The sequence below is a fragment of the Podarcis tiliguerta genome (genome assembly GCF_965153285.1).
Source record: "Podarcis tiliguerta genome assembly, chromosome: 2".
NCBI lineage: Eukaryota > Metazoa > Chordata > Lepidosauria > Squamata > Lacertidae > Podarcis > Podarcis tiliguerta.
The window spans coordinates 80,113,915-80,683,966 of NC_139535.1; the positions used below are offsets into that span (position 1 = coordinate 80,113,915).

At 45.3% G+C, this 570,052-nt stretch overlaps 9 protein-coding genes and 3 long non-coding RNA genes across 54 annotated transcripts; 5 read left to right on the forward strand and 7 right to left on the reverse strand.

Moving 5' to 3' along the window:
* Positions 1 to 2,910: 2,910 nt before the first annotated feature.
* PRKACA (protein kinase cAMP-activated catalytic subunit alpha) lies at positions 2,911 to 63,125 on the reverse strand. 5 transcript variants are annotated; one of them, XM_083430925.1, is made up of 10 exons: positions 62,918 to 63,125; positions 16,750 to 16,811; positions 14,765 to 14,893; positions 14,568 to 14,666; positions 12,367 to 12,449; positions 11,119 to 11,245; positions 10,504 to 10,599; positions 10,231 to 10,353; positions 7,123 to 7,287; positions 2,911 to 5,038 (listed from the first exon to the last, which is right to left on the reverse strand). In XM_083430925.1, exons 1-10 carry the CDS (start codon positions 62,961 to 62,963, stop codon positions 4,913 to 4,915), a joined length of 1,056 nt encoding a protein of 351 aa, XP_083287051.1. In that variant the 5' UTR covers positions 62,964 to 63,125; the 3' UTR covers positions 2,911 to 4,912. The 5 variants fall into 5 exon arrangements, with proteins under 5 accessions (XP_083287051.1, XP_083287054.1, XP_083287052.1 ...); XM_083430928.1 differs by lacking the exon at positions 62,918 to 63,125 and adding an exon at positions 50,521 to 50,615; XM_083430926.1 differs by lacking the exon at positions 62,918 to 63,125 and adding an exon at positions 50,286 to 50,336.
* LOC310673097 lies at positions 30,772 to 35,544 on the forward strand. Its single transcript, XR_014508846.1, has 3 exons — positions 30,772 to 30,896; positions 32,346 to 32,780; positions 35,187 to 35,544. It is a non-coding gene; the product is annotated as an uncharacterized lncRNA (long non-coding RNA).
* Positions 63,126 to 72,553: 9,428 nt separating the features above from the next.
* On the reverse strand, positions 72,554 to 80,658 carry ASF1B (anti-silencing function 1B histone chaperone). The gene is made up of 4 exons (XM_083431014.1): positions 80,397 to 80,658; positions 76,355 to 76,470; positions 74,737 to 74,913; positions 72,554 to 73,655 (listed from the first exon to the last, which is right to left on the reverse strand). Exons 1-4 carry the CDS (start codon positions 80,503 to 80,505, stop codon positions 73,458 to 73,460), a joined length of 600 nt encoding a protein of 199 aa, XP_083287140.1. The 5' UTR covers positions 80,506 to 80,658; the 3' UTR covers positions 72,554 to 73,457.
* A 101-nt stretch (positions 80,659 to 80,759) lies between these two features.
* Positions 80,760 to 198,809, forward strand: LOC310673092. Of its 3 annotated transcripts, XR_014508839.1 has the most exons (5): positions 80,760 to 81,089; positions 83,307 to 83,410; positions 106,399 to 106,860; positions 110,183 to 110,339; positions 177,780 to 178,333. It is a non-coding gene; the product is annotated as an uncharacterized lncRNA (long non-coding RNA). The 3 variants fall into 3 exon arrangements; XR_014508838.1 differs by lacking the exons at positions 110,183 to 110,339; positions 177,780 to 178,333 and adding an exon at positions 198,645 to 198,809; XR_014508840.1 differs by lacking the exons at positions 110,183 to 110,339; positions 177,780 to 178,333 and having other exon boundaries at positions 80,760 to 81,252; positions 106,399 to 107,986.
* On the reverse strand, positions 187,939 to 209,972 carry LOC310673108. Of its 2 annotated transcripts, none has more exons than XR_014508859.1 (4): positions 209,874 to 209,972; positions 194,215 to 194,412; positions 190,958 to 191,033; positions 187,939 to 188,182 (listed from the first exon to the last, which is right to left on the reverse strand). It is a non-coding gene; the product is annotated as an uncharacterized lncRNA (long non-coding RNA). The 2 variants fall into 2 exon arrangements; XR_014508860.1 differs by lacking the exon at positions 209,874 to 209,972 and adding an exon at positions 194,677 to 194,807.
* Positions 206,581 to 340,258, forward strand: ADGRL1 (adhesion G protein-coupled receptor L1). Of its 16 annotated transcripts, none has more exons than XM_083430696.1 (24): positions 206,583 to 207,119; positions 273,785 to 273,930; positions 283,048 to 283,264; positions 293,182 to 293,291; positions 305,271 to 305,285; positions 313,059 to 313,859; positions 315,571 to 315,885; positions 316,387 to 316,490; positions 316,615 to 316,800; positions 318,046 to 318,084; positions 319,474 to 319,657; positions 321,912 to 322,034; positions 322,172 to 322,377; positions 322,686 to 322,856; positions 323,268 to 323,477; positions 324,107 to 324,327; positions 325,082 to 325,148; positions 325,918 to 326,009; positions 328,315 to 328,483; positions 329,423 to 329,551; positions 329,689 to 329,785; positions 330,168 to 330,296; positions 330,815 to 330,832; positions 332,568 to 340,258. In XM_083430696.1, the coding sequence occupies exons 2-24, from the start codon at positions 273,861 to 273,863 to the stop codon at positions 333,344 to 333,346; spliced, it is 4,452 nt and encodes a 1,483-aa protein (XP_083286822.1). In that variant the 5' UTR covers positions 206,583 to 207,119; positions 273,785 to 273,860; the 3' UTR covers positions 333,347 to 340,258. The 16 variants fall into 16 exon arrangements, with proteins under 16 accessions (XP_083286821.1, XP_083286822.1, XP_083286823.1 ...); XM_083430691.1 differs by having other exon boundaries at positions 206,710 to 207,119; positions 305,268 to 305,285; positions 330,815 to 330,863; XM_083430693.1 differs by having other exon boundaries at positions 206,710 to 207,119; positions 330,815 to 330,863.
* A 21,761-nt stretch (positions 340,259 to 362,019) lies between these two features.
* Positions 362,020 to 406,251, forward strand: ADGRE5 (adhesion G protein-coupled receptor E5). 3 transcript variants are annotated; one of them, XM_083430762.1, is made up of 19 exons: positions 362,020 to 362,182; positions 381,523 to 381,579; positions 382,710 to 382,766; positions 383,667 to 383,780; positions 384,634 to 384,768; positions 386,410 to 386,553; positions 389,560 to 389,606; positions 391,143 to 391,235; positions 393,039 to 393,207; positions 394,032 to 394,145; positions 396,951 to 397,180; positions 397,510 to 397,683; positions 399,294 to 399,485; positions 400,310 to 400,530; positions 401,538 to 401,604; positions 402,215 to 402,306; positions 402,616 to 402,784; positions 403,090 to 403,197; positions 403,946 to 406,251. In XM_083430762.1, the coding sequence occupies exons 1-19, from the start codon at positions 362,146 to 362,148 to the stop codon at positions 403,976 to 403,978; spliced, it is 2,253 nt and encodes a 750-aa protein (XP_083286888.1). In that variant the 5' UTR covers positions 362,020 to 362,145; the 3' UTR covers positions 403,979 to 406,251. The 3 variants fall into 3 exon arrangements, with proteins under 3 accessions (XP_083286888.1, XP_083286889.1, XP_083286890.1); XM_083430764.1 differs by lacking the exon at positions 362,020 to 362,182 and adding an exon at positions 362,733 to 362,850; XM_083430763.1 differs by lacking the exon at positions 384,634 to 384,768.
* A 556-nt stretch (positions 406,252 to 406,807) lies between these two features.
* Positions 406,808 to 418,592, reverse strand: DDX39A (DExD-box helicase 39A). Of its 2 annotated transcripts, none has more exons than XM_083430943.1 (11): positions 418,346 to 418,592; positions 414,416 to 414,626; positions 413,646 to 413,773; positions 413,136 to 413,228; positions 411,434 to 411,617; positions 410,907 to 411,025; positions 409,295 to 409,426; positions 409,095 to 409,204; positions 408,728 to 408,872; positions 408,231 to 408,378; positions 406,808 to 407,099 (listed from the first exon to the last, which is right to left on the reverse strand). In XM_083430943.1, exons 2-11 carry the CDS (start codon positions 414,621 to 414,623, stop codon positions 407,083 to 407,085), a joined length of 1,284 nt encoding a protein of 427 aa, XP_083287069.1. In that variant the 5' UTR covers positions 414,624 to 414,626; positions 418,346 to 418,592; the 3' UTR covers positions 406,808 to 407,082. The 2 variants fall into 2 exon arrangements, with proteins under 2 accessions (XP_083287069.1, XP_083287070.1); XM_083430944.1 differs by having other exon boundaries at positions 414,325 to 414,626; positions 418,346 to 418,422.
* Positions 418,593 to 425,702: 7,110 nt separating this feature from the next.
* On the reverse strand, positions 425,703 to 437,990 carry LOC310673024 (UPF0575 protein C19orf67 homolog). 6 transcript variants are annotated; one of them, XR_014508778.1, is made up of 8 exons: positions 436,186 to 436,415; positions 433,177 to 433,478; positions 432,055 to 432,199; positions 429,799 to 429,899; positions 428,607 to 428,792; positions 428,247 to 428,369; positions 425,883 to 426,396; positions 425,703 to 425,828 (listed from the first exon to the last, which is right to left on the reverse strand). XR_014508778.1 is itself a non-coding variant. In XM_083430952.1 (7 exons), the coding sequence occupies exons 2-7, from the start codon at positions 433,452 to 433,454 to the stop codon at positions 426,222 to 426,224; spliced, it is 1,005 nt and encodes a 334-aa protein (XP_083287078.1). In that variant the 5' UTR covers positions 433,455 to 433,478; positions 436,436 to 437,990; the 3' UTR covers positions 425,703 to 426,221. The 6 variants fall into 6 exon arrangements, 5 of the variants coding, with proteins under 5 accessions (XP_083287078.1, XP_083287076.1, XP_083287077.1 ...); XM_083430952.1 differs by lacking the exon at positions 436,186 to 436,415 and adding an exon at positions 436,436 to 437,990 and having other exon boundaries at positions 425,703 to 426,396; positions 432,055 to 432,196; XM_083430950.1 differs by lacking the exon at positions 436,186 to 436,415 and adding an exon at positions 436,436 to 437,986 and having other exon boundaries at positions 425,703 to 426,396.
* A 3,577-nt stretch (positions 437,991 to 441,567) lies between these two features.
* PKN1 (protein kinase N1) lies at positions 441,568 to 507,767 on the reverse strand. Of its 4 annotated transcripts, none has more exons than XM_083430737.1 (22): positions 506,909 to 507,767; positions 473,219 to 473,519; positions 469,856 to 470,001; positions 468,167 to 468,296; positions 467,297 to 467,442; positions 466,437 to 466,650; positions 465,934 to 466,134; positions 465,297 to 465,406; positions 464,639 to 464,782; positions 462,010 to 462,085; positions 455,117 to 455,279; positions 454,338 to 454,434; positions 454,108 to 454,193; positions 453,485 to 453,563; positions 452,684 to 452,775; positions 451,809 to 451,985; positions 451,457 to 451,519; positions 451,066 to 451,142; positions 449,821 to 449,963; positions 449,143 to 449,250; positions 448,698 to 448,778; positions 441,568 to 447,041 (listed from the first exon to the last, which is right to left on the reverse strand). In XM_083430737.1, the coding sequence occupies exons 1-22, from the start codon at positions 506,927 to 506,929 to the stop codon at positions 446,838 to 446,840; spliced, it is 2,859 nt and encodes a 952-aa protein (XP_083286863.1). In that variant the 5' UTR covers positions 506,930 to 507,767; the 3' UTR covers positions 441,568 to 446,837. The 4 variants fall into 4 exon arrangements, with proteins under 4 accessions (XP_083286863.1, XP_083286864.1, XP_083286861.1 ...); XM_083430738.1 differs by having other exon boundaries at positions 453,485 to 453,560; positions 506,909 to 507,485; XM_083430735.1 differs by lacking the exon at positions 506,909 to 507,767 and adding an exon at positions 477,664 to 478,980.
* An 8,698-nt stretch (positions 507,768 to 516,465) lies between these two features.
* LOC310672965 (transitional endoplasmic reticulum ATPase-like) lies at positions 516,466 to 536,203 on the forward strand. 3 transcript variants are annotated; one of them, XM_083430727.1, is made up of 19 exons: positions 516,466 to 516,490; positions 518,640 to 519,159; positions 520,912 to 521,023; positions 522,335 to 522,507; positions 523,193 to 523,335; positions 524,606 to 524,736; positions 525,240 to 525,371; positions 526,331 to 526,433; positions 526,752 to 526,885; positions 528,294 to 528,429; positions 528,793 to 528,905; positions 529,725 to 529,889; positions 530,536 to 530,658; positions 530,822 to 531,034; positions 531,852 to 532,030; positions 533,632 to 533,761; positions 533,998 to 534,156; positions 534,381 to 534,532; positions 535,419 to 536,203. In XM_083430727.1, exons 1-19 carry the CDS (start codon positions 516,481 to 516,483, stop codon positions 535,522 to 535,524), a joined length of 2,934 nt encoding a protein of 977 aa, XP_083286853.1. In that variant the 5' UTR covers positions 516,466 to 516,480; the 3' UTR covers positions 535,525 to 536,203. The 3 variants fall into 3 exon arrangements, with proteins under 3 accessions (XP_083286853.1, XP_083286855.1, XP_083286854.1); XM_083430729.1 differs by lacking the exons at positions 516,466 to 516,490; positions 518,640 to 519,159 and adding an exon at positions 518,182 to 518,321; XM_083430728.1 differs by lacking the exon at positions 516,466 to 516,490 and having other exon boundaries at positions 518,907 to 519,198; positions 520,869 to 521,023.
* Positions 536,204 to 536,640: 437 nt separating this feature from the next.
* PTGER1 (prostaglandin E receptor 1) lies at positions 536,641 to 556,224 on the reverse strand. 8 transcript variants are annotated; one of them, XM_083430933.1, is made up of 7 exons: positions 555,731 to 556,224; positions 551,676 to 551,786; positions 548,261 to 548,330; positions 547,302 to 547,462; positions 544,880 to 545,164; positions 539,301 to 540,156; positions 536,641 to 538,478 (listed from the first exon to the last, which is right to left on the reverse strand). In XM_083430933.1, the coding sequence occupies exons 6-7, from the start codon at positions 540,126 to 540,128 to the stop codon at positions 538,194 to 538,196; spliced, it is 1,113 nt and encodes a 370-aa protein (XP_083287059.1). In that variant the 5' UTR covers positions 540,129 to 540,156; positions 544,880 to 545,164; positions 547,302 to 547,462; positions 548,261 to 548,330; positions 551,676 to 551,786; positions 555,731 to 556,224; the 3' UTR covers positions 536,641 to 538,193. The 8 variants fall into 8 exon arrangements, with proteins under 8 accessions (XP_083287059.1, XP_083287060.1, XP_083287061.1 ...); XM_083430934.1 differs by lacking the exon at positions 547,302 to 547,462; XM_083430935.1 differs by lacking the exons at positions 551,676 to 551,786; positions 555,731 to 556,224 and adding an exon at positions 548,688 to 549,522.
* Between the last annotated feature and the right edge of the window lie 13,828 nt (positions 556,225 to 570,052).

Below are 570,052 nucleotides of genomic sequence, written 5' to 3' on the forward strand. Positions count from 1 at the left end.
GTACCTGTTTAACTCAATACTTTCCCCAATGCTAATCCTGTGAGAATTTCCAGTCCACCTCAAATCATAGTTTTTCCAGTTATGGCACAGGTAGCACGATTAAGCAGTGATGTGGACTGTGGGAAGCAGTGGCTTTGATCCACCCCCATTACTGATGGGAAAGAGGCACTGGAAAGGGAAGCAATATGCCCATGTTCACAAGCTGAGTCAGTGAGAGGAAGTGGTCAGGAATGAACTGCCTTCATGCCATCTCTTTTTCAAGCCCTCCTCCCTTCCAGAGGTGGGAATAAAGCACTGTAGCTTTCAGTATGCTTTGAAACTACCAGTCCACTTGTTTTACTTTAAAACTCCCAGTGTGTCAAACGAATGATCTTTTCCAAACCGAAGCATTTGTGCCCTCCAGAGAGATTTCAAGAGCAACCGCCTTGAAAAATTGCAGTAGCATTTTTGTTACTCTTAACATCTCTCATTTGTGGTTTTCCTTAAAACACCAAGGTTCAAGAATTCCAGTATTTGCTGGCAAGCAAATGCAAGGTTTCCAGGCATCCTGAACAGAGACAAGAGTATGCCAAATGTAGCATTCCTCTTGAGTATACAACTTTAACATATATACACATCAGTTATCTAAATCTTATGTAAAAAGGATATTATGCAAGTCAAATGGCCTGAAGACTGCACACATACAGATTAATCCAACTTGAAGATACCTAAACAGCTGATACATTGAAATTGGGGTATGATTACTTACATAGGGCAACGGAGCCTGTCTTACGTGACAGGAAAAGGGGCAAGTTGCGTTAACAAGCCTGTGTTTGAGAGATTTAACTTTGTGCTTCTGGGTTTTCAACATTCTCTAGTGTTATAGTGTCTTTTGTACCAACTTTCTTGCATAGCAGCCATGAGTTGTATGTGGACCTATTGAGAGGCCGCATGGTGTCAGACTGCTCCGAGAAGCTGCGAGAATTGTAGGCAGGCTCACTGGCCTACAACTTCTGCACCCTGTTAGCTTCAGAACGCTGGGGATCACTGTTAACCAAGTGCTACCCTCCTGAGCAAGACTTTGCTCATCACCAGATGTGGCCTCCTTGCCTGACCACATCATGAAGAGAAAAAAGTGCTCAAACAATGGGGACCAGATAGGGTATCAGAAGGCAATTTAAGAGGGAGACAGGTACGTTTGAGAGATGAAAAGTGGTTTGAGAAGGGCTTCAGTTCCCATGTGTACACACACACATTTTCGTCCCACTGCCATCTCTGGTCAAAAAGATTTTGCAGTTTTTCAAAGTAATACCACAGAAAGTGGAATTCCTCTTCCAAACTGTCGTCAACATTGGGGGAATGTGAAGTGAACAAACTACAGTGTATCTGGGTTTAGCTAAGAAAATTAAAAAAGGAACCAAAAAGAATCTCATAGCTGTTTTCATCTCCAAGAAGTCTTACCTCTATATGAACTGGGAAAGCAGCTAGCATGCTTCAAATCAAGTTGCATCCCTTTGCTGTTCAGTCCCTAATGCTTGTTATTCTCAGAGTGACCCATTCACTTTTAGAACAGTTCACCCTAGTTTTCCAGTGCACCTCATTCCATCACTTCACTTGAGCAGACATCTCTTTAGTCGAACTAGAACAAGAAAGGAGTCTTGTAGCAGCATGAAAAACTGCTCTAGCATCCTAGCTAGCTAATGCAACACAAATAAGTTAGTTTGTAATGTGCCACAAGCTACTGGTAGGCTGTCACTTTTTCAAGCCAAGCCTGAAAATATGTACATAGAAAAAGCAAAATTTAGATTAAAGAAAAGAGTGACATCATAGCCAACTACAGTTGACATACATCTTGCTGAAAAAGTTCTTTTAACTATGGTCATAAGCAGAGATCCCAAAAGCAAAACACAAATGTCCAGAGGCCTTGCAGTATCTCTGGAGATTAATACAATTAGTTTTCTCATAGACTGTTGATAATGGTTGATCTCTTACAAGAACGGGAATGTCTGTGTACCATTAAAGTGGTTTATATTTTGTCTGCCCAACTTTCAATGGCCTTGAATGGATGGACTTTGTACAACACTATAGTTCATTACGTAACTCAACATGTGACATTTATTTCATATACAAATAGTGTATTCTTTTGTAATCAGCAGGGTAGGAGCTTTCTATGAATATCCACATTCTATGGCTACATATCTATCTATATCTATCTATCTATCTATCTATCTATCTATCTATCTATCTATCATCATCTATCTATACATATATTAACACACAGGTCCAGTGAATCTGGCAATTGTGGAATGCTGGTGTAAACTTTAGGTAACAGACACGTGATCCCATTTTCACAGCTATTTGATAATCTTAACTTTCCATCTTTAAGATGCTAGCAGAATTCCCACAAACTAAAAATTAAATAGACTCAAAATATCACTTATATTGCTATTGCATTATTGATTGGCTAGTAAGTTAAAACTAGCTAATCCATTTTGTTAGCTGACCTCCTTAAAGTTGATCAGGACAGACAATACCCTCAATCTATGTACCTTCAGGCATGGCAATTAAACCGTAGGTAAAGAATCTCACTGTATCAGTGGCAAATGTAAGCACACATACTGCTCTCTAAGAAGATATATTCCATAACTTCCCGTCCAGTGCCATCATTTAGCACCTGTCATTTGGAAGGCCCAAGTACTGTCTCCTGTATTAGCGTTCAAACGTCTCAATGTCATCACAGCCCCTTGCTTTTTCCTCTTCTCCACACCATTCTGTCTTAAGTCATGCTTCAGAAATAAAAGTTCAGGTTTTTTTTAAACAAAACTTTATTGGTAATAGTTTCAAATATGTTTACAACAAAGCACACTGTTAAAGAGGAAGTAGGGTTTGTTTTTTTCTCAGTGAAACAAGTTTTGTTGGATTACATAGAAGTGTTTTTTTCTGAGGCAGGGAGCTGGTGGGTATTTTAACTCCCGCTGTCTCCCCAACCCAACATAGAAGAGGCCAATGAGCTATTGGTGGGAAGAGGACGACGAGGAGTTGGAGGGGCAAGCAAAGCTTGCCTGCTCCTGACAGCGCTTCTGTACGTGTTATATGTCATCTATCAATCTAAAGAAGACTGCTTTGCTCCCCAGCCACAGAAAGAAAACAAAAGAAAACTAAACTGGTGAATATAGAGTGTGTTTGGAGTGGGGTAGGTGAAGACAGAACACAAAGAGGCATTGCATTGGAAAGGGAGGGGGAGGAAAGAGTCGGAACAAATTAAATGGAGAGAAATGGGCTCCCCCTCCTCATCTTTGAGTCACAGCTCCCTCCGCATCCATGAGAAAAGACTCTAATAAAACAGATGCCACCTCTCATTCCCTGTCAAGAACTGCAGGTCAAAATGGAATGGGCCTTCCCAACACTTTCGTTTCTAAGCCCCTACCCCACCTCCGTTTACACCGGGATTTACATTTTCCACTCCCTCCTTACTGTCTTAACATTAAAAAAACCCAAAACATAGCAGGCCGATGGAGCCCTTAAGGACCGGTGCAATGGAGTCTCCACCAACAGACTGGAAACATCCTTGTATTACAAAAACAGATGCCGGAGGTTTGAGTTGGGAAGGGTAGGATCCCAGCAGCCAATGCGTTTTGCCTGCGACGGTCAAGCTCTATCTACATGGACTTTCTCCCACCCTGATGGCTCACCAAACGGGAGAAGCCCCTTTGAACCATGGCAACTAGCTAGAGTCTATCTGATGTTTCACAGGGTGGACTAGATCCTGCTTGTTTCTCTTCCGTTCAGGCAGATGCTCCAAGAGTTGCCTGAAGTGGGGAAACTCATGTTGGGACATTTGGATTGGAGGGTGGTGGTGATGGGGAGACTAGGGGAGGGAGAGGGAGGGGGAGAGGGAGGGGGAGGGGGAGAGGGAGGGAGGGAGGGAGGGAGGGAGAGAGAGAGAGAGAGAGAGAGAGAGAGAGAGAGAGAGAGAGAAGGGGTGTGTGCACATTTAAGAAAGACAAATTGAGACAAGCTTCTTTCTCTCAGTATGCCTTTGCCAGCTGGCAACCAGTCACTGCTCCCTCCTACAGGTGTGAAAACTATTGCCCCCTTCTTTCCCCCAAAATAGGGAGACAAAGATTGGAAATAAAGTGTTTTTCTATCCAAAAAACACACACAAATTCTTCATGCTAAAACTCAGTTGTTTTTACAGAGTTAAAATTCCGGCTGAATTTAATTTAACGGTGCGGGAGACAGAGCGTATAAAAAAGCACTGTGCCCTGCCTAGACTTTTAAAACCCTTTTTTATAAAGCCAGTCAACTATTTCTTTAAACTTTTTATTTAAAGATAATAAAAGGGGCCTGGAAAGGGGGGGGGGTACTGATAAAAGGACAGGAATTGTCCCATAGGGAAAGTTGAAAGGGTGGGGCCATTAACCTGTTCAGTGCTGGTCTAAACACCAAAGTGCTGTGTGGATGTGGTTATTTCTTGCCCTAACCCACCCCCTTCCAGAAATTCTTGCAATGCCCCATGAACCAGACCTTTCATTGGGGGTGATGAATGGCAAATAAATCCCCTTTCCCCTAAAAATAATAATAAAATAAAGCCACCAATAAACCAGGGACTGTCCAATTAGGGTTTGTGTGTGGTGGGGAGGGGAATTGGAGTCAATATGAGGAAGGGAATTTGTTTAAAACCTGCCTGAGAGTGGCTGGGAGCCACCTTACAGCTTTCAGTGGGAGGTGGATGGATGGCACTCCGACTGCTGCCTTTTCCACAGCTTCAAAATGAACTCCCCTTTTCTCTCTTCTGCCCAAACAGATTCAGGTGAACCCCAACACTCTCCCACCTCCCCAAATTAACATATAGGCAAGGAACTCTGGCCCTTGGGGCTGATCAAATCCAGCCCTTCCTTTTCCTGGGCACACAAAGCAAGGGGGACTGGCCCTAAAATTCTGCAAACTCCTTGGCGCACTTCTCACTGATGGACACCCGGATCTCCTCTTCCTCGTAGTCGTCAAAGTTACTTGTGTCGCCGGGGCCTTTGCACTTTGGTATAAAGGGAGCTTCCACCTGCGGAGGGGAGGGGACAAAGCGAGGAGTTATTAGGGGTCGTGTCTGCATGGGTTTAGGAGAGAGAAATGATACCATTTGCTGTGAAATTGGGCTCCCTGCGGGGTTACTGGTTTAAGCCTTCTCAATTTAACCAAAAACAAAAATAGGTGGGCAGGGGAGAGAGAGAGAACACATATCATACAAGGGAAACTCAGGGTTGGGGGGCAAATGTACTCCTCTCTGACCTGTGGGACCCTCCCCAGACCACACACACCTCCCTGCCCCCCCTTGCCTGACTGGAATAGGTCCTTGGGCTCTGGTATTACCTCTTGCTTGCCTGGATGGAAGGCAGGGTGTGTGTGTGTGTGCGCGCGCGAGCATCTGTGTAAAGGAACCTATTGCACGATAAAATTCACATCCACTGCTTTGCTCACTTTGGCCTCTGGCTTCACCCACCATCAGCATGTGGTCCCTGGAAGGCTGCCCAAAAGGGAATGTGGCCCTTGGGTACAGCTGAGCCTATTCCACAGGCAAGGAGAGCAACAGGAGCTCTTCCTCACTCATAGCTTGAGCCCGCTAAAGGGCAAGCCAGATATGCCTGTGCTTTTTAATCAGGTCCTTGACTGCTTATCTCTCAAGTGGGGCTGAAATCTACTTTCTGTGTATCAAAAATGAGTTGGCAGGAGAGGGGAACAAAACTTTCCCCTTCTTTACCTTGCCCCACTTGGGTTACTTTAATCTCCTTTCCCTTTATGCCACTCTACTTCCAATACTGGAACTGGTTTGGGGGGAAATAATCTCAAAGCAGCATTATAGGCGCAAGGCAAAAATGTTCCTTTTTAACCAGGCCTTTGATTGATTAAAATGTGGTATTTTTTTGTTTCGTTGGGGTGTGTTTATTGGGTTGTTGTTTTTATTTTGCTAATGTGTTTTGTGGTTTTTTATTTTTATTTTGCTTTGTGAACCACCCTGAGACCTCTGGATATAGGGCGGTATATAAATTCAATAAATAAAAAAAAATTATAATTATAATAAAACAAAAAGGAAAAGGGTGGATGGAGTAGCCCTTGATTCCCTTCCTTGTATGCCCACCCTGACATAAAACATGGCTCTCCCCACACCTGCACGTTACAGGCAAATGGGCAGGTACAGACTGAACAAAAACACACGTCTTGTTTGGCCCTGAATCAGGCCCAGCCAAAATGGAAGCTGTGCCTACTGACCCTTGCCTTGCTGCTCAGCTTCCTCCTCTCAGCAGAGATGCATTTAATTGGGCCTGCTATTTCCCCCCAGTTTAGGAGGAACTGAAACTTATAACCTTCATCTCCAGAATATTTGCAAATTAGGTAGGCAGCAGAACTAAGAGTGAACACGGTCAACGACATCATCCTATCCTGCCTCCCTTCAGCTTTTTCATACAAAGGGGTTTCTCGGCCTTGCCCGCTCCTCATGTTCTATGGGCAATTACTTTCATTTGGCCCTTAGCAGATCCTATACCAGGAATGGCACTCCAAACTGTGCTGGATTCAAACTCCTGACCAGCAAGGTGGGAACTGGAGTCTGACAACATCTGGAAGGCTGCAGGCTTATACCATGGAAAGCAGCAAGTGACCAGAGAAGGTTTTTAGCATCCAGATGCCATTAGCAGCTGTGGGGCTGAAGCTTTCAATCAAATTCACAAAGGGAAGGTTTAAGAGAAGACATGATGATTTCCAACACAGCTGCAACAGTGGATTTAACTAGATCCTGGGATCTTTTCACAGATAACTAATAATCACAATATGTCCCGAGATCCCATATCATTAATATTGGGCCTGCAAGTTCCACTGAAGTGTAAGAGCTGCTTCACATGCAGGTTTTCTCAACACAGAGATAAGCTTTGTGGGTGGGGGGGGGGCCCTCTCTTGTTTGTGAGCTATGCACTTCAAAAAGGTGATACATGTGTTTGGATGGCTTTGTGTACCAGCACTATACACCCACAGTGAGTTGGCATTACTTCTTTGGCAGTGTGATAGTGGAAACCTTTGCTTTGGAAATAAGGCTGTGGGCTGCCGCCACAAGCCGCCCCCCTCTTCTGACTGCACCCTGTTACTTCTCCTTACCTTCCGTTGGTAGATGGCAATCCAATCAGTAGTAGCAAACCACTTGTGGTTCTTGATGTCATTGACTCCATTTTTGAGGTTGCCAAAGCGTTTGGTGAGGTCTACCTGGAGTAAGTTACGCAACAGGTCCTTCAGGTCTGAGCTGAAGTGAGACGGGAAGCGAACCTGGGTGCAAGGAGGCAGAAGCCAAGAACAGGTTAATCTCTCTGCCTTCCAGGAGAAATCTGACAGCCGCAGGGAAAGGGCAGGAAGTGAGATTCATTATGCTCTGTAGCCAAAGCACTAATTCACCATATGTCTGCAATTGCAACATCTACCACAAAACTGGGGCCTTGGGAAGTTGCACCCATGCCCTGCTTGAGGACTTCCCATATGAATCTGGTTGGCCACTGTGAGAACAGAATCTAGCAGGCTCTTCTTATGTCCTTAAATGTTAACATTGCACATTCCCACAAATCCTAGAATTTATTCTAACAAGAACTTCTAGCTGCCACAGAGACAGAGATGTGCACATCCCTCTGGAAACACTCTAAACACAAGAGGGACAGAAGGAGGGCTTCGACTAACACACTTGGAAGGCTTGCCTCTCTCTCTTTAAACGGATTTATAACTTCTGAATTTAAAAAAAAAGGTCTGACTGGCTTGGCACAGGAACTGCTGAAAGAGAGAAATTCACATGCACACACAAATGTCCCCTGGACTACTTTTTAAAAACTGAAAACAATTTAAGAAGCAGTTTGGCAAAAGAAGTTGACAGCAAGAAAACCCTTAAAAATAATACAGGTGCTCTTTGCGCTTGCTTCTCAACAATGTATCTCACCTAAATGAAATTCAGGGTGGCTAGTGGGTTTGAAGATCTTCAATCAGAACCCCTAGGAGCAAATGCCCTAAGAAAAAAGCACTGGCAAAGTGGCTATATTTATTTTATTTGTGTATTAAATTTGTATACCACCCTTCATCCAAAGATCTCAGGGCAGTTCACGTATATGTGCTTACTGTAACCTATGTTTTGTTCTACCACAGAAAGATATTAGATAGATAAAAAGGTAGAATGTTATCAGGCAGAGATTAGTAGGGATGTGGCGCTAGTTTATGCATGTATTTACACCACAGTTTTTAAAGGGGCTTAAGGCATTAGGCAATGTGATTCTATGAAGCAATGAGGATCCCCAAGCAATGCTCTTAGTTTTCCTTGGCAGGGTGGTGGAAACAGATGAACCAGTTTGAAAAAAATCTGGCTCAAATCTGTAGTGTAGACATGCCCTATATTTAAGTACATTTAGTGTACCAGTTTAAATGTAAGACTGGAATTTTATACAAGCTTCACCAAAATCAAATGTAAGTATCACAGAGTCTGGCTTAGCCTCTTCTCTTAGTATTGTGAAAGGAGCTCCTTCTACTCAGATTCCCTTTCTCTTTTAAGCAGAGCACCTAATCTTGATTAATGGTTACTTGCTATTCATTCTGCTGAGATCTGTGCTAGACTGTCATCATGACCAACCTGTTTAACCCTCAGTCATTATTACTTGGATGACTTATCTAAGTAAAAGCCCACCTCACAGAGGTGCACAAGCTTCATCAGTTTCTTTTGCAGAGAACCAAACCTGATCAAGCGCATAACATTTTGACTATGTTTTTTCTATGCAACCTTAGCTGAGCTATCCTGATGCAAGAACCTATCACAAACAAGGTTCTGGGAGCTTTTATATTAATTCAACTAGTTAATAGTAATGCCTCATGCCCAACTGTGATACTAAGTGCTAATAATAGTGATAATGATGATGATGATGATGATGATGATAATAATAATAGTAGTAGTAGTAGTAGTATCACAGCAATCTTAACAAGGACAAATCCTTTGCTGAAGGACATTGTGGGGATCCATAACACACCTGCACAAATTTCAAATCCAAAGTAAACTGCGGTCAGTGCCATAGAATAACTGTTATCCACAATGCATGTTTATTCGTCAACAATCAGTTGACTCAATAGAAGATCTTAGGTGTTACTGAGAAAGGCCGGGTCAGTACAGCTCCTGGCCTAATAGCCTGACTCAAACGGCAACTTAATACTGATTATTTTAGCATTAACCACCTGAGAAATCAAAGTTGGCAAGTAGGGCCCAGTGAAAATTCATAGGATAAATGGCAGGGAAGGGATAAAAGGACAGCTGGACTCAAAGAGAGCATGCATGTTCTGGAGCAGCAGAACAAGAGCAAGCCCCAGCCATCTGAAAGCTAGCATGCACATATATCCACTGATCTCCATTACTTTCGTTTAGTTTTCTTGGGTGGGGGAGATGTTCCTTTGACATCACACATTTTCCTGCAAAGCTCTTCCAACACTGCCCTGCCACACCTCACTCCTTTAGGCCATGTTACAAATTCTAAGAGCAATATTCTGAAAACTCACAGCGTTGCAGTTACAGAGAGCTTGAGTTGCATGTCTCCCCCTTTCCGCAGTTTTACTCTGTTTAACTTATAAAACTCCACTTTGTGCTTTTCTGATCTTTTTTGTGCTGCTTGGCCTCACATTACTCTAGGAGTCTCACCTGGGAGAACTGCCAAGTATTACAGACACTAGAATTCTAGACTCAGAAAATCCATATTCTACTTAGCCTGTAGAATTCTTCAACTAATTTCTTCTTCACACTGAAGACTAGAGCCTTAAGTTTGTTTAAAGTATACGAAATTTGAGACTCAGCATTCAAATGAAGCCAACAGATCTGCCCCTTTCCTCAAAATAAGGTCAGACTATGAATATAACTGCAGCCATCTAGATTTCCAGACATTTGTTCCTGTGGTGAAAGCTGCAAGCAGCACCAAAAAATAGCTGGAAGATTTGCCAAGAAAATACAGAGGGGGTTTCCGTTCACAGTCTGCTGAATTCCACCTACTCCAACATTTATTTGGCAGGTAAACACAGCAGGTCCATGCTTCACCGAACATTATAAATGTATGCACTGTATACTGTGAGCTATTTGGAAATTTCTAACACGCCTTCTAGGGAAGTACTGCATTCCCTCCATGGGCAAGATGGTCTACATATTGTAATATATATTTGTAATATCCTGTACCCAGCATGCAAGCCTCTATGCTGAAATATTACCTTCCCAGAGACAATCTTCTCATATATCTGAATGGGCTGGTCTGCAAAAAATGGGGGGTAGCCGGCTGCCATTTCATAGATGAGGACACCCAGGGCCCACCAGTCCACAGCTTTGTTATAACCCTGAAACAGGAAAGCAGGCTCAGATCACAAACACCAAGGATGATCGGCACTTAATTGCAGTGTACTGCAAGATATCGAGATGAACACAGTCTTCTTTCTGGGCTGAACGAGGCCCAAAACACTGTTCCTGAGTACAGGTGTCTCTCTCACCTTGCTCAGAATGATTTCAGGAGCCAGGTATTCTGGAGTCCCACAAAGGGTCCATGTTCGGCCTTTCACTCGTTTGGCAAAGCCAAAATCTGTCACCTGGAGGTAAGAGAAAATTAACAAAGCTGAGTTCTCCACACCAATAGGGTCAGCAGCACAAAGGAAGTGATGGAGGCTTGCACAAACCCCAGCACATGGAGAGGTGATGTTTCGGGTGGAATAAGAGAGAAGATTTTGTTTCCAAAGGTAAGTATACTTTCTAAACAGCAACTGCTCGTAATGAATGTTTTCTAACATGCTCCCCACTTGCCACCAAAATAGGAAAAGTGCATCTGGTGGTTTGGAGCACATTTGGTTGAGCAGGTACCACTGGGGGGGGGGGTGGACTTCCTGATATTCAAAGAACAAATGATAGAAAGAGGTGCACCTTTAGATTTTATGCCAACTCCAAAATTTCCTAAGTTACTTATGCTTGTCAAAATTCAGTCCTTTCTTAAAAAAACTAATTGTTACAGATATTTGGGGAAAGAAACCGTATTCCTAGACATACTGACAAGGAGAGGAATTCTCAAAATGCTGTGCGGCAGAATCTCACAGAATGGATGGAAGCAGCATTACCTCAATGTAGCCCTGCTGGTCGATGAGGAGGTTCTCAGGCTTCAAGTCTCGATAGATGAGATCTAGTGAGTGCAGGTACTCAAAAGTCAGCACTATCTGAGCGGCATAAAACCGGGCATGAGGTTCACTGCAACAAAAGGGGCAAGAGCTTTTTCATAGGCCACCTCCAATGCATGCCAGCTGAGTCTTCACTGATCCCCATAAACCAGGGATGGAGAACCTGTGGTCCTCCAGAGCACTGCTGGGTTGGGCTCCAACTCCCATCAGCCCCAACCAGCTCAGTCAGGGATGATGGGAGCTGTACTCTCAGCAAAAGGGCTCAGGTTTCCACCCCTGTCACAAACCAATACTATAAGACCAGATCTCTCCCCTGTTCCCCGTTCAACAGGACCTTGAGTCTTCAGCTGGAAGTTATCTCACACATTTCACTCATGCTCTCCCTGCCCCACCTATGGCTGAACACATGCAGAATCTCTTCCCTTATTCTGACCATGTTCTTATGTAGGTGTAATCATTGCAACAATCCTGGAAGGTAAGTCATTACTATTTACTCTCCATGTTGCAGATGGTGGGGCTGAGGCTGTGAGACAGAACTTTGCGTAATGCCATGTAGTTGAGTTCATGGCAGAGGCACCATTCGGACTGGGGGCTTCCTGGTCCGTCGCTCAGTCTCAGTGCTATGCCAGTTCTAGACTGTTCTACAAGATGGCAGCTGATCTGAAGCACACATATCTACACAGTTAAATGAGAGCATGTTAACAAGCATCCCGCTTTCCATACAGTAAATGGATACAAAGCAAGATAGAAGCATGTTCTACGGTGGTAGCTTCTATACTGAAGTCTCCGCTAACAATCCTCTGATGAAAAGCACTCCGCTCATATGGGCCTATTCAAGCCAGGTCACTCCTTGCCCCTTAGTGTTAAAGAGAATAATCAGGAACTCAGTGTCATTGCCACCACACTCTGATAGGAATGATCTGCTCTTTGCAAGTCACCAGCTTCACATCCAGGAAGATGGGAATTAATGTCAAAGCAAATGCAGCTTCTGTCCTATCATTAGACTTTTTTCTAAACTGCATATTCTTTACCCCAGAAGTTAGGGCTTGCTGGAAGGGGAAGATATCCTCCACCTAGTTCTTTCCTGGTTCCTTTCCCCTGTTCTAACCCAGGAAGCCCAACTCTCAGCTCTTCTGTTCCCACAACTGAGAGCATCATCCCAACCTTACAATGACAGGGGAGCACACTCACCTGAACCTGCCAATCCGTCGTAGGTGGGAGAACATCTCGCCACCTGGGATGTATTCCATCACCATGTACAGATTTGAGTTATCCTGTAATCAAGGGCAGAAACAACTCAGGGTCCTGGCCAGCACTGCTTTGCACCCACCCCAACCTTGTAGGTTCAGGGCCACAGCTCTCCAATTTATTTACTTCTATTGCCTTTCTGCAGTGACGCTTGCACCAGTGTACTCACACATCCATAGGAGCACTCTAGAACAGAAACTGGGTTTGCTGTTGGGCTGGGAGAAAGGACTATATACACCACAGAATTCAAGTTCCTGCCAATTTCCTTTAAAAAAATGAAGTATCTTGCCCTTGCAGTTGCAGATAAAAAACCAAAATGTTGATACAGTGCCTACAGACTAGGTGGTGGTGAAGGAACAGGTCACAGCATTTCTGATCAGTACTTCATTCCTTCACATGGCTACACTTTCCTAACTGCCCCCAATTCCCATCTTCACGTTTGTTCCCTAGTCCATCGCTCTCTACCAACATTGCCTTGCTTCCCGCTCAATAAATACAAGTTCTTTAAAATCTGAATGTATACAAGTTCCTTGTCCTCTAGTCCCCATTCATTTGCACAACTTATTTGCACAACGATCGTATAGTTCTGCTTGGTGCAAAACTGTTTCTATAGCAGAGTGTTTTGGTTTTAGTGCTATGTTCTGTTCAGAGTCTTTTCCTGCCATGATCTTAAAAAAAAAAAGGCAACAACTTCAAAAGCAGCTGTTACTAAGTTGAACTCAAATCTCTTAGTACCTGGTCATGTAGGATAAGACTAATAATGACCACTAGTCATGATAACTATAGTAACTCCACTATGGGGTAGCAGGCCTCTCCATACCAGTTCATAAACAGAAGAGTGTTGTGCTCAGATCCTGTTTGTGGCTCCCCGTAGGCACCTGGTTGGCTAGTATGGACTGCTGGGCAGAATGCTGGACTAGATGGGCTTTTGGGCTGATCCAGCAAGGATCTTCTGGTAGACTTACAGAATTACTCTCACTACCAAGGGAATGAATTATACACAGTCTAACACCAACCAACTTGGAAACAAGTCCCACTAACATCAATGGGACTTACTGCCAAGGAAATAGTATTTAGAATTAAGATACTTTTTTTTTTTAACCCCCAAAGTCTGCAACTGAAACAATCTCTGCAAGGTAGCATGAATGTATTTGTTCAGGCTTTATTCTGATTGAGAGGTAAGCTTTTGACAGGGCATTGTCAGGACTGCTATAGCAGAGGGGAAATGGGAAGGAACCTATGAGGCAGCAGTAGAGGCCTCCTCTTCTGGTTGAGCTTTCAAACAGCCACTGTGTCCATGGTTTTAGGTTACAGCCACAAAGGGTATATAAACATGCATATTTCCTTCAAAGCAGATTTTTAAAAAATGGTTCTGCCCTTTGTGGCAATAGGTAGGACTCAATGGCTTTTTATATCCTTTCTATGTAGCTGAGGTGAACGGAAGCCTGCAAAACCTTGATTTAGAGCTGCATTAATAGACAAGGCACAGTTGCCTTGTCACATAGTCCAGACTTACACGCTCCCTATAGCACTTTCACATTGACTTAAAAGTAAATCCTACTGAATTCAACGAGGCTTACTTCTAGGTAAGCGGTGTTAGGATTGCAGCCTTACTTACTGTATTTATATAAGGCAGTAAGATTGTTCTCTGGGTAACTCAAACACAAAATGATAAAATACTGTTGGCTTTATTAAACATTTTGTATGCTTATAGTGCCCACTTGTTTACTTGCCCAAAACTCCACCAACACCAGAAAGAGCTAGGACAAAACAAAATATTGAAGGCCTATCATAAGGAAGAGTTTTGATGGCCTATCATGACAACGTGTGCTCTAGCCCAGGAGATCCACCTACCCAGGCTGCTCCCAAAGGGGAAGCACACTGTACCTACTGTACCAGCACAGAAAGTATCCAGCCAGCTGGGCTTGCCTGCAATGGTGGATGCCCAGCTAGCCACAAGCCCAGACAGGGGCAAAAAGATTAGCTGGGTGCTATGGTAAAGTGGTTAGCTTCCCTTAAGTATCTGGTTGGCCACTGTGTGCCTTTGATCTGATGCAGCAGAGCAGGTGTCCAAAGGACCAGAAAGCCAGAGAATGAATATTTAGGCAGGGGGTGGGGAGAGAGAGTGCAAAGACATCCTTTACCTTAAAAGAATACTCTAGCCTGACAAGGAATGGGAAGTTCACAGCCTGGAGAATGCGCTTTTCATTGAGGGTGTGCTCGATCTGCTTCAGCTTAACAACCTGCAAGACAGAAAGGAAGTCCACCAGAGTCAGTTGGGCCTCCCTCTTGCCAACCTCAGGCACCAACTCCCAGAACTCAACGACAGGCTCAAACTCACTTTCTGCTTGTCAAGGATCTTCATGGCAAAGTAATTCCCGGTCTCCTTGTGCTTCACGAGCATCACCCGCCCAAAAGAGCCTGTACCCAGGGTCTTGAGCCGGTCGAAGTGATCCAGGCTGGACGTATTCTGAAAAAGGATTTTGAAAATAATAATATAAAAAGCAGAGGAAGACAATCTGTCAAGGACACCAGGCTCTAGTCATCAGATTTTGAGGACCCTTAAGTGGCCGTCAGAGTTCAAAATGCCGGCTTACTAGTTTCATTTTAAAGATAACCCTTCAGGCAGTACCATGTCTTCCCATGCCATATTAAAGCAGCAACTGTTATTGAAGAGGATCATCCCTGTGGCGTGCCAACTCTTCTCCCTGAAACTTGCAGCGTTCTTGGGGTTGGAGACACAGATAGCTTTTTACCACGAGAGGGCGCAAAAGGCAAGAGTTTTCAGAGAGAAAGACATACAATCCTCCTGCATACTGAACAGCAAGAAAATCAAACTCAATCCACAAAAAGGACTGTACATACACCCAACACTCACTACACTATCTGTAATAACCTAGAAACTAGCAGCAACAGGTTAAGCCTTAGAGCCTGACAAAAAAACAGTAATATCCCCAAATATCACACTTATTGCAAAATACAACCAGATGTAATGACACCTTTATGTAGGGGGCAGCAAATGGAACAAGCCAAAACAGCGAGAGCATCCAAATTTCCGGGCCAATTTACACAGTCATTTTATTGCCATGAAGCAGTTATTTTGGCAGTCACCTTCTGGGAGTTATTTGCTGAAAAGCTAAAGCATCGGACCTGTTAGTTGAGCAGTGAGGTATTCATCAGATATTGCAGGGAAGAAAATACCTTATTCAGCTAGAGGGAGATTGCATTCCCCTTTCTGTAATATGGTCTGCTAACACCAAAGAGTATATGTGATAGGTGAAGGGCTTCTGAGCCTTGCTTAGTAATTTGGAAAGATCTTGACTATTTGTTCCTTGTCATGCAAGCAACCCGGGCACTGGCAAACCTTATTGTCAGACACATCTTCCAAAGTGTCTTAGAACTGCAAAAGGTAAACTAATCCAAAGCTGACTCTCTTCCTGTGTTTCCATCTTGGACACCTCACTCTCCTCCTGTATTGTACCCCTGCAAAATTATTCCTAGAAAAGGGGCAATTCCAGAATAACCTGGGGACTGAAACACCTGTCTCAGTGCCTATTTCTTCAGCAGGATAATTTAGGATGTCCACCAGCATCAAGACTTTTGCCTTTGGTGTAACTAGCAATAACAAAGGTTTGGAAAGATCCTTCCAAAGCCTTGTTTTAAAAAGTTACACTGGTCACATTTTATACACATAAAAAATAAGTGAATGCAGACCCAAATGGGCTTCCACACAGCCAGTACAGGAGAGCCAGAGTGATCAGAGTGTCAGACCTGGACCCAGGACACCAGGGTTCATATCCCCACTCAGCCATGAAGCTCAATGGGCCAGTTGCAGTTTCTCAGCCTAACCTACCTCACAGGACTGCTGTGAGGATAAAATGGGGAGAACTATGTACTAATGAATTTAATATCAAGGCAGTCGTTTCAATGCATGAGGCACACTATAGCATTCAAGTTAGGCAGTGTATCCCTTACTTAAATGCAACACCAGTTGTGTGGAACGGTACACACATATTCTGAGCTTAAACTGTACACATGTATTGTGTGAAACTGTACACATGTATTCTCGGCACCCTGGTCTGTTTTCTTTCCAGCACATCAAAAGGAGGCAGGGTACATGGGAGCAATTTAAACCGTGTGCACCAACACACATGCACATTCCTGCGAAGCCATAAGTTGTCTAACTCTGGCTGATGGTTGCATGCAAACCAGGTCAGTGTCACTTTCAAATCAGGCCTAAGAGCTTAGAAGCAACAAGACCCAGGCTGCTATGGCTAGATAAAGGAAGGAAGGCAAAATATCAAGACGAGAAGAGAGGTGTCATACCTGCAACGGGTTCTCCCATTTCTTGAGGAACTCTTCTTTGGCTTTGGCAAGAAACTCCTTCACTGTAAGTAAGCAGAGGCAGAGAAAGAGCATTGACAAGAGAGCATGTTGCCTGAAGGCCTGAGCTGCTGAACACTCCTTAGGAGTCAAAGAGGCTATGTTGGGAAACAGGAGTCCCCTTCACGTCTGCCAGCTCTCATTTCTTTGACGGGCCTATTTGCTGAATCACCAGGAACGGAGGATGCATTCCCAGCAGGAAGGCCAGAAAGGGGAAGACAACACCTTTCAACAAGTCGGATTCCCAAGGAGCAAACATTCCCTGGAGGGCAGAGAGCAGACACACAGCCCCCTCTTTTAGGCTCAGCCATGAGACTCTAGATGAGAAATGGCCAACTGCTGGCCTGTGGAAATATGCACAATCAATATCTGAGAAGTCTGTGTTACCACTGGAGCCCTAAATCCAGCCTGGAGAATACAGTAGCAACCGGTCACCTCTGCTAAAGATCACGGCTGCTCAGCTTTAGGTCTGTCACCATGTTGCTTATTTTGGGGGCCAACCTGTGCCCAATCCTTGCAAGTCACAGACAACTTTGGGCCACATTGGGACCTCCAGCCTTTTAAAGCAAGAGCAGGGAATAAGGAAACCCATGAAAAAGGAAGGCAGGCCCCACTCTCTCCACATCCATGCCACTCATTTGCAAGGCTTTTGAGGAGTCATACAGATGTGAAATTCAATGCTGCACCATGACAAACGCTCTGCCTATGCAAGGATTTCCACTTGCCAGATGGAACCATCTCCCTCCCTCCCCTCCATGCTGTTCTGGGGGTACCCCAACCCCTTCGAGACAATTTCAGGGTGCATGTGGGAGAGCGGGAAGCCCTGTTGCACATACAGAAGCCCTTGTGCAGAAATAATGCCTCGGGTTAAGAACTTTGCTTCAGGATGAAAACAGAAATCGTGCTCCGGCGGTGCAGCAGCAGCAGGAGGCCCCATTAGCTAAAGTGGTGCTTCAGGTTAAAGACAGTTTAAGGTTAAGAACAGACCTCTGGAACGAATTAAGTACTTAACCCGAGGTACCACTGTATGTCCCATCTGTTTGCATGCACACATTTTCTCCTCAGTTTCCAACTCAGAGGGTGCTCTGCAAGTTTCAAAAATACACACACACAACTAGAGACTTTTAAGACTGGCAGTTCCATGTACTGGCAGCTTCTCCCCTTCTTAGCAGCTGCTCCCCTTCAAAAAGGTTCTCATGCCACAACCCCCAAACTTATTTTTGAAAGAGACATTTAGGAGCTGTGGAATGAAATTCTGAGAAGAATCAGGGGAAGCATGGGCCCTTCTGGATTTCAGCCAATAATGTCAATCATGAGAGGTAAAGTGGAATCATTCAAGACTTAGAGACTCTAAGTTTCCCAGTCACAGGTGAGCTACTCATGGTTAAAGCACCTGCCATGTGCTGAGACAGTGACTGAAACATGGGGGAGAGGGGACCTGTGGCCCTCCAGATGCTGCTGGACTGCAATTCCCACCTTCCCCGACCACTAGCTGAAGCTGGAATAGACATTTAGAGAGCCACACATCCACCAGCACTGAACTAAGGGCTCCCAATATCATCCTGACTGCAAACCAACTGATGACCTGTATGCAGACACCAGCAGCCATGGCATGGCCACTGCATACCTTGTGTTCTATAATGCACAAAAGATCAGATCCAACCTGGAAGGTAGTCTTGTGTCTAAGAGAAACTACCTGGTGCTCCAACACACTCCATGTATCCAAAGCAGGAAGGCTACCACGTAGATAGTTGTACACTCTCTAAATTGCATAATCAGGTTTTTTGAAGCTACAGGTATGTAATGGCACCAAGCAGAATGACAAAGAGGGTTCTTGAGAGCAGAAAATTCACAGAACCAAGGAAATGCTCCATGTCCAAACAGGTTTGGGGCTGAAAAACCCATCTACTGCCGACAGAAACATGTCAAATATAGCTGCAGATGAGAACACCCAACTGGGCGTGACTGCCTCAAATTAGACAGTTTCTAGCAGTCATGGCCACAAAGGAAAGATAAAGCTTAGGAAGGTGGATTCAATGTCTTCTAAAGGATCTAGAGGTAAACAGGTAAATGAGAGAGAGAATTACCCTTAACTCATCCTAATCATTCACCTGTATCCCATGAAGCCCATCCTTTTCTCTCTACTCCAGCTGCACAATAGAAATAATACCCCATGCTGTTACCACTTGTGCGGGTTCTGAAGACAATTGGAGTCATAATCTAATCAGTTAATTAAATAAATTTGGCTGATTAAAAGTGATCAAATAATTATATGCTAATTCTGTGTATTATGCAAGCTGAACATCATCCAAGTTTAGTTTTGTTTTTTTTGTCATGATATAAACTAGAGTTTTGGGGACTCTGGCAGAGGATATTTCCAGAAGTAGCTCAGGGCTGGGCTTTAGAAAGCAGAATTGGCATACTAAACTCCCTCTTCCAGTGTTCACTGGCAAAGCAGTACTGCTTGATTAACTAGGAAGGGGCTGGGTGCATTCTTAGACTGGTACCCCTTGCTGAGCTGGGAAGGAACCCCAAACAATGTTCACCCCCCCCCCACTTTCTAAAGGGTTGCCTCGCTCCTGGAATGTTTTCTGAGAGGGGCAACCATGATGATGAAGAGCCTGGAAACCAAACCCTTTGGGGGAAGGTTGAAGGAGTCAGTGAATTTTACATCCTGGAGAACAGACTACCAAGAGGCAATGCAATAGCCCTCTGTTACATAGATGGAGCAACTTTGTTTTCTGTTGTTCCAGAAGATAGCACCCGAATTAATGGGTTTAGATTACAAGAAAAAGGATTTGATTTAGACCAAACATCAGGAAGAACTTCCTGACGGCATAACATGTTCAACAGTAAAGCAGACTGCTTTGGAAGGGGTAGATGACTCTCTTTCATTAAGGCCTTTTCAGTGGTGGCTCCCTGTTGTGAAATGCTCTCCCCAGGGAGGCATGCATGGTGCCATCTTTATCTATATTTAGACTTTTCTCTTCACCCAGGCTTTGGGTCCTTAAAATGGGGGGGGGGGGGGGAATTGTGGCCTCTTTTCGTGTTGGCTGGGAATCTATCAGACCTGCCTTTTAATTGTATTGCTGTGTTTTTTGTTATTGTTTTCAATGGAAGTTTCTTCGGGTCACTCTGTGAGAAAAACAACTAAATATCAGCATCAAGAACAGTAGGCTGGCTGGCCACCTATCAACAATACTGCAGTTGGCAGTTGCCACCTCTATGAGTCTATGAAACAACAACCTTACAAACTAAGCCCTCAAGATCCCATCATTCACTGGGGCCAAGCACAGCATATACAGTCATACATTGGAAGCCGAACGGAATCCATTCCGGAAGTCCGTTCAACTTCCAAAACACTCAACAACCAAGGCGCGGCTTCCGATTAGCTGCAGGAGCTTCCTGCACGCAATCAGAACCCGCGGAACCTATGTCAGATGTTCGGCTTCCTAAGAACATTCGCAAACCAGAAGACTCACTTCCGGGTTTGCAGGGTTCGGGAGCCAAAAGATTCGAGTTTCAAGGCATTTGGGATCCAAGGTACGACTGTATCTGCATAAAGCAAAGAGAAGCAGAAAAGGCCGAGCAAGCACTCCTCAGCCAGGGTAAATTTGCTGAACAGTTCGCTACCATCTAAAGAAATGGAGCCTGACTACAGATTCCAGGGATCCTGGCTCCCAGTTCAGAATGTGAAGTCTGCCCCTGCATCCACCAGAAAAAGCTCATTTTCAGTCGTCCCCCCCCCCCATCATGGAGATGCAGCTTCTCCTGGCATGAGATCAGAAGACCGTAAAATGGAGGAGCCCCTGAAATAAGGTTGCTTTGCACCAGCCTCTTATTTCCTACAGGAGAGGTACCTGACACAAAGGGAACATGGCCAGGCGCTGTCTGGGGATGCTTTCACAGCATCCTCCCACTCCAAACCTTCACAGCAATCCTCCCACCCAATTCCTTCATGCTGCAGCACAGAGCGGCTGGATTTCCCCGAGACACGCACACAAACAGACGTGGAGCTGCAGCTCAGCCTGTCTGACCTACTTTCCCTTTGTCTCCTGCTTTATCCACATTACTTACAGAGCGCCACCAGCTTACACCTTCCTGCACAGATCCCAGCCCCCTCCCCACTCCTCAAGGAGATTTCTTTTGCCACGTAAGAAAATTCTGGCAGCTCTTCCCCCCTTCCTAGGGCCATCTCAGCATTATATTTTAGCTCCATGGGGCCCCCTCCAAAAAGGGGCAGCAATCACCCCTCCCCATCTCCAGAACACTGACCTCTTCCATAAGCCATGAGGGACCCCCGACAGCGACAGAGCACCACAGGCCTTAAGGCCAGGCTGAGCACTATGATCTCATCTAACCTCAGGCCGTCAGTCGCTCCTGCGTCATGCCCAAGAGCCTCCAACTGCACTCTAAACCATCAACCCTGTCTTGAGGTCTAGGCAAAGGGAGGGAACAATTCTGCATTCTTGATGGCTGCTCTGTTCTCCAGACAGAGGCCTGGTTCACACAGAACACTAAACCACGGTTTGTTAAAACAAGCCATGAGTTGTCTCACAGATGAGCAAGCAAACCATGGCTTGTTTTTCTCCAAAGTTTGGTTCAGCTGCTCTCAACTCATGCCTTTGTAGTTCAGTGAGCATCTGGGGCGGGGAGGCCAAACAAACCATGGTTAAGGAAGGGTGTTTGGCTTGGTGAGAGTTGCAAAACTTAATTACAACAAACTAAGGGTCATAAACCAGCAACGAACCACAGCTTCAGATCATGGTTTGTTAGCAGTAAACAAACCATAGTCAAGCCACTAGGCAGGCTTTGCATAAAACACTAAGCCGTGGTTTCATAAACCATAGTTTAATAAACCTTGGTTTAGTGTTAGGTTCAGAGTGTGGTTTAGGGGCTGGGAGTTTATTTTGCCTGAAAGTGAGCCCTGAACATTCGCCTGGCTCCATAATGAAGCCGATATCCCCTAGCAATATGGGCTTCCAAGTTATGGCACACAAAACTCAAGACATTGCATTGCAATCCAAACATGTGCATTTACATGCCAAATCAGAGAAAGATGTAATAAATACTGTCTCATCAATATGTATATTTCAAATAAGAGAAACTGTGGTTTAAAAAACCACTTTGGCTAAAATTTAGATAGGCCACCAGGAACAGGAAAAAAATTCCTTAAGACAACCTCTCTCATTCTTGGGTTACCAGATGGTGTTGGACCACATGTTTCATCATTACTGACTGCTGTACAATTTCTCGCCCAGTGAACTTGCATCATTCCTCAAGGGACATGAGTAGGCAAACTAAGGCCCGGGGGCTGGATCCGGCCCAATCGCCTTCTCAATCCGGCCCGCAGACGGTCCAGGAATCAGCGTGTTTTTACGTGAGTAGAATGTGTCCTTTTATTTAAAATGCATCTCTGGGTTATTTGTGGGGCCTGCCTGGTGTTTTTACAGGAGTACAATGTGTGCTTTTATTTAAAATGCATCTTTGGGTTATTTGTGGGCCATAGGAATTCATTCATTCCCCCCCCCAAAAAAAATATAGTCCAGCCCCCCACAAGGTCTGAGGGACAGTGGACCAGCCCCCTGCTGACCCCTGCTCAAGGCTATAATTGTGATGTGCTAATCTCCTCTTCTCCCAGCTTTCAAATGGCACTGTAAGAGTCATTGTGGTGTAGTGGCTACATAACTGAATTTGAACCATGAAGCTCAATGGTTTTGAAGGGGTTTTTTTGCGGGGTGGGGCGGGGGGAAATCACACAAGCAACATAACTTAATTCACAAGGCTGCTGGGAGGAAAAAACTGATAATCCCACATACGTTACCTTGAGTTCCTTGGAAAAACGTAATACAAGTGTGAAAGTGCAAGTAATTGTTTGTTCCTCTTGTTGGATGTTGGCAACAATAATCTTGCAGGATCAGAATTCTAGGTTCATCAAGTGTAGTATTTGGTCTCTAACCAGGACCAACCACATACCCTTGGAAAATTGATAACTAGGACATGATTTCAATAATCATCCTCTGTCTGTTCACTGCCTCTGGTAAGGAAAGATATAGTGCATCTGCAAACCATGACCTACAGCCACTGAGAGACCCATCTATGGGAGCTAACCTATTTCAGTTGACAGTGACAATGACAGTGTTAGTGGCCTTCCAAACTGTGAGATGAATTCCGTAAGTTGAAAACAGTGCTTGCTTTAATTTGTCCTGAACTTGCTGTCAAAGTATTAGAGAACTTCAAGCTCCAATGTTTTGGTTTCTTTCACACCATTCCTAAATAAGTGTGCGGCCTAAACTTCTCTTTGAAGGAAGTCCCATCCACCTGAATATCTTTAGCCACCCATTTCTTTACTTTCCTCCCCTTCTGTGATCTCTTTTTCAAAATCAGGCCACTAGAACTACATTGGCATTCCAAGCACAGCCATACCAGAGACTCATCCTGGCGTACTTGCCGTTTCATTTTCAGTCCCTTTTCATAGTAATTCCCAGTATCAGATTTGCTTTTCCTCCACTGCGCCAGCACACTGAGATGACGTCACTGCGCTTTCTACCATGACCCCAAGTCCTCGCTGGCAGTAGTGACAGCTCATTTAGATCCCATCAGTGTCTGTGCGGGAGTTTGTGTGTCCCAATGTGGAACACGAGGCGCTCGCTCACTCTGAAGCTCACCTGCCATTCTGCAGTGCTTCTGAATCATCCAGCTTGAAGAGTGCCTTTGAAGAAATGCTCACACCATTTTGTAGATTTCTTTTTTTAAGAAACAAAAAATTATTGGGAGTCTGAGCACTCCCCTACAGCACAAGACAGGCATGGGCATGTTCAGCTAGCCCTATTTTTAACCCAACAAGCTCTACCCACATTTTCTTCATCTCCCACACTAATGGCCCCTATCATTTCATGAAATTTCGTCTAGCGGCTTATTTGATAGATTTGCTTTAAACCATTATTTGAACTCCGTGCAATGGAGGCCTTCTGTGCTGGAATGCACATCTAATAAAGGTTTTCTAAGTGGTAGAAGCTGCCTTGTGCCAAAATCAGCCCACTGGCCCATCTTGCTCAGCACTGCCTGCAACACTTGACTGCCAGCGACTCCACAGGCTGGCAGGTGAGACACTTTTTCAACCTTGCTAGCGGTACAAGCAATTGAATTTGGGACCTTCAATGCACACAGAAGTATATGCTCTGCCACTGAGCTATGGCCCTTTCCAAAGACAGCTGTTCCCTCCCCCTGTATTACAGACCCAACATGAAGAGCTGTATTCTGTGGCCATGGTACCCACAGCCTGAGTTGAGAAGGCTGGGGAAGAGCGGATTCAGCTTTCCTTTCTGAAGCACTCTCACTGACCAGAATGCTTTGAAGCAAGTTTGCAAAAGGCAGCAGCATTCTGTTAAGTTTTGTGGCCCTCCAGGTGTCACTAGGCTCCAATTCCCATTTTACAGCATTTTACTGTACAATTTACAATTCAGCATTTTACAATCTTTTTGCTAGATCTGAAAAACAAAGGAATGGGCTTCATCTTTTCTCAATTTTAATGTATCTGGCACACCTTTGGATTTAATTCAGCTACTTGGGCATACAGAAAAAATAATTCTAAATGTTCAGGGTTCCACATAGCCTGAAACAGGAGGCCAGCAATACTATTCAAGATTCACATATTTTTGCTTTCCCACGTGTTATAAACATTCCCCGAGTCTGCTATAAAATGCTAACTTGCCCAGGGTTCAGGGCTGGTTGCCAGTCCTGAATCCAAGCGTTTTATTGAGATCTATGTATGCATGTGTGTATATATTGCTTCTGGAAGGGCAGCACTCACCAATATGGAGTGCAGGCACCTTTTGCTACCAAGGCAGCCATTTGGTGCTGGTACCCACAGCACTTTTATCAAGACATGAGTACGAGCACCTTATTTATTTTTTTAATTACCAAAATAGAGGAAAATATAGGGTGAAAATATTTTAGCCTCATGGCATGCATCCCCCAACCTCCCCCTCTGCTTGCCACTTTTAACGGACACCATCATTCTATGGCTCAACAGCCTGCAGCCCTTGACATAATTGCTAGACTAACACAGCATGCCCAACTTCCAATCTGACCCACTTTTTCCATCCTCCAGGGCAGAACTAAGAGCTGCTCACATAAAACAATGAAGGAAACCCAGGATTTTAACATTGCTGTAAATGGACAGCAGCAGCAGCATGGACCCCTCCCTGGCACCCAACCCCCTCCCAGAAGAGGCCAGCAGCAAAAAGACAGCACCTCTTACTTTTGGGGTGCAACATGAACCTAGAATTTCCCTCTTCAGACAGACATGAACTGCACCAGTAAATAGTCTATTTTTCTGTATGTCACTGACATTCCAAAGGTCTTAAAATGCCCACAGTGCTTTTTTTCTCTTTTCAAAAAGTTGTTCTCTCTTTCAGCTCACAAACTTACATACTTCTGCATGTCTCGCAGAGAGTCCTCTGAGTATGCAGAAATCATGACTTTATTTTTGGGTGGCCCTTGTTTCCTTTAAGAGGGTTCCCTTCATGAGATCTGGAGTGCATAGGGAGGGGCTGTGGAATCAGTTAAAGTGGGCCATCCATAAGCCTCAGCCAATATGGTTAATGGTCTGGGATTATGGGAGTTATAGTCCAGCAACTTCTGGGGGACACAGGCTCCCCACCCCAACTTTAGGGCTTCAGCAAATTTCTGTTGCAAATTTAGATACCCAATATATGTGTGAAAACATCCTTTCTATGACCACTAGAGGGCTCTTCTACCTTTCTTGTAATAGGTTTCTTATGCTAGCTGCTGTGAGAAATAGTACTGTATACTGTATACAAGACTGGGTTGGCCCAAGGGGGTTGGATTCTCCAGCCATTTCCCTTCCTAATTATGCTCCCCTCCCCACACATCCTCAACCACTGCTGCAGCCAGAATTGCAGATGACAACCGAACAAGAAATTGGTTGGCTGAATAGAAGCAACAAGGGGGAAAGAGCAGAAACACACCATTTGCCTCATTACGACAAAGCCCCAGGTGTTAAAAGCATCTCTTGCCACAGAAATAACTCTCCATTACACCATTTGAGCTGAGAGCACCCTTTAAACAGTGAACCCGATGAAGGCATTTTCTATTCACGTTGGCTTGGTCAGACTCCATGAATCCAGCTTATGGAACTAATCGACCATGTCCAATTGCACAAGAGCCTCACAGACTGACCTGTGCCAAGATAAACACCAGAGCATAGGGGACTAATAGAGATGCAGCCCTAGTAATCTTTCAAAGCCTCCGGTATCTCCTTCTTCTCCCACTGTATCCAAAACACAACTACTAGGCTGCATTGCTGGCAGATAAACTGAGCACAGGGCACTCAAGCAACATAGGCAGGCACTCTCTTTAACTGCGCCGATCTCCACCATGCACGCTTTCGTCCTCAAAGAGTTTCCCCATCAGGCTTATTCACCACGCAGAAGCTGCTCTCACCAGACACACAAATCCACCTCTTTTCTCTCTGCACTTTGGAGATCAGCAAAGCAACAGCCAGGGTGGAGCACCTTCTTCGACAGAGGGGCACCTCAAGAAAAGCTGCAGGAGCTGAAAGCTCAGTGCTAATCCACATGAAATACAATTTGCATATGATTTTCATGAGCATGGCAAATTAGAGCATCGTATGATGGACGTGCTGCGTTTATTTTTTAAAAAACCTTATTTTGTGTTTCCTATGGAGAAAGCCACCTCCAAATGTTATTTTGGCTGCTCTGCAGCTTAGGTCGCAGTCCTCTCACAAAATACTTGGTGGAAATGCTTATGATTAAGCTGCATATAAACGCCTTAAGAATAAACAAATGGAAGGGAATACAAAAGAAAATCTGCACTAGGGAATAAAAGCCCCAGTGTTATTTACGGAACGCATTTTGTGGAACCACGCATGCTTCAAATAATGGTTGGTATGGCACCATTTGCATTCCCAGGCAGATGGTATCTTCTGCATGGAGTAAAAACAAGGTCCAGGCTGCTCAAGGAGATGAACAGCACTACCTATCAGAAGGGAAGCTGAAGTAACTGTAGGTTACTAGGCATTCTGGCCATACAAGGGGGAAAGACTACAGGCAATAAACTTGTGCACAAACGCATATACATGCAGTGCCAGGAAATAAATAAAAAAATTCAAAGCAGGAAATAGTGGGAGAGAGCTGAACAGTCCTTGTTGCTTGTGAGGAGACCCTCCCCAGAGCCTGAAAAAGACATCAGGGACGGCGGAGGAAGCCCCAAAGAGACCCGAGCACACAGCCTCCCTCCCTAACAGCTGATGGGCGGGGTACTGCAGCAGCCACAGCCGCCACCACCACTACTTGCCTGCGTGTCCTCCAGCCTCCAACCAGCCCCAGAGCTGATATTGTAGTCTGCATTGTAGAGAAAGCTGGAGAGCAGGGAAAAGCAGGTGTTCAAAGGCTTTTTAGAGGGTGCTCCCCACTTACACAATTTTTGCTTATGTGCGTGGGCCCTGAAACATAATCCCTGCCTAAGTGGGGGGGACACCTGTATAGCAAGAGGGCACATGCGACTGAGAAACCTCTGGGCCTCCAGATACTGCTCACCTCCAGCTCCCATTGTCCCTTACCATTGGCCATGGTGGCTGGGGCCGATGCGAGTCAAAAGTCCAAGAACAGCTGGAGGGCCCCAGGTTCCCCACCCCTGCTTTACATGCAGAAGGCTCCAGGCTCAATCTCTAGTATCTCCAAGTAGGTTGGGAAAGACCTGTCTGAAATCCTGGAAAGGTGCTCGCAGTCAGTATAGACTAGAGATGGGAACCTGTGGCCATCCATGTTGCTGGGCTACAACTCTTATCATCCCTGGTCATTGGTCATGCCAGCTGGGACTGATGGAAGATGGAGTCCAACATCTGGAGGGCCAGAGGGACTCCATCCCTAAATTAGATTGACCAATTGTCTGCTTTGGTGGAAGGTAGCTTCCTGTGTTCCTGACACACATACACTAGCCTCCCATTAGGAACTTCTGGTTGGGCCCAGATAAAAATCCCCATCTTCCAGAAGTTAAACTTCAATTGGAAGGGGTAGGACCTTTCCAGCAGGTTTGGAATGAGTTCCCAGAAGAAGTGTGGCAATGATTTTCACGATTACATTTTAGAAATGCAAGGGAAAGATCTTTTTGCAGGACTGTTGGGAAGCAGTCTGCGTGGGATTCTTATTTGTACTGATCTGCTGCATCTGAACATTGCCACCTCAATGTTCCTCATTTAATGTTTTACTGGTTTTGTTTCACCACTTTATCACTCTGGGTCTTTTCAGCATTAATTTAGATATGAAATTAGAATTTAATCTTGCTCCTGCACTGCTAGCAACTGGAGACGGAAACCAATATATTCTCCAACACAAGGGGCCTCCCTCCTCACAAGGTTTCCAAAACAACAACGAAAAAGCATCATCATTTGGCTAACAAGTCTCTTGAGGGGCAAGTGTTGGCTTTGGTGCGTAACTTGTATGTTATCTCAGAGGGATCTTAGACATCCTAAGAGTCTTGGTGATAGGCAAGCACAGGCCAGCCAGATGTTATCAATACACTGCCTTGCATTCTCCTGTCTTTTTCAGTGGCTATACAGGAACAGATGCCATTGTAATCTCTCTAGTATAGAAAGCCAGTCAGCAAAAGGATGGGATACAGACTAGCAGATTTAGGGCAGATCCATGCCGTACCCTTGAAGCACAACCAACACACAGTTAAAGCACATAACTTCCTCCGAGGAATCCTGGAATATGTAGTTGAAGGTACTGGGGGGGGGGGAGAAACAGAGTTCCCAGGATTCTTTCGGGAAAGTCATGCGCTTTAAATATGTGTTGGGATGTATGGTGTGCATGTGCCCTTAATTTCTAGGCCAAGTGCAGGTAATCTGGTTCTATAACCTCACCCCCTCAACCCTTCTAAGAAATATCCTATGACCAGTAAACCAATGCCCACAATTGGAATCAACCATGGGACAGATTTATGCAAATTTCATTTTGGTTGTGATACTCTTGAGGATGTGAAATATTTATTTTTTTATTTCTTATTACATTTATATCTCGCTCTTCTCCCAAGGAGCTCAGGGCACCATACGCAATTCTATTATCCCCCCTTCCTCCAATTATACTAACATAAGTTGTGAGCAGATTAGGCCAAGAGTCACTGATCCAAGGGCACCCAGTGGGTTTCATAGCTGAGTGGGGATTAGAACCCAGGGTCTGCCCAGTCAAAGTTCAATACTGTAACACTACATCACAATGACTCTATTTTTTATTGGGGGCTGAAACAGGAAGTCTCATGACATCTCAGCTCAGCCATGACATCTGTGAACATGGTCCTAATAAGTGACAGGACAGTGTTTCTGAGAAAAAGCATGGTGCAGTTTATTCACCAATAGGCTGCCCCTCACCCTATAACTGAGACTGTAGTGACCAGGTCAGAAGGTGTAACAACAGATATTAATAGGGGGAGAAAGAAAGGCCTCTAGAGAAGACCAGTGGTCAAAGTGAACAGGCATAGGTTTCCAGGGGGAAATGTTTTCACCTGCCATTTGTCACTGAAAGCCAAATTAGATGTAACACTTAAATGCACCATTAGGAAGCCAGTCAGTTAAAAAAATATATAGAGGGAAGTTTAACCTTTTCCTCCTACCCCACAAATGATGAGCCTTCTTCACCCTTGCCATTCCCATGAGTTTGGAATACTGATAAAATGTTAGAATTCCAGGAAAGAAGAAAATCTGCTTCATGACAGCAGAAGATTCATCCATATCCTTAATGTTTAGCAGAATCTAAACAGCTATTTCTGATACTTCATCACAACCTTGAGGGCTAGACATTTTATTTAAATACAATCATGCCCAATGGACTGGGTGAAAGTTATCAGAATGTGCTTTAGATGGCTTGTCAGCAAGGAGACATTCTTGAGCATGTTGATCCTTAGATTTCTCCTAATTGACCCTCCTTACTCTTTATGATGCCAACACCTTTGATTTCTGAGGCTTTGAATCTACTACTTAGAATAAACTGGCAGATTCTTCCTTCATATAAGCATTTAAAACAGCAATTAGGATGGTAATAGCAGCAAGAAAGCTCAGCTCAAACTACGACGTGCTGCAAATTCATAAAGCAAAAATGGTACCCTTAGAGAGAAAACAGCAGCTCTGAGCATCTTTTGTTCAACGCTCAAGGTTCTTTAACTGGAAATAAAAGGGGATAAATTCTGGAGTTAGTGGAAACATAATTCATCAGGAATAACTCCCCCAAGGCTAACCATTTAAATAGTTTCTACATATGTCTATGACAGTCAGAGCTGATTTGTTGTAGGGGCTGCATGTGAGTACAAACCCATCTGCTCAAAAATTTACTGTGCCACATTCAGCGTCACAGATAGATCCATGTGTGTCTTTGTCTTTAGAGCCCTTTTCTCACCATACATTCCTTGAAAGAAGCAGCTGTCTAATAAACACAGGGAGCGAGGGAGAAAGCAGACAGCAGTCCGTTCACCCACCCAGGACCCCGTGGTTCCTTACCATCCATTCGGTGGCCCTCAACCCCAAGGGTCCACCTGGTGACCCGGCTGTTTCCGTAGCTGCAACCATACAGTTAAAAGGTCAAAACGGGTGGTGGGGAAGGGCTGACCCGACGGCTCATGGGGGACTTTGCCCCCGGTGGCAAAAGCAAACAAGGCCCCCGCCTGGAGCTCAACTTCTCCTGGAAGCGAAAGAGAGTCCCCAGCCAGCAAAGGGCTGAGCGCAGCTCCAGGGCACGCCTGTTTCGCCTTCTCTCCCTTTCCTTCGACTGCATCAGTGTAGGCCACCGTTATAGCCAGCAGGAGTGATCTACCATAGCACCTGGAAAGGCTCCTCTGGAACACCTGCTGCTTATTCAGACACAGCAGGCTCCGCCTTGAAGATCCACCATACACGGAGCTCCTGAGATTCCAAGTGGAGCAGCGAGGCTTGAACTAGGCCATGCCAACGTGGCCTCTGCCTAGAGATGAGGTCGAGAAAGTCATCGCAGATGCTGTGCAAACCATTTCCCCCCCAGTGTAACACTTCCCCGAAGTCCAGAAACAACTGTTCTGTAAGTGGGACAGCTGGTTACGAAACAATGCTGGGGGGGAGAAGGGGGGCAGGGGATCACATGATGGCAATGCAAAGAGAAAGAGAGGAGGAGGTGGCGAGAAAGATACTGCCAGTCACCAAAGGCAGCTCATTCACAAGCCTATCACAAAAGGCTGCCGTAGATCCTCCCCCCACGCCCTGCAAACTGACCCAAGCCAAGACCAGCCTGCATTATTAGGCAACTTGTGTTTTTGCTTGTTTTCAAGTGGTGCCTATACATCTCTTTTCTATTCCTCAAGAGGGGCAAGGAAGCAGAGAAAGTAAAAGCCCAGGTCTCCAGCTGGTGCCGAGAGAAACCCTTTCTTTTGTTCCCTCGGAATGAAAACATTTTATCAGCCCAGCCGTAAGATTTTCATTCTGCCATTAGTGATCTCAGTTCCACCTTGAGCTCCTGCTTCACTCACCCTCATTACTTGTTAGGTTTTTACTTTGATGTGTGTGAGTGAAGTGCCATGCGGCTGCTGAAAAAGAGAGGAAGCCCCAAAGATTGAAAAGGCATCGCCTCTTAACCCAGCCACCCCAGAGCAGATCCTAAAAACAAACAAACACCAGAGCAGAAAGCAAGTTCAAGCACATGCTTGCCAAGAACAGATAGCCCTGTGTCTCTTTTCATTAATAGAAACAGGTTAACACAGGCTTAAAGTAACCTATACAAGAGTAGCTCCTAATCCAAAAGAAAATACCAAGGGATGAGAGGAGAGTGGCTTGTTTACATGGCCTGCAGGTGATGACCAGTGAGATAATAAGGCATGACAGCTACACCGCAATTGCCAATTTACTAGAAGATTAAGCATATACAGCTATCCAGCACAGGACTCTCTCGAGGTGGTGGCCCAACAGAAGTAGCTAGAGATAAGTAGCAGGATTCACGTGGAAATACGAAGTAGAATGAAATCTACAACATAGACACACACATATATATATTTGAGGGGATAAAAGGAGTCCTATCCAGCACAAGTACAATGAAATGCCAGAAGGCCCAAGGCTTCACATTGCTCCCTCAAGTCAGAGCTGGACTAATTTCTCAAGAGAAAAGCAGTACAGTGATTTCAGAAGGAATGACTGCTCGGTAGCTGAGCTAAAGATAACCTCCATACAGAGGATGCTCAAAGATCAGCCCAACCTTCTCAGAGCGTCTCATAAGCAAGAATGGATCAAAAGCAACCCCCCCCCCCAGCTTTTGCTTTTCGGGCATCAGCTGGCTGAGTCTGCCTCAGAATTTTGTAATAGCCCCTGTGAAGAGCATCCAATGGTTTCTGGCAGCATATGGGAGGGAGGCTCTTTCTGAAAGTGCCAGGTTCTGAATGTGTCTGAAGGAATGATGGTCAGCAGGCTCCGAGAATACTGGAAGGGAGGGAGATACCGTCAAACAACTGATGGCGTCAGTCCTTGGTTTTCTTCATTTCAGGAGCACTTCTTACTGAAGTCTGTTCAATGGGAAGGTGACTACCCAACTGGACAATTTTTAATTTATATATTTCTACTGCATCAGACCAACACTTACCTGAATCTAGAACCATGGAAGGCACCACATTAAGCCGCATGAAATGCAAATCCATTAACCTCACAAGGTATCTGAAGAAGTCTGCATGCACATGAAAGCTCATACCAAGAACAAACTTAGTTGGTCTCTAAGGTGCTACTGGACATTTTTTAAAAAAAATTTAAAATATATTTCTATGCCACTTTCAGACATGGCAAACATCCTTCCAACCTTCAGACGCACATGGAAATGTTTCACCTGTAAAGTAGTGCAAAGCACTACAGTTGGAGGCAAAACAGCATGGTATACTTCTTGATGGATCAGACTACCCTAGAAGGCCTATTACCAACAGGTTCCAAGGTGAGTAATGGTTTTCTTTAGTGATGCAGGCACAGTTACATATTTTTTAAACCTATTTGGTCTGAAATTGTTTGAGCCCTATATGCCATCTTTTTTAGATTTTATGATCTCCCCCCAAAAAGGGGGGGGGGAATCATGACCATGCCTACCATGTAACAAGGTAGAGTTCTGCTGTATGTGGCACCAAAGGGGCAGTGATGAAGAGATGGATGAAGGCAAGAATCTGTGCCTGAATAGGTGGCAAAGCCATTTTAAAATGCTGACCCTAGTAGACATAATTCGGGCTCTACTTGAGGCAGCAAAATGCCTAGGGGTGGCACAAAAGAGATTCCCAGAAGACCCCAAGAATGCCACACCAAATGATGACTTGCAATCATGGAGAACACAGGTGTTCCAGGCAGCTGCATATCTCATAACAGAACTCCCTTTCTCTAAGGGTCAGACAGTAGAAGCAATGCAAGATGCCCCCATTTGCACCATCAGTCAGAGGCAGATATTAAGGTAGGTTGACTTCCTTTCAACTTTGTTTTGGAGGTCCCATTTCCTGCCCTGATCATATTAGGAAAGAACATCAGGCTTTGATTGCTATCATAGATTCTCCTTTCAAAACATTTTTCCAGCCAACACTTTTCAAAAAGCTAATGCTCTTTTTGAAGCTTTCAGCTGTTAAACATTCATTGCTATTCTGCTGCCCTTCCTCTTCCTATTTCAGGATCATGGACTTCAGCAGTTCATAGTTACTTTCTTTTACATAGCCAACTGTTTTCACAGACTCAAACATTTCCTTCCTATTAGTCAGATTCTGATCTAAAAATAGCATGTCCCTCATTGTTTCCTCAACTTTCTGAAGGAGAAGTTTGTTGAGAACAAGTAGGAACCCTGTTTATGTATTCCATTTAAAATATGGCAAAAGTGCTTTTGTACTTCTACTTGATATGGAATTTTTTTGCTAGTGCAGTCCAGTCCTGCGAGCAGCCAACGTGGAAGCTTACATGCTCAGTGGAGGAATCTGGAGTTTTGCTGTGGCTCTCTCTGTCTTGATTCTCTCCTCTCAGCAGCCACCAAACCCTTTCTATCATAATACGGCTCCCTTTCTCACTTAAGATTGGACATTGTTTTTTCCTCGCGAATTTCATTCTCTTGCATTTCCAGAATCTATGGCTCTTGGGCAGGTGTATCAATAAGAAACAATGACACCATTCAACACTGGCATTCAAGCTGCCAGTCCCTGGCTCACTTCCAGAATAGTCACCAGTTGGCGTTCTATGCACACAGATCCCATTCTGTGCTTGTGGGCAGTGGCAGGGGGCAGAGTCTCCACAAAGCACATTCACTGCTTTAGCACTGGCTATGTTCATCTGCTTGTATGCAGCTCATTTTTTTAAAAAAATAATAGAGCCCATAGAGCACAAGTCTCTTGTTAGGGCCCTTCAATATTTTTTTATGCAACGAGTATGCAGTTGCAACTCATGTCATGTGCAGTTGAGATGCCTTTCTCAGAAGCTGTGCTTCTGTTCCAAGAGTTACTGCACTTTGCCAGTGATGGCACTTACTATTTATGCCTGGGAAAAGCAATTCTTCCCATGCATAGGAGTCTTTGGTGCTATTACTACTGTGTGCAATGGGGCTGAGCAAATGCTACCAGCACCTGCCACTGGATAGGTGCAGTGTTATAAGTGACCATTCCATTCCTACCTCCCACCCAGTCCTGCTATAATATTCCTACCTTTATAGCTGAAAGATTCCTGCCATACAGTTGCTTTTAAATTATACTCCGTTTTTCAAGGAAGTCCAGGGAGTAGCATATATGGTTCTCCCTGCTCCCTCAGCTTTTATCCTCCTAGGTACCCTGCAAGGTAAGTTAAGCAGGAAGAGCTACTGTCTCAGGACAACCCAGTGAGCTTCATGGTTGAGCAGTGACTTGAACCTGTTCCCTCTTGAGCAGCTTTCCAAGAGCTGTATTCCAGAGAGGAAGCAGGACCAGAAGCAATAAGTAGGTGGGGCGACAGATGCAGCCCTTACTACCTTTGTATAGTAGGTTGCATTCTGACCATGCAGAAGCCACATCATGCAGAAGCTGACCATGCAAAAGTACATATCTCTCCATCCCAACGAGGAAGTGGGATCATTACAGTTCAAGGATGCATTCCAGCCAGCAAAAGCACTTGAGGAAGGCGTGAAGCAGGGCTGGTGAGATGTGTGGACTGAGGAGGAGAGGCAAGGGGTTTGAGAGGGTGGTGGCTTCTCAAATCTAGCTAATCTTTCTTCTGGCCCAGTTTTGCTACCAATGCTGCTTTGGTCACCATAAAGTATTTGTGTGTGAGAGAGGGGGGAGGTGTGGGGTAGCTTTGATGATATATTTTTATAATAATATACTTAATTATACCCCACCCTTTTTCCTGACAGGACTCAAGGCGGCTTACAGGTTAAAAACAAGAACCACTGATACTCCTGGACATCTCACTGGCTCTTCATACCATCTCTCTTGGTATACTTCTAGATCTGTTATCGCACATGTGATAAGAGATACCACTCTCTTCTAGTTCTTTTTCCACTTGACTGGTTGATTCCAGAAGATGTTGGAGGATCCTTCTTGTTTCTCATGCTGTTTAACATCTAAATGGCATAGCTGAGGAAAATCATCCAGGAATTTGGAGTCAGGTGCCATCAAAATGCTGAAAACACCTAGTTATTTTTCTCCTTTTAAATCTATTCCAGTGAAGTAGTAGATGTTGTGAGCCGCCGCCTGACGGACCAATAAAATGTAGCCCAATTCAAAAAAGACAAAAGTTTTGTTGGTAGGTGGTACGATGATCAAAGAGTTTGTAATTTGCCCTTTTGCAATACTACCTCAAAGATGAGGTTCAAAGACAGGCAATGTTAAGTGCTCAAGTCCTCAACTAGGCAGGCAAAAATTACTGACAGTAGCAAACACAGTCCAGGGAAGCTTCTTTAGGAAGTAGCTGACAAAAGTGGATGACAACAGACTGCGCCTCTACTGCTCTGCTTATAAGACCCTAAAGCAAAGCATCAAAATTACAAAATTAAGGCAAGAAGCTCATTGAGAACATCTTCCACTAAGTTATATGTGCAGAATGAAGACATTTTAGATACTGGAGGAGGTACCTTGAGACATATTGCAAGAACAAAAAGTATCAAAGCAGAAAGGAGCGAGCACAATTTCTGCTGAATTCTTCAGTGCCTTCAAAACAGAATTATGTAATAATTATGAGTGTACAGGTGCAGTCAGAATAATTTAACACAGCACCCAGAGAAAAAAGGTTGAGCACTCATCTCTCTTTAATCCTGAAGCCTTTATCTCAGCTACAGGTTGCTTTAATACCAGTCTGTCATGTTCTGTAAGAGGCCCACCTACAGGAGAGAGACACTGGTTTTCCACCCTTCAACCACAATGCCCCAGTGGTCTAGAAGATGAAGGACAAAGTAGCTTTGCCAGAGGCCCAGAACACAGTGACCCTAATCAATTTCCCTGGGAATAGATTGAACAGCCAGCCATGTCCCTAACACGGCTGCGCTCAATAGGAAACTGCAGCCGATTCAGGCCAAGAACCAAAATTAGCAGGCAAGCAGTGAGTCAAACAGCACCTCCCACCAGCTATTGTTTAGCACTTGCCCATCAGCTATTGCAGAGCTGAGGGTGCCAGCCCAACTTAGGCTTCAAAGTGGCATTCTATTCCACAATGTTGTGAACTTGCCATAGCATAAGATAGGGAAGGTACAAGGGAAATGGGGCGGGGAGAGGGAGAGGGAGAGAAAAAGCAGCAAGCCTTCCTACAAAAAGTAAGGATTCTTAACTTCAATGCCTTCTTGCACTATGATTTAACGAGATAACCATTCAATGCATGTACCAATCACACTTCTCCTGCAACGCTAGATGCACAATTGTCATAAGAATAATATGCAGTCCTTGCATCAACCAGGCCACATGGAGAAGTGGGGTTGCTGCTGCTTTATGCCTTGTCTTCAAGAGAGGCGAACTAATCTTTCAAGTTGTCGTAGAGCCTAAAGCACAGTGGGAGAAATCAATATTCTTAAATCAACAGTACCAAGACCTAGGAAGCAAAGGACCAGACCACTTGAACATATTTACACTTGGGAACATAATTCATCTCACTGAATGCGTACACCACAAATCTTGCAGGGATTTCTCATAAACAGCTCTACCTAGCTGCCAACCGTTCCAAGTCTGCACAGGTTTTAACTATGCATCTGACTGTTACTAAGGGAAGGGAATCCCTGGGAATAGAGACAACATGTGTTGCCTAAATTACAAGTCCCTTTGACATCTGCTCTATATAACTGGCATGGGAAGGCTTTGGTGGGCTTTAGGAGACCTGGAGAAGCAACTGGTCCTGCTAACACTAAGCTTCCAGGAGTGATCAACATAGGAAGTCTGCCACGTTTCAGCCAGGAGTACCAATAACACATAGTCAATCCTTGTTTAAATGAAATTGGCCAGCCAACCTAGCTCTAAGGGCGCAGATGCTTAAGGCCTAAAATTTCACTGACAGATGCACTCTATGCATCTTCCCCAGTGGGTGGATGCCAGGTGGTTGACAAGTAACATACTTGTTTATTGTTGCTTAGGCATTTAGGGTTGCCAAGCTAATATAAGCTCAAAGACAGTCACATTTAAACCTGGATTTGGACAGGGCAAGGTAGGCAAGCAAATCCAGCCAGCAGTTCTGGAGAAGATGACACAAATGTAGAGAACACCTTGTTTGAAAGGACATCTCTGAAAAACAGAAACAAATTTTTCAGTGCTTAGCAGGGTAGACAAAACCCACCCTGATTTAACTAGCATGCTTTCTTTATGAGGATTCTATAAACATGAAATACAGGGATCACTGATAGATCCAGAGAAATCTCATCCTACTGCAGAGTTGCTTAATTAGTTAATTCAAATGAAACTATGCAGGAAGCTAAATAGCCACCAATCATTCATGACGTTACCCTGTATTTTTATGCTCTAGGCCAGGGGTGGGCTGAAGATACTCTACTAACAGATCCCCAAGGGGTTTATAGTAGATTATTAAAAAACTAAGGATTAGAAATCCTTGCCAATGGCAGCAACAAAATGACCCCCTACTGTCTTACATTATACTGTTGAAATGAACTGCTCCAATTGGCTTGTCAATTTTGGAAACATCGGAGGAGATCGGAAGCACTTCACATTTCCCAAGTGCTCTGATCTTGAAATAAATAAAAAACCAAAAGAAGACAGAGCTGATGGCAGATGCGCATTACAGGTAATGGCCTTGCTGTGTGTTAGATTGGGTGGATTGGCTGATGCAAAGGGACCAGCCCTGCAGTGACCTTCTGGTCTTCAGCAAGCCAGAGAGTTGTGCAGTGTTAGCTGGAGTTCTGATTTATTATCTGCCTGGCAAAGAAGAGGCAGGGTGTTGTGTGGTGAGCACCCTCTCTGGAGCAGGCTGAAGTCTGGCAAAAGCCTGGGGTTCCTCACAAGAGGGTTCAAGGCAACTGAACATGATAACTAATCAGCAGCTAGTGCAAATCATGTAGAATCAGCATTCATATACCGTATTTTTCGCTCTATAAGACGCACCAGACCACAAGACGCACCTAGTTTTTGGAGGAGGAAAACAAGAAAAAAAATATTCTGAATCTCAGAAGCCGGAACAGCCAGAGGGATCACTGCGCAGTGAAAGCAGCAATCCCTCTTGCTGTTCTGGCTTCTGCGATAGCCGTGAGCCTGCATTCGCTCCATAAGACGCACACACATTTCCCCTTACTTTTTAGGAGGGGAAAAGTGAGTCTTATAGAGCAAAAAATACGGTACATTAATTACCGATTCAAAGTGCCTTGCATTCTGGCAGCAACTAACTGAGGTTTCCAAACACTTTTGAAAGGCAGCCCCACATAAACAGTTACAGCACTGTCATCTGAAGGTCACTAGAGGAATGACTGTGGCAAGATTCCCCTGTGTCAGGGAGGATGATAGCTGTTGCACCTGGTGATACTGGGAAAAGGCACCCCTCACCACCTGCAGAAACAGGACCCAGATCAAGAAGCACCCCCAAACTAAGCACCTGCACTTTCACACTTTCCACCCAGAACAGGCTGCAAAACCAATCTCATATCACATGGTCCAACTACCAACAGTACCTCTTCTGTCTGAATTATGTTTCCCCTCATTGCATCCTATCCAATCCATCACAGATATCAGACAGCGATTCAGCCTTTCAACTATCTTACAGGAACAAATGAAAATGAGAGAGAGGTGGCTGTCATCTGCATACTGATGACTCCCCAGCCAAAATCTACAATTGACCTCTGTCAGCAGTTTCATGTAGATGCTGAACAGAATCTACATGTGTATTGTATATGCTAAATAGTTCCAAAATGTTCTGCTGGTGGTTTTGAACACTTTCCTTCATGTGCAACACACTCAGATGCAGCATGGAGGAGGTGTCAATGCCAAAAGATTAAAGGGGCCAAAGAAGAATCTGGCATCAGATGTTCTACAAGCTTCTATTTTAGACCAAGCAGCATTGCCAAAACATTGTGACAGTTTTGTTTAAACATACTTGAGGATCCAAGAAAAGACTGCATTCACTCCCTTTTGCCTAAGATGAAGGAGTAATGTGTGGTCCAGACAGAACAATAGAAAACCTACCATCTATTTACAACCCATCACCCTAGAGGTAGACAACACCACGACTTAAGATACAGCCAGTGACAGAAATAGAATATGACATCACACCAACTCAACAACAAAAGCTACAATCCTGACTGGTAGTGGCAGCAAAGAGGAAAAAGCAACAATCATCAGCCCATGACTTTCACTCACATCACTCTGTCAACCTCAGACTGAAATTCCCTATGTCAACAACTCTGACCACACATTTTAACCAAAACAGCTAAAGTGACAACATCAGTTGGAGAGGCTGGAGGAAAAACTGTCAAAATGGGAAGAAAGTTTTGAAACACACACGGGCAAAGAGAATTTGCTTCTTAATAATGACCTTTGCCAACATCTTCCCCAAAATTTGCAATTCTCCCCCCAAAATGTGGGAGAACATCCAGGAACGCTCCAGCTATCCTTTCTCTAGGTCAGGGAACTTCTGCCCCGCCAATGTGAGACTACAACTCACACCATCCCTTCCTATTGGCTATTTGGGCCAGGGTTGATAGAAGCAGAAGCCCAACAACTTTGGGAGAGTTACAGGCTCCCCACCTCTACTCCATGCAGAGTTAGAGCTTGTAAAGAAGATTCAGCAGCATCCGGCACCAACAGCTTGATAACAAATAGTAAGAAGTTGCAGTGGGCTTTTGAGAACCGATGGGGCTTCTCTAAGGCCAAAATCAAAGCCACACACCAAGCAGCTGTGGCCTCATTAAAGTTGGGCACCCTACACTTTAGCTTAGCATGAGGAAAGAGGTAGTCAACAGTCATAGCCAGAATGGCTGTCAGAGCTAAGGCTATAGCCATTTGCGGGCTTCTCTGAAAAATATCAGAGCCCTATTTCAGATTCCAGTTACACACTCAACCACAAGCATACGCATGCACCAAGAGGCACAGAACAGCGGCAGCTCTGGAGCAGAGCCTCAGAGGAACCCACCGATTCAGGCACCCCTGGAAACCGTGCTCCCTTGTCAACTCACTCTGCTCATTCCAGGCTGCCGTGTGCTCAGATTCATAGGCTGCCTCCCCAACGTTCGGTGCCCCAGCATCACTCCGTGGCCCCCAGTAAAAGATCCGCCCTGCCAGACTCTCCAGTTTCTGTAGCGCCGACATCTTACACCCTTTGTCCTTGCTGGAGTTTTGAGAGTTCACCTCAGCTCCATGGCTCATGTTTCTCTTTTATTTTATCACCGGTTCTTTTCCTCTGCCCCAGCTCTGCTCTCGGAGCAAACACAGCCAAGCAGCTCAGTCAGGATCCAGGAGGGCACTCTCTTCAGTCATTGCTATTTGCCAACAGGTAGAGGCACTGCTTTTCCTGTCCCGCCACAGGAAGAGAGGGGTAAAGGCAGCAACTGGAGAACAGACACAGTCCCAGATTCAGCAGAGCTCTTAACATTCCCCTCCAACTGATTCACACAGGCATTTGGCTTGAGCCGACTGCTCTCAACTTCCATCAAACCCACCTCCCTGGACTATAGCATTCATGTCAGTTCAGCAACAAGTCTGGGGCAGCCATCCATATCAGGTTTTCCCAAGCCCCCACGCTAAGGCTCAGAAAAGCTCCAAGACAGTTCATTCCATATTCTCTCTGTTTAGAAAGAAATACAGGGAGCCTGGTCACTTACACAGCTGATCAGAGGGTGAACAGCAGGCAGATTTGATTAATACAGAGGGAGGAAGGCCTGCCAGATCAGCAGTAGCAAGAACTATGCAATGAGGCTTAAAATAGCTCACAAATTCTCCGAATCTCTTTTGCCCTCAGGGCTGAAGGTAGGGCAAATAAGGAAATTGTCAGGTAGGGAAGCCCTATTATCTTCCAAAACGAAGTGATTCTTTAACAGAAAGAAGAAACAATTCAAGGAGAGAGGGAGACTGAGATAGAATCATAGAATTGTAGAGTTGGAAGGAACCAAGATGTTCAGATAACTTGATGAAACTAGAGCACGCCAAAGCAAACCTCTGATGCTGTAGATGGAATAAGACAAGGTGTGGCCGTCCAAAACTCAAAGTAGGAGCTCATTCAAGCCCATATCCCCTTGGATGCTCCATGCTCTGGAGATAGAAATCACTCTTTCTAAACACTAATACAACATTCCAAGGGTGAACATTCATTTGCAGAATGGCAGTCTTCATAACTTCTGGATTCTATTGCTAAGCAGCCCCCAAAAGCTCATATTCTCTGAATGAAGCAAAAGATTACTGCACAGTCCAGAGTGTGTGGATAAACATGGGAAGAGAAACCAGAAATCTTGCTTCTAAAGCTTTGTCCTTCTCTCAAGGTTAAGAAGCCTTTCTTAGGCAAGGCCATCCAGAACAGAGAAGAATGGAGGTAAGGAAAAGGAAAGAAGAAAAAATACAGGGCGACGTCTCTTTCTCATAGGACTGCTTGCCAAAGAGCTCTAAAAATATTAGATGTCACAGTGGACCTCCAAAGAACAACCAAGTCATAAGGGACAGGAAGGAGTTATTGTTTTAGCCCCCCAAAGCTACGCAGGACGTAAGTGACCAACCGGCCAACCAAGTGCATCCACAGAAAAAGCTGGGTCCAAAACTGGAAGCTGAATTCGGAGTCGCCTTCCCACGTACTCTGAGGACTACGGGGTTCAGTTTCCATATTGCTATTTCCAGACGACAGCCTTGTTCTCTACGCCTTCAGCACAGATCCAGACTCAGGCTGCATAGTTCATTCTGCCTGTGCTGCAACTCTCCATCGTCCCTCAAAGCAGAGCTGGCTCTTGATTCAGAGACTGTCTGCAGGGCAAGCAGAGTGGCAGGGTAGCTTGCGGTATTGTTTCAGGAAAAGCCCCAAAGGAACAGCCTTGAAGTGGGAAGAAGAAGAGAAGAGGCTGGGCATGGTGCCAGCTTTGTACAAAGTCCTTAAAGGAACAGGCTACGAACTTTGCATCTTCTGCACTAATGTTCAGCAAAACATGCACGCAAAGGTTGTCCGCGAGGAAACTGCCCTCCACCATTGTCCATTCTCTTCGCTGAAACTGCTGAGATCACCAGCTTAAGGACTGAAACTCTGAACTATTAACTAAGAATGCAAAGAGGATCCCTTTGCTGCTCTGCATTTCATAAAGTTCAGAAAGCCTCTCTACAGTCCAACACTTTATCATCATTCAGATCACAAAGCAAGAACATAGTCACTTCCTCTGAGAGCAGTCAGATTTGACTACTGCCAAAGACAGCTTACTGAACTAGGTAGACTAATGATGCACCCAGGAAGAACAACTTCTCACATGGCTGGAAAATGCTTCAAACTGAGTATTAAGCATGCCATTTCTGGAAATCCAAACAATTATTCTAGACCCGACTTACAGAAAAGACAAAAGTTCACAACAACTACTGTTCATACTGCAAATCCATTGGGTGCATGTTAACGCATCTCTAGCAGAAAAACAAAGGAAATAATGAGACTCTTCTTCACAGTACAACAATTCAGATGAATCAATCCAGATCAAATACATCAATGTGATATGTAGCAGAAGTAGAGCAAACAATTTCCTTCTTAGACTGACTTGTAGGCAGTATTAGAAACCAAGTACTTAGAGCAGGGTAGACCTACTAACTGCAGATAAGTTGCAAGGTTTCCAAGCTCTCAAGAAGTTAGAAATCTTAATTTGTGGCATTAAAAAACAAACAGGTTCTCACCTTTGAAGACACAGAAAGGGTTAAACATTGTGCAGGTGAGGCTTCATTAGATCAGGTGATTTTTTATTTATTTTTTTGTCATCCCAGGAGGCAAATCTCTGACGGGTTCAGCACAGAAGCTTAAAATATTTTTTAATGAGCATGCTGGAATAAATGCAACCAGCCACAGCAGCAGAAAGCAATGGTTGTGTAAGACATGGACTGGCACACTAAGAGGACAGGTGGAAGAGTCCTTGAGGTGCTCTGCCCTCCTCAGCAATTTCCATGCCTCTGACTTAGCAGGGTTACCCTTCAACACTACAAGCAGATATGCAACCAGATGAAGAAGACCTACTGTATTTTTCCATGTATAAGACTAGGTTTCCCCCCCTAAAAATAATGTCAAAAATTAGGGGCATCTTACTGTACACGGCTACATCTCCCCCCATTTTCTTAAATCTGAGTCCCCCAAAATAGGGGGTGTCTTATACATGGGGGCGTCTTATAGACGGAAAATACAGTAACTGGAAAGGCTAAGCGAATGGACAGTTTGGGATGACAGCAAGTGGTCTGTACAAGTAAATTCTGTACCCATAATACCTTTACCATAATACTGCTACATCAAAGTTCTCATCAGTTTTTGCCACATACAATTGTGCGAAGGGGAGAAAGGTGCTGTATCCTATCCTCCAGGATCAGAGGTGGCACACCTCTGTATACCAGTTGCTGGAGTGCACATATCCTACCTCCTCCCAATATCTGGTATCTGGTTGGCCACGGTGGGAAACAAGATGCTAAATCATATCAGCTTTTGATTGGATCAAGCAGGGCTCTTCTTATATCATTAACTACTTGGGGGTCAACCCCTGCCCCCCCCAATTTGGCAGAACTATTGTAGCATAATATAAACTACCAACTAAAGGACAATTAATGCCTTCTTAATTACACACATTTTGAAGCCCAAACATTTAGATGCTGGTACAGATAGATGTGCCATTAAAATTAGGGCTGTACAAGATGCCTTTCACACAGTTAGCAATTGCATTAATGGCCCTTTTAAAATAGGAACTTAGTAGGCACAGGGATTCAGTATGAATTGGCAGGAGAACAGGGAGCTTTAACCTCTTACTGCTGCTGCAATCCCAGTCTGGATTGGGAGTTCCACACCTGCCATTTGCAGTGGAAGAAAAGCTTCCAGATTACACATGGACAAGTCTTCAGTTGCTCAGAGGTGGCCACTGGCAAGCAAAATTCAGGATACTACTTCATAGACTCTGAACAGGGGGTCAACTTGTCTTGCAGCAATGCACCTTGGGAACAAGCAAAATCAAACTGTGCTACCATCAGCTTTGTTTCTTAGAAATGGAACACATCTTTCTTTTGAAGTCTGACTATATCACCTCATCACTGTATATCTTTCAAATGTACCAAATTGATAGGTAATGGAACCAATTTTCTCATTATGTAAACTCAATACCAGAATGTACTTAGTGGCATCCTCTTTCAACTGCACCTATTGGACTGTCACAACACTCTTTAGAACTGGATCTCAGAACTTGCGAGTAAGATACAGAAGCCCTCCCCCCCCCCCTTTTCAGAAAGGAAAGTGAATATTTGGGACTTGAGGATATTTCAGACTTTTCTTTCTTGGCACACTCTGTCAGCAGATTCTTTTGACAGAGCTCTTTCTGTTCTTTGCTACCTTACAATGAACCCAATTTCATATGTCAGATATTGGGAGTGTATAATCGGTTAAGCTGACTCCCTGGGAACTTGGGTCACCCTAATTGGCTGAAAGAGTCATCTGGTACGATACGACTCCCTGCCATTCCAAGCAGCCTGGAATACTTCACTAAGAATGAAAGTGGTTAGAAACATGAAGCTCCGACACAGAAGCTACAAACGAAACACTGAGGAATGCTTCTCAGTTAAAACATGCCAGGCAATATTATTTAATTTGACATATTTAACACTGCCTCTTAACTTGAATGATTCATAAGAGGGCTCACAATGTGCAAAAGCCATGCATTAAAGCCACAGTAAAGAGCAATAGGTAGCAAATAAAAATCAGATAATGACCTGCATCAGAATTAGTTAAAACAAAGGTGGTTGGGGAAGCTGAATCTTTTAATTTCTGCTAACAGACTGTGGTTAACTACTGGCCATTCCTTTCCCTACATTTCAGTAATTGCTGGTGGTGTAAACTGATGTAAATCAATTAGGTAGCACTGACCACCTGAATTTTGATGTGGGAGTTGTACCACTCACCAGATAGAGTGAGATATGCAACAATTAGTGCTTTTAGAGGGCGGGCTTCTGCACATTTGTTATTATTTATAAAATACTAGTAGATGGAGTCCTCCATTAATTGGCAAGCACAAAATATAAGTGGTTACCAATGGAGGTTGCAGAAATGGCAAGAGCGGAAACATGCTTATACATGCTGTGCACATTATTCTACTTAACTAAAATGTGAAAGTCAGCTATGTCCCTTTAGTTCATTATCCATTCCCAGCACTTTAACAAGTTTGCTGCCGAGAGCCACAGTTTTCACCGTAAAATCCTCCAGTTATGTTTGTCTGCATATTTTCTGTCTTATGTATTTTCACAAACAAGTCTTAAATCACACCTGAAAACTTTAATGAGAGAAAGGAAGGAGAATTGGTGAATAGTCTTTGTTTTTAAAACAAATGCAATAAAGCATTGCAATAATGTTTTAAAAATGGCTTCTGAATTCAAAATTCCAAACCACTACCAAATAATGGGGGACGCGGGTGGCGCTGTGGGTTAAAGCCTCAGCGCCTAGGGCTTGCCGATCGAAAGGTCGGCGGTTCGAATCCCCACGGCGGGGTGCGCTCCCACTGTTCAGTCCCAGCGCCTGCCAACCTAGCAGTTCGAAAGCACTCTCGGGTGCAAGTAGATAAATAGGGACCGCTTACTAGCGGGAAGGTAAACGGCGTTTCCGTGTGCGGCTCTGGCTCGCCAGAGCAGCGATGTCACACTGGCCACGTGACCCGGAAGTGTCTTCGGACAGCGCTGGCCCCCGGCCTCTTTGAGTGAGATGGGCGCACAACCCTAGAGTCTGTCAAGACTGGCCCGTACGGGCAGGGGTACCTTTACCTTTACCCCTTACCAAATAATGAGTTATGCTCACTGGAAAATATTGTTTAGCAACTATTGGCAGAGTTTTATCCTGATGTTTGCAGCATCAGCGTATCAATGTTTAGAATGAGACATCAAGAGATATACCATCAAGCCAAAGAGCAACACTTTAGAATTGGAGCACCACACTTACAGAGTTCCATACCCGCTAATGTAACATGATATCAGGGTTTGCATAGTTAATCCAAGCTTGCCAGTAAGCCCAAGCTACTCAGGAAAGCTATGGCTTTGTCTGCGTGAAGTCTCCAAACAGCTTTTTTTAAAAAATAAATGTCAGAATTTTAATTCCCCCCCTCCTCCGTTTGCTGACAGCAATGTAATCAAGAGGTATTCTGTGAAAAATAAGGGCCTCTCAGACTCATCCAACACAAGGTGCAGAACAATATTGAACTACAACTATCCTGATAGGAGATCACAAAGGGTGGTGATCCCATTACACAGCTTCCCCACAAAAAAAGGCAAAACTTCACAGCAACATCATTTTTTTCTTCCACAAATCTGAACCCCACAATGAGGATATCACACATTCTCACGCACATTTTCCACAGCCAGGCTGGACAAGTTGGTTTCATTCTCAATACAGCTGGCAGGTATAAAGCATAAAATAGTAGTATTGTCAACCAGCAGCTAAATTCACCAATGCTGTCCATCCTTCTGACTGTCCCCTGTTCCAAAATGCTGAACCCAGCATACCAGTCTAAAGCAGGACTACAACTCCCATCTTAGCCGACCACGGGTCATGCTGACTGCAGCAGATGGGAGTCCAACAAAAGCTGGTAGACCAGAAATCAACTTGACCTAAAGGCTTTGTGTAACAAAACAGCACAGCTCAGTGCAATATGGTGACCTCTACACAATAAGTACAAGTCAGAATAAGCTGCACCTTAGTTACTCACACCGGGTGACGCTGTGGGTAAAACCTCAGTGCCTAGGACTTGCCGATCGCATGGTTGGCGGTTCGAATCCCCGCGGCGGGGTGAGCTCCCGTCTTTTGGTCCCAGCTCCTGCCCACCTAGCAGTTTGAAAGCACCCTTAAGTGCAAGTAGATAAATAGGTACCGCTTTATAGCGGGAAGGTAGGCGGCGTTTCTGTGTGCTGCGCTGGTGCTGGCTCGCCAGAGCAGCTTTGTCACGCTGGCCACGTGGCCCGGAAGTGTCTCCGGACAGCGCTGGCCCCCGGCCTCTTAAGTGAGATGGGCGCACAACCCTAGAGTCAGACACGACTGGCCCGTACAGGCAGGGGTACCTTTACCTTTACCTTTGGTACTCACACATCTACATGTAATGGGCCCTGGATGTATATTGTTTTCACAATGTGTATACACACACATATGTCCCCCCCCCCCACTTCCTATAGATAGTGCTTTAGGTATGAAGAAGAGCAAGAAAAGACATGGCCATTATGTTTGCTGGCTGATCAGCTGAAATCCATTCCTCTCTCAAAGTGGCTCCTTGCTCTGTGAACAGGATTGCAAAGGAGAGAATGAAGATACCAATATAGCTCTTGCAACAATCAGCTGGGATTTGAAAGTGATCCTTTTTTGCAGCCTCAACCTTACATGGCTTTGTAAAGTTTATCTAGATGTAAACTGGAAGATTTATCTACATGTTAAGGATTTCTCATTGCATCAAGCAGGCTTACTTCCAAAGTACACATTGTTAGGATCTGACTGTTTGCGATATTTTAGCACCTCGCTACACATAATGCATTGCTAATGAGTGTTCCACTTTCTGAAACCTTATTCCCTTATATGTACTTCACACCCTCTCTCACCATATACCGTAGCTCTAAAGCCACAGGTTTGCTCTCAAGAGGCACATGTATGTGCTAAGAGCTTTGCAAAAGGAGATCTCCGACAACATGACTATTTTCTGGCATAGTAACACATATTACAACTCCAACATTAGCACTTCCACACATTCTAGCACACTGAGTCAACTTCTGAGATTACCCGCATCTCTTATGCTTGTGTCCTTTGTGATTAATGCAGAAACAGATAATCTTATCTGCAAAAGGTATCATCAACCATTTTCTCTTTCCTAAACCAAGTAATAACTGAACAAAGAGCACAGAGCACAAACGGTACACTTTGCCAACAATTACAAGTGACATACACACCCCATGGTTCTTCTCATTAATTGGTAACAAGAGATGCTCGAATCATACATTCTGAAACTGGCAAACCAATCAGCATTATACTGTCTTTAGAAACCATGTGCAACACCCCCCTCTGGTGGCTGGACCACAGGGAATGGTGCTGGGCCACATCTCTCTCTCAAAACTCTTTTCTGTGGCCAAGTGTCCCTTGAACTTTTCCATTCATCTGAAGTACTTTGCAGATGGTGGATCAGATCACGAACTGGAAGCAGCACAGTTGGAATCAAGTAATGCTTCTCAACCTGTTACCTCTCAACCTATGTTAAAAAGAATAAAGAGTAAGCACTGAAGGGTGCATAAAGCCTTCCACTCAGCACTCTATTCATACGTTGGCTGTTGGAAGCTGAATGCACACCAAGCCAAGCAATACAGCTGCATCACAAGGTACCCATTCATTTGAAGTGAACCCCGATGAGTCTGCTTCTGAAAGCAAACAAGTACATCACATGGAAAGTTACATGAGTGGGTCACATATACTCTACTGCAGTTAAGCCTGTAAAAGCAAAATTCAGTTAGCTGGTGACTCTTCCATGTAATGATCATCTGCTACAAACAATACAAGTATGACTGACTGGTGACCCCAGTTAAAGATTTTCAGTATGGCCCTGATGCTGAACAAAATCAAGAATTTTGCTTGTGTGATCTTTTGGGTTCTCTCCTGGCCATTAACTGCACAACCATAGCAAAGGAGCTGAGATTAAGATGTATAACAAAAAGAAAAAAACTTATGAAAGTCTGACTTTCCAGAAGTATTCCACCTTTATATAATTTGGTTTTTCTTTGCACACATCCTAAACAAAACTCACTAGAAGATAAAATGGATTCCTTTTTCAAGAGTAACAGCACTTTCCCTATTTTCACTGCTTGCATCTTAAACGATCTATTCCTTCATTTATATAACCTTCATGCCTTCCCAAGATTCCCATTCCAGTCTGCCAAAGACACCACTAACATTATTTTCCATTCTAGAAAAGCCTAATTCTACATTACACACATCATCGGAACAGAGCTCAAACTTCACAGCCTACTTCTGCATAGCACCAGAGTACTACTTTCCCTATATGGAGAATTAGCAAAGTATTCTATGCTTAACGTAAGAAACACTGAACTTCTCCAGTTCCCCCCCAATTCTTAGAAAAGGCATCCCTCTCAACAGCATTTTAACTATAACACACCTACCTCTTTGTAGCATCTCAATATGAAGTTTGGGTTTCAATCAGAACATTTATTTACAATCATAATTTAATCAATAAGCTCTGGGACCATCAACCAGCCCTAACAAATAATGCTCTCTCTTAATAATTCAACATAGGAATCCAAAGTGTGGACATTCCCTCTGTTAGCCACTTGCCACGCTCCACTCTAAAGAACTCAGTCCCACAGTAACCACAGATTTTTAGGGCCTTGTACAACTGTCCCAACAGAAATAAAAATCCTCTCCCTCAAGGAACGTAAACCTGAATTACTACCAGTTCTGACCTGCTGCAGTGCAAACCTGCAAGAGGCCAAGACAGGGAAAGGTAACCAGATGGGATTATGTTAAGACCGAACAGCATGTTATAATCAAAGGGCCTACCTTTTCTTAAATTATCAGCCTGCAGAAGTCAGACGGTACAGCTAAGTACATCAAAGCCATTCTTCACCTTCCCAAGTCCCTCAATCGGGCCCAAACGGAAGCCACCTCACATTAAGAGTGGGAAATCTCTCTACTTCTCAGCTCCACCGATCCTGTCACATTCCCCTCCCTCCACCCGGGGTGAAGACCGGGGCTGCCCGTCCCTAGACAAAACCACAACACCTCTTCCTTGGACCCCCGAGAGGGCTGGTATCATAGACTCAGAGCCTCTTCTTCTCCCCGGGCTACCCAGCCTATTACTCCCCCTCACCTCCGACCTCCATCTTGCCAGTCTGGAGTGTGGCTTCTCTTCCCCTATGGCTCCCCAGAAGGCCCAATCCATACTACAGCTTTGCCAGCTCTCTGGGAGACCGGCTCCAAGGGGCAGAGAGAGAGGGGGGGTGGAGTGAAACAGCCCGCTTAAAAGACCTAAAGCCAGACCCTGTAAAGAACAAGAGTAAGGATCAAACCCTTCCGAGGCCCAGGAGCCTGCCTTTGGCACATACTTTTAAGAAACGCAAGCGGAGCACATCAGGCCCCGGGCCTGCCTGGTCTGATCTCCAGTGATCTCCTGTAGAACTGGGAGGGCGTGGCCAGAGCAGAACCCTCAGCACACAGGCCTGCTGCCCCGCGCCCAATTGGCTGTTTCGCTTCGTTCAAGTTTGTATAACAAATCAAAACTAGGTGACTGAACACAGTTATAATAATAATACTTTATTATTCATACCCTGTCTGTCTGTCTGGGTTTCCCCAGCCACTCTGGGATGCTCCCAACAGAATATTAAAAACACGATAAAAGATCAAACACCGAAAACTTCCCTAAACAGGGCTGCCTTCAGATGTCTTCTAAGCGTCAGAGAATTGTTTATTCCCTTGACATTTTGATGAGAGAGTGTTCCACAGGGCGGGCGCCACTACCGAGAAGGCGCTCTGCCTGGTTCCCTGTAACCTTACTTGCAGTGAGGAAACTTCCAGAAGGTCCTTGGAGCTGGACCTCAGTGTCCGGGCTGAACAATGGGGGTGGAGACGCTCCTTCAGGTATACTTCAGTTATAATGGTCCTCTGTCCTCCCCAACCTCCCCAACTTCCGGGCAGTGGACTAGTGGGACTAGACTAGTCCCCTAAATGTTCCTGGTAAATTAGAGTATTAAAGCATTAAAGCCTGGCACCTCCTCCTCAAAGCCCAGGAGGCTTCTGCCCCGCTGCCGGCAACCATCCTCACAAGCTGGTGCTTCTGACCCAAAGTGTTTCCCTACAAAAAAAATCACTGCATGTCACTGCTTCCACGTTTAGAATTCATGTCTTTATAAAACTAATTCTTCTTTTAGTTTTTCTCTTACGTTGTTCCATCAGGGTAGTGTGGGAGCATCCATCCACAGCAAGGTCATCTTCTCCAGCTGAAGTACAAAGAAGTATGCATGGCCACAACACCCAGTTTTGTAGAGATGCAGTGGATAACATTATTTTCTAGACCCTTTTCACTAGTGTAGGAAATAAATGGCCACCAGATGGCACAAAAAGCATCCATTTTTTTCCTTTTCGTTCAGCACTGTTAAACTACAGTATACGTTATTGTGTCAGCTATAGCTAAACTCCACACTATGTTTGGGCAATGGGCAGTGTAGTGTAATGGTTAGAATGTCCAGGCTACAGAAACCTAAGTTCAAACCCCCATTCAGCCATGAAGCTTGATGAGTGACCTTGGGCTAGTGACCAAGTTGTTGTGAAGATAACAGGGAGGGCTGGGTAAAGAAAGGAGGACCATGTACATTGTTTTGAGCTCCTTAGAGAAGTAGAATATAAATGTGATAAATAAATACAACAGCAAAGCTCTTAATGGGGGTAGATTGCTGACAATATATTACATCCGTTTTCAAACATTTGCATGCATTGCCAGTGTGCTTCTAAGCACACATCAAAGTATATTTTTGATATTTAAAGCCCTGAACCAAAGTTATCAGAGGCATACCACCACTATTATGTCCTTGGGGACACGGGAAAAGCAATGCTTAACAGTCCCCTTGTTTGTTGCAGTAGGATGAGGGGTACTCTTTGGAACACTATTCCTAGGGAATGCATTTAACGAACTCTTGCATCAGCTTTCAAAAGTATAATGTTTAATATCCTTTTAGGAGGGTGTTTGGGTTAGAGGCATCCAATGGTTGCATTTTCCTCTTTGCTCTTAATGATTTGTGTTTTCTTTTTCTTTTTTTTTTAAATTCTGTCAACTGAAATGACTTTTGAAGTCTAATCAAGCAAGGCTAAAAGCTGCTAAATAAATAGTGAACACACAAGACCGTGTACTGTATTTGTAGTTTCCAATCTTCCATGTACAAGAAATTCATCAGGAAAGAGCCAAAACCCAATCACTGTATCGTGCTACAATAAGGGTCTGGCCTGTAAGTCTTATCTAACCTGATCAATACAATTATTAGCCATTACTCCTTTGCAAAAACGTTACAAGTGGAATGGCTCACAACACAATCCCACACTTGAACCATAGGGCAACAGAAGGTTAAACTTCAAGTTTGTTCTCCTAACTAGAATTGCCAGAAAACATTCCACAGGCCAGGCGCTGATAGTCTTAAATGCATCATGGCTGAAGAACGTGCCTGATCGGGTCTGTGGATGCCCAAACCACTCTCCTATTCCTGCCAAAACTACAAATGCACTAATTTGTAATACTCCCTCACTTATCCACCAAGGTTTACAGCATGCTACAAGTTAGCAAGAGGCAGTAGTCACTCAAGCCAGCTTCTGTCTCCATTTAAACATAATAGGGTTCTCTTGAGCAATATGTCCAATGTTTTTTCCCCTTTTTTGTAATTTAGTAGACAGACCCCTTTACAGTCTTCGGTCTGAAATCACCTCTTGATTAACCTACTAACAAACAGAACAGGTTGATCAGGAAACGAATCATTCTGGTCAAGGATTTCAGTACTCAGGGTCAATGCTCAGTTTTACACATTAAAACTGGAAGGGAAGGGAAGTTGCTACTGCAGCCACCAGGTTTAAAACCATCATGAGAATATAATTAAATAACATCATATACCGGTACATTTGTCTTCCTCTGCATCCTAAAGAAGCTAGGAACAAGCGTTTCTCACCTCCTTTACACCCCTTTCAAAGGAACCTAACAAAAATCAAACTGGTAGATGTTTGCTACCAGAAAATATAACAGTTAACAGTTATTGGGTGCTCTTGCCTGCAGTGCAATTTAAGCTGGTCCAAAAATTTGACCAGAATGTTTTAGGGGTGTCCTGGACCACTTTGGGGGTATCCATAGAGCCTGGTATGGGCCTCAAACCTTATGCTTGACCCCTCTGCTTTAGTTGGCACTGTGAATCAAACAGTTATAGAGAAAGGCTCACAGAGTCACCAAGTCAAGGCATTACTAATTGTACATGAACCTCTACAGTGACCCACAGCAGCATATGAGAAAATAAGCAAGCTGGATCTTCTTGAAATTTCAGTTTATTTTGCTGCCTTCCCAATTCAAAAGCCAGCAACAAGGGCAGGGGTAAGAGATATAGAAAGCAACTCCAGGAAACGTTCCGTGTTTCTGTTCCATAATAATAAAATGCATTTTAAAAGATAATCTAAAATACTTGGAGCAAGTAACAAATCAGGATAAGATCTAGGTGATATAAGAATAAGAAGAGTTCTGCTGGATCAGACCAAAGACCTATCTAGTCCAGCATCCTATTCTCAAAGGGGCCATTCAGACCTACGGGAAGTCAACAACCAGGTCACGATCACAACCGCACTTTCTCCCGTTGTGCTTCCCGACAAACAGTATTCAGAAGCACATCACCTCTGACACGTGAGATTATACACAGCCACCATGACCAGGAGCCTTAAAGATGGTGACCATCACAACATTTCTGACAGCATGTAGTTTAACTATGCCCTGCATGAAGATATACTTCCTTTTGTGTGCCTTGGCACTTCCAACATTCAACATCTAGTTCTATTTTTATGAAGGGGAGGAAAACCTCTCTATCAACTTTCTCCACATCGTACTGCTAGATCAGTCTACAGATAGATACAGATTGTGGAAATTTGATGGACGCTCCCTCTGCACCAAGACCACAAGGCAACAGGATGAGGTCCATGCCTGAGAAAAAAAGAGAAAAGGAGCTTGGCATGGAGGCAGCGGAAGAGTCAAGCGTGCCTTTTTTGGCGGTCAACCCAGGAGAAAGGGAGCAGGAAGCTAGTAGCACAAAGACCAAAAACATTTCCCAAATCAGAAGCAGGACTTATATGCCAACTCTCCCATTTTACACCTCTCCCACACCCAACCGCTCACAACTGGCTCAACCCCCACCCACAAGATTGCCAAAAAACGCCAAAGAAACTTCCCCCATCTCCCTACTTCTGCTTCATTTGCAGATTTCCTTCCGGCAGCAGGAGAGGGCCTCTTCATTCTTCTGCCCCGCCGCCTTTGCAGATGATAACAGAGGGAGCTCAGCAAGGCCTGCCTGAGTGGCCAACTCTGCCAAGTTTACCTGCCTGGGCCGCTGACCTGTTTCCTCTACACACACCCATATTGTGGTAGCAATGACAGAGAGCATGTAGGAAGGCTTGCCTGGGCTGCCCACCTGCCCATTTCACTGGTCTGCTTGCTCGCGCTGCAGGCCTGAGCTGCTGGCTTTCTTCCTTCCCTCCACTCCAGGATGGCAGTGGCAACAACAGTGGGAGCACAGGAAGGCCTGCCTGTGGTTTGTGAATGCCTGTACACTTGTCTGTGTGATAAGGGATGAGTGCAAATATAGTACAGAGAGATGTGGCAGGTTGTTGCATTTACTGATCCTCGGAAATTACCCACCTGGTGACTAACCTGTCTGCAACACTTGAGAAAGCAACACAGAATCTTGGAGGAAGTGACAAGGAGAACAGCACTTAAGGGTTTGGGCTATCAAATCTTTTCCCCAGAAGGAGCTCCTACGCCCCTTAACGGCAGCAATCCAAACAGAAATTAAGCAGATGACTCCAGCAAGATTCTGTTGTTGGATACCCGCTTGTCACAGTCATTAAAGACATAGGAATCCTGCCAGAAACACGTGCCGACTACCCTACACAGGAGAATGAAATGGGCAGCACTTTGCTTTTAAGACGCTTCAAGCAACTTAAGAGCTGGCTAATATCTAAATGCTATGTATTATGAAGTATTCACACACTAAAAAAAAAACCCAGTTAAGTGTGAAATCATCCCTGGATTCTACAAAGGAATGTACAAAAGGTTGCTCAGCGTTCATACTCCAGTTTGTTAAGGCAGTAAATTACTCTTTAAACACATTTTAAACCAGCCATCTTGATTGCAAAAAGAGTGGATTTTTACACTGACCAATGAGTGCTTACAGGTGCAGCAGGGACCCAATTCATTTCAGCAATTTGAATTCTGACTTACGGGGTTGTAGTAATTTATTGAAGATCATTCATGATCTACACATGGTGGACACATTGAAACAGCTACATGCACCTATGCACATGGCAAGGAGCGGCCTTGGTTGACTCCCCAGATGTGTACATGCTATGAAACAGATGCTTAAGACACTTCAAAATTATGTAGCAAAAGTACTACCACTTGAACCTTTACTCTGTGAAGTATGAAGCGTTCCCGGCACTGTGCTACTCATACAAATGAACAGTTGTTGCTTCCTTGTTAGCCTTTACCTACCATACCACCTCTTCACAGAAAATAACCACCCTTGGCATATTTGCCACCCCACCCTTCAGCTCCAAAGCGCACAAAACTTTCAAAGTCCATTATTGGCTTTGTAAGCTCAGGTTTGACCTCATTTTACCCAAAGTTCCTGCTAGTTTACTCTGATCTTTAATAGAGTTCCAATTTCTCATCTTAATCATCAGTGCGAGCTCACACTTTTAACCTACCAAGAACCCTAAAACATCTGGGATACCATGCACATCAAACTCTTCCTTGAAGACAGCTTCAGTCACATAACTGGGAGAACCTAATGAGGAGAGCGAGAACTGCTGGGGCCTGTTCGGAACCTTGGAAGAGCGGAGTGCCAATTACATGGGCAAGGAAACAGTTTCATATTTTTATAGTGTACACAGATAAAGGTTTCTTACATTTTCCTCTCCTGTCTGCATCTTCTGAAGAAACTTCTTACGGTAATCACAGCTTACTCCTAACACCTTTCCCCAACTCCAGGGAGTTCTTTTGCTACTTGCTGCGGTTACAGCCAGCAGTGGATTTGATCTGTTGGCCGATGTGAAATTATCTCTGGTTTTATAATTTGTTTTATTGTCACTTGAAGGTTGCAGCAGGCCCCGGAGGCCCTTTTGAGGGTGAGAAGACATATAAGTAAACAAAATTTAACCACAAAACCAATGAATATTCTCTAAGTTTTAGTATGTTTTCTTCACCCAAACTGCAGGCTTCCTAGACGCAAAAGAAGTTTTTGGTGGTGTTGTTTTTTTAAATCAGATTAACACATGCTGATAGGGTTTTTTTTTTCACTGGGTCGGAAGCCCCAACTCCCTCCACTTTATATATGGTAGAGAGATCATAGGCAAATCATATCACTTTCACAAAAGCCAAGTCACAAATCTGCAGAGTGAGATGAACCAACTCAATTTCTAATACCAGTTAGATTTTAAGCCTTTGCCAACCTTGTGCCCTCCGGATGTTTGGGGCTACAATTCACAACAGCTTCTGCCAGTATAGCCAATGCTGGAAGCTATAGTTTGAAATATCTGGAGGGCAGCAGGTTGGAAAAAAGCTGCTTTAAACAACTAAGCTGTCAATCAGCAGTTCTGCCTTTGGTGTAGTTATGCAGAACGAACAGGAAAGCGCAGCCTTTAAAAGGGGGCTTAGACTTCCCCAGACTAGAAGTTAAGGAACCTACTTTTAATATAGTCCCATCAGTGTTGATGGCAATGAACAGAATAATGAGCAGAAAACAGATCCCAGCCCCAAGGAACTTACAGCCTAACAGAAAGATGAGAGAGAGACGGAAGAGGAAACCTACCTTTAACTGTGGACATACCTCATGGCTGCTTGTACTGCCCTCTGCAGTCCCCAGTGCCTGCCCTGGAGGCCCCTTGGAACAGCATAGCAGATGCAGGAGGAAGTTGGAATTTACAAAAAAATAAAATAATCACCTCACCCGCTTTCTGATCAAATAAAGCAGACTCCTCCATTGCCCCAGAGGCTGATCTGGATACAACCCTGTTTATTGGAAACCCAGATGATCTACGTCTGCCACTGTCCGCCAGCAGAAATGTTTCTGAATCACAATTACTATTATCTGTACTGTATTAACAGACTGCACCAAAAACATATGGCTTTGTGTTTGGAGAAACTAAGATGCAACTAGATTCAGGTAGGTAGCCATGTTGGTCTGACGCAGTCGAAATAAATAAAAAATAAAAAAATAATCCAGTAGCACCTTAGAGACCAACTAAGTTTGTTCTGGGTATAAGCTTTCATGTGCATCCACACTTCTTCAGATACCAAGAAGTGTGCATGCACACAAAAGCTTATACCCAGAACAAACTTAGTTGGTCTCTAAGGTGCTACTGAACTATTTTTTAAGATGCAACTGAAAAAGTTCAGTTTACCAATCCATGGGTTCTCCGTACATTTCATTTATATTTACTTACCATACCAACAGTGTGTCAGCCACAGCTTTGATACCTCTATAGCCACATTTTCTTTGACCAAAAAACTGACAAGCGTTTTGGACCAGAATACCTCAAGGACTGTCTGTAAGTAACCCCTATTGCACTCCAATCAACATCTGAGAGCCGTCTCAGGAAGCCAAGTCAACTCACGTTTGGCAGGTGGCTACAAACAGAAGGCCTATTTGCATTTTTCCAGATCTGTTGGCTAGCCTATTAAAATCCATTTATCATTTGCACTGAATGATTACTTCAGATAGGTGAAGCTGACAGGAATTGGGGTCCAACAATATATGGATGGCCACACCTAAGGCACCTCTGTTTTAAACAGACAGTTGCAGAGCTGGAAAGGACCTCCATGTAATGTTGCACAATCCCTACTCAGTCACAAACTGGGCTTGGCACTGCCTCTCAACTTAAACCTGCCTCACAAGGTTGTTGTGAGGACAAACTGAGAAGGGAAAGAACCAGGTACTCCACCTTGAACTTATTGGAGGAAAGGTAGGATGTAGTAGTTGTTATCTAGTTTCAACTTTAAAGCCGCCAATGAAAGAGAATCACAATAATTAAGTTGTCAGGTTTTTTTTAAAAAAGGCCACATAAATACAAGAATTGTTCCCCTTCTGAGTTCATCAGAGTAGGCAGGAAGTTTACTTGACCCATCTATCTTCCAGAAATTCCATAATAGACATTTTACAGAGAGCCTAGCAGCCAAGCCACAGGCACCTGGATGTCCCATTTAATAAAAAGAAACAGTGCTTCTATTAAGTGCACTTCACATAAAAGCTTCACATACATTATATTGGATTAATTGTTTAATTAAAGCTGTGCTCCGTTTAATTGAAGTCGTGCTTTGTTTTCCTTTTTAATCCTGCCAAAAATGAGAGCTGGGAGTAACATTTATCAGCACAGTTTCTTTGTGGATCAAACAACAAATCTGCAAAGAAGTTCCATGCATCAGCAATAGAGGCACAGGTCTAATGTTGCGTCTGCTCCTCAGATCTGTTGAAAGCAACAAAAGGGGACAGATTGGACTAGAAAGCTGCAAGGGAGCCCACCTCCAACTGCTGCACATATACCAGGAGAGCTGCAGGCAGAGGCAGATGCAAGCATTCCTTAAAAATCCCACTACTTAAACCTTACTGCTTGGATATCATGTGGATAGTGTGCTAAAGTTCCTATTTAACAATTAATAATTACTATTTGTTCCCTTTAAATTTCTTTCAGTTGCTAACTTGATTACTCTCTGCAGAGAATAATGGTCCACAGAGCATATTTCTACAACAAGCAAGTGTTCAGAAGCCTTCAAGTTTTTTTTACTTAATGGAGCTCATATAATGCATGCTGTTACTTTAGAAAATAGCCTTTGTAATATTTTATAACTGCCAATAAATCATTTGTTGCAAAGGCTAGGAAATAGCTTTTTGACTAGATGACAACCAAGGGATTGGATCTTCTGGACAGAACCCAGAAGGGACCTACAACTAATTAGAAACACAAAATTTCCCCCTTGGTACCCACTCTTGAAAAAAGACCATTTTAGAGCTAGTATCTGAACTTTCACCAGTTTCCTCAAGAAATGTCGTTATTGAGCTGCGTTTCCAAGTGATGCCCAAAACAGTCTTGGATGGCGACTACAAGGTCTTGTATAGAGACTTTGTATTTATGGTCAGGTGGGAGACATCACTCCTTATCTGTTAGCCTGCCCCTTATAGAGAGGGCCAAGAGATGGCTTTCTGAAACCTTTGTTCACACAAGCAAGCAGGCACATACTGTTGTTTCTTTTGAGTGCCCATAATAGCTCCATAACATGCAGAATGGCCCTCTATACACTGGCTGCGAAAAATAAAATAATAATAATAATCAGGAAAAAAGAGTTAAGATAAAATTGCTATAAATTGTGGTGGTGCTTCAGATGTGTAATCTGAAATCAAGCTGGATTTGAGTTTGTTGTTGTATCTGGGAACTTGTCTTCCTTACATTATGGATGCTGGTAAATTGGATTTTTAAAAAGCAAAATATTAGAATTGGAGGTCTGAGAGAGATATAAGGGAAACTGTGTGTTTCAGGAACTTGGCAGTCTTTTTGTATTATGAATATTCTGTATTATTGCATTAATACTATCATGGGCTTTGGCTACAACCATCAATTTATGAACTTGAACTTTATTAGATGACATGTATGCATGTTAAATCTGATGATCAGGCTAAAGTTTTGAAGGATGTTTAGAATTCAATCACAACTACTCAAGACAATTTTAAGGAAAGTGTCCTTAAATTTTCCCTATCTTGACTTAACAAACTCCACTTCCAAGTACCATGATCACAATAGAAGGACAAGGTATACATTTACCTAAATAAAAATAACTTAAGAGTCAGAACTAGGCATGTCCTGAGATTCCACATACTCAAATATGGTGTAGTATTTGAACTGCTGATAAATCCAAATTTTAAATATATAACAGTAGGTTTCAGTCCTTCAGTTAATATTTACAAATGTGCTTTTGAAAGAACCAGTGATCATCGAAGCCATGCACAAGTACCTATGAATCTTGCACTTCATGTTACCCTATGTCACTCATTTACCTGTGCTTCCCTTCCAGGATATATTCTAAATTCCACAAAATAATATAAATATATTTAGAATCAAACATAGACATATTTCTCCAAGATAGGTGTATTTATTATACACAATGTTGAGTTCTCTTTCTTTGGCAATAGCTATCTTTGTGGTTAATAAAAACAGTATAAATCAGGCTTTTGCTGTTCAGTAAGTCCAAAATATTGGTCCATCTCATTCTTACTACAGAGTCCCTAAATTCCTGGATATTGTTTTTTTTAATGTATTTTTTATTAAAGGTTTCTTGGTTTACAAAAGTATGTGCAATGTCTCTTTTTTCAAGTTACATTTTCTACAGATCAGTTTCATTTGTTGCAAATTAGTGTTACATTGGGAAGAGGTGGAGGGGGCAATGGAGGGTGGGGGTGGGGTTGGGTGGCAATGTTTCTATTTAACTTAATGTATGTGTGGGGTTTTGTGCCAGCATCGCTAGTGTGGTTTCTCTTTACTATTCGCTTGTGTTCCTCTGGTGGTGAGAGAGCTTGGGGTTGCCCTAGGGTGTGGTTGGTTGATTGTGACTGGCTGTGGTGAACTTTGTTTTCATGTATGAGTGGGGTGGGTGTTTTGGGATCAGGTTGGCTGTTGGTGGATTCTTGTCGTTGTCTTGTTGGGCAATCCCTGGATACTGTTAACAGCTGACAAATGAATGAAGTGCTGAGAACAATGAATACATTAAAACACTGTAAGGCAGTGATGCAGGGGTAGGAATTTGTACACTTGCTATGTGCCCTGCCCTTTCCTCTTTCTACAGTGATCATTACAAGCCACAGATATAATCCTGCCATACTGCTACTAAGTGTAATAATCTCTTTGGGAAAGGGTCTAAACAGTAATGGGATTTTGATCACAGAATAAAACAAGCTGGGAAGGGAAGAGAGTAATAATGGACAAGAAGTCAAGGTTCCTGAATCCTATCCACAACTCTGGGAAGGGATTTAATAGTACATGCTGGGTCATGGACTGAGTCCACACGGAGCAGAAGTCTGAGAGCTCTCTTATAACCTTCTGTGCCAAGCCCTGGCACTTCCTTTGCAATTTTCATACATTTCCCCGCTATACCTTCTCTGTCTTTTGAGGGAGCCTTTAAGGATGGACAATTCCATGTTCAAAGAACAGTACTAGCACCTAGAAAACCTGAGTTCTGCAGTGTAACTTTGATTCACATTTTTTATCTGTAACTGAGCCCGAGCACAGCTGTTAAAGATGCTGGTATACAAAACAAGGTTGTGAGATGCATTGGTCCTAAAGAAAAATGACCTGAATTCTCCAGTGCAGAAGAAAAGGCCGAGTTTTGCACACCCACTGCTTGGATGCAATGTGGCAGGTAAAACTCATACTTAATTGAACAGGCTTGCATGCCACAAGCTCCCAAAGAAGACAGGTAAAATGAAAGAACCCCAAAGGGGTGTGTGTGTGTGTGTAGTTTTAAATAGTTTTCATGAGGTCCTATTCCAGCATTAATTCTTTGACTGTTCTGCAAGTCTGCCGCCAGCTACAAAATCCTGCCTTCCACTTCCTCGAAAGCAATCCAAGCAGACTTCTCTGTTTTCCATCTAGGTAAGCTACAAGCATACTTCCTGCTTTGTTGCTAGTCTTTCCATCTGAGGCCCTGCCTGACCAGTTTGCAGTTCCATTCTGCAGCTTCCTTTGGGGGGTGGGGCGTAGCGGACACATCCGTCTGTCTCTGCTGAATTAAGTAGCCTTCCATTTGTGTTTTAACAGGGCGAGCTGTCTATTGAACAGGAACCTGTCATACCTGCCTAAAAGCAATAGCAAAGTGTTAGCTTCATTGCACATATTCGGTACCAGCCACTGTTAACTAAGCAGCTTCAGATAAAAGAGAAAATGCTACGCTTCGTATTTAAATCTGTTTGATATATTTGGGGAGGATAACTCACCTACAAGTTACAGACAAAGTCAACACAAACTGGTTTTTAGCGCACAGGCACGACCAGAGGCAGTGTTGCCAGAGGTAGAAAACAACCCCAGCTCGCCATTATTTTTTTTTAAACCCGTTTTTCCATGCTAGAAACCCCCTTCACCGAATAAACACACACGTGGACCCAAATCGGACAAAGCATTAAAAGTAATGCTCATGGGAGGGGAAGGCGAACGCGAAGAATGGGTTGTGCTGGGAAGCCAGAACAAGGGGACTCTCTCCATGTGGAGGCAGCGAACTCGCAGGCTCCCAGGGGAGGAGGCAGGGCGGGGGCGCCGGAGAGCGCGGCAGGCAGACCGGCCGGATCGGCCCCAAAGTCCCCCGGCAGTACCGGCCAGCCAGGTGTCCCACAAACGAGGCACGGAGGGGCCGGCCGCCACCCCCCACTCCGGATAAGCCTGGCACGGCAGGCTGAGGCAAAGGCCTGGCTGGGGAAACACCCCCCCTCCCGGTCCGGGGTACCTGGTGTGAAGGCAGGGTGGGCAAGGCGGTGTCCTGCCCCGCGAGCGGGCTTCACGGGCGGCGACGCCCCCGCTGCTCCTCCACTCTCCGGAACCGGCTGCCCGCAAACCCCAGAACACTCACCGCTCCGGGAGGGAAGAGGGAGGTCCGGCGCCAGTTCCTGCCTCGGCTTCTCCCAGACTGCGGCCCCCGCTCCCCACACCCGGCTTCCTCCCGCCGCCGCGCGCACTCACCGCTCTCAATCTCGCCGCCCTTCTTGGCCGTGGCCGCGTTGCCCATGGCCAGGCGGGGGCCGGGCTGGGGCTTGGGCTGGGCCCGCGGGGAGGGGGCGCTCTCCCCGCTCGCTCGGTGCAGGCGGCAGGAGGCTCCGGCTGGGCCCAGCCAGGCCCAATCCCCCCCTCCCCTGCCAGACCGGGGTCGCCTCCGCCCCCTTCTCCCCTGGCGGCAGTAGCAGCGGCGGCGACGGCGCCACCTCCCCGCGCGTGCGCCATTGGCTAGCTTGCGCGGCTGCCGCCAGCCGATTGGTCCCGTCGCCGAAGCCCCGGTCGCAATTGGCCCGCGGACCGTGACGGCTTCCTCTCGCGCGCCCGCCCTCCTTCTTGCGCAAAAAGTGTCGGGTTGAAGCCGAAGGCTTCTACCGGCTTCTGTGATTGGCTAACGGAAGATTTAGAGTCCCACCCTTCTGGTGTGGATCCGCTAATTGGCTAGGCCGGGAGATGGGGGCTCAGGGTGCTATTATTAGAATATTTAGATTTTCCTAATTCCGAAGAATGTCCATTGTAAAGGAAGGAGGAGGAGTAGCAGTAAAACGCGTCTCCGGAGGAAGCGGGGAGAGGGCGAAAACCGGGCGTGGGGTTTGATGCTTCCAGTGGGAATTTAAAATAGAAATAAATAATACAGGGATTCCATTGTGCAGCGAGCATAGGGGTTCGCTGTTGCGCAAAGCTATTGTCCTCGGTTGACCAGTATGGAATAAATTCATTTTTGAGGGGCGGGAGCCTGACAAAGCGATGCTCGGATAAGAATGGGCGTTCAGCTGAGCTTGTGCTCAGCAGCTTGCTTTGTGTACCTAGACTAACGTTTGACAGTCCTTGACTACCCCTTTGTTCATGCACTTCGGTTAATGTATGAATATAGACTGACTGTGCCATCTTTTGAATGAATGGAGACGTTTATGCTTGTTATTGATTAACCCGGAGCGCTCTCTGATGTAGGCTGCTTACCACGCCCATAAACTTGGACTGGAGGGTGGGAGGAAACAGTGCATTTGCGCCTTCTATGTCTCTAGCTACGTGAGCGTGTGAAACAATGGCTGGGTAAAGTGAATTCAGAGGTTTCTCCGTCTAGTTTGGCCCTAATTTATCTAAATTTCCGTAGGATGACAGGATTTTCCAAATCTTGGCTGAAGTTGCGCGGGGGGGGGGGGTCAGCTTATATAACGAGCTGAACTTATGTAATAAATCTGATGCCCGAAGTATTGTTGATAGTTGTTCATTTTGTGACATACACAGTCTGCGGGTTTTTCCTGGGTTTTTCCGGAGCACGTTGTGTAACCAACGTAAACGTTATGAAGAGTCTAGACTACATTTTCACTTCACTGTTTGTTTGGCAATTGTTAACAGCCCTGGAGGCAATGTGGGACATGGCTGTCACCATGACAAATGCTTCTTAAATACTAATACAGTTATTATTTATTATGATAGCCTTAAAATGCCACAAGATTCTTCTTTGTTTTTGCTGCAATAAACTATCCCATCTCTCTGGAAGTTACAGCTAGACAGTTAACACAATACTGTACCTAACCTGCTAGGCATTATTCAGAATGCAGAAGGGCACATAACCTAAGAACCTCAGAGGTTTTACAGGGCTTTATTATGCACTAAGGGTATGTGTATGTTAAAGACTGGTGCTGGAAGATGAAAAAGCAAAAAGGCACAATAATTTTCTGTTCTTTTTAAGTGCCTCAAAGAGTGAACTATTACTGTTTCAAGTGTCTCAGTAGCAATAACTAATACACTAGTCATGACCAATACTTTTTCATGCTTTACTCAATTTCTTCTTAATGCTTTAGCCATTTTTGCTCTTGCTTAACTTTCTCTCCATCCTCTCCTCACCTTCACCTTTCATGTTATTTCTTGTGTAGCCAACAGAATGATGCCCTATTTCTATCCCCCGAGTGGCAGAAAGCACCATGAGAAAGTTGTTCATCGTTTAATGGGAAACTCATAATGCAACATTACACATGTTTGCTCAGAAGAGATTTCTGGGAGAAGTAAAGGTAAAGGTAAAGGGACCCCTGACCATTAGGTCCAGTTGTGGCCGACTCTGGGATTGCGGTGCTCATCTCGCTTTATTGGCTGAGGGAGCCGGCATACAGCTTCCGGGTCATGTGGCCAGCATGACTAAGCCGCTTCTGGCAAACCAGAACAGCGCACAGAATTACAACTTGTAACCGGTAAATGTGCTAAGCTTTGCAACCTAAACCTTATCACAGTATAAGCGAGCAGGTACTTCTCGAAGTACCAGTGTGCTTTTTTAATTGTACACTGACTGCTTTAATGGCCTCTGGCTGTGAAGCAGTTTATAGATGTGTCAAATAAAATAATAAACTAGGTTGTTGGGGTCTTGAAACAGATAACAGGGATCATATTTAGAGGGCAAGAACTTATACAGAATCCTATGTTTCAGCAGCTTTTTTTCTGCCAATATTCTCTGATTTCTGGATCCTTAGCTGAAATTGCGCATACTACACTTGCAGTCCAAAAAGAACATTAAGTATCATTCCAGATGATTCTTTAAAAACTATACTTGAACTAGTGCAATCCAGCATCAATAGTCTACATACACCTATGGAGGTATACTTCATATATTCCAAGAGTGTCATGATCCTGGCACTGAAACTAGGTTTTAAGAGTGGGTCCTGGCTTCACCTGAACCCTGATACACACAAATTAAAATCATACTTGGTTGGAAGGGATGTCAAAGTTCACTTTGTCCAAGACAACCAGGCCAAACCAGGAAGGAAATCCACCTTTACAGTATCCCTGATAGTTGACCAACCTCAGCTTAAAAACTTCTTACTAGATTTCCTTATACAGCAAAGTTATTCTCTCCAGGACATGACTGACAACTGGCTGCTCAAAAGTAGCAGTTTTATCCACTCCTATGAAAGGGATAAAATATGGCATTTAATTTTAGCTATTTTGGCTGCATGAGCATAGGCCTTATTAGTCTGATTTTGAGCACAAAGACAGAGATCAAATTAGGTCAATAATGAACACATCTGAAATCTGAACACTGAAAACCAATCACGTTTTAACAAATTAGTGCATTTCAAGTACTTATGAATATACAGCATTTTCAAATAGGATGGTAATTTCAAATTTGAAGCTACCAGTTCAAATTAATAAAATTAATCAAACACTACTATTAAAAACGTGAATAGCTTTAGGTATTTGTCTCAGCTTTGCATTTTTGTACTTCCTCCAACCTCTCCTCTGCTGGTTAAACATGAGGACTGTGGCAAATATTACATTTCCATGGTGGGGGTGGGCGTGAGTGGGGGAAGACCAACAGTAGGTAGATCCAGAATCCATGACAGGCGGAGCAAACTACCGTAGTTTGATTCTGCCGTCTTCCTCCTCCCTACTGAATTGTCCAAGGGTAATGCTGAAACTAAGGCAGAGGAAGCTCGCCAGCTTTGCCACCCCCTGGCAGCAGTGCCCCTGGCAGCAGTGCCCCATTTGCCCTAATAGATAAGCTTCTACTACTCAAATTTTAAAAATGTGTGCAGGGAAACAGTAAGAAAATAGCTTCAGATAGTGTGTTTGAAATACTGGAAGAGTTTGGTACCTGTTTGAGGTGGGTGAATTTCAGAGCGCAGTTGTACACACCACAGATTAAAATCAGTTTCCATACCTATTTAGCACTGAATTTTTTCTCATTGGGAAACTCTCAGTGGGTTTGGAGAGCTCTAACAAAGGGTCCCCAACACACTCACTGGGGTGCAATCCTCCAGGTTATTTGCAGGGGCTCACGATAGTTACACTGGATGCAAACTGATTTGTAGTGTTTAGAGAGCCATACCAAGTATTACCCAAACCTTACTGCTTTGATTTTACAAATACATGTATTGTTGGTTCCCGGGGGGGGGGGGGGGGGAGGTATAAATGGATAATTCCTGGATGCCAATATCCAAGTTTGGGGAAAATACTATTTGGTGAGAGAACTTCAGCAGAGATTTAAAATCACAGAATATGCAGCAAACTAAAGCATGGAAATAGAGGCTGTAAAACTTTAAAAGTGCATTCCAAAAAATTCACCTTGAAAAGTTTATTTCCAAAGTTTCCCTCTTCCCCTGGCGTAGGAAAAATACCATGCATTTGGTAAATTAAAAAATGGTTTACTTACAAATTATTCAAAGGTCAGATTCATGTGCTTCAGAAAGGGTTGCACAGGCAGAAAAACTTGTCTTAGTCACAAAGTGGTGAAAGTTCCTAAATTATTGGTATAGAAACTCCATAATGGCTTGTGAGAGCTATGCAGTCTGAGCTGGAGCACCCAGCTCAAATTTCTTTACATGCTGAGCTTCTCAGGTCAACTGGAGAATAATAGGCTTGATTACCCAAAGTAAGGGAAGTGGGCATGGCTAAGCCTGGCAGGACAGCTTACTCTATGGTATTAACCCATTCATGCATTAATTAGACTTAAACATATTGGTTATAATAGGCTGGTTATCCTACTTGTATAACATAAATAGCACCCCAGAGAACTTCACAAGCAGCACGCAATGTTATAATTTCTGCTTTCCTTTTCCTACCTACATCAATAACTATGCATATATTATGGAATCTTAAGGGTGGAGAGTGTCTGATGAGCAAATGGAGCCCAGATGGTAATAAACAGGCCAGTCTGGCTAGATCTCCTCTTTGAGCTCACATGATGATTTCTCCTTGTAATATGATGTCAAAGAGAGAAAAACGAGGCAGAGTTTGCTTAGAAGAAGATGTGGCTCCTGCCGTGGACTCTGCCAAAGAGCAGATGAAGCAAATTGCAGTGGTGGGGCCATGCACTGATGTAGTAAATAAGCATCTGATTAAAAGGGAGAAGGATGTACCTCCAGCCCACAGCAGACTATGAAACTTGGATTGGTGCCACCAGCTTTATTTCCCTGTGGAGAGGAGATTAAACAAAGCACAACAAAGGCAGCTATTGTGCAGCTGTAAGGTTCCCTTCTGTTGTTGTGAAATATCTGGATCGTGGAGCAGCATACGTGTTATGTGAACAGTTGGTGCCAGGAAGTGAGGACAGTATTTGAGTTTGGGGTATTTCTGAGACCACAGGGAACCTTCCAGCCTCAAATTCAGTGCAGCACAGCACAGCAGGAAGAAACAGCTCTGGTTAATGCTCCCCTTCAAGGGCCAGGGTTTACCTCCAGAAGGGCACATTGGTGTTCTTTAGGGCACATGGAAATGTAAGTAAAAGCTGTTCAAACCTGCTTTACTGCCCTTTTCAAGGGGAGGGCAGCCTATACAGCTGAAATGACTCCAAGTTCTATCTACAGCATTATTACAATTTCTAGAGGAGTAGATGCATGCATCTGTTGCAGCAAGAGTAGCAGGGAGTCCTGTGGCACCTTAGAGATGCAATTATTATGGAATAAACTTTCATGGTCTACAGTCCACTTCAGATACATGAAGGGTTATCCTGAGTTGCAAGCACATATATATGGCTGAGGTTGGTGGGTATGGTGCAGTGAAATCAGAAGAGAACACAGAAAAATGCAGTGTATGTAACAGCGGCAATCAACCACACGCAAAAAGTCATGTTGGTAACACAGACATCCTGGCATTGGCAAACCAATCACATGCTGTGTGATGAAAACCAGTCCACAACTGATAGTGCCAAACCTCTTGACTTATTGTAATGCAGTGGTTATATGTTGCAATCTCCCTTGAGCTCAGATACAGTGCACCCTTGGGAGTTTGAACTGTTCCCCCAAAGGGGGAAAACATCTGCAATCTACTCAAGTTCAAGGAGATTGGGTCTTAGTAAGCCTGCTAGGGTTACTAAACATCCAAAAAGGAAGAGAAGAGTCCAGATTCCCACAGGTCACCTGGCTGCATATTTGCCCATCAGAGAAAACCACATCATCCCTGTCCTTAAGCACTATTAGGGCTGAACATTACTTGGCTTTTTCTTGGTATTGTGGTTGCAGCTGATAGACTGCAGTAAGTATGCAAAATAAGTTTATTTGCAATAAGCTCTCAATGCTCGCCTCCACATCTTCCTCACCCTCATCCCAACATGCAACTGGAATAGTACTTTTTCATATATATTTTCAAATCCTCTTGTGCCAAGAGGGGAGTTTCATTTAGACACAGCTTAAAGCAAAGGTGACCTTGAAAAGGATTTTAAAGATCCCTTTCTCCTTTTCTTTGACAAGGAAAGAAGGTATGATAAGAGTGTTTCTTGCTGAGGTTCTTATCCCTCAGGAGAACACAAATATAGGGAAAGCCCACGCCTTTTCTGTTGTCAAGACTATTGGCAAGGCTGAGCTCGTTCTGCCTCCCCCCTCCAGTACTGAGAACAGTATTTGAGTTACATTGGCACAGAATATTAAAGCTATAAGTAGTTCAAATCAAGAGATCCCTGTTATGTATCAGAAGGCAACCTAAAGGAGTATTTTTGCACTGTTTCCTAAAGAAAAATCAGGAAACTAAGGGGTCCCAAAGTTGTCTGTCTCCATCAGGCCCAACTCATATACAGTGGAACCTCGGGTGTCGAATGTCTCCATTGACAAACGTTTCAGCTTTCGAACGCCGAAAACCCAGAAGTAACTGCTTTGGTTATCGAATGACTTTTGGAAGCCGAACATGCCACGCAGCTTCCGTTTTGGATTTCCCTATTGTACTGAGGTTTCCGCTTTCAGTTTTTGGTTTTCGAATGTTTTGGAAGTTGAACAGTCTTCCGGAACAGATTACGTTCGAAAACCGAGGTTCCACTGTGTATGCTTTAATGAGGTTCTTGTATGGGACTGTTGACATCCGTCTTTCTAAAGAGACAATGGCAGAGTGGGCCATGGGGGTAAATTCAAACCACTGGAGAGTTATAGTGCCTGCTATGGCTATAGAGATCAATACAGCAGAGACATGTTTATTGAAGGTGTCTGGTTTTGCTGGTGCAGATGCACCATGGCATTCCTTCTCTCTGCACTCCTCCCAGTGGTTATCTCTTCTCTGGTCATTGCTGTGGACACATGCCCTGTCTTTCTGTCTCCAGGCACTGCGGTCATCTGCAAGGGATGGGGACCACACGGCCTCATTTTCACATAGGAACAGCACCAATATGCAATTGTGTGAAGTTCCGTATTACAAGGATGGTCCAGTTTATTAAAAACTTAATTTGATGTCTCTGGGCAGAAAATATAGCCTTAACAGGTAGGCGGATAATGTAATTATATACGGTTTCCCCCCCACCTACAATGGGCAGCTGGAATGCTTACAGCTGTACACTACCCATTTGTACTGAATAAAGGGGGAGAGCTCCATGCAAGCCCTCTTATTCCTCTTTAGCTTGCTGTCTTGGATTTCATGCCTTCCAAGGAACCTTCCAAGGACTGTGCCAGCTTACCTGAGCAAGATCCGCCAGTCAATACTTTTTTATTGCTTGACAAAACCTAAACCACTTCCATCCTTCACATAGGAAACCTTGCTGTTGTGATGCCTAGGAACACTCAGGTCCCAGGTTTACTGAGCTTTGTTATACTCAGCTTCTTGAATCGCATCCAACAGCAAATTGAAGTCACCCCACACTGCAGTGCACAAGTAAAATTGGTTTTCTATACCCAGCTTTAGCAACTGAGCAGATTGCCTTTTAGATTAGCTGAAGTTTATAAATGAGCTAAAATTAACTCGAGTTTTGAAGCTATGACAGTAGTGGCAGGCAAGAGGGATCCTTGAATCTGTGCAAGAGGTAACTTTCCTGCCATGTTTGGCCACAGATACAAGGACCACAGATACAAACTCCTTAAAATGGAGGTTGTACTGGTGGCCAGAAGCAGGAAATAGAATATGAAATGGAACACACACTATTAGGGAAATAACAGACTGGGGGGTAAAGTGTCACGAAAGAGCGACAGCACATTTTAAGCAGCAGCATAAATGTTAAGCAACACTTTTGTTTGCAGGATTTGTACTGGCAGTCTACCTGCCGCAGGACCATGTTTAAGGTTCTGGTTATCAACATTTCAACCCTTTTTTTTTTGCAGTTTTAAAGATATGTTGTAAATCACCTGGACACACATGTAAAAGGTGTTTAATAAACAAAAGTGCAGCCAGCTTTACAAGAATGGCTTGGGGCAAGTGAAGGGTCCTCCGGGAAAATCCTGGAACGTCTATGGCCCAGAGTGTTTAGAAAGAGAGATTCTTCAAGGATCAGTCTCATTCTTCTAACCTAAGCACCCCAGCTCACATACTTGTTTTCATCTAAGTTTTGATCCGTGAATAATTATTGCTTATGCAACTGCCTGCAGAAAGCAGCGTGACTAAGATAAGTTTCCACCAATTGCCACAACTGTAGTGGTGCCAAAAAAAGAAAAGAAAAAAAGAACTGTAACTGAACTTCATAGTATTGGTGCAGCACCACTGGTTCACAAGTTACTTTTAACCACACTGCCACAGACATATACATGCTGAATAATGATCAGGTTGAAAACCTTTCAGCAGTGAAAAATGAATGTATTTAAATCAGTTAAAATGAGTCAACCAACCCTAAAAATTCTAACTTCAGTCTACTTGATAATCCATTGATTTGAGGTAAGCCAATTACCCTGATCTGGAATTTGGGAACACCGGGCATGTTTTACTTGACACACAAGAGAATCTCTGCAGCTCAATGGCTACTCATATTTCAAGCCATTTTGAAAGGGGTGCTTTGTAGCAGATACTTTCTTTATGAGGCAAGATCTAGTGGTGGTCCAGGGCAGGACACTGGAGTGTTTTGCTTATATTTAAGTATGCCATTATAACATTTGAGTGAGCATTTTATACAGGCACTTATCCCCTGGAGTGAGACTTTTGTCATCTTTGCATTACTATCTTTTACATGCTATAATACCGTTTTACTGTTTTTCTATTTTCCTGGGGCATTGGTTTGAGTCTCCTTGGGCAGGGGGGACGAATTCACACACTAGAATATGGTTTGGCATTATATCTGATCTAAACATACCACAAGTTATTTTATAAAATAAAAAAATTGACAGTAATCTATAACACTACAGGACCTGAAAATAGTAATCTGGTCGTGACCATCATCAGGGGTGGTATCCAACTTGCTCTTTCCATCAGCATAAAGATTTACACTTGCACAACAAGTGTTGTGCCCTGCACCCTCCCTAAATCTGGTCCAGAGGGTCAGGGAAACCCCCAGGACAGATTTAGGGGGCATGACTTGGTGTATTGCAGTAGGTTGGACTAGATGACCCTCAGGATCTTTTCCAACTCTACAATTCTAAGTCTTACAGATCTTTAACACTGCATACAACTATATTTTGCCACTCCTGCTTTAAGGAAGCAAATTCTACCTACATATTTTTTAACCTCGCCAAAGTAAGAGCTGTTCGACAGTGGAATTTGCTGCTAAGGAGTGTGGTGGAGTCTCCTTCCTTGGAGGTCTTTATGCAGAGGCTTGATAACCATATGTCAAGAGTGCTCTGATGGTGTTTCCTGCTTGGCAGGGGCTTGGACTCGATGGCCCTTGTGGTCTCTTCCAACTCTATGATTCTATGAGTAGTCTCTTGCAGTAAAATCTTTAATAAGGTTGTCTTGGTATTCAACCAACTAGATACCACTTAAGAATTCACAAAATAGTTTATTCCAAAAAGTTTTATTGGTCAGACATACAACGCAAAATATGTTTTAAACACCTATATGCTGTGTTCATCTCTAAAATACCAGGGAGAGAAATAGAGAGATCAAGTATCAGGGCAGGTAATAACAGAAAAGAAGGGTGTGTGACTGGAGGCAGGCCAGAAAAAAAACAAGTGCAGGCCTTTTGAAGAAAGGCAGGTTTCCTCTGTGGAGGGATTTGTAAACTTAGCCACTGTCTAAAGGAGTTGATGCAATTCCTGCTCACTGTGGCCTTGGGCAGATTTTGGGTCAGTGGTAGAAAGAAGGCCAACCGGTGCAAGCTAAAAGAGGGAGCTCTCAAAAGCAGTGCTGGGGCCCTTGTGCAAATAGGTAAATTGTACAGCTTAAATCTCATCATCCATCACCTTTTACTAAGCACAGATTGTAAAACTGGGACAGGCTTATCAACTCCTGAGAGGCATCAAGACCTGACTGTAATTGCTAGGTATTTTGCCTGCAACAACTCATCAAGACTTAGCTGTGTTGCAACAGAAAACTGTCCTGAAAAGAAGGTACCCACTATGCTAGATTCCCAGGAAATGGGTGCTCAAAATAACAAGGAAGCTCCCACTGCTCAGCCTTCTGGAGACCTGGAACAAAGGAGGGAAACACAGGGTTCTTGTTTATGCAGCTAGACTAGGTGCCTGTCAAGGGTTAGTGGCAGGAGATCCAAGTATCAATGAAGAAATACTATGACAGAACAGACCTGTAGATCTGTTACAAACCCCAACACGAAAGGACTCTGAATTGTCAATCTCCATAGACATATCAGTTGGTTCATTACCCCAAATCCCTCCTACATCTCCCACAAAAACTTGTCAGCTGCTCTTCACTGCGCAGGGTCCTCAACATTATTGTGTTTGGATCACATACAGTCCATGGAATTCTCTGGTTGCAGACCCATGGAATGGACCAAGCCTTTGATGTAGACACAGCTAGGAGGCAGGAAGCTATCAGGTTCTGGGTCTACATTTTCAATATTGTCCATCTGGTCTCTAGGACCATCCCAATTGATGTGGAAACGGGTGACTCTGGGGTTGGATGCCAAGATATTCCTCTGTAGCTGGAAGTAAGAAAAACAGGGGGCAAAGTTACATAGGTTTATGTTGGGATCAACTTTCTAGGCTGACAGCTACTCAATTCCTGCAGCAATATCAAGAAAAGAGAGGGGTAACAGAAGTAAAAAATGGTTTTAAAAGTTAACACTATTTTATTTTATGACAACATAGAGAAAATTTATATCTGGGTGTAATCCTTCCAATTTTATTTCACATTGGTAATCATTCTTACTTTTTGACATGTACAGGGGACCTACTTACCTTGCACATTGGGTTTCAAAATGGCAAACAAGACTTGAACCAAACTCTATAGTTCATAGGCTCTTAAAATCTGCTGCTGTGACTCAGTAACCCCAATTTTCTTTCAATGCTTTGAAGCCCTTTGTCAGAGCACAAACCTTCCCAGGAGGGAATCATCAATGTCCCCTCAACTCACAGAGCTGAGTAGGTACCTTACTAAACATATTAATCTTCTCTTTAAGATTTAAAGCTCCCTCAAACTACTCTCCTGCAGCCACATCAATCAGCACATAATATGATGAAGATGCAATTACAAGCAAGGTTTTATCTGTAGCAGGCCATTATCACTACTCTATTCTACAATAGTGTATTTAAGTTGTGCTATAACTCCTAGAAAAAAATCAAAGCTCCATGCTATATCACAAGGGCTGCCCACTCCACAGCTTTCTGGTCAAAATGCACTGTTTTATTCAGAATGCAGGCAATAAATTAATACTGAGCTGAACTCATTGTATAACTTTCTACTTCATATTGTCATCCCAAATAACATCTACCCTCCCCCAGCGCAGCATTTTCCAACACTGCAAAGTGACTGGGTCTCAAATGCTACTTCTCTGGCCTCGCAAGGATTTTGTACTCCCCAAAATAAATGGGAACCGCCAGGCTGGGGGCCAAATACAACCCCCCCCCCGGTCTCTCTATCTGGACTCTCCCCAAGCCACACCCCTCACTTGCCTTGCTTTGCATCCTGTTAAGGGTCCCCAATCCAAATTCCCAAGGCAAGGACATGGCCTTCATGAAGGCCAAGATGATGGACAAGCTGCTTTTATCAGATCAGTGTCTCACCTGGGAGAAGTCTGGCTTGAGGGGTGGGTTTTCTCTTAGCTCAGGATCCATATATTCATTGTTGACATAGTATCCAATGCGGATGAATTCTTGGCCCAGATAGGTACAAGTGATAAGTATTACTGTAACTCCCACAGCATCACTTTCAGGGATTAGATCAGGGTTGGGGGCATTGGCCTGCAGAGAAAACGGCAACACAAGGTAAGTGACATTTTCATCCTGCCTGCTTTTAAAAGAAAACTCAGGACAACATGCTTGAGGCTTTTCCATTTCATCCCCATTGCAATTCTTGAAGAATATAAAAACTTTAAATTACCCATTCAGTTTCTGGGCTGAGTGGAGATTTGAACCTAGGTCTGCCTGGTCCAATCTTGAATGACAATACTACAGAGTCCTCATTCAAGATCCATTGAAGTGTATATAACCAGGAATGGGCTTATGTTGGTGGAACAAAGTGATACAGTTATAGAAGAAATGCCAACAGACTGGAGTTCATAATCAAGGCTTTTTTTATTTCTCTCGCTGTTGTGCAACAACAAAGACAAGCAACAAAAATATGTAGTCTCAGAAAACCAAGCAAAAGATTCAGGTAATTATCCTCATGTCAGTTCACCATGATTGTAAAATTATTTTGGAGAAAGAAAGGTAGACTACAGGTAGTAGAAAGGCCAAGGATGGAGTTATACTTCAGCACAAATTGAAAGCAAGTAAGCAATGCAGTTGCAGTTCCAAAGCCAGTGAACTGGGCCACTAATTTAATCAACCTCCATCTTAGTTTCGTGTTCTAACAAGAATTGCTATCCTGAAAGCACTGGCTAACTATGTCGTTAAGAGTTGTACCATCCCAGAATGCAGCAATGCCCTGTAATTACTACAGTAATGTTATCAGCACAGGTCAAAGAGCCACATTTTTTTTTCTTGAGCAAAAAGGATTTGAGACTTTGATATTAACACATTTATGTGTTTATATCAGGAGCAGCAATTCATTTTCAAGAATCACTGTTTTCCCCTAAAGGGTGGGAAAGCATTTAATCATCACCTCCACCAAAATGAAACAGCCTTCTCAAGCTGCAATTCCCCCCAAACACCAAGTAACACTGGAATACACTGCAGGGCTGTCATATGCCACTCTCTCTCCATCTCCTCATATTAGTATAGCAACACCAGGTGACTTTTCATGACTAATGTAGCCCATGTTTTCTCAACCTAAATAGCACTCTAGCCACACACAATATGGATATGCTAATGATGGACTTCATTTGCATGGTACTTTAAAAAAATGTTGACATACTCAGAAAAGCATAATTTTTTAAAAAATGAACTTAATTCAGAGTTAGAACACAAACTCCTCTACTTTACAGCTACCTTTTAATTTTGGTGGACATGCTATTGCCCAGTTATAGATAACTGAGAAATCCAGATTTTAGTGCATTTTCTCCAGGTAACAATCACTTCTCTATTAGGGAAAATTAAAAAAGCTTTAAAATGAAACAGGAGGTCCCTTTCCAATGAATCTGTCAATCTTTCTCCATTGTCTGACTTTAAAGAGAAAAATCTAAAGATTGGAGCCTTAGGCTGATCTTTCCTATCCTTCTCCAAGAGATAGCTCTAAACTTACTTCAAACACAAACATATGCCTCCCAGCTGGAACAGGTCCCACCAGCACTGAGTCAAGAACTTGGTCATATTCCTCACTCTCTGCAGAGCCCACATAGATGATCTTCCACTCCAAATCTGAAAGGTAAAAGCAACAAGGATCAGTTGGCAAGAGTGTGGGCACCAGAATCCTAGACGTATTGAGGCAAATTTCCCTTCATCTTCAGAAAGCCAATTGAAATACACCATTAGCACCAGTGTTTAGAGAATGTGTACACCAGTTCAAGCGCAGGGCTGAATAACCTCTATTGTTTTCCAGTGTCTCAAAGAAACCTTTTTATATCCACAATTCATATTGTTAAACAATGGTGGGGAAATTTTGAGTGAATATTGATGTAATGTTTGCAAAGCAATGGGCTCAATCTGGAAGCACTCTCACAGCGTTCAGTACAGATGCCTCTCTCTCTCTCTCTCTCTCTCTCTCCAGGTCAAGGCCTGCAAATCTGCCATTTAAGTCAGCAGTGGGCATCACTCATAATCTCATCAAGATTCCTCACCACAATCCTTGGAGCAGCTTAGTAAAAAGTTTATTTTACATTGTTTCTTTTCTTTTTTTAAAATGAGGTGCAGATACAATGAAATGCAAATATACAAATAGAGTTTTAAATTCTTTTTCTTTAGAAAAGCCAGATAGCTTTCCTGCATAGGGGAGGAGCAAACTGCAAAGGTTCCCACCATGGGTGAAGAATCTGCTATGCAAAATCAGCTGTGACTTCCAGTTAGCTATTATGTCTGTCTTGAACCTTTATGGATCATCTCATTAGACAAAAGTCAGAAAATATTGTACACAATCTGCTATGATAGACCACTGGTGCAGCTATGAAGGCTAGTAGTTCTCTCACATGGAACAGTAATGCTAATTAACAAGAACTTGGATCCAATGATGTGAGGTCATGAATAAATAAAGTCCACTGTTCCACATTTTTGTGCCAAAAACAATGCAAGTCAAAAGGGATGTTAGCAAATGGAGCAATCATCAGGAGCAACAAGAAACTATAAGGAGCTGTGAGGAATGTGCAAAAGTATCCCCATTTGCTCACCAGAGATCCCTCTTTGCTGTCCTGGCTTCTTGCTAAGAAAGAACTCTTAACAGGAGATTAGAATCTGAAATAGGAAGTTGATCCTATGCTGCAGCTCACTCTCATGTGTCTTCTTCTACAAACTTTACTACTTTGCAGGTAGCGCTTTTTTGGCATCTGTCCACAAAGGTTATTAAATTTAGAAAACTTGCAGCTGCTCCTAAGTTGGAAAGGCCATACACATCCTGCCCCAAAGTAAAGGATCTCACTGTGATTTTCTGTACCTCCATTTCTCCCCAATCTCAACACTCTTAAGAGAAGTCTGGTCTTAATAATGTATGTGAAGGCCCTATGCTTTATTTTAAAAAAAGCAATGGCAAAACTTTGCATGATGTATAAGTTATGTGCAACTTATCCCTGAGGGAACCAGGACAGTCAACATCCCCCACTACAGCCCTGACATTAAAACATGCCCCTCTGCCAATCCTGCTCTGCTCAGCTGACTCCCTGCTTGCAACTTCTGAAGCTTCACCAAGCACTGCCCAAACACTTTCAAATATATCTTTTCCAGCTGTAAGGCTAGACATTCAGTTCTTCTAATAAAAACTGCAATTCCCAGAATACTGAACTATGCACCCAATACCAAATTTCATGGTTGTATAGAAAAACAGAGGAATCAAAATAACAGCATGTGAAATGATAAGAAAGGTGAGAATAAGATGCTCACCTATATTTTATGGCAGTGTCCCCCCTTTTTACATGCTATTCTCCAAGTTTATGCATAATATAAACCTGTCTGCATGATAAGCTACTTTATTTTAAAAGCCTGACTTACAATTTTTCGCTGTGGAGAGGGCCATAATTTAGTAAGCTCTTGATTTGCACTTGTGCCTGCTGCTCATAAGAAAACCAGTAGCCTAAATCTAAGGTTAAGGAAATGACACACCTTGTAAACCTTCAAGAGAACAACCATTTAGAAAGCCAGATTTCTCACAATGTTCCACAATGACATTTTTAGCCCACTCCTACCCTGGGACAGAAGCAGCAACTTTCCATCAAAGCAGTCCTGAACCAAGTCAAACTTGCTTCACACAATCCAATGTAGTGGAAGATCACCAAGGAGTAGAAGTCAGGAAGGCAGTGATTTTCAATTTAACAATCCAGAACCCACAATTAAAAAGGGAATAGTAGGGGAAGAGACTGGTATGGTCCCAAGGAGTGGGCAGAATGGTACCACAGAATAAAGGGACTTTGGCATTCTCTCAAAAGAGCAGTTGATAGGGCTAGAGCCAATGACAGGTAGTCAACTTATTCTAGTTTTCCCCCATGTTCATCCTTGTTGAGTACTGAAATGGTAACAGATTAAGGAGGAGCAAGATGATAACCAGTGCCAGTGCCTGGATAGGATGAAAGTGGCAGATGAGGGTTAGCTGAGGGCAGGTTGACTTTAGTGGGCCACTGCCTCATTTGACCTAACACACCAGCCTTCATGATTTTACACTAGACCACTGCAGTATCTAATGAAGAATTATTAAACACCATAAGAAATTGACAACAACAAACATTCAACTGAAATTGAAAGATTTCAGATAAGAAGTTACCAACTCTATAGAGTATAACTCCTAGTTTTGCTATGTTACTGACTACCAATGAATGCCTAGGAAGGCATAGCTTTTAAACATGTGCATCTCCCAAGCTTACTATTGGCTAATGACCAGCTGCATTCCCACTATGGCATTCAAGAAACTCTTCCTATAGGAACAAATAAAGAGCCTATGATTTATTGGGGGGAAAGAATACGGACATTCATTGCAGAGCTCTCTGCTGATCTCATCAAGCAGCTACACCTTGCCCCCAACAGGGCTGCTGGCACTGAGGCTTCCAACAGGGGCTCCCAACAGTGTGTAACAACCTCCACCCCTAACAGCCAATGCTATTTTATTTCATTTAAATCAGCAGTAGGCAACCTAAGGCCCGTGGGCCGGACGCAGCCCAATTGCCTTCTAAATCCGGCCTGCGGATGGTCCAGGAATCAGCGTGTTTTTACATGAGTAGAATGTGTGCTTTTATTTAAAATGCATCTCTGGGTTATTTGTGGGGCATAGGAATTCTTTCATTCCCCCCCCCCCCCGCCAAAAAATATATTCTGGCACACATGTTCTGAGGGACGGCGGACTGGCCCATGGCTGGAAAAGGTTGATGACCCCTGATTTAAATCCTACCCCAAGGAGCTAAATGAGACACACATAGCTTTCCCCCTCAACCCACTTCTAAAAACCCTGTGATGTAGGTTAGATGCCAAGCTCAAGGTCACCCAGGGAGCTGCCTGGCTAAGTAAGGATTTGAACCGTGGTCTCCTCAGCACAAATCTCCACCCCCACCCTGGCTCTTTGCCCAGACCAACAGTATTGCCGGCTGGGGCTTCCTGGCAGAGGCCAAGGCCTCATTTAGCAGAATGGTCAGAAGGACACCCCACATCCGGTGGCATTTTGAAGTGTGTGTGTTTGTGTATATGTGTGTGTGTATGTATATGTGTATTTATATGTATATGTATATGTGTGTGTGTGTGTGTGTGTGTATATATATATACACACACACACACACACCCCATCTCAAGAGTAGCCTCGCCCCAATTAAGCTGCTAAGTCTCTGCAGGCCAAAAACTTAAGGCACCAAGTTCATAAAAGCTATATTTTTATTTTTAAAGGCACTTAGAAGGTATAGCGCCCAGATAGCAGCCCCCGTGTGGAGAGCCGGGTCCAGGCTGGCAAAATAAAGCCACAGCGGAAGCCCCGGGAGTGGAGGCGCGCGCGTGGGGGGGGGGCACGCAGCCCTGCCATCCTGGGCGGAGGGGTGGAGGCTCCCGGGCGTCGGTTGCGGGCGGCCGCCTCGTGCGACGGAACCTGGCTCGGGCTGAGGGTCGGTTGGGGAACGAGGCTCCTGGCGCGGGAGCTTCTCTCTCCCCCCCCCCCCCCGCGTACTCACCGTGAGGCAACGCCTCCCCGCACTCGAACTGCACCTGGAAGCGGAGCGGGTGGCCGAAGGGGCTCGGGTTCTCCAGCAACGAAACTCCCAGGACAGACACCCGCGCCATGACAGATCTCTTCTTTTCCCCCCGCCCGCCTTGCCTGCTTCCTTCTCCCTCTCAAGCCCAAACGCCGAAAGCCCACTCCCCGCGCGCCGCCGGCTTAACGACGGAACGGCGGAGCCACCAATCCCCGCGCGGCGATCGGAGACGCCGGAGCCAACCCCAGAGCTTCGCGCCTCGGCTCCCCCGCCTACTCCTCGCGCGCGGCCACGCCCACCGCTCCCTCCGCCAATCCGCCTGCCCGACTCTGTCCCTGGCGGGAGCTAAATCTAAACAATAAGCGTTCGACTCCGAGTCTTCCTCCCTCCGCTCCCCTCCCCTCGCGCGCGCTGACCTTCGCCGCCCACAGCCAATCAGCGCGCCTTCTGCCTGTTCCGTTCTGCGCGCTCAAAACGCGCAGGCGGCCAATTGGTGCCTTTTGGCGAGTTATTAAGGGACCGGAGCCAACGAGGAATTCGAAAGACGGGCGAGGAAATGTTCCTTGGCAAGCCTAAAAGTCCCACGTCACGTGCAGATCAGTTTTAACGTTGTACAGTGGCTTAATAAATGAAATCCCTGCAGGGTTTCGAAGAGCGTTCATCAAATCTGAGGTGAAGCTACTGCAACTGGCTTCTGTCTCCGTCTTTCCGTCTAGACAGAACAGGAAGGCCCCTAGGTGGAAGAACTAGTCGACAGAAGGAATGTTACATTTCAAGTACATGGCTTCCCGCAAAGAATCCTGAGAGCTGTAGTTTCCCCCATTAAAAAAAAAAAGTAAAGGTAAAGCATCCCTGACAGTTATGTCCAGTTGCGAACGACTCTGGGGTTGCAGCGCTCATCTCACTTTACTGGCCGGTGTTTGTCTGCAGACAGTTTTCCCGGGTCATGTGGCCAGCATGACTAAGCCACATTTGGCACAACAGAACACCAAAACCAGAGCAGCACACAGAAATGCCGTTTACCTTCCCGCCGGAGCGGTACCTATTTATCTACTTGCATTTTTTGGCGTGCTTTCGAACTGCTAGGTTGGCAGGAGCTGGGACCGAACAATGGGAGCTCACCCCGTCACAGGGATTCGAACCACCGACCTTCCAATTGGCAAGCCCTAGGCTCAGTGTTTTAGACTACAGCGCCACCCATGTCCCTTAGTTTCCCCCCTTACAGATACACAGTTCCCAGCACCCTTAAACTACAGTTCCCAGAATTCTTTGAAGAAAGCCATAGATCTTAAATGTATGATGTGGAGTGGCCCCGGGGGGGGGGGAGGCAGGATATGCTACCCTAAAACAAGGCAAGGTAACATCTTTATGACCTGCTCTGCTGCTTTATCAGTATATGAGCAGCACCATTTCTCTGGCTGTATCTTCACTGCCACCAGTGCCCCCCACGTCCTATTGTTAGCCCTCAACTTTTCCTTAACCCTTGTCTTTTCAGTAATTGCAATACCTTTTTTTGCAGTATTGCATCATATCTGTGTTAGGCACAGCAGCTCCTAGTATATACACAAAATTGCTGTGAAGCATATTTATAAATGGCATATACAATATTTTGATGAGAAATAGCTCAGTAGCCACAAGTTGATTATCACGGTCATGGATTGTTTGGATGCAGAGGAGGGGTGGGAGGTGCCACCAGCTGGGGAGCTCCCAAAGGAACCCCCATGCGAAGAAAGCTCAGAGCCAGGGGATTGGTGGTGGGATGATGATGAGTGGTCAGAGGGAGAAGAGGGGGCAGTCTGGGAGATGTCAGAAACTGAAGAGGCAACAGGGTTTAGTGAGCAGCAAGAAGCTATGGCAGAGGGCAGTCCAGAATCAGAGGCAGAAGTGGAGGCTGGAGAGGAGTGGGGACGGGCTTCTGAAGAAGTCTCTCCCTCCTGCTGTGACCGGCTCACCTCCCCGCTGGTTTCCCAGAACACACAGAGAAATGAAGATGTCAGAGCAAAGAGAGACAAGACAAGCCTGAGATTGCTTGGGAGGGATCTGGGGGAGGAAGAGTCTTAGGGACTGGTGGGGAGGTGGGGACCCTCAGTCCTTGCAACTACCTCATTGGGGTAAGACCTCAGAGCCATAGCTAGGTGATCTTGTGCCCCTGGCAGAACTGTCCAGATTGCGCCCCCAGCCACTGACAAATTAGCTCTTCTTTCTGCCTCTTGAGAGCCAGTGTGGTGTAGTGGTTGAGAGCGGTAGTCTCGTAATCTGGGAAACTGGGTTCGCGTCTCCGCTCCTCCACATGCAGCTGCTGGGTGACCTTGGGCCAGTCACACTTCTCTGAAGTCTCTCAGCCCCACTCACCTCACAGAGTGTTTGTTGTGGGGGAGGAAGGGAAAGGAGAATGTTAGCCGCTTTGAGACTCCTTAAAGGGAGTGAAAGGCGGGATATCAAATCCAAACTCTTCTTCTTCTTCTCCTCCAACCCACCCACCCCATTCAATTCACCCTCTATTTAAAAGCTTTTCTTATGAGGCAATAATCAATATTTTTATTTATAGACATATTTATGGACATATTTTTAGCCAATTTTGTGCGCCCCCCTGCTTGCGCCCCTGGCGGGGCGGGGCCCCACCTTGCCACCCCTAGCTACAGCCTTGCAAGATCTACTGGAGTTACTGTGATTGCTAGGCCTACACTGTTTTGGTTTCTTTGAATAAAGAGTTAACTTCACTGACACCGGGTGTTTTATTACTGATCTGTTCCTGACAAGTATAGCAAGTTTGTATTTAAGTTTGTTGGTAGTACAAACTTAACATTGCCTTTCTATACTTGATAGTTAACTTATGGCTGTTGAATTAGTTTAAGGCTGTGTACACATTAATGTTTACTCTGATTCTAGTGAGCTCCCACGGCTGACATTTGAAGCTACGATGTGTGTCGCAGGTGTGAAGCAACCAAGCTGATAATGTGCATCAGGTGACGACAATCCCCACCCTCTCTCTGGTATGTACAGCAACATAAAATGTGACTTAAACTGTGAGGTGTATGTGTGGTCTCACTGTGTTTTAAGACACTAATGTGTATATAGCCTAAGTCAGGGGTAGAGAACCTGTGGCCCTCCAAATCAGCCCCCACTAGCATGGACAATGGTCAGGGATAATGGGAGTTGTAGTCCAACAGCACATGGAGGGACACAGATTTCTTTGGTTCAAACGATGGTTTAGGATTTTGGGATTGCACTTGCAAGTTCTTGTTAGCCAGGAATGAAGTGATTATGCAAGGCCACTGAGTATGTTGCTTTCTTTGACTGCAATATTAGTCTGAGGTACAAAAGTGTCCCTCAGAAATACCGAAAACCCTCCAAGCAGTGTGTACATGCCTAGATGGCATAGATAATAGAAAAGAAGCTAGGGTTGTCAGCTGTCATATGGGGTTGCTATATTCCACAAAGGGTGGAATTGCAGCATAGCTCTAAAACAATTGTTCCGTCATTGCCAGGATTTCTGTTTGTGCAATGGAACATTCTCTCATGGGCCCTCTAAATCTGTTCTAGGGGTTCTCCCAACTCTGTAGAGCAAAAACCCTTGTGCTGGTATAACTCAGTGTATTCTTCAGCCTTATGGGTTGTATTCTACTATCTGCATCATTTTATGAGAAAGCTGGCTGCTTTTCAGCTTTAGATGGGCTTTATGTGGGACATGTAGACGAAACATGGTCTTGTGAAATTACACAGCCCAACATCAGATTCAATTGAGTTGCTGTCCCCTGCATGCACAGCATCAGAGCACCAAAACATTCTGGTCTGGGTGCTTACCATACTGGCACACTAGCACTGCAAAAGTCAGTACAGTCATACCTTGGGTTGAATATGCGTCATGTTGAGTGCGTTCGAGTTGCTCTCCGCGGCAACCCGGAAGTAATGGAGCGGATCCCGTTCGCATTCCAAAGTACCACTGTACAGGGGAACCTGACTTAAAGGTGACAACACCCATCTGCTGTAACTGTAAGGACAGATTTAAATCAGGCCTAAGAAAGGGTAGTTTAATCTCAAAACGCAACTACACCGCAACAAGATATGAGGTCTGCTTGTGCAGTGTGGGCAACGGTCTGCTGCCTAAATTCCCTGATCAGCAATTGGACAAATCACTATGAATCCCTCATCCCCTTCTTTGCACTAACAGTTGCATTTTCTGGCTAGAAGCATGCAGTACAATATAGCAATATTACAGTTTTGCTAGCAAAACAGATTTGTAGATGAAGGTCTATGGAGCCTATGGACTTAAATGTATATATACAAATGGGGTTAGGGCCTCCTTACCACTTAATCTGATGTTCAGTTGAGTACATCCATGAGCACTGATTTCAGTGGGCATAAATACAGTATGTCTGTGTGCATAGGATTCAACCCTGGAGGTTTTAATAGACCAACAGCTGCACATGGCCTTGTGCTCAGGCTCTCTATACCTTCTTAATCCCAGCTGCAGCTTCACTCTCAAGCTCCATCTGCCAACATTCAAACATGGAGGGAGATCAACACTTATCCATACTAGGTTTGCCAACTGCTGTGCTATGCAGGTGGGGAGGAATAGTTCAGGACAATCTGTGCATTTGTGTTCTACCCCCTGCCCCCAGATCTGCCTTTTACCATAATGTAGGGCTGTTGAGAGGCATTCTTGCAAGTTTTAGCCCACGCCTATCCCTGTTTTCTCCAAAATAAGTTAAAGTGATCTCAATTAGATTTCCTTCCAGGTAAGTAAGCTAAGGAAATCTATTCACCATCATCCATCATCCCTTATGTCCCTGATGGGTTAACACACTTATTACATCTCAGCTGTCAAACCTGTCAGAGCCAATGCTTTGGCTCCCAGCTGCTGGCTGGTTGGAATGGCAATGAAGTCAGTATCCTGGTCCCACCAGCAGAGAGCAGGAGTCATCCTTATCTGAGCTGCAGTACTTGTGCTGATGAATCTGGGCTGGGAGTGACTTGGTTAGGGGGCAGAACAGTGGAAGGGCTCCCAGAAGTTCCCAGTTGGCTCAGATTAAGACCGACCTAGCATGAGACATGTGCCAACCGATATCCATCCACATATACAGAAACCTTTGTGTATGCATACATGTGTATTGGCATGTGCATTAAAAATGCAACTATGCAGCAGAGAAAAGTAAGCCTTTCCTCTGGGTACCCCAGCAGATTATTTTTGCTGCACACCCACACAGTTCCACACATGCACGCCCAAAGGAAACAGCATGAAAATAAGCCTCCCATATGCACAAACCCTTTCTCTCACCGAGACATTTGCATCCTCCCATGGTGTGCTCCTATTATATTAATGGTAGAAATAATCGCGCTTATCTCTAGAGTAACCTTGAGATTCCTGTGTAGTGTTTGTCATAGTAATGATCATAATTGTTATGTTATTTATATAGCCCCCCACCTATGCCAATTGGTGCCTGGGGAGCTTAATATCAAAATTCAACAATAAAATACAACAAGGCCACACTAGAAATCTATATTTTTATATATAAAAACGTTTCTGGTTTTTTTTAATAAAGAGAGAGCATGTGACGAGACATATGGTTCAAATCCCTCACATCCCTGCAAAGCTGCTTGTGGCTAAAAGCCCGTCAAGAGAGAGAAACCACAGGCTTGTAATGTCTGCAGGTAAGTGGTTAGATAGCAGATGGTCTACACCAATTAATATCTGACCACAAACGAGAGGGTAGCATGTTAGGAAGCTCCTAGGCATTCGTGCATCCCCCCCACATGCCCAGTACAGCTACATAAAGCACTCCCACCCCAGCACACTTGAACAGCAGAATATTAAAGCACACATCTTGAAGGCTGAAGCTGCAATCCAGCACAGAGCTGAGTGTTCTCAAGGTGTGCCTAAATTGTGACCCGCGTGACTCTGCCTTCCTCCAGCAAGTCGCATCTCGGCTACCAGTAAGAGAAGTAACAGGGGTTCCTGCTTGTGTGTGCTAGATGCTGTGTGGTGCAAGTTACACTTCCTTAGCAACATCCACTATAGTGCTGGAGACTAGAGAAAGGGGAAGAAAGAGTGGGAGAGGGTAAGGAAGGAACTAATGGAAGGGAGGCTGAGGAAGTAACAGCATAAAGAATGTGACAAAGAGCTGGAGAGGAATGTGCATGGGGGAGGCACTCTCTCTGCAAAAACATGGCATCAGACTAAAAGTAGAACAGAAGCTATGTTCCTTGGAATTCACAGCTCTCTGGCAGCAAGCAACAGAAAACCCCTAATTCTCAGAGTATTAAGTAAACAAGGAAAATAACAAAGAAAGTCCTTGGAAGGAATCCATCCCAATATGATGGATTAATAGAGGTCTTGGAGGAGAGATGTTTTCCCTTCCCAGTTACTGATCCCTACCCCATCATTTAATATGCACATTTAAGATAGGCACTCACCATGGGCATGGCTAGCTGACCAATCACTGACCAATCACATCGGTTCTGCCCCCCTAACAAAATTTCTGGCTACGCCCATGGCACTCACCAAAGGCACATTAACTGCCACACAAACCTCCCGTACAAACCCTCAAATCTACAAGTGGCAGGACATGCAGACAAGGCGTCAAGGAAACACCGAGAAATAGTCACACACAGTGCTTCAGGGTTTCAAGTACTTTGGAACTGCAAGAAAGAGATGTCTGAAGCAATTTGGAAAGAACTGATTGAATTTTCATTCTGCGATGGAATTGAAATATAGCAAAAGGGATTGTGAAGTGAAAGATGAAACCCAAAGCCCAGCTCTTCCCCGACTACAGTCCAACTTGTCCTTGCTCAGAAGCACAGCGTTCCCACACCTTGGCAGAGGCCCCTTTATGTGGTATAATTAGCCACAGCCTTGCAACACAATCAGATTGTTGGTTTCACTAATAGCCTGGAATTATGTCAATTTGGAGCCATTTCGGAAAGATCCGTGAGAGCAGGGGAAATGTTAATAAGGAGCCTGCACTGTTGCTAATGGACTACACAGGGGAGGGCTGTGTGATGGCCCATCTACATATGGGACTTGATAAGATGCAATGTTTTTGGTGGTGAAAACTAGAGGCACAGGCCCATCAGGTGACCTAGGAATCTCCCAATATGTTAATGAAGATTTCTGAATAAACAGAATCCTTGTACAGTGGTACCTTGGCTCTCAAACTTAATCCGTTCCGGAAGTCTGTTCCAAAACCAAAGTATTCCAACCTTCAAGAAACAGAAGAGAGCAGCTCTGGATTGTATCCTGCAGACTTGCTTCCAAACCCTTTCACCAAGCAGCTAGAACCAGTTCACCACCAGAACACGAACATTCCCCGTCCTCTTTCCAGACGAGTAGCAATTGCTGCATGAAGCTAAACATTTCCTCTCGGGGTGCTCAGTGCTCTGAACAAACAGAAATGACCACTGATCTAGTTGGTTGTAAAAAGGCACCAGAACCCATCACCAGCCTCTCAGTTGCTGTTCCGATGCCATCTAATCTCCTGCGATTCCATCTTCGGGCTGCCAGTTCCAGCTCATTGATGCCCTTGCCTTCTGCAGATGAGCCCAGCAGTGTGTCTCCAGGCTACAAGTCCCCACCCACAATCTTCCTGACATCTCAGCCATGGCCTCGATAGAGTCCTGTGAGATCTGGCAGTGTCGAAGGGAGAAAAATATCCTCAAATAGCCTGTTATTAGGAGAGGACCATTACACTGCAGCAAGAAGCAGAAATGAATTTAATGAGATGGGGCTGTTGCTACAGCCTCAAAGACAGCTGTGTGGGATCCCACTTTTTAGGCTGCGTCTCCAGTCTATGGGCACCAGATGACAGCGCTCTGCCACAGCCTCAGCTCCTTGGCTGACACGGACTCTTCTCTCCTTGATGTGCTAAAATCTCAGAAGGGGCACTTGATTCAGGAGGTCTTCGAGTTTCACATTTCAGACTTGGGTGTGCCCCTTTAGATGCTTTGGTGGCAGCTGTATTTGGCCGGGTTTCTCCTTGACCGTTCTTGCTGATGTAAAAAGTCGAAGCATAAGAAGCTCCTGGGGCAACCGACGAAGAGGCAAAACCCAGTTTCCGTGGTCGAACACAAGAGGGTGCTGCTGAGACACTCTGGGAAACAAGGAGACGGGTGGGAGGAAAGCATCTCTCCATATCAATTTTTTTATTTTATTTTTTAGTGAAAGCCTCCGCTTTGTGGTCTTCTTATTGAGAAATTACCACGTTTCCTGTGGGAAATTGGAAGATGGGCGAAGATTTTCTTTATTTCACACACCAGGGCTGTTTTCCAATAATAAACTTGCAGACTTGGAAGACAATCAACGCTCCCCCTCCCCCATTCCTTCCACTTTAATAATTCTTGCTATATTCCTTTAATTTTGATGTTTTAAATGTGTAACTGAATCCCCGCTGAGCGTTCTCTGCACAATATTTAAAATATATATCACTAAGCGCCAACATGGAGGCTCACATTGCATAATGACGAACAGTCACCCATATTATCAGCACACACCATATACATCCAGGAGGGCAGGTCCTTGCCAGGGACACATCCAGCACATGGGAAAGCTCATGGCTTCCTCCAAAGAATACTGGGAAGTGTAGTTTGTTTAGGGTGCTAAAAATTGCACCTCAGTGGGGGTAAACTACAGTTCCCAATATTCTTTGCGGCAGGGGTATGTGCTTTAAATCTATGGTGTGGATGTGGCCATATGGAACTGCTGCGTGTATGTGATCTATGGGTATGAGGTGCCTTCCCCACCATTGCCCCAGCTTCACTTTATGTCAATTGGTTCTCCTTCCTCTGTTCCTGCGCTCTTCTTTGTGCCGTCTGAAACAGGAATAGACAACAGACAAAAGGCATATATGGGGTGTTATCTCTGTGAGTAAATCTGCAGGAACTTCATGGGGTCCAGTCTTCTGTGTGCCTGTCTGTTTACTTATCCTCACAAGGAAATACCTCAGCCTGCCCTTTGAAGGGGGCAAACCTGCATGTACAATGGTTCTCCTCATGTCACAAGAAACAGTCCCTTTCATGGGGGACTGAGGACCAAAGAATCCCGTGATACTTTCTCAACAAGGTTTTCAATCAGTCAGTCAAACAAAAAAACAAATAACAGAGGCTGCATCCATATATTTAAAGCCCATTGCTTCACTCAAAGAATCCTGGGAACTGTATTTCACTCCTCACAGAGCTTCAATTCCCGGCACCCTTCACAAGCTACAGTTGCCAGGATTCTTTGGGGGAAGCCGCATGCTTTAAATATGCTTCAAGTGTGCTTTAAATGTTGGGTGAGGTTGGTTACAGAGTCCCCAGTTCAAATCTGACCCTAACTCAGCAGGTGGTCTTCTGCAAAATGCTATCTGTCATCCTCATCACTTTCTATAATGCAGGGATAATAATCCCAGCTTACTTTTCAAGGTTGCCCTAAGCCTTACTGAGATAATATATGTGAAGCATTGCCAGCCTTCCAAAATGCTATATAAATGCTAGGTATTATTGTTAGTAGTAGTCATATGTCTTGGGAAGTACCAGATATAGGCAGTACCTTAGGCCTCCTGAAGCCTAGAATGACCCTCCAGACATTAAACAGTACGTGTGCTTGGCTCGTGGTCATTGCTCCATACTTTGTTGACAGAAGTAACAGGCTGGGTTTTTGAAAATGGGCCAAGCACCATATGGTGGTGCTGCTGCTTCAATCTGGGCCAGGACCAATATTTTCCTTCCAGATTGCTGGCTCAGTGGATTTTTTCTAAGCAGGGTGCACCAGCTACTCAGTATACCTTGCATGTCCCTGAATTTGTTGTCAGCTTTGGAGGGCAACCAGGCTGCGATCCTATACCTGCTTACCTAGGACTTACTTCTGAGAAGACACGCTTCGGATCGTGCTGTCATTGTGAAGTGTGGTGCACCTCCTCTCCTCTCTCTTATATGCAGTTGTGAAGGCGATTTGGGGCAATGGTCTAGCATAAGGCAAATGAACATTAAAATGAAATTGCTATTTTATCGCTCACGGAGACATGAGACTGAGTGGCGCGGAGCTTTGAAGCAATGCATCCGGCAGCTCTTAGATGCTCACCAAAAGGGTTCCATTAAGAAACGTAGCCCACTTTATGATGTGTGGCACCTGTGCACATCACCCTACAAGAAGGCTGGGCTTGAGGGACATCTCCTTGGGGCAAAGAGAACCCGGAAAGGCAAGATGGTGCTCCTAAGGAGTCGGGTGGAGGGAGGGAGAACAAGGACTTGCACCGTCTGTGCCTTAATGCTGTGCTCTAGCCCCTAGGCCATCCCACCTTTTTCATCAGATAATAGCAGCAGTGACTTATTCCCCGTCTGACAGAAGATTGACCCTTTCGGCTCAGCCTCCCCGTGGGTTTAACTCCTTCCAAATAGCCCACGGCCAGGCTCGCTCCGTAGGCAGCGGGGGATGCCCCCCTCCCCTCTGCTATGCAGACGGGTGTGCGGGAATTGGCTGCACAGCTGCCTGGCAGGGAAGGAGCCAGCTCGTCTGGCATCGATTAGGTTTCATGTGAAGCTTTCAGACCCTGGGTAACTTCCCGGGGAGCTGGGAGGAAAGAAGGGGAGACCATGGTTCTTGGGGGGGGGTAGCTGGGGTTTAGGCTGGAGAGAATCCCAGAATTCGGGTGGGGGGGGAGGAGGAATGGGGCAGGATAGGGCAGGGTGGGAAATACCCCATGGAAGTGCCAGCTGACAAAGGAGGGAATTAGACCAGTCAAAACAGTTCAAGTGCCAGATCACAGAAGACCAACTCCAGAGTGGGGACTTACTAGGAACAGGGGCAACGTACCACAATGATACCTGGCTCATTTTTGGTTTATTCCAGCATCTATTGTAAGGGGTCGGGGCTTAGGCCTGGGTGGACACACACACACCCCACACACTCGGGCCCCCACACATTGGAAGCCCCTCTTACCACATGAAAACAGCCCTTCCTTTCAGAATTGAGAGGAAGGCAATCCATACATTCAGTGGCACTTCTTGCTATCTTTTAAGTCTAGCACTGAAAACAAATCCTGAGGCAGATTCCCGGCAAAAATGAAGTGCTCTTTAGTACCCTGGCCTGTCTTTGAGCCTGCTTAATTCATGATTTGGTGCCAGGCAGCTCTGTAGAACTCATGTATCTCCTAAAGCCTCCATTTTCAGCATCCGCCTGGTTTGTTACAACCTTTTTAATGAGACAATTTATACAGTCCCTGCACAGCTGAGGGAAACCTCTCCTAATTTTCAGACCACAGAGCACCTCTTTATGTCAAACCCAGACAAGATGGCTTTGCCGTAGCTCCCTTTTCTCATTTACCCTTTCTCTTTGTTTCCTTTTGGGGGTTGGTTAAAGTGTGGCAAGACGCTGCCACTGGTTTGTACTTTTCACTGCATAAGGTTGGTTGAAATATTTTGAGTCAGGATTGGGAATTGCCCAGATTATTCCTGACTTCTGTTTTCTCCTCTTCCTCTCTCATAGGAACTTTCCAATCAGTTGAAAATGCATGAGTCTTTTTATATATATGTATATACATACATACATACACACACACACACACATATATATATATATATATATATATTGCTATATCCATGCTACCTCTAGACGAGCTCCAGATCTTATCTTTATAAGCATCATTGTGATAGGGTTTCCATATTTCAAACAGTGAAAGTCCAGACAGAAAAGTTTTTGAGGGTTTTTTGGGGCAACGTTGTTGACATGGCATGGGGGGAGGGGCAAAGGTGTTTTTTGTTTTTTTTGAGTTTTGCCCAAAGCTGTTGTCATGAGCTGCCATACATCCAGATTTTCCTGGACATTTTGCCGAGTTCCACACAGACACTGCTAGAGACAGTAGTATTCCGGATATGTCTGGGAAATTCCAAATGTATGGCAACCCTACATTGTGAGAGGGTGGCCATATTCCTCTTCTGTGCTTTACTTTGTTTTGAAAACATGAATATGCCCCTCTGCTGGAAAGACACATTGCCTTCTAAGACCCAAAATAATTAATTAAATAATTTTTATTTATTTCCAATATTGAACGAATGAACAAGTTTACAACATGGTAAGGGCATCATGGAAAAGGCAAGAGGCACTAGAGATGACGCAAACTAGATTCCATAGACGCCCACCATGACATTTGAATAACCACCTTCCATACAGCAGTTACAATCGAGTGGATGTGTTGGTTGGAAGTGGGGGGGGGGAAGCCATAGTTTCATACTAATCAGACATTGACATTTGCATGCTGTGAATATGCATTTTGTCTGCAACAGAAGCACTACTTTGAGGGAAGACATTTAGATCTCAGGCACCAAATGAGACTAACAACTGTCTATTTACTGAGCAAAATAAAGACTGGCTGGGATGACTCCCAGCGACTATCATTCAGTTTGGATTGTTGTCTCTGCTTTGTTAGGAGATTGCTTGACCTCAGCAACTCTTGGGTTCCAAAGGATGACAGGCCAATTTGCATTCCACCTCTCCTCTGTCTGGAGTCTTTGGGTCACACAGGAGAGTTGACTGGCAATATCGGACCCTGTGCCCATGCCAGCTGCCAGCTGGCAGGGAATGGCCAGTAGAGACTGGGCAGATGCTTCAGTCACCCCCTTGTGGTCCCCATTCAATTTGTAGCTCCTTGGCAAGTATGCAGATGTTTTTCTAAGCAATAATGTCACGGAAACCTTCAAACACCTGGATCCACAAGTGCACAAGGAGCCTCATGATCTGTTAGTCATTAGCAGTTCATCTCTTGGGGTGCCCTTCACATGGTTTAATATTGTGAAGTTGTTGGCATTTTCAGAAGGCTCCAATTTCTCAACTTAGAGGTGCTGATATCTTAAAGAAGGCTGCATTACAGCATCGAAAATCTATTGACAACTCAAGCAACAGTTCTTGATCATTGACACTATGTGGGTCCTTGTGATAATTCTTTCTCATGCTAACTGTGCTGTAACAACATTTCTTTACTACCAATCGACAACAAACTGCCTCTAGTAGTTCCCTTCAATGAATGGTCCAATCTGTGGAAATGCAATAGTCTCGCCTAGATTATTTGACCTGTGGGTTCCCTCCCCCCCCCCCCCCGACACCTGAACAGGGCCAAGAGCTCAGAACCAACTTTACAACTCAGTGGGACTTACTTCTGATTAAACCTGTTAATTATTAAGCCAGGTAGCAAAACCCAGTCTGTGCACCCACATTTTATTTTATGCTTCCTTTCCACAGTTCAAACCATACTCAAGACAGTTTATAATATGAAAAAATACATAGCTGCAACATAACAAAAATAGTCCTAGAAAATAAACCAAATAGCAAAAAAATACACAACCGTATTAAATGATTTCCATGTAAGCCACAAGGTCTAAAATAACAATACATAAAACCAACAGCAATAACAGCAACCCCCCCACGCCCCCAACAACACCCCAGCCCATGTTGTTCCTTGGGATTCTCATACAAAGCATCTCTAATTTAGCAGTTCATCTGAACTCAGCACCTCCAGTGCAGCACGTAAACCAATCACAATGCAATTAAAAATGTACATTTATTTCTAAATGTCCTGGAGATTCTAAGTGGAAACAAAGGAGACAACAGGAAGCAAAGACGTCATAAAGAGTGTATCTTTTCCAAGTATAATTGTATCTAAGTTTACTCCCATATTGATTTCAGTGGTAACTATTTCACCTTTGATTCATTTACATTTCCAATCCAATGTAATTACGCCTGATTTGCATTGCTTTCATCTTCCCTGCATTTCATGCCGGTAAAAGATGTTGCAGTTTACTAACACTCCATTGACCCTCACTATCTATTTTTACTGCAGTTGTGCAAATCTGTGTGGCTTCTTGTGGCAAGAAGGTATCTTCATTAGATGATATTCCCATGGAAAAAGAAACCTCCTGGGGAATCACAAAATCTCCATAAGGCCCCAGAGCAGGTTACAGCAATTTAAGAATATTAAAAACAGTTTAGATGGCTCAGATGGCTTTAAAGGGGGGTTATTTTGACAAATTCATGGAGGTCATGGCTGCCAATGGCTACTAGTCATCACGACTGCTCTGTATTACCTCAAGTATTGGAGGCAGTAGTCCTCTGAGCATCAGTGCTGCAGGTCATGTGTGAGAGAACAATATTGCCCTCTTGTCCTATTTGTGAGCTTCCCATAGGGATCTCCACTTGGCCAGTGCTGGAAGCAGGACGATGGAATAGATGGGCATTTGGCTTGATCCCGCAGCTAGACTCTTCTTAAATTCTTACATTAAAAACTTATTGTTGGCAGCACACAGTTTATGACCAACAGAGCTGCTGGATTTCCTATGAACCCACCCAGTTTCTGAAATCTGGTAGAGAAACCCTCTGAACAGCCCCATATCCACCTAGCGTGTGATATGTGTTAACATGAGAGAAGGTATTATCAATCACAGCACCCCATGGATTGCCTACTTGTCATCTTCAGAGATTTGGCTGGTGCCAACCCTGCTGGGCTTTTAGATGCCTATTGAAGGCCTATTTATTCATCCAAGCCATTGGTTAAGATTGAACATTGAGAAGCACCCAGTATTCTGCAGTTTTCCTGTGGTTAGTTTTAGATTGTCTGGGATTTTTAATGAAGAGTAGGCTAAAAGTGCTTGAAATAACCACCATTTAGGCTACAGCTGATAGAAGCGAACTACTTGATAAATGGTCACTCAGGAGTCATTTCCTATACTGTATCTAGGATTGCAGCCTTAGTCCCTACTTGTAGGGTTTGTCCCCTACTGTGTCTAGTCCTACTGTGCAGAGCGGAGTCAGGTGAACTGCCCTATCTATTGCTGCCAGCGCAAGGATTAGCACGACAAGTTAAAACTCTAGTTTATGGACGATACCGAACTCCCCAAGCTTTCGTTTTCTACAGACATCCTTATCAGTGTCTAAAGCAACCCAGCTTATTTCTTCTCGTGGTTACTTCAGCGTTCAGGTTCTCCTAGGCTTCTATCAGCTAAATTGCAGTTGAAAACCAGAATAATTGAAATGAAAGCCTAGAAGGAACTTGCATTTATCGGGACTTCTAGACTTGCTCCTTGGTATGCATCAATTAAACAGCGAGATTGCTGGGAGGAAAATCTAACAGAAGTAGGCCAAAGTAACGCCAGAAGGACATTTACTGCCCTACGCTACTAAATAAGACCATCTATGCCTTTGGAGGGACAGTATTCAGAAAAGCCATACACCCAGAAACTCTTTGTATTTGTGGTGCTAATTGTACCGAAGATTTACCACTTAGCGCTGCAGCATCATTTTGATCAGAAAAGGCTTCCTTGAGCCAATTCTATGTTAAACCCTGTACTCGGAGAAAAATAAAGTTACAGCTGCGTGGAACAGAGTGTACATTCTAATTGTTACAAACTGGTACCGACTCAGTGTTGGGATTTAACAAACATTTTCACACACACCTGAAAAGCATCCCCTTCGCCCTTTCTGGCAATTTTTCACACTCCTTTGCAAACGAATGTAAAACCTCTCCTTCGGTCCACGCAGGATGTGCCCTTGGAGGAAATTCTAACATAAACCTCACAGAAGAGCAGTGTTGCATGGTTCAAGGAGGTGGTGTGGTATGCCGTATCACTAGGACAGATGAACACAAGCATATTCTTACTGCAGGTAGTGGGTGCCTCTTGGTGTGTTCAGGTACTGCAAGACTTACTCAAGGGCAAAGAGGGTCCACTGGCAGAGAGGTCAACTGTAGATGGAGCCAGAGCCAATGGCAGGCACATTCAACTATTTCTGGTTGGGCCCCCATCCTCCTGTTTGCTGAATTCTATAATGGCAAGACTGAGAGTAAGGAGAAGCAAGGTGACAGCCAGTGCTACCTTTTGGGCAGGATCTAAGTAAGAAGGCAGGCAGGTGGGGATTGGGTAAGGGCAGAATGAGTTGGGTGGGGCAGTGCCCCGTTTGTCCCAACAGACCAACCTTCATTGGTCATGAGGAACTGCCCAATAACTACATACTGGGCCCATTTGTTCATGGTAGATGTACTAAAGGAAGGGCAGAAATAAGCTGGTGAGGTATGAGGCTGGACTGATAAGATATCTAGTGCTGGACCAGCTGCTGTGTGCTTTTGCTTCTGTGGCTTGTACCTGTACAACATTCTAGGAAAAGGTAAGAAGCAACATGGCAGGTTCAAGGGACATGGAGGCAAGGAAGAGGAAGTGCAGAATTCCAGGGCGATGTAGAAGGCAAATAAATGAATCCAACAACAGGTTCTCTAGTGGTGAGAGGTGGGCAAAGCCAAACCCAATTGATGACACTTTATAAACCAGCCCTAAGACAGGGGACTCGGCTATACAGCCGCAAATAAAATGTTTTAAGTGTGTTTTAAGTACAATATACAATGTGACACTAGATGGTGATGGCGAGCCTTACTGAAAATTCAATGTGTTTTTAAAAACGCTTTAAAAGAAGCATTTTCAGAACGGTTTTTATATGTGTGTAGATTCCACCAGGGTGATATGACAGATAACCCCACACATCACAGAGAAAATGTTTCCCTCTGCATTACAGAATTGTAGTCAGAAGAGACCCTAAGAGTGAGCTAGTCCAACCCCTGCAATGCAGGAATAAAGGAGGAGTGTTTTGTATAACATAATCGGATGTCCATCAACAATGTTGTAACCGATGTATTCCTTACGTATTGTATTATTTGTGTAATAAAATGCAAAATGTGTGATAAAGCTGTAGTGCAGATGCAGTTAAAATATAATTTAATTAGAGTGCAGCTCTGATCCATTCAAATCAGTGGCGGTTTCATCATTCACTCCAGCGAGATGTGGGTTGCTCTCCTTTTTTGACAAACAGTGCCCCCAGTCTTTTCCCGCATTTCCCCCCATGGATGGCCCAAGTTCTATGATCCAGCGATTAAGTGGTTGATGGGTCTGGCTTCCCTCTCCTACTGTCATTCCATCTCATTTCTCTCTCCCCACCCCCCTCCTCATTTATATATTCTTTTCTTCAAGAAACCTTGACTCTCAGCAGGAAAAAAATAGCAAAGCAAAAGCAGCATCCCCTCAGCAGAAGCGTTTAATGACAGCCTGCATTGTGCGTAATGAACCACCCTGCCTGTCTTCCTACTTTGCCCATTTGTGCACACTCTTATTTGGGAGGGGGGAGCGGGGGAGGGGGGAGAACTACCAGGAATGGCAAGCCACAAATCATGTTTTTTAAAATCCTGAATTTCTGGGTGGGGTGGGGAAAGCAGAAATAGGTTTTTGGATGGCCCATAAACATATATTTTCTAGTTTTCTACTGCAACTTTACATAGAAAACATCAAAAACCAAGCAGGGGGAAAAACCCTGAGAAAAAAACTCCTAGATTTTATCTATGTAATGCTGGTGATTTCAGGCATCGTAAAATCTCAATAGTTCCATGCACGCATTGTATACATTGTTTATTATTATTATTATAACTATTAATGTATATACCACATTATTATTATTAGTTTATATACCACTTCCAATCAGTTTGCAAGTTCATAAACCAGTTGCACAAATGTTAAAATAGAAACACCCATAATTTAAACAAACAATAGAACAATACCTTTACAAACACTAAAACCAAGTGTAATTTATCAGCTCCATTCTGGGCAAATTGATCAGAGGCTATAGGCGCAGCAACTACTTATGGCGCTTGTTAAGACACTGTTGTGCCCTGCTAAAAGTACAAGTGCCCAGGCAACTTTCTCCCTGTGCTAACTGCTTGGCTTAGTCTAGTCTCATGATTATCCCTGCTGCCTGAATAGTAATTAACCTTTACACCCTTGGCAACGGTGTATTACATCGACAAGTGGACGAAATGGACAGTATCCCATACAACCTAATTCCCTAATGCAGCAGTGTAAGGGGAAAATAATACAGGAATGTGCATCATGTAGTATTGTGCAGTTCATATTAAAGACTTATATACCTTCACTCTTGGGAACGGTGTATGTACATTCTCAATGCACAGACATGCACTCTTGCAATGCCACATGCAAATGTGCATCTTGTATTATGCTTTGTGCAAATACTTCATTTGGTGCTTTGTAGATAGATTGTGTCAAGAGACAGCAAACAAAGAAACACTACATGGAAAATTACATATTCAAGAACATTTATTCCGTACATAAAACACTTTCTGACACATAATTACTCTTACTTTGTACGCACAAAGTATTTTGTTGTTGTTTAGTCGTTTAGTCGTGTCCGACTCTTCGTGACCCCATGGACCAGAGCACACCAGGCACTCCTGTCTTCTACTGCCTCCCGCAGTTTGGTCAGGCTCATGTTTGTAGCTTCGAGAACACTGTCCATCCTCTGTCGTCCCCTTCTCCTTGTGCCCTCCATCTTTCCCAACATCAGGGTCTTTTCCAGGGAGTCTTCTCTTCTCATGAGGTGGCCAAAGTATTGGAGCCTCAACTTCACGATCTGTCCTTCCAGTGAGCACTCAGGGCTGATTTCCTTAAGAATGGATATGTTTGATCTTCTTGCAGTCCATGGGACTCTCAAGAGTCTCCTCCAGCACCATAATTCAAAAGCATCAATTCTTCGGTGATCAGCCTTCTTGATGGTCCAGCTCTCACTTCCATACATCACTACTGGGAAAACCATGGCTTTAACTATACGGACCTTTGTTGGCAAGGTGATGTCTCTGCTTTTTAAGATGCTGTCTAGGTTTGCCATCGCCTTTCTGCCAAGGAGCAGGCGTCTTTTAATTTTGTGACTGCTGTCTCCATCTGCAGTTATCATGGAGCCCCAAAAAGTAAAATCTCTCACTGCCTCCATTTCCTCCCCTTCTATTTGCCAGGAGGTGATGGGACCAGTGGCCATGATCTTCGTTTTTTTGATGTTGAGCTTCAGACCATATTTTGCGCTCTCCTCTTTCACCCTTATTAAAAGGTTCTTTAATTCCTCCTCACTTTCTGCCATCAAGGTTGTGTCATCTGCATATCTGAGGTTGTTGATGTTTCTTCTGGCGATCTTAATTCCGGTTTGGGATTAAAAAGTATAGCTCATCGCATATGTGCGTGCACACACACACACAACAAAATATGCCATTGCTGATCAATACAAGCACACATACATAAAGAATAACTAGGATACATGTAGTTACAGATAAATATTCAACTGTACAGGCATGGTATGCCCAGAGTACACAGGAATAAATGCACATGGTAAAATATAAAACACAGCTCTGCCAAGAGATGCATATACTCTGGCTGTGTACTACATAGCTACTTCATCTCCCCTTCATCTCTCTCCACTCCAACACAGTTGTCCCAGAAATGGTGAGGTGTAGATAAATATTTTATCTTTCTTTTTGTTTGACAGCTGAGTAGGAATTTGTCAAAGTTTGAATTTTAATGTGAAAAGAATATTCTGAAATGCATCTAATTTAAAGAGGCAGCTTCAGGTGTAGGTGGCAACAGAACCCAGGAGCTTAGATTCACAGGGGCTAAGCTAAAATGTGTGTGTGTGTGTGCATTACACACATTCACACACGCAAACACACACAGGTCAGTAGAATGCTTATCACGGATGTAACAGAACAGCCTACCATTTTCACTTTAAGAGAAACTGTCCCAAGCATTCAGTCTAGGAGTTTATCCATTTATGCCCCAAAATAACCGCACAGCAACAGGTGAGTCACTAGGGAAAATTCACATCCACTCAGTAAAGGCATGCAGTAGTTGCTACTTCATTGCAATAACATGAGTAAAGAGCAAAGCAGCTTCTCATCAAGTGTACATTCAGTGACCACGTGCACGAAGATGAAATTAAATAGAGCAGCCCAAACCTTTTGAAGGGAAGAACAGCTTTGAAGAACACACAATGAAGAAATAACAACAACAAGCAATTATAATTAATTGATTGATTAATAAAAACTGCAAGTGATCAACGAACAGTTGGCGGGAGTGGGTAAAGCCAAGAATTCGCTCTGTTCTCAGGGAGAAGCAGGCGGCTGGAATGCCTGCTTTACAATCTGTGTGAATTGTGAGGGAATGGTTGGAGGAACAAGGGGTGCTGAGCCAGGATCCCCAACCCTAGTAATTAAAGGGACATCCTCACTTTTTGCTTTTCCTGGGGCTGCAAGTGACCCATAAAGTGAGTGGTGGCAGAATCTACCAGATAGGAAAACACTGCAGGGCTGTTGCAGAGTAGTGGGGCAAGAAAGCAGGCGAGAGTCTCTTTCCTGAGCATTCCCACTTCTATATAATCCCCACCTGATTCTGCACAAAATAAAGAGGGCACTGCACTGCAACCTTCTGCTAAAACCCAGGGGACTGAACCTGAGATTCACAGCATGTGATTCCATTCCATGCAACGTACACCTGGTCATATTTTGCGGGAACACCTTTTATAATTTCCACTCTCGTGATGTTGGGATGGTGGCCTTGGTACAGAATTTTGCATTGCCTTGTTATGACCTTGTAAATCCACAGCTAAGCTTCTCAGGTCGGAATGATCATCTAGCTAAGAATCAGAGATCACAATTTAGTAGCAGGCTTGTTTTTTTAAAAAAAGGTTGAAGTGTGGAAGATACTTGTCTAAGGAAAATATTTGTACTAAGCTAATAACAGTTCCTTTGTTCTTTGAGACAAGAAGTTTGCCAGCTACAGCAGAAGCTAGAAAGCATAAAAACCCAGACTCTTTGCTTGTGTTCATGTTAAGTTCCCATAACGGGTCAAACAGGAGCTATAGGTGAAATTTTCACTGGGTGTGTGTGTGTGTGAGTGACGGGGCAGTGCTGGGAGTAAGGGGGTCACCTCCCTGCTTCCCCATGCTTCAGTCTCTTGAGTCTGAATTTAAGGGATGGTGAGGCTATTATATGCTAAATTCTTAATGCAGGTAGTCAGACCAGGGAGCTCCAGTGTCACACCTAATTGAGTACTTAGTGTGAAATACATTTCACAATTCTCATCTGAGTACTGTGGTTTACTATTGCATTTGTATTGGTCTGTGGCTTTTGTGACTTCCATTCTTTAATTGCTGAAATCCAAATTTGCCACCTTAGTTATATCACTGTGTTGGCCTATTGTGACATGGGACCCAACATTGCCATGATATAGTTGCTGCATGATTCTCTGTCACAAATAGAATGAAGTAGCCATTATAAAGCAATGGAAGTTCTTTCCCTGTCCTGCTAATCTTTTACCTGAAATCTGGAGTGCTACAGAGGGCAGTCACTCTGCTTTTTATGCTGAGCAGCTACCAATATTTTAAAATGTCTCTACAACTGGGAACAATGCCACAATTCTCTTGTCATGTGGTCAAGGAACAGTCACTGAGAAGAATTTTAAAGGGCCCCACACAGACCCATTCTCTACACAGAAATAATTGCATTCCAGTAGAGACCCACTATGGTGGGGACATTACTCAGTAACGTAAGCAGCATAATGATTAATTCAGTTCTGGCTTAGTGTGCAACAAATTTCCTTGCCAATTCTCAAGAAATCAATTGATTTTGTTGTATGCTAAAATATATACAAATATAGTTCCCTAAAGAAGAATTGCACTATCTGAGAATAGCAGATTGCTTGTTGGCCAACATCAACTTATTAATAGAGTAGCAGCAACCATCAAAACTAACCACCTAACGACTAGGGATGGTGGTGATAGTCAATTCAGTTTGCATTAAAGGTAAACCTTCCTAATCTGCACTTGGGCCAGGTTTTAACTCAGTTGTTGCATGTATGGAACGAGGTCCATTCACACAACCATATTCCCCAAATCTGTTAAACCCCTGAACAGGTTTAGGGGGCAGGCAGGGGACAGGTGAGCGGCGGGGGAAGGTCTTGCTGCCTGAGCAGACCTCGTTCTGTGCATGTATAGCCCACTTAGTTCTACACTGAGTTCCACCCCAAACACAGCCATTCTTCAAAACTTGAAATGCTCCTTATTTTGCAATGCAGTTTCCCACCCAAGTAATGTGTACAGAAATGTATAGACTAAGTATGCATAAAAATGCACAGTGAAAATAACATATGTACAAAAATTCAGGGGAACTGGTTTGCAATTTCCCCCAAAATTATATTCGACAAATTGTATTACATTAGACAAATTATATTATATTAGACAAAATTCCATTAAAAAATGTGTAGGTTAGGAGAAATTTTCAGTAAAACGCTGATGAATTCTCATGAGGACCTTTTTAGAAAAATGCAAACTGATATGGAAAAGTGGGGACCTGAACTTAAGAATGAAAAAATGATAAACTGAAAGAAGCTGAAGTTGATAGGCGTTGGCTCCTATGGAGCAGGGAAATAGGGGTTCAGATGGTCCCTAAGATATGCTGGACCTAAGTTGTTCAGGGCTTCGTAAATTAATTCAAGGACCTTGAACCTGGCTCAGTAGTAAATGGGTGACCTTGAACCTGGCTCAGTAGTGTGCAGATATTCTACACTAGCTGAAGCTTCTGCACTGGGCTCAAGGGCAGCCGTACATAGAGCACATTGCAGTAATCTAATCTCTCAGCCTGGTCTAAGGTAAAGTATAGGATAGTTCAGTTAAACTCTTGAAATGCATCAGATTTCTATACATATCTGAGTTTCACAAATTACCTTAACACTTTCCCCTCTGGCAAAGAGATCTATTCTTCACTTAATCCAGGAATGACAAACTTGTGGCCCTATAAGGCTTTAAATGTACCAATTTTGAAAATGGTGTTATTAATTGAAAGATTCAGGTTGTCTGATTATTATAAGATTAATAGAATTAATAAAAGCTAATGCTGAAATAGGTAACAGGGCATAAGCTGACAATGGAAGATTCCTGGAATTATTAAGAGCTGATATCTATAGCATCATAGTTGTTCAGAAAGAAGTGAGAAATTGCCCAGTACAAAAATTGGAAGGAATTGAGTGTCTGAGGGTTCTGATTTTTGGACAAGACATAGGATATTTTATTTTAAGTGACCCAGTTGAAAAGGGTGGTGGTTCTGAAAAGGCATGCTAAAACATGAAAATAGGTGATGTTAGCTAGTTTTGGACCATCAGTAGACTCCTGGTGGATCATGAAAGAAAGGTTTACCCCAGGGGTTGTCAACCTGGTCCCTACCGTCCACTAGTGGGCGTTTCAGGATTCTAGGTGGGCAGTAGGGGGTTCTACGGCACAAGCTGAATCCTCCTTCCATTGAGCACTGGTGGGCGGTAAGGAAATTTTACCATCAGGAAAGATGCATTAGTGGGCAGTAGGCATAAAAACGTTGAATACCCCTGGTTTACATGGTATCATAGATATTAATTGTCCAAGCATGAAACCTAACATAAAAACTTGGCATCATTGAAACTGGACCTAAATTAGTTTTTTGAAACTACCTTTTTAAAACTACCGTATAAAGGCTATGTATTAAGCTCAAGAAGCACTATTCTCTTCTAATTGAGGAGCCCCACCCCCAGGGGTGTAAAATAGGGCTGCCATATGTCCAGAGTTTCCCGGATATTGCTGGGATTTCAAAGGATTTCAACAACTTTTGGGGTGTCCTGCTTTTTACCTTTTGAAATATGGCAACCCTGGAAATATTCTTCTGACTGAGGGAAGTCCCATCTTCAGAGCTGTCTTCCTCTACTTTCAAGCTTTGAGACAGGTTTGGGGTGTTGCTTTCAGGGAGCACCAAGGGGGCACTAAGGGGGAAGAAGGGGGTAAGCCCTTTTGTGCAAGCGGAAGGTCTCACACAGGGCTTGTGCTGATGGGGTTCCTTAAATGAATCCCACCCAATAGCTTTAATCCCTGACAACCCTCCAGATGTTGTTTGGTTCTGGCTCCTATTGTCCCCAGCCAGCATGGCCAGTCCTCAGGGATGAATGGAGCTGTAGTCCAGGAACATCTGCAAGGCCACAGGTCTCTCAATCCCACTTTAATCCTTTCTGGTATATAAACATTTCTTACTCCATTAATAATTTGATTATTTCAAAGTGCTAGAAAGAGCAGTGCTAAGCTGTTCAGTGCCATTTTCAGGGCTCAAAGGTGCCATTTTTTTCACTTCTACTGTCAAGTAATTTACTACGTGGAGGGGAAACAACAACATAACATGAGTCAATGTGAAAACACAACATAAATGTCAAGCTATGCAGTAAGCTCTGGCATTACAGTTTGCAGTCATTAAGCTACAAATCACATATCAACACTGTGTTTTATGCATCTTTGTTTCACTACAATTATATGTCCTGGGAAGCAACTGACAAGATTGAGCATACTGCAAAATAACAGATGTGCAGTCCTCACACATGACAATTTACATACCAATAGCTTGTTTCCCTGTATGGAAGTGCCAGGGTCAGTATCACAATGCTGTTGGAATCAGGATTGGATTGGCAGGTGGTGACACAAGAGGTAAGAAGAAGAAATTGGGGTGGGGGCTAAATGGTGGGAACCTGAGTCAGAGGAATGGGGAATATTCCCTTTTCACCCTAACATCAGCCACTTCAGAAGGGGGAGTGGGGGTGCTGTCTCTGCTCCCCTCCACACTTTCTTCCCCAGCAGAGAGCCTCAGAGGTAGCTAGGGAGGGCTTGGAACAGCCAAGGGAAGAGGAGGAACTGGAAGCAGCAGCAACTAAACAGGAGCCTGAAAAGGGAGGTTCAGTTTTGTCACCTTGGACCAGTGACTGCCTTCTCAGATGGGAACAGACTCCCCTCCCCTCAAAGGGGTGTGCATTTGCAATCCTGACATTTGCACAAAGTCAGCGAGTTTCACATGTAGGCACACCACCTCTTTAAAAGCTGTTGGAACATCTTCATTGTTTCCATCCAGTTCTGAACTTCTGGCCCCTGTTCTTCACCTCCTAAACCATGACGCCTGAGCCTTGTGTCTGTTACTGAGCCTGTACCATGATTTGCCTGAATAATTATCTATTTCTTACTTACAAGTAGAAGTCTCTGTTTGTGTGTTTGGGTTGGGAAAGATACCTGTCTTTCGGTTTGCAGATTGTTTCAAGGAGTGTGAATTAGATAGTTTCTCATTAAAATGCAAACAAAATTGAATTTCTCCTCCATCCCCACATCTATGGGGGTGTGTGGCAACTTCAGGTGGGTTCCTGGACCTATCCTTTGAACTACGGTATTTATTCTGAAGAGGGACATGATCAAGGGAGCTGACACAGCTTCTTACAATGGGAGAAGGTACCTGCCATGAATAAGCCCCCAGCTCCTCTGTGCCAGAGGTCCACCGGGACTGCTTTGAATATTTTACAACTTCCTTGAATTATTAACTATACGTTACTGACTTAATTGAAGGGGGAGTGGCTGCAGTTCCCTCGGGACATGTTGGTGGGGGGTCTTGAAGACAGCTAATGTGTCTGAGGCCCATGAATAAAGGATGGCAGTGCTGTGTGATGAGGTGTTGGTGATGGCCCCACTTCCCCCATGCTAGGAGGGAATTGGGACAGGGAACCAAAAGGGCAAGGAGACACCAGCTGCTGTGACAGAGGAGAATGGAGCTATATCAAGCCATCTGCTTCCTCCCTCTTTCTGTGATGCAATTAGATATTTGGTCCAATGGTGGGGAAGGGAGAGAACTCCTGAATATGTTAGCTGATGGATTTGAAATGGTGGTGAGGTGCATATGTGTGTGTGTTTGTGAAGAGAGGAACCAAAGCGCACCACAGGAGGCCATTGTCCTTTGTTTCAACTTTGGTATCGTGCTTCACCTCTCAGATGTGAGTTCAATGCTCAGTTTGGGGAAATGAAGGAGGCACAGTTTGAGTCTTGCAGTCTATGGAGAGTCGTGGAGTTTGTCCCTCAGAGACACTTTCCCTTCATGGTTTCATCACAGAGAGGGAATATATGTCCATACCTATCCACCCCAACAAATCACTTTTGGGGTTCTAAGTGCTGAGGGGGTGGGTGGGTCTTGAATGGCAGCCTCCTTAATCTCTTGCATCACAAGCATTCTGGGCCTTTATCCAGTCAGTCAGTCAGGCTAGGCTTTGTGGCGCAAGGGTGACCTCTAAGCTGCAGCGCTATCTTGAGTGCTCTCTGCTTTCTCCACAGCCTGAAGATTGTCTGCTGACCTCCCAAAGCAACGGAGAGGCACCGCGCCCCATAAATTCCTTCCCTCTGGGCTAGTCCTGAGCAGCTTGTCGCACTGAGTAAGCAACGCAGGCTTTCCTCAAAGACGCCTCATCGCACCTCTCCAGACTGGTATTTGACCTCCAGCCTGCCCATAACTATGTCTTCTGCTCCCTCCAGCCCTTGGTTTCCTGATAACCTTGTCCAGTTCGTGACCTTCAGCCTATTCAGGATTAGGCCTTCCTCCTCTGGCTCACGTGGCCTCTGTCAGAACCTGACCCTGTGGCAGCCTGTCACAAGCTAGGCCTCAAGCCTGACATTTGCCAGTTCCTGGATGCGACAGCTGATGAAGAAGCTCACTTTTAACCCAATAACGTCTACTGACTTATCTCCCAGAGAAGATTTAATAAGAGATTTGATCCGGTTTTACAAGGACCAAAGCGGGTGAGTACTAGAGGAGGCTTCTGCTGGAAGATGGCTCTGCGACACAGGTGGGGGATCCATTGGCTGGGGAGAATTGGCTGCTCGACAGAGGGGAATTAACCAGACCAGCTCTGAAATGTCAGAACAAACTCTCTGTTCAACGTCTGGAAGATTAGTATTGTGCAAATGAATAGGTGGATTTTGCAAACTTTGCCATGAAAGGTAGAAGGTCCTCCACCTTTACCAAAAAGAGATGGGATTGAAATTTCTGCCTTGGATCTCTCTTTCTTTCTTTCTTTCTTTCTTTCTTTCTTTCTTTTTCTTTCTCTCTTTCTTATAGGAAGGCAGGCTAGAATTGTCAAAAATAACTGCAATGTGTTACATATTGGTGGGTGGGGGGTAAGGAAAACAAATGTATGAATACAAAATAAGGAGGGCTGTTTAAGCTGTAGTTCTGTTCTACCAAAAACAACAACACAAAAACCTCTAAGGGGTTACAGCGGATCATAAGAGCATCTCTCCACTACCCTGCGGCCACCCTGGAGCTCCTGAAACTTCACTGCCACCACGCTGCACCATCCCAGTCCCTGCAAGCCCAGCACCACTTCTGCTGGGAAGTCATCAATGATTGCCCCCCTCCCAGCTACTGCTGTGTTTCAGACATAGGGAAATAAATTGCAATAGACCTGAAGAGCATGCAAAGGTAATACAGAAATGTTTCGGAATGCATGATATCCAAGGAAATGCTGGGAGAAGATGGCATTTTTGGCTTAGGAACAATACTTCAAATACTTCAGGGTGCTCAATGGATTCCATGTACATTATGCTAGCAATCATTCTCTGCATTCAAACAGAGTTCTCAATTGTCTCCAACAGGGATGCATGAGAACTTCAGTTTGGTCTACGTGCTATTCTTTGAAATTCATACTTCTCCAAATTTTGTGGTGCAACTTTCCAACCAAAATATGCACGAATATGCATATGTGAAAGTGTGTATGTTAGTGGAAATAACATACAAAAATGAATTCTATTTGGGGAGAGAAATTGCTTGCAAAAATGTTTATATTAGGAAAAATGCATACGAAATGTATATATTGGGAGAAATGCTCGATAAAATGCTGATGAACTTTTGTAAGAACTTTAAAAGAAATCAATTGATGTGGAAGTGTGGTGGACTGAAGATAGGAAAAATAAGAAACCAAATCTAATGCATCCACCCCTAGCAGTCTGCTTAAGAAAATAAAATTATTATATTTATTATTCAAGGTCAACAGCAGCCAGAGCATGTGTGCTGTGAAGTAATTACGGCAACGTGCGGTACTGACTTTGGGCACCCCTGCCTGGGACACAGTGCCCTGTAAAGCTAGAGGCAAGACCAAGGCCACATCCACACCATACCTTTAAAGCACAGTTATGCCTCTTTAACAAGTGTGGCATCCCCAAAAGAATCCTAGGAACTAGTTAGTTAAGGGTGCTAAGAGATGTTAAGAGACCTCGTTCCCCTCACAAAGTTACAATTCCCAGAGTGGTTTAATAATCAGTCCTTTTCCCCAGGGAACTGGGAATTGTAGCTTTGTGAAAGTAATAGGGGTTTCCTAACACATCTGATCACCCTTAACAAACTTCCGTTCCCAGGGTTCCTTGGGGAAAACTATGACTGTGGTATAATAGTGTTTTATATTTATATATGGTGTTTTATGCAGATGTAGCCTGACTAATAGGTAGGGTCTAAGTCAAATATCAGATGACTGGATGGCTCCAATATCAGCCTGAAGTCTACTGAGAGCTGAAATATTGCCATCAGGATGTATGTACTGTAGCCTTGACCTCCCTGGATTTGATCAGCCTCTGCTTCTGAGCAAGGCTGGCATCGCTGCTGCTGCCTCAGATTCTGGCATGGTGGTGAACACAGGATGCCCAGAACTAAAGGAATTCCCATAGAGGATTCATCTACATCTGTGGTTGTTGGCAATATAACATTATCAGAACAGGAGGTAGAGAAGACATGGCTCCTTGGAATTTATCCTCTCCTCCTCTATGTCTGAGAAAGTTTTTGTAACAGGGGTTGCCTCTGTGGCTGCTTCCTGAGATGGCCCAGTGAGAGGATCCCCCTTTTATGAGGGTCCCTGATGTCCTAGGATTCCTCTTCTGATGCAGAAGCAACATGATGACAAGATTCTGGAAGACAAGATGAAAGCAAGTGCTCCCCAGTTGCATTTTGTGCACAGCCACCAGCCAGGAGAATGCATCATGACATTTGGCTGTTAATATGCAATAAAACAATCTTTGTAAATTTCATTAAAATTGGGTTAAGATAAAAATATGCCAGACAGAACACAGCCAATAGAACCTTAATTGGCTCCTTCCCAGAGGAGAGCTGTGCTCCGTTTTCAGTGTTTTTGCCACCAGGACCTACAGAAACAACCACAGTTCTTACGGCTCCAGAGAAGAACTGTGGCCACGGAGACCCTCCCAAAGGCCACACCCACAAACACCTCCTTTCCTGAAGCCAATGAAACTCATGAACTTGGCTGCTTATGTATCCATTTTGAAAGCCTGTCAATATCTTCCACTGGCCTAGAATGGTTGGTTGTTTATCAGGAAAACTGAAAAATCCATCCTGACAACTGTAATGTTTACATATCTGCTCCAGTTCATCTGGTTGTGTGTTTTATTATATTTTTCATTAGAGGAGAGTAAGAAGGGAGGGACTTTTCATGGAAACTTCAGATAGTAGAAAAACATTCCACTTTCATCAACTAAAGGGGGGTGTTTGCCCATTCAGAGTGAGGACAGTATTGATCCAGGAAGCATTGTTGTTTGGCTTTCTGGGATACCATTTAGCCAAATCTGATTGGTTTTAGAGCATTTTAATATCATGTTCGCTATGTGGTCCCTGATTGGTTGGGATTGCCCATATGACCTAGCAAGAAGACTCCCCACAAAATGGTGCTGAAATAGCAATAGGCTGTGAAAGCAGCACAGTGCACAAGGTGCATATTTGCTTCATTTGGGTGTTTCCCCCTAAGAAAATGTTTTATGTCCCTGTAATCACCACTCTGCTCTGGAGAATGAAACAGCTTAACATCTGGCAGAGCCCTGTTTTTAATACGCCATAATCTAGAGCCATTCTAGATCATATGTTAGCAATCGCTCAATCTCTCTCTAGCTATAGGCAGGGTCTTGCCATGAAACAATGCAAGATGCTGGTTGACCCCGGTCTACATTTATAATTAGTGCTGGACCTTTTTTCATTAAAACCTATGCATTTCCATTGACTACCTCTCTGAATCTTCCTGGGTCCATGAGGTACGCATAACCAACCCAAATCTCTTTTGCCCAGGGGGAAGAAAAGTGTCGCTAGCTATGCCCTTGTTTGCCAAGTCCCTCCACACGGCCAGTTCATTTCTTAAACTGTGTTAAAGGCGGATGGAGAAAAACACAACTGAGGACAGTAGAGAAGAACTATATCCTATGCATTGGATATGATGTGATACCAGGTAAGCCAAAAGAGCCTTTTGTCTTTTTGAACTTGCACATCACACTGTTATTTCATATTTAGTCTGTGATCCGCTGTCCTCAGTAGCACTGATATTCCCCAAATGAGGTCAACACACTGTTCTGGCAGGCGCTGCAGACAAAAGGTGAGAGACAATCTCTGCCTCAAAGAGCTTTCTGAGCCTGTGTAGAGACAGACGGGAAAAGAGCTAGGGATTGAGCCCAGGTGACCTGCCTGTCAGCTCAATAACTGGTGGGTGAGGAGGAGAGACTGAAGGAAAGCCAGGTGCAAGGGGGAAGGTCCCCTGCAAGGAGAGTCGATGGCCAAGAAGAGGAAGAGAAAACACTCGGCAAACACATAACAGCATTTTAAGGCATGCTCCTGTTTTGGCTTCAGGTATAATATTGTCAGTCCAGAGTGTGGCTTCCTGCTGGCTAAAAAGAGATAAAGAGAGGCTCTCCAGCTGCTTGATCCTGCCATGCCAGCCCTGAGAATTTTTATTTTTAAAAAATCACATCATAAGCCACTATTAAAATCATTCAAATGGAATAATACTAAAAATGGGCTACTTTCCTTGGCTTCAGAGAGCTGCATAAATACGGAGCAAAATCCAGACTAAGTTCAGCGTGTTTCAGTCCTGTTGATTTTAATGAGAGAAGAGTGTTTTAAGCATATTCTTGACTTTGTCCTATTGAAATCAGTAGACTTTTAAGTGCCTAACTATTGTGCTAGTTTTAGCTGTGTTCATCCTCATGCATTTGCTCAGACAACTGGACACTTTAAACTCTCACCTAGGCAAGGGACTACATATTGAAGCTATGCGGGTTGCACTGAGGAATTAAAACAGAGAGGTGGTGTGATTTACATTTGGAGCTTGGCAACTTCAGGGCTGCTTCCAGAGATAGAGGGTGTGTTGGCTAGGGTGGGAGGAAAAATTCAGCATAGTGCATGTTTGAATGGGAATCTACCTAATCCACATTTTCTGGAAACAACTCACAAACTAAAATGCAACTGTTCTTTGAAATCTGCACTACTCTGAATTTTGCAATGCAGTTTTCCAACTGAAACGTGTACATAAATAAATATATTAGAAAAAAGTGTGCATGGGGGTTGTTTTTAAACGATGATTTAATACAGAAATGTTGCAAACTGAGTAAGACAGAGAAATCAGAAACTGAGAAAAACCAGAATTGATAGATTCATCTATCCTGAGTGTTGGTCATTATTGATGGCACAGTTCCAAAGAGGGCCATTTTTGCAACAATTTAAGTCACTTTTGCTTCACATAGTTTAAGATTATTCACTTCTATAATCTCCGCATCTCCTGAATCATTCCCTGAATCATTCCCTGATATATGAATTCCAAGGTAGAGTGCCATATTGAAGCACAGTATGAATGGGGCAGAGCAGAGATGGGGAATGTGTGCCTTGTCTCCAGATGCCATTGGATTCCAAGTCCCAATAAGCCCCAAGCAACATGGTCCAGAGGAATGGTGGGAGTTGCATTCCAACAACTTATAGAAGGCTATAGTTTCCCCAACCCTTGATTATACAGCAGAATTTATAATATTTTGCAAGGCCAAACAACACTATTTGCCACAGAGAAAGAAAGCAGGGAAGGCATGACCAGGAACATAAGAAGACCCTGCTGGATTAGGCCAGTGACCCACCTAGTCTAGCATCTTGTCTTCACTGTGGCCACCCAGATGCCAATGGGAAATAGACAAGAGGGCTCTCCCCTCCTGTGGTTTCCAGCAACTGGTATTCAGAAGCATTACTGCCTCTGACTGTGGAGGCAGAGCGTAGCCATCGTGTCTAGTAGCAGTGGAGGCATGGAAGGTGGGGACAGGAGGCATTGAGACATTTCTTCATTTGCTCTGGCAACAATTATTTGCCAGCAGCCTTGTTTTCACCATTAGCCATTGAGATTCCTTCAGATGCCAATGATTAGAAGGTGGTCTTCGGTGACTTGTATAGTGCAACAAAAGTGGGACAAAAAATTAAACGGGAACATATGTCCACCCTGAAACTTTTGCAGCTGCAAACAGGGTTGAAAGGGAATTATGCATAACCACTCCAGTACAACCATGAATGCACAATAAACAGGATGTATCGAGGGACCATTAGTATTTATTATATGATTCTTGTTTTTTAGATGAGCTTCCCATGTGTTATTTAACCAATATTATAGCAGCTCTTTAAAGTAGGCAACTATTACTATCACTTGGACTGCTAAGACTGGGAGCAAGTGGTTCGCCTGAGGCCACCCTCTGAGCAAATGGCAGAGATGAAGCTCAAAGTAGAGACTGCCCAGCACACAGCTCGATTTCGTAACCACAACACCTTCCCACTGCTGTGGACAGTGCTAAATTAGAATAACAAAATGATTTTTGTATGTGTCCACCACAGGCAGGCCCCTTGCGCAGCAGTATGTGGTTGAGTCTCCGCCACTCGGAACAGATCGTGAGGGTGTGGAGGAAAGCTAAATCCCTTCTGTGACTCACTTCTTTAGTCTCAAGAAGGATCGGAATGGGTTGAAAGCTTTTAATTGAATTGGCTTTCTGACACAGGAGTGTTTGCATGATGGACATCATGAGTACCTAATGTCCAAGTGCTAAAAGTTCTGCTGTTGTTCTGAGGGTGGAACTGGGCATTACACACAGACACACACCCATGTAATGAAAGCCAAAACTTCTTAGGGAAAAGCAGGGGCAGGGGATCAGGTAGGAGGGGAGGAGGAAGAGGAGATGCTTAATCCATTCCTCACCTGTTACTTCTCACAGCTCTCAGTCACTTGCCTCTTGCCTCACAGGGTTGCAAAAGTATGTTTGTGGAGGCAATTTTGGAGTCCTGCATCTAGTGAAGAGCAACTAGGGGAGAAGGATATGGGCAAGGAAATGATTAAGCATTACATATAGGTTCCTTCTTTACAACTTTTTGTTTTTTGTTCCATGCGTTAGTGGTTGCATGCGCCCTAAGGCTGCAGTCTGAAGCACATTACCTAGGAGGAGTAAACTCCAGTAAACACACCAGGACAAAGTATGGTGACTTTGCTGCCAAGTAAACATGCATTTGTTTGCATTGCAATGTTCACATTAAGTCCCAGTTGCTCAGCTTACATAGAAATCAGTGGGCCTGCTGGCTTCATTACCAAAAGGTGCAAACACTGATTTTCACAGCAGCAACAGAATGTACTCTAAGTGTGCCTCTGATGTAGGTGGGTTTCATCCCCGCCCTTTCAAAACTGCTCCTTTCTGACTGATGTAAGCTGCTATGTAACATTCCCTAAAGTGGGAGTCACCGGCCTTCATTGGTGCCCCCATGCAGGTTCAGTCCCTGTCATTTCCATGTAGGGCTGGGGAATAGCATTGTCTGGAAACCCTGGATAGCCACTGTCAGTCAGTGTAGACAATAAGAACGTAAGAAGAACCTGCTGGATCAGACCAGTGGCCCATCTAGACCAGCATCCTGTAGCCACCCAGATGCCTGTGGGGAACCCTCAGGCACAACCCAAGCTCAGGAGCACTGTCCCCTCCTGCAGTTTACAGCAACTGGTATGCAGAAGGATACTACACTAGATGGACCAATAATCTGGCTTGGAATGAAGCAGCTTCCAATATTCCTATGAAGCAATTTCTGGCACATCAGAAGGCCAGGAGCAGGGTTTTGGTGTCTCCGATCTTTGATCATCTGAGAACTGCCAGCCCCTCCTTCTGCATTATTTCAGACTAGCAAAGCAGCTAGAATATTCCTTGCACTGACAGCTGCCTATGTATTTTTTCATATCATTTTTGGATCTGTTTGTCCCACTCGTTTTCACTAGCCAGTTGTGCTTTCGGGGAGAGTCTGGTAAAGTTTTGGCATCGCACTGCAGCGACACAATTGACGGCCTATTCTTTCTCATGGGCATTTACCCATCATATTGCATTGTTGACATAGTGTAAATCTGTTACCCGTGGGAGATTGTAGCATTGTGTGAAGGCGAGTGTGTGTGTAAAATACAAATCAGTGTATTCCGGGGGATGTGGAATATGAGAGAGAGAGAGAGAGAAAGAGAGAGAGAGAGAAAGAGAGAGAGACCAGTTTAATATAGACACTGCAGTTTCAGGGACAATTTTCACCTTCCTCTGCCCAATCTGTCTGAGCTGTGGTTGCTAAGCATCACAAAGTATGGAATCCCCAGGATCCGTTTTTGTCGAAATCTTCTCCCCAGGATGCTAAGACCTGCCTGACAGCTGAGAAGGCAGGCTGGATTTCTGCTCTCTGCTTGCAATGCCTTTTTTGGGGGGGGGGGTCTGGCAGGATGAAGCAGGTTGGTGGGAAGGCTAAAGAGAGCAGCAACGTCTTTCAGCAGAGCCACAGATGGCTGCTGTGCTTCCCTTTAGCTGCTCCAGGCCCTCCTAGGAAGCTGAGTCCAGGACATGATTATTTATCATTTATTGAATGCTGTCAGTGCTGCAGAGCCCTAGAGAGAGACAGTCTCTGCCCCAAGGAGGTTGCTGTCTGGATCAGACAGGCAGGGCAAGGAGGAAGGTGGCAAGGGAGGGTGTGGAGGCCAGGCTTGCTGACAGATGCTTGGCTGGACTTGAGGAATCACTTTGGCTGAGAGCATACAGGGCCAGCTGAAGACAGAGAGCACAAGGGAAAGGGATGGGAAGTATTTGAGCTACTGTATCTCTTAAGTGTGAGGGAAAATAAGGGGAAGGACCATAGCTCAGTGGTATAGCATTTGCCTTGCATGCAGAAGGTATCAGGTTCAGTCCCCAGCATCTCTAGGTATGACTGGCAAAGGCTGCTGCCTGAAATCCTGAAAGCCACTACCAGTCCATATAAGCAATGCTGAGCTAGATAGACCAACGGTCTGACTCAGTATAAGGAAGCTTCCTAATAAAGGTATGTAAGTAGGAGAGGCAAGGATTGTGTCTGCAAATGGATGGAAACCAGGGGTGCTATCTCACCCTCAGGATTGTGGGTGCCTGCCCCTGCAACGCGGGCATGCGACATCACATGCAGACGCCTGCATGTGTGCATGTGATGTTGCATGTCCATGTTGCAATGGCGGCCGCTGGTGTCTCCTCCTCCTCCTCCTGTCCCCTGCTAGCAAGGCACCCTTTCCCATGGGGAGCGGCTCAGACTCAGACTTCTCTGCATCTGAGCTCCACCCCCTGGAAAAGGGTGCCTCGCTGGCTGGCTGTGGAGGGCAGAACTGAATACCTTTCTCTTGAAGGAAGCACTGCTGCTTGCCAGCTTTTTTATTGACATTGTGGGTGCCCAGCCCCACAATCTAGAGTTGGTTTCTATGATGGAAACCAAGAGTAGGGATGGAGAAGGAATTCAATTCAATTCACATTTAAAGGTGAACCTGTCTCATTCACACTTCCTGGAACAATATGCAAAACAAAGCCTTTTGTTGAAATTTGACTTTGGATTTTGCAGTGCAGTTCACCGGCCAAGTGATGTGTAGAGATATGCATATGCTAGGGTAAATTGTGCATACAAATGCTTATATTAACAAAAATAACATGCCAATATGTGCAATAGTAGAGGAAAATGCATGCATGTATGTATGGGAAATTTGTACCAAAATGCTGATGAATTTTCATGAACAAATCTGATGCAGAAATGCAAAGGACTGAACACTGGAAAAATAAGAAACAAAGAAACCATCCATCCTTGTCCACGGGTGGTCAGAAGGTAGACAAGAGCCCTACAGCTGGGGGGGGGGGAGGCAGTGGGTAGACCGTGTGGGCAGGCCCCGCAGTGAGTGCTGTCCAGCATTTTGTCGCTCCCCTCAGTGGTGACACCCGGGGCGGTCCACACCCACTGCACCCCCCTTCCTTCACCCTTACCCCATAGTTCCCTTTGAAGGGGGATTGATTGTTAAACCACTCTGGAAATTGTAGCTCTGGAAGGGGGTCAGCACCAAAAACTACAGCTCCCAGAATTCTTTGGGGGAAGACATGACAATTTAAAGTGGTATGATACTGCTTTAAATGTGTGGTGTGAATGTGGCTTAAGGTCTACAGTAGATTGGCAAGATCTCCCAATTGTTCAGCAACAACAAAATTATTCTACTTCACCTTAAAAAACACACACCCCACCATATTGCCCAAAATGAAGAAGGCTTTCCTCAGAAAATATTTTCGCACTGAAGGACCATGAGCTCAACTCAAGACAAATTCCTGTGCTCACTTAGCAGTTGCTCAGAGGCAGCATATTCTATACATTCCTAAGTAATGTAGGCTCTAGTCAGTGGGCCCTGGCTCCAGTCAGTGGGTCTGAGGGCTCTGATGCACACAAAGTGGATCTACAAGCCTGAAATCTGCTTTTTGTTACAATCAGCACAGCTGGGAACTGTGATGCCAGTGATGGGCTGGACTTACTAGGTCATCCCCACATTGTTGATGGGGGTGCTGTCATCTTCTCTGCTGCCTACGTAATGCCCCATGCACAGATGTTCACTTGGAACTAAATAAATGCCTTAATTAGAGGAGGGCATTTTATGATAGTCCCTTAGCTGCTGTTTTAGGCAGTTGTGGGGATACATGTGATTTATCTCTCCTGCCCCAGATGTTTCCCAGTCTCTCTGCAGCTCTGTGCCTGGCTAAGGAGGGCAGTAAGAGCTGTGGGCACACACTAGGGTGTTAATGTGCACATGAATCTCTGTTTCCATGTGATCTCCAGCTCTGCATTTTCTTACTCAGGCTATTTCATTTTTTATTTAAAATATTTATATACTGCCTTTCTCATTATGTATTTCTACACTGCCTTTTTCAGGGTGGTTCACAATGACATAAACATAACAATACCCAGATCCACTCATGCTGTGTCCCATGGGAACTCTATTTAGCTACCTGCTTGGCTCCTTCTCTCCCTGATGCACTTGGTTTGGTCAGATACTCCCTGCTGTCAATCAGAGTGTTCTGCCACTTTCCAAGGGGCCCAGCAATCATGAATTCTATGTATTCTGGTTGACAGGACTTTCAAGCCAAGTGGAATAGCCCCACTAAGGGCCTCTCCAGACTGGTGGGTTTTGTGTGTGGATGTTTTCTGCAATGGATCATTGTCGCAATAATAGTGCATTAGTGCTGAATTTATGCTGGATTTTCCACACACCATTCTGCTTTACTAGTTGTTCTGTGATGTTTCCCCAGTGTTACCACATTGTTGCTGCCTGGGCACTCCTGCACTGTCCTGCCTCAAAAGCAGGGCAAAAAATAAATTACAACATTTGTGGTATGAAAAGTGACAGTATTTCAGGAGGGAGTTACGGAACATGCACTGATCAGAAAAAAAGTAGTACATCTGCCTTAAAACATTCGCAGGGGCAAGCAGTATTGAAAGCAGGATCATGTACAACTGCTTGGATGCCGCCATGAGTGCAAATAATCTGAATGCACAATAGAAAGGATGTCTGGAGAGGCATCAACACTGGTTCTCAAACTTTTTTCTCTGGGCCACACTTTCCGAATAAAATTTTTGCTTGCGCCACACCGAATTTTTTATTGATTAAGAAATACATTGGAAAAGGAAAAGAAACAACTAGCACTGCTTGATTTATAACATAGAACAAAACTGTTTTATAATATGATCATGGGACATCTATAAAGTATAAAACAAAGCAGCTAAAATTTCTGCAAAAAAATAATATTTTGATGCTATACTGTACTCTGCACTGAAATGTTTAGATGTTTCTTTGACTGCCCTTGAATCTTTCCGCCACACTTGCCATCGTTTCCTGCCATACCAGTGTGGTACCCCAAACCCTTTGAGAACCACTGTGTTTATACCTTTAAAACTAATTTGGTACCTGGGCCCTAGATGCAAGATGAGTTTTAAAGCAATGTCAGGATCTGAAAGAACAGATGAATGGAGAGGGCTGGGCAGAATCCAGCTTGCTCAGCCACCATGACCCACACAGAGGAAGGTTGGATTCTGCAGGCCTCCTCCTGCAGAACACACTTAGGCCTAGCTAGCCTCTTTGCTTTGAGATGATAAATAACTGGAGCAAAGCAATGAACAAATCCGCGAAAATTTCCTTGTGGAATTAAAAGGGATGGCAGAAGGATAGGTTCCTGCCAAAAGTAGGCTGAGGCTCCTATGACTGTTATGCCCCTGCCCACCTGCTCCTCCTGCAACGATCACCATATACCTTACCTCACTTGGAGGCTTCAGTAAGGAAGGACAGTGCAGAGCACCAGCCTCAGGTTCTTTTTACAGTGGCCTTGCCATTCCTCACTTCCTCCTTGCTCTCAGCATGTCATGGCTCCTTCATTTATCATTCCCAAGTCCATAGCATGCTTGACATGCCTTTCTCCTGAGGCTGCTCCTGAGTTGGAACAGCTTCCATGCCTTGGATCTGCCCAATTCTTTCAAGAGCCTAGTGTTGTTCAGATTTCTCACAAAGCCTTCTTCTTGCTCCTCCATCCCATAGCCATAGGTTCATGCTGCTTTCCAGAGCTCCAGCTTGCTCCCGTGAGACCCATTGTTATGAGCAGCAGCAAGCCACCTAAGCCAAATGTTTTGCTCTAGACTGGGAGTAGCCAGGCTGGGGCACTCCAGGTGTTCTTGGACTCCAACTCCCATCAGCACCAGCCAGCATGACCAGCGGGCAGGGATGATGGGAGTTGTAATCCAGCAACATCTGGAAGGTACTGCATTGACTACCTCTGCTCTAGACACTGGGCCTCAGTTGCCCTGCCTACTGAAGAATTACCTGATATGGCTCATTCACTCCGCGTGCAGCTGCTAGAGAGGTAATATGTAGGATTGCCATTTTGGGGGAGGATGAATTTGCATGCAAATGCAGGTGAATGCTCACAGCATGAGAATGTACATGTAGATCTGACTGCTGCTGGCTGTGTCGGCTGTGGCATATCCAGCACTTCAGTCTCAGTACTTGAGCCACTGGGTAAGCCAGCTCATTCACATATTGCCTTTTTGCTAATTTGATGCTGAATAACACACAGGAAGTAGCCCAGGCAGTGAGCGAGAAGATAATGGGATCAACCTGGCATCCCAGTTGGCGATCAGAATCCCCAGCCAGTGTAAACCAGACCTAAAGCCAGTAGATAATTCTAAGCAAAGTTGGGGCATAGCTCCAGCAGCCCCTCAAGGGCCAGAGAGTAGCAGGTGTCAAGTGAAGGCGGTAGGGGGACAGGGGCTGCCACATGCTGAGATGGCGCATTGCATGGGGCCTGGAACTGATCCCAGCAGCCTGACTTCTTGTCTAGCAGGCGGCTGTTCCACCTGTTCCATTTGGAGTCTCCCCACACTGTGTGTGTGTGTGTACAGGAAGGAGGGTGGTTGGGGCCGAAGAAGCTGGTGAGGCCAGATCTTCCCAGCAAGAGCCATGTCCCTGTCCTGCTATTACCATATTTATGAGGCTCAGCAGAGCGTAAGCATCCTAACCTGCTGCCGACCTCCCCCTTCGCAGCGTCCTTCCCCTTCACCAGCAAGGGTGCCATGAGATATTCATGAGCAGCCTCGTTCCTGTCGAGCTGGGGCCTAAGGCTGGCTGGCAGCGAGTGCATTTTTTATTAATGGGCTTCTGGAGTAAGGGGTATGCAGATGTGTGTGCATGCGTGCGCGTGCATAGAGCCCAGAACTGCCAGCACGCTAGAGCGAGTCACAGGGAGAGACAGATGCACGCTGCAATCGTGGATCGCCCTAATATCCATGCTGTACATGTGGGTGCACCCATGCTGTACATATACATGCATCTATATGTACATGTCTAGCCCTGGTAGGCAGTTGCCACATATATACAAATACACATGCCGCAGAAACACAAAATACAGTTGGGACATCCCAAGTGCCTGTCCATTCCTTGTAGCAGTTCCCAACATTTACAGCACATTTGCATTATTCTCGCTCTGGATTTAATGTGAGAGGCTCCTTGTTTGGTGGTGTGGCAATCTGGCAGCAAGCAGAACTCAAACACAGCACATAGCAAACACAGAAACATATGTGCCTATACCCTGAGTAGCATTGTGGGGTGGGGGTAACACATGCTTGATGCAACATTGTCTAACTTCACTGCAAACAAATCAGAATGAATGCTCAATAAATAGCTGATGTTGTCTAACCTCCCTGCAAACTTTGTGCTCAATAAACATGTCATCAGGAAGATGAGAGAGAAGCTAGTTCCCCATCATCACTGTCAGCTGGGATTGTGAGAGCAGTGTTGTTTTTTGTTTGTTTGCTTGTTTTCCTTTTCTACCCTAAGAATAGCCATAGTGGCTGTCTTACTGCTACCAACTTTAGGTCCCATGGATACCAATAATTGCAGCATGTGCTTTGTAGAGCATAGGGTGGCTCTGCAGAAACATGTAGGTTGAGTCTCCAGTCCTGCCCCACTAATCTTGTACTGAAAGCTGGAAGCTGTATGTCTTATTGTCCTACAGAAATAAATGAGTAGGTAACAAGAATAGTGCTTCGCTTATCTCCTTGCACAAAGACTGCTCAGGCCTTCATTGTGTGACATTTGGGGCTGTTTTCCCGCCACTTTTCTTTTGACACAAGTGTGTTACATACAATTCCCTGGAGCAGTAGGGACATTTAGGGCACTCTTTGCTTTCAGGCAGTGGGGAGGGCGGAAACATAGACTTGTATTCAACTAAGTTCCATTCAGAGTAGACCCACAGAAATTCATGAACTAAAGCTAATCATGACCATTAATTTCAATGGGTTTACTCTGAGTAGGACGAACACTGGATACAAGCCATTCACACCAAGGCTGCAATCCTATGCACGTTACTTGGGAAGAACTGCAACTGAACTCGGTGGAGCTTAAACTGAACGTGTAAGGCAGTAAGGTTCTTGCAGAGGGATGCATTACCAATTTTAGTGATGCACATTTGTTACGTGTACATTTTATTGAATTCTTTTATTGCTGAACCTTTCCTGTGTCTATGCTTCTTCTCCAACAGTAGCAGCAACAAATATTTAAGGTTTTGATCTCTTAGCCTCATCCGGAGAAAAATGGCTTTTAAAATGCAGCTGTTTAGCACTACCCTCCTGCCCACCTCTAATGCACCTTAAATCACTCTCACCTTTCACTTTATAGCCATTTGGCAGCAGTCCTGACCCGGACGCTTGCTCTGCTGCCATGTGCTTTGGCCCTTGTTTTTGACCTATACTCCTCTGCATGGCTGCTCTGCTCCGCTTCTCCTGTTCTCCTTCTCCGGCATAACTAGATGTTCCTTTCTCCTATCCTGCTGCACCTGCATGCCCATTTTCCTCCTTCTTAGAAATACCAAGGAGCCCAGCTGCTGCCTCCATGAGCCGATCTCCCTCACTATGATGTGTGTCCTGCACTATATGACCTTGAGGGATATTCAGTTCCCTCCTGGATCCCTGCTTGGATGCAGCACCCCTATAATGCAGCGTTAACTTCACCTTGGACTCTGTCCAGCAAAGACCACACATGCCTGGTCTGCAGCATTTGCTGCCTGATCTATATATATTTACTCTGAAAAAAGTCCTGATACTTAGGGCACTTCAACACAGCAGTTTATTGTGGACTTGATCCTGCTCATGTGAGCAAGTTTAGTGCAGCATCCTCATGAAAACGCTGCCCTGTATTATTTCCCCATTTAATCTGGATTTAGCACTTTTGGTAGAACGGTTTGATGAGAATCAAGGTTGCTTTTTAATAATATTTTTCCTGTATATCGGTATACATAGGAATATTACACACTAATATTTCCATCTTTAGAGAGGTGTTGCCTAAGTTTCACTAATGTTTCACTCTTTAAAAGTGATGTCTCCAAAAGTGCTTTTAGACAATCCTAAAGTGCAATGCTTCAAAGACTGAGGTGTGTACACAGACCATTGGCCCATCTATTTCTATATTCCCCACAGTGACTGGCACCAGGTCTGTGGGGTTTCATACTGGGGGCATTCCCGGCTCTACCTGGAGATTCCAAGGATTGACCAGGATTGACTAAGGGAGTTGGACTAGATAATTTCTGTGGTCCAAGGAAATTATGGCTAAACATATTGTTTGCATGTAGAGCAAGAGGGAGGAATGTCTAGAATTAACTCTTCTTTATTAAAGTGAACTTGTGTATAGTTTTAAACAAGCTCCTGCCTCTGGTGTTTCCTAGGGCTAGTCCTTGGGCAGTCCATCCCTCAGTCTGGATTTTCTCATACCCGAGATACTCCGGAAAAGAAAATATATGAGAAAATCTAGATTGAGGGAGAGGAAAGGGTGGCCGTGATTTGGAAGGGAACATCATATGGACATCAGAGAATTAATGGAGGCACAGAAAGCTTACTGTCCACATTAAAAAACAGCATAGATGAATCCAGAGTGTCCACCTAGTTCAGTATTGTCTATACTCACTGGCAGTAGCTTTCCAGGGCTTCAGGCACAAGGTTTCCCCAGCCCCACCTAGAGATACCATGAACTGGGACCTCCTGTGCTCTACTGCTCATCTACAGTCCTTCAGCAAAGGTATAGCTCCCCTTCACTTTTCAGCAAGGAAACCACCGGTGGTGAGACTCTTACAACCAGTAGCTAGTTGCACAAGGGACAGGATGCTATTGCCTGGTTTCATCTAGGAAGACTGGCTCAGAGTTCTATAGACCTCTGATCATTACAGTAGATCACCTTTGGTTGTCTGTCCACATGCAGAGGTGGACAAACCCAGAGGAAGTCCCCAAACACAAGCAACTGCTTCCTACTTCTTATGCTGTTTGGACTAATAGGCATTCTGAAAAGTGGGAGCATGGACCACCCTTTCCTTTTGAGTTGCATGCAGAGAATCCCATTAGTAGTAGCAACAGAACTAAAGGTGGAACTGGAGAAACGCCCAGCTAATAAGAATGACTTTAAGAAATGGCAAGTTCTGTACTTGAGGGTTGCAAAGTCATAACCTTGGAAACAGCAAGCTGGAATTTCTACTTTTATGCAAATGTAGTAAGATTTGGATTATTCCAGTGGTGGAAGTTGGTTATGGATGGCGGTTATGGAAACTGGTTTTGTATTATGCAGGGCAGGATTCAGAATTATGTTAAGTCAGCTTTAGTGTAAGATATGGTGTCATCTGGAGAACACACCTTTGTCTGTAAATGTAGTGGGGGAAATTGCTGCAGAAGTACTTCCCACATCTTTCCTTTCCAGACACCATTGCTCATTTTCCTTACTCCTCTGTTGAAGCAGGTGGGGCTTCAGTTTTGCCCTGTAGCAGATGGGTGAGGAAGGTAAGCAGTAGGACCCAATAAGCAATGAGATGAGAGATCAGCAGCAGCAACCTCTCCCAGTATAGGCACTGCATTCAGTGTAAAGTTGCGCTCTCCAGGCTGAATCCTCGCAACTTTACCTCCTCTGCAGCATCTTTAGCACAACTGTAAATCCTACCCTGCCTAATCCCAAACCACCTGACATCACACATGAGTAGAAACTTGTTTGCCCATTAACAATCATGAACCCTTAGCTAGAAGAAGGTCACAACAGCACCACCTGGTGATCCCTGTCACAACAACCTCAGTCACTACAGGTGTTAATAATGATTGCCAACACATACAATTATAGATTATCATAATTAATTGGCATAGAAGAAAGTGGTAATTATTCTCATTGTGCATATAGTTATCGGCAATCTTACATATTTCCGTAATAGCCAATTACAATTATTAATCAATTCCTGGGGTTTAGTAAAAAATGATGAGTGTTAGCAGCCCTGCCATAAATGGTCACTGATGTTGAAAATATAGGCTATCTGCCATCATTGGTCTGCTCAGTAATTATTGCTATTTGTTATTAATTATTACGATTGTGTTTTAACAGTCTCATTCCCGTTGAAAGCACAATGGTGTGTGAATTTGTCCTTGAGGGACTTTGCCAAGAGTAAAAATCTCATTAAGGGGCTTGAGGTTCTTTTTATTTTATTTAAAAAAATAGATTAGGATTTCTGCGTTGTGTTTTTTCCTGCCTATTTGATTTGAATTAGTGAGATAATGAGCTCCCAGAGGTGTGAGATGCCGACAATTCCCAATCAAAGCACAGGAGAGGAATTAAAGGGAGAGAGTGAGAGAGAAAAAGTAAAGGCCTTCCTATGCTCCAAAAGATCTAAAACATCATTTTCAGAAATGGAACCAATTGCTCCTTCTGTGCCTTGTGAGCCATATAGTTCACTATGAGAACCCAGGATGGGCTCATCAGTAGTTGCTAAATCGCGCCTTTGCAGCCCTTTGCTCAGGTCTGTTTATGGCAGCATCCAATAAAAACCTCCCTTTCTGCTGCTACTGGAAAGTGGCATATCTGAGTGTGGGAACTGATTGCATGCATAGGATATTTGATTTTTTTGTTTATTATTAATTTCACCTCATCAGCAAGAGCTGCACCAGGAGGGCAGCATCGGAGGTGGAGTGAGGTGGAGCTGCTCACACAATGGCTTGCGGGCATGATTTTACTTGGCAAGAATAATAAGGCTGGGTGGATAGTTTAGCAGGGACCGGCTGCCATCAGTGCATCAGAGACTGCCCAGCAGTAACGTATCTGTTGTCTTTTTGGTGGCTACTGAAAACCTTCCTCTTGCAACAAGTCTTGTACGTAAAGATCTTTCCCTGTCTGGTATTGGAATTGTGTTAGGTTGTAGGTGAACATATCAGACGACACAGCGATTCTTCAAACAGCTCTTGTTTATTCACAGGCCAGGACAGAACTAAACTGAAGGGTTCAGTCAGCCTGCTTATATACAGCTCCAGTACAATGTAACTGTAACAATTTTCTAAAACTATCCAATCACTGAACGTCACTTTCGATCCCTTATTTGCATAACTATCTACAGTATCCGCCTGCTGGCCCAGGGTGAGAACTTCAGTACATAACAAATTGTTTTTCATATGCTTTTTTTATTTATTGCCTGTTGTTTGCTACTCCAAGCCCCTACTCCAGGCTTAGGAACAGAGGCGGGGGGAATATACATTTAAATAAAAGTAATCCTTATCCTCATCTCACACCCTGTTACCTTTGCTGTAAAACTGAAATTAACTGTCTGAGTGGGAGGGGGTCCCCATAATTATAAACCTTTATGGAACCAACAGGGATACATGCACTTCAAGCTAATTTCATAAGAGAATTGATTGAGCAATGCAATGAGACCCTAGTGTGTGGGAGCACTCTGACTCGTTCGAAAGAGAGGAAGAGGAAGAGAGTGGTTTTGTATATGCTCTTACCATCTATTCTGATCTCTAGGAGAGCCAGTATTTATTGGTATTATTGTTCCAGATCACATGACCAAAGCAGCAAAGCTGTACCTGGGATTTTAGCCACTGTCTGCCTAGGCTCCCCAGGGTCAAGGGTCAAGCTTTTCCCCAGTCTCGCTGCCTGGAGATGCTTGGACTGAACCTGGTCCATCTGTGTGCAAGAATATGCTGAGTTCTGACCCTGCCTTCTTTTAAGGGGCTTCAGGAGCCAAATGTGCCATCCTCTCAAAGCATGGATACATGTACCCAGACTGCCACTGTTTAGGTTTGCAAAATTAAAGTGGATTATAGTGCTTTGTCCCAAAGTACAACAAATGCACTTTTAAAAATACAACAGACTTTTTGCAGTTAGAAAAGTGACAGGGAAGTGCATTGAAAGTAGATCAAGATGAATGCTAATAAAGACCAGACATAAACTAACCTCTGTCTAAGCTTTGTGCAAGCAAATCAGGATGATTGCTCAAGAAATAGGTTGTCTGGAAGTAGCCCCAAGACTAGGAGGGCAAAGGTGTCAGGAAATGTGCTTTTATGAAAGAGATATTCCAGGATAAGATGAGATCACATATCAGTAAGGTTTTTAGAAGCAGCTTCCAGGTTTTTGTTTTGTTTTTAAATCAGGACATTTTCACCAAAGTTTAGTGTGAACCAGCAGAGAGGTCAAGGGATTAGCACTTATTAGGTCAGGTCTGGTGGTCATTTGCTACTTCCCAGCAAAGGGGGACATAATCTTTGCAAAATGTTATGAATTTGTGCCACCTGGAAAGCAGGAAGCTTAACCTGAGCTAAGGATGTAGCAGGCAGGGCAGAAATGTTGCATTCACCTTGGTGCTCAGGCCAAATAAATCAAAGCATACTTCTACTCTGAATGCAGCTTATACCAGACTATGTCTTATATATTAACCAGACCTGTGAGCCCAGGGCTCTTAATCTTTCCACCCAAACCTTCCCTGCTCCTACACTTGTCTGGCACAGCTGGAGATACTGTTATCCACCCACTTGCAACCTTGGGGTCATCTTTGACTCTACTTTGTCATTTTCTCACATCCAAGTGGTCGCAAATCCTGCTACTTCTCCCTTTTCAGCCACTCCATGAACAGCCTTTCTCTTTCTTTCTAGAGCTAGTGGTTAAACCTTGTCTATGCTCCAGTCACGTCTTATCTATATTACAGTAACCTCCTCCTTGCTGGTCTGGCTGCCAAGTCTCCCCACCTCTCCTGTTCCACTAAATTCATTGTTCTCTCCTGCTCCTATGCTGTAGGTCTCTGCACTGTCTGCATCAGTTCCAAGCATCTAGCCCTTACATTTATAGCTTTTATTCACCCTGATTATATGTTATGGCTTATCTTCCTCTACCATACCAGCTGCTCCCTGCTTCTTCAGACCTGAGCCCCACACTTCTTTGCTGCTCTGATCACTCCTTCCTTTTTGCAAAGTTCATCTGCTCCCGCTGTCCCTCCCGCTAGAAAGTAGGTGCACACATAGCCCCATATGGAGTTCACAGGCTTCCTTAAACTCTTTGGGGTGAACAACGGACAATTCCACAGAACCACACAAACAGACACACTTGCTTGACAGATGCCGTAGAACTAACACTGACCTCATGCTTCCATATTGCCCTGTGGAGCTGACAACCCCACTTTAGCAAATTCCTATAGAACAGATCGTCATTGGCCCCACAGAGCTTAATTCAGTGTTCATGCATCATTCACACACACACACATGCAGTTGTCATTTGCTAAGGCTTAGCCTGGTTCCTTCCTCCCCGCCTTCGGCACCTGTGCACCGTGTGCTGGGGGATTAGGGGCTTTGCTGGCTCTGAGCTATGCTGGGCCCTCCCTGCTCTGGTTATTTCCCCAGGGATGGGGGATGTTTGCTCAAGGTAAACACTGTCTGGGGGATGAAGCTGGTACAGCGTTCTGCTTTCTCTTCCACTCTTCCATGCTAGCCCTGTGCTACAATTTGTCCTTGTTTACTTCCAACCTCTGCCCCTCCCAAGCCCAAGCAGATCCAATGCTGCAAATGCTCCCCAAGCCAGCTGCTCCCCACGATTCCAGACCTGAATCCCTCCCCCTTCTTCGACATTATCCTTTATCCAGCTGTAGCCTCCCTGCCTTGCAATCTACGCCCTGGACTTCCTGTAGATCTGCTAATGCCTTTCAGTCTTGACATGCACACAAGCTCTGCATTAGTTCAGCTCTGGACTGCCCTGGCTGATTCTACTCAGTGTTAGTCTTGATTTACAGCCTTCCACATTTTTTGGTTTGAAATGTGACCAATATACTTTTCAGCAAATCATGGGACCTTGTTGCCCTTGGTTCCAGGTACTGTTTTACTCACACCAGAGCAATGTAGCACGGTGAAGCGACTTTCTTCCAGAGGCAGCATGAAAGGGGGATGGTGAGGAGGGAATTACTGTAATGAAACCAAGAATCGGTGTCTGTATGGTGCACTGAGACTTCTTAAAGCCATTCCCCTTAAATCCCACTCCCCATTCCTTGTAGGGGTGGGGAGTGGAATTTAAGAACTTCAGAAGAGCCCTGCTAGATTAGACCAAAGACCTATCGAGTCCAGTACTCTATTCTCACAGTGGTCAACCAGATGGCTATGGGAAGCTCACACACAATTGGGCTCCAACACTGGCCCACCCAGTCAGAGTATGAAGAATGGATAGTTTCTGCCCCTGCCAATCCATGTGAGACTGTAAGACCAAGGTCTGAGAAGCCTTGTGAGTTCCATAGAACGAAAACAACAGATGAAGGTTGCTTCCAGGCAATCTGTTTATTGAGCATTTGTTCTTACTTGTTTTCACAAAGTGTGCAGGAAGGTCAGATGGCAGTGGTTATATATTGAACAGCCATTCTGATTTGTTTACAGCGTGGAGCTCAAGGTTCGCCTACATGGGTTTTCATCCACCCCATTTTATCCTCACGAGAACCCTCTGAGGTAGGTTAGACTAAGAGACGGTGGCTAGCCCGTGGTCACCCAGTGAACTTCATGACCTAGTGGGGATTTGAATCCTGGCCTCCCAGGTCGTAGTCCAGCTCTGTAAACATCCTTCACCATACTGGCCGGTGTTATATGATGCTGCGTCAAAGCAACTGTTATCCCACATGAGGGATGTGGGAGAAAATTGATTCAGTTTAAGGTGATTGTATCAGATTTGCACTTTCTGAAACAGTATGAGAACCGAAACACAGCCCTCCTTTCAAATTTACGCGGATCCAAATGTTGTGATGCAGTTCCGCAACCAAAATTTTTACAAAAATGCATATATTAGGGGAAGTGGACATTAAAAAGTATATTTTGAGTGAAAATAACATGCAAAAATGCATTATATTGGGAAACTTGCTCGTAATAATAGGTAAATTAGTCAAAAGCACATACAAAAATGTGTTATTAGGAGAAATTCACACTCAAATGGTGATTAATTTTCATGAGGGTTTCTTTTTTTAATTATAAATTGCTGCAGAAATGTGGAGAACAGAATTGAATATTGGCAAAAAAAAAAACCCTTCCACCCCTATCCCATTCGCCTGTGTGTTTCCCTATCAATTTTCTTATTGTAAAAAGTCTGATTTTGGGGAGAGGGGAAACAGATTTGTTGCACAAAAGTGCCAGATAAATTGTGCAACCCGAATTACCCAGTACGTGACTGAAAATAGTGACAATCTGGAAATGCCCCATGTTAGATTGTGCCACTTGCTGGAATAACTGATGTTCAAGAGCAAAATTTCACACAGAAATCTTCTACCAGGGTTGCCATATGTCCAAAATTTCCTGGACATAGCCGGAATACTGTATTCAGAAGCAGTGTCTGGGTGGAAATTGTTGAAATGTCTGGGAACATCCGGACATATGGCAACTGATGTCGGAAGTCTAGCTTTTGGCAAATTTCCTTTAAAATAGCTCAAAAGGGTCTCTTTTTTCGAGTTAAACAACTTTTGCCAAAACTAAAAAAGCTTAGCAACTTTGCCCCCCCCCCCAGCTTTTTGAAATATGGCAGCCCTACTTCAAGGGGTTGGGGGTGAGACCAGCAACCCTAAAGTGATGTTGTTACATATCAGGCAGTGTTAACCTGGTGAGATTTGGTGCTGTATAAATAAATCGGTGGCCCAGAAGGTTTTGAGGAGGATCTATACATTACATTCAAGAATGGAAAACCCTATTCTTTCACTTATGGATAGCCAAGGTGGTGGCCATCCAGATGTTTTTGGACTCCACCTCTCTAGCCAGCATGGTCAATGGTAGCACAAGGTTAGGAGTTGCATCATTTTATTTATTTATAAAAAATATTCATATGGCTCCGTATCATAAAAATGTATCACAGCAGTTTACAACATAAAACCAGACAATGGAATCATATTAAGTTAAGAACAAGTTAAAAACAAAAAGAAATAAAAAAACAAACATCAGTAGACCATTGTAGAGGATGTCCTTTTAATTGCCTGCATAGGTCACGATCTGGCAGAACAGAGAAGTTTTCAGAAGGCATTTAAAAGTTGGCACAGAAGGCACCTGCTGAATCTCTGTTGTTGTTGTTGTTGATATTATTGTTTACTCATTGCTTACTACAAAAATGTCTCAAAATGATTTACAGCCATAAATGCATGCATTTTTAAAAAATGCAAAACACATCAACAAAATAAAAAGAACATTAATTGACTCATTGTGCTCACTCTGCAGTAACATAAAAAGGACAAATCCTATGCTACCTTTGCAGATTATAAAACATCTGCACTGACTGCTCATCTATTACTGAGCAAGGGTGTATTAATTTACAAAGCCCTGAGGAACTTAGGTACAGGGTACTTTACGGACGGCTTACAGTCTCATATCCCAATTTGATAAGTGAGAACATCAGCAGGAGCACTGTTGGTCGCCCCCCGACTTGGCGAGGCTCATCTGACAGCAGCAAGAAACTGAGCCTTTAGTGTCATCACCCCAGTCCTGTGGAATGCTCTGCCAATTGAGATTCAGCAGGCGCCTTCTGTTTTAGTCTTTAAATGCCTGCTGATAAATTTTCTATGCCAGCAAGCTTATGCAGGCAATTAAGAAAATATCTATCTGTAATTGATAGTTGATCTCTGATTTTAAATTTGTACATGGCTTTTTTATTGTATATAAGTAGGCTTGCTGCGGATTGCTTTGGTATTTCTTATGACTAGCAATATACAAATATTTAAATAAAAAAATAAAATAAAAAGTAAAATATTGGTTCTAAGAACACATTTGCAACAGAGAGAATGAGCTGTAAGAGTACTATTTTCGAACTCTGCCTTAAGAAATATTTCACTCCTCATTCTGAAAGAGAAAATGTTTATACAACAGTTTTCTCACCCCAAGTTTTGAGTTTTTCCATCTCACACCTTGGACAAATATTTTCATCCCATCCCCCCTCCATTTCGTCCTCAGGCCTTCATATCTCTCGCACCATATCACATGATGGGCCTCTCTGAATATCACTTCATAGAGAGGCCATTTTTGGCAACATCTGCAGAGCAAAACTAAAATAAAAGTTGGTCCTTGGTTAAATGGAACACACACAAAATAGCAGGAAATCACTATATTACATGAGAGTGCAACATGTCTCAGATCTCCATCCTCCATGTATCTGTCCTCAAAGCTCAACTGATGGAGAGCCAGACCTCTACTTTGTGAAATGACCCCCTTAGCTATGGTTTTGAAGTCTGGTGGGGGTGAGGAGATTATTTGGCTAAATTGAGCGAAGTCATGGGCTTGTCTTGTGAATTTCATGAACAGCTCTTCTTTTCCCTCTCCAGTCCTAGCACTTTCTGGCTTATTCAAAAAACATTGCGCAAATACTGCTTAAAATGCAGCTGGAGGGGAAGTGGGGAATGACCTTGCTGCGTTTTAAGCTGCTAATGTGGACATACTCTTAGCTCGGCCATTCTCTCCATTTTGAAAAGAGTTTTCCCATTAGTGGTCAGTAAAATCGGTAACTTGGCAATGACTCTGAATGTCTTTTCTGCACATGTTTCTAATTTTAAAGGGAGACTTTTCCTTTAAACATTTACCTGAGCAGAGCAGCACTAGGCAACCAATAACATGCTCCTGGCAGGCCAACGACTTCCTGCGTATTCACAGAACAGACATTTTCTCTCAAGCAAAGAGTTTGTTTACAATAGGCAGGAAAGCTTTTGGGGCAGTAAAACAAAGGACTCTTTAATTTAAAACACATCTCTAGCTAACTTAATCTTGCTTGCCCTTAATATTACTAGAATAGGCTACTTTCACACTAGCTTCGTTGCGTTGTCATAGGAGAAGCTCTTTGTTCCCAGAACTGGCACAACTGCCTGTGGCCAGGCCAGCCTCAGCTACAGTCCTCCCTTAGACGAAGGAGGCATCCATTTGAGCCAGCAGGACAGGAGGGACCCAGAAGCAGATCATAGTTCAACCCCACATCTAAGGGACCTGAAAGTGTGTGTGTGTTTTTAGCAAGATTATTCCTCTACCCTCATTTCTCTAGAATTCCAACATGACATCCTTTCTAAGAACCAATAGTTCTTGGGCAATCTCTTATGCAAATGTGGTCTCAGTGTGGAACTGAAAATATGTGGGAAACCACAGTTTGCAAAGCTCCCAATGGGAGAGTAACTGCTTGCACAAGCAATGCACATAACATAACTGTGAATGAGAACCACAAATTGCTCCCATGAAGGAACTTAACCAGCTTAGCCAACCAACTAAATCTGTGTTTGCACTGGCCTTGCAACATTGACTGTAGGAAGATAGGTGAAGGGAACAGAAGGGAAGATTTCTCCCCCTTATATAGTCAACATGGCTTTTTTGTATAGTTAACAGAAGCAAGTTATTAATAACATCGTGAACAGAAGTACATCATAATGAGCTACAAGCAAGTTTTGTGGATGGCCAATTTGCATGACATATTTTCACACATATGAAATCATGATTGCAGTCATGCCAGAAGTCAGTCAACCAGTAGCTGCTGGAACTGGTCTAAAAGCAACAGTAGGTGCTTTTGTGTATAATGGCAATACTATTATACACTCCCCTGCTCCAGCCACTTCCAAGGTAGTGGTGGGGTGGAAAATGTGCTTTAAATGTGTGGTGTGTTTTCAGCCAATGTACTGATAGAATGGGTGTCTAAGTGAGTGTTTTGGTACTAGTAACTATCTCTGTGTGATTAGCGTACCAGAAGCAAGCAGAGATTGGTCGTCATTTTCTTAGTGCCAACCCACTGCATCTTGCAGCGACAGCTTCTGTGAACAGGAGGAGCAGGGTGGAAATCGTTCTTGGATGTGGATGCAGACAATGATCCAAAGAACGATCCATTATAGGCCTAAATGATGAACAATCTAAATTAAAATCCAGAGTTGATTTTTTAATCCAAATTTCAAGGCAAATCTTTCATCTCTTTATAGCATCCTCTCTGCACAGCTACCAAACTAATTGCTTTTTAAAAAATAGTTGTGTGTCAAAATAGACACTCGCTATTCCCTGTTAGTGGACCCCCAGTAAGTATGATCTGGAGACATGAAATGATTAGTAATATGTTTAAGCATACCATTTTAGTAACATTCTCACACACAAAAACACATTTAAAGTGAAGTGGACTGGCTTTATTTCAAACACTGTTAGCAGTTGTATACCAACTATTATTATTATTTATTAAATTTATATACTGCCCTTCATCCAAAGATCACAGGGTGATTTACAGTATAATAACATAACATAACATAACATAACATAACATAACATAACATAACATAACATAACAACAACATAACATAACATAACATAACAACACAAAACAACAACAACAACAACAACAACTTACTAAGTATATCAGCAGTAACAACTAAACTATACAAAAATGTGTTCATTAATACAATGGGTGGGTAGTGGATTTGGATGAATCCCAAATCTTAAACCAAAGTGAATGGTTTGAAGAGATTGTGCATTTGTCAGAGGCAAAGAGGGACCCCCAAACCAAAGCAGGAACTCATGAAGTGCTTTGTGGTTGCATTGTGGGTGGACAGTGGACTTCCTGTTTCAATTTTTTTTAAAATAGTATGAGAGATACAGAAGTGTTATTATCATAGAATCCAGAACTACTAGGGGAACATCCAGTGCTGCCCTCTCCAGAAGCCAAGCCCATCCCCACATTCACCAACTCCCCACTAACAAGCAGTGGCTGGATATAGACTGTGATCTAGAAACAGGGTTATATTTCCTTCCAGGTCCAGATTCAAATTTGCATGCAGATCTTTTCTCCTTCTGCTGCTTTTCCATCTTTAACACTGTAATTCACAAGCAGCCTTGAAAGAGGCGAAACCTGCCAAGGCTGCTAAGCAACAAAGCACAAAGGAAAATGGAAGCTGTTGCCACAAGCTTTTGGCGCACACACCCTTGAGCCTTTGCCCTTCTTTGGCTTTGCAGAGCATGCACCTATCCCCAGCATCAGCAGAGAGAGGCGATGCTTGCATCATCTGCCCAGGTAGATTGAGTGGTGAATTTTAACATCTATTGATTGCCTGCAGTCTCTACCTGTGGTACTGTTATGTACTGAGTTGAAAAGGATCCAAACTGCAGCAGTCTGATTGGTCCTAGAACAATAGGGTTCAGGATGCAGCAGTCTGATTGGTCCTAGAACAATGCAGCAGTATGATTGGTCTGCAGGAGCCACCCAATCCAGCTCCAGATAGAAGTGAATCCACAACCTGATTGGCCTATAGGAGAATTCCAGAATTAGCCACTCTGAGTATATTTCAGGTACATTTGCAGGGCAGTTTGACTTTGCCAAAGAGCTTGGATTCCTGGAGGGGCCAACCAGGCCTGTCTCAGCAGTTCCTGACTGCAGCGAGAGGGTGTATGTGGCTAACCCAACCTCTTGGTGAGAGGTGGAACAGTGAGCTGGTGAGAGAATGAAATCTATTCATGAAGCTTGGTGGGTGGTAAATAATGTGAGGGTGGGTTGGACTTGTCACTGGAGTCTCAAGCAGCTCCTGTGGCTTGGAGTGCTTATGCCCAGCTCAGGCTGGTTCCCCATCTACAGCCATCCCTGGACTGGGATAGCCTGACTTCAGTTGCCCATGCTCTAGTGACTTCCTGCCCCGTCTACTGTAATGTGCGCTATGTGGAACTGCCCTTGAAGGTGGCCTGCTAAGTGGGGCAGCCCGATGGGACCATGTGACACCAGTCCTGAAAGCCCTGCAAAGCCTGCCAGTGAGCTACCAGACCCAATCAAGGTGTTAGTACTAGCATATATATTTTTTAATAGCTTGGGACCCAAGTACATAAAAGAGGGTCTTTCCTTATATTGGCCATTTTGGTCTCTACAGTCAGCAGGTGAGCTGATGTTGGTGCTGCTGCTACCAAGAACTGTCCAGTTGGTGGCAGGGTCTTCTCAGTGGTGGTCCCCAGTTGTGGGATGCCCTCCTTAGCGAGGTGGATCCATCTCCATCATGATCAGCTTTCAGGAGGAATGTGAAAACTTTCCTGTGTACCATTTGGTGGCTGAAGAATACTGGCCCTGGCAGGCACTGTCAGATTTATGCATATGCTAAGTAGGCTGAAGTCTGGGGCCTTGCCAGCCCGCCAGCCCGCTCCCTAGTGGGCAGTCTCCCCTCTTCCAAAATTGCAAACCCAAGATTTCATGCGAGGGCAGGGCAACTCAGGCCCAGCAACTATGAGACTCAGGGCTAGTCAGTGGGGCCCAATTTGAAGCAGTGGGGTGCAACTTAATTTTTTGGGCGTTCCGCAGGGCCAAATTGCTCCAATTGCCTTAAGGTCAGCCCTGATGAGACTGTGCAGGGGTTGGACTGACAAGCCCTGCACCTTCTAGGTCCCTGGTGTCACTATTCAGAGTACAGACTCAAGGACTTGTTATGGAAATAAAGGGAGGGCACTTATTAGAAATCAGTTTTGTAACCTCTTCCCCCCCAAACTCTGAGACAATGAGCCCAGCCACCTTTTATTCATAGTCGCATAAGCACTACACTACAGCATGGCCATAAACCTGTACGTTCAACTGCTGAGATATATGCCCAATATATAGCAATGGAGATATACTGTATGTTCCTGCTTTATGAATGAACACTGTGTTTTATGAATGGACTCTGTATTTTGTGAATTACCTAAGAGCCACCAATAGGGAGCTCTAGAATCTAACAGCTAACCAATTGTGTACTACCAAATAGCGACCCCTATTGCTGAAAGCAGGTAACCAGCAGGGAATGCTTCAGCTCAGCCTTTGCACTATTGACTGAGCATCCCCTGCTGTGCAGATAATGGCGAAAGCTTGTAAATTGTATCCCTTCTGGCATCCTGGCTAGCTCTATTATGCTAGTGTAAACCCTGGTGCACCAGAACCCCAGAATAACAGCAAATAAAATCCGCTCATACGTCAGCAACTGATAAGACTTGCCAACCAGTTTTTCCAAAGTCTTCCTAACTTATAAAGCTCCAAAATACTGGCCAAAAGAGAACGGGTCTGGGAAGAGCAAGGCATACAATGAGCACCACCAGTGAAAAGGCCCTGCTCTGTTTAGCTCCTGCCCTGTCATTTGATAGGGTGCCCACTTGCCCTTCTTCTTGGCATGGAATGCTCTCTGTTGAAGTCTCCAGGTCCAATACAAAGACCATAAGAAGGGAGAGCAGGGACCTTGAAGTTCCCAACAGCTGTTAAGCAAGCAAGCAAGCACACAGATCACCTTTGTCACAGTCAGGATGCCTATGTCCTGGCCAGGCCTGTGCCCAGTCTTGTTTTTGTACAATCTTGTTTGTTCTCAGTAACCAAAATTATATTATCAACATATACAAGCAGAAAAGTTGTTTTCCTTCATTTGCAAGGAATCGTACAAAACAAAGTGGCACTAATAAAGAAAAGTTCCAGGGTGGCAACAGAAAGCAAACTAAAACTCCTTTTGCAGTTCATCAAAACTATCCAGCAATATCAAGTTACAGTGATACCTCGGCTTAAAAACACTTTGGGTTACAAATGCTTCAGGTTACAGACTCCGCTAACTCTGAAGTAGTACTTTGGTTAAGAACTTTACTTCAAGATGAGAACAGAAATCATGCGCCAGCGACGTGGCGGCAGTGGGAGGCCCCATTAGCTAAAGTGGTACCTCAGGCTAAGAACAGTTTCAGGTTAAGAAAGGACCTCTGGAACGAATTAAGTTCTTAACCAGAGGTACCACTGTATAGGAAAACTGGTGCTATTAACAGTAATCCTTCTAGTTAGTTAATTGGTTCAGCAACTTCCATGCACATGACGTGTGATGCTAATTATTTCCTCAAAGAGTTAAATGATAACTAATCAGAGGTAGCTACAGTTGCAAATAGCAACAAAATATCTGTGAAAGGAAGAGGAGCAGGTTTGCTCAAGTGTGTTGCAGGTAGAAATACTGTTCGTAATGAAGTGAGAGCAGTAGTTTACTTGCTCAAATTAACAAATAAGAAAGTTTTGAGAATTTAAATTCTAGATTAAAATTGATTACTTAATTGAGAAGGGGATTGTAACAAAAACACAGAGGCCTAATTTGAATAGCAGAGTGCCTGGTATCTGGTGGGCAATCTCATCCTTTATTTCCACACTGTGGCTGCAGACCAAATGATCTGTCAGGAAAGTTATGAGATTCAGGTGAGGGTCATATACCTTGTCAATCCCAGCAGGTATATAAGAGGCCTTTGCCCTGGCCAGGCCTTCATTTTTTTAAAGAATAACATTACAATTTCATTTTCCTAAAAAATAATGCTTATTTCACAAAAGGTTTGCAAAGTTCACTTATTGCAAAAGTTTTTCAGTGTTAATTTTATGCATTTTTAAAAATCACCATGGTATTTAACAATAATATCTTATGTCCTTTAGAGGAGAAATTGTGAATTGCAGAATTTTAAATACCTGTCATTACCCTTGGCTTCACTCAATTTTGTTTATAACTCTACCATTTTCTTCTAGTTGTGAGGGTGGGGGATGGGGAGGGACCTCACAAGTGGAGTAGCCTAGGACCTCTCTTCATCTAAGTCCTGCCCTGGTGGCAAGCCTGAGATCACTGGGTGAAATCATGTTTTTAACTACAACTGAGAATGCCTTTAAACAAAAACCCATTGTGTATGTGTTTGGCCTCCTGAGCAACTTTGGAAGGAAAGGTGGGATATAAATTTAATAAATACATCAATGTCCACCCAGCCTTGTCCATCCCTACCTCCCTCACCTCTGCAAAGGGCAATATATCAGCAAATATGCTTCTACCTAAATACAAATCCAGGCACCCCTGACTTTGGCACCATTTTAGCCTATACACTCCATCCTCACCTCCTCACCCTGACCCACTATTCTGTCTTGCATGTCATAATGGCACCTGGAGACAACAGATTGGCAGGGAACCTGCAAAAGTCACATTTGGAGCACAAATCCATACTGCTGTCAGTCCCAGTGTTTTTGAAATGGTTGGCCCGAGGAACTTTGAGGGTGGGTTGTCAGGCTGTTGGCAGTCAGCAATGAGGACAGTAAGCTACAAAGGACTGAGGCTGCGCGTAGCAGCTAGCTTTTCAAAGAGCTGGAGGCGGTGTTGTAGAGGTGTCATTGCCCACGGCACACATGCTCATTTTTTGTGTGTCCTCCCATGATCTTTGGTCAAATCAGTTTTGTAGGTTTTCTCGCTGCTTCAAGCTGTCCTTTGGAAAAGCTGGCCTTCAGCTGATGTTGTAGCAGGCCTGTATACATTTCACTGTGAGGGTCATCCACTTGGATAGTGCCCATCACAAGTTCTAAAAATATATATGCCCTGTCCTGAGAGGGTTGGTTTTAACAGTTGCTGCTTTAAAAAAGAATGAGAAGCAAAAAGACGGGTGCTTATCTGCATGTCCTTCTATAAAGGGGTGGTGGGGTGATGAACCAGTTCAAGGTTATTTGCAACTTCTCTGCAATCTTCTGCCATGCAAAAACATTCTTGTCTCTTCCTCCTCCCCGTTAGGCAGGGCTGTTGGCCTAATATTGGGGAGAGGTATCTCATGAGATTGGGGCTCAGATTTTTCAGTAGGCATGCAAGTTTCTTATGCATCTCTTCTGTTCTCTTCAACCCTGGCATGTCCCCAGAGCCTCCAAGTCCATTTAAGGTCATGCTTTCATTTTGCATTGGGAGGAAAAGATATTTTTGTATGCTGCTTTCAGTCTGGCAGACAACCCTGCCGAAGTTTGGGGCACCTGGGTACTCCCAGGGGCCTTTGGGCACATTTAAAATTCATAGTGTGGGATAACCACCCTCGTATAACCAACATGCTTGTCAAATTAATGTATGAAGGGGTTAAGACCATAGAGTAAGCTGTCCTGCTGGACTTACCTCACCTTCCAAGGAACTAGGTAATCAGACCTATTGTTATTCCTCTTTGGTCTACCTGAGAAGCTCAGCATGTAAAGAAGTCTGAGCTGGTTGCTCCAGGCTCAGACCGCATGGCTCTAACAAGGCTTTTTTGTGTTCCTATGCCAATAATTTAGGAACCTTTACCACTGTAACTAAGCCAGGTTTCACTGCCTATGTTACCTGACTGGTGTGTGGAAAAGCACATGAATCTGCCCTTTGAAGAGTTTGTAAGTAAACCAATGTTGAACTTACCAAATGTGTGGCCTTTTTCTGTGCTAGGGGAAGAGGGGAGCTTTGGAAGGAACTTAGAAGGACATATTTTAAATGCCTAACACTCTGTATTTCCATGTTTTACTTTGCTGCATATTTTGTGATTTTAGATCTCTGCTAGGGTTCTTACCAAATAGTGCTTGCCACAAACAAACCTGAAGGGAATTCTCCTTTTATACAACCTACTTTTTCCTTACCACCAACATGGCAGGCACCCCTTCCCCTCTGAAGAGTTTGGGACACCTGGGTACCCCCAGAAGCCTGTGGGCAACTTTTTACTTCACAACCCCCTTGCTCTGCACAGCTCCTTTGCTTAGGATTGCCAACATCTGATACCTTGTAACATCCTCAGACCAGGGGGACAGAGCAAGGAGTAGAGACTTGCAGCCCAAGGACCACATTTCCTTCTGGGCAACTTTCTGGGGTCCACATGCCAATGGCAGGTGGGGCCAGAGGCAAAAGTGGGCAGAGCCAGAAATGCAAATTTTACCTCTGTGCAGTTGGCTAGACACCCCTCTCTCTCCTCCATCCAGACAAGCAAGAGGCATATTCCAGGATATATTCCAGCCAGGCAAAAACACTTGAGGTGCAAAGCAGAGCCAGTGAGTGGCATGGCCTGGGGAATCTTCCAAGGGCCAACAGAGGCCTGGAGAGTCATAATTGGTCCCCAGGCCTGCAGTTCCCCAGGCCTGCCCTAGCAGATACAGTGAGTTGAGCATGGTAGAGTTGTGTAGGGAAGTACGTGCATCAGCAATCCCTATAACTGCCATTGCCAAGTTGTTGTTTGGTATGCCACCATCCCCTGGTCCTGCTTTGTTCCAGAGAGTCTGTGGGGTCAGTTATGGAGAAGGCACACTCATACGGTTCTGCCGTCTGTCATGTGAAGTGGTGTGCTTGGGCTTGAGCTCAGCTGTCTAGCTCCTTAGTGCTCATACTCGGGTCACTCCGTTCAAGCATGCACGTTAAATGCAATCCTGCTGATTTTTATTCAAAATATTCTGGCAGTGAACCCAAACTTCTGGCTTTTGCACAAAAAATTCTGGCAGCTGGCCCAGAGACAAAAGGGGGGGGAAAGAAGCAGCTGATAGTTTGATATTCCTGGTCGGCAGCCCTACCCTCACTGGTGGGTGCTTCTGGTTTAAGCTTTGGATCAGAAATGGCTGTTGTTTCTGGTTGACCTCTCTTGGGAAACTGCACCCTTTAGGGAGAAATTGACTACACCAGTGATCCTATGGGTTAGTCAATTTCACCAGTCCATTGGCTTGCAGCCGTAGGAAATAATTAGAGCAAGGCAATCAGATTGGGAAAATGGACCTTACATGCTGCACTGTCCTCTTATTATTTTCCAAAGACTAAAGTTAATTGATTGGTCAACTCAAGCACAAAAAAGTTTGATGAACAGGCATATTCCATCTGTTTGTTCAGCTACACATACTTCCTCTCTTTTCTCAGCTATCACATCAGGCTCTCTGGAAACGCAAGTGTTTATTTTCTTCCCAAACCACTGCTTATGTTTATATTTATTAATTTGTTTGCTTGCTTGCTCAAAAGCATTTTTAAACTGCATAATATTTTTAAAAATCTCTAAGCAGTGTACAATATGTTGTTAAAATTTGTTAGTGACCTTATCTTGCCCAGGGCGACACAAAGCGACTTAGAACCACACAACCAACCAGACAATAAACCCCACATAGATACATTAAAACCAAGAGGAAATAAATACATTAAAACATCCCGCCCACTTCTAAAAGGCTGCAGATAGTTAAAGGACAAACAATATCATTCAAACAAAAAAGACAGCCTCAAGCAAATAAAGCAGCAGTGTAAAAGGCATATAAAAACAAATAAAAGAGGAATTCAGGGCATTAAAATACATCGAACAGGGTCGGGTCTTATGGGTCAGGAAAAGTCCAGGTAAAAATATATTTACAAGGCAGTTGAAGAAACTGATGGTTGCTGATTTATATATATGGCAGAGGGAAGAGTATTCCATAATACAGGGGCAATACCAGAAAATGCCCATATTCGGGTCACCACCCAATGATATTCTGTAGGTTATGGTATGTTCTCTAGACAATCTAAGTAATCTTACAGGTCTATACAGGGGCAGATGATCTTTCAGCTCTGAGTTATTCAGGGCTTTATATGTTAACAAGACCTTTAACATGGCCCAGTAACCATGCTATGCTATTTAGATTGCTATGCTGTGCTGGCTCTGTTATTTGGCTGGTGACTACAGACATTTTGAAAGAGAAAATGGAACAAAGTTCTGAGTGAGAAAAGAACTTGGTCTTTCATCACAGATACTTCTTGGAAATCTCAGAAACCTTAGTACTTTCCAAATAATCAGCCAAGTCCATCCAGCAAATTTGTGCCAGCAAATGTCAGATTGTGCAACAAAATGGGCAAAAGTGTTTCCCATTAGTAGTGTTTACATGGACAATAGTGAACTTCTGGTCTTGTTGACAACATTGTATCACCTCTGTAAGAATTATTTAGGAACGAGCACCTGCCTAATTTCTGTAGCTGTCATAGTCACTATGTACATTGCATGCCCTGCTTTCTCTCAAGAAAGAATCAAGTTCGCTATAGCCATGTAGGCCACCAATTGGCAACCACTGCTCTATTGCATTTTTCTATAATTCCTTGTCAGCCCTCAGTGTGGAAGAGAGTTTCAACATAGGACTTACTGCCATTTCTGGTACTGAATGAAACTGGGAGTCACTCTCATTGCCAATGCCAGATGTGTAGAACTTTAATACTGTTATTATTACTAATTCAATTTATACCCTACCCAAAGGAGCCCATGAGAGATGCAGGGGCAGAGTAATGACTGTGGCCATACAGTTTAATGGCCAGTGGCTGTTGCAGTCCTTTCCCCCACCAGTCTGTATTTCCCTTACCTAAAGAAACACCAACAATTATCTCTCCGCTTCATGTGTCCTTTGTGTTTTTGGGTTGTTAACTAGGGCTTTCAAACCTCTCTGTCTCTTTCTCTCTCACTCTCATGCACACAACTGGCAACATTGTGCCTGTTCCCACCAAACATAAAAATCGCTCCTCACAAAACACACCTCAGGTTTTAGCAAATTGCCCCTTCAAAGGGCTTTTGAAGCTCCCCCACAGAATCCAAATCCAGCAGACACCGCACGCACCATTCGCTGGCAGGCAGGTGTCTTGCACTTTTGCCTTTTACAAAGTGTAAAATGAACATTCCAAATCAAGCCGGAAGCTGGGAACTGTGTGCGACTGTTGTCTTCCTAGTTCTGTGACCACACTAGAGTAAGAGGTCCCTCTCTGAGCCCAGTCTGGGTAAAAATATTGTCTGTGTGAAACAAGTGCAAGAAGCCCACTTCCACAGCAGGCGGATAAATTTTGTATATCTGCAAACACCCTAGCACACATACATACATACAAACACACACACACACACACACACACACACACACCAGAAAAGGAAGGAAAGCAGACTCTAAGATTTCCTTAAAGTAAAGTGATTTATTTGTTCATGCGAAGCTGGCTGCAGATTCTTGCTGATTCCAGAATTAGTGGAATTCTGGAAGGTGGAGGGTCTTTGTCAGTTCAGAAAAGAGTTCTGATGAGGTAGGTGGAAGGGATACAGGGAGAGATACTTTCCCCTGCTCACTTGTGACTGTGGCTTGCCTGGGACCCAAATTAAAATATATTAAAGAGATGTCCCCCGTTTAAGGGTGAGCCGTCAGGCAGTCCTGCCCTGTCTTGTCCTGGGACTCTTGGTAGAGACAACAGGATTTTAGACTCACCTTATGCTTGGCAGCAGTTCATATTAGCAATAATCACCTGCTTACCCTGTTATTGTATAAAAAAAACCTGTTTACATATTGTATCCGATCCCTTTGCTTTATACTTTTTGTTCATTTTTGTTACATACATAAATGCTTAGATGAAGAACAGTGTAAGATTAAAACAACAATCAATGATTTACATAATTTGATAGTATCTCGTCTATCTGACTTTAAAAAAGAACCTTTCCCAAACTCTAATTGCCTAACTGCCTAGGTAACTTCATTACAGCATCCACAGCCTGTATTTTTACAAGCTGCAAATGTATAAGGGACAACTGAGTTTCTTTCCAATATTTTGGCATCTCGTGTTTTTGCAGCTGCCAGTAAACAAAAGACAGTTTCTCTTGAGTTTGTCTCTCTTGAAGTAACAGACATAAAAGGGTTACTTGCAGATCCAAAACAGAAGCAAAGTGTTTGACAGCTTATTAATATGAGTATTCTTTGCCAAACCCTTCTGAAACAGGTGAGGGTGAGCTCATCTCTACCTACCCCTGGCAGTGGGCTGGAGCAATGACAGGGCCGCATCACGGGTTAGGGATGAGCAGCCCTGGCTGAGTCAGCTCTGCCTCTCCTGCAGGCATGATGGAAGGAGGAAAGGTCTTTGGCAAGTCTCTCCCACAGCAGCCATCTGTCCCCTTGAGGCATGACCCTCTCTCCCTCTGGGGATGGAAGAACTGCATTGCTCACAAGGCAAAGGAGGCAGGGTCTGTAAACTCCCTGTCTTCACACACACACACACACACACACACAAAAGCACACACCCTCTTGCGTGTCAAGCTGCTTGTGGCAGATGCCCCTCCTTCTCTGTTCTCGGCACACATTGCCCAGGAACAGAGTGAGATCATTGCATCACTGTCAGAGTCATTTGTTTGCAGTGTCGCCACGCGGCGTCTTCCGAGTGTTGTGCTTGCTCCCAGATGCAAGGAGCATGGCTCATGGCTGGCCTCTGTCTGACCTCACACACAGCTGACACTCTCAGCAGCTGGCTAGTGGGCTACCCTGAGCATAGAAGAGAGGGAGTTGCAAAGGAGGCGTTGGGAGGAGACAGACTGCGGCATCAACTTTCTCCCTCTCTCTCTGTGTGTGTATTATATTAGGTAGGAAGGGTGGGGGATATGAAGCCAAAGCCCCAAGCTCTGAGAGGGCTATCTCTTGATTAGGAGAGGGTCTAAGACCCAGGAGTCTGCACTTGGCGACAGTGGTGGAGGAAGCCACTCGGGCACCTGGGGTGGCATGCCCAGGGGCGGGGCGAGCCACCCATAGGAGTGGGGCGCACCACGGGGCCTCCAGAGCCTGCCCGCCTCCTCCCATCCAGCCACCCTCATCTTGGGGGAGAGGCAGTGGGCAGTGCAGAGGCTGTGTGTGCCTAAGCCACCACATCTCTCCCAGAAGAGATGTGTGGCTCGGGTGCGCTGCAGACCCTGCGGTGAGTGCCTCCTGGCATTTTGTCATCCCCCCTCAGTGTAGCGGTCCCAGGGCAGTCCGCACTCACCACACACCCCTTCCTCCGTCCCTGCTTGGTGATGCTCCCAGCAGATATACGTAACTCTTGGGTTTGGGGTGCTCTCCTTGGAACCATTTGACACCCCCAGCTCTCCACCCACCTCTTCCGTTTCTCCTTTTCACCTGTCCTGGAGTCCACTCCTAGGTTGCTTCCAGATGACTTGTTTATTGAGCACCCAGCCTGGTTTGTTTGCAAGGAGGTTAGATGACACCAGTTACGTATTGAGCATTTGTTCTGATTTGATTGCAAAGGGGTTAGATGAAGTTCTGTCAAGCCACACTTCCCAGTGCATTTTCCTGTCACTGTTCATATTGCTAAAAGTCCAATCTTCTGGGGAAGTAGCTTTCATTGTTTAAGCTGAATTTACTAGGATATGATTGAATCCCACCCTGAAATAGCAACGGAATCTGCACCAGAGTCACCAATTTTCCTCCATTCTCTCCCCTTCCTCCGCTGCCTCCGACCCCACAGAATCTCCTGGCGGTTAGCTATTCACAGTCAAGGCTGGTTCCTAGGACAAACGTTTCATAAGAATCTGGGCAGCATTAGCTGGCAGGAGTCTCTCTCCAATCTCCCCCCTCACCGCTTCTTTACAGAGCAGCACCCTACCAGCCACATGCCAAGTGCTGATTGTTACAGGTCTGGGGCCCTGGCTGATCTGGAACAGTCATGATTAGTGGGCTGGAAAATTGAGAGGGGTGACTCTCTGAGAAGAGGTCAATTGGCTGTGGCCTGCTATAGGATTGGCTAAGTCCTGTATATAGCGGGGTGGGGAAGGGAGTCAGTGAAGAGAGAAGGAGACAAACAGGAAAAGCAAAATTTATCCAGGATTGGTTTATTTTCCCTTAGAGGAATTTAGAGAGAACAGGACTCAGCTCCCCTCGTTCCCTTCAGAGCTCTCTCCCACAGCCCAGCAGATGTAAGTCTGAAATCCTCAAGTCCATTTGGGACTCTCTGCTCTATGCACTGTAGTCCTTCGAAAGCAGAACTGACCCTTCTATTTCTCTAGAACTCCTGCACTATTCCCTGATGGTTTCCTACTTCTCTGTGTCCATGGATAAGATTCTATGCAAGATGCTAGATGATTTTCAGGCTCTCAGTTTGTTGACAATGTGAGGTTTTCCCTCCACTACTGGTCTCTGAGTAGAGATTCATGCGGGTCTCCTTTTTGTTACTAGTACAACACACATGTAGACTGTGGGCTATCAGGCTAACACAAATAAACCCACAATCCAAGAGCACTGATTAACCTACTGACCCATTGGTTTTTTTTTGGGGGGGGGTGGATTCACACAACTACTTGTTTGCATCACAAGTGATTTCTTGTAATCACCTTGTGGTTCTGGTTGAGATCTTTCCATTAGACTGCAAAAAGTCACACGTGGTACAAACAAATGGTTGTGTAAATCTACCCAGAAAAACCAAGCATGAAGTCATCTGTGAAATAGTTTTTGACCCTGCTGAGGGGCAGAAGGAGAGAAGGAGATGGGATTACCTTTCCCACTGCTTGTGCATGCGCAAACACACACAGAGAGTAAATGCAACCCTTGGCAGAAAGAAAGGTTCACCACTCCTAGAAATCTCTTATCTTGCCCATCTCCCGGATCTAAGATTACCTGGAAATAAACATTATGTAGAAGGGGAATCCTTCAGACCTCCCCCCCCCCCCCCCAGAACAGAAGCAAGCTAAATGACATATTGGAAACAAATTACCAATAGTCAAGTAGGGAGTGGAAGAGAGAGTGGGCTTCAAGTCATAACCCTTGGATTGGTGGTTTAGTGTACAGTGTGTGTGTGTGTGTGTGTGTGTGTGTGTGAGAGAGAGAGAGAGAGAGAGAGAGAGAGAGAGCATGCACCGCAAGCCAGGGATGGTAATTCCTGGCAGTCACCAGAGGGAGACAGGGCATGCCCTAACAGCAGGAGAGTCCCCTCTAGGCCAGTTCTCTAAGGGATTAATAACATGGCACAGCAGGAGGGCAGCGTTTTTTAGCCCCAGCCCCTGTGCTAATATGTCTAATTGATGCATTAATGAGGGTTCTAATTCCTTGCTAACAGGATGAGATCACCCGCAGTGAAGGGTTACAACAGCTCAGTGTCCCACCCACTCCCACCTCCTCTCGCTCCACGGTTGCCTCTGTCTCCACTCTTTTCACCCCTTGCCCATCCATCTGCATTTGCCTCTCTCCACTCCGCCCTCCTGAACAGGCTGGCGCCTGGGGCTTCCTTGGCAGCCCATTAACTCAGCAGGCCCCTGCACACTGACAGCTACCCTGTCTGTGATTCAATGGGATTAACACAGCCTTTATATCCTAATCATCCATGCTGGCATTGTGCAGCCTCACCACTCAGAGCCATGTGCCATAGGCTTGTTACTAACAGAATGGCTATGTGTTTGCCATATTGGCCCCCTCTTTCCCAGCCTTTGAGAAATGAGTGAACCCAGGAATCCTGGCTGGTACCCTCTTCCAGTTTAATCTATCCCTCCTAATTATCTGTGATGGCCTGGGATTCCGATTCGGAGGATGAAACAGAGGAATCCCGGCCTGCACAGGAGTCCCCGCCTCCAGGGCCGGCTGAACTGGGGCCAGGCCTAGATGCTGAAGAGCCTGCACCTGTGGCAGTGCATCAGGAGCTGGCCCCAGGTGAAGCCCTTCTGGCCCCAGAGAGGCTTGACGACTCAGTGGCCACAGGTGAGCCTCCTCCAGGGCCCAGTAACCCTTCGGCCTCTCCTGATCTGCAGAGGTTTAGAGCAGAGAGGCGAAGGGAACTGGTTGCCCCCAGGAGGAGTGCTCGCCTTAAGGCCAGAGGAGGCGGGGCTCCTGGGGGCCGGGACCGCCCCTGGCCTTAGAAGAGGATAAAAGCCCAGTCAGCCCGGCCCCAGGTTGCGGGAGCAACGTCGTTGTTGGCTTCGGACCTTCCTGCGTTCTTGATCCCTGCTCGGCCTCCTGTTTCTGACTATCCGGTACTCCTGCTCCCTGCTCGGCCTCCTGTTCCCGACCATCCGGCGTTCCTGTTCCCTGCACAGCCTCCTGTTCCAGCGTTCCTGTTCACCGCCCGGCACTCTGCCTCGGACCTTGCCCCTCTTCGTGTGGACTTTGCTACACCCAAGGTACCTTACCCCCGGGACCAGCACAGTTTGCTCCCGCCACCTCCCGCACTCCCCCTTCGTCGGGGTGCGTTCGGGAAGAGCCAGAGGCCATGGCTGAACAGGCGGCTGCACTGGTGGCTTTGGCCCAGGAGAACCAGGCCTTGTCTCACACCGTGCAGCAGCTCAGTGACGCGGTTGAGGCACTTCAGCAACGCTTGGAAGCCCTACCGGCTTCTGGGGCCGACGCCCCGGCTCCGGGCAAGTACCCAGTGGCTTTGCCTGAGAAATTTGATGGAGCCCCGGCCAGCTTTCCCATGTTCCTGGCCCAGGCCAAACTGTATATTCAGGGGCGAGCCCGGAACTTTCCTGACGACCGTACCAAGGTGCACTTTTTGATTAGCTTGTTAAAGGACCAGGCGGCCAAGTGGGCGTTGCCGCTACTCAGGCAAGACTCCCCCTTGCTGGCAGACTATACGGGGTTTTGCAATCGTTTGGAGGCCGCGTTCGGCAACCCCCAGAAAGAGAGTCAAGCCAACCGGGCGATTCGGCATTTGAAACAGGGCAAGTCCACGGTGGCCACATATACCACGGAGTTCCGGCTGTTGGCACAGGACTTGACCTGGAATGACTCGGCACTGCGGGACCAGTATCTCGAAGGGCTTTCGGACGAGGTACTGGACCAGTTGGCCACAATGGAACGCCCCACCACGCTGGACACTCTCATTCAACGGAGTCTACAAATAGGCGACCGGTTGGAGGATCGTCGTCAGGCCCGGGGTCGCCGACACTTCCAGTTCACGGCACCAGCTTTTTCCGGCAGCCCCACGGTCACAACTGATTTAACGGAGGAGCCTATGCAGCTCGGGGCAGTGCGGCCACGCCTTTCCCCCGCAGAGAAGGCGCGGCGTCGGGATGGAAATCTCTGTCTTTACTGTGGCGGAAGTGGACACTTCGCTCGGTCCTGCCCTGAGAAACGCCAGCCGCAGGGAAACCGCCAACCCCAGTAGCTGATGGCCCTAGCTACCGGGGGTCCCAAACCGTACAGAATGGGCCCGCACCAATGGACTTGCAACATCTTATGGTTTCGGTACGTTTATACCCTCCAGGTGGGCCCTGGATCCTCACCCATGCTTTGGTAGATTCAGGGGCAACCCGCTCCTATATGGACGCTGCTTTTGCCGCCCATCATCAGGTGCCACTTCGGAACAAGCCAGTACCGGTCCAGGTGGAAGCGATTGACGGACGACTTCTGCGTTCAGGTGCCGTTACTCAGGAGACCCAGCCTCTGGTCCTGTGTCTCCAGCAGCACCGGGAGTTGCGAACTTTGGACATTGCCTCTATGCCCCGCTTCCCCCTGGTGCTCGGGATGGACTGGCTGGAGGCCCACAACGTTCAGATTGACTGGGTCAAACGGACCGTGCACTTCCCAGACCCATGTTCCCATGCTCAATCCGGAACGCTGGCGGCCGCGCCCTCAGAGGAGGCAGCACCCACGCTCCCAGCCGTGTACCAGGACTACCAGGACGTGTTCGAGGAACGGGGGGCAGACCAGCTGCCGCCGCATCGGCCTTTTGACTGCGGCATAGACCTCCAACCCGGAGCGCCTTTACCAGTGAGTCGCTTATATTCCCTAACAGAGCCAGAGCGCGAGGCTTTGCAGGACTTCTTGCGCAAGAACCTGGAGCGTGGGTTCATTAGGCCTTCCACCTCGCCCACCGCGGCGCCGGTGCTTTTTGTTAAGAAGAAATGTGGGGAACTCCGCCCTTGCCATGATTACCGAGCCCTGAATAAAATTACCGTCCCAGACCGGTACCCCTTGCCCCTTATCTCGGAGCTGCTGGAGCGGGTGCAAGGGGCACAGGTGTTCACCAAGCTGGACCTCCGGGGGGCCTACAACTTGATTCGGATCCGAGCCGGGGATGAGTGGAAGACAGCGTTTGGGACCCGGTACGGGCAGTTCGAATATTTGGTTATGCCTTTCGGTTTGTGCAACGCGCCTGCTGTGTTTCAACGCTACATCAACCACGTGTTTCAGGACCTGTTAGACAAGTACGTGGTGGTGTATTTGGATGACATACTGATTTACTCCCGTGACCCGGCTCGCCATGAGGGACATGTCCGGACCGTGCTGCAGCGCTTGCGTGAGCACCGTTTGTACGCAAAGCTCAGCAAGTGCGAGTTCCATCAGCGGACTGTGGACTTCCTTGGTCACCGGCTCTCTCCAGATGGGGTGCAAATGGACCCGGGGAAGGTGACAGCGGTTCAAGAATGGGCGGCACCCCGGAATCGCAAGGACCTACAGCGTTTCCTGGGGTTCGCCAATTACTACCGGACCTTCATCGCTGATTATGCTCATCGCACCACCCCGTTGACCCGGCTACTGCGCCCAAAGACGCCGTTTTCCTGGGACAAGGAGGCAGAGGAGGCGTTTCAGGGGTTGAAGGCCTGTTTCCAGAGGGCACCAATCTTACAACATCCTGACCCCTCTCGACCCTTTGTGGTGGAGACCGACGCTTCCAGTACGGCTCTCGGTGCCGTCTTGTCTCAACAGATTGGTCCTGAAGCGCCACTCTTACCCTGTGCCTTCTATTCCCGCCAGCTCCTACCAGCGGAGCGTAACTATACTGTGTGGGAGCGGGAACTACTGGCCATCAAGGTAGCCTTTGAGGTCTGGCGCCACCATCTTGAGGGGGCACGACATCCGGTGGAGGTGAGAACCGACCACCGGAACCTGGAGTACCTCCAGACCACCCGCAAGCTGAACCAAAGACAGATCCGGTGGGCGTTGTTCTTTTCCCGGTTCCAGTTCCGGATCCGCTACATCCCTAGCTCTCAGAATCAGAAGGCGGATGCCCTGTCCCGGAAACCTGACGACAACGCAGACACGGTACAGAAAGCAGAACCCACCACGATCCTACCTCCGGCTGCATTCCTGGCCACCCAGGAGGCGCAGCCACTGCAGGTTCGGGTGCGGGAACAGCAGCGGGTCGACGCTTGGGCCCAGGAACGACTCCGGGAGCTGGCTGAAGGGTCCAGCCCACAGTATCCGGGGCTGGTCCTGCATCAGGGCCTTCTGATGCACCACGGTCGTTTGTACATCCCGCCAGGGCCACTACGGCTGGAGGTTCTCCGGATGGCCCATGATGCCCCAGCAGCGGGGCACTTTGGACGGTATCGGACCACCCATCTGGTCAGTCGAGAGTTTTGGTGGCCCCGCCTGAAGGCTGACGTGGCTCGCTACGTCGCTGGTTGTGATGTCTGCCGGCGCGCCAAGGGACCTACCGGGCGACCCCCCGGCCTACTTCAGCCATTGCCAGTTCCACCGCACCCTTGGCACACGGTTTCGTTGGACTTTGTAGTGGACTTACCCTCGTCTCGTGGCTGTACCTGCCTTCTGGTTTTCTCCGACCATTTCACCAAGATGGTGCACTGCGCTCCCTGTCCATCTGTACCCACAGCCAAGGAAACTGCTCAGCTGTACCTTCAGCATGTCTTCCGCCTGCATGGCCTACCTGAGCGCGTGGTGTCCGACCGGGGCGTTCAGTTCACATCCCGGTTCTGGCAAGCACTACACCAGACCCTCGGGACGGAGGTCTGCCTCTCGTCAGCCTACCACCCACAGACCGATGGCCAGACGGAACGGGCGAACGCGGTGCTGGAGCAGTACCTCCGGTGTTACTGCAGCTACCAGCAGGATGACTGGGTCGACCACCTGGCATTGGCGGAGTTCGCCTACAATAACGCGGTGAATGCGTCCACCCAGCAGACCCCGTTCCAGGCCAGTTATGGTTATCATCCACGGCTGTTTCCAGAGGTGCTGCCGACATCCGCAGTCCCGGCGGTGACGGAGTGGCTTCAAGAGCTCCAGTCCCAGCAACAGCTTTTGGTGGAGCAACTGCACCAGGCCAAGGAAGCGTACAAGGCCCAGGCCGACCGCCACCGCCAGGTGGGGCCGGAACTTCGCGTCGGTGACCTGGTTTGGCTCTCCACTCGCCACCTCCACCCCTCTCGACCTTCGCGGAAGTTGGACGCCCGCTTCACCGGCCCGTTCCCTATCGTAGACCAAGTCTCTCCTGTGGCATTTCGTCTCCGGTTACCCGCAACCCTGAAGGTGCACCCGGTCTTCCACAGGTCCCTTTTGAGTCCGGTGGCCCCACCCGACGAGTTCCACCCGAACCGTCCCCGACCGCAGCCAGTGTTGGTTCGGGGAGAGCCTGAGTACGAGGTGGAACGCATCCTGGACTCCCGATACCGCAGGGGGAAGCTGCAGTATCTCATTGACTGGAAGGGGTACGGACCGGAGGACCGTTCCTGGGAACCAGCGGCCAACGTCCACGCACCTGCCTGCCTCCGAGAGTTCCATGCGACGTACCCCGGCAAGCCGGGTCCGGACCCTCGGTTGAGGGGGGGGCCTGGGAGGGGGGATGGTGTGATGGCCTGGGATTCCGATTCGGAGGATGAAACAGAGGAATCCCGGCCTGCACAGGAGTCCCCGCCTCCAGGGCCGGCTGAACTGGGGCCAGGCCTAGATGCTGAAGAGCCTGCACCTGTGGCAGTGCATCAGGAGCTGGCCCCAGGTGAAGCCCTTCTGGCCCCAGAGAGGCTTGACGACTCAGTGGCCACAGGTGAGCCTCCTCCAGGGCCCAGTAACCCTTCGGCCTCTCCTGATCTGCAGAGGTTTAGAGCAGAGAGGCGAAGGGAACTGGTTGCCCCCAGGAGGAGTGCTCGCCTTAAGGCCAGAGGAGGCGGGGCTCCTGGGGGCCGGGACCGCCCCTGGCCTTAGAAGAGGATAAAAGCCCAGTCAGCCCGGCCCCAGGTTGCGGGAGCAACGTCGTTGTTGGCTTCGGACCTTCCTGCGTTCTTGATCCCTGCTCGGCCTCCTGTTTCTGACTATCCGGTACTCCTGCTCCCTGCTCGGCCTCCTGTTCCCGACCATCCGGCGTTCCTGTTCCCTGCACAGCCTCCTGTTCCAGCGTTCCTGTTCACCGCCCGGCACTCTGCCTCGGACCTTGCCCCTCTTCGTGTGGACTTTGCTACACCCAAGGTACCTTACCCCCGGGACCAGCACATTATCCTTTGTTGGTGACCTATCACCAACATGACACATGCAGGCACTAATGTACCCACCAGTGCCTCCCAAGGTGTCCATGAAAAAGCTCAGCAAATATCCCCTAAAATTCCAGACTGCATGAGTGAGTGTTTGCTTTTTCTGCCCATTTCCTGGTTGAACTGGCTCAGCCTCTCGTACACTGATTTTACCCCCTTAAACTTGCCCAGATTTCATTGGATGACAGGACCAGATACCCTTCCTCCCTTCTGATAAGAAGTGAAAATACATTTTCTTTGAGAGGGCACAGAGGCAGCTGATATAGGTGTCTTGTTTATATTGATGGGAGGGCATGGCCACACCAATTTGTGACCCTGTCTCTTTTTCTGCTATTTTAAATGTGGCAGCCATTTTATGTTATGTAGCACCCCCACAGCAGCCATTTTCTGACAGGTGCTACTGCACCTTATCAAAATCCCAAATGTATCCACTGATCCAAAAATAGTTAGTGACTCCTGAACTTGGGGGAGGGAAGTGAATCCCTGGAATTCCTTCTTAGAATTTATAGATATTGACCTTCAGTTGTGGATTTGGATCCACAAGTGTGGTTTGTGTCAACATCTAAGGTGGGTTAGTGGTACACAGCATTGTTATCAGCCCCACCACTAAGGCAACAGTAAGTTAAATGGGGGTTTTCCAAATTGCAAGCTGGGTTGAAGGTGTGTCCCATGTCAGACAGACTGGAAACCATTGCAATAGATTATGGGTGCAGGGAGCTGAACTTCAGTCAGAGAAGACTTTGCCCATTTTTGAATCTGTCTGTTTATACTTTGACACTGATGGCATAATATTATCTGACATGTTTATTTAAACCTGGCTTCCAGCATCTCCCACCCACCAAGCCTTTTGTGACCCTCTCAGAATGGCATGCCCTTTACAACATTTCACCCATCTCATCTCTTGAAACAGTGACATCCAGAAAGCCCAATCTTGTATATTTGGATGCAGGCAAGAGACCTGTGTGATCTGTTCCCAGTTTATCGAGGAAACCCTGCTGTATTCCCTTCATTAGCTGGGCAGTTGTACATTCTGATCGCAGCAACACAAGTAGATTTCCCTGCCTACCCCATTGAAAGGGCTGCTGGTGCCCACTCTAGCATCAGCCAGCATCCTGAGGGATGATCTGAACCCATAACCTCAGAACCCAGAGGCTCCTGGGCTGCCAGCTGAGCCACATCACCAGGGCATGAGGCATTCTCAAAAATTTGAGATATTGGACAGTTAAAGCACATAAATCCCACCCTTGGGCATGATGCATTGTTCAGGCACAACCCCTCCGCCTTCTGCATTTCAGCCAACCTAACCTAAAGTCTCATTTGCTGCTAGGAAAGGGCTATGTAAAAATGTCCTTCGTCCAGGGCACTAAAGGAAAATGCCATGCCCTTTCCCTTCCCAGGAGGCACCGTTGCCTTGAGCAGCTCTGGCTGGATGAACATTTGTCCCCTTTTCCTTTTCCTCCTCCTCTAATATTTGGTTTCATGCTGATTTTGTTTCCCTAACTAGATATTACTGAGCAATGCTTTACCTAGCATGCAGCAAATTCAAGATGATGGAAGGGTGTGTGCACTGTTGGGGGTCAGAGGGACTGGGAATTAAAAGTTGTTGATGTGAGGTGGAGTCATGCAAATAACTCTGCAGTCAAAAACGTAGGAAGGGTGCAAGCAAGCAATACTAATTTACAAATAAGTGCACATAATTAGTGTTTGTCGCAGGACTGCAAGGATGGCCAATCTTTAAGTATTAGGGCAGTGCTTTTAATAGTTGTGCGGAAGAGGGAATGTAGGAGGAAGCTGCCTCAGTGTTTAGCTCAGTGTTGTCTACACTGACTGGCAGGGCTGCAGGCAGGGAGTCTCTCCCAACCCAACTGGAGATGCCAGGGATTATTATGAAGGTTTATTTATTGCCTACCATCCATGTCTCAAGGTGATGTACAAAATACAATAAGAACAGCTAAAAATAAAACAGATAATAGCAGCTTCCCCCCTAAATCAAGTAAATAAATAAAAATACTTTACTAACTGACCAATCATGTCACAGAGAGCTCTGTTCTGCCCCCCCCCCCCCAATCCAGGGAAAAAGCAAGCTCACACCTCTCATTAAGTTTGTATACATACTTAAGGTACATACGTAAGAGGTTCATTTTTAATTATATTTTGAGAGTGATTCATGTTCTTTTGTAGCTACATTGTTTTCTACTTTCTGTATGTCCCATGATCATATTAGAAAATAGCTGTGTTCTGTGTTATAAATCAAGCACTGCTAGGAGTTGTTTCTTTTTCTTTCCCAACATATTTCATATCAATAAAAAATTCATTGCGTTGCAAGCAAATTTTTATTCTGAAAGTGTGGCTCAGAGAAAAAAGTTTGAGAACCACTGGTCTAGATGGACATTTGGCCTGATCCAGCAGGACTTGTCATATATATTCCTCTAGATCCAATCTGCACACTATCCAATTGGAAGAGTAAGACGAGTGGAGGCTGCTGCCCCTTCTCCTTGGTGGTCCTGTCATTGCTCACTCACTGAGAGAGGGCAGGTGATCAGGCAGCAACAGTAAGGAGTAGCAGCAGCAAGGCTGGGAGACTCTGGGGGTGGATCCCCTCGTGGTGCGTGGGTCTCAGCAGGTGGCTGATGGTGCTGACCTCTGAGAATCCCCTATATGTGCAAACCACAAAAAGCAAGCTGCATCAACCATTCAGTTTTGTTGTTCTTGGGGTGCAGACTGTATGCTAAAGCAGCCTGCCATGCTCAGTGGTTAAATTCCTGTATCAGTACGATTGCAGGCTATCCTACATGGAAGTTTTAACATGAGTGATATGGTGATAATGCAATCCTCTGCATGGTGGCACTTGTACAGAATGGGCTGATCATAATCAGGTTGCCAGTGTTCGTGGCAATTTCAGGTAGGTTTCCGTCTTCCCAGTGGGGGTCTGAACTGGCCTTAAGATTTTGGTTGTGCAGCCAAATTCTAGTCATTTCTAATCTCCAAAAGGGCTGCTGAAAAGCATGGGTCAGAACTGTGGCATGGGGGGGGGGAATGGGTTGCTAAATAAAGCACCACCTACGTGCTGCAGCTTCAGGGATGGGGCATAAGAGTCCCTTCAAAGCTCCACAATATTGCTGCCTGTGCATTTGGGAAGGGAATAAAGAAGGCCCCAGTGCTGCAAGTCAGCCTTCCAGTCCTCTTTACAAAGCCTCTAGCCTCAGGCTGCAAGGACCGCTTCTAACTGAAAGTAGAAAAATCTTTAGCACATCATTTCCCCCGCTAGAAGTCTGAAGAGGGAGGCACGATCAGACCTTGGCGTGCGCAAGCAGCACTGCCTAATGAGACCATATGCAATTACTGCAATATGCCGCCATCACTTTCTGTCACACACAGCCGGGTATCACAGCCTCCTGAAACCCAGTCCGGCAGACAGACCAAACAATAAACAAGTGGTGTAACCACAAACTGCACACCAATTGAGTGGGCAAGGGTGGGGATGAGAGGCTGGGAGTGCAGGAAGGGGGAGAGCAAGTGCATGCATGGGGAAAGCAGCTCTTTAGCAGGAATGAAAAACAATATGCACACAAATGCGTATTATCCATCGGCAAACACAAGGCCAATTTTAGTACAATGTTTTCAAATTGTAACAGCTCACACAGAGGAAAAACATTACATCAGAGACACCTAGATTAGAATGAAAAATCTATATTACGATGTAATCAAGATAAGACTATTGCCTGTTTGTATTTCTGCCCACTCCTGCTCACAGATTTTTTTTTCCTGGGGGGAGCTAGGGAAATCCATGGTGGATTTTGTCTTCAAACACAATGTTGTTCGTACACATTTCTCCACAGATACATGTTCATCATCCTTAGCATCATTTATTGTTTCGAGAGCACTTAACATGTACTAAGCATTTTACAATAAATCAAAAATATTGGCCTGTAATGGATGGGGGAGGGAAGCTACACTTCTCTGGGTTATGGCATGATCAAAATTAAAACCATTAAGGCAAAACCTTTGCCTCCTGTGCCTCTGCATAACCCATATGAGTTTTTAGCATGTCGGTGTAAAGTTCTTCATGTGTATTTGTCAACTGGAAGAAAAGTGCTATGTCAGAATCGCCACACAGAGCCGTTCACAGCCTGCTTGTTCACACTTGGTGAAAACACATTTTTGGTTGAATTGTGCTTGTTGTGACTGCTAATGAAGGAGCCCTATTTCTTGATTTTTAAATTATATTTAAGAGGTATTCATTGTAGCTCTCTCTCTCACCTCCTCGCCCACGAATACCTCTTCGCAAACGCCCGGTTTTGAGACTGCTGCATGAGAGGATTAGACCACAAAAGGGGTCGAGAAGGCTCCTTCCCCGTTTTTGCAGCGTCTGCCCGGATCCTGGCCGCGAGGTTTGGGGTGCAAACAGTTGCATCGATTTACGTTCCCTAATCCTAATCTATATATTCCGGGCAAGAAAGGTATATAATAATTCCATCCTTTGCATCCAGCCCTTTGCATCCGTTTCGGTGAAATGTTTGTCATCCTCCCCGGCCCCTCCCCGCGACAGAAATACAGCTGTGGGGAGCTGGGGGGTGGGGGACACACACACACGAGGCGGCAGCTCCAAAGCCCCTGGGCTTGGCGTGTGCCCACACACCACCCGCCAGCCGTCATGCTCCTGCTGATGATGGATGAGACACAGTGAACGACACCTCCTGGAGGGGGTGGGGGGAGGCGGGAAGAGGAGCTGAAATTCATTTCCAAAGAGAAATAAATAAACTTGCCCACCCTGGGGCTGCCGTCACCGCTGTATTAGCCAGGCTTTAATTTCGTTTTTGATTTGATATGATTTCATTGCAACTCAGGTTTTTTTGTGTGTGGAGGGGGGGGTTGTGTGTGTGTGTTTTTGACGAGGGGGGAATGGAGAGAGAAGGAAATATCATTGGGAGAAACGCAAGTGGATCTGGTTGTGTTGAATGTGAGAAGAGCGGCAAGTCCCGGACACACACTCTCTCTCTCTCTCTCTCTCTCTCTCTCTCTCTCTCTCTGTCGGAGGGAAGCGGCTGGAGCGGGAGAGGCGAGGGAGGAGCCAGGAGGAGTCCGGCAGTTCTGGGAGGGAAGCCGAGAGGCAAGAAGCCCGGAAATCTAGAAGCTTCTTTTGGCAGCTGTGCAACGTTAGGCCTTCCTTCACTCTTGACCTCGTGCATCCATCCTCAGTGGGTTAGGAGAGCTGACCTACAAGTAGTGAATCCACTTATTTGCTTTCTCTGGCTAAAACAGAGCACAGCACCTTGGATGTCCTATATGTGAGTGATGAAGTGCCTCAGGCCATCATGGATGATATTAGGGCCAGACTGCTTTCCTGGTGGAATTTTCCAGCTCTGCTTCCCATCTGTTCCTCTAAGGGCACTTGAGGTCCCAAGACTTACTCTATATTTTACACAAAGAGCTTTTTAAAAATCTTCTCTCCTGGTTTTAATAAATCGAGGGATTGAATGTCGGAAGATTCAGGACTGATAAAAGAAAGCACATATTCACACAGCTCATAGTTAAAAACTTTGGAACAATGGAGGAGGCAATGTTGGCTGCCAGCCTAGATGGCTTTAAAAGAGGATTAGACCAATTCATGGAGGAAAGGGCCTTTAAAGGTTACTAGCCGTGATGGCTATGCTCTCTCCCCACAGTTAGAGGCAGCCATGCTTCCAAATACCAGTGGCTGGAAATCACAAGAGTTCTGTCGTGCTCAAATTCCGCTTGTGGGTTTCCCACAGGCGTCTGGTTGGCAACTTGTGAGAATAAGATCAGAGGTTGATTTAGGAGAGCATGACCGGTTTGCCCACACTGGGCACTGAGCCAAGGGGGCGCTGCTTGCAACCCAAGTTAGGGTGTCCCATCTTTTCCCCCGGCAAACATCCTGTGCCATCAACAGCTGGGCAGATAGGGACCAAGCACAGCTTTCCTGGCATGGAGCTACAGCTGTTAAAAGCACTGATCCTTGGAAATGTGTGTGTGTGTGTGTGGCCAGAGTGGCAACTGAAGCCCACAGAGAGTGGAAGGGTTTGGTGTGGTCCACAGTCATCCATGGAGCTCTCTTCAGTTAAGCAAAAAATAGAACTTGGTGAAAGTGTGCAATGAAAGAAGGAACTCCAAGTTGTGTCAATCCCATTGTTCTCCCAGCTTTGGTTGCAGAAAGTCAAACCTGACTATGACTGCTTCAGTTCCAACTTCTGACCAGTAGTGGGCATAGTAGCAATCCAGTGGCAGCATCTGATATGAGGTGATTTCAAACACTAATCTCTGGCTCATGTCCTTTCCATGGGAGGATTTTCTGAGCTAACAACCCAGAAAGTCCACTTCCCCCTGCTGTCATCAACAAGCCACTATATAAAGAGTTTTCAAAGAGAATAGACGGCATCATATTATAATCTGTAGGGATGGAATTACCTGAGAACTACAGAATGTCCTTATTTGTGTGTAGCAGAGGGGGGTGGGGAGAGAGACATCACAGTCCTTCACAGCAGTGATTGATTTCATTTATTTGTAAAAGTATTTGTATACTGCAGTTTCATAAAATATCAAAGTAATGTACAACAATGATAGTACAATAAAAACCACACAAAAATTAAAACAGATCACTAGCTGAATATTTCAGAAAATGTTTTTCTTAATTGTCTGCATAAGCTTGGTGGCAAGGGAAATTTTTCAGCAAATGTTCAAAGGCTCAAGCAGAATGTGCCTGCTGAAGAGCATTCCATAGGAGTGGGCCAATAACACAGAGGGCTCAGTTTTGTGTCAATGTCAGATAAGCTTCACCAACTTGGGCAGCAACCAGGGATATTCCCACAGATAATCTCAGTGATCAAGCTGAGATATGAGGGTTCAGGTGGTCCCTAAGGCACCCTGGATATAAGTTGTTAGGGCTTTGTAATTTCATACAAGGACCTTTATTTGCCAGAGGCTATGCTGTGGTCTCAGTGGTGCCATCAATGCAGGACTTTGTGGCAGAAATCCAAGGTACCACTCAGCAAGTACTTGTTATTAGAGAGGGCCTGGAGTGTTTTGCAGCAGGTCCCAGATATGCCCCTTCCTCTCCTTTAAAAACTTTTTATTTTTACTTTGCTTAAAAGCAACTGGGTGCCGTTCTCATGAGACCCCAGCTTCCCACCTTTTTAATTTCCTAGAGGCATTCACAAAGATTAAAAAGCATATCCAAATTCATTCAAGTTTGTTTCATGGGCCTGTGCCTTGAGTCCCTTAAATACCTAGTAATGTTACTGAGCAAGGGGATCCCTCTAATGCAGCAGGGTTGGCTTTCCATATTTTAAATACACATTAACATGTAAAGAGCACTCCCACGAGCACCCCCTGCCATACACAGTAAAAGCAGAGCCTAATTATCTAACAGTACTACTGTACTCTGCAGGGAGAAGATTCCCACTGTAAGCTCACCTCAGCATGGTTGTGCGCACATTTCCTAGCACTCTAAAGGCCTGTCTGCAAAGGACTCGCCACTCCTCAGTCCTTGGCTCATTTGTGCACAGAAATCTTTGCAGCCACCCAGCAACCGTGCATTGATTGCTCCAATCTCCTGCCCATCCACAAGACAGATGCAGAGAACTGTGATCTCTGCACAGGTGGCACAGCCCATGTGAGGGAATGAATGATATTGATGTGCCAAATCCTCAAAGACAACATGCCTTCTTTTCTGACACCCTGGGCGCTTCCAGACTGTTGCTATTTTCAGGTGGGGTTTAATCACATCCCAGCAAATTCAGGTCGAGCAATTACAGTTGTTTGGGATGTCTTGCACAGTGAACACACCACTCCACTTCCAAATTGGACTTTTTGCCTTAAGGAAAGTGATGGGGAAATGCACAGGAAAGTGTGAGATATCACTTGCTTTGATGCAACACATGTAACTTCTTCACAAATCAGAAAGAATGCTCATTAAATAGCTAACATCATCTAATATTCCTGCAACCAAATCAGGATCAATGCTCAATAAGGAGGTCAACTGAAAGGGCCGAATTTCCTACAGCTGGATATGCACTTAAGTGCCAAACTGCGAGCACAGGAAGATGTATGTGCAGGTGTACCTACAATTATTCTAGTACACACTGAGAGTCCCTCCAGACAGGCTGGATGAGGATGATGGGGCAGTGCCCCATTCACCCTAAAGGACCTATCTCTGCTGATTTACTCATTGAATGTGTTGAAGGGGGTCCTGAATGATTTTGGGGAAGGATACCAGCATACCAAGCCATAACTCAGTAAGGCCCTAATGTTTCACAGTATGATCCATTGAGAAAGGCAGCCATGCCCTTCACATCATTTCACAGAGTGCTACACAGTATGCTGCTCTGCCAAGGAGTCTGGATCTCCCTGGTTCAGAGGGAAACAATGAGGAACTAGTAAGGGACTAGACACAGGCGGCGGCAGCAACAACAGGATGCCTCATCCCGCCTTGCCCCGGTGTCTGTCTGTGTTTCCCTCTTGGTGATGTCTTCATGAAGCTGCCAGCTGCACAGCTGTCAGGGCCAAGGGGCTGCATTCAACTCCCACTATTCAGTGCTTTTAAAAAAAGAGGAGGCCTGCCAGGCTCAGTTGAAGCCCCTTGAGCCCCCGCCCTTGGCACCTGATCGATGGGTTGAGTGACGGGTTTGTGGGGCTGGTGTGAGAAAACCTCCCATAGCTGTTCAAGCATGCAGCTGCTGTACCTGGCCCTCACCCCATCTATCAGCAAGGGTGGCAGGCAGCCAATCCTTTCCCCTCTCTCACACACACCCCACACCCGACACACACACACATATATGCAGAATCATAAGACAAGACAGACTCGCTCAGTCACTCTGGGGCTCCCCATATAGTATGAAGATGCAGTATGTAGCAGGGGGGAAGAGTGACATAGTTAGATAATTGTAGACCCTGGATTTAATGGACTTATTTCAAAATGTGGTCATCCAGCCTTTCTACATTTGGGTCACACACACACACACACACACACACACACAGCATCCCCCCTCCTCATTCTGCTGAACTTGGCCCTAGACTCCTGCCCCCAAGTCCTTCCTGCCCTGATGGCACCATTGGGTAAAAAGGTGGGGATCTGGGTCATGCTCATCAATGCACAGCACTCTTCAGATTAATTAAACCAGAATAACTGGCACCTTCTTGCCCTGCTGTCACAGTCACTAATGTGGGTTAGAATCACCATTGCACATGTTTGTTCAATGCAACAGCAGGCAGAGGGCTCACCCTTTTGTGACTTTTCCTGTTTACGTTGACCAGAAAAGGGCTAACAACTCAACCCGAATGGTTCCTGACAATGTGCTCCAATGTGCTCTCAAGCATCAAGAAGATCCCATCAAACTGTCACAGGTCTCAGCACAGAGCAAAAGAAAGCAGCTCTGGAAAATCCCCAGCAATGCAGATATATGTGGCATTATCATGTTACAGAGCCTTCTGCTTCTGGGTATGGAGGATGCTGGTAAGGAACAAGAATAGAAAGCAAAGGAACCCAAACTTACAGGGAGTGGTGATCTGTGAATTGTACCTACTCTCAGAGCAGGGATGAATCTGTCGCCCTCCAAGGGTTGTTGTTTTACCACAATGCCTTAGTCTTTAATGTGAGCTACCGTATTTGCCATATTTGGGGTGGGTGGGAAGACACATTTTACCCCCCATATGTTCCATATATATGCAGCCAGGACAGTTAGATGCCATCATTATTTGCCCTAATCAGCATTTCTTGAAGTCCAAATGGATGCTAGTATGGTTAAACAACAAAGTCACTGAGGCTGGAAAAGGCAACCAGATATCCATTAAAGAGAAGTCTTGTCTGAAGAGGGGGGAAATGAAAGAGCCAAGCTCTGGCACATCATTTATGATAAGACAAGGCAAGCCAAGAATAAATCAGGGAAGAAAATCACTAAACAAATTAAACTAATAATAAACATGTATTTAAATGCACGATGATCAGGAAACCAGCTCGAGGCAATAGAATCCTTGGAAGATAAAGGTGTAAGAGGAATATTAAAGGAAGATGGGGAAATTGCAGGGAAGGCAACTGAATTATCTGCATCAGTCTTCACTGCAGAATGTGTTAAAGAGATCCCCACACCTGGAACTTTGTTTTGAAGTATTATGTCAAACAGGTGTGTGAGAAGAGGATGGTTTATGTAGGCGTGGGGAACCTGCCACATGCTATTGGACTCCAAATCCCACAGCCCTAGCCAGTGCTTCTCATTCCATCAGTCACTTTGTTGGAGAGCAGGAAGGATTTAAGTACTGTACAATACTTAAACAGAAGGAACAACCTACTCTGCCGGTATGTTCGTTTACTTATTTCATTCCTTCCTTTGCAAAATGATTTGTTAAGTTCTGCAGTGGGGCAATGCTGGCAATTTTTTCATTTTCTGGACTGAACCAAGTCACTGCTCTGCCTAAACATTTGCCTCACGACTAGGTGAAATGGCAAGACATGGTCCTGCACCACAAAGCTCACAGTATGAAATCAAGGGTGGCAGAAGGGAAATTGGAAGACTAGAGGGGACAAGATGATGCAGAAGTTGTCTGGCTCGAGACAAATGCCACTCCAGTGTGGTTTAGCTAGCAAGGCGTTAGCGAGCAGAGCAGTGTGTCTGCACAGAGGGAATTTGAGGACACATTGCCACTGCCTATAGAGGCAAGGATTGGATTGTTCAAGGACCGGGACAGATTCACAGGACACCAACAACGTTGTTGACAAATTCCTTTCCTTTCTTCCCCGCTCCCTTCCTGGACTGAATGTTCATCAGGAGCCATTTTTGTTATGATTTTTTTTTTTTTTTTGCAATGCATATGTCACCCATCTGAAACCTGACCACTCATATAGAAACAATTCACAAATAATTATATAGACAAAACTGCTAAGCTCAAGGAGAGCTAAGGAATTTTACTTTGGAGATCTCTCCATCCAGCTCACAATGTCAGTTTCAAACCTTCCTATTTGCCCTCTCTTTACCCCACCCAGGTGAGTAAGCAATAAAGGTCTATGCAGAAGGCTAAAAATTAAGGGGGGTTGTGCTTTGCAACTTCAGGTGTGATATTGTCAGCCCAGCATGTATCCGTTAGTCTGGTGGCTTTAACTTTTTAAAATGTGTTTTGGGGACCTGTGAGTTTCTGGGCAGCTTTTTGGGGGTTCCTCAATAAGAAAGTCCAGTAATGACAAAATTCCTTGAAAGGCAGCATTTGGTTCACACGCAGACCAAGAAAGAAGCTCAGTAAGAATGGCCAGTGACAGGTATATTAGGGGGGATGTGTCTACAGATTCAAGTATTAATGAAAATGACACATGCAAATGCATTATATTAGGGAAAATTACATGCTAAAAGGTGTACATTAGGAGCAATGCACTTTAAAAAATGCTGAGGAATTTAGGGATGCCATTTTTAAAAAAGTTGTAGACATGTGGTGAACTATGACTGAAATAATTAGAAAAAGAGAGACCTAAATGGGTAGATTTGCTCACTCCCAGCTAAGGGTACATCTTAGATTAGAACACACCCTAGAATCCTCTGTGATATCCAAAGGTTCTTTTTTAAAAAAAATATTTTTTATTAACCGACCAATCAAATCAAATCACATAAATTCCGAATTACAAAGCCGAATTTTAAATTTTTGTTGGGGGGGGGGGACCCATATTTCAAGTTCCGAAGGAGATTCCAATCATCTTCTTGCTGCTGCGTTAATATCCACAAATCTGTCCAAATAATGTTCATAATTCTATCCAGTCCTATCTTGCTGTTCTCACATCTCATCTTGTTCGTATATTTTTCTTTTTTTTCTTTATGATCTCTTCTGATAATCTGTGATATCCAAAGGTTCTGGGATAGGCAGCAGTGTGGAAAGTTCCCCCAAAAGATAGAAGGCTTGAAATATTGAAAAGGCTGAAGACCAGAAAACAGAGGGAGCCTTCTGGGACAGATGGGTTGGGGGAGTCCACTATCTGCACACTCTGCCCCAGAGAGTAGTCAATTTCCCATTCAGAGTAGTGAGTTAGGAGTAAGATACTGTAAATCTGGTTTTGATTCCAAACACTGCCTACTCTAACCCAGGGGGAATCTACCGGTAGATTTCAGGGTGGCTTGCAGTAGATCAGCAAGAGTTTCTGACTCTCACTACAATAGTAACGCCACACTGAGAGTGCACCCCACCAACCAAAACAAACAAATCAAAAACAAAAGCAAGCTGCTGAAGCCAAAAGGCTTGCAGGGGTAAGGGAAGCACAAAGGCTTTCTGAGGGTGTGTTTATTGCTTTAGAGCACCATGAAGTTGTCCCCCCCCCATGTGTTTCACAGCTCCCCCCCCCATAGCTGTGCACATCGCCATGGCTTCAATTCTTTTCTGTTTGTGTACACACCAGGGGACATGAAGGGGTAGAAATGTCTTTACCCTATGCAAAGGTGTTCACACCTTGGCTAGGGATGAATTAGGAATGCCTTAAGGACTCCAATCAGTGTAAAGCTGGTTTGAGAAACAAGACACCAAAAAGTAGTATCCTATAACAAAGTACAAGATATATATGCATTTTGGAAAATGCATACGATTAACATTAAGAACTCAGCACTGGAAACACCATGAGTGCACAGGAAACGGGAATGCAAACACAAGCGTATGTGAAAGAATTGTGTGAGGCTCAGTTCCAGCACAGGAAACAAATTCCTGGACTTACGTGCTCAGACATACTCTGTTCCTTTGTTCGATCCCACCAGCTTGGATTGTGCACACCTTGTAGGTCACTTTTTGCATCCCTTCCAGCAAGAAAATAGATGGGAGAGATGGTTAGAGCAGTCCTTTCTCTTGGAACTAGGGAAACTTCTTTGACACAAAAAAGTAGCTATCACACTATCCAGGCAGATTTCAGTTCTGCTGCCACCTCTCATTTCATAGTTTGACAGGTTCTAAAGTGCCCACTTTTATATTCTGGTGCAAAACAGGAAGGAGCAGAAGAGCCAGTGTCTGAAAAGAAGAAGATACCTTGTTATGCAGAGAGAGTGTGTCTCCTTTCCCCATTACAGGTCTGCATGATTCTGAAACTGTGCAATGCAGATTACTGGGGAATCAGGGTGTGTGTGTGTGTGTGTGTGTGTGTGCGCGCGCGCGCTGCCTATGCAAGGATTGGATGCTATGAATCAGTCACAGAAGCACACCCCCACCCTAACCCTGCACTCCTGACATCAAAGAAACGTGGGACAGACACTTTCAGAAAAACCTGCTTGTTCTAGAACTGCCTAAGCAACATGAGCCTGTCAAGAATACATTCTTCTGATTTCCCTCCATGCGTCATTACCAGGAACTGCATTTGCTGCACCATGTGCCATCGATGGCTACATCATCCAAGTCCAATTAATTGTGTGCAGTTATAGCAAGTGGGCTTCTTGCTAGCTCAAGCATTTTCTCCAGTTCAGTTTGCCAGTTATCGCTCTATCAGTGTGAATCCTTAGAAGCCTTTCTGTCATCAGGGATCTAATCTCTCATACATATCTGCCAATGGCCACTGGTCACTGCCATTCACCTCTACACTCCTAGCCTTGGGCCGCTAATCTCCCTCGGTTGATTTTACCTCCAAATCCTAATGCCCAGTCCTCTGATGTTCCATCCTCAGATAGTCAATGAATTACGTAGGTGCTTTCACACATTACAAAAGAAGCACCTTTGAGACCCTCTCACACTATTCTGCACATGTGTGTATGTTGTTAATGAGAGGCAGAAAACAGAGCAGAACCTCTCTTTCAAGCAAATGGACACCTACCCAAATGAGGTTTTACATTCTCATTACTGGAAATGCAAAGCTCCATTCAATCATAATATAGGGTTGTGAACGTAGATCCCACCCCACCCCACCCACCCACCCTTTTTTTTTGCTGAAGTCCTGGATGTTGCTGGGAGCTGGCAAGTCAGAACATGTGACACAATTTTGCACCAGTGTGTTTCCAGACCCAATCCAATACTGACCCTGAATAATCCTACTTTAAGATCAGCTTCTGAGGTCCTGCTGGTATGCCTGTCTGTAAGATCAATTTGGCTGGCAGAGACGAGGGACAGGGCCATCTTGATGGGGGGTCCAATGGTTATTGAACTCCCTTATGAATGAATTATTCTTGGCCTCTATGGTATAGTCTTACAAATGGGCCACTTCTTGTTTTCCATGCTCCCTTTCCCAGATAGTTTTCCTGTGCATCTGGCTTTATGATTCTGAGTTGTTTATATTTGTTTATTGGCATCCTTATGTTATTATCTAGATCTAAAATAAGGTATTCCACTCTGATGTCTAATGCATCTGTTCTTCTGTGGCAGCTGCTCTGTGAGGCAGCCTGCAAATACATCCAGAAAATAAAGAATACCACCAAGACCTCTTTGACTCCTTGAACTTCCCTAAAAAGCTCACAGGGACACACAGACAGGATTACACTCTTTACTCCAGATTAATTAATCCTCCCAGAGGCTTCCCCTGCTTGTTCTTGACAGCCCACATACTATAGCAAGTGCCATAAGAAGTACTAGCTAAGGAACAAGTTGGCTTTAGGCAGAAACAGATCCCCACCCCCAGCCCCTTGATGGCAGGCACCAGATAGCAGGAGATTATTCGCTGTGAAATTAGTTGTAGGACAAAGAGGAAACAGATCCTCTTCAGTGCCCCTTAATTTCAACACTTTCCCCATCCTCCACACCTAGTTTTACCAGCACATCTTTGGTTCTGTACTGTTACAGTCCCTCACAGCTCTTGCAAATTCTCCTTCTTGCAATCATAGCTCTTGGGCTTTATCCTACACACACACACACACACACACACACACACACACACACACTTAGTTCATAGCTTTTATAAATGCCATCTGCTAGGGAAACTAATGCTGGGCTGCTGTAATCCTTCCCTATCCACTGAGCAAATGCCAGTGTCAGGCAGCTGCCATGTGTGGCATTCATTGAAGCAGGTTTTGTGCTGGCAGCCCAGTCTGGTCAGCTGTGCCTGCTACACCCACATTAGGGGCAAGAGGCGCTGAGGAGAGAAAGGAAGCAGGCACTGTCCCTTTACAGTAGCTCACACCTCAGGAAGTGTTGGATGGGAGCTGGAGAAATAATAAACAGGGAGCATGACTCCTTCCTATCCACGAATCACCTTCCTGTGCTTCTTCCTTCCTGGAAGATCAGGTAATCTCTATTTGCCCATTCAGACTTTCCCTAGGCCACACCTCTTCTCTCCTAGCCACACCTCTCCCAGGCTCTACTGCAGGCCCTCAAGTGCTTTTGTCTGGCTGGAACGAATCTATGAACTGTGAGAATGCCTTTTGCTTGGCTGGTGGAAAAGGTGGGCGTGCATGCAGTTGCTGGTTTTTGTCTGACTGGAATGTATAACCTATAAGGTAAGAGTCACATCCAGTGTTCAGCCCATGTTTCCCTCCTACCACTCCCATGTGACCATTGGAAGGTTTCTCACAAGGAACTGCAACCTTCAAGCTGAAAAGGGTTCCCTAGTCCTGTGGAGGAGGAATTGAGGAACAGTTTGCCTGCCTTCTATACAGGTGGATGGACCATGCTGTTGGGGAGGCAGCAGGATTCAGGGAACACCAACGGGAGTAAGTGGCTTGAGGGTTTGACGAGGATGTTGAGTAGGCAGTAGAGTTGCCAAGTGACCAGAGGTTAACAAAAAGCATCCTGGCCTGCTATGTAGATTAAGAGCAACTTGATGCAGATAAATAAGCAAGCAAAAGTTTGTTTCATGGCACAAGGGTAAACATTATCGCTTGTTACTGTCTGCGAGTTAAGCTGCTGTTAAAGTCATAGTTGCAGAAGTCAGCGGAAAAGCTGGCAACCATAGTAGCAATGGAATATTAGGTGTTGGCAAACAAGCTCTGTTATTCCTTGCCTCCCTTTTGTTCCAGCCTCACACTCTTACTCTCTGATACTCTTCTAGAGAGCAAAAGGTGGAAGTGTGTGTGTGTGTGTGTGTGTGTGTAGGTCCCAACCAGTCCAGAAGTAAGCCTCTTTAGCTTCACACTTGCATAATCTTGGTTACCACAGTAGCAAGGCCTTAGCTGCCTCTGGCCCTTTAAGTCTAGGCAGAGGGTTATATATATATTTCCCACCTTTTTGTCTTTTTTCCCCTTTTATAAAGGAATCAAGGTATCGAGCGGCGCCTTGGGGGGGCTCACAGCTGCTGTTGCTGTGGCAACCAGCCTTACTAACCTGTAATTGGTACAGAAAAGCAACCTGGTTTAAAGTTATTACAATGAAGGCAGACCAGATTTCTAGCCGATTAGAAACCTCCCCAGGTGCTGGTATAAATAGAAATGGAGAGAGGGGCATGGGGATGACTCCATGCAGGGCACAGAAGCTCAATAGGGGGCACTCTCCTCTTTCAGTCATTGTTGGTCTTGTCTGGCACAGGAGGAGAGCAGGGGAAGGCTTGGCTACCCCCTAGGAAACTGTTGTGCCACACCTCTAGGGCAGGGGGCGCTGTATTGCAGAGAACGCCGTAGGTGGCCTCTTCTTAGTCAAATTAAGATGCGTCAGGATTCAAATCTAGATTTAGATTGAGGGAGGCTGCAGCAAAATGTTCTTGTTTTGTTTTTGTTTTAGTGCCAGCTCCTGTCCTTGGGTAGTCTTAGGGTTTTGTTCATATCATTAATTTTATAATTGATGCCCCACTGGGAGAATCTTTTTGATTGAAAACTGGGCTATAGTTTCTTATTAATAATAATAAAAATAAACAAAATGTTTAAGTGTGGAATGGTTTTGTTCAGGTTCTAGTCATTCGGCTTCCCCTCCCCTTATTTCTCTCTCCCCACAACTCAGTACTCCATGCCCAGTGAACATGCACATTGGGACGTTTGGGTCTTCTCTCTCCATTTGGTGCTTCTTATCCTTTTCGTTTCTTTTTTTCTTTGGAGGGGGAGAGATGGAGTAGAAGGTCTGGTCCCTGTTCCATTAAATTATTTGATTTCTCCATTGATGCCTTTGGGTAGCTTTCTCTTCCATCCCAGGGGACGCTGAAAAATAGCTTGTCAGTGTGAATCAGGAACTGACCTATCCAGACAACAATATAGTTCTTTCTGTCACACATCCACACACTCACACACACCTGTGTTTCTATTGCAGACATTCTCTTCTATTCCTCCTCTTACCCAGTTCTAAGGGCTTTTTCTCTCTCTCCCAGTCTCCCAAAATTGCATGTCAGTGAGTCATTATGAGGATGTTTAGGGGTTCACCTTCCTAGGATTTTCCCTTAAGTTTTTTTTTAAAACTTCTGCATACCCCAAATCTGCTGTTCTCTCTTGGGCATCATTATTATGTTTTGGCTACATAAGCATAAAATACTTGCATTGGTATTATTAGTATATAGATATCTGGCATAGCGAGGTATACATGTGCCACTACAGTGTGTGCTAGGGAAAATCCTACATGTTTTTACCATGTGTTGTTGTTTAAAACAGAAGTAGCTGAGGGAGGCACCTCTGAAATGTCAGAAGGGCCTGTTAGAAGTGTGAAATCCATTTTGTAGGTCTCTCTGGAAACTTCTCTGGACTTCATGGTCTCTCATTCACTAGTCCCCTGAGTTATTTTCTAGCCACTTTCCTGTATACATATGAAAAATGCAAGGAGGGGCAGGCATCAGATAGAAACCTCGTAGGCCACTGTCACAAGGATCAAATGCACATCTGGTTTGAATTTGAACACACACACCCAAATTATGCCGGTGTTCAGCTTGTGCTGGTCTCCTGGTTGGTCAGCATTACAGAGAAAGGGAAATTGTTGAAACCTGTAAGGGTGGAGGAAGAGAAAAACAAGAAGTTGGAGGAGGAGGCACTACTGATACCGTCTGTTATGTGCTTCAAAATGTCAGCTTGCATTCTTGCATTTTCCTCCATTGCGCTTGGAGCACAATATATCTCTCACCCTCTTTCCTGCCATGCGGCCTCTACCCTCATTCCTTTTTGGTGCTTTCTTATTTCAAAGCCCAATTTGTGGCGTGCCTTTGATGATGTTGCAGAACAGAAGGGGGGCACTAGGGGGCACTGTGCTGCAGGGAGTAAGATAGGTGTCTCCGTTTGAGTATTGTGCCAGGGATATAGGTGCTTCAGGTAGCAGAGAACCTGTATCTGTTAGTGGTTGGTGAGAAACTCCCAGCCTCCAAAAGAAAAAGAAAAAAGCAGTAGGAAGCAAGCTCTGAGACTCTGAAGGACCACTGCCAGTCAGAGCAGACAATCCTGGGATAGTTAGATATACAGTCTCACTTGCTATAAGGCAGCTTCCTATGTTCCTAACCACATACATACATACCCAGCTGCTCTGTTTCTGAAGAAAAGCATATTCCATCTTTTTACAGAAAAAGCTCATTTGAATGAGTGAAACACTGGAGGTGGCTGGTATTTTGCTTACAGTTTTTCTGGTTCCTGTTTTCATTCCATCATTTTCTTTTACGAAAGACAAGTCAGGTTTGACTTTTACATTTCAGGCCACATTTTAGTTGGACTTGCACCTCTGATCTACTAGCAGGTGTGAGCCTGGTTCCTCTGAGTCTGTTTAGAGAGGTCATGCCCATCAGTCCTAGCTTGAATGAAGGTCTTGCTCTATCGGGGGGGGGGGGGCGTGTTATGGGCTGTTTCTTTCCTACTTTGCAGAAGGGAGATGTGGCAAAAAAAGCAGAGTGCAGGAAAGAACCATGGCTTTCAGGGAAATGATTGAGCACGACCAGCTCATTGGATCAAGCAGTCTAGAATCCTTTCCCTAAGGTTCCCCAGCACTAAATGCATTGCTTCATGTGGGTAAAAACCACCCCTGCCCTGGCTCTCACTGGTAGACACAGTACTTGGACTCTCAATGCAGTTTTTGCCAAAGGTTTTCATGCATACAGAGGTTACATAGCACATCGGTCAGGTTAAGATACATGGCAAACCACAAGCTAAGACATAGTCCCAATACTTGACATGCCCCCAAGGCTCTCCTTTTGAAGAGCAGGGTGGGCACAGTCATTCGCCTGGTTGGCAAGCAAGTGGGCACTGCTTTGAATAGGCTGGGTTTGCTGAGTCTCTTTGCATCAGCACAATCATCTTCACATTCTTGGCACTGGAGGTGGAGTTGATGAGGCCGGCTTGCTGTCTGATCTATCTGCAGGCATTGAAATGTGGTGTTTTTTTAAAAAATGTTACTATATTTTTGTTTTGCTATGTTATTATGAAATTGTTTTTGTAGCGTTTGCTTGAAATGCAGCCTTGTTTCTTTGTTCTAAGCTGCTTTGAACATGATTTTTTTGTGTGGAAAAGTGGCATACAAATAAAATGCATGAATGAATGGCAGTCCATTTGGTCTCTCTCTGGGGTCTGAATCATCATCCCGCACCCCGCTGGGGTCCAATTCCTGCAGGTCCCCATCCCCCCCTTCTCCTTCCTGTCAGACCACTCCCACCAATATACCGTATTTTTCGCTCTATAAGACGCACCAGACCACAAGACGCACCTAGTTTTTGGAGGAGGAAAACAAGAAAAAAAATATTCAGAGTCTCAGAAGCCAGAACAGCAAGAGGGATCGCTGCACAGTGAAAGCAGCAATCCCTCTTGCTGTTCTGGCTTCTGGGATAGCTGCGCAGCCTGCATTCACTCCATAAGACGCACACACATTTCCCCTTACTTTTTAGGAGGGAAAAAGTGAGTCTTATAGAGCAAAAAATATGGTATCTCCACAAGGCTTGTGACAATCCACTTAAAACCAGGCCAAAGAGATCCAAGTGTGGGCAAGTTCTTCCTTATGCTGCCTTATTTAGCCAATGATGTGCAAGAAACAGTAAACCTGAGCCATGATGATGCATGCATGCCCCTTCTAGGGTGGTTGGCCAATCTGTATCTGGTTGAGATTCTACAGAGATGTCTTCCACTCTGCTCTTACAAGGTCCTGATGGGGGTGGAAGGGACACCACACCCAGGACTTCTAGGAAGTTATCTTCTCAGCCCTCATTCTATTCTAGTTACAAGGCTGATTGGAAAGCCAAAAGAATGTGAGGGCCATTGACTCTGCTGGGGATTGGGTATGTTCTTTTCTTGACAAAATGGAAGCCTAGCGGTGGCGAAACATTCCATCTGAATTGTTCATCTTGAGCATCTTAAAACCAGTGGCAGATAAATAAACTGGTAAAGACTGCAAATGTGTGGGTGGACTTGCGCAGATGATCTTGATGAAGCGGAGAACTGAGCTGAAAATGGCAAAATAAAAGCTGAACAAAGACTAATGTGCAGTGTGTTAACCAGATGCAAGGAAACACAAATGCACAAATATACAAGGGGGAGAACAGCTGCTAAGAACAGCGAAATAGGATAGGGGGCTGCAGTGGTTCTCAGACCATGTGGTCCATAGAATGTAAGAGTCTTGGGAGGTGAGGAATATCTAAGAGGGGCAAGGAAACCTTTTTTCAACCCAAGAGCTGCATTCCCTTCTGGGCAACCTTGCAGGGGCTACATCCAGTCGTGGGGAGGAGGCAGAGGCAAAAGTGGGCAGAGCAATGAATGTGCTTTTCAGCTTCCTATGGTAGGCTACTTTTCAGCCATAGAAAGGTCATAGATGTCTGCACACACCCACACTGTCCATTTAAAGCACATGGCTTCCCCCAAATATGAGAATGGCAGTTTACTCCCTTACAGAGCTACAGAACTGTCAGCTCATTTGACAAACTTCTGTCCCCAGGATTTTTTTTATTTTTGGGTGGAGGAGTGTATGGGACAGGACACCATGTGCTTTACCTGGATGGTGGGCCTGTGATCACAGTCTCTCTATTTTCCATCCAGGCAATCAGCACACAGATCAAGGGCACATTTGAGCCAGGCAAAAGCAGTCCAGGTCTGGTGCAGGATGTAGTCTTTGCATCATTTGCATGCAAAGAATGTATTCTATCTCTGTGCCCATCATGCTTGCTGAACTCAGTTCATTCTTGGCCTCGTATTTTATTTTATGTTGCCTTTCTCCTCTAGAAGGGGCCATATAAGTTCTGACCTCCAGCAGTCCAGTATCATACTGGTTCCTGGAACTTGGCCCTAACCCTAAAAGCATAAACCACCTGTAAGCAACAGTGGATGCTTTTATGAGTCTAGGTTTATATAACATGGTCTGTTTTCCTATATTAGGCCTTGGCAGGGTCCTCCCCCAAAGTGGCCTATAAATAAATTAATCGATAAAACTCAGTCCACAACAGGACCCTCTTTCTGTTTGCCAGCCCTTCGTACGGTAAGCACTCAGATACATGACATAATGTTTACACGTGCTATATGGGAGATCCCTACACTACATCTAGGTGCAATGATCCTACAGGACTCTCTGCACACTTTATTTAGCTTTCTGTGGGGTTCATGATTACTGTTATGGCAGTGCTTAGCACACAGTCTGTCTTGACATATGCAACACTACAAAAACAAAGGGAAAAACCTCCGGCTTCACTCTAATAATGAATCAGCACCTGGAGCCCAACCACAACAGACTGGTCCTTTAAGTCCATGGAAACACAGTAGTGTGCCTTGTCTAATAAATTAATCTTTGCAACCCTCAAATAACAAGCAAGTGTTTGTACCTTAGCCATGGCTGAGCAGCATGCTCAGGTGTACAGCCAAATACTCTGGCTGACACCTAAGGGTGCACCTGCCTTTGCTGGCTCCTGTTTGGTCGTGGAAATGCACATATTCTTCCTTTTCTGGGGCCAAGGTGGGGGCAGACCCTTGCCTTGCCTCAAACAAAGCAGGAAGGTCAGGGACAGGAAAGGAATGGGCAGGGAACAATGGCTCAGAATTGAGAAGCTGAGGCCGTCTCAGTGAATGGTCCATTGTGCCACTGACACCAGCTGTTTGCCTTTCACCAGCAGGCGGCAGGGGACAGAACTTCCTCTTTCTACCAGGGAAATTTTTTTAAATAGCTAAAGTGGAAGAATTGACTGTCTCCCTGGCTTCCTCCAGAGCTTTTCAGAGACAGGTGTGAATGAGTTTCAAAGCACCCACTGAAGTAGAAGCCAGACAAACAAGAGTACAGAAGGGAAGGGGCACTCTTCTATGAGGAAATGGAGGCAAAGAGAAAAAAAAGACCCCCAGGCAGGCAGCAACAGAGCGCAGAGTGGAAATAAGGCATTCCCCTAAGCCTTCTAGGTACAACAAGGGTGACCTGAAATAAATTGTTGAAGTGTCTCCTCACCTCCCAGCAGGATGGCTCCTGCTCAAATTTCCAGACAACCATACCTTCCTCCATAATACTATAAAATGTGAGGAGCTTCAGCAGGACATTTCTCTGCCTTCCCCCCGCCCACTATAAGCCCAAATTTTCTCTTTTTGTTTTCCAGCTGATGCTGAATATCCCATGCTGTTTTTTGCCCCCTTGGTCATGTTTTCGAAAGCATGGGTTCCCCTTCCCAGGGTTTACTTGCTTTACTTGTATGGTGTGGATGTGACCCGGGGCAGCCAGCTGACTTTCTTGAGAAGGCTTTCAGCCTCTAGCTGCCGCAGGCTTGGGTGCCTACTAATGTGTAGGCCTTTTGGTAGATGGGAGCTTTGTCACTTGTGCTGATTGGCACCTTCAACATGTGGCTTATGGGTGGCTAGTGCTGTGATTCAGAGTGCCAGTCACTCACAAAATACATTACATCTGTATGTGTCCTAAAGGGGCAGTTGAAGGGATTTAGGAGGACAGCAGGAAACTGCCTTAGAGCAAATGACTGTGTCAGACCAACACGGCTACCTACCTGAATCTAGTGCCTTAGAGCAGGTTCCAGCTCAGCATTGTCTGCACTGATTGTCTGCTGTTTTCCAGGGTTTCAGGCAAGAATCTCTCCCAGCCCTACCTGAAGATGCCTGGGATGTTTTGCATATAAAGCAGCCCTTCCCCAAAGAATTGCCTGGGGTGGCTGAGCTTTAGAGCATACATGCTTGCAGGTGATAAAGGAGTGATGCATCCCCTTCCCCTTCTCAATGCAGATTCCATACCATAATCTATGAGTCGGGTGCTCCATGTGGATGCCTCTGTCTTTTTGGAGGAGAGACAGCAAACTATGGAGCTATGAATGTGTTTTCTTTACTGTGCATTTTGAATCCGAGTGGTGCCAAACCTGTCTGAAATGTGTGCAAACTTTCTCCCGTCTTCTTCTTGGAACCAAGTGCTGCTGCTGAAAAAATTAGCGTCTTGATCCAACGACATCTGTATGCTGGAAACCAAAGTTGTGTAAATCAAATGTTCATAAGCTGTTTAATTTGCATAAAGTATTTTGCTTATAGCAAGCCTGCAGACTTCAGCTTTCCTGAGTGCGCAAATCTTTGATTTTGACCTGCAGTCAACACAGATCACACTGGGTATTTATGTAGTTATGAATCCTGTGCTCTTAAAAGCACTTGACTGGGAGATAGAAGGATTTAATGACTCATGTGGTTGGAATTAAACCCAGACCCTACAGGAGCTTTTCATAGTTTGTGATGAATGCCCTTCAGACTGTGATGGACCCAGTCTTGGAAAATAGGGAGCTGCCTTATTATACCAGGCAAGTTCAGTGGTCCAACTAGCTCAATATTGCCTATGCAAATCATCAGTGGCTCTAAATGGTTTCAGACAGGGGTCTTTCCTAGCTCTACCTGGAGATGCCAGGATTGAGCCTGGAACGTTCTGCATGCAAGGTCTGAGTTCTTCCACTGAGCTATGACTAGTCTGTCTTTCAAAAGATGGTAAGAGAGCACCAGAGGAGTATGTCTGGGTCTACTATGGGTTATCCACACAAACCCGACTCTCCTTCCATGGTTAGATTCCAGGACCCTTGACATTCAAATCCCCTAGTGTTAACCATTAGACCTCTCTCTCTCCTTAGAGATGGGAAATCTAGACTTCCCAACCGTCTCCTCTAAGTCTACAAAACCCAACACTTCTCCAGAAGAGTGAGCTGTTAATGTTTTGTTTTGAACCCAGGCAGTCTCAGAAGCCCCACATTTATAGCACTGGAAGGAATCACTGCAGACCCAGTGTCCTAGCTGTCACTATGACTGTCCCCCTTTGTCTTCTCTCCTTCCCGATCCAGAAGGAGGTTCTCTCAAGACGGCAGATTAATGTTGCAAAATTAAATTTTCTCTGCTTCCTAGCAACGGTCGTCACGGTGCCAGGGTGGGGGTGGGAGGGACACATCAGGGTATCACATCCCTTTTTTTCCCTGCCTCCCTGTGTCTCGTGTTATTCATACTGTGTTGACATCATTAGAATCCAATTCCTATTTCCTAGGGGAGCCTCTGCCATCGACAGCCATGCATTCTTGTGTGATGGTTGAGGGCGTGACACACATACCGTTCCTGCACATGGAAACAAACTCTGCTCCCTTGTACATATATACACAGAGGAGGCTGCCAGGCAAAGAAGCTCGCCATGTGCACAAGGTTGCATATACAAGCTTATGAATATGCAAATACAAACCCCATCACAAAGGCAGGCGTGCACACAGTCTTTGAAACAGGCAAATCCATAGATGCACATGCTTCTGCACACAGATGCTCAAGAGCAGCACACAGTTATACAAAAAATGAGGGCGCACACATGCATTGTCGCATCCACATGCACAGTTGCACACCCATGCCTACTCACGCCCATCTGTTTACATGTCAGAGCAGGTGAACACACAGATGCTATCTTGCTAAGAACACCAGTGCAGCTCAAGAACAGCCAGAGTTTGAGAAGATTGGGCTTCTCTGTGCAAAAGGGAGTGACGTGTTTGAATGGCATGTTAGATGCGTGTGCAAGACTCCTTATTTCTCTTGATACCTGTATGGTATCAGGGTGATTAAAAATATATACCTATATATATTCAAAGCCCACCCATAAATGCTAAAGGCGGCTTACAAAAACATAAAATAGCCGATGATATAAATAGTACACAGCATAACAAAAGCAACAGCAACCATAAAACATTAGCAGCACAAATTCCTCTCCTTCTCACAGATAGCACTATTAGATCATTTTCACCTGTTCAATTCCCCCAAGCTTGCTTGAATAAATAAGATTTAGAGAGCTCCCTGTATAGCTTAGCAGGGAGGCATACTGACTCACCTCCACTTGCAATTCTTTCCAGAGCCTTGGAGCTATTTGGGGAAAGGTCCAGAGTCTTCCTGCCACCATCAAAATCTCTGAGAGTGGAACCCTGAGAGGTGTGAGGATGCCAGGTCTTGAAGGGCCTTTAAAGGTCAAAAACGACACCTTTGGTTTTGAAGCTCAGGATTCTTTGAAACCTATGGATTTCATGCCCTCCCGTTGTCATAGCAGGGACTGGTGGGGATTTAGGGTTCCTGGACTTGTAAGGGGCCTGCTGGGCTCCTGCTGTCTTTGCAAAAGGATGACACTGAGCTATGGTCAGCTCATTCCCTCCATTGCTTCTAGCAACGGGGGCAGAAGCCTGGAGTTCATGTGGATTCTAATTCAAGATGGTCTGATCCTGCAAAACAGATGGTTTGCATCTATTTCCAGTTGTGCATTATGCAAACATCACAGGTGCATGTTAAGTTCACCTCAACAGGAGAGCATTTCAAACAGCCAAAGAGCTTAGAGTTATCTAGACTGAGGAATGAGTCGCTAGGCCAAGCAACCCATATAAATCCATTTTATTTTAAGGCAGACTCTTGGTCTACCTAGCAACTACTTGTTGGAACACCTTGCCCCTCGGTTTAGGAGACACATGCAGATGTAAAGTGGGCCTCTCCGCTTGTATGAATTTGGGGTGCACTATAGTCTGAAAGGGGACGTAGGTGGCGCTGTGGGTTAAACCACAAAGCCTAGGACTTGCCGATCAGAAGGTTGGCGGTTCAAATCCCCATGACGGGGTGAGCTCCCATTGCTCGGTCCCAGCTCCTGCCAACCTAGCAGTTCGAAAGCACATCAAAGTGCAAGTAGATAAATAGGTACCACTCAGGCAGGAAGGTGTTTCTGTGCGCTGCTCTGGTTCGCCAGAAGCGGCTTAGTCATGCTGGCCACATGACCTGGAAGCTGTACGCCAGATCCCTTGGCCAATAAAGCGAGATGAGCGCCGCAACCCCAGAGTCGGTCACGACTGGACCTAATGGTCAGGGGTCCCTTGACCTTTACCTATAGTCTGAAAGACATTTTGTTGCAGTGAGCCATTGGTCCCCCTTCAGTGAGGTTTTTTTTTTAAACTTGCTTTCTTTGATGTACTACTTCATTGATTGTCACTGTTTTGTTGCTTTTGTGATTGCTTTATTGTTTATGTGTTGTTGTTGTCTTTAAAAAGATGTTTGCTGCCTTAAAAAAAAAATCCCACAATAAAAACAACACCTGACTGGCTCTGGATTTCAGAGGTCTCAGGCAGAAAGGGGCTGCTTCCCCAGTCCTGGTCCCTGTGGTCCTCCTCCCCACCACAGCTGAAGGTGCTGAGGCTGAAACTGGGGCCTTGTGTGTGCCAAACGATTACTTTGTCACAGAGCTATGGGTCCTTGTCCATCAACAGCAGCACATTAAGTTGAAGTACTCACATGCAATTCTCTTTTTTTGTGTCAGAGAACGCAGACTTTCTCTCTGAAATAAAAGCATCCTGTTTCCTGATCCCATTTTCTACATTTTTCACAACCCAATTAGATTTTGCTGGGGTGGTTGCATCCTGAAAATAGCTGGCAGTTTTAGAATCATTACAAAACCTCCACACTCCTTTATCCTGCCTTTCTAGCACAGCCAGATACCACTAGTAGCTACCATTTTTGCACTTTGCTTGTGTTTAAATTGTATCATCCCCTACATTCTTGTCTGGGCTAGAGATAGTTGCACCTCTGCAAACAATTATTCATTATCTTGTAAACCACACTGAGGTTTTTGTTTTAACAATCAAGCGGTGTAATAAATTTTATTAAATACATAAATAAATAAGTAACTGGACTTCTAACCTTTCTCTCCCTGAGCAATCCTCCATTTCACCTGCAGTTCTATATTTTTAGGCCCTTGGGCACCTTGGGGCTTGTAAGCAAGTACTGTGGTCATCTTCTCCAGAACAACCTCCACCCCAAAGATGCAGAAAGAAAGTGTGCACCCACTTTCCTTTCCTAAAGATTCTGTGTAAAACTAAGATCCAGCAGAATTTATCTCAGCCTTGAAAAGGCCTTGGAAGTGAAAAACGAAGTAGGAAAGGGCATCACTCTTCCCACTTCTTCCTTCAGCTCTTATGTACTTCTTGAAGAAAAAGGGTAATCACCCTCATGACCAAGATCACAATGAGTGAGGGGGCTCAAGAGGCTTTGTTGACATCAGGGGAAGAGCTCAAGGGTGCCACTGCTCCTGCAGGTGCCAATATTGGCAACTGTTCCTTTATACAATAATATTATAGTTCCATATCTATATGTGATGATGTCATACTGTCGTAAGTTCTCTAACCTCTTCATGTTAAAACTCAATGCAAATAGAGTTCTGTATGAGCAGTGGGCCTTCCGCATGGCTGCCTCTGTTCATCATATCAGCAAGTTGCCGCCATTGCAAACAATGTATTCCATGGCAGAGCTGCTTGTGTAAACTTGGCCTTTAAACTTGGTATTTCTGCCTCTTAATAGATGTTGTTGGAGGGCTCAGTTGCTTATTCTGCTGCCTTGAGTGGTGTCCAGTCTTCTTTTCATCAGCAGAGCCACCTGTTTGCGAAATTATCTCAAAATGAAATTGATGAGCTTGAGCTTCCCAAACTATTTTTGCCACCATGCATAATGGTGTGCCTCTAGATACAACAGCTGTGAGTTCCTGAGTTCTCCTTCAGCCTTTATGAAATGATTATTATTTTTTTAAGACTAAAAAAAAACCCTCACCAGCTGTCATAGCCTAAGCAGATCTCCATGAAAAGTGTTAGTTCACAAGAGGAATTGGGGGGGGGGGGCTGACATGTGGCCCTCCAGATGTGGTTGAACTTCGGCTCCCATCAGCCCCAGTCAACATGGCCAACTATTAGGGACGATGGAAGTTGTAGCCTAACCACATCTGGAGGGCCCCATCCCTGGATTATAATGGCTCATCATTTCCTTTCATTCTCAGCCTTATTGTCAAAATAATGTTACACATGAGCCTTCTAGGTGTCCTGTGTCCCTTCCTGAATTATATTCTCCAATGAGGTTAGTTATATATCCCATTTTTGCATCCTTTCCCGCTAATCAAACTGGCTACTTTGTAGCTGTGTCACTAGGAAGATGGCAGCTACAGTAGAACCTCGTGTTACATACTGTCTCCCTTGTGAACGCTGCGGGTTACAAGCTCCGCTAACCCGGAAGTAGATGCTCCTGGTTGCGACCTTTGCCCCAGAATGCAAGTGGAATTCGCATGCCAGCGGCGCAGCAGCAGCGGGAGTTGCCATTAGCGAAAGCGCGCCTCATGTTACGAGTGGTTTCGGGTTGAGAACAGACCTCCAGAACGAATTAAGTTTGTAACCGGAGGTACCACTGTATACGGAAAGAACAGACCTTTCTCTAGGACTGTAGTTGAATCCAAGGATGGGGAAATGGTGGCCCTCTAGATGCCACTGGAGTACAACTCCTGTCAGCCCTGACTTTTAGCCATGCTGCCTGGGGCTAGTAAGGGTTGGGAGGGCCACATTCCCCACCCCGGCTTAACCAGACTCTCTGATAATGCTTCGAAAATAACCGTGTGATATGGCATTCAGGGCTTTCCTGTTGTTCTCCCATCATTGGATGCAGCTTGTGGGAGATGGGGAAACGCTGGCTGTGATGGTGACATATCATACACACATTCCTGTTACTACTTGTTATAACAGAGAGGCACATGAGGAGATAGGCTCTTCCATGCTACAGCCCTGTTGTGCCTCCTGATGCGATGGGTGGTAGTAGACCAAGAACTCAGAGCACCAGCCATGCGTATCCTGGGATACAGCAGCCTGGATGAGGGGAATGATGATGTACAGCAGGAGGTTAGAATGTCTCCATGGAATCAGAATGCCTGAAACTGCCCTAGACGAAGACTCAGTTGAGTACAGTGGTACCTTGGGTTAAAAACTTAATTCATTCTGGAGGTCCGTTCTTAACCTGAAACTGTTCTTAACCTGAAGCACCACTTTAGCTAATGGGGCCTCCTGCTGCCGCCGTGCCGCCACCGGGCGATTTCTGTTCTCACCCTGAAGCAAAGTTCTTAACCCGAGGTACTATTTCTGGGTTAGTGGAGTCTGTAACCTGAAGCATCTGTAACCTGAAGCGTCTGTAACCCGAGGTACCACTGTAGTCCACTTTGAGGAGAGGTGGCAGCTCATGCTCTTCTCTTCTGTTCAGTAAGACATTAAGCCTGCCACTGGTTCCTTACAATGCCTTTGTGAACACAGCAGCGCAGGGAATGCTGTTTGTGGTGGAATCAAGTGTCCAAAAGAGACCCTTAAGCTCAGAGAATTCTTAGCTGCTCCTGGCCAGCACGGCTTCTTGTTTCTTGTGCCACTCATTGTTTGTTATTAATTTTATTTCAGCTCTTAAAATACCATTTAATCACCAAAGTTTCTAAGCATAAAAATTACAAAAAGCATATGGTGGATAAAATCAATTAAAATTAATCATAAAAGCAGAAAAACAGTCTGGAAAACAGAAAGACTGACTGCTCTAATAGTCATTCCATCTCCCCCAGGGAAGTCAGGCAACTGTATTCTGTGATGGGGCTAGAGATCTAAACAAACAATAATTAAAAAATAAAAATAAAAAGTGCTCCACTACACTCCCTTACCAGACTACCATTCCCAGGATTCTTTGGGGGGGGGGTAAGCCTTGATAATTCAACTGATACAAAGCCAATATATATTTGTAGTTTAGTAATGCTCATAGCCTGAAGACTCTTCTCTTAGATTAATTACAATATCTCCTTCTTCACGTCTCTTCCAGAATACCCAGCAGCTTCTCCTCCATAACTGACCAACCGCACAGTTCTGGGGGAACTGGAATAGATTTTTATTTTTTTTATTAAATTTAAATACCACCTTTAATCGAAAGATCACAGGGCAGTTTACAACATAAAAATACAAAATGAGAACACAAAATACATAATAAAACAGAAACCAATAGCCCCCTCCCACAAACACATTTAAAAGGACAGAAAATGTTAATCAGTCAAAGGCCTGGTTATAGAAAAACATTTTCACCTGGCACCTAAATATATGTAATGCAGTTGCGGGCAGGCGATCCTCAAGGGGGAGAGCATTCCACAAATGGGGAGCCACCACAGAAAAGGCCCATTCTTGTGTTGCCACCCTCCAGACCTCTCACATTAACAAGAGCCTCAGATGATGATCACTGGGTCCAGGTCGGTTTATCTGGGCTGAGGCAGTCCTTGAGGTATGGTGGTCCTGAGCCATTTAAGCAGGATCAGTGTAATCTGCTCAAACTGTCTTGTCCCAATCAGCAAGCTGGCCACTGAATTCTGCACCAGCTGAAGTTTCCGAACCATCTTCAGAGGGAGCCCTACATATAATGCATTGCAGTAATCTAATCTAGAGGTTACCAGATTAACTCTAGGGAATAAATAAGTATGCAATTTAAATGGTATATTCCACTCATTTGAAAATATCTGAATTCTAAACAACAAAAGAAACACAATTCCCAAAATTGTACTTTTAAAACATTTATGCTGGGTAGCAGTGCTCCAATTGATTTTCAGTTTATTCACATTTGAGTTATTTGCTTTCTATTCAAAATGTTTCCTTTCTTTCATTATTGTCATTTCCCCCCCTGTTGGGTTTCTTTTAGCTGTAACAATGGTCCGTTCATTTTCATAACTGGTGATGAAACCATTGTTGCTGATGATGGAGGACCATAATAGGCTTCTAGTTCTTTTCCTGCCTCCCTTTGGCTTTAGCTACTAGCCTGGTCTCTCAGGCTGCCAAGATCGAGTGGGAAAGACCTAGCTATGAAAGGCAATGTCCTAGAAACAGAAGAGTCCAGTTGTGTTGGGTTGACGGCCATACCTTCCTTGGCCTGATCTTTCCCTGGTTACCACCACCCCTATCAGCATATGCCACTGGAAGCCTTAATCAAGCAGAGGCAGCTGCTGTGCAACGCAGGGAACCCAGGCGGCTTTGTTACAAGGGCATGGGGTACATAGCATTGGCAGGAATCTATTTAGCAATAACCCAGAGGCAATGACAGCTGCTTGGCTCCAATCCTGGCTTCACAGGTGGCTGCCACAGCTCCAGGATGAAGCTGGCAGCAGCATGGACCTCCTTGACTGTAGATCTGTGTGAATTGCTGCTTACCTGGAGACATATCCAAAGGAGACGCGTCCCATTCCTGCTTTCAGGACTTCAATAATGTTGAGTACCAAGCAATGTTTCACCAAGGAAGGATGGGAAGGTCATATCTGTAAATATCGTGGGGCCAGTAACTGGCAGCAAATGCCATTCAAATGCATTATATATTTATATATCAATGGAAGAGGTGCCTGAATATTTTCTCCCTCAAGAACTCAAATTTCCACAGTCCTTTAGCAATCTAGGTACAGGACATATTAACAAACTGAGCTAATTTTAACCTGCTGAATCCAAATCTCAAAATTAAGTTTACTCTGAGAAAAAGTGTGTGTGTGTGTGTGTGTGTGTGTGTGTGTGTTTGTGCTGTTAAACTCAGTGGGGAGGAAGGTCAGACCTGATGGGGAATTCCTTCTTTCCCCTCCCCTTGAGGATGGGAGTTTTGTTTCAATACTTTGTAACCTTTCACCTTCACATTTGCCTTGAGAGAAATGGATTTCCATGAGAAATGATGGTATGAAGAGTAATTAAGAAGGGTGTTGGAGATATGAGGAAAGATGGCGCCTGGTGCTAAGTAATGTGAGATGTGAAAGCTAAGTGCCCTGGTGCCTTCCAAAGATGTCCTTGGAATGAAAGAATGTAGGTCAGAGTCTCGGAAGAGCTTGCGGTTCCCTTGAAATCAGGGAGGGTCTCGGTGCATTGCTGGAAGTGCCCTGCAGTGGGAAGAGGAGAGGGCTGTGTCTGGCCCATGGGAGTCCATGAAACTGGAGCTGAAGGAAAGACCTTTGAAGAAATGGATGGACTACATCTTATGAGTCCGTGGAGCTCAGGGTGCCTCTTCTAAGACTCTCCCTCCCCCTGCAATCGAACATTTATATGAGGCTAGATGGATTTGTGGCGCAAGTAATCTGAACCACTATGGAACTGGGGTTTGTCTGTACTGGGGAAGGAGACACATCCTATATTTCTCTGCCCGCTTTCCACCAGTAAGGCATCAGCCCAGAAATGCTGTTTTCTGAGGGGTTTGGTGCAGCCATGCAGTTGAAGCAGCTGTTTTCTCCATGCATTTCTTCCTTATGTCCTCTCCTTTCAGCTTCCTTCAAATCACTATTTAGCCAGCATAAATAGTTTGCCATTAAAGTGGCCATTGAGTCCTGGCCTCAATAGGTTATTATGGGATTGTCTGATGAGTTTTGCACAAACACAGTGATTTCTCAGCTCGGTTACTTACCATAGAAGTTACTTAAAAGAGGAGACTGCTTCACTTATTTACAGTTGTGCTAGGGTTAGACTCTGGGGCAGTGAGAATTATCTGCCAGCTAGCTGAGGTAACAATGACAACTGAATCACTGGGTTAATGATTGGGATCTACAGTTAAGTAGAGACTGCGGGAGGGGAGAGACTCTGCGGGAGGGGAGAGTCTCTTTTTATATCACAAGAATCTCTCACTCTCTTAATGCTGCAAGGGATCTTTTTGTGATGTAAAAAGAGAGAGTTACAACTAAATTCTCAGCATGTTAGAAGTAAGTCCCCCCCCCCCCCACTCCTGCTCAGTTCAGTGGGATGTATCAGGGTGGAGGAAGTTGTTCAGCCCCCAGGCTGTTTCCTCATTGATAACCTTTCAGGAGCTGCATATCAGTGGTGTGGGGGGGGTGGCAGGAGCAAAAGTGGGCGGAGCAGCAGGTGTGACTAGGCAGATCCACACCATACATTTGAAGCACATCCAACATACATTGAAAGCACAGTACTTCCCACAAAGCACCCTGGGAGCTGTAGTCCCCCCCCCCCCCGAAAGACAGAACTCCCAGCGTCCTTAACAAAGTACAGTTTCCAGGATTCTTTGGGGAAAGTAACATGCTTTAAATATGCACTGGGTTTGCTTTCAATGCACAGTATGGATCTGCTCTTAGTTCAATTGCCTACAATCCTAGAAATTGCTAATAAACAAACAGACCCCCCACTTCTCCAGGCTCAAGGAAACATTTCAGCCAGGCACAAGCACTCAAGGAGGGTGAGGAGCAGGACCTGGAGAAGGGTGTCCTTCCTTGCATTTCTTGCTTGTATCCTCTCCTTTCCACTTACTACAACCCCCGCCACCCCACAGCCCAGGCCAGTTCTTTCCCACCCTTGGGATATACAGCCAGGCAAACATGCCTACAGTTGTGGCAATGGCATTAGTTGGAGACGGTGAGGGGAGACATTGTGCAGGGAAATAGCGTTAGTTGGTTACAGCAGAAAATAAGGAGGAAATGGGTTTAGTAGCTTAGAACAGGGGTGGGCACAGTTAAGAGCACAAGAAGAACTTGCCAGATCAGACCAATGGCCCATCTCATTAAGCATCCTGTTCTCATGGGGGCCAACTAGATGCCTGTGGGAAACAGCAAGCAGAACCTGAGCTCAAGCAGACCCTCCCCTCCTGCAGTTTCCAGCAACTGGTGTCAGATCTCTGGGTAGTTTCCAGTAATTGTTGTTGTTTAGTTGTGTCCGACTCTTCGTGACCCCATGGACCAGAGCACGCCAGGCACTCCTGTCTTCCACTGCCTCCGGCAGTTTGGTCAAACTCTTGTTCGTAGCTTCGAGAACACTGTCCAACCATCTCGTCCTCTGTCGTCCCCTTCTCCTTGTGCCCTTAACCTTTCCTAACATCAGGGTCTTTTCCAGGGAGTCTTCTCTTCTCATGAGGTGGCCAAAGTATTGGAGCCTCCAGTAGATTAGCAACAACACGTGTGTGTGTGTGTGTGTGTGTGTGTGTGTTCCCTAAATTAGGCTGCTGAAGCAAATAAAGCTTGGGGAGGGGAACCAGGAGTGGATATTTATGTGAAAAGACTGTGAGCTCAATTCTAGTACTAAAAACAGTTTCCTGGTCTAGGCTCAGAGGAACCCTATTCTTTAATTCTACAGCTCAGTTTGTTAGAGCATGGTGCTGATAACACCAAGGTCGCAGGTTTGAACACCATATGGGACAGCTGCATATTCCTGCATTGCAGGGGGTTGGACTAGATGAACCTCGGGGTCCCTTCCAACTTTACAATTTCATGCTTCTATGATTCTATCTGCTCCTTGCCTGCTATACTACCGTAGCATTGTTTGGACATAGTACAAAATCAACGGCTGAAGTCTGCTCATCGCTGGCATAGGAGAAGGGAGCTTCTGGGGTGGGCAGGCGGCTGGTACCTCCTTGTTTCTGCCCCCACCTCAGGAAAGAAAACTGAGCCGAGCTAGTCTAATCAAAGTGGGACCTGGGACTCCTATTCAGGGCTGGTGCCATTGTGTGTCAGCTGTGAGCCTCTTTGAGAACTGTGCAGAGAAACGGGGTCAGGAGCCAGGAAGACAGTTCAAACACAGAAACCAATGCAAGAGGGGGAGCCAAAGTCAGAGTCAAGCAGAGCCAAGGTCACAGCCAAGGAGTCTGTCAAGCGGAGCAGAAAGCAGGGAGTAGCAATGAAGCTAGAGACAGGCAGGTCAGAGGAACAGAGAGACCGGGAAGTGGAGATCAGGAATTCAAGCACACACTGACGGATAAAGCCAATGCAAAGCCACTCGGGACTTCAGGCGGCGTTTATGTTTACCAGGGAGTGCAGGCCTTGCCCTTTCAAAATGATTGTGGCCACCGCCTCTCGGAAACGAGTTCCCCCCGGTGGCAATGGCCCCCTAAGAAACAACTGCCTCCTCCTATGGTTCTTAAGGCGGTTGCCGCAAACAAAAGCTGCCCCTGTTCCAGTAGCCAATGCCACCTGCACCTGCCAGTGGGATTAATATACCAAAGGAGGTCTTTGGGAAAGGAGGCCACCATTTTTGTTTGTCTCCTCCTTCATGCTGCTTCTGGGAGCCAGTATGGTGTAGTGTTTAAGAGCGGCAGTCTCGTAATCTGGTGAACCGGGTTCGCGTCTCCGCTCCTCCACATGCAGCTGCTGGGTGACCATGGGCTAGTCTCTCAGCCCCACTCACCTCACAGAGTGTTTGTTGTGGGGGAGGAAGGGAAAGGAGAAGGTTAGCCACTTTGAGACTCCTTAGGCTAGTGATAAAGCAGGATATCAAATCCAAACTCCTCTTCTTCTTCCTAACTGCTGGTTTGCGATGTGCATGGGGCATCCGCTACTAATGGATCACCGAGGATGAAAGCAGACTGTTCTTATATTGCACTTCTGAAGAACAGAGGGCGGTATCAAAACGCTGATTGAGAAGTGATTGAGAAGGATGGGAGGCAGGTATGGGCAATGCATGCCACAACCTGGCCAGGGCAGCCAGGAGCTCTCGATGCTTCAGACCTGTAATCAGAGAAATATATTGCAGGGCATTTTCCTATAGCCAGAGGACTTGGAACACACACACACAGGCTGAGGATGATGTGCTTGGACCTGCAAGCCCATTTGCCCCTCTCTTCTTGCCAGAGACAGGGGCAGCGAGATATTCCACAAGTGCAGAAGATCTAGGAAATGTATTTCTTCTCCTCCCACCTCCCCCACCTGCCACGCTCCCCAGGAAGATTAAAGCCCCATTGTTCTCTTGCCAATTTTAGCCCATTAAGTGAGCTAATCACAAGGAAAGGCCATTATTAGCTGAACAACATGGTGTAAATTATTAATGCAAAAAGCAGGATTGCATCCCTGGAGAGACATCCTGGGCTTCAGCCATCAGGGATAGCCCTGGTTCAGGGAGCCCTTCGAAGAGAGAGAGAGAGAGAGAGAGAGAGAGAGAGAGAGAGGAGGCAGTTTTCTGCAGAAGGTAGCACTCATCACCTGCGCCAGCAGGGAAAAGGGAAGGCGTGCAAGACGTCCATATCCAGGAGCAGCAGCGATGCAGCTGTAGCCCTGCCTGTGAAGGAGACAGTAGTGGCTGTCTTAAAAGATGCAGGAGTCTCCAGAGGGAGTCTTGGATCCAGTCCAGACCTCTGTAATCCTGGGGATCAGGTGTGCTGGTTCATTGCTCCCAGTCAGGCTTTCCGCTGGGCTGAGAGGGACCTAAGCGTGCTTGCGGTCTCCGCCATGCATCCCAACAAACCCTATTCAGGATGGGTTTCAGCTTTCAAAGATGCCTGATCTCTTGTCGGCTTAGTATTCAAACACAGGCAGGAAACAGGCCACAGTGAGCCAGGCCATTGCTTCTCCCTGCCTGCTTACTGGCAGCTGCCTCAGGCAGGGCTTTTTTCCTGCTCTGCTCCCTTTAGCTCAGGGATGAGGGACCTTTCTCAGCCTGAGGGCAGCTGCATTCCCTTCTGAGCAACCTTCCAGAGGCCACATGCCAGGGGTGGGCAGGGCCAGGGGCAAAAGTGTGTGGAGGAATGACCGTCATACAGCAAGCTAGTTTCTCCACACCTCTATCCTTCATCTAGGCAAGCAAGAGACATGATCGGAATTCAAGGACACATTCCAGCCAGGCAAAAATACCCAAGGAGTGTGCGAAGCAGGGCGGTGAGGGGGTGCCGCCTGGGGAGAGGGGGAGTGTCCTGGGAAAGGGGAGAGTCCTGGGTCAGTTAGAGAGGCCTGGGGAACCACATTCAGCCCCCCAAGTCTTAGATCTCCCCACCTTAACTGGAGATGTTGTGGATAAAACCTGGAACCCTCTATGTTTAAAGCCAGTTGTCTGCCACTGAGTTATGCCTCCCCACCCTCCGTGCTTTATAGAGCATTACATTTTTATTTCACTTTTCCTCCAAGGAGTCTAGGGTGGATGCCCACGGTCCTCCCACTCTCCCACCCAATTCTGTATTCACAACAAACCTGTGAGGAAGGCTAATCGGAGAGGCTTGTGAGCTTCATGGCCGAGTGGGTGAGATTTGAACCTGTGTCTACTGGCTGTGCCCTACATTTGTGCTTCCTCTGGTGGCAAACAATTGATGGGTGCGTTGTGCGGCAGTGGGGCAGCTCCAGAGGCAGGCGAGAAACAAGAGAATATGAAGGGCTCTCAGCCGAGAAAGGCACACTAGCTCCTCCTCATGCCCACAGGTGGCAGAACCTTGTCTCAAGGATGGACAGTTTCCTGCCCTGCAGTGGGCTGTGTTTGTGCAGACGTGCAGCGCATTCCCAGGGGCCTCGCTTCTCTGAGCTGGAGGGAGCATCATCCTACATGAGAGCACCAGGGAGGGAGCCCTGACGCGATTCTCAGCTCTGCAATGTCTCCTTTATGCTTGCCGAGAGAGGAGGAGTCTCTGTTTGTCACCCTCTGCATCTTTTGCCTCCACTGATGCTTTAAGATAAATGTGTCTCCATGGGAGTGAATGAGCAATTAAGAACAGAGCTGAAGAAACGGGGGCAGCTTGTGAAATCTGTGTCTCTGTCACGGCCTAGCAGCTCAACGGTGCAAGGCACCACCTATATGTTAAGAGTGCCTTTCAGGAGAGAAACAAGCACCCGGGGCAGAAGGGAACTTGCCTGCCGCCTTGTTGTCGTGCTTTTTGTTTGTTTGCTTGCTTGCATGCATGCATGCAGGATTCCCCTTCTGCTTCTGTCTCAGGCAGATGGGCGGGATGGAAGGAATGCTGGACCTGATGCCATTGCTCAGTTTTCTCTGCTCCTGCAGAGCTTGTGGCTGCTGCTGCTGCTGCGTTTGGCCAAGCAGTCCCCCTCCCTCCGCACTCGACCTTCTTTCTGGGAAGCTGCACCCTCTGGGCTCCCCCCTGGCCTGGCACCGGCGCCATTCTCTCAGCCAATGTGGTACCCGACTCTCCTGCCAGACTGGAATTGGCGTTGCCTTCTCGTAAATCATGCTCTGAGCAGCGTGGGCTGGGAAATACAGTTGTAGGAGGGGAGAGTGGCAAAACCCAGAGGTGGGGCGGCAGGGAGAGTTATAACAGGGAAGGGCCTGCAAGGCCATTAGTAAGGCAGGGAGGGAAACACTAATGGAAGAGCCTTGGGAGTAGGGAAAAGGGAAAGGGGGGGGGGTTGATTGAAGAGTTTAATTAAAAAGAAATAGAGGCTGCTTCTCGTGGATTTGCCTCCCCTCCCCGAATCTGCAGGGTCTGCAAGGCTGCATTTCTGGCTCTCTGCAAACAGTACATCTGTGTGCGATATTAATTCATTAAAGTCATAAGCAAAAGGCAATACCTGAACTATATACTCTTCTGCAAAGCCTTGCAATTTTTTCCATATCGTTTTATTCAAACATTTGTATCTCATCCTCCTGGTGTAAAACAAAAACAAAAAAACATAACTCAGGGCACTTTGCCGCATACATGACATTACAGTTGTGTTAAACAATATGAAACAATTACCAAAAAGAGACAGATCAGCAGTTTTTAAACAAAATAAAAATAAAGAACACTGTCTGCCTCATGAAATAAAAGTCTGTTGGAAGGGGGAAATGTTCATAGATATACCTCGTGGAGAATAGCAAGGGAGAGGGTCATTCTTCTGAAACTGGGTAATGTTATCTAACATACATCGCACCTCCGTGGAATGTCACCTACCCACCACCCTGCATCTTTGAGCAATGCAACATTTACAGGTACTGTACTACATGCATCTGCACACCTGTGCACAAGGAAACATGTGCCTCCCAGTCATAGTGCAGGTTTCCTAGGGTGCTTCTGGGTAGGTGTTTATTGTGGGATCAGTACTCCTCATGCCTGATAGTTTTTGCAGTGTACACATGACGTCATTGACAGCAAGACACCAGCCTGTATTCCACCCGCGCCACCCCCACTTTAATCTGGATTTACACTCTCCAGAGGAAATTCAGTCAGTGAAAAAAGTCTGCTGCCAACAAACCATTTGCAATGTCTCATTTGCAACTTAATCCCTCCCCCCACCCCACCCCTGTCCTGAAGCATCCCATGTCTTGTTGCATACCTCCACATCATCACCTTGTAGGTGCAACACAAACGCAAAGCCGTAAAGTGAGTTCTCATATCCTTATTGTGAGTTGCGATTTCAGTTAAGGAGGTGGAAGCAAATCTTTACTAATTAATCTTTACTGATCTGTTTCAATCTATGCAGGGGAGGTGGGCGTGAGGGAGAAACCAGTGAAACTTAACATTAAGCAACCATGACATATCACCCCCTCCTTTTCCTGCCGAGAGCAGAACTTTTACTCCACAAATATTCTAAACTGTATATTGCGGCGGGTGGGGGTGGGGGTGGGGAAATAGACCAGGGATGTGATTGTATTATTACAATCTCCTTGCTTAGGAAAGGTCAAAGCTATTATTTATTTATTTCATTTTTGAGTCACTTCTCATGACGCATCCTGAAGCGATTTACAATATAATCGGTGTATATATGTGTGTATATATATATATAACAGTTACATATATAAAAACAGTTAAAACAACCTTTAAAATAAAAAAGCAAGTAGGCCTTTCCCATATAAATAGCTGAAAAATAACAACAGCTCATCTCATACCCCACCTGTGAAATGGAATTGCTTATTCAGGAGACCATCCACAATCATTAAAGAACATTAACATTCCTTTATCAAGGACTTGACCACTCATTCACAGTGATCAAGCCAGCTGAGCTCACAACAGTATATTTGAGAGTACTGGAGAGAAAAATACATGATAAGCTACTAAGGGCGAATGTGTTTCCCTAATATGTCTCTTAAAGTGAATCATAGTCCATTATTCACCATGTGGTTTCTCACATTATGGATCTATAAAGGTGCACAACCACTCCCATCACGGCATGTGGGACAGATGAGAAGGGAAGTGTTCTCTTTCTCCCCTACCCTTTTTGCTTGGTCTCGAGCCTCGTGTAGCCATTGCAGAACTGGGGAAGTTCATTTTAAAAAGGAGCTAGTTCTAGTTTAAGGTTGACATGTCCCAAAAGGAACTAATTCCAGTTTACTTTTGTTCCTTTATAAAATAAACTGATTCAGTTCGCAGTTCGATTCAAATGATTCTTTGCATCCCTCCGTGCACCCAGACTTCAGAATGTTACAAGCTACTATGCTGAAGTATAAACTATATTTAAAGTGTATATTTCAGACTAAGGAAGCATCAAGGCACGCACACACAGCAGAATGTGAATTGTCTGGTTTATTTCCCCTACCAATTCCTATCTTTAAGCTTAAAGGCCCCCCAAAGTCAAAAACACATGCAAGAGAATGAACTTGATGATGAACTAGAAATAATTCAATGAACTTAATTCATGCTCTGTGCACTGGACAATTATGGGGACTATTTTCAGGTGTAGTTCAGAGCTAATTCAGTGAATTTTGCTAAACCAAACCAGTTCATTCCAAGCACATCTTTTTCTTAAAAATTGATATATTATTGCTGGATCCATCCTGCCCTCAGAGGACTTGGTTTTAATTCTTTAATTCATGCTGTGGAAATGCTCACTTATAACAAAAACACTTTAGTGAGCACTTTAATGTTACGGCAGTGGGGAAAACCCAACGTAGAAGTCTGTTGTCATGAAACCACAAAGGAAGGAAATTAATCTCTGGGCGATGCCTTACAGCCACAAAACAAATGCTGTGCACCTTACATACAACACCCCACCCTGCCCAAAAAGTCCTAAGAATCCAGCAACTCAGAGCCTTATTTGTCTGCCTTGGTTATCTTTAGCTAAATACAAATGATAATTTGAAAGACTTGTGCTTGAGACTCTGGAGAACTGCTGCCATTCGGAGGGAATACTGGACTAGATGGGCAAATAGTCTGATGTGGTGTAAGGCAGCTTCCTATGTGGGTAATAGTTCTGACAACATGGAGGGAGACAAGGCCCTTGGGGCATGCAGGAGAGCTTGCTGAGGGGGGAGCCTGTTTGCCTCCATCCTAAAATAAAAGTAGGTCATAAAGTGCACATCCAAGAAAGAAAGAAAGAAAGAAAGAAAGAAAGAGAAAGAATAACGGGGAAAGCTTATTGAGAGTGGAGCACAGGGGCTGGGGTGGTTGATGTTTGCTACTTTTAGAGAGCAAGATGAACTTGCATACAGGATATCACCCTTTCCAAAATTAAATAGGAGCCCTCCTTTCAAATCTTGAAAATAACATGATTATTGTAGAGTGGGGAGGGATTCAAAGTTGACATCCGCGATGCCTGTGTCAGCCATCCCTTTTAGAAAGGGCAGCTTTGCCATCAGTGGAAGCAAAGGCTGTCTTTCTCACAAGGTGGGGCTGCCACCTTTCTGAGGCGTTTCAAAGAAGCCTATAGAAAACCAATTATTTCCTTAAAACCAACAGAGACGTCAGTAGCCATGTGGCCAAGCTCAAATGCCGATGTGTAGGGCTGTGTATGCCATGCCAAAAAAGAGGGCAAAGAAGGTTTGCATCAAATTTACATTTGGTCATTTATAGGCATTGATTCAAATTTATAAATAATTCTTACACTTTAAGTAGAAAAACAATAAATCTCACCATCGTGGGGGAAGGCCATGGCCTGTGTGTGGCTGTTCAGTCTGCTGTTCAGGTGTTCGCTGTGGTTGGGCAGCATCAAGTCCCTCCCTGATACTTTCCCTCTAGCTCTAAACCAGATTTGGACAGGACCACTCAGAGGGCCTTTGCCTGACAGCCCTTCAGAATTGAGGACCATCCTCTGTAGAGTAGGTCTAGAAACTGGTAGGATGAGAAACAGTTTTAGTTACATGAGATGGGTTTGTTTTAGTTCAGAGGTTTTTGCCTAAACTGAACATCTTCCTTAAATAAGGAAGCATCTTTTGAAAAGGACAGATTTTACAGGTGAGTTTAAAAGAGAGAATCAACCACAGACACCTTGATCTCAATAACTGGTGCATTTTTCATAAGAATTAAGGATGTTAACTGTATGCAATGAACAAAAGGCAACAGAAGATTTAAAATAAGCACAACCTTACACTGTACCTAAGAAGTGAAAAAATAGCTGCAATATGTTCTTTTAAGAAAAACAAAAGAGTTTCATCTTGCACTGCACACCGATACAAAAGAAGGGTCAAGAAACAGAGTGAGGATGCAATCCAACCAAAGTCAAGCACTTTCACATCTTCAAAGGGAGACTGATGCTGAGCACGTGCTTCATTTCCCTGTTGAAATCAATGAGCCTTCTTTCGCAATTTGCTGAGCAGATTTTTTTGTTTTTTGGTCTGGCAAAGCAAAGACAAGCTTCCTGCTGCTGTGAGCACATTCTGGAAGATCAGGAGAGACAACCTTCGGGCAAGTGGTTCACTCTGGGAGTGCTCACAATCCCCCATGAAGCCAGGGGATGTGGGGCTCTACTTGCAGTGGGGTGCCTGCCAGTCAGCCTTTCCTCTCCCTCTTCTGGGCAGGACTCCTCCTTTCGTTCCCTTTATCAAGAGGGTGGCAAAAGAGCAGCACAAAGTTTCCAGCCCTGAAAAGGAAGGGGAGGAGCTGCTGACTCCTGCCTGCTGTATCTGCCTACAACAGGTGCATACAATCCAGATCACTCCGAGGGAGACATTGACATTTCCTGATTAACGCAAGGGGCCCACATCACCACAGTAATTGCCGGGAATTATTTTTGCTACATTTTTAATGTTTTCTTTTTAACCTATTCTCTGTCTCCCCACCACCACTGCCAAGCCCATTTCTTTCTGTACCTCATAGCATATTACAGTGGTACCTCGGGTTAAGTACTTAATTCGTTCCGGAGTTCCGTACTTAACCTGAAACTGTTCTTAACCTGAAGCACCACTTTAGCTAATGGGGCCTCCTGCTGCTGCCGCGCCGCCAGAGCAAAATTTCTGTTCTCATCCTGAAGCAAAGTTCTTAACCTGAAGCACTATTTCTGGGTTAACGGAGTCTGTAACCTGAAGCGTATGTAACCTGAAGCGTATGTAACCCAAGGTACCACTGTATTTATTTTTGCCCTGTTCTTTTTGGCACCAGGTCTCTGTTGCCCTCTTTTTTCTCCTCTGCACACACCCAAGTATTATTTTCTCTCTTTGTGCTGTTAGAGGTCTCTCTGTTCCTTCTGTTATCCAAGGCATAGGTTCTCTGAACCCTTCTTTTCATCTGCACCCCATAGCACTCTCCTCTCCCTGCATCACCATCATAACGTTGCACCCCCATATCTCTTACCTTTCCCTTTTCTCTCTTTTGGTCTGTCCTCCCATTTTGCACTTTCTCTGTCACCTCCACTTCTCTGTTTCTCCACCCTACTGGTGTCTGTCTACCCCAAATTTCAAGTTATCACTATTTTTCTTCCCTTTGTTCCCTGTCTCTGTTTGTTCTTACTGAGCTCAGCAGCAGCAACAGCACACAAGGCTTTTACTCCCCCAGCAATTCACAGCAGTAAAGGAGAAACTGGTAGGCCATGCGGTGAGCCTGCTTGGATGTAACAGAGTGGAAAAATACAGAGTATTGTACTGTCCTTAAACATGGAAGTTGCATTTCTATGGTAGGCGTGTTCTCCGTGAACAATATGAACATAGGGCTAGCTTGTTTAGAAAATGGGGGGGAAAGAACATCTTGAAGCACTTTAAACAAATCAGAACACACACCAAAAAAAAGACGATTAAATTGAATATGTGATTCAAATTAAAGTAATGGGGGAAATAACAGATGCCACACTCTTCCGCAGAAAGAGAATGTGCTGACAGGTATGAGCTAACTGTCCATTCTCTGTCTGCACAACGTATGACCTGGATTATTCCACTGGCTCAGTTATCTTGCCAGGTGCCACTATCAATTTGTCCTTAGTAGCATTATGCAGGAGTTTATTGGAGACCAGACTCAATTTTCCTGGCCTTTTTATCATAGCCAGATTTATGTGCTTTATTTCCCCAACCTTCAGGTTACCCAGTTCTGTTCCACATTGTCATGAGCTACAGTAGTAGCTATTAGAAGACTCGTAATACATGTATCGCATATGTGAGCCTTGTGTTCACTAACAACTCTGCATCATTTTAGTAGTACTGTATAATACTAGTAGTAGTGGTAGTAGTCGTCTACACAGGGATGCTAGGGGCAAAGCTCCCAGGCTCAGGCACCTCCTATATGTGGTTTGTGTGCCCCCTCACATAGAACCATAGAATCTTAAGAGATGGAAGTGACCCCAAAGGTCATTTAGTTCAACCCCCTGCAATGCAGGAATCTCAGCTAAAGCATCCATGACAGATGGCCATCCAACCTCTGCTTAAAAACCTCCAAGGAAGGAGAGTCCACCACCTCTTACTGTCAGAAAGTTTTTCCAAATGTTTAGTCAGAATCTCATTTCTTGTAGCTTGAAGCCATAGGTTCAAGTCCTACCTTCCAGAGCAGGAGAAAACAAGCATGCTCCCTCATCCATCCTTAAGATATTTGAAGATGGCTATCATAGCTCCTCTCGGTCTCCTCTTTTCCAGGCTAAACATACCCAGCTCCTTCAAGCGCTCCTCATAAGACTTAGTTTCCGGACCCTTGATAATCTTGGTTGCCCTCCTCTGCACATGTTCCAGCTTGTTAACATCCTTCTTAAATTGTGGTGCCCAGAATTGGACACAGTATTCCAAGTGTGGTCTGACTAAGGCAGACCCCTGACAGTTAAGTCCAGTCGCGAATGACTCTGGGGTTGCGGTGCTCATCTCGCTTTACAGGTCGAGGGAGACATTTGTCCACAGACAGGTTTTCCAGGTCATGTGGCCAGCATGACTAAGCCGCTTCCGGCAAAACCAGAGCAGCGCACGGAAATGCCGTTTACCTTCCTGCCAGAGCAGTACTTATTTATCCACTTGCACCTTGATGTGCTTTCAAACTGCTAGGTTGGCAGGAGCAAGGACCGAGCAACGGGAGCTCACCCCGTTGCGGGGATTCAAACCGCCGACCTTCTGATCAGCAAGCCGTAGGCTCAGTACTTCCCTTGATCTGGATGCTATAATTCTTTTGATGCAGTCTAGAATAGCATTAGTGGTTTTTTTGCTGCTGCATCACACTGTTGACTCACGCTAAGCTTGTCCACAGTCCACTAAGAGATTCTTTAAACACCTGAACAGGTTCATTTCTGTCCAGCCCCCTGAATGGCATGAACTTCATGGAGCCTCACCAGCTAACCCTCAACTGCAGCACTTCAAAGCACCTGGCTTGATTAGGCATTTGAAGATCTTTGCCTGTGAAATTAATACAGTGGCTAATTTGCGTCAGGATGTTGGTGTGTGTGTGGGGGGGGGGTGAAACAAAGGTCAATCCTGATTGGCCACTCCGGAGGAAGACAGGAATGAGGACAAGGCAGGAAGGAATACTGAGGTCTGGGTGGAACAAAAGGTCAAAACCAACCTCAGAACTCCCTAAAATTCCTAACTTTTAACCCCTGGCTTCTCAGCACTTAAGGGACAGGGGACATCTCTCCTTCCTGCACCCTGCCTAGCCAGCTTCAACTCAAGGGATCCTCAGACATTAACAGAGGTAAGGGGGAAAGGAGGCATGTCCTTTTGTTCCAAGTCACCCCCCCCCCCCACATTTCTCTGGAAACTACAAAGGCCTTATTCAATCCATGCTTTGGACTTGAGCTTCCACTTTGGCCAGTTCTGTCCAATGTGTTGCTCTCACTTTGTCACTTCTCTGTTCCAAGGAAGGAGAGGGTGAGAGAGAGAGAGAGAGAGAGAGAGAGAGAGAGAGAGAGAGAATTTATACATGCAGAGTTGTAAACTATACATTCTGTGTTCTCATTCTAAAAATAACCCCTCTCCCAAAACACAGAAGGAAGCATGTGCACACACACACATATAGTAAAGTGTGTCTGGTAACTCACAAACCTGTCAGCTGCTATGTGGCAAAATGGCAGCCTCCTTCTAGATACTGGGGACTGCTGATTGGTGTGCAGTTTAGTGTGCTCCAGATAGGACGGCTTGTCTGCTCACGCACTTTTTCTTTTAGAGATGGTGAAGTGGGGCCAGGGACGAGGTCACTGCCAGGAGGAGCATTTGGCATAAAGCAGTGACTCGTGCCCATGCCCTGGCTGCAGCAGAGTAGCCCTGCTTATTGATGATCATCCCTGTGGACTCAAAAAGTGTGCTGTATCCTGAATTGGAGGGTGAAGAGGTATCTGGGTCACTCTGTCATTGTAAGCCTATTAATGGATTATTATTTTTTAAGAAATAAGCATTTTTATGCATGTGTTGGGGAGGGAGCGGGAACAAGTGAATTGCTCAGTTTGCATTCTAATAAGGAATGTTGCAAAGCCTACATTTTTGCTGAGGCAGGTGGAGGGTCAGTGTGCCCATTTTATCATCGATTTTTAGAGGGTTCGTTATCATTGATGAAGTGCTTGGGTGAGATTCAGGGAGAGGCTTGTGCATTCCAGCGCAGGTTTGCAACAGAAGATGACCACAGGAGGAGGAGGAGGAAGCCTAGGTTAAGGTACCAGAGTCTGCTCTTTGTGCGTCACATGCAAATTCACAGGACTTCTCCATGGTGCCTTTTCACACCAGATAACCATTTTGTCCATTCTTAACCATTAAAAACCAGATGGAAAAGGCATCCTGGGGTTCCAACAACAGTCAAGAGTAAATGTGATGAAGAGTTATGCAGACTCTCTTGTGGAATCCCAACTATACTGTTAAACCCCCATTTATGCTCAGAACTAACATACTGTAGTTCCCAACCGCTTTTGTGGGTATCAGTGCTTCTGTAGGATAGGAAAAAACCATGTTAAACAAAATTAAGCTTTATTTAGAAAGAAGGGGGGGGGGAGGTAAAGTGGCTTATGTGCCATAAATTAATGGTGCACAGAGGGCTACCTAGTTCTTGACCAGTCATCTTGATCCTATCCATGATTACTTTGAAGCAAACATTGTTAATTTCAGTGCAAATTACTTCAAAGTAAGTGCACATAGGATTACAGCATCTCGGTACAAGCTGTTAAATACCACATACTAAAGCAAAACTGGAATTGGAGTTATAGTACCTGATCATTCTTCTAGAAAGAAATATCTGTTCCCTGGACCCATATGGACATAAAGGTCCTGATCAGTTGGTTATGCCAAACTTATTTCCTTGTTAAAGGACCTTGTTAATGTATAATTGTGTGATAAGTCCATCAGTCACCGGCAATACGTAAATATGTGACCAGCCTTACTGAAAACCACTCTTGGAACAGTGCGTTAGAGAATGTAGTTTTGGGCTGAATGCTTTTACTTTAGCTTTTATGCACCTGACCTCTTTCAAGCAAATCTGTCCTCTAAATAAGCTGCTACAGACAGACTTATAAACTAGCAGAACAGCAGTACAAGTCAAACAGCAATAGACAGAATGCAGGGCATTGGCATAATATTCTCATAAATGCAGTTCTCCAGCCATATTCATAGTGCCGATTCAAAACAGATAAGACACCCTCAACTCTTAAGAGGGGTGTGTGCAAAGTCCCTCCATAGAGCTGAGTTACTGCTCCCATGACCACTGTCAATTGGTTCAAACTCAACAAAGAGTATTTTGTGGCACCTTCAGCATACCCTCCAACATTTTTTCTATGAAAATGGTGACGTCCCGTTCCATAATGATAATTTTACTATTTATACCTCACACAACCTACTGAGTTGCCCCAGCCACGCTTGGCAGCTTCCAACATATATAAAAACATAATAAAACATTAAACATTTTTTAATAATACCCTTCTCTTTACAGGATTGCCTTCAGATGGCTCGGGGTTTGGATAACACCATACCCTCCAATATTTCTCCAGTGAAAATAGGGGCATCCTAAGGAAAAGTTGGACATTCTGGGATCAAATCAGAAATTCTGATGGCTTCTCTAAATCAGGTAAGGTAAAGGTAAAGGGACCCCTGACTGTTAAGTCTAGTCGCAAACGACTCTGGGGTTGTGGCGCTCATCTCGCTTTACTGGCCGAGGGAGCTGGTGTTTGTCTGCAGACAGCTTCCGGGTCATGTGGCCAGCATGACTAAGCCGCTTATGGCGAACCAGAGCAGCGCACGGAAATGCCATTTACCTTCCTACCGGAGGGGTACCTATTTATCTACTTGCATTTTGACGTGGTTTCGAACTGCTAGGTTGGCAGGAGCAGGGACCGAGCAACGGGAGCTCACCCCATTATGGGGATTTGAGGCGCCGACCTTCCAATCAGCAAGCCCTAGGCTCTGTGGTTTAGACCACAGCGCTACCCACATCCTTCTAAATCAGGTACGTCCTTGGAAAATAGGGACACTTGGAGGGGTTGCACAAGGACTTCCGTTCACACAACAAGGCTTGCTCTCCTCTGTCCCGCCCTGCCCGTGCCCCCCAAATTGGCTCTGGAGTGGGGTTGGGAGAACCCCCAGAACCACACACAGCGGGGAGGAAGATTGAACCTTCTGGCAAGCTAAAATGTTTGCACTGACAGAACGATTGCCATAGCGCCATGCTGAAATCCGCCCTGAACAAATAACAGTTTTATGATGACATGCAATTTAGTGGACTAGAGTCCAGTACATCAGATGCATCTGATGAAGTGGACTCTCGTCCATTAAAGCTTGTGCCATAATAAAATTGTTAGTCTTTTAGGTGTCACCAGAATGCTTTTTTATTTTATTATTTTGCAACAGACCAATATGCCTGCCTCTCCGGAAATTGGTTCAAGTTGCTGTTGTTGCCACCACCACCGATTAACTGGTTAACTGAATACTCAATTAAAAACTCAATACTCCATCATTTCAGCACACCCCCTGGGACTCCATCCAAAGAGGAATTGCTTTTCCAGTCCTGGAGGGATTCTACGTGCTCATAGGGAGGCAGTCACCCACCCAACATAAACAGCTCCATCTATATCCGAGAGTTCCTGCTACGTAACTTATACCCTGTACAGTTTTCTGCACCACAATGCAAGAGAAACCCCAACTGGGAATACAATCACTTTTGCCTGTAGTTTTGGCCCTCTCCTCTGCCTCCATCCACTTCATGAGCACTCAAGACTGGTAGGAGTGTTTTCCCCAGTATGAATCACCTTGAACCCTGTGATCAGCGGGTGAGGCCTTGTTGGTGGCACTGCCATTGGAGGCTGCCCTGGTTGGCTATGACTCACTTTTCAGTGGCAGTTCCCCATTTGTAGAATGTTCTCCCTAGTGGGGTGTGCATGTATCCCTCATTATTAACTTTCAGGAGGAATTTAAAAACATTACTGTTTATTCAGGCATTTGATGGCTGAAAGACACTGTTCCTGGCAACCTTGAGGTCACCGGTTGAGATCAAGTTTTTAGCTCTTCTTAGAATGTTTTAAAACTTTTTAGATTATTATTTGGGGCTCCCCCCCCCCCCCCGTTAATGGGCATGGCAATTCAAATAGTGCATGCATGCTATATCTTGTGATTGATTACGCGGGTGGGGCTTACCTGAGTTCCCCCAATATTTTATTCAAGTTGGCACCCCTGGTAGCCAACAATCAAGCTTTTCAAGTCACAATTATTCTGGCCAGGTCTCAGCAATGGCAAAGAGCAAGGCTGTGATACACTGTAATATATTTCTTCAGGTGGTTAATCTAAGTTAATTACAGTAGCAGATCTTTGCTTTCTGTCCTAGTTGATTCTGTTACTGAAGTCACACATGGCAGGTCCCCCCGGCTATATTTCGGGGGCCCTGTGCTTTGCCCAACTCCTTTGGCCTCAGATGAGAAAGTAGAGATTCACCATCTTCCTCCTCCTCCTGTCCACAAGTTCCCTTTTTTCCAGGTGGGGGTTATGTAATTATGACACTTTTATATTTGGTTCAGCAACTATGAAAATCTGATGTTGTAGCCAGCTAAATCATTGCATCGTTGCATGCATGGAACAGCTTCCATGAATGAAACAGAAATTACCATTCCTCTTTCCTCTGCTTGGATTTCCACCCACCTTCCAGAGCAGATTGGTGGGGCAGGGGGCATGGGTGGGAGGAGGAGTTCCATTGCACTTGTGGAACTCATTCTGCTTGCACGGGGACTTAATTGAATCCAGCCCCTGGTGTTAACACCAAGGAAATAAGAATGGAGGCAATGTTCACACATAACAAACATTCAGATTAAGAATGTGAAAATAGTGCTCATCAGGTCTTCCATAGGTTCATAAGACAATCTTGGCTATTAGATTCACGCCCTTTTTCTGAGACCCCCTTTCTGTTTGGCCCTTCACCCTTATGCAAGAATTGCTCTAGTCCAGGGGTCTGCAACCCGTGGCTCCGGAGCCGCATGTGGCTCTTTTACACCTTTGCCGCGGCTCCGGGGCGGATACTAGCGAGGGGAGGAGGCGCATTGTGCGCCCCGACACTCCCCACTGTGGCAGGCGCTGTACTGGCTGTGACGTCGCATGGGGGCGGTGCGTGCGTTAGTCACACACCGTCCCGACGTCACCTTCCCGCCCGCCCGCTACATTGAAAGGGGCATGTACGCTGGTCACCGTTTTGAAGGGGAGTGAAGAACACACACACACAAAAAGGTAACTTGTTAATTTAACGTTTATGAGGAGTAATTCTGAGTTGTCAAACAAAGAAATAATAAAAAAGTGACAAAAAAGTTATTTTTATAATGACGAGTTTTGTGGCTCCCAGTTTTTTCTCTCTTCGGAAACGGGTCCAAGTGGCTCTTTTTGTCTTAAAGGTTGCAGACCCCTGCTCTAGTCTCATAAGACCATATCTCACGTGGTGCATTTGCTCATTTCCTACCTGAATGTTCTCTCCCCAAATTTCCAGACTGTTGCTGTGTAATAGCCACCTCTGGATCTCTTACCAGCACCCTTTCAGTCTCCACATTTCTAAGGCAGGCCACTGTGCCACATCAATACTTTCCAGTGTTTTAAGACTTATAATTAGGGCTGTCAGCCTGTTAGAGAACTGTTAGTTCATTACAATAATCAGACCTTTACCCGATCAGTTAATTAATTGATCGAATTTAAATAAATGTGCATATTACCAAAAAACCTCAATACAGATGTTTTTGAGATATTGACGGAAGCATGAGAGAGGTAACAATTGAATAAACAAAGATTGTGAGAAGGAAAGGTCATCGTTTATGTCCCCCACCCTTTACATTTCCAGAGGGGTAGCCATGGGAGTTCGCTGCAGCAAAAAACAACCAGGGGGCTAACATACAGATCATGAAACAAGCTTACATTTATTTATGTATTTTTATTTGCAAAAAAATAAAATCATTCTATGCACCCTCAAGATTAAGAAAATAAATTGTCATGGCAGTGAACAGTATCAGATCAACAATAAAATTACAGTCATAGAACAAAGACAAAATATATCACCAGTCAGTAGATCAGACTGATAGATTCACATAGCTGGATCACCTCCCTCCAGGGTAAACTGACCATACCATGCTGGCTACATTCAATTAGTCAGGAGGGACAGTTACCAGGAGAGCAAATAGTAGAGCACATTTACTGCAAGCATCTTCTGATGATATCAGGTCACATAAACCAAGCCTACATAACAAGGAAAGATGTGATATTGCATGCCTTGCAAGGAACTGCCAAAGCCATGGTGTCAAGATTGCTCCAAAGGTGAGCCATTGTACCTTCAAATTCTTACACAAATAGGTGTCATAGTGCGCCTTCAAGGGTCCAGTGGTGTGTCTTCCAGGGACAACCACCTCCAGAGCACCCTCAAGGATGCAACAGAGGCAGCAAAGTATGTCTTCTTTGCTATCCTCACTGTCACATGATGGTGCAGTTACGAGCTCTAACCAGTGTTCGGTCAGTCTCAGAACAAGATTTCCACCACCTATGCTCTGGTTGCAATCCAGGCTGTTTTAATACCATAATAAATCATACCATAATAAATTTGTTAGCCAAGGGATTCTTATTTTTTCTTTATAAGTTGCGCTAAGACACCAGAACCAAAATAGCATAACGTCTGTGCTCCCCTTCCCAACCCCCCCCCCCGTGCTCTCAACTCACATTCTGCTAATTAAAACTTGCCCCACCAGTTAACCATTTTAAACTTTACACTCTGATCCATGTTTGATAATTCAAATTGCACTGAGGAACCTGCATCAAGTGTTTGATACTTGGTTGGAAAGGTTAAGGAAAGGCTAAGCAAAGGTGTGGCTTATGGAAAACTAGTATTGTATTCCAAGATTAATGAAAAGTATAAAGGTAAAGGACCCCTGGATGGTTAAGTCCAGTCAAAAGTGACTATGGGGTGTGGCGCTCATCTTGCTTCAGGCCAAGGGAGTCAGCGTTTGTTCACAGACAGCTTTCCAGGTCATGTGGCCAGTATGACTAAACCACTTCTGGTACAATGGAATACCGTGACAGAAGCCAGAGCGCAAGGAAATGTAGTTTACCTTCCCTCCGCAGTGGTACCTATTTATCTGCTTGCACTGGTGTGCTTTTGAACTGCTAGGGTGGCAGAAGCTGGAAAAAAGCAATGGGATCTCACCCCGTCATTTGAATTTGAACTGCCAACCTTCCAATCAGCAGGTCCAAGAGGCTCAGTGGTTTAGACCCCAGTGCCACCCGCATCCCCTCAGGGATGAATAAAGTGTCAATGAACATGTATGCACCCCAAGAGCCCTCTTAAAAGTCCATGAGAAAACAGTGGGATAATGATCTGCAAAAACAACCCAGCTTAAGCAACACTTAAGCAACACTATGGAATGCTGTTCCTGGCATTGAAGTTATTTGGTGAAGGAAAAAATTAATGTGCATATTTGCTTGTTTTCAGCTTTTAGTTTGATTTTGTGCTGAATTTCTGCTGCTTTATTCTCCACATGGTTTATGTACACTGCTTAGAAATGCTAATGATTAAGTGTTATATAAATGCCTTAAATAAATAATCAAAATGTTCATTTAATCCATCTGCTTTACATTGCTGGAAGACTTGTTTAGAGGGTTGTTCAACAACATGGGCTTGGCAGAAGAGTAGCTTGGCCCTTCAGTAGAAGCTCAAGTTCAGCAGACAAGGGCAGAAACCAATCAACAGAAGGATACTAAGTTTGAGAAATGAATGTAGAAGTGTTGAGAAATCCAAATATTTGTTTAAAAACCAAGGAGGACACAAACTCACCCAATTCTTCGGCATTATTCTTAAAAACATTGGGCAAGATTCTCCTAATGAGCCCCATCAGCGGATGCCTTGCACAAGGACTTCCACTTGGGAAACCCCCAAAACAGCACACGGTGGGAGCAGAGAGATAGGATCATTCCATCTGGCAAGCAGAGATGTTTGTGCAGATGGAAAGACTGGAAGAACACAACACTGAACTCCATCCAACATGTTCTTTTGTAACAACATTCTTTGAGTAACTTGAGTGGTAACAGCTGTGACAAGTGAAAGGTGGAGGTCATGCATTATGCATTATGCATCTGTAGAGGCAGCCTGCCGCTAGGATGGGTGAGGAACCTCAGGCTTAGGGGCCAAATAGTCCTCCAGGCCTCTCTAGCTCGTCCTCCTCTAAGCCCCCATTGAGTGCTTTTGGTCTAACTGGGATGTGCTTTTGAACCATTTGCCTCTTGCTTGCCCAGATGTAGAGACCTCTGACTTTTACAGGCCCAGAATTTAGCCTACCCTACAAAGGCAAGAGCCCCATCTATTGTTCTGCCCACTTTTGCCTCTGGGAGGAATTCAACATAGTACTCAGGAGACTGTCTAGTCAGCACAAGCATTTCAGCTTGCCAGACAAAATGATCTCTCCTCTCCCTCCCCCATGCTCTTCTGGGTCCCCCCCCCCCCCCGACACACACACACCAGCCAATTGGAGGGGGGCATGAGAGGAAGGGACAAAAATCCCCATTGCACCAGCAGAAGACCTTGAAGACCTCTGGTTCCACCCACCATAAACATGCAACTCCCATAAGGGAATATGACCTGTAGTCTCAAAATGTTTCTCCACTCCTGCCCTAGATTGAGGGATGTGTGTGAAGAGACTGTCCCAAAAGCCAAAGAGAATTCTGGAAGCTGAAGAGAGGCATGTAGGGGGGTGGGAAAGAGACAGAGAGGAAGGAGGAATTATTCCGAGAATGGATGTGTGACAAGGGTTAGAGAGGCCTTCTGTTTTGCAATCCAGGGTTGACAAAACACTCCTGCTCCTCTCTGAGTGGACCACAGTCATCTCTAAGGAGTGATCTGCTTGGCTGCAATAGCCTGCAAAGTGATACCACACAGCCAACATGTACTGCCAATAACTTATTCCCTTCAAAGGCTGTGGCATATTTACTCACATTGGCCTTAATCATCAATGCACTCTGCCTGTCGATCTGCAAAATAGGAAAGCCTTTGAGGATCAGGGTAGATTGTCAATAAAGCTCCTGTCCCTTCTTCCCACTACAGAAGACACTGCAACAGTGTTCCCTCAACAGAAACCTCACAAGGCTACAGAAGTAACATCTGGATTCCACTGGTGAATTTCCCCTGGAAACAGCCACCAACTACATCTTGGGAGGAAAAGGGTAAGTTGAAACCGGTGGCACATGTCACAATAGCTCCCTCCTTGGCCAAAGTAGTAGATGGATTTGCTGGGGCTTCCAGGTAATGGCACATACAGCTGTTGTGCATTCTCCTTTCCTTCTCCAGATTATACTACAGATGTGTTGCATCTTCCTTTAGCAAACCTGGTATTTATTCTGGGAAATACTAGCATAGAAGAATTGATTCCCCAAGACTACATAACCATGACTTAGCCCAGATCTTTGGAGGACAAAGTGTATTATGTGAGCATCTCGGATTCATTTTTTAAACAAAATGAATTTCTAACCCTTGTGGCAGCAGAGAAAAGCTTGAAAAGGTGAATCCAAATGACACAAAAAGGGATTGGTTTAGTGGAAAACCTGGACCGGATTTGTAAGCACTGGACCATAGAGAGAAAAGGACTTTGCCTCCAGCAAGCAGGAGGGAAAAAATGGTCTGGTTTTCTCTTGGTGGGAATGAACAACGATGATAAAAAAAACGGAATCATTTAGGTTGGCAAGGGAATTACAGGCAGCCCCAGTCCTGTGCATGTTTACTCAGAAGCAAATCATAGTGAGTTCAATTAGACATACTCCCAAGTAAATGTGCATGGGACTGTAGTCTCAAAGTGGAGATAATAAATGTTTTCAGACATTTTAGTTTTGGAAAGCATGTAAGAGAGATGGGCTGTCTGATCTTTCGTTTATTCGTGCTCTTGGGTGGAACATTTAAAGAAGGATTTTGTGCCTGTGTGTGTGTGTGTGTGTGTGTGTGTGACAAGTGCATGTGGGCAGGGTTAAATGGGTTTTACAAACACAAAGAGCTGCCTCAGAAAACCAGATTCAGCTTCCATATGCCACTTCTTTGTAGAGGTTTGCTGAGACTTCTAAAGCAGATAAGCCCTGATTAGAAACACAAGTAAAATGCCTCAAAACAATATTGGTGGAGGGGGGAAAAGAGAGATAATGAGTCGCACTATCCAAGACAGGGAGATGGATAGTGGTGTTGATTTTAAAATTCTCCCTATTTTGTCATCTTCTAGTTACAAATAACAATATTTCTTACAACTCATTTATGTGAGATGACGCTTAGCCCTCGGAAACTACCTTGCCCTTTTCACTTCCTTGCTTCTAATTCTGCAGCCCTGCGGAGATACACCTGGGAACATACACAGTGAGACTTCTTTCCACATATATAGGCATAGTGTGGTGGCTTTGTTTTCTAATACAGGGATGGGGAGCCTGTGGCCCTCTAGATGGCGTTGGACTCTCAACTCCTATCAACCCCAGACAGCATGGGCAGTGGTCAGGGATGATGGGAGTTCTAGTCCAACAACATCTGGTGAGTCACACCTCTTCTAACGTTGCTGCTCCCACCACCATGGCATTTGCTCCAGCCAAAATGACTCGAGGCATTTTCCTGGAGTTAATGGCAAGTAAGACATGCCCAGTCTTACTGAGCATGTGCCTCAAATGCAGACTCACTCCTCAGCATTGCCAGTTTAAGCAGCCCTGGAAGCAGAACTGGGATAGTTACGCAATTGCTACTGGGGGTACCTTTACCTTTTTATGGCAGATACAATAGCTCCTGCCTATCAATTGGACTGCAGCATATTTTCCCACAAAAATTACTAGTTATGTGTTTCTCAAATCTGTGCTTTATCTTGAGAGAGGCAATTTATAAAAGGGCAGGTAAGACACTCACTTCACACTCAGAGGTTAATAACTTCACCTTTCTCAGAGAGCTCCTGGGAGCATCTTGTTTTGTCACTTGGCATCAACAATGTATACAAAATGGCACTGAATATGCCAGGGATTGAACTCTGGGACTCTCTGCATGCTATGAGATACATAGCACCTTCCCATTTCTGTCCAGAGGACTTAAGGTTTGGGGAGCCAGTGCCCCCACAAGCAATGTTTAATGCGAGTTTCCATAAACTCCAGTCAGCATGGACAACGGTCCGGAATGACAGGAAATGAAATCCAACAAGATCTAGAGAGACCACAAATTCCCTTCCCCTGATATAGAGGGACTATCAGGGATGGACTTGTGAAACATGCAAGCAACCACCAAAACTATTATGTACGGTATTTAAAAATTGCAAGCTAAGCCGCAAGTCTCTGCAGTGGTGATACCTTTGTGCAGGAATTAAGAACCTGTGAGTCTAGCTTTAGGCCAAACACCTTTGGGTTCATGGAGAGAAGTTTGGAACATGGAATTCTTCCTTTGGTCTGCCAGCTTTCCTGTTCTGCTGACAAGCAGGCACAATATGCACCAACCCTCCACTAGCTGCCATGCAATACTGCAGCACAAAGCAATTCGGAGAGGGTTTTCCTTTGTCCCTGCCTCTCACTCAGAGTCCCACAGCTTGTGAATCGGGAACAGGCCTTTCATTCTCTTGTTACCTACTTGAGTGTTTCAGCCAGGTAAAGGAACAAACCCAGACCATATTTTGAACCTGCCACCTTCCCGGCCAAGCACGTTTGCCAGAGTGTCCTCTAAGTCTAGCCAGGGTAAACCCAGTTCTTATGATCAGCTAGAAGTTAGCATTCACCTGGCTGGCTCCAGTCCTAAAGAGAAAGTCCGTTTCTCTCTTTTCCCCGCCCCCCCTTTTAAATCCTGAAAGTCCAGTGTCATGGTGCCAGCCCACTCTGGCTCTTCCGCTTCACACCTGACCTGAGCCACGGTCCCTTAGCCGGCGGCGCGAGGTGGAAGTCCACTTTCCCTTCCCCTCCTTCCCCGGCTCACTTCCATACCTCTCCAGGGCCGCGTTTTTGGCCTGGCTGGGCTTATCCCCTCCTCATCCCTGCAGCGGACCTTCCCTCCGCTCCCCCACTTCTTTGCCCTGTTCTCCGGGCTTCCTCCCCTCCCCGCCGCGCCATTCCCGGCCGGATCTCCTCAAGATCTATCCTTCTCCTCTGAATCCCCCCTCCTCGGTTCCGCTCCAGATTTTCCTCCCTGTGCAATGCGTGCGTGTGCACCTCCCCTCGGCCTCCCAGGTGTATCCGTCCCTTCTGGAACCCGCTCCGCTTTTCCGTTCCTGCCTTCCCCAGCTCGGAGTGGAACTGGCTGGCCCGCCGCCGCCGCCGCCGCCGCGTGCGCAAAGTAGCAAGCTTCTCCCGCCACCCCCGGGGCATTCTCGCTGGAGGCTCCTGGCTCTGAGGCCCAGCATCTAGCCGAGGGCGCCGGACTAAGGAAGGGGGCTCGCCGCCGCGGAGCGCCTCTGTGCGCCTTCACCTTCCTTTGGCGAGCGAGTCTACCGGGAGGGGGCGCCCCAGCCAGAGGAGAGCGAACGGTTCCTTTGGCGAAGGGGAATCCGGCGGCAGGCGAGGCAGCCGAAGCCCTCACGCCGCCGAGAGGCACCGGCGGCCGCTGGGACGCTCGAGGGCGCAAGGCGAGGCCCGGCGGCCCGACCTCCTGAGGAGCACCGAGTCCCCCCCCCCCTCACCGCCCGGGGTTGGCGGGGAGCGCGCGTGTGCCTGTTTGTGTGCACCGAGGCGGGGGAAGCGCAGGAGAGGAGAGGAGCGACGAGCAGGCAGACGGAGCCCCCACCCCGCCGCCGCCGCCAGCGCGCGCGCGCGCCTGTGTGTGTGTGTGTGTGTGAGAGAGAGAGAGAGAGAGAGAGAGATCGGGGGTGGGGGTGGCTCTCGCTTCGCTTGCCTCCACCGTCTCCAAAATGCCCGGACTGCTTTCCACGGATGGATATATTTTAAGACTTCCTTTCGCATTGCTAGGCGAGGCGGTTCGCCGGCTGGAGGCGTCCGCCAGTGACATCTCATCGGGGGAAGGAGGGCTTTGATTTGGCCCCTTCTCTGCCTGCCTCCCTCCTCCTCCTTCTCCCCCTCCCTTCTGCTATTTTGGGAGGGGGCGGCTGCAAACAAAAAAAATTAAACCCCACCAAAAAAAAAAAGCCAACAAAAAGGGACGGCGCTTGATTTATAACAGAACGCCCCATCTCTCTCACCTTGTCCCTGCTCTTTAACTCGCCGTCCCTCCAGGGGCAAAACAATCCGAGATCCGGACGCGTCGTGTTTTGTGTGTGTGAGTGTGGGGTGTGTGTGTGCGCGCCCCCCCTTTCCACGTTTCTCTGAAATCGACGCCCCAAGGGGGAGCAATCGGAAGAAGATCGAGATCGCGCATCACGCATCCGATCGCCTCGTGTTTCCGAATACCTGAGGGGGCTCAAGCCCTGCCGTCCTGGCGGCGGGATGGATTAGGGATCCCTGAATGGAGGAACCCGACGGGGCTGGATCGCAGAAGGTAAAGACGAGGCTTGTCTTCTCAGGGGATTGCGCGTGGGGTTGGCGTGCTGGTGGCTGGGGGGGGGGGACTGGGCTGGCGAGCCTTCTCTATCTCCACCCCCACCCCCCGGTTTCTCATCGATGACCCTTGCTGGCTTCGGACACCTGGCTAAATCGGACTGATGGCGAGGCTTTATTTGAGAGGCGGGAGGTGCTGGTGGCTTTGGCACAGGTTTCATTTTAAATTGGGGTGGTGGTGTGTGAGAGGAAGTAGGAGGTGCAATCTTTTTTTATTATTTGTTTGGAAACCTGAGCTGTCCTCGCCTTGAGATCTGCCCGCTCCCCGGTGGTTTGGGTCTATGTTGGTGGACCTGATGTTTGGTTAGCGTTTCTCACAGACAGGCTTTCTTTGCGCTACAGAGACTTGGACGGGGGAGGGGGGGGGATGATGCTGACTGGACTACGAGGCTGGGAGGAAGGGACCATTTCCTCCTCTTCTCCTCTCTCCCCCTCCGCATTTTCTCCGGAGATTTTGTGATCGGACAGGCTCTGCAAATGCGGAGGTCCTTTTTCCGCCCACGGATGAGGCGGCCGCTTGTCCTCCGCTGGGTCTGCGTATTGCTCAAGACAAAGCCATCTGCAAAAATAATTTTTTAAAAAAAAACACCCCTTCCCTTCCCCTCGTCGCGGTTACTGCGGTATTCCTCCCCCCGCCACACACACACACAACAGCACGCCTTTTGTATATATGTGGCGGGGGTGGAGTTGGGGGGGGGTTGAGAAAAAGAGCCATTACCCTCCAAATACCGTAATGCACAAAGAGGAGGGAAGGGCTTTTTCTCCAGATCTTGTCTCTGTTCTTATCCTTGCCTCCCCACCCCTCCACTCCGGTCAATTTTGCTGCGGGGGGGGGGGGGGGGAGCCGGAACCAGGACAGGTTCGTGGTAGTAGCTGCCCCTTTGCCGTCCCCTGTAATGTTTTTCCCCTCCTCCAAATTTCCCTGATACGTGTCTTTATGTAACAGACACGCTTTATAGGAGGCGGAGGAGGAGGTGGCGGACACACATACACACACGTGCGCGCGCGCGCATATCCTTTTTCCCACGTACAGTTTCAAGATGGGAGGAGGATGCAGGCGGAATGGTTAATCAGGCGGGGGGGGGGCGCGCATTGGCTTGCTGCGATGGCTCTTGGGCTTTGCCATCCACCCCCCTCGATGCCCACCCCGCCCCCGCAGCCGACGAGCATCTCGCTCTGGGGGCGGGCTGATGTGCCCCTTACTTCACCTCAGGCCAGGCCCTTCTGGAAGCAGCCCACCTTCGGGGCGGCTGGTGGGTCCCCTGAGCCGGGAATTTGTCTGGGAGTCCGATTCTGTGGCACCGGGGGCCCTGATCTCATTCTGCTCCCTCTAGTCAGGATGTTCTCTGAATCAATGGGCACCTTGTATAATGTCTCCCCGATTCCCATTGACCCATGTGAAGGAAAGAGCCGGCAGAGAATTCGGGGAGGGAGATAATCGAGAAGAAATGTACCTGATATTCTTAAATTACTGCATCCACAATCCCCCCCCCTCAACCATTCTCCACGAATGTTGGTTATTCACATCTTTCCCAGCCAATATCTTTCTGGTCTAAGGCTGCCTCCTATTTCAGAAGGACAGGAGATTCTTTTAAAGTAGCATTATTTCCCAAAACCAGTATGGTGGAAAAAGCAGAATGGTTAGATTGATGATTGCTGCAAACCCAGTTAGATTTCAAATTCTTCCGAAGGGGTGGAAGGTGGAGGGAGGTGAACAGGTCCAGCCTTATTATGATAGGATGCTGGGAGCTCTTCCCTCAGTTGGGAAATAAACAGGCTGGGGAAAGATTTATTTATTTATTTATTTATTTACCATTGGGAAATAAGATGGATCGAGAAGGGGCTCTCTGTGTGTGTGTGTAGACACAGAACGATTAGCAAAAGGCGAGTGAGAAGAGATTGACAGATACAGACGTGGAAAGGGGGGGATGGGGGGAAGAGATGAAGGATGAACAGATGGATGGATGAAGGGGGAATGGATGATCAGATAAAGAACCTGTTAGTAATCGCTCCATCCTCCTCTCTTTTCTGCCTCTCCCCAAATTTATTGTCCATAAGGCCCTCCCTCCCGGACCAATTTCCTGTGGTTGCTTTCTGCTTTCAGCAGTGATTGAATGGTATATCCCCCCCCCCCCCGTGAATGTCTCTTTACAGTGCTGTCTCTCTTGGCAAAGGTGAGTCAAACGAGGAGCTGTAAAACATCTTTGGGGAGAACAGAATATGAGGGTTGTGTTGAAAAAGGAAGGAATTGCCAGCAGGAGACAGAAGTTGGCCTGGCTTGATGAAACCCTCTCATTTTGGCACTTGGAGAGGAAGAAAGGCAAGGTTGTTCAGCGCACTGCTAAAGGTTTTAATTCTGCTCTGATTTTCCACCCCCCCCCCTCTTTTTTTTTGCCTGGGGAAGAGCCATAGTTCAGTGGTAGAGCATCTGCCTTGCATGCAGAAGGCCTCTGGTTCAGTCTGTGGCATTTCCAGGTAGGAGAAACCCCAGAGAACTCCTGCCAGCCAGTGTAGACAGTACTGAGCAGGATGAACCCCCCCTCCCCAATGGTCTGTCTTGGTCCTCCGTTTCCAGTCCTGCTCCTCATCTTTAATCATCTCTTCACAAAACAAGGAAATCATTGCTTGGACCAATAGAGGGTACTTGCAAGTCTCCACCTGCAAGTCTCCAGTTTGAGAGTGTCTCACAACATATTGTATATCAAATATCCATGCAGCTGAACTCCTGAGAATATTGGTAAAGAGATGCACCAGTTCACTGCTGTTTGAGCATTCCTAGGGTAGTTAGAGGCAATGCAGTTCAGGAGATGCTTTAGAAGCTTTCAGAACATTTGTGTAGCAAAACAACAAACAAACAAACAAAAAACCCCAGGGGAAAACAAAGAAAGACAAACACCCCTTCTAAAACCCTTCTGGACAAGAACGATCATGGGCTAGGCTTCACTGGTTGGATGACATCTGTCTGTCTCGAAAGACATATTGAGAAAAATTGTGGAATGTTCGTTTGGGTTTGGGAGATTTGGAATCCAGAACACCTGGGCTCCTTTTGAATTTCCTAACAGGCAGGCTGTTGCTATTGCCAATCTTTGATTGCAAACATCAGATGCGCGGGGGTTTAAGTGTACCTGAGAGTTGTGACTCCTAACCTGGAAGTTCTTCCCTCTAGTGTGATTCGATTGGCTGTATGGAGTCCCTGTGGGGTGAGGGAAAGTTACTACATTTTTCATAAGATCCAGAGCTTCACCCTGTATTATTGAAAACAGGTTAAACCCTGAGCTCTATGAAGTTGTATGTGGGGTGGGGCGTGTTTTTGGAACAAAGGCTTGGGAAGTATTTTGCAAGCGTTGCTCAGAAAGTCCCAAACACTGAGTGAGCATCAAGAGGAAAACTATATTAATGGGTACCACTCATTGCAGGTTCAGAGGCAGCATGCTCTGAAAACTAGGAGCTGGAGTGTCCTCCTTGCGGTTATTATGGGACACAGGAAGCTGGAGTAGGTGGGCCTTTGGTCTGATGCAGCAGGGCTCTCTTCTTATGTTCTTGTGGGAATGAGACCTTCATTCTAGGTGCCTCCCAAATAATAACAGGGTTTGGTTTTTTACCTTCCCCTTTGGATGTTAGGCTGCTGAGCTGCTTTTCTTTACCCGTGTCTTGCTTGCATTGGCCTGATTTAAGAAAGTGATGGGACAGAGAGGTAGGATCATATTATTTTTGTTATTTATTTAATTTCTAACTGCCCTTCACCACAGGGCAAATTACAATATGAAAACACAAAAATACACATCATAGTAATACAAACATGCATACCATAATAACAAACAACACACACACACCCAATTTAAAAGGGCATAATAGTTTAATTAGCCAAAGGCCTAGGAGAAGAGGAATATTTTTGCCTGACATCTCAAGATTTGTAATGAAAGTGCCAGGCAAGCCTCCCTAGGAAGAACATTCCACACTGCAGAAAAAGCTCATTCTCATGTTACCACCTTCTGGGCCTCTCATGGAGGGGGTACACAAAGAAGGGCCTCAGATGATGATCACAGGGTCCGGGGTGGTTAATATGGGGAGGGGTGGTCCTTGAGGTATTGCGGTCCTGAGCTGATGACTTGTCCTATATACCTGGAGACCTTTTGGGGCAGGAATGCCAATCTGAATTGGGATGGGTAGTTCCAGCCATGAATTCCATGCCATGGGCCGGCCGTTATTCATGTTCAGTGACTCCGATAAGCTAGAGGGGCAAAATTTTAGGTTGGGCCTCATTATGTCAGAAAATATCTGTAATTGATATAAAATTGGTCATATTTCCTTTCCTTCTTTCCCCCTCTACTCAGGATGTATATTCCTTGAGATCAAAGATGGTCTCTTGCTGTGATAATATGGCACCAATTGGAAAGATAATCTAGGTGCAACTGAAATAATCCTAGCCCTTTTCATATCTGCAAACTCATTGAAAGCAGCCGATAAACATCCTAGTATAATGAGAGGAAGGGAGATTGTTTATACCTTTACAGTGTTTTTGGGAGCACATCCCTGGTTTTTGGAAGCCCCATGTATTTATCAGCTGCCTATAAAGCACACAGTACTTTTTACCCACCAGAAAACTAATGGAGGAAGATGAGTGAATCTCTTTTGTCCTGTAATATGCGCAAGCATATGCCCACCCTCCTTACAAACCACAGAGTGTCGTGCATGACTTTAATTCCTGCATTTACCATGGCCTAATTGTACCCCAAGTACTGCAGCTACTTTTGAAGGTGCTTTGCTGGGCATAGGCCCCATTCTGTCAAATGAGTCCAGGGGACTGTGTGTAAAGGGCCCTAAATGCAGGATTCTGTTGTTTGCATGGAGGATGGGGATATATGAGCCCATATTATAAATTTTCAAATTCAGCTAGGATGTATCCTGCATCTAGTGGATAATACGTGCTATGTGCTTTGGAGACAAACAATAAATACATGAAAAATGATATTTTTAGATAGACTCTTTCCAGTGATAAGCATCCAACTTAGCATCCAGAGGCCAGGAAGATTTCATTTCCCCCCTTGAATATTGTAACACTGGAGGGTGTTTCCATGGATGCTGTTTATTTCCCCTGGAGGTGTACAGTTTCTTTTTGGAATTGAAAATAGTGTTTGGATTGTGGAAAACAAGTCCTTTCCAACGCCCCTATTTGCTAACTCCCATCTGGAAAGCAGCAGATTCTTTCACTTTTAGTAATATGGTCCAAAAATGGGCCCCCCTTTGTTCTAGTAGGGAGGAGTTCCATAACCCAAGTATATGAAGGAGGGTGGGGGTGAGAAAAATGCAGGCCTGAAGTAAGTGTCCTCTTCCATCTGACGCATGGTTCCATTTTGCCCTCTTCCTGCTTCTGAAAACCATGCCTCCGTTTTCATTGCAGCTGTGGAGTGTGCTGTATGTGGTAGGTACAAGCATAGTTCGTTTTTGTAGCTCAGTGCAAATGGACCCTGGCCCCAGTTTGGTGTGAGTTGGCTTCTCTTTTCAGGAGCCAATACAGCTGGGTCCCCCCGGCCGATATAAATCAGCATTGCCTCTCTTAAATGAATGGAAACTGTGCTGATGAACGCCAGCTGGAGGTGTGTAGCCTTTTGCCAAGCACCTTTGTGCTGCAGCCCCTGTGACAGGGCCTTCGCTTACGTGAGCCTGTGGCATTTGCCCGGAGCCAGTATCCTGTTATTTTTAAAGAAGGCCATCTTCTGAAACTGACATCGCAGCACAAAAATGCCTCTGAGCAGGGAGCTCTTCAACCAAATCTAAATCAGCATCTCCCTGCATAGGCACAACCTTCCCTGAGAAACCTCACCAGCTCCTATAAGCCCAGGGGGTTGTGTGTGTGTGTGTGTGTGTGTGTCCGTCCAGAGCGACTGATGTGACAAGAAGAATTCCCTTCCATGCCTGATCATGTGGGATGCAGATTCCTACAGAGATGTCAGCCATTTGCAAGCCACCAAGTGTTTCCTTTGAGTTAAGGAGTTTGACTTTCCAAGAGAACAGAGACAGCAGCCTGGCATCTGATGGCTTGTTGTGCAGACAGAGCATGGGATGCAGGCAGGGGAGGGGTAGGGAGCAATTATTTAAATAATAATAAAGTATTTTCTCTTCCTCCGTTCCTACAATGTGTGGGTGGCTTTTTCTTAGATTGTATATAGAAGAGGTTTTTATTTTAATGATTATTATTTAGCTGGGGAGCGTGTGGGCGTCTGCAGCCAATTTCTGAAGCTGCGCTACCTGTCTCGTGTTCAGCATGGGGGGGGATATTTCCCCCGAGGGCCTTCTGCAGTGGCACTGAATATATTAGTGACTGCTCACACGCATGCCTACATGTTTGTGTGTGAGCGCACGCACACACAAAAATGTGCAACTCCACCCATGTTCTCTTCAGCATGCATGTGCTTGTGTACATGCCCTCCATCACTCACGTGTATACACTGTCTCTTTTGTCATGCACTTTCCTGTGATCAGCACAGCAGAGGAGTCTTTCCTTTTTCCCCGTGTCAGCAAGTGCTTGGGGATTAGAATAATATGCTGGGGATGATTAAGGGATGGCAATCTGCTTGGAGGTGATGCAGACAAATGGGAGGGAGGGGATAGCCTCATCCTCCTCTCCTCTCCTCCCCTGTCCTGTCTGTTATCACCAGACAGTATCTAAGACCAACCTATCCATAGCCAGATCATCTATTCTCATAGTCTTCATTTTTAGTCTTCTCTCGTAGTTTTCAACCATTGTGGTAGTGGGCTCCAAACTCCCCTTCCTTGGTTCCACACCCCAGATCTTTCAGCAGGACTGGTGTTGTCTTCTGGTACCCTCGGGCAGCTGCTGGAGAAGTCCCATGCCCTGGCAGGGCCCACCATGGACCTTTGTACTCCACAAAAACAATAACAACTCCAATCCTTTTTATTTTTGTTTTTTTGTAGGCTTGAGTCAACTATTTTAATTTACTGCAATGTACCAGTATAACACCACGTCGGGGGCATTGTGGGAAATTTAAATGGAAGCAGCTGCCGGCAATGCTGTTCAGAGTATTGTGGGGGTAGCTCTTGACCATGACTGCCTGCCCTGGTGGAGCAGAACTGCAGCAAAAGTCTTCTGGAAGGAGAAGTGGTGGTGAGGTAATGGTGCCACCCGTGAGCTGTTTCTCACCCAAGGCCCCCTCAGACCAGGAGGGGGCCTTCTCAAAGACACTCATAAATGCCTACCTGAACCTTAAGATGCTCTTTCGATCTCTAGTCTGGGTGCCCCCACCAAGTTAAATGGAGGAGGGCTGTCAGGGAGCAATAGCCCCTTAGCTATGGAATATTCTCCTCAGAGAGGCTCACCTGGTACCTTCTTTATGGTGAAAAATACATTTTTATTCACCCAAGGATTTTCATTGCATTTTGAATCTGAACTGTTTCGTGCTGGCCCTATTGCAATGAAAGTTTTTTTAACCCGTCTTTTGTTTTGTAATGTTTATTTTAATTCTTATATATTGTATTCTTAACATTGATTTGTAAGTCACCCAGCGAATATTTATTGACGGGCTGCTATATAAATGCAACAAATAAATGAAAAACAGAGAGAGGGGGATAGAGAGTCAGTTACCTTCCTACAACAATGCATTTCACTGTGTCAGGTACCACTAAAGATATTTATGGCTGGCCATGGAAAGGATAGTGGTTAAGTTAGATCTTCCACTTCACTGCTTGACACATTGGTTAGGCTCTACATTCAAATGAATAAGGCTTCTGTAGTACTTTCTATCCCATATTTACACTTTTTATTATAGCACATAAGTACAAGGAGCATGAGAGAGTTTCAATATGTGCTTTTGGTGTCAGTTTCCCTTTTGGCAAACCCAATCTGCCAATACCTATGTATCTTTGCATCTCTTCAGGCAAGCAAGAGGTTAACTTCCTGCAAAAGGATGATTAGTTAAGGTTGTTATTGCTCTAAGAAGAAGAAGAAAAGAATTATACTATTGCTTATTTGCATGTGTTGATTATCATGCATGCAAATGTGAAATTGCTTCTCGCCTAGCAGTGATATTGAGTTTAAAAATGCACCTGGTTCAGCTGAGTCAAAACTGGCCTGGTGGAGGCCCCTAATGATGACTGAGCTGTAGGATATGGGTGAAACCTATTTAGAGTGGAATTATAAATTCAGTCCTTCCTGCTTGCTTTGGGATCTCCATGAAAAAGAAGGTGAGAGGGAATAGTGATGGATGCCCTGGAGTTGTAGAAATGGTTTGATGCAGTCGTTCAAAGGAGAAGAAGAGGCAGAATAGAGGGATATGGTACCTATGGTCATTGCTGATCCAAGATGATCCTAGGGAGTGTTGTGCTACAAGTAGCCTTGGAGGATGCTTGGAGATGGTCTCAAAAGTTGCTATCTGTCACAAGCTGTTTCTAGACTGTAGGACAGTATGGTGAAGCTGCCTTCCTTGTTGTAGGAAGCACTGCAGCCAGTTGGCCCACTGACATATCAAAGAAATGGAGCATAATAGAAGAGATACTTAAATATAAGGCCAATGAAAAATTACGGTAAGCCTACCAAACTTGTGACTTTCATGGTATGGTCTGAAGGCAGATGAGGCTCCCATCTTGCTGAAGCTAAGCAAGCCTGGGTCTAGCCTTAGGTGGGAGATCACCAAGGAGCTACATGTATACCACCTTGGAGGAAGAAACGAGGGATATAAAGTGTTAGGAAATCAATACAATGTGAATGTGATAATGAACATGAGACACCTGGATCAGACCAAAGGCCTCCTGGTCTAGCTTTCCCTCCTGTGGGAAATTAGGATTATCTTTTTGTCTCATCTATTTAGCAGATTTATACACCACTTTGGGAGGAAATCTCTTGCCACAGTATTGTCCCAACAACACATTTACACTAAGTCACATGGAGCCACATTTGCCATGTTACTGCCCATTCACTCGTTTTGGAGAGAGACATCTGGAGCTAATCACATCCTAAATGATCTGGTTTCATCAGTAAACTTGGCCACCTCGCACCTAACTTCAGAACGTTTAGGAACAAGATGAAATGCACCAGCTCCAATACAGATCCTTGGGGGGCTCTTATTTCTTACACTATTCCACAGTGGGAAATAACAATCTATTCCTACCTTCTGCTTCCTGTTCTTTACTCAGTTGCCAATTCCTAAGAGGACTTCTCTTATTCCACAACTACAGTGGTACCTCGGTTTATGAACTTAATCTATTCTGGAAGTCTTTTCTTAAACCAAAGCCGTTCTTAAACTGAGCCACGCTTTCCCTAATGAGGAATCCCGCCGCTGGTGCCCTTCCACCATTCGGCTTCCATTCGTAGACCAAGGTAAAGTTCGCCAACTGGAACACTACTTCCAGTTTTGCAGAGTTCGAATTCCGAATAGTTCGTAAACAGCACTGTTCTTAAACCAAGGTACCACTGCACTAAGTTTGGACACTGGATCAGTCCTGTCTTATGAACCTCTTACATCACCTCACCATGTGGCACAAAATTGCAATAAGCTGATGTGTTACGTGAAGAAGAATTAGTTGTCCATCAAATTTACTGGGTAACCCCAAGCATGAGACAGTCATGAGGAATAAACATAGTATATATAACACAAAGTTGACTTGGTAGGATTGCAGTATTATATAAGTGAACAATATAAATACCGGTAATTGTCTTAAAAGAGCTTTCCTTTAAGAAGCGAACGCTTTAAATTTCAAATTGTCTGTTCTACCTCGGCTTGCAGATTAATCCTATGCATGTTTACTCTCTTAAATCACTGGGTAATGGTTGAGGGCAGGGAGGAAAAGAGAGTTGGGCCACGCTGCTCTCCTTTTCTAACAGATAGGAAAGCAGAGTGAGGGGCTGGCATCAACTTAGGTTTTTTTCTGAGTGATAGGAAGCCACTCCAGTTTGTTCACAGTCACTCAGCAGCCAATTTCTCCTTGCCACTCGCTCCCTTGGCTTGAGTGAGACTTAAGACTTTTTGCCCTGGAGCTGAGTCCAGCTCTGTTGCAGCTTGTAGCCACACAATGAAAGGGGGACGTGACAGTCCAGCTCATGGGTAGGCAAACTAAGGCCCTAGGGCCGGATCCGGCCCAATTGCTTTCTAAATCTGTCCCACAGACGGTCCAGGAATCAGCGTGTTTTTACATGTGTAGAATGTGTCCTTTTATTTAAAATGCATCTCTGGGTTATTTGTGGGGCCTGCCTGGTGTTTTAACATGATTAGAATGTGTCCTTTTATTTAAAATTAATCTCTGGGTTATTTGTGGGTCATAGGAATTCATTCATTCCCCCCCCCCAAAAAAAAACATAGTCCGGCCCCTTAAGGTCTGAGGGACAGTGGACCGGCCCCCTGCTGAAAAAGTTTGCTGACCCCTGGTCCAGCTGATTTACACCTGGAGCTGCATGCTCAGCAGCACTGACACTGACAGCAGCTCAATCACTCGTGGGTGGATATAGGAGAGAGAGAGAGAGTGAGTGTGTGCAAAAACTCACCGTCTGTCTGAGACTGGTGGCTCACCTCGCCTAATGGTAGGGCTGGATCTGAACTCAAAGAGCCCAACAAAGATAGTGGCAACAGGATTAGCTTTTTCAGAAGCCATGCTGATTTTTCTCCAGCATGACTATATGCTTAATAATTTTTCCTTTATTAATGATTTCCACCAGGAGAAGGCACTGAGCTAACTGGCCTATAATTTCAGAGACTCACACTTTTCCTTTACTTCTCACTAGCCCCACTACCTACCCAAGTCCTCCTGTTACACTGACTTTGCAGGCATAGAAAGTGCAAGGTCAGCCTTGTTGTTAAGCAGAGTGAATGGCTGCCTCAGGTGATGGACACAGGTGGAGTTGGGGGGTGGCACAACATATTTGTGAGTGTGGTGTGGCCTTCCCTGCACCTTATAAGTTGGTCTGCTGCCCTGAGGTACAGTGGAGGATGTTATCTCATTGTCAGTGAGATTCCACTGCCAGTCTAGTTGACTTCTGTATGTAGAATAGGGGAGGCCATCTTGCCCTTTGCCTCAGGCAGCTAAGTGTCTTGGTATAGGCCTGAGACAGTGAGATCACATTCCCAACTCTTTGCCGTTGTTCCACAATCTGCCTTGGGATGGCACAATCTTTGGAGCTCAAATGGGCTCATATCATGGTTAAGGGATTGTCTTTCAACATATTGCTCTTTTCCCCCCAGTGTCTTATGGTGAGTAATGGAAAAGAGACTTACTATACCCTGAGATGTCCCCTAGCTGAGGAAAGAGGGCTCCCTGCAGAGTGAGGGGTTCTGTTTCCCTTGTACCCTAGCAGCAGGAGTATTTTTCGGTATTTACATTTTTCTTTCAGTTCTCTTGCTTTCCCCAGGCTTGGGATAGCTCAGCTGAGCAGACATGCATGGCACTTTAGCAAAGGACCTGTTCTGCTGCCAAAGAAATGTTTGGGGACAGTAGCCACATACTTCTAGCCAGTACACAGTGGCAGTGCTAGTACTGAGAGGTCACTGTGGCAGCTATGGACCTTACTCAGGCTGGCTTCAGCTGGACAAACTGCACAACGTGGCCAGTAGCTCCACTCTTCAGAACAGAGGTGGGAAACCCATGGCCCACCAGACCTTGTTGAACTCCAGCTCCCATCAGCCCCAGCTAGCATGACCAGTAGTGCGGGATGATGGTTGTTGAAGTACTGCTTTTAGATGTGCCTTGAGCATCTAAAGTCTGGGCATATGAAGGCAGCTTTCCATCTTTCAATGAAGACTCCCTTATAGCAATAAGATACTGTACATTCCAGAATTCTTCCTCTGTATCTCTGGCCCTTTTTTAGATGAAGGGAAGATATATTTCCGAATCTGTATTTTTTAAAATGAGTGAGCTTTTAAGAACTCTTCATGAATAGGGACTGAAAGTAAAATAAAAATAAAAAATAGGAATACACAGGATTTTAGGAAAAAGGAACCAATATCTTGATCCTCCCACTGCGCCCCAAATTGGCATCTTATAAAAATGTTTAGTATCTTATTTGCAGGTAAAGTGGTAAGTGGATGTGTAACCTTCTACCTTGTGAAGGTTGTGTGCTGGTAATCTTATTAACCAACCATGTTTTTAAACAGTCGTTTGATAGCCATAGGAATTGCAGGCAAGCAGAAGAGCAAGACTGGTTGGCGGAGGAGGAATGGAGCACTCTGTCCCTCTTCTGCATCCAGGATAGAAACCATGCAGGCAGTGAGAGGATGGAAGCCCCCTCCTGCTTGCACAGACCAGTCATACAGTGGGCCGTTGCAGGAGAGATGGAGCTCTATCCCTCCTTTGCCAGCCCACAGCAGGCTAAAAGCGTTTCTTTGCAGGCCAGTAACTTCTGGACTTACTCACAAGGCTGTAGTTAACAGCCTCTATTTATGCCATGGAGGTGGTGGGAAGGCACATTCCTCCATAGCAGCGGGAAGGGAGATAAAAAGTGCACAGAGCAATAAAGGCAACTTTTGCTTTTGCACTGTAGGGTAAATTCCAGCCATGCAAAAGTTAGAGGTTTCCACACATACCCTCCATCTCACACAGTATTTTTATCCAGGCAAGCACCAGGCATCATCTCAGTTAAAGGAAACCTGTCAGCCAGTCAAGGAGGGCACAGAGCAGGACCAGTGAAGGATGTGGCCTGGGGATGGTGTGTGTGTCTGTATGTATGGAGAGGCCTTCAGGGCTGCAAATGTCCCCCAGCCCTCAAGTTCCCCCCTCCTGAATTAGGCCAACCCATTCCTTTGTTTTAGGCAAGACTCTACTGCTTTTATTCCCCCCCCCCTTCTTTCAAGTAGCACATATGGTCATTGCCACACTGTGTTATCATCACAACTCTGCGAGTTAAGTTAGGCTGAGGAGAGGGGACAGGCCAGGTGACTTTGACATCTGAGTGAGGATTTGAACCTGGGTCTCCTTGTTCCTAGTCCAGCACTCTAACCACTACACCACACCACATCCCTAGTTCACTGCATCAACCTCAGCTCAGAGAAGTGACTTAATTCATTTTTATTAAAAAAAATTGCTTTGAGTCAAAGCTCTGCCCCCAAAAGAGCTCTGCCTAGCTCAGAATCTTATATCCAGCAGTCTGGTCATTAGTTAGCTCAAGAAACATGTTCTTCTGGTTTAGGCTATCTCTGTATTTTAATATACAAATGAGTGTGACTAGAGAACAAAAGTTGCCAGTATAAATTCCTCCAAGGCAGATAGATGCCCATCAGGGTTTCGTGGGTTCTTTTGTATAAATACCTGCCCCAATCACACAGCATGACAGTGGCATCTTAGTAGCGATGCTGACAACTGTAAAGCCAGTCTGATAGCTAATTATTGAAAAACACAAACAATTGCTTCTCGTTTACCTTTTCCCCCCTTGTTCTCTTCACCCTCTCCACCTAACTTTTCCACCTTCCTTCCAAACCATCCCTTTCTCTTCCCCAGCAATCTTCCCATCCATAGCTCCCACCCGCTTCTCTGCAAAGGCTGCGGCTAATTGATAGGATAACTGGGCGCAGACGTGATTATGGCGATAATTGGTTGGAGCCAAGCTGGGGAGAAGAGCTCCAGTTTAATTTGGTCAGGGGCTCAGAGCGTTTGGTGGGGGGGAAGTGTCCTAATTGAGTTTCTGACAAAGCAGCACATTCCCTTCCTGCTGCTGGGGGCGAGAAGACAAGGATGAGCACACTTGTTGTGTGATGTACACCAACTTTCTTTTGTCCTAGAAGGGTGTAAGTTGGAGCAAGAACAACAGAGCTGGAAACTCAGCTCTTTACCACTTTGATACCTTGTGATGCAACTGTAGGTTGGTTTGTTTTTTTGCAGGGTTTGCCAATATTTTGCTCCTCAGATTGTGCTGGACTCTGGCTCCCATCAGCGAATAGGAGGATGGGAGCTGTAGCACAAAACAAGTCTGGAAGGCCTAACCTATGGCTGAACAGTTTGCAGCTGGCACCATTAGTTGCCAGTCTATAAAGAAGAGAGCCACTATTTTCCTGCAGGCCTACCTTTGAGAAACGGGGGTGGGGGATTGACCTGCCATCCTGAAAATGGCCTGTCCATGAAGCCACTTGCTGTATGGGGAGCTTGCCCCCCACAGTCCTCCCATGCCACATGGCATCATGGATCATAAGACCCAGGAGCCTTGGCTTCCTTGCCCATTGCCCCTCAGTCCTGGCCCGTCAGTGAACAGAGCCTTGCCTCCCGATCACCAGGACTGCAGGTGACACATACACATTTCACTCCACTCGCACATGTGAGGCTGAGAGGGTCATTGACTGAAAACTGTAAAGCCAAGCTGTAAACATTGACTAAGTGCTCCCAGGACCGGTCCCTGCAGGAGCCATGTGGATTAATGAGCATTAATTAGCTCCTGCTTGCCTGTCACCAGGGGATCCCAACTCACCTTGCAGACAGGGCTGAATGTGCTCAGAGAGGCAGAGCGGAAAAGAGAACCTTTCAGCCGAGGCTCTGAGTTCTTTGCTTTCCTAGCCCCTGCCCACCCCCCACTGCTAACCTCCCACAGAGTGGCCTTGGCTTTCAGGACTTCTTAACTCCCTTGCCCCAGCTGCTATCTGTGGTTAGGAATTTGCTCCAGAGCAATAGGTTCTGTTTCAAGCATACTATTTGATCTACTCTTAATTACAGTAGCTGCCTAGCTTCAACTTGGACTTTTCACTAATTTTGTTGTAAAGCAAGCTTCTGATCGTGGCAAGATTGCTGGGAACATACTAAGTGCTAAACGTATTTCTGCAGTTGGTTTCTCCTAACTCCACTATGTTGGGCTGTGACCGAAGAATAATCTCTAATGCAAACGACCTCAAATGGGTGAGCACTGCAAGAAATCACAGGCTGCTTTGGCAAGTAATGCTCTCTTTTTTTCATTAGTATGATATTTAGAAGAGGAGGAGAAGAAGGAGATAGGACCTTAAGTCAGCATGTGCTCCTTTGCATGCAGGTCCCAGGTTCAATCATTGGCATCTGGATAGAAGCATCAAGAAGCTCCTGATATGCACGCCCTGGGGAGCTGCTGCTTCTACTCAAGAGTGGAGAAGGTTGGTCTAGGGCAAGTGTTGGGAACCTTGGATTCTCCAAATGCTGCTGAGCAACAGCTCCCATCAGTCCCACCAGCAACCATAGCCCAAGGCTGTGGATGATGGGAGCTGTAGTTCAGCAACACATAGAGGGCCAAAGTTTCCCCACACCTGGGATGGTGAATAAATCATCCATCTTGCTATGTCTAGCTCCCTGTTTTGAATGAGAGTTATCAGTCTTGAGGCATGGTCTTAAACTACAGAAGGATGCCATACCTTTTCTGATAGAGAAAGTTTTTGGTCTTTGTCATCCTAGCCTTTTGTCTTCAAACAAGACTTGCAAACGTAACTCTGGTTGCATATGTATGTTTGTGTGGGAGCAGCATCTTGTGACTAGCGTAAAGTCCTTACCAAAAAGACACAGTGAATGTCCTCCATATCTGAAGTTTAAAGGTAAAGGTAAAGGGACCCCTGACCATTAGGTCCAGTCGTGACCAACTATGGGGTTGCGGCGCTCATTTCGCTTTATTGGCCGAGGGAGCCGGCGTACAGCTTCCGGGTCATGTGGCCAGCATGACTAAGCCGCTTCTGGCAAACCAGAGCAGCGCACAGAAACGCCGTTTACCTTCCCGCCGGAGCGGTACCTATTTATCTACTTGCACTTTGACGTGCTTTCGAACTGCTAGGTTGGCAAGAGCAGGGACTGAGCCTTCTGATCAGCAGGCCCTAGGCTCTGTGGTTTAACCCACAGTGCCACCCGCGTCCCTGAAGTTTGCAAACATATAAATGGGGAGGTGAGCCTTGAGGAAGCAATGGTGCTAGCAGTGTAAGAGCTTCAACCTTCCACATGTGTTCCTCTGACTCCTCCCAGCAACAGGGGAAAGGGATGGAAAGCCATGTGCTTGCAGGACTGCATGCTCCCATAGAGTCAAGCCAGTCTAAGACATTGCTCTCACACCACTTCTTCCCATCTCAGTCCTGTGCCAAGATGTGCTGCCTCTTTCCGTTTCTTCTCCTAAGTGGTTTGCCAGTTGAGCTGACCCTGAGAAAGGGTGCCTTTGGGCACACAACAGAAGCTGGGGTTTGAGCAAGCCAATGTTGTTGTTTCCCTGGTGTAAGGTGCAGATCTTGCAGTGAATATCAGTTTTCTCATCCTTGGGTTAACCTTTCCAGAGATGGACACTTTCCAAGGCTTGAGTTTTGCAAACTGATTTAGCCTGTTGGGCCACAGTGCCAGACTCTTTGGCTGTATCTGTCACAAAAGGCTGGAACTCTGCAGATGTGCAGCTATTTTCCAGCTTGCTTGGACTTTGGCTGGATATCAGAGAGGGCAATTCTGGGAAGAGTCTGTTGCAATGCGTTCCTGACTTTCAATGGGATCCTTTCACTCTTAATAAGTTCACCCCCTTACTGTCAATAATATCATTCACTGCCGAGGCACAAGCAGAAGCAGAGAGGTCATCTCTTCCAGCCCACTCCCCAGTGAAATAATCTTTCAGGGAAGTGATATTCCACAGCGATAGGAAAGTCTGAGGGCTAATTTGGACGAAGAACATATTTAATTGGGGCATAGATGACAGTTACAGCTAAATTCTTTTTAATGAAAAGGCATGGGGGGGAGTTTTCGCTTTTCTCTTGCTTAGCAAAGAGTTGTGATCTGCTACCACACATCCCCATAAACTCTCAGAAAAGAAGCCTCCTCTTTAAGCTGGCTGTGTATAGATAAAAAAACCCTCGATCTGCTGGCTTAAACCCCCCTTTGGTGCTTTGGAAAGCACCATAGCTCACAGGTGGAGTATCTGCTTTGCATGCAAAAGATCTCTGTTCAGTCCTCAGCACCTCCAGGTAGGGCTTGGGAGAAAAACTTTCCTGGAATGCCATTACCATACAATGTTGGCAGTACAGAGCTAGATGCACCAGTGGTATGACTCTGCATAAGGCAGTTTCCTATGTTCCTTTGTAAATTGAGAGAAAGGAACGGGTATCGGCAGAAGCATAGCGTGTGTGGGGCTATTGGCCTGGATGCAAAAAAATTTAGGGATACCACTGCAACTGCCATCCCAGCCAGAGGTGCTCCCCATCCCGCATGCCTCACCTGAGCAGCATGCCAAGCTGGGAGAGGGCGAGCTCTTACATCCCTCGGCCGTGCAACATCCCCAACCAGTGGGAGACGCGGGTAGACAGCAAGCCTTGTGGTGGAGCCCCAGCCCAAGGAGGTGCACACGCAGGTCCTGCTGCTCTTCCGCAGCTCCGTCCAACAGTATGGAGTTGGGGGGGGGGGCAGAATACTTTCCTTGCCCTGGGTGCTGGCATCCCATGCTACGCTACTGGGTCTCAGGAACAGGGTTGTACAGGGGAGAAACAGCTGTGGGTTGTAGCATGGAGGCAGCCCCCAGGCTGCTGAGTGAAAGCAGCTGGGTTAGTTAAATCTTCCCAGTCTGTTGATGGTTGGAGCGCGTTACGCTTTGCTGTGGTTTACTTTCTCACATATACCAACAATCCACAAACAATTACTTTTAAATTAAATTATACCCTGCTGTTGCCCCACGGCAAAGGAGTTGCTCAAAGCAGCTTACAAATGCAAACATAATATTTCGGCCAGACTCGTGATACTTTAGCCATGCATTGTTTGGGCAGCTTGTGCAAGATGCTGGGTAGGTAATGGCAGAGCTTTCACACACACACTTGTGATGCCCGGTGGATGATGTAAGGCTCATGGCTTCCTCCTTCCTAGCTGGACTGCCAACCCATCCTCCCCAAGCATGCAGGGCAGCTTTAAATGAAAGTGTCTCCTTCTGTCCACTGCAGAGCTTTCAAACAGTATTGACCTTCTGTTCCACTTTATTGGCACTTCACTCCTGCTCTTTGGGGGCCAGGCGCTATGCAGGTTAAAGAAGCAACTGCCTCTGGCCCTAAGTCAGCTGGATTATAAAAGAAGGAAGGGGAATGATTTTTGTGCATGGTTACGGCCAGAGCGTGGAACAGAATCACAGATCATTAAAATATGCTGTATGTTCTATGAAGTTTACAAGCAGTGCTCTACAACGTGTACCAATGGGCTCTTGGATCATTTATAGCTACCAGTTGCCCGCCTCAATCCCCAACTGGTTTTCGATGAATCAGAGCACCCAACAACCATTGCCTTTTCATTCTGACACAAAGCAGTGAGCAGGAAGTGCATCTCTGGCAAAAGTCATGGTTGGAAAGCCAGTGGCAACAAAGGAAATTCTCATACGTTCTGTGTCATGAAATTCCTGATAAAAGGGCCTTCGTTAGATTGTGCGCTGCTTCAGCAGAGACCTGCTATTTTTATTTTTGTTTTAAAAAGGGTTGGTGGAGTAGGAGGTTTGGTGGTACATAAATCATAAATGACCCTAACTCTCCCCCAAGTGAAAACGCTCCGATAGTTACAACAAGCCAGCGCTTGCAGCTTTCCACTACGGAGAGATGTAAACAAGGTTTGTAGTTAGGCTTGTCAATCAGTCTGTAGTTGTCTTTACTTGAGCATAAAAAAGGACATTTGTCACAAAGCTAGGAATGCTGTGTGTGTGTGTGTGTGTGTGTGTGTGTGTATGAGAGAGAGAGAGAGAGAGAGAGAATGAGAGAATGAATAACGCTCTCTCTGCCCCTTTTCATCATGTACCCCATAGGCCAGAGTTACAAATCATGTGACTGTGCATTAATGTAGAGCGACACAGAACTGGAAAACAACCTACTGCTGTTGGCAATTGGTACAGCAGCTCCTGAAGCTAGCTAGCGGGCAAAGAGTTTGAATCTTACCATTGACCTAAATATGCCAGGGCAGTTGTGGTTACAGTGCCTTCAGATATGATGGCACCATTCACTAATTAGAGTCTCCTCAACAAGCAACAAAGGAACAAGAACCCAAAGCTCTGGATGTTTCCCCATTGCAACCCCCCACCCCCCCAATAATGAATTCGTTATTTAAAAGCAAGAAAGCAACCCTCATTATCATATCTAGAAAATTACCCCCGCTCCCCTGAACCGGCAATTTGCCTGCCATGCGGCTCCGCTCCGACTTGCCCATTAATTACAGGGATGAAAAATCATTTAGAAGCCAGGAAAGGAAACTAATTGGATCTTCCCCCCAGTAAGAATTAATGAGAGGCAGAGAAGATATAACAAGGTGGGATCCAGAATCCATAGTCATTGGAGAGGTTCAAGGTCTGGTTTACCCTGGATTCTTGCCTCCCTTCCATCCTTTTTTTGTGTGCTTCCTCTCTTACCAGACTTTGGGCTATAATTTCCCTGCCCTTATAGTTCTAACAATGATTCCCCCTCCTTCTGTCCTGTGATCTTTACTAGATCTTTACTCTCCTGTACATTCACCATTTAGCTACACCTGACACAAGTGTGGTTCTAGTTGTGTTCTCTCTGGAAAACAGTGGAGTGTTTAGGAACCTCAGAAACATCTCTGGAAGCCGTTTTATGTAGGAGTCTGGGCTCCTGGTTTAACCCCCCCCCCCCCATGCTAGGAGGAGGGAGTCTGCTCCAGTGGGGTGGAGTGCCACGCTGTCAGAGTCTCGTGTCTTAATTGTATGCACGTGTGGCTAATCCTGCTCCTCACCCTGCTGAGATGACGCCTTGCATGTAAGGGGCTGCTTGCTCTGGGTATCTGGGTCTGTCATTTGTCTGCACTCTCACTACCAGAAGGAAATGGCTCCAGAGAGCCAGGTTATTCCCATTGTCTTCTCAGGGGCTTTGTTAGCCTCGTCCCCACACAAAAAGCCAGTGTAGCATGATGGGTAAAATGCCTGAATGGTGAACTGGCAGGCCCCCCAGTTCAAATCTCACCCCTGCTATTAACTCGGCAGGGTGCTCTTAGGCAAGCCATTCTCTCTCTCCTGCTCCTGTCAGCCCCGTCTGCAGTAAGTGGATAACTATACTGACCTGCCTTATAGGGCTGGTGCAAGATAATGCTCTCCAAAGTCCTTTGAACATTTGAAAGTGCTATATAAAGCATGTGAAGCACTGTTATTACTATAGGCTAGGCTGGAGATGCATCATCAGACCTCAGAGCAAAGCAACCTTCATGAGAATGTGACCGGGTGGCATCGGATAACTTTTGCTGCTTTGGAGCCCTGAGACCAAGGCATCACTATGAAAAGGCTGTGGTTCTGGGCCATGCTGCCCATGGATCTGTGAGCAGGTTTTTCTTTTAGATCAGCCTTCCCCAACATGGCGCCCTCCACTTGTTTTCAAACTACTGCTTCCATCATCCCCAGATGGCAGGGCCATTGGCCATGATGGCTAGGAGTTGTGGGAGTTCTCAAAATTATATTGGAGAAAGTTGGGGAAGTGTGTTTTGGATCTAAGCAACTCCGAAGCAGCTCAGTTACAATTGGAGGTGCAGTGCCGTGGCTCAGGGTATTGTTGTTAAGGCATTATACCTCTTTGTTTGTCTTAGAGGGAGCGATTTAAGTTGGCATTGCAGAAGGGTTGCCTCTTCCAGTTCTGTCGCCCTGAGCCAAACTGGGGCCCCCATGGCTGCTTCTAAGTTTCAAACCAAAGGCTCAGTAAGTCTCCCTGCTGATGGATATCTCACGTGATGCCCAATTTGGCCCGCCGGATGGAGTTGGGATAGGAGATGGTTGCCCAAGATTTGGGCAGGGAACCATTACCTGCGAGGAGAGCTGCCACCTCTCCCTCTGTTCTGATTGCTGCCCTGTGCCCAGATCAGGTCAATGCATTAGAGGTGGCGTAGCTCCCAGCTGTGTCATGACCTTCATTGACAGGAAAGTGCTGATGAGTGGGAATCTGACACTGGGATCTCGGGGGGACAAGATTCATTTCACAGTCCATGCAGCCAGGCTATCTAATTTCCTTTGCCCTGTGCATCTCTTAAGTCGCTCCTTGGGGACCACTGGCTCCACGAGCCTTCAAGTCTGGGGCTTTCTGCTACCAGGCACCGTGGCCGGGCCTATGGACAGGTAAGCCATGGCAGAGAATAATCCAGCTCCTACGAAAAACAGCAGTGACTCAATCACGGAAGAGGCAGTGTGTGTGTGTGAGAGCACATGTAACGCTATGAATAGTGTTCTGATTCAGCTAGACGGACACAGGCCTCCCACATACAAAGCCAGGCAGGCAGGCATGTGACCATGCTCACAAATTAAAATACACACAGACTTTGCGAGCACTTCAGTTAATTTCAAAATGGATGCACTCGCCTGTATTGTTTGTCTGATCTGGAGATATTTCTGTGTGAGCATGCTTGCTATTTGGTTTTCTCTGCTTGGGTGCACGTGTGATGATATCGGTGATGTGGTAATTTGCGCACTTCCCAGCTTACGAGGTGTGTGCGTGTGTATGGGGCGGGGGCGGGGAATGCAAGCTTCTTTATATGTCTGTTGCTGATCAGAACATAGGCAGCGGCCTTATACCAAGTCAGATTCTTGATCCACCTAGCTCACTATTGACTGACTGGCAGTGGCTCTGTTGGGTTTCAGGTATGGAACATTCCCATCCCTACCTGGAGATGCCAGGGGTTGAACCTAGAACCTTCTGCACTCCAAGCAGATGCTCTACCACTGAGCTGTGGCTCTTTCCCTAAAGGATGAATGTGAGAAGTAGAACTTGTCAGCCCAAAGGTGTATAAATGTGTGTCTGTGCAAGATTATGATAGGGTCCTAAGTGTGACAAGCTGCATGAAGATGGATACAGGGAAAGAGGCACTTACCAGGTGTGTGGCTGAAGTATATTAGTATCATTGGGGGCTGTATGTATAAAAAACAAAGTAGGAGCATAAGAGAATCTTACTTTGTGTCTAGTTGCATACGTGAAGGTGTGTGTGAGACATTGAAGGTGTGCCCAGTGGTCAGGGCATGCATTAATGGAGTCTGAGCAAGGCAAATTTATACTAAGCACACACATATGTGTGCTTTATGAAGCAGCTCATTGACCTGTGGGTTGCTCTTCCAGCGTGAAACCGTTCCATCATTACAACCTCTGTAAATCTCTTATGATGGCAGCTGACACCTACCCTGTCACATTAGGGTGATCAGAAGTGTACTACAAGGCCCAAACCAGAAGCCCTGAGTGGGGAGAAAAAGATAATGTGGCAAAGGCCTTGTCTTGGTCTCTGAGGTTGTGTTCATAGCCCCTGCTTGTGCCCTAGCAGCTATATCTGCCCTGGTTTGGAAAACTAGGACCACCTCTATGGCACAGATCACCACATAGTGTCATTCCAGCAGATGACCACTAAACTAGGCAGATTTCTTTCTGCTTGGAATCCAGATCAATCCATTCCAGACCTTTGTAGAATTGGGAACATAGGAAGCTGCCTTGTACCAAACCAGGCCTAAGATCCATCTAGGTGAGTCCTGTCCACATTGACCAGCAGCAACTCTGCAGGGATTGAGGCACAGTATGTTCCCCATCCTACCCAGAGATCAAACCTGGGACCTTCTGCATGCAGATACTCTACCACTGAGCTACAGTTCTTCCCCTTGCTCCTTGTCACAATAATGGTCTAAAGCTCAAAGCAAGGTTAATGTAAGTCCTAGCCAAAACCCTCTCTCCCCTTGGGGCTCTTGCCTGGAAGAGCTGCTAGCTGGATGCATCCGTTTTGCCTGCCTGTGGGGTTTGAGGTGGCAAGGAGTGAAGAGTATAAAGAAAATGCCTCTTCCCTTCTTCTCCAGATGCTAGTACTGTTGCCCACTTCAGGAAACATTAGTTGATTAATCACGGATTGACCTGTTAATTTTGCATGTGAGTTAAGGAATTGCCCCAAAGCAAACAAACAAAATGTAAATCCTTGGTGCTTGTTAGACGTATATGTTGTATATGTATATGTCATATCAGGTGTCATGTTTTTAAAAGAGGCATTCCTTCATGCACTCATGGCTGGTGGGGCAGTGCAGGTGTGGGGCTGTGTTGTTCTCCTGGCTTCTTAACACTGCAAGTCACTGCTGCTTACGGGGAAGGAGAGGGGCAAGGCAGTGGGTAGCTTGGCCAACCCAATAGTCCTGCTGCTGCACTGTCACCATGCTGTGCTCCCCATTGCTTTGTCCCTCCCATTGTCTTATCAGCTGCTGCTTTCTTCCTATATGGGGAACGGGGATGATATATATAAATATATAAATGTGTGTGTGTGTGTATGTAGTGTGTGTGATGCTACTCACCTGCGTGTCTTATAATTACATTCAATTAAAAATAAATGTGTTGGTTGCGTGTGTGTTTTTAATTTAACCCCCCCTCCACTTGCCTGATTAATCAGGGCATCTTTTTAGTCAATCAAAATAGTTTTAAATCAATTAAACGCTGCAAACCTATTGCTATCATGTCATCACCAGCACCTGCCACAGGTAGAGTCATGGAGAGAGGAAGAGGAAGGGCAACTCCCAGGAATGACTGGATAACACAAAGGAAGGAAGGGCCTGCGCCCAACCAGTTTCCTTTGAGCAGGTGCCGATTCCCATTTCCTTTCCACAGAAAAACCAAAGAACAGCTTGACACACCACACAGACAAAAGGAGATCCACATGCAACCTCCCGACTCACCACAAGTGTGTCACTCACATGAAGTTGCCTTATAGGGACTTTGGCCACCTACCCATCTACTTAGTACTCCACAACAGCAATGGCCAGCGCAGTGTGGGCAAATCTGTGGAGCTGCCCTCCTGACACAGGTGTCTACAGCTTACCTGGATGGGGATGGGGCACGATCGCGGCCACACAATCCATTGCTCCCATAATGCATCCATGCTGCCCCAGTCCCGTCCAAATGAGGTGCAGTGACACTGGTCTCGGGAGGGCAGTTCCGCCTCTCTGCCGCACCGCACCAGCCCCTACTGCTCCAGGGACGATGTCCTCCAGATATTGTTGGACTGCATCTCCTGTGAGCCCCAGCCAACATGGCTAGTGGTCAGGGATGACGGGAGCTGTAGCCCAACCACCTTTGGAGGCCACCTTGTTGGCATTCATCTGTCTCGGGAGATGATGGAGGAGTGCGCCTTTGATGGTTGAAGTCAAACAGCTGGAGAATTACAGCACCTGCTGTGGCTGTAGGGACAGATACGGGAAAGACATGTTTTGTTGCAACCGGGGCAGGAGAAGACGTCAGGTTGTGCTGCTGCAGGTGTAGCATGGTGTTTTTTTCCTCTCTATGCTCCTCCCAGGAGGATGGAGGGCATTGCACAGGCTGTTTCTGCTCTACTCAGGCTGCCAGTAACTCCACAACGCCTTAGGCAGAGATCTTCCCCAGCACTGCTACTTGAGATCGTTCCGGGGGTGAACCAAGGACCTAAGGCACACGAAAAGCCTGTGCTGTGCCACTGAGCTATGGTCTCCAAGCAGTCACACTTAAAAAAACAATCATCATGCAACTGTTCAGATTATTTCTGTTCCCTTGTTTCTGAGCCTGCAGAATGACAGTATTCCAGCTTTTCTCCACAGCTAGTGGGGCTTGAACACTAAAGTACCAGATGACAAAATTATGAGAATTAACACCCCAGTGGGAGTAAGCTTAGTCCTGCTGATAAAATGCCTTTGAATTTGAGAGTGAAGCACTGAAATCTGTTGCCTTTATTGAGAAGTGAAATTTTATACAAGTGTTTTCAAAGAATGATAGGTTCTATGGGTAAGGTTATATTTGTGCCAGCTATTTTTCAATGCTTACTTGTTTTCGCCGACTCCCACACATGCGTGGCGAGAGCCTTAGAGGGTTTTGCACACACTGCGCCGGTGAGGTAGTCTGATTCTAGAAGTATTAAATGATGGCACCGATTTGTTTCTTCTTCTTCCAGCGCTTCATTGCTTTCATATGGAACAATTATCTATTGCTCTTTGCTTCCTCTTTCCTACTGTAGGTCTGCAAATCAGTGGTGTACTTCAAAAGCCTCACTGGGTCTGCGTAAAGGGCAGAATTGTGTGTGCAGCATAATCAGGCAGGTCATTAAAGCAGCTTGACCGGCACAGACAATAGCTATTTTTTTCTGTCTAGGAAATTGAGCCAACAACTGTTTTTCAGAAGTCCTCTTTCACCTTTTCCCCAAAACGAGGACATTCCTCTTCTAGTTTCAGTTGCAGCCTCCATGTATCCAGAGGCTAACTCGATAATACAGATCGGAAATAACAAAGCAGTTTATTGTGTGTGTGTGTGTTTTAAAAGGTTCTTAAGTAGCAGCAAAGCTAAGAAAAGATGTAAATTCCTAATAACAGCTAAGGCAAAACAGCTATCAATCACTTTGCTGAAAGAAACCATTCATAGGGCATACTCCCACAGCTGGCAGAGCACTAAGATAGCTATCATCGGATGATACTTTCTGAAGCCTCATTTTGGTGATTCTTTGAAAAGCGAAGCAGGGGGAGGAATTTGCAAACACATCTAGCTAGATTTTATAACCAGAGTGGCAAAATGAATATGCAAAAACACAAGAGTAGTCAATAATTTGCTTCTGTAATACATTTGTAGGTCTTGTGGGCATATCCAAGCATTAACAGCATCCCCAGTGCTATGTTACCAGGTAAAAGTCAGCTTGGACCAATAAGTTACTGTGGGTTTCTAAGCCTGTGCACCAGCTGTCCTTATTCTGTATTCCAGCTCATCTCCCTGGTAAAACTCTAACCTTCTTAAAAAAAATAAATCTTTATTTTCCCTTTCAAGAGCGATGTTGGTGATGTCTTTAAAAAAGCCAGTGTGTGCATGCAGGTACCATAATCCTGTTAGGTCTCTCAGGTCCCTTCTCTGTGTCTCTAGACATTAAATATCTGAGTGGGGATCAATGTATCTTGATTCTTCTCTTCACTGAAGTCAATGCACAAAATTCCTCTGCACTGCTTCCCTTCTGTTCTTCGGTGTAATCTCATACCAAGAGAGTAAATGCTGCTCAATGCGTTTGAGTTTTGGGTATTCCATGATAAACACAGGCAAAAGAACCATTGTGAGATTCTTCTTCTTGTTGTTGTTTTAAAAAAGGAAGTACTTATTTCTGGTCACTTTACTAACACACCTGCTTCAGAAACCTGGGCAAGGCAGGTTACGGCAGAGTCCATATAGGAAGCAGAAGCAAACCTCCAGCAATGTGTAATGAGAGGGCAGAGTAGGGCTAAGGCAATTGGCCATTAGTGGGAGTACAGGGATGTTTCATGCACACAAAAATATACTCGTTTGCATTTGTGAAATACAGTGGTACCTCGGGTTAGGTACTTAATTCATTCCGGAGGTCCATTCTTAACCTGAAACTGTTCTTAACCTGAAGCACCACTTTAGCTAATGGGGCCTCCTGCTGCTGCCGCGCTGCCGGAGCACAATTTCTTCATCCTGAAGCAAAGTTCTTAACCTGAGGTACTATTTCTGGGTTAGCGGAGTCTGTAACCTGAAGCGTCTGTAACCTGAAACTTCGAGTATGTAACCCGAGGTACCACTGTACTACAGGATATGTGTAGGTAAACTCTGAGGGAGCTGAGGAAGGTGGGTGGGAGTGGTGGCTGCAGATGGGGGAGTGGGATTGTGGGTAGCAGGAGGCCTTTCCTCTGTTTTCCACCTGAAGGTTGTGTATTGGACACAGAAGTAGAATCTTGGTGGGGACGGACTACCAGTAGCATGTAACTCCAGTGCTTAAAAACTTGCACAGGTTGCCCATAAGTTACTGGCCCAAGTTCAAGGTTCTTGTGTTAATTTACACGGCCCTTATATTATACAAGGGATTCATTGGGGTGGTTTGCTTCCCTTCCTTCCCTCTCACAGGCTACAGCCCCTGTTGTCGCAACCTGAAGTCCTGGTACAGGGATGGGATACCTGTGCCCCCCCCCCATGTTGACAGCTGTCATCATCTCTGTTCATTGGCTTTGCTGATTGGGTTGGATGGGAGTTGGAGGCACATGTTACCATCCCCTGTTGTAATGGCCACCTGGGCCATGTCTTTGAGATAGTGGGAATAATATACCGTAGTTTAATGTGATGGGCATAGAAGGTACCAGGTTCTTGACATACCTGGTTACAAGTATCTCAGGTAGCAAAAGAGTCTAGAAAGCTGCAGTTGGTCAGAGTAATAGCAAATGCTGAGTTAGGTGAGCCTGGCAGTACAGGGCACGAGTGTCATCTATCCACAGCCTCCTTGCCAGTTAAAACTGAAAGGCAGGTTATGCATATTTTAAAGTAAATTAACAGAGCACTGTTTGTTTATCTTGTTATTATTATTTTGAAATTTTAAAATTGTGGTGACAGATATAGAGTTAGACAGAAAGATATAGAGTTATTTATTTTTGTGTTGCTTCAGTGAGCACCTTATGTGTTAAAGTTGCTTCATGACCAAAATCTCCTGGGAAGGAGAAGTCTGATGGATGTCTATTGAACAGAGACTAGGTTTGGACCTGGGGTTGTTTGGGACATTTTTTATGCTTTAAGCATGAACTCAGCTGGGAAACACGGGACAATCTACTCTTAGCCACATAGAATCATAGAGCTGTAGAGTTGGAAGGGACATAGAGAGTCTCCTAGTCCACCCCCCTGCAATGCAGTCAACTCTGTTCCAGTAAACTGGGAATAAAAGTGCACAGCCCTCATATGGTTGTATGCCACCTGTTGTATGCTACTCTGGAATCAATTTGGAAGAAGGGCAATTCAGAAATATTTTAAGTAAATAAATGAAATGGTTTTTGTGAGAATCAGCTTTTAATAATAATAATAATAATAATAATAATAATAATAATAATGTGCTCTACATGCTTACAGTCAAATAAAAGTGATTACTAATAAATTGGTGGTTCTTCCTCCAGGGTTTTGGATTGAGTAATTTTGGCTCCTTCCCAGCCTGTTAGCAAAGGTGTTACAAATAGGAGATTTTCCTTAGCCTCAACTGGTTTCTCATTATGGCACTATTTTTAGCTCCATAATGAGGCATACATGGCATTAAAAATACAATTGCAAAGTTGCCAAGCCAGGATCCCCCACCAAAGACTGACAGTCCTATGATGGCTCCCTCATACTGGGGGAATAATCCACACAAATGTGTCCTTATGCTATCGTACGTACTAACACCTGATTTATTCTGACATAATTATGTTTCTACGTCTTCAAATATAGTTCTCAGGAGATGGGAGCGGATTTTTTGTTTGTTTGTTTGTTTGTTTGCTTAGTGAAAGAGCAGCTGGGAGAGGGTAGTGTTGACTCCTCTCCACTCCTGTTTCCCCCTGCAGCCCTCCCCTGTTGCTTTTCTCTAAGCAGAACACATTCCCAGTCACGAGGGCTATATCCAGTGCTCCATGCATGTAGTTCTGCTGGCACAATGGGAATTCCGTATGCTCTGTTCCGGAGGGCCCCCCAACCCCCCAGAGCCATTTTCCAGCTCAAAACAATCATCTCCTGCACCTCCTACTTTACATGGGTTTGGCAGCAATCTGTATTTTAAGAAATGGATCTACTGCCATTAGGTCAAGGGTGGTTTGTAGGGTGGAGTTGACCTCCCAACTGTGGCCACACTGCTGCTTACTGGGATGGTGTGGAGGTACATCAGGATGGCAGCGAGGTAGGAGCAGCATGGGCACACCATTAGGATTGCCATCTTGGGTGCACCTGTGTCACTCTGACCTCACCATCACCATGCTATCCCGGTAAGGAGCAGCGATCCCGCAGCACTGCTGTACCCCACCAACAGCTGCTGCATCAAGTGCCATCTTGCCCTAATTCCCAGCAGTAAGTGGTAATGGATCCGCCAGAGACGGATGGGAGACTTCATTGCCATCAGGTAGCTTGTTTTTTCAAGGCTGGCAATCATGCATTCAGGAAGCCTGACTGGCTGCCCTTGTGTAGGCTTTCCTAAGGGGCAATATGGACAGAACCACTTCAGACAGCAAATGGAGGGGTGGAATATGGGTACTCAACAAAGCACCCAACAATGAGTTAAAAACAAGAACAAAGCAAAATAAAAAACCCATCCTTTCAGCATATTAGGCTCTAGCTTTCCTTTGGACACATTAATTTAACATGTACATCTAGGTTTTATTTACATCAGGGAGGGGGATTCTCCTCAATCCCTCACTCACCGCCTGAAATGGTATAATCCAGAAACAGTGATGTGGCAGAGCTGCCACTGGTTTGTTTTGCCTCTCATGTCTGGTTCAGCAAGAAGTTGGGAGCCAGTTTGCGCAAAAGCTTTGCTTGCAGGGAGTGGTCTGCTCATTGGAGCTGGTGTGCAATGCCAGTGAAGTATGCAAGATCTTGTGCCCCTCCTTCTGTTATCCGATAAATTTCAAGTTGCCATTCTCCATTTCACAGAAGGTGAATCGACAATCTCATCTCGGTTCATGCATGGCACTGCTCACGCAAACCGATCGCTCATGGGCAGAGCTTTTGTGCAAGTTGGCCTCCAGCACCTCACTGGAATTAACTTTAGAGCTGCTGTCCTAAACATGCTTACCATGGGGAGTAAGCCCCATTAAACTCAGAGGGACTTAACGTTTCAATCAACATGCATAGGATTAATCTGTAAGTCTTTTCTGGACCCTGTTTTAAGAGCTGTTTAGCACATTGTGCCATTGAAGCCCCAGCTTTGCCAGAATGTAGACTCAGAAGTAAGGAGCTGCAACCAGTCCTGGCTTGCTGGTGAGTGTGCCTGGGTGACATACGAGATCACCATCTTCATCTTTTAAAATTTCAAGTGTCTGTTTGAAACACCATATAATCACATTTTTAAAAAATAGTGCATGAGGCGGCTCTTCAGAGCGGTTGTTGTGTTCACCTGCCACTCTCCATCTGCACATGCCTTCTTCCTGAGCTTGGAAGCTGTGCTCAGGTTCATGCCTGATTGCCCCTCCATGATGCAGAGGCTGGCTGGGTGCACTGGAGGAGGAAGAGGAGTTGGGGGGGGAGCACACCGCCCCCGGCAGCATGATCCCCAGGGTGCCATCCTGGCTGCCTCCCCCGCCCGCTGCGCGCACCACCCTGGAACACATGCCAGCCCCGCCCCCACCTGCTCTTTGCCCCCGGTGCCGGAGCATGAAGCTCCTCCACTGACTGGATGTCCTAACACTGTCCGGTGGCAACTGGGCAGAGCAGAATTGAAGGTACCGTGGAAACTGCATGGTTAGGAATGCCAGATATCTTGAGGAATGTCAGATCAGGAAAGATACTGTGCCAAGGGAAAAGCAGGGGCTCTTCAGGGGTGGCAGCTGCATTGTAATGGATGCTAATTTTAAGGTTTGAGAGCAAGCCCTACAGTTCGAAATATTTGCATGCAGCGGCGGGGGACGTAAAAACAAAATGCATCTTGATTAATCTCTGCGTTGGAAAACCAAGCCACAAATGTGTTGCAGCTGCAAAGAGGGCGCTAGCATCAGTTGGCTATATTTGGGCATGGTCTGCCCAATAGGAATAGCTTAAGGGAGTCTTCTGGCCTTCGACAAGGCACTGGGTGAAGCCCACATACAGCATATTGTTTCTTGATCACCTATGTACAAGAAGGGATGAATTCACAGTAGAAAAAGTGCAAAGGTAAGCAATTGCTGTGATTACAGGAATGGATCGTTTATCTTATGTGGGGAGATTAAAGAGCTTGCCCTGTTTGACTTAGAAAAAAGAAAGAAAGGCTCGGTGAATATATAATAGCAACTTTTCTGTAATTATTTGCAAGGCTGCGCTGTGAATTTTTGTTGCCATCTAGTTATTGCTTCAGGAGCGGCTCATGTCTTCTCCCAAGGCCTCCCTTCTTTCCCTGAACATTGCAATTGTAGAACTAGAGCCATGTTTTCAGGAAACTCCCCAAAGTTTCCAGGGAACTAACTGACCGTGTCAGATTTGTGGTTAGGAAGAAGCTTTCTCCTAGGCAAGAGGGGCTTGTGGGTTGGCCCCAGAGAAGCTGCTTCTCCTTGCAGCACAGAGCCTGGTTCAGTCACTTGGATCCCACAGACCTGTTTGCATTTCCACAATCCGTCCTGCAGGGTTCCTGGTTTCTGCTAGTGGTGCACAGCAATCCAGAGTGTGTAGGCTTATTTGTGAGGACCTGGTGGTTGGGTGGTTATGGCGAGGAAACTTGATCTAGGCTTTTGTTTCTTTCAATCTAGGAACATAGGGAGCTACCTTATATCATGCCAGATATTCATCTAGCACAGTATTGTTTTATTCTATTGGCAGCGGATCTCCAGGGGCTCAGGCATAGGTCTTGCCCCTTCTCACTTGCTCCCTGCCCCCTTTGGCAAGGATTGAACCTTCTGCATGGAAAGTCACTGAGCTTGTGGCCCCTCTCCTGTCATGCTGTGGTCTGCTGCAGGGTTGGGGGTCAGGAATGATTGGAGTTGTTGTCCAACCACACCTGGAGGGCCCCAGGTTAGCCACCCCTGTTTCAGTCATTAATATTTGTACATTTTTGCTCTTTTTCTGTCTCAGAACATTTTGCCCTTGCCATCCATCACACCTTTCCTGCTGCAGGAGTCTCTCTCACACATGTACTCCGCGCTCCAGTAAACTGGGCATCAGAGGCGAGGACTCTGTGAGTTCTTTCTCATAGCAGCCAGACACAGGAAGTGTTTTTCATTCTTTAGTTTCTCTCGAGAGCTGGTGGACTTGGCCTTCCCTATGTTCCCAGGCATGACAGGAATACAATGCACTGCTGAGAATCTAGAGCCCTTTGACTTCAGCCTCCTCTCAAAGAAATAATACAGTGTGCCGTCAACCCAGACTCAGACTCACACTCAAAGAACAGCAGACCTTGAAATAACCTAACAATGTAGAAAGGTCTGTGTTGAGGCTTAAGGAGGACTGTACACAAGGTTGGGAGAACATCAGCTGAGCTGAGGAAAACCTCCTCCTAGTCGTCACCGCCGCCCTCCTCCTTCTTCTTCCCTGCCCATCTGACTGTGTCGCCCCAGCAACAACACATCAGAACATTAAAAAGTGTACCAATACAGGGCTGCCTTCAGTTGTCTATGAAAGGTGGTATAATTATCTCTTTGACATCTGACTGGAGGACGTTCCATAAGGCGGGCATGACTACCAAGAAGGCCCTTTGCCTGGTTCCCTGTAACTTCATTTCCTGCAGTAAGGGAACTGCCAGAAGGTCTTCGGAGCTGCACCTCAGCGTCCAGGCTGAATGATGGGGGCAGAGACACTCCTTCAGGCATACTGAGCCAAAGCTGCTCAGGGCTTTAAAGGTCAGCACCAACACTTTGAATTGTGCTTGGAAACATACTGGGAGCCAATGTAGCTCTTTTAGGAATGAAAGAAGCTGCCTGGCCCACCTAGCTCGGCCTTTCTTAACCTTGGGTCCCCAGATGTTGTTGGACCACAATTCCCATCATCCCTGACGACTGGCCCTGCTAACTACGGATGAAGGGAGTTGTAGTCCAACGACATCTGGGGTTGAGAAAGGCTGATCTAGCTCAATATTGTCTGTAGTGACTGACAGCAGCTCTCCAGGGTTTCGGACATTCTGCATGCATTGAGCTATGGCCCTTCCCCTTGGAGAGCTCTGTAACGAGGATATTATAAGAACTGGAAAAATGATGGTAAGCACGATTGTATCTGGAGTGACTCGAGCACTTTAAGAGATGCATTATGCTGCTGCTTCCTACCTGGCCCTCACTCTGTATGCAGAGTATGTTTCAAGCAAAGAGAATACCATCCCCCCACCCCGCCTTCCCCCAGCCACCCCTTTCCCAGACAGTGCCAGATCACTCCGTTCCAGCTTTCAGGGAGCTGTAGGTCTTCTGTGGATTTATGATTCTAGTGCCTCCATGCAAATGAGCTATGAGCAAATGCCTTTTCTTGGCGCAAGAACTAATCTGCGGTAGCACCATATCACCCACAACAATGGTACCACCGAGCTGACAAGGAAATTTAGCATCTGTTGTGTCCCAGCTCCATTTCGGCCTGTTAGTGAGAAACGCTCCTTCAGGCAGTGGTTCCAGCAAACATAAAATCAGCCTTCATGAGTGCCACAGAAAATGGAGAGGCTGCAGAACTGAAACGTGCAAGGAAATAGACCTGGCCCTGCCTTATTTTAAGCCTGAGCCCCTGGCTTCTGGCGCCCTCCTGCTATTGCCAGTGAACAACATTTTTTTTAAAGTGTCTTCAGTGAGCTGAGGATGTAAGCAGTCATAATCTTCGCGTTTGTAACCTACGTGAGGCAGGATGGTGGGATGCGAGAGAAAAGTAAGGGATATGATAAATAAATAAGCTTTCAGGTGTTCAGTCCCCCCCCCCCCCATGTGATTCACACTGTATGAGGGAGAGAGCATGGATGTGCTGGCTGCCCCCCCCCCATCATGTCCCCACACCTGGCCATGCTGCCCTCCACACGTTGGAAGACAAATGCCTGCAGTGAAGAGCCGTGCTGCGTTTGGGGACGCTCCCAGTGTAATTTAGGCTTCCAGTGCATGGAGGTCAGCAGGGCTAGGCAGCAGAATAACCAGGGAAGGGAAGGGGCCACCCCTACTCTGTCCCTACTCTCCCTCATGCAATTCTAATTGTTGAGGGGACTGACTGTCCCAATAGGCCTGTGGTGGAAATGGAGTTAAGCAGAGGAGAGGCACTGGAGTGTGCAAGTGGCAGGAGTCTTAAGGCGGTTCAGTAAAAGGCATTGCTGGGTTTTGAGGAGCTACTTGATAGAGGATCGGGAAGTGGACTGATGAAGAGGAAAAGGGAGGGAGGCCTGTTTCTGGCAGAGGAAGCAATGTGGGCAGGAAGGCACCCAGCGCCCCCACATAAAGTGTTGCCACAGTGTGTGCAGTTCTGGTCACTCCATCTTGAAAAGGATATCAGAGAGCTGGGAAAGTGGCAATTCAATAAATCAGTCAAGGCTTTGGAATAGCCTTTCTCCGAGGAAAGGCTAGAGAGTCTGGGGCTTTTTAGTTTTTGCTTTAGTTAAAAAAGAAAAAGATGGCTGAGCATGGACTTGACATTATATAATTATGAATGGTTTGGAGAGAGTAGCCCCCATCTTCCTCTCTCATAATATTAGGACAGACAAAATGAAGTACTTCACCCAGTGCATAATTAACTTATGAAATCCACTACACAAGATGGGATGGTAGTCATTATCTTAGATTGTGTTTTTTTTAAAATACAGACAAATCCACCAGTGATGGTTCTTTTAACAGCTATTACCTATGTTATTTAAACCAAACCTCTTGTGCATTATTATTATTATTAATTACTATTACTATTATTTTTTCTAGTGTTCTTTGGGAGTATAGCTTTGGGCACTGGGTGCTGGGTGCTGGGGACAAACAACATTACATTAAGTTAAGGGGCCCTTCATGACTGATCCCACGGCCGTAGGCATGCATACTCAGAAGTAAACCCTAAGTCATTCAGTTTGGTTTCCTCCCATGTAAAGGGTGCTTAGGATTGCACACTTACAGAGCAATCCTAACTAGGGCCAGAGAAGATGGGAATGCTGAAGTCGCTGCCACATCCCAAGACCTGCTAGCTCTTGCTAGTCAGGACAGAAGGAGATGGGGCAGGGTCGTTGTTGTTTTAGTTTCCATTTTACACTCTGCCAGCTCCAGGGCTAGCACAGCAGAAGGCCTCAGGAGATCTACAGGGCATTGGATCCCCTGGATCCAAGGCCTCAGTGCCAGTGTTAGAAATTCAGATATATAAGCTAGGCACCAAATGGCTCCTTAAACCAAGGTTACAATTGCCAAAACAGTATGTTCAGTTGCCATTTTTGAGCAAGACAGCCCTAAAGTCTTATTTTTCAAATGTTCAGATGACAACCTTCATCTGGGTTAAAAACTTTGAGAACTTAAAGAAGAAAAGTCACTCTATCGAGGGAAAGTCCACATATATATGTGGCCTATTCCCACAGCATGTGATATTAGTGTGTGAACACAGTCCAGATCCAAGGATCCCCTGGCATGCACCTCCAGATGTTGGAGATGACAGGCACCACCTTGGCACCGAGACATCTTCACTTGCTTCCAAGTGGCCGATAATCAGGTGCAGAATGTGCCTTGCTAGTTTTTGAACACTGCCAGCGCCCTGCCCTGAAATGCTGTCTTTCAAGACTTTAAAGCCTGTGGGAGACCCACTGGGAGAAGCTTCCCACTCGCTTAAACAGAGCTTGGGTCTCTGTCAAAGTGAAGATCACCTGCCCTCCATCAGTGGTGCTCCTCTCTGCTAGCTGCGGCTAGAGCTCCTGGAGGTGTCTGGGTGTCCGCTGCTGGAAGCAAAATCCCAAAGGAGGTGGAATTCCATTTTTGTAGAAATGGAAAGGAGAAAAAGAGTTAAAGTGGGCTTGGAAACATTTGGGGTTTGTACAGAGAGTACATTGAGTAGGGACAGGAGTGGAGGCTTGGACAGCTTTCAGCATAAGGACTAGAAATGTGGGGTTCATGCAGAGAGTTATAGAGACTCTAAAGAAGGCATATAGAAAGAAGTGGTAGAGGCGAACAGCAATAAGCTTCACCCTCACTTTGAAACTTTGCAAGCATCCTGTCCTGTCCCCGCCCAGCCCCACCCAACCACCTACTGCCTCTGCCCCCCAATTTCTACCTGCAGCGCCACTGCCGTCTTAGCTCCCATACTGGCACTCCTAAATCCTGACCTGCTGGAGCCATTTTTAAGCCTGGGGTTAATTGATTTGAGACCATCCCTCTCTTTTGTCCTTTATTTACTACCTAAAATCTCATTAAAAATAAACACAATGGAAGCGGAAAGGAAAAGCTCAAGGGGCAAAGTAGCAACACCAGGCATTATGAAGCAGTGGATTAAAAAGAACACAGCAAAACAATTTCCTGATTCTTATGTAGCAGAGCAGAGCTGCAAAGCTTCCACCTAGGAGGGGAGCCATCCCAGTGTGAGACGCTGTTGCAATGACACCACAGCCTGCGCTTGCAGAGAGACCGAGACAATGGCGACTTCAAACCTTGCCCACAGACTGCAATTAAATCTCCAGATTCCCTTTCTGGATCTCAGTGTGTGTGAATTTCCCAACGCAAATGTCTGCCAGGAAGGGCCCTTCATGTATCTCAGAGGGACCGTGAGTCACTCAGCTCCCATGCATGTGGGCAAGATTACTTTTATCTCCTGGGCTGCCTTTAAACCAAATCCCATTCTGCTTGCTGCAGGGAGGCAGCCATTTGTTATATTTTATTTATTTTAAACCACTTCTGCACCGCCTTTCTCCTTTAACAAAAGCACTCACGGGAGCTAACAAAATTAAAAGTCAGATATAAACATAAAATCAACAATTGAACCACTAACATTAAAGCAACAACTACGATAGCAGCAAGAGCTTAAATACCAAAAATCAGCAAGGAGGCACAGGAGGAGGAGGAGGAGGAGAAAAAAAACCCAACAGCATCAGAATCCGGCTAAGAGCCCCACCTCAAATGCAAGAAGAGGAGAGGAGAAGCAATGAGGTGACTACCTTCCTGAGGAAGAACCTCCAGAGCAGGGGTGGGGAATATATATCCGCACACCCTGATGTTGCTGGACAATAACTCCCACCGTTCCTGACTGTTGTCTCTGCTGGCTGGGGACTCATGGGAGTCCCACAGCATCTGGAGGGCCACAAGTCACCCATCTCTACTCCAGAGGCTGGGTACCATGATTGAAAAGGCTGTGGTTCACTTCACGTCGGATGGTGGGTGAATACCAAGCAGGGCCTCAACAGAAGGCCAGAGGGAGCAGGTGGGTTTGTATGGGAGGAGATGGTCCTTAAGAAAACTTGAACCCAGGTCACTGAAGCAGGGGTGCCAACTTGAATAAAATATTGGGGGGCCCAGGTAGGCCTCGCCTTGCATAATCGATCACATGATGTGATTGGTGCACATGCTCCATTTGAATGGCAATGACCATCAACTTTGGGGGGTGCCTGGTCCCTTCAAATATTCTGTTGGGTGGGGGTGAAGCCCCCTTAGCCCCTAGGAGTTGGCTCCTATGAACTAAAGGTAAAAGCCAGCACCTTGAATTGGCCGTGGAAGCAACTAGGAAGCTGAATTGAAATAATAAGAATAATAAGAATAATAAGAATAAGAATACAGTGGTGCCTCGCAAGACGAAATTAATTCGTTCTGCGAGTTTTTTCGTCTTGTGAATTTTTTCGTCTTGCGAAGCACCACTGTGCATTGACGGTTTCCCATAGGAATGCATTGCCGGTTTTTTTAAAAAGGCGCAAGACGTTTTCGTCTTGCGAAGCAAGCCCATAGGGAAATTCGTCTTGCGCAGCAACTCAAAAAACGAAAAACTCTTTCGTCCTGCGAGTTTTTCATCTTGCGAGGCGTTCGTCTTGCGTCTTGTTTTTATTGTTGTTAGCCGCCCTGAGCCCAGCTTTGGCTGGGGAGGGCGGGGTATAAATAAAATTTATTATTATTATTATTATTACCACTGTACGACAAACCTTGAGTGGAAGGGACACCTCTTACAGATCGAACTGCTGTATATGGACTTGCATTAGCTCCCCTTGTTGGAGGAGTCTGCTTTTCTCCCAGTTGTGCCTTTGCCTCTGGATAGGCTCTGGCTTAGAGAAAGGGCTGCTCTCTGCGTCTGCCAAGGTTCTGGTTGCTGTGGCCCAGGGGTGGAGAATCCTTTCTCTGCCCAAGGGTGACATTCCCTCCTGGGCAACCTTTTAGGGGCCAGATCTCAGTGCTGGGCAAGGCCAGAGGCAAAAATTTAACAAGGTTAAATTTATGCCCATTGCTCTGCCCACTTTTGCCTCTAGAGTAGGCTAGTTTCTGCGTGCACGCCATCCAGGACCGCAAAATGCATTATTGGGGTTCAGGGACATGTAGGCCAGGCAAAAATGCTCAGGGAGGGTAGTCAGAATTCTGAGAGCCAGAATTTCCATCCTTCTTCTAACCCAGCAAAGCACTAATCCAGAAAGGATCAAACATTGCCTGTGTATGATTCCTATGCCCCCCCTCTGCCCACGAGCCACTTGGAATGGCATTACCAGAGCCAAGACAGATCCATGCCAGTGGTCTGATCTCCTCAGCACCCTTTGGGACACTCAAGCCACTTCACAACACCTTGTGGGTGAAAGAAGCACCTCTCATCATCAGGAAAATGCCTTGTTAGTTTCTTGGGGGTAGAATAAAAATCCACCTTCTAAGAAGGGCAGGCCATACAAACATGCAAGCTAGTGTGGTGTAGCAGTTAAGCTGGGAAACCAGGGTTCAAATCCCCACTTAGCTATGAAGCTCCCTGGGTGACCTTGAGCCAGTCACTGGCTCTCAGCCTACCTCACAGGTTTGTTGTGGGGACTAAATGAGGAAGTGGGGGCGATGCATCTTGAGCTCCTTGGAGAAAAAGGTGGGATATATAAAGAAATATATAAAGAAATAAGTCACACACTCCATGCAAGGGCTAAGAATCCAGCCTCCCTTCTCCCCTAGCCCTCAAATATTTTCCCCAACCCACCTACAGAAAATTCAGGGGAAATCCTGACTCTCAGTCTCGTCATGCTCAGCCAGATTGTGCCTCTCCCACTCTAATCCAGTCCTTGAGATGGTTTTTAACACGCCAATAGGCTAATCGGCATTTATGCTGTCATCTCAGTCATCGCTGGAGTCGCAACTACTGTTTACGCCACCAGCTCTGTCAGTGGACCTGCTACCCAACTGCCCCATGCTTAATTTTAATTTCAGGTAGGAATAGCTGGTTGATGCAAAGGTGGCGCCTGCAAGCGGGATGAAGACCACATAGCTGACTTCTAATTTTACATGTTGTGGCTCTCCAATGTCCATCTTCCTAATGGCTTATTATTTAAGTAAAACAGAACCAAGTAGCTTGGGTTTTCTGAGTAACGAACGGCAAACATTTTTTATATTTAAAAATGGAATTTTCTTAGAGAAAAGGGAACAGAACACAGAGTCAAGCATATATGAAGAATACAAAATAGCAAGATTGCTTAGCTGAAGCTCTGATTTAGCTGCAGATGGAAAGTGCTATTGAATCAAAGCAAGGTGCTTGCATGAGGATGTTTTTATTTGTTTGCTTTTTGGGGCAATCCATTCTTATGGAGCAGTAGTTCTTCTCCAAGAACAAGTTACAGTTTCTTTGAGGGGAGATACTGCATCAGCCTCCCAAGCTGCTGCCATCAGCAAGAAAAACGACAACCCATAACCTGGATAGTGGAGTTTGTGTATGTATATATAGCCTCTTTGTGCACTTGATTGTAGTTCCGTTGTTGATGTGGCTGTTCATACTTCGCATCTTGCACTTTCATTATTTTGCCATGAAATGAAATGAGCATCTCATTTACTGCTCTTCCTTTATCACACAATCAAAAGAAAACATGAAGAGTAACAATATTTTACACTGTATTTTCCTCTCCCCGTTCCTCTAGCCACTCGTGGCTTGCAAAAATCGCATATTGCTGCTCTGTCGGTTGTTCTCAATGGACGATACTACCAGCATTAAAATGCTGCACTTTACACTTATTTCTGACCAGATTAATACATCCACTTATGAGTTGGCAAACCTTCTCCGGAGCTTGGCTACACATCCTGCTTTCTGGGATTACATCTTTCCCACTCATCTATCTTTTTATTTTTGTGCTCCTCGTACACATAGACTGTTCCTGGGCTGTTGTAATGAAGATGTTATTTGTTCTAGAATTAGAATTAGCACATTTTGATAGCTGTATTTGCACAGCGCATGCCAAACCTGTGCTTAAGGTTTGGCATATATTGTGCCAGGGAGCCGTCAAAATGAGATGTGAACAACACCAAACAGCGCACTTGCGTTCCAATCCTTGGCCATTGCCAGTCAGGCGTGTTTCTCTTGATGCCTAGAGCTGTTTGTTCAAATGAACTGTTAGCACTGGTTCAACAACTTATAAGTCCCTAGCAGGGGAGTAATACCCTCATTGCTGTCCTCTTTCCTCATGCGAACATTCATATGGAAGGAGGGTCCATTCTCCCCGCTCACAGAAGTGCCTCTGTTCTTGGTACAGAGGGTATGCCTACTTCCTCTGAGGGAATCTCTGGGATATGCGACTTCATGAAAGCTGTCCTACTTAGGAAAAAAAACACCATACTCCCTAATACTGTGTACGGCTATTCTTAAAACATGTATGAGCAGTACATTCATGTCTGATAGCCTCGAGGGCAGAGATGGCCAATGTGGTGCCCAGAGTCCCATCAGTCCCACCCAGCGTGGTCAATGGTCAAGGATGATGGAAACTGCAGTCCAGCAAGATCTGAAGGGCACCATAAGGAGAGTTACTTGACACCATTTCGGCTATATTATTGTGATTGCATTCACAGGAGGCAATGGCTATTGTTTTCTCAGGTGTTTAGTTTAAGGTGCATTGTGCATGTTCACACTCCTGTCTCAGTGACGCCTATGCTGACTTGGTCATGTCGGCAGGATGGAAGATTGCAGGATCCCCAAGGACATGCTCTGCAGGGAGCTGGTTTCTGGCATCAGGCCCATTGGAGGACCAACTCTGTGTTACAAAGATGTCCGAAAATGTCATGTGAAGGCTGGCGACACCAACCATGCCATGTGGGAATGCCTTGCAGATATCGCAGTGCCTAGAGGCAGACAGTCAGGTCATGCATCCATAACAGTGACCAGAAGAGGAATGACCACTGGAAGGAGTGCAGAGATGCAGGAGTGCAGACACACCATGATACATCTGCAGCAGCAGAACCGGACACCTTCAGCTGCCCCAGCTGCAACAAAGCATGTCTCTCCCGTATTGGTCTCTGCAGCCACAACAGGCATTCCAACACTTTGACTTCACCCGCAAAGGCACATTCCTTCATTGTCCCCTGAGACAGACGGATGCCAAGCCAGCCGTCCAACCCAGCTGTGCAACAAGAAGTTTCAGGAGTATATCGTGGCTGCTCAAACCATGCCTGTATTCCCACAACAACCTCGTTTTGAAGGCTTAGTTTTCCTTGACTTTGTTCCAGCATGTTTTTCCTTAGCACCAAGAATCAAACAAGTGCCTCTCATGTGATCACAACGCTAGGCTGAATGAAGACGTCTACATATGAACTACTAATGTAGTTTCCACATCAGTAAAAATAAAAGCAACCCGCAGATAGTTTTGGCAGGAAATAAATTTGGTGAGAAAATAGGAGGAAAAACTCCAGGTGTTTGGGAAAAAAGGGTTTATTACAGGCCCCAAGCATTTCAGAATGATCCTTCCTCAAGGGTAGGTTTTAAGTAGCAATTCTCACCAAGTTCATAAACCATTATAGCAACTAATTTACCAAATGAGTTACTGTAGTGGTTTATGTACTTGGTGAGAATTCCTACTTAAAACCTGCCCCCGAGGAAGGATCATTATGAAAGACGTAGAACCTGTAACATCCCCTTTTTCAAGCACCTGGGGTTTTTGTTCTCTTTTCCTCCTTTTTAGTGGTGTCTTCCTGGTGTACAGGTGGTTTTTCTATAATTTTTTGGGGACCTGGACACATTTCTGTATTAAAGTTGAGTATGCAACAAGCCATCGTTAAAGTTGATGTCAGAGCAGATAGCGTTTCTAGAGGATAAACGACGATCTCTGTCCCCAACATGCCAAGACAGGATCAGCTTGACTGCTGTCGTACAAATGCCTAAATCCTACACTCAGTTAGGCATGTTTAAGCCCACTGAATATAATGAGCTTAAGCGTGCCTAAGATGGTGTTGGATCAGGGCCAATGACTCCAGGACAATGTCCGTATCCAAACTTGCTGAGTTTGTTGCACTTCTGCCATCTCGCCTTGCAGTTCTTCTGTCATCACAAGCAAGACCCTGAAGGGCTGGCAGAAATCTTGAGTCAGAAACAAAAGCCAGGCATTTTCCACCTAGTACCTCTTAGAAATTCCTTCTGTGTTGCTGGCATAAGCCATAGCCTGTTGGCTCTCTTGCTGCAAAATCTGCGAGCTAATAAAACACCTCGACAAGATTTTTCCACCTGTTCTAAACAAAAGATGGAAGAGCAGCCGTGCTGAGCACAACAGGTATCCATCCTTGATGTGGCTGCCCTATCAGTTTGTGCTTGTATAAACACAAACACACACGCTTCTTGGTGTCAGCATGTGTAAACATTGGAATTATGGCAGGACCTGCCTGCTTATCAAAAAAGCCCTTGAGGAGCTGTATGGATAGATTGGATATGCCTCCTGCATTGCACGCAATAGCTAACTATCATGACATATAGCACTACTGGTGTAATTAAGTAAATCTTCGTATGCTAAAAGGGTTGTTGCAACTGCAAGGAACTGGAGGAGTGATTTGGTTCTACCTCCAGTGCAGTCCATAGGTGAAGAAGGAGGAGGTCTAGTAGCCCCAAGGAGGAGCACTCCGAGCCTGAGACGAAACTGGTCGCTCATCACAGCATCTCGCATTGGGTGGCCTACCTTACTGAGAGCACTTCTCTATTTGAAGAACTGATAGTCCTCTCTTTGAATGCATCCTCTGTCTGGAAGGCAGTCCTGCCCCAATCCATTTTAAAGAACTCTTAAGAGAGAGCAACAGGGCCCCAAAGAGTCATATCAGCAGTTAGGACACGAGCAGCAGACTGAGGTCATCTGGTCACAAACTCCTGCACTATGGTGAGATGCTGGTTTCTGTTTAGATTATGGTAATTAGTTCTGCGTTTGCATCAATAGAAACCAGCCTGTGGACATTGGATGTAAGTCATGCTCCGGTGACGCATTTTCTCTTTTCTGGCAATGCATAAATAAGTGGCCATCCTAAATCTCACAATCAAGAGATCATCTGCTCTACATTGACTGTGTGTGAATTCCTCCGTGTTCATGGGAGTCACCAAAGACAATAAAAGAACCACACAATACACACCTTGGCAAACGATCTGATCATATAAAGCGACCTTCACTCCTTTTAATTTCCCTAAGGAGCCTGCTTTCACAGGGAAAGTGTCTAGATTCCAAGAGGAATCAGCAGTGTGCATGTGAGCAAATGAATTATCCAGGGACAGAATAATTCATGCTGATGAACCCTGAGCACAGTGATAAATCATCATGCTTGAGGGCACAGATGGTAATTGACGGTCAAAGGCCCTCTATCCCATACAAAAACTCATGCTCAAACCAATTAGGGTCACTTCACAAATAACTTTAAAAAACACATACAGAGAGACCTCATTGTCTGGAAACAAGTTTATACCTGTGTAAACTACTATGTGAGTTGCACATCTGTATGTCTTCTCTGATTATATATTTTTGGAAGCCACATTGCTTTCCACATGTGCATAAATGTGCATTATTGTGCTTAGCTAAATTGTATTTAGTTATTTAGACTATTGCTACAGTTCTCCAGGGCAGTGTATATGAAGGTTCTGGGCTGCCCAGACAACAGAATCACCCCTATTGGCTGCAGGAATTGCCGGAAGGAGGCATACAAAACATCCTTCTTCTCCCAGATGGGCTACCTATCCAGGTTGATGAACCCCATCTGCCCCTCATTTCCCTCTACAGCACATGCAGTGACTGCCTTATTGACTGTTGGTCCCACTATTGGTCTCATCTGTACCACCCTCCATTATACAAGTGATCACAAGGTGGTTTCCAACATGATATGAAAACAGTATTAACAACAATTAAAGCACAATCAGCAATAGAACCAGTCATCATGAAACAGAGCAGCATCAAATAAGACATGGTATTTGACAATCTCAATTAGTTTCCTCCAAAAGCCCAGGAGAATAGATAGTGTTTTATTTGGCAATGGAATGCCAACAAAAATGTCATCTTCCACAGGTGGGGCACCACAACAGTAGGCCTTGCCCCAGAAAGCTATGCTTACTGGAGGGACAATGAGCAGGGCCCCAGGATCTGGGCAAGCAGATGTGGGAGGAGGTGCTCTGACAAATAGCTGGGCCCCAGACCTTTTAAGTCTTTAAAAATTAACACTGACTTCTTAAATTGAGTCCAGTGCAGGCAACAAGTGCAGATCCCATAAAATGACTTCCTGCTGAAGCACCTGTCAAAGCAACAGCAATCTTCACTGGATGCAGTTTCTGGGCTGTCTTCAAGGGAAACACCATGTAGGGCACATTACAGTTATCTAGTCCCTAGGTGTAAAGACTGTCCTGTACCAGAAATAACCAAAGCTAGTGCACCAGCTAGAGGTGGTCAAAGCGACTCTTTGACAGCAAAACCACCTCTGCAGGAGTATCCTCAAACTAGGAATCCACTCCTTCAAGCCATACACCCAGTTTCTAAATATGAGAGCCACTCATTAACATGCCTCTATTTTGTTAGCAGACCTTGTAGCCTGGGTGAATTAGATTGGAATAATGATTTACAGTTTCTGGAGTTCAAAGGCTTTATTCATGCAGAAACTACTTACAGGGTATTGGGAGTTTGGCCCAACAACATTTGGAGGGAGCCACACTAGTCTGAATTCAGGATTAGGAATGTAATGTAATCTAAGTGTTAAACTAGGAGTTATATTTTCCTTGTGTGTGTTTTGTAGACCTTTTGCTTTCCTTTTGCTCCAGCATATTCCAGGTCTTCTTTTGTAAACAGCATCCTTATTTTGCAGTAAATTGGTTTCTTAAAATGCTTCATCTGAAGCGAGCAAGCTATTCCTAAGGGCCCTGAGTACTCAGATTGAATGAATCCTAAATACTTTGGATAGATCTCAAGGAGTTCAGTGTTTAAGGTGCATTCCTCATTTCATCTGTCAGGCAACTCTACTAGTGGCAAAAGAGAAGCCTGATGGGTGGATTGACTGGATCAGAGTTCTGGCAGCCAGGTTTAATTGCATGGGCTTCAATGATCAAGGAAGCCACACTTTGGGTTCTGATTTCTCAAGAAAACATTGCAGGGTTCATAGTGTCATTTGCCTGTCGGAACAAGACCCGGGGCAGTTTATATATAAATTGCCACATAAGGGATCTTCAGTCTTGCCCCTAAAGATTTTGGGTCCAGTGTACATGTAGGTGCATGTGTGCGCCAGACTGCCACCATTTCACATTATCTCTTCCAGGGTGGATTACAAAGTGAGAACAATTAAAAGAATAAAATCAATAATGCAACTAACCACAATAAAATTGCAGAGCTGTAAAAACATAAACCTGCAGCACGTAGCAGATAAAAGCCAAATGCAGCAACGATGTTAAAAGGCATGGCTTATCTTTGACTTGTGCCAAAAAGACATAAGAGTTGATGCCAGGGAAACAGTTGTGCCCACTGAGACTGGTAGGGCAGAAGGCAGGGCAGGCAACAGTAGGTGGAGCCAATGACAGGTGGAGCCAGCAAATTCTCATTTTGTCCCACTCCCTGCTGAGTTCTACAAGGGCAAACCTGAGACTGGAAGAAGAGGCTGGCAGTGCCCTGTTGGCTCTAATGAACCAGCCTCCACTACCAGGCAAGCACCACAACCGAGAAGGTCCTCTCTCTGTTAGTTCACCAGCAGACCCCACCTAATAATCACTGAAGGTGAGTCAGCCAGAAAAGAGCCACCAAATGTGATCTTAGCATGTGGGCAGATTGATGTGGTCCCCATATCCTAAGCCATATAAATCTAGGTAAGAACCAGGATTCTGAATTTTGCTTGGAAATGCACCATCAGTCAGTGGAGTGGTTTTACAACTTCTGCAGTCCCTGTTGGTAACCTGACTATTGCATTCTGCACTAAGTGCCATTTCTAAGCAATCTTCAAAGGCATCCCCACATACAACACAGTGCAGAAATCTAATGTGGAGGTTACCAGAGCAAGAAGAAACCGAGGCCAGACTAGGTGCATCCACCAAATACGTTAACATAGCCATCAATGTTCACAGTCCTTGCTCCACCACGTCTAAATTTCAACCAAGGGAGTGAGAACCGTGGGAGGAGATAGAGACAGAGCCAAGCATAACTGGAGGAAACGTGCAAGGGCGGTTGCACTTGCTTAGGGTTAGTTTTATTGGGAGACGAAAGCTAAAGGGATGAACTAACACTGGCTTCCCCCATACTAATGCCCTCCAGCCCCAGCCACTGACAGGAAATCTGAAGTTTGGGAAAGGCTGAGCTAATGACTTCTATGGAAGAGGAATGTTTGAAAGAGGGATTTGAATCCATGGTGTGTGGAGGGAGAGAGGGATTGAATAATTGGGTGCTGGGATAGGTGAACCAAAGCACTCCCAGATCTTATAGAGTGTATGTAGGAAACCACGTGGGGCAGTTGGGGACTCTTGATGTCAGAGTCCCCCGTAATTATAACCACAAACCTAGAAGTGAACCTAGAAGAGACCTAATTTTTTAAAAAAGAATACCCCTGATCATGAGTTTCTGGGCTGCTGTAGGTTGTTATTCTTACATTTTTTAATCCTCTGTGATGCCTAGAAAAGTTACCGTATTTTTTGCTCTATAACACTCACTTTTTCCCTCCTAAAAAATAAGGGGAAATGTGTGCGCATCTTATGGAGCGAATTCAGGTTGCGCAGCTATCCCAGAAGCCAGAACAGCAAGAGGGATTGCTGCTTTCTCTGTGCAGCGATCCCTCTTGTTGTTCTGGCTTCTGAGATTCAGAATATTTTTTCCCTTGTTTTCCTCCTCCAAAAACTAGGTGCGTCTTATGGTCTGGTGCATCTTATAGAGCGAAAAATACGGTATTTTCTAGGGCGCCTCATAAATATATTGGACAAATGAATAAATTGCTCTTCCATTATGCTTTGTTTTCTCCACAATTGATACGATAGAGCCTGATGGGAAAGGGTTAAGCAACTCTCTTTCTCTCTCTCCACTCCTTTGTCTCCTGATCACAGCCTCAGAGGCTCCTCTTCCTTTTTTAAAAAAAATAAATAAATCCAATCCATTAGGGGAAAGAGAAGTGCAACTTTATTTCATGTCTAGTTTGGTCCTTACAAGACTTGAGTCCCAGTGTGTAAAGTTAGGAACAACAAGAACAAATTATCTCCCACCCTATTGGGCTTCTTAATGAGCTATCGGTATTCAATGAATAGATCTTGGAATAATTTCCATAACGTGGTAGCATTGCACAATGTGTTTTTGTCACCAAAATGGGAAATAGAGTGTTAGGGCTTGTGTTAATAAAAATGGGCTAGAAAACAATACAGAAAAGATCCTTATTGCTCTGATCCAGCTCTGGCCATTAGCCTCACTCAAAACCTAGTGATCCTGGATACGGAAGTCTATTCCTGTCCACATCCAGTGGGGCCCAACTGAGCACTGCAGTAGATTTTAAAATATGCATCCAAATGTGGATCTGTGCCTGCATCAGCTGTATAGATGTGTCCCTGCTGTGCTATGTGGTTATATCTTGCTGAATTGGAGTATTTTGAGATGGTGCACAACTCAGCCGCTCTGCTTTAAAAAATGAAAGAAAAAGGGTGTAACAGAATTGGGAAAAGATCAGGCAAGAGCAATAAATATATATGCTCGCACCAAGAAGTGAAAGCTAAAGGACACCCCTTTTATTTAGAATAGAGACAACTAAGCTTGTAGGAGATTGTGGTGACATACATACAACATTATTCATGGAACTGAGTGGTTTCCTTTTTCATTTAATATATATCCACCAGATATGGTGACAGGCAATTGTATAATTGGTTAAAAAGGGGCCAAGACAGAGTTGTGGAAGATGGTATCAGCAGCTGTTAACTACGATGGTTAGGCCACTCATTTTGTTGCAGATGCTGACCCTAAACATTAGGCTGTCAGAAGCTGCCAATGATTGATAAGGACTTAACAATTCTGTTAGTATCCTTTGCTGTCAGGGGTGCCAGCTGAGTTCTCTGGAACCAGTACACTGAATGTGGATTGGGCCCTCTGACCCACTCACAAACGAGGACACAAAAGATTTGCATAACATTTGCATGTGCTGTGTCATATGCAAATTTGTATTCTCTTTTGCAGGTGAGTGGAGGGTCCAAAAATAAATCAGTGGCCATGCACATAATAAAATGTCTTGACAAGCAGAATGAGGATAGGGGAGGCTTTCCCCCATAATTATATTCCCATAGTAGAAAAGTCTTAAGCTGTTGAATTTCTGCCTGCCACACAGCTGTTAAGGTCACTAGAACCCTGCTTTCCCCCAATGCCAACCCAAAGCCTAGGCTGCAGTTCTGTAACCACTTACCTGGAAGCAAGCCCCACCTAACATGAAGCTTCTGTGTAGACATGTATGTTAACTGCACAGTGAATTCTTAATGGATGTCTGGCTTTAAGTCCTGCACAGCAGGAAATATGCCTAAGCCTCTATGCAAAGTTTTCACATTTTGCATTTGCTATTGGAAAGGGCTATTATTTTAACACCCACACCCACCTATTGTGCAGTAGTATTTACAGATAGTAACTTACAGGGAGTGCTTGATCTCAGACGAACCCATCACAGGAAAGATGCATCCTGGTTGCTAGGGGGAGAAGAAGGGCAAACTATGGAGATACCATGGACTACTTGAATATAAGAATGAAACAGGAAAAGTGCACTAAACGGGAGGGGAAAACAGTAGCTTTTGAGGATCCCAAGAATTCCTATGGCCTGCTGTCCAAACAACTCACTTGTCAATCACAGTTCTGACTTCATTCATTGGCTAAAACCATTGACTGGCAGGAGCAGCCAAGTTGGCTTATGTCACAATAATTGTTTAGAAGGTTACCTGTACATTTTGCTTCATAACTTTCTTTCTAGGAGGGCTAGAGAATTGCCTTTAAAAAAAGAAAGCTCAGAGTCTTACCTTTCTGTTGGCTGAGAGTCCAGTATATCAGTACCCCTTGTACCAGATTTTTGGCAACCCTATTTTCTGCTATACACCTGTTTAAGTATGAGGCATGTTAGAGATAAAATGAGGCTAGAGAGACCATTAGCCTGACACAGTAAGTGTGTGTGTATTCCAGCAATAATTATTCCTGAATGGTCCAAGAGAAGACTCAGTCTGAACACTTCACTTTTGCCCAGGTATTTCAGTCTGTCAGTTGACTGGCAAAATGCAAGATTTTAGGGAATCTTGTTATTTGCATTCTGATTTCTAAGCTCCCTCCCTTCATATTGGCATCAAATCTTCTAGCTTTCATGCAGAACAATGATGATTTTAACCAAGCTTCATGTTGATTCTGCTCTCTGATCAAGGTTAGGCAGCAGAGCACACATTGTGTACATACTTGCGCATTCTGTGGAATCCTAGTAAAAATAAAAACATACAGCTCTCATTGACACACACTGCAGTGGGTGGGGGAGACCTTTCTCCACATGACCCTGATGTCAGTGTCCCTATTCTGTCGACAGGTAACAACTAAGAGCTAAGCTCTGGCCTGCTTGTTTTCCTCTTGCTCCCTTGTATTGCCCAGTGAAATCCAGCAAGGATGGAAAGCACAGCTTGAGGAAACCCAGTACTCTGTGGATGACAACTGTTGGTGGTTGATTCTGTGATCTGCCTTTACTTTGAAGCCTTATCTCCTTGCTAGAGGCTTGATGACCTGCATCCAATTTAAGACCTACATGCCAGGTAGATAAAGGGTTACACCTTAGCCGTGGCTCTAAGCTGTGTGAGGATAATTTATCAGCTGGCAAGTGCATTGGCTTATATTGATCCATGCACAGCCCCGTGCAAATAGAGTCAGAAGGAGCGAGAATTAGTCCCAGCATGATGGTGACATTACTGTTTCTATTACAGAGCAACCCTGTTTGTGCTCAGGGCCCTGCTGTGCTAGGCAGTGAGCAAATGCAGAACCAAAGGTAGTCTCTGCCCCAAAGTTCTCCCAATCCAGGTAGTCGAGGACAAAAACACCTTCTTAGGGTCACCGTGTTTCCACGGTGGCAGAGAATGGAGAGAGGCTAGAGTTTTTCAGCAACATGGACATCTCTCTGAACCGGGTGTTTGTGTGGCTATCTTTTGGAGAGACAGTCCAATTAGTTCCTGGTGCAGACTATCCCAAATGCCATTCTGAATCTGTCTTTCCTCCCTCAGCTAAGCTTCTGTGAATATTCCCCTCAATAGATTTTATATAAAATTATATTCAAATATTTTCAAATGCGGATTTTAGGTTCCTCTCTGCCTCCCTCCTCGGTTGTCACATTTCTTTCTATACTCTTTTGTGCTTTGTGCTTCTCAATTACAATTTGTAAATACTGAATCTGGTAGGAGCCTGCCTTAATTGCTTATTTCAGGGATGAGGAACCTGAGGCCCTCCAGATGTTAGAGGGCCAATGGTCAGGAATGGTGGGACTTGTGGTCCAGCAACTAGAGAACCAGAGATTCCTTGCTCCTGTCTTACTGTTCTGAAGCCACAATACTCTTCAATATTCAGGAAGCACCCATATTGTTCCTAGATCTGTCCCCAAACACATTTTGTTAAAATTGGCTCTAGGGCACGACCTGCTTTCAGGGAATGAATGGAGGGCTGGGGGCGAGATGAGATACTTTTCTAGTAATCACTCTACTTTGAGATAAAAAGGCAGCTTTATATCTCTCCATCAGGTGAGAGGCACATGTCCCATCTGTGAGACTCTGGGGACAATCCAGGGTCCCAATGTGGGGGAGACAAAACTGTAATCAAGTGAGAGGAAATATAGAGAAGTTGCCAAAAATGATTAAAGGGTTTTAGAGGATTTAAATAAGTGTGATTAAAAGAGCTCAGTTTGTCTGGAGCAGGAAGACTGGATATGCAGAGAGGCAGCCTGGGATCATTGTAGTATGCAAACTTAACAGGTGAGTAGATCAATGGGGTTTTTAAATTTCTTTTTTCTTTTGCATAGAAAGGGTGGAGAATGTATCATGTGATGTGGGTAAAACAACACTAAGAACCTTCCCTGCCCTGAAGGGGCTCTATAGGAGTACAAAATGTCACTACTCTTGTGGGAGGGGAAGAAGGAGAGAGCATCTGCAGCCACTGCTCATTTGCATAGGCTCATCTATTTAAATATAGACAGCGGCTGTATTTTCTCCACAGCCATCCGCAAAAGCACTCGCCAACAATGCCATGGTGACTTCCCCTCCTTGTTCTGCCAAGTGCCCCTTCCTAATGGATAACACAGGACTGAGACAAGCTTTAGAGTTTGTTTGCCCTTTTGTCTGAATCATCAAACTATCGCTTATCCTTTCCTTGCTGCAAACCAGGATCAAGCCCTGATTTCCAATCCTGGTTTGCAGGGCAAGTTCAATTTGCTGGTTTGGACAAAATGGCAGGCTATAAGAACATAAAAAAGTGTGTGTGTGTACTTCAACCACAGAACCTTACATTTGCAGAACCTTACATTTGTCCCTATTAAAATTCATTTTGTTAGTTTGGGCCCAGTTCTCCAATCTGTTTAGGTCATCTTGAATCCTGATTCTGTCTTCTGCTGCGGCATAAGCTGCTGCTCCCAGTTTGATGTCATTTGCAAATTTGACGTGCAAATCCTGCCCAACTAAGAAGTTGGGGCTGAGTACATGCCTGCCCCACAGTTTTATCCTCATAGCTAAGTGGAGATGCAAGCTTAGGCTTCCTTGGTCTTCATCCCAGCGTTCTACCCACTGGAGTCATTATGTGAGCTTAGTTGAGAATGAGGTTGCCTGAAAATCATGGACACCTGCTGGGTTCAGGTTGTGACATGTGTCCTGACTCTCTGCCTCACAGCTGAAATTATTTCATATATCCTTTAGGCTGAACATTCTCCAGCTACTCCCATGGCCTGGGAGCTTTTCTGTTACTCTTGAAAAGCAAAGAACAAATTTGTGCTGACCATCAATGTTATCCTTTATTGCAATGTTCTGCTATTTGGAAATACAGCTTTGTCTTAATCCTAATTTTGTTGTCAATCACCCTATTCTTGTGCTGAAGCGTGTATCTCCCTTTGCTTGGGGGGGGGGGAGATTCCCCCTCCCAACCCCACAATTATCTTGCCACCTACACTATGGATAAAGCACTGCTGTTGCCGAAACAATAGCACTTGGGTTGGTGCTGGGCAGGAGGCAAGAGTCAGGTAGAGGCTTTCTCTGGGAGAGTAGCCAGTGCTCTTTCTGGCAAGAGATGATGCAAGATGGCTGTGGAGTCAGGGGGAGGCCACAGTCACAGTGAGCAGGACTGCGGACTGGCTAAGAGCATCCCGGCTGGTCATGGGCACTGACAGCAGCTGGTGCAGAGCACTGCTACCCAGTCGGCAGCTATTTACATTTTTAAAAAACTTTTAAATAATGAATGAATGAATGAGTAAGTGAAGCATGCGGAGTGCTGCCCCACCCCTGCAGCCTTGCACCTCGCACGTGATGGCGGGTCCCTGCAAGTCGCAGTGGCCTCTTACCTCCCAGCACACCTCTGCACCAGCTGCTGTTGGCAGCAGTAAGTATAAAATGTGGTGGGTTTCAATCATCTTGAAAGGCCCCTGGTGTCATTTCGGAAAGTGGCCTCAGATGCTGAACGGCGAGGTGAATTGAATGAGTTGCAAGCTGAGGAAATAGCCATGTATTGCAGCAAGAATACACCCTCCGTACTGTACCAGTTTCTCCTGTTTCTCTTCCGCAGCTGGAAAGGGAATGCAGAAACCCTGAGTTCTGTGCCAGCTGTCTGTCCGTGAGGGCTCTGTATTTCCTCCTAATAAAAACTGTGGTTCTCCTTATGCAAAGCACAGGACACACCGAGGGGGAAGCAGCTTAATGCCAGGAGTTGCCAGGGCACCTTTGTAATTGGAAGAGGAATCCAGACTTCTGAATGCCAGTAAATCCAGTGGAGCTGGCCTCAGCGTTCCAGAGGACTGTCTCCCCCCCCTTCCCCCCCCCTTTTTGCAGCTCTTTGCTCTGGCCATTGTGAGTTGCTGTTATTCTAAAGTAGACTATAAGGGGGAGGTGGGACTTGACAGAATGGGGAAAATATTGTCCCCCTGTCAAATGACTTTAAGGGTGCTTAATAATTAGTTTGTTGTATCTTTCCCCATTTTCCCAAAATTAGAAACATAATGCAGCCATTTGAAGAATCAAATATGACAGCTGAGTTAACTTGCTGCTTCTAAGCATAGTCCTACTAGCCATAAGAACCACAATGTATCAGTGCTTTTATGGTAGCAGGTTGATATTTAAAACATGAATATCCCCTACTGCCAGGTTTTGCTTTCAAAATGGAGCCATTCTGTGCACAAAATAGTTTCCAGCTTGAATAAATAGGTTGAAAGTAGGACTTTGATCAGTTTATTCCACAACCAATGTGCAGTGGTAGTTCATTTGATACACAGAACGCAACTATCTTCCTACTGGGAAGCACCTTTCTTTCAAGGATAATACATTTTATTGGAGCTCCATTTGCAGGGAAACCAAAATGCTTGTTTACAAAACTATTGTACTACCAACCTTATTGTATGCTTGTGAAACATGGACCACTTATAAACGCCATCTCCAGCTCCTCAAAAGATTCCATCAATGGTCTCTCTGAAAAAAAAATTATATATCACTTGGGAAGACAGGCGAACAAATGTCAGTGTACTGGAAGAAGCAAAAATCACTAGCGTCGAAGCAATGATTCTTCACCGTCAACTTCATTGGACTGGTCATGTTTTTCAGATGCCTGATTATCATCTTCCAAAGCAACTACTCTATTCCAAACTTAATGCTGGTGGTCAACAAAAGAGGTTTAAAGACTCCCTCAAGGCAAATCTTTAAAATTGTAGTATAAACACCAACAATTGGGAAACACTGACTTGTGAGCGCTCCAACTGGAGAACAGCCTTTATCAAAGCTGACATAGACTTTGAAGAAGCACAAACTCAGGATGAAAGGGAGAAACAAGCTAAGAGGAAGGCAAACCCTCACCATGATCAACTCCCACCTGGAAACCTATGTCCCCACTGTGGAAGGACCATGGATCAAGAATTGGCCCCCACAGTCACTTATGGACTCACTGTTATGACCGTGTTCATGGAAGACAATCTTATTAGTCTATGAGTGATTGCCAAAAAGGAAAGAAGATTTTCTTGCAGCTCCAAAGTTGCTGGGGAAATTCAGTTCTTTACTTGGGTTGTGGGTCACTGCCGCAGTTTGGAGCAATGAAATGTGATTGTACCTATGGCTAGCGCATGTGATATTTATCTCCTGCTTTTCTTCCATGATGGAATACATCAAAGCAGTGTGCACAGGCACCAAAGTACTGAACAGTTTCAAGAGCTGCTTAGCTTCAGCAAAGTAACTGTATGACGAGCCTTGGGATCTACTCCCGATAAGCAGCACAACTCAGCTCCCCCACATTGACTGCACCATATTGTGACTCTAGCATGGCCTGCATAGGAGATTTTTCATTAAAATGGAAATTGATTGGCCTCAAGGCAAAGCGTGGAGAAGTCACCCAGCATTATCACCACCTTTTATTTAGACACGTGGGCAATTGACCTAACAGGTTATCAGCGGTAGGCTCATGACTAGATTGCAGAGGCACCAAGTCATATAGAATTATAGTGCTGGAAGAAGCTGGGGAGGACATCTACTCCAACCCATTGCTCAGCACAGGACCTGCAGTGCAGGGAGCTGCTACAGTATCCATGACAGGTGGCTGTCCAGCCTCTGTTTAAATACCCCCACTGAAGTTAGGTTGGATAAGGGATGTAAAAAGAGAGGATGCTAATCCTGTGTGGAAATAGGTATTGGGCTAGACAGGTGCTCCAAACATGGTAGCTGAGGTTAAGCTGCCAACCAAGCTGGAGAGAGAGGCCAACTGAATTCCTGTTCTGGGACCCTTTGCTGCCTACAGAACTGCCTAAGAACTTGAGACTTGAAAGCAAAGAGGTCTCTTCACATGCTGCTGCCTTTTCAGTCATGCTTAGGAACATAAGCACCTGCCTTTTAAAATATTTGCCCATCTAGGCCAGTGTTGTCTGCTTTGAATGGCAGCGGCTCTCAGGGGTTCCGGTCAAAGGCCTTTTTGATCATCTGCTACCTAGTCCTCTTCACTTTGTTCTTTGCCTGGGATTGGGACCTTCTATGTGCAAAGCATGTGCTCTGTCACTGAGCTACGCTTTCCCCCTTTCCTCCCAGGGACTTCTTTGCAAGGGCTGTATCATGGAAAGCAAATGGCTTGAGCCTGCTGTCTGCAAGATGGGGAGAGAGAAGGCTTCCCTAATGGTCATGCAGCAATAAACAGGCATCGCATCCGTGGGTCCATCTTCCTACCAAGCCTTTTTCTGCTTTCTCCATCCAGACCCTACTCATCTTCCAAAGCTGAGATTTAAAGGCCCATTGTGTTTGTTCCAACTCCAGTGTTCAGTCACTGGATCACACTGCGCCAGCTACAGACACACTACAAATGCCCTTTTGCTTCCCTTGTGTAATAATCTCTTCCAGGCCTACATCTGGCTGCTGTCTCACCCTGGTGTACATTACAGAGATATGTACATCGCCGCCCTCTTGGGGGTAATGCAATAATTTGGCAGTTTTAGATGTAATTAGGCAGTTTCTTAAGAAGCGGCGTCTTTTCCCAAGAGAGAAAGAGTGAGAGAGCAGCCTTGTGGAGAGATGATAAATCCATAATTAGGGAGGGTTTTTGAAGTGTCTTTAATGCACACAGCCCTGCCTGGGGAAGCGTACTCCTGGCCCTGCTTCACAAAGCCCAGAGCAAACAAGGTGAAGTGCTGCAGGACAAAGACATGGGACCCTGCTGAGGCTGGAGTTGGACAGCATTCTCTCAATAGTGGGAAGGGGCAGCATGGGGGCAGCTTTCAGCCTGCTTGTTAAATCTCTAGCTTAAGCTGGGATTCTTTGGGTCAGTTTGCATGGTGAAGCAGGAAATTAACATGAAAGGCTCTGCAGGGGATAATCTCTCCCATCAGTTTGTGCTGACACAATTGCTGGGGAGTATTGTGTTGCAAGAAGCAAGGGAATGATGATGTGAGGTGGGAAAAAAGGGGACCAGGCCTGAGAGAGGCAGGAACCAGATGCAGCTGCAGGTATTTTCCTTATTGATTGTATATTCAAATAGGAGCGAACAAAAAAGTTTATAAAGTGCTCTGCACTTTAATAAAAGTGCTGCACAAATTGTGGCCATCATGATGATCAATAATACTTCTTTCCAGAGTAGTAAATTGGGTAAGTGCTAACTCCACATGGTACATGGTCATAAGAATGCTAACAGTTATTGAATACTGATGACAATCAGAGTCACTGGTTGGTTGTGGACATGCTCCCTTACAGGAATAAATACCAGTAAGCATGGTTACATGGTGCTCTTCTGTCAACACTGATAGTATGTAAACCAATTTGGTCACAGAAACACTCTTGTACACCATGCAGCTAACCTTTTTTTAGCCCGAGGGCCACATTCATCCTTGACCAAACCTCCTGGAGGCTGCGCACCAATGATTGGTGTGGCCCCCTCACACCTCATATCTAGTTCACTTTGTATCTTCTCTGCATACCAGAGTTCTGTGTCCGCTTTAATTGTCTCCCCCTTTTTTTTGCCACTGCCAAAATTTGTGCAGAAGTTAGCCAACTCTGCCATACAAGTTATAACTATTGTGCCTACAATCCTGATAAGAAGGTAGCCCCACCGATGGTGTATTACCAGTCTTACAGAGTAAAATATATATATATGAGTATATGAGGCCTCAGTCAAGAGTCTGCTATGCTTAGGGAAACAGGGAGAGTGGTGGGCACTCTCATCCATTGCATAATTTTAAAAAGATGTAGTCTCCTGTGGGCAAGGTTTAGTAGAATACATTGTGCTGCAAAAGTTTAGCTTGAGCTTCTGTGTTGTATATTTTGCACAATTTTTGTTGTTGCTGTTAATGAATGCTTGTTTTTGTATGGTCCTGCCTCCTTGACCCTCAGTTGTGCCCCTTCATAGCAGGCTTTCTCAGGCTGGAGACCCATTTGCAGTTTTATTAGTCCAAGATGTTATTAGTCACTGCAATGGAGTATGGAAGGTGCCACTGAAGTGGGGGTTATTTCTGCATCAGCCGTTGTTCTGCCTGCATCCCATATTAAATTTGGGCGGTGTAGGGAACGTGGAGAGAATGGCTCTTGTTCAGGACACAGTGTTCCCTGGCTGTGATATATATGGTCCTATTTCACCCCATCTCTTGTCCTGCTCTGAGCTAAGCCATACTCTTTTATTCTATGAGGAAATTTACAACTGCTTGCTCATGTTGTGCCCTCAGCTTCCATGGGGAATCACTGTCTCATTGCCAGAGACCCAGGCAAGGAAGCCAAGAGTGGGACAGCTGTATCTCTCTTCCCTCTGTGCAGTAGCTGTCAGCATCCCCTTCCAAGTTGGGGAAACTTGCAGGAGTCAAAATGCTCAGGAGGAAACACTCTCCTGCTGTGATTGCAAGCACCCATCTGCAGCACTAGGGAGAATTCAACAGCAGGGGGGCATGGGAGGCAGGGACCACTGGAAACAGCACTTTTATTTTATGTTTTCTTGTTCCCTTGCATTTCATTGAAAATACAGAGTCCTTCATTGTGGCTCCCTCTGAAAAAGTGACATGCTTTTTCATATCACATGTGCAGAACTCAAAACACAGACTGTGTGTGCAAACAACTTGGGATGGGCCGGGTCTGGTGTATAGACCCCAGGAGTCCTGACAGCTCCTATCCCCACTTCTCTGAAATCTGGTTCCCAAGATGTCATTCCTCTTTCAGGTCAAGCTGTGCAAACCAAAAATTCCTGTACAAGGCAGTGGATATTTTTCTTAGCTTGGCAATACAGTGTACACATTCCCATTATGAGTGGACATTTCCTTGTCCTTAACCTACAAATGAAATTGGCATTGTGGGTCAGAGCACAGGGGGTGGGCCAGAAGATGGCGAAGCTATTGTGTTTAATTCAGCAAAGGCCCCATTGTAGCTCAGCTGGGGGGCGAGTAGCAGCTGTCAGAGCATCTGTCTGCCAGCAGGGGCCTGTTATCAGGCTTGGCTATGGGGATTATGGCTGGGGAGTGGGTTGTTGTTTCTTCTGTGTCAAAAATACTTAATCCCATGTTTACACCCTTCTTTTGGTGAATAGAGACTACAGGACAACCCAATAATGGAGCCAAACATCTCTCTATATGCCATTCCCCCCAGAGCTGGAACACGCCTGGTTCCTGCCCTCTGTTATCACCACACATTAAATTTCAGATCCCAGGGGTGTGGGGCAGGAGAAATATATGAGCCTTGGGTAGGCACTGATCAAGTGTCACTTTAATATTTCCCTTTGACTGAAACAGCACCAGAAAGGCCTTCTGGCTGTGGGCACACTGGATTCCAGGCCCGTTTCCATGGCAACGTAGGTAGCCTAGTGGCCAGAGCAATATCCACCTCACATGAGATTTAGACTCACAGCCTTTGATGAAAGAGGACCACTGTTCAGTATTCATGCAAGAAAGTGTGAGCTGGGACTTCTGATTTCTGTCCCCAATTTATTAGCGTGGAGGGTGATGAACATTTCTTCCTTTATTTCAGTATGACCTCAGTACTTCCAAGGATAATGCATGCTAGCCTCACTCTATACTCAGTGCTCTCCAATGCTGACTTATCCCACTGGGTTATGTGCTAGTTATGAGGGGAAAGATAACCGTGCATAGTAAGTTTAAAGCCTTTGCTGCCATTGCCAGTTACTGAATTCTATATTGAGATTGGGCCTGCAGAACATAAGGCCGCAAGGCCAGAATGTGGCCCTGGGGGAGATTCCAAAGGCCTGTTTGGGGCCTATGGAAGCAACCATGGCCTATGCAGGCCCACCACTGGTGGTGATGGGAGAATGCACAGATCATATTTTGTGTTGCTGTTCTCCTCCCTGGATTCAGAGCCACATGATGGAATTGGTACCATTTTTTCCATCATGTTGCAGTCATGCATGGCTCAGCCTGCCTGCGTCTGATGTTCCCTCAGTGTGTGAATGGCTAGCAGTATATATTGTTATAACAAAACTCAACAAGGAGTAGAAAAGTAGAGGAAGTTGACAGAAACACAACAACAGATACTCAAAGAAAAACGGAGTTACAGATATAGTGCAGAATGTGTACTTTGGGGTGCAGGGAGAAAAAAGGGGGATTTCAACCTTCCAAAAATTATCTGGAGTCACAGGTGAGGTAGCAACCATGGAATATACCAAATTATTCAGGACGGTAGGATCCCAGACAGACTGAGGGGGTGGAGAATCTAAAAGGATGTCTCTAAACTGGGTGGATGGACATTGGCATGTAACATGGAACGTAAGTTAATGAAAAGTTATGCACAATGGGATTAAAAAAAATCCTAGTCCTTTACATGAACTAACCGTGACTTTGCAGGAAAGAGAAACATAAACTTAAGCTGCACCAATTGTGAAAAAGGCAAATTCCATATTGGACATTACAAGGAAAAGAGATTGAAAATAAAATAGCAAGTATCATAATGTCTAAATCTGTGTGTGGTACTGTCAAACTTGAAATACTGTGCTTACTTCTGGTCATTCATCTCAAAGAAAGATAATGGAACTGAAAATGAGAAGCCAAATGACCAAGGGATCAGAACCTCTTTCCTATGATAGCTCAAGTGTCTGGGGTTGTTTGGTTTTTTTCCGTTTAGAAAAAAGAAAAAAGATGACGAAGGGGGACCTTATAGAAGTTTAGAAAATTATGGTGTGGCGAAAGTAATAGGTTTCCACATCATAGTTGAATTTGGGAGTCACCCAATGAAATTGATTGGCGGGAGATTCAGAACAGATAAAAGGAAGTGTTTGTTCAATTAACCTGTGAGGTTCACGGCCACAAGTTGTGATGGATGCCATTATCTTAGATAGCTTTAAAAAGAATTTAGAGATAGTTCAAGGAGGATGATAGAAGGCCCCCCCCCAAAAAAAAAGTGATTTAAAAATGGGTACTGTGATTTCTGAGTTTGGACCCATCACACCAAAAATCAGGCGAACTCATGCCCAAGTCACATTTTGGTCCACCATCTTGATTCAAAATGGCACCCTGCATCCAAACTATGATGAAGACAGCTGCTCTCATCTTGGGAACCCTCATGCCAAGTTTGGCGATTATATCTCAAGAGGTGTCCAAACACATAAGATAAACAAACAAACAAACAAACAGGTAGACAAACCATTTTCTAAAATCTAGAATAGATGAACAACAGTTATAATGTGAGTCTCCTTGGGTCACCTTTGTGAGGAAAGTGACTAACAAATAGCAAATGAAGCTTCTGCACACAGAAGTGTATCTCCATATTCCATGGAGGGGGGTGGGGGGTTGGAACGCTTCCTGGAAGCACTGTTGTTTTGTCCAGGGAGGCAAATTTTCAGAAGGAGTGCAGAGAGAGGGTTGAGGAACAAGAGGACTGAGCATAGCTTTGAGAGGGAGCGGCAGAGAGACAGACAGGCAGACAGAGGAAAAAGAAAGCACTGTTGGGCACAAAAAGAAGGGCTGCAGTGTTCCAAGAGAAAACAAGTTGACAGAGAATAGGCTTGGAAAACATTGTGTTAAAATAAGTAACAAAAATGCCTTTTTGTTAACGAGGCAGTGTTATTTTCCTGAACTAATAAGAATGTAAGTGTAGCTGTCAGGGTGATTTGAATTGTGTTCCCCACTTTAAACACTGCCCTGATGGGCCTAGTGGCCATTAACCTCCTCCTGCCCTGGCTCCAATGATTACTCATTGGGTCCAGTGTTTTAGGCCCGGGTGGGGAACCTCAGCCCCCCTCTAGCCAGTCCTCTGAACTCTCCTGAAGCCATACCTCCTTCCCAAGGCATACCCCCTCTAGATAGGCCACGCCTCTCGTGTTGCAATCATAAACTTCCATTGGTTCTTTACTGTTCCTGTGCAGCTCTTTGCATGTTCGCTCCAAGTATTTGTGCTTCGCCTTCTTGGACTGAAAGGGTTGTACTGTGTGTAGACTTGTGTAACCTTTGCAGCAAGGCTGGCTTTAATACAAAGTTTTTGAAGCCATCACTTTGGAAAATTCCAGAAAGGGCATCATATTTCTGTCTCCATCTCTATGTTGTTGTGGTTTAAATGAGCCCCCAGTTCATAGTGGACGTCATTGTTGCTCGTGTGGGAAAGTGTACATGGCGTTGCAGACATTGCAAGCATAGAGAGGCAGGCTGAAGCTGCAGGGTAAATGGGGCTTTGAGAAAAGTAGGGTAGCATTAGAGTGGAGGATGCCTTCACATGTATGTGGTTGGGAGCCATTTCAGCAAGATGCACCACCAAAGTAGTTGTACTTTTCATGCATGATGAAACAGCTGCTACTATGCTGCAGTCAGTGTGTGTGTGTGTTTACCAGCTCCTAAATTTAGTGGGGGTAAGAGGAGTACCTGAACAGAGCCTGGGTATGGAGGACTCTGGGTTTTAAGGTACAGCGCAGAACAGGAATAGGGACACAGCTTTGGGCATGTCTGTTTTGCAGCTCCTGTTGCATGCCGAAAAGGAACCTATTTACCCTGGCCTTTGACAGTTAAAAGTATTTTGTTTTGTGGGACCCACCTCTTTTGGTTTTGTCTGGAACAGTTTTACTTGGTTGCAATTCTTTTCATAGAAAAAAACTTTTGTTTTTTAACTGCATATTCTGTTGTCTCCTGTTCTGGGGCCTTACAGTGAAAGGCAGGTATCAGTTATTGATATATAATTGAAGGAAGGTGAGGACAGGTGACCTCACCTAGGCCTGAAGTCACCCCCCACCAAAGCAGGCTCAAAGCTTCTCAGAGCTTTTCAAAATCATTTTTCTCAGCAGCTAAAAGGCATTAGCTAAGCATCAGAAACATTCCGCTCTGTTGTAACAAAGGTAGAGAACAGTCCATTGTTTCTCAGGCCTTTCTCATGCCTTCTGGCCTTGCTAAAGAACCACATTGCAACTTGCTTTCTGTCCGGGAACTATGCCAAAGCACAAGGATGAAACAACTGGAACACACTGAAACCCCCTTACCCCCTTTCCTGCCAAGAGTCCACAATAGTTCCAAGACAGCTTTCTGTACATGCTCAGGGGAACACATCATGGGGCAGGACTCCTGAGGGAGGAGAAAGGAGGAGGGAACTGGAAAGGGGTATATATGCTTGTGCACATGATTGTGAACTCGTGCATGCTTTTGTGGACTATCACACTTGCTCCTTCTACCAATTCATGGATGGTAGAAATAAAACCTTTTTCTCCGAAACTATTCCTTGAGTGTCTGTTGACTCCCACTTCCCTTTCCCAGGCGCAATATTTTTCCCACTCGAGGGCAAAGCCTCATAAGGCTACATAATCAGTTATTGATATATAAATAATTCCCTTCCTTTAAAATTTAAATGATTTATACTTTTTGAGGGAAGTGGCAACTTCATCACCTTATGCCCCTTTCTGTTGGAACCCCCTCTTCTAGAGAAAAGGCTTCCATGATTGTATGGGCATAGGTAGATATGTTGAGCTGTAGGGGCTTCCTAGGAAATACACTGAGTGGTGGTGGGCTGATTGGGACAACAACGTATGGGTCCTACAGCAGGGAAGACAATGCAGAAGAGTTGTGACTTTTACTTGGGGCAAAGTAAGGGCAGAGGGTAAACACTGCTTCTGCTGCTAACCAGACTCAAGACTCCTCTTTTTTCGTCCACCAGGCCTGCTGTTGTGTCCTCCACTCTGGGATGACCAGAGTGGCTCCAGGTTGCTGACAGCTCCAGCATCGAGTGCAGCATGGCCCGGCTCATCCATGCCCTCTGGAGTCTCTGCATCACCACGGTCCTTGTCACCTCAGCCACCCAAGGTAAGAGGAGTTCAAGAGAGGCAGCCCTTGGAAGGCAAGACTTCTTCCTGAGTGAGTCCAGGTCTTGTGATCAATTGAGTCATAAGCTTTTGTCTTGCTGCCACAGCAAGGCCAGGAGAAAACAAAACGAAACTCTCATTTGATACAAAATAGAAGTGAGCAATCCCGCAGTTCCCAGAATAAAACTTTTATTTTATTTTTTTCCAGAATAAGCAGTAAGATAATTTTTAGAACAGTATTTAACTGCTTCTGTTGAGCATGTCAAAATATTTTCTAATTAAGTACTGGAAACAGAAGTACTTTATTTAGAAATGTACGGTGCTTTGCAATTACAATTCCTGGCCTTGTCATAGATATATATTGGTGCGTAACCAAAAGGTGCTTCATGTTAAACCTTCCCAGTAAGTAGAGGGCAATGCCCCTGAAAGTGCAGAAGGAAGCCTGGGATTGTGACTGGCTATATTTTGGTGTGCTTGTGAATCTTGATCGGATTCTTCCTGAAGTTTTGGAGTAGGACATGATATGAACAAGTTAAAATTAGGAACCATGTAAAACAGGGGGTCGAATGTGGCCCTCCAGCAATCTCTATGCCCCTCAAGTCTCTCCTCAAGCCTCAGCCCTTACTCAAGCCACACCTGCACTACATCCTCCTTGAGGGCCTTTTACTGACTGGAATGCATCCTTGAAAGGTGAAATTGCCTCTTCCTTGCCTGGATGGAGAGCAATGTGGGATGTATTATGTGGCTGGAATATGGCCTACTGTACATAGATAAAGAGACACGTCCTTTGCTCCACCCACTTTTTGCCTCTGTCCCAGCCCACCAATGGGCATGTTTCTTCCCAGAAGGTTGCCTATAAAGGAAGGCAGCCCTCAGGCTGAAAAAGGTTCACCACCTGACACACATAATCTGAAGCTGCTACAGCTTTTGTCGGAGAGCTGTCACTGTAGTGTGGCATTGCAAAAGGAAGGGGGCGAGAGAAATTTCATATGCATATTAAATGCAGATTTCAAAATATCTGTCATAATTTATGAAATACAATGCATCTCACTAAAGGTGACCCACCTGTCTGCTCTGTCTTACGTTCAGCTGCTAAATGTTGATAAACAGCATCTCAGCAATTCGTGCCCCTCCCTTTTCCCTAGTCAAGGGTCAGAGTATCTTGGAACATCACGTGAATTGCCTTTTAGGGAACATTTTATTTCTGATCATCAGGCGGATCAAACATAATCCACACTATATATTTGACCCTCCAGAGGGTCAAATATATGGGCCTCCAAAAGACAAACTGAGGCAAGTCTAAATATAAGTGGAAGTGGGGTTATAGATCGGTTTTGCCCTTGTTTTATTATGTATTTTGTGTTTATATTTTGTATTTTTATCTTGTGAACCACCCTGTGATCTTCAGATGAAGGGCTGTATACAAATTTAATTTTTAGTTTTTTTTAATTAAGTATTAGCCATAAGCTACTGTCTGTCCTGTGGGGAGGTTGCATGCTTTTCCCTCCCTTCACTTTGTTTTTTTGTTGCATTTACCCATGAGCAATTACTTGTGCATCCTGATCCTGAATGTGTCTTCCTGGTGCAGCCATCTTGACTTGTAAGTGGTGCATAAAGTAATAAATAATAATAAAATTCATCATCAACCTATACATGCTGTTGGCTCAAAAGCAAGTGCCACCAATTTCGATGTGACTTGCTGTCCAGCTGTGTCACAATACAAAGCAAGAACACTTGGGGTCGCAAAGCAAGTCAATTCCCCAGACCAAATAAATCCGTAGTTTCCACTCCCACCCCAATTTCCTTCATTTCCTTCAACAATATCCCACATAACTCCTACCTTCAAAAGCCTCCCCCGGTTACTTAGTAATATACTTACATTTTCAAGCAATCTTACCCCCAATCAGAAACATAGTGAGCCACTTCTTCCTTTCTTTTCCTTTCCCATAGCATAGCTTGGCTTACTTGCTTGAATTGTCATGAGCTATTTGTTCTGCAAGCACATGGTTCGTGACAGGATTGGGGAGCCTTTGCGGGGCAGCTTTGACAGGGGCAACCCACCTGTCAATCACATTACATAATTATAACATCATATAAAGGCCACCTGTCAAAACCCAAAGATTGAGAACCTCTGCGCAAGGGGTGTTGCCAGCCATATGCTTTGCAAGCCTCTTTGTGCTTCTCCTTTCTACCTCAGATGTTGGAGGTGGAAAGAAGTTGCTGCACAGAGCAGTGTTGGGAGGGATATGACCTCCGGCAAAGGAACTATCAGGAAGCTTCTTTAAGCTCCCAGTTGCTCCTTTGCAGGATCATGTTTTGCCTGCGGGCTGGAGGTTCTCCATCCCTGGTCTGTGGGGTTCACTAGCTATTGCTTTGTAGGACACCATTCAGAGCAGAATGATAGGAATGAGACTGGGGCACGTAGATAGAAGTTCCTGCATTTGGGCAGAATGTTGGGACTAGATAGCCTTTTTTTACCTTTCCAGCTTTCTGATTCCATTTATCTTTCGGTCATGGACACTCGGCCACAGCATTCCATGCAGTGAAACCACTTGCCTCTTAACCCTTTGGGTATATGGTTGCATTCCTGGCATAAATTTGTCAGCCCCAGCTTGTCCTGTTTAGTTTTGCTGGACAGGAAATGTTGACTGTAGGTGCAGCCCAGGAGGAAGAAGAATTTGTTAACAGGGACTGGTCACAAGTGAATTAGCATTGAAGGTGGTCAGTTCATTTTTTAAAACAGAATGTTCATCGTTTTCTTTGAGAATGGAATGCCCCAGAATCACAGGTGTGCCTTTTAAAAAGGGACAAGTTGCAACCCTCTTTGGAGATCTTGCAGATGTAACATTAGTTCTAAGAAACCATTTCCAGTCAGTGTATGAGATGTTAGTACCAATTTTATACAATGCCAGGAACTTATGACTTATCCCCACCCCCTTGAGAGCAGATGTCTCCCAATACTCTGCCACCTCTAAGGGTTTTTTTTTGGGGGGGGGGGTGAGGGGATAGACTTTTTTTTTTAATCAGATCCATACAGCGCCATCTGTCCCACATTCTAATTTTAGACTGGGTGAATCTGACATGGAGGAAAATGGTGTTGGTTGGAGGTCTTGAGTCTCTTGCAGGAGAGGCAATTTTGATATGAAATGAAAGGGTGTGCTTAGCTATGGCCTTTCACTAGTCTTTCAGATCCAAGTACCTATCTCCTTTACCAAGGAAAAACACTGGGGTTTCATAGACTGTTAGCCTACCAGGCTGCATCCCAAGGGAAGACACAAAACTGCCAGCTTCCTTTTCGGTTTGTCCCGAGATTTTGGTTGACAGGCAGATGGGCAATTGAGTGCTGCCTATTGTACCCACCAGAAGGCAGCTGTACTTAGGCACAGCTACCTGCACTTATGAGAGAATTGCATGACCACACCCATAATCTCTCAACTAATCTATGTACCCTGCCATAGGCCACCTTAAACTCAAATGTGCAAAGCCCCAGCACATATAAACAGTGCTTAAAAATGCAAAGAAATGTAAAGAAGTCTTTCTGAAGATGCTCAAACTAATGCTGTGACAAAGGTACAGGGAAGAGTTTAAAAATTCGTGAGGGGAAGCCCAAAATTTTGTATATTCTATGCTTTTTTAAAAAAGAAAAGCTTGCAAAAAATGCACAAATAAAATCTGAATCCTATGAGGATCTATATGGATTGTGCAAATTTGCACATATTTGCTTGCTCTGCATTCTTTTCTTCTGCTCCTCATGACTTACATGAATTGCCTTTGCCAACTAGCCTTGCACTACAGTGCACTTGGATGTAGTCAAGAAATGAAGTGAAATGACCTTGTTTTCTGTAACTAAGGTGATTGCCTATAGTTCTGTGACCTGGATCCTAGATCATACTAAGCTCTTGGGTCTCTGTTCAACCTGAATGTTATAAGTTTATCAGTGGTGGGAGCTCATACACATAAATCAACAATTTGATTTAGATTCAGCTTCCTTATTCATGCCTGGGCGCATTTATCTTACCACCCCTGGGTTTGGACAGAGTAGACTCTGCTAAAATAGCTCTTGATCTCTCTAACTTGGAGATGGTGAACATGCTGGCACTTGAGTTCAGCAGCAATATCTGTGCCTGGACAGTGCAGTTGCAAAATGTGGAATACTCACAGGCTATGGGTCTGCTTTTCTACATGCCTTTGCTGTCTAGCCTCAGCCTCTGGATGGTGAACTCAAGGAAGCATTATCTTTTAATCTTAATGCCCAATGTAGAGAATGTGGCCTTTACATATGATAGGCACAATTTGTTAAGGCCCTTCCAAGATCTGTTGAAGTCTTTTAGATCATGTTGTTGTTGTTGTTAACCTATCCATCTTCCCAAAAGATGAAAGCACTTCAGTTTGAGGTCTCTGTATATTCATAATTTCTACCTACCTTGAGCCTTCCAGGCACAGGTAACTAAATAATGAAATCATAAACGTGTAGAAAAATACTTCTGAAGCACTGTAAGACTGCAGAGAGCATGGGAACACTGGTACACTTAATATCCAACCAGGGTTCCTGTTCCTCATATTCATCCCCACATTTTCTACCCATGCCCACATCATACCTGGCCATACTATTGGAGATTGCTGTATGAGAGGAGTGTTTGATCTCCCTCCTTCTTTCAGCAGGAAGCTCTAGCAGTCAAAGTCACTGGTGAATCTCCCATAATGCACCTGGCCTCTCTTTAATCAGTGCTTTTCTGTCCCATGCTTCCCACTTCAAGGCACTATTGTGGCTGCTGCTTCTGGCGTTTCATCTCTCAGGCCCCTTTGTGTTCCCTTCCTAGGGCAACTGCATAGCACTTGGGTCCAGCTTCAAAGCATCAGCCACATGGGTTTCAATAGGCAGGGGGTGGCTTTAAACAAAGCCAGTTTTCTGCACTAACCCATGGTTCATTGTATGGCTGAGCTTGACAGTTTGGGTAGGGAGGGCCTAATGCCCATCATGATGCCCATCAGTAGACAGCCATATATTCATGTTCCTACTTACGTGGTTAGAGCCAGGATGAAGAGGCCACTGGTACCCCAGGAGGAGCACTGGGCTGGTCATTCTGAAACATGTTGAAAAGAAATATTTTCATTCCCATTATTTTCTTCTTTTATCCTGCTAAATTCCAAATTGCTTCTGCCATCCAGTGCTGCCTGCCTGGTATACCTGTTTGCAAGATTCCTGTAATCCACCATTGAGAATCAGTGGGCATAGTAGCTGATAATTGCCCATTGTAAGAGCATCTCCTTATGCTGTAGGTGTTAAATATTTTACCCCTGCTAATTGCAGCTTCTCCACCATCCCCTCTGCCCAGTTCCACTAGGGACACATGTCCCTTGGTCCCTTCCTTTGTGTGTCCACATACAAGGAATCTGTCTTGGTACTTTCCAAAGTAAACTTACCTCCTCAGTCCCAAGAATAGCCAGGTTTGCCCAGCTGCTAAAGTGGAGTGGTGTGTGGAGGAGCAGACAGACCGACAACTGATAAAAGGGCATAGAGGGGATATAATGTCACTGTCCTCTTCAGACCCTATTGAGAAGAAGCAAGAGGTTGGTAGCTGTGGCAGCTAATAAAATAAGGAGCTGGAGTTTTCCCCGCAACACTGTGCCCCTGTGAATTACTCAATATGTTTAGGAAAGTCTCGGATCACACCTACAATTAGCTGCAACCAGCTGTCTGCCCTGAAACCAAATAGGTGCCATAGCCCCAGCTCAGTGCAAACACATCCAGATGCAGCTGGGAGACTCTTGGGGCTTTGTTCATGAGCCTATCCTGAGGCTGCCAGTGTGGGAAATCCATGGCTTTTGGCAGCCGTATTTTGGTTTCTACAATACTTACTGCCAAGGTCTGCTGTCCCTTCTTCATTTACTGTCCTCCATTCATGTATCCACTCTCAGCTGCCCTTTCTTGCTCTCTCAGCTCGTACCTTCTGTTGTCTGCTGGGCTCCCCCACCAACACCGCCTGAAACAACCACCAGCACTCGGGCTGTTACTAGTTAGTTACTCAGCTAATGGTTTAATTACAGACTCCCTCCACAGGGTCCTTCCATTAACCCAGCAAGGGGGAAGGAAAAATTACACAAAGAGCAGCTATGACATGCTTGCTTCCCAGTCCCCTCTCTAGCCTGCCTTTAAAGCCCTGAGTGCCACTAATGTATGTTCCCCACTAGGGGCTCTGACTCTTGCCCTTTGCAGCTGAAGGTACAGGTCTCTTGGCTGATTAGCTGTGACAAGCTAAGAGGCTATGTGAAGCCCACAAGGAAGGCTTAGGTGCCGCCATGTGGGGTGCCACAGAGTACCCACACAATACAACCGAGTGACTCCCCCTGCAGTTTTCTTCTAGCAGTGTACCAGCTCCTCCCCCCCGCCCCCATTTGGGAGAGGCAAAGCTGATGTGCTACCCAATGTCACACAGATTATAATGGCAGAAAGAACACGTCAAAGCAAATGGAGCACAGGCCAAATTGAACGTTTGTTTAGGGCATTGGCCCTGAAAGGCATGCCAGACAGCCTGAACATAGTTGCCAGTTCACACCTATGCTGCCCAGGTATGTGGCTGCTGTTTCACTGCCATCCTGGCCCTTCTGCCAGGTTCCAGGCCCTGCTACTTCAACCCCTTGGTTAATAGTGAATGAGGGGTGTGGTGCTGCTTCTTCTATTGCTGGCATTGCTCCTAGAAAATGAGGGGGGCATTTCTTCTCAGTTTAGCATGAGGAGGGAGCCATGTGGATAGAGAAATGCAGTGGTTGGGGGGGGGGCAGAGGCAGCAGTAGGCCATTAAGTATGCATTTTTCAGCCAGCTCAAATTGTAGCTGGGGAACATACTACTAGGGTTGTAGGAAACCATAATGCAGTCAATGCAGGTACCCTAACCCTAACCCAAACTGATGTTTGTAGCATGCAGTGACCATAAACAGTCACATCACTATTCCGCACTCCCAAAGACCCAGCTGTAGGGAAGCCTGGCCCCAAGACTTTTATTTGTCTCAGGTGGCGAATCATCAAAGGCAGCTGATTGGCACAGACGCCCCACCATCTCCTTCTGCTCGCTCCTGCCACTGGGCTCGCTGCCCCTGTTTTCTGTCTACCTAGTTTTCTGTTTCCTACCATTCCCTCCATCTCACATGCTGGTACTCCTGCTGCTCCCTCCACAGTAGAAAGCTTAGTCCAGGATGGGGCAGAATCCTTCATAGGAGGCGGAGCATGTGGAAGCTCCATTCCATGTAAGCGGGCGATGAGGAGAGGCCAGGATAGAGCACAGAGCAGCTTCCTGATTCCCTCCAGCCTCCTTTACAGTGACTCCTCTCACAGCTGTGCTCAGTTAACCACTCTGAGCTTTTGAGCATTTGCCTGGGAAACAAGCCCCCACCCATGACTTGACTTCGCCAACATGGAACTGCCAACACTGAGGTGGAAAAGCTGAGGGAGATGAAGCCCTGCCCCTTCTACAGCCAGTGTGTTAAGAGGTTTGAGGGAACCTTCTTTTGGAATAGCATCATTTTTAATTGAAGGAGTGGAAAGAGTGTGTTTTCTTTAGTGAGTTGTGAGATTTCTGAGGAGACACCAAGCACACTGCAGCTCAGTCTTTATGCTAGTTGGAAAGGAGAAGGAGGATCATCGTGGACCGTTAGAGCAACTATTTTTTAAAAAATGAGACAATTTAGGCTGCAGCTGAGACAATTTAGGCTCAATGGAATTCAACAGGGTTTACATCTGAGTAGAGGATTGTGTTGTTAGGCCGCAATCTTAAATAAATGCACAGGCCAAGGTTGCAATCCAGCACCTCCTTACCTAGCAGTAAGCTCCATTGAACTCTTGAGTGGGCATGTAAAGTATTGTGCTGTAACTTCCATTGAGTTCAGTGGGATTTGCATCTGGTTAAACATGCATAGATTTGCACTGCTAAAGACAGATAGGTTAATTTGTACCCACAGTACTGACTCTACCATTAGACAGAATGAGGGGGCTGTCTCAGGCTGCTGATTTAGGATGTCATGAAAAGGCAGCAAATTGTTAGTTATTTAATGCATTATTATTATTATTATTATTATTATTATTATTATTATTATTATTATTATTATTAATTTACTGCTAGGGAGGGGGACAGGGAGATGTGCTTGTGGGATTTTCTGCCTCAGATGCCAAAATGCCCTTGACTAGCGGGGCTGAGGCATTTGCTTCTTTGCCTCAGGCAGTAAAATGTTGTGGGCTGGCCCTGACTGTGCGGAAGGATCCCAGTTGTCCTTTTTCTCCTTCTCCTTCTTGTTCAGAGGGATCTAGGAGCCTGAGCTCTCAGCCCGGTAGTCATGCAATATCCTTCCCATAATAGAAATGAGCAGAAAGCTCTACCGTGAATCTTTCTAGAAACCTCCCTAATATCCATGTTCAGATCTCAGTTGGTCCCCCCCCCCCTTGTTTACTTCCCATCTCCACCTCTCCAGTCTCGCAAAACCTTGCAGGATTCAAAAGGATTGCAAAGAATTTTTCTCAGCACATTTCCCAGACCCTTTCCTCAGCTGCTGTCTCTAAAGTGGGTCACGGGTGGTGCAGGGAGCCAAGAGCTTTATGAAAAACATGTCTGGGTTTTTAAAGGCACATCTGCCTAAGTCTGTAGAGCTTACTCTGAATATGCAGCTCAGCTCAGCAAATGGGGGGGGGGGCAGATCTTTCTCTCTCTCTCTCTCTCCTCTTCTTGGGTAGTGTCCGGACAAGCACTCTTCCACATACAAAACATACACCAGACATGCCACAGTGGAGGTAGAAGGAAACCCAGAACCCCTGCTGTTGTTCTCCAAAGATTGACGTGGAAAACAGAGACTCAGAAGTAGATAAACATGTTATAGGTCTTGCAGCATGTGTTGAAAATGCAACAGAAAAATAAGAAATCCTGATTTACTAGGTTCTCTTTGTACAAGACTGCAGAGTTGGAAAAGCAACCCTGGAGTCCTGCTTTCCATGCTTTAGTCTCATGGTGTGTGCTGTGCATACCTAAGGATTGGTAGGAAATTGCAGTAGTCCATCAGGAGATAAACTGGAATTGCTTGATCGAGTGGCATAATAAGCCTGTAACCCTGGCCCTCTCATCTCCTATCTCAGCAGGTCTAAGCCGCGCTGGCTTACCCTTTGGTCTGGTTCGGCGGGAACTGGCATGTGAGGGCTACCCCATTGAGCTGCGCTGCCCAGGCAGTGATGTTATCATGGTGGAAAATGCCAACTATGGGCGTACGGATGACAAGATCTGTGATGCTGATCCCTTCCAGATGGAGAATGTCCAGTGCTATCTTCCAGATGCCTTCAAAATCATGTCCCAAAGGTAAGAGACTCTGTTTTTCAGTGGGGGGTTGAGGAGGCATTTCCCTTCCCTAATTTCCTTCACCTTCAAATTGCTCCCAGGCCTGTTGTGTTCCTCCAAAGTCACTCTTCTTGTTGTTTTTTTAAATATGGGGTTGTGGCCACTGAGCTCCAGTAAGTTTCTTAACCCATTATGTCATCCTTTGAGATGCCATTTCAGAATCAACAGAGGGAGGGCAGGATATAAAGGCCTGTAACAATAAAACAATAATAGTAATAAGAACAACAATTAATTACTAGCTGTCCCAATCTGCATCTGGCCCAGATTACCATCCAGCAGTCTACTGTCTGGTTTGTTCTTTCCTCATCAACAACTCCCTTGAGACTTCCAGAAGCAGCTTGCCTGGTGGGGCAGAGCCACAGCAGTGGCCTCCCCTTTATCGCAGGGGGGAGGGATAAGACAGCAGCCATATCAGGGCCATGTGGGTGCATTGGCAGGAGCGCGGCATTCACTCTGCCAGTATGCCCATGCAGCCCTGGCCTCGCTGCTGCCTCATCCCTCCCAGTAAGCAGCATCCATGTTGCTGTCAGGCAGGTAATGCCAGCAGCTCTGTTCCATTGGATGAGCGTATTCTGAAGTTTTTCTTAATAATAATAATAAAATAATAACATTTTATTTATATCGCGCCCTCCCCAGCCAAAGCCGGGCTCAGAGCGCCTAACAACAGTAAAATAAATACAACATTCTAAAATCATTTCATTATAAAATTAATTCAAATCAAATTAATGGCAACCATTGGGCTAGAGTTCTGTGAGGATTGCCAAAGGAGGGGGTAATAATAAAATTTTATTTAATTTAATCTTAGTGTGTGCAAACACTGACATCCAGGGGAGTCTTTCCATCTAAAGATTTGCACTGGAATGCATAGGGAATGTATTTCCCAATATAACATTCATGTCACAGCCTGAGCTTAATGTTATGTCACAGAACTGAGAAGCTTAGACTGAGTATTCTTCAAACCTTTTCACAGCGGTCATCCCTGAGTCTAGAAAATCTCTCTGAGTCTAGAAAATCTCTCTCTATCCCTTACCAAATACTACTGAAACAGAGGCACCATTTACCTAACCGAGTTGCCATATTTTGCTGGTCTCCATGCCATCTACTGCTGTGTTACAAACAGGCATTCAAAAGGCGAAGTTTTTTCCAAACATGAAAGAAATAGTGTTGAAATCCTTACCCCAGAATCTTTTGGTTAAGCAGTATAATACCTGAGATTTAACATGAATCATACTTTCACTTCAACCAACCCAGCAAAAATACATTTGCTGAATAAGCACCACCCAGGAAAGGTTGGGTTGTTGTTGCTGTTGTTACTTTATGCTAAAGTCACCTTGAAAGAAGGCAGGCTTGGTTCCTTGGTAGTCCGTCCCACCCATAGGATTCATCCCTCACTTTTGCTTAGTGCGCCATGCGCTCCTGCAAATTTTACTTCCCTGCTGAGCAGGATTGGTTACCTGAATTATTTAAAGTTCTAATAGCAGTACTGTCACTAGCCATTTAAAAAATGATTTCATTTATTGTTAGTTAGTAGGATATAGTAAATAATGTTACTCAAGCACTTAGAATACAATTAAGTGCATCTACAGGCAGTTTTTCAGGCACTCTACCGCTGTGACACCCCAGCGAGGAGGTGCCACTGTTTGCAGTGCATTCCATGACTGTTTAATGCAGCTGAAATGCAAGGCTGGCAACTTGTCATGAGACAAGTGAGAAACGAATTGGGCTGCATTTGTCATTCATTTTGCCTCCACAAAAACAAAGGGTAGTTTGGAACTGGTTGCAAAGTATGTAAGTTTAGCCTTGGGTGTAGACTCATTTGCTGTGGAACTCTGAGAATCTGCTCTTTTATTTTTTATTTCTTTTACACAGTTTTACTGAAGTCCTCATGTTGTTATTTTTAAAAAACCTTGCATGTGGAGCATTTTTGCTAAATATGGATGCTGCTTCCGTTAGGGCAGCAAGAGGTGCATCCTTCATTTGATATGATTCTTAGCTTCTCGTTTTGAGTAGGAAGCCATTTGTGGCTTATGTGTTGCTCCTTCCTAAGGGAAACTGTTACCTGTGCGCGTGCAAAAGAAACACGCATGTCCCTTAAAACAGCCCTTGCACCAGTCGACCAAAGTACTTTCTAAGCCGAGAATTTAGGATGCAGTTTAGGAGTTCTGGTGGGCCACCCATAGAAACCCTCCAAAAATTGGGACAGCAGTGTGGGTGTTGTGCTCCTGTCTGACCCTCTGGGATTGCATCCTAAGTGCAGGAGCAGATAAACTCCATGTGAAATGTACATGTAGAGACTTGGTAAGTACTGTATGTAAAACAGAAGAATAACAGAGAATAGGGTGTGATATAAACCAGATTGTTACCTTTGAAGGGGGTGGGGTTAGAAGTTGCAATAAACACACATAATTCTACAATGACATGATATGGAATCTATTCATTTTTCCCTCCCCTCTTGTAAAAGCTTGCTGGGGACATTTGCCAAAAACCAAAGACTAGAGCTAGTGAAAGCACACTACATTCCTCAGGTACTGATTCATACAATGCTTTTAGGGGGCTTGCTTCATAGTGGCATGTATAATAATATATATATATATATATATATATATGCAGGTTTTGGTGTCCTCGGGTGTCTTCCCGTGTAAAAGTTGGGGTGTCTAGGCGACGTTTCGACGAGGTCTCACTCGTCATCTTCAGGCTGGTGCTTTCGGCTTCTTGTTACTGGAACAGAGCAGGATCTCAGTGTTTGAGTTCCTATAAATACTGTTGAGGAGGTGTGGTGTATAGCCTCCAATGTTCTGGGCAGAGAGGAGGTTCCCAGGCTAGTGTGCCTTTTCTTCTTTTGTTCCTTAATTACTTTAGGGATATCTTGAGTGATTTCTTGAGTGATTTCCTGAATCCCACTTAGGTGGGTCATTAGGTGTGGATTAGTTGCTAAAGCCTTCGTGTCTTGAACTCTTGAACTTTGTGAAGAGTTTTTCTGAGAAGATGGCTGTACTGCACTTGGTTGTGCTCTGGCTTGGCTTCGTGTATAGGGGCGAGCTGTGGTTTTGTGGCCTGTGCCAGCCAGATCTGTGTAGGGATTGCAGGGGGGTGCAGCATCCGGAGGTGCCACCCTGGTTTGGCTACTGGATGGTGTCTGTAATTTATCTGTGGAGAGGGTCTGGGTTTGGGTCTGGTGTGGTTGATTGGTGATGGCGTTCTGTGTGCCTCTGGATCTGGTGTCAGATTTTGTGGGGAGGGCTAATTTCCAGATGTCTGGCAAGCGGGATGTGTCGTCACGCTTGTTCATGTTGTGAGGGTGTTTCTCTATCTCGATGGCTTCCATGATTATTCTCTTGTGGTGATGTTCCATGTTAAAGAGCAATTTGGAATCTGCAAAATTAATTTCGTGTCCTGTTTCTTTCATGTGTTGGAAAAGAGAGGAAGTTTTTTCTTCTTTTTTGACGGCATTCTTGTGTTCTGCGATGCCGTCAAAAAAGAAGAAAAAACTTCCTCTCTTTTCCAACACATGAAAGAAACAGGACACGAAATTAATTTTGCAGATTCCAAATTGCTCTTTAACATGGAACATCACCACAAGAGAATAATCATGGAAGCCATCGAGATAGAGAAACACCCTCACAACATGAACAAGCGTGACGACACATCCCGCTTGCCAGACATCTGGAAATTAGCCCTCCCCACAAAATCTGACACCAGATCCAGAGGCACACAGAACGCCATCACCAATCAACCACACCAGACCCAAACCCAGACCCTCTCCACAGATAAATTACAGACACCATCCAGTAGCCAAACCAGGGTGGCACCTCCGGATGCTGCACCCCCCTGCAATCCCTACACAGATCTGGCTGGCACAGGCCACAAAACCACAGCTCGCCCCTATACACGAAGCCAAGCCAGAGCACAACCAAGTGCAGTACAGCCATCTTCTCAGAAAAACTCTTCACAAAGTTCAAGAGTTCAAGACACGAAGGCTTTAGCAACTAATCCACACCTAATGACCCACCTAAGTGGGATTCAGGAAATCACTCAAGAAATCACTCAAGATATCCCTAAAGTAATTAAGGAACAAAAGAAGAAAAGGCACACTAGCCTGGGAACCTCCTCTCTGCCCAGAACATTGGAGGCTATACACCACACCTCCTCAACAGTATTTATAGGAACTCAAACACTGAGATCCTGCTCTGTTCCAGTAACAAGAAGCCGAAAGCACCAGCCTGAAGATGACGAGTGAGACCTCGTCGAAACGTCGCCTAGACACCCCAACTTTTACACGGGAAGACACCCGAGGACACCAAAACCTGCATTCCTGTACCCGTGAAAATCTACGAAAGCATATATATATATATATATATATATATACACCCTGCCCATCTGGCTGAGTTTCCCCAGCCACTCTGGGCAGCTCCCAACAGAAAATTAAAAGCACAATAAAATGTCGAACATTAAAAACTTCCCTAAACAGGGCTGCCTTCAGATGTCTTCTAAAAGTCAGATAGTTGTTTATTTCCTTGACATCTGATGGGAGGGCGTTCCACAGGGTGGGCGCCACTACCGAGAAGGTTTTTATTTTGCTTAGCCTGCTTTGAATTAACAAGTTGTGACTGCTCTTGCGCACAGGTTTGCCACTCACTTAGTGTAACATTTTGCACAGAATTGTGTCTAGACAATCTGGGCATGTGGTAAACTGGTCTGCAAAACCAGTCAATTAATACATAGGTTTTTCTCCAAAAAGGGTTTTTCATGGCTTAATCTAAGCCATATTTCATTAGGGTTCAGTTCCAGAAAACATGTTTTTGGAGCCAGGGTTCAGCCGTGGAGCAAATATAGTCATTATAACATGGAAAACAGTGACTCTGAGCATGTGCTCTCTACACATTTGGGAGTATGGTCCTGGCTTTCAGGCAGCTTGATGCCTGGCACCTCTGTATTTAGAAAGTAAACACTGGGGTGGTCTTCATGGTTTTGGAATGAAGAAGAATGAAGAATAAAGAATGCTTGATTCTTTATCCCCACATTAATCACCAGTTCTGGTGCAGCATCTTGTTTGATTTTTACCTGTATGCCTTACACAGAAACATCTGCCTCTCTTTCACACACATACATTATTTGACTTAAGCAGCTGTGGCCTCTTGAACATCCCACTCCAAAAAATCCCATCTCACCTATTTTCACACAGCTCTTCACCTTTCTAGATTGGCAGAGACCCTGTAGGCTGGTGAGTGGCTTCCTTTACTCCTACTCACTTTTGCGAGTGACTGGCTGCTCGCTAAGTTATTTCTCCTTTTTTGTGCTTCTATCAAAATCCATTGGTGAGTTTCTTCAACAGCAACAGCAGCAGTGGGCAATCAAGAATCCCCGAGAGCTTTGAGGATTGCTAGCAGATTTTTTAAATGCAAGCTAAATCTAATTGCCCTTAGCAGCAAAACTCACTAATGTTTTAAACAATATTCAATGTTTAATTTGTTACCAATACCATTAGCAAGGCATTTACATGCTGTTTGGATTTTCATTTCTGTTACCAAATATTATCTACTAATTATACAAGCAGAGTTTCTGCTGCTAAGCAGCTATATCTGCTGCCTAAGCACTCATCTACAATCCATTTACACCACAGAGGAGACCTGTTGAAGTCAACAAATGAGTTGTAAACCGGGGGGGGGGGGGGGTCATAGGTTGTGGTGAGGGACTCATAGGTGGGGGGGGGGTTCATAGGTGGTACCCAGGGCATTTTAACCCCTGACTGAAACAAGGCCCTCAAATGATGCCTGATGGATCAGACAGCTGTTCCATCCAGACCAGCACTGTTCCCCACTGTGGCCAACAAGAAACCTCTGGGAAGCCCCAAAGCAGTTGTCCTTGTGTTCTGCTTGTGAGCTTCCCAGTACCATCTAGTTGGCCATTCTAGGAAGCAGGATGTTGGATTAGATGGACTGTTACTCTGATCCAGCAGGGCTCTTCTTAAGAATTTATATCAAGTGTTTATGTCAAGATAAACCACCCATTTGTTGTGGTCTGCATGTATGTCACTCCTATAGCTTTTGTTCCCAGGAAAGCAGCAAAAGCAGGAAATTTAATGAGCCTCCCTGGTAGGTTGTCATGTATGGCTGTGGAGCCATGTTTTCTTTGACAGGCTAATAGTTGTCCCGGCCTGGCTCAGTCCTATAAATTCCTTTCAGTGCCTTGAAACAAGTGGAGTAATAAGAAAAAATATTTGAATATGTACCTTTTTGCTATCCCTAATTATGGAGCAACCACAACCAGGGACCATGCAGCTAAGATTCAAAACCAAACTAATTGTTCAGAATTACCATATGATATGTTTCTTCCTAGCCTGTACCACTTCAAATTGTGGGTTGGCAATTACATGCTTGAATGCTCCAGCATTATTATTTTTTTAAACCCTTTCACATAGAAAATAAATGCATAAGGCAAAAGCCTGGCCTGGAATTCTTTTCCTTGGTGTACCATTCTTCTCCATGTGTGGAATTTTTGTTACGGGGAAACAGCCAAACTTGCAGTTCCTCTTCCCCTTTCCTCTCCCTGCATTCTGAAATGGCACAGTCCAAGGGGTGCTGTCACAAGTAGTACAGTCCATGCTAGATGAACTTTTGTAGGAAGGTCTTGCAGGTCAGAGGGTGTGACTTCTAAGCAGGTTTAAGCATTTGCACACTTTAAAAATGAATAAATGCATGTTCCTAAATTACTAGCATTTTGAGGTTTCTGTGTTGATATTGAACTACCATATTTACTTGAATCCAATGCTCACCTTTCTTGGCCAAATTACGTTGCAAAAATTAAGGTGCACATTAGATTTGATGGAACATTTACATTCGCCAGCAAATACTTTTTTTGTTGTTTCAAGGTTCTGAAAATTGAGGTGTGCATTAGATTCAATGGCGCATTAGACTTGAGTAAATACGGTAATTAATATATGGATTAAACAATGAGAAAATGGCAGAAAAGAGTGTGGCCAAAGAGTGTGCTAAAATCTTTTTAGCACAATTAGCCAAGTCTCTAGGTTTTTTGATGTGATATTTGCCATGAAGCCAGCTAAGAGTTTGAAGGGAGAGTTATAGAACAGGTAACAAGGACAGCTCAGGCAGGTTAGCATAAACTTTGATCCAGTGGAGGTTTGCACTTATTTTATAGTCATGATGCCTCCAAACATAATAAACATGTTCATCTTATGCTGCAATTATTTTACTTTCTCTCTCTTCAGAAGCTGAGCCATACTAAGTTGATAGGCAATTTTCCTGCCATTTCCAGTGCTAAGGAGAATACACTCTTTGCAGTGCAGTAGAAGTGAAAATTCCCAATTGGGATTGGTTTGATATGGTTAGCTTCATTCCTCTAATCTTACCTCAAATTCTATCACACATTGGGTTAGTTGAGGAGTGATAATGGCCATTCATGCCGGACACTGTCCGTAAGCACAACCCATGCTTACAAAACATTTATTTTTTGTTCACTGTTCCCCATGTAATGCTGGTGTTTAGACAGCTGAAGTTTCCTTGTTTTTGAGGATTCATAGTCTTCTGTTTCATGGGTGCAACGTTCTGTGAGCCGAAAGATGAACCCAAAGTATTTAAATTACTGCTTAAGATTTCAGAAACCTTTAAGTGGTGCCAAAGGTACTATATATTTTAATGAAGGTGCTGGATGCACAGTAAGTAAATGCCAAAAAAAGGAGGTTAGGTAGATGTCAAAGGTGCTGCTAGACAAACCCCAAACAAATGTAGCTTGTATAAGACTTCAAGATAGGACCTGTTTTGTTCAGATCAATATATGAAACCTCCCACTCCTGAGCTTTTTGGCCTTTCCTGCCTGACAGTTTCCTAGTCTCCAGTGTTCCCTCCCTTTCATTTTTTAACCTGCCAACAGCATGATGTTTTGCCTGTCTCTAAATCCTGGGTGCAGTTTTCTCCTTTGTTCGTTTCCTTTCCCTTTGTATCTCCTCTGCCTCTTACCTGCATTAGTCTCTGTGTGTGCCTCCCCTGACCCCTTTCTCTCCCATTCTTGCTCGTCTGCCCACTGCCTGCTTTGTCTCCCTCATCCTTCAGCCACTGTATTTTAGGGCTCTCTTAACTTCCCAAACCTCAGCCTCCCTCCCTGCCTGCCCAACAAATACCGCCTGCTTCTCCTTTCCTGTCAACAGCATATGTTCATTTGTTTTTGTTTTTCTTACCAGATTGTACCCAAAGTTGCGTGCATTATAGCAAATGAATAATAGTAAATACAAGAATCTAAAACATAATGGATGGTGTCTGCGCATAATGCTAAGCCAAACTATGGCTCCTCTCCCAGTCCTCTTGCTACTCTGAGCAAAGTTATGGTTTGGCTTAGTGTGCTGAATGGACACGAGCACATGCCACAAATTCAAGAGCAAACCTTGGTTGCAGCTCCTGGTTTGTCTGGAGTGAGACAAGCCCTGAGCCCGGGCTAAGATAACCATAGTTCACAGCACAGCAGCAGGGGGATGCGGCAAGGAGCACAGCAGCCACAACTTTCTTTGAGCGCATAGCCCAAAGATAAGCCATGCAGTGGATGGGCATTCTGCACAGCACCATCTGAGAAGGTGACTAGCTATTGGGTGGGGCTCTACAGAGCTGGAAGCGCCAGCACCTCAACTCTCATCCATCCCACTTTGCTGACAAACTCCGCTTCAGTGAAGCAGGTGGTGGCTGTCCTGCCCCAGGGGCCTGAGTTGATACCGGCTCCAGTTGCTTTGGCAGCCGACAGCCCCTGGGAGTCCCCCTTCCAACCTCCCTTGCCTGTTGCATCAGCCTTTCAAGGGAGAGCAGGTGGCAGGAGCTAACAAAGTGGGAAATGGGGGGCAGTGCTTCTTAGCTCTACTTCTGGACCTAAGCAAGGGTGAGAGGCTAACAATTCTGCAACTGGCTGTTGAGAGGACTGTCTGCTTAATCTGCCAGTTGTGATCTGGGTCAGTATGCTAAGAGAACATAAAAATAACCACCACATAGGGATTTCTGATTATGCAGGGGCCAGGTTATAATGTTATCTCCCCCGCCCCTCCCCGCCACACACCCAAGGATTGACTCGCAGTGGTGTGCAAGTGCAGGGTTTTCTTCCAGGATGGGGTGTTACTGGGTACCATTACCTGGTGCCAGGGGAGGGAGTGGCAGAACCACGTCTCACTGCTGCAAGACTGCATCCTGGTCTGAAGGTCTGTAAATCCTCAGTGATTATACGGTAGTTGTCACCTTGGGTGCTTGCACAAAAATGTATTTGATGTCGCCTTTGGACAAACAGAGGAATATGGTTCACACTCACATTGGTGTATGCAGACACTCATAAGGTTATGGACATGTACGAAAACTGCAGGTTGTGAGTTTAGCTTGAATTTGAGGAGCCATGATTGCACATAAATAAATCTGTCAGGTTAAAAGTCCCTAGGTTAAAAGAGTACTATAAAAAATAATACAATATACTGTAATAAAAAATATAAATATACTGATATATACTGATACTGTAATATAATACAGTATCACAACAATCAAATGTTGGTGACAGTCTTTGGCCCCATAACCAGAGCTAACACAGGCACAGAGCTGTGTCTGACATCCAGCAAGTCTTCTGCGGACAAATCCTGGAATGGGGTTAGTAAAGGGCTTCCTGTCACTGTATTTGGATTATCCGACCAGTAGTTGTGCCTGCTCACTGCTTGCATCAGCTTCATACCTGAGATTATAATCTGCATCCCAAACAAAATAGTGGTGCAGCAGTTTTTCAAAGATTCTAGGAAGTATTTGCAATACAGTACTAAGTATCAATCACTGCCACCTAGTGGTTTCCTTTAGAACTGCAGTTTGTGCCAGTAGCTTAACAACCTGCCCTTCTTTCTTCTCTTTCAGGTGCAATAATCGGACACAGTGTGTCGTAGTGGCTGGCTCAGATGCTTTTCCAGACCCTTGCCCTGGCACCTACAAGTACCTGGAGGTCCAGTATGACTGTGTCCCCTACAGTGAGTCCATTTCTCATTGAACTCTGATGCTTCATCTTATTTCAGTTACTGCTCCAAATAAGATTCCCACCTGACCCAGGAAGGAGAGAGACTCCACAGACTGGCCCCCTAATACACATCCAGACATGGGAATAGGATGCACCTAGAGGAGACACCAGCTAGACTGGGAACTAACCCTGACATTTTTGTCTCTTGTGCTGGAGAGGGGTTTCCAATGGCTAGAGTCGAAGTGGACTAAAATGCCAGGGTTCTGAGAAAAGAATTAATTCAAGTGGTTTGGGCCTTGATAACTGGGCAGAATGATTCCTGGTTTGTAATTCTGTCTCTTAACTCTCCATGTTTGGCTGATCATTGCCTTAGTTTCTCTTTCTTTTCTTTGTGTACCTGAGCCCTAAGGAAAGAGGACCCCAATAAGGCACAAGCTGGACCAGCCATAACCTTCCTCCATTTCAGCACCTGATGCTGATTTTAGCCAGGGTAGCTGCACCGGTAACAGGACTATTTCAGCATCTCTCCTCAACAACAACCAAAATCCTTGAAATTTTGAGCAATACAAAACCTCCACAGTAGCACAGACCCTCAGGAGAGATACTATCACTGTGTGTTTGAACCCCCACTTGATGGTGTATGCAAGGTGTCAGTGCTTGAAATACATGCTATTTGTGTGCACTGTATGTTTGCTTGTTTGTGATTGATGAGGATATGTGTGATTCTATAGCCTTTGGCTCATCCTTAGTATATGTACATACTCGGTGCATCAAATGTGGACAATAGACATGTATATTAGTACTTAACATGTCCTGGGTATATATGCATTGCGTCTGTGCATATATGGTCTGTATATCCATATGAATGGCACAGTGTATTTGTATGCACACTCAGTTGTATGACCATCTTCATGCTTGTGTGCAGTGCATATGCACAAACTCGTGTGTGTGTGTACACATGCATGTTTCAGTGTCCTGAAATGTGCTTCAGGGTGGTTCTGTGAGCCTTTGCATCAGGCAGTTGGTAGCAGAGTTGATATCTCTTCCAAAAGCAAAAAGCACAGCATTCTAAAAGCTGTGGCTATTATTACGGGGCTAGGGCAACAATTCATGTTTTGAATGTTTGTGGGTAGGTCTTGTATGTAGACTGGTATGATTGATTTTGTGTATGTGTGTGTGTGTACACCTCTGTTATAGAAGTATCTTTATGAATGCTCACATGGTGTGGATGAATTCCTGAGCACAGGGATGTAGATGGCTCTGTCCTTCAGTGCGTGCATGTTTTTTGAGTGTGGGCATGTGCGTTCTGAATGTGCTTGTGCCACAATTCCCATGTTTTTAAGCACAACCCCATCTGCATCCATACCAAGGCACCTGAAATGGAGTTTAGCACCAGCATTATTCCTTGGAAAGAAGGAAAATGGCATGTGGTGGGGGACAATCCTAAGAAAACCTCTCCGAAGAAAGCAGTTGATATGCAATTATTTTTCTCAAAACAATATATGAATTTTGTTTGTTCAAGTCTTCGGTTCATAGACTGAATTTGATTTTTCTGAGATGAACACTAGGAGTTGGTCACTACAGAGTGCAAGTAGCAGGAAAATGGTTAATGTGATGAAGGCCCTTTATCTCCTGGAGCCAATCTGCTTCATTCCTATTGATGGAACAAGCCTGGTGCTATAGCTGCCACTCCCTAATCAGGTTTCGTATGTTAGCAAACTGCCATGTCAGGGGGGTTGCAAAGGTGTCTGTTACTTACAATTACAGCCTTTATTCAAAAAGATTACTCCCCATTTCCAAACAGCCCCACAAATCATAACTGAAATCCCTTTCTCCTTATTGATGGCACCCCTTAGCAATAGCATTTTGATCTGGCAAGCCTAAATGCAATCTACTGAAGGGCTAGGCTGGTGGTGTCTCTCCTCCCTGGGTCAGCAGCTCATATGCCCTCCTCCTTTCCTTCTCTTGTGTTGCTTGGAGTGTTTGGGAGGTTTGTTCCTTGCCTTTGGTGTCTTGCACACTCTCCGCTGGGTCTAGGGTCCATGCGGGTGGGTCAGCCTCACAGGGTGTGTCCCCTTCCCCTCTCCGCTAATGCCCCTTTGGTTTCTCCTCACAGACGAAGTGGAGCAGAGCAGGGCAGGCGTGGCCTCTTAACCTTTTAACCTTCATTCCTGCCCCTTTTCCTTCTAGCTACCAGGTGGCTTCGAAACAAATCAACACTCATCTCAGGGTGCAACCAGTCCTGACCCCTCGCAGTTTAACAGCACTGGGGATACCCCAAACAGGCAAAGGGCACTAAAAGGCTGACCAGGATATCACCTGCATCGTGAAAGTGTCTGGGGGGAGGGGGCGGCAGGGATGGCATGGAGGATGTTGGGATCAGCTATTAGGGCAAATGGCCAGGAAGTATAACTGACTATGGCAGAGCTGTTGACACTGAGGGTGCCCCTCTCAGTACAGGTTGCATATCAGCACATTGGCAAGCTCATTCTTATGTTCCCATAAACATACACATGCACATGCTGATCCCCAGAACCATGTGAAAAGCTATGGACTTCCATGTCTGCATGTTTGACTAGTTTTGCAGGTGAGCATCCTCCTGCACCTGCGCATTGTCTCTCTTCCTCTCTCACGCAGTTATATATACATGTGTGGATGTATGTGTGCATGTACATATATTACTCACATGCACATATATATGGTTGCAGTCAAACATAGGTGAACAAAACACCGCTCATGCAATGTGGCTTTCTTGGCACTCTCTCGCCGCCCCGTCCCCCCTTCATCTCTTGAAAAGCTTCTCCTGAGGACCGAGGGGCCTTCTGGAAGGGTACATGATGGAGTATTTTTGTGGATGGGGAAATTAGAAGAATTTAACAAGGCTGCCTTGCATAAGCAGAATGCCTTTTCTGTTCTCAGCAAGACATCTCTGGATCCAAGCTGGGAGGACATTTGTATACATTGCCAGATATGTAAGCAGAGTTTGTGCTTGCTTGCATACTCTGTATTAACATACCCAGCTATATTTGTTCATATATATGCAGTCATACATGTAAACCCTCTTTCCCGGACTCATAAGAACTTTCATTGGTCACATCCTGCCATTCACCCATGGTTTCATAAGGCTTAGTTTGTGAATCTATGGATGGGTGCTATGGTCACCCTACCCTTGTCTCTTCAAGTAATGGCTTTGGTGTGGGAATCCTGGCTTGCATTAAGCCATAATTCCTGGTTATGTCCAATACAGGGAACTCTGGTTTAATGTTCAGTAAACAACTAGGCTAATAAGCCAGGATGGAGAAGTGCTTGTCCACAGTGAAGGAGGAGGACACATTCACAGTGCTTGTGTGCAGCTTTGTAAACCATGAAACTGTGGACAAATGTCTGAGCAAAGCCATTGTGTCTTCACTTAAAATCCAGGATCATTTTCACTATTCATTATATGCATAGCTGAGATAAGAATGCTTTTCTGTCAGTGTGATAGGATAGTTAAGCCCACAGTGTGCTCCTATATCCTTTTGATTCAAATCTACTAAGGCTACATTCTCTTCCCAGCTTATTTGCATAGCTTCTTTCTTCTCCAGAAGAGACAGAAACCTTCTTTCTAGCTTTACCACACATTAAGAAATACATTATTTCCTCAACACTAAATGTTTGGCATCAGTCTTAGTTACATCCAATGTTCTCCCTGCTCCTCGAGTCAGGACTCCTGGGTTTCAGTATGCAGGTGAAATGGAGCCAGAAGCAGGAAACAGTTAGCCCATTCTCAGATTGGCAGTGGCTGAACTGAGGAGGAATTTTCAGCAGTTCTCACCTTTAATTAGCACAGACCTGTTCCCAACTCACATCAGATAGGAGAAAGCATCACCCCTCCTGGATGTATCCTGCTTTAATGCTGAACCAGGGTGGCAGTCATGATAACCATGGTTGGACCTCTTTCATTGAAAAGTATCACGGCTGGGCATTTCATCCACAATGGTTTGTGCTGGATATGTAGCAGAACCTGAACTCAGCTCTTGCTACAATCATACCTCACTCTGCCTCTGTGTTTCTGCTGCTCCCTGTTGGCTGCCCTACCATGCTTCTTTAAGCAGGAGAGTGGTTTGATCCAGTGCTGTTGTCCTTGGGGGTCAGGGCTGGAGCAGGTGATGGAAGGGGAAAGCACAGGAAGCTGGAGACCCATGGGGAGAGGGGGGGGGATCACAGAGGGATGACAGAGGTGGGAGGGGCCTATGTTGCCAGACCCTTTTGCTTCCTTCCTTTGCAGCTGCCTCCACTCTAACCAGACACTGATCTTCCTTCCTCAGGGTCCAATCTGACATGTGGAAAAACAAAACAATTCATTTAATGTGTCTGATTTTTGGTTTTGGATTTTTTAAAGTGAATTGTTATTATTGTGTCAATATTTTTCAAAACGCAACCTCCCTCTCCCCTCTCTTCTGCCAGCTCCTTTCCCCAGCTTTCCCTTCTCTTCTTTCACTCTGTTTTCTGCTGCTTGCTCTCTTTGCTTTTTCTTAGGCCAGGGTTGTTCTTGTTACCAGGGGTATCACTAGTCACACTGGGAAATGGTTGCTTTTAGTGCCTGGATTCTCTCCTAAGAGTGAGTGGAGTTTAATGGGCTTTGCCAGGCAAACACTTCTGGAAATCAGGCAAAGTAGTGGGGACATAGGCAGACCAGTCACTTGATGAATCTGAGTGTAGGTGCTTGAATGGAAACTCCAAAATACAAACAGATATTTGGGGCCCAGGTCTTAGCCAGTCCCCCAAGCCTGACTGCAGCCTAAATAGATCTTACTAACTGTATCCATGCTGTGCAGATTTAGTTTGTACAGATTTAGAAAAGGCCCACACTGTCAGCACTTATACACCACAAGGTTGGAAACAAGACAGATCATTTTTAGGGTGAAGCTAAGATATAATTTTTAAAGAGAAATCATAGGAGGTTCTTTATCCTTGAGGTGAGCTTAGGTTCCTCCTCATTTGTCAGTTTGCATAAGAGACATATATTCTATCAAGCCAAATGGTGCATCCTTACCCTCTTGTCATGCTTTAGTCAGATTCCCCATTTTTTAAAAAAGTACCATAAGCACATGTATGTGTTTGGTTTGCTTTGTTTTTAATTGCAAAATGTCCCTGAGGGGTAGGGGGAGAAGCCTTGGTGAAATTATGCCAATCAGTACTGTCTACCACTGACTTTGGCAGGGTGGTTTGAGACAGTTATTGCTTCCTCTGTTGTGCACTTATTTCTTGTGCCACTAGTCAGGCAGGTTTTGCAGGTCTCCAAAACAATACAAAAGTGCAAAACCTTTCATATAGCTGTCAGGGGGGAAACTGTTGGCTGCTGACTAGCCCAGTGCAAACTAGTTTGGGATCAGATTCTTAAACAGTTTTAATCATCATGACTTCTCTCACAGCGACTTTGTGAAATGTCATCATTTTATAAGGTTGCTGAGAATGCCTTGTTAGAAGCTCCCCATCATTTTGGAGAGCTGCATTTCTGAAGATTTCTTGGTTGGAAGCCATGAAGTTTGAACAGGCTTGAAATTGGTTTAAATACAGAGGTGTAGATAGAGATGCCCATAGACATCGCTGGGCACAGCCAGGGGGAAACAGCAAGTCATTAGTGCTGCAAAACCATACTGAGGCATAGTATAGTTTGGCACTGATTAGGCTACGGCAAGAAATCTGTGTTCCATTTTGGGTGCTACTTTGAAAGGAAGATGAGGGGAAAAAAAGAGAAGCTGTTCAGCATCCAAGGAGAATAATAAAGAGTGGAGTTATAAGGAAGTGCGAAGGAGCTGCATATAGCAGCCGCAAGAAGAAAAGATTAAATGGAACATTCTTAACAGTCTTCAAATATTTAAATTCAAGATGTCAAATAGCAGTTGCTACTGCCAGTGAAGGTAGGCCAGAAATGAATGGTTCTAAGGAGGGCAGTAGAGCAGCTAAGCGTTGGAATAAATTTCAAAAGGAAGATATAGAGTCTCTTTCCTTGGGAGTGTTACAAAGTGGCTACATAAACATATATGGGCAACGATTTGGCACTCAATGAATACTAGACTCTATTTAAAGAGTTTTTGTCTTTGTTTATATGATAAACATTTATTCAAACTTCAGTATTTTTTCCTCTGCCCACCTTCAGTGTTGGCATAATTGGAGGCCCTAGCTGTTCCTGCCCACGTTGCTGTGGCCCTGTTTCCTTGACTACATTCATCATCTTTTGTGGATGTGGTCCCTCTTTCCCCTTGGTTTCCTCCCCACTCTTTCTCCTCCATCTCCTCTGCTGACTATGCTTCCAACTAGGGAGCCAGGGTGGTGTATGGCCTGCTGGGAAGTGGCTCTCAAAGAGCAGCCTCTGGGCCCAGCTAGCTTGAAAATTCTCTTGCTGACAGGGCCAGCAAACTACCTAGGGCATCGTCACTGATTCTGCAACTCACATAAGACAAGATGCATATGTGGACCTCAGTTTCCCCCCAATTCTAAATGAAGAGAGCCTCTCGTGCACACAGGAGACTGGTCTGTTTGTTCATTTGTATGAATTTGTGTGCTTCACATGCAGCTAATTCCAGAGTTGTTCATTCATTTGGGGGAAGAATGCTTAAAAATGCAGTAGAATGGTCCCCCCTTTTTTTCTTTTCTTTTTGCTTGGATTAAATTTGTGCATAGCTTGTTTCACCCTTATCCTAGGTTTGCATGGTGGGTCAGGCCCCATTCTTTAACTGGGACATCCAGTTAAAGAAGGTTAGGATTCTGAAACCTATTTTCTCTTAGATGATTTAAGAGACCACAAACCTAGCCAAACATCAACTGAAGTGCAGTGGATTCCTTTCTTTTTAAACAGACCTTTCTTTTATTTCCCACTCGTTTCCTAGGCCCTTGTGTTATACAGGCCTGACATGGACAATCTGTTTTCAAATTAGTCCAGAAAAAAGCCTGTCTGGCATCCATGACCCTGCTTGCTTCAGTTTCTCAATAAATCATAGTCTTATAAAGATTCATTTTTATACATACCCCCTAAAGCAATCCAGAGCCGTTATCTCCTTTACATACATGGAGAGCTCAAGTCCACATATGCTCATAAATGATGGTTATATGGTGACACTCTGGTAAATCATGAAATGAAGTTCTGGTCTTCTGAGCCACAAAACGGCTTGTCTATTTAATTTTTCATTCCTTTACTCGGTCCAAATTATGTACAAGTCAGCACAAATCTGGTATCACTTGTATGTTTATTCTGACTCCTGGCATCAACTCCTTTTCTAACTTTCCAGGGCCTCACTGACCCGGACAAGAAAAATATTCTGTCTGGGTTCATTTTAATGTTAAGATGTCACTAAAGTCACAAAGTCCTTCAGAAACTGAATAAAATTCTCAAATTACAAATTTGTTTAAAACATTTTAAGAGTTTTAAAGAATACATTTTATTTCTTAGCTGCTGGGTATCATTTAATGGTAACCCTGAGTGTGAGAAATCCTCCTTCACTGCTAATGGAAGATGAAGTTAACCCTTCATAATGAATACACACAACGCTCTCAAAAGAGGATTAGGGAGGCAAAGTTTGAGGATACCATGAGAGTCAAATACGGTAGTCTATCCTCTTTATATCTCTTTTCCAGTCATCTGGGGCCATGCAGGGTTCCCTGAAGTTTCCAATATAAAACACCACATATAAAATCCTGAGTTTTCATCAATGTTCTAAGATGGAGTCATCAATGAACCATAACAGGAAATTATCAATAGCAAAATAATAGTAAGGATGTTGATTACTTTGCTTACCTCTGATGACTGCTTGGTGGACTGTATGCACACAGAAAAAATTGTATTAATGTACATGTACAAGGAATTTATTGGAATGCTCTTTTGTGCACTGGGCAATCATTCCATTTCCTTCCGGGGCTGTGCCAATTTTTCTGATCTTATCAAAGTTTGCTTTTTTCATGAATTCTGAGGAAAATTTCAACCAGGATTCTATGATTTTCTTCTAAATCAGCCTCCAACAATCCTGCCCACTTGTACTACTATTGTTAACACTTTGCCTTCCCAAATCAGCAGGAGCTCCACTATAATCTTCTTACATAAGAGCATAAGCAGAGACCTGAAGGAATATAGGGAGGAATTCAACACTGTGCTTTTCTGACCATCCATCAGTGCAAGCGCTTATGCTTTCCAGATGAAATTATTCCCCCCTCTCCTCCCCCCATGTGGTGCTCTGAGGGTTCTCCTGACCTGCCTCCCCAGAGCAGATTGGGGGAAAGCGTGGAGGGATGATGATGATGATAATAATGATAATGATAATAATAATAATAATAATAAATAATCAAAAAATTATTTATACCCTGCCAATCTGGCTTGGCTTCCCCAGGCACTCTGGGTGGCTTCCAACCAAATATTAAAAATACAATAAAACATCAAACAGGAGAGGAGGGAAGCCTCATTGCACTAGCAGAATCCCTTATGCTGCTTTCTCCTAGTATGCCAGGTTAGTTAAGTCCAGGCCAGACCAATGTTCCATTTAGTCTACCATCCTAAAGCGTTTTCTACTTAGGCCAGATGCTACCAGAATGCCCATAAGAAGGGCTTGAAGGCAACAGCTCTTTGCCTGGCAATTTGTACTTGGTGGCTCACCACCACTGAACCTGGAGATTTATTTTAGTTACGATGGCCAATAGCCATTTATTTATCCTCCATGAATTTCTGTAGTCTTCTAAAGCCATGTTTATATCTGACATACTTTTATACCCCTTCTCAGGCTAGCTTACTGGAGCAAACCCATGTTACCCACTCTAGACACCAATGCACAGCTGTTCCATACAATCTGGATTGCAGTATGAGCCAGTTGTGTGTTAGCAACCGATAGATCACTGGTGGTTAGTGTGATTGTTGTGCCTGCAGCTGCACAGGTTTGGGAACAGTATGCTTTCACATCCTTCATTTTGCGTCTTACTTTGTGTTGTAACAATTGCTGCAGAGAGTGGAGGTATGTTGTTTCTAACATCTCCTTTTTTGTGCCTCCACAATGTGGAGGACTGTGGAAGAACATTCAAAATTACTGGGATCAGCAGAGCTTCTGTTTAAATTATCAACCAGTCGATTCCTCAGTCTCTACCACTTTTGGCCAGTTCTAGTAGCTCTGTCTAGTCCCACCAAAGCTTGATTTTTGCTCATAGAAAGGATCCTGATCCTTCCAATCACATATATGACATAAATCCTGATCATGTCTGATCCCTGGAAAGTTCCTAAGAGCTGCCTGGAATATTTCATTTTTGCTTCTCTAAATTCCACTAGAATTCCAATAATGTAGCCAGTGTGGTGCCCTTCAGATATTTGTTGGACTACAGCTCCCATCATCCCTGACCATTGGCCATGCTGACTGTTCAACAGCATCTAGAAGACACAGTATTGGCTACCCCTGCAGCAAGATACAGGCTTAGAATTTGTTGAGGAAAGTAGAGTCTGCCTTCTATCTTGGGCTCCTTGAGACAACTGGTATCCTGGACCCTATAATGGATAATGAAGGAGAATGCCTGCTCCAATTTTATCAACAAAATTGTGCAGTACCAAGCTACACTGGAGTGATGAGATGGGAGGTTCAGCAGTTTATTCTCCATTACCAAAACCCCCCTCTTCTTTGGAGCAGAACTGTGAGAGGCCTGAATTTGGTGCTGGGCCAAAGAGACAGACCAGGGATGGTGTTATTTTGCCACTCCCCTGCTGCCCAGCAGCCTCCCTGACTGGGCTGGCCAATGTGGTCATTGATGACTTCAACATTAGGATTGCCATATTTCAACAAGTGGAAATCCGGACTGGGTTTTCCCTGACATTTTAACAGGTTTCCGAAAATTCTGCCCAGATGCCATTTTTGAAGGGCAAATCCTGACTATGTCCAGGAAATTCCTATAACATCCATGCTGAGGATGCCTTGGGTCTAGCTCAGGATTTTGTGGTCTTCATGGCAACCATGGGACTGTCTCCAATAGTCATAAGTCTAACACACAGCAGGACATACCCTTTCCTCCAAATTGGGAGGGAGATTGTCTGGAAGTGGAGTGGATATTATGCCATTGCCATGATCCAGCCACTATCTAGTGAAGTTTCGTCTTGCAGCAAGTATTCCCGTCTGCAATGATGAGGGACCATATGATCTGTCCTCAGAGGTTGGTGGATCCTGATTGATTTTTTATGGCTCTGGGGGATTTGCCAATGGATAGAGCATTGCTTCACTGTGGAATGGTTGGAAGACTTGGGTCAACATGATCACTCCCAACACCTTCCCATTCCCTGGCGATGTACAGATTTTAACTGTTAAAAAACTTGTAGACAGTGTTGCAGAGCTGTATACGTCAGTTTTTGTGCTTCACCACGGTCCCTAGTAAAACCAGCTTTGCAGGTTTTGAAAGCACTTTAAAATGTATCCTAAAATAATAAAGATAACCATAACAACACCCGCAACAATAAGTAATAATAATAATAATAATAATGAAAAAAAGATGACTAATGGTTAAAAAGATGACTATGGTTAAAAAGGAATAAAAGGGCAATATACTTTAGCGGTAAAATTGACTAGACCAAAAACTTTGCAACATGGTCTAGTTCAGGCATAGGCAAGCTCGGCCCTACAGATGTTTTGGGACTACAACTCCCATCATCCCTAGCTAACAGGACCAGTGGTCAGGGATGGTGGGAATTGTAGTTTCAAAACATCTGGAGGGCCAAGTTTGCCTATGCCTAGTCTAGCTGAATTCACCATTTGGGATTTGAATGGGATGTAGGGGAAATTGCTGTAAGAAACAGGAAAAATTGACTCCCACTCTGCTTCTCTTCATGGTATTTGTATAGTTGTAAAGATACCGGTTTTGGATCAGGACTAGCGGCATAGTAAAGGAAAAGACACTCATTTTGTTCCATATAAATAACTGGACACACCCAGAGAGAGCAAAGCGAAGGACTACTTCCAGCGTCTTAAATAGTGGCATATTTTATTTTTGAAGAAGACAATGTGATTTGAAAAGCTATCTAATTGGGGATATAATCTGCATGTAATAGCAGTGGGGTCAGAGTTCATGATTTGTTCTGTATTCATAAAGCTCTAGGGGTCCAGTACTTGAAGTCCCTAGTTTTTAGCACTCGAATTGACTTTTTCCCCTTACGTGGCCCTGCAGAGCTGCTGCTAGTCAGTGTTGGACTGTCTCTGTTTAAGGCAGCACCTTATACATCAGCATTGACATCAACAGCTGCAAGTTACGTAACTGCTAGGGTAAAAGAAGGTAGTGAGATAAGGATATGTGTATTTATGAATATAGTACACAGTAATTATGAGTTGGAGCAAAGGAATAGAAACATGGGAGGATTTACAGATAGATAAATAGGCTGACTGATGTGGGAGTGAACTGGATAGGCAATGCATTTATGGTCATGATAGGTCAAGACTTTCTTAGGGGGGAAAAGGTATTCTGGGATATTTTTCTTTTCAAACTCTTGCTCTTTTCCTTTCTCCCTTTTCTGCTTGCTCTCCCTGATCCTACCTTTCCCCCAACCCCACCTTCCTCCCCGCCAAACTGCTTTGAGCCAGCAACCCAACCCCCTTTTGTGTTTTGTTCCTTTGTCGTCCTTTCTGGTTGGTTTTGATTTCTGACTTTTCTTCTGAAGGGCAATGTCGCCAGCACAAAATTAAAAACAACAGCAAAAAAACCCTCCAAAAACTGTAAACCTCAAACCGATCAGACGAAAAAAGAAATGAAAAAGTACAACTACCACCACCAAACCCAACACGCTCTCTGCCTTGAAATGATTCCAAAGCGGGAGGGGCTGGTGTTTGTTGGGCTGGTGGGGGGAGGGGAGGGGAGATTTGCAGTTTAAGAAAGAAAGAAAAAATGGTTTCTTTAGGGTGCGGGGAGAAACAAAAGCAATTTAATCTCTTTTCTCTTTTTTTTCCTTCTTGCACCTTTTTTTTTCAATATATTTTTCTTCTCTCCCTTCCGATGCATAAAGTAGAAGTGGAACAGAAAGGTAAACAACAACATTACCACTGACCCCACCCCTAACCCAGCACCTTGTTTTTTTCTCTGTGGCCATATTTAATGTGACCTTCCTTTACCTTTTCTCCTCAATCCTCCTCCTCCTCCTAACCTCCCACCTCCCCTCCCCTTGGTTTCCCCACCTCTTCTCTCTTTGGTCTCACTAATTCCAATTGGCATCCCCCTCCCTGTCCAGAAACAAAGCTTCCAATAACGAAACAGCACTCAGCAAATAAAGCATATAAAGTAACCCATCTAACAACTGCCCTTCCAAACCTTTTCCATTTCTCCTTGCTCACATGTGGAGTGGAAGCACCATTAATGTCTGGGTCCTCTCTCTGGTTTTGCTTCCTTCAGGGGAAATACACTTTTTCCAACCCGTTCTCTGCGTCTTTTATCATTCAACTGATTCTCTCTGCTCCTTTCTTCGTGTTTCCATGGCAACCAACTGGGTACCTTGGCCTACCTCAACCACAACTTCTCTCTTTCTTTTTCTTTTTCTTTTTTTTCTAATCCCAATTCCTGATTTTTAAAAAACAAATGCTTGAAATTTTATGGGATTTACATATAAAAATTTGCCACAGTACAGAAGAACAACGGGGAGGGTGTGTTTTTATTTTTTTTAAAAAAATATTTTATTTTGGGCACTTTCAAATGATACTTCCAGGCCTTCCTCCACATTTTTCGAGATTGTTACATACTTAGAACTTTGTTTTAATTTTTATCAAGGCGCCATTCTGGCTTTAAGCAGCCTGTAAGATTGCAGTGGGAATGTACATCTTAGATCCCATACACTGCAGTCAGTGGGGCTCCCCTCCCCCGCCACTCCCACAGCTATGTGTTCAGGATCAGGATGTAAGGCACAGAACAAAACACGTTTTTTCTCAGTTATTGAATAGAGCAGGGGTCCTCTTTTGAGCCTCTCACCATATTTAATACATTATTGTTTGTGGACTCACTTTTATGTGAGGAACATTCAATTGCACATGCTGAGTGGTGCCACTTTTAACCAGGGTAGCTTTGTTATCTTCTACTGTCTGAAAATCAAAGTGAAACAAATGTGTGGATAAAACTGAGCATCAGTTATTCCACTTGTGATCCATCTTTTAGTGGGAATTTTACCCTAAGCTTAGGCAGTTCTTTGGAGAGAATCCCCCAGCTATTTTTTTCAATTGAGTCATTCCACACACACCCAACCTCCAAGTAATGTTCTGACATGTCTTGAAGGGCCTATTTCTCTTTTCTTAACTCTTTTCCTCTGCTCTACTATCATGATAATGTGAGAATCAGATAAACCCATAGAAAATAACATTTTCTAGAATACATATACATTAATTATACCAATATACTAACCACTTTGATGTGGGAATTTTTAATTTTCTTGCTTACTGTTTCTTTTTCTTTCTTTTCTTTTTAAATTCCTGATCAATCCTGGGTGATTTTATTTGTGGATCTTTCCCCCCTTTTCTGCCTGTTTTGGTTTTTTTTTTAAAGAAAGCTGCAGTCATGATCATTGACTATCTGTCTGTTATTGGGGGAAGATGGGGGTGGTGCATGAAAGAAGTGGGGGTCAGTCAATGTATTTTTAATTTGAATGTCTTGGCTAGATCTGGAGGTTATATACCTAATGTAAGTATCAGGACTCACAACTGCAATGAGCCTGTCTTAACAAGGGACAAGCTGTCAGGTTAGCGCTAGGAATCGAGCAAATTAATTAATTTCAAAGTAGTAAAACTCAAAAGCCAGGCTTGATTCCACCCAACCCATGTCTCTCTCTTTTTCTTTCTTTCGCTCTCTCTCTCTCTTTCTCTCTGTTTAGTTTGTTCTAAAAGCACTGTTGATTTTTTTTTCCTGCATTGGTTTGGAATTTTTTCCCAAGATTGGGGATGGAGGCATATACTTATACTTTTCTTTTCCACAGGTTTCCATGGTTTTGGATGTGGATTTTTACTGATTGTTTCCTTCTCTGTTTCTGACATCTTCTCCCCCAACCCCAGAGCACAGTTGCCCCCATCCCGACTTAGAAGGCTGAGTCGACACTGCCCCATCCATGAGGGATCGGAACCAGTTAACGCTTTGTGCTGTCCCCCCCTCGCCAGCGCTTCATTCTTTAATGGTGTGTTTCTCCTCCCCGCTGCCAGGAGTCATCCATCCCACCCCACCAACCCAGATGGGAAGCTGGGCTGAGCCGAACCTGTGAGACTCCATGAAGCTGCTTTGTAGCGACATTGTCAGGCAAGGTGTTCAGAGCAGGCAGGTGATAGGCAGGATTAGAAATCTGAAATCTCTTGGATTTTGCTCCCATCCAGCTGCCCATCTGTGTCCTCAGTTCGTCATACGTAGGCAAGAGAGGGTGGCATGTACATAAAAATAGCACAGAGGTGTATTTGTGCAATGTAAACCATAGAGACACACAAATCACACAGCAGTAACAGTCACCCAAGGAACTGAAAGTAATGCATAGAAAACTCCACATGAACACAGCCATATTGATAGCTCTACATTCAGAAAAAGATAGAGATATATGATTAAACACATGCACTTGATAGCACAAACACAGATGCATTTAACACACATTCAGGAGCAAACAAATGCCATCTACACACATACAAATCCATAAGACAACACTAGCCACCTTGAGTGCTTCAGCAGTCTGGTAGATAGTACCATTTAAAACAAAGTTGACATGCTCCTGAAAGCATATGCAGAATTAGGAATGTGGATCCATCTCCATGAGCACATCCTGGGTGTGCACTGACTAGGCCTTCACCCTTTGGCAACTCTACATGCAGCCTCTGGGCACATGCATTGAATTATGGCAAACATTGCTGTTTCCATTCTGGAGACTTCCTCTCTCTTGCCAAGCCACTGCTGTCCTTAACTGGTCCTAAGAGTACACTTTGAGGAAGCTAATCAGAGAGTGGCTCCAGACAGCCTATTCACTCTAATGCTGCTCCTTCCCAACCAAAGCAATAGACAGCTTGACCTTGAGAGAGAAATGAGAAAACTCTTCAATTCATGGCACAGTACTTAGGTGAACTACATCTAGGTTACTGGGATGGTGGTTGCATCCCCTGCATTTTCCACTATAGATAGAGAAGCCTGTGAGACTAGATAGAAAAGAACCATAGAGGGCTTTAGGAAGTGAAAGAATAAGCTGACAAACCATGATTCTAGATTCAGGTAGGTAGCCATGTTGGTCTGATGCAGTCAAAATAAATAAATAAAAATTTAAAAGTTGTCCAGTGGCACCTTAGAGACCAACTAAGTTTGTTCTGGGTATAAGCTTTCGTGTGCATGCACACTTCTTCAGATACCCAGCTTATACCCAGAACAAACTTAGTTGGTCTCTAAGGTGCTACTGGACAATTTTTTGTTATTTTTTTTACTGTCAAACCATGACTGCCGGAGCTCACAGGTTCAGGCTCCACACCCTGGCTTGATGATGATGACTTTTTCAGTTCCGAGCTGTTTCCCTGAAGCATGACCATCAATTTGCAGGGAGAATTGGATGGGTATGGGCATGATATAAGATGGGTCCCTGGCCATGTGGCAGCTTTGATCCCCTGGGAAATAGGGAGGGGAGCTCTACTGACCTGGGGATTCAAACACTTCCTCTTCCCAGTAAGGAAAAGGAATGACCTTCCTTTCTGAAGGAAAAGAAATGAAGGGTCATGATAAGAGAGTGATAAAGTTAGCAGGCCAGCCACTTTGACCAACTTGGTCAAATCCTCTCTTTTCCCAGCATTGATCTGGAGGTTCCTTCACACCCGTGGGCAGCTTGTTCAACAGTACTGTATTTCACTCCAGCCATAGACCATCTTCTGGCCTCAGGTGCCACAAAAGGCAAAAACTTTGCCCTGTTATTGGCTTGTGGGATGTGGCCTTTGGAAAGGTGCAGAAATGGGGGGGGGGGGGATGTTGTGTGTGAGGGAGGATACAGGTGTCACAAACATGAAAGTGACATGTGCATCCAGCCACTGTGAAGTGACACTGGCACAGTCTTAAGAACTAGGGCTTGAGACCGGTGCCAATAAAAATAAAATCTTTGAGACGGCCACTTAGTGAGCCTTGAACGCTTTTTATTTTGAATTGAAAGAGACTCACTATGACAAAGTTTGAGAACTATGGACTAGACAGAGATAAATAGCTAACACAAGGGACACCTTGCAGCACTACAAAATCCAACTGCTCCACATTAAGCTGTTCTTGTCTGATGAGTCACACCAGAAAACACTACAGGGATCTTTAACAGACCTTGTCATTAACATTTAGGCTAGGCAGCTCCCCTTCCCCCTGACTCGCTGTCATTCACTAGTGAACCCATCCATCACTTTACATCCCTCTGCACCACAGACCATATCAGATAGCCGTACTGTTTTATGCAAGGGGACTAAATAGATGATCTCTGCACACCTAGTATACTAGGATTGATAAGCTCTCTTTCTTCCTAATTAAGGGGGGAAAGACAAGTAATTTACAACCCGTCCTCCTTGGCCTATTTCATCCATGCATTCTTTAAAACAAGTTAAAGGAGGGAAGGCTAGGCAGCTCCTTGCGTTACGGCCCCATAGTGGAACATATGAGGACAAAAAAAAAGACCTCCAAGCTTTTCAAAGGTTAGGGTTTTTATCAGATATTCAGTTTAGATCTGTAAGCTGCACCACTAAAATTGTAATGTGTAATGCAAGCCTCAAAGGACTTCTGTCTCTCTGAGCCAGGATTCCTGAGTTCTCCCTCTAGGTCTCAAGAGGACAAATAATGTCCATTAGTTAGAAGGTGTTGGGAAGCAAAGAACTCCTGGCTTCTAGACCAACAGTTGTCCATCTCTATGAATCATCTCTTATCCCTTCCATGTGCCAGTACTCCCCCATCACCACGAAAGTTAGAATGTAGAATTTTCCAACAATGACAATGATAATAAATCAGTTGTTTATTATTGCTAAGAAGGATGCAACATGCCATCTCCATGGAGACCAAAACACTGTGAATAAGAGTGAACTCCTCAGGTTGCTGACTCAGCCCTGCTTTCTCCCTCTGAGGTTACCCAAGGACTGTGACCATTGGAAACAATGGGAGCAATCTAGCATACACTTAAGCCCACATAAATCCCACTGGTTTCTATGGGACTTAAGCTTGCTTAACTGTAGTGTAGATTGTGCCAGAGTCATGAGACCCAAGTTTGCCTTGTCCTCTCCCTTCACTTAAGCAAAAGTGGATGAGAAACACATCTCTGGCCACTTGTACTGGTATGGCAGCATAAAGGTTCTGTCTGGATCTGGGAGAGCAGGGGGGGTTATTAATAAATGCTCCGTGGGGGCTTGGCATTGCAAAAAGTGCTGTTCTCCTCCCCCATGGCTGGTGCCAGACAATTCCCATCCTCCCGATTTGCCATTAATTTTGGAACCCTTGGCACACCTCATCCACTTCCAGGTGTGTTGTGACAGGGTTTGATGGTACTGACCCCAGCCCAAGGGAGCAGTCTCTAAATTATGCCCATCCCCAATAAGCTTCAGTGCAAGCTGTGTCCAGAGTCATGTGGCACATCATAGCAACTGTGCGTTATTTAGTAAAGCCAGAGCAGAGAATTCACTTCTGCATTCACAGAATATCCCAGACATTCTGGAGTTGATACAAGGCCCAAGTAAAACCCTGCTGACACTTGGGTGCGAAGTATATTTGATCCCACACGCAGAAGCAGTAAGCCAGCCCCCAGCAGAAACTGGGTTGCTTGGGATCAGGTTCCACCCCACCCCGCTGGCCCTTGTACTGTGACAGCAAACCCAATTTACTGACCTCTATATCACGAGGTGTGGTTAACAAGCACACTGTGCAGCCTTTTAAAGCCCACAGCCTGGATTTAGTGTGATGGCTCCTATGGCTCCTCTATGGCCGCTCAGTGACACTGTTCTGTAATAGACAAGGTGAATTCTCTGCTATGATGCTGCTCTCCTCACCCCACCCCACCTGCTCCTTCCACCACTAAATGCTTTTTTTCTCCCAGCCTTGCTCCAGCTAACCGGAGGCAGACACTTGCAGAATGCCTAGCCTGATTTGTTCTTCCTTTCAAACTTTTTCCTCCCGGCTTTTCCCAAGTTCCAGGCTGCCAACTGGGTGGTTGTGGGTGGAAGGGAGGGCTTTCCTTTCCCATCTGCCCAGGTCTCCCTCCCACTGTCACATCACTCCTTCCACCCCCTGCCATGTGCACTAGTCTCATGTCCTTTGCTGATGTGAATCAAACCTGGCTGATAAGTTGCTCCAGTGGCACTCAGGATATGGGGGAAGCAGAAGCTGTTGGTTACTTCATCCTTCTGCTACAATACCTTTAGTTCTTCTTTTCAGAAGGGATCCAGTCCCTCAGCTAATCTACAGCTCTCTGTCCCCAGGGATTGAAAAATAGTCTCTTTCAGCAGGAAGAGGAAACACCCATTCTTTCATATTCAGGGGGATTTTAACTGGCCAAACATTGGATCTTTCTTATGCTTGTTTTTCATTCCCCAACGTCCCGTTGAACAGTGTTTTGATATCAGTAGAGGAAATTTAGGGCTGGAAGCCCCTCACCTTTTCCAACCCCCTCCCCATGGGAAGGCATTCCCACGAAGCTGTTCTAAAGTTGCAAAAAAAAAAATCTAATCCATTCCATGAAAGTTGGAAGGGTTGAAACAGCTATTTCAAGAACACTTTAAGTTTCTAAAATTGAATTAGAAATCCCTGAGAGAAATTAGAACTATAAGAGTCAGATGCAAAAATAGGGACCAATTTCCATCTGTCTCAGTGCTAACACAACTGGAATTTAAGTGTTGCATGGCGGCTGGCATAAATTAGCCTTGATCCATAGTGAAACAGTAATTCCCTTTGAACAAGGAACAGGATAGCTTTTGGATCATCTTACCAGCCTTAAAGGTACTCCTTTGCAGCTCCAAAGGAGCTCCATAGGACAAGCAACCTCAGCTGCTTCTAGATCAAGTGGAACAGAAACTCTGTAGGAGTCCAGTTGGTAAACAACAAACATGTCCCTCCTCTAGAGAGACTCATAGAATACTTGGCTCCACCAGGCCCTCAGACCAGATAAGCATACACTACTCAATGGATCCCATAGGGCAAACAGCCTCACAGCTCCATACTGAGCTCTTCATTTTTAAAAATCTGATTTCCATAGCGTTAGGTGGTATTGCCCCATTTGCTCCAATGTAGAGCATCTGATTTAGATCATGCAGGGTTTAGCTGGTGCCAACTGCTTTCCCATAGCTGTTAAACTGTTGCTGTATTGACTTCTAGAAGGTGATGCAGAACATGCAACCAGAGTAGGAGCTAGAATTGTCAGTTCAGCAACACTCCTGCTCAGATTCATGGGTTTCCCAGATGCTGCCACTCAGATCTCTGCAGGGAAACAATCTGACATCCTCTGCTTAATGCTAGAGAATGTAGCAAAAGGAAGGGAGGGAAGGTTTGGAACCCCTAAATTCCCTTTTTAATTTGATCCGGAGAAATTGTTTCTTTCCTCTGATGCTCCCCTGCCCCCAGTATTTATTTAACTTGTCACTGAGCCGTCTCTGCTCAATAACAGATAAAAGTCTCATGATTGCAGCTGCTCTCAAAACTCAGCGCGGATTTCACTTCTCCTGCCAACAGCCTTTTACAAATTTATCCTTTCTTCTCTCTTTCTCTTTCTCTTTCTTTTTTTTTCTTCTTGCTCTATCACATTCTTTCTGGATTTCCCCCCTTTTACCCAATCACCCTTTCCTCCCTTACATCCCCTCCCTAGTATTCGTTTGCCCGGGGACACTGCACAAGATCCTGGAACCTACCTCGGCCCATGAATCAGAGCACCAGTCTGGAGCCTGGTGCAAGGACCCTCTGCAAGCCGGAGACAGAATATACGTCATGCCATGGATCCCATACCGGACAGACACACTGACAGAGTATGCCTCGTGGGAGGATTATGTAGGTGCCCGGCACACCACCACTTACCGCCTGCCCAACAGGGTTGACGGCACAGGTTTTGTGGTATACGATGGAGCAGTCTTCTACAACAAGGAGCGGACACGCAACATTATCAAGTATGATCTGCGGACGCGCATTAAGAGCGGAGAGACAGTCATCAACACAGCCAACTACCATGACACCTCACCCTACCGTTGGGGCGGCAAGACTGACATTGACCTGGCAGTGGATGAAAATGGGCTATGGGTCATCTATGCCACTGAAGGCAACAATGGCCGGTTAGTGGTGAGCCAACTGAATCCTTACACGCTACGCTTTGAGGGCACGTGGGAGACCGGCTATGACAAACGCTCAGCATCCAATGCCTTCATGGTGTGCGGAGTCCTCTATGTGGTGCGGACAGTTTACGTGGACGATGACAGTGAAGCAGCTGGCAACCGTGTTGACTATGCGTTCAACACCAATATGAACCGGGAGGAACCCATCTCGTTGACCTTCCCAAACCCCTACCAGTTCATCTCCTCCATTGACTACAACCCCCGTGACAACCAACTTTATGTGTGGAACAACTACTTTGTCCTGCGCTACTCACTTGAGTTTGGCCCACCTGACCCAAGTACTGGTGAGATATAATCCTTGCACCTGAACATGGGGTGGGGTAGAGAAATCGTCACTGACTTGAAATCATGGGCCCTTGGCTTCTCCTCCCATTTTCCATTGGGTTGTCAAAATACATTAGGGGACAAAAAAAGCCGTGTTCATTTGCTTAATGCCCATTTTTAATTGTACATTTCTGCAAATACAGCATTCACTTGAAATTACTTCTTAAATACATGTATATTTAAAATATATACATTATACTAAAGATTATGTATAGGCAATCCCAAATGTACTGCTTAAGAGTGATACATTTTCACATGAGCTAACCACCAATACACACACACACCTAGGATACTCTGCGAGCAATCTCAAGTTATTGAGCCATTGTCTCTCCCAACTTCTACTGTTCAATATCTCTGCCATCCTCTGCCATCCATCACATTTCAGGAAACATCCAACTATATAATGGCAAGTTCATCTTACAAAGCAAGGCTTCAGTCCCAAAGCTGGCTTTTGAAAATATATTTCATTTTTGCCATTTTGCCACAAGCAGGTCTTTTAGTTCCAGCCGTACAGTAAGCATCAGAGAATCTGCTCAGTTCAATTCAAACTCTCTGTGACCCCAAAAGAATTAATGTGTGCCTGAAATTCTGACAGTTAGCATCACGTGGAGTTTAAATTGACAGAGATGGATTGTCTGATGTGCAATATTTGGCAGAAGCCTGGGGTCTACGAAAACTAATTCCTTGAAGCTGGACTGAAGGGGGGGGGATCTGTGCTTATTTTGAATACAGGAAATTCAAGATCAGTCATGCCCAGGTGCGGTGGCAGATTCAGATTTGTTTAGTCCAATATGCAGCTAATTTGTTTCTCCATTCGCCCCCGTTGCACAGCTGCTGCCTGTGCAATACTAACGGTTAAACTTGAATAAGGTTACATTTGCATGTACAGGTTACTTGCAGGGTTGGGGTGGGGAAGAACGAAATGTAGCCTTCTTTTACCTTGGTCACCAGATGTTGCCCTTTAAACTTGGGGTTGTAGCAAAAGAAAGGCAGTCATAGCTCCTGCCACCCACCCCCTCCTTAGACCTGCTGCCTGACCCCTTCAAATGGGTCTCCAGGTGTGCCAGGAAGCACAGCGGATGCTGGAGTGTGTATGCACAACAGGGCTCTGGAGTGGAATAGTTAGGAGAAGCTGCATCTGCCTTTTCTTCCACTTTCGCCGGAGATCTAAGAGTTTGGCCAAGGTACCAATCCTGGTCAGGTTAAAGAGAACAAAAGGTGATTACTTTCAGAGTGAACAGAATTTTGCTAAACTTCCCAGATAGAAACAATTCCATTGAAATTGAGCATTTGATTAATTAAAAATATTTGGTTCTGAGGAAACGTCATTCAGCATCATGCTCATGAATACTTCTTTTAACATTTAAAATGGCAAGTGAGGATTTAGCCCTTTGTGTCCCATCCCTTCAGGAAGGACCTGGCAGATATATACTTTCAGAGATGTGAAGAATTTAGTAGGGACTCTAACTGGTTAGAGACCTTTGCTTTGATGCAAATCAAAAACCAATGCTACCTAAGAGCATAGGAACCTGCCTTATAGTGCGTCCAATTCTTTGGTTTTTCTACCTCAGATAAGAAAAGGTAATTTTACTCTGTGTGCAGCATGTGGTGGCTGAACCTGTGGGGATATTTTGTATGTGGGTGAAAATCTATTTGCCTTTCTACCCACAGGCCCTGTCACCTCGACACCACTCAGCACTACAACCACCGTTCGTCCCACCACCATCACCAGCACAGTCTCACCTGCCGCTACAACAACAACACGGCAGGTGCCCCTCACCACCCACCCCATAGGTGCCATAAACCAGAAGGGTACAGAGCTTCACCCAGTCACCGCCATAATGCCCAGCACCCGGCGTCCACCAGCAAACAATCAGCACGTCTCTCCAGAGCTCTTCTGCGAGGCCAAGGAGGTGCGGCGTGTCCAGTGGCCAGCCACACAGCAAGGCATGCTGGTCGAAAGGCCTTGCCCTAAGGGAACACGAGGTAATGAGGTCTTTGCTCTAGAGCTGGCTTCATTTGAGTCCTAAAGAAGCTGGGACTCCGGCAGAGTGTATTCTTGCCAATGGTGCAAGGAGCAAACGGGGCTTACAGGATATTGCTTGTGACCCCACAGCACTCAGCTCAAGGAAAGTGTGACAGCTTGAACTGTTGCTATGACTTAATTCATTCACACAACTTTCTGCGATGTGAACTCGGAGCTGGCAATTCTCAGTGGGATGAATTGGTCCTGCCATCCCCTGCTAACAGAACTCATCTTGTTATTGCCACAGTACTAAGCCATTTATCCCTGCTCTGTACTCCTTGCTATATTAGTTAGATGTGAGAACTGGACTGTCTAGAAGAGAGCTCTTCATTCACTACTAAGGTTATGATTGCTCTCTGAGACCCTTAATCTCTGGTCTAGTGTTGGGATAGGGTGGGGGGGAGGGGGAAACCAAGCAACTGGAAGCTGACTGAATTCTCCCCCTGCTTTCCCATGCACAGGTATTGCTTCCTTCCAGTGTCTTGCTTCGGAGGGAAACTGGAACCCACGGGGGCCTGATCTCAGCAACTGCACAAGTCCTTGGGTCAACCAAGTGGCACAGAAGGTATTGCTTTCCCCTTCCCATTACAGTGGTCTTCACTCAGACAGTTCACATTTGGGCTTCATTCATGCACAGCTCCTTTTACTTGACTGAGGCCAGTCTGCATTCCTTTCCCCTCTTTTGGCAGATCAAGAGTGGAGAGAATGCAGCCAATATTGCCAGTGAGCTAGCCCGGCATACGCGCGGTGCCATCTACGCCGGAGATGTCAGCTCCTCTGTCAAACTAATGGAGCAGCTCCTGGACATTCTCGATGCACAACTTCAAGCGCTGCGCCCTATTGAGAGAGAGTCAGCTGGCAAGAACTACAACAAGGTGCATAGTAGTTTAATGGCTTATATCAGAGGTTTTCAAACTTTTTGAGTCCCACTGGCCAGCCCCAGAGGCACCATACAAGCCTGGGGAGCTTGTAGTCAGGGCTGCTGCAACAAACAGCTGTGCAAGACTTTGAGAGGCAGAGACGCAAGAGGGCATCGGAGGAGGGAGGAAAGAAAAGAGGGGCAGAGGCCATTGTTGCCTGTGACATCCCTGACCACCATTCAAGGCACCACAGGTGCCATGGCACACTGGTTGAAAGCCACTGGCTTAGACAGTGGTTCTAGGGCTGGCAGGCAGGGAGCCTGACCCCAGTTCAAGCAAAAAAAATTGGTCTTGGGAGGGGGGAGAGCAATTCATCAAGTAAAGCTTTTTGCATGGTGAAGGTGTCACTGGTTGGATTTCTGCTTGTTGCGCAGCTTTTAAAAGTACAAGAGTCCAATAGGAAAAAAAGATGGCAACATGGTGTTGGGGGACAAGGAGTGGTAAAGGAAGATTGGTGCTTATAGGCATTGGAAGCAATGCATGTTGAGGCAGAAGGATGCCACTGAGAGTGAAGGGTTGGAGCTAGAAACCATGAACCTGCATCCAGGTTTTACAATAACCATGGGATCTTTGAGCTTAGTGAAAGATTCTAGTTCTGTAATGGATGCCCTATTTCAGGGGTCGCCAACTCCCAAGAGACTGCAATCTACTCACAGTTAAAAACTGGCAGTGATCTACCCTCTTTTGGGGGGTTCAGGTCAAAGTTGTTGAGCTTCTTTAGGGGGAGCCAGTTATCTGCCACAGACGTCCAGTGATCTACCGGTAGATCACGATCTACCTGTTGCACATCCTTGCCCTATTTTATGCTGTGTGATGCAATCCTAATAACAAATACCCACTTCTTAATAAATAGTCTGATGTGAGACTATTCAGCTTATGCTGAAAATGGCTACTTTTGAGGTGCAGTCCACCAAATGCTGCTGCTGTACAGCCACTCAAACAGTCTTTCTAGCAAATGTAAATAAATCTTATCTAAATGTCCAATAAGATGTTGCTTTGGATCCACACTTTCATTCAGGATATGCCTTCATTATCTCTGCCTGTTGATGAGTGACTTCATGGCCAGAGCAAATGTGCTTAAGATTCCCATTGAACCTATCCCTGTGGCCCCTTCTTGCAGAAATTACGTTCTAATCATTTTCTCTCTCTTTGTCCACCTGAACCTTTGCTCACTTTCGGCATGGATGTATCACCCTGCAGATGCACAAGAGAGAAAGGACATGTAAGGACTATATTAAGGTGAGTGTGATTAACAGGTCCTGTGGTTGAAACCCAGATAGGAGCTGCTACCCAAGAAGCAAAGTTTTTCTCAGTTTTGAATCTCACAGAGCAATCCAGGTCCTCAGTCAAACATGCTTGAGTGGAGCAGAGCTGTCCCCATGGGCAAGGCATGTCCCAGAGCTCCTGTCCAGATGATGGGTGGGCTGGTATTAACCAGTGGAAACTCCCCAAACACAGATGGGGCAGGACCTCAATGGAAAGGAGCCCAATCTGGGCCTCTTTAATGCATCAGCATGGGAGCTGTCGCAACATAGGGCCATTTTAGAGTATGGGCTCATCCAGACTGCATTATTAGGCACATGCCTGCACTTTAAAGCTCTGTGTCTGAGCATTTTTTTATTTTTTGGTCCTAACACTTTCCCTGGGAAAACCCACCTCCACGTTCCTTTAAAAATCATGACAGATGCCCATTCCATAACTGGAGGCAGGGGAGGAAGAGAAAACACATAGATTCAAAGAATATAACAAAATAGTATTTATTTTTTATTTTACTCTAAGAACACCACATAAAGACAACTCTCATAATACTAAAGGAAATCATGGTACATTATCATTATATTTCTGGTTCCAATAATGTACGAATAATAGCACTTTTCAACAGTGCTATCCATTTGTTGTTGATTTTCTTTTACTCTGATATAATTGGATCGCTTCATCATTTCAGCTGTTTTCCATAACTTCCCTAAATAGTCATCAAGTACATAATAAATTCAGCTACATTTTAAAAAGGAAAAGCACGAAATGACAGGGCATTTCTGTGGGCACATGGGCAATAAATACATGCTCTAGTGAAGAAATAATACAATGGAGAAGTGTTCAGACTCTAAAATGTGAAGGGAGAAAAGCAACCTAAAACAGTTACAAATGGCATAGACATTTAGATACGGGATTGTTCTGCTCATCATTGAGCTCAACAAAGGCAATTTCTAGTAGGTGCCTGTGCAATACACATAACTGCATTACCAAAGGCAGTTGATTGCAATGCCTGTGCTGTTCAGGGGAAGAATTTCCCCAGCTATGGAATATTTGGAAAATATCATACCCCCTTACAATGGAAGGGCTGCTTGGAGGGAGAATGTCCAATTCCTATACAACAAAGGAGTAACAAATACATGGTTCATGCACAATTTTTATTTTTATTTTTTTAAAATCCCAATACTACTTGTAAAATTATACTCAAAGCAGCCTGGAAAGAATTGTCAGGTGGTGACAGCGATGCCACCACGCAAAGACACATGAATGTTTTCTCTCTGTGAGAGGAGGCATCTGTAGCTGGTTTATTATACAATGGGAAGCTAGAGGAAGGGGGGTGCTTCCATCCTCTCTCAGAGCTCTATGTCATTCTAGGCTGTGGTGGAGACGGTGGACAACCTGCTGCGACCTGAAGCTCTAGAGTCGTGGAAGGACATGAACGCCACAGAGCAAGTGCACACAGCCACTATGCTCCTTGACATCCTGGAGGAGGGAGCCTTCCTACTGGCTGACAATGTCAAAGAGCCAGCCCGTTTTGTCACTGCCAAGACTAATGTGGGTAAGTCTTTGATGCTGGGCTCACATAGAAGAACTAAAGGGGGGGGAGGAATAGAGGGGATGGGGGGGGGGCAAGGAGAGGCTGTTATCCCTACTCAGAGACCCCAATATTTTGCTTCAAAATTTTGCACTGAATGGGAGCAGACACAGTGCCTGAGCCTTCTAATTGTAGAGAGGGAGAAATATCAAATACTGGTAGTAAAGGGAAGAGCTGTCATTTAAGTATGGAAAAAGCCCTTATTTATATGCACTGGGATTGTCCTTAAAGCACGTCTACTGCTACCATGCAAATGTACCATGGAGATCTGTTGTGTAGTGCATTGGACAAATTTCTTACCTGCACATTGCTGCCATTTCGAAAGTTGCACAGATTCTGTTTCCTTATGAGTTCCTATATGTCCAGTAAGAGGTATGTGTGCATTAGTTACTCAGGACAATGTATATGCAGGGTACATACACCAATGGCGTGGAAATGAACCCACAATACCTCCAAGGTATGCCTATATTGCAAGCACTAGCTTTCAGGGGATGGAAAGAGGCATTGTATTAAAGAGGCATTGTCTCTGCACCCCAACCCAGGAACTAGCTTCGAGTGGGAAAGCAGCTGAAAATGCATTGCCTTGAAACCTGTGTGAGTTTGGGGAGGCAGAGTGTCTAAGCCAACAATAGGAAACCCGTGGCTCTCCAAATATTGTTAGACTACAACTCCCATCATCCCTGGCTGCTGGCTGTGGTGGCCACGGATGATAGAAGCTGGAGTCCAATAACATCTGGAGAACCATATATTCCCAATCCTTTCTCCTTGCCTGCTGTGACGACACCAAACCGTACCGTTGTACGTGGAGAACCTTCAAGATGGCAGAGCTTCACTGAAGAAATCCAACCCTAGTGCTACACTGAAGACAGTTCAGGAGGGCAGCAGAGTGAAGAGGTGCAGTTTGAGGTGCTGAAGCAAGTAGAGAAGAAAAGGGCAGGAGGAGCTGGAGCACATGGAGGGAGGGGAAGGCTGGAATTAGGGGAGGCAAAAAGGAATAGAGTAGACAGGCAGAAGGGCGAGTAATGTGAGGAGGGAGAGATGGATGCCCTCTCCGCCCCCCACCCGCTAAATTCCTAGTGCATTTCCCTGCACACATTTATATAAGCACCGGTCTTGTGTGGGTCTCTTGTTCCTGCTGGATTTCCAATGCAGCTCTCTTCTATGGCTGTGCACACACTGAAAGTCCCACATACCGACAGGCACTGTACTGTTTAATAATACATGTCAGTATCTGTTGATGTTCACTCTAAATTGTTTGGCTCTTGCACAAGAAGAAGGAACTGCTTATGGCAGAAGGTAAGGCTGAGGCAAAAACTATAAAATTACATCAGGGAACCAATTAAGCATGTTAGCCTGCACTATTGAAGGAGGGAAAACCCACCCATGTTTTATGCCTTGAATAACCACTAATGAGATAGAATCCATTAGTACAACTATTGCCAAACCTTTCAACAGCATCATCCAAACCATTTTATTACAAGTGAGCATTCTACCAGGTGTTACTAGCTTCGTCAGAACTGTCAAAGAATCTAGACAATTATGGTTGTGCAAGCTAATTCTCTTTTTGTGCAGACAATTCTAGTAGTCATGTTCTTCAGCACTATAAACTGACAGCTTTCTCAAGCATCTTCTGGGGGGCGGGGGGAAGGACTTTCATTTCTGGTAGGAAACCTAACCCAAAGCTCTTAAAACAAAACATTAAAGCCTAGTCTTCTGAAAATCCTCTCCTGTATGTCACTGCTGCTTGGATTAAGTGACCCCAGAGCAGCAGTGCAAGCAATAAAATTCCAAAATAGCTCAGGCTATTTAGACAAAGAAAGAGAACAGCAATTCATAAGTGAGTGGAAATAACAAATCAAAGGAAGAAACAGGCAGGAGTGGTACAGATGCCTGCACAGAATTTTTGCATTTAGCACATTACTCACCATAGAGATGTGGGCAAAACAAAACAAAAACTACCGCCAAATATAGTGTTAGCAGCCACAAAATAGGGATGGCAATTTGGTGTCCACAGAGCATTTCGAGGACAGATGTATAATTTGAAACAGGCTCGCTCCATGTCTGCTCAGGTAGTCCAGAGATGAGGTAACATGTGAAAGGTATGTGCTCTGCTTATGGGGCGGGGAATCAAATTAAAAAGAGGATAATTTAAAATTGTTCCGAATATTGTGCCTCTGTTTCCTGCTTATAATCATCTCGCTCTTCCTCCTCATTGCAGTGCTGGAGGTGTCAGTGTTGAATACAGAGGGACAAGTGCCAGATATTGTTTTCCCACATGAGTATACCACCAAGAATTCCATCCAACTGTCAGCCAACACTATCAAGCAAAACAGTCGTAATGGTGAGCGGGGAACGAAATTCGGGGAGGGAAAGGGACGCCAGGATCTCAAAGACCTTTTCTCTAATGTGATGAGAACCACGTTTGCCTCTTTTTGTGGTGCAATATCATGGCCCTGATTCCCTTTCTTCTCTCTTCAGGGGTGGTCAAGGTTGTCTTCATTCTCTACAAAAATTTGGGGTTTTTCCTCTCTACTGAGAATGCCACCATCAAGCTGGGTAGTGAGGTTGGTTCAATTAGCCCCTCACTTGTTGTCAACTCACAAGTTATTGCTGCCTCCATCAACAAGGAATCTAGCCGCGTCTTCCTGATGGACCCTGTCATCTTTACCCTCTCCCACCTGGAGGTGAGACTTGCGTGACATCTGGAACCAGTGTGCTCATTCCCCCATTTTTGGCACATCCTAGGGCATGCCCCACTATGGCACTTGGTGGTCTGTATCCTATCTCTGCAAACATACACCCAACATTGGAAACTCTATGCTTTGTAAGTGCATTGACGCTGATGTTTTGATTGTGTACCAATTCATTCCCATTCTCTCCAGAATGAACCATTTTCCTGTATCCCAACTTCTCAAAGCCTAGGGCCCCTCTACTGCTCTGGCTTCACCCCACGTAATTGACCATTCTTACAGGCATATTTTTTCCCATGTAGGAGAAGAACCACTTCAATGCCAATTGCTCTTTCTGGAACTACTCAGAGCGCTCCATGATGGGTTACTGGTCCACGCAGGGCTGTCGGCTGGTGGAGACCAACACGACCCACACCACCTGTGCATGCAGCCATCTCACCAACTTTGCTGTGCTCATGGCACACCGTGAAATTGTAAGAATATCATTCCCACTGATGGGGGCTGAGGGAAGATGCTCCAGAATGGTTGTGGGGCAGAGAGAACTGGTTTTCTGCCACCATCCCCGGCCACTGTCAAGGTCCCCCTTCCAGTTCATTATGCACCCAGTATCTTCTTGTCCATATGGGTAACCCAGAAAATCAGGGTGGTCATTATTCTTACATGAAACACTGGGAGTTGGTTCTTTCCCTGTTTGTAATAAAGATGCACTGGATTAACAGTTACTTGGAGGGTGGCAGTTTACTAGATGGAGACAGTCCATTGGCAGAGGACGGTAAATTAAGTGCTACCAGTATTACCTAAAATTTCAACTCTACAACAGGGGAGAGTACATAACAGGAGAGGAAAGCTGTGCACATCTAGCCTCATTCCGCTTTTCCTTTCAGTACCAGGGCCGCATCAATGGGCTGCTGTTGTCTGTCATCACGTGGGTGGGCATTGTGATTTCCCTGGTCTGCTTGGCCATTTGCATCTCCACTTTCTGCTTCCTGCGTGGGCTGCAGACTGACCGCAACACCATCCACAAGAACCTCTGCATAAATCTCTTCATCACTGAACTCCTCTTTCTCATCGGCATTGATAAGACACAGTATGAGGTGCGTGACAATCTCCCCTCAGAGCAACGCCAAAATCACCACGGCATATTCCTCTGCATGGAGGGAGTTGAGAGAGTCACCAAGGGGCATGTGGTACAATAGGACAGGATGGAGATCCCACTGGGGAACATTTGACTTTGCCAAGTCAGTGCAGCCACAGAGGGGAGGGGGTAACAGGAAGGGGATATCTGCAGGAAGTTTCAGTCTCACTCTAGAGCAGACTCAGTTTACCAGGCATGGGCATGTTCTTGTTCGTGACAGAAGCAACACCTGGGAAGTGGACAGTTAACACACTTGTTCCCCTCTGCTTAAGTCACCACTGCTGCCGGGAACAGCCAGGTGTCACAGACATGTCCAGTTGTCATGAGGAGGTGCTGCAGACCCAGGGACGAAATTGTGTGCATTTGCAGGGTACAAGGGTGGGCATTTCCTCCTTGTGGTCACTACACAACTTTTAAAAGTGCAGCACCTTTCCCAATCATCACTGCCTTAAAAAAAAAAAAATATTGTGTGCTTTTTTTTTTTATTAGTCAGAAAAACAGGATATTTTAAATTAATTCAGTAAATGCATTACAAAAAGAGGCATTGTGCTGATGGGATTTTTTTCTGTCTCTCCCCTTCCATCCCAGATTGCCTGCCCCATCTTTGCAGGGCTGCTGCACTACTTCTTCCTGGCAGCGTTCTCCTGGATGTGCCTGGAAGCCATCCACCTTTACCTCATGCTGGTTGAGGTTTTTGAGAGCGAATACTCCCGCAAGAAGTACTACTACTTGGGGGGCTATTGCTTCCCTGCGCTGGTAGTGGGTATTGCTGCCGCCATTGACTACCGCAGTTATGGCACCGAGAAAGCGTGAGTACATGGAAGGCCAAAGGGAGAGGCTAGTGGAGGGTGCATGGCAATGATAAAAACAGGAGGTTGAGGCATAACTGGGGGATGGGGGGGGCTAGTACACTGCACACATAACTCTATGCTAACTGTGGGGGGAGGAGCGCCACAGTAGAGGTTGCCAATGTGACATTTAGGGACACCCTGGCAATCTTCCCCTGACACCCATGAAGCTTCTGAGCTGCCCTGCCCCCTTGATCATGAGGTGGTGAAGATGATTACCTCTTCTCTCTTGAAGAGTACATAGTAGGAAGTTGGAAGAGTGACAGTCTCTCCCCTTCCTCTTTTAGTTCTATGCTCTTTTTCAGGCTTATATTTTCTACTATAGCTGACTTACCCAGACTTCCTCTCTCTCTCTCTCTCGGGGGAGGCAGGGCAGGGTGAACCAAGGGAGTGAGGAAAGATGTGGCCAGAGGGGATGGTGCCCACAGCACTTGCTCAGAAACCCAAATTTGCCCATGAGCCTGAAAAGGTTGGCAACAGAACTGGCAAAACAAGATTAGAGGTGGGTTTGGGTGACTTGAAAGATACGGGATGAGAAGTCCTTTAATGGATGTTATGACAGAGGGGCAGGGCAGAAGAATGAGCAGAGAACAGGCAAGGTTTTGACAGCACATTTCTGGGTGAGTGTCATCTCGTGCCAATAAGCACTCAGGCAATCAAGCCTTGAGGTGTTTTTCCTGCTTCCATCTGACACTTCCCTGCTCTCTTTTGGCAGATGTTGGCTTCGAGTTGATAACTACTTCATCTGGACCTTCATTGGGCCTGTCTCTTCTGTCATTGTGGTGAGTCACTAGGGATTGTTTGGGAATAGACACTCAAGGATTTCCCTTATCAGTCGATCAGAGTCCCACCAAGTTGAGGAGAGAACCGGAGCCCTTGCTCTCCTCCTCAACCCATCATTAGACCTCCCTTTTTCTTCCCAGATTTAAGAAGAGTGCCTGGGTGTAGGGTGTGTTTTCAACTTTCAAATTCCAAATATGAGAGGTGCTTAAAAGTTGCAACATGACTTGGGAATTCAAAAGACATTTTGGTTACATAAATATAATTTAGGTTTTCTTGGTAAGCAGAATGTGTGTAAAGTTGTGTAGAAATCACTGAAAGTGGTTGCCAAGTACTTGCAGTATTATTATTATTATTATTATTATTATTATTATTATTATTTACATTACCTGACATTTTCAGAAGGTAAAATTAAAATTCTTTAGTTTTCTGAAAGCAGTTTAATTGCTTCTTCATCAAGTGTAGTCTTGCCAAGCTGAATGTTGTCCAATCACAAAAATAATAAAAGATTCGAATTCCTCACACCCCAAAGCTTATTTTTAAGACCCCTCACTGAAGAAATTTGCAAAAATTAAGTTTCATCTCCAAAAATGGCATGTCCTAGCCTGGGATGTCACCTTGCTCATTCCTTCCCATCACACACAGACAATGACACTGACAAACCCTTTCCCCTGCATCTGGGGAAAGCCACTAGCAGGGGAAAGTGGGAGGTGCTTTTTTTGCAGAGGACTCCCTTTCCCCTGCTCACATCCATCTGTACACATCCCCCAGATCAACCTGGTGTTCCTCATGATCACTCTGCACAAGATGATCCGCAACACGTCGGTCCTCAAGCCTGACTCCAGCCGACTGGACAACATCAAGTGAGTTTATGTTTGGATTCCTTTTCATCCTCTGGCTTAAATCCAAACTTCTCCCTACTTTAATAGCACACCTCCAGTGCCTTCAGATTCCTGTGGTGCCTTGTATTTGGTTCTTCTAAAACAGCTTAGTGGGACAAAGCCAGAGCAGAGAAAACAGACAACTTGGGGTTTAAAGGGACCGGACTCTTGCCCAGACCATGCTATCGAGGACCCCATCTGTCTCAGGAGTGTCTCACTCAGCTGAGTGGCCTACAGCTGGGAGTAAACAGGCTAGAGGCCAAAACATAGTGCTTTATGGGCTCAGATGATCCTTTCAGAATGCTGGGATATGGGTTGACTCACTCAGCTTACACTGGGTAACATTATGAAGCTTTTGTTTGATCACTTCACCAAAGGCTTTGGACTGCTGGCCATCTTTATGTCGAGTAGATCTTTCTTTCTTTTCCTTTCTCTTTCTCACGACCCACCACGCTGCAAAGGCTCCTGTGAAACCAGCATTCTCTCGTTTTAAGAGAGTGTCCTTATATTCAGGAAAGGAATTGTCACCCTCTCAGATGAACAGAGTGAGGCTGCTTCATTCAGTCAGCACAGTGGAGCTGTCTGAGTCAAGCAGCAAATGAGGTTAGAGTTCTGACACTTTGAGGGAATTTGTCAAGCTCAGTGCTGCAAATAGCCTGCAAATGCCAGTCTGTCAAAAGCCATGCGTTACTCACAAGTTCACATCTTCTTACACTCATTCATACAAAATAATCTAGAGGTGGGGAGAACACCCTGGTTAATGCTGAGTTAAGGTTAAAAAAAAAATACTCATAGCTTAAAGTCTACTAAGCAGAGAAATGCAGTTCAGCTAATCCTAACAGCTTTATAAACTACCTTTACCTTGCCCAAGTGACCCAGAACAATACTTAACCCAGGTAGCTGGGCAAGTGCTGTGGACAGAGGAGGCTGCTGAACCTCTCAAGAATCCAGAGGAGCCCAGTAAAAAAGAAAGAGAGCTGGGAAGCTCAAACATTAATGAAAACTGAACTAAGAAAGTATGAACCTCATGGAACCAAGGAAGGGCGGAAAGGGTAGACCACACTTTCTCTGTGCTATTGCCCTGATCCAAATCACACAGCCCTCTGTATGGACATGCACACAAACGGTTGCTCTTTGTTAAAAAGAAAAATTAAAGTAACAGAACTCCAAGTCGCATGTATTTTGATCCTAATTTGCAGGTTACCTCTTACAAAATTTATTAGAGCCTAACTATGTAAACATTGAGTAAGCCTTACTGATTTAAGTTGGCTATATTTCAAAATAACCATATTTTTGATTGCAGCCTTAATTTTGCTAATTAACACTGTTACTGGCAATATAACCATTACTTCTATCTACCAGCCCAGTTTTTACATGCTTGCTTGTCCTGCTCTTTTTAGTTAATTTACCAAAGAGTTCCGGTGCATTTGTTTACTGCTGGTGTGGTTTTGCAGCCTGCTTCCTGCCGTCTTTCTGTGTTTATTTTAGTTGCCAAATCTCAGTCAGAAATAAACACAGCAACACTTTGTGGTTTTAGTTTTGTCTTTTTCATCCGAAGTACAAATAGACAGTTGATCACTTCTTTCCACTCAAAGAGCAAAGATTGTGAGGACTGACAGTAAGAGGATACTCCTGAGCCAATCCTAACCATGTTTGCTTGGAAGTCAGTCTAGCCTCCGTCTCTTGGGCACCTACTAGAGAGTGCCTTTGATCTCACGGCTGACGAGCGACAAATATATGGCCATGCCATTTCACAGCCTTTCATTTTGAAAAGCCCCTTTAGAGTCTGAGCACACTCAAGTGTGGAAGTGCTTATGAAGCTTTAAGAGAGAGAAAACAAAAAACAAGCAAACGAATGGTCGAGCGACCACCAAACTAACATTTGGGACTATGGTGTGTTGTTAGGAAATGGCAGGTAGTACACAAGTCCCATGATTTGTGTTTGTATTCAACAAATGGAAGCCGTTTGTAACAACAAAGGTTAGATGTAAAGGAGGCAGTTTGGTCAACATTTCTGGGCCAAGAATAACTGGAGGTCTGTAGTAACAATTTGGCTGGTAATTCTTAGACATACAACTCCCTCACTAGCAAACCATGGGAGAATGTCCCACATGCTGACTTCCTTGCCCATCTTTCTCTCTCCATCCCCCTAACATTGTCTCACTGTTTCTTTGGTGCCAGAAGTTGTACAGAGGCATCTATAGCATAACAGCAGGGAGATGTGAGACTAGTTTTGCTCTGGTGAGGACTCCCAACTCCCTGAACTCACTAGTGTCTCCTTCTACAGGTCTTGGGCACTCGGGGCAATCACTCTCCTTTTTCTCCTGGGCCTCACCTGGGCTTTTGGTCTCCTCTTCATCAACAAGGAGTCTGTTGTCATGGCCTATCTCTTCACCACCTTCAATGCTTTCCAGGGCATGTTCATCTTCGTGTTTCATTGTGCACTGCAGAAAAAGGTAAGTACAGTGGTACCTCGGTTTACATACGCTTCAGGTTACAGACTCCGCTAACCCAGAAATATTACCTCGGGTTAAGAACTTTGATTCAGGATGAGAACAGAAATCGGGCTCCAGCAGCCCAAAGGCAGCAGGAGGCCCCATTAGCTAAAGTGGTGCTTCAGGTTAAGTACAGTTTCAGGTTAAGAACGGACCTCCCGAACAAATTAAGTACTTAACCAGAGGTACCACTGTATCTGTAGTCCAGAACTGAAGGACAACACTTTTTGCTTAAAGTTGTGGAGGACAATGGGAGCTGGTATTCTAAGGTGCTGGCTGAGGGACTTAGGAGACCCAGGGTCATTGGCTAGAGCTGTCAACCTTGCTTGCATGTTGGGGATGCAGGGGCCTTAAAGAGAAGAGAACCATTGACTCTGCAAAGGACTTTGGGTCCAAGTTGAAAGGAGTTGCATAGGACTATTGCCTGATTAAAAAACAAGAAACACCGAGTCAATTAAACAAGTTTTAGTCCATTAATTAGTTAATTAATCAATTAAGTTTGCATAGAAGTAAAGAAAATAGTTTCAGAAGGAAAATGGGTCTTTGTTTGTAAATAACATACCCATGTATCATAGCAGGCATCATCTTAGAAGAATCATTCCCTCCTGTGCGTGAGAGAAAAGGGGGGAGTGCCCCTTTAAGATGATGCTTGCCACCTGCAGTTTTTAATAAGTATTTGTATCTTTAGAAAATATCTGCCTGATTAACTGTGACCCTTTTTAAGTAAATGTTTTAAACTCATAAATTTAAGTAATTAATTGATGGAACATTGCTGCCCTAGTGAAGATTGTGACAAAAAGGCTTAGCTAAGAGGGCAGAGCCAGCCTGAATGACCATGTTGTAGCCAAGACAATTCATGCCTTTCCCCCTTCCTTGACTCTCCTCCCTACAATGCGCCAGGTTCACCGGGAATTCAGCAAATGCCTGCGACACGCATCCTGTTGCCTACGGAGTCCGCCAGGGGCCACACTGGGCTCCCTCAAGACCTCAGCCATCCGCAGCAACAACCGTTACTACACTGGGACACAGGTACCATTGGGCAGACTGGGCTGGGGGGGTGCTGTTACTGGTCTGGAGAACAGGAGAGGCTGGGGCATATTCTTAGGCCACAATACCCCTGGGGGTCTAGTTGCCCTACTGAATCCAGAGTGGGACTGTCTTTTCAGAGCCGAATCCGGAGAATGTGGAATGATACTGTAAGGAAGCAAACTGAGTCCAGCTTTATGGCAGGTGATCTCAACAGCACTCCCACCCTTAATCGAGGTGAGCAGTCACTCTGTATTTTCCATCACTTCCTGCAACTCCTTTGTGAGCCAGAGGGCAGGCCTGTACCCACACACCTGACTAAGAGCTTCCTGCCCCACCCTTAAAGCTGCTCCCCGGCCCCACTCCCTACAACCAAGCAGATGAAAGAGATCCCTACCAAACACCACTCCGTATCAGTTTCTCCCAGAGAGTCACCTTTTCTCCTCGGCTATCTCTGGTGGCCTCCAATGTAGTTCTGCTCACATGGCCATGACTCCCCCCCCCCCCCGAGCCAAGCTACTCTGTCTCCTCTCCATCTCCAGCCTTTCCACCAACCCCAGATGCGGAGGCACTTTCTACCTCCATGGTGCTAACACCTTTGCCTATACTACTTTTGCAGGCACAATGGGGAACCACCTGCTGACCAACCCCGTGCTGCAGACACGGGGCGGGACCAGTCCTTACAACACACTCATTGCTGAGTCCGTGGGCTTCAACCCTGCCTCACCACCTGTCTTCAACTCCCCAGGTAAGGGCATCATCACCCAGGATAACATACTTTCCCCTCTAGATTGATGCCCCAGACTGAATTAGGGTTCCATTTGCACACACAAATACAGAGCTCCACATTTTCCTTATTGAAAATGAGGGGTGGGGTAGGTAGAAAGCAGAAAAGATACCTGAGATTTCTGCTTTTGAGTCTGGTGAAAAAGTAATTCCTCAAGCCTGGGCGCTGGGAGGAATGGGTCAGGAGAAGTGGCAGTGGAGGAGCTCCTCCTTTATTCTCCCGGTGCATAAGAGCCTGCCTTGTACCGAGACAGACCATTGGTCCCTCTTGCTCAGTATTATCTACACTGATTGGCTGTGGCTCCCCAGAGTCCCAGCCGTACCTAGAGATGCCAGGGAGCAAACAGCTGGTGCTGTGCCACTGAGCTATGGCCACAGGGAGGATTTGGGCCATATCTTATTTTGCATTACTGGCCCCAGCCACCTGGATAACCCTCTTTCTCTCTTTTCTCTTCCTCTCCCAACTGTTGCTGCCTGCAGGGAGCTTCCGAGAGTCCAGTACGTCCCTCCTTTCCAGTTCCATTTCGCAGTAATGTTTCCTTCATTGCTAGTTTGACTGGCAGGCTGGGGGTGGGTGCAGCACAGACGTGAGCCAAGTAGCGGGTGTGTAGGGAGAATAGGAAGGAGTGCTGGCTTTTTGGAGGGAACTCCTCCCTTACTCATGTTCCCATTTCTCGGAGGGTGGTGGTGCAGCATGGTTTGCGCAATTCTGGCTGTGGGCACTAGATGGAGCTAAATGCATCCGCAGAGCTCAGCGATACCCAACCTTCCCATCCCTGCATGCTGGGTTGAAACCATGGGCCCGTTAACCTAGTGTGCACCCCGTGCTCTAATGGGCTGACTGTACCGTCTCTGACAAATGGTCCCTCCAGCCCCAGAGGCCACCTTTGCTGGGGGGAGACCGCAGGCTTCTTCCATCGGCAGATCAGATAACTTGCGTGCTCCGTGTTATGCATGTGGCTGTGTGCGGCTCAGCAGCCATGCCAACATGGCTATTCCCTCTCACGTCACCTTAGAGGTTATGCCTTAGTTGCACTCTTGCTATCTTACTCAACAAACCACATTCCTCTTTCCCACACGAGTATCAGTACTTTCACACATGCATACCTAACTCACATGTAGTTGAATCCTGCGCTTATTTCCACAGTAGACAATAAAAAAGAGAAGTGAACTGCAATCTGATGCTTGTTGAAAAAAACAGATTAAATTTAACAGAAGACTATCCCAAAGATTATCAACAAATACATCTTATTCAAGGACAATAGTTCTATATGTTCTTTTTAAAACAAACAAACCCCAAACCGAAGCCACATCTTACCATGTGCATCAGAGTCCTCCTATGCTTCCTATGTAGAAAGGAGCAGTGTCTGGTTAACCCTGTGCTGACAAGAAGAGGAGAAGGAAGATAAGGGGCTGCTGGTGCTGCGGCACTAGCAGCCCTGCCCCATTCTGGCTGGCTGTGCTATCCTGCTGGCAAAGGCAAATGCTAGAATTCTGTATATATCTGTGGCACCTTCATCTGCTCCCTGGAGAAGAGCTAAAGCTTGAAGAGCAGCTCGGTTAGTGGCCAATTGCTGGGAGCCTGTCTTCTTGATCTGAACTGGGCCCTGGTGGCCTCCCTTCCCTGGGATTCCGAAAAAAGGAATGAAGGGGATTTCTGATGCACCTGGGCATTGCCTTGTTACTGTTATTATTTCATTTTTATTAGATTTCTATACTGCCCTTCATCAGAGAATGAGGATGGGGTGGTTTACAAGATAAAAACACAAAAATACATAACATAGTAGCAAACCGAAACAATAGCTCATCCCACAGTTGTTATTATTTGTGTGAATCAATTAGAGAGTACCTTGTCAATATAGGAACTCTCAGAGAAGCCTTACTTGCTTGAAATGTGCACTGACCCTTTCAATTCAGTTAAATAAATTACCCAGTCATGCAGCCTCAGCTTCAGGTTCATCTCTCTTAGCTTCTACCTCCATTTTTGTTGCTGCCATCATTTCCTATACACACAAGCCAGTTCTCCCTGTGTAAAAACCCTACATATTTCTTACGCACACTTCTTATCCGCTTTCTTCCTCGGCACACACACATACCACTTGAACGGACCGTCTGCCCAAGTGGAACTTAGTTCCCAAGTGATGGCTTCTGCTCTGTGGCCTAAACATTAGTTGCTCATGACCTCCCTCCTGCCTCCTCCCGCTAATACCCATATATGTGCCCACCTTTACAGAGCACCCCCTGAACAACAGCCGAGACGCCTGTGGCATGGACACCCTCCCGCTCAATGGCAACTTCAATAACAGCTACTCCCTCCGCAGTGGCGACTTCCCGACCGATGGCACCAAGATGGCCGACTGCCGACGCAACCTGAGTGACGCCGCCGCCTTTGAAAAAATGATCATCTCCGAGTTGGTGCATAACAACTTGAGAGGGGGAGGCAGTGGCGTGGTCAAGGGGGGCGGGGGTTCTGCCGAGACCTCCAACCCCCCTGGGCCCCCTCCCCCTCCTAACGTAGTTGCAGGGGGAGGGGGTACCAACAATGAGGATGACGCCATTGTGCCTGACGCCCCTTCCTTGACCCATGAGGAGAACATGGAAATTGAACTCATGTATAAGGCCTTAGAGGAGCCGCTCTTGCTTCAGAGGGCACAGTCCATCCTCTACCAGAGTGACCTGGAGGAATCGGAGAGCTGCACAGCTGACCTGACAGAGGGGGGCGATGGCCAAGCCCCTTCCCCCAACAGGGACTCTTTATACACCAGTATGACCAACCTGAGGGACTCCCCATACCCGGACAGCAGCCCTGAGGCAGTTGGGGAAGTGCTTCCTCATGCCCAAGCCATCAATGAAATCTACTATACCAATCGGCCAGCCTTGGTGCCGCGCAACCAGCTCCAGGCCTACTACCAAGTCCGGAGACCCAGCAATGATGGCTACTTGGTCCCAGGAAGCTTAGAAAACCCAGCAGTGGAGGGAGATGGCCAAATGCAGCTGGTGACCAGTCTCTGAGGGGCTGAGAAGGGACTGAGGGACCATAACACCCCCCAAAAAACCCCCCAATGCGGCACTGTTGCCGTGACCTGAACATTTTAATTTTTTCCTGGAAGAAAGGGTGGGGAAGAAGAGAATGGCACAGGGCTGGGGAATGAATGGAGGAGAGAAGGTGGAAGAAAGAGCTGAGTGAGGCAGAGGGCTTCTCCGAGGAGAAGGGAGGGGCAGCCATTTTGTCCGTCTTTCCTTCCATCCAATTAGATTTCCAGACAGAAAGTGGACGTGGCCTATCTGGTTATGTCCGTTTTCCTTCTCCAGGCAAATAAATGCAGTGGAGGAAAGAGAGCTGAATCTAGGCAAAAGGATCAGACTTATTTTGACAATACCTTCTAGACAATTGGGGGGGGGGTGAACCAAGAAATTAGGGTGGGAAAGTTAAAAAGCTGACATAATAATATTTTTTTTTAATGTTACGAAAATCAAAGCCATGAGGGTTCCACATGCAGAGACTGGGGCACCTGGGGAAATGCCCTGCCCTGCGCCCTGGCTCAGAGCCTGCGCCCCACCCCTCGCCTCCCATAGCTTAAGAGTATGAGGGACAAACAGGGCCATGTGGCACTCGGCCTAGTCGGGGTTTAGATTCAACCGTTGCCAAAAAAGAGAGACAAAAGACAGAGAAAGGTATGAGGGTGGGGGGAGAGGAAGGAGCTGTTCAGGTAACGCTATGCTGAGAACCTGCCTTCCAGTATTTGTTGGCTGTCACAGTTTATCAACAGGGTTTGCATCAAGTTCTTCAGCTCTTTCCGATTGGCAGGAAAGCTTTGCTTTGATTCTTTCCTCTCTCTCTTTTTTATTTTTTTAAATTAAAGCCCACATAGGAATGTTTGAAATGCACCATTGCTTCTGGGGAAGGAGGAAGTAGCACTGAGGTGTGGCTGTCCTTAGATTTTTTTTTTCATTTGTATGGCCACACATGGTGGCCTTTCCCCCTCCTAGTTGCTTTAGGGCCACCGAGCCTGACGTAAAATTGCACAATAAGTAAGAGATGATGAGGGGTGGGGTGGTGGTAGCGGAGGGGGCATTTCTTCCCGTTTCACTCAGTTCCACCAGTCGCCCCCACGGCCTGCTAAGTTCCAGCTCCAGACATTTAGAAAGTGATGCAAGACTGCTCTCACCTTCCTTCTGTTTCATTCCTGCCCACGAAGACGCAAACGTCAGGAGTATCCTGCAATGCAAATATGGCTGCCGTCAGAACACATTTGGGACTACATGGGAGAAAGTAGGAGTGTTGAACTCTCCCCCGCCCCCCAGACTGGATGGATTGTCCTTCAGAAAAATGACAAACAGAACAAACAAACAAAAACAGCAACAAAAACACTAACCCAGACTGCACTTTTTTTCCACCCAAAGGAAAAAGAAATAGCAAATCTCCCTCTTCAAGCACAACTCCGACTTTTCTCACCAACTCTCGGCCTGGGAGAGTTGGGGAAGCAACCAGTCTCACCTAGAGGCACCATATTTCCGGGGCGGGCGGCGGGCGGGGTCCAAATGGGTTGGGAAGCGGGGGATGTGATACCAATTGAAATGCTGTAAATATGAAAACCTAAAAACAAATCAGAGAATTGATTTACTCACTTGAAAAAAGGAAAAACAAACCAAGGAACTTTTCTGTCTGGGTTTTAAATATATCTATATCTATATAATATATATAGATATATGGTACTCAGCTCTGCTCTGGCCCCATGTGTGGTATGGGAGCATGGAAGGGAAAATGGGGGGCAAAAATCCCTTCTTTGACAAAGACAACTGGGGGAAACCCGCCGAGAGCAGATTTTTACAATCAAAAAAGAGGGAAAAAAACATTTTGGCACAATTTTTATGTAATATATAACATATACTGCGTCATTTCTGTGACCTTGAAGCATTTCCCCTTTCCTGCCGGATGAGGTACCTTTTTCATACATCTCCACATGAAGTTGGTTATTTTCTCATTAACTGCCACTTTGGAATTGTGGGTGGGGGAAAAAACACTTTTACTGCAAGACCCAAAGATGCTGTAATGCTGTAGGTTACAGAAAAATCCTTCGCTTTTAAGAATTTTAAGAGGGGACAGAGTAGTTTCATTTCATCATCATCATCATTTTTAAGCAGCCACGTCTTACCTATTTAGAAATTTCCAGGCTAGATGTCACGTTATATCAAAAAGGGAAATGGTGTGTGGTTTTGCCACTTGGAGCCTTGAAATGTTTGTTCTCTTGCTTTTATTTTATTTTAATTATTATTTTTGCATCTTTTGTCCTCTCCCAGTTAATGGAATTGCTAAGAGACTTGGTCAAAAGCAGAAGGCGAGGGTTTGGCATTCTTAGAAGTGTACCTTCCTTGGAATAGGCAAGGGCTTCCTTTCTCTGTGCCATATTGTGGCAGGAAAGAAGAGCCATCGTCACTCCTTGCTGCCTGCTTACATCTCTTGCCCCAGTGCCACAAGCTAAGACCCAAGGAGCCAATATTAAATTGCCCTGTACAGTGGCAGCACAATCAATCAAGTCCTCCTTTTCCATCAGGAGACAGCACTAACCCTGATGACAGTGAGCTTTCTTCTTTCTTTCAGTTTCTTGCTCCGTGTTCGCCTGCGTTATCATTGTGCTAGGCCTGTTCATATGGTCGCTTCCCCTAGCAACTGCATGTTTGCAGCATCCAAGAATGCCCCGTGATCATGTTTGGTAAAGAGAAGCTTGTCGTGTGCCCATATTGATATTTCCTGCAAAGAACCCAGTTAAAGGCTGGCCACAAAGAAAGAGAAGAAGGTAACCCTAAAACCCAATACAGCTGTAGCTCACAAAGCTTGATCTGACATCATTTAGATCTAGGGACATGGCATATAATAGGCACAGACTTTTTCACCTAGAGTCATCTCCCCCTCCACCCAACCTAATGTAATTATACTTGATTCAGAGATAGGGGCTAATGGTTTTCAGAAGCATTTTGTTTTATATCCGAGTCATACTTTCAAAGGGCACAGGGAATTGGGTTGTGGGGCTTTTGACGCCCTTGTTGCTGTTTCCACAGGTTTGGGTTGTAGTCTTCATTAGGATCTTATTGCATGAAAGTTGGAAGGTTAGTGTGAGAATCCTGACAAATCCATGTTGGCTCAAACTCCTTCCTGCCGCTCTTTCGATCTTGGTCCAGAACCAACTTGCTCACTCTCTTAGATGGACACCTTACCCTTGTGAGGACAAGGCCCCACTCCCATTTACCTGATTCTATCACCAAACCATGGTTCTGATCAATCCTCTCCCCAATACCAAATGGCCTTATTCACCCCACTTGCATTTGCTGCATTGGCCCAAGGAAGGCCCTGTGTTCAGGAACTGCCTTGGCATAATCACCAAGAGGTACCTCCATTTGGAAACCTCACGTGGAAAACAAAAACAAAAAAACCAAAGACATATCTGCCCTCATCCATCCTGTTGGAGCGAAGTGGTAGAGACTTGAGTCTCTAGCAGCCCAACCTCAAGGCTTTGCGCTTTCCAGCTTCATGTTAGCTATGAGTAGTCCACACTGTACTTGAGATTTGGACTTTAATTGAAGTGAAAAGATTGACACAATTATGAAGTAATATCAGTGTTATGGCATGTTCTGTCCTGGCACAAGAGGAAGGGGGCGCTAACACTATTGAAGTAACCGCTGTAAGAATAGTCTTGGAAACCAGCCACTAGAATCTGCCCAGATGCTCCCAGGTGCTAGGTAGTGGCAGCCAGAATCCATATGCGTTGAAGGCGTGTTCATGCTAGTTGCACTTTGCCATTGCCCTGTTTCTTTTATTCCTGCTTATCTTGGTGCAAGGAAAAATCTTGGAGAGAGCTCTGTAGAGGCACACCCCTGTTTTAACTTGGACTACAGGTATAGGCCAAGAAGAGTCCTGCAGCCATTACTGCCACTGAGGAGAGAGGTATGCTCACTTGTGTGTTAGTATGCAATAAGGCCAGCCCTAGATATGAGGGGGCCCTTGGCAGACCACCTTCTGGTGAGCCCCCCCCCCCAACTAGAGACCCCTTACAAGCTCACCCACTGGTAGTGGTGCCAGCAGAACTTCTGATCAGTGGTGCGTTGTCCCCAGCTGGAGAGCTCTGAGATCTGCCCCAAGGGATCCCAGCAGCTATCCAAGGATGCTGTGTGTGGGTGCTGAGACTGTCCTCTTCTAAATGTGTGCTCCCTCACCTCTTGTCAATTATTGTTCACCGTTATCATACCCACCTCTGACAATAGAGTGTGCATCCAGAGAAAGTATAGCTGTCTAGCCCATACTTGAGAAGTAAAGCTACCACTGGGCTAGAAGGGGGCTGCCCCCTCCAGTTACAAAAATATATATTTTAAAAAATACCCTGACTGGGCTATAATTATTTTGAGATGTTATTTGTGCTCTTCACATACCTTCATGATTTCATAAAACTCTTTCTTCCCCTAACTCATCTTTTTGTTTCCTTTGTGGGGAAGATGCTCCAACCCTCTGGTTTTAGCTGCCCATTTTAACCTATTTTCAACAACTTCCCTTGTTAGATGAGAGCTGCATATTGTATTCTACATATGGGTGTGCCATAGATATCAAGAATGCTGTAGCGCTAATTGCTGGTTTGTTTTTAATCCTTTTCCTAACATGGAATTTACCTTTCTTCTTTTTAACTCTCATGATATCCTTGCACTTTCCATTTTGACTCCGAAGATTACATTCTTGTGTCATTTGCTACTCCTTTAACCAGTTTTAGCGTTTTGGTGGGAACTGTAAGTTCCCCTCATATCCAACAGTGATAAAAACAGGCTTTTCTCAATTCACAACTTGAAGGAAATGCCCTATTAGCTTAGAGCAAGAATTCAGAAACTGTGACCCTCGTGATGTTATGGGACAGCCCACAGCCCATCCAAGACTTGGATGTTCTGTACATTTTTCTTTGGGTCTGCATGGTGCAGATGCTCCAAGCGCCATCCAGCAGCACCCACTGCAGAGTCCAGATATTTTGAACCTAAGTGGCATTGTCATTCTAGGGTGGAATGGTGGGCAAGGAGGCATATGTCTGCTCTAGGCCTTGCACAGATTGACTTCTACTGAACTTTTGTACAGAATTCATCTTGTTTTATATCATTGAAGTCTCAATCTGTGGGTTACAGAAAGGAATGAAAGGTATCAAAAGTTTGAATGTGAAATCTGTAGGATAGTAGAAAAAACCTAGGAGGCATCACATTTATCGTGAAGCTTCAGGAGCCAACAGGTGCCACTCATTTTGTATGGCCAGAGGGGGCTCAAGCTTCCCCATGGGAGACCCTCCTCAGCTTCCTAAAGAAGTCCTGCTGACACCTCCAGCCATCCTGGGCATAGCCAGAAGCCCTCTTTGCTTGCACCCCCATTAAGCTGAGGCACGTGGCCTGTCATTCTTTTTCTCTACCCATCCATCTAAGACTTATGCAAACCCATGAGCTCAACTCACTTTAGCAAAGTACTCCACTTGACTTCTCCAGAGTTACATATCCTTGGCCCAATGAGAGCAGTTGGGCAAGCTAGCTCAAGCTTACTCCCTCTTCAGCCTTCAAACCAGAATAGCATGGAGAGCCGGATAAAATCTAGGACAAGAATATGGCCCATGATTCCTGTGCCATGAAGCTAGTTGGGCAAATTAGCCTCTATGCCTCACTTAAGTAAACTGCACTCTGTTCATCTAGGCCATCTTTGTCTTCTCTATAATTGGCTGTCTACAAGCCAACATGAGGGGCATTTATGCATAAGCTAGTTCAGGACAGCACTACCTCTAGGGCAACATTTAAACTCCAAATCTGCTGCTCTAAATGCCACTCTGAGCTTAATCCTCTGAAGCAGTGGCAGACATGCCCTGCTCCCCCCTTGTTGGGGGAGTGAAAGACACTCCCTTCTTTGCCAGGAACTCTCTCAGGCTGCCTCCAAACTCCTCAAGCGTGGTTCTTTCGCAGAGTCCGTGAAAGGACAGATATTTCGCCTGAACTAGCAACCAGCAGAGCTCAGAAGCGGAGAATCACCCATCTTCCCCAAACTGCATGACCAAGGGGTGTGCTCCAATGCAATGAGGCCTCCCAGTTTGTGGGGAGTGAATTTTTGCATTGGGCTCCCTGCCAGCTAAGGGACTCCTTATACCAGCAGCTCCTTGCTTGGCACAGGCCTCCACAAGGCAGCCCTGTGCCCTAGATTGGGTCTCCCCACTTCCGTGGGCAGTGGTGGCCTTGAAGGGGTTGAAACGACATCTGTAGGGCCTCCTAGTACCAACTGGTGGGCCCAGATGCCAATTATTTTCACTCAGTCATTCCAGTGAAGGAGCACCAATATGCCACGCCCAGCAAAGGTAGAGAGTGAGTGAGAAAGACTTGTGCTGGAACAGGAAGTGGATGCAAAAAGGGGAAGGGATGCCTAGTGGCGTAACGGGAAATGGCAGCCTGCTTTCCATAACTGCAGGCTGGTTCCCTGGTCAAGCCACACTGCCTCCTTGAAGCTGACCCTCCCTGCTCTCCCATCCTCATTCCCAGCTCCCTCCAGGTTTAGCAGTGAAGCTGTGCCTTTCGAATGGCAGCATGAAGGCCTGAGCCCAGGAACCCAGGGCCTGCTGGGAAGGTTTGCGATTCATTCTCTCCCTTGGCCCCTCAATGTCCCCCTCCTACAGGTTGGTGCTGATCCATTTCAATCTCCACACCGTTGCTTTTTGCCCACTTTGCCTCCCCCCCTCCTCTTTTCCATTTCTCTTGTCTTTCAGTCCCCTCCCCCTCCTTTCAACATGCCAAACCAATTTTGGGTCGAGTGCATTAAACAGAAAAAAAAATATAATAATGAAAATTTTAAAAATATTTAAAAAAAATGGAAACTTGTTGAGTTACAAAAAAAAAATAAAACAATAAAGAAAATACAATTTCTTGGAACTGCTGGTAGTTGTGAATATTTCTTTGTGGCCAAGATGTACATAAAGCCATGGAAAGGGCCTGATGTGAAAAATCATCCCATGGAAGACTGTCCATGGAGTTAGCTTCTCTGTAACCAGCCACTGCATTTTCCTTTACTTATTTACTTTCACAAAATTGAGTAAAATTGTGTAATAAGCATAAAATTCCTGATTCTCCTCATCCTATCTCCTACATTGGGAGGAGCAGAGCTAAACTGAGCAACGAGGGGAACCATCCCCACATCCAGCTTAGCTTGCATAAGCTAAGGCAGAAGGTGTGAAGGTCGATTTCCTCCCATTTTCTTTGCCATGTGAGCTCTAGGCCCAGATCAGGCCCATTACTAGCAGTTGGATCCACTTAGGAACCAGCTAAGATTGGTCTCCTCCCTGTCTTAGACCCATTTTAGATACCACTGCCAGCTTCCACCCACCTGTGTCTTCAGCAGGTGCAGTGGCAATGTCCACAGTGATGGAGCTCCACCTGCCCACCCCTCTCAGCAGACCTCTGACACTTCCCAATTCCACACAGACAAAACAGATTGGTTCTGTTTCATGGAGCAATTATAGCTCCTAAAGAAAAACTATGGAAACAAAATTCTGAATCTCTCAGAAAAGATAATACCACACTCCTTTAAAAAAAATTCCCATAACATCAATGGCTACAGATAGAAAAGGTACATTCTTCACAGTTGTGTGTTTTATCTTGTGCACCAGCAGAGATTACCATCTCCTAGGTGGACCTTATTCATATGCCTCGTGAAGATATAACCCAAATAATATTCTCTCAGAACTTTACACAAAGAACAGCATGTAGTAATATGTGCAAGATAGTCTGCTTAAGATGCTTTAAACCACTAGGACAGGCACACTCTGAATACGACCTGTCTTGTATCTTCTAAAAAAGCAAAATGCATCACACTTAACTGAGCTAGTAAAGGCCATCCTATCGCTGAATTTTAGCAAGTCCTTTAAACAACAAAAGGAATGTAAGGGAAATTCTTATATTATGGTGCTATTTTAGAAACAGATAAGAGTTGTTTTATCCATCTGGAGGGATAAGTCAAGCAGTCTTTGCCTCAAGCTTCACAGCAAACTCTAAACTCTTTATACAGGATTCAAAAAAGCCTAATTTCACTACCAGATATAATACAAACACTTCCCTAGTGTGATTGTTCATTTCCTCAAAGGCTATCCTAAGAGGGCAGCAAGGCTCACTGAAGATAATTTTAGCCATTAGTTTCACACAATCTTCACACAAACTGTTTGTATTGCTACTGTAGCCATTTTAGCTCTACATAAAGCAGTCAGTGTGGGCGGCGGGGTGGGCGTGCGCGCTAATAATAATCATCACAAAAGTCTGCTGTGAACTGTCTCCAGAGGACTTTAAATTCTCAGAGGCCCCACCTGGGCTCCATAAAGACATTGCAGGGCCACCTAACTTCCATAAATAAACAAAAAATAGCAGTACCAGCCCAGGACACATCCTTGGTGAAGAAGAAGTAACAATCTTGTGTGATCCTGACAGAATCAGATAAATTTTTATGAATGCCTACCTTGGCTGCTGCCAGTCAGTGTGCAGACAATTGGTCTCACTTGTCATAAAGTTGCTTTCTACAATACTGAGGTGTGTGGGTAGGAAGGACGTTGGACTAGTGGAATTAATCCAGCAGCAGATGCGCCGAGTTGCATCCAACATTGGGGGGCATCATGCGCAATGCGCGTTGGGAGGAGGCTACCGCTGTGAGGCCTGCCACCGCCACTACGAGGCCTGGTGCCACAAGGCCCAGAAAGGCCAACCGCCACAAGGCCCACCTCAAGATTGGGGGGGGCGGGGCTGAAAATACCTCAGCTCTATAGAGTTGGCACCTTTGTCCAGCAGGACTCTTTCTATGCTCTTAAACAGGCCCAAGCATGCTATGAAGGGAAGAAGAGCAGTATCTAATATCCAGAGAGGTACCAGAATAACTCAGGCCTGCGTGAGACACTTGTCACCTGCCTTGCAATTCTCAGAAATTAAGTCTCAGTATATTATTTGGACCTTACTGCCCTGTAAGTATGCCTAGGACTGCAGCTGAATGTGTAGGCTGCAGTTTCCTCAGCAACTGTAAGTGACTAGGAGTGCTTTCCTTAAGCAGGAGAAACATGTCAGAGTGCTGCATTTGCATTAATTAGAGGGTGCTATTTGGGTGTATCTGGTATTGAAGCTGAAACATATAATTGTGCCCTAGACCTGTGTGCAAAATGTAAATAGCAGTCGTGGGTGGGAGCTGGGAAATATTGCAGGAAGGGAGAGTGTAAAAACATATATTTATTACATTTATATCCCACCTTGGGTTTAATGGAAGAAAGGCTGGGATAGAAACGTAATAAATCTTCCCGTGAACTCAAGATGGCATGCATGGCTCTCCCCAACCAGCACATTTTATCCTCACAACAATCCTGAGAATTAGGTTAGACAGAGAAGGCAATTGGCCCAAGGTCACCCAGTAAGCATCATGTCTGAAAGGGGGTTTGAACCAAGATCTCTCTAGCCCAACACTCTGACTGCTACACCACACTAGCTTCCCACTGACTTCCTCTGTGGCACAGAGAGCATTCAGGCTGTCTAAGCTGCTGTTTAGTCTAAATCTTTATGCAGTTGGAGATCTGGTCATTATGCTGCTTCCCCCCACCCTGGCTTTTGTATATACTCTTTCTGTATATTGAAGAATGTCAAGGGAGCTCAATTCAGGAGGGGAAATGAGCATGTTCATCACCTGGCAAAGTCCAAAGCAGTTGAATCAAATCCATACGCCCCCTTCTCCCAATTTGGTTGTAGGCAGTGGGGTGCGGTGGCAAGGCTCACATGACCTGCAGCCAGCCATGTAGAGGAGTGTGAATCCCCCAGTGGAGACAATCTGGTGCTCCTGCTGGCGTGTTTGCACCACGCCAACCACGCACCACCACCTTGCCCCTCCCCTTCTACCTGTGAGTAAGCAGCAGCAACCGACTGGTGGCCAGGTGAGTACTGCTGCTCCACCACAGCACCACGGCTGCTGTTTGTAGACCTACTTTGGCCCATAATAATTTGGCGTCATCATAATTCAATGAGCTCTGACAGAATGAAAGTCTCAAAAACCAAGAGGGAGATTATATTTTGCTAGGAGGACAGATAGAAAACGACACACTTGCAGGGAGGTGGAGGAGAGATTTAGAGCAAAGGAGGATTAGAGATGGTTTTATCTTAAAGCTGGAGGGGGGAACTTGGAGAGTTCTGGAATGAAACGAGAGCACAGGTCAAAGGATTCTTAGATCCTGAATCTGAGTTCTGCTTTAAGTTTTGGAGGCACATCTGATTGAACAGTGCACCTTGTCATCTCATTCTCTGCCTTTCCACTCCCAGTAGAGCAGTTTTAGGCATAGCCAATCAAAGCAACAGCATACAAAACTAAGGCTGCACATGAGTGGCTTGAAACACAGCCAGGTCATCCCCTCCCACTGTGTTTTACATTGCTGTAATACTGTATGCGGGGACGCGGGTGGCGCTGTGGGTTAAACCACAGGGCCTAGGACTTGCCGATCAGAAGTTGGCGGTTCGAATCCCTGCAATGGGGTGAGCTCCTGTTGCTCAGTCCCAGCTCCTGCCAACCTAGCAGTTCGAAAGCACGTCAAAGTGCAAGTAGATAAATAGGTACCACTCCAGCGGGAAGATAAACAGCATTTCCGTGTGCTGCTCTGGTTCGCCAGAAGTGTCTTAGTCATGCTGGCCACATGGCCCGGAAGCTGTACGCTGGCTCCCTCGGCCAATAAAGCAAGATGAGTGCCGCAACCCCAGCTTCGGTCACGACTGGACCTAATGGTCAGGGGTCCCTTTACCTTTACCTAATACTGTATGCACCAGAGAGGGGCAGGCCTGTCTCTACCCAGTTCATACTTCTTGAAGTGATTCACCATGTCTACAACCCCTCCCACTCCAAACTCCTCTTCCATTAAGCTGCACATGTGCAATGGGTGTCTGACATGTACATATCTCCATTTAAACACACTTTCAACTCAGATGAAAGCTCATTTGAGGGGAAAGTGCATCAAACAGTGATTTCTTAAAAAAACCCACACACAACCTATTAGATACATATGAATTGTGGCTAATGTACGTGTGCTTGGCTTCAATCACCAGTGGTGGGAGCACACTGGAGTCATGGTAAATGGTGATGTGCAGTCATCCTGGGGAATCTGGTTACAAGGGCATCTCCGGAGGCTGGAGTTGGAGGGAAAGGAATAAGGTTTACAGTGGAGTTCTGTACACGTCTGCTTAGAAGTATTCAGTTGCATTCAGCTCAGTGGCTCTTGCCGCAGAGTCCCAGGTAACTGTGCATTGAACCAAGCCTTAGCGATGCTCCTTATCTCCACTTCCCCCTTTCGTGGCTCCTTGTGAGGAAAATACCAAGTTACGGAAGTGACCAGGATTGAACAGCTGAAATTGTTTCCCTCTAGAAAACCAAGAGAGTCTTTCTTGTTCGTTATTATTTAGAGAAGGCACACAAACATGCTGAATTCCTCTCGGCCTTTGGATTCTATGATAAACATCAGTTACCCTCTCCAGAATGCAAAAACAATGCGGAGCCATGGGGGGAAGCACACAGTCCACTGAGCACATTTTCTCTGCGACTTCTGCATTGGAACGCTGAACTCCTTTCTTAAATTAGCGCTGTCATTTTTCATGGGGTTTAAAAATAAGCAGGTGGCATGTGCTGCGTTGCTGGCCGCACACATTCAAACATCATGACAGATGGTCTTTGGAAGCAGGAGATGGGCTTGAAGTTATTTTTAATTAGTGAAATTTGGCTCTTTGTTTGGCTGAGCATGTGGGATCTCAGTTCCGCAAAGAGGCTGAGCCATTGAACAACTGGGAAAACTTGTAAGGCTTTGGGGGAGTCTGGAGCCTTGAGAGTCAAGTGATGGCTTTAATTAAGCTTTCTTCCAGATACAAATTACCTACAGGTGCTACTCGGCTGTCTCTCAACAGATGCATTTCTCGACCTTCATCAAGCCTTGGATTTTCTTAGTCAATTTTCTTGTTTAAAAAAAAAAATCAAGTGCTGTAAGATGCTCCAATTTTGAGAGAAGCAGTGGTACTTCAGTTGTATTTCAATTGAAGCTGAAGCAGAGAAAGGGATGTTTAACCGGCCTGCATCTCCCATCACTGTATGTGCATTCTGCTTTCCAAATCTAGGATGCACATGCAACTGAAACTCCCCCAAGCCCTGCAGTGGGGGGGGGGGGAATGCAGGCATTCTACATGTACCAGTGTCTTTTCCACTGTGGGGCCAATTGAGCTGGGGGCGGGGGCGGAATTAGGTCTAGAAAATAGTGCACACTGGAGCACTCACGGATATTTTAAAGTTTTGTTTTTTTAAAAAGGTATCAGTAGATCTGATAATGAGACTTGGGCATCACATATGGGTTATGCCTCAGATCCTTGCCAAATCTGTATCAAACAATTATTTCTGGGGCTAGAATTAACCTAAAGGTCATCCAGTCCAATTCTGCATTCAAGGTTGGAAGACTCCGATCATCCTTCCAATCTCCCCATCCTAAGCTGTCGGCTCAGCATGACACCCTACAAATGTCACAAGAATTCAGAGATCTTAGGACTTGCGCCTCCAGTCTTGCTCTATGGTGTTATATGAATCTGGTTTGTGCTGAGGATAAGGAAGAAAAATGGGGGGGAATGCCATCTCTAACCTTTGACTAGGCATGTTAGGATCTAGTTAAAGTGGGTTTCTAAAGAGAGGGGTTAGGTTCCAATATCTACTGACCAGCCCCCTGTGCCAAATTTCATTCCACCCCTACTCTACACTATCATGACAAAGGTGCTCTAGAGTCTTGTGGTTTTATTTCTGCATTACATTTGCATTCAGTAAATCAGGATGAGATACATGGGAGGTTTATCCCATTTTCTTACAGCAAACTGTGAAATAGCTTAAGCAGACAGATTATGGCTGGCTCAAGCTTTATAAAGGAGCAGGGATCCAAAACAGATGCAGTGTTGCTCAACTACAGCTCCCATCATCCCTGACCATTGGCCATGTTGACTTAGAATCACAGAATTGGAGAGTTGGAAGGGACCACAGGGCTCATCTACTCCAATGCAGTAGTGCAGGAATATTTTGTCCAACATGGGGCTTGAACCCACAACCCTGAGATTAAGAGCCTCATGCTCTACCGACTGAGCTATCCACTAGGGCTGCTAGGAGTTGGGAGTCCAATAATAATGTTGGCTTCAAAAGGAGTTTAGGCAACTTCACTCCCACTGTGACAGCACAAGAGGCAGGAAGCTGCAAGGTCAGTCTCAGGCTCTGCACCATGCCATCGCTGCCATTTGAAAAATCTCTTACTAAAGAGCTGCCTCAACACCGCAGATTTTGAAACTGCACAGATCTGTATACAAACTGTTGTTCTTCTCAATGTGTTTTTTCTTCTAGAACTGTCAGAAATTGCACTATAAATAGCTAGGTCACTTCGTGGCAAAGCCACTGTGAAGGTCCACAGTGTTAGGAAAGTTTGAAGTAAACAAGGCACACATCACAGCCCATCCTGGGAAATCTAAATGCCACCTAGTTAAATTCCCACTATATAATCAAGCCCTTCTACTGTATATTGGCAGGCAGAACATGACAACCATCAAGAGGCCCTGTGCCACAACTGGCATAACTGGATACAAGGACAAATTTTGGAAGCAAGCTGCCTAACCTGTCTGATCAACAGCTTGTACAGGGGCCATAGAATAATAGATTCCTAGAACTGTAGAGTTGGAAGGGACCATGGGGTCATCTTTTTCTTGCAAAGCATGTGCTCAACCAGTGAGTCACAGCCAAACTTTCCCACCTCTTCAAAAAATTGTCTGGAAGTACATTGTGCACTCTGAATGCTGCCCCTGGAGGTAAAGGCAATGCTTAATTGGGGGTGTTGCATAGGAGGGCAACCATTTTCCCTGGGGGGAAGGCCCATACAGTACCTTGATTCTAAGTGCGTGGGGGCAGGAAAGGTACTTTGTGTATGCTTGGTATCCCTAACCACCCAGATCTTTTTTATATTTGTAAAAATAGAATTTACAGGGTAATTTATAGTGATAAATGGGCAGTGCTAAAGAAAGGAAAGCTAGCAATACAACACAGACTGTGCCAGCAGCATTTCCCCCCTTCTGCTTACACTACTGCCTTATATAGATTATTAGAGACATTTCAGAGAGCTGCAGTTCCCTTGTAGGAATTCCACAGAAGCTCCTGTTCTTTTGGTACTTTGTTTGTTTGGGGGAATTTTGATCCAACAATCTGAGCTGCAATTGAAGCTCTGCAGAAAGGTAGTTCCTCCCAGGAGTGGGGCTGCGTTGCTGACTTTGCTGCAAGGCAGATTTTTATAGTGGGCGAGTACAGTAGCATCCCATATGAGGGCAGCAGAGGATAATGCAGCTCCAGGCCAGAGCGCTGTAGCTGTAGAAAGGATTTGTGGTGTTAAGAGTGGCATGTTCCCTTCAGGACCCAAGGAGGCCCTCTGCTCACTAAAATCAGTTTCACTCAGGCTCTGCTGGATTATTTGGTAGCAGTTCCTGCCCTTGGGTGGCTGTGCAATCGCTTCAAAATGGGCAAAGCCTATTGGTGCTACGTGTGTGATTGATCAGTCCTCTTTATATGCCACTAGTGGGGATGTGAGAATAAAAATGGCCGCCTCAATGCTCTAAAAGCACAATGTGCATGATAGACAGATGGATAGACAGGCACACAGGGAGCTACCTTATACTGAATCAGACCATTGCTCCATCTAACTGAGTAATGCCTGCACTGACTGGCAGCAGCTCTCCAGGGTTTCAAGCAGGGAACCTTCCCTAGCCCTACCTGGAGATACACAGGGGATTGAACCAGGTGCCTTTGGCATGCAAGGCCGATTCTCTACCACTAAGCTATGGTTCAGTTACATATTCTCTTCTCCATCCCTCCAGTGAAAGGTGAATTCGAGATCCCCTTAGACGCCACACGTACAGGCTGAAGCTTTTCCAGCTGGCCTCTCCCCCTTGGGCTCCTCAGTCCTGCCCCACTTCACAGCCCCACTGCTGTGCACTATCATCATGTCTGAGGGAAAGTTGTCATGGAGATCACACTTTGTGAGGGAGAAGAGATGGTTCATGTTTAAAGGAGCAGTGTGATTCTTTCGTTGAATCCTGGATTCCAGTCAGGCGTCGCTTTAAGCAAAACTGTATTGACCTGACCCATTATTCCTTTCAGGTTTCAGGCCCGAACGCTAAGGGAGCCCTTCTAGGCGCTACCCAGAGTCTAAAGTAACGAGTGAGGGATAGAAAAGAATAGGAGGCCTCTTGCAAAATGGGCCTCATTGTTGCCTTTCCTGCCTTTCTTCTGTACTTCATGCCTTTGGGATGGAAACAAGCCTGGTGTTATTAAACAGGAAATAGTTTGGATTTAGTTCTGACTACTAACAGCTATTAATGGCGTAGGGCTCTGCTTTTAATTATAGTGAGGCCCAGCTTAAACACACGGACCCTGATGCCCTCCAGCTTCAACATATCCATTTATGAACATGTAAATCTGGGCCATTATGTAGACAACCAAAACTAATCTCCTCTTAAAACCTATATGTTACTTGGGCTGACACACAAAATCTGTTTGCCCCACCAAAAAAATCATCATCATGTGTGCGTCATAACTATCAGAGCTGCTGCCACCTGATGCCTACGTGTTTGTGGCACTGGCTGCAATTTGTGCCTTTCTGCTTCTTCCTCTGGCTTTATAAACACTTCTATTTTCTACCTTCCTCCTTTCTAGCTGGGGGCCACCCCCAGCTGGGAGCAAGCTGGCGCCATGCAAAAGGAGAAGTACACAGTGTCCATGCTTGAGAAAGATGTATGAATAATATCTAAGCACAAAATCCACATGGTGTGGAACACACACACATATATGTATGTTTTTCGGCAGTGGGAGGCTTAAGACCCATACAAATGCAGGCAAGGAGCAGCCAGAAAGTGATCACATGCCTCAGTTGTGTTTGCATTAAAGAACACCCCCCCCCCACACACACAAAAGAAATACATACATGGGCACATTGCATCTGATGCGGTGTGCATCTGTTTTGAATGTGAGTATTGTACCCAAATACAAAAACTGGAATAGTTCTAAGCATGCGGGAAAGAGGTTACCCGCTGGGAAGAGACACTCAGCACATGCTCAGAGGCACTCCTTCCTCATTAATATATTTCAGGACTCATTCCTGATATAAAAACCAGATTCCAGAGCTTGTTCCAAAGCATCAGTTATATCCCAACCGATTCCATCACAAATAGGCTATAAACAATGCAAGCAGAAGCTCTTGGGCTGGTACAGAAACTTGCAAGAGAAAACACCACTTGGAAAGACACACTGTACTGCAAGCAGCTAATAGAAAACAAGCAGGAAAAATGTGTGAAAACAGATCAGAAGTCTCTGGTCTAGGGAGCAATTTCACTGAACACCAAACATCGTGAATGGACTAAAAAAAGGAGAGGTTCCCAGGAGATCATGGTGCAGGCTTGAAAAGTGTCACTCACCCCTGCCCACCCTGTTCCTGGGTTGGTCAACAGATGCCCTGTCCCAACAGAGTCCTAAGTAGCCTGACTTTCTTCAGTCTGTAGGGACTTCTGCCCAAAGGTCTTATTGACAATAAAAGCAGCATGCAACTGAGCAGGCTGATCTTCCCACCCCATGATTCTTTCACTCTTTCGGTGAGTTCCAGCCTCAGCCGTTGCTTTGTTAAAAGCAAAGACACAGTTATGACATAACCCATCCTGTCAGAGCCCCATTGGACATTCTCTGGAGCCTTCCAATGTGAGGCAAGAGGCCAGGGATCCTCTTCATAAGGGGAGTGAACTATAAATAGATTTGTTTGTTTTATATATATATATATAAAGCCGTTCTGTCGTTAAAACCAGCTGAGATCACCCACAAATCCCCAACTGTCAAGGCCCATTTGTGTGTACTCTTGGCTCCCGTAAGTCTGATGAAAGAGGAAGCCAGAGGGGAAAGGTTGTGGCACAGATTGAGCTGCAGCAATCAAGTGTGGCATGAGAGGGACAGCCTGGTCACAGCAGGGCTCCCGAGTCACTTATTGCAGCCACACCTGTCTGTGGAGAACTGTGCACCAGTGCGCATTCAGTGCGCTGCTGCTTCGGAGAGCTGAATTAGTTCTGATGCAGCCTTGGAAGGACACAGAGGTCTTCTGCAACCTTTTAGGGGGTACTCAAGGGTACGCAGTACCGGCAACCCTTCTTTGGTGTTAAAAAGTGTGACACTTACTGTAACAACTTCATGGTGAGCACCGGCACCTACTTTTCTAGAAAAAAAAGCAGTGCCTATGTGTATTGTTGTGTCCACCCCAATCTCCGAGCAACAAGAGACTCCAGGGGTGCCCATGCTTACCCAGGGTTCAGTTCCTTGGAAGGAAGGCCAATGGAGACTATGGTGTCCTTAGGATATATGGTTTTATTTATACATATATAGCAGGCATGTCCAACCAATAGATCAGTAGATACCAATAGACCAGTAGATACCAATCCTGGTAGACGCTCCTCTTCCCTCCAATGACAATGTGTAGATCACTGCCAATTTTTTTTATACTGGGAGTAGATCACAGTCTCTTGGGAGTTGGACGTGCCTGATATATACCATAGAATGGAAGGGCTCACCACATTAACACCCCAACAGGTGTTGCTTCCCCATCAGGTTTCCAGGGAAGCCCCCGTCTCGGCTTTGGAGCAAAACATGCCTCTGCCTCCTCAGCTGCTAGAGCTTCAGTCAAACTCTCTCTCCATCACTCAGGCCGCCACCCCCTTGGCCTATTGTTCCTCCTCCTCCTGGGAATGACTTGGGATCCAGCCAGGCGAGTTGGGAAACGGCTTTCCCATTTTTCTCCATGGCAGTATAGCTCACTCTTTTTGATGCTGACACTTTGAGATGTACTTACTTAACTGGCCAGCTAGGGTCATTGCCTTAACCAAAGGAACCACACAAGTTCCCTCTTGCAGGTTATAACCTCAGAGTCACAAGATCACAGATTTGGAAGGGATCCACAGGTATCATCCAGACCTTCCCCCTCCCCCCAGAAAACACCCCTATAACACCATATAAAATCCTTTCTCCCACCAACACTGTCAGAAACAGCCTGGCCATCCCAGACCCTGAAGGAGCAGGATATAACTATTCTCAGTGTCAGAAAGGTTATTTGGTAGCTGGAAAAATCGCTTGCTGCTTAGCTTGGTATTAAGTATTCCAGATGTGAGACTTACAAAGAGGGTCAGCATGTAGGAGGGCCATCCCACTCTTTTCTAACCCTGCTAGGCTCAAAACTGGAAACAGGAACATGGGAATACTGTTCCATCCCAGCAGAATTTGGTGTTTCCTTTCTCTCCCTTTTTCCCAAGCTTAAGTGAGGGTTTCCTGTCACCAGAGTGGGAATTTTCAGCTAACCCTATTTTTTCTGCTTGCTGAGTCTCAGGGGAGAGTTATGGCCAGATTGGAGACTCTGAGGAAACAGCAATAAATGAAAGCAATTAGACAGGGATATGCTGTGTGTGCCTGTCAGCCAGTCAGTGAAGCATCTATGAAACAGAACGTAAGAATTCTGGGCGCTGTCGTTCCTCAAGCGGTCTTGGGAATTGTAACTCTGTGGGGGTAAACTACAGTGCCCAGAATTCTGTGAGGGAAATAATATTCTTCGGATGTGCTTTAAAGGTAAATGTGTGTGTGGTGTACTGTACACAGCCTCAAGTCAGATCATTGGATCCTTTACCTCAGTAATGTTGACACAGAGCATTTGTTTCAGTGTTTTGGGGTGGGTGGGTCATTCATTATGGACAGCTATGCCCCCTCCCATGCCTTCCCCCTTCCTCAGTGCTTTCATTTCTTTTCCAGCCATGCTCATACAGTGGTGCCTCGGGTTAAGTACTTAATTCATTCTGGAGGTCCGTACTTAACCTGAAACTGTTCTTAACCTGAAGCACCTCTTTAGCTAATGGGGCCTCCTGCTGCCGCTGCGCTGCCGGAGCACGATTTATGTTCTCATCCTGAAGCAAAGTTCTTAACCTGAAGCACTATTTCTGGGTTAGCGGAGTCTGTAACCTGAAGCGTATATAACCTGAGGTACCACTGTAACTGTTTCTGGTGTAAACAGAAAACTGCAGAAGCAGAACACATAAAAATGTCTTCATCAGATAATGAGCAGCAACATCAATCTGAAAAGTTTCCTAAGAATGTGTGTGTGTGTGTGTGTGTGTGTGTGTGTGTGTGTGTGTGTGTGTTTCTTATGATCAGTCAGATTTGCATAATCCCAGATTTTTAATGTGTTTTCCCAGAAGCAAAACACATTACAATTGTGTGCTGAGAATTTACAATTGCCTGGCTGTTTGCTTTTGTGCACTTTGGGGTGGGTTGTTTTGTTTTTCTAAAACACAGCATATGGTTATGTAATACAATTCCACTAGTACGATCTCCCTCTCCCACAAAGGCTTAGATGGAACTGATGCCTCTCGCTTCTCAGTAGGAAGGGAACAACACTGAGCCTGTGAAATCTTTGAAAAATGTTCCTTCAGCATTTCCCCATAAGTTGACAGAGAACGTAAGTGTCAGTCACAATCTCACCCACATCACATGGCAGGTGAACTTCTGTAAACTCCTGGCTGTAGTTGACAAAAGGACAAGAGGCCTATAAGCCACAAAGTATTGACTGGTGGGATAATTCATTGGTATCCTTCACTGGTTGCTGTGGTTTTTTGGGAGGGGTCCCTCTGTCCTATCTATAATACTTGTTTTGTATCCTTCCCTCAAAGTATTCAGAGCATAGTTTTAGCTTCACAACAATCATGTGAGGTAAATTAGACCAAAAGTGCCTCCAAACTGTCACTACTTTCAGGTGCAGGTAGGTAGCCATGTTGGTCTCACGCTGTCGAAATACAGTAAATAAATAAATAAATAAATAATAATAATAATAATAATAATAATCGTCTAGTAGCACCTTAGGGACCAACTAAGTTTGTTCTAGGTATGAGCTTTTGTAAGTGTGCATGCACACGAAAGCTCATACCTAGAACAAACTTAGTTGGTCTCTAAGCTGCTACTAGACTATTTTTTTAAACTTTTTTTTACTTTCAGGTGGGATTCCATCACATACCAGCAAATTCAATTGGTCAATTGTAGTTGATTGGGAGGTCTTGCACAACCAACCCATTTCCTTAAAAGACTAGATTTATTGTAATGAGGAAAGTGGTGAGAAATGCAGAGGAAAAACCCTTGCTTTGAGGCAATGTCATACAGCCTCCTAACAAACAAACTGGAGTGAAAGATGCTCATTAAACAACCACTGGCAAATCAGGATGGATGCTCTATAACCATGTTGTCTGGAAGCACTCTAAAAGACTTGCTCATGGGCCATCCAGTATGCTTCATGGCTGAGCACGGATTTTAACTTGGTATTCACTACTGGAACCAGCACTCAGTCTAACTACTACATCACAATGTTTTGGGGAGTCTGAAATCTTCCTTCATAAAATCACAGAATTGTAGAGTTGGAAGGGACTCCGAGGATCATCTAGTCCAGCTCCCTGCAATGCAGGAATATGCAGCCATTCCAAAAGGGGATTGAACCTGCAACCTTGGCATTATCGGCACCACACTCTCACTAACTGAGTCCATTAACTGATCCGGAGATTCATTCCATCCTCCCCCAACTCCTCCTGGGAGCTCAACTCTTTCAACTCAGCAACACACAGACTGGGCAGGTCAGTCTCTGCTGTGTTGTTTTTTGGTTTTTTTTTTAAGGTGTACACGCAGAATTTTGCATGATTTAGGATAGACAGATACAAACAAAGATAGCTAGATAGAGACAGATGATAGGGATAGGTAGGCAGATGATAGATCAACAGGCAGGCAGGCAGACACACTAGATAGATACTGAGCTTGAGGTTAAACCCCGGAATCTTCAGGTCAAATGAGTCTAAGTCTGTCCCTGTTTTCTCTCTTGCCTCCTTTAGGAGGTGGTTCTTTAAGCATCCTAGTCCTAAGCTATTTAGGACTTTAAAGGTAATAACCAGCATTTTGAATCATACATGGAAATGAGCAAATAGTCAGTAAAGTTAGTACAGTGGTGCCTCGCAAGACGAAATTAATTCGTTCTGCGAGTTTTTTCGTCTTGTGAATTTTTTCGTCTTGCGAAGCACCAATGTGTATTGACGGTTTCCCATAGGAATGCATTGGCGGTTTTTAAAAAAAGGCACAAGACGTTTTCGTCTTGCGAAGCAAGCCCATAGGGAAATCCGTCTTGCGAAGCAACTCAGAAAACGAAAAACTCTTTCGTCTTCCGAGTTTTTCGTCTTCCGAGGCATTCGTCTTGCGAGGTACCACTGTATAGCAATGGGGTAATAAAATAGCAGCACCATGGAGCCATCCTCACAACACTGGCATTGCTGCAACATACCTAGACAGCAATGGGACAGGAGGGTGGTGAGTGGGGCTCCATGGAGGCACCAGCGGAGCCAGTCAGGTGCTCCTGTCAGTGTCTTCGCACAGCCCTGACCTGCCCCCATCACATCAGCCTCTGCTGCTCTTTCTAGGCTCAGTCTTTGATGGAGGCTAATGAGCACATATAGACAATTTGCCTTTTCTTTCTCTAAAGCCACACGGGACTGAGCCACAATCATTTGTAGAGTATCCCCCTCCACTGTTCCCACTAAAGTAACAAGAGGTTGAAGGAAATCACCATGAACACTACAGAGCCGCTATACTCTTCACTGTGGTAATCTGATCAAGGCACGAGGTTGACGACAGCACAGCAGAAACCAGAACATAAGCCTGTAGCCAAGGGAACTTTCGTCATTTTCAGGAAATATATGATATAGCCCAAGAACTTGTGGTGAGCTAGTTTGGTGTTGCCAAGAGATTGTTGTGCGCTTGCTATGCTTATGAAATTGTGTGAGGAAATTCACTTTATAGTATTATTTGAGGACAAGGCTTGCTCTACTGATGTCCACTGAATCAGTCTGAAGCAGGTACATGAAAAAACAAGTTTCTTTTGTTGGTCACAAGGACACTTTTGGACCCCACAGCCAGTGAGCAAGGGAGTCATGATTGGTCACTAAAGCAGGGGTCTAACACAGATAAACAAGTACGCAGCCTGTTGTCAGATTTTCTAAAAGTGAAATTCACTTCAGACTGCAAACTTAAACTTTCTTGCTAAGAAGTAAGTCCCATAGTTCTAAGTTAATGTGTTTAGGATTGATCTATAAGAATAGCCCCTTTCAGAGAAGCCACTCACACATTCAACAAAGCTGTGAATTTCACTACAGTGCCAGATTACCAAATAGGCAGAGTAGGCATCGGCCTATGGGCCTCACACCTTTTAGGGGCCCCACGACAACGGATCGAAACAATACTGAAAGAAAATTACAAAAAACGTAATAGGATATAATTGGCATGGTCCGCCCCCCACCCTGAGCTTTCGACTACTTAGGGGCTTCCACAGGGTTTAATCCAGCACTGCTTCACTACCCTGGCTAACCATGCCCCCAACATTCCCTTCTGGTCACACCCAGCGTCCACACATTCAGCTGAACACATGTAAGGGGGCCTCTATAATGTGAAGCTCTATGTGCACTGAAGGTTCTCATGAATGCACAGTCTTTAAGGAGTTCACCACTTCGTGTATGGAGGATAACCTCATGTGCTAATTATAAAAAGGGAGAAGTCACAAAAGCTACAATGCCAGAGTAATAATGGATCGGTTAAAGTGACTCTTGAACTTAAGGGGAAAGTTAGACATCTCAGGCTGGTGCACAGGGCTACACTTTCTCAAAACCATAAATTATTGCTTCTTACTGCAGCGAGGTCTGGGAAGACTGGTCTTCAATTTATTCCTAAGTGGGACGCAGGAACAGATCCAAGATGTAAATATAGCTGCATTTCAAGGAAATAGATACCATAATGGTCAAAATCCAAAATGTGTAGACAAGGAGACTCAAAGGGGTGGGGTGCGGGGGACATTCTACTTAACAGTTAACTTTCCACTCAAAGGGAACAATGCAAAAATGAGGACACTAATTAGAAGACAATGCGAGGGAATAGTTTATAAGGGAATAAATCCCTCAGGAATGCACGAGTAGTGTTTATAAAGATCAATATGACCATATATAAATTCCAGACAGCAGAAAAAGGATACTGGAGTTCTTAAATAGTGCAGTAAAAGAAGCTATTAAAAGCAGACTTTAAAAGAAAAAAATCAAAGTCTATTCCAAATGAGGGCAGAAATCCTGGACATTTAGTGAAACAAGGCAAAGATGTGGAAACTCAAGGGATATTTTGAAAGTTTAGGAAAGATACCAAGAACAATGTGAAGAATGCATTTGAATGTAGAGACTTTGGTTTGATTTGTTTGTTCTATCCTCCCCATATATTTATGACTCAAGACGGATTATAGTATTTTGAAAAAATATTTTTTATACTCGGCTCCTTGCAAAATGTCATGAGCTACTTTTCATTTTTAAAAAAAAAAATATGTTGGCGCTTTATTTTATTTATTTGCATTTCATATTGAGCTTGTCCGTGAGCAATTCTGAATTATGCAATGTTTCCATATGAAACTTCAAAAAGCACATGCCTTCTCTGGAACTCCAACCAGCCCCATCAGCAGAACCCCTATGCAAGAGCTTCCACTTGTGCAATGGGCCTTGCTTTCTCAATTGGCTCTTGGAGGGATCAGGAGAACCCCCAGAACAGCACATGGTATGGTGGGAGGAGAGAGGAAATCATTCCATCTGGGAAGCTGGAATGCTTGTGGAGATGGAACAATCAGAAGAGAGCAACACTGAATTCAATCCCTTGAGTCTTGTACATGTGCACAAATGCTCACACAATCAGGCAATATGGCTCCACAGCACTGTATGCAAGGGAAGGGAGAAGAATCTTGAGAGAGGTTTGCATAAGCGAAATCCCCTCCCACTGCACCAACCTCTCCTGTTGCTAAGTCCATACCCTCTTCTACAGCTCCGCCCCACCTACTCAGTGTTGGTTCAAGGGGGAAAAACACATGGAAAGGAGAATTCCCTGGATGGAAAGATCAAGTCTGCGGCAAGGACTCTTTGGTGAGAGAACCCCAACAAAGATTTCAAATCACAAAATATGCAGCAAAGTGCAGCAATATTGGCTCTTAGACCTTTAAGATATGTTCTTGTGAGTTCCAAAACTTCTATCCTCTCTCAGCATAGGAAAAGAAGGCAGGTTTGGTAAGTTAAAAGTTGGTTTACTTACATGCTCTCCAAAGGTCCTGTTTGGGTGCTTTTCCATACATCAGTCAGAAAAGTTGTACCGGCAGTAAGATGTAGTTTAGTTCCAAAGTGGTGAAAGTTCCTAAATTATTGGTATAGGAACACAATAACGGCTTGTGAGCAACCAGCTTAGCCTCTTCACATGCTGAGTTTATCAGGTTGACTGAAGGAGAACCATAAGCTTGATTACCTAGTTCCTCCCAAGGTGAGGGGAAGTGGACATAGCTAAGCCTTGCTGGATAGATTACTCTATGGTATTAACCCCTTCATGCATTAATTAGGCTTAGCATGTTGGTTATATGAGGCTGGTTATCCCACACTCGGCATACTGGGAATATTAATATATCATTGAAGTGTTGCTTCCCTCCTAATTCACAGACTAGCTTCAGCTAACGAGCATTTCCTTTGATGCAACTCTCCATGTAGCAACCCCTTCCAACTGGAGATGCACTGAGGGACAGCCCTGCCAGGTGCAGCTCATAGCATAAGCATTGTGAAGGAGAAGATGCAGCACCTGATGAAAAATCTCTCTCTGATGTAAGTCTTTTTAAAAAGTGGGTGGAAGTGGCATTTGAGCTGTGAATGGAACTCAGAGGCAGAGCATCTGCATTGCATGAAAAATGTCCCAGGTTCAATCCCAAAATTTATCCAGGTAGGCAAAGCTCTGGGGTGTCACTACTAATCAGTGTAGACTAGGGGTGACAGTGGAAGGTATCTGGATGGTTTGAAGCAAAGCTGGATGGAGTTGGGGCTCTCAATTGTTTAACAGTGACAACAGAATAAATCCCACCCAACACACGCTAACTCTGAAATGAAGGTACAGGGAGAATCAGAAGTGGATATTTGGCTTGGAAGGACTGAGATCAAAAAACAACCCTGGATTGAGAATATGTTAATCCTAAATTAAAACCATTTCCACCTGACTGTAAAACACAAAATAGATCCCACAAGCCTAAAGTCTGTCCATCCCTACTGGAGAAAATATTGAGCTAGCTGAGCCAGTGTTCTAACATGGCATAAGACAGCTGCCTATATTCCTGTGATATGGTTTCTCCTTTTAAATATGATACTACGGCAACTATTCCTTTGGCCCATTTCTCCCCATGCCCAAGCAAAATATACTCTTCACATGTTCAGAGTGACTGTTTCCGTAAGCCCTTTGTTTTTGCAAAGTGTGTATGGGGGGAATTCAATCCATAAAGGAAGACCGGTCTTCTATTGCCCCTAAGCTCCAGCTGTGGAGGAGAACCTCTAAGTTTATCTGCCAGCATCCTTTATTCCACCATCTGCCCGCAGGGTTTTCTGATTCTCTGGGCATGTTTTCCAGACTTGAAAAAATTAAAATAAATCCCTGTTTGGCATTCTGTTCCTGCCTTCTGGTCCTTATGGAAGAACTCCAAAGGAGTTGAAATGCTGTAACAAACAAAAACCAAAAACCAAGCAAGCTTCTTAAAAAAATGTACTCGTTTATTATGTAAAATTGTTGTGTCTGCCTATGACACCAAGTTCCAAACCATCTGCAGCCGGGGCCTTGCAGCCCCCACATACCACTGTCATTGCCGAGCCAATATCCTTCTCACAGGCAGACCCAGACCTGGGGTGACAGGACCATGACGGAAATCACTGAACTAGCATTCACACAAGCAGACGCCACCACCCGTATGCCTACTTATCTTCTTCCTTTCTTTGTAAGAGGAATTTGGGTTCTTTGCATCTCCGCCATTATTTAGTTTTCCTTTGTTCCTTATCCTTGCAGATATTATTTCTGCCCTTGTAAAACTTGCACAGTGCAGCTGAGAGAGGGAAGACTTCCATTTCTCATTTACGGATTGACAGATTTCCCCCCCACACACACACACTACTCCACCCGCTGAGACATAAGACAGTCCCATGCCTGTGGTGGTTGGCAGACAACCCTCCTCCCTCTCAGACTTCCATAATGTGTTCCTCTCCCACCTCTGAGAATTCTGTAGACCATGTCAAAAGCCTGTAGTACATTTCCCAGCTCAGGGGAAGTAGAGAGATATTAATTAATCCCAGGCTGCAGAGGAGTAGTGGCACAGCAACTGCTGCCTCTTGTTCCATTAATTCATTTCTGCTAATAAGTTAGAAGAAACGGAACATGGAATGAACACAAAGTTACCTCAGAGCCAATACACTTGTTATTTGTTGATTTATCACCCTTCGCACAAAAGGCCACATAATAAGCAGACGTGCCCAATTATTCATAAATTATTTCAGTCACTGTTACCCTCTGGTTGCAATAGCTCTTGCCCCATCCAGAAAAATTAAAAACTAGTCATAGGCAGTTTTGGGGAGTTGTTTACAACTCCAAGATGACTTCCAGTGTATCGTTATTTATTTAGGCATACATATTCTGCCCTCCAAGAAGGGTCCCAGGGCAGCTAACAATATCAAATTATCTGAAGGCAGCCCTGTTCCAGGAAGCTCTTAATGTTTGGTATTGTAGTTTTGTTTCTGCTATGAAAAGTGACACCAGGGTCGATTTCACCCCACTCATGTAGAAGTTTAAGCTGCAGGGGACCATACTAGGAAAAAGCCACACAAAATTCATGTTTGGATCTGGGATAGAGAGTGATACCTATAAAGATCTGTTGCAGAAGTTCTGCTTAAGGTTCTCTCAGGCTGGGTGAGAGTGTGGCCCGGGGCCTTCTCACCTCTGGCCCCATTTGTGTAGAACTTCCTGCCTGGATAGACTTACCTTAACTTCTAGCCTGTAGACATTTAGGGAGAAAGGTACAGCTTCCTGTTTAAGTGGGCTTTTCACTGTCTTTTGGATTGCATGGTCTTTTGTTTCCATTTTTTATATAGCATTTGTATATAAGGTTGGTGTCAGTTTGTCTCCTGTTCTTAGTTGGTCACCAACACCACTAACAACTTTTATTATATGGTCACAGACCTGGTAAAACTCCGGTCAGTGTTCGCTTTGTATCATATTCATGATTCTTGGAAGTGCTCTGTAAATGTTTTGAAAACAGCTTAAGGTTTTGAGTATTGTTGTAATTGACTGCAAGTGACCTTGTTTTTATGGGAATGCAGGACCAAAACTAAACTGAACTAAAATGCTGTGCAATTATAAGGGTGTATCATGTTTTAAATACCAGAATACTATTGATGTGGGCTGCCAGGCAACCAGAATTTAACCAACCTACCCAGTTTTAAGGCATCTTCCCCACCCCTTGTATGGTGATTTTCCCACCCGTCTGGTTTCCCCCACATTTCTACATTGTTTAGAGATGTATGCCTGCATCGTGTATGTGTAGTGGACAAGGAAAGGTGTAGAACTGGGTGTTTGAACATAGAGTAGCTTATGTGTGCAAAATTCAAATGACTTCTGCACTGTATTGATCACTGTCTGCTTCCTATTGAAAAGAAAAGTGCCTGAAGTGTGACAGAGCTGAGGAAGGTATGGTGGGAAGCAGGGGAGGTTCAGCACCTCTGCATCCCTTGTGATGAAGGACCAAGTATTTCCATCAACCCTAACCTTCGTACTTTATGAGGGTCAAGCACTTTGTCAGTTCTCCTCCTGGCTTCTGATTCTGCATCTGTTTCTGCAAATACTTGCAACCAGAAAAACTCACCTTTTTCCTCTGTACAAAGCAGTCCTTGATCCTTCTAGGAACATAGGACGCTGCCTTATATTCAGATCATTCGCCCATCTAGTGCAATACTGTTGACACTGACCAGCAGCGGCTCTTGGCTCTCCAGGATTTCAGACAAGGGACATTCCCATGTCCCAGTCTTATCTGGAGATGCCAGGGATTAAACCCATGGCATTTGGTTAGGGAACGCAGAAGCCTGTCTTTAACATGGTTTTTGTTTGTCCAAGAGAAAAGGGGATAGAAACGAGCTGCTTTGTAAAGCAGGGCAGGATCTTTTTTTCAAGCCTCCCACACCCTAAGATGGAAATCCAGTTACGCACAGTATTATAAGGTCAAACCCCTTCTAGTCAGCACTCCTTTAAAACGAGGCCGTGCCTCCCCTTCTTTCAGGTACAAAACATTTCAGCCCCGTAATCCCACTCCGGATACCTCAGTCGCAGCCACCCGCCATACTGCAGCATGGAAATGAGAGGCACAGCCGAGGGCGCCTCACTTTCAACCTCCTTCCAGGGAAGCCCTGGAGGACCCTTGCGCGACGGCTAGTTTGAGGTGTCGCCCAGGGCTGCTCTCTCCACCGTGTGCGAGGGCCGAGCCGTGGCCCGGACTGCAGAGACCACGTTATTCTAGCACTAAGGCCTGGCCCGGGTCCAGACACGTTTCCCCCAATCACCGCCGCCCCGTCAGCTGCCATGCCTTGCGAGAGGGGGCGGCGGCTTCGGCTGGATCCCAGCCTAGGCGATGCCTCTCGCCCCTCTCTCTGCCCAGCCCCTGCGTGTCTGGGCGGGTCCTGGCGGGAGTAGATGCCGCCCCCCGCCCTGCCCCGTCTCACTTCTCTCTTCCTTTCTGGCCGGCCCGGAGCCCTCGCTCGCAGCACCCGGCATTCCCCGCCCTACGCGCTCGTCTAGCAGGAGCATGGCGCTCTCCCCGCGGCTCCGGCCGCTGGCCTTAGGTGAGTCCCTCGGGGAGCCCTGCGTGGCTTGGCCCCCACTAAGATCCGGCGAGGCTCGTGGCCGCCTCTCTGAACGCGTGCCCGGGGGTTTTGTGTAACTGCTAGGGCTCCACCTGCACCTCCCAGGGACTTGTTGCTGCTGCGGGGAGGCGAGACTCGGTTCTCGCTGTCTTGGGGTCTCGCTTCTCTTCGCCTCCGGAGGGGCTGTGTTAAGGGAAACTCCCCGAAACTTCTCTCTTCGGCTGCGCTAACTCTGCGTTGGTTTGCAAATGCCGTTGCCGCCTTTTTTCTCTTTTACCCCCCAAGTGCATCGCCAAGGCACTTGGGAAATATAAATCCCGCGGTAGCAGCAGAAGCCAAAGGATTTCTTTCATTTCGCAAAGCAGGCTACCGTTGCTTTTTTAAAAACTGATATTCTCCAATAAGGAAAGTGACTTGGAGTCATCCCCCACCCCAGCACTTTACGCACATTGTCCCAGGAACAGTTGCAAAACCCCGGTGTTGTAAGCCTGCGCTACTATGACAGGGCACCATTAGACGCGTTTCTCGGGGGCCCGAGGGAGGCGTCGGGTTGAGCGGGACGCAGGCGAGATCCCCTGCTTTTGATCCCCTCCTCAGCCCTCGGCCCCGCTCTCCCAGCTTCCAGTCAGGAAGGAGAGCGGCCGCAGGTGTGTGTGGAAGAGAGAAAGCAGCGCGGGATCGCTGATTTTGGAGGGGATTCAGTGGTTGGGAAGGGCCTCGGTTCCCTGCCTCGTGAGGAGTGATAGAATCAGGGCCGGCCCTACCATTAGGCAGACTGCGGTGGCAGCTTTAAGCAGTGGATGGTGCTGAGATATTGGAAGATGGAGATGTGGGTGCTACTCCCTCGTGGCTGCTCAAACCAGCCTGCAGACCTGAATGTTGGTGGATGATGCTGTCTAATTACCACCTGGAAGTAAGAATCAGCTGCCAGCCCAGGGTTGCTTCCAGCTGAGCTGTTTATTGAGCAGGCATCCTGATTTGTTTGCACAAAGTTTGTGTGGAGGTTCTGCGACCTTGGCTGTTTATTGAGCATTTGATTTGAACTGTTTGTTTCATCAAGTAATTGCTATCCTGGTGTGTTTTCCCATTGCTTTCCTTATCACAAAAGTCTGGATTTTTTGTGGGAAGAGAAGTGGATTTGTTGTTTAAGAATTGAATCCCACCCAAAAACAACAGTCTGGAAGTGCCATTATTAATTTTTGTGCATTGAACTTGTCTGCCTCAGGCAGCAAAATGTCTTGGGCCATCTTTTGCAAAATGAGATCACTCCATGCATTGGGAATGGGGGAGCAGGGTTGGGCCTTTCACCACCCATGTGCCTAACATGTTCTGGGCAGCTGTGAGAGGAAATCTCAGTATAGGCCAACATGTTACAGTGGTACCTCGGGTTAAGAACTTAATTTGTTCTGGAGGTCTGTTCTTAATCTGAAACTGTTCTTAACCTGAAGCACCACTTTAGCTAATGGGGTCTCCTGCTGCACCGCCGCTGCATGATTTCTGTTCTCATCCTGAAGCAAAGTTCTTAACCCGAGGTAATACTTCTGGGTTAACGGAGTCTGTAACCTGAAGCATATGTAACCTGAGGTACCACTGTATTGTAAAGCTCTTCCATGCTACGAAGAATCTTGGGGCATTACTAATCCTCCCTTGTGTGGAGAAGTACAAGCCCTGAGATAAACACATCATTCTTGAGGTGACATTATGCATGAGGAGGTTTTCTGACTCCCCCAACCTGGGTGTCCTCCCCTCAACCTCAAGCCACCATCAGCTGCTTTAGCTGATATAAAGAAAGCTCTTGAAAAACATCTTAGGGGGCTGAGAGCTTAAGACAGAGTGGCTTGTGTATGCCTTGGCCAGGTGTGGGGAACCTTTTGTGCCCCCAGTTGTTGCTGAACTACCACTCCTGCCATCCCTAACCATTGGTCATTAGCTGGGTCTAGACTGTCCAGTGAGTTAATCACGTAGCTGAGATTTGAACCAAGCTACCTAGTTCATACTTCTAACCACTAATGTTTAATATTAATAAAGTGGTTGGGAAGCACAATCAGTAGGGTAAGTTTATGCCAAGTTAGAAAATTTGTTGAAGCACAATGAAAGATTAATTTCTATAAAACTTTATTGGGGCAACTGCGAAATCTTCGCATACAAATATAATGAAATAATTAGTAGTTCAATCATTCTTTTTTTAATGATTTAAATGAATAATACTTGGTCACAGGTAAAGTATTATACCAAATGAAATACTGTACGGCGAATGCCTTGGAATGCGTAATACACAGTACTTAAATTAGCCGTACATAATTTCAAAAAAATGAGGGTAACCACTAAGAAATGCAAATTATAATGGTTCTGAAAACCATCAAACTTTAAACAGAAATGTAGCACAACTTGTTATAACAGTACATGGCATTTTGATCTTGACCAAGCCTGTTTTTTGCAGTTAACTGCCCTTTCTATATCTTTACTGAAAGGTAGTACTTTTAAATAAAAATGAAATACTTATATGGAAACAAGACACTTGCAATCAGATCTGCTGAGACATAAATTAAAACAAACAACACAAAACACATGGCTACATAATAAGCATCAGACGGCTTAATAACGAAAACATTAAGGAACAAATGTGAAACACACACCCTTGGGCTCTCTCACTCTCTTTGTGGCTGCATACACATTACTGGCTTAAAACACAGCTTGGTCGTTCTTTTTCTCAATTTGGACCAAAGTTGGTTTGGAGGAATATGGTTAACATTGTGTGTAAGCCACTTCCGAAACCAGCTGTGGGAGTACACAGAATGCAGAGTGAACGGGAGAGTGTACACAGCCAAAGGCTACAGTAACCCTATGCACACATTGGTGAGTCAGTCCCACTGAATTCAGTGTGGCTTACTTTTAAGTAGACACACATGCCTGCGCTGTAAAATGTGTTATTTGTTGTAATCCAACCAAATGCACACATACCTAGGAGTGAGTCTCACTGAACTCAGTGGGACTTTCTTCCAAGTAGACATCTATACGATTGCAATGTAAATCTCCTATTGTATGCCACTTTTGAGACTTGCTGCCTTCTTTGTGTTCTTCACCCTCTGCTGTTTCCACTTCCTTAAAAAGTAAAAGCAGAATCCCATTAGATCTGGGGCACTGCCCTGTCCTGTATAAATTATCAGAGTCGACAAAGGCACAGAATGGGCAACCAGATGAAGAGGAGAGAGAAGCCAAGAGTCCTGGTTTCTCATGCTAACCTCTAGTTTGACCCACTAGGCACCACTCTCTTCCCATGGCTAGGTCTGTGTTCTTGGCATCAGTCAGGACACAGTTGAGTGGGCCCATGACACAAGCCAGGAAGAATTTATTTTCTACTTTAAGGAGTATTTTGATATTTCTCATGTTGAAGCTTTACTGGAATTTCACATTCTTTGACCCTAGTTGGTCCTGCCAGCTATGTGACATCTGGGGGGGGGGGGTGACATCAGACTTGCTTTAGGAATGACTGGGCTTCTTCACTCCGTAGAAAACATGGGCCAAAAATTCCAAACCTGGGCACCTTTTGTTATAGTCTGAAGTCTAGTCCTGCTTTCAAACTGTGGCTTGGTTTCTATAGGAGTGACCATCGATCAGGATGTCTCTCCTGGCCAGAGTATCAAGTAGATCTGGATGCTGTTTCTGGACCACACTGTTTGGTAACGAACTGGGATACATTTCCATCCATCTCAGATTCTGCTCTCAACAAATGTTGCTGCTGAGAATTAAGACTGTCCAACACAGGGTGTAGCTTAACTTCAGGCTACTACAACAAAATCCAGGCATGGAGCATGTGTGTGTGTGTGTGTGTGTGTGTGTGTGTGTGTGTGTGTGTAAAACTTGTAATGAATGCAATACTATCTGATGTCAACCTAAGATAAGATTATTTTTAAGATGCTTCATTTTGGAAAGTGTATGTTTGTTTCCTCTCCCCCCCCCCCCCCCGGCTAATCAGGAGGGTGGAAAAATCTTAGTGTGGTCAGAAGAAAAAAAACTAGTGTGGCTTGCTCTTATGCTTTTAACAGCAACTTGATGTGCAATGAGAGATACACAGGTTCCTTCTGCTAGACAACCTGTTTGTTGAGCATCCATCCAGATTTGTTTGCATGAAGTTTGCAGAGAGGTTAGACAACTTATTTTGAGCATTCACTCTGATTTGTTTGCAGGGATATTGCCATCAGGCAGTATTTCCAGTATGTTGTCCTGTCACTTTGCTTTTCGCCAAAAGTTTGCAGGGGTTGGAGGGGAGGCAGATTTCTTGCGCAGTAGTGGCAAATCCACTTTGATTGTGCAACCTGAATTGTCTGCTGTACCACTGAATCCTACATCAAATTAGCAGCCACCAGGAAGCGTCTCTTGCTCACATACACACCAGACTGCTATTAAGATACAGCTGTAGCAGAGTGTTGAAAAGCTGACAACTCTAGATGTGAGATCTTGAAAGTAGGAATGGAAGGACCTGTCAATTTTGATTCTCTCCGTTTCTCTCTTTTTATCTTAAATTCAGTTCCCCACATTTCTACAGCAATCAGTGACTTTTAAATGAAAAAATGTTCATGCAAATTATCCAGCATCTTACTGTGAATTTCTCCTAACAAACACATTTTTGTGTGTGGCTTTGATTAATTTACATATTTTTTGCAAGCTGTTTTCCATGATACAATTCATTGTTCCATGTTTTTTCACCAATATATTCATTTTTATGCATATTTCCCCCTAATACATGTATTTTTATAAACATTGGTTGGCTAGCAAACTACATTACAACATTTTGAGAACTGCAAATTTTGGAGGATAGCTGTGTTTTGGGTTCCCATATTGTTTTGATGCAGATTAAGTAGGTTTGCCTTTAAATGCAAACTTGAGTTGATTTTCTCCTCTGTCCCTACCTGCGAGAACAGCCAGCCACACGAGTTGGGAAGCAGTTTTATGTGAGGCCCTGCTTTCTGACTGCTGCTATACTTTGGACACAAATGTCGCAGGCTTGAAACGCAAAGAATTCAGAACGCCTCCCTGCCGGCTGCCAATTTATAACAGCAGGGAATACCCACTAGAGGTCTGACGTCGGGACTCAATGCTATTTCCAGCTCCTGGATTGATGTCTGCCACACCTGCTCACATGGCATGTCCAGGCCCAGGGGGACAGCTGAGTCTAGTCAGTATCCACATGGCTGAGAATGTGATGTGGGGGAGAAGTATTGCAGTCTTGAATAGGAAAATGAGCCCTGGCCTCCCACTCGTTTAAATGGAAAGGTGGGGGTGGCTGTTGGGTATTTCCATGGCATCAGCTGCAAAAGACTTGTTTTGTTGTGACTCGATGTCTCACTTTCAGGATGGGATTTCCCTCTTGAACGGAGGCTTGAATGAAATCTTACGAGCCAGCTTCGCTTCAATAGTTTCCAGATCACTACATTTGTAGTGCAGTGTCAATCATGGAGAGTCCATCTTTGTAGGCTTCCTGCAGGCATCTTGCTGGCCACTGTGAGAACAGGATGCTGGACTAGATGGGCCTGATCCTGCAGGGCTCTTCTTATGTTTGTAATGGGCAAGGAGGCCGGGGGGAAAGGGCGGAATGTGAATGTCTGCTTTTAGGATATTGGCTTTTTGTGTTGAGTTAAGTAACTCAATGAATCAACTCAAAAGCTGATCTGACTACTTACGGCATATAAATGGTGCCAGCTCTGTAGCTAGTGTAGATCAGCAGCAATTCTGTTAGAGAATGTTTTCCACTGGGAGGAAGTGTGGGCTGGCCTGGGAAGAGGGAGAATGACAGATCTGTCACTAACACACCGCAACACTCTTGGCCTGCCATTGTAGCATCCTAGCCGGATTTGGCCTTCCATAGTTTATTCATATATAACGCAATGCAGTGTGGGCCTTATAATGCAGGTGGCCTCACAATGTCTTCCAGCCTCTCTTGCAAAAGGAAGTATCTCTTTGGGGGCTTTGTGGATACCGCGGTTCTTGTTTTTCCTGCCCAGGAGTAAATTATGCTAAAAACAGGCCATGTGGGTGGAGAAGCATCTGGGTTTCTCCACATATTGCTTGTTAGTTCTCTTTTCTTCACATCACTCAGCTCAGGAAATGAATCAGCCTTGCCAAGTGGGTTACACAGTGATTCCGTAGCTACTCTGACCCTCCTCTGCCTTTCCTCCTGGAGTTTGATGGCTCATTCTCAAGTGGTGTGTATTTACAATGAATGAAACAGTGTGCCTGGGCTCATAAGCAGATCTAGGCATGGAGTTTTCCTTCTAAGATGCTCATCGAACTTTTAGTTTTCCCACCAGGAAGCCTCTGTCCTTCTCACTCTAAACGGAAGCTTTTCTCGCATCACCAAGCCATGGCTCTGTATGAATGAGGATGTGTAAGTCACAGGAGTCTATGAATTCTGCTGCCAAATACTCCAAGATGCCTGTGTTTACATGTTTACTGAGAAATAATCCCCTCTATATTCAGTGGGGCTTACTCCTCAGTAATAAAAGCCACAGTGTGAAAAACGGGCAGAATTCTTGCACAAGTAACTCATCAGCTGGCTGGGGTGGTAAGTGAAGTGGGAGTATGAAGAGTGCATGGAGAGCTTATGTATGCCAGCTTTAAAAAAGGGTTTTGTTTTGTTTTGTTTCCACTTAGCACAAGCAGATCTGGCAAATGACTAACTAGCATGGGTTTTGTCATGTTAATTGGTGTTGTTTTCAAAGAATGTAAGCAGAGCCAGCCAACTCACTCCCTAACTTTCAAACTAGCACAGATCCAAACTCTTGATTGTCAGGGGAGTATTACTATGTGTAGCAGGCTCTTCTCTGGCCTTTGCCTCCCCTATGATTCTCCCTGTGGGTTCACATGGCCCACCACTGCTTCCCTTTCGATTTGCTCTCATGACAAATACTGAGAGGTGAAATACCGAGAGTTTTATTTGTAACAAAAAAGTGCAAATGCTGCTTTCAGTCTCTCCTTTTCTAGTTAAAGTTTTGCTGGGTTCCCCCCAACCCCAAGGTCTGAATGCCAGTATGAAAAATGGAATGGTAAATGCATTGTGTTCTTGACCAGGGTGTATTCTCATGATACATTTAGGGTACTATGATACCACTGTAAACAGTTGTTGCTTTCCACAGTGAATTCTGAGAGATATGGTTTGTTAAAAGTTCTAAGAGCTGTTAGGAGGCCCCTTTTCCCATCTCGGGGACGCGGGTGGTGCTGTGGGTTAAACCACAGAGCCTAGGACTTGCCGATCAGAAGGTCGGCGGTTCGAATCCCTGCGACGGGGTGAGCTCCCGTTGCTCGGTCCCTGCTCCTGCCAACCTAGCAGTTCGAAAGCCCGTCAAAGTGCAAGTAGATAAATAGGTACCGCTCCAGCGGGAAGGTAAATGGCGTTTCCGTGCGCTGCTCTAGTTTGCCAGAAGCAGCTTAGTCATGCTGGCCACATGACCCGGAAGCTGTACGCCGGCTCCCTCGGCCAATAAAGCGAGATGAGCGCTGTAAACCCCAGAGTCGGCCACGACTGGACCTAATAGTCAGGGGTCTCTTTACCCTTCACCTTTACCTATTCCCATCCCAGAGATACAATTCCCAGAGTCCCCATGAAAAGGGATTGATTGTTAAACTACTCTGGGAGAGGAATAAGAATATTGTTTCCTAGGTTCATATGAAACAGGTGGTTCGGATTGTTTCCTGCAAATTGCTATCTGGGATCATCTCATCTTGGTGAATGAACAGAGGACATAGTGAGGATTCTTCTTTGGTTTGGCATTACATGTGGGTGACCCCACAAACTTATCCAGTCCACCATGTTATTCCTTCACTGTTGAGGACGGTATGCTTCTGAATACCAGTTGTTGGAAACCATGGGAGGGAAGAGTTCTGTTGTACTACATTTGTGATGTACAGAGAGTGCTGCTCTGCGCAGGTCCTTCTTGTAGGCTTCCCACAGGCATCTGGTCGGTCACTGTGAGAACAGGATGCTGAACTCAGTGGGCCACTGGCCAGGTCCAGCAATCTATTCTTATGTTCATTGATCAGCTTTGTTCTCACCACATTCTACCCACCAGCAAAGAAGAAGGAAGGTAATCCCAGCTCACACTGAATCCTCCCAAAGAAATACGCCCCTCAAATAACTTTCCTGGAAATAACTTTTCAGGACAATGATAGAGAGGGTAGACTAGGGATAGCAATGAGTCAAGCATTTGACTCAGTGAACCCTTCAAATAAATAACCAATTTAAAAGAAAATACAAAAGACATTTTCACAGACTGAGTTGGCTGACTCCAGAACTTTCTTTGTTGGTTCTTGGGCAAGAGACCAGCAGTGAGTCTTCACCAGGCTGAAACCTTTGCTTCCTGTAGCTGCTTTGGTAGATGAAGATTCATCTGCTTGCCCTTCAACCATTAAAGACACCAGAGCCCTGAAAAAAAAGGGGGGGGGGAATGTGGCAGCTGCAAGCCAAGTTGGATCTGAAAAGGGGTAAGCTAGTCAGTTTCAATCTGCTGTGGAGCTGAATGGGGTCATCTCAAAAAGGGCTTATTTCTGCTCAGCTTGGCAAACCTGCTTTCCTTCTAGCAGCCTGTTGGCTCTAATTTCCCTACAGTCCCCATATCTTTGAGTGGCTGCATTGTGGTTCATCAAACAGAATCAAATGCCCCAGTTGTGCTGCTGCATGCTATGGAAATGTGTGGCCCGGTGGTTTCCGCTAGGGCTTTCTGACATCTGCAGCTGCTTTTCTCAGGTACATTATGTAGTGCTGTGTTAGCACTGGGAAATCCCAGTCTTATATGCGCATATCATACATACGCTGTATGCTAGCGATATTGTGAGCTGACCCTGTTAACAATCCCTTTGTGTTTAGCCAGCCAAATAAATGCAGTCCAGGACATGCACCAGCACTAACTACAGGTTAGCATGCCAAGTGGGAACAGATAGGACCTATTAAACAGTTGCCACTATGCTTTCATAACTTCGATTTGCCTTGGTTTACATTTCCCAGGTCACCTGAAATTTAAATTGACAACAGGGAAATGATGAGGCTGAGCGGTTAGGGTACAAGGTTATTTGGCTAACGGGAGAAAATGTCTCTATGATAAAGGCTACAGTTGTAGACACTGGGCCAGGGACAGAGAGGGATGGAATCTCTACCCTGCAAGTTTTGAGCTTAGCTACATGTTGTACACAAACATGTATAATGATGCCTCTGTTGCCCAGATGCTGCTTTAGGAGTGGGGTACTTGGGCAAGGAGAAGTTGGAGGGGCATGAAGTAATCCCTATAACCCCCCGCTATGTGTTTCTCCCCATGACTCTTCTCCACTCCAGCCCCTGAATTCCAAGTGTGTGTTTGCTTTACACCAGTAACCTTCATGATCTGTCATCTGTTGATGGTGCTAAGAACTCACCTGTCTCCCCACCCTACCCCTCGCGCAGAACTCCAGCATCCACAATTCTCCAGAGAGCAGGAACAGAATCATAGAGTTGCAAAGGGGCTCCGAGGGTCCTATAGCCCAGTGACCTCCAATGCAGGAAGATTAAGCTACTTTTAAGTCTGTGATATAAAGAAGCACAGTTGAGCGCAGCTTGGGAGGTTTGAAACCAGTAGGATTCTTTTTTGGTTTGTATCGAGTACTTGGACTTCATCAGTTTGTAGACCGCAACCTAGAGACGGATGTGCCCTTCAGCAACGTTTGAATTCTTTCCCAGTAAACTGGGACATTTGGTTATCACGAGCAGCATCATTCATGCTCGGAGTTAGCTTTGCATTTCAAGCATGCATCAGTGCCAGAGTCATTATTCTTTCTCATCCTTAGAACTATGTGCCAGTTCTTCACAGCCCACTGAACTTGGCCAACTCTGGCCGCTGAGTAGCCTGGATTTCCCCCTCATATTCTGGCTTAGAAATCTCCTCTTGTCTGTTACCTTTTTTGTTCTGTTTTGTTGCTTTACATGCCCCACCTATGGACTTTCCTCCTGACTTGCTCACTGTACAGTGGGACCTCGGGTTACATACGCTTCAGGTTACATACGTTTCAGGTTACAGACTCCGCTAACCCATAAATAGTGCTTCAGGTTAAGAACTTTGCTTCAGGATAAGAACAGAAATTGTGCGGCAGCAGCAGGAGGCCCCATTAGCTAAAGTGGTGCTTCAGGTTAAGAACAGTTTCAGGTTAAGAATGGACCTCCAGAACGAATTAAGTTCTTAACCCGAGGTACCACTGTATTTGCCCTGACAATAGGAAGGAGAGCTTGGTTGCCTAGCAATGAAAACTACTGATTCTTCTTCTACAGCCTTACGGAAAAAAATACTCTGATCACATCCGCGCATTCCCTCAAAGAATCCTAGTAACTGTTGTTTGTTAGGGGTGCTGGGAATTGTAGGCTCTGTGAGGGGTCTCCTGGCAACTTTTAGCACCCTTAACGCGCTTACTGAATTGTACTAGTGTTTCGAATGCGACCTCTTCTCAAAGTAAAACTGGAAGTTGCATTGCAGCAGCAGCCGTTCTGTTATCATCTGGTACCAGAACCTCAGTTGATGCAGGTCTACACACTAATCCCAGGGTCTTATTGGCAGGGCCTTCCTCTCAGACATGGGCGGAAGAATGTGTGCGGAAGCTCCTTGGCGAGTTCCCAGGGCCCTCCACATCATGTCACAACTTCTGCTGCAGCTGTGATGTTTTCTTTTTCTTTGTTGACATTACTTGCATCATGCAGTTTTGAGAACTTCCGAGAAGATAAGATCACTTACTACCCAGAACCCTTGTGACTCTCTTTGTGACAAACTAGGTGTTTACACACAAAGCACTGAGTCTTTTCTGCAGTTTAGGGTCCCCTCCCCTACATGTGATTATAGATAACTGGTACTACAGAGCATCATCTTGCACATATTGAGTACATTTAAAGCACATTGCCCCCCCCCAAAAAAAGATTGTGGCAACTGCAGTTTGTTAGGGGTGCTGGGAGTGGGAGCTCTTTGAGGGGTGAGCTACATTTCCCAGGATTCTTCTGAGGGATGCTCTTTTAACATATGGCGTGCACATAGCCCAGGTCAATGGACATTTTGAAAAATGCATCAGGCCAGGCAAAGTCTTTTGACATTTCCAATGTCTCTTTCATACGTCTGCTTTCTTGGACCATTCCAGCTGCCTGCCAAATTTGTCCTCCATCTAATGTTAACCAGCTCTTTAGCACCTGCTACTTTTAATTTCCCACAGGTCTGTTTAGGACTACTCTTACTGAGCCTGTTCCCACTTCATTGGTTAGATAGCGGTGCAGGAAGCTGGCCAGTCGTGACTTCCCACTTTTGCAGAACTTAGCAAAGCGGATATAAGACCAGTGTACGACCTTTGATGCTCCCAGCCCTAGTAGAGAGAGCTCTGTGCTTGTGGAGTGCACAAGACTTGCTGGTCAGCTAGCTGCTTTGTGGCCTCGAGGGGTGTTGCTTTCCTTGTGATGTGCTTCTCTTCCCCCTTTCCTTAAATTTATTATGGCAGTTCAAACCTGTCTATATACCTGTTGCTGAAATGTGGAGGAAGCAAAAGACCTCCTTAAGAGCTTCAGGGTGTTACAATTGGGCCCCAAGGCGCTGGACTGGGCTGCGTGAGGCTTGTCAGTATATTTCACTCCCCCTCCTGCCAGTTTGCAGTGGGATAGAGGGAGGGGGAATTGTTGAGGAAAGCACAGCGAGTCTCCCTGAAAGTTCAGAAATGAAACCCAGCTGAACAAAACTAGCCTTGGGGGACTTCCAAGGAGGGACAGAGACATGCAAGTCATTTTTAACCTCTTGTGGGGACAGACTTGGTCTTCGTTGATGGGGGGGAAAGGGCATGGTGTTGCTATTTCTAGAGCGGATCTGCTTCCAGGCACTCTGTGGCGCTGGGGGTTCAAGTTGCCTTCCCCTCTGACTACTCTGGTGGAATCTCCAAAGAAGGCTGACCTAGTACATTTTCCTAGCTGTCCCGTTGATCAGGTCCCACTGATCTCTTCCTCTTCCACACCCTAAAATCTTGACACATTTACAATTACAATAAATTTGTAGGTAGTGCTCCTCAGCGCTTTCTGTGTGTGGCATTGCCTCCCTGTTTCCCTAAGGTGGCTAGCCGCATTTCCCTTTCTGCAGAACTAGGAGGCAGAACTTTCTCTTTCCTGTCACCTCTGGGTTGCTTCAGAATTTCCCCAGAAGAGCTGGAAGGGGAAGCCTTACTTCTTCAGGAGTTTGGGTATCTGGGTGGGGCTGTATGTGTTTGTGTGCATCTCACACTTTCACATGAGGCCTAAAAGTGGGGGGGGGGAGCATGAGTGACTCAGGCTTTCTCTGCCACCATTTCTGTAGGAAGTGAGGTTTACCTTTCAAACTTACTGCCTCAATAAAGCTTACGGACTTTTGAAATGCACATTCCTTTTCTTAGGCCCTAAGAGAGATTTTTGTTGTTGTTCCTTGGAGACCATTCCTGGCGCTGGGTGCTGGTCTAGGCACAAAGGAGGCAGATGGCACCTCAGCGGAGGGGATCATTTCCCCCTCAGCAAGGCCTTCAGATCCTAAAGAGAGAGCTGGAATGGGGGGGGGGGCAGTTGTGTTGTGCTACTGAGGAAACCCAAATGCCTGCATGCTTGAAGTGGGAGCTTTCCTGGGCCCTTGATTCCTTATTTTTATTTTTATTTTTATTTTTGTGCGCTGCTCAATTTTACCTATGGAATATAGCATGGATGGGGGACCTGTGCCTCTGAACTACAGCTCCCTTCATTCCTGTCTGTTGGTTGCGCTGGGTGGGGCTGATGGGTGTTGGGAGTGCAACATGTCCTGTCTCCCCCCCCCCCGCCCCCCCAATGTATCATTTTACTTTCTTTTCCTTTTTTTTAGCTTTAAAAAACTCTGTTTTGAATGTTAACCATTTTCAAGAACAATGATTGTGTTGCTTTGTTTAGAAAGTAATACATGCTAGATATTTGCATGAGCAGGGTAGAAAGGCAGGAGTGGTTTTCCATACTCCCAGGGTTGTTTGTGAGGAGCATAGAAATTTGATCTTGGAGAGGTGAGTTGCTAACAAAGGTTATGATAATGGAAAATACAGCTGTGAGAGGTGTTCTATGTTCATAGGTGGCTGGTTCTACAACAGGGGCCAACACCAAACAGGGAAGAGACCCAACGAGTTTTCTTACCTTGGCAAAGGCTTACCGTATTTTTCGCTCTATAGGACGCACTTTTTCCCCTCCAAAAATTAAGGAGGCTTCGCATTGCTTTCGCTGAAGCCTGGAGAGCGAGAGGGACCGGTGTGCACCAACCCCTCTCGCTCTCCAGGCTTCAGAGATAGCCGTCTGAAGCCTTCGGAGCGCAGCACGAGTTCCCACTGCGTTCTGCAGGCTTCAGGTTCCTTTTGCTGAAGCCGGGAGAGCAAGACTCTCCCAGCTTCAGCAGAGAGGGAGAGCTGCGCAGCGCCCCTTCAGCCAAGTGAGAGGAGAAATGGAAGGGGCTCCGTTTCTCCTGCCGCTTCGCTGAAGGGGTGCTGAGCAGAGAGGGGGAGAATTTTTTTTCCCTTGTTCTCCCCCTCTAAAACAAGGTGCATCCTATGGTCGGGTGCGTCCTATAGAGCGAAAAATACGGTACTTCTAGGACAGGCAAGTTTTGCCTCCATCTTCAAATTGCTTTCTCTGTATGCACATATGTGTAATGAGCTTGTTTGCTGCCATCTCTTCCTCATTCCTGTGGAATATCTCTTATTCTCTTGAATAAATGTATTACATTTTTACCTTACATTGATGTGCACTAGTGCAGTGTAATGAAAGAGATGCTGTCTTGTTGGTATGTTGACTCCGTCACGGCCTTAATGAATGCTAAGTACTTCAAATAGGTCCCCATGGTCCAAGATCTACTTGCTGCTTGACTGGGAAGACTGAAGTGGAGGCAAGGGGTTGTGACCCAGAAGGGGGCTGCAAAGCACAATTCTCTTACCAGTGTCTCAGGGAACAGAGTGTCTGGGCAGCATTTAGGTCCTGAGGATGTGCCACGCTTGCCAAATATAAGGTTGAGAAGGAAATAGGGTTAGCGCAGGGGCGGAGGAAGGGGTGTGTGGTAGGTGTGGGCCGCCCCGGGTGTCACCACTGAGGGGGGGATGACAAAATGCCGGCACTCACCGTGCCAAACAGTCCACCCGCTGCCTCCCCCCAGCTGTAGGGCGGCTGAGTGGGAGGAGTCAGGCAGACTCCGGAGGCCCGGTGGTGCACCCCGCCCCAGGTGCCCGAGCGGCTTCCTCCGCCGCTAGGTTAGTGTGCTGGCTTTGTTGATTTCTTGCCTCTGGCTTATTTTCTTTTTGCAGGAAGCACTCCAAGGAATAGAGCAGCCATTTTGATGAAAGCATTGTTTGCTGCTTTTTGGCGTTTCGTTCCGTGTGCAAGTTTGTTTACAGCTGTTGAAAGAATGTGAGAGCATGACCCATCGGCATCTCATTATTACTGTTAAGCCTGTTCCAGGCTATGTCTGTCCTGTGGATAGCAGTTTCCCAGGGCCAATACACTCAACTGTGATGGAGAGGCAAATTCAAAACCTCCCACTCCAGTCATGCAATTCTTTACCAGCCATTGTCACCTGTTAGCATGGTCTGATAAAATGCTATTTCTTATGTGTCGATGGGGATGCTCAACTTGGAGGGCTTTAGAAGGACCAAAGCATCTTATTACATGTGACACTTGGTCACAATAAATGTTTTTCATGAGGTTGTTTCCACCATCACTCAGCATATTGCAAAAAGCTGCAATATGGACCAAACATTTGTGCATAAAGGGGGACAGACACATCTTTCCATCTAGATCTTTCCCCCTTCTTTCTTGATTATATAAGAGCTGAGGGGTGCTCCTAACTTTTCCTTAACATGGCAAGAAGTAGCTAGGAGGGGGTGGTTTCAATAGGAAAACCAGTCGAACGGAATCCGTTCTGGAAGTCCGTTCGACTTCCAAAATGTTTGGAAACCAAATTGCGGCTTCAGAAGCCCCGTCAGATGTTCGGGTTCCAAAAGAACATTCACAAACTGGAACAGTCACTTCTGGGTTTGTGGCATTGAGGAGGCAAAACGTCGAAGTTCCAGGGTGTTCGGGATCCGAGGTACGACTATCTTAATGCACGTTCAGTTATGATCAAGACTGAAGCTTCTTCCAACTGCTTGATTGTTGTAAACAGACAAACAGAAATAAAAACCATCCCTTTGGGGACAGGTATGTTGCTGAGCATCAGTAATGCTTTGACCTTAATGAAATTGATCCTGCTCTGTGCAATATGAAGATTGTGGAACCTGTGTGTGATTATTAATCATATCTATAAACTGAGAGGATTTCTATCAATTGTCCTTGAAGACAGCCAAGGACAATCCTTCTGGGCAGGCAAGGAACGTGAATCTTGTGATACCTATTTATTAGCTCAGGTCTGACTCAAAGCACTGGCCTTCTCCCCTCCCATTATTGAGCATAGTAAGCCTGATCCTTGGCAGGATAAGCACAATTGCCAGTGTTAGCCAGCAAACCTCTGAGGTCAGTCCCAATGGTTGAAGAGGATTATTTGACACAGAAAAGGGTCCCTCTCTACCTTCATTTTTTCTGTTGCTTATGAGAAAATAACTGTAAAATGAAAAAAATGAAGCTAAACCTCTCCGCATAGAGACATTTACAAAAGAATTCTTTCTACAACACATAATGGGAGGTGTTTTTAATTTTATTTCTTCTCTCCAGCAAGTAATAAGAGGGAGAAAGATATGGCTGTTTTGCAGTCTGCATACAACTGTGTGATAGCAATCAAGGCAAGTGAACTGGAGATTTCTGTTCAGTCAAAAGATATACCCTGACCAATAATTTTTGACATGTTATCTGAAACCTAGGAGAGATAAGTTTGTAAAGGAAACAAGAGGGGCAAGAGATTAGAGGAGGAAACAAGGGGGCAAGGGGGGCAAAAGTTAGAACAGGAACAGAGGAAGAAGATATGAACTAGAAGAAAGAGCAAGATAAAAAGAAGATAAGGCTATTCTATTGGTCTCATTTCAAAATACGTTACAGAAACTTGATGATAGAATGAAGGAATGTGCAAGTAATGTGATGGATAAGACATTTGAGACATAATGTGGGCATGACGGAGTGAAAGATAAGCATGTGCTTAATCTCTTCAGTTGAAGTTGCTTGGACTTACAACATATTGTAATTACTGTACAAGAAGTAGAAAAATAATGAATATAAATCAGAATTGATAAAAATGAGAGCAGAGGAGATCTATAATGAAGGCTGAAAAAAATAAGATCAGAATCAGATGAGTGCCTGAAAGATTTGACTGATTCTCCAGTAACATTTATTTCATTTTTAATTTGGAAGACCCAAATGTGAGATGCATAAAATACATGCTTGGAATAAATTCTGCTACTCCGAAGGAAGTGCCATTGAGTTCAGTGGGACTTACTAAGCAAATGTAGGCTTGCGGCCTAAATATACTGTATTTTTCTGTTTATAAGATACCCCCACGTATAAGACACCCCCTATTTCGGGGGACTCTGATTTAAAAAAATGGGGGAAGATCTATCTGTGTATAAGATGCCCCCAAATTTTGGACATTTTTTAGGGGGGGGGGGGAAACCTGGTCTTATACATGGAAAAATATGTACTTAGCGACAATATAGTAAAATTATAAAGTACTAAGGCTAGCTTTCCTCTAGTACTTCAGACAAGAAGTAATATCAGTTAATCTACCCAGATGATTCCTGGTTTTAATCCCACCATTTTAATTCTGTCTGAAGAATTTAACTTCCTAGTAAATTAGTTGAAAGAAATGAACACACGCTATCATTGGGGAGTAGGAACACAGGAAACTGCCTTGTCCCATGTCAAACCACTAGTCCACCTACCACAGGCTGCCCAGAGCTTCAAAAACGTGCCCATTTAGAATCAATTTTCAGCAGTCTTCTTCAGCTGCTGAATACAATTGTTAGAGGAAGGAAGAAAAGAAGCAAATGTGAACCTGGGATGGAGATCATGTGGATATCCAAATGCTGATGGACTACAATTCCCATCACCCCCAGCCATTGACCAGGCCTGATGAGAGTTGGAGTCCAACAACATCTAGAACACTACAGCTTCCTCACCCTGTTGTAAAAGAAGATGATGATGGTCTCTTAGCTGTAAGTAGAAGCTTGATTTTCTGTTTCAGCCATGCATCTGAAAGAGCTCAGAGAAAAAATGGCAGGCATCAAACACTCTGGGTGGTATTCAGCTAAGTATTGTTCAGAGTAGACCTATTGGAATGAATGGACCTAGCCATGTGCATTAATTTCAGTGGATCTGCCCTGGGGAAAAACCCCGTAGTTGACTTCCACCTTCTGTTAATAATAATAATAAGCTGTGTATTGGGTTGCAGAAGATGGAGAGGGTCTGTGCTTGCCAGTACTGTATGCTGTTGAGTCTTTCCAGGACCAAGCATCAGATGCCTGTCTTTCATCATCAACTAAGCTTCTAATATTGCTGAAGGATTTTGCCACTCTCTTTTGCAGCCCCAGGCTTGGCTAAGCAAGCTTCTGTAATTGTATATGCTTAAGTTATTTATTGACACATTTTCGGGACTTGTGTTTGAACCGGGGCTGAGTGCCAGAACTTGTGAAGTAACAGTGGAGAAGAAAGTAGCTAGGAGCCCTTGCAGGCAGCATTTCACATACCACTGTGTAACCACAGCCTGCTCTGGTCTACCCTGTATGCTGACTTCTAGGTGACAAAGTGTAACTTACAGGCGGGTTGAAGACTAGAAACCACTTCTTGGAAATTAACCGCTTGCTTGTGTTGGTTATTACCCTGCACAAACAATCGGCCCTCAATTTGCACATTGGTTCTAAGCAGAAGAAAAAAACGTTGTTGGATACGCATGAAGCGAGAATCTGTTGTGCTTGCAGATGCCGTGTTGATTGAATTGCAATACAATGAATAAAAATACAACACATGTGAGGCAATAAAACAACATCTTAGCACAATGTTTGTAAATGTTAGGAAGCTTTTAAAAGGCGAATCAAGAAATGCAGCAGACATCTACCAAAATAAAATAAAATCACAACCATCTGTTTCTCTTTATTAATATAAATGAATATGCCTCATGCCCTTAAAATTCCATGCTTCTTTAACTGTCTGTAGGGGAGAAACTGCCTCCTTGCCATAGAGGAAAGGACTAATTGGGTTTGTTTGTTTGTTTGTTTGTTTACATGGGGGGCATGTTGCACCCCATCAGCTCCAGCCAGCACAGCCAATGGACAGGAATGAAGGGAGCTGTAGTTCAGTAACATCTGGAGAGGCAGTATAGAATTTTTTAAATATAAATTTATGACTCAACAGTCAGTGAAATGATCGCAACACGATTTAATTTAATCAAAAATACTGGGGCCTCTTGCCACTGAACTCCTTTCCTTGAATCTATTGTCGCTTCAGCCTTTTATTCTGGAGGGCCTTTGACTGGAGGGCTGTTCTGTCTCAGCTGCCAAGATGGGAGTCGCTGTAATCTGTTAGCAGTTGTGTAAGCCATCACTTGAATCTGGCTCTCCTCACGGAGCTGCCCTCCTTTGAGAAACCACTGCTTCCAAGAGAGCTGTGCAGTAAGGGGAAAGAAGGGCTGGAATAACCATGACTGGAAATGATCTTACTATTCACTCAGAGTCAGCCACAGAACCAGATCCAAGGATTGCATCCTGATGTAATAATATGAAGAGCTGAATTCCTAAAGAGGTCACCTGGTGAAATACAAATGTGTGCTTTCCCTTATGTTATCCCCCTATCTCTGAGTGATGGACAGTCCTGGCTGATATTACAGATCCATCCTTCCTTCCTTCCTTCCTTCCTTCCTTCCTTCCGTCCTTCCTTCCTTCCTTCCTTCCATCCATAAATGTCCTGGATTTAGACTGGGTTTTAACTGCTGTACAGGCCTTCAGAGGCACCCTGCCTCCAACTGTGAAGGTAGAACATAGCCATAGCCATTGTGGCTAGTAGCCACTGATCGCCTTGCCCTCCATTAAATACCCATGGAGCTGTTTGTGAGATCCACAAAGCTTTTACATCCTGGTGGGACCGAATGACCTGTCCCATGAGTTCTGAGAAGGCTGGGACTTGCAGGTGAGTAGAGCCAGTGTGGTGTAAGAGGGTTAGACTAGGACTGGGGAGATACAGGTTCCAATTCTCTCTTAGTCATGGACCTGCCTCACCTATCTCCGAAAGTAGTTATGTGGATAAAGAAAGGTGGGAAAGAGAACCATGTGTGTTGCCTTGAGCTCTCCAGTGGTATAAATTAATGGTAAATCTGACACTGGGGCTCTCTGTCTTTCAGGGCTCTTCATAATCCTGATTCAGTCTAGAGGGGCTGCCCAGCAAGAAGGAGCAGAAGGTGAGTTCTCTCTGGATTAAAAAGCCTTCAGAGACGCAATAGAGGGCCAGTTTAAAACCACCGCTTGACCATGTTGTTTGTGGAGGAGTGCAGCGTGTGCTGAGGACACCAAAAGAAAGAGCTGCCGTATGGCTGGGTGCAGCAAGCAATCCACAAAGCGGTGATAGCCAAGACAAGGAGAACATCCTACGGGTCAGCTCATGGGGTTATGCATAGCACTGTGGCTGCATTTTGAGGAAATATCTTTCCATCCATCCATCCATCCATCCATCCATCCTGTGGGTCGGTGGTTTTCATGTCCCAGAGATAAGCAAGTAATTCATTTTGGATGGAGTCACTTCCCCTTGAAGGAGCAAGTGCACATCTTGGGGGCACCCCTGGATACATCTCTTGTCACTAGAGGCCCATGTGTCCTCTGTGGCTAGGAGTACTTTTTACCAGCACCACCTGGTTTACCAAGCCACGGCTGTTCCATATATGTTGAGGATTACTGTATTTTTCTGTCTATAGGACGCCCCCATGTATAAGGACCCCCGCCATTTTTGGGAACTCAATTTTAAGAAAATGAGGGGAGATGGTCCAAAGTTGTTCAGCCTCCCCCCCCCCCCCCCGTAGCTGCGGGCAGAAAACACTCCCTAGATCATTTCCCGCTCACTGCGGCATCAGAGGAAGCCATGTTCCCACCACCAGTGTGCCACTTCTCCCCCCCATGCCACTATCCGTGTATTGGACGACCCCAGTTTTTTGACATGATTGTTGAGTCAAAAAACCTCATCTAATACACGGAAAAATACGGTATTGTTTCCTGGAAAAAAAGAGACTTAAGAATAACTAAATTGCAAACTCTGGCACACTTGAAAGCTTGGATTCTCAAAAAAAATAATGAAAGAAATAAGAGTTCTGGAGTTGCTGCTCCTGCCATAATATATTCTGACTGCAGAATATTTAATTCCCCACCCTGCATGGATGGACTAGTTGTTTTGGAAGTATGTAGTGGGGAAAGGGGAGGTCCGATTTGGGGGAGGTGGGCTTAAGTGTTGTTTCTCTGGAAGGAAGTGAGAAGAATGGGAACTGACTGTATGGCATAAGCAGAGACTCACCAGTTGCTGTTCTCCTCTGTGTCCTAACAGACCACCCACAGAAGGGAAAGGTTGGTGACACCTATAGCTCCGATGAAGATGAGGACGGTAAGTGTTGTGGTAATTAGACTTGCTTCCCAGATCACAGTAGTGATTTTAAAGTAAAATACATTATTTAAAAACTCCCAACAACTTTGCTTTTTCTTTTCTGGCAGTTGCCCACAATGAAGAAACAAAAGCAATTATAGCAACCAGTTGGCCACCTTAAATGATCTGGTCTTAAATATTTATAGAATGTATATGTCATATATTTAATCTTGCCACGCTCAGAACACCTTCTTGGAGCTGCATCCAAAGCCAACAAGCTCCCCTACAGGGGTCTGCAGCTTTTGGCTTGAATAGCAGAGCTAGCCCCAAATTATAGGACCCTGTTTTAACAGGAAATGTTGAATATGAAGTCCCAGGCACACATACCAGAAACCTCCTGCCTCAGTGTTAAGAGAAACATTGCCAACCCTTCGTCCTACTAAGGGCGCTCACTTCCAAGCTCTCAGTATGACTTGATTATTTGTGTGCGGATGTGGGAGGCTACAAAGGAGACACCTCTGCAATGGATGCTTTAGTTTAGTTTCCTGCATTGCAGGGAGTTGGATTGGCTGACCCTCCGGTTCCCTTCCAACTCTACAATTCTAGGATAAAATATTGTGTTCAGCACTCTTGGGTTGGAGCAATCCCGTGACCCAGCTATGACACAGAATCAGATTCCTCGAACCCGGGTCAGAAAACCTTTGACCCTCCAGATGCTGTTGGATCCCAACTCCCATCACCCCGAGTCAGCGTGGCCAACAGTCAGGAATGATGGGAGGTGTAATCCAACAACATCCGGGGGGAGGGGCAACACAGGATCCATACCCTTCAAAGGAGTTCCCAGGCTTCAGCCATTTGATGCATGCAGGAGACGGTTAACAGCCAGATTGCAAAGTGTATCCTTGTTTGTTGCATTCGTAGATGTGGACCTATGCCTTGAGAAGAAATGTGGAGACCATGCCAACTGCAAGAACAACTCCTGTATATGTGTAGATGGATTCGAGAAGGTCCCCGAGAAGGGAAATGCCTGCCAGGGTAAGGGCTTTCTTGCTTGAGATGCAGCATGTTCGCTCCAGGCACGGCAAGGACTTGACATATAGAGCTGAGAGCTACAGCAAGGGCACAAGTCTGGCTGTACATGGGGCTGTGCACAAGTTTTACAACCAGCACCAAACCTAAGTGTACCATCTGGGAATAAAAGAAGGAGGGCTTCTTTCAAGCAAACGCAACACTCCTCTCCTGGGAGTGGGGAGCCTGCACCCCTTAGCCTAAATGGGGAGCCGGTAACTGCTGAAATTTGCTTGTTGGGGGAGATGTCATAATTTAGTCTTCTTAATTTACTTCTGGCAGCTGAGTCTGTAACACAAGAGTGGGGAACGGCACAAAAAGCAGCAATTGCTGCTGCAAAGTGAGGCAAGGAAGACGGCCGCATTGTTTCGCAGCATCCGCATCACAACATCCTCTAGCTGTGCCTCCAGTTCATTACCTTCTCGCTTGTAGCTTCTGTGGCTGAAACTAACCTAAAAACCTGACTTGTTACTCTCTCACCCTCTAAGCTAGAGGTTCCTCGAGTTGTTCCAGATGGCAATTGCCATTGAAATGTGGTGTACTCAGCAGACATCTATTAATGCTAGCCATTTTTTTTACTTGAATGGGAAGCCCTCTTGTCCCTGCTAACAGCCTGGCATGCCAGCTACGATGCTCTTGCAACCCAACACTTGAGAATTGCTGCTCTAAGTGAATGCTAACAGCATGCTTCTTTGAATGGCTTAATCAAGGCGGATTTTCTAGAATGGCTTGCCTTTCTGCAGCCATAAGCAGTTTATGTGATGGCTCAGGTTGGGGGCCAATTTGCGTGTTTCACCTAGAAGCAGATTTCTCATTGCAGACATTGATGAGTGCCAGAAAAACACTTCCATCTGTGGACCTTATGGAAGTTGCATCAACACCAAAGGGGATTACGTTTGTAAATGCAAGCCGGGATTTGTGAAGAGCATACAAGATGACAAAAAGCTATGTAGAGGTACAGCTCAGAGAGAATGCAACATTTCTTTCTTACCCGGCCAAAGGAATGCATGGGCAATGGCACTTCTTCATTTACCACAGAGTTGCAATTAGCTAGTGATGTTAAATATGTTGGGGCCAGAGGATGATCTGAGCACATCTGATGCTAACAGACCTCAGCATGACCAGGACTTGGAATAGAGATTGCTTGGAGGGCTTTCTAAGCCATTCTGAGCTCCCTGGATGAAGTTTGGTGTACAATTCACTGATAAAACATGTGAAGTTGAGCTTCTGTAATGGGCATGTTTGGATATGGAGGATCAATGAGGCCATATTTCATATGACTGTTTGTAACATACCTGTGCACAAACCTACCATATGTAAGATTTCTGTGTTCTTATATCGGTTATGTGATGCCAGAACAATCATCTGCCTTCACTGTCATATGCACTGTTACACATTTTACAGGGATTAAAGCTTTTGTGCATGTAAACTGTGGATTTCTGCATGGCATAATTCACATGCAGTTGCCTCTTGTCAAAACACAGTTTGTAGAGTCTTCCTGGGGCCATATTTCCCAGATGGATTGCCATGTCCTCCCTTTCTGTGAGCCTTTTTGAAGGAAACCTGGCAATAGATGGCTTTAATCTAGGACATTTTTTTTGTCCTTCCTATCTTCTCCAGTATCCTCATTCCCGTCCGTTCAAGAGGTGCTGTAGGGATGAGAAACTTGCTTCTCTTGCCAACTGGGCCAAAACTCAAAGGAGAAGCTGCCATCAGGGTTGACTCCAGTGTACTCAAGAGACTTCCATTGTGTATGTGGAAGTTTGTGCACACAGGGACTTTCCAATCCTATCAACAGGAGAGGATTTGGCATATTCAAATGGGAAGTCCTTGTGTGAAGCATCTTCCAGGCTCAAATAATAATGCGGACCCTTCCTTTGTCAGTATCATTCTCACCCACGTGGCACTGGAAGACCGTCCCACAATAGTTCAGCATCAAGAGGCCCTTCTAATGGAGAACTAGCGCCCAAAGGAACGGTTCAAGGCATATTCATGTGGCTGCACTACACTGCAGATTTTTTGGCACCCAAGTTGAAAACCTATCTTTTCCAGAAAGTCTTTGTAGATGCCTATTTAACTGCACCAAGTCTTAACTCCATCTGTCAATGTTATTTTATTGTTTATTCGTTCTGGATCTGCTGTTGCTGTATTTTTATTTTAAGTCTGTGATTGTGCCCTGGTCTGACAGCATGCTCTGATGAAGGTCAGGTGAGAAATCTAAATAAATACACTGTTTTACAGAATCATCATAAAAATGTTATATTCGGTGATAGTCAACTAAGTTTAACTTAAAGTAGACCTATTGAAATTAATGGGCCTGACTTAGTTGTGTTCGTTAATTTCAGTGGATCTGCTCTGAATAAAACTTAGTTTAATTTCAGCCATGGAATAATGCGGAATGCGTTGCAGCAGAACTGAATTCACACAGTTGCGATTCTATCTAGTTACCTTGTCCCCCAAAGACACCCCCGGTTGGCTCAACAGATTGCTGAATGCTAGGAGACAACTTGGTTGTTTCTTACTTCTTCCTCTCGTTTCCCTTTTTCAGATTTCTTGTTCTCATGTTGTTGTTTCTCTCCCCCGCCCCCCTTTTCAGATATTGATGAATGTAAACAAAATATTTGTCATGAAAGTGCCAAATGTGAAAACGTCGAGGGGAGCTTTCTGTGTACGTGCCCATCAGGATATTTCCAGTATATGGATGTTGGACCTTTGGGTAAAAACATCACAAAATGCAAAGGTAAATTCTGGTGGAAGAGGCTAGGAAATGGGGGAGAGGGCAGGGGGCCATGTTCTAAGGGAAGGGGGGAGGCTGACATTGTCAAAGGCCACGATGTGTAATAACAGAGACCTAGAGTCTAGATAATGCAGGGTGGGGCGATGCATACATTTGCATTCTGTTCTTGCTTTACTGTAGCTCTATTCGTTGGTTTAAAAAATCCACATAGAAAGAAATGCAGAAAAGGTCCATTGATTACTTCAGTACACTGAAAACACTTACCTTGCCTTCCTTGCCTCAGTCACTGGCTCCCTGCATGCGAAGACAATTTGATTCCAGATGTGTTAACAGTGATCATTTTCTGCTCAGACAACATCTAACTAGGCTACCCAGGTGCATTATTTCCTTACAACTTCCATCAACGGCTCATCTCCACAGGGGTGTCTAGTTTCCACTCCCCTGGAACTCTGCTTTGACAGATTCCCCTTCCAGCCTGAGTGATTGACTGACAACAATTAACCACCCTCTGCTCTCCACTTCTTCAGGCTCCTTCAGACCAGGCAGGGATGAGGAGCTTTGTTTCAGCAGCACTCCCGGGGCTTGTGGCTCCAGAACGGCCAATCCTTGCTGTGTAGGGCCTGTATGGCCAGGACAGCCAGGTGTATCCCAGGGGAAAGAGGCCTTTTGCCAGCACTCTTCCCACATCCCCAGGTGTGTGCAGCAGCACTAAGCCGGGAACTCAGCAAACCACAACGGGAGGCCACACGCCGCCCTTGAAGAGGGGAGCCTGGTGGGAAGGATGCAGAGTGGGAGGGGTAGAATGGGGAGCCAGTCTGGATGGGGAGGAGCAGAAGAGGAGGGTAGGCCTCTGCAAGTGGTTAGGCCAGACATCTGATAAGGGCTGTCTGTCCTGTTCCCTGGCAGCCCAGTGAGTGAGGAGGAGGCTAGAAAGAAGAAGAGAAGGAAGGGGGTAGCAGAAACAGAGAGAAAGGGGTATGCCAGCATGTGGGCCCCAGCTAAAAGAAGGATCTCCATCTTTCCCTTCGTGTGCTGTCGCAGTTCCCAGCCCGTCCTTTAAAAGTTGGGGCTAACTCCTCCACCGCTGTGGCCAGCATTTGAAAGCATGGAAACAAGGTTCCATGGCTGTGAGTTCTTGTAGTCTGAATTCGTCCACATGTGCTGGAACCTGTAGGTCATTTCTAAACAACAGACAGCATTCGCCAGTGGATTTATTTTATCCTTTTCTTGATCAAGGGTGGATTCAGGAGAGACCAAGGGAAGTACTTCTTCACACGGCATCGTGGCTTTTGCTTCCGCAAGAGGCAGTCGTGGGTGGCTTTAAAAGAGCATCAATAATAATAATAATAATAATAATAATATTTTTTTATTTATACCCCGCCCTTCCCGGTTCAAAAACTGGGCTCAGGGCTGCTAACAACAAATTTAAAACACTTAATTGTAAAAGCAGCATAAAATACAGTATAAAAACATGAATAACAATAAAATTCAAAGTTCAGAAATCAATTTAGGGGAAATCCATCTAATAAGCATTAGATAATCACCAGGGCTAGCTGGCTGAATTAGTCCTACTTGGGCCAGCGAGGAGGCCAGGGGGGAATAAAAGGGGAGGGGGAGGGAAGAGAAGGGAAATAAAAGATCAGGCTGAATTCAAATTAAAGGCCAGGTGGAATAGCTCTGCCTTACAGGCCCGACAGAAGGAGGTTAAATCCTGAAGGGCCCTAGTCTCATGGGCCAGAGCATTCCACCAGGTCGGAGCCATCACTGAAAAGGCCCTGGCCCTGGTGGAGGATAGTCTGACTTCCTTAGGGCCCGGGACCTCTAAACTATGGTTATTCATGGACCTTAAGGTCCTCTGCGGGGCATTAGACAAATTCATGGAGGGGAGAAGGCTATGGGAGGCTCCTAGCTATGGCGGCTACGTTCTCCCTCCACTGTTGGAGGCAGTATGCCTCTGAATGCCAGTGGCTGGGAATCGCAGCCAGGCAGAGCACTGCTTTGCTCAGCTGCTGCTTTGGGGCTTCCCATAGGCATTGTGTGAGAACAGGGTATTGGACTAGATGGGCCATCCAGGAGGCTCTCTGTAGGTTCTTAATGTTCTCCCAATATGTTATTTTACTCTTTTCTAAGAAACAAAACCAAGCCGGCTGGGGAAAGACCCAGAGCTGGAGAGGGGAGTGGAGGTGGGTGGGAAGGAGAATCTTTCACTTTGAAAAACAGAATGTTGCTTTCAATCACAGTGAATTATTTTCCCACTGTGCTCTAGTCACAGTGACTTGGGGGATAGCACCTCCTCCATGTCCCCATTTTTGCCCACAAAAAGGAGGGGAGAAAATTTACCCCCCCCCAAAGTAAAGTCTGCCATTGCAGAAGAAGCACCACATATATATATTTCCGAGATTTGACAGGCTTTGTCCCCACAGAAGGAGCAGCTAGGCCTGCGATTTGCATCCAATTCTGGCAGAAAATAACAAAGTTAGGGACTTTTATTCTTTAATAAAAAAGCAACCTTTAAATGTTCCCTAAACAAAAAACCTTTGGATGGATCTACCTGAAATTTGGCAGGCTTAACCCACTGTTCATTTTCCTGCAAATTTCATCCATTTATGTGAAAAGGGAAAGAAATTATAGTTATTTTTATATTCCCCATTATAGTCAACGGGGACAAAGCAGAGCTTTGGATTTAACAGATCAGTTTTGGACCTAAAAAGTGAATTAAATTGGAATGACACAGAGCAGATTTGAAGTAGACCAATCTGCTTCCAAGCACTACAGAAAGAAGCTGAATCTTGTGGTCGCTGCATGGCCCTAATACATATCCGTTGTTTGGTTCAGACATATTTAGCTACTGCCACTCAAACAGGAGCTGCTGTAGCCATTATGGGTTACTCAGTAGAAGGAACAATGTATTGTGCCCCTGGCTCTCAAAAACAGCAAGCAGAATGTGAAAGGCTTTTTGGAAAGGGATGGAGAGCAATACCTTCTGATAATTTGTCCTTCTTTCCCCAGAATTCAGCTGCCCGGAGCCTTCAAGTGATAACTGTTCAGATGAACAGGTGAGTCCCTAACATTGGACCTTGGAAATCAAGACCAAATTAATGACATGCATAGGCTTTCTACTGACTTGGGTAATTGGCTGCTGTGTCGAGAACTGCATATATCTGGTTATTTGAAAAAAGAACCAAATCCATCAAAATTATCTAAGGAAAGCTGCATTACATTGCATGTATAAATGATACAAATTGTGGATATAGTGTTTAATTGGCATACTTTACATTAGCTATGGGAAGAGGCAAAAAGTTGTTCATGGCACCCTGTAACCATTGGAAACTTGGTTGCTGTCATACACTGATGGTGGAAATTCCCTTGAGGTACTTCCCACATACACTTAATCATGTTTGCACTGCCATGTTAAGGACTAGAAACTTTACCAAAAAAAAAAAAAACTTAGCTGAGATTCTCAGGAAGCTACATTTCTATAGAAAGTCCTGTCCTGTTTGTCCATTGAGACAGGGCAGAGGGGGATATTCATGACTTTTAAAATAAGAGCTTGTGGAATTTAAACCCCAGGAATTTCCTACAAAGATAATTAGGTAAAGGTAAAGGGACCCCTGACCATTAGGTCCAGTCGTGACCGACTCTGGGGTTGCAGCGCTCATCTTGCTTTATTGGCCGAGGGAGACAGCATACAGCGTACAGCTCATCATGTGGTACAGCTGGTCATGTGGCCAGCATGACTAAGCCGCTTCTGGTGAACCAGAGCAGCGCAGAGAAACGCGTGTATCTTCCCACCGGAGCGGTACCTATTTATCTACTTGCACTTTGACGTGCTTTTGAACTGCTAGGTTGGCAGGAGCAGGGACCGAGCAACGGGAGCTCACCCCATCGTGGGGATTCGAACCGCCAACCTTCTGATCTGCAAGTCCTAGGCTCTGTGGTTTAACCCACAGCGCCAACCTTCATGCTAATGCCCATGAAACTACCAATCCATCCAAAGGCTTTACGTTTCAGCTGTGGGGTAACAATTAATCCATGAGTTATGTAGCCACAGAATTAAAACATCTGTGATTTGCTTCCCTGAAAGCATCCTCATAAAGCCCCAGCTTAGTGAAAGTGGGAATGTTTAAACTACTTTAGAGGGAAATTTGAGCATTGCTGTTAAATGTCAACAAAATACTGGCTGTCACTTTGTGCCCACTTGTCCTAAATAGGTGTTGTGCGCATGTAGCTGTGTGCTGGATTATAGCCATTTGTCTTGAATCTCGCTCTCTGCATTTCCTAGGGCCTCTTTCCTCTTGCGTTTGTGACGCAGCTGCTCAGTCCACAGCATTAGCCCTTTGCAGCTTCCCTCCCAATGCAAAGAGCTGTTGTGGGGGCCGTCTGTTCAGTCTGGGACTGAGGCCGGGGCAAAGGACTTAAAGTACGTCTCATGCCATGATCCTGATCTGGATCAGAGTCTCCTGGCGCCAGCTGTTTGTTATTTTAAAAATCAAGTGTACCAGCACTAAAGAGATGTGAATGCTGCTTCCTTGCTTGGCCCGTAGGCTTAAACAGGCGCAGCAATTTAAAGTTTTGTGGGGATTGTTTTCCAGGCACTCCTCTGTGACTTCAGAGCAAAAAGGAAGCATCTCTGCGATTCATTGCTGGAAATGCAAGGGGCAACAGACGCAAAGAAGCAGCTGCAGGTATGTTTCAAGCTGGTTTCTCCTTTGCCTTCTCTAACACTTGCCTTTGCTCCAAAGGTCAGAGCTGCAGGGCTTAGCAGAATGTGCTGCTCTAAAAATAAGTGGAAACAGAGGCCAACAAGTAGTGCTTTCTAGCCAACCATCACTTCCCTGTAAGAAAAATGGTGCTTCATACATTTTCCATGAGGAGCGGATAGGTTTTCCCACTGAAGCAGTAATTGCAACAAATGGGGAGTCTCTGCAGGGTGTAGCCATATTTCACAAGTCTGCACAGTGCAGGAACACGTGCAAATGTTGCACATGAAGCTGCCTTTAAGACCATTTTAGTAAGTGACTCTCAAATACACACACACATATGTGTGTATATATATATATATGCGCATTTCCTGCCCCTGTAGAGCAAGCGAATGAGGGAAAGCATTTTTTTTTTAATGACCTGGTTCTACTTTCCATTTCACACTAACAATATTTGCAAGTGAAACATCCCAGACCAAAAGGTTGTCTAAACAAAATGGTTGTGGTCTAGTTTTGGGTGCAGGACCTGTGAGCCCTGCAGACATTGCTTTTGAAATCAGCAGCTACATCACAGACCACTGGCCATGTTGACTGGGACTGACGGGCATTGGGGTCCAACAACATCTGGAGGGCCAGAGACACTGGTGCTGGGAATGTTTAGCAATGGGTCAGATAGTGCTGTATTTTGGTATTATTATTCTATCAGTGATTAAAGATTCTTCTTAAATCTTAAGGGCAAAATTTCATTCAGTTTTCAGCCATGCACATGTGCAGCTGTGCTTTTCTTCTCACACACGCTGGTTGTGACCTTCTCTTCACCGGCTGTTCTGCCTTAATGCCCTCTCTGCTCCAGCAGCAGTTTTTCCATTTATTTTACTTTATTTATTGCTGAACTATACACAGCCTTTTAGGACATGAGTGGTATACAAAATTTTGGGCCGCCTCCAATGTTAGTCCTACTCAGAGCATACCAATTGAAATGATTGGATATGACTGACTGAGGTCCAGTCATTTCAAAGGATCTTCTCTTGAGTATAATTTAGCTGGAAACAACCCTTCATAAGTTGTCGTCATCATCCAGTTAAAGCCATATTGTTCTGACTTAATCCTAAATAATAGCAGCTAAACACCACCACCAGCAGCCATTAAAGAAGTATACTGAAACAAAAACATTTTAAGTTTACATTCCCTACCACCGCGCTGTGTACATGTTTATGGAGCCCTCCATCCTCCCTGTACTCATGAAAATGTTTGCACAATATTGGCAAGACCAGTTCAGTTTACAGGGCTGAATTAGATCAATCCCAGCTGCGTCAATTTTTGTTTATTTATGAGCATTAAAAAAAATGGGAGAGGAGGTTGGACAAGCTTCAACTAGTAGTCGGTAGACAAAACTTCTATTCGCTCATCAAAATTTGGTGCATTTCCATTGGTAGCTAAGAGGTTAACAATAAGCCACCATTGGAACAATTAAGTACCAGAAAGCTATTGCTGTTCACAACATGAGCCAAAATAAACATTACTACTTTAGTCAATTGTATTTCTTCTGAAATGCAAAATATCAAGTGAGATAACACTCAGACCATATGCTGGAGGTGTAAATGACTCTCAGACTTTGAAAAGCTAGTATTAGTTGATCAAGTTCATTAATTTTGTTGAATTAATTAAGCAAAATAATTCAAATTTAATTTTGAATAAATGTGCAAATAATTGTTCCTGTATTGAACTGCCATAATGGTGGCAGCTTTTTCCCTTGAGAGCTGATGACATCCTATCTTCCTTCTCAAGAGTCTGCTGGCACTGCTGGATGACCTCGTGGCTCTGATGCCAAATGGGAACAAGGAGCAAGGGCACCGTTTCGTCACTGAGATGATGGAAACTGTGGAGGTCCTGCTCAGAGTTCTAGCATTCACTTTACCCAAAAACACTGTGAGCACCGGGAGCAGCAATGGAACAGGTTGGTGTGCAGAGTGTTTGCAGGTGACCTGAGGGCTCCCTTGGTGACAGAGGTTGGGATTTTCCTGCCCCCCCCCCCATTGCATGTGTATCTACCCTATCTCCCAGGCGTAGCCTTCCAGATGTTGTTGGGACTCCAACTCCCATCAGCCCCAGCATGCATGACCCAATGACCAAGAATGATGGCTATTGGAGTCCCTAAGGCACCTGAAGGGCACCATGTTGGCTCCCTTGGCTGTGCACCCTGTGACCCTTTCAGGGTGGGTGAAATATACTCAGAGTCGCAATGCTCTTTATTCAGCTCATAGTGGTGAGGAGGAATGAATGAAAGTCCCCTCAAAGTATCTGCTTTATATACATTATTTACACAATGGGCTGCACATGATTGGCTAATTCTGGAATTCTACTGTAAGCCAATCAGGTTGTGGATTCACTTTATCTGGAGCATGATTGGGTGGTTCCTGCCAACCAATCATACTGCTGCATTGTTCTAGGACCAATCAGACTGCTGCATTCTGAATCCTATTGTTCTAGGACCAATCAGACTGCTGCAATTTGGATCCTATTGTTCTAGGACCAATCAGACTGCTGCAGTTTGCATCCTATTCAACTCAGTACATAACAGTGGGAAAGGCTGGCGCTGGAATCATCAGGAACGTTCTTCCCTCCTTTCCCAGTTTTTTTTTTTGTGGCATGCAAGATCTTTCCCATACTGGGAGAGACTACAAGTGGAGTAGCTTTTGAGGAAAGTGACACATGTTCCTGGGGTGTTGTCTTTTCTGCTGGCTGTCAAACTCGGCCTGGGTTTTTTTCCGTTCACTCCAGAGTTGACCATGGACATCAGGACAGCTGGGAACCAAAGCCAGAGCTCAGCATGGCTGCTGCAGGATTCTATCCAAATGAAGCTAAACTGGGAAGCAGCAAGCAAAGAAGGTGAAGGTAAGGGAACCCCATGTAGACCACAAAGGGGCTGGAGTGCAGATTCAGCTGTGGCCCACAGCAAGAGGCCTTCAGCTGACAGGAAAAGCCGGGAAGAGGCAATGGAGAAGAGCTAGCTTCCCTGAGGATGCAGCTTCAACGGCCAGGCTTTGTATTTTGTGGTGGGGTAGGGCGATAGAGATGGGGAATCCACATTTCAATGCACAGCTAATTTATGTGTGTTCACCATCTGCAGGTGATGTCCACATGCAAACAAGCCTGTGTATGCCTGTGGAGCTCCATAACTAGATCAGAACAATGCCATTTCATTTTATTGTTACTATTTTGAATGGTACTGTTTTGTATATTGAATTTCATCTCATAAACTAACTTGAGGGCTGCCAGGTCATATGTTTAATATCTCCTCCTCATCTGCTTGGGGTGATGGAATGCAGCGCTTAGAAATCCCTATGCCAGAGAGTCAACCTGAGGCGCCTGCATCTTGTTTTACAAAGAATGCAAAGTTTCCCCAGTGCCAGGGATGGGGAGCCTGTGGCTCTCTCGAGGTTGTTTCAGCCCCCCACCAGCACTAGTTAACATGGCCTGTGGTCAGGGATGATGGGACTTGTAGTCCAACAGCAATTGGAGAACCACAGGTTCTCCACAAATAGCTCTATTGCTGTCAAGGTGTGGGATGCAGGTGGTGAAAGCTTAAGAGCAGCTCCTTCGATAGCCAGTCTAAATATGTGTTGGGAGAAGCAGAAGTGCTTGGGGCATTTCAACTTAATGAGACAAAAAAGAAAAAGGCAACTGAATGGAAAGACCTGTTAAAAAACTTTATTTTAAGAAAAACAAATGGTATGGAGATATTTGCCCCCGTCCTTCCTCTCTCATAATAAGGGTTACCAATAGGATTGTCAGAATATTTAGGGTGGGCAAAAGGGAGTATTCTTCTTCACATAGCATATACATAATTCAGGAACTTCCTACATAGTGGGTCCACCATTGATAGCAAAATGCAACTTCCGTGTTCAGAAGCTCTGAATGCGTACCACATCCCAAACAAGAGTAGACTCTTAGCGCCCCAGAGGCATGGGCTTCTGAGGAGCCATCTTTTTGCAGCAGTGGCCAGGCAGGTGCTCTGAGGATCCCATAAACAGAGGAAGAAGGAATTAATTCTCTTCTCTTGCTCATACACACCATCTACAATTCCAAATGCTGGACTAGATGCACCTTCAGCCTGCATAGGAAACTGTTTTACACTGTTCAGGGCCATTGGTCCTTCCAGCTCAGCACTGTCTGCACCCAAAGTGGGGAATCAGGGCTTCTCTGTCTAGCCTTTGAAACTTTCCCACGCTGGTCCTGTTTGGTACCCTGATTGTTTTTGCCTCGCCGGAATGTGTCCTTGAACTCTTGATAATGAATCTTCCTTGGCTGGCTGGAGGGGGTGTGTGTATAGAAACTAGTCTACTATACAAAGGTGAAATTTGCATTCATTGCTCCACACACTTTCCCCTCTGGCCTCACCAGCTAGTCACACCAGTGAGTACTTAATTCTCCTGAGGCAAGGAAGAAGGGCTACCCCTATGCTATCCATATAATCAGTTATCAGTAATCAATATATTCACATATGCTCACACATAATCAGGGCTTACAGTATTTTATAATCCATTTTGAATCAAAGGGAAGCTGTGCCTTAGCTAACTGCCTACTGCTTGAAACAGCAAAATTAGGAGCCGACCTTTCCCCTACAAACATCCGTGTACCCTGGACAAGGGGAAGACGTGAATCAGAGATTCTGGTACAAAATCCCCTCAGATACAGGCTAAATTAATCCACAGAACAGGAAGAGCAAAACCACAAAATCTCCAAAATTCCCTGTCCTGTCATAATTAGGCGAGAGGTTAGACAGAGCATCACTGCAAGCAACGGAAAGCAGAACTAGAACTCTATGCTTGACCAGTGCTTGACCAGGAGCTGGAAGCATGGCAAGAAGCTTGCTAATTGGCTAATTTCGCTGCTCAGGTATAAAGACCTCTGGATTTCTGTCAATCGGGCTCCCAGTTGCTTTTGGAAGAGATTCCAAACTGGGTCCTTATTGCCTGGTAATAAACTTCACCTTCTAATTCTCCATTGCTGAGTCTGCCTGATCCTTATTGGCGCCAAGAGAGTACCCGCTTACGTTCACGTGCTTCATTCCCTTAGGTTATCTAGGCAGAAATGAGGCCCTCAGGCTGTAAAAGGTTTTCCATCCCTGGTTGACAACTAACTGGCAGTGGCTTTCCAGAGTTTTGTACCTGGAGATGCCAAGGATTGAATCTGAGACCTCCTGCATGCATAATAGGTTCCCTGCAACTGAGTTACAGCAACCCTTCCTTAGCCACAGCTTGGTCCAAGGCAGTTTGTACATTTTTAAAGGGAAGCAGAGGGAGCCTTCCCTGTGTTGATATTTCTTAGGCCTAGTCCACACATGCAGCACAATAGGGTGAAAGAACAGACCATACCACAAAATTGTGGGTGGGGATGTGTCCCCACCTCCCATAATGTAAAATATTCCCTGTAAAAAAACATTTTTTAAGCATATGGAGCAAGTGGGAGGCTGCACCCCAACCCAATTCCTGCTGTTCTAGTTGCAGTGTTTTTTCCTCTACAAAGAGCGCAACTCAAAATTCTGATATCCCACTACTGCAAAATAAAACAGCAGAGTCTTTTCTCCCCTTTCAGGATTCTTGTCACCTCATTCTACTGCGTATAAAGGCCTTTAGTTTTCATCATACCAGCACCTGTTTAGTTCTTCAGTTCCGACTAACATTTTTCTCTTTTCAGCTTTGGGCCTGGCCGGCCTTCTCTCCTACCACAGGCTGGGGCCCATCCTGGCTGATGCTCACGTTGAAGGGAAAGAATGGGAGCAAGTGGGGAAGTCCCCACAATGTGCAAAGGTGCCAGGCAAGCCCAACTATGAGGTCCTGTCCACGGTGGCCTCTGCTTTTGTGGGCCACAACGAAACCACAGCCTTGAGGGCCCCTGTCTTTTTCAACTTCAGTCACCGGAGAGCAGTGAGTACATAATTCCCTCTTTGCCCTCCCTAGCACCAGCCATCTCCAATACTCTGTGCAGGCCATTTCTCTGTCCAACCTCGCCCTTTTACACGAGGAAGCAGACGTGCCAGAAAAGAAGGGCCTTCTCAGTCCTCTTCTGTCCATCTCCCATGAGCAGATGTTGACATCTCATTGATCCATATTATCAGCATTAAGTTCAGACTGTTTATGCTTCCTCCCATTCTGTGTACATGTACACATTTGTAGAATCAAGTTACCGAGAATACTACTCCATTGCTCCTAACCTCCAGGTACCTCAAGATGCTTCCCTCCCACTTTCTTCTTAGGAATCAAAGCCTGACCTGCAGGTGATTTGTGCCTTTTGGAAGCCTGTCAATGGCAGTGGGCACTGGTCTCAAGAAGGCTGCACACGCCTGGACACCAGCACTGACACCAGCACACACTGCCAGTGCGACCACCTCACCAGCTTTGCTGTCCTCATGGCCTTCTATGATGTGGAGGTGAGTCCAAAAGCCCTTTCATTTTCCTGGCCACTGACACATCATCTTCCCATGTACTGCAGTCAGGAGGAGACATTAGAGTGGGTTGTATCCAACACTGCATGAGTGGACTTCACTTTCTCCCCCTGTATGCACTCAAAATATTTCCCAGAGTCCCCCAAACCTCTGGAGCAAAGTTTTGAGGATTACAGTGGGGAGAAGAGGAAGGGGAAGTCCTGTTGCATAAGCAGAAACCTGTTTTGCTCCTGCAACAGCAGTGTTGGATGCAATTCAGAGACTTGACATAAGCTTGAGAGAGGTGGAGTGACAGAGACATTACAAGAAGTGCCAAAGTGAACATGATTGATTCACTATTTGTGTTCCTAGAGGAAAAAATCTAAAGGGAAAACTTGCACACCTTTTCCTGTGCTGGACTGTGTGCATCCCACACATACTGAGTGACCACAGCGGTATCACAGGGGAGATGTAGATCTTCCATTTTTGTATGTTATACCACAAATGTGTGGGAAGCAGAGAGCTGTCCTTGCTGTTTGAGGGCTGCATCTGAAGTCGCCCTGAAGGAGCTGACTTTGCAGGGATATGAGAGTTTCTTCTCTTGATGTCACACCAGCAGCGCAGATAATGGATGTGCATCAGATGGCTTTTTAGCAGACACAGAGTCAGCTGCTTGACTCACACAAGCACCTGCTGGGGTCCGTGGGGTGAAGCGCCGGCTGGAGGCATGGCCTGCTACGTTTCTTAGTGTTGTGCACATGTTCAAGCCTGCACACAAGGCAGAAACCAACGACGAGAAATGGGGGGGGGGGGGACTGTGAGGGTAGTGGCATTTTTTTAACGGTGGGAAGCAGAGGACACTTGCCTCAGCAACAGCTTCTGGAGCAATTTCCTCGCTTGCTGCTTGCCTGCCCTTCCATTTCCCAGCCCAGAGACGCCTCTGGCCCTGCAGATGTTGCTGAACTCCCTCAGGCAGCACAACTAGTCATCAAGGGGGAGATATTTGAGGCACCACAGGCTCCCTACCTGTGCTCTAGGCTACTTACATGGGGCCTAATCCTCCACTGTGAAGGCCAGGGAGTTCAAGATCAGCATGGCAACAGCAGGAGGAAGCAGAGATGCTAGCTGGGTAGAGAGTAAGGACTGGGGGACGACTCAGAGGAGACACTTGTGCTCCTGGCTTTGGCTCAGCTCACTTGGGAGCATGAAGACAAGAGGTAAGGAGGGAGTGTATGCAGTGACTAGAGGGGAAAGAGAGAGGCTGCAGGTCCTCTGAAGCCCAAGGACTCACAACTGTTTGAGGCTAGATCAGAACCAAGACTAGGAGTTATGGTCCATGGTGTTTTGTGGAGAAGATGGAGGAGTCAAAGCAGGTTGTCCAAAGAGCAAGGAGAGGTTCAGCCTAGATAACAGGACTTCTGACCCTTCTTCCCATGGAATTTTCCAGTGGCTTCAACACATTTCCTCCTAGATACTAGGAACTGAGGCTGCATTTCAGCTTATTATTATCATAAGTGTTTTTGGTGGGGAGGTCCTTTTTGGGTAATCAGCTGGTTATGCCAAATTTCCCGACTTGGCTTGTATTGCATGGGCTCAATCTTTTGTCATTGTGGCAGGACTGGGGCCTGGATATCATCACCAAGATTGGGCTGGTTGTGTCTCTGATCTGCCTGTTCCTGTCCATCCTCACCTTCCTGTTCTGCCGGGCCATCCGAGGTATCCGCACCACCATCCACCTCCACCTTTGCCTGGCCCTCTTCGTTGGCTACGTCATATTCCTCATGGGCGCTGGGAACACTGGCAACCAGGTAACTGGCCAGGATTGGCCTGCTAGCATGCACACAGGGAGCTATTTGACCAGAGCTTCTCCAAGGGAAACAATTGGGAGTGGGGGTGAATGGGTAGCCCAGGGCCATTTGATAGCACACCTGTTGACAGGGGGGAGCTTCTGGCTTTACTCAGGCTAGTGAGCATCCCTTGACTACAGCCCTTGCTGACAGCATTACAAAGACCCTGTGCTTGGGAGCAGGAAGCTAAGGAGACTAAGGAACTGATGGCTACAGCAGGCTGTAGGATGTGGCAATGATGTGGTGGGAACAGGAAGCACCTTGCAATTCCTGTTTTGTCATATTTCCATTTTTGCCTCTCCCTCTGTGTGTGAGGGTCTCCCGCTGTGGGACAGCTTTATAGGATAGGGACACCAAGCTGAAGGAGAAGCAAAGAATGTTTTTTGCAGAAGGTGAAGAGGTGGAGGGACAAAAGTGCAAGGCACTTGGCTCAACCTGTTCCCCTTGCATCACCATCATGTCCAAAGCTGATGATAGAAACAAGCTGCATTGTGAAACCTCTATCAAAACGGCAGGGGCATTTGCCAGAAAGGCAGTTTGTGTCACAATGTCAAACTGCAGCTGCCATATCACTTAGAGGCAAGGGAAGGGGTGCTTGATACCGTGGCGTGGTAGCAGATCTTCAGTATGGACCATTTCAGTTTGCAAAGTACCAATTCAAGTTCTTCCCCAAACAAGTAGGCAGCTGGATTTTCCTCCCTTTGGATTTAGGCACCTTATGCATTCCCCCCCCCCAACAAGTAGCCCCTTTCACAATCTCCCCCTGGCTCTGTCTCCCCTCCCAGACAACTTGTGCTGTAGTGGCTGGGCTGTTGCATTTCTTCTTCCTCTCGGTCTTCTGCTGGATGCTGCTGGAAGGCATGGAGCTCTACCTGATGGTTGTCAAGGTCTTCAATACTCACAGCCTCCGGCACTGGCACATCTTCCTTGTAGGATATGGAATCCCAGCCATCGTGGTGGGCATCTCAGCTGCTGTCAATAGCGAGGGCTATGGCAACCTAAGAAAGTAAGTCCTGGGGTTTTGGTGTGCACCCATGTGAACTAGGGAGTAACTGTCCAGTAGAACTCAGGATACCAGATCCGGAATAGAAATGGGGACAGCTAGGTAGCATGTTAGTAGTGTGTAATAAAAATGTTTTATTTTATACTGAGGTAAGAGGGCTCAGCATGGACAAGCAAAGCACAGCTGCTGTTCTGGAGCACCAAGCCTCTGTATGTGCATCTGAAATATCAGGTTCTCAGCTTTGGAGTACTCGTTGATCCAGCTTGAGGCACAGGTGGCATGGAAGGCCTTTCTAGCAGCGTATACTACTTTGCCAACAGCAACCCCTGCAGGGCAGGGAGTGTTTTTGCACTAGGTATTCCAGAGTCTGGTACAATTTCATTTAAAGTACTCTAATGGGGTCACCCTTGAAAACAGTCGGGAAAAGCTAAGTAGCTCAAAATGTAGCAGCCAAAATTTTGATTAGGGACAAGGTATGAGATCACACCTCGCCAGATTTGAGAAATGTATGTACATTGCTTATTGGTTTACTTCCAAGCTCAACTCAAGATGCTGGTTTTGACATTTAAAGCCCTTCATAGTTTGGGACCTGTAAACCTTAAGGACAACCTTCTCCCACATCATACTGACTGTGTTAAAAATTCCATGAAGGACGTTCTCAGTGTATACTAGCAATAGGTGGCAGCAAAGCAGAGGAGCTTCTCATTTGTAGCACTCCAGAAATATGGGGCAGCAACCATATTTCGATCATTTCATGCTTTTAATTGCTTGTATTTTGAAAAGTATTGGGAAGTTATATTTCCTACAGCTGTATTTTAAAATACATTGTAAATTGCCATGGGATAAATAATCATGTAGTATACAAATAGCTGAAATAAATAAATGTTTAGGAGTGAGATCACATGTGAAGGACAGTGCTTTTCTAAGGGGACGGGGGAAACAGATTCATAATACGCAGAAGGTAAGACAGTTCGATCCCAAACGATTCACCCTCTGCCTTTCCCCTACAGCTGCTGGCTTAAAATGGATAAAGGGTTCCTCTGGAGCTTCCTGGCCCCCGTTGCCCTCATCATCATGGTAAGCTTAATGCATCCCAGGAATAGCCATTTAGTCTTCTTTCCCTGATGACAATCTTTACCCTTTCCTTGCATGTATTAGCACACTTCTATCCAATCCAATCCAACCCTTACAAAGGCATCAGTGAGTGGTGGTTGGTTTTCTTTATTCAACTTTGGATGCAATTCTCTACCTACTGCTTTGAATCCATTTCTCAGCTGTCTGCAGTTCACTTTCCCCACACAGGCAACCAGAACTGCCTTGAGTCTCAGCTCCAACCACTTTCCAAAGGCATGGCTTCCAGAGATTAGGGGTGGAGAGAGATTTTATGTATATCAGGGAACATTTTTTTCCAGCCAAGCTGTCTTTCGTGACAGATAGTACTCACCAAAGTAGCTAAACTCCATTTCAATCATCCAGGCAGCCCAACTATTTGATCCATGAGTTTTGGCTTACACAGATTTGTATGGGGAAATTGTGTACATTGTGTGTGGGGAAACTGATTCCCCCCCCCCCCTTCTGCATGTACTTTTGGAAGGTAGAAAAACATGTGTGTGCAGCAGATGCAGCCCAAAGACCAGCTCTTATCTCTGTGTCTTGCTAACTTCCATCTCCCATCTTTTCCGCACAGCTGAATGCCGTTGTCTTTGTGGTTACTGTCTGGAAGCTCTCTCAGAAGTTTGCCGATATCAATCCCGATATGAGTAAACTAAAAAAGCAGAGGTAAGCAGCCACAGAGTCCCCCTGGAGTCTAAGACATCAGGCAATAACTAGCAAGAGACAGTAACAGCCCTTCCATGTAGCAGTAAGATTATGCTAAACAGTTTACTGGGCTGATTGGTGGAAAGGGATGTGATATATTTTTCAAAACTACACTAATTCTACCTTGGCTGTGAACAAGTGAAACACACGCTGTTATTCTAGGACTGTCTCAAGTTGCAGGCCCTCTCTAGCTCCTCTGTCGAGGCTAATCCTGACTGTGTCCTCCACAAGTCAGCAAATAAATTGTTTCTTTTCTTCTCATCCCTGCAGGGTACTCACAATCACAGCCATTGCCCAGCTTTGTATTCTGGGTACCACCTGGGTCTTTGGCCTGTTTCAATTCAGCAATCAAACCCTCGTCATGTCTTATATCTTCACTATCCTCAACAGCCTGCAAGGACTTTTTATCTTCCTCCTGCATTGTCTGCTCAAGAAACAGGTACCTGCAGTAGGAGAAAGGCAAATGGGTGGGAAACCATCTCCTGTACTGCAGTGCCATACACAGTTACCTGAGAGTAAATCCCATTAAACGCAGTAGGACTTACTTATGGAAAAATGCACATAGGATTGGCACTGCAAGTTTGACAAAGGGTGGTTTGGGCAGGTTGGGGCTGGGACATGAAACCCAAAAGGCAAATGCTTATGTTTGTCTGGCTGTAGAAAGGGTACCATACAAACATCAGAACACCATGAAGACAATTAACAACATGAGCCTGTCAGCTGCAATTTTACTTTTGTGTCTAGGTGCGTGATGATTACTACCGCTGGTTCTGCAAGGACAAACATGGCAAGCCCCACAGCAGTGACAAGTATTCCAACTTCAGCTCCACAGTGGGTTCCAACACATTACAGGTAAGCGAACACAGCAGGTGCTGTGGCATAACCCCCCCCCCCCAGATCATCACTCTTCCCGTCAAGCTTGCAGTTGCCCTACAACAACAACATGGCTCTCAGCCTGGCGCTTGCAATTCTTCTAAAAACTACCCCTCATTTCCCCCACTGTTCTTCATTAATATTGCAGCTTTCCTGAAACAGCAATAGTTTTCTTTTGGACTTTACAGCTAAGAGCCATTTAGGGGGAGACAACCAATTCCCTTAGAATCATAGAAGTGAAGAGTTGGAAGGAACCCTGGGGGTCATCTATTCCAACCCCCTGCAATGCAGAAATCATAAATGACAGCTTAAAAACCTCCCAGGAAGGAGAGTCCACCACCTTTCATGGGAGTCTGTTTCACTGCATGGAAGGATTTATGAGCAAACAAGCAGAAACAGTTGGTTGCATGTTATAAAGCAGAGCTTTCCAAATTGTGTGTCGCAACACGCTAGTGTGTTGGTTGCGGTATGTAGGTGTGTCATGTGAACGCTCCCCATGCTTCTCCTGGGGCTGCAAAGGGGTTAGTTTAACCTCCAATTTGCTAGTAAAACTGAATTGCTGTGTCACAAAATGATGCATGTGTAAAAAGTGTGTCACCACACAAGGTTTGGCAAGCTCTGTTATAAACGATTAATGAAACAGAAGATGGGAAGGGCTATGCACACGATGCTGACAGTGATAAAGTGCTATTAAGACTCCTACCATTGCATCCTCTCTCTCTTACAGGCACCCAGTACTTTGAAAGAATCTGGAATTTAGCAACCAAACTTTGCAGAAGCAAGTTTCAAGAGTGCTGTTTGGAACCTGAGAAACACATCTTGTTGTTCCAGCAATCTTTCTTCTGGAAGAGTCACCAACTAAGATGCAGCAAGGACACTTGAACTGCCAGAAGGCTGTATAGGGACCCACTGAGCAAACTCAATAACTGGACCAATGCTATTAAGCTGATGTTGGCACAGCCTCTTCTGATTGGGCTCCTCCTTCCTCTACACCAAGACTCACCTCTCTCAAGAAGAGATGGAGCAAGTTAAAACGGTACTTTGCACACGTGACACTTTTAAAGAGGTCCTTGCAACAGACATTGGCTAACTCTAGTTCTAGAAAAGTACACAGGCTGTGTACCTTGCTGTTCAATCATCATTCGCCAGCTGTAGGTGTTCATCAAAAATCTGGTGAACTTTGCACATTCGGTCCAAAAAACTCATTGAAACAATATGGTGGGGTAAATACATCCTTTCCATCCACTCCTTGTTCTCTATGGAATGATCCAGACAGCCCTGATCACTGTGGTATTTTCCAGGCCTCTTGTTGCTGGCTAGTTTGATAGCAGTCCTTCCTATCAGTAGCTTATCTTTTTCCACATATTCTAAACAGCAGCCTAAAATAATGACTGCAACACAAACTGGTCCAACAACCATAGACGAAAGAAGAGCCTCAACTAGGAGGGACAAGGCTGTTACTCGCTTCTCTTGCCATCACTTAACCTACGAAGACTTAAGAAGAGCCTGCTGGAACAGGCCAGTGGCCCATCTAGCTCAACCAGACGCCTGTAATAAGCACTGTGAGCACAACAGCATTCAGAGGCAAGTCAGACCCATTTGTGCAAGGAATAGCAAAAACTGAAGCCTAGTATCACTGAGATGATACAGGTCAGCACATACTTCTTCAGGCTGCAGGTGACAGCTCACATGACTGAAGATTCCCCCATAAAGAGAGCACCAACATAACATGAAGGAGGACGACGTGAGGGCAATGTCTAAAATCTGCCCCCTCCCAAAGGCATCTAGTTTTCTACATCCAATAATTTATTTATTTATAATAATAATAGAAATGTCCACGCAGTCTCCAGCTATAGCTTTTTCTACAGGATTCAGATGCACAGAGTCAATCTAGACAAGGAACAATAGTCAAAGTTGTGTTCCCAGAATACAGATTCAACAGAAGAAAGTATCCACATCTCATGGTTACTTCACACTCAAAAGTATCTGGTTTTGTTAGGAGATCAAAAATGCAATAATGCTTGATGATTTAGACACATGAGCTCATTGCTTTCCTCGTCACCACTTTCAGGGAAGCACATGTGCCCTTAAACTCAACACCCCACTTTTGTGTTTGGTACACTGGAATCCATACTAGAGTTGGAAAACATCAAATGACTCTTCAGGTTGCCATCATCAACTACAGAAAACTGAAGCATGCACAAGTAGCATCATGACAGGAACCCCACTGCTATAAAGGTCCTCATACGCTATTTCCTTCTAGCTCCATATTCCTCAGCTTAACAAGGAGACGCACATTTCTATGCTTTGTTTCCCCCCCGCACTGCTATCCCCCAGGATTTCTGCGCAACAGCAGCAAAAAACAAGGGCACAGCAAGCGGTGTAATCTCAATCAGAAAACCCACCAGTCAAGTAGCAGAGAGGCTCTTGTACAAAGTCTAAATGATAGCAGCACATATAAAGCAGCAGGAAGGAGAGAAAGCAGACAGTTTTTTGGAAGCCGTTACTGAAGTTAATGGAGACCCATATTGGCAGTTCACATCAAACACTGGAGCTTTACAGAGCTTCCTGTTTAGACTAATTTATTTAGGACTGTTTCCAATTTTGCCAGATTCCTACTGTTCTTGCCAAAGAGATTGGCTATGTATACTGCAATTCCAGATGCTCTTTACTCCTAACGTGTGTGGATAGCCAACGCACATTAGCGTTAACAAATCTTTATTTTATTTAGTTTTAAATCCTAGTTGAGAAAGAAAAGGTGTTGCACAGCAAGCTTTGCAGTATTCAAATCAGTGCAATGGATTCAAAATGTAGCGACGTTTCTAATGCTGTGTAACTGTTCCAGAACTTACTCTACTATGAAATATATTCACTCTAAGGATGTCCTTAGGTAAATTTAGATGCAGTTTATCCAAGCATCTTTGCACAAATAAGCTTATGCTCCTCTAACTACCCACCCCGTTATTTGAAGCAATTGTCTCTCAACCACTATTTTTTCCTAACATGTACATTTAATTAAAATATATTTTGGAATTCTGAGTTATACCATCTTTTTAAGCAAGTAACTTTTGGGGCGGGGGGGGGGAGGGGAGGGAGAAGAGCAATATGCAATGCAAAGGAAATGGGTAATTACTTAACCACACCAGTTCAAACATCCTACACTTCACAGGTAAGCAACAGGAGATAAAAAGCCAGGACAGCTGACACTATCTGATTATATAGAAGAGCAAATATCTCATACAAGGGTATGTAGAGACCAATCAAGGACATACATATCAATAGTGCCTGTCTTGTTTTCTCCAAAAGGAAGATCTGTTTTACATTTCTGTTCTGTGAAAGGGTTTGCAATGGAGACATGTCAAACAAGCACACTGCTCAAAGCCAGGACAAAGGTGAAAAGTGGTAGGTCCTGGGTAAAGGAAGATGTAGGTCATAGGAGACTATCAGGCAGCAGAAAAGTATCTACGGCAAGTTTAAGAAAATGCACAATCCTGATACACAGAAAGTGGGAAACATAGCAAGGATGGAAGGCACCAAGAATGTAAATACCCACAACCTGGCTCACTTTGCCTCAAGAACAGCCAGAAAATGACATTCGAAAAATTCATTTATTACGAAACTTAGCCACAGGGGTTTACTATTCAAAAAATATAAAAGTCTAATTAAAAAAAAGCCCCCAGGCTACAGCAGAGGCAAAATACCACCTGGGCAATTTGAAGGACATTCATTTAACATCAAACACCTCTATACGTTTAACAGTGTGTTTAAAAAAAATAATAACATTCATCTCACTTCACCAGAAGATAGAGGTATTGTGTTCCATCAGGTTCCATTCTGGACCAGGTGGGAAGGCTCCACAAACAGCTACCGACTCTGCTCAACTGCAGGAGACAAAACAGTCAGTTAAAACTCCTTCCTAGCAAAGCCAAGGCAAAAAACTTACAAGCTACCCCTGCTGTGGAGAGGCATTTTGCTATACCCATCACCAGTTCTACAAAGGTGGAGTGGGTAACTCCACCACAACCAAACATGTCCCTCCCCAGTCCCCTGCATTTCAAGGGGGCTTGAAAAAGCCTACTGGCTCCCAAAGGCAGCTTTTTTCAATCCATAAACTTGCAAGGAACAACGAGAGGATCTTGTGGGGCAAATGGGGATGCCCCACAACTGCATCCGGCCCACATGCTCCTCAATCCTGTGCTAGGGTTAAAGTTATTCAGGTAGCCTAATGGTAATTCAGTGTTGTCATCCCAAACACTTAGCAGGCACTGCTCCCAGCATAGTGCCCTGCTTCCAAGAACCACTGCTGCAACATGTACCAAGAACTTCACATTCCACTTCCTCACCCCAGCAGCCTCACATTGGCACCGTAACAGTTACCTCTCCTAACAGCTGCAACACATCTGCCAGAGCAGGGGGTTTTTCCTATCATGTGCCACTGACTCATGGGGCGAGGAGGAAAGATAGAGAACCAACTGGGGGGCAACTGAACCACAACTTCAAAGGTTTTGCCCCCACCTCTCTGTTCCCTTTCAAACATTTGGGGGAGGAGAGACTCAGAAATCTAGTGCTTCTTAGAAGCCTCCCACTTTGAAGGTAACTACTGATCAGATGAAACAAAGCAGCAAGCCAGAGTCAGTCTAGAAGTGTCCCCAAATCCATGCCCTACAACACAAACAGGGCACAAAAATGGGAACAACTTCCACAAGTGCAATAGAATGTCTCTCCTCCCCACACTCCTGATATCCTGATATGCTCTGGAGTTTCCCACAACCCTCTGGAGCCAATTTGTGGGTGGTGGGGGCAGAGAAGTGAAATTCCATTGCACTTTAAGACCCAGCAACATATACTATCGGTACAGACGATGATCCACTCAATGGACCATTTTGTCTTCCTTCAGGTTCCCAGAAATAGTGTACAATGGCTACCCTGATTCTCCCCCACACTTGGGCAGGGTAGACAAAGAACATGCCACCAGGAAGAAAAGCCTGTCCAAGTTAATTTCTAGTACATACTATATGTGGAGATGTCTATCTCTTCAGGGAGCTCAGCGACGTTGACCTCAAAACGATCCTGCACTTCATTGAGGATTTTGGCATCACCTTCATCTGACACAAAAGTAATAGCCAAGCCTTTTGTGCCAAAGCGCCCAGCTCGGGCCACCTGCAAAGAGAGGTTTATATCAAGGACACACAGAAAAAACATCCTTATAATCTCTGAATTCATCACCCCAGGAGTACTATCTCTGCCCTGCACCCTGTGACAAGCTCAGAATGCAGGCTGATGCTCTTTTCCTCCACCCTAGAAACTTTGTATCCTGATTGCAGAAACATTTGCAACTAAACTACCAAAGTTAAATTATCAGAAGGGATTTGACTAGGAAACTAGCGAAGACCTGCAACGGTTAGCAGCTCCCTGCCACAAGCATGAATGGCAAGGTATTAGAACAAATACCTTCCAGAGAAACAAGTCTGACTGTGCAGTTCATTCCCCATCCTATAACCAGACTCACTCTGTGCAGGTAGGTATCTGAGTCCTCAGGCATGTCATAGTTGAAGACTATGTTGACCCGCTCTATGTCCATCCCACGGCCAAACAGATTAGTGGCTACCAGAATCCGACGCTGGAAGTCCTTGAACTGCTGGTATCTAGACAGTCTGCAAAGAACAAAAGAGACGTGGCTGACCTCCCCTGAACACATACAGTGCACAGCCCATTATCTGTAGTGCATTAACTTTCTAGATCCCCTCTTCCCCTTAACACACACACAACTGATGTCAACAAGCCACATTCCATGATAAAAAAGTGAACTCAGCATTCATCTTCTGCACTATATTTGCTGCTGCCCTCTCCTGACACAGCCATCTCGCTGTACTCACCTCTCCTCCTGAGACATGCCTCTGTGAATAGCAATGGCTGGGAAGTTCTGCTCGACCAAGAGCTGAGCTAATGCCATGCAGCGCTGCACCGACTTCACAAATATCACAACCTGCAAGGGGTGGGAAGAGGGAAGGGGCTTTAACATGGAAGCTCCAGGGACTCCCAGGAGCCCTGCTTGTCAACCCTTGCTAACACAGACCTGGTTGAACTCCAGCACATCCAGAAGGTCAAAGAGCTTGCGGTTTTTCTCAGTGTCCTTCAACTTCACGTAGTATTGCTGCAGGCCATGCAGAGTCAGCTTGGTCTCATCATCCACAAAGACCTCCATGGGCTGCGAACGGAGAAGAAAGCCAATGTGACCTTTTACCGGCAAAGACAGCAAAATCCTCCAAACATATCTAGACAAGTTTTTAAACACCACTTTTCATGTTTAATTGATAGATGTAGAAAATATCAAATTCCCACAGCGATAGGCATTACTTTGATCACTACAGGGAATGTTGGGATGCTGGGAGCAGAAATAGAACTATTTCATCTGTAGAACTGCAGATGAATTCTCTACATGCTCAAAAGCTCCCTCTTCTGCCAAGCACTGAAGGGAGAATTCCCACTACTGTTAATTATCTACAAAATTGCTTTAAGTGCCTGGAAGGAGAGAAAGCTAACTTGGTAGGCATTTATCGTGCATTTCATCAAGGTCCCGAGGTAAACATTCTCTAATCTACTGGGGAAACAATGAAGACAAAGAAACATTCAAAACTAGTAGGTCAACTAGATGAGATGCCCCAGTGCAGCTCTCCTTTACAACCAAAAGCATGTAATGATAGCACTCAGCAGCTGTTGGCATCTGCACAGCTTCAGACGGAATTTAACAGTGGTAATGAGAGACTGATGGTCACTTTCCACCCTGAGCTATATACCTGAACAAGCCTAACTTTCTGTCTTCTCTGGCTGCCATGGTACACTACTCCAATCAGTGGGGGAATCAAAGGGAGCATGGAGTGACATTCACTTGTGCATTGAGACTATCCCCTCCCTCCTCTTTCCATATGCACCCTAAGCCTGTTCCATGGGTTTTCCCAACCATCTAGAGCAAGACAATTCAGCTCTAAGGGAACTTCATTTTTTAAACTTTATATGCCAGAAAGTATCAGCCTCATTAAGCAGTGTCTGCATTTCCAATACAATTGATATGCATTCTACCAGGACTTGCAAAAAGGGAGAAAAATGCCACTGTGGTCCTATAGAGAGATGAAACAGAAAACAATGTGTGTTTGGGTTTTCTAACAGCCACGCTAAGAAAGCATAGGGAACATAACGAGGTTGAATAGGACTATGATCACTAACTTCCCTCCACCTATTGTCACCTAAGAATGATATAATGAGCTGCAATGCCTCCATGGGCATAGCTGCCCCCCCCCAAATCAACCAAAATTAATACAAATCTTAGGTTCTGCCCCCACCCTACCCCAAAAAATCCTGGCTACACCCATGACTGCCTCATACTACCAAGCCTTCCTTTAACATAAATGGTCCCTTTTGAAACAAGGCAGTAGGGCAAAACTGCCTCAAAGGGGCCTCTTTAGCCTAGTGTGGAAGGCCCTTTCCTGGATCTCCTACACTAGTGCAACCATCTAGGACAGTTTCTTAAACTTGGATCTTCAGCTGGTTTTGGACTACAACTCCCATCATCCCTGACCACTGGTCCTGGTAGCTAGGGATAATGGGGTTTGTAGCCCAACAGCAGCTGGAAACCAAAGTTTGGGAAACTAATTTAAGGGGAGGATGAAATCAAAGGTTTTAGGGCTTACATCCTGCATGAACTTTCTGCAGACAGGCCGGATCTCCTTGCTCAGGGTGGCACTAAACATCATGCATTGCTTCTCATGGGGTGTCAGTCGAAAGATTTCCTGCACATCACGACGCATATCTGAAAGAACAGTAGGAAGAATCAGGTTGCTGTAATTCACCAAATACTGGCTTCTGAAAAGGACATACCCGTCCGAGTTCCACCACCTTCCCCCACTCTTGGTATCCAACATGTCTCTGCTCTACCACATAATCTGAACAGGAACAGAACTTCAGGCTGTAGAAACCGTCCCTCGCTTCCCCATGTTCTTGAAAGAGATGGCTGACTTCCTGACATGCCTCAGGACAGATTTCTTAAGCAACAGTGCCCTTCCTCTAGCTGGCTGCTCCTCAGTTCCTTGACTTGGAACTCAAGCACCAGACTTTCTCCCAAGGACGGCAACTCCCATACCCAAATGGATGAATAATCCCAGACCATGAAAACGCAATACATTGTGTCTTTATTATGCCAGCCCCTCTTGTCCCTTACCCAACTGCTCCAACATCTTGTCACACTCATCCAAAACAAAATGCTTGACATTGCGCAAGTTGAGGGTCTTGTTGCGCACCAGTGCTAAAATGCGGCCCGGGGTCCCCACCACAATATGTGGGCAGTTTTTCTTCAGCACCTCTTCATCCTTTTTGATGGAAAGCCCCCCAAAAAAGACTGACACCTGCGGTACAAACAGAAACTACTGTCAGCCACATAGAAAAACCCAATCACCTAACCTTCAGAACTTCATAACTCCCCACCAATTTACTTAAGTCAGGGACAGTCAACATGGTACACTCTAAATGCTGCTGGCCTACAACTCCTATTATCCCTGACCACTAGGCCATGCCGGCTGGGGCTGATAATGAATTGGTCCACCAACATCTGGAGGGCACACCTAACTTGTGCAATAAAGTACTTGGAAGGGAGAGTACAATTAACTATGAGTGCAGCATATCTATGCTGCTTCTCACCTCTAATCATAGAATCACAGCTGAAAAGGACCATGAGGATTGTCTAGTCCAGCCCACTGCAATGCAGGAATCTTTCACCCAATGTGGAGTTTGAACCCGTGACCCTGAGATTAAGAGTCTCATGCGCTACCAACTCTCCACCATAATATAACACATCAGATCAACTATTGTTCCAAACCCAAGAAACAAGGCTTTTGGTCCCCATGAGGCAATCAGGTGGTGCAGGGAAAGCAGAGGCAGGCTCTTTCAGAATACAGGGACATAGTAAACTACCTTATACCAAGTCAGACTATTGGCCTACCTAGTTCAGTATTGCCTACACTGCTGGCAACAGCTCCGAGGGTCTTGATGGTCTTAACTAGAAAAGCCAGGAAATGAGCCCAGTGCCTTTCGTATGAAAAGTGTGTGCTCTACCAATGAGCTACAAGTGCTTCCCAAACTGGGTCTTAAACTGACAACATTAGCAAAAGCCCAGGTTCCAACAGAGGTTCCCACCCATGTGCTTTCGTTCTATCTGAAGGTAGGTTCGAGTTTTAGATGCAGAAACTGTCAGTTTCCATTTCTTAGTACAGAAAGTATTGATCTGATGTGTAGAGATCTTTCCTGCTCTACTTAATTCAAGAGGGTTCTGGAAAGTTTTCTTTCTATGTGAAAGAAACAGGCAGAAGGTTCTTGTTTGGGTTATTCTTTCAGAGAAGCTGAGTACAGCTGGTTTAAACTGGTTCTGTTATCTTTTGATGACTGAATTAGGGAGGCCAGGAGGAGCCTGGGTTCTCTCTTACTTTCTCTTTCTGTCTCTGTTCTGATGTGGTTTGGTGTTCTGTATGCTGTGGTGTTAAGGTTTAGACTTATTATAAGTTATTCTACGTTTTATTGTAGGTGCTGCAACTGGATTTTTTATGGACTGTGCCAATCCTGATTGTATTGGATTTGTGACCATTATGCTCATTTGCCTTCAGTAGCAGTAAAAGCTCTGCTGGATGAAGTACAATTGCCTCTGATCTATTTTTCCCCCTTCACATGCAATGTGTCAGAAACATCTAAAACCATTCCCACAATCAGGTCACTTCCTCTCTCTCAACCCTCTCTACAGGCTCTTTCCTAAATAAGTGCACATACCATTTCCAGAAACAAAGATAGTCTTCCACCTTTTCCTGTCATACAGAAATACCCTGTATTCTGTATTGTATATATTTCAGACCTAACTGCAAAAGATTTTCCCTTACCTTGACAGTGGACATATACTTTGAGAAGCGCTCATATTCTTTGCTGATCTGGAAGGCCAGCTCCCGGGTGTGACACATCACCAGCACAGACACCTGCCAGAAAGAAACAGACAAATTGGTACAATAGCAGCAAGAAGGGTTTAGGACTCCCCACTGCTACCTGAAACACCACATAACACTATACAATGGTTTAGAGCTACGTCTTTGAGATGCAGTGAGGATGAGCAGAGCCGTGGGCTTGCACGCTCCTCCCTTCTTCGCAACCACAATGAGGATTTGTTGGAAATTAGTTCCATTGTCAAAGACCACTGGCTTAAAAATTAAGAAAAAAACACTGCCTCATCCTGGCTTCACAGGAAAGTTGTGTGAACCTAAGGCTTTTCTCTGGCTCACAGAAGTTCATGCAGATAATAAAACATAATTTAGTGTTACATGTAAATACAGCCTATAGCTCCAAAACAGAGTTGCGCTGGACATAAGCACAGTACAGTACTATTCCCCATTACATACCTGCCCATCCAGTGGCTCAATCTGCTGCAGTGTAGCCAATACAAAGACAGCAGTCTTGCCCATGCCCGATTTGGCTTGGCATAGGACATCCATGCCCAGGATTGCCTGTGGAATGCACTCATGCTGCACTGAGAGAGCAAGAATAAGTAATAGTTTAGACAAGCCCTAGGCAAACACAGGAAGCCAAAGTAAATGTACCCCCAGAGGACTTGATCCCACCTCTCTCCCAACCCTTTAAATCCAGAGATTCCACACCACACCCTTCCATGAGGTTAACTTTTCTGCACACATCCTATGGGAGGAAAAACTCTTCACATCCAATAGCAGCTGCTGCACAAGCACTGGGATTTTCCAGGTTCATCAGCCTGAATTACAAGTTAAAATGAAATACATGGCTGGGGAATAGTCATCCTACAGAAGCTTCTTACTAGCACACCCTAAAATCCCTCCTTTTTCTTAAATGTCAGATCACACCCCATTCCATGCAGAGTCTAAACCCATTTCCCATGGCTAATAGGGTCTCTGCCCAGCTGGACTGACAATTACGAAGTCCCTCCATCCAAAGTGAACTCCATTTCCAATAAAGTAGGGCTCTAGAGAGCTATATACTAGGCTCAACAAGGAGATCCCGTTCCAGCGTAACCCTCCCACCCTGCTCCCTGCAGCCCCCAGCTCTCACCCTGCACCGCATGGCACCACTGGCAGTTGCTCCCCGGTGGGTGGGCTGGGCTGGCTGACGAGGGGGCCAGGGGCCTTGGCTCAGCTCCTACCTTCTGACGGGTGCTCAAAGCCGCAGTCCACAATGGCACGAAGGAGCTCTGGCTTCAGCAGGAAGTCTCGGAAGCCAGAACTGTGAATGGAGACATAGGAGCCCTTCACATCTTTTTTATTGGGGACAGGGGCAGCATCAGTCACTGCCTGAGGCTCTTCATCCTCCTCATAGTCCAGCAACTCATTCTCTACATCCTGTTCAGCCATGTCCTGTAGAAAAACCAAGAGGAGGAATAAAAGGCTTGAGGAAAGACCACTAAGCTCAGGAGTAAGAGCACCCAAAGAACAGGAAAAGTGAAATCTGGATGAGTTCGGAATTGCAACTGTAGCTGCATCAACTGAAGGATCATCAGCTCAAAGCACTCCATCCACACCCATTAGTTCCAACTAGCACTGCCAGCTAATGGTTGAAGCGGATTGTGCCATCTTTCCACAGTTCTCCAAGCATCTTTTAAGGCTTTCTAACATTTGCATCACACATTGCTTTTATAGCCAAGTATTATTTCCTAATTTAGAATAACAGCTGAGAGGGAGGCGGCAGTGAGGCTCCATGCAGCGCGCCCTGCCCCAACTCACTCTTGCCCCCCAGACACAGGGCGTGTACCACCCCAGGCACCCAAGTGGCCAGCTATGCCGCTGCCTAAGCGGGCTCCATAAAGCAATTATGTCAACAGCCCAAGCCACTTGAATGTTCCAGAGGCTCCAAACCCATTGGATCCATCAGTCTCTGAGGGGCAACCATCCTAATAGGTCCCCTGCCACTGCAGAGGGGGAAAGGTGCTGAAAGCCTAAAGGCGATATGCAAAATGGCCCAACAAAAGTGCAGTGTTTCTAGATAAGGTGTAGACTTTTTTTCAAATCCCTTATCAAAAACTGATACTGCCAGATTATTATTTTTTAAAATTGAAAGGGCCTTAAATTGGATTAAAACAATTGTGTGTAATAGTTATTGTCATAAACAGTACATTCTGAATACCAGAGAGCACAGCTGCACTTCATATTCTGATTGCAGGCATCCCATTGGCCACTGTGAAAACAGAACACTGGACTAGATGCGCCTCTGGCCGAATCCAGAAGGCTTTTCTTATGTCGTTAGGGCAGCATATAAACAAATTTACCTTTTTCTTAAAAAAAAAAAAGTTTATATACAAATAATGGCCTGTCAATCTGTGTCTAAATTTTATCATACATCTATTAGAGCGTCTACCGCACAGCAACAACTAAAGCACATTATACTAAGCACTTGCAGGTAGTTCTTGTGAAAATCTGGTGATGTAGAAAGAAATAGACCAAATTGGCAAACAGCAGCCCCAGGACCATCACTGTCCAGTAACAAAGCCCTCCAGCCAAAGCAGAACCAGTGCAATCTGAAGTCTTGCCATAGTCTGAACAGGACATACTGCACCTTATGAAAGCCTTAGAGCAAAGGCAAGGCTAAGGACTGACTGCAACCTGTACTCCAATACTTTTATACCATGCAATACACCCTATTTTATTATGGCAGGTCTTCAAACAGATTATGAAAAAACCTTTGCCTGTCTTTTTGGTGTGGAGTGTTTGTGAATGATTAAGAAGCGTCAGTTATTAAGAAGTACCGAAGAGACTTATTGCATGGGCTTATTGCCCCAGTTCTATTATTTTCATCGCCATGATCCTACACAATCTCAAAGGGAAACTCTCCACCAGAGTAGAAATCATATATTGAACAGATGGAAAGCTCTTTAATCTGAGTAGGCTGAAAGCAAAGAGTAAGGTTATCATAACTTCCATCATAGAGCTCCAGTATGCTGATGACTAGGTAGTGTGTGCACACTCAGAGAATGACCTCCAAACCATCCTATATATCTTTGCAGTGGCCTATCATTCAACATCCAAAAAACCAAAGTGCTGCACCAACAACCACAAAACAACCCCTCTGCAGTGCCACAAATCCAATGGTGAAACATCAGAAAAGTGTTGATCACTTCTCCTACCTGGGCAGTTACCGTATTTTTTGCTCTATAAGACTCACTTTTTCCCTCCTAAAAAGTAAGGGGAAATGTGTGTGCGTCTTATGGAGCGAAGGCAGGCTGCGCAGCTATCACAGAAGCCAGAACAGCAAGAGGGATTGCTGCTTTCACTGCGCAGTGATCCCTCTTGCTGTTCTGGCTTCTGAGATTCAGAATATTTTTTTTGTTTTCCTCCTCCAAAAACTAGGTGCGTCTTGTGGTCTGGTGCGTCTTATAGAGCGAAAAATACGGTACCTTTCCACAAGGGCCAACACTGATGCCAAAATCCAGCATCACATGAGCTCTGCGAGTGCAGCTTTCTCCTGATTAAAGTGCACAGCGGTTGAGGACCAGGGCCTTTGCATGGAAACCAAAATGCTTGTTTACGAAGCTATTGTACTACCAACCTCATTGTATGGACCACTTATAAAAGCCATCTCCAACTCCTCTAAAGATTCCATCAACAGTGTCTTCGAAAAATTTTACATATTGCTTGGGAAGACAGGTGAAATAATGCCAGTGTACTGGAAGAAGCAAAGATCACCAGTGTCGAAGCAATGATTCTTCAAATCAACTTCGTTCGACTGGTCATGTTCGGATGCCTGATTTTCATCTTCCAAAGCAACTACTCTATTCCCAACTCAAGAATGGGAAGTGTAATTCTGGTGGTCAACAAAAGAGGTTTAAAGACTCTCTCAAAGCAAATCTTAAAAGTAGTATAAGCACTGATAACTGTGAAACATTGGCCTGTGAGCACTCCAATTGGAAAACAGCCTTTACCAAAGGTGTAATGGACTTTGAAGATGCACGAACTCAGGATGGAAGGGAGAAACGTGCTAAGAGGAAGACACGCTTGGCAAAACCAAACCGTGATCAACTCCCACCCAGAAACCTAGGTCCCCAATGTGGAAGGACGGGTGGATCCAGAATTGGCCTTCACATTCACTTACAGACTCACTGTTAAGACTGTGTTCATGGAAGACAATCTTACTCGCAGGGCTGGATTTAAGTTTGATGAGGCCCTAAGCTACTGAAGGTAATGAGGCCCTTTATATGTCCAACTGTCCTTTGTCAACAACCAATCGTCGCTGTTTTTTGTGTTGAATATATGCTATATGTTAATTTATGGGCCTAGTAGGTATCTAAATCCATCTGCACATGCAGAATGTGAGCACCCTATACACAGAAATGAGCAAACCAGTGATATTTGGGGAGCTGGCTACCAGGAAGGGCCCATTACTTACATCATAGGAGCCTAACACAAAACACTGTTGCTGTATGTAGGTTTCATTTTATGTATCTGTTTTATATCTTATACTTCTGAAATGTACATCTAGGTTTTTTCCCCTTTAAATTTTATGGGGGGGCCCAAGAGAGTGGGGCCCTAAGATATAGCTTGTTTAGCTTATACGTAAATCCGGCAGTTTACTCGGCAACGAGTGATCGCCAGAGGAGGAGGAAGAAGAGAGAGAGGCGGGACGTCGGCGGGGGCGAAAGAGAGCGTCTCCTTTTAAGGCGCAGGACCCCCAAGGGAGCCTCGGAAGCACAGCCAAGGCAGTCCCGGGTAGGCCCGAGCGCTGCAGCCACGAGGCTGGAGCGGGCGGAGGGGAGGCGCCGCGACGGCGCCTTCAAGTTCCGCAAGCAGCCAAGGCGTCCCGGACTTCCGAGGCGCCTCCATGCAGGTCCTGCCCTCCGGAGCGCCCCGCCGGAGGCAAAGCGACGTATGTGAGGAGCTATTTCGCGCGTGGCCAAATCGGTCGTCTGAATGGGCCGGCGAGGAAGGAACCAAGAGGCGACCCAAGGAGAGGCGCCTCCTCTCCACGACCGACCCGCCACCACGAGAAGGTCTGAGGGACCAGGCGCCAGGGCGGGAGGCTTGCGCCGCCATGGGAAGCCTCCCTCGCTCGCTGCTCGCCGCCGCCCCACGCAGAGCCCCCTCACCTGCTCAGGTCCGAGTTGCCGAGCCGCTTCCCGCTTCGCCTTGTGCACACCGCGCTCCAATTCGGATAGGACGGCCCAGTACAGGAAGCACCTTCGATTCCTATTGGCCGCCGCCGCCGAGCGCGGACCCGCCTCTATACGAAACCGGCGGAAGGAAGCTTCGACTCGTCTTCGCGCCCGCCAATCAAAAGACGTCAGCGCTGCGCCATTGGCTGGATTGAGACCCGGCGATTGAGAAAGAGAATACAGATGGGAGAAGGGGGCTGAGCAAAGCTTCCAGAAATCTATGGTGAGATTGTAGGAGGAGACTCCGCCATTTTGGATGCTGGCGGGAGTCGTCGCAAGCCCTTTACTGTGTAGGTTTATTTTTTAGGCGCCCTTTTTCTCCGCACACATTTTATTATAGATCAAGGTTTGCCCCCCTGAACTGTTCGGAGGATGAGTAGGATTATAGTGCCATAAAATAAACACTGCTGATGCAATCTTTCCCCTGCCGTTGAACTCAAGGGGACTTATTCCTGAGCAGGATTGTTTAAGGCTTACACTGAGTTTAGTGCTTCATGGGGCTACGAAAGCTCAAGTTGCAATAAAATCATGGCTTGTTCTCTGACCGCAGCAGGCTACTGCTAACCCTCTATAATATATCTAGGGGTGGTGAGCCTTATGTGGTCAGGAAAAATGGAACAAGTACTGCTGTATTGAGTGCCGAGTACATTGTATATACCAAGGCACAGGTGTCAATGAACTAAGGCTGTGTGCATAGACAGAGGGCCTTCTCGGTAGTGGCGCCCGCTCTGTGGAACGCCCTCCCATCAGATGTCAAGGAAATAAGCAGCTATCTTATTTTTAAAAGGCATCTGAAGGCAGCCCTATTTAGAGAAGTTATTAATATTTAATGCTGTATTGTTTTTAACACTGGACTGGGGGCTTCCCAGTGGCTTGGGAAACTCAGCCAGATGGGCAGAGTATAAATAAATTCTTATTATTATTATTACCAGTTTAAAATGCAGCCAGGTTCTTTTTCTTGGTTTGGATCAAAGCTGGTTTGGGTGGGTGGGGGGAACACATCAAAATGCAGTATTTCATGGCTTTACAGCAGAATTCTTCAAGAAATTCAAAGAAACCCTGATGCCCTACATGACCCACCTATTCAACGACATCATAAAAGGGGCCCCCATCCCTAAAACTTGGACTTCTTCCAAAATAGTCTCTATTCCAAAACCACTCAAAGATAGCCTCAGAGTAGAATCAAACCCCAGATCTCTCATTGATAAACCAAGACTGCAAGACTAAAAAAAAATTCCTACACAAATTAATTGCCCCAGACCAGGCTAGCTTCATCCCTGGTCTCAATATAACAGACCCCATTAGGAAATTACTGAATTTGATCGAACACAGCAAAGCAACTAAACTCCCACTGACGATTATGTCCCTAGACCATGGCCCCCTTTCCAACCTTCCTGTGCCCCCCCTAGACATAGCCAAGGGGGGCAGCTGCCCCCCCAATAAGTACAAATCAATACAAATCTGAGGTTCTACTCCCCCTAGCAAGCACCTGCCCCCTAACAAAAATCTTGGCTATGCCCATGCCCTCCCCATCCTACCAATAGAAAGGTAACTATTTAAATATTTTGTTTGTAGATAGAACATTTTTTAAATAATTTTTATAATTTATACAAAATACAATTACATAAAATAATATGAGCATAATGAAATGCTGTTGAAGCATAAAAACATGGTATCATAGAGCTGGAAGGGATCCCAAGGGTCATCTTTCTAGTGCAATCCCCTGCAATGTAGGAAACTCGGCTAAAGCATCCCTGACATACGGCCATCCAACCTCTGCTTAGAAACCTCTAAGGAAGAAGTCCAAAACCTCCAGAGGGAGATCCATCTTGCATAACCAAACCAAACCAAAGACTAGTAGTAGACTTCATTTGCGTAGCCGACAGGCCATAGCATCAAAGGACAAACACCAACAAAAATACATTACAAATATTTCAGCGCTCCTCTATGCGGACGACGCGGTTCTGTTATCACAAACTAAAGTAGGCCTCAAAAGGCTACTAAGAGAATTCTCTGCCTACTGCAGGAAAGATCAACTGGTGGTTAATCACCAAAAAACCAAAGTCTTGCATATATTATAAAAAGTAATCAACACTTATGTGACCCCAGTTATTTGATTCAGTCCAAAAGGCGCACAGGGAGTTCTGTATATATGGGAGAATTTTAAACAGCAAGTGATCCTCACTGACCTGGTGCAAAAAGATCTTGTCATCCGGAGAAGCCCTGACTGCCTGGGAGTAAGGCCCACTGAACTCAGTGGGACTTTCTTCTGATTAGACACCTAGTTATTTACTAGATACAAGTCAGCAGCACCAGATGACCCCCCCCCCCCAAGCTGGGGTGAATTGCACCCTGCACCTTGCAGAGTCAGGCCCAGGCTGCCACCGGACTCAGCACTGGTGGCAGCAATAAGCAGCTCGGGCCCACCCAACCCTACCCATTGCCACCCCACCACTGCACTGCACCACCTGGGGGTTCTGGATCGCAGACTTTACTAGACAAAACAAAAGCCTCTCCAGTCAGAAGACTAGGACTGCGCCAAGAAAATGCACATGGCAAAAAGGAGTGATATATATATATATAGAGAGAGAGAGAGAGTTGTTTTTTTCTTCACTTCTCACTTCCCTCTATAGTCCCCACACAGCATAAAACCTCCAGATAAAAACCTCGCAAGCCAAAGGCCTATAACACCTAGCAGATTTCTACAAAACAGCAAACCCATATCAACACAAGAAATACAAGACAAACTAGGGGACACTCAAATACCCTGGCTAACACACCACCAATTGCATGCCTTCTTAAAATATCCCTCTGCCTGGTTCCCTGTAACTTGGCTTCTTGCAGTGAGGGAACCGCCAGAAGGACCTCGGCGCTGGACCTCAGTGTCCGGGCAGAACGATGGGTGTGGAGACGCTCCTTCAGATATACTGGACCGAGGCCGTTTAGGGCTTTAAAGGACAGCACCAACACTTTGAATTGTGCTCGGAAACGTACTGGGACCCAATGTAGGTCTTTCAAGACCGGTCTTATGTGGTCTTGGCGGCTGCTCCCAGTCACCAGTCTAGCTGCCGCATTCTGGATTAGTTGTAGTTTCTGGGTCACCTTCAAAGGTAGCCCCACATAGAGCGCATTGCAGTAGTCCAAGCGAGATAACCAGAGCATGCACCACTCTGGCAAGACAGTCCACGGGCAGATAGGGTCTCAGCCTGCGTACCAGATGGAGCTGATAAACAGCTGCCCTGGACACAGAATTGACCTGCACCTCCATGGACAACTGTGAGTCCAAAATGACTCCCAGGCTGCGCACCTGGTCCTTCAGGGGCACAGTTACCCTATTCAGGACCAGGAAGTCCTCCACACCTGCCTGCCTCCTGTCCCCCAAAAACAGTACTTCTGTCTTGTCAGGATTCAACTTCAATCCATTAGCCGCCATCCATCCTCCAACCGCCTCCAGACACTCACACAGGACCTTCACCGCCTTCACTGGTTCTGATTTGAACGAGAGGTAAATCTTTAAGAAAAATTAATTTTTTTAAAAAAATGCAGTATTTCATAAGAAACCACAGGAAAGATGCAGGATAGATATGGATTGTAGCTATTGCGTACCCGGCTTGCCAAACCAGCGTTGGGGTGAGAGCACACTGGATGGAGAGTATACAAGGGTGTGTACACAGCATCAGTGGGGCACCTCTAAGTAAAATATGCTCCATTTTGCACCAAAGAAGCTCCTTAAAGCGCAAATTAGTTTGGGATCTCCAGGAAAGTCCCCTCAAGATCCACTAGGATGAGTAGCTTACAGTGCAGCAAATCTTCAGTTTAGCTGGCTGATGCTCAGCTCAGCTGGAATTAAGTTCCCAACCCCAGCTCAGCTGAAGAGAGGCCAGCATAACTTGCACAGCCAGGGCTAAGCCAAGGTTAGTGTAGGTTCCCCACCCCACCCCCAAAGGATGCAACAGGGATGGGACCAGAGGGAGAGGGGGACTTTGGCCAGATCTGAACCAGTTCAGATCGTTCTGCCCGGAAACTGAGGTCCAGCACCGAGGGCCTTCTGGTGGTTCCCTTGCTACGAGAAGCCAAGTTACAGGGAACCAGGCAGAGGGCCTTCTCGGTAGTGGCACCCACCCTGTGGAACGCCCTCCCACCAGATGTCAAAGAGAACAACAACTACCAGATTTTTAAAAGGCATCTGAAGGCAGCCCTGTTTAGGGAAGCTTTTAATGTTTAATAGGTTATTGTATTTTAGTGTTCTGTTGGAAGCCACCCAGAGTAGCTGGGGAAACCCAGCCAGATGGGCTGTGTATAAATAATAAATTATTATTATTATTCAGCTTGGCCATATGACCTGGCAACCCAGCACAGAACGCTATTTCAAAAGCTTGTTTTCCCTCTGCCAGGTTTAGGCAGAGCAGCTGCAGCAGCTCTGCTGTGGAATGGGGTTAAGGATCTTGTGTAACTTCACGCCAGCTTACCTTACACTAGCTTGCTTCACACCAACTCCTTGAGCATAGTATTGCTCCCTTAGTGATGACTCACAGACATCAGGGAATTCATGTGCTATTTCATTAAAAACATTAATCCTCCAAAAAGCCAATCCATCGTGCAGAACCGTCTGTGCTATTTTTTTCACTGGAATGCATCCAGCTCTAATTGAGCCATTATTCAGCCTTCATTCTTGTGCTAAATGAAATACTATTTCCTGTGCTAAATGCAGTACTATTTCAGCCCACACTGGATGCTGGGCTGGAAAGTCTGCCAAGCACTTAGCAGAAATTTCTAAGCCTGGTCACATCCCCTTTAACCAGTCCCTTCCCACTGCAGCAGAATTAGGTGGCCTCAGATTGAAAACACCTGTCTGCCCTGTAGACCAAGCTTGACTACACTTGGAACTACATGATGCTTGGTGTTGCTTTTATAGCTGAAGAGTTTTTGCTTTGCAGATACAGATCTATATTGCAGATTATGTCGGCTGAGGTTGCTGTTCTTCACTGTTCAAAAAATAAATAAATCCTGAACTGAAGCGAAGATAAATTATTCTCTTTCTTCTAGCAGGTCCTGGTTCACAGCTTGTCCATTCCTTCACAACTGGATGAGCAACCTCAGAATTCTCCCCTGACAGGCATATCTTATAAAAGCTCAGCAAAGAAGGTTAATCTCTTTGATCATTTCACAAATGAAGACATAAAAAGCATGGCTCTTATTTTGAGGCAGTGCAATATGGACAATGCCTGTGTACACACTCATAAAATCGCTACAATTCCCAGCAGCCTTAAGAAACTATGGTTCCCAAGATACTTGGGACAGGGGGAGTCAAGTGCTTTAAATTGTGTTGAATCCACATTCAAAATCTGAACACATCTTAGAGTAAACACATCTCTCTTGCTTTGCATCTCACTGTAAGCAGGGGGGTTTGGTTGTGGCAACTATATTGTCTTACTGTTCACTAAAGCATTTGATCTAATGTTTGTGTGTGTGTGTGTTTTCCTAAGCTATTATGCTAAGCAAAAATGTGCAGAAGTGGCATCCACAGATGTTCTTTCTGTATATCCCACTCTTGGAGCATCTTGGAGAAAGATGGAATTAGCTGTGTCTCTTTATACTACTGCTGGTTAAGGACACACTGAAGACACAAATGAAACTATGAATCATCGGGGCTGTCCTTAGGGGAATTGTTGTGATCAATCAGCAATTTGGTTATTTTGTCCACATGGAATAACATCTTTGCACCTCTGAATTTCTGAATTCTATTATCGATGTTTATTTTAGTGTTTATATTGGTGCATTTTTTTTATCCGAGCACCAGTATAACCTAACTTTAGATATACACTTTGGGCGCTAGATGGCAGGGCTTCTCTACTCCTGTTTACCTCTGCCTTCTAACTGCATTCTTTCTCCTTTCTGCAAAGGGCCCTTCTGCAGGTTTCCCTAATGTTTAACCAGGAATGCTGCTGGAGCAGGGATGGCCCTCTTCACCGGCTCCTCTATGTTGGCTGGCCTTCCCTGTTCTACAGGACCTATTATTCCTCATACAATGGTTGTTTTAGTTGTGGGGTTTCAGGTGTGAAATCCTTCTTACCAAATCCCATCCATTATTATGGCAGGTGAAGAAAATCCAGTTTTTCTGCAAACTGCCATGAGTTTCCAGGCATGGTTTGAAGGTGCTAACACTTACTTATAAAATCTGCTGGTGACTTTTAGCATTGGCACGATTGTTTTCAATTATTGTTTTTCATGTTGATCTGGGTGGTTCTTTTAAAAAATGGATTATTGTATTTTATTATTTTCTGTTAAGAAGAAGAAGAAGAATTTGGATTTGATATCCTGCTTTATCACTACCCAGGAGGGAACCTTTGGGATGAAAGACTGGAAATAGGAGTCTGGGAGCTACTTCCCTAAGAGAACACTTCTGCTCCCATGAAACACCCAGCCTGCTTCCCCTGAGGTCTCCTGATTATATCCCATTCAAGGTTCCACCAAAGCAGGAAGTAAGAATAGGAGCAGGATACAAACACTGCTTTTGGCATTTGCTAGAGAAGCTGACACAACAAGCAAAGCCTGTTTATGTTAATATAATATTGTTATAAGAAAATTCATATTTAGCGCTTGCATAAAAGTGATAGGATTTTTGAAGCTCTCAGATTTTTGAGTGGGGGCAGAGACATGCTGAAACTCAGACCACCCCCTGGGACAGGCTGTTTCCATGACCACCTCAAAGCTCTGGAAGTTCATCCTCAGAAGGGTGCAAACGCCCAGCTTTATGGGCTCGCTGGAACCACTGCAGGCATTTTTGTATTGTCAAGTGTTTGAACATACAGTGGTACCTTTGGTTACGTACTTAATTCGTTCTGGAGGTCCATTCTTAACCTGAAACTGTTCTTAACCTGAAGCACTACTTTAGCTAATGGGGCCTCCTGCTGCTGCCGCACCACCGGAGCAAGATTTCTGTTCTCATCCTGAAGCAAAGTTCTTAATTTGAGGTAATATTTCTCGGTTAGCGGACTCTATAACCAGAAGCGTATGTAACCTGAAGCGTATGTAACTTGAGGTACCACTGTATATTACTGCTGATTTTTTGGGACCTATTTCTTGTTCTCTTATGTTAATTAGATCACATTCTAGATCTGTTCTAAATATTTATTTAGACAGCTTTCTAATTTTGTGCACCACCCTAAACATTGTCAAAATGAATTGCCAAGACTGAAACTGAAAGGTAAAAGGATATTGAATCTGAACATCTCCAGCACCCTTCTACTTCTGAGAAAAGTTCCACACATCAGTAAAGTTGAGCCTGAAAATAGTCACCACTTCTTTATTAAGAAAGCTATACATAGTATACAAAGTATTTCAGATACTTTGACCTGCCTTAAGCCACAAGTGACTAGAGCTCAGAGGGAAACAGGGAATTCAAAGGCAAATGTGACTTCCAGCTCTATCCTGCTGAACCTTGTAAGGAGGCGCACAAGAGCCTCAGTACTTTGGTGATATGGCTTATCTCAAAGTGGGTTGTACCTGTTCAGTGGCCAGGCATAGGAAGCCAGCATAAGGGCAGGCAACTATATTCTTGTTCAAAAAATATAACTTACATCTCATTGCAAGCAGTGCAAGCACAAGAGGATTAACATTAGGAAGGGGGGGACCTCAAAATTTTTCAACTTCAACACAAAAATCCTAAACTGGCACATCTGCATGCCAATATCTAGCATGACCTCACTGTGCCTAATGTGAGGGTAGCATCTCATGCCACATATGTGACATTGGTGGTGACAGGAGACAGTGGGCTGCCCCTTGGTGGCATACCATGAAGGTACGTTTTTCACTGCACCTGTTCCCCTGAGCTCACCCAGCAGGAGGACTCGCGGTTCAGCAGACCGGCATTCTGAGCACTGAGCATCTGCACCAAGAGGTCCGTGGCGAGCGTGTGGGAGGGTTCCTCAAACCCGATTGTCAGGAGCTGCTGGTAATCCCCCATGGGCTGGCGGCACAAGACCCTGTGGGAAGAAAAGGCAAAGGGGGTGGTGGCATTCCTGGCATCCGTGCTATTTTCAACGTCATTTGAAATTAGTTTGAACTCATCACTGCTTTTATTGTTTTGGGCTCCTATATACCACAGTTGTGATTCAGTGGTACATAAATGGTTGATATAAAAACCTAAACATCCAGTTCAGCCCCCTGATTTTAATGAGCAGTCACTACAGCATGGCTACATAGGGTTGCCACTTTTGTTCTGACAAAATACAGGGTTGTGGGAGGGGGCGTTATTATTATTATTTCCATCTGGTGCTGAAGTGACTTCAAAGCAATCCATTACAATCCATTGCAGCCTAACAGGATGGCCTCTCTGGAATTTGTTACACACAAAAAGACAAATTTGTAAATCTGTCTGTTTTTGGCTACCCAGAGCTTAAATACATGACCTTTCAAACACCCTTTAAAGCACATGCACTTGGAGAGGATCTTGAGAGAGAGAGAGAAGACTTGAAATACAGGACAAAACTGTATCTATATAGGACACAAGCATTTTACATTGAAATACAGGACAACCGTCTATTATATAGGACAGGTAGCAATCTTACAAACTACAGAAATACACAGGAAGGCATGTATAAAGCCACAGGGGAAGCCAATGTGGTCTCCTTCAGATACTTCGGACTACAACTCCCATCATCCCTGACCATTGGCTATGCTGGCTGGGCTGAAGGGACTTGTAGTCCAAAACATCTGAAGGGCACCTGGAATACCTTCACTCTGCATGTCACCTTGCACTTCAGCACACAGCTATGACTAAGCTACATTCCACATTTGCCACTGTCAGAATGTGCCCCTTACGAGTACATCTTTTCTCAGAAGCAAGAGGAAATTCAGCGTTTGAAGGTGGTTTGTGGTGTTGTTTTTATTTTCATGCTTGTTTCTTTGCATTCATTCTTACAGAAAGCACAAACCAGCATTCAGGCATCAGTCTTCAGTCATAATATTGAATCAAGTGCCAGGCATCAGCTGCACTTGTATTTACCATAGTAGAAAATGTGTGGGAAGTTTCAACCCACTCATCAGATAAGAGAGAAGCCGCTTGCCATGCAGACATTTCAAGCTATATCCCACAATGCAGAAATGCCTTAAAATTACAACTGTGTTGGAATCTGGAACTGTTGTGATCCCTGGTTTAAGGTTCTTCCTGAATAACTTCCTGTTACATGTCTGGGAGGGTGCCAAAGATAGTGCAGACAGGAGCAAGTGTATTTTTCATAGTGTATGTGTTTGCTTCACTTTCAAAGCTTAAAATAGGGAAATGATGTTAGATGCTACAGCTGGGCATCTTTTCCAACAGTGTTTAAAAGAATCAAAGAATGAAGCCCATGATTTCTGAAGTTAACTCGTGTTGCTTTAATAGATTAAATAGAGTTTAATAGATTAATAGATTTAATAGATTAAATAGCTATTAGCTTAAATAGATTAAAGTGGTGTGCAGAAAGAAATAGTCTGGCAAGACTGCTGGTTGAAGGTAAGTGTAGGTTTTAAATGTGGCCAAGATAGCATGGGATAGTGTTAATCTATTGGCTCTGATTCATACTTGAAGAAGCAGGAAGGAAGTAAAGCCTGAAAGGAAGCAATCTGCTTTAACAACAAGTACTAAAAAGAGAAGAACAGGTTGTCTTTCTGTCTGTTGCCCCCACCGGGTTCAGGTAGGTTATTGAAAGCTTTGGTGCACCCCCTGTCTTACTTGTTAGGAGATCTTGAGTATGCAATATTGCTTTGTAAACATAAAGCGCATTGGGAGACCACACAAGACTCAAGTCAGCCCACCGCTGTTCTAGACAGCACTTCCCTGCTGCATGCTTACCAGGAGAGCACATCGGAGCTGTGGTCACTGTCAGGATCCAAAGGCACCCAGCGCCCAATGGACCAGAGCTTCTGCATCTTCGCTGTTGTCTCATCTCCTGTATCCCTGAAGCACAGGAAGTAGCTACAACAGAAGGACAAGGTTGCAGTTAGGCAGTGAAGAATGGGGATGGCCAGTCAAGCAAGCCTCAGGAAAAGTGGCAGTGGAATAAAACCACACCAAGACCTGCATCAAGTAGCCTTGAAGTGGTGGAGCAGAGGAATAAGGTGGGGAGAGGGGGGGGGGTCAGTGCCAGATATGGCTCTCCATTCAGGTCCCCTCCACCTACACCCCATATCTCCAGGGTGTCCTGCAACTCACTATTCTGTCCGGGGTGTTTGATTCCGGCAAGCAGAACCTTCCAAGATATCGAGGTTCCAGCGCATCTTCTTATAGAGGTTGCGGGGAATATGGGCAGCTGTGTAGGGTGCTGGGATGCAATATCGGAAGATGGAAACTTGTCGCAACTCATTCAGCCAGAACTTTCCACAGAAGAAGCATGAGACACTGGTAGTGATTGACAGACAGACAGGTAAGAGCAGCTGTGCATGAGATTGGATGTAGAGCACATAACTTACAAAACACATGCAAAAAGCTAATGATTACATTTTCCAGTTAAACCAGTTTTCCAGATGATTTGCAAATATAAAGCTAGATTGCTATAACTGAATGTTGGGTTTGAAATATATTTGCTGGAAACTGAAACCCAAAACTAAACAATTGGGGAGAAATCTGGGAGAACAATGTAAAAAAGTAATAATATTAAATATATTTTGAAAGAGACTTCATTTTTAAATCTGCTACTTTCTATCTTGGGGGGGGGGGGAATCTAACTGGAAGACCTTACTGGTACAAAGACTCTCCTCTGCCTTTGGACTGAATCTTGTGTGCTTCATGGTATGCAGAGAGCTGATTTATTTCAATGCTGTGCATTCTATTATTTAAAAATATTATTGTTTGGCATTTATAGACTGCAGGTTGGATCCAACGTAGACCTAAGTGAAATCCACTTAGCAGTATAGTTGTTCCACTGGTGAAATGTTTACGGCAGTAGAGTATTGCTGTGTAACTGAATGCATAAGCAGGTTGCTGGCGACTTCTTTGCACAATAGATTGCACAATCTGTTGTGGAATGACTTTCCGCTAACGCAACTGCATTGGATTCCCCTGGTGCATAATATGAAAACATACCCATTCCCTAATGCAAGAACCTTTGTGCTAGCAGACAGGGAACACCAAATACAGCCCTGTCCAATTAAGCATGTGCCTCTGGGCAGCTCACAAGATGAAATCAACAACAACCATCAAGCAGCAGTAGCTCAAAAATTAACAAAAGCAGCATGGAACTAATAAAACAGCACTAAAAGCCAGCAAGGGGAGAAACAAAACGGTTGTAAGAGCTAAACTCTAGTGACTAGCAGGCACCAATTCCAGAGCAACCTGTTCCTGCTAGCACTCTGGGGCCACTTGTGCCACACTTGGGCACATGCAAGTCTTGGAGACTGTCTCCTACCTGAATGGGTCAGTGTCTTCTAAAGAGACAAAGCTGAAAGAAGCATACATCAGCACCAGTTGCTCAAGCTGGCAGGCCAACTGCTGGGAGATCTCCAGGAGCTGTGGGGGAAAGTGCAGAATTACAAATTCAGGATGCACAATCTTAGCTGATTGGGAGTTTGGGCACAACACATCCACTTCCTCAAAAGTTTAGACTTTTTGAAGTAAGGAAAGTGACAGGCAAAATGCTCTGGAGCATGTGGGATTTGACACAACATCATCTAACCTCCTTGCAAGCAAATTGGGATGGGTGCTCAATAAACAGGTTGTCTGGAAGTGCCCCAAAGGCTTGAAAGGGCAAGTTCTTGAGCAGTGGGAAGTGAGAGATGAGACCTCTGTCCTTCTGGTTGCATACCCGGACATGCCCCTAAGGGGGAAATGTTTTGTGCCAGCCAAGCTCTTCATACCTGGATTTATTTAATTATTATAAAGGTATACAGTGGTACCTCGGGTTACATACGCTTCAAGTTACATACGCTTCAGGTTACAGACTCCGATAACCCAGAAATAGTACCTCGGGTTAAGAACTTTGCTTCAGGATGAGAACAGAAATTGTGCTCCGGCAGTGCGGCGGCAGTGGGAGGCCCCATTAGCTAAAGTGCTGCTTCAGGTTAAGAACAGTTTCAGGTTAAGAACGGACCTCTGGAATGAATTAAGTACTTAACCCGAGGTACCACTGTATATCTACCATTCTAATACGTATATATTATTCAAGGCAGTGTATAGTAATTATAATCACAGCAGAAAAATACAATAATAATTATGAATGTAAAAATAAAATACAGTAACAGAGACAGGCATGGCTGATCAAAGTCAGTCTTCAGTAAAAGGCCCTTCGACCTTCAGCCTGCCCAAATGAAAACAGAAGGCTGCCAGAGAGGAGGAGGAGGTCTTCTAGATTTCATGAGGCAAGCTGTTCCACAGGTGCGGCTACTGAGAAAGCCCTATCCCTTGTCCCAAGAGCCATCCTTACACAATGGATGGGTATCTGCCAGAAGCACAGAGGGCGGGAAACACAACTAAGTCCAGCAGAATTTCACCCTTGGTCAGCTATGAGTTTGTAAAGGAAAGTGGGTGAGAGTTCATCCCTTTAGTCTGCCTCTTTGACCAACCCAGTTGCTGACCTTTAATAATAATAAAAAATAATAATAAAAATTATTGTTTTTACCCTGCCCATTTGACTGGGTTGCCCCAAACACTCTGGGCAGCTTTCAACAGGATATACAAAAGCGCAGCAAAACAACAAACAAACAAACAAACAAACAAACAAAATATCACACATTAAAAGCCCTTATATTGAAGTGTATTCCTCCAGATTGTATTGGGGGTCTGAGCCATCCCTGCTCTTTGTGGATGTAGGAATCAAATCTCACATGCTAAGGTCATATTACCTTTTCCCATTTAACATATATTGTGTTTAGCAAAGAACCTGCTAAATTCCTTCCTTTCTAAAAGCTCAGCATAGAAATCAGAGTTATAGTTATACCAAAACTATGGGTGGCATTCTGTTAACAAGTCCAATCAGCCCAAGGATTTATGTTGCCCAGCTGGGTTTCCTTCCCCCTCTCATTCCCCTGCATGCAGCCTGGGCCCTCTCCAAATCTGCTCTGCAGGGTTGGTGATACACCAAGAAGAGAGAGAATGTCCCAGGGCACAAGGAGAAATCTTTCTTCAAGGAACTACTTAGTACTGCATTGAATTCCATCCCAACGCTCTTCCGATTTCACTGATTGCCCACTCCACCCTGAAATAACTTGTTTCCATAGATTTCTTCTTCCCAAACTACACACACTTGTAATGGAAAAACAATCTATTTGCACAGTTGCTTCAATGAGTAATATGCGATTTATTATTATTTTAAGCAGAAAAGAAAAGACTCTACAACTGTGAAGAAGAAAGGGAAGGGCATTGACCAAGGATGGGCTGGATGCGGACTAGAAAATTCAGGTGCAGTTTTGGAATGGGGAGGAGGGAGCCCTGATTCAAAAGAGACTTTTAGTGTTAATTTCAGTTCTTTTTCCAGAGTCAAAGATTGTAGCCTTTTGATTCCAAGCACTTCTTCCATAGAGCCTCCTCCCCCCACTTTTTTTTGGCCTTTTCAGATCAGTTCTGCAAAGGTGCAAACAGAATGTCATGTAAGCTTTTTGAACCAGTTTAGATGAAGCGATTGTGCCTCCCAACTCTATGGGGATTTCCCTCCTTGGCCCAGACTCACGCGCCTCCTCACTGGTTCCTGTGGGGGTCTTAAATAAGGAGTGCAGCTTCGTGCTGTGGATTCCAGGTAGTGGAAGTAAGGCTGGCACATCTGCAGGAACGTGGGCATGGCTTTGGCAAATTGCTCCTTCTGCATTCTGTCTCTGCTGGAAATAGGAGGCCCACAATATGGTCATCACACTGGGAGGAAATGCAGTGACTCTTCTTGCTGGGCACATGCTAGACCCACACTGCATATTCTGCTACTGGGGAAGTGCATCATGGCAACAACCCAGGGCTGACTTGAGGATTCTGGCACCGTCCAGCTGCAAAACTAGACCAGACAGCCCCTTGGCTTGCTATCTCTCTGGCAATAATGTAGTATGGAAACTTTCCTCCCAAGCAGCCCATCAACTATAGAGTAGCCCAATAAGCCCTGTGCATTTTCCAGGTCACTCCAGGTACAGTGGTACCTTGGGTTACAGACGCTTCAGGTTACAGACTCCGCTAACCCAGAAATAGTACCTCGGGTTAAGAACTTTGCTTCAGGATGAGAACAGAAATTGTGCAGTGGCGGTGCAGCAGGAGGCCCCATTAGCTAAAGTGGTACCTCAGGTTAAGAACAGTTTCAGGTTAAGAACGGACCTCCAGAACGAATTAAGTACTTAACCCGAGGTACCACTGTATTTTTCCTGATCAATTTGGCTTAATTGGGGGGGGGGTCCCAAGAAGAGGGCAAACCCCTGGAGGAGGAAAACTGGGTGTGTAAGTTACACACACACACACACACACCACTGTGGGAGATTAAGAGTTCTCCATTACATTTGCCACTTAGCAAGAATCCAAAGGGTACACTGGTACTCACTCTAAATCAATCTCCCACTAAAGCAGAGATTCAGCAACCAGAAGATTTGAGGGGATCTCAAATTTTGGGTTTTGTAGTTAATGGAGCTACCTTAGACATCACTAGGACTAGCCCAGACAGCCAGTCAGCCTCCCTCCTTCAAGTCCCTGCTCCTCCCTAATCTGCAGTGGCTTCATAATTACAGTCGCCTCAAAGTGTCTCCCCACCAAACATGTGGCCTGCCCAGATTGCCCAAAGACTGCCCACCTCCTCCCCAGCTTTGACTCAGCCCCCTGCCACCTGTACAGCAGGTACGTCTGGAAGTCCTCTGCTTTCTTCAGCAAATACTTGAGCTTTTCCGTAATGGGAGCCAGGAGTTTCTCCAAAGTTACATTCATTTCTCCAGGCGACTCTGGCTGGGGTGGGGCGTTGCTCAGCCAGTGGGTCTCTGCTGTGGGTGTGGAGATCAGGCAGAGCCCAGGGCTGTGAGGACTGAGGCTCAGGGTGCCTTCAGGGCTGGAAGAGGGAACATCCAGTGAGCCATCAGAGAGACAACTGTACCCTTGCTTGCTGGCCATCTTCAGCGACCAGCTTCAGGGAAACTGCCAAGAGAAAGGAAGAAAGTTAAGCAACAGGACAGTTTACCCATTCCCAAAAGGGCTTTAGGTTTCTAGACCGGTCCTTTGCCCAAGCCCCCCGTTAGAGCCAGTGAGGTGTAGGGGATAGAGTCCTGTGTTCAAACCCTGCTCTCCTCATGAAGTTGACTGGGTGACATGTGGCTATTTGTCTTATCTCAGTATGTAGAACCTGTGCATACTGTTCTGAACATCCAGTAGTGTTACAAATGGGTTAGACGTTTGACATTTTTATTACGTGTTTCTTACAAAAGATATACGGGCAGACCTGCAACATGGCTTTAAATTGGGATCCTTTATATTTTATTTGTTAGAGATTTCTTAACCTCCCCTTCCAATAAGGTCCAAGGACAGCTTACAACAATAAAGCACACTATTATTAAAACAAATAAAACAGTTAAGAGCATAAAACAATAAACAAATAAAAACAGTTCCATATATTTTTTAAAAACCAACAATTAAAAACAGTTCAGTTTATAAAAAATTGAAAGGAGCTCCAGTACAGATGCAGACTGAGATAAAGATCAGACAAATTCAGGAAGGATCAGGCTGTCCGTGGCTCTGAGCTTTGGTGGTTCCAGAACCAAAGGCAGAACACTTCCAAATACTGGTTCCTGGGGAACCAGGCTGCTCAGGTGATGCTTGTGAGCTTTCCATAGGCATTTAGTGGACCACTGTGGGAAAGAGGGTGCAGATAGATAGGCCTTCAGTATGATCTAGCAGGGCTCCCCTTATGCTCTTAAAATTGCTTTACAAATAGCGACTGCAACAAAATGTTTCAGTGTATCCCCCCCCCTTCACCCGGAGTCCTTGTCTAGTCAGAATAAAACAAGGAGCTTTGTAGGTCTCTGATGGGGGTGACCCTCAGGAGTGGAAGTATACCCATTTCTGTTCCCACAGCCCAACTTCTAACACTTTACCTGTGTTGCTATATGACCCTAGAGGCCTGAAAGACTCACACCTGGGCATTTTTTAGCTGAGGTTGTAAGATTGGGGCTTGGTCATGAGAGGGTTAATAGACTGCTACAGGAACTGTTGGGAACTTTCTGATTGTTGGTGGACAAGTGGTGGAGCCCTTCATTTGTTAGGGAAATTACAGGTAAATGGCACACAATGAGGAGGTGCTAGCCAGGGAGATAGGCAAGAGTCATTTTGGCCAAAGGCATCCTTTTCTGTCTCCTCTAATCTAATCTGTGTCTGGGAAAGAGAACAAAGGAGGTGGACTGAGGTTAGACTGGGGTCAGGGGAGACACACAGGGAGAAGGCTGAGCTGAGGTTTTTGGGCTGCTTAAGCATCTCTGGGGATCTGACATGGGTACCTTGGCATTTGCTTTGTTGGCATCTTTGTGCGGTCTGCCTTTACCTATCAGTTTGTAAATAAATTCAAGTATTAGTCTCCACAGCAGAACCCACCTTTAAATGACAATTCTGGAACTTGGGAGGAAAGCTCTAGAATGAAAGTGCTCAACTGAAACTAATTAAAAAGTTGAATTTTATTCATTTGGGTCTGAATTGAGACAATGGTTTCCTGTCCCGGTGCAAGTGCTCATTTACTCAGATGATTCTGTCGTCACTGCTGCTATGATAGGCCATTTTGCAAGCATTTACATTATGCCTGAATTGCCACAGAGTGTACTTCTTACATTCTATTCTGCTGCCATTTAATGCCTGCCTTTACACATACACCCCTTTGAATTAGGAATGGTGAGCCAGGCCAAAATGGTGAGTGGGACAAAAGTTGATAGGGTATAGGGCCTCACACAGAGACTGCCATTTCTCCCGGCTGGCAGGTAGCAAAATAAAGCAATCAGAGCAGCAAACAGGTAGGAACTGCTTCCTATCATTGTATTTTCATACTAGTAAATGGTTAACCGGCTGAATTTCTGCCTTTCATACAGCTGTTAAAGGAACAATAATTAATAGATAAGGTTGTCAATGGCTGCCATCTATGATGGCTGTGCTCTGCCTTCATAATCCACCTCAGTACTTGATTACTGCAGTGCACTCAGTGTGGAGCTACCCTGGGACCTGGTCCAGAAGCTGCAGCTCTGGCTAGACTGCTGGTGGGGACAGACTACTACCACCAGCACATAATTCCAGTGCTGAAAAGCTTGTACTGGCTGCCTATACATTAATGGGCCAAGTATTAACTGACAAGGCCCCTAACAACTTGGGTTCAGGATATCCTTACTTAGGGGCAGACATCAGTAATCTTTGGTAACATGGCACCCTGTGCGAGGCCAAAATTGGACCCCTCCAAATAGAACTTCTCAATTTTGTGCCCCCTTGGCTTGGGGGAAACTACCTATATTGTCCTAAATCAAGCACTGCCTTATTTCTCATATTCTGGAGATATCACTGTGATCTTTCGGGGGGGGGGTGTCTCCGTTGGTAGTCCCCCATGATTCAGAGGAACGGTTCGTCTCCACCAGGAGCCATGTGAGGGTCCAATTCTGTGGAACTCACTCCTGACTGAAAATCAAACAATTTCCTTCCTTGTTGAACTTGCTTTCTGCTTCAGCAGGCATTTTAAGTTGTTTGTGCTATCTATGGTTTTCAGACTGATAGATTGTTTTAGTGCTTGTGGTGGGGGAAAGCAGGCTAGAAATATTGGAAATAAACAAAATATGCAAATCCCCCAATTTTAATGCCTACCCCCCTCTACAATACTCACTACAAGGTGTCAGAAGCCTGAAGAGGCCAATGCCCTCCCTCCCTTTGAGATGGGTGTTTTTTTAACTGACTTCCTAACATTCTATGTTCAACTGCTCTCAACCATAGAGTTAAATCAATAGGCCTGCATAGGCTTCTGGTTTCTTTGCAACCTCCTGCCCTCCCACCTTCCCGCTCCATCTCTGTAGGATTATGGAGCAGTAGATATCTTTGTGTCGGTTGGGAACCTGTTGAAGAAAATGGAGACATACCTGCCACAGATACTGAGAGTAGTCCACACACTGCTAAGGTTATAACTGTGATGGCCCCACACTGTGCCAACTTGGACTTATCTAGAAAGTTATGACCATCAGGGTTCACCTGGAGGGGGCCCATCCCAGCCAATAGCCTTTTTGCCACCTCTGGTGGCAACATGTTCCACCCAGGCAGGGCTTCCTCCTCCTCATTTCAGAATCCAGAACAGGTGACACAATCATAATGATGAGACAGGCTAGACGTATGGCTGCATGTGGACCACTCTTCAAGAATGCAAGTGCACAGCTAAGAAACCCGTTTTCTTTGAGTGTCAACATATTGTCCCTGCTGTGGCTGAACAGTACATATTATTGTATGGAAGGCAGCTGGGTAATCCTGAATCCTTCAGTCACACCTTTACATGCTCTGCATCCTACTGTTCCTGCACTAAAACAGAATAGCTTCACCCAGCACCACCTAATAACTGAATTATAAAAAAGGAAGTTCTCTCTGAACAAGATGACAAATACCTTCATGGTCTGTTTGTATTCACTGCAGCTTCCCAAAGGTTCACAGCCGGGACTTGAGAGTTATCAGCTTCACCATAACTATAAAGCACTAATGGCCTAAGTAAACATTGCATAAAAATGTATGCAATAAAACTGTGGTGCATGGAGTTTTTAAAAGCAAGAAGTTGCTTTAGGGGGAGGCAGCTTAGAGCACCGGGGGAAGGAAGTGCTGAATTTCTTTTCCCCACCCAGTCTTTCTCTGCTGCAATCAGCCACTGCTGCCCCAATCAGCTGCAGCTCCTCCTAGAATCCAGGTGTGCTTGCAAGGATAAATACATGTTTGGAACTCCATGAAGGGAGCCCCTGATTTGGAACGAAGAAGTGGCAACATTTCCTCCACCTGCTGAAAATCCTCTCTGAAGTTGCTTTTCTCTTTAAAAATCAAAACAGAGAGGCTTTGTTACTCCCACGTCTTGGTGTGTGGCACCAAGATTGGCTCTAAGTAAAGAGGGATTGATTCCTCTGGCCACAGATTGAAATTTACAGCAAAGGGCCAACTCTATTGTCTCAATGATGTATCAACTTCCTGTTTAGGTAACGGGTCTAAATAAAATCAACAGCAACTATCCTGGGATACATTTAGATCCAGCAGGAAGGCAGAAGTGGGAAAAGGCAGACATGGAACTAAACTCATGACCAGGGTCATGCACCCCAGCAGGCATTGTTCATGTGCTTATGCTCTGCACATGTGATGCATGCTGGTTGGAACCCTTGTAGTGTTTGTTTGCATAGGTAACATGCAGCCATCAGACAGTGTGGTGAGGGAGCTGCATTGATAAACTGGAGGCTGGAGCTGTGTGTGCCCTGTACCCCCCTCAGCTAGACTGCTACCTCCAGGAGTGATGGAGAATTCTGCTTTTATCAGGTGTTGGCAGTTTAGTTCACTTGGCTTCTGGACATGGGGAGTGGACACATTTTCCTTTACTTTCAAAAGCAAAATGCTTTGGAGAAGTAGTGAGGATGTCAGAGGATTCAGACTGAAAAAAAGGGGGGGGGCTGAATTGCTAATTGATGTTTGCTTATTTACCCAACTGGAAGTAAATCCAGCAAATAAGATTTGCATTCACTGTTATAGTTTTCAGCCTGCAGATATGATTGATGATTCCTTCTCCGTTTTCATTCCATTTCCTTTGCCCATAACTGAATATATAAAATTCTGCCACAGTAGGCAAGGAGCCAAACAACATAGTTTTTGTCAGAAGACGAACTACAACAAAACCAAAACTAGCACTGCATGCAGCCTACACAGGTTGTAACTGAAATCAATGTCTTCTTACATCCCGAGAACAAATTTTGTTCCAGTACCTCACTGAATTCGCAAGGGGAAGCAGGGAAAAGTTGCGTAGGTTCCATCTACCCTGTTTATATCTTGAGCAAAATAGGAGCCAAGTATTCATTTCCCAACATCATCTTCCATAGAAGAGGAAGGCAGTGGAGGTTTAATTTGGGATCTAAGCCTCTGGTTATCTCCTTTCTTTCTTTGTATCATATACTAGCTGCTAAGGGCTGAGCTATCACAAGGACAGCGTGCACACACTGTCCCTTTAAAGCACATCCAAAACACATTAGTTAATGATAATTAAGAGTAATAAGAAATGCAGAATAAGTGATAAAGAATAGAAAATCATCAGAGGTGTTGACAGAAGTCTAAAATATTGTATAAGACAAGAAGTTATGTTATATGATTGTTGGAAATGATATTTAAAAAAAATAAATGTATAAACAACAACAAAGAGTTACAATTCCTAGCAACCCTTAACAAACTAGTGTTCAGAATTCTTTGAGGGAAAGAAGTTGTTTCAGATGTGCTTTAAAGGGATAGCATTTACAGGTTTTAGGAGGGTGGGTCTAACTTACATCTCCCAGAATGCTTCCATGAACTTTTAAATTTGCATTTGAGCCCCTGCTATGCAATGTGATAATTTGTAATGCAAAGTAAAATGTGTGTGGATGGGAAGCAGTTATAATCTGAATAAGCATCCTGTGTATTTTTTCATTCACATTGCAAAGTGCAGCATAGTGTGATCCCAGGGATATTCAACTCGAAAGTAAGCCTTGTTGTGTTCAGTGGGAGGTGCTCCTGGGATAGAGCTCCTCCCACCCCTGACCATTGGCTGAGTTGGCTGGAGCTGATGGGAGCTGGATTTCAGCAACACCGAGGGGGTGACACGTTTTCCATCCTTGTCTTTAACCTCCAAGTAATCAGTTTCCTTGTGTGCTTTTGGTCTTTTCACAGTCCGCTTTGGGATGTGGTGAACCAACATTTTCCAGCAAACCTGTGAATACGAAAGTTTATTTCAGCGAAAGATACAGACTTATGCCATGCTTTCTCCTTTTGGATGGCTGGGGTGAGGAGTGGGGTGGACATCATGCTGCCCAATTGCAGAGAATGAGCAGCAGTCCTTGCTACTGCTCTAATGCCAATTTCTATGGCTTCAATACTAATACTATTCAGGATGACTCTTCTGAATGCAGAAGGTAGGTTGGTCTAGAACTAGTACTCCCTTACACTCGCTTGACGATGGGGGAACTCAACCTTCCTGGGATGTTGCCTCCAGAGCAGACGCAGGATTCCTATAAGTTAGCACGTGGGTAGGCAAACTAAGGCCCGAGGGCTAGATCCAGCCCAATCGCCTTCTAAATCCGGCCCGTGGATGGTCTGAGAATTAGTGTATTTTTACATGAGTGGAATGTGTCCTTTTATTTAAAATGCATCTCTGGGTTATTTGTGGGGCATAGGAATTCCTTCATTTCCCCCCTCAAAATATAGTCTGGCCCCCCACAAGGTCTGAGGGATAGTGGACCGGCCCCCTGCTGAAAAAGTTTGCTGACCCCTGAGTTAGCACTTGAAAGCAAATTGTCCTATGGGGTATGATGAGAGAGAAGCAAAATGTGATGGGGAATATCCTAACAGGCACACAAAAAACTCCCCAAGCAACTGTTCTCGTGTGGAAATATGTTGTGTATGACTGTGTTTGTATGTTTCCATACTTTTTAGCTGCTTGACCACTTTTTCTTTGTGCTTCAAAATGCTTGCAACTTTCTACTACATGTACTGTTCCATATCTGTAAAGCCGTGAGACTGCCATTGCCTCTGTGGCAGCAGTACCTGCTACAGGTAATTACCAGTCAAGAGCCCTTTTTGAGGGTGGGGAGGGCAAGGCATCATCCTGCTCCAGGATAAGGAGAAAAGGATCTGAAGGGTGGCACTGGCCATGGGTGGTGGGGAGTTGTCCGAAAGCCCTTCATAACCATTCATTCCCCCTCCACGTGAGGAGGCACCCAGGGGTATCTGAGGAACCCCTAGTGAATAACAGGTTTCATGGTTTTTCATTCCTCTTACCAAAGCTGCCAAGCTTTGTTCACACCATGAGACGTTTGTTGAATTGCTCCAATCTGGACTCACATCTATACTCCCCACAAGTGCTTGCCTTTTCTCAGTAAGCAGCCACAGTAGTAGCAGTGCAATCTAGTTCTTCACTGCTTCAGCATTTTTTCCTCCCATCCAGCTTTAGTAAGAGTGTTGCCAGGTGGTGTTTACTGTGGAACCGATGCTGCTCATGCATTCAAGGGTTGAGTTTTTCCTTCTTTCTTTGCAACATCCACATGTCGTCAATGGCATCAAAATGCCAGCCTGCATTTTTATCCCTCACTTAATCAAGGTTTAAAAATTCCGTGGAAAATCTGATGCTAAAAATAACCTGTTAACGGTGGCCTGCGTGTGATATATGAATGACTCACTTTGCAGAATTAAGCGCCTGTCTAGATGCACCATCATCCCTTAAAGCAAGCAGAGGCAGATCTGGCCTTTTCACCTTTGCTGGATTCTGAAGAGGATAAAAAAGAAAAAGAAAAGAACAACCTCTTGCAATGGGCTCCATGACAAAAGGTGGTTAGATCTCCGCCTACCTCACACTAACAATGGGCATAAAAAGTCAGTCATGTGGTCCCCAGAGCATAAAGGACAAGGTGGTCTAGCCATGTTACCATCCCCTAAACCTTTTCACAGTATGGATACTGGTTATTGAAGCTTTCATCTTGCAGCCTATTGGAAGTGTCCCACAGAGTTTTAAGTAGGCAGGAAGATGAAAGCTTCACACACATAACTTGGCTTCACTTCAGTGGTGGGAAAGTAGGTAGCAGGGCTGCTGAAAAACAGGACTGTGGTCCAACATCCTTAATAGTTGCACAGAGGAAGAAATGCTAACAGGGATGTAGCACACCTGCTGAAATTCCTTCTATGCAGCTCTTACAGGTGCAAAGTACTGCCCTCTCTTATAAGCCACCATATCAGTAGCGACTATGTCTTATTGACACAACCAGTTCAAGCCATTTATGACTTGGTGGCCCAGCATGGATTAGCTGGGGCATTAAGCCATTGATAAATTCTGTGTTTTTTCTTTAGTAAGTCATATGCAAAAAGGAAAAGAGGACACAAAGAAACTTCTGAACGCCCATTGCTGATAGCTGCCAAAACATGATGTGTGTCGTGCAACAGAGGTATCACAGCAGGAGGGCTTAATAATTTATAGACCTGCAACATGGACGAAATCTTTAAAGATTAGGCATCAACCTCTTCATTGATTCAAATGAGTTTAATCTAACGGTGAATTTCCATCATCCTACAGCTCAAGCTGTATACAGAATACAGCACATTAGGAAGGAGACCAGAGTGAGCAGGTATGAAATTGGTTCGAAAACATTTTTCAAAGTGGCAACTTCAATATCACACAGATGTACAGCGGTGGACAGGGAAAGAGGTGCTTTAGACGAGGCACATGGGAAGAAGGGGCTTTCTAACCACCTGTGACAGGAAATGGCTACGTGTGCTATTTTGCTTGATTGCTCTAGCTAATTCCCTACACTTTACAGAGAAATGTTCTGTACCAGCAAGAGGCTGCAGATGAAGCTGTCCACCTTGGGAGGAATGATATACAGAGGAATGATGTCCACAGAGCTGGCAATCCATGTTATCTTAGTGACACTGTGGAAAAATCAGCTTCAGCCATTAGAATAAGGTAGCATTGTCTAGTAGGGGAAAAGCAGACTCGTTTGATTTAGTTCTGTTAACTCCAATAGTAAAAGGACAGTTTACATGAAAGGAAATACAGGCCAATAGCATAAAGCAATTGTACACTAGCCTATCACCATAAAGTCACCTGCTACAAGACTCCAAGTCATCCCGGCTGCCCCTTCGCATTATAAACCAGGTACACAGATCAAGCACATTTGTAGGCAGAGACGGGAAGGTGAACACAATCAACTTCAGCAAGATTCCCTTTCATTCAACTCTACTCCCAACTTCCTGATAGCATGCTAGTGACTGTTCTGGTATCTGATTATGCTATTTGCGAGAATAATAGGGTGCCCAAGGTCCAGTGAGGAATCAAAGGCTGCTGGGAGCATATATTGCATGGTAGGATGACTGAAGATGGAAACAATCATGGGATGCAATCTTTTAATTTCTCCTCTATAGTGGAGTAAGCCAAACAAAGTGGACACAGAGTTGAGCCCAGCAGGGGGCAAGAGGGTTTAAAATCAGAAGGAAGTTGACCCTGAGGAAAGAACTGTACCCATTCTTTCAACTTCCCCACATCACCCCACAAAATGTCCCCACTAACGAGCAACAGAACGTGGAACTTTCTGCCCCTGCTGCACTCTTGGTCTCCCTCCACAGTAAGCTAAGCCAGGGCTATGTGGGTGGAGCCTGTGCTTAAAACCAATATTCTGAACCAAGGTAACCTGAATTCTGTGAGCTGTACAGATCATACAAAATACACAGATTTGTATGTATTTACTTGCTTTGAACAGGCAAAGAGAGCTATGCAGAAAACCGAAGCCTGGGTTACTAAGAATCTTTTGCTTCTCCTTTGGCTTCTGAGATTTCTGTAAGACATTACGGACATGCTTACAAGAGCATAACTGTGACATTAAGAATTAGAAACTTGATTTTAGGAAAATGAAAGCTGAGGTTTTAATGTGCTGGAGTCTGTGTCCAGGATCAAATTTGAAGCTTGCTAACACAGCTCCAAAATCCAGACTGCCCCAATGTTTCACCGCTTTACTGCAGAACACACTATCTGTGCTTACTGCAACACTCCCCCCCCCCTTTCCAGCCTATAGTTTTAAGACCTGGGAATCATGGTGCTCCATATCCAAATATTGCACACTATCTATCTATCTATCTATCTATCTATCTATCTATCTATCTATCAGAGCCTCCTCCACCCACCCACCCTGCCACATTAGCCACCCCTCTTCTGCCAAAATTTACCCACAAAGTCAGCGTTAGAGTTAAGAACGGAACCCAAGAGACCTTGGATCCAATTCATGGAAGGGCTGGAAACGGAACTGAGTCCTGCCTTTTGCCCGAAGGAGAGCTCTGCTCACTTGCAAGGCTTTTGGTCAGATAGCCTCCAATATGTTAAGGACTAAGTCTACACTTTAAAACTCAAGCTTTATATAAGCAGAGAAGTGAAAGATCCAGACAGCATTTTGTGGCCACAGTGCGATTCTGGTCAGGCAACAGAGGTAGTTACAGTAAGGTAGGAGACTCAGTAGGCAAGACAGAGTTTCAAGTCCACAGCATGATGGTGTCTCCTAGCACAAAATCCATACAGCTACTAAAGTTTGGATGTAGCCCTGTGAAAGATGTAAGAGGCAATGCAAGCAAAGAGGCACAGAGGAAGTTAACAGTGTAAGTGGGAGCAGAAGCTACTACTCTCTTTCCAGAGTACAGGCTGAAACACAGAAGCCTTAAAAGCAAGCCCTCCCAAATCTGGGACAGAACAAAAAGCCCTGACTTTAAAGCAGGTTGCACTGCAATTCAAGACAAGTAGGCTCAAATTTGTCGATTGTGTTAAAAGGAAGGGAGATCAACCAGCATGAATCCAATATACATACAAGGGTCAAAAAAGAATGAAGGAAAAAACAAACTCCAAGCTGCTTCATGAAGCCACATATGGCCACAGTTCAGGAGAGACTAAGGGGCAGAGCAATCCCCTCCCCATACAAAACGCTAGACAAAACCCTGGCCCTAGTTCTCCTGCGGCAGCAACTTTTACAAAACCCTTTGGTACCCCTTTAAGAGGCAACACTGGAATTCTCTCCCTCCAACCCCTGTGGGACGGGACCTTCAGTTGTTTCTTCAAATAGCCCACGACTCCTGTGTTTTGGTCTCAGAACAGAATTGCGTGAGCCTGGTAAAAGTTGAAGTTGAAATAGGGGAAGGCTGCAAATAAGAGGAACATCCCCTGAAAGTAAGTAGGAGGCTGCAAGTATGTTCAGGAAACTGTCCTTTTCTGAAGGCATAAGGAGGCCCTGAGCCCTTGTGCTGATACACTAGAAGAAGAGATGTCCACTACAACCTCCTGGCCAAAAAGACAGAAATGGATTTGCCTTTTTAAGAATGCATACTCAAAGAGTAACTAATCTGTGTTCAGTGATCTCAATAACCCTTTGATACATGAAACTGCGGAGAGTACTGTAGTAAAAAAGGTGGATTTCCTCATTCTTTTCACATAGGTTTATGGGCAGAGTGGAACTTCTAAATCTGTCTTCCCCAACCTGATGGCTTCCATGTTTTTTCCAACAACAACTCCCAATAGGCCAAGCCAACTTGTACTAGAGGAGGCCAATGTGAGTTGTGATCCAAAACACCGGGAGAGCACCAGGTTGGGGAAGGGTTGCTAATCAACATTAGAAACCCAAGTAGAGAACCAGGTAATAGTAGCTATGCCAAACTGATCACATATAAAAGGGTATCATAGCGGTCATGTGATATGAGCCACAGAGCATTTATCTTGGATGCAGCTCACAGCACCAGGCAAGAGTTTGCCAGTATTTTTAAAAATATGTAATATCTATCTATATATAATGAATCTCAGGAACATTCGTAGGAAACGAACAAATAGTACTCAGGACAGATTTCTCCGAACAGCCTTGCAGAAAGGAGCAATGTAACTCTGCAGCATTTATACTCAGGATATTTCCATCAAGGACCGCTAATGGGGAGATGTTGCCTCCATCAAACTTCTTGCACTCGTAAGAGAATTTGCTTGGGGCCCAGGCAGAGCCACACTCACACCAGCAACGGCTGTTCTCAAACTCTTCCCTATATGTGTACATTGCCCCTTTCTCACCAAATCTCTGAACTGCCAAAGCTCAAGCCCAGGCAAAACCCCTTACTCACCCTTCTGTGAGCTAATTTCTCCCTAGCAGAGCAGGGCAAGGAGGATGTTGTCAGCACTGAAAAGGGGAGGGTTCTGGTTTTTTTAGAAAGCTACCCTCCAAAATAAAAAGCAAACCAGGAGCGGAATATGGGGATGGAGTTCCCAAACCATCACCTATTCCTACGTGAGATGTGCTCCCTTAGCATGGCAGCTAGCAGATGTCGCTGCAAAAGCTGGGACACGCGATGGAAACAACAAAATGTTAAGACATGATGGTGATTTCCAAGTGGTAGATTTGAATTAATAAATGTTGCTGAAATTCATTATTATCCGGGCTCAGCGAACTATTCTGTCTAGCTTGCAATACTTGGCTGTATTATGAATCAAGTGTTGTTTCCTCCTGAGAAGTTCCTCTCCAGGACTCTTGAGTGTGCATGGCCAGCAGTCGGCAGAAGAAGTGCCAGAAGTCAGCTGCTGTTTAGTAGGCACAGAAGTTCTTTAATGTTAACTGCTACTTCATGATGAAACAAGCTCTCGTTGATTGCTGTAATCTACGTGACCAAGCCCGCCCAACCAAGCAGCCTTTCGTTTGGCAAGTGTGACCTCTACCTGGGTCAATCAATGATCCTGACTGTTTCTTGCAAGCACGTTAGAAGACTCTCCCCGCACCCTGCGTATCTTGACTTAAAACCCTCCCTTGGCCTCAGGTGAGTTTGTTCAGGGCATGTTTGTGTGCTTGAATTTCTGCCATGGCTGGCACTGGGGCAGGTGAAACCATTCTATGATTCCCAGCAAGGGCAATATAACAATGCACCTATGTGTTGTGCTGTCAGCACACATGTGCCAATGTTATGAACTGGAGAGAATCTGGGCGGCCAAAGCAGGCAAGCTTTCCTCCCAAAAGCTTACACATTCAGAGCCGGTTCCATTATAGAGCCAAGGGGAATTTGTCTACCACTGAAGTTTGAACAACCAAACCTTTACAGTACATTTTTAGAGAAAAGATGCAAGACAGTGGTGCAAAACAGGACAAAGAAGGCTTCCCCTTCTGGGTTAAGAGTTCAAAACATTGGGTTTCAACAAAAACACCAGAAGGACAAGCCATATCTTTGGAAGATTTTTTTTTTTTTTTAAGGAAGGGAAAAAATCTCAGGCATTTGTTAGGTCAGGGAAAGGCCTTTTGGCTTCTGTGGCTCCAACACCTATGGATTTCTATTCGTGGGAAAGCCTATTTGCTCATTTTTGCAGGCAGTTTGGGAATCAGTGGATAAGCACATGCTATCACAGAGACTCCGCTGCCCAAGTCTCGGGGCCAACAGCGTCTGTTCTATTGGGCTTGGCCGTCTTTCTTTCTATCTCTTTCTCTGCCCCTCCCCTAGAGCTAGCCAGTGTCCGAGTGTCTGCATGAATGATACTGTGTCCTGAAGGGTGCAGAAGTACTTCTGGGGCTTTCGCGGTCTAGGCTCAGAGCTGGCATATGTCGGTGAACGTTAACTCTACACCCATGAAGTTGGCAGTGCTGCTGGGCTGTCCCAGCTCCACTCGCGGAGCTAACAGCAGGGCTAGCAAGCGTCTCGAGTCACTGGTGGAGCAGAGCCCTGCCCCATACAGGGCTGGCAGTGGTGGTGTTTTTCTTCTTCTTTGGGGGTGGGAATCTCCTTGCCCCCCAACTCCTAGAGCTAGCAGGCATTGGATACATAGTCAAAGTCCTTGAAGGCATCCTGCTCCTTTTGGGTGAGGGGCCGTGATTCACGGGGCGGCGTCAGCATAGCCGCTTCGGCTGTGAACTCCTCGTCAAAGTTGCTGATGTCTTCGCGGCCCTTGACTACTGGCACAAATGGTGGCTTGATCTTGCGGGCCAGCAGGGCTTCCCAGTCTATGCTCTGAGAGATAAGAGGAGAGAGAGAAAACCATCAGGGACTTTTGATAAATATCCCATGGAGGGCTGCGAGAGAAGCTGCATGGTACTGGAATGATACAGCAGACAATGCAGTAGGAGCAGCAATATAGACCAGCACACATTTAAAGCAGTACCATACTGCTTCGGTTATTCCCAAATAATCGTGGGAGCTATAGTTTGTTAAGGGTTCTGAGAGCTGTTAGGTGACCCCTGTTCCCCTCACAGAGCTACCATTCCCAGAGTTCACTGGGAAGAGAGACTGATTGTTGGACTATTCTGGAAACTGTAGATCTTTTGAGGGGGTCTCCTAGCAACTCTCAGGATCCTTAAGGGACTCAACTTCCCTGAGGAGCCATGACAGTTTAAAGACGTACAAAAACCAGTCATCAACATATATAAATCTTTGTTACCAATGTGATATACAGGGATTGAGGGAGGAATGAATATAGAATGAGAGATCTCAGTTTCAACCACACAGTGGGAAACTGTTTTAAGTGCTATAACAAGGGTGTCTCTGGACCTTAAATTGAGGCTCCTACAACAAAAAAAATTATTTAGAATATACTGGACCCCATTATGTTTGTTTAAAAAAGGGCTATCTAAGGTATCTAACTGTTGGGGATTCAATAGGGATAATGCTTCTGTAAAACATATTCTTTTCAAGTGTCCTATATTGAAATATTTTTGGCAGAAGGTAACTGAAACTATCAACAGAACTGTACGGAACAGCCTTACATAGCAAAATATCCCTTTGGATTATATGCCCAGCACATGGAACCTTAAAAAAGGACAATATGAGTGGATTCTCCGTGCCCTTACCACGGCAAAAAGACTGATACTAATGAACTGGAAAAATAAAAAAGTGGCTCTCTTCTATGATTGGATTGAAGACTTATACTGTAATAGGTTAAGATCTGGTGAAGTACAATAACAACTTTGTAAAGAAAAAAAAAGTGGTATGATACTGCTTTAAATGTATAGTGTGGATGAGGCCTGGGGCAGTCTTTCCAAATGGTGCATTGCTCCATGCTGCTCCATTGCACACCACTAGGGAGTGCTGTTGTGCATGCAGAGAAAGGAGCAGCTTCTTCCCTGGTACAGGTTTGAGACAGGAAAACCGCTAGCTAACAATGCTGGGAGTTTTTCATTTACACAGCATGTGTTTTGAGTGTTTTACATAATGGGATAATGTATCCGTAATCCTTTACAGCTCTAACATGACAATAGCCAGACTTGAGTCTTGGGGACAAAGACAAGGTCACCACAAACGCATGAGAAAGAGAGATGGCTATGCGGCCCCTTTTGCAGACGAACATCTTTTGAGGACCCGAGTGATCTTCATCAGATGCATGGAGACAAGACTCTGGGTCCATGAAAACTCCACAATAAATTTGCTTGAGCCTTTCAGAAAAGGACCCACAAGTCTTGCTCTTTTTCTGTGACAGATTCTTCCTCTGGAAGAAGTGGGGTAATCACAAAAGCACCATCCTGGCTGTAATATTAGGCTGCTGCACAGTCCCAATGGAGGCCGGGCCCACAGTGGGTGCATTTTAGATGCCAAGAAGCTGGGGCAGAGGCTCTCTCAGCATTACCCTGAAGGAAGAATCTGGGAGAAGCAGAAAGACAGACAGAAACTGACCCTGAAGAATGGCTGCTTCTTCACGTCCTCAGCATCTCGCTCACTAGAGCCCAAGCGACGTTCTGGGTTTCGCCGCAACAGCTGAGTGGGGAGAGAGAGAGAAAGAGAGAGAGAGAGAGAGAGAGAGAGAGAGCGCTCATCAGCACCAGGCTTCCCTGTGAGTAAAGCTGTTGTTAACCTATTCCTACCCTCCACAGTCTCTCCCAAAGCCTCGGGTGACGGAGAAGAGTGTGCCCTATTGGGCTCATGCTCGGCCCATACTCAGGCCTGGGGTGGGTTGAAGGAATTTGCAATGGTGCTCCACTCTGCTCAAGGCCCCCAAACCCTCCCCTTGTTCTCTACAGCCTACGCTCCCTTAAGTAGGAACCACCCCCACCCCCAACCCTATTTGACTCTGGCAAGCCTCCAGCCCAGAGTGTGTGTGGGGGGGAGCCCTTAGACTCACCCGGCGCATGATGCCGATGGCCTCCGAGGAAAGGAAACGGGGGTAGCGCACCTCGTCATTGACGATGCTGTCAAAGACTTCCTCTTCGTCGTCTCCAGGGAATGGGGACTACAAAGTCAATCGAGGCAGGATCAGTAGATGAAGGGCGTCATTGATGATCTGTTCCTCTGGGCATCCCTTAGGATGAACTCCAGGACACCCTTGCTTTCATCTCTGCTGGGCCACCACCCATGCCCTCTAAAACACCTAGGTGGCTCACATGGCCTTGTATAGGCAACTCTTCTCAAGTCAGTTCTAGCCCACAGAACTTCCAACCTTGCTCTTCCTAGGCTCTTGTGGAGAACGAGGCCTCTTTGATTTCCCTCCTTGGGAATGACTGCAGTTCAGTAGGAGAATATCTTGCTTTGCAATGGTTTAAATGCCTGACCTAGTCAGGTGGGAGTTGGAGAGACTCCTGGGCAGCCATGGCAATTACTGAGTAAGATGAGCCAATGATCCTATGTCACCCAAAACATCCAAGTTCTTCTGCACACACTCACTCTCTCTCTGTGTGTGTGCACAACCCCTCTGCCTCCAAACCTACACACACACACAATCCTATGCTTCATTGCCAATAATGAAACCCTGGTCTCCTGCTCTCAACTCACTGTTTTCCTCAGTCAAACAGGTGGGACTCACCTCCCCTACAAGCATCTCGTAGATAAGGACCCCCAAGCCCCACCAGTCGACGGCTCTTGTGTATGATGTGTCTGTCAACACCTCAGGAGCCAAGAACTCCGGAGTCCCACAGAAGGTGCTGGTGCGGTCAGCATAGCCCATCCCTGGCAGAGCAAAAGAAAGTGGTTATTAACACGTTCCCTCACCGACAGCCCTCTGCAAAGTGCCTGCCAGGGAGGGACAAACATCTGGAAACATCTGAGGGGGACTTTTGAAATAAGGGATAGATGAAGCACATTCTCCTTCAGGATTTGGAGGATTTCACATTACAGTGGAGAACTGGGCTAAGAAAGCTTAAGCAAAACAGACCATTCCTCCCCTCTGCATGCTCCCCACCAACCAGGTCTTTTGGGGATCATTGTAGATTAGTTTAGTGCCTACCAGGGCAGTTGTTTTAGTCTGGCATCATTTCTACAAGGCTGTACTTTGTTTGCATTTTGATTTAGAGCAGGGGCGGTCAACATTTTTCAGGTTGAGGGCCAAGGGCTGCAAGCCAGCATGAACACACATTTGGACGCATGTGCGCACCCATGGAGCACATAGTGCATACAGTCCCAGGGGTGTGGAGAGAAGATGAAAAGCAGCCTGCACACACACACACAGTTGGGGGGCGCACACACACACACACACACACACTCAGTTGAAGGGGACAGGCTGGCAGATACAAATGTATCTCTCCTCTCCGCCCCCCCCCCCCCCCAGTATACTATAAAAAGAGGAATAAATTCAGGGGCGAGGGAAGAGGTGCTACTGCACTTCCTGCAGCTTGGCACCAATGAAAAGATATGCATTCTGCAGCTTCAAGCTTTGGCTGCTCTCGAGATCGATAGCAGAGATTATATCTCTTCATTAGGTGTCAGCGTGAAGCTACAGGAAGTGCCTGGGACAAAAGTTACTGAGAGCTGCAGAATCACTCTGTCTAAGGAGTTTTAGTGATGTTTAAGGACTGCAAAGGCTTAAAAAATAATTAAGTGCAATAACTATGCATCCAAGCAAGGCCACAAGGTAAATCTGCAAAATTCTGGAAAAAAGTGCTTTAACAAATTCTGGAAAACCCTGAAAATGTAAAATGTCGGGCAGGGGGGTGGAAAAAGGTCTCTGTGGCCATTAAAATATCTTACAGCCTGCAGGCTGTGGGTTCACTACCCCCAGTTTAGAGGATCCTATGCCTACCGTGGAGGTATCCATCTCACCCCAGACAATCACCTTCTTTGCAGAGGCCGAAGTCTGCAATCTTCACAAAACCCTCTGTGTCCAGCAGTAAGTTATCCAGCTTCAGATCCCTGCAGGGCAAGAGAATTTTAGGCAGAGAGAACCACTACATTCTGCAGAAACTATTAGCTAACCTCACCGAAGGGAGCTACAGGGTTAACTGAAGTTGCACTGTAACACAGGAATCCTGTATAGTATTCCACAGCTCTTTGTTTGGCAGGAGACACCACGATTATCCCACTGTGCATAGGCAGAGGAACAACACCCTGCTACGCTATAACACATATCAAGCAGCACAGAGCAAAAAGACAACACGAAAGAGTGCAGAAGAGACTCTGGGAGGGGAGGAATTTACCAGGATGGTGGCCCTCCTGGCGTTACCTACCTGTATACAATTTTGTGGTCGTGAAGAAACTGCAGCCCCAGCACAACGCAAGCAGCATAAAACCTACAGAGGGCAAGAGAGGGAGAGACCATGACCAGCCCTTCTCTGGTTAGTCAGCAGTGACTAACTAACTACATGAAGGCTTCAAGAAGAGAACTGTGCAGTAACAGGCAAAGTAAATAGGGCTGGAAAGGCAGACTCGCCACCCACTGCATCCCTGCCTAATCGGCTCTCAGTGTGCTGGCAAGAGAGCAAGTGACCCCAAAACAGCAATGGGCAAGATGCTTTTAGGCGCCTCTAGCCCCTTTCCATTGCCTGCCCTGTGGCTCCCTCTCCCTGACCCATAACTCACGTGGCACGTGGCTCTGTGAATACATCCGTGTGGATGTGCATCATGAGGTCTCCGCCTGCTGTGTACTCCATGACAAAGCAGACATGCTGGGGTGTCTGGAAGCAGGCGAAGAGGTTCACTAGGAAAGGGTGTCGCGCATGGGTCACGATCTCAAAGATCCTCTTCTCGCACATCAGGCTAGTAGGGAAGCGGGGGGGGGGGGGGGAGAAACCATGTCAGGAGGGCGACAACCACACATTGCCTGGCACTCTAAAAACAGGCTGTTGCCTTCACAGTTGCAGTTTGTGCATTTGTCACTGCTTGTGTGTGTGTGCATCCACATGCATGCATGGCTGTCTCACTGAGAAGACACAGAGCTGTGAAGGCAGAGATCTACCACATCGGAACTGTCTCCCTCCCAGCTTCCACTCCCACACAATTCAATGCATACATGCATTTTACCCTTATGTATAGTGGGGTGTGGGGAGCCTTGATGCTACCTGAGGCAGGCACATGTGGGATAAAGTATTCCCATGGGAGTGATCAAAGAGACAGACACAGCATGGGAGGTTACAGCACCTTTGGAGTAATGGCATTTAACTGGCTAGAACTGCTCCCTCCTCCCCTTTGGGGGACCTTGGGAGTTGCATGAGCCCATGGCTCCTCATGAGAAGTAACGTGCTTTTTCAGCTCCTGCATACAAATACCATTTCTCTTGCATACACACATAATCTTTCTGCCAAGGCAACAGGAACAGAGCCTAGTATGGGGATGGAGACTCAGGTCTTATCCCAAACTAGCACTATTATGACACCAAAATCATATTAAAAATGCCCAGAGATGCCCTCCAGCCCCCCTGGCACCATGCCTTTCCTTGGCTGCTGGAACAGACTCACCTCTCCACCTCATCCCTTGCAACGATGTCACCCTTCTTCAAGGCTTTAATAGCAAATAGCTCCCCTGTGCGGTGCAATTCAGACAGCAGCACCTACGCCCAAGGCGAACACAAGAAAGGCAGCACAGATCAGTGACTAAACCAGCACCTAACATTTCTCTGGCACTGAAGAGGCAAACTAGGACATCGGGAGAGGTTCAAGCAGAAGAAGTGAGGAGCCAGGGTTCCAGTCACCAGATGGCCTTATGCCTATGAGGATGGGGGGGAAGCAGCTGCACCTCTTGGAGGAATATAAGATACAGTGGTGCCCCGCAAGACGAATGCCTCGCAAGACGGAAAACCAGCTAGACAAAAGGGTTTTCCATTTTGGAGGTGCTTCGCAAAACGAATTTGCTATGGGCTTGCTTCGCAAGACGAAAATGTCTTGCGAGTTCTGCGGGGTTTTTCCCCCTCCTCCCCTTTTTCCCCAGCCCCTAAGCCGCCTAACAGCTTTTCTCTAAGCCGCTTAACAGCTGATGCTAAGCCGCTTAACAGCTGATCTAAGCCGCTTATCAGCTGATCCGCTAAGCCGCTAACAGCCTTTTAGCAGCTAATCCGCTAATCCCTTAATAGCCGCTAATCCCTTAATAGCCGCTAATCCCTTAATAGCCGCTAAACTGCTAATAGCGCTAATCCGCTAATGGGCTAGCTTCGCAAGACGAAAAAAACCGCAAGACGAAGAGACTCGCGGAACGGATTCTTTTCGTCTTGCGAGGTACCACTGTACCTAGAAGTATTGAGGAGGAACTACTAGAATACTCACTTTGCCAAAGTGGCCACGCCCCAGCACAGCGACAAATCGGAAGTCATCCAACGCGAGAGGCATTTTTCTCAGGTGGCTGCTGTCAGATAAAAAGAACAAGTTGGAGAAAGCTGTTCCCCCACCTCTCCCCCCCAAAAAAACACACCACACACACACAAAATGAGCTTCTCCACACTTGGGCCTATGAATGTCAGCTCATGTGAGAATCCCCTGTTTCTGCAACAGGGAATACAGCACAGTTTGGGCACTGTGAAAGGTGGTGGGGAAGCAAGACGTATGTTATCAATGGTGTTACACTTAAAACTTCAGTGGTTTGTGAAATCTGCATGTGCACATTCCAGGCAAGCACCCCAGACAATAATATATTATGTTTGCTATCTCCCAAACCGAAGTAACTGCTGGAAATAAGAGTTCAAGAAATGTTGGAACCTGTGCAAGGGATGAGCCACAACTAAGCTTTCATTGCAGTATAGACTGAAGTTAGCCACTTTAGGAGGCAGGGTTAGAACATGGTAAGGAGGTGCGGTGCAGTTGAAGTGTGTATATGACATAGAAGGTGAGCAAGGATCTGCAATATAGGGGGTGCATGTGGGGTGGGAGGGGGAATAATGATTGTCCCCTACCTGTGGAAAGTACCATCAGATCCTCTTGCCTCCCCTCCTGGGCCCAGCTCCACCTGGAAGGGAATCTCCTCCCCAACTTGTGAGGTCTGGAGAGACAAGCACACAAACAAATTAGAGGCATCTGCAAATGGCAGATTAAGGCAACTCACTGCTGTTCATGACAGAGGAGCAGACAAGGGAGCAACTTCCAGGCAGACAGATGAAAGAAGGGGAAGAACACAGACACTTACCAACAAGACCTTCCCAGGAAGCTCACTGTCATCCTGGCCCACCTGCTCGATTTGAATTCTGTCCCCATCCAAGCTCAGCTTCTCAATGGCAATGTCCCTGGAGAAAAGGAGAAAATGCCATTCTGGAGAATCCCAGGCAATCACATCATGGGGTTGAGGCTGAGTAAGAAACGGAGGCAAGCAGCACCCAGATCACTGCCTCCAGGCCTCAGCATCACACGGACAGCAGTCTAGGTAGGCTAGGCAAGAGCTAGACCTGCAGGAGAACATCTCTGTGTCTTGGAGAAAGGCACGTGCTTATTGGGGGGGTGGGGAGCTCTGATTGCTTTGTGAACTGGGCCCTGGAAGGAAGTTGTCAAGGGGTCTAGAAACCTGCATGGCTATAGCACAGCCACAAATGAGAGCAAGCGCAATCGTGATATTCTTATAATGCTAGACAGCACCCATCTGCTGGTGCCCTAGTGCCCACCTGAGAATAGGGTACATCGACATTGCCCCTTCAAACATATCGCTCCCCTCAAATTCCCTTCTTTCCTTAACCCAGGAATAGGCAAACTCCGGCCCTCCAGATGTTTTGTGACTACAATTCCCATCATCCCTGGCCATCCTGTTAGCCAAGGATGATGGGAATTGTAGTTCCAAAACATCTGGAGGGCCCGAGTTTGCCTATGCCTGCCTTGACCCTAGCAACCAAAGAAAAAAAGAGAGCCACAATATAAAAGAACTTGTGTTTCCCTGTTGCATAGGCTGCTTACCCACCCAGTCTAGTAGGCACCTACCCAGAGTTGAGGCTGTGCCTGCTTTCGGAGCCAGATGTTGGGGTCATCTGCGTCGAAGGGCTGTAAGTGCCTGTGGTGTTGGCCGTGGGGATGATGCGCCGCAGGAGTCGCACCCAAGTGGCAATATCAATGTTCATCTGGCGGGCACGCAGGAAAGCTTTCCCTTGGGGAGAAATGTCAGACCGCAAACCCTGAGAGTGCTGCTGCATCAAAGCAAGCCTTCTGTTTCCAACATGGCCCAACCAGCAAACCCCAGGAAAGCCCATACACAGCGCATGAGGACAATTGCCTTCTTCCACTGCTGTTTTCACAACTGGCATTCTGGCTCTGGCTCTGAACCTGGGGGCAGCATATAAGGCATCATCTAGTAGCAGCTGGGGACATTGGTGGTGCTGTGGGTTAAACCACAGAGCCTAGGATTTGCCGATCAGAAGGTTGGCGGTTCGAATCCCCGCAACGGGGTGAGCTCCCATTGCTCGGTCCCTGCTCCTGCCAACCTAGCAGTTCGAAAGCACGTCAAAGTGCAAGTAGATAAATAGGTACTGCTCCTGACCCAGGGTTACCCAATGTGCTGCTGCTGGACTACAACTCCCATCATTCACCTGGAGGGCACAACAATGGCTACCTGTGAGCTAAGCTGTTGGCAGAAGGATGCGTGATTCAATCAATCCTTCTACAATGTGTGTTAAGAAAGCACCTAAGAAGACTTCCGGAGGCGGCGCGACCGGTAATGGCTGCCTTCTCCGAGTAAGGAGAAGGGAGCTCCGCTGTAAACGGGTCGTCCGCTACGGCGAAGCGGAGACCCATTCAGGAAAACCACAGGTGGCAGAAGCCTGTGGTCTCGGGACCCGGCGGGCGCCAGAAGCAGCCCCCAAAACGTTGAAGGGACCCCGTAAGGGGCTCCGGATCGCGGAGGGGGTAGCGGCGCTGTGGGTCGTTGCGCAAACAGCGAAGTGAAGCCGCGTTGCTGTTGCCGGTCAGCGCTGTCCTTTCTTCCTGCAACTTTTCTGAATTTTGGAAACTACAACCCGTGAGTAAATTTGGACATTGAAAACTCTCTGAAACTTTTGTCAACTTTCTGAAACTTTTTGAGAACTTTCTGAAACTTTTAAAACTTTTTTAAAAAAGTTGAAATTTGGCTGAAAACGGAGTGAGGATAAGCAGGAAGCCCATCTCCCGCTATACTGAACTTTAAGCAAAGAGCAGGAGGAGTGGAGACAAAAAGTTATGCGTTAACTAAATGCTGGCACCCTGTTAAAGCAGTTTTCTGAGTGAAAGACTTTGAGCTATTGACTTTTGCTGGTCATATTGGGAGTGCATTGATACTCTTCTTCTGTGGAACCAGTGGATTACAAAATAAATAAGAATCTCTGGTGCTGGAGCTGCCTGGAAGAGCACCAGTTTGCAACCTTGGATACATTGAATTCAGGTTTTGAAACATTCTGAGTTGGAACTGGATACTTTGAAACTGTTGCAGTCAAGGCACTGTAAGAAACACTGTTTTGCTTTAAGTTTTACTCTGCTAAAAATAATACATTGTGGAGGCGATGGACATGGATTTAAATTTACAAGTTTAACTTGGATTTGATCTTTTCCCTGAAGACGTACTAAGCTCCCTCTAGAGGATTTTGGATTTACAGCAGTGACTTTGTCCTACTTTCCCTTTCCCGGCCTCTGTTTGACTATTGTATCTGGGACTCTGCTTTCTCATGGGAACAACTTGGATTGACCTTGGATTACAGATAACTTTGGAATGAGTGGCGCAAAGAGAAGAGGAAGGACTAAACAAACAACTCTAACTTTATCTGCAGCCTCACAGCGCAGATCTTCTGTGCCGGCCTTGCCTTCCACTTTGCCTCCAGACATAGAGGCGGCCTCCCTAATACAGGCAGGGGAGGGAGAGACAGAGGAGCTGCACCTGGGAGATATGGCTTCAGGGACAAGTAGCTCTGTCTTGGAGAAAATTTTGGAGAAACTGGAGGCTTTGGACAAGAAGGCTGATTTGCATACAGCTAAAATTGAACAGAACACAGAAAGCTTGAATAAGCTGACTGGACAAGTTGCACGGAATGCCCAGTCTATTGGAGAATTAAAGGAGGCTGTAGGTGAAAATCGTAAACTGGCTGAAGATACTAGTCAAAGACTGGAAGAACTTGAGAAAGAAGTAAGACCACTCAGCAAACAAGTTGGAGAACATCAGATTTACTTTTCGATGACAGAACTGCGAAACAGGGAGACCAACTTGAGGATACGGTCAATACCAGAGGTGGAAGAAGATAATTTTATTGAATTTCTAACTAAGGAATTTGCCAAGTTTTGGAAGCTAGAGGAAAAAGACTTCAAAATCGTATCTGCTTTCAGGCTTGGCAGAGTCAGAAGGACAGAGAAGCCCAGAGATTGTTTGATAACACTGAGATCAAAGGAGGAAAGGGACAAGATTTTGGGCCTGCACTACGAAAAGTCACTAGACATTTTGGGCAAGAGAATTGAAATCTACAAGGACATTCCTAAGCAGTTGCTGGACCTTAGATCTAACTACACGGAATTGGCAAGACTGTTGAGAAGCAACGCAATTATCTTCAGGTGGGAGTTCCCACAAGGATTATCCTTTACCTACAGAGGGAGAAAGATCAAAATCAAAACAGTGGAAGATAGAGACAAGTTTTTGGGAGCACACGGAGAAGACCTCCACAAAGGACTTGGATTGCCAGCGCCAGAACTTCCAGGGGAGCCCGCCCCCTCGGATCCTCAAGGACCGGAGAACAAGGTACCACCCCAGAAAGAATAACCAGACTTATCCAGGATGTCTCTGCAGCTTTTGAGCTGGAACATAAATGGCTGTAACAGTCCCGAAAAAAGGTCTAAAATTTTTCATATTTTAAAAAAGGAACAATTGGACATTATATGCTTACAAGAAACACATGTGATTAGGCTCCATAGAAAGGTGTTAATAAATAAAAGGCTTGGTCAAGAATTTATATCATCGGATACAGTTAAAAAGAGAGGTGTGGTGATCTATGCAAAAGAGAGCCTTTCACCAAAATTTCTCTTTAAAGATGAAAGTGGAAGAATCCTCGCAATAGAAGTACAGTATCAAGGAGAAAAAATTTTGATATTAGGAATTTATGCTCCAAATGAAGGAAAATCGGATTTTTATAAGAAGTTGCACGAGACCATGCTGGATTATCTGGATTACAACAACGTCATCATGATGGGGGACATGAACGGGGTAGTATCAACAAATATGGATAAGTCACAGAACCAGAACATTACTAAAGAGGGAAGACTACCTAAGACCTTTTTTGAAATGACTGACAATATGGACTGGGTGGACATCTGGAGAGTTAGAAACCCCTTGGGAAGAGAAGGAACATTCTTTTCTGAAGCTCAACTGACTTGGACACGAATCGACCAAATATGGATAACTAGAAGTCTGGCACCTAAGGTGAGGAAGGTGAAAATCTGCCCTAAAACATGCTCCGACCATAACGCCTTGAGAATGGATATGACATTGATCCCAACCGGCTCCTTTAGATGGAAGATGAATGATGGCCTGTTTAGAGACCAAAGAATTGTAAAGAAGGCCCAAAAAACTTTAAAGGACTATTTTGAGATTAACTTGAACACTACGGTGGAAAAAAGAACTATCTGGGATGCAAGTAAAGCTGTGATGAGAGGGTTCTTGATTCAACAGAATTCCTTAAAGAAAAGACTGCAAAATGAAAAGAAAGATAAAATTCTGGAAAGTATCAAAGAGTTGGAGAAGAAGTTAAGATCTAACCCGAAGTCCCAACCGATTCTGAGAGAAATTAAACTTTATCAGGCACAATATTCCAAACTGATAAATCAGGAAATAGAATGGAAGATTAAAACAATGAAACAAAAAACTTTTGAATCGGCAAATAAATGTGGGAAACTGCTAGCCTGGCAGCTGAAAAGGAGACAAAGATTAAATACAGTAACAAACTTAGAGGTTGAAGGAAGGAACATTCAGAACCCGGGAGAGATTAGAAAGTGCTTCCAGAGGTATTTTAAAAAGCTATACACTCAAGGGCCACAAGATGAAATAGAGATTACACAATTTTTGGAGAGAAATGGATTAGCAAAGCTGTCAGAAGAAAATAGAACAATTTTGAATGGCAAAATAACACGACAAGAGATTGAACAGGCCATCCAGAGTCTGAAACAGGGCAAATCACCAGGGCCAGACGGACTGACCTCTAACTACTATAAGACATTGAAGGATTATTTGATACAACCTTTGTTGGAGGTCAGTAATGAAATAATGGAAGGGAAGAAGGCGCCTGAATCGTGGAAAGAAGCATTTATCACATTGATTCCAAAGTCAGAAACTGAAAAGACACAACTCAAGAACTACCGTCCCATCTCCCTTTTAAATGTGGATTACAAAATATTTGCAGATGTTTTGGCACGAAGATTTAAGAAAGTTTTAAGTGAGATAATCCATAAAGACCAGGCAGGCTTTCTCCCGGGCAGACATATGTTTACTAACACAAGGAACATCATAGACATATTGGAACTTTTACAAACAAACATAAACACTAAAGCAGTTTTAATTTTTATAGACGCGGAGAAAGCCTTCGACAACATATCTTGGAAATTTATGAAGGGGAATTTAAAAGAAATGGGAGTGGGACGGGGGTTTGAGAACGGGATTGAGGCAATATATTCAGAACAAAAGGCTAAACTGATAGTTAACAATGTGGTTACAGAAGAGTTTAAAATTGAAAAAGGTACACGACAAGGCTGCCCGATTTCCCCATTACTGTTTATTTCGGTTCTGGAAGTGCTCCTGAATATGATTAGGGGGGACAGGTTGGTGGAAGGGATTCAGGTCGGAGCGAAACAATATAAACTTAAAGCTTTTGCAGATGACCTAGTTCTGACATTACAGGAGCCGGAGTCTAGTTTGAAAAGAGTACTACAACTGATTCAAAACTTTGGTCGAGTGGCAGGATTTAAGTTAAACAAGCAAAAAACTAAAGTTTTGGGGAAAAACTTGACAGATACTGAGTTGGAACAGCTTCAGAAAGAGACAGAACTAAATGTGGTTAAAAAAGTTAAATACCTAGGGGTAAACATAACAGCAAAAAATCTGAGTTTATTTAAAGATAATTATGAAAAATGTTGGTCAGAGATTAAGAGAGACTTGGATAGTTGGTCAAGACTAAAACTTTCTTTGTTGGGCCGAATAGCTGCCATCAAGATGAATGTATTGCCAAAAATGTTATTTTTGTTTCAGACACTGCAGATTGTAGACAAGACAGAGTGCTTCCGGAAGTGGCAGAAAGATATTTCTAAATTTGTCTGGCAGGGCAAAAAGCCCAGAATCAAATTTAAAATATTAACAGATGCGAAAGAAAGAGGGGGCTTTGCCCTGCCAGATTTAAAGTTGTATTATGAAGCTGCAGCTTTCTGCTGGTTAAAAGATTGGTTACTTCTTGAAGATACGGATGTCTTGGATTTGGAAGGTTTTAATAACGCGTTTGGATGGCATGCATATTTATGGTATGATAAAGCTAAGATAAATAAGGCCTTCAAGAACCATATTGTCAGAAAATCAGTTTTTAATGTCTGGACAAAATATAAAGACTTACTGGAGAATAAAACTCCGAGGTGGCTGTCACCCCTGGAGGCTAAGGCTCGGAAAAGAGCCAATATGGAGGCCAACTGGCCAAAATATTGGGAGATAATAGAAAAGGATGGTGACAACTGGAAATTGCAGAGTTTAGAAAAGATGAGAGACAAAGTGCGAGACTGGTTACAATATGCTCAGATTAAAGAAGTGTTTAAAAATGACAAAAAGCTAGGATTCCAAGTGGAAAAGTCAAAGTTAGAAACTGAACTGTTAGAACCTAAGACTAAGGTACTTTCAAGAATGTATAACTTGCTGCTGAAATGGAACACACATGACGAAATGGTAAAATCAACAATGATAAAATGGGCGCAGGACATTGGGTATAATATTATGTTTGAAGATTGGGAAAGGTTGTGGACCTCTGGGCTGAACTTCACTGCATGTAATGCGTTGAAGGAAAATGTGATGAAAATGATGTATAGATGGCACATGACCCCTGTTAAACTGGCTAAAATATACCATTCGTCTGATAGCAAATGTTGGAAATGTAAGGAAAATGAAGGAACATTTTTTCACCTCTGGTGGACCTGCCCTAGAGTGAAGGCCTTTTGGGAGAAGATATATAATGAATTAAAAAAGGTGTTTAAATACACCTTTACTAAGAAACCAGAGGCCTTTCTCCTGGGTATTGTAGGCCAGAGTGTGTTAAAAAAGGACAGAACATTCTTTATGTACGCAACAACAGCAGCAAGAATATTAATTGCCAAGAATTGGAAAACTCAGGAGCTACCCACTGTGGAAGAATGGCAGATGCAACTGATGGACTATATGCAATTAGCCGAGATGACCGGCAGAATTCGAGACCAGGGAGAAGAAAGGATGGAAGAAGACTGGAGGGAATTTAAGATTTATTTACAAAAATATTGTAATTTGGCTGAGTGTTGAATTGGATGCCAGTGCAGATAATTGTCTACCATTAAATTAGATTTAAGGCTGAATTATATGTCAAACCAAATTAAGATTATTAATTAAGATGAGTTAAATGATAATTTGTTTGAAATAAATTTAATAATGATGTAAGTGTATGCGGGAGGTGTGGGGGAGTCCCATGTAATAATTGAGAGATGTTAAATGGACAATGATAAGTTGTGCTTATCTAATATATGCTTTATTTGAAAACTTCAATAAATATATATTAAAAAAAAAAAAAAAAAGAAAGCACCTAAGAAAACCAGGCAAGGCTAGGGTGGCGAAGATGCTGCCTGCCCTTTTGGCGTTTTCACCCAACCCTTACCTTGCTGCTTGGAGAAGATCTTCTTTTGCCGCTGGAGCTTGGGTATGCGCTCGATGACAGGGTTGAAAAAGGTAACCTGCAGCAGGGGGAAATGACATAAGCTAGTCAAGGGTGAGTTTGCTCACTGGGCGATAATTTCTGCTATGAACACTACTGCAAAAAGAGCCTCAAGGCTGAGGCAGTTAGGGTAGGTTATAAAGCACACCCACATAGAATGGGATAGAAGACGTCTCCACCTTGGAGCAGGAGGGAGGGGCTTAGTCTTTCTCAGCCCCAGGGCAACCACTCCAGGGGCTGCTAGGCCAGTGCTGGGTGTGGCCTTCCCACACTCCTGAACACCCATATGTACACCACATACATGCAGGCGGACAGAGGCGTGCACACTCCCATCAGGTGATGCATGCAAATCATCATCACCATCATCATTTTATTTGTATGCCACCTTTACATAGTAAAAACCATGCTCAAAGTGGCTTACAACATGAAAACATTTGCAGAATTACAAACATAACAAAAGTAGTCCTAAGCAATAAATAAAACTCATCAGAAAGTACACAACCAAACTGAACCATTTCCACATAAATCATAGTTAAGATCTAAAAATATATGAAAAATTATTATCAATAGCACAAAACCATCTAAACCAGAGCTTTCCAAACTTTCCATGCCAATGATGCACTCTTTAGACATGCATCATTTCGTGATGCATTAATTCAGTTTTACTAGCAAGCCAAAGGTTAAACAAACCCATTTCCAGCCCCAGGAGGGGCGTGGGGAGCATTCATGTGACAAACCAATTGCAGCTGAAATATTAACATGTTGCGATACACAGTTTGGAAAGCTTTGATCTAAACAATACCCCAGCCCAAGAGTCTTGTCACCAGCCTCAGCTTCTTTCCCATCACAGTGCTGGATAAAAAGTAAAAGGTAAAGGTACCCCTGCCCGTACGGGCCAGTCGTGTCCGACTCTAGGGTTGTGCGCCCATCTCACTCAAAGAGGCCAAGGGCCAGCGCTGTCCGAAGACACTTCCGGGTCACGTGGCCAGAGCCGCACACGGAAACGCCGTTTACCTTCCCGCTAGTAAGCGGTCCCTATTTATCTACTTGCACCCGAAAGTGCTTTCGAACTGCTAGGTTGGCAGGCGCTGGGACCGAACAGCGGGAGCGCACCCCGCCGCGGGGATTCGAACCGCCGACCTTTCGATCGGCAAGCCCTAGGCACTGAGGCTTTAACCCACAGCGCCACCCGCGTCCCTCACAGTGCTGGATAGAGAAACTTAAATCTTTCCCCACTGCCCAGCGCTGTCATGAGGATGAAAACAGGGACAGCCAAGCACTGTCAGAAAAACCAGAGCTCCATAAGTACCAGTGTAAGAGTGTAAGGTCTTATATCCCTACAACATTCGTTTTATTTAGAAATTTCTACCCTGATTTTCTTTACAAATAAATTCAAAGTGGCTCGCAAAGTTACTAATAACATATCAAAACAAATACAATGGAGACAATCTGATGATTATGAAGAACAGCGCCGTATAATTAAGAGCAGGTCAAAACAAGTTTAAAAGCAAGGAGCTAAAAGCATTAAACCACACTGACAGCTCACTGAAATAAAAAGGGTTTGGCAGTGCACCGAAAACCTATAGAGAGGCAACATCTATCTCCTTGCTAACCCCATGCTAATTCAGGGTTCACCAACACTGTTTCCAGGCTGGAATAAATGGCTTGGAGATCATTCTTTCATCCTGTCAAAATGAGACAAAACAGAAGCTGGGGGTGTTTTGACTTCTTTTTCTCAACATGAAATCTTTGTGGGAGGAAACTATCCCACAGGAATTGAATTGGCGCTGAAAGAGATAGCAGTCTGTTGATTGTCCCTGTAACGAATATTCCATATTTTAGTATCCAAATGAGATGCAATGCTTCAGAAAAAGAACAAAGCCTTTCCAGTTGGATTTCTTTGTGCATGTTCACAGTAACCGTACACTTGCTAAATGTATTTTCTCAAAGTGGTGCTTTCGTTGTAGGTAAACTGCATTTTCCTAATGATCAAATCAAAGCACTTTATAGAATGGGGGGGGGGGACAACATTAAAACCCACAGGCAACTTAAAGAGTCTGCTTTGGAATTTCGTAGACAATTTTAAAAATCCAGTGCAATGCTTGTGCTGGTTGCAATCCAGCAACGTGAAACAGTGACACCCATGTTCAGTTGAGAAAAATACTCTGGAAGATATGATTAAATACCAAACAGGGGAAATCCCAGAGAATATATATATATCTCAACCCTAAATAAATAAAAAACAGAGATTAACAAAGCATGGGTTATTTCTGCCAACATAGGGAGAATGTATTGCTGCTTATAGGAAACTTCCACTTTTACAAAGGGCTGCATGTTAATAGTACACTGGGCAAGTGCTTAGCCTCTATAGAAGGAATAATAATAGGAATTATTTGGAGGACTTTCTTAATATTCACAAAAATGATAGTGAAAACGGGGTTGTATTTCTTCTGCTATTATCAGATAACTCTTGTGTTTTGGCATTTCTCATCTTATCTGCGAAGAAATCTGACTAGCTGGATCTCTAGATATTCAGATCCCAGTTCTGCCCATTTTGGGTCTTTTTTATTACCTCTGCCAAGAGAATGCCCTGTGGCTCCAACTCCAGGTGGATTTCATGGCGCTGGTTGTCAAGGAAATCCTCCAGCTTCAGGTATTTCAGGGCACAGAGACTGCGGTAGTCACGCCAGTACACACCAATCTCGAGCTCTCGTGCCTGAGAGGAAGGGAAATAATCCATATTTTAAAAAATGGCAGCAGCTTATTGGCTTTGACTCTACATTGTACCCACAACTGCCACACCAAGGCTCAATCAAAACTGACACTGGGGGACAACACACCTTCACCACCTTTCTCTGTATGAAGCACAGTTTAGCAATACGACACAAAAGGTGCCAGAGCTATAGCTGACCAGTCTACTGCTTGATGCGTACAAAGAGCAAAGAATCTTAATGACCCTTGCTATGTCCTTGAGATGCACAAATGAACAAAATTCCTCTTTTATATCAGTATATGAGTCCTGATAAACTCTCTCATTCCTCCACAAAGTTATACTTTGACATTTGAGAAGAGGGGGCCAACAGCAAGTTAAGTGGGTATGAATGTGATTGCCACCCTCCATTCCTTTCCCAAAAGGATAGCAAACGCAGAGGTCTTCTTTCCATTATAAAACTGCTGACCCCCTGTGACCCAACCAGGAACATCATGGAAGGATGCATCTTTCCACATACCCTCTCCAGCTCCACTGCGAAAGTCTGGTTCCAGGCTTGTAGGCCGCTGGGTTTCCAGGCTGTCTGGCCGACAACGACATTGTCCAGCTTCAGCACAGCACTCACCTCATCTGCAAGAGGAAGAGTACCGATAAGCTGGAAAAGCGACGGACAGCAAGTAAGAAAGGGGAACAAGCTCAGAAGTGTTAACTCTTAAAAAGTGAAGCGGGAAACAGGGTGTGTGTCCCAACACTCAGCATGTCAGGTACCAGGAAAAGGACAGCAGAGAAAAGAAATGCATCTTCAGATACCCAACATACTGTTGACATTCTTCAGCAGATGATGGCAGAGCGAACAAAATCTCTTATGAGTGTATCTGAAGAAGTGTGCATGCGCACGGAAAGCTTATATGAAGAACAAACTTAGCTGGTCTCTAAGGTGCTACTGGACAATTTATAAAATAAAAATAAAATCTCTTTAATTAGAGATGAATGAGAAAAAACAGAGTAGAAGGATTCCACCTGATGTTGGCTGAGACAAAGATAGGGACCACAGATCCCCCATGTGGAACTAGTTATGCTAGAAGGTCTCCCTTCTTCCAGTTGACCCTTCGCCCAATTTAGAGCCTGCCAACCCGCCCTGCCCCCACATTACTCACTGCTATTATCTTCTGATTTGATGGTGGTCCTGCCGCTTACGCTGCCACTTCGGCTGTACAGGCCTCGCCCGCTGCGGCTCATGAAAGATGGCCGCGCTTCACCAGGGCTGTTGCACGGCAGGGAGACGGTGGAGCCACGGGTGCGCCCTGGGACATATTCCAACAGCTCGCTGCAGCCCAACAGCTGCACTTCCAGCATCCCTATCAACAAGAGAGACAACAGCTCAAAGGGGAAGGTCCAGAAGGCCAGGAGCATTCAAAGCAGAGCAGCCATAACTCCCTGGAGTCTTCTCAAGGGTTTGAGAGAGCAAGGTTTCTCCCACTACTAAGGTATGGGAAAGGAGAGTGAGGTGAGGAAGGAGTCTTGCGCAAATTAGAGAGGTGCTAACTATGGACAGCCCTGGGGCATTTAGGGAGTGGACAGTGCTGAATACTGCAGAAAACCCCGCCAAAAAATAGCAGTGGGCTTTGGAGGCACCCCAAGCAAAGCTAAGTCCAGTTACCTGTGAGTGGAGATGGCTTTGAGAGGGTGTTGTATTGGTTGTGCTGGTAGGAAGTGGTATTGCGGGCACTGAAGGCCGGGGAGGATGCCAGGATGAGCTCTTCCTTGATGAGGCAGCCCTTTGGGTGATCTTGAGGCAGCTCGGCTAGACGCTGCTCCAGGGAGTGCCGCAAAAGGTCCAGCTTCTGGCTCGACTCGTTCAGCTTGGTCTGTGCCTAAAACGGCCAGGGGCAAATATGGCTACATCCTACACATGGCACTGATGGTCGTTTCATCCGCCACCCCATTTCCCAACCTTGTACTAATACCACAGCCTTCTTGGGATATGAATGATGACACGGAGGCACAGTACTCATTAATTCACAAACATCCCAAGTCACATCTCAGTAGCAGAGCTTGCAGCTGGGCGACTCACTAACCCACCCACTCCTAATTTCAGCAGCAAGTAGAACTGGATGCAACAGGTCACAGGCTAGGGAACCATAGAACAGTCAAGAAGGACAAGTAGATGTCCCAGACCTTTTAACTTATCTCGGATTCCTGCCAGACTCTGCTTATGGAGACTCTGCAAATTATGATACCTGCCACAACCTCTGTGACAAACAGATGGTCTGCTTGTTTCCCCTAGACAGCTTCATTAATAGTGAATGCTGCAAGAGGAAACCTAAGCCAGGGTGGGGGGAACGGGGAGAGGAGTTTGGCTGATTTCAACCCTATTAGCTGCTTATAGTAGTCCTAGAGAAAGGACCCGTTTACAATTCCCAAACCATTTATAAGTATGCGTACGTATGTGTGAGTGTATATAATCAGACCTTATGAGACCCGCCTCCCCCCCCCCCAGCTGAACGAAGTGCCCATTACCTCGGAGATGGCATGGCGGTCCTGAACTTTGGTGGAGCCCAGAAGGCGCAGCACATTCTTGGCCCCCTCGGAAACAGCGTGCTCCACCCGGAAGTGGTGCCGCAGCTCTTCGATCCTCAACTCGATGGTGCTCAGGTCAGTGTTACCTGCAAGTAACAGGATGGGCGTCAGGCATCTGCTATCTGCATCAGATGGCAGGATTAGTTGTGGAGGGAACCCAGAACACATGCATCCCAGGCACAAGGAAATGGGGGGGGGGGGGTTCCCCAGCACCAGGTGGAGGTTATTCAAACTGCTCCAGGGAGCATTCTCTGTTAGAATTCCTGCTCCGTGACTGCAGTCATAGGATTCTTGTCTATCACATGATGGTGTATGTTTTGACTCCACAAAGTGGGAAGTGATGGAGACAGGATGTTTGTGTTACTGTGTTCCGTGAAGTGGGAATATTGTCTTTTGTTCTTTTTCTCTTTTCTGTCTGATGCTAGAGTGAGTGAGCCATGTTGCAGTGCTCCATGTGTGTTTATATGTAAATAAAGTAGATTAGCCAAAATGCTGAGTTGCTAAGGTCTGTTATGCAAGCTGCAAAGACTCTGCAGATCCCTAAATGTGCCGATGTCTGTTGGCATCGGTCGCTGTGATGTTTTGGCTGAAGAAAGCTGTTGAAGCTCCCAAATGATCGACCAGGAGGGAGGGAACATGCCAGTTGGGCATGTGTCTCTGCCAGGGTCCTACTCAAGTGGAGGATGAGCTCCTGACATTCTCCAGCTCTCAAAGGGCTCTTTAAAGGTTAAAAAGTGGGAGAAAGGGACGTTGGTTTTTGCAGAGCAGCCTGCCGGCCACAGGGACCGCCTTCTTTATCCTCCCCTTCACCTTGCCCATCTTCCATATTCAGCTGCACCTCATCAGCCTGCATAGCCTTGCGGATCTGCATGCGGATTATATTGATCTTGGTCTTGCTGTCCTGTAGCATCTGCTGGGCTGTCTGCAGCAGCTTCCGATCCTAGAGGGCAGGCCAGGTGGGGGTGGGATTAGCAGGGACGGCAGGAGAGAATTAGTCATTAGAATGCATCCCAATCCAAGGGCAAAGCCTGCCCATCTGGCTCTCAGCGCATCAGTCCCTAGCCATAACACAAGAAAACACCCCCTCACACACCCATGCTTCCTAAACCTGGAGGTATCATGTTCTGTTCTTCTGCATACTGAACCACATCCTAGGCATCCAGTCTATGGGGGTAAGCCTCAAAACAGAAGCAGCTACAAAATCCCTTCTTCCTCAACAAAAACCAGTCTTCTTCCTCAACAAAAGTGGTTTCCAATGTGAATATTGTAAACCAGAAAACCCAATCGCAGAAATTGTGAAGGTGTTATTTTAATAAATAACTGTGCGAGCGGAGCAACTGGATTGTCCCTCATTTCCTTCCTCCAAGTGCGCCTCACCCTGTCCCCAGATCTGCTCCAGAGGGTTGGGGGAATCCTTAGAACAGTTTTGAATTGCATGGGGGACGGGGACATTCTGTTCAGTAAGAGGAAACCCTTGTGCTGACAGAATGTTTGCCTTTCACTACATTGAATGCCACCCAACTTTTTCTTTTTCTTTTCAGTCCTGAGAACCTGATAACAAAGACGCCAAAATCATCCACAGAAGCGCCTGCCTCCCCCAAAAGTTCAGATGCACAAAAATGGTATTTTCATATCAGTTCAGTCAACTGTTGCCATCTTGGTCCCAAGGACGAGATCGTATGAAAATGTGTAACTGCATGTGATATCTGGACCAAAATTTTCCTGGTGCAACCGTATGCGGCACTGCTTAATAGAGCAACTATATTTAGATGTTTTTTGCAGCTAACGGTAAGACATACAGCCATAGCAGAAGAGTTTACTCAGAAAGGTTTACAGGTATAATAGGAAATATGTACACGGACCAGCAGGAATTACCTGCTGATATCATTATCTAGGAACTTTCCCTCTTTTGCAGCTATACATGCAACTAGCCTGCCATTCCGGCTTTGCTGGAAGCAAGAGGCATAATAATAATTTATTATTTGTACCCCGCCCATCTGGCTGGGTTTCCCTAGCCACTCTGGGCGGCTTCCATAGAAACCAAAAAACACTAAAATATCACACATTAAAAACTTCCCTGAACAGGGCTGCCTGAACAGCTAGAGGAGAGAAGGCTAGCATACTTGCATAGTTCAAAGCACCTTGTGTAGCAGGTATGGCAAAGGCTTTCTGCCAAAGAACTTGGAGAGAACCTGTTGTCTGTCAGAAAGGACAATATTGAATCATAGAGTTGGAAGAGACCACAAGGGCCATCGAGTCCAACCCCCTGCCAAGCAGGAAACACCATCAGAGCATTCCTGACATATGGTTGTCAAGCCTCTGCTTAAAGACCTCCAAAGAAGGAGACTCCACCACACTCCTTGGCAGCAAGGTTGACCAATGGTCTAGCTCTGCATCTGGCAGCTTTGCTGGTATATTTGCATTTTAGTGGATGAGCATGTAGGGACTAGCTAAGTTCAGGGCAGGAGAGGAGGCAGCCAGCCAGCGAAATCCACATACCTTGGCAGCACCGTTGGCATACATCTGTATCATGTTCTCTGCTCCCTGCTTCACCTTCAGCTCAATATTGAGCTGCTTCTCCAGGCCAGCAATGCGGTTCTTGGTAGCTGTTGATCGGCTCAGGCTGCCTGGCGATTGTGGGGCATCTGGGAAGACAGTAAAGTGGTTAATGCCAAGAGAGCACAAATCCCAGACCATCACTATCAGGGGAACCATCCAAATACATGAGCTAGCAGGTAGGGAACTGGCATCACGTAGCAGGGACCATCAAGAGCATGCAAAGGAATGCATACCGTACACATCTTTATGCCCATCCTGGCTCATTGGCATCATGGAATCCGTAACCCCCCAGGAGGCACTGGGGAAAAGACTGAATCAAGCCAGTGAGCACATTTAGATTGTGTTCTGATTTAGAGGTTTCTGGACCTCAGCACAGAATAAGACATATCAGCCAGTCTACTTGTTTGGAGAAGATATATCGCCCATTTTCATGCTGCTGTACCTACGTGCTGCCCCTTTCTGGGCAGAATTCAAAGCACTGCTTCTTAACCATTAAAATCATGAGGTCCAGGTTACCTCAAGGAGGGAAAGGTCTTCTCAGAGGTGGTCTCTCAACTCTGGAATACTCCCCACCCCCAGAGCTACTTGTTTTGTGCTCAGTTTGGTGAGTTTTAAGTACCAGGCTAAAATGTGAGTGTACTCAGGATTTTAGTGTCTAGGAAAACCTAAAGCAGCAGCAAATAATATCTCCTTTTTGCTGATTTAGTATTATTTTATGGATGCATTTTTTTAAAAGATATTGCTTTATATTGTGTCATTGCTTATTGTTACTTTGATCAGTATGAGCACGTTGAAATCTTTCTGAATTCTATTCAAATTATATAAAAACACAAATTCACTTGTTTCAACCAAAGGGCCATTTGTTACAAAGAAGTTGTCATTTAAATACTAAATATAAAGAGTTATACAAAGGATGCTTTGTCAAGCCTAGTAAGAGGATTCCCTCATTATGTTTTCTATCCAAGAGCAGATTGCCAATGAGACAGACTGCAGAAAAAAGCTGAATTCAGTTAACCAGTATCTAGTATGTTCCTGGATCCAGAGAAACATCTACAGGTCTGAATTTAGTGCATTTGAGTGTGATTTAATCTATGAAAGAGTTGCATACAATTAGATGCATAAACAATAATATATGTATTTTGTGCAACATCCATGTCAGGGCAGACAACTCTTCACTGAATACATAGGTCAAAGGCTTTTAAGAGAGGCCGTATTCAGACTTTGGCACTTTAAATTCTGGACCCTAGCTGACATCATGTGGAACTAGTATTAGGCAATGCTGCAGTCCCAACACTCCCAGTTTAGTGCTTTTCTCTCTCTCTCCCAGAGACAAAGAATGGACTATAAGATTGGGGGCCTGTTCTTGAGAAAGGCTGCCAGAACTGCTTGGTATTCACTGCTGTGCAATGTAGTGTAAAGCAAGCCAACTGGAATGAATCCTTTTTAGAAAAAAAGAGAGCAGCTCAGATCTTCTAAGCCAGTACACCATTGAGTAAATCCTAGATTTACAAAGCACTTGGTTAGAAAGAACACTTGCAGTGTTGTCAGCAACACCACATTACAGCCCACAGGCTGAATGAGGCCAGGCTTAGACGGTGGCCCATCCAGAACTCTTATCCTTTCTGACCTCTGGTTTGCAGGGGGATCTGAGCCTAGGTTCTCCAAGCAAAAAGGAAACAGCCACGCCCAAGCCCTGCAGGCTTTCTAGCCCAGTTGTATATATACGCAGGCTCTCCCCCCTCCTCCCCATTTTTGTGGCCTGTGCTTGACAGTGGAGTCAGGTACAACAGCAACCGCTTCCTCTTTTGCAAAGTCACAGGCCGCTGCCTCTCCATAAGGTGCAGCCCCATCGTTGTAACAAGCTATCTTGGAATGGTAGTGGCGCCTTGACGTTTTAAGGTTCTGCCTGTGTGCTCCATGGGCTCCACTGTGCCTTTTTTCGATTGCTTCATACAGAGGGGTTTGGGGATCTTCCTCTCCCTGCTGCTGCTTATTCCCCAATGCCTCCTTGCACACGCACAGGCCAGCTGCCAAGTTTCTGCTCTGTTACTGACTGTCCACATCTGGAGACTGGCATAGCCGCTGCTTATTAGGAAAAAGGGGCTGGGAACAGCCAGGTAGGGAGGAGCATACAAACAGGATTGGCAAAGTGTAAAGTTTCCTCTACCATACAAAGGTGCCAATAGGCTAGGGTGTGGATCTATACGGAACAGTTTTTAAACAAACAATGCCTGGCAGTTCAAATGAGTTTTCTTTCTTTCTTTCTTTCTTTCCTTCTTTCTTTCTTTCTTTTTCTCTCTCTCTCTCTCTCTCTCTCACACACACACACACACACACACACACCACAAATACACAGTTTCACAGCTTTGTTGATGGTTTTATGAACATTCAAGAACTGTAGGTAGCAACCTATGGAAAGCTGTGTTTCTCCAATGACAAATATGAAGCTAACTGAATTATTAATACTCACTTCTATATTCTGAACTTTCCCCCAAAACAAAATGCAGGTGGAATGTGCAAGTTTTCAAAAATAGTACCTGAAGTAAGCCTAATCTGAAAGGTTATTATTACATAATAATAAATGGCAGGTTATAGCTTGCTATTCTATAACATACTCAAAGAGGCTAACAGTCATCTTCATCAAAACAAATTAAAATTGTCATATTATAATGATTCTTGCCCTGGGATAAGGGAGACACTTTAAAGCAGTTCCCACCTTTTTATAAAAGCTTTTTAAAAATTGCTTTCCCATGTATTGATACTGAAATAATTCTAAGAATAAATGCCCTTATTCCCAGTACAGAAGCCTACTGGAAGATCTGTTCTTAATTTGCATTCAGGATGGGTTATCCTATTCTATATGCCACAAAATTATTCTTAAGTGCAGGCAGATGCCGCCAGTCCTGTTTTATATGAGTGACCTCTTTAACTTAGCTATGGACAGCTTTCGCTAAACCAGCCATTTCCTTTTAAATGCCTCTCACCAAACTAGGGGAAAGAGCACACACCACCCAGTAAAGTCGCGGATTTGCTCACCGTGAGAGGTGTTTAAAAGATTTGATATGTCTTGATCAAGGGAAGCTCACCAACACAATTTAACAACCCTCTCTGTAGTTCTTTAAACTCTTGCCAGCTGAAATCATCAGGAAGCCAGAGAGAGACTTAAATCCACAAATACCTAAGAAAAGCTTGAGCACCTTGTCATCAGTTTCTACCCATTCTTGCCCTAAATCTCTGCTTGCTTTTTGGCTCCCCCATAGCACCTGACCCTTGACTTCCCACCCACCCATTGCACACACTTACCCCCCAGCTCTTCAGGGTCTTTGACGACAATATGTGCATTGAGATCCTGCAGTTGGTGGTGCAGGGCCTCCAGCTTGCGGTTGGAACTCTTGAGCAAGTTGTCCACATTGGAGAGGTTCTTACGGTCTGTGGTTGCCTTGCGCAAGTTTTCTGCTCCCTCCTTTATCTTCAGCTCTTTTCGAATCTCACGCTTAATCTTCTCCTTTTCTTCATCCAGCTTCTGCTGTACACTGGTGTCTGAGAAATCTGAGCTCTGGTCCAGGCCCAGCTGCTCCAGCACTGACCAGTTGCCTGGATCACTCTGCAAGGGAAAACATAGCAATGAGTTGTTTACAGGCACTGGAATCAGGTTAGCACTATGATTCAATGGGTGCTATTCTGAATATCACTAGAATCATCCACAGAGCCTATATGGGTGATCTGTCTATCTATTTATTTATATTATTATTTTGTTTATGCATTTATACAACTTATATATACACCATACAATACTCATCATTATCTCTTATCCTCAGACTTCCTAGCCCCTCTCTCCATGGCATTCTAGGTAGTCTTTTGTTGGCTGCATAATCTGCAATTCCACCAATTTCCATCTCAAATCTTCCTTTATTTAATAGAATCTCCCAGTATTCTCTATCATATTTACACAACCACCACATATAGATCAGGGTTCCCTGTACCTTGTGGCACATCCAGCATAGATTTGACCTTTTTCTGTACATTTTCACCACTTTGCTGGGTTTCAAGTTACCACCATTAAATCATCTTTTGTAAATGTTCCTTAATAAGGTAGCAGGCAGAGAAGTTCATAGTCCTCCCCCATAGTTTTTCCCATGCTGACATTTCTGTATTATAACCAATATCTATAGCACATTTAATCATTGTTGCCTTTACCATTTTGCCTTTAGCTTCCCACTCCAATAACAGTTTATAAATCTTAGAAATCAGTTTCGCATCCTTTCCTATTACAATTTTTTCAAATTCCGAATTAGTTTCCCATTTTTTAAATAACCCGTTCACCTCGAAGTACTGAAACCAATCTATAGTATAATCTGATACCTCTTCTCTTTTCAAACTTTAAACTCTAAACTCTCTTTAAACTTCAGAAAATCCTTGTAAGTAGCCTATCTGTTATCCATTTTCCATGTGGGGAATATTATACTCCTACTTTATGCCTTCCAACTACCTAGATTCTGCAATCTGTTCAGAACTCAACTTAGTCACAGATGTTCATATAAATGAAGCAATATGCACAGTGACTTTCCCTTTAACAGGGAAACATAATTTTATGCAACTGGAAGTACACTTATAGCCCAATCCCATGCCTGTTGCCTACTATCCTTGCATACATCCACAGAGCTAAGCCGAAGATCTGGTTCTAAGCAGATATGATTTTGCTGTGCAGGTAGGACACACGATCAATGACAACAAAATGCAGATTATGCTACTAGGCTGTATAAAGGTTTTAATTAGAAGCAAACCAATATGTTTGATTGTTGTAGAAACTTACTAGTATGTAAGTGACATGTGAATGGTTCACCTTCTTGCGATGTAAAAAAATCAATATTTTAAAAATGGTCTTTCTAGGTGGTTTAAAATCCATTATTTAAGTTGGCACGATTTAAAGTCAATCCACCCTGCTGCCCCCTTCGTAGCCTTGGGCAAGTCACCCTTCTCTCTCTTAGTCACCAAACTGTAAATATAGATAAATAACATCAACCTACTTTGCAAGGTTGCTCAAGGAATTATTGCTAATGTTTGTGAGCACTAGGTAAGTGTTATTTTTATTATAATTATATTATTAATAAAAGTTTTATTTATATACTGCCCTTCCGCTCAACTGAGCCCAGGACGTTAGCTAAAGCAGCATCCAGCTAGCACTAAAAATGTTCTCATGTTGCTAGACATTTCACGGAAATGCTACTATAAAGAGAGCAAAGAAGCCATGCATAACTGCAGTGAGGAAGCAGGCGAAAGAGAGGGAGGGAAGCATTACAGCAAAAGACAGTCTGCCACCGAAATAGGAATGATAAATGGTCCAAGAACCCAGCAGTCCTGGGTGCAACCTCTCCCATTCTGGACTGCACTCTCTCCTTAGAACTACATAAGAGTCCATAATTTCAGATTCAGGCAAACAGCTTCTCCCCCTTCCCCAACTAGAAAAAGGCAAAACAAAAACCCCTCTGACTCCTCTCACACACCCCTTGCTCAAACCACTGCATAACCAACGCTAGCCTGGATTATGTGGAGCTCTTTAGGAAGTTCAAGCAGACCATTACTGCCCTGTTCCTTTGCTTTCGGCACTATGAAGGCTGAATTCTCTTACGACGGTAGGTTCCTTTTACTAATAAGGACAAGAGATATAGTTCCCAAACCTTCAGCTCTTAAAATTATTCCCAGAACTGTGCTTGCCATCAGTGGACTGCACCAATAAGCAGGACAGTAATGAAAACTTAGTTGTCCAGAATGGTGCCTCTTCTTGGATGGAACTACAAAAGGATCCTCCATGTCCATCGGAGGAAAGAGAGCATCCATTTCTTTGCTGTGTAGCACCATTAAGCTTCTTAGGCAGCTCCAGTCCAATCCTAACGGCATCACTTTGGCGTACTGTATGTGTGCTTAGAGTCGAAGTCTAAATGTGTCAAGTCCTAGTGTGGGCTTTTGTCCTGAGCTGAAAACCCTCAGTCATGTCCATGTGCACGTGTGTCTGTAAAATGTGTATAAATTTGTGATAAGCCGTAAGGGTAAAAATAATAATAAATGAGATAAGGATTGTGAAGCCTTTTGCAAATTATGATTATTCTATTGTGCCATCAACACACATGGTGCTCCACAGGAATAAGTAACATAAACGTAAGAAGGCAGGTCCATGCCCCGAGAACACTGAAATCTTAGCTGTGACAGATTGGGAGCATAATTATAGAAGGAGAAAGGATAGATACACAGTCAACAGGTGAAGGATATGCACAAAAACGAAGCTGTGTGCATTTAAAGCTTGGCTTCTGTAGGTGGGGGGGGGGGAGACTAAGAGGTTGAGCCAAATTAGAAGCACTTTCTCAGTAACAACAGTTTGATTGGTGCCAACTTGGAATGCGCTGGCAAATTCTTTCTGGCACTACCTTCAATCTAGGCTGTCTGAGTCAGAGGCTGACCCTGCTGTGGTGCCCCAGCTACAGGATACATGCCCAGGTGGGAACTTGGCACATTGTAGTTAAATATTATCCACGTAAGTCTTCTAGTAAGGAAACGGACCTCACAGGCTTACTGGAAGGAATTAAACAAGTGGCCTGGGGGAGTACAACACAGAACGACACTCATTTAATAGCTTCCCTTGCTACCCTATGAACAATGCACAGAGCCTGTGGAGTCTGCACATAGGCAGAAGAACTGCTGGGGGTGGGTGGGGGCAATATGCTTCCAGTAAGCTATCCGTCCTATCCAGCACAAGGATGTGGCCAGAATATTGGACTGAAGTGAATATATTGGGGTAGGGAAGGTGGAGAATAAGGAATTCTGAGCAGGAAACAAAGTAGGTAATCTCATTTCAAAGCACTGCAAGGAGCTGCATGTATCTACTCAATGAAGCCTGGCATTAAATGTGTTAGGCACATGATAGCAAGTATATGCAGTGATAACTCATCGGACAAACCTATAGATATGTTATGGTCTCCCCTAATATTTACAGGCCCCCTGCCCCCCCCCCTTTTACACACAAAATATTATATATCTTTTGCTCTTCGTCTCAGACACCTTTTTCAGTAGAGTACAGTGGTACCTCGGGTTAAGAACTTAATTCGTTCTGGAGGTCCGTTTTTAACCTGAAACTGTTCTTAACCCGAAGCACCACTTTAGCTAATGGGGCCTCCTGCTGCCGCCGCGTGATTTCTGTTCTCATCCTGAAGCAAAGTTCTTTAACCTGAGGTACTATTTCTGGGTTAGCGGAGTCTGTAACCTGAAGCATCTGTAACCCGAGGTACCACTGTAAGTACTACAGTCCCTCCTTTCTCCAACACGTAAAAGATAACATTCCTCAAACACATATTCTGCTGCTCTCACATGTGTCTATGTGTTCCAGACTGAGGCGCATTGCCCACAGATGCCCCACAAATGTTAACACTTCCTGCTACTTGTACCCCATTGTGCTTTTTTGCCTTTCATGTTCGTTTCTCTGATGTGCAGAGCAGCAAATACACACACAGATGAACATCAGGGTGTATTGTAACATGCAGAGCCACTTGTAGATAAGGCAGTGCAGTTCCCAAGCCACTTTCACAACACACGCAGTATTCCCGCATCTTAAGACTAGGATTCCTGCTGCCTCGTATTGATACTGGCCTACTGATTTCTACACATGCAATGCCCTTCCTCCCCAGTTGTTTGGTTATCATTAAAAAAAGGTGGGGGGAGGAAGCATCCCGATGCCACCCCCCTTCAAATGACTGTACCTCTTGGTCATGCTCAGAGTTTGTGTCCGGCTCCGAAAGAGACATCCCGGCCCCAGGAGAGGCACACCAGGCCGCCCGTCTGCTTCGAACTGTGCGCTGGCTACACCCTCATTTCCTGCCTGTTGATTCAAACGGCTCTTCCAGCCTGTGAGCAAACAAACCACTTCCTAACAGAGTTCCTGTATTCGCTGGCAATACCGGAACACAGGCCACGGCCGAAGGGAGCAATGGTGGGGCCTACATCTTCCCCTGCTGCTTTGCCACTTGCCTTCCCTTCTGAGTGAACTTTCTAGAGGGCCAGGAAATCCCCAGAACTGCAGTAGGGCGATACTTTTATGAGGTAAAATACCACGAAACAGCAAGCAAGCTCTCAAGTCGTCCAGAACTCTGCTTCTGGCTGGATGTTCAAGCAAAATGCAGGGCAGAGGAGGGAGGGAGGGAGGGAGGGAGAGAAAGCTAAGCATGATTTTGGAGCCCAAAAGTTCACAGTTTGTAAGCCTTAATGCAGAATGGGGTGGGCAGACTTTATTAGACTCATCTGGGTGCAAAAGAATTTAAGGATGCACCACAGGCTTATTAGGACAACCAGCCAACTGACCAACCAATTTCTCCTTATTTTGGCAATATAAAATCTAGGTAGTTATTTGGATCTGTGTCCAACACAGACTGGAAAACACAAGTCCCCTGTGTGGCAGAAAGCAGAAGTGAAGAGAAATGCGGTAGTCTTTCTATCAGCAATGTTACTGTAAGCTAGTAAACGCCATGCAACCATCCACAGTGACAACAGTGACCAATGGCAGAAAAGCATCTCTCTCTCTCTCTCTCTCTCTCTCTCTCTCTCTCTCTCTCAGTTCTTAATTAGCACAAGACAAATACACTGCTAAAGGATCTACAGCAGTTGGATCCTTACACTGAGCAGGCAAATTGCGGAACAGTTTTGCAAGAGCAGCACAGATCCCTTTGTCAGAGCTATGCACTACAGAGGCTTTTGCCCTTGACATTACAAAAAATGAAAGAAAAAGGAAGACTCTCTCTGAAGTATTCCTTCTCTAGCAGGATCCAGCACAATCCTCCCTTTGTCATTTTTTATTTTTTAAAAATGGGACATTTTGTGCCCTAATTATTTGTAGCCTTTTCATGCTGCCTCATTTTAGCAACAATGGACTAGAAAGCATATTCCCATTTTTCACTCTCTTTCTCAAGTTACATTAACTGCACATGTGCCTTTTTGTCATTTGAAGCTTTCAGCTTCCCAATTTCAACCTTCAGCACGATGGTATCTAGCTCAGAATTTGCAAGAGCACATTTTTGTCCCATCCCCCTGCTGATTTTTTAAAAAAACTGTCAGCATGAAGGAATAGGAAAAACCTGAGTTTTTCTATCAGTGGTGAATCCCTTTTCAAAACTGCACGTTTACTGTAAGGCGCTTCAAATACCATCTAGTGGAAAAACAAGATACTAATCTAAATAAATAAAAATGTCCTAACTTAGGTTCCTTAATTTCAATGGGTCTAGGCTGCTTAGAACGTAGTTGCATACTGCCAACAATATAAAAATTGGTTAAAATAATTTTCAATCAGAAAAAACAAGGTGAAGTAAAAAGCAGTGCTTAAAATTACCCAGGCGCCAGGCACATTTTGCTTATTTATTGCATTTATATCCCACCTTTCACCCCAAGGAGTACTGTATTTTTCGCTCTATAAGACGCACCAGACCACAAGACGCACCTAGTTTTTGGAGGAGGAAAAAAGGGGGGAAAATATTCTGAATCTCAGAAGCCAGAACAGCAAGAGGGATCGCTGTGCAGTGAAAGCAGCAATCCCTTTTGTTGTTCTGGCTTCTGGGATAGCTGCGCAGCCTGCATTCGCTCCATAAGACGCACACACATTTCCCCTTACTTTTTAGGAGGGAAAAGGTGAGTCTTATAGAGCAAAAAATACGGTACATGGTTCACTCCCCATCTCAATTAATCCCTGTAATGACCCTGTGAGGTTGGCTAGGAGGTTGTGACTGGCCCAAGGTCACCCAGTGAGTTTCATGAATGAATTTAATCTTTAAGCTGTTGTTATAAACTGCTTTACATGAAAGCTGTCCCAGTTGTGCTTTTAGAGCTGGTCTTTGACCGTAATAAATTATGATGATGGTGAATGAATGGGGATTTGAACCCTGATCTCCCAGGTTCTTGTCTAACACTCAAACCACTACACCACACTGGCTTCCTAGAGTACTTCTGTTATGGGGCAGCTATATAAATTAAGAAGGAAAATAAATATGGGGAAAGCAAAATGTCACTTAGAGAAGGATCTGAAACATTTCCCTTGAAGCTTGAATTTGTTTCATTCTGGACTGTTTCATTTGATGTTTTAATGTGTTGAAAACTACTACTAAAGTTATGGATTCAAGATAGAGAAAAAAATTGGCATTTTTTATAACAGAAGACGCTCAGTAGCAAAGACTAATGCCTTCTGCACAAAGCTGACCAGATCTGCTGTAAACTCATACATGCAAAAAAAGAAGTAGTAGTTATTTTTGCATCAGAGCGGCTATAATGCAAATCTACATTATTCACACTGGACACTGTAACTTCAAAGGAAAAGGAGCTGTGTGATAGCCTGATGCATAAGGTGTTCCCAATCCGGACTGGGGCTGCTGCACCAGGTGCCTGCTAAAAGTCTTCCCCCCGCCAGCTATTATTTGTACAGTGTGCAGGCAAATGGCATGGGAGGAGATGCAGCAAGAAATCGGTGCAGGGTCCTGATCTAGACCAGAAGGACATTCAGGATCAGGGACCCACATGGCCGCTTTAAGTAACAGTAGCATAATTACAACACACCTTTTAATTGAACATTACAGTGGTACCTCGGGTTACAGATGCTTCAGGTTACAGACTCCGCTAACCCAGAAATAGTACCTCAGGTTAAGAACTTTGCTTCAGGATGAGAACAGAAATCGTGCGGCAGTGGGAGGCCCCATTAGCTAAAGTGTTACCTCAGGTTAAGAACAGTTTCAGGTTAAGAATGGACCTCCAGAACGAATTAAGTTCTTAACCTGAGCTACCACTGTACATGTAGTCTGGTTGTGAGACAGCAGTCTTGGCTGTAGCAGCTAGAGAAGTCACTGCAATAATTTGCCCAGGAAATTTGCAGTGTGGACTATAAGAGAAGCAAGCAAGAAGCTCTAAGAAAAAGTCGCTTTGAGAGTCAAAGACTAGCCGAGAGTTCTTTCTCTGAGAGGCAGGTGTATAACAAAGTCCCTACAGAGTCAACTGTCTTGCAGAGATGTGGGAATGAACCCAGCAGTCTGGCTTGAGCAACGGGCCTCAGTGAGCCTACACTTGCAGCTCTGCCTTCTTGCAGCCTGGAGCACATGTGCAGAGCCACTTCACTCAGCTGTGAGTTGGAATCAGGCCAGGTCACAGCCCAGAGAGCCTCAGTACTTGTTCTGGACACCTCCTGACGCAATGCAGGAAATGGAGCTGCTGACTCACCCGCTTCCTTCACAGAAGTCAGCGCTGACCCTAACACAGTGCAGCAGCCCCAGCGATGCAAAGGTCAACACCAGGGGGAGGAGACTTCTCTAACCAGCACTGGAGTAGTAGCATGACTGGGGCAAGTATTATACTGTAAGGACAGAGGGCACAACACTCATCACTATCCTACGTGCTCTTTCATATGCCTTGGATTGAGAGCAAGCAGCTCTGTACTGGAATACATCTCCCCAACGTCTTGCACCCATTGCCCAAAAGACTGATTTATGGATTTTGCACTGAATTCTGCAGAGGCTTAGTATAAATGTGTATGGACTGTAGTCCTCTCAACCAAATTAATGTATTACAGGAAAGCTATGGGGGGACAGAAATAATCTTTGGCACAGATTTGTTGGGGGGGGGGAAATATTTCATGTATCAACTCTCGAGTCAATAACAGGACCCACAATCTCTATATCAAAACAGCCTTAAGAATAGATGACCCTCAGGGTCCCTTGCAACTCTACAATTCTATGAAATCACAATTGCTCCCAGATTTGCTCTACGCTAGGACTTTTTCCCTCTGGGACCAGCACAACAGCTGTAAAAGGAAAGCAACTATCTTCCACACAATAGCTCTAAGAATGCCCAAAGGCCGGAGACAAGCCAGCCAGCTGGCACACAAAAGAATCCTTCTCTAGCCTTCCTTTTTGAGGACACTAGATCAAAGAGGCTGCCTATAGCTTTCATATACCAGAACTGGAGGGTGAGGGGCAAATGTTCAGATAGCAATTTCTAATCTTTCACTACTTCCTTGCTCTAAAGCTTAGGCAGCGCTGCTTCCCCTATGTATTCCTCTTCTAAAAACAAAACCAAGATATCCTGGCTTGCAAGCCCCGGCTCTTTCCAAGCAACAGACTCACCACTGCACAATGGGAACAGGGCCAGGAACCCAAGCAGACATTGCTACAGGGCACAGGAATGTAGAATGGCGTGTGCTGCTGATACGAAGGGAGGGCAGCAAGCCCTTACACTCCAAGGTTAATTCTGCACCCTTGGTAGGCAGACCTTGGAGTTTTAGAACAAGTCTTTCCCCCCCAATGTAACCTGTTTTCCCCTTTGCAGGCCAGGCAGAAGATGGGATTCATTCTGCACGTCTTTCCTACAGCCAGACCCCACCCTCCCAGTTGCTCCATCTCGCATCTGGTTCTCTGTAAACACTGAGTGCTGCCACGGCCAGAAATCAAAACGGAACCTGCGTGACCCTGCCTGCCTGCTCCAGTGCTTCTGAGCATGGCTAGAGTGAAAAGAAGCCTCATGTGACCCACAGAGTCCGAGCCAGTTCCTCCTTAAGCTTCACATGATGGAGTACCCTCAGAATATCACTAGCCCCTATGCTAGGACCACTATGCTTATGTTCTCATGGGCCCTCATGCCAGGCTTCCCACAATACCACAGGAAATGCAGGCACACACCACACACACACAGAGCTGATAATAAAGACCCATATTATTAGAGACAGGCTTCTATGTTGTTGCTTGAGGAACAGCCTGGATTTAAGTCCATGGTGCCAAGTTCAAAGTCCATGCTGAACGCTCAGTGGAGCACTCCTTAATGTAGCACAGCAGGGTTTTGCTGGACTTCCCGACTCCTCCAAGAGCACTGACCCCCTCCTCCATCTGGCAGACACCGATCCCCCTTGGCCTGAGCAACACAACAGCTGAGAACCTGGACATCACAATGTAGCCATTCACTTCATCCCAAGTCAAGAAACACAATGGAAGCTCAGTAACACAGCCCAGATGGCTTCAGGCCGAAATGTGTGCACCAAGCTGCGCTGAGAACATGGAAGCAGCACAGGTGTTATGATGCTTTCCGGTCAAGAGGATCATGCTCATGAATTGGGCCGCTGTCTGGATCCCCATGCACGTGGTTTGCATCCTCCCCATTGTTATCATCGAGGCATGGGACCACTTGCAAGAATGACCCCATGGCTTTAAAATGTAACATGCGACTTGGACTCAACACAGTTAGTGCTGGGTGTTTTATGGTAGTGCTCAAAAGTAACCTGACAGAGGATTAGAGGGTGTTCTTAAACGCAGTACAATCTAAGCAAAACTCGTGTGTTATTTTTGGTGTCCTGAAAGCAGACCTTCTGTGCTCTGGTCCGAGTGTGAGCAAGCCAAACATCCATGTCTGGAATTTAATCCAAGTCCATTTAAACTCCTGCTCTCTGGAGTTGATCAACTGATGACATAACTGGAACCTTCAATTTAAGCCATAATTATTTAGGGTTCTTTGACGAGTCATAGCAACCAGAATGTGCTAGTTTACATCAGTTAATCACCCCCTTAAGCTATGCTGCACTCCAGAGTCTAATTCATTATTGAAACCATGTCCCTCCCCATGAAAAAGGAGTGATATTCCATAGTGTCTGCCTGATGGCTTAGAACTAGGCAGAAACTTGGTTTTTCATTACCCAGCACAGCAAAAGAGTAGTGGCTGGAAAAGAAGGAAGGCCTCCTGAGTTCTGATCCAGTGCCCTACTTTCTCAGGAACAACTCTGGAGGATGAAGGAGTCTTACAATTCTCTGCACATAAATTTGCTAGGACCTAAGTAAAACTGTGTGTGTGTCTGTGTGTGTGCACATGCATACTCTCTCTCTCTCTTCAGCAAAGTAATTCAAAGTTCAGGCTCTACATGTGTCACCAGGTCTTTAGGGAGTCAAGAACTGCTGAACAATCTAAAGGCCCCATAGGAATTGACCATGAGACCTTGACACAGCAAAAGTATCCAGCTGCCTGAAGAGCACACACTTTCAGCGACATCCCGCACCCTCCTAGACAAATCTCAGCGACTGAATGACCAAGGAGCCTGTAACCAAGCAGTCACTGGGAACCTGCTCAGGTCTCACGCAGTATACAGAGAGAAGAGGCATTCCAAAGGATTACAGAAGTTATGACTTAATTGGAGCAGGGACAAGAAGGAAAAATGGTGTGTGTCAGCAGTTTCCCTCTGGAGACTGGCCATTTCTTAACCAGGATGCAACCAAAGTTCCCTCAGGCAAAAGCATCTGTTCCTAGTAAGTTACATTTTTGCTGATTATTCTCCTGCCACAAGGCTAGCCTCCCCCAGCTCTGTCCTCCATACTGTGGGGTCAGAAATAGACTACCACTAGTACCGGTTGGAACTAGCACGACTTTAGCAGATACAATTCAGACACCTTTGCTGCTGCTATTGATCCGGAAAGGCAATTACAGGATATACTGGGCTTTTAATTTTTAAACACAATGAGGGTTGAGATTTCAGAACGCAAACAGCCAGTCTCTACCAACCTTGTGCTGTGAACTCCAAGATGAAGGCAGGCCTGCACCACACAGAGACAGCAACATCCTCACCACCAAAATAAAGTGTCAACAAGAAGCCTTGCTACAAACACTGGCTCTGACTCCCTTTTCTCCACCCCGCTCACAATTGTAGTCAGTTTCCTGAAAGCAGGGACTACAGAAACTCAAGCATGACCTAAGCTCATGTATTCTGTTACATAAACGCCTCACAACAAGCACAATGCAAGAGTTCTCTGTAAAGGAGTAAGCTCAGCTAGGCCCCTCTCTAAATCTCTTGAATGCATGCCCAGATGCCTCCTCCAAGCCTTCTTGGTTTTCTCAATTTCTCGCCTCCTCTCTTTGCAGGTCATCTAATATCAGAATCAGTTTTAAATTTGCAAGAGAATATCTGGACGGTGGGGGCAGGCAGGGGAGTTGCCTTTGATCTAGATTTATAGATTTAAAACTGCACCAGCACCATAGGCAATGTGACTGCAATGATTTGCATCTCCACCCGTGCAAAGGTCAATGTGCTAACTTATGTCATGCCAGCTCAAAATACCTGCCACCATCCGCTTCAGTAACAGTAATGGGAATGGCCACAACTGCTGCTAAGACTAGAAGGAAATGAGATCCTAACATGCAAAAAAGGGCACTTAAGTGAAGCTTAATCTAAGCACAAACACATCACATTCTCTCCAACCTAGCATCATAGGAATCTCCCTATGCCTCTTCAGCATTTGCTGAAAACCATATAGTGAAGAAGCCAGACACACATCTGTAGAGAAGGAAGCCCACAACTTAGGGGCTGCCACAGATCTTTCCTGCCCCCACAAACCTCTGAGGGAGGTGGAACTATCAAGGTCACCTGGGAGGGTCGGTAGGGAAGAACCCAGTCTTGCAGGCATTTGGGACCCAAGTTGTTTAAGGTTTGAAAAACTACTATCCTGAGCACGCCTGGAAATGAACTGGAAGCCAATGCAACTGTTTTAGAACAGGGTTATATTTATTCTAAAGGCAAACCCAGCCAGCAATCTGGCCACTGCATTGTGGACCAGTTGAAGTTTCTGAGTTGTCTTCAAGGGCAGCCCACATAAAGCATATTGCAGCAATCCAATCTGGAAATTACCAGAGCAAGGAGTATTATGGTCAAGAGATCTGTACAAAAGGGGGGAAGAGGAAGGGGTGGTTCAAACACACACCAACACAGCCTGCTGCTGCCCCTCAGTAAAAGCTCAATGACAGACAATGAGTACAAAAGGGATGCATATTTATTCTTTGCTTCTGAGACAAAACCTCAGTGACCACAATAGCTGGCTACTAGTAAAGGTAAAGGTACCCCTGCCCGTACGGGCCAGTCGTGTCCGACTCTAGGGTTGTGCGCCCATCTCACTTAAGAGGCCGGGGGCCAGCGCTGTCCAAAGACACTTCCGGGTCACGTGGCCAACGTGACAAGCTGCATCTGGCGAGCCAGCACAGCGCACGGAAACGCCGTTTACCTTCCTGCTAGTAAGCGGTCCCTATTTATCTACTTGCACCCGGGGATGCTTTCAAACTGCTAGGTTGGCAGGCGCTGGGACTGAGCAACGGGAGAGCACCCAGCCGTGGGGATTCGAACCGCCAACCTGACGATCGGCAAGTCTTAGGCGCTGAGGTTTTACCCACAGCGCCACCCGCGTCCCTTCTAGTTGGCTACTACACCATCTCAAACTTGTCCTGATTGAAGGCAAGGCCTTATCTTGCCAGACACCCAGATAATTATCTAGGAGCAATTCCATTTCTGGTGCTCAACAATTTTCTTCCCAGAATTGATATTATCTAACATCACAAGTAGAGTTGTGGAGGGGGGGATGGAAAGGGAAGGAAAGTACACTTTCCCCCTTGATTGTTATTTTTTAATTGTCCAACAGAGGAAAAAATGAAATTTTGGGAAACACTGAAAAGCATTCCTTTTTTTTAGAATGAATGAAATGCTGTTAAGATTTTTATTTTTTTGTAAGATAACCTACAGCACTAGAGAATAATAATTATGGCATATAGAACACTCAAACCCAAGATGCATTTTTCACCTGGCGAGTGCTGCCATCTTCAGGAGAGGAACACACAGGATCTTGATTACAGTACTTGTGAATTGCTGCTTGCCTTCTTTTGGTGACCTTTGGTCTAATTTGGTGATGCAAGAAACAATATCCTGTTTCTGCTGTCCTTTTGACCTGGCTCTACCCTTGTGGCCAGACTTTCCATGTCTCCCCTCAAATATCTGTGAAAAGACATCCTGATGCAAGATTTTGAAAGGAGCAGCATGTTCCCCTGTCATGTTGGAGGGTAAGAGAAAGAGTCAGAAGATGGGGCTGAAACTGCAGGAGTTCTGGCATGAGTGCCAAAGCATCAGAGGGGAAAGTGAAATTTTATCCAAGATCCAAAGAAGGAAATGAGCTACAATTGGGCATATTTTCAATTTTTGCACATACAAAATCAATACATTCACTTTTAAATTTTATAAATATGCCAAAAAAATACACTCTAACTCTTCCTGGCTTAGGTCATAAATGATACACTTTACGTTATTAAAGCAGTAAAATGAGTTTAAGTTTGAAAAGGAAGTACTGTATTTCTTTTACTTTTCTCCAAAAACTTCATTTATTTTGTTTCCCTAGAGGGAAAAGATTGGGCCTTCAGAACTTCAACCTTTGTGGACATTTAAAATCTAATCACAAGCATCACTTGTCACAACAACAGTGCTTCAATTCGAGGTCATGGAAACCAGAGGATTTTGTTCTTCGTTGTTTCATGGAGTGGAGCAGAGTTCGAAATGAGGGGAGCAGATTCTATTCTGCACTACCCACTATGCATATCTGAGATCCCCAGGCACTAAGGCACTGGCAGTTTTATAATATACCCCACCGGGTATTAACCAGCTGCCGATGCAGCAGTGCAATAAATAATTCATGCAGCTTGGCAAAGAGCCCACACAAAGCCACGAGCACCGGGCACAAAGATGTTAACTTTACTGCCAGGATTTCTGCACTCAGCATTTGGAAGCGGGGGGGGGGGGGGGAGAGAAGCAGCAGCAGGACGAGGCAATGCTCTTGCTGCAGTTAGGAAAGCCTTAGATTTCCAAGGCTATCAAGCAGCAATTCTAAATGCTGCAAGCTCCCTGCTCCTACACAAATAATCCTTGATTCTCTCAACACCCCAAACCCCAATGCAAGACAAACGCTGGGGTTATTTGTACTGATTGCTGGAATTTATTTATTTTTTAAAAAGTCAATCGCAGCAACGAAACAGGCACAGAGGGCCAAACAAGATGCGAGGATAAGTTTGTGGCTGTTGCCAACAAAACGGCAACTGCACATCTTAACTTGTGCCATGGTGTCACAATGTCCTGGATTTCTCTCCAGTGTCCGTCCCCCACCCCCATGCCAAGAAGCAGCTGATTAGGTGAATCTAGAATGTTATGAGGTGGAACAAAGTTACATTTCCACATATTACGGAAGGGAAGAGATTCATTGTGCCTGGCTGCCATTTTGGGCAGCAGCCTCACTTTCCCCCTATCATCCATCTTGTCCATAATTCTAGCTGTTGTATGACCTCATCTCCCCCAACTCTCATTGTCATGGTCACCATGGAACCTTTGAAAAGCATCCCTTGGAAGAGGCTCGGCAGCAGCGCCTAAAGCCTGTGGAGTGGGCATTTTCTATTATCTGCCACCCCCACCCTTCACAATTCACCACTGCCTTAAAGAATACCCTTTTAAGTTTCTCATGTATTGATTATCACACCGACAGCCACTTTAGAGGCCTGTCGCCAGGCAGAAAAGGTGGGATGCAAATTTCAATGCAGTAAGCAAGCTTCAGACAAACTCTCCACGAGCCACAATCCACACGCTAGACATACACACCAGGCATGAGCAAGCCACCTGCCCGGGGGCCGAATCCAGTCTGGCAGGCCTCTGAATCCACCCCCTCCCAGCATTCCCAAGAATACACGCCCCCCTCCAACCAGTCCCATTCCACTTCCTCTACAATCATAGTGTGCTTGTTACTGCAGGGTAGAAAGTGATTTCTTTACCCACGGCCAGCTATATTGGGCTGACATCAAGTATGGAAGCTGACTGGGCTAAGGAAGCAATGACAGAAACACCATGTTTCATCAGTGTGATATAGCAGACATCGTGATATATCTCTGTGGCTAGCATGCTGCAACTGTGGAGAGTGGGATAGGGTTGGGGGACACACACACACTGATTCAACTGAGTGAATGAGGTGGGGGGGGAGAATATAAGTGGGAGATACACACGCATGTGTGCGAGAAAGGGAAAATGAATAGTTTGTGTTGGCCCTGCTGACTTGCAGTGCTGGCCTCTCACCCTCCTTGAATCTTCCTGTGCAGCAGCTACAGTGTAAACTTTCCTGTGCTGCTGTCACATATGAAGTTAGGTACCAGAAAGGTGGGTGTAGCTTGTCAGAAATGGCTTGATGGGCCAACCTCCAAGATCTGGGAGGGGTGGTCTAATTATTTCCATGGACTGGAATTCCTCACCTCTGTTATAGACCATTAGCAGGAAAGGGTGCGCAGAGAGAAAATGGGACCATGGAGCCCCAACCCCCAATAATTTTTATTTTAATAGCTGACCCCCACTTTCCTGGAAGAACAAAAAAAGCAAACAAGGAACAAGGCAGATTTCCAGTCCCTGTTTTCCCCTCTACACCAATCATTTATTTAGGCATTTGTAAGTTGTTTGCTCTCTGGCAAGGAGGCTTCTACTAGTCATTCTGACAGATCTTCCTTTCATTCTAGCTTTTGTACAATCTGAAAAGCATTCCAGGAGAACCCTTGCTCAATTCATCCCCAACTGCAAAATGGATTAGAAGCAAAGACAAAATCCCTTCCCTCCTTCTGCTTGGATGATGAATTTGCATACTGCTTGTTTTGTTTTAATAAAAATTATTCTTTGGGACTTTGTTCTTGATATTTAATTTTTCGTTGTTGTTCCACTGATACTGTGCTCCTTTTCTTACAAGACCTGAACACCTAAGATAATCCCGTATATTAAAATTAATTATGCACTTAGGAATTCTGTGTAAATACCATATATCCATTGATCTTGAATTTTATAATTCATACTTCTCACATGATTCCCCTTGATAATATGGTCAAGCATACATATATATATATATATATGTGTGTGTGTGTGTGCGTGTGTGTGTCTCCAATCTCTCAGACTTGCCAGGAATTGTGTATCTAGTGTGTGTCTGAAGGAGGGATGGGATGGCAGCAAACAAGTCTCAAGTCACCACCTTGGTTTCCAGAATTCCAGGCTTATTAAGAGAATGCAAATATATTCTACACAAGTACTTTTACTGCAACAAAGAATGGAAAAAACTGCCCTTCCTTCCTCCCAAATGTTGGAAAACAGGCAGGACAGGAGCTCCCCCACCTTCTTCATCTTGCTCTGACTTTCCCCAGGAGAATTCTGGCTTGCTTATGGAAAGTTACACTTTCAGCTGAAACAGATTTTCCATCAGAAAAGATTCAAATGAAACTAAGGAGTACCCATTTCCCTAGATCCGCCCCCCCACCCAGTGCATCATCCAACATCAACAGTCCCTATTAGTATATGGCAGGGGTCTGCAACCCGCGGCTCCGGAGCCGCATGTGGCTCTTTTACACCTTTGCCGCGGCTCCGGGGCGGATACTAGCGAGGGGAGGAGGCGCATTGTGCGCCCCAACACTACTCACTGTGGCGGGCGCTGTACTGGCTGCGACGTCGCATGGGGGCGGTGTGTGCGTTAGTCACGCACCGTCCCGACGTCACCTTCCCGCCCGCCCGCTACATTGTAAGGGGCATGTACGCTGGTCACTGTTTTGAAGGGGAGTGAAGAACACACACACACAAAAAGGTAACTTGTTAATTCAACGTTTATTTCTATGAGGAGGAGTAATTCTGAGGGGTCAAACAAAGAAATAATAAAAAACAAGTGACAAAAAAGTTATTTTTATAATGACGAGTTTTGCGGCTCCCAGTTTTTTTTTCTTCGGAAACGGGTCCAAGTGGCTCTTTTTGTCTTAAAGGTTGCAGACCCCTGGTATATGGGCTGCCAAAGAGAGCAGCACATCGACAGGCACTATTCAGAGGCAGAAAGGATCCTTCTATTTCTAGAGAGACTCCTGATAAATATTGCTTTTTTCTTGCCTGGAAAGTCCAAGGTGCTCTCATGCACTTTGGGGTCAAGGAGGAGCTGCCGGGGGAATATTATCCCTGCAGTCCAGTTCCTTGCCACCGTGGTATTTGGCAGGGCTTGTTTGCGTTCTTTTTAAAGAATGCAGCAATCCAGCAAGGAAGGCTTCACTGCTTATCTGTGCTTACATGGGATCTGGTCTAGCAACTGCTTGACATATTATGACCGAATAAGACATTAGCGCTCTTTTCCCTCTCTAGCAGAGAGTGCTGTTTCAGACATCTTTGTACCTAGCCTACCTTTGCAGATACTGTCAGACCATCATAAAGTCCGTTTATGAGACCCTCAAAGATGTGCCGCAAGGCAGTACAATAAAGGCAGCCTTTGCAGCCTTTATTCTCTTGGCTACTGAAGGGTAGGCTGCTTTTGCCTCCATATTTGGCCCCTCTTTTCCCCAGCAAAGGATTGCAATCTTGTAGAGAACAGGTACTTGAGCTACTATGAGGAGGAGAGAGATTTCAGGGATCCGCGTCAGCTTGGCACATTTGCTATGTGTGGCTGACTGCTGGTGTCAGCCTCTGCAAATCTAGGCCAATTCCCATGTTAGCCATTCTCAGGGCCAAAGAAGCACAAGAGACCTCTCTGTTTGACCCAGCTGGCTTTGTCCTTCCCATAGAAGCTTCCTGTCCGCTTACCCTCTGTGTGCTATCCAGGACACCCAACTATTGCACCAGAGGTCACAAGGAGGCCAAACTAGGTTGCGTTGAAGAGATACAGAACTGCAGATGAAGGCCCAAACCACCCTGAACAGAGGACAAGCAGCTAAGAGCGAACCCTGCACTACAAACATAGTGGGGACTTGGAGAAAAGTTGATGGCGGCCAATCCACCTAAGATCCTGCCAGCAAGCTCTACATACAAGGGTCACTACAGTTCAGAAGAGATTATAATAAATGTTCCCGGGGGGTGGAGGGGGGGAGGGAGACATTCTTGCTATTAGTATCCATAAGCTGAAAGTATAGGAGAAAGCGCTTCTTCGCTTGCAGAAGGGGTCAAGGAGACTCTAAGCATTGCCAAATGGAATTCGGCTACAACCTGCAGCAGTTGTGGAGAGGAAATGTAAGGAGCATTATTTGCTGAGCAGCTCCATCTCTAAAAGCCACAGATTAATGAAGCAGGCTGTACTTTCTCCCACCCCTCTCCCCAACTCTGTCCTGGACGTGGGCCAAATCGGAGAAAGTGACTCAGATGCTGGGAACCAAGGGAAATTGTTGCCTTTTGTCCAGCACAGCCTTCAGGAAGATTTGCACTGCAAATTGGAGGAGAGCTAGCTGCGCAGCTGATTCATCTCTCAACAGGAACCCGGGGTAAGGAACCAGCCACTAAACTTGCACATTAAGAACTATGTCCACGTTATTTTATGGGAGCCACTCGAACCCACCCTTCCTGGTAGCACCGGGATGCATTTAGTGGAGTTAGAATTGCATCTGCCCTTGTTTGCCATGGGCACCAGTGCATTTAGTATAAGAGAAAGTTCACCTAGGTCCTAGGGCAAAAGCTGGGAAGAAAGTGGCAGTCTACCTTGTCAGCTCACAGCCTAGACTTTAGGCCAGCAATGGGGGAAACTCCAGTCTACGGACCCAACTATGCCTGTGAGGCTGCTTTCTTCAGATCACACCCACCTGCCCTACATATGTGATGTGAGGTTGGCAAAGACGTGGCTACAATCAAGAACTCAAAATGTGCTCCTAGTTGTACCTTGGAGATCAGGTGTCACTACTGCAGCCAGCAGGGCTTACTATCAGCTCTGATCAGAGATGCGCCCCTTTGAATTGATCACCTGATGCCATAAAGACAGAACTTGCCTCCTGGTAAAGGTAAAGCTTAAGCTCTGAAATGCAGGCTTTTTGGTTGCCTCCAGCAGCCATTCTGATAAGGCCAAAGTCCTTATCTCCTCTAGGTCGTGTCGTTCCCCCCCCCCCCCAAGTGGCCATGATCAAAGACAGCAACCCTTCCCCTCCCCTTCTCCTGCACCTGATTTCCCCTCCCTGTGAAACATGCTGAGTGGTTCCAGTTGCTTGTGGGACAAGTGCTCTCACCGCCCAGAGACATGAGCATTTGTCTGTTTGCTAACCACATGACTCAAAAGAATGGGCAAACAAGGTTATGGAATTCAAGGCTCTTGGCTATCTCTGCAAGGGGCTCATACAGGCCTGCAGTCTTTGGTGCTGGCACCCCGGGCATTTCCACCAAAGAACTCTGTAATCAGCAACATCTCAGCAAAGGAAAATCAGTGATGGGGCTTAAACTCAAAAAGATGCTGCTGCTCTTGGGAAGAAAAGGATTTGAGTTTTCTGTATCCAGGTGAGGCAGCCCTCACTGGGCCCTAATTACGGACAGCAAGGAGGGAGAGAATTAGAAAGCACCTCCTGACCACTGTAAAGGCAACGCTCACCTTCTTCAAACAAGATTATACTCTTCTGAACCCTGTGTAGGGACAACTGACAACAGGGAATCCTTTCTGGAGCTCAAAGGGCAGGAAGTGGCAAAAGCCCTAAACAAAGGCAGTGTGTTAATCTCCTTCCAACAGAAACACAGTCACCGTCTCCTCCGGCTGACCCGTATTCCACAATGTGGTGAAAGATTAACATTTTCATGCGTGCGCTAATACAGAGACACTGCAGAAGAAAAGGAATGCATTAGCAACAGAACGAAAAATTCCAGCCACCGAAGCAACAGAAAATGAAGCAGCCATCAGTCTGGACCATGATGGGCAACATCAGCAGCAGTAAGGAGCATCTGCCTGGTGCTACAGGAGCCAATTTTACTATCCATGTTACAATGGAAAGCTGTGGCAATGAGGATAGGTCCTGTTCATAAACAAAAATCGGGTATTCCTGGTTTAATCATTTTAAATTATAGCCTGCAAGTCACTGGGGCCATATTTTTGTGGAAAGTTTCAGAAATTAACAGGAAGAATTGCTATTGGAGTAGTGCTAGCCCTGGAAACCTGAAAGCTTTTAGCTTTTTACTTGTTAAGGATATGGTTCTTCCTTACATGTGGAGGGAAAGCAGTTTGGAATCCAGTTTGTCACAGCAGCAAAGTGAATTCCCCTCTGACCAAAAGAAACTGTGACTACCAGCCAATGGAAAAGAACTCTCCTCTCTACTCTGGAGTCAGCCAAAGTGGAGTTACTCACTAACCAAAGTCCAGGTCTCAGTAAAATCACAGTACCCTAGCAGTACCCTGTTCTTGATGAAGAACAAATTAAAGCAGACATAAAGGAATCATGCAATAGCTCGCTGCCTCTGGGGACAGGTTAAAAGATGAGAGAACTAACCTCAACTCTAACCCTGCTTAAATTCACAGTCACTTTACATATGCTTGTATTCAGATCATCCAACATCAGCCAGGGGGGTATTAGCAAAATCAAGCTTAGCATGTATTATTTCCTCAGCTACCTCATGCAAATTGTTGTATTTGGTTCAATAGGACGGCCCCCCTTCTCAAACTGGGAGGTTTATGCATTTCCTAGACTGACATAAGGAATGCCTTTCAATGTATACCTCTCAAAATAAGTCTTCAACAGGGTCTACAAATGTTAGCAGGTCTTGCAAGCAAGCCACCATTAATGGTCATCACACAAGCTGCCCTTTTCTCATTGTCCCTTCCCTGAGTTCCTTGGTATGCACAGAAGGTCATAAAGTCCAACTTCATGCTGCGCTTCTGAGGTATTCGGAGAACTCCTGAAGTACAATATGGAAGACAGAGATTAGAATGGAAGGAATTACTGCTTGGGGAAAAGTGAATGAATTTGTGAGCCCTTCTTCAAAGTACAGTGGTACTTCAGGTTACATACGCTTCAGGTTACAGACGCTTTAGGTTACAGACTCCGCTAACCCAGAAATAGTACCTTGGGTTAAGAACTTTGCATCAGGATGTGAACAGAAATTGTGCTCCGGTGGTGCGGCGGCAGCAGGAGGCCCCATTAGCTAAAGTGGTGCTTCAGGTTAAGAATGGGCCTCCGGAACAAATTAAGTACTTAACCTGAGAATATAATATAGAATATAATGATCTCCTAAATTAGATGGTGAAATGTAGCATGCATGGACTAGCTTTCGAAATAATTCATAATAATCCTGATACCCAGAGTTGGAAACTCATGTGTTCTGGCACAATTTAGGGCTCTTGCTTAACCACAGATCATACCACATTATTTGTTGTTTAGTCGTGTCCGACTCTTCGTGACCCCATGGACCAGAGCACGCTAGGCACACATTATAGCAACACAGAATATATCAAAGGTTTCTCCTTTGGCCTGCATTTTTTCAACATTATAGACGGGCTGGCAATATTGAATCTCTTCAGATGGGGAGCCCAAAACTGCCTCCTATTCCTCTTATCCAGTGCACAACTGAATAAATCCAAGTCCAGGGATTGAAGAATGTAATTACCGTATTTTTCCGTTTATAAGATGCTCCCATATATAAGATGTCCCCTACTTTTGGGGACCCCAAATTTAGAAAATGGGCATATGCACTATCTGTGTATAAGACGCCCCCCAGATTTTTAACCTTATTTTAAAGTAAAAAAAAACAACTAGTCTTATATATGGAAAAGTACTGTACTTTGATCAGAACCTCGTCCATGAAATGTTGGGCAGGAAAAACTGCTCAGGCTCACTGGGTTCTCAAAGTGCAAAGCACTTCAAAAGTGCACAGGCATAAAGACAAAACTCAGCCCGACCAAAGGGAATCCTCAGGTAGAAGATATTCAGAACAACATGGAATTGTCAGCCAGTATGAGACCAGGGTTATTGGAAGGGCTAGACACTCAAGAGAGAACCACCTGTCTGCACAACAGCAATCGCCTTGGAAAGTTTTAGCCTGGTTTTGCTACTGGGCCACCAAAATGGCTCCCTAAGAACAGAGGCAATCCTAGCAACAAGAAGTACTTTGTATTCAAGGAAGAGTCTCATCCCTACCTACACAGACACACACACACCAAGACCCCAGCTACTTCTCTCTCTGCCTTATTGCGGGAAGCATTACAAAGCTTTGAGCATACTGTACACCATGTACACAGCTCTCTGCATATGCAGGCAAGGTTCTGCACTAAGCATGTATATTCAAAACCTGCATACAGGCAAGGCCCTTTGTGGGCACATATGCTCACTGTTCTCCCTCTCTATGAATTGCTTAAGCTCCCAGCATCAGTTTTTTCACAGCCCTGGTGTAGCATTACAAAATACAGTACCAGGTTTCTGGTTTCAGTTCCAATTAATGGAAGAGACTGAATCAGGTGCAAAGGGCTTAGTTACCCTGCTGGCAGTTTTTAAACTGCCCCAGACCCTTGAATTTCAAGCCAACATAGCAGGCTCAATCCTGCATTCATTCACTGCCTGTCCTCCCCCACCCCACCTAAACCTTCCTTTTAACAATTGCTCCCCACAGCTCTTCAGACGCCCTCAAGCTTACAAAAAAAATAACTGGGAGATCTGGTGGCAGAGGTTTTAAGGGTCATACAGGAAAGGTTCTGCTAGTTCGCATTATCTTCCTTCTCTTTTTGTGTACAAGGATTTGGTATGTTTTCTAATGTGAAAACAAATACGTGGGTGAACCTTTGTTAACAAGCAGGTTTTGGGAATGTGGCATGCACATGGAGGCATGACACGGTCACACTTAAATGACCGGTTTTTCCATTTTAGGAAAAATACTGACAACCTCATACACTGACACAGGTGGGAGTATGCAAAATATGTGACATGGGAATTTATTATTGGTGACTGAAAAAAGTTATTAACACTATGTAGATTTGCCCACACCAACATAAATTTTATACTTGTTCTATTTTCTCCTTTGTTAGACACTGAGGAAGTAGTAGCTTGGGGATCCCCCTGGACCTGAGGAGCAACAGATAAACAAAAGGAAAGATGAACAGGGTGCTACACACCCTGAAATCCCACTCCCCCCAAAATCCAAGCCACTAGACTCCTAACCAAAGTCTAGTCCTCAAAGCTTTTAAGTGAAGACAGACCATCACTTGACATTTCTTCAGAACTAGAATGGCAAATCACTATTTTGTTTCCATGAACATTGGCCTTCTGCATTATAGGCCATTATCTCATGCAGATTCCAAGATCCCTCTGTACATAAGCAATGCTAAGCCTGACAATGTGCAGAGGACCTGAAATTCAGGTCCAATCAATTTCTCTATAAAGATGAAAAGAAACTAAGAAATAGTTCCACAAGATAAAAGGTCTAAACGCAGCCAAACAAGAACCAAAAGCTTGTTCTTTAAGAAGTGAAATTTCTTGATGGAAATCAGAGCCCACTGCTTAACAAGAAAGGTGACTAATAAGGTCACTTCCTGGCTGATTAAAGTTGTCTTGAGACATGTCACCTGGCCTGCTTACTGGTTAAAAACAACCACATTCTTCTCTGTCCTGGGCAACTTTTAGATGTTGTGGCGCACAATCCTATGCATATTTATTTGGAAACAAATACTACCATCTTCAACGACATTGTCTTCAATGGTGCTCACTCCCCAGCAGATCCCCAACCTTTTTCCCGTGGCCTGCCTGAAAATTGCTCGTGGTTTTGAAAGCTAATTAATTATTTTTCTGCCCACTGCAGAAACGGTAATGTGCTGCGCTAAGTGCTATATTATTTTTTAATTGCATCTTTAATTACCATACATACTGCCATTTTATTATTTTACAATTTGCATTGCATGGAATGAAACTACAATACAGGGACATACTCTTTAGCCCCACATTCCAGGAAAAAAAAATTCCTGAAGGGATCTGGTAAAGGAATAGTAAAGCCAAGTTTATCCTGAACGGCCTGCTTCAGATCAAGAACTGCCTGAACGAAAAGCCTGAAAATATTCTCATGTAGCACTTGCGAAAAGTTGCGTGCAAGTACACAGTAGGAACTGTAGGGACTCACAGCTCCTTAGCATAAGTGCAACTCAGTTGGTCCTTACCAGGAACTCTACCCACACCGTGCGGATGCTGCCATAGAGATGTATAACCTTCAATGAGTCCCTTAAATGCATGGTTTCCTTTATGCTGTACACTTTAGAGGAGCACTTCCAAGCATTTGTTATTTGCATGCATTACGTTCAGACTCTTCTGCCCTTGCTTCGAAAAAGAAAACAATCCAAGTTAGTTTTAAAGATCCAGGAGTTAAGTTATGCCTCTGACCAAGGCCTAAATGAAAGACGGGTGGAATTACATGCCTCTTTCCCCCCACCCCACCATTTCTTATTTGTTTTAAATCTCAGGAATGGTGCATCTGAGTTTCTTTTTAATATCCCCTTCCCAGCTGCTTTCACATCTATGCAGGGAGGGGGGCACTCTTCGTGAAAGACAAACAAATGTTGGGAGGAGGCAGATGCATGTCACTGCCAAATAAAGTTTGGGCCTGAGATAAAAGGGACACTGTATACTGCACAGCCATGCAGTATTTTAACTGAGACTCAGAAGGGACCTGAATATTTTGCCTTTCCTCTTCAGGCAGGTAGTAGATGATCTATTGCTGCTGACAATTCAGTTTTTCACTGGTCAGCCTCAACAGTACATACATATAGTGAGGTGAGGTGAAAATATTCTCCGGAGAATGTTCTCTGCTAGAAAATTCCCCAGAGAATATTCTCCACAAACCGCAATTTCTGTGTCGTCTACACAGCTGCTTTAAATGTACAACACCTCATTAATCAAGAATATTCTTGAGAATATTATCCAAAAGATTATTCTCAATAATTTAACACCACTACATGCATGCTTTTCATTCAGCCACCTTTTAAAACTACTTAAGAGTAGCAAACTTGAGAAAAGTACATGGTTAAGCCCAATGGGAGGCACTTGCTAGGGAAATATCCAGAGGCCTTTCAAGACCCAGGCTTCTAAGTAGTAACCCTGGAAAACAAAGGGAGAAAAACAGCACCAACACTAATAAAGTTGAACGTGTTTTTTCAATTAAAAAAAATGCAATGAAATTCAGTTAAATTTGGGCAACTGCTGAGGTAGGTATCTCCTTATTGCATGGTATTAGAAAAAAGGAGCACGTCTATCATGTTCCCTGTGGCCTAAAAAGATAAAGGATGCAATCCCTTTCCCGCTTACCTGACAGTAAGTCCCAATTATCTCCCTGGGAATTACTTCCAAGTAGATATGTGAAGAATTGCATTGCAAGGGTTACATGTAAGCCAATTTCAAGCGAAATTTAATCATAATGGCTTCCACCCAAAGGACCCTGAAAATGTACAGGCTATTCTGTGCTGTAACAAATAAACCCTAGTACTTCCACAAAATTACAATTTCCAGGGTTCCGTGGGAGACAACAATGAAACCATTTTCAAACTGGTTTAAATGTATAGTATAGAAATATGTGAACTGATTTGTGCAAGGTTTATCCAGGAGCTTTCATCAGAACAGGAGCAGACTGAACACCATTTGCTGGACTTCTGCCAATGTTTGCACCACTAGGGCAGCCCCATGTGGACCTGCTTTTCAGTTTCTCTCTCACACACACAGACACTCCCCCTGAGAACCATTGTCCCAAGTGTTTTCACACACCTCTTTCCTCCTAAGCCACAATACTGCATATTTTGAAGAAGAAATCTGGGGAAACAAAGGATTATGTAGCCCCACAGAAGGTGGTTTCGATTCTCTCCATTATTTCAATCTGAATTATTCACATAAAAACCTATTTTTCTCCCCTCAGTGAATTAATAAGATAGATTCAGTGCCATTCCCAGCAATTACACACACTGGTTCTGCTCAGCCTCCCCAGTGAGAGCTCCAGACAGAGTTCAGCCTCTATCCATGGCAGCAGTCACCACGCAACTGTGACACTAATAAGCACCTAGCAGCCACCACTTCCGAATGCACAACCAGCCGTGGAAGGAAAGCAGTAATTTAACTTTCCCTCCAAATCAAGAGGAGGTTTGGCTCCAATAAACCAGACCAAACACATTCTTAGGTTTAGTTCACATGTCAGTCACCACAGAGGAGAAGGCTTTGAAGGATGCAATAGGTGAGGCCCACGTGGCTCTCATAAAGACACTGCACTCTGGCTGTATTAGTGAATTAATTAGCAACAACACTGGCAAAAGCATAAGCTTGGGAAGAACACAGAACCACTCCTCTGAGGCATACTGTAAATCCACCTGGCTGCCCAGCAGCTGCGCTGGATAAGGTACAACAGCTTAGAGGTCACATTTCTTCTTCTGTTGGAACATGAAGCTTAGGGACATGCTTGAACATTATGTAGCAACATGCACCTGCTGGACAGAGTAGCTTTTCCGTTTCCATCCACACCAGGAGGGACTCAAAAGAAGAGCTGTGCCATTAAGGCAATTTAGCTGAGGGTGGAAGAAAAATACATATGCACAGCTTTGTGTAAGTTTATTGATACAACAAACCAAACACGGAGTACACCAAAGAAAGGCCATACGTATGCACCTGACTGCACTTCCATTAAGCAAATGCACTCAAGCTTAGTAGCTCTACCTCTAGGAACATTCTGTACAGCATTGCATTCTGCAACACTGTATGGTTTTTCTAAAGCAATCCTTCTGTGGTCACTCGCAGTGCTTTTCTCTCTCCGATATCACAAGCAACGCTCCAGTATCAACCAGCAAACAGTGCCTTTTGTTTTTAGAAGAACTTTTGATTGGGTATTATAAACAAGGATAATAAACTAGAATGATAACAGATACAAATAAATAGACCAAGTCTTCTCATGTCACTTGTATATGACAAAAACAGCACAATAAATTTGCAGTAGCGTTTACAACATGTGGTGCATTATTAGAGGTCAGCGTATAAGTTCTTGGTTCGTGAATTGGTTCACACGAAAACATTTGTGAAACAGGATAGAAAAGAGTTAACAGATAACATTCAACATCACATAGCTAGCTAGACAGGAGCCCCTGTGGTTGCACTTAGATTTAGTATGAGTAATAGTCATTTTCCTATTTTTTGTTACCAATGAAACAATATAAAGTGTTGGAATATTGAATAATTTGGAGTGGAATTTGGGAGTGGGGTTCAAAGTGAAGATAATAATTTATGTTTAGATTTAAATTTAGATCATCCAGATAAGATAGGACTGCCAGCAAGTAGTCCCACATGGCCAAAGGCCATGACTACTGGGAGGTTGAGGTGGTTGTCTATTTACTATGTATGATTATGTTTTAAAGTTTTCTGATTGGTTCAGTGGTGTTTTGATGGAGGACAAAACCAGCTTGGACTGGGGCTATTAGTTTGTGTAAAAATATCTGAATCCTGTTGACATAAACTGACATAAAAATTTCATAATACTGATTAATAAGAGAGATTGACCAAAAATATTCTACCTTTTGGTGGTCTTTAAATAGTTTTGGGATAATTACTTGGAGTGGTACCAAGATTGTACCTAGGGGAGGGGTGCTACTCTCATTAGGTCATTAAATAGGCGGACCATATACCGTATGATAATCATGTTTCTTTGAATTGTTTATAAAACTCAGACAGCAAAGTCATCAGGTCCAGGGGCTTTTATGTGGTTTCAATTTTTAAAGAACATTGTCAATTTCTTCTAGGGAGATGGGGCTATCTAAAAAGGTTTTCTCATCATGAGTTGGTGAAGGTAAAGGTATGTTTTCCAAGAAATTGTGGGTATCGACAGTGCCTTTTATAATCAAGAGTCCCAAGTATCCTCCTCAAACAAGAATGAGAAGTCTAAGATTCATACAGAAGGTACTCCAATTTAGGGTGTAATCTCTAGCTAAGTTACTCTGATTTAGGTCAGTTTTAAAGGAGAGATAATTTACTGTATGCCTGCACATGTATATGACAAAGAGAACACTGATATACCCACACCCAAAGAAACAAAATCGTAGTTGGCTTAGCTATTGTAAATTGGCCTAAAGACACCAGCAGAAGGTACATCTGAGGAAAATTATCCTCCTTCCACTCCCCGCTCATTCTGGTAGCTCATTTGTCAAATGATGTAAATACATATCTATTCAGACTGCAGTTTTAGGGATGAAGAATGTGTGCTTGCACAGGTGTCCGTGTACTTTGAGTCAGGTTTGTCTCTGAAATAAACTGGGGACTTCCTAATGGAGGCACACTGGTACATAAGGCCTCCACACACAATGCTGCCCACTGACGCATGCTTTCCTGTTTTAGCACATATGCTGAAGCTAGAACACCGCAGAGAAGATTGGCATACCCGTGCAGAAGAAGGACATACAAATCCATGCAGTGTTTCATTATATCTGACAGCTGGCATAGCACAGTGGCTAGCAGTGCAAACTGCTCCTGTTCCAACCTTTCCTTAGCCATGAATTCAGCAGATAGGCTGTTCTGCATTGAGTCATAAGTTCCCCCATCCCCTGCTGCAAGCTAAGGATTATTGACAAAGCATGTGAAGCACTTTGAACACTTTTAAAGTACTGTATAGATGCTAAGCATTATGACACTCCCCAGACCCTATTAGATTAGGAATGCAGTCCCTCCCCAGCCCCTGCTCTCACAACAGAGTGAAAAATGAACAGATAATTCACCCTTTCCCAGGCTCCCAAGGACTCTACATCAAGCTTAAAATTTACATTGCAATCCAAACAATTAGTGTCACACTAACTTTTTAAAAAGGCAACATGGAAACAAGCTTGCATCAAAGATTCCCAGATTGTTTCTGTAACTAATCTCCTCAACCTGTTCTGATAGGATTTGGGGGTTCAAGGATAATCAGCACAGTTCAGATTCTCGTCTTATTAAATCAACTCGTACTTTTTATCTCCTCCACCACCCTGACCCTGCCTCTAACATATATAGCACTAGTTCAAGCCCGATATCTTAGAAGTCCCATGTGTATTAAGCCATGTTCAACTCACATGATGGCCTCAGTCAGCAGAACTTCCTCAAATGGGCAAAATAAGAGAGTGCATAAGCACTTGCACGCTCCAAATCCTGAAATAGCTTTTAAAGGCTCCCAGCTACTTTCTGCTTTTTGATTTTTACCTCTCTTCTTGAAAAATCAGTCAGTTTCAGTAAGATCAGTTATCATTTTGTTTCTCAGTTTTGCTTTCCGGTTTGTGATATCCTATCCATGTTTCTTAGAAACAAGGCCGTCTGTGTTCACTGGGGCCATACTCCTAGGTACAAAAGCTGAGGCTGCTGAACAGACTGTTGGGCTGGGGTGTTGTTTGGGGGTTGCTGTGACAGGTTTTTTGTATCTTTATTATAGATCCTCTCGTGATTTATGTGGCGATTGTTCAGTTTAGTTGTGGGGTGTTGTTGTTTTTTTAATTATGTTTTATTTGTTGTTTATTATTGTTGTTATTATGTTGGAGTTATGTATTTTTTCATGTTGTAAGCCACCTTTATCATGGATTGAACTGTGGAAAGGTGGTATACAAATTAAATTAGGTAGGTAAAGTACACATGCACTGCAGCCTTAATCCCATGTATGCATAGCAATGTAGTCTGCATAGCAAACTATAGCCTGCCATCTCACCAACCAGCCTTCAAGCATCTGAAACACTGAATTCTGTAAATGAAATTAAACAATTTCAAACTGTTGCCAAAAAACCCCAAAACCCTTTAAATCCCCTAAACTTTCATGTTTCACTCTAAGCCTAGGATTTGTTACTGAACAGTACATTATGGAAGACCAAAGAGCTAAGATTTGAATCTGCAGAAGAGCTGACATTTGAACCGGAATTTAAGCAATGTCTTATCCACAATGCTTCACAGTGTGCATAAATATGTTCACAGATGATATAGAAGGAAGTCAGGTTTTCTAGCTGAAAGATGTTATACATTATTTTTAGTTGCGAAAGTTAGATTCATAAGTGAAAATGTATTACATCCAAATCTGTACATCCAAACTGTAGCATGAGTTAAAACTTTTTGAAAAATTACAAATATGGAAGATACTTCCATCATGTTGTAAAGTGGAAATCTGGGGTGCCTTCTACCTTAACTCATTTAAAGGCTACGGGCAAAACTAGATGTACATATGAACAATTTTCCTGACATGGTAAAGTGAAAAGCAATCCAAGGGTACCACAACTGGGAGTGGATGGGAGAGGGGCAGAAAGGGAGAGAGGCAGAAAGGGAGAGAGTGTATTTAACTTTCACAGCTGACCATTTTGCCCACAGACTAAAAAGGTTTAAGCAGCCCCTTCCCCTTTCTAGTCTCCTCCCATTCCCCAACCCCCAGTTACAGCACTTTGAAGCTGCTTTTCATTTTAAGAAACGGCAACTGTTACATGCGTCCAGTTTTGCTATCAACTGAGTATATTCTCACATGTCCTTTTGCACAGGTGCAACATTTTAAGGGACTGAAAATCATCTTATAACTCAACACTTTTATTGCTGTTTCCCTACCGTTTGTGACCTGCAAGAACTCACTCTGCCCTGTGACCTATTGAAATGTGCTACCTGTTTGTTCTTCATTTCAAGCATCCAAGCTGAACAAAATACAAAATGCAATGTCAGGGCAAAAGCTTAATCTGATCTTTCTATCCCTTTTAGCTCTATGGGCTTTGTTGACAGTGCAAGGTAAGGGGGCTGACAGTAATGGATTTTATTATCAGCACTGCATCTTTAATAATTGAAAAGTTGTTAGCTGCACAGGCAAGGAGGAATGGTTTTAGTGCATTGATCTTTTAAGCTGGCAATGATCATTTAAACAAACAAGCAGCAAAATCATATATTGGCCAGGGTCCTCCTTATCTTGCAATTTACTTTAAAGAGAAAGGTTGCAAATGCCTTTATTTCCAAAACAACCTAATGCCAGGCAATCTCTGCCAGGGAACAGGGTCTCCAGCCTGCAGCTCCAGAAAGCCCTTCAACATACCAGTCAACAGGTAGCCTCACAGGCAGAGTCCCCTGGAACTCCTTGGCAGGCTCTATTCCATGGATTCAGCACAGGATCACAAAGCCCCGAAGGACGCTTGCCTGGCAAGCAGAATTCCCTTTAAGCAAAGTGCTTCCTCCCACAGAGCTCCCCTGCATGCCTCCCTGATTAAAAGTCTCACTTCGGCATTTCTTTATGATTGTAAAACTCTCATCTGAAGAGGGCTCCCATGGGCACACAGACAGAAACAATAAATCCAAACAGACAAGTGAGGTAACAGGGAAAGAAGCTGGCACCAAGGCCAACAACCACAAAATGTGAGAGAGTGAGACATCTAAAGGTTCTTGGACACAACCTAGCTAGCACAGGCTAAGAATCAATGGCCCATCTAGTCTAGAATCCTGTTCTCACAGTGGCCAACCATATGCCTGTCAGAAACCCATAAGCAAGACCTGAGCATAAGAGCCCCGTGACTGTGCCCCATCTCCACGGGAGTTTCCAGCACCTGGTATTCAGAAGCATCATTGCAGCGGTTCTCAACTTGCGGGTCCCCAGATGTTGTTGGACTACAACTCCCATCACCCCTGAGCTCTGGCCTTGCTAGCTAGGAGTGATGGGAGTTGTAGTCCAACAACATCTGGGGACCCACAGGTTGAGAAAGGCTGCATGATTGCCTCTGACTGTGAAGGGAGAACCAAACCATGATAGGCAACAGCCACTGATAGTCTTCTCTTCAACACAGATGTTCAATCCTTTTTAAAAGCCATCCAAGTTGGTGGCCTTCGCTAAATCTTATGGGAGAGAATTCCATAGTTTAATAATGTGCTGCATGAAAAAGTATTTTCTGTTATCTGTCCTGAATCTTCCAACATTCAGCTCCACTGGATGGCCATAAGTTCTAGTGTTAGGAGAGAGGGAGAAAAACTTTTCTCTAACCACTTTCTGCACAATAGACATAATTGCATAAACTTCTATCATGTGACCTTTTCTCCAAACTAATAAGTGTCAAACACTACAACCTTTCCTAATAGGACAGTCATTCCACCTCCTTTATCATTTTGGTCCCCCTTTTTTGAACCATTTTCCCAACTCTAAAATATCTTTTTTGAGGCAAGACAACCAGAATTGTACACAGCATTCCAAATGTGGCCAAAGCACAGATTTCTATAATGACATTGGGATACCTGCAGGTTTATTTTCCATTCCTTTCCCTAATGATTCCTAACATGAAATTTGCCTTTTGCATAGCTGCCACATGTTGGGTGGACATGTACATAGAACTACAATACAACCCTGACATCTTGTTCCTGGTTAGTCGCCATCAGTACATACCACATGAGCATATATGTGAAATTAAGGAGTTGTTTGTTTGTTTGTTTTGCTCTGACATGTATTGCTTTACACTTATTTACACTGAATTGCATTTGCCATATTACTGCCTATTCTTTTGGTTTTGGAAAGGTCATTTCGGAGCTCTTCACAATCTCTTTTTGTTATGACAACGCTGAATGATTTACTATCACCAGCAAACTTGGCCACCTCACTGCCAAGTTTAAACAACTTCTGAAAGACCTGGAAGGGTCCAAGATTTCTAGAATCACCTGGAAGAAATGTCTTTTTGAAGGTTCACAACTAGGAGGCAATCCCTTTCACCACACTGGGATCACCAGCAAGAAGGGGCCATGGTTCCCAATTTTGAAGGCAGGCTCATAAGAGCGACTAGGTTAAATAAATGGAAAGACACACACACACTGCACCCAAGAAATAAAGCCTATCTAACCCAGTGGTTTACACATCGGGCATCTTGAGAGACTTAAATTGATGAGTGACAGGATGCAGAAGAAGAGCACATTAAAGTCCTGGATTGATTTCCTCATCCACACCGAAAAGATGAAAAGATTCATTGTTATTTAAATGTTTAGTAGTACTTCATGCGCAAGAGCTTCACTGTCGGTGGCCAAAACCACGTGATGAGAACTGATGAGAGAGATACGACGACTTGCCCAAGTCCACCCTACAAGTTGGTGGCTAACCAGGAATCAGAAACCGGCTCTGTCGAGGTTCAAACCCATCCGACCCATATCTAAGGAAGCATGGCTCATCTGAGTCCTTCCCCACTCCGCCGCCCCGCTTTTGGTTAGCCAAACCAGCGCCGGGATCCGGCCTCGGGAGCACAGGCAGCAGCTGCGACTCTCGCCACCATCTGGACCGCGATGGGGGGGAAAGAGATGCGAGCAGGAGGTGGGGGAGCTCGCGCAGCCCCTCCTCAGCCGCACTCCCGAGGCGCGCAGAGACCGGCGGCTCTCTCTCTCTTTCCCCCCAGCACCCCAAGCACCGAACCCTCCTCAGGCTGCGCGCCACCCCGCGCAGGAAAAGCGAGGACTCGGGTGGGGGTTTGTTTTCCTTTTTACCTGAAGCGACTCGTTGGCCATCTTCCCGCCAAGCTCCGGCTGGCTTCCTCCCCGCCTTCTCGCTGCTGCTGCTCCTGGGGCAGCCTCTGCTGCTCCCCAGGGCTGCCCTTACAACAGCAGCAGCAGAAGAAGGAGCAAGAGCCGTCGTCGATCCGCCATCCTCTGGTTGGTGGGGCGTGTGTGGAGGGAGCCGTCGAGCCCCGAAAGGGGGCGGCCCACCCGCCCAGGAACAGACGAGCGGACGAAAAAGGAGGAGGAGTTGAGGTTTTTTTCCCTCTCTCCCTCTCTCTCCTGCAGGCAGCTCGCCTTGCAGCGGCCGATCCCGCCGCGCGCGCCACTTTTTGACCGCCGAACGTTCTGTCCGCGCGCCGGCCTCCCTTTATTTTATTTTTTTTGCCGCTCTTTATTGTTGTTGCAGCGTCGGTTCCGCGGGCTCGCTCGCTCTCTCCCTCCCGGTGCTCAACTGGCCGGGTTGCTGGTCACGTGAGCTGGGGGGGTTGAGTTGGGGTGTGTGTGTGTGAGAGAGAGGAGGAGACGGAGACATCGCTGCAGCCGCCGCCGCCGCAAGCTCCAGGGGAGGGGGGCGGGGAGGAGGCCGTTGGCCGAAGCCGGAGATTTGCGGGGGTAGCTTGCAGCTGCTGCTTCCAACCCTCCCTAGGTTTCCCCCTTTCCGGAGCAGATTAAAAGATTAGCAACAAAGGCCAGGCTGGGGGATCGGGCTGGGGTGGGAGGGCCAGCTCCCCTCCGCCGCCCCTCCTGGCTTCCAGAAGCCAGAACAGCGCCGGGTTTGTTGCAGCCGGGAGGAAGGACACGGAGAAGGCTCGTTTGGACGCTGCCATTATTTGAGAGGCCGGCCTGGCTTTCATTCAGAAGCCCCTCCCTCCACCCGTCCCCTTGTTCAAGCGGCTGCTCTTCTTGCCCAGCAAGCGCTGCCTGTTCTCGCCTCGTCGCTTTCTCCCCACTCCCACCCCCATTACACTTCACAACTTCTGTGGTGTGGTTGTAGAATTCGTATTGTTGCCATACACGGCCACGAGAGGGTCGCCCGGGTCTTGTGCAGATCCTGATGTTCTGGTTATCGTGTCTACTCCTGGACTTAAAAGGGGGGGGGGAGAGAAATGTCATCTGGAGTGGACGAGAGGTGACTGTGTGTCCTACTTTAGTGGGGGTGGCAATAGAAGTCCAGAGTCTACTTAGAGGGCTGTCCCATTCAAATATGACATGATCTAAGACTCGCAGGCACACTTGGTCACACAAGCTCCCCACTACCGTGCGTGCATTTCTGTTTCGGTTATAGCAGTTTTCTAAATTTGCATCTATGCATTTAAAATACGGTATGCAAATTTTATGCAGTTCTGTGACATCTGTTTCCAGTGATACATTTCCTCTTTTGGCAATGCATACCTGAACAATCCAAATGTACATTTGAAGTTACTGGAAAATGAGTCTGAAGGCAGTTCAGGCAGGGCTTGAATAACGGAGAAGGGGCAGACTTCCTGAAATGTATAAGCCCTACACCCACCTGACTCCTCCCAGTTTTAGCTGAGTCATGCTGGGAGAAGATTTCTAAAAACAAAAACAGAACAGTGAAAACAAAAACACAGTAAAAACAAAAAACAGGGGTAGCTGTTTTGAGTCCATCAGAAGAGGTTAAGGGGCAGAGCTCTCTGCCCTTCCTGTAATTCAATATGGTTAATACATCTTGTTTTCAGCACTGGCCTGTGATAACAAGAAAAGTCTTATGACTAATCACACCTGCTTGACCATCATTCTGTGGCTTAGTTCCAGCCCTATGTGGCAAGATCCCACTGTCCCCTCAAGCAGTCTCTCTGCACTCCAAAACAAGGGAAATTACCGATATAGTGAAGGAAAGAGAAGCTACGTTAATGGGGAAGTCTGTTTTGTCTATTTTTTACTCCCATGTAAGCACTCGCAGAGTTGCAGTGCAGCTGTTAGCCATCACAGGACCCGGCCCAAGTTTCTCCTGCGGCAGTGATCATACACATGGAACTACAAGTTCCCTCTTGGAAGACAACAAAGGCGGAGGTAATTAAACTCAGTGCAACAACATCCCTATTACAGTAATAAACATTCATTTAGAAAGGGACGACCTGCAAGGAAAAAGAAGACCAGAATTGCTATATTTTAAAAGGTAACATGTAATTTCAATCTCAAATGCAAGCTTAGTCTACAGTTAACGTTTTATTGGTAAGATTACTAGTAAGAAATGTAACATTTAACACCTTACAAATTGCGCAAGACTCAAGTTTAGAATTCTGCTCCTCCCTCACACAACCTGCTACATCAGGTTGGTTTTGAGCCCTAAACCCAATGTCTTGTACAAAGCACACATTTTCTTCCCCAGTGATGATTCTTACTTTCTCCACAAGCCCAATGGGGAAAACTACAAAATGTACATCCTTCACACAGCCTGGCTTTGCCACCTGCAGGGTCATTTCTCTGCAGGGAGCTATCAGTAAAACAGACTGAGATTCCAAACAGCCTTTATTACCAAGGGGGAGTGTGTGTGTTATTAATTCAACATCAGAGTACAGCACTGATCTGCTAAGTACTGAGGTAAATCCATCTGCTCAGTGTTAGAGCATTTGCTCTGCAAGCAGAAGGTCCTAGGTTCATTCCCCGGCATCTCCAGGTAGGATTGGGAATGTCCCCTAAGTTAGATGGGCCAATGGCTTGACTCAATGTAAGGTAGTTTCCTATGTACCTTGGCTGTTTGATTCCTGCATACTGTTCCAAGACAAGACTGAGTTAGATTGCAAAACAATGTGATGTGTTTGGGCATCCCTAACCCTGCACAGTATCAGCCTGTTGTTAAAGGTAAAGGACCCCTGACAGTTAAGTCCAGTCACAGACGACTCTGGGGTTGCGGCGCTCATCTCGCTTTACAGGCCGAGGGACCTGGCGTTTGTCTGCAAACAGTTTTTCCGGGTTATGTGGCCAGCATGACTAAGCCGCTTCTGGTGCAACAGAACACCGAAACCAGAGCAGTGCACGGAAACACCATTTACCTTCCCACCAAAGCGGTACCTATTTATCTACTTGCACTTTTTGGCGTGCTTTCAAACTGCTAGGTTGGCAGAAGCTAGGACCAAGCAACGGGAGCTCACCCTGTCACAGGGATTCGAACCACGACCTTCTGATCGGCAAGCCCAAGAGGCTCAGTGGTTTAGACCACAGCACCACCCACGTCCCTGTTGTTACAATACACCTGTTGATACAATACACATATAAGGCTCGGTCTGGGCACTTATGAGGAAGATGGAACAGCGCAGAACTGAAACCTTTTTGTCGCAAGCACAAAACACGAACTTAACTCTGCTGACCTGCACTATTTGCCACCAACAGACCAATCTGGCAACCAGTTCACCAGAAATGTGATCCTCTGGTGCACACAATAGTCATGCGACTTCAGTCTTTGGATGAGTCACACACTGGCCTCGTTCCATTTTGCTCCAGAGCAGTATCCAGTACAGCTATTCTACAGTAAATGGTTTGAAACTCATAGTATGATTTCCCCAAACTAATTTAAAAACAAAAACACAATGCAGAATGAACTATGCAGTCAGGAGAAATGGGATCCAGACATGTGCACTCCTCAATACTGGACTGGCCTTCAAACACAAAGTAATCTGAGATTTGATTTGATTTATTACAGTAACTTATATCCCACCTTACTGTATTTCCATATGCTCCAAGACAGGGGTAGGGAATTGGATCCAGCTAGAGGAACGGACCCAGAAGCGGCCAGCCCTCTGTGGGCAATTTTGATGGGTGGACAAGGCCATCCACCTGTCAGGCACCTGATATGTCAGGTGATTTTAACTTCAGTCCATGGCAGCAAAGGAAGAATCCTGTTCTTCCTTTGCTGCAGCTTGAACCTTCCTGGGACTCATGCCATCAATGACATCAGGTGAGGGGAAGGTGGGCGTGGCTTGGCAGGTCCAATTCGGCCCATGGGCTGGAGGCGCTTTAAGCTGCTCACAACAAAGCAACAAACAGTAATACAGCATAAAACAGTATGCTGGGGGTTAGAATGGATGGCCCTCAAGGTCTCTTTCACCTCCACAGTTCTGATTAAAGTGATGGTTTGATTGTGGACTAACAATCAGAGGCTTACTTCAGACAATGGCCAACAGAAGAGTTGGTCCTGGCTTGGAAATTTGACCTGTGTCAGCTGGGGCTGTACTCCCCTTAGGATCAGGTGGGCTGTTTGAGAGTGCTCCTGGACCCAGCCTTGTTCCTAGAGGTCCAGATGGCAGCTGTGGCCAGGAGTGTATTTGTGTAGCCTTGGCTTGTGGACCAGTTATGCCCTTTCCTAGACTTTGTAGATCCAATCTTGCCCTGGTTACATCCAGATTTCATTCCTGGAACATGTTCTATGGGGAGTCACCCTTGAAAAGTGTTCAGAAACTTTACCAGGTGTAAAATGCAGCTGACAGAGTGGTTTCTGGTGGTCCTCGCTTTTCAGAACACATTGCACCAGTTCTTTTTCATCTGTGCTGGCTCCCATTTAATTTCCTAGTACAATTCAATAGTGCGGGTTATTTTCTATAAAATCCTTAATAGCTTATAACCTTGTCATCTGAATGACCACCTCCTCCCATGTGAAACTGCTCAGAGATTGAATTCAACATACAATTGCCTTGCTCCATGTTTCACCACATGTTCAGTATTTGGGGTGCATAAAAGAGGTAAGAAGGGGCTTGTGGTATGAAACAACTGCAAGGTTAAAGATCTTCAGCCCCTTGAGATGAAGGACAGTACTTCACATATTTCTGAAAGGAAAGATTCCCCAACTTTCTATCTGTAAAGAAAGAAAAGCAGAGGGGTAGCTATCCATCTTTCCTAGTCAGAGGTATGGAAAGATTAAAGGGGATACCATATATCCAGCTTCTGAAAATGTCTAGTTTATCAGAGACTGCAGATCTGATTTTATTTTACTTATTTATTTTTTCATCATATGGCTACTGCTACCATTTCAAAACTATTGAGGTTAAAAGCCCCACACAGGGGAGCAAAGAACAACTAGAATATTAGCCTACCTTCAGAATAAAAATAGCTTTGTTCAAAGTGTCCCTAGGCAAATATCCATTTTTGAAAGCAATTTGTCTCATTTTACCCTTGAAGAGCAGCCCTGATAAAAGGCAACAGTCTGCCAAGGACAGTTTCTTATTTGGAACTACCACTGCAGATGTTTGAGTAGTCTTCCTTTTTTAAATGCACTTTAAAAGCTTCTGCATACTCGTATATGTACAAGATATCTGTGTGCAGCAATCAGTGGCCCATTGCTTGTTCTAATCAGGAATCATCTGGGCAGAAGCTAATGTCATGCAGGCTGGCATCTTTGTAAGTCAACCCAATAAGCCCCAGACCAAATGCTTAGCTCTGGATTTCATCAGTGTACTAGGGGCATACAAATCTATGCCTTCACACAATGCCTTATAAGTAACTTAAAACATGTTAGACACCAGAAGTGGTCATAATCAAGCCCTCTTCCAACCAAATAAAATCAGGCACGGGGAGAATTGCAGGATACCACCCAGCCAACAACATTATATTCTATTCCAAAGCCACTTCTGCAATTACCCCTGAAGCTGCATATGCTGTAACCATTACATAAAAGGACACCACTGATATTATTTGATCACAAAGACAGTAGGCCAGATTCAACTAACCAGTCTCCCTAGCAGAAACCTATCCAAGGACTTCAGCCAGCACAATGGGGCTTCTCTACCCCACCCCTCCCAAATTGGCTGGTGGAGTTCAGGGGACCCCCATAACATCATGTGGAGAGGGGAGATTGTTCCATCAAGCAAGCAGAAATCTCCTAAGCACTACATTACATTCCTCCTAATGGTCATAGTTACTATCCAGTGAAAACAAGCTGGTGGTGTAACAGTAAATTTAGAACTTCAGGAGCACAGAGGTGGTGGAAGTATTGTTGGTTAGGAAGTCAAGGGTTAGTGTCACCTTCCTTCACCTCCACTCTTGAGCTGCCAAAAAGGTTTCCACTGCACGAGGTTCTCTCTGTTTTTGTTGTAGGTATGCAAGAAGTTTTCATTTTTTCCAAATCTATGGTTAACAAAGAGACACATTTCCCTCAGGCACATTTCCATCGTTGCCTACTTATGCTAAGCGTTAAAGAGGAGATTAATTTTGTGAGGTAGCATGGTGTGGGGAGCACAAAGATGATGGTTGACTTAAAAATAACAAATAGGGGTTGGTAGAAGAAAGCTCTTCGTTTCAGTTTCTGAGCATGCCAACTATCTTTTCCATTCTGTAATAAAATCACCCCATCTTTTCAGACCTCTTGACGGTACAGGGAAGAATCACAGCACCTTCCCTTCTGGTAGTTCAATCATAACCCTGCATCCCTTCAGCGCAATGCTCACCTCTAGCTCTACATCTTTTAGGAACAAGTTAAAAAGCACAGGTCCCAAACTAATCCTTGGGGGACTTCACTATTGACATCTCTCCCTTCGGAGAACTATCCATTTATTCCTGCTCTCTGCTTGCTGCTACTTAAGCAATTTCTGATCCACAGGAGGACCCCTTATGATTCCTTTTAGCCAATTTGGGTCCTTTTGAAAACATGGAACATGTTAATATGATATTGTACTCATCGGGGTCTCCTTTCCTACTAGCAAGAGGCACAGGGATTACAAACCCTGGTCCAAATAATCTGTAGCAAAGGCTTGTTATTGGCTTACTAGTTATGGTTCAAACAAACCATGTTTCCCAGTTTGAATGCTAATATTAAGTCAGGGAGCATGGCTTCTTTCTTCCATATGCTAGCAGAGAGCAGCAAAGTAGGCGCCATCAACACATTCATAGTAGGTTAGTAACAATGGCTTATATTGAGATCCAAATGCACCAATATGGGAAGGAGTCCTTAAGGAGGCTCATTGGGGCAGAGGCTAATAACCCTTGGAAAACAGCCAAGGAGATTGTTCCAGCGTCTCTTTGTGTGGTAGTGCCCCCTAATGGCCACATCCTACTGCTATGGTCTTGAAAAGTGGTGTGAGCATTTCCCAAGTCAATTTCTTCTGTTACAATATGAATTTAAAAAAAATAATAATAGTTAGAATGGATTAGATTCAAGTAGTCCTCAACTTCTTCACAACTTCAGTTACCAGAAATTGGAATTTATCCCTCAGAAACACTGATTTCAGATTGTGAGCAAGTATTGTGCTCATGTACTGCCTCGTCTCTTTGACTGCTCCATTTCAATTAGTTACTACTTTTTCAGTTCAAACCTCAGTTTGTCATTACAGCTGAAGCAGAAAACTGGCTTGCACTTGCCTTCCAAGCTAATACTGCAAACTACCATGGCTTGGTGCTGAAATCCTATCGGGGGGCTAAGCTCAAACTACAGCTTGCCAGTTCTAGCGCCAAAGTAACTGTAGCCTAAGGTTATAGGCTCAGGACTGCTAAACCTCAAGAACTGCTTCTCCCCATATGAACTGACCTGAATCCTCAACAGAGGCTCTTCTTTGTGTGCCTCTTCTGCAAGAAGTCCAGAGGGCAGTAACACGAAAACAGGCCTTTTTTGTGGTGGCTCCCTGTTTGTGGAATGTTCTCCCCAAGGGAGGCTTGCCTGGCACCTTCATTACATATCCTTAGGTACCAGTCAAAAACATTCCTCTTCTCCCAAGCCGATGGCTAATTAAACAAACCTATGGGCCCTTTAAATTGGGGAGGGCTATTGTTTGTTTCTGTGGTATATTTTCGTAAAATGCCCTGTGATCCTCAGAAGGGCAGCACAGAAATTTTAATAATAATAATAATAATAATAATAATAATAATAATAATAATAATAAATAATAATAATAATAATAATAATATTTTCTAGCAACTAGGATGCATCTTTCCTAAGATGAGTTGATCCGCTATCAAGTTCTTCCTAGAAGTTAATTTCTGCAAATACTACTACACAATAAACATGGCTTACTTCCAGCTAAGTGAATATAGGATTATTCTATAACATTTTTAAAGGCTGTTGGTTATCTTAGTAGTTTTGTCACTGGGGCAGAACATTGGAAAGGGAGAGCAGTTTTTATTTTTTCCACTGCTCAGTTAGGAAAAATAATGATGGTATGCTTTTCCTTACTATTTTACCTATTAAATGGGGTTTTTTTGAAGTCACTTGTAAAATGAAATATTACTTTGTTATCTTAGGCTACAGGCCTAGGTTAACTCCTCTTAGGAATCAATCACTTATGCACACCAACCTGGGAGTAGACTCAGTGGAACTTAAGTGGAATTTATGCATCCAAAACACGCAATAATCAGGTCAAATAGAGATTGGTGGAAGCCTTGGAGCTGTGCTGATTTGCTGGGGAAATGCAGAATAACATGGTCCTTTAGAGTACAAAGATGCTTTATTCTGGTTAAAGGAACCACGCTTTTATGCCTATGATGCAAGCACTTAATCCCCTTTGGCAGCTATTGTATACTGCCTCCTATAGTCTCTGAACAGCCATGTGAGCTAGTTTAGGCTGAGAGTTGGTGACTGGCACAAGGTAGAAACTGAGCAAAAGCAAGGATGAATTAAGCAAGTTTATAATGTGAAACTGCACATGCTCAGAGCATATTTATTTATTATTTTATTATTTATCAAAGCTGGCAATTTTTTATTTTGCAAACAAGAGTTATAAAACTACACATGTTCAAAACCTTTCTCATGCTGTAACAGAATGCTTTATTTAGTGGTATCTTATTTGATCCTTTTGAGAGGAAGGTGGTTCCAATGTTGGGAGCTGCACCAGGGGTCCTCAACCACCTTAATCTGGCCTTGAGTACTGGGTGAAGAGAAAACCAATCTAGGCTGTTGATGTCAGCTGACAAACAAGTATATAGCATCTTATGTAGCTGCACTGTCAAAAAGGGCATGCTATACACTGTGCTTTCTGCAACACTGCCTGGTACCACAGCACTTCCTAGTTTCAGCAGCTACCATGTGCTTTGCTTCACACATTATAAGTGACCAATGTCCTGGCCAATCATGACTCTCTTGCAGCCATGGTACATGTATTTTACAACACTGTATAATTATAAAACAACTCATGTTTGTAATGTGCACAGACAAAACACTTAGTACAAGCAGCAGCCCCGTGTTAGAACAGTACTTACAGAAGATTTCAATAGCAAGTGCCACTTTGTATGAGCACTTGCAATCCTGAAATCTGTGCTGATGCTGGCAAGATAGATGGTATTATCCCCAGTTTGCCAGCGAATAGTACTGCAATAGACCATAAGAGGAAGCAAAGTCATTTCCCTCGAATTGGCACATTTTAGAAACATTTCAGATGGCATATTACTTCCTGAAGTCATACCGTTCCAAGGCAGCGAGTTCCCAGTTCACCTGTGCCGATTTTCATCCTGGGCTTCTACAGCTTGTTTCTGCGAGCTACAAAGATCTTCAGCGGCCCTTGCTGGCTTGGCTGCCTCCTCAGCGCAGCTTCTTTTGTGGGATTCCATCTGGCTGTGCTCAGTGCCAAGTGCCCAGATGCATTCCCCTGCCTCCTCCCCAATGCAGGCATCCTGGGCATATGGCAGAGCGTAAGCAGAAGGAATCAGTTATCAAACCACAAGATGATAACATAATGTCAGCAAACCTTTGGCTGGCCCCACAGGAGAAAAGGGAGGAAGGGTAGGCGGGAGAGAAAAGATTGTTACTGAACCACAAAAAAGGCTACTATTAAGAACATCACTGGAAACTAAGCAGAATGAATGAACAGAAATCCTGGCATCAGAACTGGCAATATTGGGAAAATCAGCAAGAGCGCATTTCAGTCTCCCGGGACACTCCATAACTGACCTTAAGGCTGCTATACAGTGGTACCTTGGGTTAAGTACTTAATTCATTCCGGAGGTCCGTTCTTAACCTGAAACTGTTCTTAACCTGAAGCACCACTTTAGCTAATGGGGCCTCCTGCTGCCACCGCGCCACTGGAGCACGATTTCTGTTCTCATCCTGAAGCAAAGTTCTTAGCCAGAGGTACTATTTCTGGGTTAGTGGAGTCTGTAACCTGAAGCATATGTAACCCGAGGAACCACTGTACTGTATTGGAACTTCAAAGGGAGAATGCTACATGAAACAGATAAATTATGCTTCATCAAGAAGTTCGGTGCTATCACTTGTGGATAGAATGGACACAATGGACTTTTATCACACAATATATGCTATTTGATTTACCAATGCCAGAGCTTCTGTTAGCAACACAACTGTTGTTTTTTTGTGAACATCAACTGTTAATAAGGTAATTATCACCATCTCTACTTTTTCACATTTCATTTCCTTCTGACCTCCCTGTTTACAACCCACACCAACCGTCTCTGCAACTAAGAGCAACACTGAGTGCACCTGATTATGTGAACTGTAATCTACGAAAACTTATGTCACAATAAATCTGTTAGTTTTCAAGGTGCCACAAGAGTTTGTTGTTTTTAGTAGAGATAGTAACCCAACAGAATCAGAGTTGATCCCATGAAGCATGAGGATTCTATGGCACAGGACAGGAGGGTTCTGTGTGATTTCTGCTTCATGGTTTCTGAAACCTATTCCCAAACAAGACATAAAAGGGGTCTTATTTCTGAATAATTCATAACCATAACATTAGCTTACTGACTGGTAGCTCTGGAACTCCTTCCACCTGGATGCTCAAAGTCCAAACCGGAAGCATTAAAAAACTTTACATAGGCTGGAAGTTCTGCTGACCAAGACTGAGCCAATAGAGACAAAGCTTTCTTTCTTTTTACCTATATATTATGGGTCGAATTTGCACAGCAAACTGTGAAAATACACTCATACACGGAAATGTCTTAGGTTTTCACAGTACCGGTATATGCTGCTAAGAGCCATGGGCGTAGCCAGGATTTTTGTTAGGGAGGCAGGACCGACTGTCAGTTAAGTATTTCTATTGTTTTACTTGATTTGGGGAAGGCAGCTGCCCTTCTGCCCCCGCTTGGCCATCGCCCCTGCTAAGAGCCAGAGCAAAATAGGTGTCCCAAACTCCTCACAGTTTGTTATTACGCGATATAGGCTTTCATCCGACACACTTATTAAATTCTAGAGAAAGAGAGGTCCAAGATTAAAGCGAAGCAACACACACCTCGCAAATACAAGGGAAGCATAAGGCCACCAAAGCGCAAGCCTTCGGGGCGGAGCAAGACAAGCAGCCGTGTTTATACAGAGCGTAGCGCCACCTGCAGGGCTCGTAGAGAGTGGGCGCAAAACAAGGCTCCGTTCTAGCGACATGATCGAATTACGCTAAACTGCTGCTGGGAATGGAAAGGAGGGTGGCCTGTCCTCCTGGTTTCCTGTGCTGCATCATGCACGAACATCTCGCCTGTCAAAAAATTCATAGCGGTCAAGTCAAAAGCAGCCCTGGTGAGGGAACAGAGAAAACGGCAAATGCAGGAGGATTGGGGGTTTATCCGGCATTACTTGCAAGTTTATCGCCGTCCCTAAAATTCATTGGTCTCTCTTTCTCTCTGTGTGCAGACAACCGGTTGAGAGATGCGTGTCCGGAATCAACTCTCACCCTTTCTTCTGTCCATAGCAGCCAACTCCTAGGGGCTGAGGTCCCTTCGCCCCCCCTAAAATATTTGAGCCCCCCCCAAAGTTAATAGGCATTGCCATTCAAATAGAGTGCGTGTGGTCGATTCCGCAGGGCGGGGCTTACCTGCCCCCCTAAAATAATTACAGTATTCCAATTGGCACCCCTGCTTCTGTTATCCATTAAGCAAGAACGAGCGAACCGCAGACACGAGTGTGTGAACGAGGGAGGGGACCCCTTCACTAACGACTCCGGTTGTGTGGAGCCACACGAGCGTGTCAGCTGCCCTCATTCGCCAAAACAACAACAACAACAACAACAACGACGCCTGGCTGTTTATCTCGGCGGAGGCCCCGGCGGGGAGGCGGGCAGCAGCCTCCTTCGCTTGGGAAACTCCTGGCAGGGCCGTGCGGGGAGAGAGGGCGGGCCAGGCAGACGGGCAGGCAGGCAGGCGGCAAGCAGGGCGGGGGGCAGAGCTGGGCGGCTTTCCAAGTGTCGCGAGCGAGGCAGGCGAGGAGGGAAGCAGGGCACTCGGGCAGTGGCCGCGGGGGAGCCGGGGGACGCGAAGCAGCCGAGGCCTTGCAGCGGAGGACGCGAGCGGCACGCCAGGCCGGGGGAAGCCCCACGAAGGGCCTGCAGAGCAGCCAGCATGCCCGCCTCCGGAGGGGAGTAAGTTCGGCTCGCGCGGCAGGACCCAACTTCTCCTCCGCCGAGAGGACGGCGCGCGGCGAAGGGGCGGCTCGGGCTCGGCACTCCTCCCAACTCGCCGCAGCCCGGCGGGGGGGGGCTCTGGCCCGAGCGGGGCAGGGCTCGGGGGGAGGCAGGCGGGAGGAGCCTCTCCTTGGGCCTCGCACTTGGAGGAAACTTCCCCCCCAAGTTTGGAGCTCCCTCTCTCGCTTGAGCAGGTGCTGAAGGCCTTGGGTGTGTTTGTTTTGGTGTTGCTAATGCCTGTCTCTCGCTACTCTCGTGTCGTGTGAATAGCGGGGTCCCCCGTCCCCGAATCCCGGCAGGAGCGGGCCCTTCGCTCTTCTCGTATTTCCCAAGTTGGTTGTTTTGGGAAGCCGGACTAGGGGGCAGCTGATGTTTATATCCGACAATGATCGCACCACATGGGCATGGCGGGACGGGGAGGGGAGCGTTGCTAGGGTATTTATAGGTTGTGGAATCCGACCGCGACGCGAGGCTGGAGGGGAAAACATGACCCCCCTCTCCCTTCCTGGCCCTGCCTAGGTATTTGCGTTTCTGCTCTGTCGCTCAGCATCAGCTGTGCCAACAGAATGCAACAAAGAGTCTGGTGGCACCTTTAGAGGCCTAGGGTTGCCATAGTTCAAAAAGTACAATTCCTGACACCAGCAGATTTGTTGTTGAGCTTTCGTTAGGAAGACCCCAAAATTGTTGAGAAACATCCAACAAAAATGTGCAAAAAAATTATTACAGTCCTCATTTGTTGAAAAGGATTCAGATGCCTTTCCTCTAGATAGCTCATTTCTCCAGCCTTCAGGCCGCCTATCCAAATACAGCTTCCAGTGCAATAAATGTTTTGTCTTGTGTCATGCCTATAATATCAGCAACAAGGATGTCATTTAGGGAGGGAAGCTCACTTTTCTTCCCCAACAATTTCAGGGTACCTTTATTTATTGATGTAAAATAATTGCCAATTTTTATTCTTCAGGAACAGCTATATATTTATTATTATGAGATATAAAAAGTATCCACAATAAATGCTCTTAAAATAATATTGTTTTGATGTTTTTTGTATTTATTTTAATAATCCCATCTGGAATGTATCCAAAACCAGGCCTTTAAAGTTTGCTGTGACTCGTGACTTGAAAGAGCACACCTTCTTCCACCAGTTCCCATTTCATTTTAAACGAGGGATGGGGAACGTCTCCAGCTGTTGTGCAACTGCATCTCCCACCATCCCTGATTATTGGCCATACTGCTTGGGGTTGATGGCAGTCGAAGTCCCAACAACGTCTAGATCCATTTGAGTCTGACTAAAGGCCTGGTTTTCAGGGTGAAAACAACCTTGGTCACCCTGATTGATGACTTATCAAGAGAGAGGGAGAACTGCAACCCTGTTGCTAGAAAAAAAAGCTAGTAGCACACAGCCTGGGTTTCTGGTAGAAATGGAAACCTGCAAATGGCCATGATTCTCCGTGGATGCGGAGCTGCATTCCTGAACCTGGTGCCCTGCACATGTTTTGGACTACAACTCCTATCAACCCAACAGGGGCTGAAGGGAACTGCATCTCAAAACATGGATTGCACCAAAGGCTGGTGTAAAGTGACATTACTGTATCTTCCTGCAATATCTGTGATGAAACCCCTACGCGTTGTAGTCCTCCTCTCTTCTCTGAAACTTATCTCTACATGAGCATCCACACACCTGAGAGACCTCTTTGATGTTCTGCCCTGTAGCCCCAAGGGAGAGGATTATTCCACAGCCATCCTGCGCCAGAAACATCGTCCCAACCGCCTCATTGTAGATGAAGCAGCCAATGAAGACAACAGCATTGTGAGCCTGTCTCAGGTAACTATAAATCTACTGCTCACCTTTCCTGTCCATAGTGTCCTTTGCCCCACGTTCCACAGTCAATTTAGCCGGGGTCACTGCTGCTTCATTCTAGACCATTGTCCTCTGCTCCTTAGCTAGTCTGGCCAGTCTATTTTCCCAGTGAATATAATGGCCCCATCTCACTGAACGCCAAGAAGCAGTGCAGTACAGCATGGGGAGGAAGATAGTTCTACCTTATAGTGGTGGGGAGGGGAAGTGGAATCAAGGGGAGGAGGTTGGGGTCAAGGGGTGAATGCCTCATGGTGCACACCCCTTGGTCATAATCCTTTCTTGAATATAATCTTAGTTGTTAGGGGCTCGAGCAGGTCAATCCCCCAGCCCCTGCCACATTCACCTCCCTCCCACCCATGTCCCATGGCTCTTGGAAGGCAGTGAGCGCACTCAGTCTGTGTTGGGCCATCCCTCCCCTTTCTTTTTAGCTCACAAACTAAATTTATGGGGAAACTTCTAAATATGTCAAGCTACTCTGTGTTTGTCTAACTCTTTGGGAAGAAGGGCAAGATAAAATGCCAAATAACCAGTGGTAGTTTGGGGTTGGGTCATGTGTGTGTATTTCTTTGTTGTTATAACTGTTAATTATTTGGTTCAGTTAACTGATTTTAACCTATAACTTAAAGGAATATTGCTTATGTCCATTAGACTCAAAAATGATTGCTCGTCTGCCTTTCCTAATCTATAGCTGAGAACTGCACACATACATTTTGTGTCACAAACATGATGTGATTTGAATATTAACATAAAGAGCACACAGAGACGGTTGAGAAATATACATAAGCAACCCATGTGTGCAGAATTTTGCCAAGGCTGATGTGGGCACATGATTTGAATTCAAACATATCTTAGATTTGCCAATATGCAACAGAGGTACTTAAATGATGTTTTATTCTGTTTGATGTTTTATTCTATTTTTTAATCTGTTGGGAGCTGCCCAGAGTGGCTGGGGAAACCCAGCCAGATGGGCAGGGTATGTATGTATGTATGTATGTATGTATAAATAAATAACTACTAAAAAAAACACCTCATAGATTTTTGATTTTCTCCAGAAAGACAGGCAATAACACACACAAGGGATATGCAAAAGTATACAATTTCCGTTCTCACACTGCCTTACAAAACACGCATTGCAAATACACCACAGGCATCCCACCTGCACAAACAGATGTGCCACATTTGACCCCGCAAGAACCACATCATGAAAACACACACAGCTGCATGTCATCTAGTGGAAAGTGACCTTGCCTCAGTCCCGTTCTTGGTTCATCGCAGGCCAAGATGGAAGAGCTGCACTTGTTCCGGGGAGACACGGTGCTGCTGAAGGGGAAGAAGCGCCGGGAGACAGTCTGCATCGTCCTCACGGATGACTCCTGCCAGAACGAGAAGATCCGCATGAACCGCGTCACCCGCAACAACCTCCGTGTGCGCCTCGGAGACGTGGTCAGGTGAGACCTGTCCGAATGGAACTAGGGGCAGGAAGAAAGCATAGGAAAGGGAGTTGTGCTGTGAGTGTGCTAGGGTATCTCTGGAGAGGCGCAGATGTGCGCTGCTACAGGGAGCACCAGAGGGCAAACTGTGCCACACAGTCAGCAAAGGCTCATAGTGGGGCTATTTTAAGCTTTTGGAGGGAAACAGCCCTTGTTATTGGTAATTTGCATGCGCACATTCATCTATAGGTATACAGTGGTACCTTGGGTTACATATGCTTCAGGTTACATACTCCGCTAACCCAGAAATAGTGCTTCAGGTTAAGAACTTTGCTTCAGGATGAGAACAGAAATCGTGCTCCAGCGGCACGGCAGCAGCAGGAGGCCCCATTAGCTAAAGTGGTGCTTCAGGTTAAGAACAGTTTCAGGTTAAGAACGGACCTCTGGAACGAATTAAGTACTTAACCCGAGGTACCACTGTACTTATTTGAAGTTGTCCAGCATGGAATCTGTTAAATTGGAATCTATTAAAATTGGGGACAATGCTAGAGCTTGGGAACGGCTGCTGTGTTGCACACCCTGTATGTTGCATACCTGGTAGATTCAGTTTGTTCCTGAAGAGTATGTGTGCATGTGTGTGTGTGCATGTGTGTGCGCACGCTCTGCTACATTACGGAAGCTAGCTGAGCCTTCCCTTGTCTAGTGTGCAGGCTTGTCCGGATGTGAAGTACGGAAAGCGGATCCACGTCCTGCCCATTGACGACACCATTGCAGGCTTGACTGGGAACCTCTTTGAAGTTTACCTGAAACCCTATTTCCTCGAGGCCTATCGACCTGTGCACAAAGGTGAGGAGGGGGCAGCTCTAGGCCTGCCATAAGGAACAAGGCTGAATGGGAGGGAGGCAGTGCTGGAGAGAGGGGCCTTCGACCTAGAGGTGAAGGGGGCTGCAGTGAAGACAACATCAGCACCCAGCATGGTGGGGTACATGCCAGGTTCCATGGGCCCCAGAGACCCCACCACAGTGGATGCCGACCTCTCTTTGTGCTCTTGCTCTCTCCCACAATTTCATTACAGTGGTACCTCGGGTTACATACGCTTCAGGTTACATACGCTTCAGGTTACAGACTCTGCTAACTCAGAAATATTACCTCAGGTTAAGAACTTTGCTTCAGGATGAGAACAGAAATCATTCAGCGGCAGCGCAGCGGCAACAGGAGGCCCCATTAGCTAAAGTGGTGCTTCAGATTAAGAACAGTTTCAGGTTAAGAACAGACCTCAGGAACGAATTAAGTTCTTAACCCGAGGTACCACTGTATTGCTGTAAAATAAAGCGCTGGGCTAAGTAGCCGAAGCCAATGCTACCTTGGTGATTTATTTGTGTTTTATTTATTACTACCCTTATATCCCACTTTTCTCCATGCAGCTCTAGGTGCACCCCATGGTTTTCTCCCTCCTCATTTTGTCCTCAAAACAACCCTATAGGGTAGGCTAGGCTGAGAGAGAGTGAGTGGCCCCACGTCTCCCAGTGAGCTTTGTGGCTGAGTGGGGATTTGAACCCCAGTCTCCCAGGTCCTAGTCTAGGAGTTTAGCTGCTGCACCACACTCACCTCCTCCACACTTCTGGGCCCCACCTTTGGCATGTGCTACTTCAGGAGTGGAGCCTAGAGGCATTAGAGATAATAAAGATGGTGGCTGCTGCAGCTGCCTCACCCAAAGCTTATCTTTACAGCACCGAGCTGAGGGAGACCTGGCCAGCTGGACTAGTGCCACTGCCCATCCCTTCTGCCCCCCGGAAAACTTTGGGGAGGGCTGACAGGGAGGTGCTGGGGAGAGGAGCTTCTGGAGGGCAACACGCCAAGGGCTCTCTCTAACTTGGCACTGGTTCTGCTTCTAAGCAAGGGGGAGATTGTTTTCTCAGTCTGAGCACAGTTTGGGCCTGGGTTTGGCAACCCCACTGGGATTTATATTCCCAGTTCTCTTGTTTACTTGCAGGTGTTGCCTTTTCCTATTTTGCCCCAGAACTGTCACGTCCCAGCCTTTATTGTGGGTCCTCAGGTTAGCATACCAAATTCGAAACCTTTGGAGCTATCAAGGTGCTTCCTCTTGTCTTCCCAGGTGACATTTTCCTTGTTCGAGGCGGGATGAGGGCTGTGGAGTTCAAGGTGGTTGAGGTTGACCCCAGCCCCCACTGCATCGTTGCTCCTGACACCATCATCCACTGCGAGGGGGAGCCCATCAAGCGAGAGGTGTGTAAGGTCTGAAGAGATGCAATTCATGGGAGAGCAGGCAGCTGGATTATGGTTGGGCGATTATTACTAAAAGCCGTTCAAGCCATCTGGATAGTGTAGAAGCACAGGATTTTGAGGGTGGGATCTGCTGTACAAAATCGGCACTGTCCAGATTGTTTGGTACGTGCAAATAACTGTGGTACTCAGTAAAATTTTATTTTTTTAGAAAATAATTCTGTGGGAGATGCACCTCAACAAAATTGAAGAGAGGCGTAAGGGAAGCCTTCTGACCTCTCAATGTTATTGGACTGCTACCTCCTATCACCTCCAACCAGCATGGCCAATGGTTGAGGTTGGTGAGAGTTTGTAGTACAGCAACATCTGGCAGGGCCCACAGAAGAGTTAAGGCACGAATCCTGCCTCCTCAGTTTACTCAGCATGTTAACTATGTCATATAAGCTTTGTGGGACAGGGTGCTCTGTTGTTGAGATACTTTCCTGCTCACCCCTCTGCTCTGTCAGGATGAAGAGGAAAGCCTCAATGATGTCGGCTACGATGACATTGGGGGCTGCCGTAAACAGCTGGCTCAGATCAAGGAGATGGTGGAGCTGCCCCTGAGACACCCAGCGCTCTTCAAAGCTATTGGTGTGAAGGTATGGCAGGGGAAGTGGGAAGGCCAGGGCATAATAGCTTCCAGGGGACCATTCTTCACTGTTGTTCATGAAACGTATTACAACAGGGGAAGCCGATGTTGTGCCCTCTAGGAACTGGAGACTTCAACTCCCTGAGCATTGCCCATGCTGGCTGGGACTGGTGGGAGTTGTAGTTCACATCACCATACTAGCTATCCCTGTGTTGCAACATTCTTCCATAGGTTGCGATACGATAATCGATACAATAATCTTTATTGCCATTGTCCCATACAGAACAACAAAATTGAAAAAATCTACATCAGACATTCAAAAACGTGGATGAGTATTCCTTCTGCTTTGTTCCCACCACCTTTCTCTCTAAGCAGAATTTTCTGTGTCATTCATACTTCCACTCCTAAAATAAGCAAGAACCCTTTTCCTGTTTCCCACATCGTAGGCTCTCTTGGCTTCATTGACCAAAGCATCTTTTCTGGCCCATTGACCTCTTACCAGGGATGGCACCATTGGGGTGGCTCATGAGGCTCTGCAAGGGCTCCCCTTCAAGGAAAAGCCCTTGTGAAGCCTCACCACCAGGGGCGGGGGGGGGGGGGCAGCGTGCAAACTCTGCAAGGGCTTAGCTGGGGTGCAACACTGTGCACTGGAATGCCTCCCTCTCAACAAGACTTGGCAAGTGAGGACTTCCACAAGGCTTTGCTGCTGGTCTGTTTCCACCCCTAGGGGCAGGGGAGACCAGCAAGCAACACACTGCCGCTCCCCTGCCGCAGAAGCCTCCTTTACATGGTTTGTTGTGGGAGCAGTGTGGCAAGGTACCACCCTCACCTCTTCCGTTGCCTGAAGCGACTGCTTCACCCCACCTCATGGGTGGGCCAGTTCTGCCTCTGTCACTGTTGGAGGACCTAATTATTTTGCACAGACTCACCTTATAGGACTCCTCTGCCTTCCCTCCTTTCTTTCCCTAGCCTCCACGAGGGATTCTTCTTTATGGTCCCCCTGGCACTGGGAAAACACTTGTTGCCCGTGCTGTTGCAAATGAAACTGGAGCCTTCTTCTTCCTTATCAATGGTGAGAAATACTGTGTGAAATGGAGGGAGGGAAGTTGTGTGGGTGATCTTAGCAAAACCTATTCTTCATCCATTGAGGACAACCACTCTAATCCTTCTTGCCACCCAGAAATAGATGGAGGTTATGATTAAAGTGAAGCCGGTGTATAGGAGACGTATAAACTCTGGGCTGTGACCAAAGCAGGCACAGCAGAACTGGCAATAGTATTTTTGATGCCATGCCGTTTCATTCTCCAACCGTCCTCTAGAGCTACTCTGAAGTACAGAAGAGGCTGTTTCATAATCTAAGACTTAAGTATTGTCTTCTGTTCTTCTACAGGCCCAGAGATCATGAGCAAACTGGCTGGGGAATCGGAGAGCAACTTGCGCAAAGCCTTTGAAGAGGCAGAGAAGAATGCTCCAGCCATTATCTTTATTGATGAGCTGGATGCCATTGCCCCTAAGAGGGAGAAGGTGAGAGATGGCATTACTGGGAGCAGATAGTGAAGTTATCCTACTTTGCCCAAAGACAGCTGCCTGTTCAAACTGGGATCCTTCTATGATGGGCTGCTCCCATCTCAGATGTGTTGGGAAGGTATCCTCAATGCAATAAACTGCCTCCAGAAATGTCAAAAGCAACGATATCTCACCATTAGGTGAAATATTAGTTTAAACGAAGCCTGTGTGTTTTCCCTCAACACACACACATATGCACAGAGAGAGAGGCTGAATTTAGCCAGAGGTATGCTAGTCTTTCCCCAGTTGTATTACTTGGGAAATGCTGGTGTGTGATATTCTTTGGGGCTGTTGATAGCACTGGCACATTCTGTGAAGCTGTTCAGCATGAAATGAGAGAGGAGATGGCAGAATGGAATAAACCCAGTCCTGGATGTGCTTAATGCTGTGATGGAACAGAAATCATTAGGTTTTGTACCAGGAACAGCAATTCTCTCCCAGCCGGACACTAGCAGGAGCCCTGCTGAGAGAGCCTAGTTCCATTCCCATCACAGTTATCTTCAGCTTGGCGGTAAGTCTGTGTAATGTAGAATACAGTAATCCTTTCTTGGCATTATACTGCTGGTGGAGGAGAAGGTGCTGCCAAATACCTTCCCCCTTCCTCTTGCTTCTCAGAATGCTGCAAAATCCTGTCCTATGGATCCAAGTGCAAGAGAGGCGATGCTGCAAGGGATGCACCCCAATCTTTTGCCCTGTTATGGTGCTCACCTTGGGCTCCTCCTCCAGATGTTTGCTTATGGGGTGTTTACATGTCTTTCCTTTAATCGTTCATCCCATACTTTTTAATGCATGTTACTTTCCAAACTGCAGAAAGCCTTTTTAAAAAATAAAGTGGATTTTGTTGGGCTAGGGCAATAAACTGCTCTAATCCACTCTTAACTGCACAAACTTGAAATTCCTGTGAGGTCTTGAATCTTTCCACAAAATCCTGACCATCTGGAGGCAGCCATACATTGCTGTACAGTGGAACCTCTACTTATGGACATAATCCGTTCCGGAGGTCCATCCACTGGTCGAAATGGTACGCTAGAAGAGGTTTCTTGAGCGCATGCACATTCGGAGGTAGTGCACTTCTGCGCTTTTGCAGATGGCAGAAGCCACTTCCGCGCATGCACAAATTACAGCAAACCCAGTGTTTACTTCCGGGTATGCCACGGACACAACTTGGAACGTCCACGAGATGAGGTGTATGTAAGTCAAGGTTCCACTGTATCTCCCAAGTTTGCTCTTTGTGCACATCTACCACCACTAGGGGTAGCCGTGTCCAACATTTTATGCCTAGGATGGATTAGTTTGACTCCTAAACTAAGGTATGAGAGCCAGTTGTTGTTCCAGCATTTCTTTCAACTTTGGGCTCCCGTTTCAGACACATGGAGAAGTGGAACGCCGCATTGTGTCCCAGCTGCTCACACTCATGGATGGCCTGAAGCAGCGCTCACATGTGATAGTCATGGCGGCTACGAATCGGCCCAACAGCATCGATCCTGCACTGCGCCGGTTTGGTAGGAGACTGTCCTGCATTCTCATCCATCTGCCCTAGGAACTCTCCTCCTTCTCCTCCCTTGGTTGTGAGCCTTAAATCCATTGAGGAAAATGCCAGAGTCCCATTGTCACAAGTTGCTCCTAAAGATGCTGGCTGTAACAAGAGACAAGTTTCTAGCTCTCTTGTTTAATCCATGGGGGCCTTAACCTTCCCAGATGCCAACCCATCTCCAGGGACACCTCCTAACTACTTAGTCCCACTTCCCATTCATTGTTCCCTCATCTGCAAGATATGATAGTTATGAGGATGAAAACAGCACACTCAAGGCTAAGGAGTGTCATTTTTGGTAGTTCTGGGCTCAGTGCTCCTTTACCCTCTGCAGGGCGCTTTGACCGAGAAATTGACATTGGGATCCCAGATTCTGTGGGAAGGCTGGAAATCCTGCAGATACACACCAAGAACATGAAACTGGCTGACGATGTGGACCTGGAGAGGGTGAGGAGCAGGCAGTGGAGGCCCATGGGGAGGCAGGGTGGATCCATGGGCTCTTTAGAGCTTGGTAAGGGCTGCATTAGGCAGGAACACTTATCTCTTGATTTCTGCTACATGTCTTAATGAGCAGGTCACACACAATAGGTGGAACACTCCATCTCACACAAGCCATGCCTTTCAAGGATGCCACTTCCCACACTGACCAAGAGGTTCAACATCAAGTGACGCACCTCATATGTGACCCAGGTTGGGTGGGAGGATGGAGGTTAAGAGCCATGGCCCTAGGTGCAAAGATGTGATGCACATGAATGATAGTAGCTCTCAGGCTACTAGTGGATAACAGGGTATGCAGGAAACCTAAGGAGACAGCAGCATGCTTTGGGGATTGCCTGTGTGTGCTTGTCAGGGCGTGCTTATCCTTGCTCAGAGACTGGGTATGAAGAGTAGAATGACAGTTCCAGAAAGTACCCTGTATAGAATGCAGGGTGCTCTACATTTGCCTGAGGTCAACTGAGGACTCATCCACATTTCCATTTGCCCCACTGCTTTCCCCTTGGGGAAACCTGCAGTTTAGCGCTGAAATGGAGCAGACGGCAAACGTGTTTTCTACAGATTGGCGTTTGTTCAGTGATAAAAGAGCAAGTTTGCCAGCAGTCTATTGTTTGGGACAGCTGATTACACCTCTAGCTACAAGGAAAGGCTCTTTGCATCATTAGGAGAGGCTCACTTTCCTTAGAAGCTGCTTCAGGAACCCTTAAGGAACTGTCCTAGGGAAGGACACCCCATGGAAAGCCCCCTCCAACCCACAGTTTGTGATTACAGGTGGCCAATGAAACGCACGGGCACGTGGGTGCTGACCTGGCAGCTCTGTGTTCTGAGGCAGCGCTCCAAGCCATCCGCAAGAAGATGAGCGTCATTGACCTGGAGGACGACACGATTGATGCTGACATCCTCAATTCCATGGCTGTCACTATGGATGACTTCCAGGTGGGCCAGCTCTTGGCAATCCAATAGCAAGAGCTCTTAAGCTATATATATATAGCTATCACCCCTGTTCACTTTGTTCGCCAACCCCAGTGGCCCTACCAAACCCACTTCCCCCTTGCTAACCCCCCTCCCTTTACACCCCCAGTCTCCCTGTTGACCCCACTGTTGCTGCTGCTGCTTGAGACAGGAGGAAAAAGCCAGCGTTGAAAATGTGGGCTTCTTTCTTGTGCTTTCTTCAGCTGCAGTAGGTTTTGTGTATGTTTGTGTGTGAGAAAGTGAGTGAGTGTCAGAGCAAAGCTTCTTTCTCCACTTTGTCCTCTCCCCCTCTTCCCTCCATCACTGCTGGTGTGCTGGGAAGCCAGAAAAGGAAGACGGCACTTCAAATGCAGGCTTTTTTTCTCCTGTCTTCCACAATGCAGAGTGACTTAGACCTTCCCTTTTCCACTGTGCCTTCCTGCCTTCGTGCACCTCTGGTTCCCTCCTCCTCACTGACTTTGGTCGCCCACATACTTGCTCACTTGGCCAAAGTGCCCTGGTGTTCCTGGGCTGCTCTTGGGGGATTCTATGGGAAGCAAGGAAGGAACCTGCTGCCTCTGTCCAGGGAGGCGCAGAACTTCAATGCTTCATGCTCTCTTCTGCTTTGTAGTGGGCCCTTGGACAGAGCAACCCGTCAGCACTCCGCGAGACTGTAGTGGAGGTTCCACAGGTCTGCTGGGAAGATATTGGAGGCCTGCAGGAAGTCAAGCGTGAACTACAAGAGCTGGTGCAGGTCAGTCGCAGCATGGTGTGGTTCAGCCCCCAGATAGGAAAGAGAAGCATTAATGTGCTGCTTCAAAACTGGTACAGCAGAAGAGTGTCCTGACTACATGGTCAGTAAGGGGGAACAGCCCCAGTTCTCTAACACACACCCCACTCCCTCTCACCCTCAACAGTTCCCAGTGGAGTATCCCGACAAGTTCCTGAAATTTGGAATGACGCCATCACGAGGTGTGCTTTTCTATGGACCTCCTGGCTGTGGCAAGACCCTCCTGGCCAAGGCCATTGCGAACGAGTGCCAGGCCAATTTTATCTCCATCAAGGGGCCTGAGCTGCTCACCATGTGGTTTGGAGAAAGTGAGGCCAACGTCCGCGACGTTTTTGACAAGGTACAAAGATGCAGGGTGGGACAGATGAACACTCACTTGAAATCAGGTGGGCTCTGACGCTGGATAGCTTTCAGCTTCAGATAAAGGCATTTCTCTCTTACCAGGCCTTTGAGAAACAGCAGCAAGCCATTTTTTAGTGTTGTCAAATGAATGGGGATGTATATTGAATTCTAAATGCGATATTCTATAGCTTTGTAAGTAGTTTTTGGATTGTTTTATGTATCTTAGTTGCAACTGGTCCTGAGGCCATGTAACAAAGCACAGGATATACATTTTATGGCTGAATGAAGAAGCAAATAAGTAATGAGAGGGCAGCAACTGGAAGTTCCAACTACTTTCCAGTAGCCCATATGAAGAACCAAAAGCAAAGGAAATTGTAGCAAACCTCCAGACTTTATTATCATTTTTAAAAACAACAATTGTTGTTGTTGTTGTTAAGGGAGGCCCCTGGCGGTATGTTCAATAAAGATTTGCCTATCAGTCTTCCACAGGGAGCAGATATCTATATAGTTTCTATATGGTCTTTGTGGAATACAGTTTCTGTGCTGCATTCTTATTGGCAGCCTGAAGATCTGCCCACTAAGCACCCAGTGTTAACTAGGTCCTTCCTAACATATTACTTGGGAACCACTGAGCTAAGAGCCTCCAGCTCTTCATTGCCATTAGGTGTGGGTGGCTACCATGCAGCCCTCAGTTCACCACCTTCACCCTATAAATAGGGACAGGCAGCTGGTGTACCTACTGTTGGGGATGCACTACACAGGGTAGACGTGGAGCCTTTGAGCTCTAGATCACACTGGTACCTTGCATCCCCCAGGCCAGGCAGGCTGCTCCCTGCATCCTCTTCTTTGATGAACTGGACTCCATTGCCAAGTCCCGTGGTGGCGGTGCAGGAGACGGCGGAGGTGCAGCTGACCGTGTCATAAACCAGATCCTCACAGAGATGGATGGCATGACCAACAAGAAGACAGTTTTCATCATCGGTGCCACCAACAGGTAAAGAGGGTGGGGAAGGGAGGGTACAGTTGGGTGGCCAAGCCGTGCATAAGAACTGTGCTGGGTCTCCTCTCAAAGAAAGCTGCTCTGTTGACATATGATCAACACCAGACTGTTTGTCCCAGTGCAAACTCAGCCACTTGGCCCCCAGATACTATTCCGTTTTACCCTCATTGGGAGGGAATGCAAGGAGGACTTTTTTGGGAAAGAGTTAAATCAGAACCAGGTCATTAGAGGTGAGTCCTTAGGGCAGTGGGGAGGGACCTCTTGACTGGATCTCGATCTCAAGGCTTCCAAATGCAGACTGCAGTTATATCTCCAGGCACACAGCCTTCCTCAGGCCATGTCACCACCTGATGACACTCCAAGTAGTGTCTCTGTCTCTCACTAAAGAATGAGAGGGAGGCTTCATTTCTCTGCTTCATGCTGAGAAAGGGAACCCTCTTCTCAGGTTGGCATGGGAGGTATTCACTTAAACTGTTGTTTCTTGATTCGCCGTGGCAAGGACATGTGGCTTGAAGTTTCGTATAGCCTCTACTCACTCACACTTCATTTTAGTTTTCACCCAAGTCAGACATATTTTCTTTATCGCTTCCTCTTATCATTTTCCTTATCTCTTCCACTTTTCTGCCTTTGTGCTCAGGTTTATTTTTAGTATTTTGCCTGCCCTTATATCAATTCACCTTTCCACACAGGCTGCATGAATTAAACCTACACTCCTTTTAACCTCACCCTCAACACCCCAGAGAGTGTACCTGGCATAAACTGGATGCTAGAAAGGCATGGAAAACTTAAATTCAGAGGATGGAGACCTGTAGAAACCCCAACAGTCTTTTGTCTTGTTCCATCCAACTTCACTAGGTGAGGAGAATGGGTCCCACCAGTGCCCAGTAGATCAAAGCCTACATAGTCCTAGCTTATGAATCTCAACATTTCCCCACTCATTTACAGATCATGGCACATTCCAGTAGGCCATCAGCAGCCCTTTTCACTAACGCTAGCAATTCTACATTCTTTATGTGGCCATGTGCTCACCAGTGTGTACATTTGCCAGGCACTGAAAGTTAGAGCTCCACTCATCCTAGAAGCAGCCTTTGGAAGGAGGGTTCTTTGGAAGGAGAATGTTCTGCCTCACAGCTTCCCTTCATGCAAAGTTACACCTCCTTCCTTGCTAATTCTTATCCGTCAGTACTATAGAATCTGCTCTTTGCTTTAAGCTTGGTTACCGATGAAACTAAGAGCTTGAGTGAGGAGAGTCGTGTGTCGCTGCCTTGGGGGAATCAAGAAACACTCTAAGGGGATGGCTCTCTATTCCCGTTGACCATAGTGAATCCATATTCCTTTTTCAGCACACAACAGGGAAGCTAAGCGAGGAAACCTTTAACAAGAGTGATTGTTGGTATGCAGACCCTGACTTCTTTGCTCCAAAGGAATGTGTATCTCTGGGTGAAAAATATTCCCTTTCCCTGCCTTGACACCTGTGAATGGATACCCCCGTCTGTGCTGTTGCTGAGCTGAGCTGAGCTGAGATGTGGAGTGCCTTATCTAGGGTGAAGCGGAAAATATACCTTGAATATATTCTCTGTCTCTTTGGCCTCCAGACCAGACATCATTGACCCAGCCATCCTTCGTCCAGGACGCCTGGATCAGCTCATCTACATCCCCTTGCCCGATGACAAGTCTCGCATAGCTATTCTCCAAGCCAACTTGCGAAAGTCACCTATCGCCAAGGTCAGTGAAAGCCAGGACTGAACACAGGGGAGGGGAGGTGAAACAGCATGGGAAGTAGATAGTAGAAATGGGGATAGGATTCTGAGGCCACATCCTGGCCTCCACCACCACAGTCTTCCAACAGAGGAGGATGTATTGCACATTGAAAGGTATGTTTATCTTCTTCAAACAGGGAATGCTTTTTTTCTGTGTTGGCAGGACCTTTCCAGTAAGCTCATGTTATCTTTCTCCAACAGGATGTGGATTTGAATTACTTGGCCAAGATCACACATGGCTTCTCAGGTGCTGACCTCACTGAAATATGCCAGCGTGCCTGCAAACTGGCCATCCGTGAGGCCATCGAGATGGAGATCAAGGCAGAACGGGAGCGTCAGCGTCATAAATGTGCCGCCATGGTATGGTAGTGAGACTTCCCCACATCCCAACAGGGCCAGGCAGGATTCCTTCCATTGCCTCATGCCCTGCTCTTCCCCTCAGTAACATATTCTGCATAGTATTCTGGGAACTTTATGGCCACCCCTCATCGTGGGGCCACAGTGTCCTCGATTGCATTGATCTCACAGGGCTTTGGAGCTTGTAAGGATGCAACTCGACAACATTTCCCCCCCTTTTGTGATAGGATGACGATTATGACCCTGTGCCAGAGATCCGACGCGATCACTTTGAGGAAGCAATGCGCTTTGCACGCCGCTCTGTCAGCGATAATGACATACGCAAGTATGAGATGTTTGCCCAAACGTTACAGCAAAGCCGTGGCTTTGGCAACTTCAGGTAATGTTGGAGAACTTTTTGCTTCCTCTGCCCCAAGCTAGAGTTTCACTTCAGTGCAGTGGACAGGGCCTGGGTGAGGAACTTGGCCCCACAGATGTTGTTTGACCAGAACTCCCACAGCTGGGATTAGTGAAGGCTGAAGTTCAACAACATTCCTAGGTTCCCCTTTCCTAGGATAGGGGGAAATTTGTTCTTTTTTTGAAACAAGATACAGGAACCTCAGCTTGACTCTACTATGTAGCTTGACACTCTACTGTCTAGCTTGACTCTCTGCTAACTTTTGTAAGTTGCTTTGGTTGCCTTGGGCAAGATAAAGTGACTAACAAATTAAATAAATTAAATAATAACAGTACTATCAAGATTTCCGAGGGTTGCATTCCGTCATCCCAAGCAACTGAAAATAACAGTTTTTATTCTTATTATTAAATATATGACCCAGTGAGGGCTCTCAAGTTAGTTTAAGATGTTAAATTCCATATACAAAATGAAGGGTACCATTCAAAATAAGTGCAATAGAATTAAACACACACACACACACACGAGCTAAAATAAACAAAAGACCATTCAAAAACAGCATTGCCCTGACCCAGTTATGGAGATCCACAGGCTTGTGTGCAGGTGATACCCGCAGACTCTGAATTGCAGGTATAAATTAGATGTGCATTCAGATGCACATTAGAATTAGCACCTGAGTGAGGATACAGTCCCTCCACACTGCATTACTTTAAACGGCACGGGTTTTTATCTGCATTGGGATGTGCATCACATCCACATTATTTTAATGCCTTGTTTATGTAGAGTAAAACCAGATCAGTGCCCACATTCATAAAACAGAATAACCCAACTTTCTCTTGCATGAAACCAAGGCCATTCTTTATCTCCACAGGTTTCCATCTGGAAAGCAGAGCACCAGTGGAGAGGGAAACAGTGGAAGCAGCAGTGGCCAAGGAAGCCTTTTCCAAGAGGAGGGCGATGATGATCTTTACAACTGATTGTGCAGGAAATGCCTCCTTTTTGCTGGCACCATTTGCCCTGTATTCTCATAGTTATTGTGCTCTTTAATGTCAGGGCTGGTGCTTGAGCCCCAACTCCTACCCTCATCCTTGTATGTGGAATCTGAGCTACCAGAGGCAAACTCCTTGCCCCTGATTTGGGGGCCAGATGCCTCTTTCAGTGTTTGTGCCTGTCTCGGCCACTACCAGGAACCTCATGGCACCGACAGCCCTTGCATTTGTTGGGTGTCCAAGGCAATACCCATGGAAGTCACCAGGGGGCAGCAAAAGCCTAAGCAGCTGGTGGATCAGAGGCAAAGGTCCATCTAGTCTGGCATTCTGTTTCCGCCAACCAGCCAGATGCCTCACAGGGTGTAAAGCTGCCCACTTATCCCTTGATCTCATCTCAAACTGTCCCAAGCTGGTGCCTGCTCCTTGTAGCATATGTATTGATGGCTCCCACTTTTTTAGAAACCAGGGAACAGGAGGATCCTTTTGCAAGCCGACCCAGCCTGCTCCCATTAGTCCTTTCTTATTCCACAGCAAAGACAGCTTTTGAAGCCTGCAGTTATGCATGAAGCCAATGAACTCCAGTTTGTGATACCAGTTGACAGAGATTTCTGGGTGTCTTAATAAACTGAAAGTGCATGCCCCTTATACTGGGAGGAATTTTATAAAAGCCTGAAGTGTAATGTCTTGTGTGTGCAGACTTCACATCTGCAGGGGCTGAGATGGCTGGGGCAGCAAGCTCCAGATTGGAACAGGCAGGGCATGTTGGAGAGAGCGAGAGAGAGAGCTATGATTCTGCTTCTAATTCCCATCTACGCTAGGAAAACGTTGAACTTTCCCTTCTCCTGTTGTGCACATTTGCCATATTTCAGCCAGGTTTCCAGAGGCCCAATCACACATGCCCCATAGTCATCAACTAGTTCTAGGAGGAGGCAACGACAGGCAGAGCAGAGAAATCACAGAGTGGGAAAAGAGTAAACACACTATGAGATAAATGGAGAGCTCTGCCTACCAGATTAGTAGGGCTGACAGAGGCAGCTGACAGCAGGAATGCTGGGATTTAGTCAGTGACATGAAGACAATAAAGTGCAATAGGACAGAATGCTCCACAAAAATACTTTATTATAGAATGGTCAGCGCCAATCAACAGCTCTCTCAGGCCAGAGCACCAGCATGCAGTAGCCTAGATCCCCTGCCTGCATGATCCCTGCAGAACAAGCTTCTCAGGAGTTTCTCACTGTCCCCTGAAAGTCCCCGGAGGACCATTACCCTAAGTCCAGAGCATAACAGCAGCTGGAGGCACCCCACTTATGGTCTGTTGGCTAGTCCCACCTACCTCTCCCGTACAGTAGACTACACTGCAGGGCCCTTGGCAGCCTCCCACCTAATTGGAATTCATGGTAAGCCAGATAGGCTTCCATCTGCCTGGTGCTCCACCAACTCTTTCCTGTCTATGGAAGTAGCTCACTTATAAGTGCTCAGTTCCAGGAGGAGCTTCCTCGTTTCCCATGGAGGGTGGGAAGCGCTTTTGGTTATCACATTTCCAGCCCTCTCACCCCTTGAGCATCCCCATTTGCATGCAGGGGTTCCCTGGAATGACTAAGTTTATATCTAAATGATGTCCTGAGTCATCATTACCCTGTGCCCTAGCTCTGCTCTCCTGTTTTAGTAAAGGACATTATGCAGGGATTATTTTCTTTCTTGGACAGATATGCCGCTGCCTCTGAGGAAGGGTGCCGATTTATGTATGTGTTCCTTTGCACGGCACTGAACTGCAGCAGCCTCTAGAGTGGGATGTGGAAAGAACATTGTGGGCCCAGAGTGTCCAGGTCACCGCGGATTAAACATAATGCTGTATATCAACTGCAGCTGGATAATAAAATGCCTAAACCAAATTATCCAAGAAAGGATGCCAAAGGTCTCCCCCTCTATTTTTATCATCGCAGAAGTTGTCTCCTTGCCTAGTAATGAATCCACAAGCAAGCTTTATGCCCCTGAGAGGTTATCATTGAAATATGGAATTGGGGGGGGGGGGGCATCCGTGGATGCCATTGTGCTCTGAAGCACTGACAACTCACCACTTTGGACTAGAACACTAATAACAAGTCAAGGTTTCCATTCATACCACATAGCCTGTACCAAGAAAGTGTTGGGTACACTCAGAACACATTAATCATGGCTTTCCTCCCTGTCATCAACAAAATTACCAGAACATATGAAGCTGTTTTATACTGAGTCAGACCATTGGTTCATCTAGCCTTGAGTGCTGGAAACTCCTGGATCTGAGCCACAGTTCTTCAGCCCTGCAGAACGGGTGGTGCCAGGAATTGAACCCAAGACACTTTTGTAAACACTGCTGTGGGGCACACACACAAACACACACCCCGCCAAGAAAAGATGATCACAATTCCTTCACAAATCTCCAAAAAAAGATCCAGTGTCCCTTCTCCACCGTAAAGTCCCAACTAGGTAGGGAACTGGGCCCAGCAGCATGCTCTTCTCCACAATCTTGAATCCCATCGCTCTTTGGCCGAGAGGGTAAACAGAGAGTGCCATATCGGCTCCTTGCATACAGCACTACCATCCAAGGGCCCTGGATGCTGGCTGAATCCCAGGGGAGATAATTCTGCAAACAACGGAGAATGTGCAAAACGTGCTCCTTAGGGGGTCTTCAGAGTAGAGGTTCTCCTGCTTGCTCCCGCCAGCCCTATACTGCGCTCAGAGCTTTGGAAGGAGCTGGCTTCCCAGCGGTCAAAGCGGACTCCCTTGAAATAAGGGCGCCGAATAACTAGAGCAAGCAGCTTGCGTAGCACAGCACGCCGAAGCAGGATATATACCCAGGGGTCTAGGATCTGGTTCCAGGAGGCTAGTCGCACACCCAGGAATAGCAGCTCCTTATAATTAAGGTCTCCATGGGCGTTGGTCACTGACAAGATGACAAAGACCTGGGAACAGAAAGAAGCAAGAATAGCAGTTAAGAGGATAGTAATTCTGCTGCGGCCTTGTATCCTACTCCCTGACCTCGGTGATCTTAACGAAAATTGGAAACGGAGAAATAGGAACTATGCACACACCAAACTGTCAGTATAGTCATTGCACCATCCTCACTCAACATGCCTACATTTGTTCCCTGATAAGAGCTTCCTAGTCTCCATGGACTCATTAAAGGGACGGCTGCTTAGTTTGCTGCCTGGACTTTAAGAGAAGAAAGGACCTACCAAATCTGTTTCATGGAGGCCCATGCACCATAATAGTTTCATTAGCTGATGCTTTGGCCTCCTGGTGGTATTGACCTCCAGAAATCTTCCAATTATAATTTTCCCCAGGAAAGCACCTCTGTGGATCAGAGTCACATTACATCAGTGCCATTAGAACTTTGGTGAAGGGCCATAGCTTTAGATGTGAAAGGTTCCAAGCTCAATCTCTGCTATCTTCAAATAGGGATGGAAAAGTCCCCTGTCCAACACGCCACTGCCATGCAGTTTGGGCGAACTGAATCCCGTTCCTCATCAAGGCACTGCATGCCCCCCGCAAGATTCTATCCACCCATGCTGGAGACTTCACTGATGCTCACCAGCACATGAAAGTCCTGCTTTCATTCTATTGCTGCTACTCCTCCCTCCCAGCTGCATCTTAGACGTCCCAGCATTTAAGAACCTAATGGTCCACCTAGACCAGCATCCTGTTCTCACAACGAAAAATCAGATGCAAAAGCAGGACTATGATCTCCACTCATCTCCTCTCCTCTCCCACCCCACCCCACTCACCAGTAAGGGGCTCCAGCAGATGCAGGAAACCACCATGATCCCCACCAGCTGCACAACCATCTCAATGTCATGGGCTTTGGCCCGCCGGTGCCCACACTTGCGCTGACTGCGGAGCCGAGCCCGCACCAGGTTGAGTCCACTGAAGGTGTTGCAGAAGAGGGAGGCCACCAGCGAGGCCAAGCCCAGTGTGGAGAAGAGCAGGGCAAAGCCCACGTCGGGCCAAGCTTCTGCCTCTCGCACCTTGATGAAGCACCAGGTGCCTGGGGCCTGGACGACATAGCTCCCGAAGCTGCAGAGAGGCAGCAGGGCAATGGCGAGGGCAGTGCCCCACAGTCCCAGCAAGGAAAGTTTAGTCCGGCCCGGCGTCACCAAGGAAGCATGCAACAAAGGACGAGTGATGCCCACACAGCGCTCCACTGCCATGATGCAGCCCAGGAAGAGCGGGCACAGTCCGAAGAATACCATGGAGGCTCCAAAGAACTGGCAGAGGGATTTGGAAGGGTCCATCTTTTCCCAGTTGCTCTGTGTGGCATAAAGACGCAGCACGAAGGAGCCTGGAATGACGTGGCCTGCGAGGTCGGTGATAACCAGGCTGCTAGCGTACAGCAGAAAGGTGGCCTTGGAGCGGCGCCGGAAGCGGGTGTAAGACTGCACCAGGATAGCCAAAGCCACCACATTGGAGACAGCACCCAAGGTCATAGAGAAAATGGGGGCGGCAGGTGAAGATGCCCTTGCAGAGCTCTGGATCTTTGTGGGCTCTGTGCAGCATGAGGAGTGGTTCACAGGTGACGCCTGTGAAGCATTGGGAGAGTGGATGCTGGACATCATGTCAATGGCTACCTCCAGGTGCAGGCATCTGCAAGGGGAAAAGAGGTGTCAGAAACTAACTTGAGGAGGTCCTTAAGAGGTAAGAAGTCTCCCTAAAAACATTTGCTTAGGGAACCCAGCACATTTCCCTAAAAAAATTCTCCTTTGCCCTGGATTCTGCTCTGGAGCAGAGGGAAGAAGCGTGCCTGAGGAGGTTGAAAGTGCACTTCCTGCCCACCAGAATCTTCCGTTGGGAGCTACAAATCCAGCAGATGAGAATTGCTGTTCCTTCCCAGCTCCTACGGAATCCAAAGCAAGAAGAAGCCGGTTTTTATCCTGTCCCCTCAGTAATTACTTTTCTGACTATCAAACTGATTCTCCTTAAATCCTCTTTCGTCTTGCCATATAATCTGACTTTCCACCTTCCCATTCCTTGTGTTTCATGTCCTCAAATTTGCAAGGAAATGCTGGACAGAACTATGTGCATTTTAGATACTTTAATTAAATGGTGATGGTGGTGATAAGGAAGGAGCCTGGGGGAGGGAGGGAGGGACCTTGAAAGACTTTAGCAACTGAAAGTCAAGGTGCTGCACCTACAGTGCTGAGGAACTAGAGCACTCTTGGCCTTTTTGTAAAGGAATACACTTGGTTGGTCCTTCCCCCAGCAGTTTTGGATCAGGGATTGTACAGAATGGAGACCCACACATGAGAGAAAATTGGGGAATACTAATTAGGAGAATTATAATACTGTGTCTCATTTTAACTAACATTTTTTGAAATGTCATTTAAAGTTACTGTTTCTCCCACCACATTTTTGCCAGCTAAGAAATATAAATGGAATGCTGGTTAGTTTGTTATATTATCATTTTACATGTAAACATGATTAGCTTAATATAACAAACACAAAGCCTGCGACACATTCTTTATCAAGTTTTTGGATTGTACGTCATCACAAAATTAAACAAAAAAGCAAAACATGATGAGGACAAGTTGGGTCTGTTCCTGGGAACTGGCATCTACTCTCTCAACGGTCATCAGATCTCAAACTTTCTGAAAACAAAACAGAAAAGCCTGTAATTTGTAATAAGGAATCCGGGGTGGAAACCTGGGGACTGCAGGCCAGTTAATTTAATGTCTGCCCTGGGAAAACTGGTAGAAAGTATTATTAAAGTAACCAAGCACATAGAAGAAGAAGCCTTGTTGAAGCAGAGGCAGCATGGCTTCTGCAAACGCAAGTCCTGTCTCATAAATCTATAAGAATTCTTTGAGAATTTCAGCAAGCATATAAATAAAGGTGATCTGGATGACATAGTGTGTTTGGACTTTCAAAAAGCTATCATCAAAGACTCCTGAGTAAGTTTAGCAGTCATGGCATCAGAAGAGAGTTCCACTTCTTGAACAGGAATTAGTTAAGTAGCATAAAGCAGAGAGTAGGAATAAACAGACAGTTCTTCCACTGGAGGGATGTAGAAAGTAGAGTCCCCCAAGGACCTGTGTTTATTAACCTGGTCATGAACAATCTAGAGGTAGGGGTGAACAGTGAGGTGGCTGATTATATTTAATTGTCCAGAGTAATTAAAAACAAAAGGAGATCACGAAGACCTCCCAAAAGACCTATACAAATGCAGTGAATGGGTGGTAAAATAGCAGATGTAATTCAGTGAAAACAAGCATAAAGTGATGAATGTTGGGACAAAAAAACCTTCATTTCTTGTATACGTTCATGGGGTTTGCATCATTAGTGACTCTCCAGGAATGACACCTTGGTCTCATAAGTATATAGCTCAATTAAGATGTCAACCCAGAGTGTAGCAACAGTGAAAATGGCATATTCCATGTTAGGAATCAATAGGAAAGGAAAGGGAAAATGCTAGGGATCAATAGCAAAGGAAAATAAAACTGCTGGCATCATAACGTCGTTATACAAATCTATGGTGCGACAGCATTTGGAATGCTGTGTACAGTTCTGATCACTTCACCTCAAAAAGGATATTGTAAAGTTGGAAAAGGTTCACAGAAAGGCAACCAGAGTAATCAAACTCCCCTATGAGGAAAGGTTGTGGTATTTGGGATTTCTTAGTTTAGGGGGAAAGCAAGTAAGGGGTGACATGATAGACATTTTATAACATTACAGTATGCATGGCATGGATGCATAATTTATCCTTCTCTCATAACATAAGAACTCGTGGACATTCAATAAAGCTGAACATTGGAAGATTCAGGACAGGTAAAAGAAAGTGCTGATTCCTGCAGGAGGCAGTGATGGTCACCAACTTGGAGCATTAAACTATTTAATGGGAAATAAGTCTATAAATGGCTACTAGCCACAATGGAGGCTATGCTCTGCCTTCATGTACCATGGATACAGAGGACGGTCAGAGGCCTTATGCTTCTGAATACTGGTTGCTGGAAACCACAGGAGGGGAAAGTCTTTTGTGCTCAGATGCCGTTTGCTGATTTCTCACAGGCATCCGATTGGTCATTGTGAGAACAGGATGATGGATAAGGTGGGCCAGATTGGCCTGATACAGCAGGGCTCTTCTGATGTTATATAACAGTCTTAACATGGGGTGTGTCTCTCTGTGTGTATGTAACTGAAAATGAGTTTATCACCTAGCACAGCACTGAGTTGAACTTACTCATAAGTAAGTATGTTTAGGATTGCACACCAACTGCAGACTTCAAGTCTTCGACAGAAGAGCTTTCTCTTTGACTCCCTTCTCACCATTTACATCTAGCTTGAGAAAAAATTACTGGGAACTAGAAAACTTGCTCACTTTTTGCGATACTTTAGTTGGTTCTAATAAAAGTATTGTGCAGCTGTGGATTTTAGATTTTTTTCTAATAGTTCAACACATGTACCTAACATTTGCATACAGTCTGAAAGAGAAACATGCTTTTCTTAAGATGGATGAGGCGTAGCGTTATAAAACAATATACTAGTACCAGAAGCAAGTTTCATTATTACGCTATAGCCATCATTGCCACTTACAGCAGAGGGGTGTGTGTGTGTTTAAATCAAGAGCTCTCTGTAGTAATCATATGTAGCATAACTGAATCACTCTGCTTTATTTTTGTTTTATTCCTATTGTCTGGCTCAACTAACCTAGGGCTATATTCAGAACCGGATGATTGAGTGAGTCATAACTTCTAATATACTATAGCTCCCATTTGTCTCTGTGAATGAGAAACAGCATCCAGAGAGGTACACTTAATGAGCAATTGTTTTGCTTACCCCTCCCTTAACATCCTTTAACTGCCCAGTAGTATTAACAGGAGGGTAATGTTAGTAAAAGGGAGGTAATATATTAATTCTTTCAATAAACATTTGAGGGGCACAATCACTATCAGGGGGGAAATGAGTTCTATTTATTTACTACATTAGAAGTAGTTAATTAATGTGGGGCATAAAATATTAGGGCTGTAAAGTTTGATTAATTGGTTAATCCGTTAGAAGACTATTTCATTGACCAAAAGGCTGTCCTGGATTAATCAGACAGTGGATGTTGATGGGTCCATATTTAGTCATGATTAGAGTAGACCCCTTGGAATCAAGGGAACTCATATTAGCCACGACTAAAAAGTTGCACTGTTTTCAATAGGTCGATTCTGAACATGACTGAGTTTGACTCCATCCCACAATATCTAATATAAGTTGATAAGTGTCTTTGTAAAAGAGGCATTCAACCTTTTTTTTCAGAAGGCTGGTAGAGAAAGGAATGCCCCTTCTAAATTGATGACTGTCATCCAAAGTGTGCACATTATCTGAAAACTGAGGATGCATCTTGCTTCAGAAATATTGCTTTTAGCTGTATGCAACTTATGCAAATTTAATCAATCAACTAAGACTCATATAAATAATCATCTATGATCGTGTACAGTAGTCGATATGTGGTACCAGGATCCTGGTACCCTTTATCTAATGCAAACACTCTGCTTTGGAACACAGAAGAGAATCCAATAGTCCATTCATTTTCATCCCTTCCATGGTGGAGGATGAAGACCTCTTCCACATTTAGACAGGCCCTCTTCAGAGCCAGCTGCCTCCCAAGACGCAGGAGAGTAAGACCACCACCACACCCTTTTGCTCCGAAATCAATTAATTATTGAATACTAACTACCAGCATTCACAACTGTCTACAAGGGTTAGGATCCCCACTCCAAGCTCCCATCAGCAAGCATGTCAAACAGGGGTGAAAATCCCATCCTAAGTCTGACTATAACAGAGCAGTTTAAGCTGTGTTTACCGGGAAATAACAGGCGCTCAGTTACTTTATGTAGGCGAGCCAAGCTGTATTTGCCTCTGGTGCAAGATCCTTATTCACGATCACGCTATTTTCCTTACCTCAAATAATTTGCCAGCAGCTGGTTGTTACTCCCATATTCTTGTTACTCCTTACGTCTAAATTTACACACAGAAGAAGTCGATAATACCCCCACACACCCTGGTGCTGTCTGCAGCCGTTCTGGCTGTCAGTGCAACAGAGTGGTTGCATAGCGCAGCAAATCTGTGTTTAGAGGTGTTGGGAGTGCTACCCCTTAAGAGAGCCCCTTCTCAACACATCGGAGTCCTCCAGAGATTCGCTTATCTCAAGTCGGGACACGTGCAGTCCCAGATTTCTCCCCAGCAGCCCTTGATGGTCTTCAACCTGCACACCTTCCCCTTGCCCCGACTCATGCTGCTCCCTTCCCTCTCCAGCTCTGCGCCCTCTTCCCGTCCCGTCGAAGTTGGCGGGATTAAGTAAGAGCTTGGAGCTGCGCAGCAGACTCACCTTCTTCAGGGCTGCGCGCTTCCGACGCGTCCGAGTCTCACCTGCGGTTGCGTCCGGCGACGCGGAAGAGCCCGGCGCCGAGGCTGCCCTGAATTCAGTCCGAAGTACACTTCATTCGCCTCGCTTTTGCCTCGCCCTTCCCCGCTCGTGTGCGAGTTTATAGGACGGTCACCGCCCTCTTCTGCCACTAGGGGACGCTATGAACTACTTCTGCTGCTGCTCCTCCTCCTCCGTCGCCTTCCAAAGAAGGATTTGTTCCGCACGAGCCGCCGCAGCAAAACTCTCCTGCATGAAAAAAAAAGTTATGTTTTGTAGCTCTAGACACAAGTTCACAAATCCTCTATTGCTGATGCAGTATGAGTCTCTCAACGTGATTGGAAAAGTTCGGAGGAGAGGAAGGACTCCGCTGTTTAAATACTCTTTAATCATCATCATTGTGAATAGAACTTACTGGCACGGGGAGTCATGATTCCTCTTAAGTATTCTTACATGCACATATCACCTACCAGCACCTGTAGGATGGGGTACCAAAAACTTTCTGCCATGTTTACCCTGGTGCTGACCACACTCACCTGGGACAGTCATCCTGATTTGTGGTCATGATGTTATTGGGCCGGTTAGATGTGGTTGCAATTTCAATACCACTTGCACCTACGAAAGTTTCAAGGCAGACATACGGCTTCATTTCTAATGGGTGCCTGTACCGTAACTTTCTGCAACTTTTTGAGGTGAGTGAGACGGGGTTTGTGCAGCTTGTCCTCCCAGATGGCAATAATGTGGTGACATTGGGGAAGCATCTCAGAACTAATAAAGCAGAATTGATGTGTGGGCAGTCCAGTATAAATCCACCACTATTACTGTAGGGGTGACATGCTGCTGAATACTCTCACAAAAAGCACCACCAGTATGGAAGGGCCCCAAGACGGGACCATTGTAACGAAACTCAGCACCCCTTCCCCTCCTCTCCAACTCTTCCATAGCTGACCATCTACTCTTCCAGTCAATTAGCCTTGTATCAGCCAAATCACAGCAACACCCATTGTGACTCTACAATGGCCAGCTTCAAACCAGGCAGTCTGAGCACTTCCTTATATTCAGATGGAATGTGGTTGTGTGGGCAATGACAGAACAAAGCTGCCTGTCTGGGAACCCTGTCTTGGCACCTGGTGGCTGAAGGACTATCTTGCCTTAACCTAGCAAAGTGTCACATTGTTTGGAGCCTAGGGGCTGCAGTACACAAAATTATGTTTTCTACAGAGAAGTTATGGACGTCTCCTGCGATATACATGTTACATGTATTCACAAACATATATGTGTTTGTCCCTGAGCGAACTAGATGCTGGATTCCTGCAAGGTCTGACTTCCATGTAGGAAATCTAGTTCGTGCACAGAGACAACAAGAGGGCCCACAGCTGGCCCAAGACCATTTGGCACCTGAGGCAAGCCACCAAAGGGTGCTCCTTCCCACTAGGGAAGAAGGGGTGAGTGAAGATCTACACCAGGAACAAAGGAATAATGAATATCTACATCAGGATCTGCTGCCCCATGGAGCCTGCCACCTGAGAGGGCCCCTGCTGAGGCTTCAATGCCACTTTTTCTTCACTAAGAAATTATGAAACCCTCAGAGTGTTGAAAGGGGACATTGTGTTCCACGCAGCACTTCTGAGAAGGTTACCCAATGGCTCAGCAGCCTCTAACATGCTGTATGGGAAGAGGGTTGAAAAAGGGTGAGTGGGTTTAAAAAGCACACGCCAACAAGTTTAGCCTTTGCTTTCTGAGGGGGGGGGGGGTACTACTAGGTCCCCCAAGAAAGCAAGAACCACAGAAGAGCCTGTTATCTCATTTCAGCTTGTGCACACACAGAAAGCTGGACTCAGGCTGTGAGATCATGTAAGTGCATTAGAATGGGCAGAGGGAATCTCTTCGTTCCATCCAGCATATTGTGTGTGGCAGGGACACAGTTAATCTGCGCCACCCAGCAAAAATAATAGATTTAACATCCAGAGTTCCTCGTAGGAATTGAGATGCAGACAGGAATTAGCTGAATATCACAGCCAGGAATAGACTCTACCCAGCTCTTTGCCCACCAGTGGGAAGTGGTACAGCAAGACAATAGGCAGATACCACACCCTCATAAGGAAGAAAGGCAGGTGGTGATGGGGACCTTCTTTTTCCATGTGACATCGCCTGGCTAGCTGCCCAACTATGAGTTGCATGTGGAGCAGGAGAGGAAGTCTCTAGCAGCCACGATACCCCAGTGTTTTCTGTTTTGCCTTGTTCCTATCGAGTAGTTAAGAGGATTGCGAGAGCTGGGAGAGAGATCTGATAAGGAGGCAAGGTTAGGGTAAATAAAAACATGAGCATGAGCAGGACAGGAAGGGCCTAGAACAAGTTTCCTGCTCTGGCAATGCTCAGTGCTCACCAGAGGAACTTGGCGACCGCTAACCTGGCATTCTCCAAGACGGCGCTGGTGTTGGCATATGGCTCTCTCATCTACTGGCTGAAACGCCATGACCTTTCTTTGAAGTGCAGCTTCAAGTGTTTACATATCCCAGAATTTCATATCCCAGAAAAGCAGCAGGTCTGTTGGGGAGGGCGAAGAGATACGACAGGGAACGGAAGAGAAAACATTTCCTCCCATCTGCACAGCGTAGCTACTAGACAAATTCATGAAGAGTAAAGTTATTAATGGCTACTAGTTGTGATGGCTCTGTACTCCCTCCTCCAGTATCAGAGGTTGTATGTCTCTGGATTCCAGCTTCTGGGAAGCAACAGCAGGAGAGGGTGATGGGCACTCACATCCAAATTAGGGGCTTCCCAGAGGCATCTGGCTGGCTGCTGTGGGAAAGGGGATGTTGGACTAGAGGGGCCTTTGGCCTGATCCAGCAGGGCTATTTTTATGTTCTTACAGTCATGCTCTTAGAACAAAATCCACCTTGTGGGCCTCCCTTCCAAGCTCAAAGCAAAGCTGGTGACAAGGTTTGAGGGATGGGCAGTTGGAATCCAGAGGAGAAAGGCAATGGGAACACATTGTCAGGGTGGCCAGGACAAGAAGGCTCCTTGCTAGCTTCCTCTACTTAGGAGCATTCAGCACAAACAAAACAAGTCATGAAATACGTATGTCCAAACCACATTATAGATGGAACACAATGATCCAGCTAGCTCCAAGCCACACTCCTGGTGGAGGGTGTAACTAATGCAGGATAGCCTTCCTGCTTGGGCGTGGGAAGAGATAGCTATGCTGCTGATCATGGTTTTAAATAAAGAATTGAGTTTTGTCAATTCTAGCTTTGTGCAGGGTTGGGGACCTTGCAGCCGTAAATGAAATAAAAACTTGTAATAATAAATCTAAGTAGAGTGACACCCTGATTCAAATCTCACCTCTGCCATTAAGTCACTGCATGGCCTTTGGAAAATCTCTCTCCGTCTCATGACTTATCCTACAGGGTTGCTGTAAGGATTAAAACAACACGTGAATTTGTATCACTGTATATGTTTGTGCTATATCTTCCTTTGCCTACATTTCTTCTTTGCTGCACTTCTTGCTTTGGCTTTTGTTTCCTTGTGGGGCCTAGTTTAAGCTACTATAGTTTTTGTTTACAAATCTCTTTGTCCTTCCCTTTATCTACATCTTCTTCTCTTTCTGTCTATTTACTCTCACCATCACCTCTGCCCCAGTTTGCTTCCTCTATGTCACACTCTTCTTGTTCTTTCTCTCTGGCTGCCCCTTTTCTCTGACACTCACTGCCTCCCTCACATCTGCCATTTTCCTTTCTTGTCCTTGTTTACACTACATATGAAAATGCACCTCTTCCCTTGAGCCTTTGTCCTTCAGTCTCTGCCTCTCCTTTCCTCTCCCCCGCCATTCCTTTTCTGTTCTTTCACCTGTCCTCAAGGTGTTGACATGTAGATAATAAGCTTGATAGCAGGCAGAGCCCATTTCTTTCATACTGGGCAGGACCTAGCTTGCTGAAGGACTTTATATACAATAAACATTATTAGTATTACATGAAAGGTGTGCCAACTCAGAAGCAGAACCTTTTTTTGAAGACAGAAAAAGAATACTCAGACAGCTGATGGACCTCCTGCCCTTTCCCACCACCTGTCCATGGCCATAAAACAATAGAAATACTTAACTAACTGACCAATCACATTGGTTCTGCCCCCCCCAACAAAAGTCCTGCCCTCCCCACAAAAATCCTGGCTACGCCCATGCACCTGTCTTTTAATCTTTGCCCATATTCTCACTGGTCTTCTGTCACCCTGGTGTGGTGTTGTGGTCCAATTACTTAGCCATGAAGTTTGCTAAGTGATGTTGGGCCACAGTACACAGTACTGTTTACTCTGCATCCGGTGTGCTCCCCACCAGGAAGCATGGTACACATTAGCCATAATCCATATCTATCCCGAAATTACCGGTACTTAGTAAATACTTTGATGCATTTCCCCCCAAACTAGCTTCGATATGAATTGAGATAAAGAATGACTTAGCTGCGTTTTAAGCCCGTAACGTGTACACAGCCATTGTCTCTCAGCCTAACCTACCTCACAGGTTTTTGCAAGGATAAAACGGGCAGGGGTGAGAACTACGCATGCCACCTTGAGCTCCTTGGAAAAACAGTGGGGTATGAATGTCGTTATTACTGGGAAGAGAGGGGGTGGGGGAATTGATTAGTGGAGCAATGGGACAGATGGCAGCACCCTCTCTTGCCCAAGGTTGGAGACCTCCACTTCCAAGTCATGACCAGACAGACCTTATTATAGAGCCACAGGCTCCAGGTAGTATGGGATTCTTGCCTAAGTGTTATGTACTGAGTTGAATAGGATCCAAACTGCAGCAGTCTGATTGGTCCTAGAACAATGCAGCAGTATGATTGGTCAGCAGGAGCCACCCAATCCAGCTCCAGATAGAAGTGAATCCACAACCTGATTGGCCTACAGGAGAATTCCGGAATTAGCCAATCACGTGCAGCCCATTGTGTAAATAATGTATATAAAGCAGATACTTTGAGGGGACTTTCATTCCCTCCTCACCACTATGAGCTGAATAAAGAGCATGAAATCCACTCTTGACTCTGAGTATATTTCACTGGCGACGAAGGTGGGATCCCACTGAGCTGACCGCCACACACAGCACCGCAGCACCGCCACCTGCCACACCGCTGCCTCGCACCGTGTATCCAGGCTTCAGCTCCGGGACCCAAGGAACTCAGAATGGCAACCGACAGCAGCTTCTCGCCGTTCAACCCAGCATCCAGAGACTGGGAAGCGTATGCCTCCCGTTTCACCTTCCTCCTAGAAGCCAAAGGGGTCACCGATGAAGAAGACGCCAAGAAGAGGGCGATATTCTTCAGCGTTTCACTAAGAATCACAATGGAGGAAGATGAGCTTCCATGCAGCAGCACATTAGAAACGCACTCCTAGCTCAGCAATGCTGATACATATCTACCCTGCCAAAGGTCATTGCGGGAAGGGAAACTCAACTACTCTCTGGTGAAGGAGCTCTTGGCTGCTTGAACTGCTCAGCATATGCAACTACCTCTCCTGCTCAGTTGAGAATTAACTCCAGCTCTTCCCACCCCCACTTTACCACCAGAACCCAGTCCTTTGTGGCACCATTAGCGATAATGGCTCCATAGCTGCTGAGTGCTTTAATAATGGGATTGTGGTTGACTGTGGAAGGCCTCTAGGGTGTGTTCCCAGCACCCACCCCTCCGCTCTCTGAAGAGGAAGCAGGATAAAATTTGCCAGCTCTTCAAATGCCCCTCAGCTCTGCCTCTTACTCCACATATACTGCAGCCTGAGCCATACAAAAAAATCTCAAAGTGACTTCTAGATCAATAAAAAAATCCATGTACAAATATTTAAAAATAAATACATACAATCTAAGAAGTTGTATTACACTTGTGGTTTAATATACTTGTGGTTGTGTTATTTTTTGTGATGATAGACTGCTCTGCCTCCTTTCTTTTAGCAAATGTTTTGTGCCACTGGGGAAGTGGTAATTCTGTATTGATTTGTTTGGATGTTGTATGTGATGCCAATAAAAGGTTTGATGATGATGATGTGTTATTTTTGTGCTTCGGCAATGAAGTCTCTCCATCAACAGTTCTCCATCAAGAACATGACAGGGTTTTGGGCAGTGCAGCTCTCTGGCCTTGTTCCCCCTAGCAGCAGGAGAGCAATGGCGAGCTTCCCAGGAGTTGTTAAAGGCTTTCCTGGAACTCAGAGTGACAGAAATTGGGCAAGCCCTTTCTCTCAATGACTCCTGCCTTCCTTCTAGAGGCACAGGGATTCCCTATGGCCATTGAGGAAGGGAAACAGGATAAGGCAAGAGGACATGTATCCCACTTTCTCCACTTGTAGAACAAGTCCTAGTCTATAGATGGAGATTGTAGACTGAATTTACCGTAGTCTTCTAGGTGCTTGTAGGTATTAGGTTACTTCTAGGATTCTGGGATGAAGAAGCAATAAAAAGTCACTGTAAAAACAAAAAGTGCCTCATTCTGAATTTCAATTTTAAAAAATTTTAAATAGAGCATTTTCCCTCTCCAGATGAAGCAGTTTTGATTCAAAGTGCAGCATCCCATGAAAAATGAAGCATTTCCCCTTCTGCAGATACTTCCAAGGGGTTCTCTGTAGCCACGGATCAGTTACAGCAAGCCTCTTAAAGACGAATGCCTCCAGTCAGCTGACTAATGCTGAAAGTGCATTTTCAAAGGAGGTTGTTGTAACCTCCAGTTAGCTGCTCAGCAGTTACAGTTACCTCCTTTGAACTTTGACAAGTGTCACTAACCTGATCTCTGGTGATTAACAAGTGGGTGGTCCTGACCATCTGTCAAAGCTGAACCATGTGGGTGAGGAATTTTTGAATTCACCCTGCGAACAGGATCCTGTTCATTCCTGCCTTAAGGCAAGATAGAAAAAAGGTGCCATTTTATTTGGGAGCTTTTTCTCTTTACATCCATTTTAAGAAGATGCAATATGACACAGACTTCAAACCATATAAATCCTTTGCAATGGTAAATGTGTTTATAAATGCCATACATTTTTGTATTTTTTGCATTGTTACTGTATTTCACAATCTGTAACTATTGAAAATAACTAGTTTTACCAGCAAAATAGAAACATAACGAAAGACTAGTCATGTCTATTTGGACGAGGGCTTGCCTTCATTCTAAACTTACAGATTTAATACAAAAGCAGCATAATACTCCAGTACTTTCTTCTAACAAAGAATTGTCCCTCATAGGAGTGCCTATGGAGCTTCCCACTGCAGGAGTGGGGAACCTGTGGCCTTCTTGATGCCATTGGATTCCAACTTCCATCAGCCCCTGTCAGCATGTCCAATGGTCGGAGGTGATGGGTCTTATAATCTGGCAACATCGGGGTGGGGGGATGGCAAATTCCCCACTCCTGGCCTATCTCTTGAGGAAGGGGGGAGCAGTGAGGAGTTGCTGCCTCCAGTCTAGTGCTACTGAGTACCATTTCTTCATGACCCAAAGAGAGCGCCATTTGCCTGGTCAGGAACACCAGTTTGAGAATAGTTCCTTTTTCCGAGACCTTGGCCTCCAGCTAAGTACACCAGCTAAGCACTCCTTAAGGCCCGCTCTCCTCTTGGCCCTCACCCTCTTGTTTTTTTCCTGGCCTTTTATTCATCTCCAGACAAAACACTCCTCCGCTTAGCAACTAAGGTTGCAGGCAGAATTGGTTTGTTTATATTATTAATAATAAACTGCCTCAGACACAAACCAAACAACATAATATGGTATTGGGTTCCAGGCCAGACCTCTATCACTACAGAATCAAAGTGGAAAGCAAATGCATTGGGGCGGGCAGGCAGTGATACTTTGCTTCATGAATCATTAAATCTTTACATTCCTGATGTTTAACCATTTCTCTCAAAACTACTTGTGCTAAAGATTTGCCATGTAAGAGATTATTTACAACCACCACCAACCCCCACAGATTCTTGGCATACAGGTATTCCAAGAGGTAAGAACAAAACACAGACCCAGTTTACAGAGCTTCCCCACTAGGTTGCAAGACTGGCCCTATTGTTAGGCAGAGTGAGGTCAGGCAGCAGATGCTGAGAGGCAGGCAGCAGCAGTGAGATGTGGGGAGGTAGATCGGTGTGTGCCACCCCCTAAACTAGCCCATCAGATGCTGTTGACAATGCTGTTCCATTACCAGTGTTGAATTAAGATTCAAATGCTAATCCAGTTCAATTCAATCCATGGATTGATGGGTGCCCTCCTTTACTACTGGAAGCAAAATGTTTTGGGCTAGGTACCCTTGAAGAAATTCCTGCTAACCACTGGTGACTTCTGTTACCATGCCTTTCTTACGACGTCCAGAGGCATATATTATTGTCTCTTTTCACTGTTCATCAAACATGGTGACTTCTCTGATACCGAAAGCAAGTGCAATAGAGCAGGCACAACAAACCAAAGTGGGGGAAACCGTATTACCCACTCCCTCTTAAGACATCTCTTACACAGGGCTCATACACACATACGTGTGTGTGTGTGTGTGTGAGAGAGAGAGAGAGAGAGAGAGAGAGAGAGAGAGAGCTCACTGGTATGGAGTACTAGCACATCCATAAGCACTGCTTACACATATTTAACTGAATTACTCAAGATTAGATAACACAGCTGCTTGTATGAAGTTACTCTGCTGAAAGGCAAAGTGTGATATAAGGTGAAAATAAAGTTCTAGCTGTGGTATTAGGCAAGTCACCACTTGATGCTGCAATCCTCCAGGGGTGACCATGCCTGCAGAAACCAGCTGGTTTCCAAAGTGGTCAATACTGACCCATTGGGATTGATGGGAGTGTGCAGGGAGTGAATAAAGACCTGGGAATCAAAGCAGGCCTTGGGTGGAAAATAAATTTACAAGGTATAGTGCAAAAACACACACCAACAACTAGGAACTAGGAACCTTAGAAATAAAAGGCATGAACATGTACAGAGGTATATGGTATCATTATTATTTTCTCTTGGTTTTCTTCCTTGCTTTTTACATGTTATGGTTCCTAGGAATGGTAGTTGCTAATTAATAAATGCAGATTGTATATTCCTGTTTATTGACTTTATTTCATTTACATTCCTAAGAATTTGGGTTGGGGTCAATTACAACTTTAAATAAACTCAGAAGTTTGGGAAACTTGAGCATACACACACAATGTTTGTCCCTATATTCCCAGTTCTATAGTAATCAGATAAACTGATTATAACAAATTTGCGTGTTTATAGTAAGAGCAGTCCATTGTTAGTAGCAGTCAGCCCACAGTTATAGATTCAGAATTTGCACAAACTAGGGTTGCCATATAGCTGGAATTTCCCAGACATAGCTGGTATTCAGCCCTCGTAAACAGCATCCGGGCAGAAATTGAGTTTTTCTGAGATTTTACAAAAAAAGTTCAACAACTTTGGGAATCCCCACCCCCTTTTTAGGAATATGGCAACCTTAGCGCGTGCACACACATACACACAGAGCACTTTTATCCTCAGTTGACATCCAGTGCTGACAGGAGGAAAGTGGCAAGTGGGGGGGAGACATCTGCACTCCTCACCCATGGATTCCTTCAGCAGTTAAGAGTTGACTCCCTGCCCCTGTTTCTACAAGATTAGGAACAACCTGCCAATTTCCTTACGGGGTACAGATTAGAAAGTGTGAGAGAGGATAAGATACTGCAATATATTTGGGTGTTTCAGCTAAAGGTATCAGTATATGCAAACGTTTGCAGTTATATTCAACACAAGTCCTAAGAACTGAAATTCAGGACCAGATTTAAACAACAGTGGATTAACAAGAGATTCTTAGCTTCATGAATCATTAAAACAATGGCAAGCACCCGATGTTTAACTTTTTCCGAACTGTTTGCTCTAAGGATGTACTTATGTGTGGAAATATTTGCATATATTTTATATCTTCCCTAGTAATCAAGCTGCAGTGAATTTTTGCTAAATGTGTGGATGCACGGATGATTAAATGTGTATGGTTACATAGCTGCAGCACAGTGTAATTATTTACTGTGACACCTGAAAAATGAAGGGTTTGATGTAACTTGAAACCTCATATTGTTGTATCCCAACAGCAGTAGGTCAAAATTTGAAAGAAACCAGAGCAGCTCATTCCTTTATACCCTTTATATTTTGGCGCATGTTCAGGGATAATCTTGTCATGCCAATAAAATATTTTGTGTGTTTTGTTCAGTAATGTGAAGGAGAATCAGAGGAAAGAAGTGGGTTATAGATTGGGAGCTCTCAGTTTTGCCTGTTCTGCTTCTCACAACATGAATAAAATAATATTAACCTAACCCTCTTTTCACTACATGCAGATAAAACAAGCTCTCTATTGCACAATTGCATTGTTTGCTAGCAGAGAAGACCTAATGCTTCCTTCTACTACAGGGTTTGCCAACTGTTTGGGGCCAGTGGGTACATTTGGAAGGTTGGGTGGCAGCCACAAAATGGCTGCCATGACATAACACAAAATGGTTGCCACTTATAAAAGAGCAGAAAAAGAGGCAGGAACACTAACTAGTGAATGTAGGGCTGCCATATGTCAGAAAACAGCCAGGATTTGGCCATCAGAAACAGGGCAAAATTGCTTTTTAAAACGTGTGAGTAAATCCAGATGTATGGCAGCCCATGTTGGAAGTGTAGATTTTGGTGAATTTCCTAAAAAAAATAGCTTACAAACTAAATTCCCCCCTCAAGATTTTGCAAAGAGAAGCTCAACTTTTGTGCCCAGATTTTCACTTCTTGAAATATGGCAACCCTCAGTGGGGGGAGGCACCTACACCAGCCATCGCCATGTTCACTCACAGAGAGAAGCTCTTTTCACCTCTTGGTTCAGAACAGATGCATGGGTGGGTATTCAGTCCTGGCATCCAGTCAAATGTGGGCATGTTGAAGAGGGCATGTTTAATGTAGGAGAAACTGAGCCAGTGCAAACAGGAGCTGAGTAGAAAGAGAAAACAGTTTCTCATATACTGTGGATTTTTCATGGAATGTTTACTAAGACTTTCACGGGCACCATAGCAGGTACCGTTGGACACACGTACACCTGCATGTGCCACATTGCTGACCCCTGCTTTATTGGATTAGCAATAATACTTCAGCACTTTTCAAATGCCCCCCTCCCCAGCCATCCCAGGGACCTCAATGTGGAACTGGTTCCTCTCTGAAAAGACTCAAGAAACTTTGCTGCCTGAGGTAGATTAACAAATGCGGCTTCCCTCCCTAAGGCAAAGGGCATGGTATACAGGGCTGGCCAAGTTATTGTGGCACCTGAAGTAGAAAAGCTCACAAGTACTTCTCCCTGGGAGTAAAAATACAATAATAATCATTTAAACACCTCACATTTTGCAGCCTTTTCATGACAACCAAAATAGCTGCCTGAGGCAGCCACCTCACTCTTCCTAATGGTAGGACTGGGCCTGTCTCCTCTTGGGGCCCTTTGTGTTTGATATTCTTCATTACTGCTTTGTCCTAGAGGATCTTTGTGTATTTTTTTAAAAAAGGTCTAGGTATTTATGTAGCCCTGAGCTGATAAGTTCTGCCAGTTCACTTGCCTATATTGAAACCCAAAGCGCTACTACCTGTGTACAAAGATATTGCCAGGCCAATATCGTGCACAGCCACAAAAACGTTCCCCCCACCTTCAACGTCCATTCTGCGGAAGACTGGTTAATGCTAGTTAATATTTGGTATAGTCTTCTAATATTATAGTAAAGCGATAGCCTGGGCACCACCAACCCAAAGATCTGCTGTATCTCAATCCTTCCCTTCCTTCAACGTCCACTCAGAGGAGCTAACCAAGGACTGTTTTGTTTCTGTTGGGGTCTGTGAGGCAATTTGCAACGAAAGAGGCTTATACATTGCTTAACAAGAGGCTTGTGCAAACACTTTCTCCTGTGCCCCTGTTGTGTTGACAGGACAGTGAGAAAGCATCATCCTTCTCCCAAGGGAACGAAGCAGCTAAAATCCTGCTAGAGACAGCATACCTCTTCCTGGGCCTGAGGAATCATGTTGGCATGTGGAACAAACACAGGGAACAGAGAGCATGTAAAAGCAGGGGAAAACATGAGTCCCTTTCCTGATTTCACACAGCCTTTGCTACCACCAGCCAGCTATTCTGAAGAGGGTTGTCTCTGTGTCCATACAGCAGCAGGCCAGACAGTGTGGTGGGGAGGTTTGAAAAGGATTAGATAAAGGGAATATTCACAACTTCATCATGGCCTTCCAATTCTGTGAGAATAACTAAGGGCAGGAACAGGAACAGCACATCCCATTTTGCTGCTCCTGCTCCCCCGCCGCTCGCGCCACAGCTCTCTTACCTGCATGATGCAGCAGTGCCCACAAAGCACCAGCAGCGGTGCCAGCTTCAGGCAAGATCGGAAACCAGTGCCACTTTTCCACTGGCAGCAGATGCAGCAGGGAGCGGGAAGGTGCAGCAGAGGCAATGTGGGTGCTGCTTCTTGGGCTTCTGCTGCTCGAGGCAGATGCCTCACCTTGCCTCTTCAGAGGGCCTGGCCTAGACAGGAATTTCATTTCTCTCAGGACCCAGGATAGGGCAAAATTTGCCTTTCTGCTTCTGCATCTTGGCAGTGATTTGTATTGTGTTTCATTCCAACAAAACTCCTTGGTCCCTCTGGCAATTGAGGACAGTGATTATTTGGGAGGTTGGGGAAGTGGGATAGGATTCCCAGCACAACAGAATAAAAATCCTTCTTCTGCATTATAGGTTTTCCAAGCAGGCTTCATGCTGTTTTCTCTTCCGTGCAGTACTTGAATCCCATCCAGGAATGAGGCAAAATTATTCTGTAATTTACTTTTGTGCCAAGAGTGCCAGCTCTGAACGTATTCCAGGGGTCCATTAATGCAAGCTTTATTTGCTTCTGTCAAGGGCACTTCAGAGCTGATGCCACATAAACATTGTGCTGCGGGCGATCCCCGGCCCCATCATGAAATCTGGCTCAGAAGAGAGGAAGGAATTAGAGTACAGGCCAGGCACCTTTCTTTTCTTTTCTTTTCTTTTCTTTTCTTTTCTTTTCTTTTCTTTTCTTTTCTTTTCTTTTCTTTTCTTTTCTTTTTTGTGCAGGAATCCTTTGCTAAGAGAAGTTTTTACCACTGATGCAGCAATCCTTCATTCAACCCCCAACTAAAATAATATAAGGACATAGAAAAGAGCCTGCTGGATCAAGCCAATGGCCCATCTAAGTCCAACATCCTGTTCTCACAGTAGCTAACCAGATGCCTCTGGGAATCCTCTAGACTAGAGACTTTTAACCTCTTGATCTCTATGGATGTTTACTTTGATTTATTGATTGCTATTAGTATCTACTCACTATAGCACTGCTATAGCCTAGGGTGGCCATGTGTCCTCCTTTTCAAAGGACAGTCCACTATTTGAAGGACAAGACAGAGGTCAGTCCTCTGTGGAACAGTGCCCTCTATTTGAAGTGCTGTCCAGTCCAAGAACCCTAAGAAGGGAGAGCACCAGGGGACATGAAATTGCCAATCAAGCCCCTTAGACAGCAGACTAATCACGGACATGGGTCTTTCTCACAGCCTTCCCCACTATGGTCAGATATATTGTGTTATATTTAATTCATAGCAATTATTTCTAAATTTGCATCTATACAAATTTTATGCAAATCGCCACCTCTTTTGCCTTGTTTTCTGGTGATTTCTAAATGGCCACCCCTCATGCAGCACCCAAAAGCAGGAATGAGTAGGGTTGCTCCAGCAAGGCTTGATGAAGTTATATGGTAGTCAATTACAACTTTTTAAAAAAGGAATGAGTATGTCAAGATCAAGACCTTAAAAGCAGAGGGAAAGTGAAAACAGCAAAAGGCGGAAGGATGGGCAACTAATGGTGAAATGGAACTGGAGGCAGCAGGAAATCACAGCCACCCCCATTAAAAGATATTGATCTTCATGGAAACTCGGACAAACGGTGGTTAGGAAAGATCGTTCCATCCATTACATTCCAGAGTAAAGTTCTGTTCGCAGCAGCAGCACTCCCTGTTACAATCTTTAACTATCTGTTTCTTTGCACATTGTTGACCTGTGGTGGAGCATGCTTTCAGAGATTTGCTTACGTAGATACTTCCTCCTCTCAAGGTTATTGGGTTGTTCCTTGAGTTTCTGAGTAGAGCTATATTTGATTGCACACAATCAGCCGCTGAAGGGTGCACATTAAAAAAGAGAGAGAGAGGAAGAAATTGAACTTTCTTTATGCTGTTGCAAAGTAGCCAATTGCCTTAAAGGAGAATATTCGTTGCCTGGGAGACTCAGGGCCTTCTTGGCATGACAGTATAAGTCCAGAAGGACCCTGGCAGGGCCCCTTAGCCAGCTTAGCCCTCCAAGGCCCACGGCAAGTGTACCTAGTTGCCTCCCACCTCTGCATGGAAAGGAGAACCTCTGGCCTTCCACATATTGCTGGACTGACTACAACTCCCATAATCCCTGATCATTGGCTAGGTCTGTCCTCCAAGACCAGCTTTCCAAATAATAGTCAGGGCAAATGCATAGCTCCATCCTGAGGCAGATGTGAATGCGCAGAGCTTTTTTGCACACAGGATTTTTGGACTGAGCCATACATAATTACTGAGGATCCAGAGCCTTAACAAACATACCACTGTTGAGTTGTTGTTTTTTTTGTTCTATCTGCATAGCATATATACAGTTTTATACCAGGAGTGGGAACCTGTGGCCTTCTAGACATTGCTGGACCCCAACTGCCATAACTCCAGCTGAAAAGACCACCAGCTCCTTATTCTTAATTTATATATTAGTTCTGAAAACTAAAACTACCGAACAGACGTGATGCTCAACAGTGCAAATCTTTGCTCAAACTTTCATTTTCCCATAAACAGCCCTTTCTCTGTTTCCTTTCCAACTCCACAGCTTAATCCTCGCAGCTTCATTTAGTACATACTAGAAATGTTGATGTTTCCCTGTGGATTTCAAGAATTAATACATAGTTAATGTCTTTTCTGGCTGTGTTAGCAGCTTGATAGACAGCAGGTGTCTATCTGTAAATATCTGTAAATATACTGTTTGGAAGAGTGAAAATCACAGAAGGGTTTGAGACACCTTAGACAGGCTTCCTTATCACATTTGTGTAGAGTAGAGAATAAAGCAATGCCTAGCATGAAAGAGAGTGTAAACATGTCAAGACACTCTTGGTAAGTCATGTGGTTCCATGTAATCATTTCTTAAATGTCTTAAAAAGGGCTGCACTGACTGTAGTTTGTCTTCATTTAGTACGTCACTGCCAGATCTACCTGATTCCTTGTGCTGCTCTGTCCTAAGTGGATCATCTAATATATTCTAAAGACAGATTTGTCAGTTGCTGCAAGGCAGGAGCTGTAGTTCAGCGACAGAGCCCATGTGTTGCATGTAGAAGACCTCTGGATCAAGCCCCAGCATTCCCTGATAAACAGACAAGGAAAGATTTCTGCCAAGATCCCAGCGAGCTAGCATTAGGAGTAATAGCAGGACTCTGTGTAAGGCAACAGCTTTATATATCCATGCTATAGCTAACCTTCTACATCAGGAATGAGGAGCTGCCCTGTGAATCATCACCGACTTCACCTGCTCGTCTTTCATTTCCCATCCCTAGTAATTCTCAAATTGCGAGGTTTGATATGGAAAAATCAATCCTTTTTATCTTCCTTAAAGACTTCATTGAGTTGAAAATATTGTAACCACTCTGTTATTTGTTGACCTAACTCTTCAAACCTCTTTAATATAAGTTCACAGTCTTTTTCTCTTAATAAATCCTTGCATGTCACCCAGCCCCCTCTCATCTTCTTTCCCCCCACTGATATCGCTTCAAGTGGGGAAAGCCACCATGTTTTTGCCTAGCACCCAAATTTGGAACAAGGGGAGGCTAATATCTTCTATGGGGAACCTACTAAAAAAAAGTAGTTGTGAGTTTCTTCAGGACCTCAGTGTCAGCGCAAAGTCCTGGACAGTGGTATTTGGCAAGTAAATGTGTTTATGGAACCATGGGATTGGAATGAAACAAAAATATGACCACCCCATGTAATCCACAATTCTGTGTACCAGAAGCAGAGAGCAGGTACATTGCAGAAAGATGCGTGCCGATCTTATAGTTTCAGATGGGGGCGGGGGAGAGTTTTAAGCAACACAGGAATCTGAATCTGCCTTACACTAAATAAAACTATTTATCCATCTGTGTCACTATTGGCCACTTTGACTGGTAACAGCTCTGCAGGGACTCCAGCAAAGGGACTCCACATCACATGCTGTCTGCTCCTTCTAGCTGAAGATGCCAGGGATTGAACCTGGAACCTTCTTCTTGAAAACCATGTGTTCTGCCACTGAGCTTTGGTCCCTCTACAGTTTTGGCTAAGTTCCAGGCCATTTTAATCATCAAGATCGCAATGTGGTGCATTGCATGGTAAAGAGGATTCATGAGGTCTTATCAGGCTCAGTCACAGACCTCCGGTGTGAGTTTAGGTGAGTTTCTTTCGATGCATCTTTTTCTCTCTCAATCATTACAAGGAATAATGGAATAATCCACACCATGGGGCCAGTCTTAGGTCCTTGTCCTGCCAACAAATTTTGTCATTTTCTATAGGAGCTCAGGGTAAAATGTCCGAAGCAGGGATACTCAGATATGTAGAGAAAGGGAAACAATACAGACTCCAAGAACAAGAAGCCAGTGTGGATTTCTGGAAACAGAGTGATAATCCTGGGAGTTGTGCAGCCACAGGACGAATCTCCTGTTCATTGCCTTTTTGCCACAAAGAAAGGAACACATTCAGAATTTTTATAACTCCATCACAAGAATACCAATTTGGTGCAGTAGGCCCTGTTTCTTTCATATGAGTGAAGCAGCCTGAATGACAGGGAAAGGAAGCAGTGTACAGGGTTTTTCCTTTGGAATGGATCCAGGGTTCTTCCTCCCCTCCCTGCCTCAAAAATAACAGATGCCAGACGTGTCTGCCTGGGCAACAGCCAACCCCTGAGGCATGGCATCTATCAACAGGGTGGTGAAGGTTTATGGATCTCAACACAAAAGGCTGGCAGTCACCACAGTGTCCACGCACCTTGCTCTGGAGCAGCCACTCTCTAGTATAGTCCAGAGCTCCACCAGACCAGAAAAAGATGGTCTCTCTTCAACAAAAAGAAAGGGACAGCATTTATAAACAATGGCTGAATACCTGAGCCCAGTGCTATTTTTCTAGAAGAAGAGGTGCCGGAATTCAGCATGAACACTTGCCTCGGTCTCTTAGAATGGCAATGGCCCCACCTGAGAGGTGCCAGAACTGAGTTGGGCAAGTTCCGGCTGAAAAAAAGCCCAGGCTGGACCACTAAAAATCCTCTTTCAGATGTGGGACAAATGTGCACATTATTGGCAAGGGTTATGAGTCATCCTTGAAGCAGTAAGACTGGCACAAAAAACGGTGTCTGTAAATGACTGATGGGGTTGTGGTATGAATCTTCAGTAGTAATACCTCATAGGTGCATTTCATGGTATTTTGGCCAGAAATGTTTAGATTTCTGAAGGACCAGCATGATGGCTAAAATCCTAACGCAACATACCTGGGAGTAAGCCCTGTTGAATTCATAGGACTGGCTTCTGAGAATACATGATTAGGGTTGTGCTATATGGTTGCTATCTAACCCCAGATACCATTTGTTTAAAACAAATGTGCTCCTTCACATTACTACTCTTTGTCTGTCCTTTTGATATTGTCAAAATTATGAGGACAATTGGGCCACTCAGTTCCAATGGTCATGTTCACCACCTCACACGATTCTATTATGTGTTGTATGAAATATATGTCACACTTTGGTTACTTACCACTCAGCAATATCTAGCACCTCAGCTGATTGTCAAAATAGGCTTGATTCTGATGGAGGGCAGAATAGAGGATACATTGGAATTTACCCAATGTTAATAACGCAATACCCAACAAAGTTGCCCCACAAGCACAAGGACATCTGCCTGCACAATGAGACTTCTTCTCTTCTTCCTGCATGCTCCCCCAACACCCCTCACATATGTTCTGGGGTTCCCCAACCCGCTGGAGCAGATTTGGGGGGGGGGGGACAAGGAGAGAGGAAAGGGAGTCCTATCAAACAGATTTGCAGTATCAGGATAACTGCTGGATAAAACTGAAAGTTTATTTGAGCAACAGTGGAAACAAATTTGCAATAAGCTGAAATGAATGGGTGCCAAACTCATGCGTAATCTCCTAAATGCATTAGCCTGCATGCGCCAATTCCACTTCAGATCTTTCCATGCTAAGAAGGAAGTTCTGAAGGGGGGTTCTAAGCACATCAGGATGTGTGTGTGCCTAGTTCCTTTTGCAATCAGGAACTCTTGATAATAGAATCTGAAGCCAGCTTGTGTGGGGATGTTGGGGTGTGCCCCCTCCCCATTTTTACCTGCATGTATCCTGCTCTGGTCCATGGGGTCACGAAGTGTCGGACATGACTCAACGACTAAACAACAACATCCTGACAAATGCCGGCATCAGGCTTTTCCCGCTCAGCTAAACCTCAGTTGTCACCTTCAAAAAACACACACCCCAACGGTCATTCCACACCTGCTTCAACTTCCACTAACCTTAACATTCTATACTCCAAGCAATCCTTGCCCCTCCAAATGCAAGAGCTAAGCTTGGGGGCAAACGAAGGCTGGCCAGAACCTGTTTTTAATTTAACATGATATTCTTGGGAAAAACACAGACAGGATTCGTGCTAAAAATAAACCTAGGAAACGTGTACGATAAAGGGTTGATTTGAAGGAAATGCACCACAAACCTTGGAATCATGATACCTTGGAAATGTATGGAAACACCAGTAGGGAATTCTACTGGAAAAACTAGTAGGAAGAACTGTGGGTCACAAGAGCTGTGGTAAGGGAATGGGAAAATATGTTCATCTTTCACTTGGAGAGGCTTTGGCATGGAATACTGCCACCCTCGTGAACCCTCACAAGTCAGGCTTTGTACTGGCTTAAACAAAACTGGCTTTATTGCAGTAGTTGTATATATAGTACATCAAAGGAAAATAAACAGAAATGCATTCTCTCAACCTAAGGTTTATGCTGTGTGGTGTCCTCTGGAGATTAGAGAACCAGGCTATATTGCTTATGAGCAGAGGCACTTGCTCTCAGTGAACCAAGAAACCAAGAGCTAGAGAAGCTGTCAGTACAGCTAGCTTGCCTGCTACAAGAATTGTAAGTGCAAGTAGTCTAGTCTGCTCACAGGATGCCAGTTTTCTAACCCTGGAGGAGGAGGTACGGTCTTTCAAGACTGCTCTCTGACCACATTACACTATTTGCTTGAGTAGACTGATCGTACAGTGATGTCTGCTCCATCTCAAAAATCCTATAGCCTAAAAACCCAAATTCTGTAATTTGCCTGTAAACACAACAAACTATGCAGGGTGAGGACCAATGTAATGTAAGACTACCCAGCTGCTTCCTTCCAGCTTCACAACAGAACTCATCATCTGCATGAATTATGGCAGAACTGCTGATCATTGGTCCATTGTCTGCAGAATGCACACACCAGAAGTGAGATGTAATGTAGACATGGAATCTGGCAAACACCACAACAGCTACCGCTGCTGAAGAGGTTGCTACTGTTCAGTTGCTTAAAAGCAGATTGCCTCCTTGGGGCAGATGTTACAGTGCAAGATCTGGTGTGGTATACGTTGTTTCTCCACACTCAGGTACGTAGCAGCTATAATAATATGGCTTTGCCGCTGTCCAATCTCTGCCTTACACAGGGGTTGAGTAAAATCCAAATGGAGCGAGAGTGAAATGGCTTATGTTCATTCCCCTGCTTATTGTATTTCCACACTGCATATTTAACATTGTCATCTTTACCCCTGATGGGCTTAAAATGCTGGCCTGGCCCAGACCTGTGCTATTCTACAGCTGCACTCTAGTGCATGCTTACTTAAGAATCTCATTGAACACAGTGGGATTTCTAAAGTGTGGCTATATTCCAAGACTTTATTCTATTTTAATGTATTTTTACTTCTGTGATTGGTGAAGACTATGCAGTTCAGATACCAACAAAGGTTTTAATTACTAATTAGTCAAATAAATGTTCCTGTTTCCCTCGTTCTCTCCAAATTACCTCCTTCTATCATAAAAGTTTATGCATGAATATATCCCAAGATGTAATTTTATTGCGTTTTTATTCCTGTGACTGATGAAGACTATGTAGTTAAAATGGCCACAAAGGTTTTTAATAACTAATACAAGCTTGCGTTTCCCCTGCTCTCTCCAAATTACCTCCTTCTATCATATGCGCTTAAGCTTATATGAGCTCTAAATATTTTGGAAGCATTTTGGGCCATTAAAGCTCTCTGAATAATAGCATTGCCAACATTGTCCAGGCGTTTTGTTTGTGAGCAATGTCCTAATGCACAGGGGCCCTCCAGATGTTGTAGACTACAACTACACCCAGCATGGCCAGAGGTCAAGGATGAAGGGAGTTGTAGTCCACACCATTTGGAGGACACCATGTTGGCTACTCCTTAGAATGATTCTTTCTGGCAAGGAGTCTCTTGCAACCTCTGGAGATACCTCAGCACAAGCCATATAGTCAGAATCTTTTGCAATGCAAGGAAATGGTGGTTCGCCAATAAGCAAAAGGTCAGCTATAGACGGGGCTTCTGTGTTATGCTGAGCAAGTTCAAAGGTTTGAGAACTGAGCAGAATCAGGAGTATCAGCCGACGAAAGACAGTAACTCAGTTTGTATATTTTGTTTATAGACACCCCGCAAGCAATCTGTACCTGGAAGCAGAAGTAGGCAAAAGGTGGCCATGTGCCAGATTAGATTCTGGGGTACCACCCTTCTCTGACTCCCTCCCTGCTTTCTTCTTTGTTCACATTCAATTTCACACCATCAGGTAAATCCATATAAATGCAGTCTGTTGGATTGCCAGCATGTTTTCCTTTCTGGGTAGAGTTAGGAAGCAGGAAATCCAAACAACACACACACACACACACACACACACACACACACACGCACACGGAACATAATCCACTAGGGAGCTCTCTTGTGCAAGCTTTGTAGAAATGAGCAGGATCTATGCTAGAACTTTTTGGTTAGCTCCCATTGATTTCAGTGGTTCTTTCAGTCTGAGAGAACGTCTGGGTTGCTGTCTCCTGCCATTAAGAGAGTCCCAGATTCACCATTTGGAGACCACTGCCTCACCTTAACCTCCCGGCAAGCCACATCAGTTGCCTGGGTATGTTAATTCAGAAGTAAATCCCACTGTGTTCAGCACGGCTTGTTCCTAGATAAGTGTGAATAAAATTGTAGCTATAGAATTCAGGAAAAAGAGTTAATTGGAAAAAATGTACGCGGTACATAAAATGGATCTAGGCTGGCTGCAGGCATAATTTTGTGAGGAGTGATAAACTGTGGAAGAATACAGCATGAGAGAGAGAGAGAGAGAGAGATTATCTGGGATAGTTCCAGCTAAGACATACTCAGAATTAATAGACTTTTAAAAAGTTACATTGGCTATCACCCTCTGTATTTGATAACAATAATCTGTTTTTCTGTATATTTATTCAATACAGATTCCTACCTTATATTCATTTGGTCTTCTATTTATTGTTCGGGTAACCCCCACTTAGGCACAATCTAGCTCAGGCATAGGCAAACTTGGCCCTCCAGATGTTTTGGGACTACAACTCCCATCATCCCTGACTGCTGCTCCTGGTAGCTAGGGATGATGGGAGTTGTAGTCCAAAAACATCTGGAGGGCCGAGTTTGCCTATGCTTGATCTAGCTGAAGTTAAAGCACTTAAGTTCCATTGATTTAATCGCATGCTTAAATCTCTTCTACTGGGCTCATTCAGATTTTAATGTGCTTACTTTTGTTTGGATTTAGATCCTTAATTTGTAGGTATGGTACTCCCTTGAAGTTGGTGTAGGTATGCATACATATGTAGAATCATAGAATCATAGAATCATAGAGTTGGAAGAGACCACAAGGGCCATCGAGTCCAACCCCCTGCCAAGCAGGAAACACCATCAGAGCACTCCTGACATATGGTTGTCAAGCCTCTGCTTAAAGACCTCCAAAGAAGGAGACTCCACCACACTCCTTGGCAGCAAATTCCACTGTCGAACAGCTCTTACTGTCAGGAAGTTCTTCCTAATGTTTAGGTGGAAACTGTATGTTTGACAAGGATGCTTCGGAATCTAGCCAAGTATTTCAGCATGGAAAAATAGAAGTCCTAAGTCAAAATTCCAGAATAAAGCTTGAAATTGCTGGCAGAACAAATTTTTCTGCAGACAAAAGAAAGGATCATGAATGGAAGGAGCAAAGAATTGATATCAGTGGAGATGTAGCAAACTAAAGAATGTGTAATAGGATGTCAATGACAGATAAGTCTGTATATGATATGATAGGATGGAAAAAATTGTGTATAATGGATATTTTAAAAATGCAAAAATTAAAATTAAAAAAAGAAAAAGAATTCACTGTCAGAACTGCTAGTGACAAGGGTGCATGATTGACCTGACAGCCAAACCACTACAGAGGTAGCAGGTGTGAATTCTGAAGTTACAGAAGCACATCCAATGTGGTTTCAACTGTAAAGAGTGAGTGCTTGTGCCAAACCATATTTGGCATATCAGGACCTGATGTCTGCTAATATGCAGGAGCAATGATCATCTCTACAAACAAAACCAGGCACTGAGAGACTTCATATGTATGTGGATGTGGCGCGTGCTTGTACGTGGGTGGGAGGACCGTGCAGGCCATATGTTCTAAGCTCTTCCAGCAAATAACACAAAGTGGATTCCTTTACTAGGAAAATATGCTTTGTACTGGCCCCGCAAGCCTTTTTTGGGTTGTTTTCAATCACGTTGCTCTGTCTGAAGAAACAGTGCCTCCCTCTTCCGGAGAGCTCCCTTCTCTGCCTGAGAATTAGCACAGAACCAGACGTTCACAGGGCAACGAGAAAACGGGCCTGTTCTGTTACTGACACACATAAGGAGCCTGCTAAATAGCTCACAACAGTTGCATGTTTGGTATGTACAGAGGTGGACACGCACGTGAATGTAGACATCTCTCTGGTTGCGGCTGCAAAAGTAGGCAACTCTTTCTCTGCCTGAGGCCTCCGTGCCTTTAGCAGCTCCTATGAAAATAAAATACAATAAAACAATTAGCAGGTGTGGTTTCCCCTTCATTAGCATAGCATGTCAGAACAATCTACCTCTGTTGGCTTTCTGTAGAGATGTTAAAGGCGGGCGCAGAACCTCTGTCAAAGGTGGGCAAGGTGGCAACTGGAACTACGAGACTGGATTACTGAAATATGCTTCAGGTGCTGCTACCTTTGAAGATGGTTCAGAAACGTCAGATAGTGCAAAATGCAGCTAACGGGGGCCAGGAGATCTGAACGCGTGACACCTCAGCTGCTCACTGAGAGACTCCATATGAATTGCACTGGCTATCACGGTGCTGGCTCAAGACATTTTGCTGCCTGATGTTAAGGACAAGATGGCACCCCGGCCGTATTCCATGTACAGACCCTAACTGGACTGCCAATCTAATCTTCTTTCAGCATGGTGATAGGACAGCATCTCTGCACTGCCCCTAAGAGCAACAGGCCAGCGTAATAGAGGACAGGCTGTAGGGCACACACAGATCTGTCCTTCAGTACTTCATTGCTGCTCTTCACTACCCCCAGCGGTGGCTGTCCCACTGCCTGTGGCACAGCAGGCCTTGGGCTAGCAGTCTTTTTTTATTTGGGCCTCTTAGGCCCTAAATCTGGCTACCTAAAGGACTGCTTGCACCCATATGACTGTGCCCATAATTTGAGCTCTTCATCTGAGTTCCTGCTTGTGTGAACCAGGTGAGACAATACATAGCAGGAATTTTTTGCTGGTGGTTTCCTAGCTGCAGAACTCTCTTCCAATAAGCATTTCCTTGGCTCCTGCAGTCCTTGCATTCAAAAAAGCCTTTAAAACTTACATTTTCACTGTTGCCGTTCCTTGAGAGAGTTTAGCATGGTGCTCTAATTCGCACATCTTTTCGTCAATATTCACTCACTGCTTCTTCACATTCGGATGTTCTAAATGTCTCCTCTCTCTTTTGAGTTGTGAGGGCTTGGCCCTGAAAAGTGACTAAGAAATAACATGAATAAATAAACACCAATTTTTAAGAACAGAGCAGCAATGAAGGGCAGTATACAAATTTAATAAATAATAATTTTTGTTGCTGTCTTTATACCTTTAACTTGATATGCAGAGATGAAGCTGTTACCCTTTACCTGTCAATTCATCTCCTTGCTGAGGAATGCTCTACCTACTAGGCACCAGCATGTTGTGCCATTGTTTGAAAGCACAGATGCCAAGCTAGTAAAATGGCTATCTTCTGTGGCATTTACAGCACATTGCACTATAGCCTCTAATGATTCTACTCTTGAAGATCCCAGATGCTTCTGGTGTGACATGGCTGGATTCAGTGGAATGTTGGCTGGATCCTGCAGAGCTTCTCCAGCATTCTTAAGGGCTGCCACACACAATATGCTGCTGGACCTCATAGCCAGAAAGGAAATACATTTGGGTCTGTTGCCAATAATTCCTGATGTATGATAATCAACAGCCCAGCCACTGGTGTCCTTAGCAGCCTTTTATGGATCAGGCCCCAGGATAATGGCTGGAAATATAACTGGTGATTGCTTCTGCACATGCCATGAATAAATGAATTTTTGTGCCCTGTACCATCACTAGAATATGGAAAATATGTTGAACAAGGCAGCAAAATGCAGAATGTATACATATATGTGATCACTTTTCTAGCCATAAAATAAAAATCTCTCACACTACATGAACTCAACCAATATCTTATCTTGAAATGAATGTGGGAACCAGCTCTTAACTTTGGGTGACTACTGATGACTGAAAATAGCTGTTTGTACATGCAGAAATTCCACCAAGAAAATCTGACACAATTGTCACTGAAGATTAGGTTTTGCTTTGCTTACCTTTGTAGACATAGCCTCAGCGGCATTCACTGCCATTACCTGGAACTGAGCAGAGGCCTGTGGCTCACTTGTGATAAGATGCCTAATGCTAATGCTGAGCTAAGAAGATAACACTTTTTTCAGGAAACAGTGTCACAACTGTTCTTACT

Bases quoted from the DNA above. Each gene is read 5' to 3' on its own strand.
- ADGRE5 (XM_083430762.1), top strand. From the start codon at position 362,146: ATGGCGCTCTCCCCGCGGCTCCGGCCGCTGGCCTTAG. The intron at 397,181-397,509 runs GTGAGTACATAA...CTTTCTTCTTAG, and splicing joins ACTTCAGTCACCGGAGAGCA to GAATCAAAGCCTGACCTGCA. The intron at 399,486-400,309 runs GTAACTGGCCAG...CTCCCCTCCCAG, and splicing joins CTGGGAACACTGGCAACCAG to ACAACTTGTGCTGTAGTGGC.
- DDX39A (XM_083430943.1), bottom strand. From the start codon at position 414,623: ATGGCTGAACAGGATGTAGAGAATGAGTTGCTGGACTATGAGGAGGAT. The intron at 413,774-414,415 runs GTAGGAGCTGAG...TTGCTCTCTCAG, and splicing joins CTTTGAGCACCCGTCAGAAG to TGCAGCATGAGTGCATTCCA. The intron at 409,205-409,294 runs GTCTGTGTTAGC...CACCCCTTGCAG, and splicing joins ATGTGCTGGAGTTCAACCAG to GTTGTGATATTTGTGAAGTC.
- PRKACA (XM_083430924.1), bottom strand. From the start codon at position 40,617: ATGAGCCATGGAGCTGAGGTGAACTCTCAAAACTCCAGCAAGGACAAA. The intron at 16,812-40,427 runs GTGAGTTGACAA...GCTTACTTACAG, and splicing joins GGCAGCCTGGAATGAGCAGA to TGAAGGAGTTTCTTGCCAAA. The intron at 10,354-10,503 runs GTGAGAGAGACA...TTCCTGTTTCAG, and splicing joins CTGAAATCATTCTGAGCAAG to GGTTATAACAAAGCTGTGGA.
- ASF1B (XM_083431014.1), bottom strand. From the start codon at position 80,505: ATGGCGCGGGTGTCTGTCCTGGGAGTTTCGTTGCTGGAGAACCCGAGC. The intron at 76,471-80,396 runs GTGAGTACGCGG...TTTACCTTTCAG, and splicing joins CGGGGAGGCGTTGCCTCACG to ATTTGGAGTGGAAGATCATC. The intron at 73,656-74,736 runs GTGAGACACTGA...TCTTACTTCCAG, and splicing joins TCAAGCCAGACTTCTCCCAG to CTACAGAGGAATATCTTGGC.
- PTGER1 (XM_083430936.1), bottom strand. From the start codon at position 540,128: ATGATGTCCAGCATCCACTCTCCCAATGCTTCACAGGCGTCACCTGTG. The intron at 538,479-539,300 runs GTGAGTGGGGTG...TTCTGTTCCCAG, and splicing joins TCTGCTGGAGCCCCTTACTG to GTCTTTGTCATCTTGTCAGT.
- PKN1 (XM_083430735.1), bottom strand. From the start codon at position 477,708: ATGTCTCTTTCGGAGCCGGACACAAACTCTGAGCATGACCAAGAG. The intron at 454,194-454,337 runs GTAAGTGTCTGT...TTGTCTCTCCAG, and splicing joins TTCCTGGGAAGGTCTTGTTG to ACCTCACAAGTTGGGGAGGA. The intron at 452,776-453,484 runs GTGAGTATTCTA...CCTTGGGCGTAG, and splicing joins GGCGTGGCCACTTTGGCAAA to GTGCTGCTGTCTGAATTGCA.
- LOC310673024 (XM_083430950.1), bottom strand. From the start codon at position 433,454: ATGGCCAGCAAGCAAGGGTACAGTTGTCTCTCTGATGGCTCACTGGAT. The intron at 432,200-433,176 runs GTGGCAGGGGGC...TCCTATTTCCAG, and splicing joins CAGACGTACCTGCTGTACAG to CAGAGACAGAATGCAGAAGG. The intron at 428,793-429,798 runs GTAGGAGACAGT...AATCACTACCAG, and splicing joins GAAGACACTGACCCATTCAG to TGTCTCATGCTTCTTCTGTG.
- LOC310672965 (XM_083430727.1), top strand. The intron at 524,737-525,239 runs GTGTGTAAGGTC...CTGCTCTGTCAG, and splicing joins GGGAGCCCATCAAGCGAGAG to GATGAAGAGGAAAGCCTCAA. The intron at 528,906-529,724 runs GTGAGGAGCAGG...TTGTGATTACAG, and splicing joins ACGATGTGGACCTGGAGAGG to GTGGCCAATGAAACGCACGG.
- ADGRL1 (XM_083430688.1), top strand. From the start codon at position 273,861: ATGGCCCGGCTCATCCATGCCCTCTGGAGTCTCTGCATCACCACGGTC. The intron at 325,149-325,917 runs GTGAGTCACTAG...CACATCCCCCAG, and splicing joins CTGTCTCTTCTGTCATTGTG to ATCAACCTGGTGTTCCTCAT. The intron at 328,484-329,422 runs GTAAGTACAGTG...ACAATGCGCCAG, and splicing joins ATTGTGCACTGCAGAAAAAG to GTTCACCGGGAATTCAGCAA.